The 576,716-nt window shown below is 37.1% G+C and overlaps 4 protein-coding genes, 1 non-coding gene and 2 pseudogenes across 21 annotated transcripts; 3 read left to right on the top strand and 4 right to left on the bottom strand.

Moving 5' to 3' along the window:
• The first annotated feature begins 68,061 nt into the window (after positions 1-68,061).
• LOC101140657 (large ribosomal subunit protein eL18-like) lies at positions 68,062-69,169 on the top strand (annotated as a pseudogene).
• Positions 69,170-113,537: 44,368 nt separating this feature from the next.
• Positions 113,538-161,310, top strand: FAM3C (FAM3 metabolism regulating signaling molecule C). 12 transcript variants are annotated; one of them, XM_063708749.1, is made up of 12 exons: positions 113,634-113,822; positions 114,384-114,426; positions 117,040-117,099; positions 126,978-127,031; positions 130,969-131,073; positions 137,853-137,882; positions 138,595-138,718; positions 145,831-145,889; positions 147,029-147,079; positions 149,850-149,934; positions 158,893-159,019; positions 159,611-161,310. In XM_063708749.1, exons 4-12 carry the CDS (start codon positions 127,019-127,021, stop codon positions 159,698-159,700), a joined length of 684 nt encoding a protein of 227 aa, XP_063564819.1. In that variant the 5' UTR covers positions 113,634-113,822; positions 114,384-114,426; positions 117,040-117,099; positions 126,978-127,018; the 3' UTR covers positions 159,701-161,310. The 12 variants fall into 12 exon arrangements, with proteins under 12 accessions (XP_018887169.1, XP_055248151.1, XP_018887167.1 ...); XM_063708750.1 differs by having other exon boundaries at positions 113,667-113,685; XM_055392176.2 differs by lacking the exon at positions 117,040-117,099 and having other exon boundaries at positions 113,586-113,685.
• Positions 161,311-169,013: 7,703 nt separating this feature from the next.
• WNT16 (Wnt family member 16) lies at positions 169,014-184,670 on the bottom strand. 2 transcript variants are annotated; one of them, XM_004046117.4, is made up of 4 exons: positions 184,606-184,670; positions 180,274-180,524; positions 178,149-178,435; positions 169,014-171,233 (listed from the first exon to the last, which is right to left on the bottom strand). In XM_004046117.4, exons 1-4 carry the CDS (start codon positions 184,668-184,670, stop codon positions 170,769-170,771), a joined length of 1,068 nt encoding a protein of 355 aa, XP_004046165.1. In that variant the 3' UTR covers positions 169,014-170,768. The 2 variants fall into 2 exon arrangements, with proteins under 2 accessions (XP_004046165.1, XP_004046164.1); XM_004046116.4 differs by lacking the exon at positions 184,606-184,670 and adding an exon at positions 180,704-181,135.
• A 27,840-nt stretch (positions 184,671-212,510) lies between these two features.
• On the bottom strand, positions 212,511-524,796 carry CPED1 (cadherin like and PC-esterase domain containing 1). 2 transcript variants are annotated; one of them, XM_063708746.1, is made up of 23 exons: positions 524,438-524,796; positions 523,480-523,959; positions 497,517-497,700; positions 466,456-466,562; positions 449,133-449,208; positions 415,624-415,756; positions 413,386-413,554; positions 388,928-389,070; positions 387,512-387,584; positions 386,146-386,313; positions 384,901-385,005; positions 383,117-383,286; positions 379,521-379,591; positions 377,330-377,380; positions 372,096-372,282; positions 370,964-371,132; positions 275,357-275,474; positions 268,183-268,319; positions 245,928-246,148; positions 245,567-245,668; positions 245,078-245,165; positions 240,845-240,991; positions 212,511-214,514 (listed from the first exon to the last, which is right to left on the bottom strand). In XM_063708746.1, exons 2-23 carry the CDS (start codon positions 523,726-523,728, stop codon positions 214,302-214,304), a joined length of 3,081 nt encoding a protein of 1,026 aa, XP_063564816.1. In that variant the 5' UTR covers positions 523,729-523,959; positions 524,438-524,796; the 3' UTR covers positions 212,511-214,301. The 2 variants fall into 2 exon arrangements, with proteins under 2 accessions (XP_063564816.1, XP_063564817.1); XM_063708747.1 differs by lacking the exons at positions 449,133-449,208; positions 497,517-497,700; positions 523,480-523,959; positions 524,438-524,796.
• LOC115935553 (U6 spliceosomal RNA) lies at positions 318,003-318,112 on the top strand. The gene has a single exon (XR_004071161.1). It is a non-coding gene; the product is annotated as a U6 spliceosomal RNA (small nuclear RNA).
• Positions 461,570-462,843, bottom strand: LOC101137985 (non-histone chromosomal protein HMG-14-like; annotated as a pseudogene).
• Positions 524,797-537,840: 13,044 nt separating the features above from the next.
• On the bottom strand, positions 537,841-566,494 carry ING3 (inhibitor of growth family member 3). Of its 4 annotated transcripts, XM_031013417.3 has the most exons (12): positions 566,269-566,494; positions 565,958-566,029; positions 563,793-563,893; positions 561,581-561,646; positions 549,001-549,097; positions 547,143-547,214; positions 546,190-546,309; positions 545,425-545,582; positions 544,307-544,500; positions 542,629-542,821; positions 540,261-540,299; positions 537,841-538,770 (listed from the first exon to the last, which is right to left on the bottom strand). In XM_031013417.3, the coding sequence occupies exons 1-12, from the start codon at positions 566,294-566,296 to the stop codon at positions 538,654-538,656; spliced, it is 1,257 nt and encodes a 418-aa protein (XP_030869277.1). In that variant the 5' UTR covers positions 566,297-566,494; the 3' UTR covers positions 537,841-538,653. The 4 variants fall into 4 exon arrangements, 3 of the variants coding, with proteins under 3 accessions (XP_030869277.1, XP_030869278.1, XP_055248163.1); XR_008681238.2 differs by lacking the exons at positions 537,841-538,770; positions 540,261-540,299; positions 542,629-542,821; ... (1 more) ...; positions 545,425-545,582; positions 549,001-549,097 and having other exon boundaries at positions 566,269-566,440; XM_031013418.3 differs by lacking the exons at positions 537,841-538,770; positions 540,261-540,299; positions 542,629-542,821; ... (3 more) ...; positions 547,143-547,214; positions 549,001-549,097 and adding an exon at positions 560,232-561,045 and having other exon boundaries at positions 566,269-566,440.
• Positions 566,495-576,716: the final 10,222 nt, after the last annotated feature.

Here is a 576,716-nt window from a genome sequence, read left to right as displayed (position 1 = left end):
AAAATTGGAAAGACCATCCCATAGAAGAGCTTTTAAGAAAAGCCCAAAAAGCATACGTACAGAGGGATGAGGAAAAGCAAAGGCAAAAACCAAGAATTATGTTTTCTGCCATGCCAAAGAGAACTCTCCAGCAGAGAGCCTAGGGAAATAGAGCTTGTAAATCTTCTAAGTGTCTGGCTGTTAGACCCTACATGGGAAACAAAGGGATCAAGCCAGAGGGTCAAGGAATGAGAAGGTGAAAAGGGCAAAATAGGCGTTTCAAATATGGGAAAATAGGTCACTTCAAGCGAGAATGCCTTGAATGGGAAAAGGAAAGTAAGGTCACTCATGGCCTTTGAAGAAGAATAGCAGGGTCAGGGACTCCGTCTCTTTTATTTCAGATCCCACCCAGAGCCCTTCATAAATTCAGAGGTGGGACTTACATCTGAATTTATTACCTTTTTAATCGGCTCAGGGGCAACTTGCTCCTCTGTCTGTTATTCCCCTTCTGGTGTAACTTGTTCAGAAGAAGAACTTCTAATCTCAGGAGTAAAAGGAGAAGGATTTACAGCAAAAATATTAGAAGAAACAAAGGTCAAATATCAGAATCACTCCATTAATATTAAATTCCTGTTAATTCCAGAGACAGAAACAAACTTATTAGAGAGGGATTTAATGCTAAAATTAGGCTTAGGACTCTATGTTAACCAGGGAAAATTTCTTACCTCCCTAAACTGACTCACCACCATAGATGAAGAGTATATCCATCCTGATATCTGGTCAAGAGAAGGCAACTGGGGAAAATTAAAAGTTCCTCCAGTTAAGGTCAAATTAAAAACCCCTGGGGAAATAGTAAAAAGAAAGCAATACCCTATTCCTCTAAAACAAGAATAGGTTTAAAACCTATAGCTGAAAGTCTTATCCACAATGGACTCCTTGAGCCCTGTATATCCCCTTATAACACTGCAATATTGCCTGTAAAGAAGCCAGACGGGTCATACCGGCTAGTACAGGATCTCAGGGCTATTAATCAAATAGTTCAAACTACTTACCCTGTTGTCCCCAATCCTTACACTAACCTGGAGACCAAGCCCTTGTCAAGAGCTGGAAAGAGGGAAAGCTCAAGCCCACTTGGGAAGGACCTTATCTAGTGCTCCTGACAACTGAAATGGCTTTTTCAGAAAAGTATCTTTGCCCTTCCTGGATAAATAAAACTGCCTGTAAGAGTGACTCTTACACCAAATGAGCATGAGGCAGTCAGTGGAAGTTCTGTTTTGGTTGGGGAGATGTGGTCTGGACCACCAAGTATCAAGGCTTGACCTCCCCAGGAGGAGGTTGTACTAACCTAAAACCTTACATCCACTTTACCAAAAAGACTACTCCCTCTAATTGTCAACTCCAACAATGTAACCATGTGCAAATCTCTACCACTGTCCCCACCTTTACCGACACTAACTCCACTTTAGGTCACTCCTATGGCCTAGTAGCTGATATTCCTGGAAAAGACCCTATAGGATCCTTTGAGATCTACTTCATTGCTCCCCACCCGCTTCCCTTTCTCCTCCTTCTAAACCTCCCAATCAAATAGTTGTTCTTTCCATACCCAGTGATGAAACTACAGTAGACATTGTAGACGTTAAAGATTTAAAACAAACTTTAGCCATTGAAACGAGATTCCAAGATGTAAATGCCTGGCTGGAATGGATTAAATATTCTGTTCACACATTAAACAAAAGCTACTGTTACACTTGCACGGCAGGCAGACCAGAGGCCCAAATAGTCCCCTTCCCACTTGGATGGTCTTCTGACCAACTGGGCATGAGCTGCATGGTGAGTCTCTTTCAAAACCCCACAGCCTGGGGCAATGAGGCGTGCAAGACTCTCTCACTGCTATTCCCTGAAGTGAAGGGCTCTGTGGGTCAGTCACTGATGGCCATCCGGCCTCCAGTGTCTGATGTTAATTTTACCTCGTGTCTCTCATGGCATGCGGAAAGATTAGCGTCCCTTGGAGACCTGAAAAAGTACAGTGAAACCAAGCCTTTCCAAGAGCTTACCAGTCAGACTGCCCTTGTTTATTCCAGAGTAGATGTATGATGGTATTGCAGTGTACTACTATTGGGTACTCTGCCAAGTAACTGGAGTGGCACTTGTGCTCTGGTCCTATTGGCCATCCCTTTCACCCTGGCATTCCGTCAACATAAAAAGAAGGAGAATCAGACAAAAAGAAGTGCTCCTCATGGGTCTTTTGACCCTCACATTTATATAGATGCTATTGGGGTCCCATGAGTGGTACCAGAAGAATTTAAAGCTCAAAATCAAATAGCTGCAGAATTTGAATCTGCACTGTTCTGGTGATCAACTATAAACAAAAGTGTAAATTGGATAAATTACATCTGTTATTATCAACAGCAGTTTGTCAATTACACAAGAGATGCAATCAATGGAATAGCTGAACAATTAGGCCCCACCAGCCAAATTGTCTGGGAAAATAGAATAGTCCTTGACATGATGTTAGCAGAAGAAGGTGGAGTCTGTGTCATGATTGGAGTCCAATGCTGTACTTTTATCCCTAACAACACAGCCCCCAGTGGAACAATTATAAAGGCCTTACAAGGGCTTACCTCCTTATCAACTGAGTTAGCCAAAAATTTTGGAATAACTGACCCCTTCATGAGTCTCACGGAAAGATGGTTCGGTAAATGGAAAGGGCTTGTGTCCACAATATTAACCTCTTGCAATTGTCATAAGTTTACTCATTTTTGTAGGATGCTGCATCATACCCTGTATCCATGGGTTAATGTCAAGACTTATAGAAACAGCTCTCACAAAACCCTCCCCTATCCCTCCTCCTCCATTCTCAGATAAGCTCTTGTTCCTAAATGATCAAGAAGAGCAACAAAGCCAAATCATGCTAAAAAATTTTAAAGAGGAAGAATTGTCAAAAGGCAAAGGGGGAAATTGTTAGGTATGATAAATTCCTCTTCAAAAGGTTTAATTGTATAACGTTCTTGTTCTTTGTTCAAAAGCCCAACCTCCTTGCACTCTCTTGTTTCCAGCCTGCAAACAACTAGCCTCCTGCTCTAGTTGCGCCCTGACATGCCCAGACATATCCAGACATGCCTTGTACTCTACCAGACGGACCACTCCTACCCTTTCCTCCTCTTACAAAGCACGTGTTTACCCTATTTAGAAAAATTTAAGTCTTAGCCAATCGGGATCAGTTTAGATTGTGCAGTCCAGCCCTAGCCAATAAAAGAAGGACACAGGGACAGGAACTGCATTGGGGATAAAAACTCCTTCTCTTCTTTGGTGTGCTCTTGCGATCGTGACTGACGCAGGCAGCACTCTTCTGCAGAAGTAAATTGCCTTGCTGAGAAAACTTTTTGTCTGAGTGCTGGTTCTTCCTTGTGGCACCCAGCATTTGTTTCTAACACCTTCCTGCCATAATGCTTAAATGTTTTCAATTGCATGCTTTATGACACATTTCTCCAAAAATTCAGTTAAAGAAGTTGCATGATTTCCAGCTTGTAGTATCCATAGCCTGTCTTCAAGTTCATATAAGAAATGAGCCTTTAAAAGTTAAAACAACTCCCTTGGCCCATTGGCTGGATAATGCAGTTCTGTTGGTGCTAAAAAGCAAATTTTCCACATTCTGAAGTCACCAGGAGAATGAGGGTAACAGTAGTAGTGCTTTAAAAGTTAAACTACTTTGCTTACAGCATCTCTCTACTGCTGGGAAACCAGGAGGCAACACATCTCCATGTTTTGCTTTCTGTGAGTGAACTGAGTAACAGATGTGCAGTGACCAATCACTGACAGTCTTTTAAAGAGGTGATGTGAAGGTCGCTGATCATGATTGGTTGCATCTGTTGTTTACATAGCGATTTGTGGACCAATATGCTAGCAGCAAAGTTTGTACTTCCTGAAACATGGTCATGGAAATTCCAAAGAATACCTCACTGGTTGTGTCATATACAAGAAAATTTTGAATTGTTTCCACAATTAAGACACTGACTCCTAATCAAGTGTGTTCACCATGTAAGGGATGTTAACAACCTGACATTGTTTGGTTTGAACAGCACTACAGTCTTAACTGTGAGAGTCGAATGGGCTGTAGCACTCCCAGAAGCCTATGTATAATACTTGGTAGGTTCTGAAAATGTGGGAAATTTGTATTTACAGAGAGAAAAGCAACTTATAGAGTGTAGGAGTAGAAAATATAAATTTAGGGAAATGATAAAAGAAGCAGAAAGAAGAAATGAGAGTAAAGGAGATATTCAGTCAAGTGTCTGAGTAAGAAACTAGAATTTGCCTGGACTGCATTCTTTAGCTAATTCAAGGAATTTATGGACACAGGAACCGGGAAGCAGAGAGTGAGTCATCAGCTCCTGGCATCAGGAGACTGCCTGGTGGAACAGTTTTAGCCTAAAGGAGAAGGTTCTGCTAGATTTCCATTTAAAAGAACCTTGTTTGTAAGGACCGCATTTAGATAAACATCCAGCGGACCTGGGGGTTTGAAGCCAGGTGGAACTACAATCCCCGTGTTCCTACTGCCCAGGAGAGCAATCAGTATTGGCTCCGTAGCTTGAGGCTATGAAGTGGGAAATCCACACCGAAACCCAGAAAAGAAGTGGGGCCCTGAGTACCTGTGTTACCAGAAAGGGGTCCAGATCCACATCTCAAGAGAGGGTTCTCATGCAAGAAAGAATTTGAGGTGAATCCATAAAATGAAAGCAAGTTTGTTAAGAAAGTAATGGAATAAAAGAATGGCTATTTCATAGGAGGGCTGCATGTTGCCCATTTTTATGGTTGTTTCTTGATTACATGCTAAGCCAGGGGTGGATTGTTTATGCATCCCCTTTTTAGACCATATAGGGTAACTTCCTTACATTGCTGTGGCGTTTGTAAACTGTTATGGCGCTGGTGGTAGTGTAGTAGTGAGGATGACCAGAGGTCACTTTTGTCGCCATCTTGGTTTTGGTGGGTTTTGGCCAGCTTCTTTACTGCAAACTGTTTTATCTGCAAGGTCTTTATAATCTGTATTTTGTGCCGACCTCCTATCTCATCCTATGACTTAGAATGCCTAGCCATCTGGGAATGCAGCCCAGTAGGTCTTGGCCTTCTTTTACCCAGCCCCTATTAAAGATGGAGTTGCTCTGGTTCAAAGGCCTCTACAGCTGGAAACTTTTTATCATGAGAAGAAGCAACATATTTTATTTTGTTTATAAAGGTGCACTCGTAGCCACTTAGCTCCACTTAACTCCAGCCAGACACCCCCACCACCATCCACTGCTGCTCTCTCATCAAGATTTCTCCTTATCAGCACCACTTGTAAGCACAGGTTTCTAGGCTCACATCAGGCACTGAGTTTCTCGGACTCTTACCTTCTCTCCATTCACATTCACCAACAAGAATCCTTGGGTCCCTGCACCAGGTTATCTATATTATACAGCTTTGCTTTCCAAGTTGGTGAAAGAAAGTCTTACTTCCTAGATCTAAGACCCGACATACCTGAATACTCATTTCTTTCTTTTTCCCTGGAGAGAACAGTGTTCATTATTGAAGCGGCTATGTTGCTGGTGTATATACGCCAGGGTTCATTATCGTGTGTCACAAAAATTTAGGACACAGACACACAGGAGTAGTTTAGGAACAGAGATTTAATAGGCAGAAGAGAAAAGAAAGAGAAACAGCTCTCTCTATAGAGAAAGGGATCTCTGAGTAGAAACGACCGGGTGGTAGTGGCAAATGCACCAGATTATATAGTCCAGTTTGAGGAGGTGGTGTCTGATTTACATAGGGCTCACAGATTGGTTCAATCAGGTATGATGTTTACATAGTGCCTGGGGAAGGCTGGTGGCCCCACCCTAAGCCTATCATGCAAATGAATGCTCCTTGGCTGGTTCGGTCTTGTCTGCTCTTTCCTGTACACATGGCTGGCAGAGAAGGGAAGATGGTGCTGCCATCTTGAACATGTCTAGTTCCTAGTTCCTGACAGCATTCACCCCTGCAAGCTCCCAGCTTGCTTGTCTACGCCTGCAGCTCGACTTTATAGGCTGCTCTTTGTTAGATGATTTGGGGCTGCTTTTCATTAAAAAGAAAGGCCTTGCCGAGGACTCCCATACCTTTACTATCTGCCTAAGTGATTTCTTCTTAACTCCTATATCATTATCTACCACTGCTGGGCATGATTCCCCCTTCCTCGTGTTATTCAACTGAACTGGGGTCCAGGTGCCTGGCACAATAAGGCCAAATACCCACACCGAGGTCTGCAGTGGGAGTAAGGAGGGGGTTTACTTTGCAGGGTGCCAAGCAACGAAAGAATCAGGTACTTCATGCTTAAGACCCGACCTCCCTGATGGCTTGCAAGCAAATATTTTTTAAAGCCAGGGGTAAATTCAGGAAAGCAGAAGTTACAGGCAAAATCATAAATTAATACAAGGAGGTTATAAGTTGGTTTGGTCTAAAAAGGTGAGCTATTTTGAAGCAGGGGCTTACAAGCCCTAAACAGATTCAAAGATGTTCTGATTATGCAATTGGTTAGGGAAGAGCTTTGTTTTAAAATTTGGGGTCAGCAGAAAGATGTGTTAGGTCTGGCTCCTGGGCATGACTTCTAGGCCCTTCAGGAGTAACTTTAGAACTAAAAACTGGAGTCAGAGTTCAGTCCTCAATTCTCCCTTATCTGAGGTCTACCTGCCAAGAAAAAAAGGCTTCTTCCTTTTTTTTTTTTTTAATACAGACTATCACTTTGTCACCAGGGCTGGAGTGCAGTGTCATTTGCTGAAAGCAAAAAGCTCCAGTGAAAGGCTTTTGGAAATATCTACTTGAAAGATTTTACTTATCTGATGTCACATTGTCTTTTAATTTTTTTTTTTTTTTTTTTTTTTTTTTTTTTTTGAGATGGAGTCTCTCTCTCTCTCTTGCCCAGGCTGGAGTGCAGTGGCATGATCTCTAGGCTCATTGCAATGTCCGCCCCCCAAGTTCAAGTAATTTTCCTGCCTCAGCCTCCTGAGTAGCTGGGATTGCAGGTGCCTGCCCGGCTAATTTTTGTATTTTTAGTAGAGATGGGGTTTCACCATGTGGCCAGGCTGGTCTCGAATGCCTGACCTCAATTGTTCTCCCCTCCTCAGCCTCCCAAAGTGCTGGGATTATAGGGATGAGCCGCTGTGCCTGGCCTGCTAGTGGGTTTCTAAAAAAAAAAAAAACTCAGGGATATATACTAAGAGGTTATCTTTAGCTTCTGTAGAGAACATCTCATGATTCTAATTCCCTTGGCTATTTTTTTAAGCTACTATTACCTTCTTGCTTACCAAGTTACTCATTTACTTCTTAAGGATAGCTAGGTGCCTGGAATTTCCCTTGAAAGAACTTAAGATTTTCCTTTATTTCCATGCTTGGGAAGAGGAGGGCCCTGCTCCATCTTGTCTAGTTTCTATTTCCAATCTATCAGTTATATGTCCCTACCCATATCCACTGATTTCTTATTGGGAGTATTTTATCACAAACTATAAAATGTATTTAATTCTTACTCCAGAATATGAAGTCAGTTATTCTTGTTTATCTTTCTTCATGTTCACACATTTTCAGAACGGTATGCTACAGCTCATTTGACTCTCAAAATTAAGATTGTAGTGTTGTTCAAACCAAAAAATGTCAGGTTGTTAACAACCCTTACAGAATTTTATTTTATATAAGGCTTGTTTTGTGTACTTGTAATTAAATAGTTGTTTCCCTTGTCTGTAAGTGTGGCCACAAGATTTCCTTTAGTATCCTTGAAATAAGTTTGTTGCCTTCTCCAAACAACTAAGCAACTAATACATGGTTAACACATTTGATAAGGAGCCAGTGTCTTAATTGTGGAAATAATTCAAAATTTTCTTGTATATGACACAACCAGTGAGGTATTCTTTGGAATTTCCATGATCATGCTTCATTTATCTTCTGGTTTTGTTTGTTTGTTTGTTTTGAGACGGAGTCTAATTCTGTTGTCCAGGCTGGAGAGCAGTGGCACGATCTTGCTCACTGCAAATTCTGCCTCCCGGGTTAAAGCAATTCTCCTGCCTCAGCCTCCAAGTAGCTAAGATTACAGGCATGTGCCACCAGGCCTGGCTAATTTTTTATTTATGTATTTATTTTTAGTAGAGATGGGATTTCACCATGTTGGTCAGGCTGGTCTCGAACTCCTGACCTCAAATGATCGTCCCACCTCAGCCTCCCAAAGTGCTGTGATTACAGGCATGAGTCACTGCACCTGGCCCATTCATTACTGTAGTTTACTTGACTACAGGTTAATAAAACAGTGACTACTTAGAGACCTGAAATTAGGTAACTGGTTACAAAGGGTGGGACAGAGAAGCTGGGGATTCCAAAAATAAAATGGCTTTTATTTAGTATAACATAATACTATCAGGCAAAAGGCAGAGATGGCCCCAAATGGCCTATCAAACAGGCTTCAAGATAAACAGACCCAGTTTCTTCCTGTGACTTAAGCAATGCAAAGTTAATCCACACAGAAACTCCTCTGAGTATAGTTCATCTTAGGCCAGGGCTCTCATAAATCAATTTTGCATAAGAAACTCCAAAAATGTTATTAAATATGCAGCTACCCCAACTCCACCCTACAGAGATTGAATAAATTGGTTTGTGCCTGCCCAGGAATCTGGAAACCACCTTTATTTTAAGTTCTGCCTCATGAGTTGACTTACTGCAAGATGTGAAAATACTGCACCTGTTTAAAGATGAATTAGGAAGAGCACTAAATGACAGACTTCTTTTTCATGACTTAGATATAGGAGATTATATATATACATATATATATGTGTGTGTATCTCTAACTTTAGTGTGCATACGATTTACCTAGAAAGCTTTTAAAACATTGATTGCTGGCTTCCAACCTGAAGTTTCTTATTTCATAGGTCTGGGATGGGCATTGGAATTTTGCATTTCTATAATTACATGTTACCAAGAGTTACAGATGCTGCAGTTCTCAGTACCACACTTTGAGAACCACTGATTTATAGGATATGCCTCTGTTAGTTTACCTTTTGACTTCATGGTAAAGGCAATTTAGAAACCAAAAAGTCTACATATACTAATTAAGTGTCTAATGTTTGCTGGTTCTGACTTAGGTGTTGGCAATACAGTGATGAATTACACAGACATTGACTGCATCAGTTTGATATAAATAAGTAACCCGTGTTATGATGGAGAACCATCTCCACTGCATGCCTGAAAATGTGAGCAATAGAATCCTAAGGGGGAAAAAATGACATTTTGAAGATTGCTTTCTATTTCAAAGAAAGGTTATAACATAGACGGTAATTACTCACACTTTCCTTGTCGGGACACCACAGCTTTTCCACAGCAGTGTAACTGAGAGAAGAACTGTTCAAAATATAGACAGCCAGACATGGTGGCTTATGCCTATAATCCCAGCACTATGGGAGGCCAAGGTGGGTGGATCACTTGAGGTCAGGAGTTTGAGACCAGCCTGGCCAATATGGTGAAACCCCATCTCTGCTAAAAATACAAAAATTAAGTGGGCATGGTGGCAAGTGCCTGTAATCTCAGCTATTCAGGAGGCTAAGGCAGGAGAATAGCTTGAACTTGGGAGGCGAAGATTGCAGTGAGCCAAGAGATTGTGCCACTGCACTCCATCCTGGGCAACAGACTGAGACTCTATCTCAAAAAAAAAAAAAAAAAATTAAAAGACAGTGTGACATCAGGTAAGTAAAATCTTTTAAGTAGATACTTCCAAAAGCCTTTCACTGGAGCTTTTTGCTTTCAGTAAATGCCTTCAGCAGTTTATTCTTGAGTAGCACTGAATGACCTTGCATAGGTGTGAATGCAGTGCCCAGCAGCATTTAACAGAGTTTAAAGAAGCCAGGTCAATGGAAGAATTTTTTGAAAGTGTACATTAGAATTAACTTGTATAGAGCAGAAACGTTGCACCAAGCACTCTGCTAGGTGCTTGAGAAGTAGTTTAGCATAATGGTTAAGGTCATAAACTTCAAAGCCAGATTATTTGGTTTTAATAGAGCGGTGACCTTGAGCAAATTACTCAATCGTTGATTTAATCATCTGCAAGGAGGAAATAGTAACAAAGTCTACTTCACAAAATCTTTGTAATAAACGAGTTATTACAGGGAAAGCACTAAGAACAATGTCCAACCCATAGTAAACACTGTATGTGTTAGATTTATGGTTTTTGACAAAATACATATTTTAATCTTAACAACACTAAGGTGTTTAAGTTCTGTCTTATTATTAGGTCTGTCTTAAAGTTGAGAAAGCTGAAGCACAGAGTTAAGTAACTTTCCCAAAGTCACAAAGTAAGTGGTGGAACTACTACTATCAACTCAGGCAGTATCACCTTGGAACTCACTTTCTTAATCTCAATGCCATGCTGCCCCTTGAGAGAACCGATTTTTCAGCCTAGGCATGTAAGAAGACTTCTTCTCTAGAAAAAATTAATAATACAAAAAAATTAGGCAGGCATGGTGGTGTGTGCCTATAATCCCAGCTACCTGAGTGAAGGCTGCAGTGAGCTGTGATCATGCTACTGTACTCAAACCTGGGTGACAGAGTGAGATCCTGTCCAGAAAAATAAATAAATAAATAAACAAAAACTTATTTTTGAGAAGGCAAAGCTCGTAACTTTTTTTGTTTTGTTTGTTTTGTTTTTTTGTTTTTTTTTTTTGAGATGGAGTCTTCCTCTGTTACCCAGGCTCGAGTGCAGTGGCACAATCTTGGTTCACTGCAACCTCCGCCTCCCACGTTCATGTGATTCTCCTGCCTCAGCCACCTGAGTAGCTGGGATTACAGGCGTGCATCACCACACCTGGCTAATTTTTGTATTTTTAGTAGAGATGGTGTGTTGTGGGAAGTCAGGGACCCCAAACGGAGGGACCGGCTGGAACCACGGCAGAATAACATAAATTGTGAAGATTTCATGGACATTTATCAGTTCCCAAAATTAATACTTTTATAATTTCTTATGCCTGTCTTTACTTTAATCTCTTAATCCCGTCATCTTCGTAAGCTGAGAATGTACATCACCTCAGGACCACTATTGTATAAATTGATTGTAAAACATGTGTGTTTGAACAATATGAAATCAGTGCACCTTGAAAAGGAACAGAATGACAGTGATTTTCAGGGAACAAGGGAAGATAACCATAAGATCTGACTGCCTGTGGGGTCAGGCAGAATAGAGCCATCTTTTTCTTCTTGCAGAGAGCCTATAAATGGACGTGCAAGTAAGAGAGAGATCACTGAATTCTTTTCCCAGCAAAGAATATCCTGGGGGAGGTCTATAAATGGCCGCTATGGAAGTGTCTGTCTTATGGGGTTGAGATAAGGACTGAAATACGCCCTAGTCTCCTGCAGTACCCTCAGGCTTACTAGGATCGGCAAATTCCAGCCTGGTAAATTTTTGGTCAGACTGGTTCTCTGCTCTCGAACCCTGTTTTCTGTTAAGATGTTCATCAAGACAATATGTGCACAGCGGGACATAGACCCTCATCAGTAATTCTAATTTTGCCTTTGCCTTGTGATCTTTATTGCCCTTTGAAGCATGTGATCTTTGTGACCTACTCCCTGTTCGCACACCCCCTCCCCTTTTAAAATCCCTAATAAAAACGTGCTGGTTTTGAGGCTCAGGGGACATCACAGACCTACCAATATGTGATGTTACCCCCAGAGGCCAAGCTATAAAATTCCTCTCTTTGTACTCTTTCTGTTTCTTTCTCAGACTGGCTGACACTTAGGGAAAATAGAAAGAACCTATGTTGAAATATTGGGGGCTGGTTCCCCAGATAATGGGGTTTCACCCTGTTGGTCAGGCTGGTCTTGAACTCCTGACCTCATGATCCACCCCCCTCACCCTCCCAAAGTGCTGGGATTACAGGCGTGAGCCACTGCACCCAGCCAAAGCTCATAATATTTTTATATGTAAATCTACTTGGAGCATATAACCCAACTGCAAGTCACATACTTTAGAAACATTTCCAGCCGATCCACATTCTCCTCAGAACAATGAGGAAATGAAGCCCTTATTGTAATTATTCTTTACAGAATTGAGGTATGTAAAGTGAACAGTGCCATTTAATAGAAAGAGCATTTACTTTAAAGTCTGACAGACCTGCCCAGCTCTATACAGGCAAGTTAACATAAGTTATCTGAACCTGTTTTATCATCTGTAAAATACTGGCAGCACTATCAACTTCATGGCATTGTTTTGTGAATTAAATGAGATAATATATGTAAAGTGCCTAACCCAATCCCATGGCCATGGTGGGCATTTTTCAAAATATCAATTCCTTCCTTCAGTAAAAATCACAGAGGTGATAGTATATCATTCCTGCCAGAATCTATTGGTCACACAGTCCCTCCCTGGTACAGTATGGGAGGGCACTATTCAAGGACATGAATACCAAAAGGCAGCAATCATTAGGGACCATCTGAGAGCCTGCCTTCCACAATGTCAAATCTGAACAATTCTATAGCTCTATCTAAAAATATGCTGTCAATTTCAGGGTGGGATCTTGATTCTCTTCTGCTTCTGGAGTGGTGTCACCTCCTCATTTCTTCTCTTCTACGGACTCCATGCACTTTTTTGGAAACACCTTTAATAGCAATGCTCTTCTTTTGTATTAGTCTTTACCTTTTACAGATCATTTTATTATCTTGTTTGAGCCTCACACAGCTAGAAAGAGGACAAAGCTGAGGTGCATATGTGTGTCATTCTGTTTCCAAGGTAAAGTTATTTTTAGTCTTCCAAAGCTAACTTTACAGCATTTACCTTGTCAAAATAACCATTCTGTATTATTAATATTAGTGAAAGGATCATAATCAACTGACACAAGTTTAGAAAAGTATTTTTCTCTCTCCTATTATAAGTAACTTTTTTAGTCTGGCTAGATATCTTCAGCATTATTTTCTTATTCGTATTTTAAAATCTAATGATTACTTTCTGCTACTTTGCATTTTTTTAATCTGTCAAGTATAAGGGGTATAATTTTCTCAACTACAAAACATCTTGCCAAATATAGTCACATCCTTAAATGTTTTCCTATATTTAAAAAAAAAACTAGTGACTTTAATTATTTATTTATTGGAGGTAAATGAGACAACTTTGACAAACTAATCTTCCAACTATAACAAATGTTATTTAGTTACTGGGGATCTTTTACCACTGAAACCTTATATCTGCAAAGTATTTCTCTGAATCACAGAATCATAGTTAGACTTTCAAATTCACTCTGTTTCTCTATTTGGTGAACTGGCCCAGTAATTTTAAAAAAAAAGTTAAAGAGGAAGTTTAACATCCACCCTACTTTCTTTTCTGTGCTGAGCCTTGAGTTCTCTAAGGCTCCACTTTCCCTTTCTCCTCATCTGGTTCTCACTTCTTCCCTGCAATCCACTACAGCCAAATTTGCCTCAAAAATAAATACACTTCCTGGCCTGGGACGGTGGCTCCTGCCTGTAATCCCAGCACTTTGGGAGACTGAGGCAGGCGGATCCCTTGAGCTCAAAGTATGAGACCAGCCTGGGCAATGTGGCGGAACCCTGTCTCTACAAAAAAATATAAAACATTAGCTGGGCATGGTGGCACACACCTGTGGTCCCAGCTATTTAGGAGGCTGAAGCAGGAGGATCACTTGCACCTGGGAGGCTGAGGCTGCAGTGAGCCGAGATCATGCCACTGCACTCCAGCCTGGGCAACAGAGTGATAAATAAGTAAACATAACATATTTCCATCCCCCCAAAACATAGATCCTATATGTGCTTCTTTCCTCACCAAAAAGCATTCTCCTTTCCCAGTCCTGAGTAAAAATATATTAATATTCTAGCATTTGGGTAATCATATCTCTTTCTTCCATCTTCAGATCCCACCCCCTCTCTGCTACAGATGAGGTTTGCACCTGAGCTGCCAGGGTGGCGTATTGCTTCACCAGTATTTTCCCATTTACTTCTTCTATCCTTCTTCAGCTGAATGCTAGTCCTAAGGCAGTTTATTAACTCCTCACAGATCACACAAAACCGTGGGTTCATAAATTGATTCACCAACCCTACTTGATGTTTCTGGGTAAACAGGGTAGATAGAGTGAGCTCCTCTTACATTATTTGTATTTCATAAAAACATATTTTCTAATATGGCCACTTAATGTGGGCTTATCTTAAGGTAGATCTTCACAAGCCACTAAATTCTAGTTGCTTGAATAGCCCCTACTGTACTGATATTGTGATTTGTCTACCTATATGGCCCTATTCTCTCCAAGACATTTTTTCCCTCCACTTTTATTTCTGGAGTGTTGCAAAGGGCCTGGCACATAGTAATCATTCAGTAAGCTATGCATTGAATAAATATGATTTTAAATGACCAAGGTATGACTCAAATTTCTAGATAAATCCAGTCAAAATATCAGCTGACATATAAAAATGTTTACATTCCCTGGTAAACTTGTAAGTAAAATGCCATCTCTAAATTTTTCAGTTGAATGATGCACTTTCTTAAAAATGTGAATGGGAAAGTCTATTTTTTCTTAGAGTGTCAGTTTAAACAAAAATTATACATTTTAGACATAGATAGATACAGATATAGCTATAGACAGGGACTTCTCCTATAAATGAGGGAAAATAAAGTGCAGCTAGAAAGTTAACTAAATGAAGTTAACTAAGATCAATACATAGAACCTTAGCAGCAATATGTTACTGCTCTCTCTTAACCCTAAGAAACAAAATAGCTTTTAAAAGTGCAAATAGGGTGGATATAATTTTTCCTGCACTAACTTCAAAGTATATTTCAAGGTTTTCTGTTCAAAATTCCAAAATAAATCACTAAGTTGTTTTGTCAATAAACTGGGCAAATAAAAACCTATTTAGTACAATTACTATGGCATATTTTGGGGTTTCCTTCTCCCCGTTTGCAAAGTGCACAGGTGTTTAAACCAATCCTCACTAGATTTGGGGCAGAAAAAGAACAGGATGAGTTTAGAACATCTCACTATGCCAAAAGGAAGGACTTGTTTAGAGATTATTAAAGGTATATCAAAAGGAGACTAGAGGCAAAACTAAAGACTCAGAAAATAAATCAGCGGTTGCTCTGGAGTGGAGCAAGGAGTTGACAATAAAGGGACTCAAGGAAATATTTTATTGTGATGAAACTATTCTCTATGTTATTTCGGTGATAGTTACATACTTCTATATATTGAGCAAAATGCATAGAACTATACCCTTAAGAGGATGAATTTTACTGTATGAAAACCACACTGCAATTTTACTGTATGAAAACCACACTGCAATTTAAAAAATAGTATACCTGAACTGAATTGATGTGGCTCCTATTGGCCAAATTTGGAACAATGTTTAACATGACAAAGAATAGTAACCACACAAAAAGCTGTAACTTGACTATTCGGAGTTTTATTTGTAATAGTCTAAAATGAGAAACAACCAAAATATCCCTCAGCAGGTGAATAATTAAACACATAGTGGCACACCACACATGGAATATTACTCAGCAATAAAAAGAAAATACTGCCGCTACACACAATAACTTGAATGGATCTCAAGGGCATTGTGCTAAATTTAAAAAGCCAGTCTCCAAAGGTCATTTGCTGTATAATTCATTCACATAGCATTCTCAAAATTGCAAAACGATAGTGCTAGAACACAGATTAGTGGTTGCCAAGAGTTAGGAATGGTGGGCGTTAAGGAGATGCCTATAACAATGCATGCAGCATGCTGGAAACCTTCATAGTGATGAAATAGTTCTGTATCATGATTGTAGTTATATTTACCTTAATCTACACATTTGATAAAATGGCCCAGAAATATTGTACTAACGCTATTTTCCTGGTTTTAAAATTGAATTATAGCTACCTAAAATGTAACCACAGAGGAAAACGAGGTGAAGCATTTTCAGGGCTTCCATGCATTATTTTTGCAACTTCCTACACATTTATAATAATTTTAAAATTGAAAAGTAAAAAAGAAGATAATATTATTATACTAATAATATAAATGGTATAAGTAGAACATATAGAGAATGGCATAAGTAGAACATATAGAGAATGGCATAGAGAATCGTTGTATGTTTAATAAAAAGAGAATCGATGAGTCCATAGTTATCTTAAGTACTGGGAAGGTGGGGTCTTTTTTTTTTTTAAACATGACCAATTGTATTAGTTTTTAAGTTATTTATTCACTTTTTCATATTTGCCTACAGTAAAATTTTTTAGTAGTATACAATTACATGATTTAGATAAATGCATACAACCATGTAACTACCACCAAAATTAAGATATAAAATAGTTCCATTGGGCCAAAAATTCCCTCTTATTTCCCTTTGTAATCAATACTTTCCCCCACCTCAACCTCTGGTAGCAGGAGACATGTTTTTGTTCCTATATTTTGTTTCTTTCAGAACATCATATTTTACATGAAATTCTACAATATGTAGTCTTTGAAACTGGTTTCTCTCACTTAGTAAAATGTACTTAAATTTAAGATTTCACCTCATTGTTTCATGTATCTGTAGTTTGTTCTTTCTTTTTCCCTGAGTAATATTCTACTGTATGGATGCAACATTATTTGTTTATCTGTTCACCCACTGAAGAACATTTGGGCTATTTCCAGTTTTTGACAATTATGAACAAAACCACTATAAACATTCACATGCAGATTTTTGTATGAACTTAGGTTTATAAAAGAGCTTTTTCCACAGAATGCCAGCAAATAAATATAGAAGAAATAACAAAATTAAAAAATCACTCATTTGCAAACAGTGAGATAAAAATTAATTCATGGAAAATCATCAATAAATGCAAAACTACTGAATGAAAGGTCATTAGGGAAGAGGATATTTAGGTGATCCCAAAGAATCACCTCACACAGGCCAGCTTCACGAGCGTGAGATCAGTTACACAGGGCCCTATGCTAAGTAGTGCCTCCTGCTTGCTTTAATGCTCCATTATTGCCATATTGAAATTCTAAATAATTTTAAAACAAGGAGCCTAGCACTGTAATTTTGTACTGTGCTCTGCAATTATGTAGCTAGTTCTCCACCCTAGGTGATTTTCTGAAAAGATAATTTAGCAAAGGAGATATCTAGAAGTCCCCTTAACTGAATGATCTAATTTGGCATCATCAGTAGTAGAAAACACTATTATTTGTCCCCTGAATTCGTACAATGGCAAGCAAACATCACCTATGTAGTCTTCTTGTCAAAAATATTTAACCGGCAAGGTGCAGTGGCTCATGTCCACGATTACAGCACTTTGGGAGGCCAAGGCAGGAGGATCATTTGAGTCCAGGAGTTTGAGACAAGCCTAGGCACCATAGTGAGATCCTGTCTCTATAAAACATTTTAAAATTAGCTGGGCATGGTGGCACGCACGGGTGGTCCCAGCTACTTGGGAAGCTGAGGTGGGAGGATTGCTTGAGCTCAGGAGGTTGAGACTGGGGTGAGTCGTGTTTGCACCACTGCACTCCAGCCTGGGCAATAGAGGGAGACTTTGTCTAAAAAAAGAAAGAAAAGAAAAGAAGGAAGGAAGGAAAGAAGGAAAGAAAGAAAGAAGAGAGAGAGAAAAAGAAAGAAAGAAAAGAAAGAGAGAGAGAGAGAGAGAGAAAGAAAGAAAGAAAAGAAAGAAAGAAGAAAAGAAAAGTTTAACCAAAACCTAACCATGAAGGAACAATCACACAAATCCAGATGGTAGGACAATTCCATGAAAATGGTCTAGACTCTTCAAAAATGTCATTTTGTGAAAGACCAAAAAATGTTCAGGAAGGGGGATAGTTCTAGAAATACAATGATCAACTGCAAATCCTTGATTGGATTCTTTATTTTTTTAAAGAAAGATGTATATTTGGGGAAAATTGGAAAACTCTGAATAGGGCCTCCATGTTAAATACTATTTTTGTATCAGTGTTAAATTTGGGGGTAATAATAATAAGCATAGATGGTCTTTTAGTTTGTTTGTTCATTTTAAAGATGGGGTCTTACTATATCACCCAAACTGGAGTGCAGCGGCGTGATCATGGTTCACTGTAAACTACAACTCCTGGGCTCAAATGATCCTCCAGACTCAGCCTCCCAAAGCGCTGGGATTACTGATATGAACCACCAGGTCCAGCCAGTAGTTTTACATTTTAAATGATATTTATGCTGAAATACTTAGGGATAAAGGTTCATGATGTCTAGAACTAATTTTTAAATACATAATTTTTTAAAAAATGTTAAATGATATACATATATTTAAATCTATTTAGAGAGACAGAGATAAAGCAAATGTGTCAAAAATTTTTTAAATCCCAAAACTTTTTATTCACAACTTCGCTAGTCAGTTTATCACATTCTTTCTTTTTTTCAACTTTAGCATTACATATAAAACATATATTGTAAGAACGTGCATTTTGGAATGCAATCTGGGTCCAAACTCTGTCTCTGTTCTTACTACGGGTTTAAACTTGGGTCAAGAACTGTGGGGAGAAAAATAACATTAATATCTATTGCACAACTTGTCGAAATGATTCAAATAATAAATTACAGACACGAGAAACAGCACCATCAAGTCCTTGAGAGCCACGTATATACTCATTTTTTCATTATTGTGTCCTGAATGCTCAGCAAAGCAACTCAATAAGTCATCAAAAATATAGAGAGAATGAATTATTTTATGATCTATAGTATATTAAGTAGAAAGTGTCATGTTATATTAAGTGAAAAAGTTCCAAACCAGCATGTAGAGTAATGATTGCATTATGGAAACAAATATATATATATATATATTTTAAAATTCTGCAATCATTCTACCAAGCCCACCCTCACCTCACAATCCCTGCCATCTTTGCTTAGAGAGAGAGGGGGCCACAATTATCTGGTATACAGAGGGTGGAGTGATCAGCACCAAAGATCTTTGCCTAGAAACTGGAATGTGTGACACATTGATATATGCATGTTGATTTATATCCGTCAATATTAAACATATAGCACCCAAATTTCCATATTCAGTCCTCATGCTTCATCTCCTCCATTTATCTGCTCTCCTGCTCCATAAGAATCTCAGGAGTTACTGCAGTTGTGTCTGGAGTTTGGGAGTTAGGGAGGAGGAAGTATCCAGTCATTGGTCAAAAATGCTCTGCTTAATTCACTTCCCTCCCTGATCAATAGCTTTACGTTTTTAAGAGAGGAGATTCTTGACTCAAAAGGGATGTTGGTACTTAGATTTTATTTCTTCAAGGAGATTGCACCTGTCTTCATTTGTCTCGAAGTGTTCATGATCTGTTGAACTCTGGGCTCTGATGATGTCCTCAAAAGCAGGCCAGTTTTCTTCCATGCACCCCCTGCAGCAGGAACAGGTTATGTTAATATGGGTTAATGCAAAGTCAAAAGAAGAGGAGAGAACAGAGATGAGAACAAGCAGTAACTGAACCAGTGTGGGGGAAAAAGGAAAAAAACAGATGGGAGTAGGGATTGGGAAGATCTTCAATAAATATGTGAAACTGGCCTTCACCAACTTTTACATACTTTTCATGACATTATGTGAGCTGCTCTTAAAGAGCAAAGGGAAAGTGGCCACCACTAACTACTAGGGCTCCCTCTCTTGCTTTCTAATTTAATTTTTATTGCATTCAATAAAACATTAATCTCCTCACCCTCCAGTCCTATAGCTCAGTAAATACATTTAATTATTTTACCAGTCATGTCTGATAGTCATCTTCTTACTTTAAAATGAGATGCCCTATTAGGATTCAATGAGAGAAGCAAAACCAGTAGGAGATAGTTAAGAGATTGTTGCAAGGGATTGGCTTATGTGAATTCATGGGGCAAGCCATCAGGAAGGACAAATTAGAACACCTGGGATTTGGCTGAAGCTGTTCTACACTGGTGACGTTCAACTCCACTCTTAAGTCTTTTCAACTGATTAAATCAACCCCACCAAGATTATCTAGGATAATCTCCTTCACTACTTTAATCATATCTATAAAATACCTTCAAGGAACACCTGGATTAATATTTGATTGAGTGAGGACTATAGCCTAGCTAAACAGACAAATCGGAAGGCCATCACTCATGCTTACGTCACCATTTCTTGATTTATCCAGTTTCTATGTTATCACTTCATTTATTATTAAGTTGAAGATTTAGACTGTTTATAGCCTCCACCCTCTCCCTGTCCCCCAGGAAACTCCCCGCAATATAGTTATAATGTATTTGGGGTGGATAAACCAATATTCAGTGTTTACATTGTTAAGTCTGCATAAATATTACTCACAGCAGAGACAAGTAATATACTACTGGGTTACGTTTCTTATATAACTGTTGATTTCCTGAAATTAATTCTCCTTTTGTGGTGTCTTTTAATTTCTTTGTGCCTATCACTAATTTTGTCCTAAACTTTTGCGCAGAACTCTGCAACTCCTTTTAATATATTTAAGCCCATGAAGCGATCTGTCAACTGGATTTTTTTCCTTGGAGACCTCTCCGTCCTCCTGCTCTGATCTGGAAGCACTGCTCTCTGAGCCTGCTGCAGGTGTGTCCTCCTGGAAGTTTCCTTCACCTTCAAAGAGAAAGTACCCTTTCCCTCTTTCTTATGTGGAATTCTCCTTCTCCTGGCTCCTGGATCTCCTTTGTTCTTGGCTTATTCCCTGATTAATCACCCTCCATAACTTCCTGAGAAAATAAAATATGTTGAAGAATCATTTTCACAAAGGCAAAATTATGACTTATGGAAACATAAAATGAATACATGTCAAAGTCAGATGTCATGACCGGTGCAAAGATCATTTGAAAAGCTAGATATTAACAGGAGGATAACATTGCTGGGTTAAATGCAAAACTGGTTAATGCCCAATGCAGTTGTAAACCATAATTTTGAGGGTCACTTCTTCTACCGGGCTGGAAAGAGATTATTTATATCTCTATCAGAAAAATCTAATTATTAACATGTGACTTTACTAAGTCTGAAAACTTTATTCAGTAGTAAACCATGAATAAAATTAAAACTTTCCCTTACATCAATGTCTCACAATATCTTTTCATTTTCTTATCCCTAACAAGCCTTTTTAGACATATTTTCTAATTTTGATGTTTTAATACCACAAATTTATTGTATATTTGTTCATGTACTATATGTATTTCTATACTTACATGTAAAACTATTAAGCATAAACCTTAGTGTTTTTATTCAATTCAGAGTTAAGAATAACTTTTAAGTTAACAATTAAATTAGAATTTTAAAATTTTCTGACTTTTAACTTTATAAGTGTATTTGATGGGTCACTTTTCATGTAACTTATTACATAAATTGTAATTCTCAAATGACATATGCAAATTAGCAATTTATATAAATATGTGACAATATAATCAGACTATTAAAAATAATTAAATTTTTTCAGCAAGAATAAAACTATTAAAAGTTGAATTAATTTTATAAAAATTATTTTCAGCGAAATTAGCTTTTAACTTTTGATTGATATAAGAAAATAACTTCCAGATATTCATTCAGATGATGTGGACATTTTGTCTTTTTAGGCTTGAGATAATTAATGATGGCCTGAATAACTTTAGAAGAATCAAATAATAAAATATAAATTATTTTTACTTAATTCTCAAGGTCCAAGTCACACATGAAAACACTGATGATCAAACAATATCACATTTTCTGGACTTTATTTTCTATGTCAATATTGAATTTATTTTATTTTTTGGTGTCTAAGAGCTCCTTCTTATTCTTTGCACATCCTTAAAAATAATATCATATTTTTGTTTCATGGATGGAATATCTTCTCTCATTCATCTAATGATATTAGTTATAATGGACTTTTTGTACAGTTCTTATATTGCCTGTTTTTACTGTGCTTTTTCTTTCTCATATTACAGACTTTCCAAAAACATCTGTTGATCATTGGTTTTCTGTTCATAATTAAGAGAAAAACTAAAAGCAATTTGAAGATTTTATAACATGGACAGGAGGGCTTGGGAACTAGTGAAGATCCCCTATTTGGAGTGGGAAAAGATATTACCTTGGATTTGCCCAGTACAAGTTCCTAATATATTCTGAAACATTCCAGAAATAAGAGGCTGCCTCCATGAACTTTTTTTAGCCAGTACTCTTTACGGTAAAGTAAGTATTAGAACTGGATGTTTGTTGACAGTACTAGTCAATAACATACTTCAGCTGTTCTCTCTCAGGTCATTTGGGTTGTGATATGTGGTGTAGCAGGGAGAAGTGAAAAACTAATTAGAGAATTAAAAATATCACAGGGTTGATCAACTCTACTACTTCAGTATGTTCAAGTAACAGTTTTTTTGTTGTTGTTTTTGACCAAGTAAAATGCCAAGGTCTTTATAATAGATTGAACTCTGTCCCTGCAAAAATTATGATCCTGATCCCCTAGTACCTCACACTGTGACTGTATTTGAAGATAGGGCCTTTAAAGAGGTGATTAGTTAAAATGGAGGTTCTTAGAGCAGACTGTAATTCAATCTGTGTGGTGTCCTTATAAGAACAGGAAATTTGGACACACAAAGAAAAGACACCAAGTGCATGAGTACCCAGAAGGACAACCATGTGAAGAGGCAGTGAGAAGGTGCCACCTGCAAGCCCAGGAGAGAAGTTTTGGAAGAAACCACACCTGCTGACACCTTGGTCTCCAACTTCCAGTCCCAGAGTGAGAAGAAAATAAATTTCTGTTATTTTTACCACCCAGTCTGTGATCATTTGTTACGGCACATCTAGCAAACTAATATAGTCTTCCAGTAGGCTTTATATAATAATAACACCCCCTTCCCATTTAGCATGGAAGCCTGAATCAAAGGAGTTGTTGAGCTCATCCTGTTCATTTAAATGTAGCACGATCCATTGAGAAATGAACACAGATACCATCCTCAGGCAAAAGCATGTGCTTAGAAATGCCATCTGGCAGTCCTCCTGATATCCCCACTCTAATAAGAAAAGTATGTCAGGCTCTTAGATGCAATCAACAGGTGACTAAGAAAAAAAAAGTTTATTTAAAGCATATTTAAAAATCTCAAAATTGCTAGGAAGGCTAGCAAACCAGACTTCAGGCTAACTTTTCAGGGCTAAAGCCCAAAACCTCATGACAGAATTGGCCTGATGAAAAAACCTGCTGTCGCTGCTGCCTTCCCACCTAGTACTAAAGGAAACTTGGCAGATGCCACCCCCTTGGTGCTACTTCTGTGCCAGGAACTCTGCCTCGAACCCTCTGGGAAACTGCCCTTCCACTGCCAAGACTGGAAGTTGAATACATCTGCTGTGGCAGCCTCCGCCAAAATGGAAGTTTTCCTCAAAGCCTATCCCCTCTCGTTGCTTCTGATACCTGTAGCCTAGGCCCAGCGTCTGCATTTTATCTCCCGGCAAGCCTCAAAATTTGAGTTGTGACATAACAAAGAAGCAGGTCTCATTGTCTGGGAATTTATCCAAATACTGAGGGATCTTTCAAAGATGAAGATTAACCTTTACAATTACAACATTATTAGAGACCAATTCAGACTTGCTGCTATGACTTACTAACCTTCATTTTCCTTTCAGCACTCAGTTTTGTATCTTCTCCTGGAATTTCAGCTTCTGTAACCCTAGATGAAATCCTCATTTCAACACCTGGAGTGATGCTTATTGGCCAAAATAGCCTATCCAAGCTTTCTCTCTGTAGAAGCAAGAGATGGAATTAAGACAGGAACTTTGTCCCTGTGTCCCCACTGATAACCAATTTCAGATGACTTGTCTATGGTGTCTGTTAATGAAGCAATTTGTTGAAATCAATTAGATAAAACATAAAACAGCTGCTCAAGGAAGTAGATGCTGTTAATCTTAGGAAAAATATTATTTGCATTTCTTAACCTGACAATGATTCAGTATACAGGTTTCTTTTGTTTTTTGTTATTAATAGAATGATAGGGTGTGTTTTGACAATGGGACTAATATTAAATTAGATGTGTCACTTGGGAAAAAAGCCATATTTTCAGAAGTAAAAAATAGACAAGTTCATACTGATGGAATATGTCTAGCTCACAGTAATCTTTCGATGCCTTGTCCACATAACTATCTTTTGTATATTCAAAAAAAAATTTGAGGACAATTTTGAGACCCTGGTGTCATCATTTGTTGCTTTAAACTTCACCACATTTCCTTTTGCTTCCATTTCTACCACACACCTATATGGGAAACCCAACTTATAATCCTTCTAAAGTATTACATCCCAATTTCTTAAACTCTCAAAAATCTTTTCTCTGACCACATCGTATTTTCCTCTCTCCTCTTCCTCTATTATATCTACTGAACTTATTTTCTCATTGCACTGTGACTTCCAAGCCCTATATATTTTTCCATTCTTCTATTACATCACCTTTTCTTAACTTAACTTGCCATCCAACTGGGCCAGAATCCCATGACCACATCCCAAATTCTCACCATTAGGTAACTCTGCCTTTCTTTTGCTCAGCTTCCACATCAAAGCTGCCAAACTTCGTGAGAGAAAGTCATAAAGTCATGCCAGTGAGATTGTTAAGCATGTATCCTCTAACTTCAGGTGTCTGCCATGCTCCCCCTAATTCATATATATTATTTCATGTAAATGTCCTAATTTCATAAATTGTTCAAAAAACTTATTTCCTTAACCTGTCTCTACCTAACCTCTTACCTTTGCCAGATGAATATTTATCTTTTACTCAATTGAGCAATCATCTACACCAAACCCATGCTGCCTGCCCAGAGATGAAATGCTACAAATAATAAGGCATAAAGTGTGATTACATAAGATTATAACATGTTGTTCCCATGGCCACAACCCTGATTTGGGTTCATTTGCAGGGGCCAATTTTCCATGAAGCAAATAAGCTTTGAGGCCCTTCCTTTTTACCATCCCAAGACCTTGGAAGGTACCTGCATTAGTTTTTCTGTTGCTGTTTGATAAATTACTTCACAGTTCAGCAACTTAAATAGCATAGATTTTGTCTCTCAATTTCTTTGATTTGGAAATCAAGGTATGGCTTAGCTGGGCCCTCTGGTTCAAGTTTTCTCATAAGGCTTCAATCATTGAGTTGGCCAGAGCAGGAGTCTCATCTGAAGGTTTGACTTGGGAAGGACTGACTTCCAAATTTATGAGGTTGTGGACAAATTTTAAGTTCTTCAAGGGTTGTTGGTCTGGCAGCTTCCTGCTGTTAGCCGGAAGCCACCCTTAATTCCTTATCACAGGAGACTCCATAATATGACGACTTGCTTTATCAAAGCGAGCAAGGAAGAGAATCTGCTAGCAAGACAGTAGTGACTTGTGTGTCTTAATCCCATCATGTTGCTCACATTCTGTTGGTTAGAGCAAGCCACTAGGCCAGGCTACACTCAAGAAGAAGGGCTTAAACAATGGGCTAAATACCAGGAAGCAGGGATTTTTGGGACCCCAGGGCCCTAGCAAAATATTCGCTAGGTCATATAATTTAATAAATTTTCAAAAATAAGACATTTTATCTGCAAATGGTTAAGACCACTATCTCCAGTTCCACTTTCCTTCCATCACATGTCCCCTAGGAGCACCCCACCCTCCCTTGTCAGGTGGCATTGGAATGATTACAGGAACTTTGTAATACAGATAAGACGGAATTGAGGTGGAGATACATTTAGTTTGGGTTTTGGGTTTTGTGCAGTATGCTAAGTGGTTTGTAGTCAGTTCTTTGGGTAACTAATTTATTTCCAGTTACTCTGGTATAGGACTGGTTTTTAGAAATACACCAAATCCCTACGATGCTGACTCAACCAGCTTTGTGAGATAGAACAGAGCTCATACCTTTATATGAACATGTTCTCAGGCTTCCAGCACTGGCAGAGTTAGGGGATGAAACAAAATATTGAAAGCTATAGAGCCAGAAGCTTTTTTAAATGGGGTAAGTTCTTTCAATAATTAGCTGTGTATGGCTGGAAGTGGAAGAATCAGTTCTTGACAAGTTCTGTCTTGCCAAGAATACGTTCAATAATTCAGCATCTGCAATCATAAACACGCCATTTTTTTCTTTTCTGATGGCTAATTTGTGATATAGAATTATTAGATTTCCTGGGCATAAAACAAGAGCAAGTAGGTCTCTGGGCAAAGTTGTATGTTTTATGTATTCAAACATACTAGAGGCCATCCTAGTGTGAAATTAGCAGGAACAACTTGTAAAATTGGAAGAAAGTTCCTAAACTATCAATTGTTTTTTAAACTATTACTAATCAAACCACAGAAAAAAGTAAATCATCTTTCTGTTCTCCTTATAGAAACTTATGTCACATGTCATAGGAAGAGGCAATTAAATGAATACATAGCTAAAAAGTGTAGGAAATTAAAATGTTATAAAATGTGTCAGGTTGTTGATTAAAACATTCTGATTTCTTTTTAGTTTTGCTCATAATTATGGTATTTCTTAGCCTTTAAAATACGTAATTTTTTTCTTTAAAAAATTTAGTTTGAAACTCAATTTCGTATTCGTTTTTTTAAAGTGTCCAAACTGCATTAGCTTTGGGGCCCTACAAAACCTGTTTGGCCTGGGCAAGGGTAGCAGCTTCCTAAATAATCTTCGTCACTTCACTCACTTCTATTCAAACCCATATTACTCACAGATTCCAAACAATCTTCCTAAGGAAACAGTCAGTGGTCTGTGAAAAAATCTTTACTGTCTCCCCATCATAAAAGTTACCTAAATTCTTCATCCTGATAAGTAAGGATCTCAGTCTAATTTTCATTTTTACTGTCAACAACTACCTATTTTAGTTTCAGTTTTCTCTGCCATGATAACTATTTGCAACAAAACTACTTGCTGTTATAGAGGCATCACTTTTGGTCATTTCTCTCATCATTTTCCCTTTATTATCATTTTTATTTTTCAAAATCATTTTTATTTTTCAAAATCATTTTTATTTGCTACCCATTCATTAAGAGCTATCTCAAATGTTGTTTCTCTCATAAACTTTTTTCCCTGCTCTCAGAGCATGATAGCTTCTCCTACCTTCTGCATGTTTATAGCATTTTTACTCCATTCTCACTGTTTTTGTATTTCACCACTGTGTATTGTACTTTTAACATTTTTTAAAAAAATATTCTTGTTCTCCTCATAAATCCTAAACTCTATGAAAGCAAATATTTCTTCTTTTTCATCATAACCTCTCTAGCACCTCTTAAGCTGTACTGGTAGAACAGTAAACATTATTATCTATACATAATTGAATGAATGGATAATGCAACCCTTGAATAATAAATGAATTCATTCATTTATTTCTTCATAATAAACAAATATTTATTGAGGCCATACTGTGTGCCAATACCTGTGGTCATTGCTGAGAATCTAAAAACATGCAAAAAAAAAAAAAAAAAACAAAAAACAAAAAAAATTAAAAATGTGCTCCTTGCCTATAGAAGGTAACATTCTAGTCAGGCAGACAAACATTAATGCAAGAATCACACTAGCTAATATAAAATTTCATCCTTAACAGGGCCTATGTAGTAAAGGTGCATAGAACTGACTGTGTACAGTATGTATGATTTTAACCATTCAGGACAATTTCATGTACATTTCCCACGATGAACCAGAGATACCATTTCATTTTTTAAAGTCTTCTGTAAGGAAATAGCTAAATTATATTTGATTTTATTTAACTATTTCCATAATGTATAATTCCTTAACTAATGCATTATTTCATTTCGAAAACTTTACAAGATTAGAACAATGGTTTGTCTCATTTCTTAAAAATTGGCATGTTTTTGGTGCTGCTTTCTGAGGCCATGAGTGAAATTGAGAAGGCCAAAGCTTAGTCCTTTTTTCTGGGTATAATGCTCCCTTTATGTGCATTGTGGCTGTTGATAGCTGAGCTGATCCTGTCTGTAGTGTTCTTTCTTAGTCTGTCAGCCGCTGACCAATGTCTTTGCTTCCAAAAAGTATCTTGTCCTGCAACCTGCATTGTAGATGGTCTGCCTGCTGCAGAGGTTTCTCAAATTAGATTATGTAATCAACTGAATTCTGTACGCCCAAAAAAGATTTGTTGCAGTCCTCACTCCCCAAATCTCAGAATGTAGCCTTATTTGGAGACAGGGTCTTTACAGAGGTAATCAAGTTAAAATGAGGTCATTAGAGTAGGTCTCTATCCAACATGACTGTTGTCCTTTAAAAAAGAGGATATTTGTGAAACAGAGACAGACATTTACAGAGAAAAGAGGATGTGAAGACACAGAGAGAATGCCGTCTACATGCAAAGAATGCCGGAGGCTGCCAGAAGCTAAGAGAGAGGCACAGCCCTCAGAATGAACCAACCCTGCAGAAACCTTAATCTCAGCCTTCTGCCCTCCAGGACTGTGGGACAATACATTTCTGTCATGTAAGCCACTTAGTTTGTGGCACTTTGTTATGGCAGCCCTTGAAAACCAATACATGGTATATTGTCATAGCAAAATTTGTGCAAAACTACTATCTCCAGGATTTTTATCCTCGAGGATTTTTATCTCTCTAGGATTACTTACATTTAAGCCTGAATGCAAATTTGGAAACAGCACGCAGTGTTTAAACAGTATATGGTCATTAAAATATAAGAACCAAAAGCTCCGTTGGTATCAACATTTCTTTTCTGGGACTTACTTAACTTCACCAGGCGAATCTGGCTGGGACTTCCTCTTCTCTGTGCTGCTACCCTGAGGGCAGAATGAAAGAATCCAAAAATGCTTTTCAGCTCAGGATGAAAGGGGAATGTGCAAGGAGCACAATGTAGTTTTATATAAAAGTCTCTTAATGCTTGGGTTGCTACCATATTTACTTTAGGGATTAAAGAAACCATTGTACGTCCTGGCTCGGTGCAGAAGGCATTTTAAAATTCACCCAAATGGCTGTTCCTGTGAAGGACTGCCTGCAAAATAAATAGCTTCTGTTGCTTTCACAACAGGACAGCAGTAGGATGCTTTCCCCATCCTACTGAAGGATGGGGAAGGAAAGGGTGAAGGAAAGGCATACAACATATATCTGCCGAATAAAAGAAGTTGTTATGTTTATTTAATCTACATGGGTAGAAATAATTTTTATAGGTTAAATAATATTCTTTCAAGAAATACTTTTTGAGCACCTATAGTGTATTAAGTGTTGAGAATACACAGGTGAGCAAAAATACGCAGAGTCCCTCTCTGAGTGAGTTGGCAGGATATTGAAGGAAATAGATAGTGAGCACACAGCAAATTGCAACATGTATAAATGTAAAATTCCAACTGTTACAAGTTCTATTAAAAAGCAGTACATGTTGCAATGATAGTTAGTAATGGAATTTAATTTAACCAAGGAGATCAGGGAAATCTTTTATAGAGTTTGTACTTCTTTTTCACTACCCAACATCTGAGCTCCCTTCAAAAGTTTGGAGAATTTGCTACATGATAAGCCTTGGCGGAGTCATAAAATGCCTCCCACTCTAGCACTCTAGAGGCTGAAGATGTCAGATACTTGCCTTCCCCGCTTCCCTTGTAACTAGGATGCAATGGGGTGTCTCTCTCTCTCTCTCTCCCCCTCCCTCCCTCTCTCCCTCTCCCTCTTCCTCTCCCTCTCCTTCACCCTTTCCCTCTCCCTCTCCCCTCTCTCTCCACCCCAATCTTTCCCTCTCACATTGATGTGATGCAGAAGTGGCAGTGGTACAAACTCTACCATGCAGTGCTTAATGATGATGGTAGAGGTTTCTTCTCCAGACCAGTGTCTAAGAGTGGTTAGCATGTTATTCCTAAATACTAGGACTTGGTTCTCCAGACTGCATAACCATTCCATCTGTGAGGTATCAATATCCTTTTAATACATTATTTTTTCTGCTTAGGTCAGAAAATGTTTCTATCGCTTATAGATACAAACCTTGAATAATACAATTCTCCCTAAGTGTCACTTGAGCTGAGATTTGCAAGATGAATAGGAGTTAATTAGAGAAGGGGAAAAGCAAAGCTGTTCCAAACAGAAAGAAAATCATGGTGAGAGTGACGGTAAGGGCAGCAGTTTTGAGAATGAGGAGGAGCCAATGGTATGACTGAAATTGGACAGGTAGGTAGGCAGATCATGAAGGGGAAATCATTGGGCTGAAACGATTTTAATATAAATGGAAGAAAATTGTGAGACTTCAGTAACATTTAGGAGGTATTGTAGAGCTGCCCAGGACAGGTTGATAGCTTTAATGGCAGAAGGTGATGGAGGGAAGTATGAAGGCTTGCACAACAAATTGGATGGCAATGTCATTCATTGAGATAGAAAACACTACAAACAGAACAGATTTAGGCATGATTAGGCAGGCAGGAAAATCATGGCTTTGCCAAAGAAACATGAATTTTAAGTAATTTTAAATGTATCCTATAGGAAATGTCAAGTGGGTAGATAAGTCTATCAGTCTATATAGTACAGAGGAGAGGTCAGGGTGGATATATAAATTTGGGAATCATTGCTATACGTGTGGTAAGTGAAGCTTAGATAAGCTCCCTTAGGGAGAGAATATGCAGTGAGAGAAGGAAGAGCCTGGAGCCAAGCCTTGATGGTGCCCACTGAATATGGGTTGGGTAGAGAAGGAGGCAGCAAAGAAGAAGCTAGAGGAATGTGAGGAAAAGCATGAGACTGTCTGGTTATGGAAACCAAGGGAAAGTGTGATAGCGAGGAACAGTGGGGTCTGCTTAGCTGGTTAGGATGCTCTTGAGATTCTAAGGTACAGTAAGGATAAAGAAATGTCTGAATAATTCAACAGCATAGGTGTAACTGATGATGTTAGGGAGATCTGGGTCCATAGAATGAGGGGACAAAAGCCAGATTGGAATTGAGGTGAGGAAATGAGACAGCAAATGTAGAAAATTTGCCAGCTTAGCTACAAAGGGTTAGAATGAGATAAGGTTTTAGTTGGTTTGGAGGTGTGGTTTCAAGGGAGATTTATTTCCATATGTTTGTTTGATAAAAAGAGAGAGATTTGAACTTGTGTATAAGTCATGAGAAGGATTGAATTGAAAAGGAGAGGCTAAATATTTAAGATGGAGAAAGATTAACTAACACTGACAATTTCCTGAGAAGGTGAATGGGCACAAAATCTATAACTGAAGGGAGAAGGGACCGGCCTTAGGTGGCAAGAAGGGAGGGAAGGAAAGACGGATGTGGATACAGATGTATTTGCATGTTTTCTAGGGAGTAATTAAGGTAGTTCTTGTCTGATGGCTTTAATTTTCTCAGCAAAGTAGATACGTTGGGTTAGGGACAGATAACAAGCTTGAGGGAAAGTAAAGGGAGGTTTGAAAAGAGTTTGAGAGTGATTTGAACCAATCAACATAGGCACATGCTGGGTAGTAGGAAGTCCCTTTAATCAGGAATTCTCCAATAGAACCAACCAAGTCTTTTGAGTAATTTCCTTGAGGAGGCAGGGCTATAGATGTACAATCTGTGCAATCTTTGTTGCAACTTCATAGCTGTGCAACATGTGCAGTCGTACAGAGCCCCACACTTAGAAGAACCCCACACTTGGTTTAACACTCTGCCATCCATCCTTAGAAATTCTTAAGAATTTTTTTTAAAAGGAGTTCACTTTTCATTTTCCACTGGGATCTGTAAATTATGTAGCCAGTCCTGCCAGAAGGACTTTAGAATCCTGCCCCTACTGTTCTAAGATCCTGACATTTTATTTGAAATAGTAAAACAATGATTAGGAATAGACTTTGGTCATCTTAATGGACTCTTTTTTAAAAAATATCAAGGCATACTATTAAGAAAATTCTATTAAAATGTCTAAACATTTGTCTCATTGCTAAAATATACAAGAAAATTACCATTTTCACACAGATTGGCATTGGTGTGAGTTGCCATATCTATGGTAACTTGCAGTGTTAACCTAACTGCGAACAAACTGTGAGCTCTAAGAGCCTTTGGTACATTTCAATCAATTAAAATGATTTATTCATCATATAAAGCTATATTTGTAAGTAGTATTATTGAGTTCCTTATAGTTTATAACTTTGGAATTTCAAGCCTAGTATGCAAGATTTGTTCATTTTCTTCATATAGTTTGCATATTTAATCAACTTATTTCCCAAACTAATGACATTGGTGTTTTTATTCTGGACTTGTGATCCAAACAGGATTCCCAAAATAGAGATTTAGAGGAGGGTGCAAATGACAATGTGTTTTTGCCATCTATAAAAATGAAAAAGAAAATAAAACTTTTGGTTATATATTGGATCATATTAATAAATAATAATACTGCCCATTGGGAAATGCTATGAAAATATACTGACAACTGTTCCTGGAAAGGGTCTCTAAGGAGCAACCTTGTTTGCATTGCTTCTGTAGATATTGGTGGGAAAACTGTTGAAATTTAAGTCAGATTTATAGGTTAACAGATTTTATCAAGAATAATTCCAAGGTTTCAATAATTATATTATGGTTTTGTAAGACATTTGCATGAGGGGCAGGTGGTTGAGGGATATGGAGATGGTTAATTTTATGTGCCAACTTGACTGGGCCAAGGGATGCCCAGGTAGCTGGTACAACATTATTCTGCTTCTCTATAAGGGTGTTTCCAGAAAAGATTAGCATTTGAATTGGGAGACTGAGTTAAGAAGGTCTACCCTCACCCACATGGGTAAGCCTCAGCCAACCTTTTGTGGGTCTGAAAAAAAAAAAAAAAAAGGGAGAAGAAAGGCCAATTTATTTTCTGTGTTTAAGCTGGGACATCCATCTTCTCCTGCCCCCTGCCACTGGCATCTTTGTGTGTGTGCGTGTGTGTGTGTGTGTTTAAGAATATAACCCTTTTATTGTTCTCCAGTACCTATGACGGTTTCATTTTCCTTTAAAGGAGACAGAAAGTTTGGAATATGACTGGCTCTTTTAAAGGAAAAGAGGGGAGGATAGCAACACACAGAAGTAAGTGACTATCTTAACACATGGGAACAACTAAGCCCACACCTGGCATGCTTCCCAGCACAATCTACTTTATCAGCCCTTTAAAAAATCTGGCGTAATATGTAGCAAAACATACAAGTTACTTTTTGTCTCTCCAAAAACAAGTTCAAAGGTTGTTGAAGCTGACTAGATTAGGCTTGTGAACACACACCACCAAAGAACTGCACTTTTCTCGACTTCCTTGGTTTCAGCCAGTGGGAGACAAGAGGCCCTTCAGGTCATTGGATTCAAACTGAATTCCACCATTTTCTCCAGCTTGCTGATGGCAGATCATGGGAGTTCTTGGCCTCCATAATCTCATGAGCCAATTCTATTTTTCTCTCTATCTCTTCTCTCTCTCTCTCATAAACATATGTTTCTGTTAACTTCAGAAAAAAATACATTTTTAAAATTCTATTTGCTTAATTTTTATTCACATATCACTGAATATTCTCAAAGGATGTTTTATAAGGTCAATAATCCATCAGATAAGGTTGGGTGTGGTGGTTCATGCCTATAATCCCAGCACTTTGGGAGGCTGAGGCGGGTGGATTGCTTGAGCTCAGGAGTTGGGGACTAGCCTGGGCAACATGGTGAAACACTGTCTCTACCAAAATACGATTAGCCTGGTATGGTGGTGCATGCCTCTGGTCCTAGCTACTTGGGGGTTGAGGTGGGAGGATCTCTTGAGCCTGGGAGGTTGAGGCTGCAGTGAGCTGAGATTGCACCATTGCACTGCAGCTTGGGTGACAAAGTGAAACCATGTCTCAAATAATAATAATAATAATAATAATCAATCAGATAATATATCAGTTGAATTTTCCTACTGCAAAACTGTCACCTACCATTCCCTTCTTATCTTTTCTATGTTGAATATTCTGTTTCCTGGACCTCATGTCTTCCCCTTTTTTCTGTTTTCTTCTCTCTCTCTCTTTTTTTTTTTTTTTTAATTTTACTCTTTCTGTTGAAAGAGCACATATTTCAGTAGCATTTTAAGAATGGGGATGGGACAAGCCAATTTACTGTGACATTTAATTGTCTGAAAATGCCCTTATTCTACCTTCATATTTGATTGACAGTTTGGGTAAAAATTTGTAAGCTGAATATTACTTCTCTCAGAATTTTAAAGACATTGTTTTACTGTCATCTAGCTTTCAAAGGGTCAAATTTCTAGTCTTCTGTATACAACCTACTTTTTTTTTCCTTTGGGAACTTTCAATATACATTCTTTGCCCAAATGAAATTTTGTAATCATATTCTTTATTGTTGTTCTTTTCAAATGTATTACACAAGGCATTCAATGTACCCTTTCAAAACATGTATTTTATTGTTCTGGAAAACTTATTGAGAGTTAGCTCATCTGCATTTTCTCTCTTCTCACTTTCTTTGACTTCTGTTGGTCATATATTTCATTTTCTGCATTATTTTCCTCATTTTAAATATTTTTTATTCATTATTTTCTTCTAATTTCTATGTAATTTCCTAAAATTTACCCTTCACCTTTAAATCTCAAGTGAAAATTTTCACTCTGTTATCTTAATTTTAATTTTCAATTCCACTTTAAACTTTCTGGTGTTTCTTTCACATGTCTTCTTATTCTTGTTTCATGATGCAATATCTTCTTACATTCTGAGGTCAAAAGTTATTGTGTTTTTAGAATTTGTCTTCTACATTTTTCTCTGCTTTCTCTATGTTCCTTTTTTTCATGTTTTTTCTGTTTTGGGGGTCTCTTTATACTGAAAGTTTCTCTTAAATATCGAATTCTTAGCTAAACATTCTCGTTAAATTTAAGGCAGTTAAGAAACTTGATGAAAGTTCTGTGTGTATAGGTAAAGCTTGTTAGTGAATTCTCTAAAGGATAGTCAGTGATGAGTGGAATTTTTCACTGGGTGACCCACAATGTCAGTAACTGAAGTCATTTTTCCTGAGGATGTCATTCCTCTTCTCTCCTGCCTGGGAGATTTATGCCTAGCTCCTGGAGTCTTAAGAGAAGAGAAGGCAGGGCTAGGGACTTTCAATTCCATTTGCTGACTCTCGCTTTATTTCCCCGCTTTTAGAATTCTCTCTTTGCCTGAATAAGTAGCTTTTCAGTTCCAATTTCTCCAAAGGAGAAACAGCTTCCTTCTCCTTCAGGGATAGAAGGTAAGATAAGGGTAGTTGCCTGATCCTGTGAAATGCAGGGGCCCTTTGGAACTCCCAGCTCTATCTACAGGGTCTGAACAAGTCCCCTGAACAATGCCTGGTGTCCCAGGTCCATAGATTTCCTGGGACTTGCTTCCTGTTGGCACTCTTCCTGGGTGGCCTGTAAGCTTCGTTTCATCTTCTACATCAGGAGCTACTCCTCCCTATTCTTTCTATTTTCCAAAAACGTATTAACATCTGTGGTCCATTGTTTTTGCTTCTCCTTGTATATTGCCTCCTCAGGAGGGTGACTAAAACCTGTTATTTGACACTGACTTTTCTTTACTGATTTGAATGCTATATTATTTAGAAATAGCATACTTCAGTGCAAGTCGTGGCTATGAAGGCATTCTCTATTGCATAATAAAACCACCATAAAATGTTCTTTGACCTTTCAAATATTAGAGTTTACTTTTAAGGGCAATAATTAAAGTATGTCATACTGAAAAGCTCTAATGTGTCTAAATTTCCTAATCAAAGGTTTTTATGTATTGAAAGGAAATAATAAAGAAAATAATACTTCCCAGTGTTGCTTATGTGTGCATCACTGAACAGCTGCTTTCTAATTTAGCTTTCACAAAAATCTTTTGAGGTAGGTTCTACCATATTGCCGTAACTATTTTTATATAGGGAACCCCAAATCAGAGGTTAAGGGAAATTTCTTAGTGCAAGACGTAGCTAGAGAATAAAGGAGTCAGGGTCCAAGCCAGGTCTGACTTCAAAGCCTACATTCTCCTACAATTTAACCAACTGATGTGACTCATTGCCCCTCCCAAGGTGAGACTGACACATTCTGCTGAAATTGATAGGTTTTGTCAGCGTTCAAGTGATAGACTATGATCAATTATCATCTCCTTGTACATTTTTCTGTAAATCATGGCTTACAAATTGTTTTCTATATGGCATAGCTATCTCTAAAATTATGTATTCACATTGAAAGGTGAAAACACATTTCAAGAAACACACATGCATAGTTAAATGCATTTTTCTTATTAAAGTATTTTACTTTTAAAAATAATTTTAAAGACACTGCCTCAGGACACTGCTCTTTTGATTTTTTAACTTAGAACCCACCTATTAAAACCCTACATATGGACACAAGGAGGGGAAAAACACACACTGGGGCCTGTCAGGAGTGTGGAGGGAGGCAGAGCATCAGGATGAATGGCTAATGCCTGCTGGGCTTAATACCTAGGTGATAGGTTGATAGGTGCAGCAAACCACCATGGTATACGTTTACCTGCGTAACAAACCTGCACATCTGGCACAGGTATTCCGGAACTTAAAATTAAATTAAATTAAATTAAACAACAACAACAAGAAAAACCCTACCTAGATGCAATACTTTGGCATACATGGAACACAATGGCATTTGAGCAAAGAAGGTTTTAAAATAATTGTTTTGCTTTTGTACCTATCTTTTTAAAAATAAGATAATATAGCACAAAAGAGCTTTAGCACTTTTGATATGGTTTGGCAGTGTCCCCACCCAAATCTCATCTTGAATTACAACTCACATAGTTCCCACGTGTTGTGGGAGGGACCCAGTGGGAGATAATTGAATCATCAGGGCGTTTTCCCCCATACTGTTCTCGTGGTAGTGAATAAGTCTCACGAGAGCTGATGATTTTATAAGGGGTCTCCCCTTTCACTTGGCTCTCTTTCTTCCATTCTTTCTTGCCCACTGCCATGTAAGAAGTCCCTTTGCTCTTCCTTCATCTTCCTCCATGATTATGAGGCCTCCCCGGCCATGTGGAACTGTAAATCCATTAAACCTCTTTTTCTTTATAAATTACCCAGTCTCAGGTATGTCTTTATTAGCAGCATGAGAACGGACTGAGACAACTTTGGAGCCAGGCAGTCCTGAGTTTTGTTTTCACCCATAACACCCAGTAGTTATGTAAATCTGAACAAATTTCTTAAGCTTGTTTTATCTCCATTTTCTAAGCTGGTGGTGATTATAACTAACTTGCAAGTTTGTTGAGATGGTTAAAAGAGGCAATGTCTAAAAGGCCTTGTAGAGTGCATTCTTAGTGCTTGTCTCAGCCAGGTTTGTTCATTGCAAAGAAGAGTCCGACTCAAGCTAGCTCAAGCAAAAGGAGTTACCAATAAAGCTATGTGTGAATGGAAAGTTCACTGAGGAGTCATCAGGGATGAAGACAACTCGAGAAATGGGTTTCCAAACTCCTGCTTTGTTCTCTACCAACCTACTTCCACTGCTCATTCATAATTTTTGCTCCATATAACTTCTATTTGCATGTATTTTTGACTTACCACATTATGATTACAATATCATATGATATCTTTCAATGTACCCTTTTGCTTCTGCCTCTGCTAGTAATTGGCAGTTTATTTCATTTGTTTTTAGTCCAGATTTGCAGGAGCAATTATCTGATTGACCCAGCTTATCTTTTCAGTTTTTGACCAAGCTTATAGGTAATATAGGTTCCTTGCCAGACTATAACTTGGTTTCTTTAGCTTTGGTTCAATCATTGGTAACTAGAAAAGGAAAGACAGATGGCCCTCCCACGCAATGCCACTGACCCTTGTGCAAGTAATAATGTGGTCATTTCCTTGGAAGTCACATGAGTTAAGTAGATAAGCCTAACAACTCTAGAATCACAATCTACAAGTTTTTTTTTTAAATTTCGTATGCCTGAATGACAAAAGTATTTTGCAGATTCAACATTTGTTCCCTAATCTCGTTCTATTTTTCTTTCATCTTAGAGGATTCGGTAATGTTGTCAGGAACAGAAAACAATGATTTACCAATAATTTCAGCAGTCAGTTTACCATTTATTCTGGACCTGTCAGAGTTAGTACAGGTAGATGGCAGAATTGAAAATCAATTTACTGAATTTTTGCTAAGATTCCTTATGGGTTCAGCACAGTGCTAAGTATTGTGGTTCATTTAAGCAAGTGTAAGAGTCAGGCCTTATTGTTAAATAATTCAATCTTGTTCATTTATGAGAGAGTAATTCAAATGAAATTTTTCTGGAACAATTAATAGGAAGGTAGTGAGAGTGGTGGAAAGATAAATGCATTTGAGGCTAGATTCACTCTCACTCTGACTCTATCATTTACCAGTCAGCTTGTTTTCTGGGCCTTAATTAATTTAAGATGAGGGAATTAAGGCTGGCTATCTCTAAAATTCATTTCTAACCAACAATCTGTGTTGGTGTTTTTTTTTCTTATAAGACAAAACAGATTCATTTTTATTATTTTTCCTCTTGCATTTCACCAATTGAATTTAGAATTTATTGCATAGGATTTATACTACGAAAAATTTATCCATCCCTTATTCCACAACTTGTGAAAAGTCCAATGTCCTCAACAAGATTTTGGTAATATCTTGGTAGGCTTGGTGTTTAAAAAATTATTCTGACACTGGTTAAAATGGTAAGGAAGACTTCATCCTAGATTAATGCAATTGTGATCAACTCTGTTGAAACAGGAGATAGAGAGAGCTAAACTCTGAACTCTCCAACAGCAAAAAAAGTTGGAGATTTATAACCAATGAGCAAAGCGAAGAGTATAGTGGATAAGAAAGTAGTAAGAGGAGCATAAAGGGTAGAGGAATTCTTGCTAAACAAATCCAACATGACATGATTCTTGCTAAGACAGGCCAAAGACATACATCAAAGGTTGAGTCCTTGACACCTGAACCTGATCAGATCGCAAGGGTAATCATATTATGAGATTATATATACATATAAGCACCTGATATAACAAGGGTAATCGTATATATACACACACACACACACACCCCTATATATATGCATACATATACACATATATACACATGCACATATATATAAACACACACACAAACCTACTGTACTGCCACTTGTATAAAATATATAGCACAATTATGTACAGTATATAATATTTGATCATGATAATAAATATGTTAGTTGGTTTAGGTACTCAGTATATTATACTTTTAATCTATAATTTAGAATGTATTCCTTCTACTTATTAAAAAAAGTTACCTGTAAAACAGCCTCAGGCAGGTCTTTCAGAAGGTATTCCTGAAGAAAGCATTATTACCATAGTAGATGATAACTCCATGCCTGTTATCGCTATTGCCCCGAAGACCTTCCAGTGGCTCAAGATGTTGTTTTAAGCCACCTAGTTTGGGTAGTTTATTACAACAGCCCTTGAAACTCGTATAATAACCCAGGTCTTACTTGATGATTTCAATATCCAAAATTGTGCTTGGTAATTCCTGAAATAGGAAACTTACTACTTCCAAAGGGAGTATATTCCGTAGTAGTAGAGCCCAATGTGCTGGAATGTCTCAGGAGGATTTTCAATTTGCTTCCTGGACCTTTTGTTTATTATTCTCAAACAGAAGATCATGACATCTTTAAATCCCACAGTTTCAGCAGCTTTTAATAATAATTTACATGAGGGTGTTTCTACAGGAAGATGTGGAAGCGGAAGACAGTGGTATTGATGATCCTGACTCTGAGTAGGCCTAGGCTAATGTGCATGTTTCTTAGTTTTGAATAAAAAAGTTAAAAAGTTATAAAAATTAAGACAGAGAAAAGTTTGTAGAATAAGGACGTAAAGAAAGAAAATATTTTGTACAGTTGTACAATGTGTTTTTGTTTTGAGCTAAGTGTTATTACAAAATAGTCAAAAAGTCTTTAAAAATTTAAGTTTATAAAGTAAAAAAGTCACAGTCAGCTAAGTTTAATTTATTATTGAAGAAAGAAACATTGTTATAAATTTAATGTAGCCTAAGTTTACAGTGTTATAAAGTCTAAGGTGCTGTACAGTTATATCCTAAGCCTTCACATTCACTCACCACTCACTCACTGACTCACCCAGAACAACTTCTAGTCCTGTAAGCTCCATTCATGGTAAGTGCACTATACAGATGTAACATTTTTATCATTTATACTGTATTTTTACCATACTTTTTCAACATTTAGATATGTGTAGATACACAAATATTTACCACTGTGTTACAATTGCCTATAAAATTCAGTACAGTAACATACTGTACAGTTTTTTAGCTTAGGAGCAATAGACTATACCAAATAGCCTAGGTTTGTAGTAGGCTATCCCACCTAGGTTTGTGTAAGTAAACTCTATGATGTTCACACAACAACAAAATTGTTTAATGATGCATGTCTTAGAATATCTCCCTACATTAAATGACACACGACTGTGAATACACACCATCATGGGCTGAACCTAAACAGTGAAAAATAATGACTGAAATTCAGTTGGTATACTCTTGAAGTGGTGTGTACAATATACTTTTCCTGTGGATGACACAGAAAGGCACAGAATTTGAAACTTTACTAATAAATAACTAGAATTCTTTGATAGTGATTATACTATAACTTAGCTCTCATTTGATACGTTTCTAATTCCTTTCTTTATTGGTTTTCACCTGAGCTGGAGTTTATATTTGATCTCCCCTTGACCTCTTATTCTCCTTTTCCCACCTGTTCTCCTTAAATAAACTCATTTTCTTGCCCTAGTGAAAATTCAAGTCCTTTTTGATTTCTTATCCCTTTGTGATGATTAGGGTATAAATCTAGAATGCTAGGCATTATTGTCCCTTCCCTCCACTTTCTCTCCATTTCCAAATTGCAACTAAGCCTTTTCTTTTTTTTGGGGGGGGGGGGGCGGGTGGAGTCTCACTCTGTTTCCCAGGCTGGAGTGCAATGGCGCGATCTTGGCTCACTGCAACCTCCACCTCCCAGGTTCAAGTAATTCTCCTGCCTCAGCCTCCCAAGTAGCTGGGACTATAGGTGCGAGCCACCACACCCGCCTAGTTTTTGTATTTTTAGTAGAGACAGGGTGGTTTAGTTGGCCAGGCTGGTCTTGATCTCCTGACCTCGTGATCCACCCCCCCTTGGCCTCCCAAAGTGCTGGGATTACAGGTGTGAAACACCACCCCTGTCCCAAGTCTTTTCATTTCTACCATCCAAATATAGGACGGTAGATTAGAGCAGAACGATAGGTGGTAGAGTAGGCTTATGGCTTTCCTTGGTTTTGAGTATTTTAAAGGCTTTCCATGACCCATGAAATTGATTCCATATGCCTTAGACAGACATATAAGGCCTTTATGATTTGACTGTCATTTGTCAACTTTACATCAGGTCGTTTCTTCCATTCGTCTCTGTTGTGGTCATATTACCTGACCTTTAATATGTCCATGCCCAGCATTGGCTGTTCTCTGTGCCTGACACACTCTGCATTGTCTGCCACATAAAATTGTACATATCTCACATCAAATATTACCTCCAAGACACCCCTTTCTTTACTGCGGTCTCATATCCCTTTGCATAGCATTTTATTTTGGCATATCTCCCATTGTGTAGTAACTTTCTTGCTTGCAAGCCTTTTTCTCCCACTAGATCAAGTGAAAAACATTTTTTATTTGTCTTTGCATCCCTAGCATCCAGTGCAGTGCCTGACACAGAGTATGCACCCAATTCATGTTTGTTGAATGAATAAATTATTTTGTGTTACAGGCCCTTTTGGCAGAAGTCTAATTTCCTTTTTTTTTTTTTTTTTTTTTTTTTTTGAGATGTGGTCTTGCTCTTGTCACCCAGGCTGGAGTGTAATGGTGTGATCTTGGCTCACTGCAACTTCTGCCTCCCAGGTTCAAGTGATTCTCCTCCCTCAGCCTCCCAAGTAGCTGGGATTACAGGTGCCCACCACCATGGCCAGCTAATTTTTTATATTTTGAGTGGAGACATGGTTTCACCATGATGGCCAGGCTGGTCTCGACCTCCTGACCTCAGGTGATCCACCCGCCCCGGCCTCCCAAAGTGCTGGAATTACAGGCGCTAATTCACTTTCTATGACATAGAAAGTACTTTCAAAGAGTAAGCTTCACTGTTGTAAGCTAAACACTAGGTAATTTTAAGAGATTTATCTTTAGTCTAAGATCTGAGAACATAACCCTCATTGCCCTCATTCTTTAAAACCTTCTACCATACCTCCTCCTAATAATAAGACTAGGAATATCATACTCAAGCATCCATTTAAAGTACATGAAACCATTTTACCCAAATGTGAGAATTATGAAATCTTAGTATCCACAGGGATATTAGCTGTAATACAACTGTTATGGGTTGATTTGTGTCCCCAAAAGGATATGTTGAAGTCCTAAGCCTCAGTACCTGTGAATGTAGCCGTAATTGGAAATAGAGTCTTTGTATAGGTAATCAAGTTAAGATGAGGTCATACTGCATTAGAGTGAGCCCTAATCTAATCTGATTGGCGTCCTTATAAGAAAAGAAGAGACACAGACACAGACACACAGGGAGAACGCCATGTGATGACAGAGGCAGAGATTGGAGTGATCCAGCTGTAAGTCATGGAACACCACGGATTTAACCACCAGAAGCTAGGAAGAAACAAGGAAGGATTCCACCCAGATATCAGAGGAAGCACAGGCCTGCTGACACCTTGGTTGCAGACTTCCGGCCTCCAGAACTGGGAGAATAAATTTTTGTTGTTTTAAGCCACCCGATTTGGGTAGCTTGTTACAACAGCCCTTGAAACTCATATAATAACCCAGGTCTTACCTGACGTTTTCAATATCCAAAATTGTGCTTGGGTAATTCCTGAAATAGGAGACTTACTACCTCCAAAGGGAGTATATTTGTAGTAGTAGAGCCCAGTGTGCTGGAATGTCTCAGGAGGATTTTCAATTTGCTTCCTGGACCTTTTGCTTATTATTCTCAAATGGAAGATCATGACATCTTTAAATCCCACAGTTTCAGCAGCTTTTAATAATAATTTACATAAGTGTGTTTCTACAGCAAATGAGAATTGAAAAATGGAGTCTCCAAGTGTCAGGCATATGGGGCTTGGTGGATAGTTTCCCTGAATTAACTAGAGACACTGGTATTATTTCAGTGCAGCCTTACTCTAATTGAAGGATGGTTTACATTTGTAATTATATCCTTTCAAGAAGAGGGAAATTATGTGGCTGCCTTCCTCCTACCCAGGCCTAATTATATGAAAGGAAAGGTTTGCCAGTTTTCTGTTTCCCTGGTTGTCCTGGCACCTATTCGTGTGGAAGACAGGAATAGGTATCAAAAGCCCTAACACTAGATTAAAAGAATTAAAAGTCAAAGCAGCTAAGAATCCAAGGAATATTATGGGATTAAGAGAATGAGAAGGCTGCCTGTAAAGTGCTTAAGCGTCTCCTGGCTATAGAGTAAAAGAGAAAAACATCACTTGAGTTTAGGATTACTGTCTCTCAAGAAAGGACAACAAAAGATTTTTGTGTGTTTTTACTTTCCAATGCCCCATGACATTGATGCAAGTTGTAATTTGAAGATCATTTCACTTTCTCAGTTAGCAAAGCTTCAGAGAAAACAGAACATGATTGCCGGGAAAGTAAATGAATACTTCAGACAACTGCCAACAAAGGAAAATAAATGTTACCTCTAAAAGAAGTGAATGTTTACGAAGGTAGAAATATATATAGGATGCTTGGATAGCCACTTAAGTTGTTAATCAATGGGAACACTGAAAATTTCTATAAATGAAAAAGTCGCAATAGTTATTATTCACTTCTCCCTTGATTCTTCACCAATTTAAACCATCTCCCCTACCTCCACCACAACACAAATGATTTATTTGTAAGGCAAAGGGAATTAAAGGAAGCAAAAACATAATTGCCATGCATTATCTTTTACATAAAATAACAAATAGAGAATAGAATAGCTTATTAGCTTTGCTTTTTTAGGGTTTTACCTAGAACACTGTTTTATATCATTAAAAATGTGATGTAGTACCATGGACTTTGCCTCACCTGCTCAGCTCCATGCTGTAGTCAGCACCATGATGCTCTCATGACACCGAAGGATATCTCTGAGGGAAGACATGGCTGTTCCCCTCAAAGAAGTTTTCAAATACTGAGGTAAGAGCTCTCAGATGGGCTACTAGGCCTTCTGTATTTACCTCATTTGGGTTTTCTGAACAAAATTCCTTCAGTATAATTTCTAACAGACTCACCTGGACTAACATGGAAAATAAAATTCAATATTCTTTTCTTTTTTTTTTTTTTTTTTGAGATGGAGTTTTGCTCTTGTTGCCCAGGCTGGAGTGCAATGGCGCAATCTCGGCTCACTGCAACCTCCGTCTCCCGGGTTCAAGTGATTCTCCTGCCTCAGCCTGCCCTGTAGCTGGGATTATAGGTGCCCCCACCACGCCCAACTAATTTTTGTATTTTTAGTAGAGAGGGGGTTTCACTATGTTGGTCAGGCTGGTCTCGAACTCCTGAGCTCAGGTGATCCACCCGCCTTGGCCTCCCAAAGTGCTGGGATTACAGGCGTGAGCCATCACGCCAGGCCCAATATTCATTTTAAAGGCAGGCCCTATCCCTATTTCACATCACCCAGCCCTGCACAGAACTAGGGGAAGGGGAAGACTTGGAGATATTCCAACCATCACTGCGTCCCTGACTTTAAGCCTATAAAATAGCATGCTGCAGCCTCTGCTACTGTTTTCCAAAATCAAGCATAGAAAGATGCATGTCAAATCGAAATCCAGGGAACAATATAAAAGACTGAACCAATGCTCCATTATTTCCTTCTATTTCTTCTTTGAATTTGGCCATCTGCCTTTTTCATTGTGCTTACTTATTTATTTCTCTGGCTCTTTCTTCCTCATACTTGCAACCAGCTATTGTCTAGGAATCCCTCTGGTCCTCCTACTGAAAACAAGGCATTCTAGTTTATCTGTATTGAATGAAAGCACAAATTACTCAGATTACACCTCCATAGAGATGGCTTCCAAAGAAATCTTTCCTTTTTAATTGACTTTCTAAATGTGAGGCCAAATGTCTCCAGTCCTAGAGATCGCTTATCCTGCTGTTCCACAGTCACGCTAAATATTCTGCAGGAGTGTAACCAAATGGGGTGGTGACAGCCTTCCACCCAGGGGGACCACAGTATATAGAGAATTTACAAAACAGAAATTAGTAAAAGCAACTAAAAATTGGTCTGCTTTATATTATCACCATATGCCAGCAATTCTACACGATAATAGTGGTGGGGCCGTGCATGGGGTGTGGAGGTGGGATGACTGCCATCTGCAGCCCCTACCTCTGGTAAGCCCTCCTCTTGAGTCCTGACATCGTCTATAGATCCCGGGGAAAGGCAATTTTTTTTCCTTGATGATTCCTAGAAGCTCCTTTTTGGTGTCCAGCCAACCCTTTCAACCTTCCATTGACCTATTTGGGGGTCTCCATGCCTCTGGTTCTGGGACACTTTACCCTTGGTCCAAACATTCTTTTCTGTCCTGTTACTCTTATTGAAAGCTGAGGCCGTAACTGGCTTGACCCTAGGTGAACTAGGCTTCTTGCTCTGTGTTCCAAATGAATTTGGGACTTAGTTTTGCCATCATCCAGTAGCTTGAAAAGTGAGTTTTGTGTAAACTTGATGCTTTGATATATTTATAGTGAAATGATTACTGAAATAAAGATAATTAACATATTCATTACTTCACATACTTAGTTAATCATTTTGTGTGTGTGAGATAAGAACACTTAAGATCCATCCTTTTGTAAATTTAAAGTATACAATAGAGTATTATTAAATATAGTCACCATTTCTGCTTTTATGAGTTTAACTTGTTTAGATTACATGTATAAGTGAAATAATGCAATATTTGTCTTTCTGTTGCCTGGTTTATTTCACTTAGAATAATGTCCTCCAAGTTCATACCTGTTGTGGCAAATGACAACCTTTTTCTCTTTTAATTGCCAACTAAAGCCTTATTTTTGTCTCTCCTTCCTCCATGGAAATCATCTTTTGTTATTTAAAAATACCTTAAACCAGAGTTTCTCAAACCTTAGTCATTCATGTACCACCTTCATAAATTTTTCTGTATCTAATTACCACTTATATTCACTTAATAATTATTAAAATCATGGCTCATTATATCAGTAACTTTAGGAAGCCTAGTTGTAAACATACAGTATCAATAACAGAAATCTTTCCACTAAAGAAAAGGAAGGCTGCTCCTTTTCAGTGCAATATCATTTTGTACATAAATCATTTTTCTAGATGAAAAGCACTATAACTATATTAATTTTGTTATTAACATACTTACTATTGACATTCATTAATGCCTTTTTTGAAAATCAAGAGTGAAGTCTGTGAATTTAGGAACTAATTGTAAAAATTAGGACACTAAATCAGTAACTAGTCATGGTATAGAGCCCTTCTAATTTCTCTACCTTTTTTAAAACACAAAATTTCTAGGAAATTGAGAGATTTGAGGCATCTAATCAGCAGATCGAATTATTAATCAAATTATCTGCATGATCTAAGTTATTTTTTAAACAGGTACTTTTATGTTGCTTGTATAATTTTGTGTAAACTCTCAATAATTGAAAGTTGAGTAATCTGTACAAGGATCATTGAATACTACATTGAGATTGACTACATACAAAATCTTCCATTATGTTGAGTGTCATTTTCTAACAAGCTTATTTAAGTTTTAGGTTTTCAAAGTGGCTTTCTCCATGAGCTCTAAAAGTTAGAAATGAACTTCTGTCATCTACTTTTATCCTTTTTTATATATAACCTTTGAATCACAAGAATGATTGTGGAAAGGTATAAGAAAGCTGTAGCTTTCAATAACCACTGCAAACAGTAGGAAATTGAGTTTTTCCAGTGTTTAGTAACTCGAGCAATGATCAAACACTGAAATATCCCGTTCTAGTTATTTTGCTCTTCAGAATTCAATTAATGTCTTTCAAAGACATTGGAAAGCTTTTGAGATAAAATGACTAGAAAATGAAAAGCTTTTGAGATAAAATGACTAGATTCCCCAAACTGTGTTGTTTCTCATCACTCTCATGAGAAAGGGTAATACAAACTCTTGGAATCAAAACAAAAGAGGAAACAAACAGTGACTTGAATGTCTTTTCGTCTGCATGGTGAGATAATACACAGGAACTCCTGGGTTAACGTGGGTTTCTTAAGCTACAGCCTCTCAACATTGAGAAAGCAAAATCACTCCACTATTCTTATTGTTTAATTGTGCCCTCATTGCCTGAACATTGTCAAGGTTAGATTCAAAATCTCTTACACTTCTTGGGATGAAGAATAATCTTATTATTTGGACTTGGGCCCTAATCTGAGTCTAATAAAGTAAGGGATATTTGTGTTTAATGAGTAAAAATGTCATGTGCCATTATTAAATCTTAATGGTTAAAAAATGAGGTGATGTTGCAATAAGACAGAATTGAACATTAGTGATGTTGCGTTTGAATAAACTGGATACTAGCAAACTTTTCTAGTATATGAGCATAAAACATACAGTATTTTAAGAAATACTGTAGTTTTATTAACTGAATTGAAAATGCTTAATAGATGTGATATATTCCAATTTTTAACCCCGATGAAAATTTTATATTTGAAAAGTGAACTAAACCATGACTCTGGTAGAAAAACCAAGAATAAAAAGTGTCATACTGCTAAGGAAATTCAGATTTCTGAGGATTTCAGGGCTGTGTTCTAAAGAGTTGGACAGGCTAGAAGGTGGGCTCCAGGTACATGGGAGGCATTCTTATACAGTGTTGCATCCACATATCAGAGTTAGAGGTAAAAGTTTATCCTTTATTTCTCATATACTAATTTAAAATGTTTTATGTAGGCAATATATGTAATGTAAGAAGTCATATAACAAAAATAGGCATAAATGAAATGAGAACTGAATAGCTATAAAAATAAGTTAGAAATCTTGAAAATGAAAACAATAGACTTATGGAAATGGAAATCTTAAGAACTGGGAAAGATTCCAGGATGGAGAGATACCAGTGAACTAGAGGACTGCATTGAAGCATTCACTCATAGAACACAGAGACAGAGATTTAAAAAACATAAAAGAAATGGATTAGAAATTATGAGGCTGCAAAATGTTACCAACAGGTGTTACAGAAGAAAAGGAAGGAGCAGGGAAGCAACGTGTGAAGACATAACTAAGAATATTCTTAAACTGAGGAAAAGCAAGAGTCAGGTTGAATGTACTCTCTGATTGTCAAAGATGTGCAAATAAAAACAGATCTACTCCCAGATATTTTCTAATATAACTGCAGAGCATCGAGCTTAAAAGAAAAATCTTAAAATCAACTAGAGAGAAAAGATAGATCACTTAAAAAGAAACAATAATTAGAATGACAGAAGACTTTGGAATACTGCAGCAGATGTCAGCAATCATATAATAATAAAAGAAAAAACACAAAAAACTATAAAAGTATGACATTACGTTCCTAAAGCATAACTTTCAAATATATAAATCAAAAACTGAAATTAAACACAGATGGTGAGAAATCCACTATTATAGGAGGATATTGATTATAGTACTATTTATGATATTAAAAGTTAGAAAACAAAGAAAATGTACATCATTAAGGTAATGATTTAAAACATGATTACATCCATAGCATGAAATATTATTCAGTCATTGAAAGACTGCATATGCATTTGTATATGATTATGTAAGCATAAAAAAACTTATGGAAAAATACATACCAAATTACTTAAGACTTGGGGGGAGACAGTGATGGGCACAGAAACAGATAGTGAAAGAGATGGAAAATGTTCAAAATTTTAATAACTACAGAAAAAAATAATTTTGATTAAAGGCATTTATCTACAACTTTTCAATAAGAGCTCTGAAGCAAGAAGGAACACAAACTGGTGAAGGGAACCCAGAGTGGGGCACAAAAAAGAGGACCTTTTTGTCTGTTTGTTTGTCTTTGTTTTTGTTTTTGAGATAGAGTCTCACTCTATTGTCCCAAACTGGAGTGCAGTGGGGCAATCTCGGTTCAGTGCAACCACCGCCTCCCAGGCTCAAGCGATTCTCCGGCCTCACCGTCCAGAGTAGATACAACAGGACTGCAAGTGTGCACCACCATGCCTGGCTAATTTTTTTATTTTTAATAGAGACAGGGTTTTGCCATGTTAGCCAGGCTGGTCTCGAACTCCTGACCTCAACTAATCTGCCCACCTCGGCCTCCGAAAGTGCTAGGATTACAGGCGTGAGCCACCGTGCCTGGTTGGATCTTTTGTTATATCCACACTAAGGGGACAGAAGGGACTGTCTAGCCCTTAGGCAGACAGATAGACATAATTTACCTAATGCGTTGGATAGCTGCACTTTGCCACACTTTCCTGTGTAGAATCCTTATGTTTTCATTTCTTTCAGTTATTATGTGTCCTCATTATGCATTTCTGCTTAAAAGTATTTCTTGCTATATGTTGATCAAGAAATTAGGGAAAAGCCACCAAATAATTCCATTTTATGCTATATGGTTTTTGAAAAAATAAAAACCATACATTTTTCCAAATGAAAATTTCATTCATAATTCAAGTTTTCTACAGTAGAATTTTAGGATTTAGGTATAATCTCAATACCTCATAATAAGTCTGAGTGCTTTTCTCTTCTGTGTAAAATGCTTTTAAATACTTTACACATCTTATTTTCATTCATTTAACATGGTAAGCACATTAAAGGAGAAAAAAAATTCCCCTTCTTGGATCACTAATGAACCTTGACTTTCTGGTCTGTAAACTTTAGAGTGTCACAGGACATTATTATGAAACAGCCTGGATTATTGCCAAGTTAGTTTTGGGCTGGCATCTGTGGCATATTGAAATGGAAGAGTAGGCCCTCTTTTAAAATATGGAAATTGTTCGCAATAATTGGTGAAAATTCCCTACATATTCTACCTATACATTTGAATGGGAAGGCTATACAGAAAACAATAATATCCAGGGTTTTATAATATTAAAAAGAAGTAAAAGGAAAAACAAAAACAAAAAAATCTTTGTGTAGTATTCATCAGCTTTGTGAAAGATAGCTGTCCATCTTCGTGAAAATGAAAACAGAATGAACTATGATTTGAGTCTTATTGGCTGTGAGTATAAATACGTATAAAGCAGAAACCAAATGCAGGCAAAATTCATTAGAATGAGAGTACCCAAGAAACAATTTTAGCAGTTTCTATCCACTTATCCTAGGTCTAGGGACTTAAAGAAAAACCTACGCTTTTATTTGGATAAACTTCAAAAATACACAAAAGTAGAAATAACTATACAAAGAACCCACATGTATCTAACACCCAGCTATAAGGATCATCAACCCACAAGCAATCTTGTTTCATATATGCCCCACTCGCTTCATACTTTCCCCCACTGGATTATTTTGAAGCAAATTCAAGCATTATTTTATCTACAGATATTTTAATATCTGTCTCTAAAACATAAGGATTCATTCATTTTGGGAATTTTAATATCTGAATTTGTAGAAGAGACTTTTCCATGTGGTTTCAAGGTAAAGGAAGTACTCTGCAAGGAGAAGGCAATATCTTTGTGTACTACAATGGATGCCAAGCATGGTTGCTATTCTTCTTTTGTGGGGATTAAGTGCAATTCCCTATTTTACAATTACACAAACCTTAGTGTTTCTAGCAGCTCTTTCTAACTTCATCTTCGCTTTCTGTTACCTCCTTGCCCCTATTTTATCATTTCAATAAGCTGTCATTACTAAAAAGTCAGGAAAACCATAAGCTATATTAACAGAAAAGAGTGTGAAGATTTCAGAAAGTGTATTTTCACCATAATTTACCGAATTAGTTGTTTCATTTCTGAGCACCCCATTTAAGTGGTGCTACAAAGAACTAGGTGCTATATGAAAGAAGGAAACCAGGATTGTATGTTGGTTAATTTTACATGTCAACTTGACTGGACTAAGAGATGCCCAGATAGCTGGTAAAACATTATTCCTGGGTGTGTCCATGAAAGTGTTTCTGAAAGTGATTAGCACTTGACTTAGTGGACTGAGTAAAGAAGATCTGCCCTCACCAATGTGGTCAGGGATTATCCAAACCACTGAGGACCCTAAAAGAACAAAAAATGACTTGTTTTGCCCAGTTATATGTATACCAGGATCCTAGATTGAATCCTGAGCCAGAAAAAAATGTGGCTTTTGTTGTTATTGTTGTTTTGCAATAAAGAATATTATTATGACGATTGATGAAATTACACAAAGTTTTAGATTAAATAATAGTATTATATCAATGTTAATTGTTTTTTATAATTATACTGATTTTGATCATTGTACTGTGATTAGGCAAGAAAATATTCTTGTTAATAGGACACTGAAGTATTTAACATTAAAATAGCATTATGGAGAAGGCAGAGCAAGACAGCCAAATAGAATCCTCTAGTGATCACCCTCTCCCCAAAAGGAACACCAAGTTGAACAACTATCCACACAAGAAAGCACCTTTATAAGAACCAAATATCAGGTGAGCAATCACTGTACCTGGTTTTAATATCTTATCAAGGAAAGAAGCACTGAAGAGCATAGGATAAACAGTCTTGAATTGCCAACACCACCCCTTCCCTATACCCCAGCAGTGGCTGCATGGTGTGGAGAAAGAATCTATGTGCTTGGGAGAGGGAGAATGCTGTGACTGTGGGACTTTGCATTGGAACTCAGTGCTGCCCCATAACAGTGGAAAGAAATACAGGCAGAATTCTGCCCACACCCACAAATGTGGCATTTAGACCAGCCATAGCCAGAGGGGAGTTGTCCACCCCAGTGGCTAAAACCTGAGTTCTGGCTAGCCCCATCACTGCAGGCTAAAGTACTCTGGGGTCCTAAATAAATCTGGAAGGCAGTCTAGGCCACAAGAACCACAATTTCTGGGCAAGTCCTAGTGCTGTGCTGGGATAGGAGCCAGTCAACTTGAGGTGAATGCAACCTAGAGACACACCAGCTGGGGGCAGACAAGGGAATGCACTAGCTCCCAGGTGACATTTCTCGACATATCCTGGGCCGGAAGTGAACCCACTGCCTTTAAGGAAAGAACCTAGTACTGGCAGGATTTATTACCTGCTGAGAAAAGAGCCTTTCCGCCTTGAATAAACATCAGCAGTAGCCAGGCAATTCACCACAGGCCTTGAGTGAGACCCAGCACCCTGCTGGCTTCAGGTATGGTCCAGTACATTCTCAGCTTTGGTGGCCACAGGGAGAGACTCCTTCTGCTTTAGGAAAGGAGAGGGAAGGTTAAAAAGGACTTCGTCTTGCCACTTTGGTGTCGCAAATAAAATAAAGCACCAAACAGACTCCTGAAGTCCCCAGTCCAGGCCTTAGCTCCTGGATGCATTTCTAGACCCACTCTGGGCCAGAAAGGAACCCACTTCCCTGAAGAGAGAGACTCAGGCCTGTAGGATTCACCACAAGCTGACTAAAGGGCCCTTGGGCATTGAATAAGCATCAACGGTAGCCAGGCAGTATTCACCATGGGCCTAGGGCACTGATGGCCATGGGGAGAGACTCCTGCTTGAGAAAAAGAGAGGGAAGAATATGAAAGGTTTTATCTTGCAACTTGAGTACCAGTTCAGCCACAGTTCAGTAAAGCACCAAGTTGATCCCTAAAGTTCCTGACTCTTGGCCTTAGCTCCCAGACAGCATTCCTGGGCCAGAAGGAAACCCACCAACCTGAAGGGAAAGGTACAAGTCTGATAGGATTCACTACCTGCTGACCTGGGCCTTGGGCCTTGAAAATGTATCAGAGGTAGCCAGGTAATGGTCATCACAGTCTTTGGGAGAGGGACAGTACTGTGCTGGCTTAAGGTCTGACCCAGAGCCGTCCCAGTGGTGGTAGCCACAGGGGTGTTTGTGTCACCCCTCCCCCAACTCCAGGAAGCTCAGCATGAAGAAAGAGACTCTGTTTGTTTGGGGTAAAGGAAGGGAAGAGAACAACAGACTGTGCCTGGTAATCCAGGGATTCTCCCAGGACTTACCCAAGACCACTAAGGCAGTAACTTTACCAGTCTGCAAGAGTCACGGTGTTACTGGGCTTTGGGTGCCTCCTAATACAGATACAGCTGCAGTGAGCAAACACTTATATCACAGCACTCAATTCCCTTTGAATAATTGGAAAGTCTTCTCAAGAAGGACACGTTACAAACAAGCCCAGACTGTGAAGATTACAATAAACACCTAACTCTTCAATGCTCAGTCTTCAATGAACATCCACAAGCATCAAGACCATCCAAGAAAGCACGACTTCACCAAACGAACCAAATAAGGCACCAGTGCCCAACCCCAGAATGACAGAGATATTTGACCTTTCAGACAGCGAAATCAAAATAGCTCTTTTGATGGCACTCGATTAATTCAAGAAAACACAGAGAAGGAATTAAAAATCCTATTGAATATATTTAACAAAAAGATTGAAATATTTTTTTTAAATCACGAGAAATTCAAGAGTTGAAAAATTCAGTTGGCATACTGAAGAATGTGTCACATCTCTGAACAGCAGAATAATTAAGCAGAAGAAAGAATGAGTGAGCTTGAAGACAGGCTCTCTGAAAATACAGAATCAGAGAAGATAAAAGAAAAAAGAATAAAAAAGAATGAAGCACACCTATAAAGATCTAGAAAATAGCCTCAAAAGGACAAATCTAAGGACAAATCCTTAAGGAGGAGGTAAAGAGCAAGATTGGGATAGAAAGTGTATTCAGAGGGATAATAACAGAGAACTTTCCAAACATAGAGATATCAATATTCAACTATAAGAATGTTATAGAACACCAAGCAGATGTAACTCAAATAAGACTACCTCAAGACATTTAACAAACTTCCAAAAGTCAAGGATAAAGAAAGAATCCTAAAAGCAGTAGGAGAAAAAAATAAATAAATAATATACAAAGGAGATCTGATATGTCTGGCAGCAGACTTCTCAGTAGAAACCTTGTAAGCCAGCAGAGAGTGGCATGATACACTTAAAGTGTTGAAGGAAAAAATAAAAATTCTTATACTAGAATAGTATATCCAGTGAAAATATTCTTCAAACATCAAGGAGAAATAGAGACTTTCCCAGAAAAACAAAAGCTGAAGGATTTCATCAACACTAGACTGCCCTATAAGAAATGCTAAAGGGGCTTTTCAATCTGAAAGAAAAAGATAGCAAGGAGAAATAAGAAATCATCTAAAGGCACAAAACAGCAAGCACACAGAAAAGTACAGAATATTGTAATACTGTAACTGTGGTGTGTAAACTCATATCTTGAGTAGGAAGACTAAAAATGAACCAATAAAAAATAATAGCTACAACAACTTTTAAAGATGTAGACAGTATAATAAGATATAAATAGAAATAATAAAAAGTCTAAAAGTTGGTTGGGGGAACGAAGTTCAACTGAAGAGTTTATATTAGTTTTCTCTTTGCCTGTGTGTTAGTTGTTCGGTTGTTTTGGGTTTTGTTTGTAATCAGTGTTAAGTTGTCATCAGTTTTAAATAATGGGTTACAACATGTTATTTGCAAGCCTCGTGGTAACCTGAAATCAAAAAACTTACAACAGATCCACAAAAAGGCAAGAAATTAAAACATACCACTGGAGAAAATCACCTTCACAAAAAGGAAAACAGGAAGGAAAGAAAGAAGAGAAGTCAGAAAACCAATTTTAAAATGGCAAGAGTAAATTCTCATCACCAATAACATTGAATGTAAATGGACTAAACTCTCCAATCAAAAGACATAAAGTGGATTAAAAAAATCAAGCTGAATGGATAAAAAAGCAAGTCCCAACTATCTTCTCCCTATAAGAAACACGCTTCACATATAAAGACACACATAGGCTGAAAATAAAGTGATGAAAAAAGATAGTCCATGCAAATTGAAACTGAAAAAAAAAAATAGAAACAAAGAAGGTTATTTCATATTGATAAAGGGGTAGATTTAACAAGGGAATACAACAATTGTAAATATATATGCATCCAACACTGGAGCATTCACATATATGAAGCAAATATTCCTAGAGCTAAAGAGAGAAATAGACCCAATGACATTCTTCACAGAGATTGAAAAAATAATCCTGTAATTTATATGGAACCATGAATGACCCAGAATAGCCAAAGCCATCCTGAGAAAAAAGAACAAAACTGGAAAAATTATTTTACCTGCCTTCGACTGATACCAATGAGTGATAGTAACCAAAACAGCATTGTGCTGGCATAAAAATAGACACAGAAACCAATGGAACAGAATAGACCACCCAGAAATAAGACCATATATCTACAGTTAGCTCATTTTTGACAAAGGTGCCTTCAATAAATGGTCCTGGGAAAACTGGATATCTGTATGCAGAAGAATGAAACTAGACCTCTATCTCGCACCATATACAAAAAATCAAATCAAAATGGATTAAACGCTTAAATTTAAGAACTCAAAACTATGAAAACTACTAAAAGAAAATATTGAAGAAACTCTCCAGGATATTGGTCTGGGCAATAATTTCTTGGTTACTACTCTACAAGCACAGACAAATAAAGCAAAAATGGACAGATGTAATTATAACAAGTTTAAAAGCCTCTGCACAGCAAAGGAAACAATCAACAAAGTGAAAAGATGACCTACAGCATGGGAGAAAATATTTTCAAACTCTTCATCTGACAAGGGATTAATAAACAGAATGTATAAGTAACTCAGACACCCAATAGGAAAACACCTAACAATTTGATCAAAAATCAAACAATCTGATTTTTTAAATTAGCAAAAGTTCTGGAAAGACTTTCCTCAAAGAAGACATACAAAAGGCAATCAGGTGTAAGAAAAGATGCTCAACATCATTGATCATCAGAGAGATGCAATTCAAAACTACAACGAGATAATCATCTCATCCCACTTAAAATGGCTTTTATACAAAAGACAGGCAATAACAAATGTTGGCAAGGTTGTGGAGAAAAGGGAACTCTCATACACTGTTGGTGGGGATGGACATTAGCATAATCACTATAAAGAACAGTATGGAGGTTCTTCAAAAAATCTAAAAACAGATCTTCCATATGACCCAACAATCCCACTGCTAGGTATATACTCAAAAGAAAGGAAATCAGTGTATAAAAGAGATATCTGCACTTCCATGTTTATTGCAGTACTATTCACAATAGCCAAGATTTGTAAGTAACCTAAGTGTCCATCGACAGACAAATAAAGATGTGGTACATATACATAATGGAGTACTATTCAGCCACAAAAAAGAATGAGATCCTTTAATTTGCACTAACATGGATGAAACAGGAATATTATGTTGAGTGAAATAAACTGGACACAGAATGACAAACTTATGTTCTCACTCATTTTGGGGAGCTAAACTTTAAAACATTTGAACTCATGGAGATAGTAGCATGGTGGTTACCAGAGGCTAGGAAGTGTAACAGCAGGTGAGGGAGTGAAGATGATTCGTGGGTACAAAAATATAGTTAGATAGAATGAATAAGATCTAGTATGTGATAACATTACAGGGTGACTACAGTCAACAATAATTTTCTGTGCATTTTAAAATAACTGTAAGAGTATAATTGGAATGTGTGTAATGCAAAAATATGATAAATTCTTAAGAGATGATGGATGCTCCATTTACCCTGATGTGATTATTAAGGACTGTATGCCTGAATCAAAATACCTCATGTACCCCATAAATATATACACATACTATGTACCTATAAAAGTTTAAAATAAATGAAATATAATAGCATCATGGAGAGACAGTAAATATGATAAAATGTTAATGATTGAAGACGTGAGCTTTTAATGCTATTGCAACTCTTCCATAAGTTTGAAATTATTTCCAAATAAAAATATATACCTAAAGACTTTATGTATATTTCATCAATTTTCATAATATGCTTTCATGCAAATAAATCATATACAGATACACATAGGAAAGAATAAGAGGTGGGAAGGTAGGGTTATTGAGTATAGAGAACTCTTTTTTGGAATTTTGCTGTAAAATAAAGGGGAGAAATGAAACAGTGGCTGGAGATGTTGGAATTAAGAAGGTTTGCTGTAATTGCTGTTATTTGAATGAGTGACATTAAAGCAAGTATATAATAGAAAATGAGGAAAATTCAACCGAGGAAGGACAATGGATGAGTCACGAGAAAGAGATAATATTTTCAGAAGCAAAACCCTTCCACAGCCAAGTAGTAATGAGTTCTGGTGCCTTCATAGGGCTTGGCCTTATATTACAGCATGGACAGTTCATCTACTGTAAAGGAAGGGACAGCCCGGGTGTGAATGCAGTTAGTTTAGTCTATGCTATTTGATGTTAGAGGGACAAGAAGTACTTTTCTAAGAGCTCCTATTTTCTCAATACAGTTAGAAGCAAGGTCTCTAGCTACAACTGAAAAGAGGGAGGAATGATGAAAATTTAAGATTACTACAAAGACAAAAGCAGAAGTGCAAGAAAGCAGAGCTCAGAGGAAGAAAGCAATAATAAAGTCAGCAGACAAGTATTTATAAATGAACCATGAAGCTACCTTACTTTTAAGAGGAAATAAAGCTATTTAGTCATACAGCACTTAACGATGGGAATACATTCCGAGAAATGTGTTGTTAGGTGATTTTTGTGGTTGAACAAACATCATAGAGTGTACTTACACAAACCTAGATGGTATAGCCTACTACACATCTACCCTATATGGTACAGCCTATTGCTCCCAGGCTACAAACCTGTATAGCATGTTGCTGTACTCAATATGGTAGGCAGTTGTAATACAATGCTATTTGCATATCCAAACAGATCTAAACATTAGAAAAGGTAAGTAAAAATATGGTTCTATAATCCTATGGAACCACCATTGTATATGTAGTCTGTCACTGATGAAAATGTCATTATATAGCACATAACTATGTTTATTTTTTATTTTCAGAGGCCCATAAGTGGGTAAATGTTCCTAAGGACAAAGATATCTATAAATCTGCAGAGTGTACATCTGTAAGAATAGAAGACTGATTCCTCGCTCACATCCTCACTGATCTAATAACTACTCTGGCTTCCAAGATGCTTCAAAAACTAAACTCAGCAAAAAGTGCAGACCAAATATGTGGCAGAAATTGAACTGAGCTCGTTAAGTTTCATATTATGTATATCCTTTAATAAAGCCTTTTAATGCCAATAAGTGTGTCATGCATAGATGAAATGTTAAACTGTCTTATGGCTTAGCAGTATTGGCCTTGGTCTCAGATGGGTATTTAGAACTCAGCCTCTCTTAAGACTTTTCTTCTCTGCCAAAACCTGCTTAGTCACCATCTAGGGTACCCCAAGGTTTTGTTGCTGTCCCCATACAAATTCACTTGAGAAGGTATTCACTGTCCTAGGCAAAGAGTTAAGTAACAATTAATCTATTTCTGAGGAAAAGAACACATAAGTTAGTCATATAGTGCCAGCATGTCTGAGGAAAATGCTTTTAATCAAATAATACTGAAATGTATAATAAGAAATATGATGAGAAGAGACTGGGATTCCACTAAGATGCTTCCCACCCATCAAATCATTTCTAAAATATGATGATCTACCAAAGTGCTTTATGCTTCAATCACAGAAACCAATTCAAGCTTAGACCCAGACTTAAGGATGGTCCAAAGATTATGCCACTAGCCATATGTAAAGTTAAATAAAAGTACAAATCCTGTTTCTCAGTTGCATGAGCTGTTTCCAATACTCAATAGTCACATGTGGCTAATAGCTACCATATTAGTGCAGATATAGAACATTCTGTCATCACAGAAAGTTCTATTGGGCAGCACTGGTCCAAACCATGGAAAGCCCCTGTGGTTTACTCCATTTTTTAAATTGTTACTGGTCCCAGGGAAGCATAAAGAAATATGAACTTGTGCTGTAACCTCAGAACTACCTTGGACTTCCAGCTGACCCCAAACTGGAGCTCTGAGCCTTCCCAATCTGGATCTGACTCAGGATAGACCCACATCAACCATCAGAGTTTAGGAGGAGGAGGAAGCAACACTTACCTCAAATGACAAAGTGATGCCTGGGAAAGTCCTTTTAAAAGTATGAAGTCCTGTGCAAAAATATTCTTTCCATTTTCCTAAGCAATTGCCTTCACTTTGTTGTGGGGCTCTCCCTAGATTATTATATTCATTGCTGGACTCTAGAGCTTGAGATAAATGCAGAAAATTTGGAGGCAGTTCAGAGGAGACACTCAAAGATGATGAAAGGTTTGAGAAATAAAATTTTGTGGCTAAAAAAACAGAAGTCATCCATCCCAGAAGAAAATTGTAAGATTATCTTCAAGCATAAGCATACATATTATATAGAGGATTATGTCCAGCTACTTTGAAAAGCTGCAGACAGAACAGAAGAATTAAATTAAATTAAATTAAATTAAATTAACAGTATAAAAGTAAATTTCCTGATAATGATGGCTGCGCTGAAACAGGCTATCAAAGAAGTTTAAGAAATCTTCTCTGGATGTATTTGAAAGCAGAAAAGTTTCCATGTAAACATTTTCCAGTAACGACTCCTTCTGAGGAAAGCAGTCAGATATAATTCATTATGTACACATTCTCATGTTTTGTAACATGTGCATATCTGGTCCCAGCTGGTAGGCCTAGGGATTGCTTCTGGCTCCTATCATGCCACCTATAGTCAGGCATGTGGCTACTATGAGAGCCCTATTCAACAAAGCTACTGCATTCTCAGAGTAATTATATTAGAAGATAAGGTCATTCTTTCCCCAGAACCCACTTCTCCTTTCCTTATAACATATCTGATTATTTTTCTTGTGGTACCATCCTTCTCCTATCCTATGCAGCCCTGGCCTGGTTAATCAGAGCATCCTTTCTCCCTGGCCACAGTGATTGGTTCAGAAGTAACAAGTAACCCAAATCAATCCAATATGGCTTGACTCCAGGACTTTTTTGTTGTTGTTGTTCAAACTGTTGGGAGCAGATAATCACTGTCTGTGACATATTTGGAAATATGAGATTTAAGCCTGGTTCTAGTGGTCTGGGTTGGGTTGCCATTACATGCAGAGTACAACAACAAAGTGATCCTGTAGGAACTTCTATTAAATTTATCCAGAGCAAAAGCATTGGCTCTCCTGCCAGGAAGCAAGTAGCTAGAGATGGTGAGCAACCTGCTAAGCCACAGAGCTAGAGAAGGGGAGAGAAGGAAAGAAGGAAAAGAAGGCCACTCTTTGGTACACAGGTTTTCTCAATTCATCACCTTCTTTACAGCACCATACTGTCTCTCCTTCAATGGTCCTTGGCCCTACCACAGTTCTTTGGGACAAATAAGCAATCTTCTCCTCCTAAACAGCTTCCTCTGTCCCTAATTCAGTTATCACTGCTCCATGTTTTCCCTCTGCTAAACATTTACTCAAACTTCTCAACCACTGATGTCCTCTTTCCTATTTGTCCTTCGAGGATTTTTTGGTTTGTTTTTGTGTTGTTGTTGTTGTTGTTGTTGTTGTTGTTTTGAGACGAGTCTCGCTCTGTCGCCCAGGCTGGAGTGCTGTGGCGCAATCTTGGCTCACTGTAATCTCTGCCTCCCAAGTTCAAGCCATTCTCCTGCCTCTGCCTCCCTAGTAGTGGGATTACACGCGTGCACCACCACGGCCAGCTAATTTTTGTATTTTTAGCAGAGGCGGGTTTCGCCATGTTGGCCAGGCTAATCTCGAACTCCTGGCCTTAAGTGATCCACCAGCCTCGGCCTCCCAAAGTGCTGGGATTACAGGTGTGAGCCACTGTGCCGGCCCTTTGAGTATTTTTGTTGTTCTTGTTTACCATCATTTTAGAGTGGTTTCAGGAAGGCAATAAATGTTCATGGTCAATCCATCATGTTTAAACGACTTTTATGTTAAGAACAAGCCAAAATATCAAGAAGAATTAAAATAGAATGAAAGAGAAAGAAAGAATCAAAGCAGGACATAATGTCTGCTAGCTGTTGTCATGAACATAATTGCAGGAACTAGGATGCACTTACTCAAGCAGCTCGGGAAACCCATTATGCACTCGGAAATCCTCAGAGTAACAATGCTTTAGTGAGTCTGGAGACCAAATCCTGCTGGGTCCAGTCAGACACCCAGTCTGTAGATGTTTGAAACCGAAATTTTCCCCTGGTCCAGTGAGGGTGAGAAGTGCTTTAATTTGGTTGTTTTGTCTTTCTTTTTTTCTACTTTTGAATTGATTTCAGGTCTCTTCTCTTAGGCATTTTGTTTCTTTAACAAATATTTACTAAGCAACCAATAGGCACACACAGTATTATGTTATTTCCTAAAATACAATAAGGAAGACTCAAATCTTGCTTCAAAAAAAAATTCAATTTTTTGGAGAAGCAACCTTTCTACTAAGTTATTTTGAAAGAGGAGGGCAGAGCAGGGAAGGAGATGGAGATGGGGTGGGTGGGGCAGTGGTTACAGGAACAAGAGGAAATGTTTGGGAGGAGTCAACCCTCTGGTGCCAAATTGGAACACTGGTGTTTCCAGATGTCTCTTTAAAATCCCATCTCACTAGCAGGATTAATATTGGAGAGACTTACCCAGATTTGAGGGTGGAAGAATTGGCCTGGTGAAGGTATTATTACTAAAATACACAATTTCACTCTATTCTTGAGCTATAATCTACAATATTTTGTGACCCTTCACTTCCTCATTTAAAATCTCAAAGGTTGTTTTCAGTTCTAAAATTTTAGTATTTGAACCCAAATTCTGGCTTCTGGGCAATCTTCCCATGGTCTTTCTATTTATATCACATCCTGTCCCCAAGCCATTGAATTTTTTTACTCTAACTGATTTGGAATTCTACATTACTTATTTCAGTCCCCACCCTAAACATATTTTTTCTTCCCAATTTATTCTTAAGGTTGAAATAAAGTTCAAATGAAACCTAGCAACACATAAACCTAGAGAAAAGAAGTAAATAATTTATTTTCTGGTATAGAGGAAACTATTTGTAGCTAGAAATAAACCAAATGTTCTCAAATCTGAGTGGAATTATATTAATTACATTTTTTTCAAGAATATTCTGAAATGGGATTTTTCTGACCTAAATGAATCATCCAACTGTTATGATAATAGCCCTCCAAAGCTAAGGAAGCCCAGATTTTTTGATACTATAATGTACTGCAGAGTCATCTATCATATAATTTGAACAACAATCTCTAATTGTGTTTTCCTTCATAACCAAAAAGAACATCTTAAAATTGGATGAGTTTTTGAAATGGTCAGGAATTCTTCATTTTTGTTCTTTGAGTATTAGAATCATCCAAGATGATACCCAAAGACACTTTAATTATAATGATAACATTCACTGAAAAAAAAGAGTGCTATGTAAGCAGGGCATCCCATGTTTTTTTGCATTATGACACACATGAAAGCTGATTATATTTGCACAGCATGCTGGGATCAACTTAGAGTTGCCTCAGCGAGAAGCAACAAACCTAATGGTAGTAGGCGCCTGCTAGCTGTGAAACTAGTATTTCAGGATTCTGGTTACACATCCAAGGCATTAGAGAAGTTTAGGAGTAGAGCATAGACTTTCCTTAGAGAGTTGCCTGAAACTCCCTTTAATCTTCTTCTTAATCGGGACACCCATCTCTCTACTCCTACCTCACTCCCCGGCAAAACTGCATTTTTGCCCAAGGTGGGCTAAGCATACATAATTTTATTTTTACATTGGTTTAGTACATTTTAAAAATCAAAAGAAAATAACACATGAAAATAGAATGTGGATATTTTGCATTAGAGTAAGTTGGCTGCATTATACATATGATTTTAGAGATAGAGCTGCTATGAGGAATTGGCAATAAAATTGTTGACCTTCACGGTCTATGTTTAGTGATCACATCAACCATAAGTTCTCAATGTGTTCTCATCCATTTGACTTGAGTTGCATATCTAATCAAAAGCCCACCGAGACATTATGAATTCAAGGAAAATGTCTATATTATTACCCCGGAGATTAATAAAATTTCCTAAATTCTCTGTTTATGGCCTCCTACTGACTTAGTTTTATGAAAGATGCTATAAAGATAATTAAATTAGATGCTAGCTAGTGACTGCTATTGTACAGGACGTTCATTTTCATTTTATAGAACGAAACAGTGTTGAAGAAGAGAGTTGTGGTAAATGGTATATATTCTGCTTTGTTTTGCAGAAATTAATTTTGTAATATAAAAGAAAAATATAATTATTATGATATCTTTAGAAAATAAGTAAAGGAAGGCCTATGGTAACTTCCTCAGGTGACTTATTCAAAGATCTTTTTCTTTTTATATTTGAGACAGAGTTTCGCTCTTGTTGCTTAGGCTGGAGTGCAATGGCGAGATCTCGGCTCACCACAACCTTCACCTCCCAGGTTCAAGTGACTCTCCTGCTTCAGCTTCCTGACTAGCTGGGATTACAGGCATGTGCCACCACGCCTGGCTAATTTTTTGTATTTTTAATAGAGACGGGTTTTCTCCATGTTGATCAGGCTGGTCTCGAACTCCCGACCTCAGATGATCCACCCATCTCTGCCTCCCGAAGTGCTGGGATTACAGGCGTGAACCACTGCGCCCAGCGACTTTTGTCTTATAAAATAAAATATAGATTCAAAATCCTAACAACATATAATGATGGCTAGAATATATCAAGTTCTGGGTGCCAGATTTCATGCCAACAATTTTCCAAAATCTTCCAAACACATTTCATCTTCAGAACAATACTATGAGGTGGGCACATTTATCTCTATCATACAAATAAGAAAGCTGAAACTAAACAAAATTACCTGGCCAGTTTGTGGACATAGACAGAACCAGCAGAGGTTGAGCAAGATTAAGAAGCAGCTTGTCTGATCCAAGTGCCTGCAATCTTGATCACATTGCCTTAGGCCCAACCATTGCAAAAAATCAACCTAACAAACGAGCTGATTTTACGATGATATTGACCAAATTTCAGGAGTTGCCAAACTTTGTTCCACATTAGAATCACTTGGGGAAATTTTATGATTCCTATTCTCATCCCCTACCAATTAAATCATCATGTCTGGTAGAGTTAGGGGCAACCAAATATCAGTATTATTACAGATTCCTAAGTGATTCCTTTTGCCCAAAATTTGGGGACCACTGCCCAATGCAGATTTTGGAGGTCTCAGCTTACAGCTGGTCCTACAGTCCTAAATTTCACTTAGGAGAAACCATTGTGCTTCAGGTTCTGGAGCTAGACACTTAACTATAGGCTATGACTAGTCCCTATATGTGTAAATCTTCTCGTCTCCCACCTCCCCCCAACCAAAAAAAATTTCTACAAGTGCACTATTTAATTATTAGGAGATGCACAGGTGGACTAAGCAATGGTAGCATTTTTTTTTTTTTTGATGCACTACAGCAATATTGGCTAAGCATACAGAGAAGGGAGAGAGAGATTTGGTAATTAGCAGTTATTCTGATACTGTTACCCAAATAGGAAAATTAGTTCCCCCCAAAATCCACTTTGGAATCTAATTATCCAACTTGACTCTTTACCGTGATCAAGTTAGTCAACAAATTGCCTTTTCACTTGTCCTGTGTTTTCCAGGATATTATAAATGAAAATTTGAAAACTTCCTTTTGCTATTGTTGCAGAAGGTAGAAATTGAAAAGAAACTTACAAGTCATTTGGGCCAAGCCCTCATTTTAGGCTGAGGAAGTGAGGCTACAGATTACTACCTTATTCTCCCAACAAAGCAACCGCAGCTCTCAGGGTCTCCTGCTACAGCTTACTATCTCAGGAAAAAACCCAGGGGTGACACTGTGCCTAAAGGGGGCTGTTGGGATTCTAGACAGAGGCAGTATCTCTGGGGAGGGACATGTGATTCTGATCCCCATGATGTTTGAATCCCTTGGATCGGTGATGCATTCTATTTGTAGAAAAATATAGAAAAACAAAATATATAATTTATAAATATATTCTATATTCGGAATACAGAATATAGAAATAAATTTCTACATTCGGAATACAGAATAGGGAAATACATTTCTACATTCGGAATACAGAATAGGGAAATACATTTCTACATTCGGAATACAGAATAGGGAAATACATTTCTACATTCGGAATACAGAATAGGGAAATACATTTCTACATTCGGAATACAGAATAGGGAAATACATTTCTACATTCGGAATACAGAATAGGGAAATACATTTCTACATTCGGAATACAGAATAGGGAAATACATTTCTACATTCGGAATACAGAATAGGGAAATACATTTCTACATTCGGAATACAGAATAGGGAAATACATTTCTACATTCGGAATACAGAATAGGGAAATACATTTCTACATTCGGAATACAGAATAGGGAAATACATTTCTACATTCGGAATACAGAATAGGGAAATACATTTCTACATTCGGAATACAGAATAGGGAAATACATTTCTACATTCGGAATACAGAATAGGGAAATACATTTCTACATTCGGAATACAGAATAGGGGAATACATTTCTACATTCGGAATACAGAATAGGGGAATATATTTCTACATTCGGAATACAGAATAGGGGAATATATTTCTACATTCGGAATACAGAATAGGGAAATATATTTCTACATTCCGAATACAGAATAGGGAAATATATTTCTACATTCGGAATACAGAATAGAGAAATATATACTACGTTCCGAATACAGAATAGAGAAATATATTCTACGTTCCGAATACAGAATAAATATATTCTACGTTCCGAACACAGAATAGAGAAATATATTCTACATTCTGAATACAGAATAGAGAAATATATTCTATATTCCGAATATAGAATTGTATTCTTCTCTATTCCGAATATAGAATTGTATTCTTCTCTATTCCGAATATAGAATTGTATTCTTCTCTATTCCGAATATAGAATTGTATTCTTCTCTATTCCGAATATAGAATTGTATTCTTCTCTATTCCGAATATAGAATTGTATTCTTCTCTATTCCGAATATAGAATTGTATTCTTCTCTATTCCGAATATAGAATTGTATTCTTCTCTATTCCGAATATAGAATTGTATTCTTCTCTATTCCGAATATAGAATTGTATTCTTCTCTATTCCGAATATAGAATTGTATTCTTCTCTATTCCGAATATAGAATTGTATTCTTCTCTATTCCGAATATAGAATTGTATTCTTCTCTATTCCGAATATAGAATTGTATTCTTCTCTATTCCGAATATAGAATTGTATTCTTCTCTATTCCGAATATAGAATTGTATTCTTCTCTATTCCGAATATAGAATTGTATTCTTCTCTATTCCGAATATAGAATTGTATTCTTCTCTATTCCGAATATAGAATTGTATTCTTCTCTATTCCGAATATAGAATTGTATTCTATATTCTCAATTGTATTCTATATTCTCAATTGTATTCTATATTCCGAATATAGAATTGTATTCTATATTCCGAATATAGAATTGTATTCTATATTCTCAATTGTATTCTATATTCCGAATATAGAATTGTATTCTTCTCTATTCCGAATATAGAATTGTATTCTTCTCTATTCCGAATATAGAATTGTATTCTATATTCTCAATTGTATTCTATATTCCGAATATAGAATTGTATTCTATATTCTCAATTGTATTCTATATTCCGAATATAGAATTGTATTCTATATTCCGAATATAGAATTGTATTCTATATTCCGAATATAGAATTGTATTCTATATTCCGAATACAGAATTTTTAATAGAGATGGGGTTTCTCCATGTCTATATTAAATATGTCTCTATGAAATATTAAATTTAATATTTAATATTTAATGTCTCCATGTCTCTATTAAATATTAAAAATTCTATATTCAGAATCATATTCTATGTTCTGAATATAGAATATATGAAAATAAATATAGAAAACAATATGGATATAGAAAAACAGAAATAAAACATAATTCGAAGAAAGGTTGTCTATCAGAATTCACTCTCAGTATTGGCTGTGTTACACATACTTGGCCTTTCTATGGTGACTCAGCTACCTTCCTAATCAAGGCCTTTCAGGGGAGGGGCTGAGGAGTAAAAGCCTCTGCTGTCAACACCCTACAGATCGTGAGGTGTTAAGAGGGTGGTTTCCTTCCTTGGCATCAATGCCTACAATCTAGGGCATCCACCTGCAGGCCTAGATGATTTGTAACCTCAGAATTGTTGTGGTTTGTGGTTCCTGGACCTTTGTTGATGTGGTTTACTTTGCATCCCTCAGTCAAAACTAGAGGGGCTGGGCAAGGAAGGGAAGAAGGAGTCAGACCTGCAGTAGCTTCTTGGGGTTTCTACCTCTGATCCTCCCTGCACAACTGTAATGTAACCTGCTGGCTTCCAAAAGTGTAATTACTTATTTTTTTTTAACTACAATTATTCTCTTAAGAGCATCTATATAGAGGGGAAAAAGGAAAAATTAACCAACCAAACTTAAGTTTTCCCTTGAATTACAAAAAAAAAAAATTAATGATTATTCACTTTATAGAAGCAAAACCTTACTGTGTCTTAATATGACCAAATAAAAACTTAACCAAAAACAATAAAAATAAAAATAAACAAACCAGGGCCGGGCACAGTGGCTCACACCTGTAATCCTAGCACTTTGGGAGGCCAAGGTGGGTGGATCACCTGAGGTCGGGAGTTCCAGGCCAGCCTGACCAACATGGAGAAACCCGTCTCCACTAAAAATACAAAATTAGCCAGGTGTCGTGGCAGGCACCTGTAATCCCAGCTACTCAGGAGGCTGAAGCAGGAGAGTCACTTGAACCCAGGAAGCGGAGGTTGTGGTGAGCCAAGATGGCGCCATTGCACTCCAGCCTGAGCAACAAGAGCGAAATTCCGTCAAAAACAAAACAAAACAAAACAAAAAACAGTTCATTAATGACTGTACTACCAATAGATTCATTACCATGCTAGAAATGCTTCATTTACTCCCCATGGTAAGTGCTGTAGAACAACACTACTCTATTAAAGAGACTGAAATTGCATTAATGCAGGCTAAGATACTAGTTAGCTCTTTTGGCAAATCACTGGATTTGTTTGTATTGAACTTACTGTGAACAAAATCCCTGGCTTTTTTTCCACATCTTAGGCCAGTCAACATGGCTCTTTCAAAACATACCTGAATATAATTGGTTTATTTGTGTACACTTTTTTTATTGGCTCCACACAAATGTGCTACCTAGGATGCTAGAAACAGGTGGGTTGTCTTTCCTGTGTCTGTATTTAGGCCTTTATAAATTTCTATATATGTAAACTATCCTCTCCTTTTAATATCCATCTATCTCTCCCCACAGATGACTAATAGAAACCTTATCCACCTTCAGCTGAAAAGCTCCCTTCTCTCTTTTTCTTTATTTTACGGTTTTGTGCAAAAGCCCATTACCCACCCCTGAAAACTCTCTGAAATTTTGATTCTACCCATCCCAAGCTCATCTCTCCCTATGCAAAATCCTTCCCTCTATGACTCTCTTTGGCGACAATGCATTTGTAGGAAGAAGACAAAATTCCTATTAAAAAAGATGACTCAAGCTTGCTTCCATAACATAGGTCAGCCATATAAATGATGATTTTGTTGTTTAGTTTCATTTAGTTAAATGTAGGTAGGCCCTAGAGCTCAGTTAGAATTGGAATGGTTGAGAGAATGAAGAAATAAAATTCTTTGCATAATTAAGAATTGTTAAAAAAAAAAATGTTCCCTTGGAAGACAAGGGAGACAAAGAATTGGGGATCCTAGGACTGGAAGAGAAGCTTTAGAAGAAAGATTTAAATAGAGGGCAAGAAAGGCCTGAGGGGAAAAAAAGAGAAAGTGAAAGTAAGAATACCCCTCTGATAAGGATATTTAGGGCACTTTAAAAAAAGTAATAGTGCTGAAGAGGTTGTTTATGAGTGCACCAACCAGCCACCTCTGTCCCTTTCCCGAATGATCCCGAAAATGAAGCTTCCTGGCCAGGAAAACAAAACGGCCGTGGTTGTGGGAACCATAACAGATGATGTGTGGGTTCAGGAGGTGCCCAAACTGAAGGTGTGTGCACTGGGCGTGACCAGCCGGGCCCGCAGCCACATCGTCAGGGTGGGGGGCAAGAACCTCACTTTTGACCAGCTGGCCCTGGACTCCCCCAAGGTCTGCAGCACCGTCCTGCTCTCAGGTCCTCGCAAGGGTCGAGAGGTGTACTGGCATTTCGACAAGGCCCTGGGAACCCCACACAGCCACACTAAACCCTACGTCCGCTCCAAGGGCCGGAAGTTCGAGCGTGCCAGAGGCCAAGGGGCCAGCCAAGGCTACAGAAACTAACCCTGGATCCTACCTTCTTTTTTCTTTTTTTTTTTATTTTTTATTATTATACTTTAAGTTCTAGGGTACATGTGCACAATGTGCAGGTTTGTTACATATGTATATATGTGCCATGTTGGTGTGCTGCACCCATTAATTCGTCATTTACATTAGGTATATCTCCAAATGATATCCCTCCCCCCTCCCCCCATCCCACGACAGGCCCCAGTGTGTGATGTTCCCCTTCCTGTGTCCAAGTGTTCTCATTGTTCCATTCCCACCTATGAGTGAGAACACGCGGTGTTTGATTTTTTGTCCTTGCGACAGTTTGCTGAGAATAATGGTTTCCAGCTTCATCCATGTCCCTACAAAGGACATGAACTCATCCTTTTTTATAGCTACATAGTATTCCATGGTGTGTATGTGCCACATTTTCTTAATCCAGTCTATCACTGATGGACTTTTGGGTTGGTTCCAGGTCTTTGCTATTGTGAATAGTGCCACAATAAACATACATGTGCATCTGTCTTGATAGCAGCATGAGTTATAATCCTTTGGGTATATACCCAGTAATGGGATTGCTGGGTCAAATGGTATTTCTAGTTCTAGATTCTTGAGGAATTGCCATGCTGTCTTCCACAATGGTTGAACTAGTTTACAGTCCCACCAACAGCGTAAAAGTGTTCCTATTTCTCCACATCCTCTCCAGCACCTGTTGTTTCCTGACTTTTTAATGATCGCCATTCTAATGGTGTGAGACGGTATCTCATTGTGGTTTTGATTTGCATTTCTCTGATGGCCAGTGATGATGAGCATTTTTTCACGTGTCTGTTGGCTGTATAAATGTCTTCTTTTGAGAAGTGTCTGTTCATATACTTCACCCACTTTTTGATGGGGTTGTTTTTTTCTTGTAAGTTTGTTTGAGTTCTTTGTAGATTCTGGATATTAGTCCTTTGTCAGATGAGTAGATTGCAAAAATTTTCTCCCATTCTGTAGATCGCCTGTTCACTCTGATGGTAGTTTCTTTTGCTGTGCAGAAGCTCTTTAGTTTAATTAGATCCCACTTGTCAATTTTGGATTTTGTTGCCATTGCTTTTGGTGTTTTAGACATGAAGTCCTTGCCTATGCCTATGTCCTGAATGGTATTGCCTAGGTTTTCTTCTAGGGTTTTTATGGTTTTAGGTCTAACATTTAAGTCTTTAATCCACCTCGAATTAATTTTTGTATAAGGTGTAAGGAAGGGATCCAGTTTCAGCTTTCTACACATGGCTAGCCAGTTTTCCCAGCACCATTTATTAAATAGGGAATCCTTTCCCCATTTCTTGTTTTTTTCAGGTTTGTCAAAGATCAGATGGTTGTAGATGTGTGGTATTATTTCTGAGGGCTCTGTTCTGTTCCATTGGTCTATATCTCTGTTTTGGTACCAGTACCATGCTGTTTTGGTAACTGTAGCCTTGTAGTATAGTTTGAAGTCAGGTAGCGTGATGCCTCCAGCTTTGTTCTTTTGGCTTAGGATTGTCTTCACAATGTGGGCTCTTTTTTTGGTTTCATATGAACTTTAAAGTAGTTTTTTCCAATTCTGTGAAGAAAGTCTTTGGTAGCTTGATGGGGATGGCATTGAATCTATAAATTACCTTGGGCAGTATGGCCATTTTCATGCTATTGATTCTTCCTATCCATGAGCATGGAATGTTCTTCCATTTGCTTGTATCCTCTTTTATTTCGTTGAGCAGTGGTTTGCAGTTCTCCTTGAAGAGTTCCTTCACATCCCTTGTAAGTTGGATTCCTAAGTATTATATTCTCTTTGAAGCAATTGTGAATGGGAGTTCGCTCATGATTTGGCTCTCTGTTTGTCTGTTATTGGTGTATAAGAATGCTTGTGATTTTTCCACACTGATTGTGTATCCTGAGACTTTGCCTAAGTTGCTTATCAGCTTAAGGAGATTTTGGACTGAAACGATGGGGTTTTCTAAATATACAATCATGTCATCTGCAAACAGGGACAATTTGACTTCCTCTTTTCCTAATTGAATACCTTTATTTCTTTCTCCTGCCTGATTGCCCTGGCCAGAACTTCCAACACTATGTTGAATAGGAGAGGTCAGAGAGGGCATGGGTCCCACACCCACAAAGCCTCACTCATTGCTAGCACAGCAGACTGAGACGGAACTGCAAGGCGGCAGCGAGGGTCGGGGAGGGGCGCCTGCCATTGCTGAGGCTTGAGCTGGTAAACAAAGCAGCTGGGAAGCTCGAACTGGGTGGAGCCCACCGCAGCTCAAGGAGGCCTGCCTGCCTTAGTAGACTCCACCTCTGGGGGCAGGGCATACCCGAACAAAAGACGCAGAAACCGTTGCAGACTTAAATGTCCCTATGTGACAGCTTTGAAGAGAGTAGTGGTTCTCCCAGCATGGAGTTTGAGATCTGAGAACGGACAGACTGCTTACCTTCTTATTAAAAAGATTTTGGATGCTGACAAAAAGTAATATCTGTGGTCAAGAAGGATTAGGGGAACTATCTTTATCTAGTCAGAGACCAGAGACCCTCTCTTTTATCTGGTCAGAGATCCTCCTTTTCTGCACCATTTTCTAATGGAATGTATAAAATGTGAAGCTACATATACTTGTGCTTGTTACAACAGAGAGAGCAAGTTCACCTCTGTAAATTACTAAGATAAGTAAAGGAAAGAATGTTAACTGAAACTATTAATCATGAGTTGAGAACTGAGAGAGTTCCAGAGAAGAGTTGTCATAGCACTAAGTGAAAGCCATTTATCAATGTGGAAGGCATGAGTGCAAATATGTAGGGAGGCTCTTCATATAAATAAAAAGGAAAGGACCTGCACCCTGGAGGAAGGTTCCAGCTGATATGATAAGGGAGGTGACTTCATATATCAGATCATCCATTTGAGGAGATAAAAGTCTGGAATAATGTGCCCCAAGACAGACTCCCTCTTCAGAATTCTGTGAAGGTGCCTTCTTTAGAGCCACTTGGAGTTGTCTTGTTCCCTTTCGGGGTTTTTTTTTTTTTTTCCTAAGACGAGGTCTCACTGGAGTGCAATGGCACGGTTATAGCTCACTACTGCAGCCTCCAACTCTTGAGTTCGAGCAATCCTCATACCTCAGCCTCCTGAGAAGCTAGGACTACAGGTGGACACCACCATGCCTGACTAATTTTTATCATTTTTTTAGTCGAGACCAAGTCTTGCTATGTTGCCCAGGCTGGTCTCAAATACCTGGGCTCAAGCAATCCTCCTGTCGGAGCCTCCCAAAGTGCTGAGATTACAAGCATGAGCCACTGCACCTGGCCTGGCCTGGCCTGTTGTCTTTAGGAATCCTTATTGTATCACCTTTCTCCCCTTCATTTCGTTCCTCTATCTTTTGTTCTTCAGAGAAACACAGGGGTGTGGGAAATAATAAGCAACCCATTAAGCAGTCATTTAAAGAAGCCAAGTTCTAATTTTTTCTAGATTCTTAGGATCATATTGGCACTATTTGTCTAACAAAGAAAGTTAATTGCAACCTTAATATAGTTTTTAAAATTACTTACTGTCTGTGATCCAAATAAAATGTAAGCAATATGAAGACAAGGATTTTATCCTTATTGTTCAATGCTTTGTGCCCAGCACCTAGAAAAATGTCTAGACGATGTGGTAGGAGTTATTAAGAAATTATTTTAGGCAGATAGAGAGGAAAAGGGGTCCTTGGGAAGTTTTCATTTTTTAAAAAAGCATCTCCAGAAAAGTTTCCTGTAAAGCCCTGCTCTTAGAGCCAGGCTGGCAACCTTTGATATGCAAAAACAGGCCATTAGAAACTGGGTCCACCCAAACATAGTGATTCCCAGGGTCTTCTTGACCTTGCCCCACATGTTCCTGGTAACATGGCCACCCCCACATATCCCCACGTGTGTAGAACATCATGGCGCCCTTCATTTGCATATTAGGGTGGGAGGGCCAGCTTTTTCATGGGCTACATGAATGACATGCCTGGTCAAACCAATCCCCTGAGCCCTATGCAAATCAGACACCGCTTCCTCCAGCCTCTGCATATATCTGGCTGGTATCCACTGCACTTGGGGTTGGTTCCCTCTCTCTACTTTGGAGCACGGCTCCCTCTCTGTATGGGGGAGCTTCTTCCTTCTGCCTTCTTCCTTCTTTCTTGCCTATTAAACTCTCCGCTCCTTAAAACCACTCCATGTGTGTCCATGTCGTTTTATCTAATTCGACTCCAGACGAAGAACCTGGTGTTCCTCTACTCATTGGAGCTGTATCAATGATAGGTGTTAAAAACCATTTACTAAATGGGATGAATGAATTTTCCTATGTCTCTATTATTCTCAAATCTTAGGCAGGTATCTATTACCTGCCTAAGAGCCCAGTGTTAGTGGTGCTTTGCTGAATGCAGGTAGGAGAGCAGTGGCCATGTGCAGGGCAAAGGTGACAGCTGCAGGAATCCAGAGCATAAATAGGAGTTAATAATGAAGAGGAGCAGGAATTATGAGTAACAGGAAGACATGGAAGTATGGCAGTGGGAAGAGAGTGTGCTTTCTTTCCAATAGCACATGGATTATGTCACCAGCTAATTATTTGGATTAAAGGAAAGGGTGAACCTGAAAATCAGGAATTTAGGAACAATTGAACGAATAAATTGTAAAACCATTCTTTCATTGTAGACAGACTCCCTTTCAGTTAAGACCTTTATCTCAACTGAAGATTTATAACAAGAGACCTAAACAACAATTACAACTTATTAGATGAAGGCCCAAGTGCAAATTTCACCTTGTCCCATTGTTAGTTCTTAAAACTAGACCAGCCCACCCACACCATGAATTAATGGAAATGACTGAAGTTTCACCAAGACTGCTTCCATGAACCCTCCTTTTTCTTTTCTTTTTAATTGACAAATAATAATTGCATATATTATTTTTATGGGGTACAATGTGATGTTTTATATATGTTTACATCATGAAATGATCATTTCTCCTCACTTTTTCCTTAATTGCTCTTCATCGCTGGTCCATGCTCTACCCAATTCTTGGCCCAGCAGTGCTACCGTTGGTCATTTAAATTTGAAATTAGTTAATGATCTTCCCAGCATTTGAATCTTGGTTATACCTTTTGAGAAAAGAGTGCTTGTTTCTGTGATTTTGAATGGGAATCCATGTCCAGGTTGCAAATTCTTGGCAATCTTGACACCAGATATCCTCTGCTGGATTGACCCCAACTTCTCTGTAAAGTAACTTAGGGACAGATTAAGATAATCTATTTTTAAAACCCACAAGATTAATGCAGATATATGTGAAAGTATTCAGGAAAAGGCAAACAGTAAACATGTGTAATTTGGATTCAACAAAACTTATCTCGAGTGCTTTGTTTATTAAACATTATGGTAAGTGCTGCTATTATGTCCTTTAATGTCTCTTCCCATTCATGTTGGTAAAAACACTTTTTCTCTCTAACAGTAACCTGTTGGTCTATTATCTTCCTATACTTGATTTGAAGAGAGATGAGTAGTAATTCTCATCCTCGGTTTCTTGTTTTATTTATTTATTTAATTAATTAATTTATTTATTTTTTGGTTGCCTGTTGACTCTTTTGTCTCTCATTGTACAGTCTCTGTTGACTGTTCTTTCTTTTATTGTACAATTCTTTATTATCCTCTCTCTCCCTTTGTCTCTGTCTCTCTCACACACACACACACATACACACTCTCACACTCTCACACACACATGCATACACACTGCCTTAAGGACAATGCAATTTTCCCCATATTCTGCAGATCTTATCTCCATATTCATCACACTCACACTTTTAGCTTACAATTTGTTTCTCCATGACCAATGGCCTCAGCCACTTCAGTGTTCTTATTGCTAAACTGCTTTGATGCCATATTTACTGAGTTTGTTGCCTTAACTTCTTTGCATTTCTATTTAACACCATCTACACACCAGGATAGTATATACCAGATCTCTCCTCTCTCTCTCTCTCTCTCTTTTTTTTTTTTTTTTTTTTTTTGAGATGGAGTTTAACTCTTGTTGCCCAGGCTGGATTGCAATGGTGCAATCTTGGCTCACTGCAACCTCTGCCTCCTGGGTTCAAGTGATTCTCCTTCCTCAGCCTCCTGAGTAGCTGGGATTACAGGCATGCACCACCACACCTGGCAAATTTTGTATTTTCAGTAGAGATGGGGTTTCTTGGTCAAGCTGGTCTCAAACTCCCAACCTCAAGTGACCCGCCTGCCTTGGCCTCCCAAAGTGCTGGGATTACAGGTGTGAGCCACCACACCCAACCCAGATCTCACTTTTAATAGGCATTGCTATTTCTCTGAGATTCAACCATGTGCTCCTTACCTGCTCTATATCAAATTTCTCTCTGCTTCACCTGCCCTTTTTTTCACCCTCTGAAACAAGCATTCTAACTTCAGAGAGATCCCCAAGCCTTCCATGTCCTTGAATTCACTTCATCCTATCAGGGCCCTCTTTATGAAACTGGAGTTTGTCCTCAGACTGGGCAGCATGGTCTACAATACTTCCCTCTCCACTAGACCAGATGTCCTGGACCCCGACATTCTGCAGAACTGGACACCATTGTCTTCTATAAAGGGCTGCTACCATGGCTGGCTTTCTCCACTGCTGCTTCCTGGCCACTGAGGACTCTTAGAGGAAGATGCAGAGTGGTTCAGACCTAATTCAGCTTTGTTAATTTTCAACTGGATCCTCATGCTGTTGCTTGATCTTTTCATTGTTTTCTCATTGACTCAGTAAATCCTCTCCTTACAGAAGATATTCCAGTCTCCAATCACAAAATCAAATACAGAAATGTTAGGGACTTTAGAAATTGAGAGTGGTTTCTTTACACTCTGAGAGAAGAATCTGAAACTTGTAGATTTGCCTGAGGTCAGTAGATATTCTGAGCCAGCTGAAACCCAGACGTCCTGACTCCCACCTGATGTGTTATAGCCAGCCTCCTTATTTTCCTCATGCTGCTCAAGTCCTGATTTCTGCCTGATCGTTTAGTAGATGATCTTGCCTTCTATGTCACATGAAAGATCTGGGCCATCATCTTCAGTATACCCCAGCATTATCTTTTTTTTTTTTTTTTAAATCACCTCTGGCCTACAGAAGCATTATCGTTTTCTTTCTTTCTTTCTTTCTTTCTTTCTTTCTCTCTGTCTCTCTTTCTTTCTTTCTTCCTTCCTTCCTTCCTTTCTTTTTGAGACAGTCTTGCTCTGTTGCCCAGACAACAGAGTTGCAGTAGTGCAACCTCAGCTCACTGTAATCTTTGCCTCCCAGGTTCAAGCAATTCTTGTGCCTCAGCCTCCCAAGTAGCTGGGATTACAGGCATGCACCACCATGTCTGGCTAAGGTTTTGCATATTTAGTGGAGATGGGGTTTCACCAAGTTGGCCAGACTGGTCTCAAACTCCTGACCTCAGGTGATCCCCCTGCCTCGGCCTCCAAAAGTGTTGGGATTACAAGCGTGAGCCACTGCGCCCGGCCAGCATTATTGTTTTGATAGGCCTTTTAGTCTCTTCCGTAAGTTCCAAAGGAAGAGATAAACCTCTTTATTTCTAAAAAAGAATCCCTCCACTCTTTCTCCCATATTGCAAAGTCCAATCCTTCTATTTTCCCTGATTTTTGATTGCTTCTTTTTTCTCTTACAGTTTCAATTCCTTCTTCTCTGTAGATACCTTTTTAAAAACAGGCTCTCATCTCTCTGTCCCAATAAACAGCATTAAAAAAAAAAAGACAAAAACAAAACCAAAAAATAAAATAAAATAAAATAAAATAAAAACAAGGTTGATCCCACTATTTATTTTATTTATCAAACCATTTCTCCCACTGTTAAACTCATGAAATGAGTGATGTATGCCTGGCAATTCTCTCCTTCTACTCCCTACTCCAAAATGTACCAGTTTTATAACCTACCAAAACTGCCCTTGCAGATATTATGATCTCCTTTTCTTCTTTTCAAATCCTAAAAAAATTTTTCTATTATCTTCTGATCCAAAAATTCTGCAGAATTTTATTGTGTAGAAGACTCTTTTCCTTGCATGTCTCTCTTCTCTGGAGTTTCATGTTTGTTCTGTTCTTCCTTCTCTGATCACTGCCTTTCTACTTCATCTCTTCCTACATCTAACCTCCAAACAGCAAGTCCTATCAAAATACTTGTTTTTGTTTTTGTTTTGTTTTGACAAGGACTGGCCACCACGCCTGACTAATTTTTGTATTTTTAGTAGAGACGGGGTTTTACCATGTTGGCCAGGCCTGTCTTGAACTCCTGGCCTCAAGTGATCCACCTGACATGGCCTCCCAAAGTGCTGGGATTACAGGCATGTGCCACCATGCCCAGAACTTTTTTTCTCTTTTTTCTTTTTTTTTTTTTTTTTGTATCTTCAACTCTTCTGCAAGTTCTCCCAATCTCAGTCTCAGATAGCAAATCTATCTGGATAACTCTCAATCCAACATCTCTAGTACGTAAATCGTGCCTGTAATCTAGATTGTATTTCAAATGCTTAGGAATAGCTATGTTTCGATTATTCAAAAGCCAAGGACTTTGATAAGATTACTCAAGTACAGGATGAGAAAAGAAAACTGTCCAGAATCAAATGCTGAAGCACTTAAACAAGTAAAGATTGAGTAGATATGAAGGAGCCATCAAAGGAGACGAAGGAACTAACCATGAGGCAAGACAAAAGCTGAGAAAAAGGAAGTGTTCCGGAAGCCAAGAGAAGCGCAAATGAGGGAGAAAGCAGACCTGTTCAATGCAAGAAAAAGTCAATACATTGGGATAGAGAGGGGGCCACTAGAGTTGTAAACACCGAGGTTTCCACAGGGGTGGTGGGCAGGAGAGAAGCCAGACTTGAGTGAGTGGAAGAATTTGTGGGTGGCAAGGAAAGGAAGAGAGCATGAGAGGCAAACTCTTTAGAGAAGTTTTGCAGATAAATCAGACTGGGTGAGAGATTTGGGAATGAAGGTAGTTTTTTTGTGTATTTAGTATATGGCAGATACTAGAGAATGTGTGCATGCTGGTTGGAATACCCAGAGAAACAGAGAGAGAGACACTGATATTGCAACAAGGTAAGAGATAACTGAAGGATCAAAGTTCTTGAGAAGGAAAAAGAATGAACCCACAGCTCGGCTGACATAGGCCCTTGAAAGCAAGTTGAATACAGTTCTCATTGTAACAGGAAAGATATAGTGAAGACACGTTCAATTACTAATAGAATTATAGATTTTGTGGTGGAGAAACTAATAAAATTTTCTGCTAGTTTCCATTTCTCTTGAGTAAAACAGTGATGTCATTATCCAAAGTGAAGAGAAGTTGAGGAGGGTTGGGGAGATTTGAAGAAAAAGAAATCAGAGTATGGGAAAGAAGACAGAAAAGTAAGACTGTAGGATGGCACTGAGAATCCATGTGAGGTGTGTGGTTATGCTCTTAAGATGAAACCAGCTTCTTGGTGTAATTTTCTCCTGCAAAATTCAAGATAAATAGATAGGTAAAGTGTAATAGTGTAAATATCATTGTGTAGGAGTTCAGGGAAGGCCTCTCAGACAATTCTAGCAGACCTATAAGAAGTGAGGCTAGTTTCCAAGCATTCTATATAGAGCATACAATAAGTGCAAATCCCTTAGGTGGGAACATGCTTCCCATTAGTTCCAGAAATATTCAGGAACTCAGTGTAACTGAAACACAGTTTTAGAAGGTGAGTGGTGAGAGACAAGATGGTGTAGAGCAGATTTTCAGAGTCTTAAATTGAAATATATATATATATAAAGAGAGAGAGTTTTACTTATAGTGAAGTGCCCACATATTAATTATACAGCTTAATAAATACTTATCTCTCCATATTTATCTACATATACACACACATTTATATATTTTATACATATATTTACACACCCAGATACATTACATATACCCATGTAAACATAACCTACGTCAAAATATGGGACATTACTGGCATTCCAAATGGCTATCTTGTGCAAGGACGAGAATTTTGAATTGTATTTCTGGGTAAGATTTGAAGCTAGTAAAGGAAGTGGCACCATCTGACTGATTTTTAAAAGGATTACTCTGAGTGCCACACAAAAAATATACTGATGACATTGCAACATCTGAGCAAGAGATAAAGGTAGCTTGGACCAAGTGAGTGGTGGGGAAGATTGTAAGAAGTGGTCAGATTCTGATTATGTTTTGAAAATAATGTACCCATGTTTTATGATGGCCCGAATCTGAGCTGTAAGATAAAGAGAAAAGTAAAGGATGACTAAGAGATTTGTGGCCTGAACAATCAATGGAGCTGCTATTTAGTGAGAGGAAGACCAGAGGAGGGGAATGTTTGGAACGTAACTAGAGGAATCAATAGTTATGTTTTGGTTATATTAGCTTGAAATAGAGAGTAGACATTTAATCAGAAATATCTAGTGGAGGCCAGACATGGTGGCTCACGCCTGTAATCCCAACAGTTTGGGAGGCTCAGGCAGGAGAATTGCTTGGGCCCAGGAGTTCGAGACTAGCCTAGGCAATGTAGTGAGATCTTGTCTGTACAAAAATAAATAAATCAAATTAAAGTAAAATTATCTGGGCGTGGAGGAGGCTGAGGTGGGAAGATTTCCTGAGCCTGAGAGGTAGAGGCTGCAGTGAGCTGTGATAGTTGCACTCCACTCTAGTCTGGGCGACAGACCAAGGCCCCATCTCGAAAAGAGAAGAAGAAGAGGAAGAGGAAGAAGAAAGAAGAAAGAAGAAAGAAGAAATACAATAATGGTGTGTCCCAGAAGACAAGTGAGGAGGGTGTCTCAAGAAGGATAAATGATCTATGGCATTAGGTGCTGCTGAGAGCTCAAGAAAGATGAGGAATGAGAACTGGCCATTGGATATGGCAATGTGTAAATAATTGATTACAACATCACTTACTACTGACATTTCTTACCCTCCAGTAATTTCTCCCTTCATTCATATTGTGTTTGTGTGTAGGGGGGTGGGGAGGGGTGTTATTTTTTTCCTCTTAACTGATACTTGATTAAAGAATGGTAATTTTGCTCTTTAAATGGGTGCTTATCCTACATACCTAATTTCTCGTCACTGTTTAAGAATAGGTTATTATTCAGTAATTTTTTGTTTCCCTTTTTCTCACCCTTATAGGTGTAAGTTTGGACAAGTGATTTAAGGAAAATGATGGGTTAAAAAAAAAGAAATCTAGGCAAATAAGAATAAGCCTTTCACAAGGCATATCTAAGAAGGTTGAAAGTATTATTTGAAGGAATGTACGCCATCTGAAAAAAAAGTCTAGTAGAGAAACAGCAGGGAATAAGATGGTACAGATGTCAGTTTAAAATTAATACAAAATAAAGCCATTGTCATAATTACCTCAACACAATTTAGGACCCCAGTTTGGGGATTTTTATTCCTATGAAACAGTTATTAGTGTTACTCACATATTTCCAATTCTCTGGTTTGTAGCTATATGCAACAACTGCATTCCCCACCTCTTTTTAAAGTTAGACATGCCCATGCTACTTGTTATGGCCAATGAAATGTGAGTAGAAGTGACCTGTGTCACTTCTATTTGATAATTTTGCAGAGTAATGCATGATTTCCCTGTTTTCTTGCCATACTGATGGCCTTCAGTAGCCTGGATTCCTGAGTAATTATGATAAACAAAGCCATCCATCTGACTTTTAGTGGAGATGTAGTATGAATGAAAAATAAACTTGCACATTTTAAAATTCATTTTATTTTACTTATTTATTGTCTTTTAGAGACAGGGTCTTGCTCTGTCACGCAGACTGGAATGCAGTGGTGCAATCATGGCTCACTGAAGCATTGCATTCCTGATCACAAGCTATCCTCCTACCTCAGCTTCCAGAGTAGCTATGACTACAGACACACACCACTATGGCAGCTAATTTTTAAATTTTTTTGTAGAGACAGAGGTCTTCCTATGTTGCCCAGGCTGGTCTTAAACTCCTGGACTCAAGCAATCCTTCCTCCTCAGTGTTCCAAAGTGCTGGGATCACAGGCACTGTGCTCAGCCAATTTTTGCCTTTTTAAGCAGCTGAAATTTTGGGGTTGCTTGCCTCTCTAAAAAGATCTAGCCCATCCTAACACATACTATTAAATTAATCTTTGATTAAGAAGTTTAAATGTTTTCATCACCTGGAGAGATTTACAGTAACAGAAAAAGTAAAATCTAAACAAATAACTATTTACTTGTTGGGTTTTGGGTGTCCATGGAAAATATGTTTGGGGGTAGTAAGATCTTGATATTCTACTCTACAAGCAGTTCCTAATAGGAGAAATAACAAAATCAAATAAATAATGGTTCTCTCAAGTTTCATCTACCACTTCATCCTTGCCTGGAAAGGAGTAAATACATGTTGCGCTTTATGTTATACGTGACCGACAAAGTGCTAAATATTTTTGGAAGGCTTTATGAGATAAAATTTACATAACATAAAATTATCCATCTTGATTATTTTAAAGTGTATTATTCAGTGGTCTTTAGCATATTCCCTATGTTAGGCAAGCATCTCTGCTGTCTAATTTCAGAACATTTTCATTACCCCAAAATGATAAGCTGTACCCATTAAGCAGTCACATCCCCTCTTCCTTCCTTCAGCTTCTGGCAACCACTGATCTATTTTCTGCTCTGTGGGTTTGCCTATTCCAGATATTTAATATTAATGAAATTGAACAATATGTGGCCTTTTGTGTCTCACTGCTTTTACTTTGCATAATGTTTTAGAGGTTCATTCATTCCATTTTATGGATCTATCACATTTTGTTTATCCATTCAGCAATTGATAGAAATTTGGGTTGTTTACACTTTTTGTCTATTATGAATAGTGCTACAGTGAACCTTTGTGTCTAAGTTTTTGTGTGAATATATGTCTTCATTCTCTTATTTGTGTGGGGAACCACAAAACTCTTTTCCGCAGCTGCTGTACTATTATATTTCCACCAGCAATGTATAAAGTTCCAATTTCTCCACTTAAAAAAAAAATTATAGCCATTTAGTAAGTGTGAAGAGGTATCTCATTGCGGTTTGGCTTTGCATTTTCCTAATTGTTAATAATGTTAAGCATCTTTGGCCCAGTGTGGTGGCTCACATTTATAATCCCAACACTTTGGGAGGCTAAAGCTGGAGGATTGCTTGAGCCCTGGAATTTGAGACAAGCCTGGGCAACATGACAAGATCCCTTCTCTACAACAAAAAGAAAAAAAAAAGGTTTAAAAACCTTCCCATGTGCTTATTGGCCATTTCTACATCTTCTTTCTAGAAATAGCTATTCAAACTTTTGCCCATGTCAGCTTCAATTGTTTGCCTTTATGTTGTTGAGTTATGAAAGTTTTTTTAGTATATCTTTTGCATATTAGACCCTAATAAAATGTATAGTTTGCAAATATACTCTTACATTCTCTGGGTATTTTTTTTTTTTTCATTTTCTTGGTAGTGTCCCTTGATGCACAAAATTATTTAATTTTGATGAAATCAAAATTTTCTCTTTTGATATTTGTGCATTTGGTGTTATATTTAAGAAAGTATTGCCTAACCCAAGGTTACAAAGTTTTGTCCCTCTGTTTCCTTCTAAGAGTTTTTTAGTTAGCTCTTACATGTAAGTATTTGATCCATTTGGGGCTTTTTTTTTTTTTTTTTTTTTTTTTTTTTTGAGACGGAGTCTCACTCTGTCACCTAGGCTGGAGTGCAGTAGTGGTGCGAACTTGGCTCACTGCAACCTCTGCCTCCCAGGTTCAAGCCCTCTCCTGCCTCAGTCTCCCGAGTAGCTGGGATTACAGGCGCTTACCACCATGCCTAGCTAATTTTTGTATTTTTAGTAGAGATGGGTTTCACCGTGTTGGCCAGGCTTGTCTCGAACTCCTTACCTCAAGTGATCCACCTGCCTCGGCCTCCCAAAGTGCTGGAATTAATTTGTGTATATGGTATCAATAGGAATCCAAATTCATTATTTTACATGTGGTTATCAATCTGTCCAGCATCATTTGTTAAAAAGACTATTCTTTCTCCATTGAATGGTCTTGGTATATTTGTCAAAAATCTCTTGACCATAGGTAAATGAATGTACCCCTGGACTCAGTTTGATTCCCTTAATTTATATGTCCGTCCACAACCCAGTACCACACTGTTTTGATTATTACAGACTTGTAGTACATTTCGAAATTCACTCCCTAATTGGGTTCTGGGCTGAAAATGGAATGCACAACTATGATGCTCTGTTTTTTAAATAGAGTCCCCTCTTCAAATCAGATTATCATTTAACCGCTTTATATCCATCCACTGCAGTGTGGGCTGGTAATGTGTAATTCATCTCTGCTTTGTGCAGTTCTTTTCTGTACCGGTTGTGTTTTTAAACCTATCTTAGCTTGGGCAACCATAATAAAATACCATAGACTGGCTTAAACAACAAGAATTTGTTTTTCACAGTTCTGGAGACTGTGTAATCCAAGATCAATGTGTCAGACAATTTGGCTCCCTAGAAAGGGCTCTCTTCCTGTCCTGCAGACAGCAACCTACTTGCTCTGTCCTCACGTGACAAAAAAGAGAGTTCTAGTCTTTCTTCCTCCTCTTATAAAAACATTGTTTAAATGGTAAGTTGAGTAATAGTCACATTTTAAAGAGTTTATTTGAGCAAACAATTCATGAATTGGGAAGCTCCAAATCAGAAGTGGACTGGGAGCTCCACCAAGGGAATGCAAGAGAGAGGCTTTTACAGAAAAAAATACGGAGGTAAAACAAATAAAATATTTAATTGGTTACAGTTATTCAGTTGCCTTATTAGGTCTATCTTGTTCCTAGTTACATAATTATAGGTTTGTTTTCTGTTTCTGAATGGTTGGTGCTTAAATTCTGTTTTTCTTTAATAGAGGCAGTTACAAGAAATAGCTCAAGCTAAGTTTTGCTTATGTTTGAAAATCAAGCAAGGTTGAAGTCACTCATGAGGATTCACTGGTTAAGTCTGCTCAGAGAATCTTCGGGCCTGGTTTCCATTTAAATTTACTTTAATATCAATAATCCTATCACGGAGGTCCATGCTGACAACCTCATCTATACCTAATCACCTCCCCAAGGCCCCACTTCCAGATATCACATTGACGGCGAAGTCTTCACTACACAAATTTTGGTGGAACAAAAACGTTCAGTCTATAACATTACCTATCACTTCAACAGAAGGTGGTAAAATATGAGACGGATACAATTCTGTAGCTTTATAAATTCAGAGTGATTGTTAACAGCTCCTATGGGACAAAAATAAAAAGAGTGTAGGTTGGGAAAAATATAGATCTACCCACAGTTTGGCAAGAATTTTGACTGCTGCTTCTTCCCAAGTGGTGATAATAACCAGCTCAGAATTAATTAGATTTAATAGATTAAAAAATTTGTCTAGCAAAAGAACCCTCTTCTATTAGGAGTTTCTTGTTTCACATTCTAATGGCATACCCTTTTAGTTGTTGATTTAAATTTTGTAAAAACTGGAGAAGTAGTCAAGACCCTTAAAATGTATACTGAGTTTTAATTTCAAGTTATTTGGTTTAATTAATAGAGACAATCTCTCTTTTATTTTATTAAGCTTATTTTATTAAACTATTCAGTGTTCCACATTTTTGACATCATAAACAATTAGTAAGGGACAATAAATATTTAAGTTCTCCAATTTTAGAATTATGTTATAATTTGAATACATAAATACTAGTGATTTTGACATATTTATACATTAAGGTTGATAAATCATTTTATTTTTCTCCTTTTAAAATAATTGTTTACCCAATGAAATCAACCTGAGAAAAAGCATCCAGATCTTTTCTGAAATATCAAACCACACTTATGCTAAGTTTGTTTGTATAGTACTTGTTGATTTTAAAATATTGGAGTTGATGGCTAATTGTCTACCAACATCTATTCTCCTTATCTCATAACAGTAGAGTTATGTCTGTCATAGCCCCATCCTGCTAGAGATGATCAGACTCCCCTGCTGCTGGATATGTCCAAGTGACATAATGTATTCCACTTGCTTAAAGAGAAGGATTTCCCCTCCACTTCTCATGTTCCCCTAACCTGTAATCTGGACCATGCAGATGAGAGAAACCCTAGAGCAGAGCAGCTGGCTAGAAGGAGCCCAAGACCCTGAATGACAGATCTTATGGACCACAACTGCCCACCTGTCTAAACTACCACCTTCCTTTAACCTGTTGCATGAGAGAAAAATAAGTCATTATACCATTTCACCCTATGTAATATAGACACTATAGAACAAATGCACTCTATTTAATGTTACATGTCTTAATTTTGTGGAAGAAACACAGGAATATGTGATATTTTTTCTTCTCTTATTGAGTTTCTAATTCAATGTAAAAAACTAATACAGGAGAGAAAATTTGGACAATGAAATACTTCACCTAATTAGTACAGAACATTAATACTCAGCGAAATAATTGGATTAGTTAAAGAAGTTTATGGTGATTGAAGAAACGTCTTGAAATATGGGTAAAAACATTTTCAAAAGACAAGAACAAGAAGAAGGCCTTTCAAGTTTACAGAAGTAAATGTATTGGGGCAGAAATAGTATATTACATGAAGAAAATAAGATGAAATTGGATGATTGGCATGTATGTTTCACCATGTGAGAAAAGAGTGAGTATGTTAGGGCAGCTTATGCAGAAATTTAGGTTCTTAATCAATAAAATGATACAATGGTAAGAAAACCAGATCAGCATGGGAAGAGAATGGAAGCAAGGATGACCCCTTAAGCTATAACCTAAACCCTAGAGTGTGATAAAATAATTTTAAAGAGAAAACAGAGATTACAAAGATTATAAAGAGACAGAACAGAAAACAAGATATACTTGCTCACAGAAGATGCATTTGCAAAAGTCTAAACCTATATGAAAAACAAAGTTTTCACGAAGCATTTTTACTCTGCATCAATAATGCAACTAGCAGTGATAATCAGGATGAAATTACTTAGGACATCATTCTTTTCCATTTACTGTCATTGTTACTGACTTTTTTTTTTCTTTTTTTTTTTTCTGAGACGGAGTCTGGAGTCTGGCTCTGTCGCCCAGGCTGGAGTGCAGTGGCGCGATCTCTGCTCACTGCAAGCTCTGCCTCCCGGGTTCACGCCATTCTCCTGCCTCAGCCTCCCCAGTAGCTGGGACTACAGGTGCCCGCCGCTACGCCCGGCTAATTTTTTGTATTTTTAGTAGAGACGGAGTTTCACCGGGGTTTCAGGATGATCTTGAGCTCCTGACCTCGTGATCTGCCCGCCTCAGCCTCCCAAAGTGCTGGGATTACAGGCGTGAGCCACCGCGCCCTGCCCTTACTGACATTCTTAGCAACAAACTTTCTGTCATCATGGGAACTTAAGCGTGACTTATAGTAGTATTAGCTTAGTTGTTTCATATGATAATATTTTATAATCTTAGTAAACTTGTTTGCAAATAAAATGTGACATAGAAAGGGCTCATATATTTTTCGCTGAACTGAATTAGAAACTGCACAATATTTCTACTGCAAAATTTTCTACATATGTATGGCATACATGGTGATGAAGATGGCCTCTCATGAGATAACAGGCCTTTATAGAGTATTTAAATAATTTAATAATTTAGAATAAAGCCTTCAAGAAGTGACTGTGTCCTCACCTACAATTGTACTTTCTTTGTTGAAATACTTATGCTCCAGGGAAGAGGTTATACTAATCATGGTAGTGTTCCCTTGATTCATTCTTTGAACAAATTGTGTCCGGAATTGGTGGGTTCTTGGTCTCACTGACTTCAAGAAGGAAGTCGAGGACCCTCGCGGTGAGTGTTACAGTTCTTAAAGGTGGCATGTCCGGAGTTCATTCCTTCTGATGCTCGGATGTGTTTGGAGTTTCTTCCTTCTGGTGGGGTTCGTGGTCTCGCTGGCTCAGGAGTGAAGCTGTGGACCTCCGCGGTGAGTGTTACAGCTCTTAAGGCAGCGTGTCTGGAGTTGGTCTGGAGTTGTTCATTCCTCCCGGTGGGTTTGTGGTCTCGCTGGCTTCAGGAGTGAAGCTGCAGACCTTCATGGTGAGTGTTACAGCTCATAAAGGCAGCGTGGACCCAAAGAGTGAGCAGCAGCAAGATTTATTGCAAAGAGCGAAAGAACAAAGCTTCCACAGTGTGGAAGAGGACCGGAGCAGGTTGCCACTGCTGGCTGGGGCAGCCTGCTTTTATTCTCTTATCTGGCCCCACTCACATCCTGCTGATTGGTCCATTTTACGCAGAGCTGAGTGGTCTGATTGGTGCATTTACAATCCCTGAGCTAGACACAAAGGTTCTCCACCTCCCCACTAGATTAGCTAGATACAGAGTGTAGACACAAAAGTTCTCCAAGTCCCCACCAGAGTAGGTAGATACAGAGTGTTGATTGGTGCATTCACAAACCCTGAGCTAGACACAGGGTGCTGACTGGTGTGTTTACAAACCTTGAGCTAGGTACAGAGTGCCCACTGGTGTATTTACAATCCGTTAGCTAGACATAAAGGTTCTCCAAGTCCCCACCAGAGTAGCTGGATACAGAGTGTCCATTGGTGCATTCACAAACCCTAAGCTAGACACAGGGTGCTGATTGCTGTGTTTACAAACCTTTAGCTAGATACAGAGTGCCGATTGGTGTACTTACAATCCCTTAGCTAGACATAAAGATTCTCCAAGTCCTCACCAGAGTCAGGAGTCCAGCTGGCTTCACCCAGTGGATCCCGCACTGGGGCCGCAGGTGGAGCTGCCTGCCAGTCCCACGCCGTGCACCCACACTCCTCAGCCCTTGGGTGGTTGATGGGACTGGGCACCGTGGAGCAGGGGGCGGCACTCGTCGGGGAGGCTCGGGCCACACCGGAGCCCACGGAAGCGGGGAGGCTCAGGCATGGCTGGCTGCAGTTCCCGAGCCCTGCCCCATGGGGAGGCAGCTAAGGGCCAGCAAGAAATCGAGTGCAGCGCCGGTGGGCTGGCACTGCTGGGGGACCCAGTAAACCCTCCGCAGCCCCTGGCCCGGGTGCTAAGCCCCTCATTGCCCAGGCCAGCAGGGCCGGCGGGCCGCTCCAAGTGTGGTGCCCGCCAAGCCCACGCCCACCCGGAACTCCAGCTGGCCCACAAGCAGGGTGCGCAGCCCCAGTCCCCGCTTGCACCTCTCTGGTTCCCGCTCGCGTATCTTCCTCCACACCTCCCTGCAAGCTGAGTGAGCCAGCTCCGGCCCTGGCCAGCCCAGAAAGGGGTTCCCACAGTGCAGTGGTGGGCTGAAGGGCTCCTCAAGTGCCGCGAAAGTGGGAGCCCAGGCAGAGGAGGCGCCCAGAGCAAGGGAGGGCTGCGAGGGCTGCCAGCACGCTGTCACCTCTCAAAATGTTCGCTAAGTGCTACCGGGTGGTAGGCATTGCTCTAGGTCCTAAGGAAAGAGTATTTGAACAAGCTCCTTGCTCTCATGGAGCTTAAATTCTCATAGCAGAGATAAACAGTAAATAAGTAAAAAAAAAATCAGTGACATGACCTTACTATTTGTACAATGAAGAAAGTAAAGTAAGAGGCTACTGAATATCGAAGTAGGGAGGTCGGGTAAAGCCTTCCTACTGAGAAGAGGTCAGAGAACTGAATGATGAGATAAAGCAGCCATGCAGTATCTGCGGAGAGAAAATTCCAGGTAAAGATAACAACAGGTATAAGTCCATGAGGCAAGAACCAGCCTAGCAGGTTGAAGAACAAGAAGGCAAAATGACTAAGCACAGTAAACAGGGGAGAGGGATAAATGAGGTCAGGGAGATAGGAAAGTGCCTGATTATATTGGGCTATATAAGCCTTGGTCAGGAGTTTGGATAGAACAGAAATTAATTATATGTATATTATAGAAAATAAATATGGTTGTGGTTGGTATCATAATCTGCAGCTCAACTTAGAACAGAAGTACTTAAATGGGACACTACAACTACGCTTAAAGCTTCCAGTAAGTTTTTCAATGGTCCCATCTTTGACATAAGCTACACCAAGTGTCACCAGGCACCTGAGGAGAGCGCTAGAAGAAAGTCAGAAATCCAAGCAAATTCAAACAAAGAAGGGGACAGTGCAAAAGCATGAAAATTGCTATTTTTGTTCTTATTTATTTACTTATTTTTCAACTGGCCAAGTCAATATGTGTTAAAAAACACACAAACACATGCACAGTGGTAACAAAATAGAGACAGGGAAAGGAGACTCTACATCTCCTATCTGGGGACAGGCTGACCACATAGCATTTCTACAGGGCACGCCTCACTTTAAGAAAGAAGGTATCTTCAAGACCAGATTGACAAGCTAGATAAATGGATAAATGAGGAGGTATCTTTGTTTTTGTGAGAGAACTATATATATATATATTTTTTTTGTCAGAGTCTTGCTCTGTCGCCCAGGCTGGAGTGCAGTGGCACGATCCCGGCTCATTGCAACCTTCGCCTCCTGGGCTCAAGCAATTCTCCTGCCTCATCCTCCCAAGTAATGGGACTACAGGCAAGTGCCACCAAACTCGGCTCATTTTTTTATTTTTAGTAGAAATGGGATTTTACCACGTTGGCCAGGCTGGTCTTGAACTCCTGACCTCAGGTGATCCACCTGCCTTGGCCTCCCAAGTGCTGGGATTGGAGGCTGAGCCACCATGCCCAGGCTGTAAGAGCACTTAAGGCAGCTTCACTACTCTGAGGAATAGGAAGTAGAAGAGATTTATGCAGGAGTATTCACAAACCCCTCCAGTTGTGTTAAGAGGGCTCATGAGTACCTGACATGGTTCTAGAAGCAAGAAAGGAGAGAACAGATTTCCCTTGAGACTGCTTTCCTTTCCCAGAAGAGGAGGAATGTTCTCCAAGGAAGACTGGAGAAAGAGGCTCCTCCCAGGAGCTCAGGGAACCAGCTTCTTGGGAAAGCAGGACCAAAGTGCAGGCCCGTGTTGGTGCCTGCCAGCCTGGCAGGACTTTGGCACAGGAACACAGGTCCAGAGCCTTGCCTAGGGTCACTGGTCCTCCTTTCTATAGAGCTCCATAAGGTCCAGAGACTGTTGCCTCATCAGATAGCTACATCTGTGGCTTAGGTTACACGTGAGATCTTGTAGGACAGTCATATGCTTGTCATGCAGGAAAGGTGGCAACAAAATCAAAGATATACAGGGGAGAGAGAGGAGAGAAAGTTACAGGCCAAAGGCCTATCACTTGGGCAATTCTTTCTGTTTCTCAACTCTGTGCTCATTCCCTGTATGTCTGTGGCCAGAAAGGAGCTTGGGTAGTCATCTGACCCAATCACCTCATCCTCACTCAGGTACAGAGGTGAAGCCCAGAGAGGCCCAGCCGCCAGCCTCGGGTTCCCTAGGTTGGGTCCAGGGCAGGCCAGGCCACCAAGCCTCTGGGTCACCACCCTCGGCCCTTCTCACTCAAGGCAGCTTCAATGCCCACGTGTGGGTTTATATTTACAACTGAGTTGGCTGGACTTTGATTATCCACTCCTGCTATCAGTCCAGTTCTAGTTATAAAGCTTGGAGGCCACCATGATGGAGGTGATTAGGAGGAACAGGGTAGTGATTAAATAGTGCAAAGTTCTGATAGGGGCCAGCAGATATAGGTGAGCATGCAGAAGAGGTGGATCAGAAAAATTGGTACTGATTAAATAGTGCAGAAGTTCTGACAAGGGCCAACAGATACAGGTGAGCAGGCAGAAGAGGTGGATCAGAAAAAATGGTGAGGATCATTATCAAATTGAAAATGGTGACCACTTCAAAGTAGCTGTAAGTGCTGTAGTCAGTCCACAGAGAGCTCTGAACACAGATGAAGGCAATCAACAGGATGACCTTGTCATTTTCTAGCAGTGGTGAACTCAAGAAGAGGCCCAAGGCAGGGGTAGCTGTTCTCCAATGGAACAGCCTTTGCAATGATTTCCTAAGTCCCTTGAAAGACACAGTCTGCCAAAACTCACAGAAGGAGAAATAGATAATCTGGATAGGCTTAAATTTATTAAATAAACTGAATCAATAATAATCTTCCAAAACAGAGAGCACCAGACCCAGATGGGTTAGCAGGTGAATTTTACTAAACATTTAAGGAAGAAATTCTAACAATTCTCCAAAATCTCTTTTAGAAGATAGAAGCAGAGGGAATACCTGTTAATTCATTCTATGAGACAAGTGTTGCCCTAATACCAAAACTTGACAAAGGCATTATGAGAAAAGAGAACTACAGACCAATAGTTCTCATGAATATTGATGTGAAAATCTTTAGCAAAATAGTAGCAATTTAAATCCAACAGTGTATAATATATATGTGTATATACATAATGTGTATATATATACACATTATATATAATATATGTATATTATATATCTATATATAGGTGTTAGACGTCTTAAATAGGTGTCATAAATAGGTGTTAGATTTTCTCAAACGTTTTTTCTTCGTCTATTGATAAAGACTTAGCTGCAGATTATAATACCATGTAATTTTTCTTCTTTAGCCTGTTGATGTGACAGATACATTAATTTTTTAATGTTGAACCAGAATTGCATTCTTGGGAAAACCCCTATTTGGCTGTAGTGTGTGTGTGTGTGTTTGTGTATCTATATATCTAGATATAGGTATATCTATATGTATCTATATCTATATCTATCTATATACCTATATCTATCTGTATCTCTATATCTATCTATATCTCTATCTACACACACACACACACACACACACTACAGCCAAATAACATATAACACCTATTTATGATTTAAGAAAAACTTAGCAAACTAGCAATACAGAGGAACTTCGTCAACTCGATTGAAAAAATATAAAAGCCCTACAGTTAACACCATATTCAATGGTGAGAAAACTTGAAGCTTCCTGATAAGATCAGGAACAAGGCAAGGATGCCCCTGTCACCAGTTCTTTTCAGCATTGTACTGGAAGGCCTAACTAATGCGATAAAATTAAATAAATGGTAAACAAATGAAATAAAAAGTATACAGATTGGAAAGGAAGAAACACTTTGTTCACAGATGACACAATCATTTGTAGAAAATCTGAAAAACATGACCAAAAAAACCCTCCTGGAACAAATAGACATTTATAGCAAGGTTTCAGGATAAAAGGTTATGTATAAAAGTCAAGTGCTTTCCTATGTACTAGCAATGAACAAGTGGGATTTAAAATTAAAAACTCATTACTATTTACATTAGCACCCTTAAAAATGAAATACTTAGGTATAAAATGAACAAAATATGTACAAGATGTATGAGAAAAACTATGAAACACTGATGAAATAAATAAAAACCTTAATAAATGGAGAGACATTCCATGTTTGTGATACAAAGATTCAGTATTGTCAAGATACCAGTTTTTTCCCCAGCTTATCTGTAGATTCAGTGCAATCTCAATATCAGCAAGTTATCTTGTGGATATTGAGAAATGTATTCTAAAGTTTATACGGAGAGGTAAAAGACCCAGAATAGGCAACTCAATCTTAAAGGAGAAGAACTGAGTCAAGGAACTGACAGTTTAAAATTTACCATAAAGTAACAGTATTAAGACAGTGTGGTATTGGAGAGACAAATAGATCAGTTGAACAGAATGGAGAATCCAGAAATAGACCCACATAAATATAGTCAACTAATCTTTGAAAAAAAAAAAAAGCAAAAGCAATACAACAGAGTAAAGATAGGTTTTTGAAAACAGTGATGGAACAACTATATCCATATGCAAAATAAAAATAAAAAATAAAAAGTCAACCTTCTAGACACAAACCTTACATTCTTCACCAAAACAAACTCAAAATGGATCATAGACTTAAATGTAAAACACAAAACTATAAACTCTTAAAAGATAACAGGAGAAAATCTAGATGACCTTGGAGGTGGTGGTGACTTTTTATATACAACACCTAAACAATACATGAAAGAAAGAATTAAAGTTAAAGAATTAAAATTAACTTCTTCATTAAAATGAAGAACTTCTACTCTGTGAAAACACTGACAAGAGAATGAGAAGACAAGTCACAGACAAGGAAAAAAATTTACAAAAGACATATCATATCTGAAAAGAACTATTATCCAAAACAAGCAAAGAGGTTTTAACTCAATAATAAGAAAACCTGATTGAAACACGGCCAAAAGACCTGAAAAGATAGCTCATCCAAGAAGATATTAAAGTGGCAAATAAGCATATGAAAAGATGTTCAACATTAGATGTCATTAGAGAATTTCAAATTAAGAGGACAACGAGATACCACTACAAATATATTAGAATGGGCAAAATTCAGCACACTGACATCACATGCTGGCAAGGATGTAGAGCAAAAGGAATTCTCTTGTATTGTGGATGGGAATGCAAAACTAGTGCAGCCCTTTGGAAGACAGTTTGGCAATGTCTTAAAAAACAATATAATCTTACTGTATGATCTGTAAATCATGCTCCTTAACATTTGCCCAAATGAATTGAAAAATTATGCCAACACTGAAGTTTGGACAGTCATTTATGGCAGCCTTATTCACGCTTGTGAAAACTTGGAAGGCACCAAGATATCCTTCAGTGGCTAAATGAATAAATTAACTGTGATGTATCCAGACAATAGAATATTATTCAGTGCTAAGAAGAAATGAGATATTAAGCCATGAAAAGACATGGAAGAAATTTAAATATATATTAATAAGTGAAAGAAGTCAATCTGAAAAGGCTACATACTGTATGATTCCAACAATATGCCATTCTGGAAAAGACAAAACTATGGAAATAGTAAAAATGTCAGTGCTTGCCAGGAGTAATGGTGGAGAAGAGAATGAATAGGTGGAGCACAGAGGATTTTTAGAGCAATGGAACTGTTCTGTATGCTGCTATAATGGTGGATACATACTATACTTTTGTCAAAACCCATAGAATGTACAACAACAAGACTGAACCCAAATATTAACTATGTATTTGGGGTGATGATGTATTATTGTAAATTCATCAATTATAACTGTATTGTGGGATGTTGATAATGAGGGATCTTGTGCACGTGTTGGGGATGGGGATATATGGGGACTCTGTATTTTCCTTTCAGTTTTACTATGAACCTAAAACAACTCTAAAAAACAAAGTCTATTAAAGATTGATTTTATTGTTTGTTTGTTTGTTTGTTTTTGTTTTTTGTTTTGTTTTGTTTTGAGATGGAGTCTCTCTCTGTCGCCCAGGCTGGAGTGCAATGGCATGATCTCAGCTCACTACAAGCTCCGCCTCCCGGGTTCACGCCATTCTCCTGCCTCAGCCTCCCGAGTAGCTGGGGCTGCAGGTGCCCGCCACCACGGTGGGCTAATATTTTGGTATTTTTAGTAGAGATGAGGTTTCACCATGTTAGCCAGGATGGTCTTGATCTCCTGACCTCGTGATCCGCCCACCTCAGCCTCCCAAAGTGCTGGGATTACAGGGGTGAGCCACCACACCAGGCCTAAAGATTGATTTTAAAAACTGAAAATGATACATTATATGATGTGTTGGTAAGCTATTGATCAGAGGTTTACATTTCTCTAGGGAAGCTTGGAAATGAAATAGTGATAAATATATAGAAAACTAATCAATTTTTTAAAAAAAACTAGGAGGAAAATTTAAAAAGAAAGAAAATACATTTGGTTCAGATTCAAACATTGCTTACATACTCATAAATACTAAATACTGATTTAATTCCTTTTAGTATTGTGTTTTAATGTTTTACCTTGATAAATTGGGAAGATTGAAACTAAATGAAAAATACCACTGGTATAAGTACATCAGAAAGATATGTGGAAGTGAACTCGTGTGTGTGTGTGTGTGTGTGTGTGTGTGTGTGTGTGTGTGTGTGTTCAGGATGGCTTCTAGTTGATAATACCAGAAGAAAAATTGCAAAAAGCATTGAAAAATCTAATAATTAGTGATCACAGTATTTTTTGAGAAAAATGATTATTGTGTTTATTATAATTGAATTATAATAGATTTGTCAAAAAGGTTTTCTAACAAAATGAAAGCAGAAGATTATGGGCTAAGCAGCCTAAATCTAGCTGAAGTGGACACTATGAACTCAGCTGTAGGTACTGAGAGCAATAGCAAGCAAAGACACTATGGATCTGTATTTTTCAAGAACAAGACTGTTTCTAGAAGGAAAGATTAAAAAAATATTGCAACTGACTGAATATGTCCCCTCAAGTTCCCATATGTTGTAAACCTAACCTGCAATGAGATAGTATTAGAAGGAGGGACTTGGGAAGCAGTTAGGTCATGAGAATGTAGCTGTTGTAAATGAGATTAGTGCCCTTATAGAAGAGGCCCTAGGGAACGCTCTCATCTTCTTCTCTATATGTGAGGATACAAGGAGAAGTTGGCAGTTTGCAACCCAGAAGAAGACCCTCAACAGAACCCGACACCACTGGTACCTTAATCTCAGACTTCTAGCCTCCAGAGAAATAAACATCTGTTATGTATAATCCACCCTGTCTATGATACTCTGTTGTAGCAACCTTAGCATACTAACAAATAGTAGCCACAAATTTGAGAAGTCACTGGACTAAAGCCTGAGGCGAGGAAGGCCTAGCTGCTGATAAACTCTATGAAAAGTAGACCTTGACTATAGGTTGGAAGAGTTTTTCTAATATGAAAAGTTTGACATTGAGATACTTGATATAAATATCAGGATTTCTCTATGAAATGAAAGTTTAATGGTTATTAAGGTGTGATGAGTTAATGTGATGGGTTCATGATGACTCTTTCAAAGATACATCCACATTGTAATCCCCAGACTCTGTGACTGTTGCCTTATTTCTAAAAAGGGTATTTGCAGATGTAATTAAATTCAGGACTTTGAGATGAGGAGATGATCCTGGATTACCTTGTAAATCCAGTTGTAAATGTCCTTACAAGAAGCACACAGATGAGAAGGCAAACACAGAGAAGAGGCAATGGGAAGGCAGAGACAGAGGTTAGAGTGATGTGGCCATAAGCCAAGGGAGCCAAGGAATGCCCCCAGTCACCTGGAGCTGAAAGAAGTAAGGAAACATTCTCTCCTAGAGCCCCAAGAGGGCCCAAGCCTGTCAATACATTGACTTCAGACTTCTGCCCTCCAGAGGGAAGAAACTTTTGTTTTTAGCCACTAAGTTCACAGTGCTTTGTTACAGAAGCCACCTGAATCTATTAATAAGGCTTTATATATATATATATATATATATATATATATATATATATATATATCAAATGTAGGGCAAAAATAAATATTAGGCATAGGAGGCAATGCACACACACACACACAAATTAGGATGGGCAGTGGGGATGCAAGCTATGACTATGTCTATGATATTCCTTCAAACTCTTTAAAATAGATGGTAAGGTAGCTTTTAGTCTTCCTTTGTGACTCCTGCTATACTTTTCCTTTCAGGCAAAATGAAAAGAGATAGAGATAGAGATAAATATAGATATAGAATGGATATAAATAAATTTATATCAGCATCGATTACATTTACATAGGTTGATTCTTAACTTTTTTGGAGATATCTAATTAAAACACCTCACCACCATACTGCTATTTTCCATCTATTTTGATGTGAATTTGCTCTTTTGTGTATAATATGGTTAAAACAAATCTGACAAATTACTTTAAATGACACTTTAGTGGTGATATTTCTCAGGACATATTTGTATTTTATTAAGGGGCTACTGGAAACAATGCAAAAAAAAGGTTAATTGCTTATTTTGGAGTTTTTCTTGGATTTCAGCTTTAAAGAACAGAAATTCAGGTCAGCAGGGACAGTGCCATCCTCAGGTTTCGATAAAGTGGAGGTCATCATTCCAATTTCCCTGCTGCAGTTTGTGTTTAAAAAAAAGATATGTGTGTGTGAGTGCGTGTGTGTGTGTGTGTCTGTATGTGTTGAAATATTTTATCAGTGAACTGAAATTTATTACTAAAAGGAAACTGTAGGTGTTATTAACCTCTCTTTCCCCCCTTCTTTTTTTATTTCTTCCATATGGAAGCAGAAAACAAAGCTTATAAAAATCATAACTTCAAGCAATTCTAATAAATTAGCATAGTTTATAGCAGAGTAAACCTTCTGATTGGTTATATACTTTAAACTTAATTTCATCTTTCCTCAGAAGAAGACACGAGCTATGAGATAACAATTCTTTTTTCTGTTTGTTACTAAAATCTAATGTTTTGTGATATTATAAAATCCCTCTCCATTTTGATTTCTGAGGATTAGAAAGATATATTGTGTTAGCTTAATCCATTGCCTTTCAAAAAATTATAACTGTGTAAACCAAGAGTAGAATTAGAGTCCAGAAGATGATGTAAATTTGTATTAACTCTTCCCTTAATACACACTTAGGCCAATGACAAGTTCACCTTCCTTCAGGACCCAGAAGACTCTTTCCCTGAGCCACCCTTCCTCCTTCATTTTCAATTAGATCTCTTCCATGTATGGGTCTTGATCTCTATTTCTGAACTTGCAAAGTTTAGCAAAGCCTCCTACCCTGGAACCTACCATTTTGGGACCCACTTTACCCTCAGTTCTTCCCAGTTTTAATGTAAGCTCTTTGAGGACATAGACTTTTCATATTTCTCTCTAAATCCCCAAATCTCAGAACTGTACCTGGCACACAAGTAGCCATTCAATAAACATTTGTTTGGTGAATAAATTCTCACAGGCATTAGATTGAAGTAACTAAAAGACAGAACATTCTTCTGCTAATTATCACCATTCTTTGCTTAAAGATTTCAAGGGATTCGAATGAAAAAAACAAAGAAGGTGAAAGAGGACGAAAATTCCATCCTACTAGAATAGTAAACCACTTCTGGGAAGGGAGCCATCAGCCAGCACCTGGGAAATTGGATTACATGCTCATTGCTTATTGAGTGGGGTGCATTGATTGATTACATCTGTACCACTAACCAACTAAGATGAAATTATTTATCTGAAAGTTCAAACTAGAACAGTGGAGAGTGCATTGGAGTATGGGCAATTAGGATTTTTTTTTTTTCAAAAAGGACTTTTATGATGGGCAGAGAGCAAGACAGACATGAGATAAATGAACACTTTATAAGATGGCACAACCATCAAAGCCCATGTGGCTGCCACAGAGATTAGGACAAGATGTTATCCGAGCCCAGTAGTGAAGAAGCCAAGTCACTGAAAGATGAAATCACATTAATGTCCAATGATAACAGTCCTCCGAAATAGGAATTTCCCCCTCTCCATAGGCTCCGAATTAATTGGGCATATAGGAAAATTATTGCAGTAGTGGGAGAGAGAAATCAGGGAGCAAAAGGAGGCAAAACATTAAATATAGGTATAAGAAAGGAAAAAAGAGGGACAAAAAAACCCAGGACAGCCTAAAGTCATAGCTTTCTTAACCAAATGGGGCAAAGAGCTCTGAGGAAAGTGAGAGTCACAGTTGGAGACCAGAGCAGAACCAGGTGACAGATAAGAGCATAAACTCAAAAAGAAAAACTAGAAAGCAGTCTCTGGGGGAATAGAGGTTCCCCAGTGACCCACCCACCTTATCTAGCTAAAGGGAAAACACACATACCAGAGGTTGGGTGTCCCTGACTTCTTTCCTTGGACATTTGTCCTGAGAACTTTTTCTAGCCAAGTCCCTGTATAGCTTCACCTCGTTCATTTTTAAAAATGCCATTTTGCCATACAATAGCTTCTCCTTCTATCTTTCTGTTACTTTTCTTTTTTTCAATTTTGTTTTCTCTTAACCCCTTAATGAATTCATTTTGTCAAATTATAACTTGCTCAGAAGGAACCAAGGTGAAAATATTTTTCATCTCTTACCTTGAACAGGAAGTCAAAATAGCCTCAAAGTTGGTTTATGGTGGTGGTGGCAATGAATAAAATCCTCCGAACTTGATGAGTGGGTCCTTGTGAGGAAGTAGCAGATAGTTGTGGTAAGATGAGCTCCAGGAACTAGATCTTAAGAAAGGGCTCAGATTATTGCATCTTTCACTTTTTTACATATAGAACATGGGGAAAAGCAGTAGAAAATAGTAGAATTGCATATTAAATGTCATTCAAATGTCCATTTAAGGTAACTGAAACTCTACAATGAGAAATGACTATGCAACAAGTATAAAAGTTTTATGGGATAAACTTTTAAAGTCCTGAAGTTTTTCTAGATTAAGAAATGAAAACTAAACATTTTAGGTATGCTTAGTAACATTTTATTAGTTCAGGTGGTCAAATGTGTACAAATAACCAAGTTCCTTCAAATGCTAACCCTATAAGATGAAATTCTGAACACAATTATATCCCTTGCATTATATGTGGGAGAGAAGTACTTGAACAATATTATACAAGAAACTGTCTTTCTCCCAGTTCATTAAATTCATTCTATCTTACGAAAGCCATGTTAGCCTTTAGAAAAAAAATTAAGTATTTGGAAGGGGACCTGGCCAATGAGGTGCTTTGGTTAGCAGCCATTTGGTAATTGGAAGAGTAGCTCAGGTGAGTATAATCTGATGTCCATTGATGGGCTTCAGAAAGTTTATATACCTTTTGAAATGATCAGCATTTCAGAATTAAAAATGCTATTTTGAAACATAACTTCCTTTTAAGAAAGTTTAATGTGCTAAGAGAAACCATGAGGTCTCAGGAAATGCTTGGTGCTTCTTGCAGAGTAGATGGCATCTTTGTTGGGATGAGCATCTCAATCTGTTTCCTTCCAAACATTTTCTGGGAAGAGAATCCCATGGTTTCTTCCATGTAATGTACATGGCAGAAAAGGAATAATTGAAAAGAAAATAAACTAATAGGAAAACTTTTTAAAAAGTAATTGTATATTGCATATTTCCAGACTTCCTTTGTATTTTTAAAAATCTTCATGTGCCTCTTTTTTACAAAGACATGTCAATATCTCCAGGAAATTAAGTTTCTTTTTTGGCATTTCCTATTTTCCTTCTTTCTAGTTATTGTACTTTGACATTGCTGCAAAGATCTTTTCAGAGCCAAGATAATCCATCCTTTCCCTGGATTTCCTTTTTAAATCTTAAAGACAAATTCTTTGGCCTTCCTTTGTGAAACTCACTTCACAAATTTCCATTAGATATGGACTAGCAACACACCCAGGGGAATATCGTCTGCCCCTTGAACGTCTGTATGTGGCTGGGATGTGAGTTCATGGATGGTTTAAACCTGTCCTAAACCAATTTGCTCATTACAACTTTTAGCTTAATTGTGGTAGTTAATGTTAGCTGCCAATACAGGTGGTTGAGGGTTAACTAATATGTACAAACTTGCTAGTGGTTTATAATAAAAATGAGTCTCAAACTTAAATCTGCTGCAAACACATGTATTAAACAAATATTTATTAGCAAGTGGGCACAAAACAGCATAAAACCATTCATACAGCTTATTCTGTAAACTCTATGAAATTCCAGTTCTCTGGACCCTGAAGAGATTTGAACACAACTTGCATGAGAGGTTCATTTGATACTGAAACAATATTCTGGCAGGAACATTCCAGAGGCAGTACCTTCAGAGATTACCCTTAAGGATACAACCTTACAAGACTCTTATATCTTGTTCATGAAATGGAGAGAAAGTGTTCTAAAATTTTTTTCTAATATATATATGTGTGTGTGTGTGTGTGTGTGTGTGTGCTTTGAAATATATATCTCAAAATAAAGAATATATATAGAATATATATATTAGACTATATATATAGAACATATATTAGAATATATCCTATGGTATAGTCTAATATATATTCTATATATATCAAGAACACTAATTTCACTAATAAGACAGTATCTAACCTTTATATATACATATCAGGAACACTAATTTCACTAAGAAGGCAATATCTAACCTTTATATATACATATCAGGAACACTAATTTCACTAATAAGGCAATATCTACCCTTTGTTACACTAATCAGGAAAGCCTTTGGTGTTGATGGGAGATACAGATATCGAAAGCATTTGTACCATAGCTTCATCTAAGGGGCAACTTTTCTTAAATGTTAACAGACAATCCCTAAATTGTGAATTTCTGATTGGGGGAACTGGTTACCCTAGAATTTATCTCAAACTAAAACAAACATATTCTCACACTTTCAAGGCTGAAATGCTTGACAGTAAAATACATATGTCACAACAGCCTCTTAAGCAAGTCTTTCATTCTCGAGACAACTACCCATGACCCCTTCTAAGATAAGTCAGCTTCTTTACACCACATGCAAAGAGCAGCATTTGGGGAGTTGGGAGAGTGGAATGTTTGGTGGAAGAAAGACTGCCCAGAGGTAAGGTGGGAGCCCGGCAGCTTGAAAGCCAAGCATGAGGAACATATATGGGTCCACTCAGCAAGCAGAACCCAAATGTTAGTCCTGGCAGCCTAGGGTTTACACAAGTTCACAATTTAACACACCTCTAACAGGACACATGGCTTAGTCCATTTAGTGTGGTTGTAAAGGAATATCCGAGGCTGAGTAGTTTATAGAGAAAAGAGATTTATTCAGCTCATGGTTCCGCAGGCTGTACAAGAAGCATGGACCAGGCATGGTGGGTCACACCTGTAATCCTTGTGTTTTGGGAGGCCAAGGTAGGAAGACTGATTGAGGCTAAGAGTTCAAGACCAGTCTGGGCAACATAGTGAGACCCTATCTCTACAAAAATTTTAAAATTTGGCCAGGCATGGTAGTGCATGCTTATAGTCCAAGCTATTTGAGAGGCTGAGGCAGGAGGATCTCTTGAGCCCAGGAGTTTGAGGGTGAGGGTGCAGTGAGCTATGATCTTGCCACTACACTTTGACAGTCTAGCCTGGGCAACAGAGTAAGACACTGTCTCAAAAAAAAAAAAAAAAAAAAAAAAGCATGGTGCCAGGGATCTGGTTTGGCTTCTGGCCTGGGCTTTTGTGCTGCATCAAAAAGTGGTGGAGAAGGTCAAAGGGGAGGTAGGCATATGCAAAGAGAGACCAAACCTGAGATCCTGGAACTAATCCAATCCCATCAGAACCAATCCTATTTCAGGAAAGCGAAGACTCACTATCATGAGAACAGCACCAAGCCATTCATGAGAGATCTGCCCTCATGATCCAAACACCTCCCACTAGGTCCCACCTCCCAACACAGCCACACAGGATCAAACTTCCACCTGTGATTTGGTGAAGACAAACAAATCATATGCAAACCATAGCAAGTTGTCACCTTCCTTGGGGATTAGCTCTCTTTCTGAATGGCAATTTCTGGCAATAGTGCTTTCTACTTTCTCTGTCATCCAGGGTCATAATCTTGATAAATTTTGTCTCTACAATTTTCACATTGAATTATAAATCCTGTCTATTCTTCCTTTATAAGACTTCCTTTAAAAGACTACGTAATTTGTGGGGCCTCAGTGCACAATGAAAATGCAAGACCTTTATTCAAAAAGCAGAAAGGAAGATACTGTTAAAGGAATTAAATGGTCTTACCATGGTCTTTCTCTTTCCATCTGTCATGGTGTTTTTCATTTGAGATTTAATGTCCCACTCCCTCAGGCATAAGGTCCTGCAGGCCCTTCCTAAGGTAATTGATGGCTGGGTTGCCCCTCCCACTATCTGCTGGATCATTCCAGGGCTCAAAGTCCTCTGCCCAACTCCCAGGGAACAGGAACCCACATAATTGCAACTTCCCTGCTAGGATGTGTTCATTACCTGGATTGGGGAAGGACAAGAAGCTCACTCCCATAGAATCGCCCATTGAGCACAACAAGGCCCCACCATCTAGGGCTGGGACAGCTGCCTCCAGGCCCTCCTGTGTGATGCCACAAGACGTGCATGCCCAACTGTGATCCTCCCCATGCTGTACCAAGCCCCACCATGTGCATAGGGCAGCAATAGACACTAGACTCAAGCAGGGAGGAGGAAGGCAGACAGGGCTAAGAACACCAGGAAATGGTAAGGCTGGAACCAGAGAACCTGTTTTGGGGAGAAGAGATTGTGGGAGGTGAGATTGTGTGTGAGCAGTAGCTCCAAGCCTTCCCCATTGTCCCATTAGGTTTTACTTACAAAGCACAGATTCAAAGAGAAAATTATTAAGAATTTTAAGATAGTGACACAGAGCATTAAAAGTCAAGCAGGGCCCCTCAGAGATTAGGACGCTTCTAAGTTCGCTCATGAAGCCTGCCTCTGGGTATCTCCCATATCCTTCCATTTCTTCAATTCCCATTGTTCCTGGTTAAACTCAGACCTTTATCTCTTCTGACCTGCTCTATGCCAGAGCTCTCTAGCTGATCCCTCCCTTTGGACGGTTCCCTGACAGAGTTCCACAAATACAATCAATCAGTGGCACTGCTGGTTAAGAAACCTCCCATGGTTTTCCATACTCTTTTATTGTTGTTGTTTTGTTTTGTTTTGAGATGAAGTCTCGCTCTTGTGCCCCAGGCTGGAGTGCAATGGCGAAATCTCGGCTCACTGCAACCTCTGCCTCCCGGGTTCAAGTGATTCTCCTGCCTCAGCCTCCTGAGTAGCTGGGATTACAGGCGCTTGCCACTGCGCCCGGCTAATTTTTGTATTTTTAGTAGAGACAGGGTTTTACCATGTTGGCCAGGCTGGTCTTGTACTCCTAACCTCAGGTGATCCGCCCGCCTCGGTCTCCCAAAGTGCTGGGATTACTGAGCCACCGTGCCTGGCTGGTTTTCCATATTCTTAAGCTTCTTTAGATGCCCTTTGGCATCTAGCCTCAATGTAAATGTTCTAGTCGTATAACACAATATTAGGCATTTGTCCTGGCCATTTTTATTTCCTGAATGCTTGCATTTGAACACAGTGGTTGTTTCCACCACAGTGCTTTTATTCCTTAAAACCAAAATGCAATCCACCACCCTTTCAGGTCCATCTCAAGCTACCTTGCTTTTTCATAAGGCCCCTGGAAAATCTACCTAAATCTAGTTTACAATGGATCAGCCTTCTCTCATCTACTGCCTCGACCACTGTCCTCACTTGTACTTATGCATTCTTTCTATCTACTGTCCTTAAGCTTTGGCATATCCCCTCAATGTGACTACAAGCTATTCAGATATCATAGTGTGTGGATTGTCTTTCATAGGATGGTGCCACATTCCTATTAGGGGCTCAAAGAACATTTCTTGAAAGAATAAATGGATGAATTGATTATCATGCATTGTAGTGGGTTGAATGGTGCCCTCCCCACTCCCGCCCCCTCCCCCCCAGCGCCCCACATACAAAAGATATGTCCATGTCCTCACCCCTGGAACTTTTAAAGTTGACCTCATTTGAAAAAAAAAAAAAAAGGTTATTTGCAGAAGTAATTAAATTAAGGGTCTTGAGATGAGATCATCCTGTTTTGCCCAGGTGGAACCTAAATCCAATGACAAGTATTCTTTTTTTTTTTTTTTTTTTTTTGAGACAGAGTCTCACTCTGTTGCCAGGCTGGAGTGCTGTGGCACGATCTCGGCTCACTGCAACCTCCGACTCCCTGGTTCAAGCGATTCTCCTGCCTCAGCCTCCTGAGTAGCTGGGATTACACGCACGCACCACCACGCCTGGATAATTTTTGTATTTTTAGTAGAGACAGAGTTTCACCGTATTGGCCAGGATGGTCTCGATCTCCTGACCTCGTGATCCACCCGCCTTGGCCTTCCGAAGTGCTGGGATTACAGGCATGAGCCACCACGCCCAGCCGACAAGTATTCTTATAAGACACAGAAAAGGAGAAGACACAGAGAGAAGAGGAGAAGTTCATGTGAAGATGGATGCATTGATTGTCACAATGCATCCACAGGCCTAGAGAGCCTGCGTTGCCACCATGGAATTCCTGGAACAACCAGAAGCTTTAAGAGGCAGGGAAGGATTCTCACTAGAGCCTCCAAAGGGAACTCAGCCCAGCCAACATCTTGACTTCAGACTTCTCTTCTCCAGGATAGTGAAAGAGTAAATTTCTGCTGTATAAACCATCTAGTTTGTGGTAATTTGTTACGGCAGTTCTAGGAAACTAATACATATTTTATTCCCTTGGGCTGTTTGTGGAAATTAGTCTCCATGGATAATGGTAGAACCATTTTTATGTTACAGGCTGAAGGGGCAATTGACCCAGGCACTTTCCATAATATGTACTATCTGAAATCTTTAAAATGGCAGGTGCAAAATCCCTTAAGCTCTGTCAAAATCTGACATTCAAATTACACGATTCTTCAAGTATGCTGTCTTACTCTGCTAGTCATAAGTCCCTCTGGTGCGTTCTTAATTAAGCTTTTTATTTTTAGATCATTATAGATTCACATGTAATTCTAAGCAGTAATGGATCTATGTACCCTTTATCCAGTTTCTTCAAATGGTAACATCTTATAAAATTATTGTGCAATGTAACAACCAGGATACCCACAGAGATAAAATCCACTTATCTTATTCAGATGTCCCCAGTTTTAATAGCACTGACTTGTGTGTATGATTTTGGTCTATGTAATTTGATCCCCTGTATTGGTTGTGTATCCACCACCACAGCTGAGACACAGAGCTATTCTATTGCCGCCAGGATCCCTCATGATGCCCTTTTGAAAACACACCCACTTTCTTCTCTCTTCTCTCCTAGCCTTGAGGATAACAAATGGGTGAATCTTAAAGAGAATTATGCTGAGTGAAAAAAAGCCAATCCCAAAAGACTACATACTGCATGATAACATTTCTATAACATTCTTAAAATGACAAAACAATAGTGATGGATAACAGGTTAGTGGTTGCCAGGAGGTGTGTATTCTCTTGAAAGTGAGATGTATTTAAAATTTTCAGGGGTCATGTATGATTCCAAATTGTCCTGTATAGCAAATTAATTTATTAATTTAATAGACTTGTGGATAAATCATCTGTGTACCTGCTTCTATTCAGATGCTGGAAATATTTCATCACTATTTCAGGAAATGCTCAAAGATAACAAGTGAGAAGCATGAAAATGGAATCATATGTTAAGCCCTTGGTGAGATCTACCATGAATGAGAAGCTCCAATTAAAAGTTCTGTCTCCCTCAAGGAACTGTGAGAAACTATGAGAGGATTTGTCATCTGAGTTAAGGATTTGGGAGAGAAAGCAGCTTAGGTTGTTCAGCTACAGGTGCAAAGAGTGAAGCGTGTGGCCTTTGGAGTCCTGGAAGAAGGCAAATGGACCAGTAATGAGTATGAGCACTCAGTAGGTGTACCACTGGTGATGGAGAGATGACAGTTCTGCTGGGCTGGATGGAAGCAATGGAAATGAGGAGGTGGAAAATGTCAGCTCCTATGAATCAGTGAAGGCTGTGTGTGAAGGGTAGTAGTGTAGAAAAGAACAACAACAACAACAAAAGTAAAAATAAAATAAAATAAAAAATTCTGCAAAAGGAGTCCCGTGTCTTAGTGCTGAAGTAAGACCATGCAAAGGAGTTCTAGGACAACTGGCGGCTTGAACTGATAAGCAGATACTTCACCAAAGTTTTGCATGCAAATCAGGGGAGGGTGGGTAATGGCATTTAAGAATTATTTGGGACCATAGATCTGAAGTGGCAAATGAATTTCACCTCCAATACTAAAAACTATACTAAACATTCTCCAATACCAAAGCAAAATGGAACAAACTAACTAAAAATCTGTGAGAGGATTGCTATTGTTCTCATTTACAGGGAATAACTGGTTTAGACAGACTAATCACCTGGGCTGAGGTCACTTAGAATCAATTAATAGATGTAACCAAGATCCAAATTATCTGTCTGACTTCAAGTCCAACCCTCTCACTTCAGTCCTTTCAATGAGTTCAACAATGATGGGGGGCAGGGTGGCCTGGAGGTGTAGAAGAGATGAAGAGATGGGGAATTTCAGAAGGTGAGATTATCCTGGAATCTATAAAATCTGAAAGTTAGTTAATTCCCCATGCTTGATTTTTCAAAGTAAAGTGAGCAGTTTTCTTGGTTTTGGCTTCATGACTAGAGATGGAAAATTTGACTATTGGATAAAACACTATGAAATACCAGAAGCTATATTTGAGCAGAGCTTCTCTGAGTAAATAAATTACACTTAAAAATATGTCCAAGCCTTAGCAAGGCCACAACAGTTCTACAGAAAATATTTCAAAATAAAAGTGCAAAAAATGAACAGCTTAGGGATTCATAAGTAACCTTTCCTATTTAATCAGGAAACAAGTTCAAAATAGTACAGATGTGGTACCTTTTGTGTGGTGGTGAGGGGTGGGAGAGTGACCTAGAATTGGAAATGCAGTTAGTGAAACATATTTGGAAGGTTAGGCTGATTCCAGCTTCCTATCTAGGTCACAGGTACATCAAGGAAAAGCATTGTTGCACATAAAATACTGCCAGCCTGTAAGTTTTGAAGGTCAATGTCATTGTCTAGAATTCCAATGTTTCCTTCCATCTAATTCCTTGGAACAAGTATTATTGAAATAAGTCATATTAGGAAAAATAGCCAACAAATTTGTGAGACTATATAATACATGAAAAAGCACACAAAGATTGCAATAACAATATGCAGTGTATATATACATATACATATATATTTATTTTGTGTTTGTTTTTCTATTGTATATTTCTTAGACTTGTTATGACCACATGGAATTTTGGCCTGCTGGAGTGTGTTGCTGAACTATCTGTAGTGACCATGAAATTCACCAGAGAACAGGTCTTTATGCAATACTAACAATTGAATGATGTTTTGCTACTCATATTTCTACTGTTTTGCCTTTCAAAGCAAACAATGCATTCCAATTTAATGTAACTAGAGATCTTAATGTTTAATAAAAATGCCGTCATCACAGTGAGTCCTTTTGTGCTTAAAGGGTTCCCATAGTCAGTTCTTAATAAAGAACTGAAGTTACAGACTTAAGCAATTATGTTGTAGGAAAACAGACACTTTTTTCAGTATTTGTTCAGTTGCTTCTTCTCTGAGAGTTTTTTGGTAGACTTTTTAAAAAATGGAATGTGGATAGAAGTGTTTTCAGATGACTTAATATGAAGCTTATTCATTGTACTTACTTAGATTTATATGAACATTAGGGGTGTAGTCACATTTTCCCATTTATTCTGCGGCAGTGAAAAACATAAAGCATTTTCTCCAAAAGTCTGATAAATATAAATTTCTAAACACCTTGTACACTATGTGTGTATTGTGTATATGCAAGGTGTGTATGTGTCTGTGTGTGTATGTGTGTGTGTGTGTGCGTGTGATATATTTAGGCAAATCCATGGTTACTGCATCATTGTTTGGCATTACCAACAGTTAACACTACCATACAAGACTTCAAAAAAAGTATTTTGTAGAATATGATGCTGAGTCAGAAATTTTTCTAGAGGGTAATATTTTATGACAGAATTATAAATTAGTCTTCAGAGGAAGCCACTAGTAACCTTAATAATTGCTTATAATTCACATTTGTGCACAATTTCAAGGAAAGGGAAGTTATTTTGCAGTCATGATTCCAATACATTTTTTAGATATGGGTTACCATATACAGTATATCATTTAACATGATTCATAAGCAAGACAAAAATGCTAAATTTTCCCACACTGAAAGACCTATTAAAACATCAAATCCAAACTAGAATCCCCTATGCAGTGAAATCAAAAGTTAAATTTATTTGAATATTTATTTTTTATTCAATTCATTTAAAAATTCAAATTTTTATGGTATCTAGAATTTTCTTGTATGTTACTAGAAAAGTAATAGATTAAAAACTTAGTCTTTTTTGTGCAAAGATACATTTGCTGTAATGCCATTCTACTGTATCCTACATGTTTCATAGTAAATTAAACCACATTTTATAGGCTGTGTTGCTAATGTATCAAATACAGTGCCATGAAATCTGTCAGCACTCCAGCTTTTTGAACTGTACTATTTTGCCCTTACAGGCAAGGATGAAGTTTAAGGGTTTTAAATTCACATTTTTATAAAAACTCTGAATAATAGTTTTCAAATGACACTTAGATGTGGTATTTTAACCTGTATAGATATAAAATTTGACACGTTTACTTTCGGTTTTATTATTTTACCTCTCTTTTTCTCTCTCTTCTGCTATATTCTTTAAAAGCTGGGCAAGTTTCTGGCCATCTTGCCACAGGTTTGAGTTTATAATCCAATATAAACATGCTTGAATATTTTAAAGTAATCCTACCCCCAGAGTTGGTCAACTCTTTTCCCCCCCACAAATGTTTTCTTCCCTGATTCAGTTATTTATTGCTGTGTAACAAACTACCACAATACTTAGTAAATTTTTTTTTAAGTATGTTATTTCTCAAGTTTCTGTGGGTTTGTTGGTCTAAGCTGGGCAGTTATGCTCCATGTGGTACTGTCTGGAGTTACTCATGTGATATACTCAGGCAGGAGCTTAGCTGGAGCTAGAACATGCAACACGACTTTACTCATATAGCTGGTGCCTTGGGGAAGTGGTTGGGATGGTGTGGATGGAGAGAGAGAGCTAGGCCTCTCTCTTTCTGCATGTAGTTTCTCATTATTCAGTAGTTGTCTGAGTTTCCTATATGGTGACTAGATCCTGAAGCTAGTGAAAATGGAAGCTGCAAGGTCTCTTAGGGTCTAAGCCCATAAGTCACATAAGATCTCCTCCATGTATTCTATGGGTCAGAATAAGTCCCGAGGCCAGCCTAGGTTCAAGAGAAGAAGATATAGATTGATCTCTTGATGGTAAAAAACAAAGTGGCATGAACTTACAGGAATGGGGGAATTGTTGGTAGCCATATTTGCCTATAATTTACTACTCCATATACAGAAAAATGATACCAAGTGGACTCTTCTTCTTGAGGGTGGGTGCAATTAAAATTCTGAGGCTTTTTGGAAATTTTGTATTTAACAATATTATCTAATTCTTATATATACATTTTTATATATTCTTATATAGTTACAGTAATATAAAGCAGGTTATAGTTTTATATAAAATATGGCACCTATTGAAGAGAGAATGAACATTCCTTTCTTTTAATCATGATCTGTGGTTTTGTTTTTAAGCCTTATGATCACACGTAATTTTAAAATTTGTGTATATCTCCTCTACTTTAATCATTTTAAGTTGGCAAAAGCACCATTCCCAATCACAAATACACAGCAGTTCTACGATTTTCTGTTTCTGAATGGCTTTTTTTTTTTTTTTTTTTGAGACAGAGTCTCACTCTGTGGCCCAGGCTGGAGTGCAGTGGTGCGATCTCAGCTTGCTGCAAGCTCTGCCTCCCGGGTTCACGTCATTCTCCTGCCTCAGCCTCCCCAGTAGCTGGGACTACGGTGCCCGCCACTACGCCTGGCTAATTTTTTGTATTTTTAGTAGAGACGAGTTTCACCGTGTTAGCCAGGATGGTCTCGATCTCCTGACCTCATGATCTACCACGCCCAGCCTCTGAATGGCTGTTTAAAGACAATCCTAAATTATAACTTAGTTTGACTTAGATTGTAAATAATTCAAGAGTGAAGTTTAACTTGCTACTATTTTAAAAGCATATTATCTTACAGATCATCTATAAAATGTGAGAAGTGTTAAATAATCTTTATTTGATATTGCACATACACCACACTAAAATGCCTTTCAATAAATAAAAGGAACTATTTTAAATACAGGGAATTCTAATTACATTGACATAGTTAAGGCCAAAAATATAAAGTAGACATTGCTATCTTATCTTCAACCCTTGCCTTTAAGAGGCAAATGAACACAAAACACAGGTGAATCTTGCTTGGTTCTGAGATAGTGAAAGAATTTCTCCAGTATTTAAATATATTCACATAACCAGTTATATAAATCTAAATATAAAACCAATCTCCAATATGTTTTAAGATGGCATTCACCATCTTTGTGAAAAGTTGAACATTACTAACGAAGTCTAATCAAATCATGTCTTTAGAAAGGGTAAACAGTGATAGCATTTACTGACTTGGATTACTATTAAAATTCAAAAAAACTGAACATATTCATTTAACTGCAAGCCAGTCTTAGTTTTACATCAGGACTGCCCAACAAAATATTCTGTCAGTTATTCATGATCTGAATTCTGGTGTGTGAGGTCTATTAAATTATGGTACACATAAAAAAGTCATAAGACATTTCTGTTTTGTAATAAATAAGGCAGTGGCTAATTATTATTCATTAGTAGCTTTTTTGAGATAAGCTATCAAGTCTGCTCTTTCTGCCTTCTTCTTAATGCTGGCAAAGATCACTTTGTTCCAGAGATGTGCTTCTTGGGATTCTCCAAATACTCCATCAGTGTATCCTCTCCCCAGGTGATGCCTTTGTTCTTATTGGCATCTGTGTAAAATAATCCAACGGCTTGACCTGTCTTCCATCCGAAGAGACCATGGAGATTAGGCCCAGTCCTGTGCTTGCCTGCCTTTTCCACAGTGTGGCACTGGGCACACTTCTGAATACAAATCTTCTTGCCTTTCTCAACATCATCCACATTTAATCCTCTCTTTTGTTGCTTGTGCTATGAAGGATGACACTCAGAAGCTGGATGTCACACTCTCTGTATATTCTTTTCGAGTCAACAAAAAAGTTGGGCTTTGAAGTTGAGCACATGAGTTTGAATCTTAGCTCTGTCTGGTCATAGCAGAAGGACCTTGAGCAAGTTTCACTTTTCTCCGCTGTATTTATAGGATTATTGTGAGAATTAAATAAGTCTATATACATAAAGTGCTTAGAAAAGTGCCTGGTGCACAATAAGCACACAATAAATATCAGCTTGAGAAATATACATTATCAGTAGCTATTATTATGTAATATAAATTATCGGTAGTTATTGTAATAGCCAACACCTTTGGCTTATACCTCCTGGAGCTGTAAAGCTCTGTGGTTTTATTAAGCTTAATCATTAATCCTGATTACTTCTCCTGGCTCCCCTACCTCCTGCCAAGTAAAAGTAGGAAGTTATCCTTACTCGTTTATAGGTGTAAGAACTGGCTGATTAACAGGAGTCCTAAAGAAGTGATTTACCAATGTTAAAAAAATTGAAACCCATATTAAGAAATATAATTTCTACTGTATCCAGGACATAGACACACAGACACTCACCCACACATGATGCTGTACAAATGTTTCATGAAGAATACTTATCCTGAATTTATGCTTTGAACTGTTTTTTTTTCTATTTTTCAGTGAATCAACAGCAACAAAATGTTGGTTGTGACCCATTGTTATTAATTTTATTACCTACCAAAGGGTTCTAAGCTATATCTTATGGTCAGTGGAGAATAGGCTACTAACACATTAGACTTTATGCACAGGAATTGTTTCAGGTGTGGTGCTATAAGAATATGTCACATGTAATTTCCAATCTGGTTGGCTCGGTTACAGAGCAGATTGCTCTTTCAGAAATACACCGTGACCTCCCTACTCAAGAGGCTTCATAAACTCTTTCAGTGAGACATAGCAGTCTAGGAGAGGCATGTGTACAGTAAGTGTTATGATTTTTTGGTACTATAATAAGCAAAGTGCCTTTTTGTTTATTTGGAGCTACATGAAGCTAGGCCGGAATTCCAGCTTCATAACTTACTATCTTGTGTTTTTGAGCAAGATATTTAAACTCAGTTTTGGAGTCTTAGTTTTTTGATTTAAGTAATACACAAATAGCATAATATTGGCACATGGAAGACAATGAGAATTCATTTCATGCTTTCTCCCCTGATCACGGATCACAAACTCCAGAATTCATAGTTACTATTAGTTTGTGTGTTTTATATCTTTGGAGGAAAGCTAAAATTTGGTAGATTATCAATTCTATATTAACACACTATAGTCAAACCCTATTTTTAAATGCAATTTAATTTCTGCAACCACTGATGATCCCAATATTCTGTCAAATACTAGGTAATAGTTATTCATTATTTTAGAATATGGATCTGAATTATGAAATAATTTTGCATTCTAAGGTCTTATGTAGTAAGATTTGGATTAACTTCCCAATTATCAACACAATTGTAGGAAATCTCCTGAGAAAAAATATTTCTAACTATTGTGTATCTTATAATTTAAAAAATAAACGTGACTTGGAAAATGCAAATACTACTTTTCTTCTTGGGTGGTGCATTAAAGGTGATCAGAATTCTAATGACGCTGGACAGTAGGATTTTCAGAATCAGTTTCCTAGGGTTCAAGAAGTCAAACGGCAAATAACCCAAGGTCCTTGGTTGATCTGACCACCTCAGCTATCTCAAGATATATAAGATGACCTAGCTGGCGCATCTCTAGGATGGGTGGGTCATTTAAAATGTTCTGCCCTTGAGGCTGGGATTTTGTGCGTGTAAACGGTGGGGAGACGGCGGTGACACATTTTTCTCCCTCCCGTAGTGCCACCCGGCGCAGGGCCGCTGCGGCGGCGGCGGCGGCAGCTCCCACGTGGCAAGTTCAGATTGTGCAGCGCCTGGCCGGGGGCGGCGGGCGGGACCGCAGACCCCTCCCTCCGCTCTCCGGCCCTTCCCTCTGGCCGGCCCGGGCGCCCGCTTGGTCCTCCACCGCCAGGGGGCGGGCGCGGCTTCCCGGCGGCGGGGGCCCATTGGTCGCGGCGGGGAAGCGTGGGAGGAGGCCCAGCGGCGAGCTCGCTTTCTCCTGGCCACTTGCGGGGGTGAGGGGCAGCCGGAGGAGTCCGAGAGGAAGCGGAGGCGTGAGCTGGAGGCGGCGGCTCCCGTCGGCCTCCGGCAGGACTGAGCGCTGGGAGGCCGGAAGGCGGGCGGGCACGGCGGAGAGGCGGGCGGGAGGCCGGTGAGACGGCTGGGAGGCGGACGGAGCCGGGGCTCCGGTTCGGGGAGAGATGGAGGAGGCCGGGGAAGCCAGACGCCCACCTACGACTTAAGCCTCCGCGCACTGCGGTCACCGGCCGGGGGCGGGCCCCGGGCCCGGCCGCGTTGTCACGGCGTGTCCGGACGTTGGAGAGGGCGCAGGCGGGACTGGGGTCCCGGAGAGCCGCTGGCCGGGGTTCCCGGCCGCCGCCCCGGCGTGGGCATCCCCGGGCTCCGCGGAGACGGGGCGGCGTCTGCACCTGGCGCTGGCACTCGGCGCCCCGGCCTGGGGCGGGCACCTGGGTCGGATCTTCCCCAGGTTGGCTGTGGCTCGCGCCCCTGCAGCGTGTAGGCTGAGAGCTCCGAGAGGTGGGGACGGAGTTGGGTGTTGCATTCCAACTCCATAGGGGGCCGTTTTGACTCACTTGTAAAGTTTTAGTGTCGCCTATACTAGAGGTACTTTTGGATTTTTACAACCTATCCAGCCCTTTGATGTTCGGTGTCTCTTCTTTTTCTTCCCATTTGTTTGCTACTGCCCTCACAGCTCGGGACCACGGATGATGATTAGTGGCCCTAGATCTGAATATGTGAGTGACGGATTGGCAATTTGAGATTGAGAGCTCCAGCTGTTTTACTTGTGGGAGGAGCGGTTTCCATCATCCTCTACCTTTTTTTTTTTTAAGAAAAAATATTATTGCCTGTAATACAGAACTGCTATCTAATTGATAGGACTTTTCCTTTGTTTCTTTTTGGCCAACATGGTGAAACCTCGTCTCTACTAAAAAATAAAAAAATTAGCCAGGTGTATGTATCCATATATATATATGTATGTATGTATCCATATATATGTATGTATCCATATATATGTATGTATGTATCCATATATATGTATGTATCCATATATATGTATGTATCCATATATGTATGTATCCATATATATGTATGTATCCATATATATGTATGTATCCATATATATGGATACAATGACATAAATAATATTAGATTGCTTACTGTGTACTAGGCACTGCCAAATGGTTTCGTGTGCTCATTTATTCTCACAACAGCTCAGTGAATAAGTCCCTTTATCTTTCCTAGTTTTACAGATGGAAATATGAACTCCCAGAGAGTAAAGGTCAATGCTGATAGCAGAGGCCCCGGCCCCTTGGACTTGTGGCCAATTTGCAGTTACGTTTTCTTAAGTCTTGAGAAACGTTACTATTAGTCATACAGTATCTTAACAGAGTACCAGCAGATCTCTATTGAATTTAGAAAATAAAAGTTAATCACTTACTGAAAGCCATTTAACAAGAAATTGGCAGAATCAGCAAATCAGCATCCGGTTTTGGTCACTTCATCGACCTGTACCTCTTTCTAGAGGCTACTAGTAGTCTCTTGTGTTTCTTGGCTGTTTACCAATAAAGTCACAAGGTTTTCAGTTTTATACAGGTATTAGAAGCTTTGTTTCACAGATTCTTGTAATGTTTTCTCAACTCAATAAAGACTAGCATTTCTTCATAGGAGGAAATAAGAAGAGTTGGAGCCAATAAAAGGAGTTCAGTCCAGCGGTTCTCAACCTGAGGACCTCTCTGAATTACCAATGGGAACTTTGTAAGAGGGACACAGGACAGGTTCCTCAAAATCCTCATTGTAAGGGGCTTCTGTTTCAAAAGGGAGTAAAAATAAGACACTACTGGCTTAAAGTGACTTTAAAAATAAACTTAATGGATGTTTTATTACAATTACAGAGTTTAATGTGGATTGCTGCCTTAAGCATTGTCAACTAATCTTTCATAATTTATGAAGATACATTAAAAAGGAAAAGGAAATTGGAAAAGACAGACAAAAGGCTAAGAGGCTATGGAATGGCAAAAAGTAATGTTCCCTGAGGGGGTATCAGATATATTTTCCACCATATATTTTAGGTTTTAAATGATTCATTTTTCAAAAATTTTTATGCTCTTAAAAATATTGGAGTGCCTACCATGTACCAGTAATTGTAGATATCATGGATACTATGAATAAGACAGCCTGGGCACTCACAAAGCTACTTTATTTTCTCTAAAGCAGGGAATCTTTTTTATTTTTATTTTTATGCCCATTTCTTAAAGCTGAAAGGTGCAAGACCCAAATAGCAAAAGATTTTTGTGTTAGCTCTGAGCTAGATAGATTTTTGTGAGACCTTGGTATAATAGCAAAAGTTTGTCTTGAATTTAGTCCAGAAGCGTCTCTGTTCTTGGGATCAGATGATCAGGATTTGAAGCATTGATTCTGTATTTAGTTATTTCAAGAGTGGCATTGACTAAATTACTTAATATCATGCAGTACTTTTTAATCTGATTGAGTAGACTGAACCAGGTAATTTCCCAAAATCTTTGAACTTTTAAAAGGTTTTGTACTTTCTTTTAATGCAATTCTTTGAGACACAATCGGCTGACTTCCTCTCAGAGGTGGAAATTAAGTGTTGTAATACCCGTAAGTCTCTCCAGTGTACCCATTAATATTCTTTTTCTTCTTCATTGGCCTGCTCCATTTGATTGAAGCTATTCTTATATTTCCCTTATTTTTAATCTAATTTTGAAAATCTGCTATTCATGATTTTTCTAACTTCAGTGAGTTTTTTTCTTCCAGTTTTCTTTTTTAAATTAAATTCCTGTAACAGAATTTTTCATTTTATTTTTAAATTATTTACAAAGACAGGGTACCCCACTGTTCTGCAGACTGGAGTGCAGTGGTGTGATCATAACTCACTGTAGCCTTGAACTCCACCTTAGCCTGTGGAGTAGCTAGGTTTACAGGCATGCGCCACCACACACGACTAATTTTATAATTTTTTTTCTTAAAAGACGGGATCTTACTATTTTGCACAGGCTGGCCAAATCTGCCCTCAAGTGATCCTTCGACCTCAGCCTCCCAAAGCTCTGGGATTACAGACATGAGCCCCTATGCCTAGCCAGATTTTCCATTTTAAAGTGTGGCATTTAGCACGTTCACGATGTTATGAACCGTCACGTTTCTAAAACATTTTCATCACCCCAAAAGGAGGCCCCATATTCATTAAGCAGTTGTTCATTCCCTTCTCCCTGCCAATCCTCGGCAACCACTGATCTGCTTTCTGCCCCCATAAATTTATCTATTCTGGATTTTCCTAAAAATTGAATAATTCAATATGTGTTCTTTTGTGTCTGGCTTCTTTCGCTTAGCATGTTTTAGAGGTTCATCCTCTAAATCAGCAGGTATCAGTACTTCATTCCTTTTTAAGGGTGAGTAATATTCCATTCTATATTCCATTCATATACACCACATTACATATATATCATTTCGTTGATACGTACTGCATTTTGTTTATTCATTTGTTAAATTTTTGTGTGCTATTCAGAAAGTTATATGAACATCTCTAAACTGATTTTCGTCATAATCTCTACAAGGCTTGCTAAGGTGGTGTTATGGTGTCAGGTGTGCTACCTAACGTATCATTCATTACCTGCAGTTAAGTGATTGTTAAATGAGTTTTGAAAGACGCAAGGTCAACAAAAATGGATTTTTAAGTTGGTTCAGTTGATACGTGGTGTGATTTGGTTCTGCGTCCCCACTCAAATCTCATCTCAAATTGTAATCCCTGTGTGTCGAGGGAGGGAAGTGATTGCGTCATGAGGGCGGCTTCCCCCATGTTGTTCTCGTGACAGTGAGTTCTTACAAGATCTGATGGTTTTACAAATGGAAGTTTTTCCTGCACTCTCTCTCTTCTCTCTCCTGCTGCCTTGTGAAAAAGGTGTTTGTTTCCCCTTAGCCTTCCTCCATGATTGTAAGTTTCCTGACACCTCCCCAGCCATGTGGAACTGTGAGTCAGTTAAACTTCTTTCCTTTATAAGTTACCCAGTCTCGGGTATTTCTTTATAGCAGTGCAAAAACGGACTAATACAATACGTTTTCACAAAATTTTACAATAGAAGCATCTTTAGAGTTTATTTGAACAAACAGTTCATGAATTGAGCAGCTCCAAACCAGATCTGGGAGCTCCACCAGGGGAATCCAGGAGGGAGGCTTTTATAGGAGGGTCACAAATGTAAAGCAAAGAAAATATTTGATTGGCTACAGTTATACAGTTGTTTTATTTGGTCTATCATGTTGGAAGTTCCCCTAGATGTGTAATTAGAAGTTTGTTGGATGTTTCTGATTGATTAAGCTTAAGTTCTCTTTTTCTTTAGCATAGGCATTTATAAGAAGTAACTTCAAATTTTGCTTATGTTTGCAAATCAAGTGAGGTTGATGTCACTTATGAGGCCTAATTGGTTTTGTCTGCTCAGGGATTCTTCAGGCCTGGTTTCCATTTTAATTTACTTCAGCAGTGCTAATTCTCATTCAGTTTTTGTGGTACAAATGGTGTGCCAATACTGCATTTCATCCAGGACCCTTGGGCGATGGAACCATTCTGTTTCTCTATGTCTTCATTTGGAGGGTGTGACTGATGGAATTATGTCTACCCTGGTGCACTTAAATTCTGCAGACTACTTCAAAACAGCATAAGTAGAGTGGATACCTAAGGGAATTCTTAAACATGTAGAACAGGAACCTATAACTTCTCATCTAGTACAATGTGAGATAGTTACATGAGATGAAGATAGCAGTTCTACTGTATGTAAATGTGTACCTTTCTCTAATCTCATTTTAGCAGTTTATGAGTGGGACACTTCATTACCCCATTTATGTTCAACCTCTAATAGTTAATATATTTCATTTTATTGTTATTGTTTCTAAGAATAGCTGTTTCTTTCTGTCCATCCATTCATTCATCTATCCATCTCTCACTGGATGGTGTACTATAGGATTAAGGTAGCTTAGATCACAAGTGTTTAAACAATTGTAGAACTCAGAGCAGGCAAAACTGAATGTCATTTTGTAGAGTTCTGTCTTGTTTTCTGTTTTGGGTATGTTTGTGGTCTTGGTTGCAGAAATCCAGTCACCATTTCATTTCGTTAAGTGGATTATAACTTTTTAAGCAAAATTCTGCTTTGGTAGATAATAAAAACTGCAAGAAAACATTTGAGTAATATTAAATCTAGTACTCTGGTTTAACCCCTGCAAACAGGAGTTCTTGATTATTTATTCCTCACCACATTTTCTCCGGATTATCTGTTGCCCACCGAAACTGAAGACCCATTCTGGAGGCAGGTTGACTGTTTCAGAAAGAATGAAAAATCTTGTCATGTGAATTTTACTTTTGAACTTTTTTGGTTTAGATCTGCCTTACCTTCCCCCCCCCCCCACCCCCCACCCCCCACCACCCACCACAGCCTTTCCTGTGTGTGTGGATTGGTGTGCTGTAGATCTGAAGCTCTCAGATCTGAGCACGAATGACAGTCATCTGGGGAGCTTGTTAAACATGCAAGAGTTTTAATCCCACTCCTAGGGATTCTGATTCTCCAGGTATGCAGTTGGCTCAGGAGTTTGCATTTTAAAAAACACACTAGTAATTCTGGTGTGCATGCTATAGGTAACCCTGTAGTAAGAGGTTCAAAGAACATATGATGTTTCATTGAATCTGTGATGCCACAGATGGTAAGAGTCAGAATCTGGTAGCTTTCAGCTGCATGACTCCTAAGCCCTAATTTCCAATCTTGTGGTTAATTTGTTAGTCCTACAAAGGCAGTCTAGTCCCCAGGCAAGAAGGAGGTTTGTTTTGGGAAAGGGCTGTTACCATCTTTGTTTTAAACTATGAACTAAGTTCCTCCCAAAGTTATGGCCTATGCCCAGGAATGAACAAGGACAACTTGGAGGTTAGAAGCAAGATGGAGTTGGTTAGGTCAGATCTTTTTCACCATTTCAGTTATAATTTTGCAATGGTGGTTTCACTACTAAGAAATAAAAATGTGGTTGTAAGCCTTATCCTGAGTTTAGTTAAAATGAGGGAAGCAAAATGCAAAATGAGTTTAGTTAAAATAAATAGGGTATTAAGTGCCTGGCAACCAGAGGTTCCTCTTATTATCTTAACAGGTTATTATGAAGCATAGTAGATATGAGATTTTACAAAATTATAAAGCAACAGTTCTTCAGATCTTTTACCATATAAATTATTTGATTGCAATGAGGAGTTTATATAAGGTGTCCTTAGTTGACATCTATTTGTAATGAAAATTGTACTGATGACTTTGTTTTAAAATGCAACTTAGGTGTGTATGGGGGTGTAATAGACTCCAGTGTGGACCCATATTAATTTCATCTTACTCATTTCCAGTCATTTAGATGTTGCTGGCTCAGTTCAGAAGTCTGATCTCTATCCTCCTTGTACTTCAGTGATTCCTGTTTTGTAATTATAGTCCACTGAAATAGTAAGGTGTGGCATAATCATTTGATGTCTACCTTTTTTTTTTTTTTTTTGCCACTTTCCTGTTAGAGAGTCCACAGCCCTCATTAATGCCAGCTAGGTGATTACACACATATATACCAGCCGCATAGCATCTTGTACTGAGTAGTGGTAGGATGTAGTGGCAATATTTGGGGTAAACACCAAATCTGTGTCAGTGTAAACCTGAACTCTGGCTGCCAACTCAGAAATGCTGTAGTGGCATATTGGGTACTGAATGAGGGCTTATCTGTAGGTTAGAACAAATCTTTCCCCATTAATGAGAATTCAGTGAAGAGCAACCCCACCTGCTTAAGGTGCTTCCTTCAGTAGTATTAGCTTGGAAAACGAAATATCTTTGTTAGGAAAAAGTTGCCTAGCCATGTTATATTTGGGTATAGAGGAGCAGAAGAACTCAGATCCATTTAGTTTTTAGCTTGAAGTGTTTTTGGAAGACATGGTTAAATACTTGTTGATCCACTAAATACCAGATTTCTGAAAAGGAAAGAATAACTGTAGGTCTCTTTAGCTAATTCACATTGATTTAAGGGGGTTGTACTATGAAATTCTTAACATTGAGATGAATCATGTTGGAATACTTATGTTCTCAGAATGTAGTGTGTATGGTCTGTCAGGCTTGGCTGCCTCTCCCTACACTAAGTCTTTGGGTAAAAGTTGGCCTAGATGGGGCACTTTCATGATTTAGCTGAGCACTTTTGCTAACCTGTTTTTAAGTGGAGGGAGAAGCAGGTATTATATTTTACCAATTTCATTCTTAGAAGAATGGAGTTTTATCTAAATTGCTGTAGATAGAAGTTTTCCGAAGTGTTTTTCTCCATTCACTGTCAGGAGCGCCAAATGAAAAGCAAGGTAGAGCAGTTTATGGTGGATTGTGGAGGAAAGCTGAACTTGCCTAGTATAATCCCAATTTGCTTCATATCTGGCATTGGTTAACATTCTAGGGGAAATTTAAAAACACTTTCTGGCTCATTTGTGCTTTTCCATAGTATACTTCTAATTCTATTTCTGTTTCTTAGCCACATTTAGATGTTCTCTTTTAAATGTAATTTCAGTATGATGCTACTTAAGAAAATAAGAAAAGCCAGATGATATTGATTCAGAAAACTGTCAAAAATCCAGGCATAGATCATCTATATTCTTTTCCCAAGATTTTCAATAGAACATTAAACATTTATTTTAAAACTCTTATTGGTTCACTTGACCCGTTGTTTATAAGTTTTTGGTCTATTGCTTTGTGGGGGGGCACTTTGCAGAAGGAGTGGATACATTTACATCATAATCATTGGTGATCTTTTGAAAAATTTGTCATTCCTAGTATTATAGAATTCATATGGATCACCTCTCCCCACACCCCCAATTTTGTTTTTGTTCCTTTTTTTTCCCTTTTCAAAATGTGAGTTTAGCTTGATTCTTTAAAAATCTGGGATACTTTTCTAGTTGCTGGTAGTCATGTAAAAATCTCCCTTTATTTGTGATCAAGTCATACCCACCTCTAAAGCTGTATAACAGGAGTGTGTGAGTGTGTGTGTGTGTTTGTATGTGTGTGTGTGTGTGTGTTAAAATGGTGGTTTCTTTTAAAAGAGTGTACCTTCTAGGATTCGGTGTCCTGCTAGTATTAAATACTTTCTCAAGTTAGTAACTAGATTTTTTCTTTCAAGCCTTTAGTGTTAAAAACACCAAATTTTGTTAAATTTACAATATTTCTAACACAATGATAGCTCAGATATCCTACTGAGTTTTTAAATGTTAATATTTTTTCAAATGAATGCAGTCATCTTATTCCTTTCCATTTTGTTATTTCAAAAATGTAGCCAGCTTTGCAAAGATGTGTGTATAGTTGCATTCAGGAGAGACAGGGTACTTGACAGCCGTCTGTATGTGCAATAGTAATAACTTGTTATTAAAGACAAGGTTTTTTAAAGCTAAATATTTGGAATTTTAGAAGTTTGTTAAGCATTAGATGCACATTTACTTCACTCTTTTTTTAAACCTATCACAAAAATAATCCCATATAAACACCCACATAAAGGAAATAGTAATGTAAGTTTTTTCCCAAGAACATAATTTTTATAGTTACTGAAGTGTAATATAGTGAGATTAATTTTTATTGGTTTCTTTACATTTCCTGGGATTGGTTTGGAAACATAACAGCATCTAGATTTGTTTCCACCTTTGCTATAGATGGATAGCTTCATCTACAGGATGAAGCTTTTGAAGAGGATCCGTTCTGTTGTTTCTCATGGAATTATGCTTCTTTCTGTGGAGAGCAGATTATGAAAATGTTTGATGAACACGTATGGAGCACAGAAATTAGGATTGTTTCATCTGTCCTACATCTGTAGTAGTACTTCTAAGAGGACCTGTCAAAGCCATGTGGAAGTTGTATGTCCTACACGTAGCCCAGCAAAAAAAGTTGGACTATTAGAGCCTGGTTGGGAAAGATGTTTATTCCTTTATTTTTAAATTTCATATTTTTATTTCTTTTTATTAGGGGTTGACAAAGTACAACCCCTAGGCCTGTATGGCCCACAAGCCAAAACTGGTTTTCACATTTTTAAGTGGGCTGAAAAAAAATCAAAAGAATAATTTTGTGACACATGAACATTTTATGAAATTTAAATTTCAGTGTCCATAAAGAAAGCTTTATTAGAATATAATTAGACTAATTCGTTCACATGTTGGCTATGGTTGCTTTCTAGCTACAACTGCAGAGTGGCGTAATTGCAATAGAGATTGTATGGTCCATAAAGCCTAAAAATATTTACCATCTGGCCCTTTTATAGAAAGAGTTTGCCAACAGTTGCCCTGTTTTACTCACATAAAAGTAGTTATTTATAGCAAACAGAGTATTTTTTAAAAAAATACCATGCTTTTGTTTGTAAATGCAACATCGGAGTAACCTACCCTAGTGACTCTTTGAGTTGTAGCATTCTTTTGATTTTAGTATTATCTCATTTTTCTCTTTTACTTTAAATGCTCTGGGGATAAAAATTTAATTTTTTACATTCTGTTCTTGAGGGGGTCTGTATTAGTCTGAGTTCTATAGAAAAACAGAACCAATTATATATATATATATGTGTGTGTGCGTGTGCGTGTATATGTATAGATATAGCTCTAGATATATAGACATATATTCCTTATAATACATGTGGAGATAGCTTCATTTATATACAGGTATATGATTTATATGTGCGTGTTTGTGTGTGTGTGTGTGTGTGTGTGTGTGTATATGTTATAAGGGATTGGCTCATGAGATTATGAATGCTGAGAAGTCCAAGATCTGACAAGTTGGCAAGCTCTGACAGTCCAGGAGAATGAATGGTATAGTCTGGTCTGAGTCTGAAGGCATTGTCTCAGTTTAAAGATAGGCAAAGAAGGCGAATTCTCCCTTACTTATTAGAATCCCTTATTGTTAGAATCATAGGAACTTTCTAAGTTGGTTGGGTTAAAATTGTCATTTGTCCAGCACTGAGTTGAAGTAGGATTGAATTGAATGATAGTTTCTCTATTTGTAGAGGATAACTTGTAGTATTTTCCTGTGGTTTAATTAAGTGCTGTTTGTTAATATTAAGTAGGTACGTCAAAGGGTGTATTTGTACATTTAATTTTCTGGTATCATTTCCATTTCAAGGAGGGGTTCCAATACACAAGCTTAGTCATTTTGCCATACTGTTAAATTGCTGGAGTGGGTAGTTTGTAGCAATTCCCAAAGCAGTTTGCAAAAGCCAAGTTGATTGGCATGACATTTTGTCAACAAGCCTCTTATATTAGAGTGTGTCAGTGAACAGCTGGAGTGAAAAGGAAGTGGATTTGTTTGTAGCGTGAGCTTCTTACTTACCCTTCATGTGACCCTAGAGAAATCCTCTGATCTCATATATGCTGCTGTTTTAATGCCCCCAGCAACTAGAGGCTGGTGGGAAGATTACATAAAATAAGGGTGTGTGTGAATTGCACTGACATAAGTATGTATTCATACTTGGTTTATGTTAACTGGCAAGAAATCCCCCTCCTGGTAAATAATTTTTTTTCATGACAATTGTATCAATATAGAGTGATGTTTCTGTGGTTTATGTGATTTAGTCCACTTCCCAAGGAAATAATGGAAGTATCACTTGACCTTTGATTTTACTCTGTTGTTCCTGAAGTTAATTGATTCTAGAACAATGACTCCTTATTCACATAGTAGCTTGATTTCTACCTGAGTAATAAAACTTCACTAAATTAGATCAGAGTAGATAGTGGGGCCAAAGGAATGTTTAAATTGTCAGCCATGTAAAGAAGTTTAGTACGTCCATCTGAGGCCCTAGTTCAGGCGCTCTTTCCAGCTGTAGTGTTTCATTGTCCAGCGACATTGTGGTGGCTGTCCTTGCTGTTGAATCTCAGGTGGTTATGAACCTTACATATTAGCAACTGGATTTGGTTCAGTGACATATATTTATCAAAAACACTAAAACAAATTTTGGCCTATGTAACACGTTTTGGAGCAAATGTATAAATGTACTAAGTTGAGTTTTGGGGTTTTTTTTCCATCCTAAAAATATCCTTCTATGACTCATTTTCTGGTTTTGGTAAGTGGCTCTAATATCTATATTTCTACCTTTTAATGAACATACTTATATATAAGCCCTTTCGCCTGTTGCCTCTAGATTTAGAGTTCTGAATTTCTAGCAAAGGCCTTTTTCTCCCTTTACTATTGTGCTCCTTTTCTCTGGACCTGTTCAATCCTTGTTTAATTATTGATGGTTTTCAGCCTGAAGTTTCCATTAAGTTTTTGCTTCCCTCCCCCATATAAGATAATTGTATGTAAATATTTTCTTTGCTATTTTCATGCCCCCTCTAAGAAGACAAATAGGAATGATTTAGAATTAGCACATTATCATCATACATAGATGCTCCTTGATTTGCCCTCAAATATATTCAGTACTCCTATCCTTATGTAGATTCTTGAATCATTAATTTGCTTCTTAAGGAAATTAATTGAGGCATGTTATGGCTGAGATTTAATTTGATGAGATTTTAATTTAGAAATTTTACTAAATGTGAATTCTCTGAGACATTTTAATGGAAAACAGTTGTATTCAGCTAGACAATCATCATTGTTTATATTGTGGTCTTAGGGATGAGTTTAGAAACAGGTTTGTTGGGAGATACAAACGGGTGGCAGGTACATGCAGCAGCCACTGCAAGGTGTGGCCTGAGCAGGCCATGGAAACAGTGAAATAGAACATCAAGTACCTGGTGCGTAACTGCTTATCACACTTTCAAAGAAATTTTCCTAGGTCACACTCAGATAAGAGTGAAGTTATTTTGGAATATTAGCTGGCAGGAAAAGCATGTATATGTTATGAAAGCTGAGTTCAATTTTGCCAGAAGCCAACAGAGGATTTATAACCAGTTGGGGTTTTCATTTAAAAAGTGGAGGTTTTTTTCTGCTTTTATGTGATGGTTTGTGGATACTTCAGTATCTTGTTTCCTTTTAGTATTTTCCTAGCCTGTGGCTAGGTAGTTGAAATAGATATATAACATTGACTTTTTCTATTACGTGGAAGCTATTCAGATAATTAACAAAGGAAATCAATGACACACAACTCAGTTTAAGTGTCGTTTTTTCTTTAGGGTATGTTGTGCAGAAGAAAGAGAGCTAGCCTAAGAGCATTGGACTTTTGGGAGCTGTCCAGACTCCCCCGCCCCCCAGAACCCTGCTGAAGCCCACCTGCCTAGTCCAGTGAATAAAAAAAGTGCATGTCTCACTTCTTTTCAGTGTCCTTCAGAGATGTGCCATTATTATTATTTTCTTGACACATTCTGTGAATTACTAGATCAGGCAACAATATTGAAACATAAATATCAAAATACAATCTAAAATAGATATGTACTGCTGGCAAATGTGATTCATCCATCAAAATTTCCTTTTGAATTCCGTTCCTTTACAATAGGTTGAGCTGACTGTGGAAGCTCTCCAGCTAAACTTGAATGTGGCTTTCTTATTAAACTTGCTTATTTTTTCATTTTCTTTTCAAAATGTCACCTATTTTGAGTTATTTCTTAGGAGGAAAACACCCATGCACATACAGATTTTTTTCCAGCATCTGTTTCCTGTTGATCTTACAGTAATATCAAAGAACAGTTGATCCATTTGATGTATTAACATTACTCTGTCAATCATGATAATTGCTGGGATATTTAAAATTGCAGTTCTGTACTTCTTAACATATTATTTTACAAACTTAAATCGAAAAACATGAAGAGGTCCCTGGTATTAAAATCGGAAGCCCTTGCTGTAAATGCTTATGGTAGTGGCACTTGAATTATGTCATATCAAAAATGAAGTGGCATCATGTACTGGAGTGAGCCAGCTGACCTCAATTCTAGCCCTATGTCTACAAATAATTTGTTCCACAACTAGATAAGCAGCTTAACCTCTTTGGACATCATCTGCAAACTGAAGGTTTGGAGCTAAATATCAAAAGTTTTTTATAGATGCATAATCCATGAGAATAAGAAGGCATTCTCTTCTATTCACAAGCTTGATAACACACTTTTACTCTTTGGTCATTCAGTTAGAGAGCTGAGGACACAGCAGGATAAGACAGACCCTCCTTGAGGTCTTATGGTCCAGTGGAAGACAGGCCCTTTTTTTTTTTTTAATGCCAATGTTGGCATAATACTTAGAAATGTCATAAAATTTACTAGTTTATATGCCCCATTTCAAACTTAATCTAAGGAGGAATGTTTCTTCTAGAGCTAATGATATTTGCTTTTTGTTTTGATTTTTAGGAGCATATTAATGAAAAGTGCCATAAACTGAAAAACCAAACATGAGGGTAGCAGGTAAGATATTTAATTTAGTAGAAGTAATTGTACTTTTTGTGTAACCTGTTTGTTAAAGGATGACTAAAGGAGAGGTTAAATAATCTTTATATTGAGAAGGTTAAACTGAAATAAACTAAATCATTCAGCCCTTTGTTTTTAGGTAGTTGGCAAATCACAAATTGGACATTTAGTCAGTATCACATAAGTTTTTTTTTGTTCAAGTCTTTTGTTGAAATTACACATTGAGCTTCTTAAATCTGAAAATCTGAAATGCTCCAAAATCTAAAACTTTATGAGCAGCAACACATGATGCTCAAAGGAAATGCTCATTTGAGTATTTAGGTTTCAGATTTTCAGATTTGGGAAGTTCAGCTGGTAAGTATGATGCAAATATTCTAAAATCTGAAAAAAAAAAAAAAAAAACCTAAAGACTGTATATAATGCCCATATAAAGAATGGTTTGACAACCTAGGGAGGCTGATTTTTTGTTTTTGCTATGTTCTAGCCTCTTGAGAAAAATGAGTTATAAAGTTTTAAAGTTTAAATGTCTCATATGTTTGTACTTAAATTAAGATGTGTGTGAAGGATTCGATAAAATATGTGTTTTTGCTCAGTATTTGTTCAAGTTTAATCTGCATAGGTGAGTTTATGTGTAAGAACATTAATCTGTTTATTAAGCAGCATATTGAGAAAATTGAAAAACACCATTAGATGTTCATAATATTAAGGTAGTTATATTTAAATATTCTAAAAAGACACGTTTATAAATAACTGGAGGGGCTGATGACCTCTTCCTGTGTAGTAAAAATAAGTCTGTTTTTCCCCACCCTTCCCATCAACCAAAGCCCTAGAAGAAATGCATACTTTACATGGAAATTTCTACTAAGCGTGTGCCCAACATGGGTAACTTGTAATTTCTCAAAATCAAGATAATTAGTCTCTTTCTTAATTGTCATCTCAGCAGCAAACCAATTATTTTCCTAAGGGAGCATCTCTTAGAAATGCCTAAAGTCAAGCTGGGTGAACAAACCAGTCTTCATACTGTGGCCATAATTGTGTAGAATCAGGCGCAATTGATTAAACATCATGATTATTAAACAAAGATAACTGAGGGCTGTTACAAATGCTTTTGTAGAAACTTGAAAAACTGAATCTCTTGTGAAATTATAAAGCATTTTTAAAAAAGTAACAGTACAATTGTTCAAGAAAAATATTGTCAGAAACGAAGAACTTGTTTGTGGTTTAAATAAATGTGTTGCAATGTCTTTATGTTGCGTGTGTGTGTGTGTGTGTGTGTGTGTGTGTGTGGATGTTCTTTAAGTACAGCAGGACTTACTATTTATGATGTCATTTCTCCAGATTATTTTTAAAGTACATTATTTAAGCATGGCAATTTGAAATAAAGTAAGTTTCTCTTTCTCACATAATTTTAAATTCATGTTATTTGAAATTAACTTTGTCATTTAGTCCATTTCTCTGGTTCTGACAATTCCCAGGTTAATTGATGAGTAATTATTCACCGAGTGCTTATTTTGTGTTTGGCACTGTTCCTAGTATAGGTCTTGAGGGAACTGCCTTGAATGAATGAATAAGGACAATTAGCTATTAATTTATTGCTTTTAACTAATTAATCTCTTCTAATTTTTTTTAAAAAATCTGATTGCTTTGGAATATCCTCATAGCCATTCTTCTTACAGTGAGGCATGAATGTCTGAAGTTTGTACTTTTTGGCTTGTGAAAAACTGGAGCACACTGATATTAGTGCAGTCTGTGACTAGGAGGAAGAGGGAATCTTATGGAAAGCTAAGAATGGGAATTGTGGTTGGTATGTTAGGCCCCATCAAGTCCAGAATGGGATGCTGGTTCTGGAGTCAGGCCAGCTTTGGGGGCGATCTCTGTAACAGAAGTTCCAGAACTCTAACCCCATGGAGACTGCTAGTTTCTCCACCTCTAACTTTTGTCTGCCTTAGAGCTTATCTTTCCTCCTAGTTCCTCTGATGGTTCAGTGTAAGTGAACAGGTCTTGGTTTAAGACTCAGTGTTGCCGCTGACTAGTTATGTGACCTTAGGCAAATGATGTAAAATTTTAGCCCTGTTTTCCTTATTTGTAAAAGGAAAATAATGCCTTGCAAAGCTATGCAAATGAGATTATACTTATAAAGCATTTAGTTCTACAGAAGACACTAAGTAAACGGTATATGTGAGTGTCTATTATATATATATATATATATATAATGTTTGTATGTAGCTTTTTTAAAACTTTTAGGCTCAAGGGTACATGTACAGGTTTGTTATCTAGGTAAAATAAATTGAGTGTCACAGGGGCTTGGTGTACAGATTATTTCATCATCCAGGTAGTAAGCATAGTACCTGATAGGTAGTTTTTTGATCCTCATCCTCTTCCCACCCTCCACCCTCGAGTAGGCCCCAGAGTCTGTTTTTCCCTTCTTTATGTTTATATGTTCCCTTCTCAGTGTTTAGCTTTTGCTTATAAATGAGAACATGCACTATTTGGTTTTCTGTTCCTGTGTTAGTTTGCTTAGTGTAATGGCCTCCAGCTTCATCCATGCTGCTGTATATAGCTTTTTTTAATGTAGGCTTACATTTAGCTTGGTATAGAATTTAGAATGTTTGTGTTATCGTCTTGACATTTTAATTTTTCAGTTTTGAACAATGAAGTTTTCATATGACTGTTTTGCGGGACAGGGAAAAGTTATCTCTGGTTGCATGTGCCTATGATTGCTAGAAAATAAGATGGTAAGACCATCATGTGACATGTAATTTTTGAGCTCTTGGTCTTAGTCTTAAATGATCAAGAAGGACTATGCCACCTGTTACCATTTATCTACTTAGCAAACAGTTGTTGATAGTATCAGTGTATACAGTGCACTCTGCTAGATCCTGGGGAGAAGAGTTCAAAGCCTAACAGAATTTTGCTCTCATATGCACTAAAAATGTAGGCAACTTGTAAGTTGCTCTTGAAAATAGGAAGCAGATTTTGGAGGGGACAAGGTAGGAAATGGAAAAGGGAGGCAGGGATTGATTAGTATTATAGTTAGACTTCCTTATTGCTCTTTCATTTCTACATTAATAGTGTTTCTTTCGGATTTTTTAAGACTTTATTATTTTTAGAGCAGTTTTAGGTTCACAGCTAATTTGAGAGGAAGATGCAGAGATTTTCTACATACTCCCTGCCCCTCTCCCCACGTAGTTATCAGTAGAGTGTTTCTATACAGAAATGAGTAGGCTGTGAGAAGCAGTAGCTCTCTGAGCATCATCAGTTCATTGAAGAGTCTGCCCACTTGGAGCTTTCCATGTAACTGTGTTATGAAGCATATGTGATAGGTACCAAATTATATCCTGCAGGAATGGAGAAGGCCTGTCTTAAGGTACTAAGGTATTAAGTATGAAGAGGAAGGCTTTGTTGATTGCCACACCAGGAGGGCTTATGTAGCTCCAGGAGATGTGTTGGTTAGTGATAGGACAATAAATCTGTAACATGTCACTCGAGAATTCCTCGCTTAGTGGACATTGTGGCCTTAGCATCCCCAGAAGTTCCACTGTTTTTGAAAAATCCTATATAGTATTGCTCCTTATATTTATGAAGGATAAGGAATCTGCCATTCAACAAACTTGGTGGTGGTGTTCCATTAGTCATGACACTTTTTTGTTGTCAGCAACTAATAGGTAATTTTTTTGCATATAAAACTAGGCAGATGGTTCAAGCAGTCCTTTGTCTGGATAGCTAGATAATCTGAGAATTCTTTGATCAGGAAAATTCTTTATCTTGATGAATTGTTTGTATAATTTTTATGTATCTCATGTAAAATTAAGATCTAATAGATACAAAGTAGAAATTTATTAATCTTAAAAAATTTATAAACATTTTTCATAGAAATGCAAAATAAAAGTTCTGTGGGCTTACAAAGTTATGCTGAAATACTTCTGCCTTTTAGGTGCTGCAAAGTTGGTGGTAGCTGTGGCAGTGTTTTTACTGACATTTTATGTTATTTCTCAAGTATTTGAAATAAAAATGGATGCAAGTTTAGGAAATCTATTTGGTAAGTTTTATTTTTTTCCTTTCTTAAATCTTATTTTTGATGTGGCCTAAAGTTTTATCAGTTATCAGCACTGAGTCACTCAGTGCTAGAAAACGAAATGTGATTATTATATATCCATAAATATGATTTGTTAGAATATTTTACAGTATATAATTAGATATCTTGGAATTAATTTAGTATAAAACATGAATCTTCTTTCTATTCAACATTTTGAACATATGTAATGAGTCTATTTTATACATTTTTAGGGGCATTAATCATGGCATTCTAAGTGCACCTTCTAAAACATAAAATATCTCCAGGCTTAAATTGCTTTCCTGTTTAAGTTGGCTGCTAGAAAACTTGAAGCCAAATCTAGCCCTCAGTTAACCATATGATTAGGAGTCACAGTAATGCATTTTAGATACCAGCCATAGAAATCCATCTTGCAGCTGGCTGTGGTGGCTTGCACCTGTAATTCCAGCTACTCGGGAGGCCGAGGTGGGAGGATCACTGGAGCCCAGGAGTTCCAGGCTGCGGTGAGCTGTGATCATGCCATACTGCACTCCAGCCTGGGTGACAGTAAAACCTCATCTCTTAAAAAAAAAAGAAAGAAAGCCATGGTGCTTTCTTATCCTTATTTTCCCTCTGTGGATTTCTTTTTTCTAACCCACTCATTTAATGTTGCCATACTGTAAATGTACCATTATAAGGTACCTTAGCCCAGTTTTTTAACAGAATCCTTACGTTCATAAAATAACATTTGAAATGTTTTCATATGAACCAGTTATACATAGTGCTATTGTAGATGATTGTATATGAATATCTTATTGAATCTCAAATAATTGCGAAGTATGCATTTCTTTTCTATAAATATACCACTATAAGACCGAATAATAGAATTTAATTTTGACACATTAAAGTGGAAAACAATTATTTAACCAAGGCGCTATATAAGATCACAGTCATGTGTCACCTAATGATGGGGATACATTCTGAAAAATGCATCATTAGGTGATTTTTGTCATTGTGAGAACATCATAGAGTGTACTTACACAAATCTAGATGGTATAGCCTACCACACACCTCGGCTACATTGTATAGCCTGTTCCTCCTAGGCTACAAACCTGTACAGCATGTTACTGTACTGAATTCTGTAAGCAGTTGAACACAATGGTAAGTATTTATGTATCTAAACTAGGAAAAGGTACAGTAAAAACATAGTACTATAATCTGATGGCACTACCACTCTATATATGGTCTGTTGTTGACTGAAATGTCATTAGGCAGCACCTGACTATAATTCTGAATCTCTTCGGGAAACTATATTTTTGTACACTTTTATTATTGAAGCTAGAGAAATGATGAGATTCTTCATAGATCCTTGTACTTGCATCGAGTAAGCTGTGACTAAATTGTTGTTTATAATATTAAATAATTAAGCATAAAAAGTGATACTATAAACCCTAGAAACCATATTTTGATCTAGTGGGCAGAAGTCAAATGAAAGAACTGAGATTGCTGGACTACTGAGTTTTGCTTTCCATAAATTCATGTTTGAAAAGAAAAATCCCCAAGGCTTAATTCAGTTTCCATATTAGGTTCTCATGCTGCTGTGAAGAAATTCGCCAGACTGGGTAATTTATAAAAGAAAGAGGTTTAATTGTCTGACAGTTCTGCAGGGCTGGGGAGGCCTCAGGAAACTTACAATCATGGCAGAAGGATAGCAAACATGTTATTCTTGGTGGCAGAAAGGAGAAGTGCAGAGTGAAGCGAGGAGAAAGTCCCTTATAAAACCATCAGATCTTGTGATAACTCACTATCATGCGAACAGCATGGAGGTAATTGCCCCCAGGATTCAATTACTTCCCACTAGGTCCCTCCCATGACACATAGGGATTATGGGACTACATTTCAAGATGAGATTTGGTGGGGACACAGCCAAACCATATCACTCCCTTTCACATTTAATCTCAAGACTATTGTTCCAGTGTTCCTCAAACTTTAATGCCAAAAGAATCTCCAGAGAATCTTAGTAAACGTAGATTTCTGAGTTAGTGTCTGGAGTGGGGCCTGAGATTCTGCATTTCTGACAGCTCCAAGGTGATGTTGAGATCCCTGTCCATGGACTGCATACTGGGTATCAAGGCTTTGGACAATTCTGATACGTAGACTTCAGTTTTGGCATAAACCTTTTCAGGTGACTTTTCTTACAGTGACTACATAAAAGTACTTTCTTGTACAGGTTGAACATCCCTAATCAGAAAATTCAAAATCTGAAATGCTCCAAAATCTGAAACTTTTTGAACATCAACATGATGCTCAAAAGAAAATGCTCTTTGGAGCATTTTAGATTTCAGATTTTCGGATTAGAGATGCTCAGCTGGTAAGCGTAATACAAATATTCTAAAATCTGAAAAAATCCCACATCCAAAATACTTCTGGTCCTAAGCATTTTGGATAAGGGATACTTAAACCTGTATTGCACTGAATTCTGCCTTTTGTACTCCCAAGTAATTTCAGTTCACTGATCTTGTTTCTGCCTGCTAGAGCCCCCTTCTTCATCAGTGATTCCTCAGTTAAATTGTAGTCATTGTCCGTCAGACCTTCCTTTACAAGTTTTCATCTTTTCCAGTAACAGAATCCTCCCTTTCAGCCATTTCTCTTGATAAACTGGTTATTTTCCTCCTAAACTTGTTTGTTTCTCAGCACACATCCTAAAATGAAGTATCCAGGTTCCAGCATAAAAGTAGTTACTGCAGAGTATAGTGAGATTTTACTTTACTTGTTCTGGTCTGTGTACTTCTATTACTATCTGATAGCCAGCCTGGTGGCCTTTCAGAACACAGCTGGTTTCAGTTGAATGATGGGGTGGAAACCATATTGAAGGCATAGAGGACTTGTTCCATGTTGCTCTGGAAGCAATGTGCGTAGCTAATTCTTCTAAGACACGTTGATGGTAGGAGAAGCAGCTTATGAGATGGTAACTTGACTCAAAAGCAAGTTGCACATATTTTTCTTTTTTAAAGTAATAGGCTTTCACTTGTCTATAGGCCTTGGGTGAAAGTTCAGTGAAGGACAAATGAATGCGAAGAGACTGAACCAGCAAGGAAAGGAGGATGTTTGGGAGAAGGGAGGCAGTGGGACCATTGGAACAAATAGAAGTTACATGGGAAAAGACCCACTGTTTTTAGAAAGAAGATGGAAGAGAAGGCTGGGTGAAGCTACAGTGTGGTATAGTCACTGTGCACATGCAGCTGATAGTTCCTCTCCAGTGATACCAGTCATGTCTGTCCTCATCCTTTGTCCCCCATCTTTGCCCTAGTTTGGATCTTCATCTCTAATCTGTACTGTTTTTATGAACATCATAGTGATGCTCCTTTCTCTTCTCATCTCTGATATCTGCCTATCTCACCACTTTCAGAGCCATTTTCTTAAAACTCAACAATCTTTAGTATTTCCAGTTACTAGAGAATAAAGTCCAAACTCCTTACTTAGGGTGGCACTCAAATCCCCCAGCCTGCCTTTCTCAGCTGTTCTTCACCCCTCCTTCCTGCATGGGTCACACTCTTGCGCCAGTCTGCACACAGTCTGCAGCTTCAAATCCCCTCCTGTCCTTTCAACCCTGACCTTTGCTCGTCCTGGTTCCTCACCCTGCACATCTTTCTCATTTTTTAGAACTTTGCATAAATTCCCCTTCTTTGGAAGAAATTGTGTTTGAACCTCCCTCTTTAAGAATGTATTGCTCCTTTTTCTGAACATTTGTTCTGATTGCATAGTACTTATATTTCAATTTGGCACTGATTTTAATCTGCCTTGCATTATATAATTTTTTTTCTTTTTTTCCTCTTTTTCCTGTGTCTGTCTCCCTTCACCCAAGAGTGAGTCTTAAAGGCAATATTTTGGTGCTTCACCCAGCATCTAGCACTGGGTGCTGCAATCAGTAAATGCTGATTGAGTGAAAACAAATGTAGGTAACAGAGAATTAGGATTTCTACTTGGAAAGGAAGAGTATTTCCAAAGTGGGATTCACATAAAGCTGTATTAGTTGGAATATCACTGGTAGTCAGCTATGAACAAACGTTGAGCTACTTTATTCTCCTACTTTTTATTTCTTGATTTTTCCTGATGTTAAGAACCTGCAAAGTGTTTTTTGTGTGCATTTTAGCTATTTGATTTAGACATTATGAGGGCAGATGGTTATTTTGATGTCAAAACTCAAGTGTAGTACTTTGTAACCTTACTGGTTGCCAATCTATTGAATTGGCCAAAATTTAATTGTGTGGTTTTATTTTAATTCTCATTTCAGACTATCTTAACGAAGATGGACATATGGTTATCTTTGTCATTTGTTTAACATCTTAGTATATGAAAGGTTAACATGTTTAATCCAGTAGGAGGATTCTTGCTATAATCACTATCTTAAGGACCCATAAGATTAAATAATTCTTTTGGTGATTCGTTTTCCATTTTTTAAACTTACTTGACAGTTTCTATAAATTATGTAGCTTTATATTTATTATATGGTATTATTTTAGAAAAATAAAACATTTCTAGAAAGGAAGAGTGAAAATTTTGCCTACAATTAGTAGTTGAAATTACCAATGTCGATTATGAATTTTTAAAAACAATTTTTTATAAAACTTTATTTTGAGATAATTGTATTGTTTTTTACAAATCCATTTGAATATACAGAGAGATGGTGCATACTGTTTACTCAGTTTCTCCCATTGGTAATGTCTTGCAAAACTATAATACACTATCACAATCAGGACATCAACATGGATACAATTCACCAATCTTATTCAGCATTGTGGCGTAATGTAGTGTTGTTTTCAGTTTGAATACTTAGCTAGTAAGTGAACTGAACACAGTCCAAATAATTTTTGTCTATATTGCTGCAATAAGTACTTAATGTTCTTTTTTTTTTTCTTTTTTTTTTTGAGACAGAGTCTTGCTCTGTCGCCCAGGCTGGAGTGCAGTGGCACGATCTCGGCTCACCACAAGCTCCACCTCCCGGGTTCACGCCATTCTCCGTGCCCACCACCACGCCTGGCTAATTTTTTTTTTTTTGTATTTGTAGTAGAGATGGGGTTTCACCGTGTTAGCCAGGATGGTCTCGATCTCCTGACCTCGTGATCCACCCGCCTCAGCCTCTCAAAGTGCTGGGATTACAGGCATGAGCCACTGCACCCGGCCATAAATACTTAATGTTCTATTGAATTTATTTATTTTTACCTTTTCAGATTTAAACCATTGATATATAGTATATACATAAATTACTTGAGACATTATTAACAACTAAAGTGCAAAATAGTTCTGATTCATTAGCCCGACTTACTGAAGGACATTCATTGATGAAATGCAATAACAAATGTTTATTATTGTTCCTTGAAATGAAATGTATATGCAGAAAGAAATTAAGCATTGAAGGTATCAGTGTAGTTTGAGGGGAAAATAGTTGTAGGAGAGGAGGGATTTTGGTGTTTGTATGGTGTACCTGTATTCTATACTTGGACAGCTGTTTATGAAAATTAATGTACCTGTTTGGCCACCAGGTGCTAATGTTTTCAGAATTGCAGACTTAGTACAGGGCTTTTGATTTTGATGTGTATTGGATAAAAATGAGCTTTCTTCTGGAAAGAAAAGTCTTTCACAGGAGTTTCTTCACCTTAAAGTATCTACTCCCCTTACTGTTACACAAATTAAATGGAGGTGATGTTATTTACTTAAAATCCTGATTTTAAGTAGTTAAAATCCTGACTTTAAGTACTTAAAATACTTAAAAAACTGATTTTCCCAAAATTATATCCCAGTAAAGTGTAGATAAGGTTTGTTTTCTGCTTTGTTCTGGGCATTAAGCTTTTTCAATGTTATTGTATTACCTTTATGGCTTTAATGATGCATAATATTCTACTGAGTGTTCTATTGAGTTAATGAGCTTTTATTTACTTGGTCATTTTCCTCTTTTTAAACATTTCGATACGATCTTTTAACTTTCAGCTTACTAGTTGGAGTATTGGACCTACAGGAAGTTCACAATTATCTAAAATAGTACAGAACTAAAAACTGTGTGACTATTTATAGCAAGACAGCTGGTTAACATTTATCACACTGCATACTTATTAGTCAAATCAGGAAATGGCTGTCCACAATACTCTGATGATCTGAGTTATAATCTCCTGGGCTGGGATCAGATGTTAGTGCTTTTAAAAAGCCCTAACTATAATTATGATAGATGGTCAGGTTGAGAACTACTACATTCAAATTAAGATTTGACCTCATGGATTCCTTGAACTGATAAATTGTAAATCTTTTAGTAATGATCTTCCTCATCCCCCTCCCTGGCCCTCGCAATCTCCTAACCTCACCACTAAGATAGATTCATGTATATTCTCTGGGGCTTTCTTTGCATATCTGTACAACACCATACAGCAGCAACAACTTTTAAACACCATCATATTCACCAAATTTATATTTATAAACATTGAAAGGTAAGTTTGTAGAGTAACTTCCTGACTGAAATTTAAATATATAGTAACTAAAATTCAAAACAAAATGGTAAGGGAAAAATAAAACGTTTTATCAGTAGTAAAATACTATCCTCCATAATTATTTAATAGTTTATAATGAATGTACAGTGTGAAGTTACTTTCTCACTTTTTCTTAAGTGATATTCATGTTTTATTGTATACTGAATCATTATTTGAACACTTATTTTTGTGGACCTAAATATATTTTAAAAGTGGATACTTGCCAATAGACTCATTCCTTCTAACAAAAGTAATTTTTTTTTTCAGCAAGATCAGCATTGGACACAGCTGCACGTTGTAAGTATTTCATCTCAATATTTTATGTATGATTTATTCTGCCTTAGGCATATGAGAGCTTATATTCAAAGTGTCAGTAGTTCAGTATGAGGAAAAACTGCTTTAGAAATTGCTTTTTAAAGTTATGAGTATGCTATTTGATTGGACAGCCCAAATATTTTTGACAATTATTCATGATGGATATTTTGTGTTTTTTAGCTCCATTATTATAAGTACAGAAATTGGTGTGAGAAGGAGTTAAGAGGAGAATTCCTAGTTACAACAATACTGTACATGGGCAGGTAGTCAATGGAACATTAGGCCTTTTTTAATTATGCTGGAGGTGATGATTTTGTGTGCATATATGGACTAGAAGTGCAAAGTAACATTCAGAACCCCCCACATCCTAAAATTTAAAAATAAACTCATAGTTAGATAAAATATATTTGCCCTAATGCAGATCATATTACTTGACCCATTTGCGTCCATTATTAGTTTGTTTCCTAGGAAGTTCTGGTGTCTGTTGTGGGTTTCTTTGTTGCTGGTTTTTTTTTTTTTTTTAATTTTTTGAGGTTCTTTGAAACCCTCAGGGGAAAAAATTAGCTTGTATTTTAAGATACGTGTATCTTGATGTTTTGCGTAATGCCCTTTGTGGTTTGAGATTTGAAGTAAAGTCAGGTAAAGTCTATTAACTTGTTTTCTAAAAAAAGACATCATGTTTTCTCCCCCAAAGCTACAAAGCCTCCCAGATATAAGTGTGGGATCTCAAAAGCTTGCCCTGAGAAGCATTTTGCTTTTAAAATGGCAAGTGGAGCAGCCAACGTGGTGGGACCCAAAATCTGCCTGGAAGATAATGTGTAAGTCTTTGTTGACTTGAGACAATAAGGTGTGCTATTAAATTGCAGCCAACTGAACCTGAGTTTAATGGATATTTTGAAAATGTGTTCGGTATACTTTATTAATGGAAAGTGATTTCCATTTTTGTTATGTAGTTTTTTTCTCATGAATTCAAGGGGCCTTAAAGTTCTTAAATTTTATATTAGAGAGTGACTAAGAACGTAACACTTATTCGGCTTTATAGAGATAAGAGATTTCCTCTGAGTGAATTCTCTAGATCTGCACTGTCCCATTTACTAGCACACATGTGGCTATTTAATTTTGATCCTTAAATATTAGGAAGAAAGTTAATTCACTTAAATTAACTAAAAAGTTCAGTTCCTTGGTGTCCGTCACCGCAGTTCAGGTGTTCAGTGGCCACATGTGGTTCATAGTCACCAAATGGAACAGCAGAGAGAGCATTTTCATCATGGCAGAAATCCTGTTTGCAACATTGCCCTGGACAATGAATGTGTTCTCTTTATTTTAAATGAAATCCAACGTCTTTCATTTAAAATATTTGAGTGCTACTTGTTGAAGTGTGAAATGATCCAGTGATAACCTCAGTTCCATTGCAGCACAAACTGCTTGCCTCTAAGCTGAATGGTTTCCTATGTTGAGATGCTTTCTAAAGGATGGTTTTTAGGATTTTTGATATCCTACCTCAGTGTCAACTGTTGCTCGCAAGTTCCTGCTGCTGAAATTGCAAATCCTACTTTTAGTTGGTTGCTTTTAATATGCTATTGCCTAGAAAACTAGACATGGGGGCTTATTTAAATTTAATATAAAATAATAAATTTGTCACGAATTATATAGAATAAAGAGATAATTTTATAGCAAAGAGGAGACCTAGGCAGCTTTTCCTAGCTGTTTATGTGCCTCTTCTTTTTAATATTGAAGCTCTTAAATTTTTATCCTAGCCTCTTTTGCAGGCAGTTAGCTGTAAGAAGTTTATTGAGCTTCATGGGACAACACTTTTCTTGTAAAATTAAGGGCTTGAGCTAGATGATCATTAAGGTCTGTACTGATTTCCTTTATTTTCCCGTATTCTAATGATGATTTATTGTTAATCCATTTGTCTTCTGATTTCTCATTAGAATAGTCCTGTTTTACTGACGTGTAATAAGGCACTTGCATTTTAGAAGTTTGTAGGTTTTTGAAAACATTCTCATTTCCACTCTTTATCTTGTTTGGTTAAATAGACCGCAAATTTGATTCTAAATAACAGGAACAAAGTTCTTTTAGAATACCTAATCCATGGATGATTTTGGACATCTATTCTGCTCCCTTGATGCGTGTGAATTTTAGTTCAGAGAAGAAAAGATCAGACTGTTTTTACTAGCAGGTTTTTTATTCACAGATTAAAACCGTAAACAACAAAACACACTCAGAAAAAAAGCTCAACTGTTTACCCACATCCTGACCCTTATTCATTTCTCTCCAGATCTTCCTGATCTTGGGGCCTTAGAGTATGCTCTTCTGTCTAGGATGGTCTTTCCTCACTCTTCACTTGGCTGTCTTCCTTCTTGTCCTTTGGTTCTCAGAGTACACATCACTGTCTTAGAAGCTATTCTCTATCCCTCAGCCTAATGTTGAACAGCTAAAGATCTAAGGTCAAAAAGCAAACAGTGCATAGACAGTGGAGCTTGGTAAAATACATACTGGGCTTAGAGCCGGAGAATTTGCTTCTAGCATGGTGGGCGTGTCATGTAGCATTTGTGTTTCAGTTTCTTTAACCATTAAATGAGGCAAGCCACCTATCCATTCTTATTTCAGGAACCATTCTGCCATTACCATGAGAGATTAAATACTTGGTGGGATTTTATACCCAAGCCTCAGGTTGAAGTCCAAAGAAAGAGTCTTAAGTTTTCTGAGAGTCATTTATTCACCTGTTCAGCAAGTATTTTTGAGCATAATCCCTCCTGTCATGGAACTTACAGTTTAGTAGGGGTGACAGATGTTTAAAAAAATACGTACTTATAAATTGTGACACCAGGCCGGGCGCGGTGGCTCATGCCTGTAATCCCAGCACTTTGGGAGGCCGAAGCGGGTGGATCACCTGAGGTCAGGAGTCTGAGACCAGCCTGGCCAACATGGTGAAACCCTGTCTTTACTAAAATACAAAAGTTAGCTGGGCGTGGTGGCACATGGGCCTGTAATCCTAGCTACTTGGGAGGCTGAGGCACGAGAATTTTTTGAACCCAGGAGATGGAGGTTGCAGTGAGCCAAGATCACACCACTGCACTGCAGCCTGGGCGGCAGAGCGAGACTTTGTCTCAAAAAAAAAAAAAAAAAAAAACCAACAACAACAAAAAACGAACAAACAAATTGTGATACCAGCCCTGCAGGGCAGCAGGGTGTGATGAGTACTGGCGAGAGTGGATGGAAAGAGGTGTCTAACTTTAGATTGAGGGTTATGGAACAGTTTCTAAGACAGTGATGTGTATTCTGAGATCTGAGGGATAGAAAGGAAGACCATCCTTGGTCTTCGAGCAGGAGGAAGAAGCCTGCTCGAAGGCCCTAAGATTGGATAGCTCTGGAGAGAAGTGAATTAGGGGCAGGCTGCATAGGAACTTGTAGGCCACGCAGGTAAAGGGTTGAGACTTTTTTCTGAGTGTACTGAGAACTTGGGGAAGGATTTCAAATTCTGGCATGTCGTGATTTTATTTATATTGAAAAAAGTTATCTGGTTGCTGTGTAAAATAATTAAGGAAGTGGAATAGAGAGGACAATTGGAAGGCCATTGCCAGTTACTGCCACAGCACTTTCATACTGCCTCTCTATTGGTAACAGACTTTATTGCTTATACATTCACTAAAATCTGTAAGTAGATAATAAAAATAACATAAGCAGAGAATTTAGTCTTTTCAGAGCACCTGCTCTGAGTACATGTAACTCACTTTGGAGACTACTAATCTTGGATCAGTGTGTCTCGATGGGGGCAGTTTTGCTTTCCAGGGAACATTGTAATTTTGGGTTGTCATCGCTTTGGAGGTACTCCTTGTAGAGGCCAGAGATGCTGTTAAACATCTTTCAGTGCGTAGGTCAGCTCATCCACAAGAATTATCAGGCTCTTAAAATGAGAGGCTGGGTTTGAGAAACTCTGATACAGACAGGTGATAATTACAATTAGGATGGTGGTCATAAGTAGATGAAGTCAAAATACATTATGCAGATAAAGATGTGTTTTAAATGTCTCATTAGTTAGAAATAGAAAATCGCAGGTATGAACCTCAGGTTTCAGGAAAAACAGTAATTGCAGCTTTTTTTTTTTTCCTTTACTTTTTTTCTTTTTTCTTTTCTTTTTTACCTAGAGACAGGGTCTCATTCTGTTGCCCAGGCTGGAGTACAGTGACGCAATTTTAGGTCACTGCAACTTTGAATGCCTGGACTCAAGCGATCTTCCCACCTCCACCTCCTGAGTAGCCGGGACTACAGGCGCATACCACCACATGCAGCTAATTTTTCTATTTTTGTGGAAATGGGGTCCCATTGTGTTGCCCAAGCTGGTCTTGAAGTCTTGGGTTCAAGTAGTCTTCCCACCTCAGCCTCCCAAAGTGCTGGGATTACAGGTTTTTTCTTTCTCGTTAGAGCACCCATAGCACTAACTTATGTTCCAATTATAATTTTCATCTAAGGCATATATTCGTTTGATTTCAATTTGTATGAATTTGATATTAGGAATAATTCATTACTTTTGATTTTAATGGTAATGTTTGCTGCAAGAATATGAGATTATTTTGAGGGATTTTTTTTTTTAACAAGGGATCAATGTTTTTGGCTATGAGGGCAAAGAGGTAAAATCAAGGTTATTATGTATGTACTTACATAATCATTTAAAATGTAACCATTTAAAAATGTAAAAACTATTCTAAGCTCATGAGTAGTAAAACAAATAAAAAAACCAGTTGACGGGATTTGGCTCGTGAGCTATAGTTTGCCAAGCCCTGGTTTAAACTAACTATCTTAAGAGATAATAACTAATAACTAGAACATGGAGTAGCTATTTGAAACAAATCTATATTTGGATATATTGAGTATTTCTACAGATGATATAATCATTTCCTTTAGAATTTTGCCTAGAGGTGTGGGAAGGGGTACCTTACATTCATGAAGGATAAAAGAAAATATTTCAACTTGTGTTAGTAAGGGTTACTAACCTTTATACATTTTAAATCTCAGTGGATTTTTTATTTGTTAGAGATTTTCTGTTTGAATTTCAGTTTTTAAAAATTGATAAGCTGCTGCCCTCTTGTGGGAAGCCTATGTCATTGTGCTTCTTTGTTACCTTTATTTCTTTGTTTTATAATAGATTTCAGTCTGTAAAATGCCACATCATACTCCTAGATGATCTTTACTTGGAAAAGTCACTCTGGCACTTAACCCGTTAATCACAGCAGTTACTTCTTAATGATGGAGTTTACTTATTGAATGTATTTCTGAAAGAAACAGAACAGTACATTTTGAAACTTCCTTCTCTTTGATGCAGCTGAGCCAATAGTTAAGTAGTAAAGCATAGAACCTTTTAAATGTATGTGATCCAAGCTAGTACTTTTAAACAGCTTTGAGATATAATTCACATGCCGTCCATTTCGCTCATTTATATTATACAGTCAGTGGTTTATTATATTCACAGATATATGCAATCTCTGCCACAGTCAATTTTAGAAAATTTTTATACCTCAAAAAGAAACTCTGTACCCCTTAGCTAATATCCTTCTATGCCTTTCTTGTCCTGCCCCACTTCCCCACCCCCAAACCCTAAGTTAACCATTAGTTTCCTTTCTGTCTTTATAGATTTGCCTATTTTGGACAGTTCATATAAGTAGTATATAATATTTGGTCTTTTGTGATTGGCTTCTTACCGTAATGTTTTCAGGCTTCCTCCATGTTATATCATGTATCAGAACTTCATTCCTTTTATGTCTGAACGATATTCCATTGTATGGATATACCACATTTTGTTTACTCATTCGTTAGTTGGTAGACATTTGAGTTGTTTCCACTTTTTAACTATAATGAGTAACATTTGCAGAAACATTTATGTACACATTTTATGTGGACATATGTTTTGATTTCTTTATACTCCCAGGGAGTGGATTTTGTTTTAGATGGTAACTCTGTTTAATTATTTGAGGAACTGCCAGATAGTTTTCCAAAGTGGCTGCATCTGTTTGCATTTCCGCCAGCAGTGTATGAAGGTTCCAGTTTCTCCACATCCTTGCCAACACTTGTTATTGTCTGACTTACTGATTATAGCCAGCCTAGTAGATGTGAAGTGAAATCTCATTTGCATTTCCCTGATGATTAGTGGTGTCTAGCATGTTTTTGTGTGCTTATTGGCCATTTGTATATCTTCTGTGGAGAAATGTCTGTTGAAACCCTTTGCCCATTGATAAATTGGGTTGTTTCTTTATAATTGAATTGTAATTTATCTTTTGATTAATGTTTGCATGATATGTCTCTTTCTACCCTTTTACTTTCCACTGCCTATATAATTATATTTAAAGTGAGTTTCTTGTAGACAGTGTGTAGTTGGTTCCTGTTTTAATTCACTTTGCCAATTTCTGTCTTTATTTGGTATGTTGAAACTATTTTCATTTATTATAATTATTAATATATGAGGGTTTAAGTCTACTATTTTATTATTTGTTTTCATTTTCTCATTTTCCTGCCTTCCTATGAGTTACATAAACATTTAAAAAAAGTGTTTCTTTTGATTTATTTATAGTGTTTTTGAGTGTATCTCCCTATAGCTTCTTTAGTGCTTTCTCTCTACACAAAAAGTTTGCAGACTCAAGTTCTAGACTTCAGGTGAGGGAGAAAATATTATGCAGATTAAATTGAAAAATATGTCCTATCTATATCTATTATATGGTGGATAGCACCAAAAATGTAGGAAGTAGTCTTCCAATATTTAAAACTTATTATCTGATTCAGTCATCATTGACAGGCAAGTGGAATTTGAACATGAATCTCCATTATTTGTTTTTATTTTATCTTACTCATTAACATAGATCCAACGTTTGTTAGAACTGAGCTCATTCATCAATTGCAACCATAGTTCAGCTGCAGATGTGAATTGTTTGAAAAATCAACTAAAATACTCTGTGAGAATCGACTGAGATTTATAATAAAGTACATCGTAGATTTTAGTTATGAAATTGTGTGCTATACATCTTTTAGTAGTTTATAATAAATTGTGTGCCTATGTGTATATATAATTCTGTCAATATATGGAGAAGTGTGTGCACGTGTAGTCACATATGTGCATATTGCCTCTCTCTCCTAAACACAGACCAGTTGTTAAATATTTAACAGCACACCACTGGGAGTATTACTATTACCTTGAAGTTTTGAGTTAAAAGAACTCACAATTTTAGTTTAATAATTCTAATTTGAGCAATTGAGCAAACTGAACTGATAACCAGCAAATTTGTCACTGGTACCTTCCATTTTACAGTGTCATTGTCTTTATATAGTGGTCTGTGAGCTGCCCATGGAAGTCGATTATTTCAGGTAGTCACCACGTAAGTGACTGTCATTCAATGCAGTGATTTCATGAGTGCAGTATTTCTTAGTGTAGAGGAACATTACAGTGATAATCACTAGGAGAATGTTCACAATTAGGTAAAACATTCATGAAAGAGTGCTCCCCCACTCTGTTTGCTTTTAGATTTAAATGATGGGGGTAGTATCTCGCTTCTGTTTCATGTCACGCTGGTATTGAAGAGAGCAGAAAAGAGATTATCTTTTGTTTGATACCTTAAGAATGATGCAGAACATGTGCTTAATATCCATGTTTTAAGAATAATCTGAAGCAGTGTAGCACAAAAATGGCCTATTATTTCAGGCCTAATATTTTTTAATATGTATTTCTATTTGTGAAATATTATTTAAGGACATTGCTTTAAAATTATTCAGTATTAGACTGTCTTCTCTGACTTAGTAGAGATCTTTTTAATTTCCTCCGCAGCACCGAACAATTGAAAATATGTATAATATTCCTAACTTTTTTTGCAAGACTTTATTTTTCTGATATGTTATTGTACAATATTTAATTCTAAATTTATTTCAATTTCTCCCCCTTCAGTTTAATGAGTGGTGTTAAGAATAATGTTGGAAGAGGGATCAATGTTGCCTTGGCAAATGGTAAGAACAATTATTTTAGCTTATGGATGTAATCATTGGGTATTTTTCTGTCCCAAAGTAAAATGCACTATCAGAGGATCAGGTTAGAAAGTGCTGCTCTTGATGATAAAGCCCTCTGTCCCATCCCTGCCCTGCAAAAAATCTATGGGTGGAGACTTGGTGTCTAAGAATTTATAGCGTGTTTCTTGAAAGTATCCTAACTTGCTATGCAAGAGCTTCCATGAGATTGTCAGAAACCAAGCAGTCTAACATCACATTGATAAAATCTTGCTTCAAATTTTGGAATCCTAACATAATAGGAAGATAGGTTGACAGGATTGAAGGTGTATGAAATGACAAAGGATGGTGTAGGGGGAGGAACAAAGAATAAGAATTTATTGTAATTTTTCATTATCAGCCACATTCTTCTGATAGCTTAATTAGTATGAATAAGTTGATTGAATCCTGAACATCTCAAATTTTCCTTCAAAATCAAATCTGAAAACCTAAAACCATAAAGTGAGGCCTAACTGCATATTGATCCTCTCTGTTCAGGTACAATAAGTATTCCATAAAGCTATGTAGGATGGTTATAAGATATATAGGATTGTTAGAAACCACTGTAGTTTCATAGTGTCGAAAAATGTATTTTACTACTTTCACAGCAAGAGGTAAATTTTTGTTTTTCTGCTTTCTTCATTTCCTTAGGTAAAAGGTTCAGCATCTGTCTATTTCATTAATAGCAAAAAATACATTTTATAGGGCAAGTTAATGTAAGTTTTATTGTAAAAACTGATTTAATGTAGAAAATGGCATCTGATTCAAGGAGATACTTCTTTTTTGTAAAAGGTTTACTTTTGAGTAGTTTTAAAATAAGAGAATATGGAAACAAGGATGAAATATATCTAACCGAATTGGAATGGTCTACAGTCAGTAATGAACTTCCATTTATCCTTCAGCTTAAAAGATTAATGAGAAAGTTCTATTAAGAAATTACCCTTTAAAAATATATTTCAGGTGCATATGATTCAGATTTTAAGTTCTCAAAGTAATTCCTTCTCTGCTAATGAATTCACATCAATCATTGGATGAGATTATTGGTCTTACAGTGTATGATATATTTCAGATGCATAATTTGATATGAATTTAATCTCTTTTAGGAAAAACAGGAGAAGTATTAGACACTAAATATTTTGACATGTGGGGAGGAGGTAAGCATAAATAACATGACTGTGTTCTTTTGCTGGCACTGACTTAATCACCTCAATACAATGTACCCCATTAATGAGAGAATGATGATGCTATTTGTGTTAGTTCATTTTGTTTCCCTTACTTTCTGTTCACTAAATGTCCAGCTGTATTTAAGTTATCATTCATGTTTTATATACTTTCGTCTTCTTAGAAAAAAATTTTTGTGGTGTATAATTGAAGATAATAATATCAAAATTGAGATTTTTTTTAAAAAAGTCATCTTGTTTTCTACAGGACAACCAATTCAAAAGTTTTGGGCTCCTTTAAGTCTGTCTAAAATTTTTTAAAAAAAGTAAGTTGAAGACCAGAATAACCAATGTAAGCATTCCTAAGTGATAGGAATTGATTTTTTTTTTACATGTGATTTTTCAGTCTCAAAAATAAATCATAACTAGGAGCATTAGAAAGACAAGATAAACTATCAGTTTTAGAAAAGCAGTCCTATTATTCATCACAGTTCTACCCTCTGACTTGCAGCTAATTTTTTAGGTAGATGAATATTTCAGGGAAGAAATAGAATTTTCTTTCTTGTAAAGCAATCCACAGATATTTTCCCCTTCCCTATTTGGAAGTCCCACAAGGAGTGGGAAGAAGTTACCAGCACGCAGAGGCAAGGGACTGGCACCCCAAAGAAGAACGCTGCCCGGAAGGATGGGTTTTTTTCCTCCAGTTTGAAGGGAGGCCAACACTGGTTTATCTTTTGATTCTTTAATTTGGGAGATTGATCAGTATGAGGATCTCCCATGCCCCTCCCCATTCCATTTGTATATTCCCTAGAAGCCAACAGCTATTAGGCTTCCTGAAATTCATGTTAAGAGTTCTCAGATAATTTAGCTTTTCCAACATATCTTCAGCTTGTAATAAGATGCTATGTAGCCAGGCGCGGTGGCTCACGCCTGTAATCCCAGCACTTTGGGAGGCCGAGGCAGGCAGATCACGACGTCAGGAGATGGAGACCATCCTGGCTAACACAGCGAAACCCTGTCTCTACTAAAAATACAAAAATTAGCCGGGCATGGTGGCATGCACCTTTAGTTCCAGCTACTCCTTGGGAGGCTGAAGCAGGAGAATCCCTTGAACCGGGGAGGCAGAAGTTGCGGTGAGCTGAGATCGTGCCACTGCACTCCAGCCTGGGCAACAGAGCCAGACTCCGTCTCAAAAAAACAAAAGATGCCGTGTATTATTTTGTTGTTAAATAACATTAGGGCAACATTGCATAGCTGTCAAAGCTGTATAAACTTAAAATGGGACCATCAGTTTTAGATTCTAAAGGCATAAATTGGTCCTGCCAAAATTTATTGATAGAAACAGTCTTACAAAGCTGTTGTTGAAATCAGTCATATGACCAGGAGCTCTGGTATTCCTTACTTCTCTTGTCACAGGTAGATTAATTACCGCTAGCAGCATTCTTCTGGTTAGGAAATTGTTGCAGTTTATTGCCACCTTTGCATTTAAATGGAAGTAGTTTTTTAGCTGCTTGTTATATCTTTTTGAATTGAAAATGCTATTATTATGAAATATAATCAGTTATCGAAAATCTTTGGCATCTTTGCTGTGGAAAGAAACTGAGTACATTTGAAGTAACCCAGTTTTGGAGTAGAATTAGACTTCAGAGCTATAAGGAACCCAGACATTGTAAAGAGTTCAAGATGTCAAGTGGTTTGTAGAATCTGACCTATGTATCTGGCATCAACAGTTTATAGTCACTGAAGTGGTTTATTTTGAAGTCCTTGTGGATTTTGATTTGGTAGATCAAATGAGTAGTGACTGTAATATTTGCTACAATTAGTTTGGCTTTTAGTGATCACCTAACATATTCCTTCTCCCAGTTTATAGCAAATGATATACCTAAAATAGCCTTTAAATCTGTGTGTATATGTATTTTTAGATTTTCTAAAAATTACAGATATCTTTGAGAATCGGAGAAAAGCTGTGTATCCTCTTTCTAGTAAAGTACCCATACAAACAATGTTATGCTTTTTTTCGTTTAGTTTTTTTTGTTTGTTTTTTTTGTTTTTTTTGAGACAGGGTCTTGCTGTGTCAACCAGGCTAGAGTGCAGTGGTGTGATCTCAGCTCACCGCAACCTCCACCTCCTGGCCTCAAAGCAGTTCTCCTGCCTCAACTTCCTGAGTAGCTAGGACTACAGGCGTGTGCCACCAAGCTCGGCTAATTTTTAAATTTTTTTGTTGAGATGAGGTCTCACTATATTGCCCAGGCTGGTTTCAAGCTCCTGGGCTCAAGCGATCCCCCAGCCCTGACCTCCCAAGGTGCTGGGATTACAGATGTGAGTCACTGTGCTCAGCCCATACAATTTTACATACACTTAAGGAGTCCACACACCTCCCATGCCTCCTTAAGCTTATGCATGGACCCCAGAATAAGGTTTTTCAGGATCCCAATTATTCAAATCTGAGAGATCTCTGAATTTCTTACTTCGTAGGTCATGCTTTACTTTGCTATGATTTTTTTCACTTAGCCCCAGGAATATCAATACGAAAGACACAGGATAAATCAGGAATGGGAAATTGTTAAGTTGATAGTGGGATTATGTTAAGGGACAAATTTAACAGTTTTTAAACTCTTTATAAGATTTGTCTGTCTTTTGGATTACTTTACATTGGAAATTATTGCTTTACAGATACTTCATGTTTTATAATACTACTTTCAGAGATTATCGCGATGCTTATTCAGTCATTTTTTAAAACCCTCAACCCTTTCTTTTTCTTCAGATGTGGCACCATTTATTGAGTTTCTGAAGGCCATACAAGATGGAACAATAGTTTTAATGGGAACATACGATGATGGAGCAACCAAGTATGTAAACTTAAAACTTTACAGAACTTTTTGGAGCTATAATTTGTAATTATAAAAGCAATACATTTTCATTAAAAAAAAAAAAATCTGTAACATAGAGCAAAGTAATCAAACTACCAGATAAACACAACTAACAATTTTTGTTTTTACTTTGCCTCCTTCCTGGTTTTATATGGAAATGTTTATCACACATATATTGTCATGAAATTAGAATCACATCATATGTAACATTTTTTATACTTTTATGTTCTGTTTTTTAACATTCTGGAATTGTTTTTCCTAGCATTAATATTCTTCAATAGCATTTTTATGGTTCATCAGCAGTTATGGGCTCACCTTTATATAAAGTTTCCCTATTATTATGTCATTAGGGTAAATTTCAAGAAATGGAGTTAATTGTCAAAGATACAGGTGTGCTATATTTTAAATAATTTTAATATATAGTAGCTTTATAACTTTTTCTTAAAATAGTATATGTTGTAAAAATTTGGAAAATTATAGAAAAGCGCAAAGAGACCAAGTTCCAGTCCATCTCACTACCCAGTGTAAACATTGATGATATTTTAGTTTCTATTCCAGATGACTTAAGACACTTTTTTTGGCATTAAATATTTAGAATGCTAGTATTTATAGCACATCTCTTCACTTACGTGGTGAATATTTCCCCTTATTATTAAATATTCTTTATAAAAAATTGTTTATGCCTGCCTAGTCTGGTTTTTAAAATGTCATGATTTATAACCTGTTTAATGGGTTGCCTATTGCTGGACCCAGGCTAGTTCCAATTTTCATACTTAGCAAAATAGACTATCTTAGAAATGTTTGAACAGTCCATGTCTATGTCTTTAAGATAGACTTCTTTTTTTTAAAGTGGAAATGATTAATTAAAGGATGTGCATGTTTTTAAAAAAGGATTTTAAAAATTTTTTTACCAATTTTATATTTTTCTCAGAAGTTCCATGGCACCGATTGTTAATTTTTTTAAGTTTCAATTTTAAGAGTTTGAAAAGGTATCTTATTTTAATATGCCTTTATTATTGAGATTGGATTTTTTTCACAAGTGTTTTTTTTCTTTTGCCTTTTTATGTAAATTGTCTTTTGACCATTCGAGTTGGCCTATCTTGACTTGTAAGACCCCTTCATGTTTTAAGGATATTAACCATTTCTAATGTAAAAAGAAATGTATTTATTGTACATTATTTGCTTTTAATTTTGTTAGTGTAGGGTGCTTTTTGAATTTTAGAATTTTAGACTAATGTCTATATAGTCTATGTTTTTTCTATCAGTCTCCTTGTATACTTGAGAAGTATTTTTCCACCTCCAGATTAGATATTTAGTAGATTTTCTCTTCCGGTGATTTCACTGTTGTCATGTATTTTTAAAAACCCATTTGTAATTTCCCCATGACACACAATGCCTATGTTCTTATGTAGATTTGGCTTTATCTCTGGAATTTCTGTTCTGTTCCATTCACTTGACCTATTTATCTCTGTTCCAAAAAGACACTATTTCAATTATTTTAAAATTGTTTTATAAAAGTAATTGTACTTCATGCCTCTCTGGTTGAGATTAAATCCCCTTTAATGTTCTTCTTTCTAGAAAAAAATAACTTTTTCTCTGACTTTTCTTCAGATGACTTATCAAGGATAAAAAACATCCTTTATAGATTTTAATTGACAGAGCTTTAATACTACAAGATTTATAGCTTTTATAGATTTTAATTGACAGAGCCTTAATACTACAAGATTTATACAGAAATTTGTATTTTTTATGTATTGATTTTTATAAATGTATTATTTTATAGCTACATTATCACAGATTTACATGAAAACAGTGATACTTTATAAATGGTTGTAAGCTGAAGTAATTTCATTGACATTGTGCGTTTTATCTGGTTCAACTAAGAATATATTAAATCCATAAATTGAAGGTTAACATAAAACTCGCCTATTCAAGCATTTTCATCTACCTAAATAGAATGAAACAGGATGTAATTAGGCTCTCATCAAAAAACAGGTAACTTGCTATTTGCTTTTGCTGAGAGAATAGGCTATTACGTGTAAAATTTGAAGTTTTAACATTAAAAAGAAAAGGCCCCACTTTTCTGAGTTGACAAACATGACCTCCGTTTTTCACCAGATTATTTTGTTATACCTGATGGGAATCAAAATTGCTCCCCTTAATCTGCTAATATGCTAATAATAAATTGTAGCCACAACTAAGAACTAGGGGAGGAATGATGTTTACTCTTCAACTGCTATTTTTTGGTGCCCATTAAATGCACCAAAAGCAGCTTTGGAAGAGAGTTCAACCTCTAGGGCAAAAGGAAAAATCTAAACTTTAATTTCTTTACGTTTGGTCACTTGGTCAATATATGATTCATCTGTGAATTTAAATGAATTGAGTTGTATTAGTTTGGGGCACACGAGTTTATATTTCAAATATTTCCTTTTTCTAAATACCAGTAAAAGAAATTGTAAGCATCGTATCTTTTATACTGAAATGGACAACATCCTTAAGAAAGGCAGTCTACATCTAATATATATATATATATATATTTATATATATATTTATATATATTTATATATATTATATATATTTATATATATATTTATATATATATTTATATATATTTATATATATTATATATTTATATATATATTTATATATATATTCACATATATATTTATATATATATTTTTATATATTTATATATATATTTATATATATATTTTATATATATATATATTTATATCCCTTTTATCTTGGCAGGTGTCTAATTGTGGCACATTTGCAGTGATTTACCAGTTGTGTTATATACCCTCTCTTATATATGAATAGAAATTCTGCTTACTGCTGCTGATGTATTACGGCTTTTCCTTATTTAAGGCCATTGAATTTTACCTCGTTTTCTTCCACTTATACTCAAGAAAGTTAAGTGCGTAAACTGAATGTCCCTGCTCTTTCCAAGAGAGAAGGTTGGGTGGCATGTTAAGCAGAGAAAGCAGGACCCAGCTGACTCTCTCTCTCTCTCTCTCTCTCGTCGTCTCTGATCCTAGTTTCTCTTAATCATGATAAGCCTGCTTTGCAGTGCTATGAACTTCAGCAGACTGACTAGGACTGATCTCCATCACATTATTTCCCAGAGTGTGTTTGGTAGAACCCCTGTCCTTTACAAGTACATTTAATGGTCAAAGAAGTTTGAGGATGGTACCTTATATTTTGCCCCTTTTCGGGATTCACAATGAAAGGCTCTGAAGTTCTGCCCTAAAGAAACGTATTTTCCTTTGTTAATCATGGTGTTTCTTGATTCTGTGAAGCCCATTTTAAAAACAAGATAGAGAAAAACTTACATCTAAGAAAACTTAACACTTCAGGGAGTACAGTTATCTAATGATACCTACTTTCTACCCCGACCCTCACTAAAATAAGTTTTCTTTGGTTATAAAGGAGATAATGGTTTGAATGAGCAAGCTAAACTTGCCAATTGTATTCTTCCTTTTGGAGAGAATACTCTATGACATGTTATGCCTACGTGAAGGGCTTCAATATGAATGTCTTGGAGTAAGAAGGGATCTTAAAGGTCACCTAAAGCAGCATTGGAGCCTGGGCAAGATTCTCTCGTTCTCTATGAATACCTCTACTTAACCTCCTACCTACTTAATGTGCCAGTACCTTTTCATTTCTCCATTTGAAATAGATTGAAACAAAATATTCACAATACAGTGTTACATTCTCAGAGTGGTCTCCCTCTAAATTCTGCCTGACGTTCTTTAATTTGGATAGATGGAACAACAAAACAGTAAGTGTATTCCCCAAATCATTTGATACTTCAGGTATTTGAAGCTAATTGGTATTTTTCTTTTAGTTTTCTCTTTTTCCGGCTTAATACACAGGCTCTTTTAACTTTTTGTCATGTATAGCTTCTAATTTGTTTCATCTTCCTGGCTATATTTCTTAGGCATTCTCTAGTTGATTATTGTCTCTCTTAAAATGCATGCATCAAATCAAACACAGGGTTCCAGATGTGGTTTGGCCGGTACAAGGTACAATGCAGATGCTAGCCTACCATGTTTTAGAGATTACATTTCTTTGAATATTCATGCAGACTAGAATTGTATTAGTTTTCTTTAAACAGTCACATTACATTTTTGGCTCGTAAGTTTTTGGTCAAGTTAAATTCTCAAATCTTTTTATTTGATCGCAGGCCTTTTTTTTTTTTTCCTAAACCACTGTCAAATCAGGTCTTTCTCTTCATTCAGAACTTGATTTTGTTTAATCTAAATGAAGGCCTTTATTTTCGTTTATCCTTGTTAAATTTAATTTTGCTGATGTAGACCCACTTGGTCTTGATTCTGACATTCGTCCTATGAAGTTTCCATGATCCAGGCTTTGTACTCTCTTCAAAGTCATGCTTATGTCTAAATATAAGTCATTGATAAAAATGTTTACCAAGGGCGGTGTGCCACCCTGCTAGAGGCTTCCTCCAAGGGATGCATCTGTTAATCAGCTGCAGAAACTACTTTTCAAACAGTTACCAGTGTACCCTACCAGGAATACCATCCAGCTGCTATTTCATTATTTTATTCACAGAGGTTATTTTCTGAGACTATCATATGCTCACTTGAAATTCATGGACTGTGCTAATTGCAGTACCCTGATCTACTGCCTGAAAACCTCTTCAAAAGCTGAAATAGTTGTGATGACGTTAACTTGGCTTTACTTATTTCCCTCTCCTTCCCACTAGTTCCCCTTTATTTCCCTTTCTTTCCTTATTGCTTTTTAATGCTCACGGGATCTTCTTGTCATCCCTTCAAGGATTTTGGTAGGAATTCACATTAGTTTTATTGGACCATTATTTCTAAAATTTTCTTGCCTTTTTTGAAAACTGGGATAATGTCTTAGCATCTCCCATTTTCCATGAGGCTTCTAAAATAACTGACACTACCTTGATGATTATTTCAACAAGTTCCTTTACAATCTAAAAGTATGAAGTGGGGGAGGGGGTTTACAGGACTGGAGGCTTAAATTTACTTTAGAGCACTTACATGGACTTCTTGAGCTACTGTTCCCTTTTTATGTTGATCAAAGAATGTTTGCCTCCCTGTAAAAGATAGTCATGCTTTGGTCGGATGATATATCATTCTCGTGAAACAGTGAGTCCCTTTGTTATTCACACTTAGTAGCAAAAGCTGTTTCTGTGGCTTTTAATAATTTTATGAGTTTCATCTCATTCTGAGCACTACAGGTCTTCCTGGTTAGTAGTATTAAAAATTTTGTCATTAGTAATGTGGTTTGCTTTGTATTTTTGCACACTTCCTTTCTTAAGTTTGAGTCCATCATAAAACATCTCTGTGATAGCACTAATTTAGAAACTATGCTCCATTTTTTTCTGGAAGTGTTAGCAATTATATAGTGAAAATTATAGAGTTTTTCTGTTTGTTTTTAAAGAGTCGTATTCCCTCATAAAAATTTCTAATCTGAACTTTGTATAATATGTTCTCTTTAAAGTCTAGGCTGGGTCGTCATTTATGCCTTGTATAGTTAGCATTTCTTACTCTTCAACGCCCTGAGGTAATATGATGATTTTCTTCCAGACTTTCTCCTTCCCAGCTTGTTCTTCCCTATTAATCAGAATTGAGCCATTAATATTGTCCTTCTTGCTTTCTGTGCTTCCAGAAAGGCAGCATTGGCTTGGTTTGATGGTGCAACTGTAGGACTATCCGATGTGCCTCCTTTCCCAGCAAGGATTGAGGCAGAACCCACAGATTCCTGTGTCCACTTCCCACTTCCTCGCTTTCTAGTTTAGATTGCCTCTGGGCAGCGTTAGATTGTCTTCTAGCAAAACCTGATACCGTTCTCTGTCTATCCTGGTTTATCACAGGATAATTTTCTGTTCATTTTGAAGAAAATTATTCACTAAAATAATATATTTGACATACATTTTTAACTCAGCTAGTTAAGACCATTAGTAAGGATTAAAATATATGTAACAAACTCAGAGCGCCCTATGTGGAATAAAAAACTTGTATCTCCAACCTTTATGCTATATAAAAATATATTTGCTGCCCTGGCTTTTTTAAAAAAGGGGCATTTTGATATTTCCTGTATATTCAATTAAATACTGGCTATGTTACATGATTTTAAACTTTTGAAATATAAAGTTTTTTTTTACTTACTTACACAGAAGATATCTAAAAATAATAATAAAATAATCCACCAAATTCTACATAGGCAGATCAGAAAGTGTTAGAAGTCATTGACAAAGTTATCTTGTTATAAAACTGTAGTTAGATATACACAGGGCTATGTGTTAGACGTCCCCCAAACCACTCCCAGTTTTGACAGTTCTCCAGTAGGTCTCATGGTTGTGATTTGTTAAAGCAAAAATACACAAAGCAAAATGAGCAAAGGGAAAAGGTTCATGGGACAAAGTCTAGAGGGACAAAGGAGTCTTCTTCCAAGTGGAGTCAAACAGGACATGCTTAATTCTTCCAGCAACCAGTTAGGACAACACATGGGAAATGTTGTCTGCAAGCAAGCTTATTAGGGACTCACTGCCCAGAGATTTTATTAGGGGCTGGTCATGTAGGCACTCTCTGCCTAACCTGTTGCAAAATACCAGACTCCCAGAGAGAAAACAAGTGTTCAGCATAAATTGCATTGTTTTTGCCCACAGTTTAGACACAGTGAACCATTCTTATCAGTTTTGAAAATGATAGGAGCCCTCCGCAAATCCAAGTGGCCAGATAGCCAAGGGTCAGTCTTGCTAGTAGGCCTTTCTAAGCTCAGGCCTGCTATGTTAATGCATATCTGCACAGGATCTCAGTATCTTCTAATGGAAAAGCAAGGAATAAGATTAATGGAGTTAAAACATAAAGCTCAATCTTTAAGTTTCTCCTCGATCTCTGGCTTGATTGTAAATCAGCTTGGTTTATTCATACAGATCATAATGGTCACTTCTGAAATTCAGGAGTACAAAAATAAGAATGCCTGACTGCCCGTCAACATATTTCTTAGTTGATGCAAAATTCTTGGGTAAGATTTTACTTTTGGCAGGGAGCTAGACCTGCGTTTGGATAACCTTCTACTTTGCAGGGAATTTTTCCTGTATAAAGCAATCTCTTAACATTTGTGAACTTCACATTCATCGTTTCAGCTGTTTATGAGCCACCCTAAAGGCCTGTGAGGTATCAATTCATAATTGGACTGCAGGAGGCAGTCCATTTAGCTGACCACTGAGCCTACTGCCTGTGCTCTAGACATTTCAATACTATTCTTGTTAACAGCAGCAAAACTCATCGCTAGTGCTGATGATGCAAGTGTAGACTTCCATAAGGTAGTTAGAAAATAGAACATTTGGATAAACTACGCAAGTGGAATTTGACAGTCTTTTAGATCCATGGCATCCCAATAACATTTGGAAACAAGAAAACAAGGTTCAGGTGATAATTTTGGGGCATTTCCCTCTAGCACCAAAGTTGGTTATCAAGTGAGCAAACAAGTGGAAAGTGATGGATAATTCATGTAAGGATAGGCACAGGAAACGAAGCTGCAGAGGAACTGTGGAGGGAAAGCCAGTGCATATGCACAGATTTCATGTGAAGGCCTCACAGTCTTCACAGAGGCTGAGATTGGTTCTTCTGCACAGTCATTTCACTTCTTTTTAGTTCACTTGGCTATAAATGTACCACTTAATATAGGAGGTGAATCTGAAAGGCTAAATACTCCACAGGCTATGGCTTATTTTCTTGCTGATTCTAGTGAACTTCCTCCAGGTGGACAGCAGTGCCCAGGCTGTGGCCAAAACAGCTCCACAGCCCCCATGGATGTGGTTGGCATCAATCATGAAAGTTTAATGATATATGTAGTTCTTCCCTGTTTTATGAAGCTTTTTTAAAAAAACCATAAGAGTATCCCTTTTTCTTTAGTTAAATGAGAACAGTTCTATGTAGTGTTTCTTTCACTAAGATATTAAAGGAGCTAACTGATAGTAGCATGAGATGTTTGAAAGAACACTGTAGAATGAATAAGTACCTTCCTCACTGACTTTCCTGCTGTTTGGAAATATAAACTTGCCTTGCCTCAGGTTTTAGCAGAACAAACCTCTCTAAGTGACCTGTTAGAGCTGTCTTTTGCGCAGTATCTAGGACTCAATGCCAAATATGTGTACAAGTAGCCCTTAATTTTTTCTTCTTTTCTTCTTTTTTTAAGCTCTATAGCTACCATTTATGTTCTGAGTTTCTTTTCTCCTTAGAGATAAAGGAGAGAACATCATTGACCATTAGGATGATCACTTACACAAAATTTTTTAGGGACATCTTTCAATTAGTAGTTTCCCTAGTGGTTGACTTCTGTCACTGCTCCTCCTCCTGCTAGTAGGCATTTAGCTGCTGTGTGGTTAATATTTTCATTTTTATTAAGTAACCACTTGGCAGTTATCACTGAAGTACAATTTATATATCTGTTCTCAAAATTCATTTTCTTTTAAATAAAACATAATGTTAGAAACATACAGATTTTTGTCAGCATTTACCTTTATTCTGGTCAAATGTAATTTACAGAGGGTTTAGTGGAGATTCAAAAAGATTAATTTTATAAAAATATTGATTGCTTAAGACCTTGGATTAGCCTGGGTAGGCATCTACTAACTGTGGTATCCCTTATTTATTTGATGAGTGTAATTTAAAAAGTTAAATGAAGGTGAATTGTTGTGAAATAAAAACTTAACAGGTCCTTTTAATAGAATAAACTTAAAATTAATTGTTGGAGTTCATGTCTTTTGTCACTAAAGAATTCAACCAGTAGAAATGTAACTCTGAAAAAAAGTTATTTTCCAAAATGTTCTGTTATTTAAAGTCTCATTTTGTCTCATGTTATGTGTTAATATCCCAGTGAACCAGTATTAGCATACAGTTCCCTCTGTTTATTGTTGTATTCTTTCTCTCCCTCTTCAAGACTCAATGATGAGGCACGGCGGCTCATTGCTGATTTGGGGAGCACATCTATTACTAATCTTGGTTTTAGAGACAACTGGGTCTTCTGTGGTGGGAAGGGCATTAAGACAAAAAGCCCTTTTGAACAGGTTAGTGTCATAGACTCTCAGAATTAACAAAAACAAATTCTGTGAAACCTTACGGTACATTTTCCCATCCCAGCTATTTGAAAATTAGATAAAGCAGATAGTAAATATGATCATATATTTGTCATAAATTCTTGGTAATCAGTTATTTGAAATAACCATCGTACTTTTAAATTTCAAAACTTAAAAATTCTGCACAGGAATATTTTTTCCTACAGGACAATGCATTGGAATAGGATTACCTATCTTAAGCCTTTTCGGAAGCTTTAGTTATTAAGGATTTTAATTGAGCTTTGGATTTTAGAATCAGTTAAGTTTGGAAATATTTTAGAACTTAGTAGAATGTAAATGTTAGTTTTTGACTAGCAAATAATCCTTTAAAAGCACGTGCAATGTATTCTTTCAGCTGTTATTTGAAGGTCTGCCATGTATGTGATACAGCCTGAGGGTCACTCATTTAATATCTTGACCAGTAATTTAAATGAACTTATTGTTGACATGAGTATTACTGAAATGAGAATGTGTAAAATGTTACTGCAAATCAGCAGTTTACAACGGTTTTTTAAACTGTATATTATTACTGTGTTCCAATAGCACATAAAGAACAATAAGGATACAAACAAATATGAAGGATGGCCTGAAGTTGTAGAAATGGAAGGATGCATCCCCCAGAAGCAAGACTAATGGAAATGTGGAGAGAATTGAAGAAAGCGCACTTTCACTATTAATGGGAGAGCTATAAATGGCAGAGCTATGTGTAAATATTTTAAGAGCATGCAGCCATCTTGGTGTGTGCATGAGTATTGTCTCTTTTGATATCAGGATTATTTATTGCTAACGTAAATAGATAGCATTGTAAATAATCATCACAATGATCAAATCACTGAACCGTGTCTCCGCACATTTCCCTAAAAGTACAATGTTTAGACTGCTATGGTAATACATATTTTAAATTCTAAAAGCATACACAATGTGTAACTGAATGGTTTGTGAAAAATATATTGATATATATACTAGTTGCTGTGAAAATATCATGGAATAATAGGGATTTTAGGGTGGATACTTTATTTTCTTTTATATTTCTATATGTTGCCTTGTGATGACATTATCTTTTAAATTAAAAAGAGATTTGGCTAGTTGTGTGTGTAATGTTACTTTACAGTCCGACTCTCCTGATGTACCTCTTTTCATGATCTTTTTCTTTCCTTCCCAAGAAACTGAGGAATGTTTAATATGAAAACATACATCGGATATGTGAAAAGCACAACAAAATTCTTAATGTACACAGTAAAAAAGTAAATATATAAATGTAGATGGCATTTAGGACCACAGCTTGCTGGATTTGTGTTAGCTATGGGAATAACTTGATTTTGTATAAGCTATTTAGAGTGAGGCTGGAGGTGGCAGCTTCACAGAACTGGAGAACCAGGCCAAGTCCCCTCCCCAACCTAATTAGGTCATTCAGGACAGCTAAGTCAGTATATTTAGAGCAATACTAGCATACGTTTTTCTTAATTGTTATCAGCATTGACCAAGTGGTTTGGAAGGAGGCATGCTTTAATATCACAATAATTTTGATTTGTAAACCAAGAAATTAATCCTGTGTTTATCTAACTTCATAATAGCAATTATTGCCCGAAGCTATAGTGGCATATTTACAAAAGTTCTCATTACTGGGTGGACTGATAACATTTAAAAAATAATTGTGTTTGACCCGGAATGACTTTATACCCAATTCTACATAAAAATATAGAAGATCTATCTTTTTTTGTTACCTTCAGATGTTCACTAAATAACTCAGTTTTTAAGCAGAAGTTTTCAGGGCATTAAATATATGTTGTGTATGAAGTATCTCAAACTGGAACATAAATTTAGTGATCAAACTGCCATTCACAGTGTAAGGCAGCACTTAAATTTCAAACCTAAAGTTTAGATGCATTGTATAAAAAAACCTAAAAGCAGTATCTGTTATTTAGCTGTAAACCAAGTTGGAAGCTATTCAGATAATTTCTTAAATATTGATGAACTTTGGAGTACTGTTTCTTCCTTCAAACTGAATGTAATTAATTCATGAATAAATGCACCTTATATGTTTAAACAATCTTTGTATACTTTTGGGATTTTTGGTGCTTATATGCTAAATCACATTCAGCATGTGTATTTTGACATTTAAAATACTTCCCTCAATTCTGTAAATTAAAAGAATAGTTATTTTACAGTTCCAGGGATTGTGAAATAAATGTTGCAGTTTTTTAAAATAATGAAAATAAATACTCTTGGTTTTGCTTTGTGAATTTTTTTTTTTTGTATTATCTGGCAAAGTAATATACCTACAGAACTTCACAAAAACTCACACAAGGTTTTTCAAGCATTTATTATACTGCCTAACTTGGAAAAAAAATTGTTGCTGTGGTTAAAAATAGTAATATCCTAGATGTATCTTAACATGTAAGAAGCTAAGTATCTAGATGGCGGAAAAAGCCCTTTTATTAAGACTGTAAAAGGATAGCTTTTCCAGATATATAAAATGTTAAAAGAAGACAAAGATTGGTTATGTAACTGGTGTGGTTTCCTTTTGTCTCAGTTCAATCTTGTATAGATTGTGCCAACTTAACTTTGAAAGCAATAACTTTATACTACATTTTCAGATACCTCTTTAAAATCGGTTTTAGACATGAAACAGTGCTCATTTAATGTTAAGAATGTTCTTTATTAAAATCAAATTAACATTGACATAGTATTTGAAATGGTGCTTATGGGCTTATCGATGCATATTTTTTATTTGTAATCCGATGCTGTCCCAGAATAAGTGTATTGTAATATGAATGTTAAAATTGAACAAGAGAAAGCAGGAAAATAAGTGGTATTTGGGAAATTAAAGGAAAATTGAACCAGAGTCTTTATATTCCTGAATTTAATTAGATTAATAGGAAATTTATCATTGTTCTTTCTATATTGGACTTGTTTTTAAGTGAATCCGCTATTTTATAATTTTATGACAGATCAAAGCTGAGTTCATTTAGCCTGTTGCACTCTATACTTTAAAAATTTACATAAATTTTAAATAACTTGACCAAAAAAGTTATAATTTCATTCAGTTTGGTCAACAAACTCTCCCTTAATTGAATGCAAAATGTGCCGTGTTCAGTTAGTAGAGCAATTAAAAGTGGAAATTCATTTAGAATACTTTTTCAAAGGAATATGAGAGAGATAAATTACTTGTGTTGATTAGGGAGATTTGTCACTTAAACCTCTTCAATTATTTCAACCTCTTGTACAGCAATAAATCCATGTAAATTTAGAGCTATAGAATAAAATAACAGATTGCACCTTTGCATTCCTCAAAAGGATTTTCTGTCTCTTCAGAATGATTTTTCTACCACATACTTGATTTTTGATTATCACATGCTGTAACTAGTTAATTTCTATTTCCATCCAAACTCCCTCAATTTAAGCCTTTTTTCTCTGCTTGCTCCTTATTGTGATTTTTTTTTTTTTTTTGAGTTTCCAGGCAAATCAAAGGCTAGATGGAGTGAAAAGTAAGCAGGCTTCGTGAGGGAATGTCATTCATTTGTTGCTAGACAGCATGAAGAGAGCATCAAAGGATGTTTCAGGCAGCATGGGAAAAGCCCTCCAGAGAATCTAAGAGACTCTTCTGCCATCAGAACCTTCCTCCAGGCCAGTGAGGGGGCAAACACCTTGAGGGAAGCTATACTGGGGAAACACTTCAAATAGTTAGATGTCTCTTCTATGAGCGGTCAGAAAGGAAAAGGGACTGGGAAGTTCTCAGGTTAAAGACAGAAGAGATGTTTCTCTTGGGCTTGTCCCATGGCAATTTGTAAGCAAAGTTAGCATGGGGAAGACAATCTTCTCAGTACAACTAGTTCACAGGTACAACTTGTTGCCATCACTAACTTCACTGTACAGCTCTGCATCAGTTATGACAACCACTGGGGTGCATTTAATATTGAAAGAACAAGCTGAGGCTAAATTGATAAAAGATACTCCCTTTGGTCAGGGAAAATTGACTTATAACCTGCAAGCTCGTAATGTTCCGTATAGTCAGCCCATATTTCCTTCACTTGATAGCCAAAGAGAAAAGGGTCTGAAAAACCTTTAAAGAGGAGAGAATTCTGTAGTGGGGAAACAGTGTGGCATAGTGGTTAAGAGTGCAGACTTGCCTGAAAATTCATCTCTGTTCCACTGTGAACTACTTGAGGACTTTGAGGAAGTCAGTGTCCACCTGTAAAACAGGGATAATACCAGCATGTTTGTGGTGCCTATCAAAGTGCCTGGCACAAAGTACTCATTCAGTGCAACTGCTAGTATTGCTGTTATCAACCGTGTGTCTTACAGGCATTTTAGCCCAAGAGAAGCTGCAACAAGTCAGCCTCTCTAGCTTTCCAATCCCATCATACCCAGCCAGAAGGGAGCCATTAGATGACTTGAGCAGTAAGATCATGGGAGAGGTTTCATTCATTTCTTCACCTGAGGTTCTCCTTGACCTCCAAACCTCTTTCATATTCTGCCTACCTTTTCACTTATTACACATTGACACCAACTCCCCTTCATAGGTAGAATTCAGGCTTTTATGTATCTCCAAGTAGCTACCATTTTAAGTGGTTAATTTATCTCTATGTGTTTTGGTGTATCTTCAGGTAGCTAGCATTTTAAGTGGTTCTACTTGATTGCTGGTCTGGCCTTTAGGGGAAAGTATGTGACTTAAGCCAAAGAGGCTGGGAGCCCTTGCTGACCTCTTCCTGTGGCAGCAGGTGGTTGATGAGCCTCACTGGAGAGTGCAGGCCTTGATCCCTGCTCCTAATAACCTCGCCACCCCAATGCCTGCTGCGGGGCAGGGTGGCATACTGATCATGGTGGGGAAGATGCTGGGGCTCAGCTGGCCCTCTCTGACACAGAACAAACTCAACAGTGAGGCCAGTGACTTCCCCACCAAATTGTAGCCTCCTGTATCACCAGTGGAATAAGATGGCTGATTTGGACATTTACCTGTTGAAAAGAATTGCTGTGTTTTCCATAAGTATATCCTTCAAAGCAGAGGAGACTAATGGTCACCCTTGGGAATCTTGTCTTTTAGCAAAAAGCCCAGTGTGAGCCTGTGAAGTTCTCTGATTGTAAAACTTCACATGAATTTTGCATTTTTTTATTATTTACAGATGTTGGTATTAACATGGAAATCTCTTAAATTATTTTAAATTTCAACTCCAAAAGCTACTTAGCTTGTGTATGCTCTGTTTTTTGGAAGGCTGGTTACAGAAGTATTATGTGTTCTATTTGGCAAGAACAGAAAGGAATCCCAAGGAGTATGCATTCTGAGTCCAAGCTCTGAGAAGAGGAGAGATTTAAAAGCAAATGATGGTTGGGCTACAGTTAGAAATATGTTGGGTTAGTGGAGAAGGCAGTATTCCCTGAGAGTTGTGGTTTTCAGTGGGTAGAAGTGGGAGAGTCAATTGGTGAAGATTTCCTTAGGTGTAAGGAATGAGCAAGAACTGGGCCTTATCTCCTGCCTCCTTCTTACCTGGGGAGTGCAGCCTGCCCCAAATGGCTTCCTGTTCTCCCTTAGGGAAAGGACTTAAGGTTTAAGGTAAGTGAGCTCATTCCTAGACCTCTATGGAAATCTGCAACGTTTGACCAAGAATGATATTGACAGCTAATTCCTGTGGAACTGTTAAGACCTTACAAAAGGGTGTTAAAATTATATTATGGAAATAGTCTGGATTAGGTTCCCTGTGGTTTTAAAGCACTGGGTGTGTTGGATATGGGCACAGTTACAGGAATCGTGGCAAGTGAAATTTTGAAATCATTCTTGTATTTTAAAGTATAGTTTCTCAAAAAATGATGAATTGGGCATTTGGGGGAAGCAAAACAACTTTAAGCCAGTGAAGGAAATAATTTCTCACACTGAGAATTGAAATTTATCTTTCAGTTTGCAAAGTTCCTGTACCCATTAAGTAGGGAACATGTTAGAGAGGATTTATCCCATTCAACTTCTTCAGCTTTCCCATTTTGCTATTGTGTCCTGTGTTATTTCTTGCCTTGCATAGAGCCTTGTTTGCCAGGGAATTTGAGATAAAACAATGACAGTGGATAGGACTAAGAGAAAGTAAGGATTATGTACTGGCAATACATAGGTAGTTATTGATTTCCATTTTGTGTATCTACACCTTTCGTTGGTTTCCAGATAATTCGAGGTGTATTTAAATGTACTGGTATATTTGGTGATATTTCTCTCACCAAAGAGTAACTAGGGGCACCAAAGATCTGCCTTTCTTCTTGACTAAACAGGGCCAAGTAAATGTGTGGGCCATGATCATGGGTGTCAGGTGGTTACTAAAATGTAGAAGGAAAGGCTTCTTGGCCTCTGGAGTAGAGCTACCCTGATGGTTCTGAATGGCCATCTGATAGGGACAAAGGCAGCCCTCAGCCACCGCCCTTTCTGCCTTTCCAATTCACATGAATCTTTTACTTACTCTGCAAATTATAAAGTCACACATGAAACTTTAGTTTGTGTTGACTTGATTCTCCTTTATTACTTTACAACCACATGGGAGAGGCTGCTTTTGCTAGTATGATTTTGTTTCAAAAAATTTTAATCTGGTGCAAACCACCTCTAGTGGTTTTCTTTGGATATGAGTGTAAACCATTACAAATAGTAAATTTTAATCCATCTGTTAAAAATAACACCTTATGTAACATTTGGCTGTAAGCACAACAATAAAAAGAATGTAAGTATTTATTTTATGTCACACTAAATTAGTTTGATCTTTACCCCTAGTTATTTTCTTTTGGAATGGTTGTTAGATTCTTGCACAATCCAACTGTAAGCCACATTGCAATCTAAAATAGAAGTCAGCGTAAGTCACTTTGGGCTTAGTAATCAAGAGGCAGTGTATTCTAATTTTATTTCATAGTAAATTCTAAGATCTCAGCTCTCCCATCACTTCGCTCCCTACTTTTCAACCAAGTTTATATAACCAAACCATGAAGAACATCCTGTAACTTTCATTATATTCACAAATCCCCTAAATTCTTTAAATGGCATATGTTTGTAAACACAGTCTGACAATTCTGATACTGTGAGAAGCACAATAACAATATGGTAGTTAAGGGCACAGACATTGAAGCCAGTTCATTCTGTGTGACCTTGGGCTGGGAGCTTACTGTGTGTCTCAGTTTCCTCAGCTGCAAAACGAAAACTACAATAATGTACCTACTTTACGAGGTTGTTGTGAAGATTGAATTTTTATATGTATCTCTCTATATATTTTTTACTTAGACTAATACGGGTATATACTGAGTGCTATGGAGGTATTTGCTAATATTATTTATTCTTTCAAAGTAAATTAGTCCTTTCCTTGTGTATCACTGTGTCCCTTGTCATGCTGTGCCACATGTCATCGTCTTGCCCCCAAGAAATGTCATGATTTATCACATCTGGTCTATAGTAAAATTTAAATTAATTTTAAAAAGGAGACATCTTAGCCAACTTTCTTTAAGAAAGGCTTGTCTTGAGGAGTATTTGAGGTTTCTGAAGATAGGATTCAAATTTTTCTTCCCTCAAATCACCTAAGGTAATCAGTGTTCCAGATCACTTCCTGCCTCTAAATAGTGAGTCGAATTTCTCAATCTTTGATGACCTTTGGAAGGTGATGCAAAAAGGATGAGCAACTCACTAAATTGCCTAGAAATAAATATTTTGATGAGACGCTTTTCTGTTTCCACCTTTTAAACTAAGTACAAATATCATATTAGTACTAACAGTCCTGGAGAAAATTAAAATGTGTTTTAAAATACTTACTGTGCATATCACATAGTTTTAAAGCTGCCAAAACATAAGGTCACAGCATCTAATGTGTAAAATTAAAATTTTATTGTTATTTTTAATATAATTATCATAGTCTCTTAAAATACAAAACAAAATGACTATCATCCAAATTGTGAATAAAGAAATAATGCAGTTGTTTATATTAAAGAGAATTAACGTGTTGTTAATGTTGTGTAAAGTACCATTATCAGGAAAATGCCTTAATTATTCAACTTCCTAATCCAGATGTTACAGATAATATCATTTAATATGTTTTTCTTGACTTTGTTTCAGGATGAATCATTGCCTCTTACCATTGCCTTTATTAGGCAGTTCCAAATTTACAAAGAAGTTGAACTCCTAAATTGAAAAATAATCCACTGGAGCACCTCCCTTCGCCCTTTAACATTATGCAAGGTATTTAAACAAATCAAAGCACTTCGAACCCACATACATAATCCACAGTGCTTAGGGCTTGCTTTGTCTGTTGTGAGCTCCATGTGATACCAAAAGCTGTTTCCTAAACAGCTCACTAGAACTAAGGCATATAATGTCTTTGCTGCCCAGCATCCAGGTACTCCTTACCAGTAACATAACACCCTGGTTTTCCTTTAGGGAAACCACCCCCGTCTCTGTTCTCACGCTGTGTAATTTTAGTTCCAGGGAATCCCACTTCCACTTCCAGGGTCATGATGGCCTTAAGATGGTTCAATGTACCTATGGCTCACCCAAAACTCCCAATGGTCATGGTGATTTTTTTCAGAGAGAGGCACATTTAATCAATTAGAACCATTGAGACTCAGAAGACCTTTGCTGAACCCTCTGAGAAAGAAAAGGTTTTCTTTCCATCTGTGTGAGCAAACCAGGAGAGAACCTCTCTTTCTTGAGGATGGGACCCCTCTTTCCTTAGAATGAGTGGCAGGTAGGAGAATGTGAGGTCTGGAAGCATGGCAGCCATGTTGCTAAGAAAAGTAGAGATCCTGGAGATGCTAGGGGTGGGAGACTTTGAAAGAGGTTAGGACACAGCACTGCATGAACCCTGAAGTAGAAGACTTGGCCAGTAGCCAGCCTAAAGTAATAGAGAGACCTGAGCCCAGGGAACATGGTGTGAGCTTATGGATCAAGCTTCCCCTGAACCGGTCACAAGTGTGGAGTTTTTAGTTACTGAGTCAACATATTTAATGTTTAAATCAGTCTGGGTTGAGTTTTCCATTACTTGCAACATAACGGGCCCTAATGAATGCAGGCAATGTGGTTTAGACTAGATAGGAGACTTTGGGTCCCAGAATTGTGTTCCCAGGAGCACCATGGTGCTTCCTCTACCATGACTGGGAGTGGGATGGAAATGGGCTAAGGGCAGGCTGTCAGCCAATAAGAGAGATAGATAGGTGATGGCCAGGCGCGGTAGCTCACGCCTGTAATCCCAACACTTTGGGAGGCCGAGGTGGGTGGATCACTTGAGGTCAAGAGTTTGAGACCAGCCTGGCCAACATGGTGAAACTCCGTCTCTACCAAAAATACAAAAATTGGCTAGTCATGGTGGCACATGCCTGGAATCCCAGCTACTTGGGAGGCTGAAGCGGGAGAATCATTTGAACCCGGAAGGCAGACGTTGCAGTGAGCCGAGATCGGGCCACTGCACTCCAGCCTGGGCAACAGAGTGAGATTGTCTATTAAAAAAAAAAAAAAAAAAGTGAGAAACTTAAGGATGGCTTCCATGGTGATACCAAAGCTGAGAAGAAAAGAAGAACCCAAAGACAGAGGTTTGGAGTTAGGAGGAGTTTTTGCTTAGGCATCCCAGAGAGAGGTGCCTGAGTTAGCATCACTGTTTTAAAGGAATGGCCGAACAGTAATCAAGTGTTTGTAAATTAGAGGCTGCCTGATTCTCACAGTCAGTTGATAAGGTAATTATGAAAGGTTTTCTAATTAATAGAAGAAATTGGTTGTTAATAGACACTACAGTCTTTCTGTTTTTTAAAAATGGGTGATTATGTTCAAAGAAGACAAAATAGATTTACTTTGAAAAAAAATAGGCAAGAGAGTGTATATTTTCAGATTATTCTGTTCAAGGGATGCTAAAGACTGGAAAACCACTTTTAAATATGCACTATATTCATATATTTGCCATTTTTGTGTCTCTCATTTAGTAAATAATAACTTTGTCAAACTTTACGATCACAGTTAAATGCTTAGTCTTGATTTTAATATTAGATCTGAGACATTTTCCATGGGTTTGCTCTTTTTCAAAAATTGTTTCTCTGCCTCAGTGAATAAAATTAAAGAGAAATACAATGAAGACTGTGGGGCAGGGAAACATTTCTTTATCTTATTAAGAAAATGAATATTCTCTTTGTCCATTCTGAATTTTAAAAATCTATTTTTTTATATAATACTGAAATATTTAACAATTCATAAAAAACATAAGCATTTACATTAAAATACATCCTTAAATAGAGCCCTGTAATTTTTACCAGGAACCTTGTAAAATATGATGAATATACATGCATGAATATTAAAACAAGAAAGACCACTTAACATTCAAATAGAAATGCAGCATTACATAAAATATAATAAATATCCAGGATATCAAATCCACAAATTGATCACTATTCTGATTTAGATTCTTTTTTCCAGTTAAGACTTTTACTAATATAATTTATTATAATAACCTTATGAGTTAAGCATAACTAATGTGAAAAGAGAATTCAATTAATCTTACTGCTGAAATAACACAATTTTTGATAATTTGCAACATATTTTAATCTATAACATATAAAACTGTCATTTTAGCAAGAAATACACATCCATATAACTAACTGCTAAGTTAAATTCTCTTCGATGTCCAAAAAATTAGCGTTAATAGTATGAAAAAAAATAAGCTAATATTATTTATGAGATAATTTTACTGCCTTAGCTCTTAGGCTTTGTCAATAAATGTTTTAATATAAATCATATAACTTAAGTACTGTATTTACAAAATAGAAATTTTTAAACAAAATTCTTTACAAAACACTGTCTTTACACATTTAAAGGGTGCTTTTCTTTACAATGTATGAAATTATATTTTTACCTCCACTATTTACCTCTCCTTTTCCCGCGTGTTTCAGGATCCTCCCCCCAGTGTCTCAGAGGTGGGTTTTTAACAGTTGAAACTGATCTGTGATAAAAGTATGAATCTAAAGATCAAAGATTGCTATATACCTTATGGAGGTTTTTCCAGATTCTCCCAGTGAAAAGGCACTTAAAATCTAAATCATTCATTATACTTTTTACATATTGATTCTTTGTCACTAAACATCTGTAATGATCATTTTTTTAGGGATATTATATCACTAAAGAAGATTCTTTTTGATTACCTTTCTTTGGAAGTGCATGAAAGGGTAAGTCAGCACCCAATGCTTATGTTAACTTTTCAACATCTTCTATCTACACACAAACAGTATGATTTCTTCAGTTAAAATACTGAGAGAATAAATGAGATTCGTGTTAATGTCTCCTTATTGCTATAAGAGGTGTCTTTTAAAAATGACTAATGTTCACCCACCGTTATTGAGTACTGTAACTAAGTTCCATATTCAAGGATCTTATCCTGAGTATGACAGGCCTCCTGGCATAAGGGATCTTTCCTGTTATTTCTTGCTTAGGAAACAGATTATCTTCCTTGTATGTCAATATATGTTCCCCAAATCATCAAAAGGTGAATATAAACCTTTTCAACATTAGAATCCCAAGAAATCCACATGATTGATGGGTTGATCAGATAAAGGAAAATATGTCGATCAGGTAAGGGAAACTCTCAGAGAGGTCCAAGGTTCTAGGGATTCCACTGCAAGAGTCAACTTTACTAGCGCTGCACAGGGATGGGCACCTCTCTGGTTGCAATGCCATTGTATATTGCTGAGGCATCTTGCCCAAGGCTGGATGGAGTGGTTACTTGCAAGTGTGGACATCAGTCATGCTTTCACACCTCCTGCAACGGACATAACAGCACCAGATGAACTTACACTCACACCTCTCCACGTGCCTGACCACATGGGTGTTGTAACCTCGGCCACAGCAGAGGAGGTTGCAGCCATCTGCACCCTCTGATGTACGGTTGCATTCTCTGCCTTGTGTCCCTGGGATTCCGAGTTTCTTATCTTCTACACAGTAGTTGGGAGACTTATTAACATAAAGCAGATCATCCTTGTGGATTGGTATTTTCCTCTGATCTTTTTCTCTCCTGCGCATTTTCCTCTTTATTTTGTCTGATATCTGGATACTGTTTTCATATTTATCCTTCAACAAATGGCCAATCTTTTCAAAAGAAGACATGGTTTTCCAGCATGTTTTCACAGCACAGGAGCCGGAAACTCCGTGGCAGCGGCAGTCTACTGACATCAACTTGGCGACAGCCTGAAACCAACAGTAATTGTGTTCAACTATCAATCATAAAGTGTTTTACTCAACAACAGAAGCACAGTTAATCTAATCACTTAACTTTCTGGGTCTATTTCCTCTTGAATAAAAATGATGGTTTTGAACGTAAATAATCTTTAAAATTGCGTAGGCTTCAAATGTTTTGTCCTTTGGTTTTTGTCCCAAATGTTTTGTCCGAATTTCTTGACCCTTCAGAGCAAACCTTTCCAAGCTATACTTAAAGTAGTGGACCTGACTAATGTTATTGGAGATTATCTGCGATAACAAAAGGAAATTACTTCTATTTCTAATCCCTGGTCTAATTTTGAATGTGGTAGGATGCTTATGCATGCCTGTATGTTCCTAATACCATTCAACACCTCGTTACTCAGAATACAGCTCAGGGACCAGCAACACCAGCATCACTTGTGAGATATGCAGACTCTCAGGCCCCACTCCAGACCTACAGAACCGAAAGCTGCATTTTTAACAAGATTGTCATTAAAATTTGAGAAGCACTGAGAGAGAAGTTACCCTCAGGTCTCATGGTGCATAGAAACATCATGGAACTTTACAAATAACCAATGCTCAAACCTCTCAGATTCTGATTTCACTGGTCGGGCAGGGGGTGGGGTGTCCAGGCCATGGTACTTTCACAAAGCCGCTGAGATTATTTTAATGAGCATCCAGGGATGAGATGTATTGATTCAATTGAGAGTTCTCAAGTTTGATCACTATAAAAGTCAGTCACATACAAAGGGAGGGGTGGAGGTGGTGAACTATGCTATCCCCTGGTTCCAGGCCACGTGAGAAACTGACAAATCTGGTTTAGTTGTTCAAAAGGAGAAGGGGCTACAGTATGGTGGCTCCCCCCAGCAAATTCTCCTTTTCTGGAAAATTAATTCAAAACACATGCCCTATCCTTGATGAATCAGTAGCACTATCCTAGCATGGAAAATACAAAGGGGATAATGTTTACGTAATTTTTTCAATTCTAAGTTCAGTTTAAACAGACTAAGAAGTTAAATGAAACTACATATATTTGTAATAGTCCACTGCCTGACACACACTAAGGTCTAAATAAAAGCCCCTTTCTCTGAAAAAGAAGGTACAGTTAGAGTTGAGATAAACATTTCCAGTAAGGCTAGGGGTGCAAAAACAATATAGAGATTTCAAAAGTTTAGGGCTCTAATCTCTTACATACCAGGCTAGCCAGCATAGCTTCCTTCAATCCCCAGACGATGGCAGAACAGATTAATAAATCGTCAGGGCTAGCTGTGGAGTTGACGTTCTGTCAACATGCTGGGTAAAATGAAAGATGGATCCATCCATTCAATAACTTGGAAATTATGTGTGTAATCTCACCAAAGAAAGGAAAAACCTCACAGTTTAAATTCCACTTACAATTCTTATGAAAACAATAAAATGACAGGGGTCTACACTTTGCTGTTTTGTACCAAACCTGACATTGACACGTTTGCAGAATGTTATGTTTTCAAACAAATTTTAAAAATGTCTGAACTATCTAATGAGACAATATTACACACAAATAATAACATTTGTAACCTTAAATAAGAGCATATGGTATTGATTTATGCAATGCTTGATATTTCTTAGTAGTGCATATGGCACATATGCTTTTTTTGAATTCACAAAACTAAGAAACTAATAGATGTATCTATTTCTTCTTAACCCAGGGCAAAAGGTGTCCTGTGATTATATGACAGCAATTTATAAAGTATGTCACAGAAGCTTATTTCTTTAAATTTATGGCATTTCATATTCACAAAACCCTCAATTCTTTAAAACATTTCCAGGCAAATAAATGTGATCTGCCTACTTTGTTCAAATTTTAAGCTCCCAAAGGTTACGAGAAAAAGCTCAATCAGTGCTGGGTAATAACAAAACATAACTGTCCAAAGAACACTGAAAACATAACAATGTATGTTTCCATGTTTAAGCTGATCAGCCTTCTTTACAATCATCACTTAGTGATTTAAAGCTGTTTCTCCCCTGGATCATGACTGAGGAGCCAACTTTTTCTTTTATTAGCCACTTCAGACATCATGTAAGATGTTGCCAATTTGCACAGCATGAGGGACAAAGTAGACGCTCATCAAATACTTATTGAGTAATTGGTCCAGCTCACTTGAACACTTTTATCTCATCCTCTGTTGGTAAACTGAATCAAGAGGGAGTAATAAAAACCACCTTCTTAAACACATGTCACTGCTAAGAGGTTAATGGTATTGTTTTGAGCCGGCTGGGCTCTCTCTTTCAATTCCTCAGTTTTAGCCCCGTCCACAATAGTGTTACTCTACGAAAGTTATGCACTACAACACGACGAAGGATAAAAAGAGAGACTGATTTTCAAATTCAATTACATCACCTGCTGAATTTGTATTGAAATTATAGAACGATTTCCCTCCTAGAAAATTAGCCCTTTTGAATACATACATGGAATTTATAATTTTTCAGTGATGACAATTTAAAGAGTTTTATTCTATTAACTTTGAATTGTAAGTGTCCCTAACAATAAACATAATAAAAGAAATAATATCTTTATTATATATGATATATATTATTTTTGTATCCTCGAACATCTATAGAGGTATATACACATTCTTAGAATATCTATGGGCATATATACACACATATATATGCATATATGTACTGTATTCTAGGACAGAAAGATAAATGAACTTCAAGGAAAAAAATATCAATAACCTGACCTGGAATTTAAAAGATTATACCCCCATAATATTCCAAGGAAACAACTTGGACAATCTGGAATTAGAATAAAGCAGTGTAATCACCACTCAGGACTGATAAAATGCAAAATTCAAGGACAGATACACACACACACACACATACACAAAGTTTAATTCTACAGAATTAGAATTCTGCTTCTCAGAGCACATTTTAATAAATATTTTACCTGATTTAGTTTTAGAGGAAGATATTTGTTGCACATAATAGCTAGTTAAGCAGGTACTTATGATTTCAATTTTACAGAAAAATAAAGTCTGGTTAAGACGTTTGTCTTACATAAGGAAAGCTGGTGATAAATAATATAAGGTATTTATATGCAGCAGGATAATTTTAGTAGAATAGGGAAAAATAAAAGTGGAAAATGCAAGTATATTTAAGGAAATTGCAAGAACACTCCCCCAGAAAGTGTATTCTGGAGATTTTCCTCCAGGATTCTTAATTAATGTTAAATAGCCATTCTGAATTACAGCAATATCACCATAATTTTCTGTTAACAGGAACATAAGAGAATAGCAAAGAAATGAGTGCTGTGTGGTTATGAGAAAATTCCTTTCTCTACTCTAGTTGAGTTGTTAAGGTTTATAACGATATTAACAGAGGAATGTTTTGTTAACTATTGCAAACAGATGTGCACATTTTGGTGGAATATTTTTAAACTATGTCAGAGCAATCAGGAGGGTAGCATTTAATCTACTGGATTCCTTGTGTAAATTTTGGTTTGATAAATTTCTAATGAAGTGAAATAGGAAAGATGCATCATTAATACTTAATGTAAACATAGAAACCACTTGAGAAGTGGTTTAAGAACTGATTGGTTCCACAATTTTGACTCAGAGGTAATGTGGCAGTTGGCGATTGTTTTTCAGTAAATTACTTTGTCCGAATTTTACAAAAATGGCCAGAAAATTGTTGTGGAACGTTTTGTGACTAACATTTCATTTTCTCAACTATCAGATGATCTAAGTTTTTATAAAAACTGCGACACGAGGTTGGATGGGTGTACGTAGGATTCCTGTTCCTCTGACCCATTTTGTCCCTTTCTGTCCAAAAATATATTCGAACCTACTGAAAAGCAAAACACTATGTGTTGTTCAACTACTTATAAATATTCTTGGAATAGGTCAATGAAAATTTGGGATTGAGCCCTTCCCACTTTGTTGAGTTACTCATCATAAAACAAATTATGGGGTAGGGAAACTTAAAAGTTTATGAGGTGGACATGGGAAGAATGGAAATATTTTAAGCACACCAAAAGAAATACCCATAAATATTCCAAGTCACATTATTCCCAGAAGTTCTGCCCCTGGAAGACATCACATCATTCCGTTAGCCAATCATCATTCAGCAACATTATTCTTGGAGTCATAAGTTTAGGAATGGTGTCAGAAACCAAGTGGGAATCAGAGTATTTAAGGTTAGCGGTTAGAAAATCATCTATCCTGCTCACAGTACTACTAAGCGCCAGTACCCACATTTCTCTGAACGCTTTCCTACATTTTGAGTTTGTGATTTTGAGGCTAAGAAAATCAACTCAATTGAATACAGACCTGGATTTTACTCAGAAGAATATGCCTATTAGATTAAAATCCTAATTGCCAATGTTGAAAAAATTGAGTTGATTGCTCATCCATATTAGATAATAACCAGGAAACCTCTTTTATGGTGTTGTTGGTTTTGTTTTCGTTTTTGTTTTTTTTGCCAGCAACAGAAAGAAAAATACAAAACTATGTTGAATTATAATGCCTCAAGAGAAAATAAAAACAACAACAAAAACACCAGCATAGTACCTACCAAATAACCAGGAAAATGTTTTCTAATATTTTAAGATTTCATCTAAATGTGAAACAATGTGAACCAAAAATGAACAATGTGAAAAAAATGATTCAGGAGAGAAAACTCAGAGATTTACACAAAATGTACATATATGCATAAATTGAATTGTTTTCAAGCTAGTTAGAATAATAGCAAGAACCTAGGTAATGTTAGAAAATTGTTTTTTGCCAATAAAAATGGATTTAAATTAATGGTGAATAGGAAGTATGTTTTTAGTAAAATCAGGATATAAATAATAGTTTAAGATTAGCATTAACAGTTACAGAGAGGAACATTACTACCTAATTTGAAAAACACACAATATAAAATAAAACCAAATAGCTGCCGAATGTTACTAATAAAAATATATTTTAGAATGCTTTAGGGTTTTTTGTAAGTCCCAAGATGATTTTATTTAAGAGAATCAATCATAACATGAGTTTTTGTGTTCTGAATTTCTAGTTTATTAAAAATCTCTACCAAATTTACTTAAAGAATGGCCAAAGAAGATTTAAGGTCTGTTGATAACAAACACTCGTTTATTTGTTTTCTTGTTTTAAAAATATATTAATTTGAATAATCTTATCTCTAGGTTTAACTCTAGAGTTTTAAGAACATATCCTAATTACATTTAACCTTTTTAAAATTAATATGCTAGAAATAATAAAAATTCCCTTATTGGATAATATTTAAATTGAAGCAACATCTCACTCATTTATTTTTTTAAATGTAAAACCTTAAGAGGCATGTGCATAACTATGGTGTTGGGCAAGAGTTATTCTAGTGAAATAAAATAACTTTTACAATTTTATAAACAAAAATACAAAAAGCTTACATAGCTATTTACTGACATTCCTACTTTCTATTTTGCTATTTTGAATTAAATATTTAAATTGAATTAAAATTAAAATTTGAATTTGAAGTGTTACAGTGATATATTTACCGACTTTTCTGTTTTTGTGTTTTAAATGGACTAAGTAAAGAAAACTGGGAGTAACTTGTAACTATTCTAAATGGTTTCCATTTATTCATTTTCCAAAAATGGAAAACAAATGCAACATATACTTTTAAGATTACTAAGAGATATTGCAACTTGTTTTATTTATTTCAAAAGAATGTGGCAGATTGCAATGATTACTTTGGGACCTTTATAAGTTATTGAATATTTACAAGAATATATGATATGTGCTAATATTCCTGTCCTGAAAAAAGTTTATTACAACATAGAAAATATATATTCATATAAAAGATTTAGACTTTTTTAGAAAAGTCACTATGAATTGCCAACTAAGTCAACTATGTTGTAGAACTCAAACTTTATTGTGTCAATATTCACTAATGTGAATATGTATAAGTCAAATTTAGCTACAAGAATGATGCATTTTAAGAAAACAGTATAAAAATGTAGAATTCATAAAAGACGTTAATTACATAGCAATTCTTCAAATGTACCTCCTCTGTATCTTTAAGATACTGATATTTAAAAATATCTGTAGATTTAATATACCTATAGCTTCTTTATGCTTAGGAGTATTTATGAATTTTAAAAATTCACCAACATTGCTTTATAATAAAATAACTATTTCCCTAAAAAAACTTTCCTTTACAAAAAATATTAGTTAAGGGTACATATTACCAAAGAAGGTTTGCTAGAAAAAGGTAAGTACAAAACTGACAACATGTTTAGGAGCCATTGCCCACTAAAAAGTCGATTTAAAAAAATATCATAAAAATTCAAATTGGGGGAAATGAAATTTGACTCAGTCCTATTAGAAAGGCATATACTGTAGACCCTATTCTGGCTCCACGACTAAGGGGGTAGAACCAATGAACCCTACAGGCATTGTGCATCTATTATATTATATCAAAGTTTTAGACATACACAGTATACAACCACAAACACATCCTATAACACGGTTTAACTCATATCAGTTAGAGAACCAAAATTGTGGTTAGTATATATTCATGAAAGAGTATATACATATTTGTATAATACACATTTGTAATATATGTGCAAATGTGTATATACATATACAGACACACAAACACACACACGTATATTTATTCTAATCAAAGCCTCCTATTCATCCTCTTACCAGAGAAGGAATTTTTCAATTGCTTACCATGGATGCTTTAACGCATACATATTTAGAAAGGATAATTTTCTATTGCTGTAGTCTTTTAAAAACAATATTAATTTTCAGGATCCCACTTGAGGGCTGCCAGTGTTTGGTTTTTAAGTCATTTGGACAGTTTCATCCAGATGTGTAATCCTAGTTATTTACCTAACAGCACTGGGTTTTGATTATTCCATTTTCTAATACATACCTGCCTTCCAGCTTCATTGTTATGTAGGTTCATTGCTAATAGTACTTTGTTTTCTTTGCCGGTGGTGTTTCCGATGGGGAAATCTAGGAACTTTCTGCTGAACCACATGCCATACTGGACATCATCGGAGCAGCCCCCCCAGTGCCAGCCTTCACTTGCTGAGCCGCCGTTCTGCAAGGTGGTGTCACAGGAACACTCTGTCATGTTGCCTGCACTGCATGACCTGGTCACAGAATGCACCAGGCCTGCAGCCATCACAGCATAAATAAATGCTGTCTCTTTCGTGCCTAGAAAAAATATAAATTGCTAAATTAGAGACCCAGGCAACTTCTGTTTATGTTCAGAAGAAAGCCTCCTACTCATCATCTTACTGGACAAGTAATTTTTCAGTTGCTTACAATGGATGCGTTAACGAGTACATATTTAGAAAGGAAGATTTGCTCTTGTTCTAGTCTCTTAAAAAGCAACATTAATTTTTAGTATTCCACTTGAAGAGATTGTCATATACTGTATGGTCATACATTGTCCCTTTACCTTAAAATCATCTCTTTATTTTTTAAATTTGAAATGTATGTTTGCACCCAGTTCAGTGCAGAGTTGACAGTCATAGCTGAATTAAAAATTCTTTGCATAGATACTGTAAACGGTAATACAACACCCAAAGAACACTAGATTGCTTTTCTTTTGAAATTTAAAATGTGCTCTCACAGAACACAAGCTGAACATTTTGGTGTGATTTTTGTTTGCATAAATAATACGTGTGAGAATGAAAATTAAAATTAAGGAAAGACCAAAGCAATTAGTAAACGGTACCGTATATTTTCACATTAAAGATTAGTCTCACATTAACATGAAACAGTTAAACATTTTATATAGTATTAGCTAGTCCTCTTACAGTCTTAAAGGCAATGAAAGGTATAATTAAAATGTCACTAGCAAAAACATAATTCTATTAAAAATATTGAATATTGAAAATTATGCATTTAGCACACCTGCAGTAGAGTTTGAGCTAAAATCTTTGAAAATTAAAGTCCATTAAAACATTAATAACATGGACTAGAAGGGAATCAGCAGGCGACTTTTTTTTTTCTTTCCAGATGTTTAGTTTGGAGTAGAAACAGTTTCATGCCCGCTGTCCAATAAACCTTTTCAACAGCTGATGCATTTCAGCAACTGTGAAAAACACATCTATTTTTTTTCTTTCTGTCTCTCTCTTTTTTTCTCTCTCTCTCTACGGGGACCAGGGCTCCTTCGGAAGGGCGTGCCGGCCAGAACGCCGCGGGGGAGGTGCGCGGCTCGGCGGGGGTGCGCGCAGGGACTGCATGGAGAAGGGTCAAAGGCGGAGGGGGGACGGAAATGAACATGAAAAACGACAGCGCATCTTTCAGCGCCCCAGTCCTAACATTCTTTGGATCTGTTGATATTCCAGGAACAATCCTGGCTCCCTGTACCTTTATCCTTACCAAGTCACTACGCACGTGGAAGTGGAACTTTGTTTTCCTGCAGCTTCCCGCGCCGCGGGAGTGCGCCGAGGAGGGAAGAGATAGAAAAGCCAAAAAAACGAGAAGCGCACAAGTGGTCCTGCTCAGGTTAGCCGCACGTTGGGTGGTCGCGGACAGTCGCTTTAAAAATCACCATTATTCTGTCAACTCGGTGCTCCTAGGAGCCAATAAAGGTGGGGCTTCGCTGCAATTAGCCACTTGTCCGGGGCTTGGTGCGCAGCGGAGTTGGTTAAATCAAAGCAGATGCGGCAGCCGCATTCCCCGCTGCCGACATCATGTTTCTCCAGCTGGTCACCCACGTAGGGGGGCGCTACGGGGTCCGAGGGGGTCGGCGGGGTAGGAGAATTAGAGTTTTTTTTCCAACTCTGGCGGGGCACCGCAGGAAAGAGGAAGAGCTCCAGCCCCGAGCGCTCCGCTCTGGACCTGGGGAGTCACCTCCCTCCAGGCTCGCACCTGCTCCCCAGGTCTGGCCTCTGTAGCTCTCAATCCCCGTGCACTAAATGGCTTCTTTTGGAACTTAGAGAGCTACAGGACCACGTAGCACTATTTACTTTATTTGCAGGAACCGGTGGAGGAGTTGTCGCCTTCCGTCCCCCACCAACCCCTAAGGACCCAGGACTCACCGCTGCTCAGCTCGTAGCCAAAGAGGGGGCTGGCGCCCATCGGGGCGGTGGTGGCGGCGGCGGTGATCATGCAGTTCCATCTCTCGTGTCTGAACTGGCTCCTGCACTCCTGAATGCCCAGCCGGGCGCCCTCTCGGATGCTCGGCAGCAGGTAGGGTTTCCTCTTGCACAGCTCCTTCTGGCGGCTGTTCAGCGGCAAATTGGCGCAGCCCAGCTTCTCTGGAACCCCGAAGGAGGCAATGCCCAACCACCTGTAAGACACGGCCGCCCGTAGCGTTAAGCCGCTCCCCAATTCCAGATGTTTTCCGAAAAATTAGGTCACTCGTCCGAGGGTCCCCGCCCTTCTCCCCCAGCCTCAGTTGAAAGTTCCCTAGGATTGGGCACCCCTTTTGCCACCTACCCGATGCTTCCCTGCCACCTCCATACTCACATCCAGTTTCCTTGGGCTCCGTAGGGGAACAGCACGAGCAGGGCTGCCCACAGCGCGCACAAGCGGGCCAGTCCCAGGAGCGCCGCCCTGTCCATCGCCCCCGCATGGAGTCCCCCAGCCCAGCCGCTCCTCTTTTGCACCCCCTCCCCAGAGGCCTTTCGGGCCGCGGGTCAGTTGTCCAGCACCAAGTTATCCCTCGCCCTCTTCCTCCTTGCATACAACATTAAAAGGCCAGCAGTGATAGGGACTCTCAGCAGCTTCCCCCTCGTTTGCAGGGAGCTGTAGGAGAGGTGGAGAGAGCAGCTTGGGGATCTCCTCCTGCGCAGGGGTGGAGATGTGCAGGAGATGCGGGAGCGCCCCTCGCATTCCTAGGTGAGAAACTTCTGTTGATGTATCCGCGTCTCCATCGCCCCCGGCCTCTCCTCCCATCTCCTCCCCCTGGCCGCGCCTGGAGCCTGATTGGCTGAGCAGCGGCCCCGCATCTCATCATCTCGGGACCTCAGGCTCTTATTGGTGGAGAGCGGCTCTGCAGGGGGCGCGCCGGGCACTGGCCTCAGGGACAGCGTGTCCAGACCTGGGTGTGTCATGACCTTTCCTGCTGTCACAGTCTCCTTAGAACGGGTCGTTGTGGGGTTGATTCAACCCGAAGACTAATAGGACGCTCTGTCTTAGCAACCTTGGGGGAAAGCGTGGGTTTGATGAGTCCCACCCATCCCACCAACATCTGGGTTACCCTCTGGGTGTAGTGGCTGGAAAATGTCACTGACCTTTTTTTCTTCTCCTTCACCTCACAGGAGAATAATCTTTCTGAGTCAGAGTTGGTACCGAACAAATTAACCTTCCAGTCCCCTGCTTGAGGTCCCACTGTCAGGAGACTTTAGAGAGTGGGTGAAGTGCTGTCAGGCTTACAATCACTGTCATTTATGTATGCATTTATTTTGAGCGAAAGAGAAGATTCCAGTCTAGCATCTCATCTGCCATATTTCAATCGTGCTCTTTGATTTCCTTTTCCCTGTTTGTCTTATTTCCTGCAGTCCCTGAGAACGCTGTAAGTCCCCTGCAGAAGATGGGGACAAAGAAAGTGAGAGGTTTCTGGAGAGTTCTAGAGTACATGAGAGATGTGCTCTGATCTTTTTCTCCAGTCCTACCTTACGATTATCATGGTGGGAGGGTCCCCGCCCTTCTCCCCCAACCTCAGTTGAAAGTTCGCTAGGATTGGGCACCCCTTTGCCACCTACCCGATGCGTCCCTGCAGGACAGGGCTACACATGGAAGACACATTTTTTAAAACGTACTTATTAAATACCTGCTGTGTGCCTAGTCCTGTGGGAATTTATAAAGACAAGCTCTCTTCCCACAACTGTACAAATAAACCATACACAAGTGTAAAAGAAAATACGTTTAGATGATCAGTAAGAGAGATTAAAGAATCTAGCAGGGTACTCCCTGGAGCCGAAGATAGTTCAGAAGCAGGAAGTGTTCCAGTTACTGGCAGATTTGGAAGTTAGTTAATCAGTGTTTTGTAGGATGGAAGGTCTCCGAGAGTTATCTGAAGGCAAGTGCAACGTGTTTAGCTGTGGTATTGGAAAAGCCTGCCTCACCAAATTAGACACAAGAAATGTTTCTAAGAAGCATTATCTGTCCTTAGAGATCTTTTGAAGTGTTAATACATTCCCATGGTGGACGTATCAGCTCAGTGGGTACCCAAAGCCAGAATTACTTAAATAAAGGATTTGGGGCCAGGTGCAGTGGCTCACACCTGTAATCCCAGCACTTTTGGAGGCCAAGGTGGGCGGATCACCAGAGGTCAGGAGTTCAAGACCAGCATGGCCAACATGGCGAAACCCTGTCCCTGCTAACAATACAAAATTAGTTGGGTGTGGTGGTGCATGCCTGTAATCCCAGCTACTCGGGAGGCTAAGACAGGAGAATTGCTTGAACCTAGGAGGTGGAGGTTGCAGTGAGTTGAGATAGTGCCACTGCACTCCAGCCTATGGCAACAGTGAGACTCGGACTCAAAAAAAAAAAAAAAAAAAAGGATTAGATAACATTAGCTGCTTATCTCCTATATCAATCAGTGAGCAATAAAAGCTTACTGAAATTTTCATCCTATCCCATTCACTACCTTATCCAACAAATGTTTATTGAGTGTACACTATGTACCAGGTTCTAAAGCCACATTTTAAAGAGTCAAGGAGTCAAGTTGATGATAGGATGTAGATACTGATCCAGAAATATTGTGGCTAATGGCTAGTGGCCTCTCTGAAAGTCAGAGCCTTCATCCAAGCTCACGTTATTCTGTGAGCTTCTCCAAGAGGGACCATGGCGGATTCATTGCTGTACCCCTGCCATTGGGCCTAGTACATGAGATCCTGTTTTTGAACAAAATTTATTGAGTGAATTAACAATGAGGAACATCCTGAGTGGATATGTAAGAGGCCTAAATGCTGGAACTACAGTATTTACTTCATTTCAAGGGGAATTGGAAGTGGGGAGGCAATCTCGGGGTTGGGGGTGCTGGACAATATCCACACCTTAGGCTGATTTTAGGGCCAATGGTGGTAGATGCTTTAAAGAGGTGTTTGATTTTTTAAAAAATCAAAAATATATATTGAGTCTCTGTTATGGGTTAGAAAGTGGGGATACCACTTACTCAAATGATCATGGAATTCACAGTCTACTTGGCAAGACAGACAAGGGAGCATGCAGCTATAACACGTGCAATAAATGTACAAAGTAGAGTGTGCTGTGAACACACAAAGGAAGATTACTTATTTCAGTCTTGGGGATCAGAGTGGGGAGGAGACACTTGAATGTTACCTTCATTATTATTCTGGGAATCTAGCACCATCTAGGCATCCAGATAAAGCCTTTGGGGTGCACTCAGAGGGTATTCTGTCCTGAGAGTCAGAGACCACTGTGTCAAACATTTTCAAACACAAGACAAAATTTTAGTGTGTGAGTGGTCTTGCATCTCTTTTGTATGGGCTAGAGCCTTAGGGGTCATTCTGTCCATATCTCCAAAACAAAGGAGACATATTTCTAGGAGCTGACCCAGCTGAGGAAGCAGACTTTTCATTCAGTGAACAGACATTTGAATGATAATTTTGTTCCAGGCATTGTGAACTTTCATGTTCTGAGAGCTGCCATACACCCCCAAATCCCTCTTACTGTCTTTATTTGTCTCTCTGTCTCTGTCTCATTCTCCATCTTTCTCTATACAAAATTGATACTCACTTTACAGATGAGGAAATTAATTTGGGGAGATTAAGAAACTTGCTCGAGGTTACTCAAAAACAATCAACCTTTAGAGGCCCCTCTTTTTTTTTTTTTTTTTTTTTTGAGATGAGGTATCATTCTATTGCCCAGGTTGGAGTGTAGTGGCTCTATCATGACTCACTGCAGCCTCAACTCCCAGGCACAAGCGATCCTCACCCTCAGCCTCCTGAGTAGCTGGGACTACAAGTGTGCACCATTATATTCAGCTGTATTTTTTATTTTGTGTAGAGACAGGGGTCTCACTATGTTGCCCAGACTAGTCTCAAATTCCTGGCTCAAACAATCCTCCTGCCTCAGCCTCCCAAAGTGCTGGGATTATAGGCATGATCCATGGCACCTGGCCAAGACCCTGTTTTTTTCACTACGACATACTTCTGCATGCCTAATTCAAAACATATATATAGTGTGTGTGTGTATAGAGAGAGATATGTTAGGTGTTATATATATATATATGTAAAATTTTTTTTCCCTGATCAAATCCCCAAATCTTAAAACTCAGATTACCGTGTCTTTGGGTCAAAATTTTTTACTGGTGTCTATGGTTCCTTACGTCACAGTTCACAGATCTCTCCATTGAAACATTGAAAAAGTTGTTTTGTTCTCCAAAAATAAACAAAACCCACCATAGGGAGGTCTTTTGAGAAGCCCCTGTGAAGAGGGTCTCCCTGACGCAAGTGGTGAGCTGCATGGGTGCCTTTCCATCTTTCTGGCTTTGCCCTCTGCGGTTTTTGCAGGCTGAGAGGGGCAGTGGAAAGAGCACTGGGTTGGGTTGGGTAACCAGGGCTCCTGTCAGCAGGTGATGATCGTGGACTACTCATTTCAACTTTGAGTCTCAGTTTTTTCATTTGTAAAATTATCAAAATTTCTTTTTCAGATCTGAATCTCTTACTGGAGCTACCATAGGGCTGGAGGGAGGAGAGTGGTACATGTGTGTGTGTGTGCGCGCGCACATGGTGGGGAGGGGGAAACTGCATTTGCTGGGGGACTGCAGGAGGAGGAAACCTTAGCCATTGACAGGAACTTGTCTACCTGAAAGATGGTTCAGTCCCCAAGGTGGCATAAGCCAGGGTTTTTTGGCGCCCATCTTGTCTTAATATCTCCAGCTTCACTTTTGCTTCTGGATTTCAAGGAAAATGAATCTATTTTAATTGCAGAAGTCATTTAAAATGGTTGAATTTTAAAATATAATCTTGTCAGATCATATGAAATTTTATTTGGAGAATATAAGAAGTTACAGATATTTTATCCTGACATATGAAAGTGAGGAGCTCTTTCATAATCGAATTTATGTCTATTAATATAAAGCATTCAACTCTACTCTCATCAGAGGGGATTATGCTATTTAGACTTGATGAATGAAGTAAAAGATCAATTCCAAACATGTATACAACTGCACATTTTAAATTATTGATTTCTTTCTCAGCAAGCAGGAGCTTAATTTCCTATTTATTATATTTTGATTGAAGAGACGACAAAATATTCACTGACCAGTAGAATGTGAGACCTAAGGTTTACTGTACTGTATAAACTTTTTAAGCTTCTAGTGTCCATGTGCATAAAATGTTGTAAAGATCATATCATTAATCATTTAATAAACACATAAATGAGAGCTAATATTATGTCATTTCATGATCTGAGCCCAGCTGCCTAGATTTTGACTAGTGATGTTAAGAAAATCACCATATGACTGCAAGTTTGCATTGGTTACTCAAGCACCTGTAGTCTCTGGATTCCACATAGAGGGCATACACTTAAACTCTTTTTCCTAGCCGGAGGTAAGGTGCTCTGAGCTGTATTCTGGGAAAAGGAATTAGGGAGGGGAGAGCCAGATTTCAAGCATACTCATTTCACTCAAAAGAGCTCTCTCAAGATGCTGAATCTGTGACTGTTGTCATCTCCAATCCGCTGAGCCAACTGAACCAGATAAGTAGCTAGACAGCAATAAATCCCATCTTCCGCCCAAGACAGTTGTAGATTGCTAGTTGTAGAATACAGGGGAGCCTCTTCCTTCTGATAGTTTTCTCTCAGTCCCTGGGAAACTCAGCAAAAAAAGTCTGCCTGCAGAGATATGCCTTGGACTCTGCCTCTGGCAGCCCATCAGAGGACAAGACTTCTAAGGGCCCTGTTGTAAGAATTTCTGCTGCAGATCACAGAGACTTATGTGCTGGAAACTGATACCAGAAGCACCCCAGCTGGTCTTAACTCCCATGATAGAACAGAAGACCAGAGGTGACTTTTTACATAACTGGGTCCCCATCCATTCTATTTTAAATTCCACCTGGATGCTACAAGTGTGGAACAGAGCACAGGCTTGTGACCACTGGCTCTTAGGAGGGGGTGGAGAATGGCATTCTGGATAGCCTGCTGTCCTTTAGTGGCCAGAAAAACCCGCAGGAATGACAGACTTGGAGGAACAGAGGAGACACCAGTGATAGTCCCAGGAGAAAGAGCAGGAGTTGGAAAGGGATGATGCTTTGCTTTTTAAATTTCCACAACCACAAAAGTTAAAAGTTTTTTGTTTACTCATCCTAGCAATTAAGGTTGAAGAAGGCTTGTAAAGTGTTAGTAGAAAGTGACTTATCTCTTACCAGCATTTCCCCAGCAATCCTTAAAAAACTTAAAATAAAAAACAGGGTACCTCAAGATTTTTTTAAGTGGTATTTTGTAGGAATTATGCAGTTTTTTTGGAATAAGGGAATAAAAGTAAAAACAGTCCTTGACAAATAAGAGTGGTCACTTCATTCAGAGGGTAAAAGTAAATAAATGCACAAAACTGGAATATATTGATAGTTTTGATTCTTTAAATACTTTTTCCCAGTAATTTTTTCCAAATAAAGCAACTTCCTTAATGAATAATTTTAATGTTTTAATGTTGTCAAGAAAATTAAGAATCTGGCATTTACATTGTTTAAAGTAATATTTATGGAGTAATCACTAGGCTGCCTATAATGGAAAAAACAAATTTGCCCTTCTTGGAGGATTTTCCTAAGATAGAATAATTAAAACTTCAAGGGGGCCAGGCATGGTGGCTCACACCTGTAATCCCTCACTTTGGGAGGCTGAGGTGGGAGGATCACTTGAGCCCAGGAGTTTGAGACCAGCCTGTGCAACATAGGGAGACCCCATCTCAACAAATAATTTAAAAATTAGCTGGGTGTGTTGGTGTGCACCTCTGGTCTCAGCTACTTAGAAGGATGAGGCAGGAAGATCGCCTGAGCCCTGGAGATTGAGGCAGCAGAGAGTCATGTTAGCACCATTGCATTCCAGCCTGGGTGATAGAGTGAGACCCAATCTCAAAAACAAACAAACAAACAACTTCAAGAGAAAAGCCATTTAGAATTGACTGCATCTATCCTATTCTATCCGTTGGTCTGCATAATTATAGTTTACGTCATGTCATAAATGTCTTTCAGTCAACAAATGCCTGTCAAAAGTAAACAATTGCTGACACTGCTTTTATATCCAAGGTCATTTTTTGAATGTCTAACCTTTGGTTACTGTCCTCATTATGAGTGGGAGCAAGTTGAAATGGAGGCTTTTAAGTCTGGCCAAGCAACAAATGCCATTTGGTGTTTACTTATATCTCATTGTCCACATTTAAACTTGACCTTAATATTTTCACTTTCCTCCCTAAAATCTTTAATAATTTATTTACTCCTATATCAGTTTTAAACCCTTTGGTTTGACTTCTAAAATCCTTTATTCAGGATTTGTCCATAACTGTCATTTCTGATTAAATTCACTCTATATCCTTGTACTCATTCTTCCTAAGCAAGACACCTTCTGTCTTCCCTTTTCCATAAGCAGGACATGCATATTTGTCTTTCAGTTTCTTGAGAAACACTGCCTCTATGCCTAGAAATTTCTTTTGTCTCCTTCCAGTTACTCAAACCTATCTACCCATTTTCTAGGTCATACCACTTTTGGAGTTAACCATGTTAACATCTCTCTCTGCCCAATTCCTATATCACCTGAGGTCCCTACCACAATACTTATCACTTAATTTACTTTTGCTAATGGTCTAACGTACCTTAGTTGTCAGTCACCAATTAGATTATAAAACATCTTTTTTAAAATTATACTTTAAGTTCTGGGATACGTGTGCAGAATGGGCAGGTTTGTTACATAGGTATACACGTGCCAGGGTAGTTTGCTGCACCCATCAACCCATCATCTACATTGGGTATTTCTCCTAATGCTATCCCTCCCCTAACCCCCAAACCCCCATGACATACCCCCTGGTGTATGATGTTCCCTTCCCTGTGTCCATGTGTCTCATTGTTCAATTCCCACTTACGAATGAGAACATGCAGTGTTTGATTTTCTGTTCTTGTGTTAGTTTGCTGAGAATGATGGTTTCCAGCTTCATCCATGTCCCTGCAAAGGACATGAACTCATCCTTTTCTTATGGCTGCATAGTACTTCATAGTGTATATGTGCCACATTTTCTTTATCCAGTCTATCATTGATGGGCATTTGGGTTGGTTCCAAGTCTTTGCTATTGTGAACAGTGCAGCAAAAAACATACGTGTGCATGCATGTGTCTTAACAGTAGAATGATTTATAATCCTTTAGGTATATACCCAGTAATGGGATTGCTGGGTCAAATGGTATTTCTGGTTCTAAATCCTTGAAGGAATTGCCACACTGTCTTCCGCAATGGTTGAACTAATTTACATTCCCACCAACACTGTAAAAGCATTCCTATTTCTCCACATCCTCTCCAGCATCTGTTGTTTCCTGACTCTTTAATGATCTCTATTCTAACTGGTGTGAGATGGTATCTTTCATGCGCGTCCGTGTGAAGAGACCACCAAACAGGCTTTGTGTGAGCAACATGGCTGTTTATTTCACCTGGGTGCAGACAGGCTGAGTCCGAAAAGAGAGTCAGCGAAGGGAGATAGGGGTGGGGCTGTTTTATAGGATTTGGGAAGGTAATGGAAAATTACAGTCAAAGGGGGTTGTTCTCTGGTGGGCAGGGGTGGATCTCACAAAGTACATTCTCAAGGGTGGGGAGAATTACAAAGAACCTTCTTAAGGGTGGGGGAGATTACAAAGTACATTGATCAGTTAGGGTGGGGCAGGAACAAATCACAATGGCGGAATGTCATCAGTTAAGGCTGTTTTTACTTCTTTTGTGGATCTTCAGTTACTTTAGGCCATCTGGATGTATACGTGCAAGTCACAGGGGATGCGATGGCCTGGCCTGGGCTCAGAGGCCTGACATTCCTGCCTTCTTATATTAATAAGAAAAATAAAACAAAATAGTGTTGAAGTGTTGGGGCAGCGAAAATGTTTGGGGGGTGGTATGGAGAGAGAATGGGTGATATTTCTCAGGGCTGCTTCAAGCGGGATTAGGGGCAGCATGGGAACCTAGAGTGGGAGAGATTAAGCTGAAGGGAGGTCTTGTGGTAAGGGGTGATATTGTGGGGTTGTTAGAAGAAACATTTGTCGTATAGAATGATTGGTGATGGCCTGGATACGGTTTTGGATGAATTGAGAAACTAAATGGAATAACAGAAGGAGAAAAACAGGTATAAAAGGTCTAAGAATTGGGACAACTCAGGATATCTGATTAGAGAGTGCCTAAGAAGATTCAGCGTAGTCCTGCCAGCAAAGATTATTTATTTACTTCAAGAGTTAAGAGTGGCAGTTTGGGGATAGCACCAGGAGATATCAGCTGTGATGGCTTGGAAAAACAGTGTAAACCGGCAGTGTAAACAAGAGCAGGGCATGTATGAGTAGTTGAGAACGGTGAATAGGAGTATGACTAGACTGAAGATAGTAGGGATGACAAGTTTTTTTGGGCACAGTCTAAGTTGGTCTGGTGTCTGGAATGAGACTGGAGCCTAATAAAAAGGAGCGTCTATACAGGAGCTTAAATGGGCTGTACCCTGTAGCATTCCAAAGACAGGCCTGAATTCTGAGAAGGGAAAGTGGTAAAAGTATTGTCCAGTCCTTTATAAGTTGGTGGCTGAGCTTGGTGAGGTATGTTTTTTAAAAGACCTTTAGTCCATTCTACTTTTCTTGAAGACAGAGGACCATAAGGGATATAAAGGTTTCACTGAATACTAAGAGCCTGAAAAACTGCTTGGCTGATTTGACTAATAAAGGCTCATCTGTTATCAGACTGTATTGAGGTGGGAAGGCTAAACTGAGGAATTATGTCTGACAGAAGGGAAGAAATGACTGCGGTGGCCTTCTCAGACCCTACAGGAAAGGCATCTACCTATCCAGTGAAAGTGTCTACCTAGACTAAGAGGTATTTTAGTTATCTGACTCGGGGCATGTTGAGTAAAGCTAATTTGCCAGTCCTGGGCGGGGCAAATCCTCGAGCTTGATGTGTAGGGAAGGGAGGGGGCCTGAATAATCCCTGAGGAGTAGTAGAATAGCGGATGGAACACTGAGAAGTGATTTCCTTGAGGATAGATTTCCACGATGGAAAGGAAATGAGAGGTTCTAAGAGGCGGGCTAGTGACTTGTACTATAGCATAACCTGCCTTTGCTGGTGTGTGGTGATTAGGCCTGGTGGAACCGCCATCAATAAATCAAGCGTGATCAGGGTGAGGAATAGGAAAAGAAGGACATTTGGGGAAATGGGGTGAATGTCAGGTGGATCAGAGAGATACAGTAATGGGGGTCAGGTGTGGTATCAGGAATAATGTGAGAGGCCGGATTGAAGTCTGGGCCAGGAACAACGGTAATTGTGGGAGACTCAACAAAGAGTGAGTATACCTGAAGGAGCCAGGAAGCAGAAAGTATATGCATCAGGTATGAGGAAGAAAATAGATTTTGGAAGTTATGAGAACTGTAGAGAGTGAGTTGAGCATAGTTTGTGATTTTGAGGGCCTCTAAAAGTATTAAAGCAGCGGCAGCCACTGCATGCAGACATGAGGGCTAGGCTAAAACAGTAAGGTCAAGTTGTTTGGACAGAAAGGCTACAGGGTGTGGTCCTGGCTCTTGTGTAAGAATTCTGACCACGCTAACCATGCCTAGGAAGGAAAGGAGTTGTTGTTTTGTAGAAGGTGCTTGAGTTTGAGAGATCAGTTGGACCCAATTGGCAGGGAGAGCACGTGTGTTTTTATGAGAATTATGCCGAGATAGGTAACAGATGAGGAAGAAATTTGGGCTTGATTGAAGTAATGGGGGCTGTCTGTGAAGCTTTGTGGCAGTACAGCCTAGGTAATTTGCTGAGCTTGATGGGTGTCAGGATCAGTCCAAGTGAAAGCGAAGAGAGGCTGGGATTAAGGGTGCAAAGGAATAGTAAAGAAAGCATGTTTGAGATCTAGAACAGAATAATGGGTTGTAGAGGCAGGTATTGAGGATAGGAGAGTATATAGGTTTGGCACCATGGAGTGGCTAGGCAAAACAATTTGGTTGATTAGGCACAGATCCTGAACTAACTTGTAAGGCTTGTCTGGTTTTAGGACAGGTAAAATGGGGGAATTGTAAGGAGAGTTTATAGGCTTTAAAAGGCCATGCTGTAGCAGGCGAGTGATAACAGGCTTTAATCTTTTTAAAGCGTGCTGCGGGATGGGATATTGGCGTTGAGTGGGGTAAGGGTGATTAGGTTTTAATGAGATGGTAAGGGGTGCATGATCGGTCACCAAGGAGGGAGTAGAGGTATCTTATACTTGTGGGTTAAGGTCGGGGGATACAAGAGGAGCACGCAAAGGAGGCTTTGGATTGGGAAGAAGGGTGGCAATGAAATATAGCTGTAGTCCAGGAATAGTCAGGGAAGCAGATAATTTAGTTAAAGTGTCTCAGCCTAATAAGGGAACTGGGCAGGTGGGGATAACTAAAAAGGAGTGCTTAAAAGAGTACTGTCTAAGTTGGCACCAGAGTTGGGGAGTTTTAAGAGGTTTAGAAGCCTGGCCGTCAATACCCACAACAGTTATGGAGGCAAGGGAAACAGGCCCTTGAAAAGAAGGTAATGTGGAGTGGGTAGCCTCCGTATTGATTTAGAAGGGGACGGGCTTACTTTCCACTGTGAGAGTTACCCAAAGCTCGGCGTCCATGATGGTCTACGGGGCTTCCGAGGTGATCGGGCAGCATCAGTCTTCAGCCACTAAGCCGAGAAGGAGTCGGTCAGAAAGCCTTGGGCCAGAGTTCCAGGGGCTCTGGGAGTGTCTGCCAGGTGAGTTGAACAGTCCGATTTCCAGTGGGGTCCCGCACAGATGGGACATGGCTTAGGAGAAATCCTGGGCTGCAGGCATTCCTTGGCCTGGTGGTCAGATAGATTTCTGGCACTTGTAGTAAGCTCCTGGGGGAGGAGGTTCTGGAGGAACGCCTGGCCGCTGCGGTTCAGGCGTTTGGAAGTTCTTGTGTGCTGGAGATGTGGCTGGGGTTTGTCTCACAGTGGAGGCAAGGAATTGTGACTTTTTTCTATTATTGTACACCTTGAAGGCGAGGTTAATTAAATCCTGTTGTGGGGTTTGAGGACTGGAATTTAATTTTTGGAGTTTTATTTAATGTCGGGAGCAGATTGGGTAATAAAATGTATATTGAGAATAAGATGGCCTTTTGACCTTTTAGGGTCTAGGGCTGTAAAGTGTCTCAGGGTTGCTGCCAAATGAGCCATGAACTGGGCTGGGTTTTTATATTTGATGAAAAAGAGCCTAAACGCTATCTGATTTGGGATAAAGAAAAAGGAGCATTAATGTTGACTATGCCTTTGGCTCCAGCCACCTTTTTAAGAATAAATTGCTGGGCAGGTGGGGGAGGGCTAGTCACAGAACGAAACTGTAAGCCAGACCAGGTGTGAGGAGGGGAGGCAATCAAAAGATTACAGGGTGGAGGAGCAGAGGCTGAGGAAGAATTGGGACCTAGCTTGGGCTGGCGAGGAGGGGAGAGGTCAGATGGGTCTGTAGAAAAGGAAGATTAGAAAGACTCAGCGATGCTTGGGGTTGGGACTGAGGGGACAGGCAGGAGGGAAAGAAGGAAGATTTGGGATGAGTTGCACTGGGCACAGAGACTAGGAAGGGACTGATGTGTAAAAGAATGCCTGGACGTCAGGCACCTCAGACCATTTGCCCATTTTATGACAAGAATTATTTAGATCTTGTAGGATGGAAAAATTGAAAGTGCCGTTTTCCGGCTATTTGGAACTACTGTTGAGTTTGTATTGGGGTCAAGCGGCATTGCAGAAGAAAATAAGGCATTTAGGTTTTAGGTCAGGTGTAAGTTGAAGAGGTTTTAAGTTCTTGAGCACGCAGGCTAAGGGAGAAGAAGGAGGAATGGAGGGTGGAAAGTTGCCCATACTGAAGGAAGCAAACCCAGAGAAAAGAGAGCGTAGAGACACGGAGGGAAGGGGTTTGGGGGTTCTTGCCCCCTAGAAAAGTGGGACTTGCTGCTAAGGGTGAAGGAGAAGGGGTTGAGGGGTACTTGCCCCTGCCCCAGGAAAGCGGGACTTGCTGCTAAGGATGAAGGAGAAGGGGTTGAGGGGTACTTGCCCCTGCCCCAGGAAAGGCAGAGAAGGGGTAGAGACAAGGAGAGAAGGGGTTGGGCTACTTACCCTGTCCCCGGAAAAGCAGAGAAGGAGTAGAGACAAGGAGAGAAGGGGTTGGGGTACTTGCCCTGTCCCCGGAAAAGCAGAGAAGGGGTAGAGACGAGGAGAGAAGGGGTTGGGGTACTTACCCTGTCCCCAGAAAAGCAGAGAAGGGGTAGAGACAAGGAGAGAAGGGGTTGGGGTACTTGCCCCTTCCCCAGAAAAGTGGGACTTGCCGCTAAGGGTGAAGGACTGAGGCAGGCGTCCCTGCGTGGTCTGACACCCTTGAAACATGGGTGTATAATCAGAGAGGTGTCCCTTCAATGATTAAACACCAAGAGAAGCCTGCCTTCCCAGTCCGTGACCAGTGCCGGAGTTTTGGGTCCACGGATAAAACGTGTCTCTTTTGTCTCTACCAGAAAATGAAAGGAATTGAAATTAAGAGAAGGGAGAGATTGAAGTGTAGCGCCAAGATTGAAAGGAGAAAGAGGTTGAGGGATAGTGAGGGAAGTTGGAGAAGAGAGTAAAAAGAGGCTGCTTACCGGATTTGAAATTGGTGAGATGTTTCTTGGGCTGGTGGGTCTGAGGACCTGAGGTCATAGGTGGATCTTTCTCACGGAGCAAAGAGCAGGAGGACGGGGGATTGATCTCCCAAGGGAGGTCCCCCAATCTGAGTCGCGGCACCAAATTTCATGCACATCCATGTGAAGAGACCACCAAACAGGCTTTGTGTGAGCAATATGGCTGTTTATTTCACCTGGGTGCAGGCAGGCTGAGTCTGAAAAGAGAGTCAGCGAAGGGAGATAGGGGTGGGGCCGTTTTATAGGATTTGGGAAGGTAATGGAAAATTACAGTCAAAGGGGGTTGTTCTCTGGTGGGCAGGGGTGGATCTCACAAAGTACATTCTCAAAGGTGGGGAGAATTACAAAGAACCTTTTTAAGGGTGGGGGAGATTACAAAGTACATTGATCAGTTAGGGTGGGGCAGGAACAAATCACAATGGCGGAATGTCATCAGTTAAGGCTGTTTTTACTTCTTTTGTGGATCTTCAGTTACTTTAGGCCATCTGGATGTATACGTGCAAGTCACAGGGGATGCGATGGCCTGGCCTGGGCTCAGAGGCCTGACAGTATCTCATTGTGGTTTTAATTTGCATTTCTCTAATGACCAGTGATGATGAGCTTTTTTTCATATGTTTGTTGGCTACATAACTGTCTTCTTCTGAAAAGTGTCTGTTCTTATCCGTTGCCGACTTTTTGATGGGATTGGTTGTTTTTTTCTTGTAAATTTGTTTAAGTTCTTTGTAGATTCTGAATATTAGCCCTTTGTCAGATGGATAGATTGCAAAAATTTACTCCCATTCTGTAGGTTGCCTGTTCACTCTGATGGTAGTTTCTTTGGCTGTGCAGAAGCTCTTTAATTAGATCCCATTTGTCTATTTTGGCTTTTGGTGTTTTATTCATGAAGTCTTTACCTATGTCTATGTCCTGAATGGTATTGCCTAGGTTTTCTTCTAGGGTTTTTATGGTTTTGGGTCTTACGTTTAAGTCTTAATCCATCTTGAGTTAGTTTTTGTATAAGGTGTAAGGAAGGAGTGCAGTTTCAGTTTTCTGCATATGGCTAGCCAGTTTTCCCAGCACCATTTATGAAATAGGGAATCCTTTCCCCATGGCTTGTTTTTGTCAGGTTTGTCAAAGATCAGATGGTTGTAGTTGTGTGGTGTTATTTCTGAGGCCTCTGTTCTGTTGCATTGGTCTATATTACTGATAAAACGTCTTGAAATCAAGGAGTATGAATAATTCTTTTGCAACTCCTATTGCCTACCACAGGGCTGAATGCATAGTAGGCACTCAATAATGGTTAAGTGGAGGTTGTTTTAACAGACAAGGAATCTCTTACAAGAATAGTGGAATCAATGAAGCATTAAGTTGAGAGCTGTCAGCATTGACATAATCTACTAATTTACCACTTCTCCACTGGAAATTTGTCATGACCTCTACCTACTACATTACATTAGTATGTGACATGTGATTTACACAAGTTCCAAGGGGACCACCAGATGGCTATGTTGAGAGTATTCACAGTTTCGGTTTCTGCTAGTGTTAAAATCAGTAAATAAACTGAGACTCTTAAATCTTTCTGACTAACCTGTAGCCATGCCATATGCTTCTTCCAGGTAAGTTTGTTGAGCTAGTCTAATAACTCAAACTCTTACTGGAGTTTTCCCCAGAGAATGCTTTTTATTTGAGTAGGCAAGTGCTCAGAGCCTGGGAGATTTACGAGGGTTCAGAGACATAAACACAAACTGCATAATAGGTGTGAGGTGTGTTCCAACTGCAGCCCTCTCACCTTCTGTTAATGATTATGGGAAGGGAGGCATCAATACAAAAACAGCCGACTTGAGGGCTCTCGAGTTTGCAATCTGATGAAGTCTTCTGGTGCCAGACCAACTTTTGGGGTTGTCACATGGCTGAGTGAAGCAGCTTCCAAAATGGACTGAAAACCACAATTTTGATATACTGGGCTAGATGCCAGAACGGAGTCGGAGTCCAGCCGGCTGGGTAAAGGATTCCAGTTGCTACTTTAGCACCAGTCTATTGTCTGAAATCCCCAGGGCACACTCGTGAAACCAGCACCAGACAAACACAGTGGAGCCACTTTTTAATGCTGTTTTGGGGAGAGAACTAATATTTGCCTTATAGGTTAACGGAGTTATGGCAGGCTTTGGCTGAAAGGAGTTTTCCTTCAGGAACTGATTTGGCCCTCAGCATATCTTAATCTTATGGTAATTGTTGGCAGTCCGGGGTGGGGTTCAGTGCTGGAATCTTACCCTTCATATTCCACTCCCCTCCTTGCCCCAGGGGTTCTGATGAATAACGCATGTACAGAGAGAACTGAACCAGTTGGGGCAAAGCATCAGGTTTATTAAGTATAAAGCTTCCTAGTATTGTTTTACTATGCAAAGTGAAATTTCCTATTTCTTCCCCTTGAAATGAAGACTGCAGGCTGATGAAGCAAGGTTGATCTGATATATCTACCCAGTATTAGGCTCAAAAGCTGGGCCAGAGAGAAGAAACTAGGAAGAGGCAACAGGCAGTGGAGAGGAGAGCTCACTATAATTGAGGTTACTGAGATCTATGAAGAAGAAAAGTGGAACCATCTTTTGAGTCACCCACTCATGATGGGGACCAACTGACTGGCCACTCTTTTTCCACAGGGAAGGAGCAACAAGTGAGGTGGGAAATAGAGGAGCATATTCTTCACCATAGAAGGAAGAAATGAGAGTACAGAAATGTCACAGGAAATCTTCACTTCCTTGGGCAGAGGGCAAGTTACTCAGTTCTGCTACCTACTGTAAAATGTAGTATTGCAAGCCCTCAAAATAGGCAGGCAGATTAAGAACCATCACAGAAGCTGCAGGCAAGATAACTATATTGCAAATCCTCTGGATTGTATTCTGAGAAAAGACAAGCTATGCAGTGACACTTAGCGGCAGTGTAAGAGGAGTGGTTAGCATAGGACTTATTAATGCCCATGGAAGCCCTATCCGTGTCTGTACTTGGAAGCCATATTGAGACAGAGCAGAATTCTTATTGTCATTCACCCTCAGCTGTACGGGTTAACCCAATGGATCAGAGAGGATGATTTCACCAAAAATTATAGTGTTTCTAAATAATGTCCGCCTCTACCTTTTTAACCTTAGAACACATTATTTGGGTTGTTTTTCTGTTTGTGGTTTCCTTTGGCAACACTAAAATTAATTCATGATTCCTCACACATTGTCATCTCAGGCAAGTGGCCCAGAAGCATATCAGGTGGCCTAATCCGCATGAGGTTGGAAAATTGGATGGGATTTAAATCACAAAATAGATAAACAGCAGGTGGCCTAAAATCAATAGGTTGTATTTGAGAACTATAATACTGCTGTATGTAGATGCTCATAAAAATACTGAAGAAATATTTTGATTCATATAATATTCACAATTATTTGTGGATAGATTTGCATAGATTTTCACACTTGACAAAACAGGTTATGACTGCTTGTGATGGCGTAGAAAGAAATATGCTACATTTTTTTCAAAATAATTTAAGTGATTTGATAACATTTACCATGGAGGGTTATTTTTGGTAATTGCTTGCTGTAAGGTGTGTCTTGCTTGGAATTCAAAAATGAACAAAAGAAAGGAGTCGAAAGTCATAAGTATGTTTAACAGCTGGAGAAAACAGAAGAACCACCTAGAAAGATTAAGCTCAAGCAGGATTATTTCCCTTAGTTTTATGCAGTATCCTGCAGTGAATCTTGAAATTTTTTTGAGGCTCCTTTCCTTATATTAATATTTAAACTGTACTATTCAGTAGGCTAATCAAACTTTGCAAAACAGCTTAAATAAAATATCCTCTCACTACATTCGTAACAGTACCATAGATTTTTAAAAATCACATTCATGAAATAAACAATTCTGTAGGTCTTGCAAAAAAAAACAAGTTTCTTACTTCCCTACCATTTTCCCCTCCCCAGGAATAACAACTTGCAGCTCTTTGACCTGATTCTTTTGATATTTTTCTTCAATTTGTTAAATATTATTACTGATGCCATTGCTTCTTAATTTTTTAAATTTTAGGCATTATCTGTGATCTTCACCCCCATCCCTGCACATGTGTACTTTCTTATCCTTTCCATTTTGAATATAGATATCTTGAAATTGTGGTTAGATCACTAGTGAGCTTTTATATTATCACGACACGTAATGTTATTTTTGCTAAGCTACATGGTAAACAGTGATTATTTCCCTTTTCCTCACTTGCCTTTTTCCCCCACTTAGTTTTCTTTTCTTAAATTTTATTATAAATTGACAAATTATAATTATATAAATTTGGGGTACAAAGCAACGTGATGTATACAATATGGAATGATTAAATCAAGCTAATTAACATTCCATCACATCAAATATTTACCTTTTTGTGGTAAGAACATTTAAAATTTACTCTCTTAGCAATTTTGAAAAATGTATTATTATTAACTATAGTCACCATAATGTGCAATTTAAAAAATTATTCTTCCTGTCAAACTAAAACTTTCTACTCTTTGATAAACATCTTCCTATTCCTCCTCCATCCTCAGCCTCTGGTAACTCACCACTCTGTGAGTTCCCATTTGCTTAGCTTTCTATGTGCTTGTCATGAATCAAGCTCCGAACCTCACCAGTTTTCTAAATCTCCTCTGATGAATGAGAAGTGCTATCAATTCCATGTTTTTGGCACAGTTTCTTGAAACATCCCCTGACCTGTTCCAATCTGGAATGGTTGCTTTTATACCTGGTGCCCCACTGTCCAGGGATCCTCTTCTCCTTCATCCCAGGGATTATATTTTCCTTGTTTCTAAATAGAGACCTCATTTTTCTGAATCTTGTGTATTTCTCATTTCTGGTTTACTGTCCTGTTCCAGTGGAGCACATACTACTGTAGCTTCTTGATAAAAAGCGTATGTACAGTACATTTTTATTAGAATTTACCTGTTTTACAATAGTGTAATCCTACCCTGATAGTTTGGTTAGGTATCAGATTGTAGGTTAGCAATAATTTTCATTCAGACAGTTAAAGACATTTCCCCATTGTTTCCTAACTTCCATGGTTACTACTGAAACATTCCAGACGCTTTTTTTCCTCTGGTTATCTTTTAGGATCTTTTCTTTCTCTGTAATGTTTGGAAACTTCATGGCAATGTGACTACATGTGGGTATATTTTCATCAATTGGTCTAGACACTCAGTAGTCTATCTCAGTATAGGAACCTATGTTTTTGCTTGTAGAAAAGCATTTTCAAATTATTTTTATTGATTTCCCTTCTCCCATTTTTTTCTCCTGAATTTTCTATTTTATGAACATTGGATCAACTTTCTGATTCTTTAAGTTTTGTAACTGTTCTGTTGTATTTTCTTTTGTATGTTTTTCTCTCATTTATATGTGATTTTCTCAATTACATCTTTATAGATTTCTATTTTTTCATTTTGCTAGTATACATGTGTATGTGTGGACCTGTATATGTGTGTGCAGGTGCTTATGTATGTGTATGACTTCTAAGAGCTCTTTGTATGTTTCTTCGCATGCTTTTAAAAATGAAATAACTTGTTTTAATTTTGAGTGTGCTATGTTATCTTATCATTTTATATTATGTATTGGTTTCCTATTGCTTCTTTAAATATTCTCACATTTTGAGTGGTTTAAACAGCACACCTGTACCATCTTACAGTTTGGGAGATCAGAAATCTACAATAGATCAGCAATGCTGGGTCCCTTCGAGAGACTCTAGAGGAGAATTGGTTTCCCTGCCTTTTCTAGCTTCTAGAGGCTACCTCTTTTCCCTGGCTTGTGGTTCCTTCCATATATCAATCTGACCTTTGCTTCTGTTGTGACATCTCCTATTCCTCTGCTTCTATTGTTATATCTTCTTCTCTGACTGTGACCCTTGTGTCTCCCTCTTGTAAGGACCTTGTGATTACATTGGGACCCCATGAATAATCCAGGAAAATCTTCTCAAGAGCCTTAACTTAATCATAGCTGCAAAGTTCCTTTTGCCATGTAACATATTCACAGGTTCCAGGGACTAGGACATTATAGTGGGTTGAGTGGTGCCCCCCAAATAGACATATATCTATGCTCCTTTTTTTTTTTTTTTTTTTTGAGATGGAGTACTCACTCTTGTCTCCCAGGCTGCAGTGCAATGGCACAATCTCGACTCACTGCAACCTCTGCCTCCTGGGTTCAAGCAGTTCTCCCGCCTCAGCCTCCTGAGTAGCTAGAATTACAAGTGCACACCACCAAACCTGGCTAATTTTTGTTTTTTGTTTTTTTTTTTAGTAGAGATGGGGTTTCACCATGCAAGGTGGGCAGATCACCTGAGGTCAGGATATCTATGTCTTAATACCCAAAACCTGTGAATGTGATCTTGTTTGGAAAAAGAATATTTTCAGATGTAATTAATTATGTTAATAAGAGATTATCCTGGATTATCTGGGTGGGCCCTAAATCCTGTAACAAGGGTCCTTATGAGAGAAAGAAGAAGAGACACAGACACAGAGAAGGAGGAGAAGAGCATGTGAAGACCAAGGTGGACACTGGAGGTGATGCCACAAGGAATGCTTGGAACCAGCAGAAGCCGGAGGAGGCGAGAAACGATTTGCCGCTAGAGCGTCCAGAGGGAGCGTAGCCCTCCCAATATCTTGATTTTGGACTTCTGGCCTCCAGAACAGTAAGACAATAAATTTCTGTTGTTTTGAGCCACACTACTTGTGATGCTTTGCTATGGCAGCTCGAGGAAACCAATACAGATGTGGACATATTAGAGGAGGGGACATTATTCTAATTCAATGTATCAATGACATTTTCTGAAATTTTTCTCCTCCTGCTTCTTCCAAGTTATTTCATTGTTTTTCTTTGTCTCTGTCATTTTAGAAACTTGCGTCAGATGTCCAGTAATCCTTGGTTGTTGCTCATGATTATGAAAGAGTACTTAAAAGCCAATTAGATGCTCAGACCATGTGGGTGGGACTTATTGACTTTGGGTTTTAATTTAGGATGATTTTGATGGGTGATATTATTGGCAAATCTTCAATGTCAGTATATTTATGTCTTGTCTCTTAGTTGGTCAGTTTCTCCAGAGAAGAATATTTTAGCCTTCTGTTTTGATGATGTTGGCTAATGTTCTTCGGTCTAGTAGAAGAGAGCTTAAGAAGTCTTAGCATTCACTGTCTAAATTTTTTTTTAAAGATTGATATCTGAATTCTCACTTTTCTTGGTGTCCTTCAGTCCAAATATCCTGTATCTTACATTCTGCAAAGAGTGGAGCCACCATCTTCTGGGGTCTCGTGGACACTTGTTAAGCTCCCTTTAGTGAGGGAAGCAATTTGAGGGTCTAACTGCTTCCTAAACGTTCAGCCAGTCCTTTTACTTTTAGCCTTACTTTCATTTCAACTTACAGGGCTTGTAGTGGTCCCAATTTCTAAGACTTTCAGAAATATTATGGTGTTGAACAGGTGGCTTCTTGACCTTCCACAAATGGCTTAGGATTCTACTTACTTGAGTCTGATAATTCAGTTATTACTCAGTTATCTCCTTTACAGTTTTCAAAGCTATATTGCTGTGTTTCCTGTATTGTTCTTTGTCTTTTAGACATATGTTCTTTAAACATTAATTTACTATTGTTATTGTGGACTTTTGGAAAAGAGCAAAAGTAAATATTCATGTTTATGCCACCATCTTTAACCAGAAATTCCATAAAAAAGACATGTTTCTTAGACTTGTCATTGTTACTGATTAGGTCCATTCAATGTCAGGACTTTTGGGGTTGTGCTTTTATTATTTATTAAATGTTTCCACTTTTATTTTCCTACAGAATCTGATTTTTAAAATATCTTGATTATTCTTTCAAAACTTTTAACCATCTTAATATATATTCATTGTAGAAAGATTAGAATATTCTAATAAACAAAAAGAAAAATCATTTGTAATCCCAAGACCGGAGATAGTTTCTGTTGACACTTTCATGTGTTCCTTTGATTTTTGTCCTCAATTTTGTATATTTTATACAAAAGTATCATATTGTACATATTGCTTTAGTAATCTGTTTTTTCATTTAATATTTCAAAACAACATATTGTTTTTGATTGTGAGGATTTTATTCAGTTTTGTGGATTCATGAGTAGATGGGCACAGTACTTTGGAAATCCTTGATCCTAACTCTTTGAACGGAGCCACGCTTGTAAGTCTCCTGTCATCTCTCAGTTCATCTATTAGAGGTTTTAGAGGCCTCAGCAAGAATCCACCACATAAAATTATTATTTTTTTGTTTGATCATACTCATTTCTGTGGCAGTTTTTTTTAAAGTCTTGCAAGCATACTGTTTCCCTTGTTGAATGTCCTTAGAATGCCACCTAGTCTGGCCAGGGAGTGTTTATCCACAGTGTGCAATTTTATACTTTCCTACAATTACTTTGCAGTAATTTGCTCTGACACTATCTAAGCAGGTTGACTATACAGCAACGTCAGCTATCTTCACTCCAGATAGTCTACTAGCTTGAAACCAGGAATACAGGAAGACAAGAACAATGGACAAGAAATCCACGCATAGTAAGTTTGTAGTGCTGGGAAACAGCTGATCTTGTCAGGATCACTGCCTAAGGGCCATGGCCAGTTAAGACTTGATGTCAGCTATTGAAATATTTGCCCGGCCTACAGCAGTTGCTCTTTGGTATTGATGTTCAGTCACGGTAATTCTAGTAGTTGCATGCACTGTCTGGTACATTATGAGGCCAATCATATTTGATCTGGTAGTTCCATGTTTCAAATCATGATTATTGAAAATAGCTTCTGTTTTAAATGTGTACTGGCAATTGATAAAAACAGAAATGAATTTTCAGGTGTTAATTTAGCTTTCCAGAATAATCATCTTTAGTGTAAAGCAATTAGGAAAGTATCTTTGAGAGAAAGTTGAATCACGACCAAGTAATGAAAATATAGTACTCACTGAAATAGTTTGATAACTTAAACTGGGAAGATTTGAATCAGAATTTAGGACAACTTTTATTACTAAGAAATGTGAGAAATACAGTAAGCAAATGAGTTACAGTGGTTAGGTTTATTTCTGAAGCAAAAAAACTCATGATTCTGATGACTAAACTGAGAAAAGCATTAGTTCTTTTCAAAAGGCAGTTTCAAAAGTACGACTAATCAGATTAGTTTGTATGAAATATGACATTTATTTTCCTTTTGTGACTACCATTATCCTGTCCCTGATTAACAGCATCTTTGTATCCTGTTGACAATGCAGTCACTTCATGGCTATAAAGCCAGACACACATCTGGATAATTAAACATTTTAGTGACCCTTCGCTGCCCATTTGTGGCAACCTCCAAAATCTACTTGCTGAACTGTGGTTAAATTCTAGACCAGTCTTGCTGACTGATAATCATGACACCAAATGACATCTGCCACCATTTCTTTAGGGTTTCTGAACCTCCTCTTTCTTTCTCCTTTTGATTTTTATTGCTGTCATTTCTTCCCTTTCCTTATTCTTCTCATGTTCTTTCACTATCTTCTTTGTCTTTTATTTTGGAACCATAAGAATGGTGCTTTAAGCTTTTGAATCCTGTTCCCCACAAGAGTTTAGCCAGCAGGCATTTTATGACAATATAGAAATAAACATGGCAAAGTGAAGCAGATTCTGTTTAGGTAACAGTTATGCTTTTGCTTTTTATTTGCATGCTAGAGACAAAGGATAGAATTTTTGTAGTTTATCCTCAAGTCACTAAACTGCCTTCTGTCTATGGAGGCCAAAGACAATGAGCATATCTAGTCAAATTTAGAAAATCCTTTAGAAGATAGAATGCCACCACTGCATTCTTTAATCTTCCTGGTTTTTCAGTGTGTTTTTCAGAAAAATATTCTTCCCACACACCTGTAATCTCAGCACTTTGGGAGGCCGATGTGGGAGGATCACTTGAGTTCAGGGGTGTGAGACCTGCCTGGGCAAAATGATGAAACCCCATCTTTACAAAAAATACAAAAACTAGCTGGGCATGGTGGCACACACCTGTAGCCCAGCTCCTCAGGACGCTGGGGTGGGAGGATCGCTTGAGTCCAGGAGGTCAAGGCTGCAGTGAGCCGTGATTGTACCACTGCAGTCCAGTCCGGGGTCTCATGAGTCTTTTGAGACCCCGTCTCAAAAAATTAAACTAAAAATAAATAGAAAAAGGAAGAGAAAAATATTCTTCTATAGCATGAGATAGTTGGCATCTCAGCCAGATGGCACTGAAAGAGTATTCAGATTCTCTGAGCAATAAAGGATGAATATAAACTTTTAATTTCTATCAACTTTTAAGCAGGTAACTGTCTCCATTTTAATAATTGCTTCTCTTCCTTGGCAACCATCCAGGTGGTCTGCATTTAGATGCAGTGGACTTCTGCTTGAAAGTGCAGTGCTATAAAGGAAAATCTTTTGCTGCTTTGTGCCATGGTGGAAACCAGGAAATGGCCAGATGGAGGCTCAAGAAATGTGTTTATTAGGTCTTCTGACTATGCTGTATTGATAAAATGCAAAACAGTGGGTGATGGGAGTAGCCCAATCAGGTCATCTCTGAAGTTTCTGCTTTCCCAAGTAAATAGTTCAAATTCCTCTAGCAATTCCTCAGAGAAGCTATATGCCAAATCCATTGCTCAACTGTAAGTGATTTTAAAGTTCAGTCTTTAGAGGTGAACTTGGCACAGGATAGCGCTCGGTCACAGTGACCCTTAGGCAGTCAATGTCCCTCTGCTTCTCAGGCTCCCCTTTCCCCCACAGGAATCTTTTTCCTGAAAGGGTTCCCTTCAAAATTACACCCCATTCCCCTTATTTACTCAGTGCATGGAATTTAGCCAGCTATTGGTAGAAAAACAATGTGATTAAATTCACTCATATCGTAAATGTCTAATAGCCCCAACCCTCCCAAAGATATTAGCATCTTAAGAGAGCCTGGAGGTTAATTTAAGTGATTTCACTAATTGAAAGGATTTCAAACAGTAGAATGCAGTAAAATAAAGAATTTTGGACACAGTAGGGAGTCATCTGGTAACAAAGCAAGAAAGCTTTTCATTTGCTCTGAATACCAGACACAGCTTTGTACAAAAGTATGAGTATCAGTCTTATGCTTTGCAGTCCTCTTTTTACTTCCCAGATTCATATTTCAAAATCACATATAATGCTACTTGCAAAATTAAATTGCTGAAGAATATATCTACTGTCTTAGGAAAAAACATGCAGAGAAATCTTTTAGCTACTGCACTGTTGCAAAAAAATATAGAATTGGTGAGTGTAAAAGACAAAAGTACCTATCTGAAACTCACTAGAAACAGATATCTCCCTACCTCTACTTTTCAGTGAAAATGTGATCTCTCTACCCATAGCACTTCCAGTTCCATAATTAAATTCAGTTGCATTGTTAATGTACTGTTGACATTAACTTGTATCTCATATACACAAGACTGGGAATACACACATGCTAACTTGAAACAGCTGTTTGCAAAATTATTACAATATGGCATACTTCTTTTAACCATTATGTCTTCTATTTAAACATGATTTGCATCTGTAAGCACTTATCATATACAAAATTAAGGGAAGATTTATAATGTAAAAAGGAATTTTAATGTTGCATTAATATTGCATTTGGTGATGGTATGGTAGAAAAAGAAAGCAAGTAGAAATATTTGTATGGATCAGAAGCCATGCCCATTGGTCTATATGCTGGAAGGGCAGGGCCTGCATGAATATCTTCCCATATACTTTAGGCTCCGATAACTCACATCTCTAAATGGGGCAATCAGTATAGCTTTTTTCCTGGCTCCTCAATTTTTGGTGTCAAAATAGCAGACTCTTCCAGATAAGTTATGTGATACTCCCTGCTTCTTTTAATAGTCTCATTTCTGGCTAGCCGATACCTGAAATTCCACAACTAGAAATGTCTTACTTTGTCCTCTCTTAAAACTTCAGTTCCCTTATGAGGGCTTGAGATACGGTTCATTTAGACATGGGCATAACTTCATCAAATCCTTTCCAGTTTTGCTAGGGGCATGGTGGAAAGAACATCTGCTTCTTCTGAAATGAGCGAGGTATAGGGGTACGGCAAAGAGCAGGCCTGAAGCACCATAGCCCTGTGCAAACTGCAAGCCTCAGGGCCCAGCACCGGGTGTCAGCAGCTCCCTGAACTTCTAGCAGCCTCCCCATTGAGTCCAGGAGGACAACTTCCACATGTACCTGACATCTTCCCCAACTACTTCTTTCGTACTCTACCTCAATCCCGACTGTAAATATACTAAAAACCACTGAATTTTATGCTTTAAATGAGTAAACTTCATGGTAGGTAAATTGTATCTCAATAAAACAGTTAAAAATAATACATATAAACAATGGGAACAAACATTTGGTACTTGCTAAACAGGGTATCAGGAAGTGATGATATTAATACTATTTCTAACATAGTGCGTTGTCAAAGCCTTTTAGATAACTTCTATTTCGAGCACAATTTTTAACTCCAGAAAATGCTAGAGTTTGTTAGTGCATTTGTTTGTGTTTTTTTTTTTTTTTTTTATAAAAATTCATGAGTGTCTTTCCTGTGCCAGGTAATTTGTTTCTAAACTGAGAGTGCAAAGATTAAAACATAATAATGCTAAGTGAAGGAAAGCAGCCAAAAAGACCACATATTGTGTGATCTTATTTATATGAAACATCCAAGGTAGGCAAATCCATAGAAACAAAAAGCAGATTGGTGGTCACTGAAGTCTGAGGAGTGGAGGTGGGGAAAGTTGAAGAGTGACTGCTATGTTTCTTTTTGGGATGATAAAAAAGTTCTAAAGTTAGATTATCTTGATGACTGCAGAACTGTAAATATACCAAAAACTACTTAATTTTACACTTTAAATGAGTGAACTTCATGTAGGTAAATTTTATCTCAATAAAACAGTTAAAAATTTTGCATATCCACAATCAAACAAACAAACAACTCAGTCCCTTCCGCATGGAGTTTACATTCTAGGGAGGACAAACTTAAACAGACAAAGAGAAAATGGCTGGGTTAGGGGAAAACAGGGAACGCTAAAGGAATGCAAAGAAAGAATACTTTGATCAGTGTATGAGGAATCAGAGAAAGATTCCTAGAGGAGATGGCATCTGAGCTAAGAAGTAGTGAACAGAGAAAAGAATGAGAGAGAGCAATGTTTGCTGAGCCCCTACTCTACATTAGAGATTGGATAGTAGAAAGATGAATGGCTCAAGGTAATCAAATAGATGATTGTAGGTAATTATACTGTGAAAATGCAATAATGGAGGTGGACACAGAAACCATCTAAGTCAAAAAGGGGAAACGAAAATGGGTGGAGGCCAACTAGAAATTCGATTTGGAGGAAGGAAGTTATGAGCTGTAGAACTGTGATCGTGCTGGGTGTCCTCCACCCAGCGGAACCTCTGCCACAGTTTACAGGACTTAGTTATGCTGCCGCATAACTAAGGGTTATGACTTACCCCTCAGCCATACTGAGGGTCATACTGAGTCATACTGAGGGATATGACTTACCTCTCAGCCACCCATCTCAGCATTTGCAGTGAGAAGGCCCTGTGAGATCAGAGGGCAGAGGCACGGCGTGTGGCCAGAGTCCCTACTGAGAGTGATCCCCATAAGTGAACTTTACTGATCCATTTACTTTCATCAGGGCACAGTGTTGCCCTGCTCTCTTTCTTTCCCCGAGTTCTCTATAGTTTTAAAGTTTAAACTATAGTTTATCGTTCTCTCTAGTTTTGGAGCCCTCGTGACTCCACAGTCCAACATTTCCTAGTATCTTCTTATTTTGGTGATTTCTGGCAGTTGGGTTACTTGTCACCTCTTAAGAAAAGCATCTAGCAAACATCTCCCCTAACACGTCCCTCCCTGCTCCGTCACTGCCTGGCGGAGGCCTCGAAGTGCATTCCCCACATGTTCAGATGAGCACTTGGTAAAGGCATCCAGAGATATAGAACCTGTTATACTAAAGGTTTTACATACTGCTATAAATAAAAAATAAGAGGAATGTTTTAAAGGAACTAATTCGATGGATATAAGATTATTTGATACTGCTCCATTATCTATTTCATTGTGTGTGTATGTGTGTGTGCATACATTTTATCTATACATACACACACACACACGTATTTATACAGTATGGATGAGTTTTTATTTGAAAATAATCCAGAATTCCTGTTTTCAAGTCTTTTATTTGACACACACTCTGCCCAGACACAAACCAGGGAAGGTTTGGCTTTGACCCAACAGTTTTGACTTTCTTGTCTGCAGAGGCAGCATAACAAGTCCATGATCAGTGATGAAGGGAAGGCATTTATTTTCACTGTATTTGATAAGCATCCCTCCCAGGGATGCTTCCATTGGAAGAGAAATCGACTTCAAGAAGCTCAGTACTTCAAAGACTTATGATGACCCCAGGAAAGAGAAAAACACCATGTAAGCCAATCACCCACTTTGTGATGGTCCATTCTTCTGGGAAATAAGAATCTGAGATGCAATGTCTGTATCAGCCTCATCTCAGAATCCATAAATAATTCACGGAAGGTATCAATTTATTTATAGGATAGGTGGCCAAGAGAGACTTCCGGCTGTTTACCAATAGCATGGCTCTGGAAACTCCATCCTATTGAAATAATTCCTGTTCTTGGCAGGAGTAACTTGAGCTAAGGGTGTATCCACACCCTTTTAAAAACATGCCAGTGATTTTGCATAACTAATATGAACATTGAAATGGGTATTCTACAGAGGCAAGTGTGAACAGAGATCAGGTTTTCCCCTGTGGGTATGCACATGTAGTGGAAACTGATGGACCCAAATTTGTGCCATTTGATGACTAAACTCATTCTGGGCTACAAGGGCATTGTTTCAGTTTTCTCTCATAATATTTTTAATTCAGACCAAATTTTATCTTATAAGTAGAAGAAGTAGTTGCAAATAATTCCATGCCCTGCCAATGACATAGGCACTGATTTTTAACAAAAGGCTCGTAAACTCTTTTTATGATACTGTAAAACTGGAGAGCCCGTGCCCATTAAAACATAAGCTTCATGTTACATGTAATTAAGGCAAGAAGGAGAACATAAAAATGTAAGCTTTAAAATGTATCTTGTATTACATATTAAATGCACACAGAAAAATACTGCATAAGTTCCATTTCAAAGGCAAAGGTAAGGACAAGCAGGAATGATCACAGTAGATGAGTAAGCCCTTCAGTGAAAAAATCAATTTAGTAAAAAATGGGTTTCTATTTCAAGTTCTTGAGGATATACTATACTGATGATTAGAGCACATTTTCTATTTTTCCTGATTTTAACTCAGAAAATATCATTAGAGTCACATTCACTTGCTATTTGGTTAATCTAGATTATAATTTTTGGTCCACTAAAGACTTAAAATTATTATTTGCTTTTTCTTTGGAAATTGGACCCTCCAATGTGATTCATACTAAGAAGAGGTTGAAGAGATGTCCAAGAGCTGTCAAAGGTAGCTAGAAGGTGCTCTTATGTATCCATCCCCAAACCCAATGGAGAAAAGCTTCCGCTGGTGTGAAGGCCTATGCTGTAGCTTCCTTTCAATCCCGCACAGACCATGATGTACCTCATGGACTATCCTCGGCTGCACTGCATTCAGTGTTGGCATTTTGCACTCTTATTTCCGTGTGTTTATTGAAGAGGGACACAAGAATTCTGAACCCCAGATATCCAGCTATTAACGTAAAAAAGATCTACTGGAAACCAAACAACCTCTTATATCTAAATGGAGATTAGTGGATACATGGTTATATTACAAGTTACAACATATGTTTGTTTCATTTTAGTGTCCTTAAATTTTTTTCTAATATTCAAATTTATGATTTAATTTTAAAGGCATACCAATTATAGACCAAATAAAAATTTGAGACTGGAAACAAAATTAAAATGTTTACCTGAATGGCATACACTGAGATTTCAATCTGCACATTTTGAACAGGTTTTATTATAAAAAAGAAAGTGGAAATACAATTGAACAAAATATATAAATAAATCGCATACCATCATTAAACTGTGTAGCGTAGCCCCAAAAGCTACATCAAATAGCTGCATTTCACCAGCCAACCATAAAATAAGTCACTCATAGTTGAGAATCAATTGGATACATTTTGTATTTATGAAACCATGTTACTTCTGAATTCTTATGTACCAATAATCAATTGTAAATATTTTGCTTTTAAAACATATCTAAACATTTTAATGGATTTCATAGGAATTACTCTTTCATATTATACAAAGTATATTTTTTATATGATAAAATGAATCATGTGATGCTACACATAAATCACCTTAAGACGACATCTTGGTTAGAGATATTAAATGTCTACTCATAACCTAATGTACAATGGAATATTTTTCCCAGATATATTATGAAAAGGGCTAGAAAAAAAGTCTTTGAAAAACAAAATTTTAAAAAGTCCTCTGCAGAGAATGCTACAGACTTGGGAGAAAATACCACGCAACATAAATCAAATCCAAAACTTAAGCTACCTAAATAGTATTACACTGTAGGAATCCTTTTATGGTGTTTTCTCTAAAAGTGACGGTTTTTATTTTGCCCCTACTATTAATTGGTTTTAAGTAATTATTTTTATTTGCCTTTCAAATAGACTTACACAATTTAAATACTCTTGATAAGTTTTCACCGTAATATTTGATTATGTATCTAGTGTGTTAAAGCATAGTGATCTGACATTTAATAGGACCATAAAACAAATTCTTTACATTTCAGCAAGCATAAAGAAAACAAATGGAATACCATTTTAGGAGGACTGCATCGTCTATATGAATTAGAAAAAAATGAGTTCTACATCCCCCTACATCAAGTGAATGAATCATAAAAGAAATATGGAAGTTGATAATAGCAGTTACTGCAGCAATAAAAACATGATAAAAGGCTTTTTGACAGTATGAAAGCTTGGAAGTTGTGCCAAATACAAAATCTTGTTTGTAGGTGCTGGCAATATCCTGTTGTTTTTAGTAGGTCTTTGGGGGTTCCCGACAACTTCTGGTTCATCCCCTTAGGCTGAAGTGATCTATTAAAATGCCTTAGTTTCCAAGAGCAATAAAAATTATTTCAACTTTAAGTACACATTAAAAAAAACTACAGTAGCATTTGGAGAGTAATTATTCCTTGATCCACTCAAAATGGTGGAATCTGCTATGCTATCATTTTCTGCTTGAACACATATTTTTGAAGTTATCAGTTTATATGAGCTTACTCAGTCATTTTTGTTCATTTTAAATACATTAATAGCCACTGGTCTTGGTGAATTTGGGGGATTTTTATAAGATAAAAATTCAGATAAATTTTAGATAAAGACGATTGTTTCAGCATTTACTCACATGGAGGAGCCCTTAGGAAAATACTTAATAAGATCCTAACCCTGATTAACTAACTATCTAGGCTCTTAATCTCACTACTATATTAGATACCCCTCCCTGCTCTGCCAAAGCATTATTGCTTTGAAATAGCTCTTATTTGGTTACATAATTTTGAGCCATTTCTATATTTCTTCTTGGAATTGTTCAGCAAAAGGAAACTAAAAGGCATTTCAAATGGGGAATAGTATTAGTTTTTTTTTCTCCATAAGCATCATGGGAAATATTTCTATCTCAAAAATCAGTCATTTCTTCCAACACATTCTTAAGTAGGAATCACTGCTCTGTAGAGAAGACTTCTAGGCACATGGGCAAATAACAAAAGGATGATTGAATGACCCAAATGTAAACCCAACCAGCAGGCAAATGTGAGCCCTTCTTTTTCATGTCTGTGCAGGATCTTTTCTGCCTACTTGGGTGGCTGGCAAATAGTACACTGTGCCTTTAAACACACACACACACACACGCCCACCCACACACAAGATCAACAGTGATGCTTGGAAATGTTTATGCAGTTATTCTTGACTTTTAATGTTATAAATGTTTTCTTTAGTTTAGTTTGGATTGGATTCTAATAAATTCTTACCAAAATAATACATTTCCTGTAAGTTCTACACCTAAAAATATGTTAAAATGCCTACTCCCATTTTTTCCCATTGAAATTAAGAACTTGCTAAATATGTACAAACACATGTGCACACGGATACACATACACATACACAAACACCTAGGTAAAATAAAATGCAGTTTCAGTTAAGGAGCAATTAAAATGATTCCTAGCACTTAAGTGTCTTATTATTATTATTTTTAAAAAGCTTGTCACTACAATACATTATCTTCATACATTTTGGTCACTGCACAGTGGGAAGTTCATCTGATCATAAACTTAAATATTAGGCTTAGAAGGAACTATATAGTTAATCGTGTTTAACCATGCTATAATACTTGAATCCACATGATAATATCCCTGCCAAGTGGTCACTGTTTGCATAGATGTACATCTTCAGTAAAAAAGAAAATAAAAGATACTCGACAAACACAGACTATTACTAGTAAGACATTTATTAATGATATTATTACAATTGTTTCTAAAATCCATTATTATTTCAGCAGCGAAGAGATAAATACCAGAGTAACCTCAGTCAGATGGTAACAGTTAGGTCTAAAGAAAATTATATGAACTACTGACTGTAATACTGCTATAGAGTATACAGTATGTTAAAACATGATGGAGAGGCTGCACACATTGGTAACGTTTTATGTCATTAAAAAAATCACTGAAAACTTAAAAATGATGTTTGCATTTAAGTGTATATTAGAAAAGTTTTATTTTTAAAGTTAATTCTGTATCATTCTTCTAAAAAAATTATCATCTGTAAGATGCAGATTTGTATTGTTTATATCAAGTGATATTTGCATTTATGTAAATATAATTTAAGACAGTTAAATATAAATTCATGTTTATCTTCATATAAAAATATATATAAAAATAGAGTATTTAAAGGGGGTGGATATTCATACAAAAGAACTGATCAATCAAAATAGGTGTTTTTTTCTTGTATGGTAGTGAAATTGAGGTATTTATACATTTGGTAATTTCAGCCATGTATTGAATTAACCCTCTCAGCTTCCCACCCCACCCAAAAAAGACAAACCTCTAAAATCCATTGTAACAGTGTGATGTTATCTCATAACAAAGCATTCGTATAATAAAGAAATTCACCATTTTGAACCTAAAGAGATAGAAGAGATAGTTCTCACTACTATAATTAGGTATGTATTATATGTATGCCACAGTTTTAATTAAAATAATAATTTTATGTCTAATCTAAATTTGGATTTGATACAGTTGCTAAGGAAAATCAAAATATAGATACTAGTAACATAACACTATTTGTGGACATATGCAAATGCTTGGTGGGAAAAAGCACCTATGCACTTCAGAATGCATAGTCCTTTGCAAAATATTTACATAAAATATAATTGTAATTTTAAGTTACGTAGGGCTGTAATGGCAAACACAAGATTTAAGTAATATCATCAATGAAACATAGTACAGTAATACATGAGGGACTACATTTTGTTACTTACTTTAAAATTACATATTTCATTAATTCAGACTGCAGTTACCCATCGAAGTACACAGATAGGACAAGAGGGAATGTTTATGAAAAACACAAGAAGTGTAAAGTTGAATATATTGGTGTTTTAACTATAAAATATTTCATATCTCTCTCACAGAATCTCTTCAAATTCCCTTGTGGAACATTCCTGTTCTTTTCCTTTCAGTAATAAAATTTTAAAAGTATAGGAAGAAATGTTTTTCATAAGCATTAGATTCACAAAGCCTAAGCCATCATAAACATCACTTTTCTCCTGGTAAAGAATGAAAGCACAACCTCTACTTGCCAGTGGAATGTCATTGGTTTTTCTCCTTTTCAATATTGATGTACCTATGGATATGGTAAGACAACACCAAAGAGCATTATCCTTTTTTTCCACATAATTTTAAGTGTCTATATTTCTCTTTATTATCACAATACCATACCTGGCCCACAGTGGTTCTGGTTAATAATTATGCTTCAAGTAACGTTTTTCTAGGTATATCTTTCACTGTGAAATGGACTGGTGTTCAAGGTCACATCTTGAATTCATAAAGCTGTAAGAAGTGTTATCATTATTTAACTGTGTGTGTACTGGTGTGCATGCATGTGCTGGTGTGCACAAGTGTGTGTGGTCGATCCCAAATGTGTGCGATGCGCAGCGCTTGGCTCCTAGACCATTGTCCGGGTGACTAGCTCGTCTCCAGCTCCAGATTCAGCTCTCCTGCAGGGAGCCTACATAGTCCTTTTATTTGCACACATCCTGCTGAGAAGGATTTCAGAACAAACCTGATTTATTGGACCTCTGACATGATATGGCGATCGAAAATTTGTTACAGTGCCTTGTTGTAGTTTGCTTTGATTGCTGAAATATCTTCCCATGATATGATTTCTTGATCTTTTCATTTTAATAAAGTTATATTCTTTGGATAACTTTGATTTCACTACCTGTAAATGAAGAGCAAGAAAACTGTGAGGCAAAATCAAGAATATCCGATCCCTGCATAACTAACTCTCAAACTTGAACATGCATCTCTGCCACACAGATGTTGCTAAAAGGGCACGACTATAACTTACATAACCAGGAATGGCTGTAACTTATGTTTCGAAAAAGAGCAAGGTTAAAATTCAACTTTGTCACTTTTCTTACCTCATTGCAGCTGTCTCCAATGCAACTAAGGAACAGTCTCAGATGATTTATCTTCTAGTCGTGTGTGTGTGTGCGTGTGTGTGTTTTCAGGCCAGGCACACTAACATACAGTTTGACATAGTACCACAATAGGAAAGGCACTGGTGTGCCTTTGCCAGGCCACTGATTCAAACATGGTACCCTAAACGTGTCATGGCACTCTTCTATAAAATGGCAACTAAAACTATTTTCAGAGAAAAGAAAAAAATTTTTTCCATTGCAGACTTATAAGCTAACTGTTACTTTTAGTGGTTTTGTTGCTCTGGGCACTTAGTAAGTTATGGAATCTGGGGAGCTGCCTATGCACTATTAAACTAATAACTTTGTATATTTGGAGATATATATGTAGATTTAGTTTTAGACTTTTTTTTTTTTTGCTTAGAAGGCTAAAGTAACTCCATCTTGGATGCTAATCTGCCATGTTGACTTCTGATTAACCCCAGTCCCAGAAAGGTCTGTAAGATTTCCAGTTTATCTATTGTTCCTTGTGTAAGAGCACACTTATGGTAAATCCTGCCCTTAGGTCAAAACAACCTTGATGTTATCATACTTCAATCTTCCTACACATCCCTCTGAATCACCCTTTTCCAATGGCATATAAGCCCTGGGTCTGGGGTTATAATGGTGCAGGGATCCACCATTTTGTTTTGCTGCCACCTGAGACACAGACATGGCATCTGTTTGTAAGTCCCTTTTAAATGTTTCTTTCTAAGAAAACGGATTTGTTGGCCTCTTCCTTCAGCCTCTCAGCTTCCTGAACTTTTGGGGGTAGGTTTGCATAGATCTTCCCACCACAGAGAACAGCGGTTTTAAGAAGCATCATTCATAAGTTATAAAAGGGTATATAACAAAAAGTTTATTTCCTATTTCTGTTCCTCACCCCAAGCTACTAAATTTCCTCCCCAAATATATGGTTCATTTCTTGTGATTTCACTCATGGTTACTTTATGAATATATATATACAGACACATCCAAACAAAGAGGCTACATTTGTAGTCTACTTGTACATTTTACAAATGTTGTCCTAGTGAAATCATATAATTATCAGCTTTAATTACTGAGTTAATCAAACTCAGGTTGTTAGCACTAGAGAGCAAAAGGAGGACCGAGAGAGACTGAGGGAAAGGTTGGGAAGTAGAAAAAGAGAGGAAGGGAAGGAGAAAAAGTACTGGTAAGGTTGTTTTGCGTGTCTTTATAAATGAATAACGAATGGGGGGCTGGCAAGATTGCCAAATAGGAACAGCTCCAGTCTGCAGCTCACAGCGAGAACAAGGCAGAAGGCAGGTGATTTCTGCATTTCCAACTGAGGTACCCGGTCCATCTCACTGGGACTGGTTAGACAGTGGGTGCAGCCCATGGAGGGCAAACAGAAGCAGGGTGAGGCGTTGCCTCACCAAGGAAGCACAAGGGGTTGGGGAACTCCCTCCCCTAGCCAAGGGAAGGCATGAGAGACTGTGCCATGAGGGATGGTGCTATCCAGCCCAGATACTACGCTTTTACCGCAGTCTTCGCAACCCGCAGACCAGGAGATTCCCTTGGGTGCCGACGCCACCAGGGCCCTGGGTTTCAAGCACAAAATGGGGCAGCCATTTGGGCAGACACTGAGCTAGCTGCAGGAGGTTTTTTTTTCATACCCCAGTGGTGCCTGGAACACCAGCAAGACAGAACTGTTCACTCCCTTGGAAACGGGGCTGAAGCCAGAGAGCTGAGTGGTCTTGCTCAATGGATCCCACCCCATGGAGTCCAACAAGCTAAGATCCACTGGCTTGAAATTCTCACTGCCAACACTGCAGTCTGAAGTCGACCCTGGGACACTCGAGCTTGGTGGGGGTAGGGGTGTCTACCATTACTGAGGCTTGAGTAGGCAGTTTTCCCCTCACAGTGTAAACAAAACCGCTGGGAATTTCGAACTGGATGCAGAACCCACCACAGTGCCAGTATGCTTCTCTAGATTCCTCCTCTCTGGGCGGGGCATCTCTGAAAGAAAGGCAGCAGCCCTAGTCAGGGGCTTATAGATAAAACTCTCATCTCCCTGGGACAGAGAACCTGGGGGAAGGGGCAGCTGTGGGTACAGCTTCAGCAGACTTAAACGTTCCTGCTTGCTGGCTCTGAAGAGAGCAGAGGATCTCCCAGCACAGCACTAGAGCTCTGCTAAGGGACAGACTGCCTCCTCAAGTGGGTTCCTGACCCCCGTGCCTCGTGACTGGGAGACATTTTCCAGCAGGGGTCGACAGACACCCCATACAGGAGAGCTCTGGCTGGCATCTGGCAGGTGCCCCTCTGGGATGAAGCTTCCAGAGGAATGAGCAGGCAGCAATCTTTGCTGTTCTGCAGGCTCTGGTGGTGATACTCAGGCAAACAGGGCCTGGGGTGGACCTCCAGCAAACTCCAGCAGACTTGCAGAAGAGCAGCCTGACTGTTAGAAGGAAAACTAACAAACAGAAAGCAATAGCATCAACATCAACAAAAAGGACACCCACATAAAAACCCCATCCGAAGGTCACCAACATCAAAGACCAAAGGTAGGTAAATCCACGAAGATGAGGAAAAGCCAGCACAAAAAGGCTGAAAATTCCAAAAACCAGAATGCCTCTTCTCCTCCAAACGATCACAACTCCTCCCCAGCAAGGGAACAAAACTGGATGGAGAATCAGTTTGACAAATTGACAGAAGTAGGCTTCAGAAGGTGAGTAAAGACAAACTCCTCCAAGCTAAAGGAGCATGTTCTAACCGAATGCAAAGAAGTTAAGAACCTTGATAAAAGGTTACAGGAACTGCTAACTAAAATAACGAGTTTAGAGTAGAACATAAATGACCCAATGGAGCTGAAAAACACAGCACGAGAACTTCATGAAGCATACACAGGTATCAATAACCGAATCAACCAAGTGGAAGAAAGCATATCAGAGATTGAAGATCAACTTAATGAAATAAAGCACGAAGACAAGATTAGAGAAAAAAGAATGAAAAGAAAAGAAAAGAAAAGGAACGAACAAAGCCTCCAAGAAATATGGGACTATGTGAAAAGACCAAGCCTACGTTTGATTGGTGTACCTGAAAGTGATGGGGAGAATGGAACCAACTTGGAAAACACTCTCCAGGATATTATCCAGGAGAACTTCCCCAACCTAGCAAGGCAGGCCAACATTCAAATTCAAGAAAGACAGAGAATACCACAGAGATACTCTTCAAGAAGAGCAACCCCAAGACACATAATCGTCAGATATACCAAGGTTGAAATGAAGGAAAAAATGCAGCCAGAGAGAAAGGTCAGGTTTCCCACAAAGGGAAGCATCAGGCTAACAGTGGATCTCTCTGCAGAAGCCCTGCAAGCCAGAAGAGAGTGGGGACAATATTCAATATTCTTAAAGAAAACCAGAATTTCATAGCCAAACTAAGCTTTATAAGTGAAGGAGAAATAAAATCCTTTACAGACAAGCAAATGCCGAGGGATTTTGTCACCACCAGGCCTGACTTACAAGAGCTCCTGAAAGAAGCACTAAATATGGAAAGGAAAAACCAGTACCAGGCACTGCAAAAACATAACAAGATGTAAAGACCATCGACACTATGAAGAAACTGCATAACGGGCACAATAACTAGCTAGCATCATAATGACAGGATCAAATTCACACATAACAATATTAACCTTAAATGTAAATGGACTAAATGCCCCCAATTAAAAGGCACAGACTGGCAAATTGGATAGTCAAGACCCATTGGTGTGCTGTATTCAGAAGACCCATCTCACATGCAAAGACCCACATACGCTCAAAATAAAGGGATGCAGGAATATTTACCAAGCAAATGGAAAGAAAAAAAAAACACACCAGGAGTTGCAATCCTAGTCTCTGATAAAACAGACTTTAAGCTAACAAAGATCAAAAGAGATAAAGAAAGAAGGGCATTACATAATGGTAAAGGGATCAATGCAACAGGAAGAGCTAACTATCCTAAATATATATGCACCCAATACAGGAGCAGGCAGATTCATAAAGCAAGTTCTTAGAGACCTGCAAAGAGACTTAATTCCCACACAATAATAGTGGGAGACTTTAACACCCCACTATCAATATTAGACACCTCAACGAGAGAGAAAATTAACGAGGATATTCAGGACTTGAACTCTGCTCTGGACCATATGGACCTAATAGACATCCACAGAACTCTCCACCCAAAATCAGCAGAATATACATTCTTCTCATCACGACATAGCACTCATACATAGCACTTATTCTAAAATTGACCGCATAATTGGAAATAAAACACTCCTCAGCAAATGCAAAAGAACAGAAATCATAACGAACAGTCTCTCAGACCACAGTGCAATCAAATTAGAACTCAGGATTAAGAAACTAACTCAAAATCGTACAACTACGTGGAAACTGAACAACCTGCTCCTCAATGACTCCTAGGTAAATAATGAAATTAAGGCAGAAATAAATAAGTTCTTTGAAACCAATGGGAACAAAGACACAACATACCAGAATCTCTAGGTCACAGCTAAAGCAGTGTTTAGACGGAAATGTATAGCACTAAATGCCCACATGAGAAAGCAGGAAAGATCTAAAATTGACACCCTAATGTCACAATTAAAAGAACTAGAGAAGCAAGAGCAAACAAATTCAAAAGCCAAAGAACAAATTCAAAATCTTCTGAACAAATTCAGAAGACAAGAAATAACTAAGATCAGAGCAGAACTGAAGGAGATAGAGACACGAAAAACCCTTCAAAAAATCAGTGAATCCAGGAGGTGGTTTTTTGAAAAGATTAACAAAATAGATAGACTTCTAGCCAGACTAATAAAAAAGAAAAGAGAGAAGAATCAAATAGACACAATAAAAAATGATAAAGGGGATATCACCACTGATCCCACAGAAATACAAACTACCATCAGAGAATACTATAAACACCTCTACGCAAATAAACTAGAAAATCTAGAAGAAATGGATAAATTCCTGGACACATACACCCTCCCAAGACTAAACCAGGAAGAAGTCGAATAGACCGATAACAAGGTCTGAAACTGAGGCAGTAATTAATAGCCTACAAACAACAACAACAAAAAAACCCAGGACCAGATGGATTCACAGCCGAATTCTACCAGAGGTACAAAGAAGAGCTGGTACCATTCCTTCTGAAACTATTGCAAACAATAGAAAAAGAGGGACCCCTCCCTAACTCATTTTATGAGGCCAGCATCATCCTGATATCAAAACCTGGCAGAGACACACACACACACAAAAGAAAATTTCAGGCCAATATCCCTAACGAGCATTGATGTGAAAATACTCAATAAAATACTGGCAAACCAAATACAGTAGCACATTAAAAAACTTATCCACTACGATCAAGTCGGCTTCATCCCTGGGATGCAAGGTGGGTTCAACATATGCAAATCAATAAATGTACTCCATCACATAAACAGAACCAATGACAGAAACCACATGATTATCTCAATAGATGCAGAAAAGGCCTTCAATAAAATTCAACACCCCTTCATGCTAAAAACACTGAATAAACTAGGCATTGATGGAATGTATCTGAAAATAATAAGAGCTATTTATGACAAACCCACAGCCAGTATCATACTGAATGGGCAAAAGCTAGAAGCATTCACTTTGAAAACCAGCACAAGACAAAGATGCCCTCTCTCACTGCTCTTATTCAACATAGTATTGGAAGTTCTGGCCAGGGCAATCAGGCAAGAGAAAGAAATAAAGCGTATTCAAATAGGAAGAGAGGAAGTCAAATTGTCTCCGTTTGCTGATGACATGAGTGTATATTTAGAAAACCCCATCATCTCAGCCCAAAAACTCCTCGAGCTGATAAGCAACTTCAGCAAAATCTCAGGATACAAAATCAATGTGCAAAAATCACAAGCATTCCTATACACCAATTATAGACAAACAGAGTGCTAAATCATGAGTGAACTCCCATTCACAATTGCTACAAAGAGAATAAAATATTTAGGAATCCAACTTACAAGGGATGTGAAGAACCTCTTCAAGGAGAACTACAAACAACTGCCCAAGGAAATAAGAGAGGACACAAACAAATGGAAAAACATTCCATGCTTATGGATAGGAAGAATCAATATTGTGAAAATGGCCATATTGCCCAAAGTAATTTATAGATTCAATGCTATTCCCATCAAGGAACCATTGACTTTCTTCACAGAATTAGAAAAAACTACTTTAAATTTCATATGAAACCAAAAGGAGCCCGTATAACCAAGACAATCCTAAGCAAAAAGAACAAAGCTGGAGGCATCACACTACCTGACTCCAAACCATACTACAAGGCTACAGTAACCAAAACAGCATGGTACTGGTACCAAAACAGATACATAGACCAATGGAACAGAGGAGAGGCCTCAGAAATAACACCACACATCTACAACCATCTGATCTTTGACAAACCTGACAAAAACAAGCAATGGGGAAAGGATTCCCTATTTCATAAATAGTTTTGGGAAAACTGGCTAGCCATATGCAGAAAACTGAAACTGGACCCCTTCGTTACACCTTATACAAGAATTAACTCAAGATAGATTAAAGATTTAAACATAAGACCTAAAACCATAAAAACCCTAGAAGAAAACCTAGGCAATACCATTCAGGACATAGGCATGGGCAAGGACTTCATGAATAAAACACCAAAAGCAATGGCACCAAAAGCCAAAATTGACAAATGGGATCTAATTAAACTAAAGAGCTTCTGCACAGCCAAAGAAACTATCATCAGAGTGAACAGGCAACCTACAGAATGGGAGTAAATTTTTGCAATCTATCCATCTAACAAAGGGCTAAATCCAGAATCTACAAGGAACTTAAACAAATTTACAAGAACAAAACAACCCCATCAGAAAGTAGGTGAAGGATATGAACAGACACTTCTCAAAAGAAGACATTTATGTGGCCAATAAACATATGAAAAAAAGCTCATCATCACTGGTCATTAGAGAAATGCAAATCAAAACCACAATGAGATACCATCTCATGCCAGTTAGAATGGCGATCATTAAAAAGTCAGGAAACAACAGATGCTGGAGAGGATGTGGAGAAATAGGAATGCTTTTGCACTGTTGGTGGGAGTGTAAATTATTTCAACCATTGTGGAAGACAGTGTGGTGATTCCTCAAGGATCTAGAACTAGAAATACCATTTGACCTAGCAATCCCATTACTGGGTATATATGCAAAGATTATAAATCATTCTACTAAAAAGACACATGCACACATATGTTTATTGCACCACTATTCACAATAGCAAAGACTTGGGACCAACCAAAATGCCCATCAATGTTAGACTGGATGAGGAAAATGTGGCACATATACACCATGGAGTACTATGCAGCCATAAAAAAGAATGAGTTTCATGTGCTTTGCAGGGACATGGATGAAGCTGGAAACCATCATTCTCAGCAAACTAACACAGGAACAGAAAACCAAACACCGCATGGTCTCACTCGTAAGTGGGAGTTGAACGATGAGAACATATGGGCACAGGGAGGGGAACAACACACACTGGGGCCTGTCAGGAGTTCGGGGGAAAGGAGAGGAATAGCATTAGGAGAAATACCTAATGTAGATGACGGGTTGATGGGTGCAGCAAACCACCATGACACATGTATACCTATGTAACAAACTTGCAAGTTCTGCATATGTATCCCAGAACTTAAAGTATAATAAAAATGAATAAAAGAATAAAAGAATAACAAATTATGAATTTCATCATTTTAATGCAATTATAAAATGCTTTTTCTGTCACTATTTGGACATATAAACTATTATCAATGACTAATGAAAGTAATTCTAGCTTACACAATTTTTAAAAAATTGTTTTGAGTTCTACATAACAATTTAGGTACATATTTTTTCATCTCATATAAGGTAGTGCAATGAAAATAGTTGCATATAAACAAAATTGAGTATTTTTTTAAAAATCACATGGTATCTATTTGGAAGAGAAGTAGTTTTAGTTACATTGCAAATGAGCTTGAACCATTTCTGAAAAGTTATTTGAATAGGAAATCTGTAAAGATCTATACCAAAATATTAACAATAGTGACCTTTTGGTACAGGAATTATAGGACATTTTTAACGTATTCTTGTAACTTTTGGCTTGATTTTTTTCTTTAATATAATACAATGAATGCATTATTATGTAATGATAAAAATTTTGAAACTATTCACATTTGAAGAAAAAAATGAAACAATAATATGTTTTAAAACCAGTTATACTCTGCTAACCCCAAAGAAATGTTTTCCTGTAGCTATGGAAGGTTTGGCTTTGCTTGATCTGGCCCTCAGATCAGGTAACTCTTAAGAAATCCAGTGAAATCAGGAGGTTGTAGTGAGGAATCCCTGTGGATTGTAGTTTAGAGCTCAGTTTGCGGTTAACCACTGATTAATAGTCTAGGTCCCAGGGTCAAAATTTTCTACTGTGTACAGCTCTTTCCACCCTTATTTGGTTATATGGCAACTCTAAATATGATAGACAGGAGAGGTGCATCAATGTTTTCCTGAAAGTTTTGTCAGTTTTAGAGGAGGTTTGTACTCAACAGCAAGATTAGTGAGCAGTCTTCAGGAAGTTTATTTAAGAAAACATTTAAGCATAAATATAACATTCGACCTTGAAATAATATTATTCCAGTGTTCTGAAGCCAAAATAAGGTTAATTTTGTTTATACGATTTTATCTAGAGTTCTGGCTTTTGCAAGTTCCTGATGGTCTGCATACTAATTACATGCAAAATAGAAAAGGGTCTATCCCACTGAAAAAGGTTATAGTTCTTTAAACATTATTTTAATATTTGTGTGATTTTAGGGTTGAATTTAAAGTTGCATTACAACCATTGGATAATGCTGGTGTAGATGCTTACAACAATCTTAAATGTGATTCATAAATGGGATATACAAAAATATAGATCTCCAGTGTAACTGCTGAAGCGTACGGCTTCCATTTGGGAGTAGTGTCAGTATTTTGACAGATCTCAGTGGAAGGTTGATAACCTATTTCTATTTTTAGAGATCACTAAATTGATGTCTGAGAAAGGAAATCAGGATGATGGGGTTACTTGTAGCTTCTGAGGACCAGGCTAATGACTTTTATAGGGTCAATGCTCCCATATGTTCTTCAAAATGGAACCCTTCATGCCCAGGCCAGTGGCTGGCCCAACAACACTTAATTCACTTGGTTTCCCTTGGAAACTATTTTGTAGAAAATAATCAAAGATGATGTTTCCTAATCCCTTTGTTAAGTCATTATCATCCTGATACTATAAAGAATTAGTTCAATTTTGATTTGTCAACATATAGATGTAAAAATTCCTTTGCCGTTGTGAATTGAATCCAGGAGCATTAAAAACATCTGGTAGTATTATACGCTGTTTCACTAGCCCACACAATTTATTTCAGGAATGCAAAATGTTTCAATATTATGAAACATTTCATTATAGAAAATTACCAAACAATTATATGTAACTGTATGATTGTTTACCCTGAAAATCCAAGGAATATACTGAAAAATAATTAGATATTATAAAGTTAACATTTGAAAATTGTATAGCTTTTCTGCAGTCTATACATAATTAGTAAGAAATATATTAGAGAAAAGATCCCATTACAATACTGAAATAACTTCACTAAATTCAACAATGATATTTAGGATGCAGGTGAAAAATATATCAAAAGTTTAATGAGTCATTAAAAAGCACATGAACAAATGCAGACATAGCATGTCAAATCTTCCCGAGTTAATTAAAATGCTATTCCGATTGTAATCACAGAAGAATTTGGGGGAAAACATGAAAAAGAAATTCTAAAATACATCTTAAAGATAAATGGAAAAAAGACCATTTGAAAGGAAAAAAGTGATGAGAGGAGACTTTCAATACCAGGTATTCATTAGTCACTATGAATAGAGTCTACAATCATGACTCATTATGATTTGAATCTGCCATCAGGGAACTGAAGGAGTGCTAGTGGTTACAAACTTGGTGCTTCCTCTTTGATTTCTGATGTCTTCCCTGGCTGTTACACCTCTCAGTTGTTCCTTTGGAAACCTCTTTTCCATGGTAAACAGTCTCTTAGAGAGTCACCATCATCACTGAAGGTTTCCTTGGCGTCATTGCCAAAATTAAAATGTTGCTTCTCCAGGAAGACACCATAACCCTCTCGTGTGTGAGTGTGTGAGTGTGTGTGTGTGTGTCTGTGTGTGTGTGTGTGTGGCAGGAGAAGGTTGGGGGTATAAAAGGGTGGCACTGATGGTGGTGCTACTTGTCCTACCATGGTTCATGATCTTTAAATCCCAGGTGATATGGTTAGGTTTTCTCTCCCCACTCAAATCTCATCTTGAATTGTAATCTCCATAATCTCCACGTGTCAAGGGAGAGACCAGGTAGATGTAATTGAATTGGGGAGGTGGTTTACTCCATGCTGTTTTCATAACAGTGAGTGAGTTCTCATGGGATTTAATAATTTCGTAAGGGGCTCTTCCTCCTTCCCTTGGCACTTCTCCTTCCTGCCACCTTGTGAAGAAGGTGCCTGCTTCCTCTTTGCCTTCTGCCACGCTCATAAGTTTCCTGAGGCCTCCTCAGCCATGCTGAACTATGAGTCAATTAAACCTATTTCCTTTATAAATTACGCAGTCTCAGGAAGTCCTTTATAGCAGTATGAAAATGGACTAATACACCAGGTGTAGTTAGTTTTCTCTGAACATCTAGTGCCACTTCAAGGATACCACTTTTCCATCTGCAGCCTTTAATCCTGCTCTTTGGGGACTCATGTCATCCAGTGATAACTTGTTCTAACATCTCTCCAATGCTGCCATCCACCAACTTCTTGAGCACATCTGTAATCCTGTTATCATCCTAGATATTAACTAGATTTGTGAAAATCAAATTTGATCAGCCCTTCATCTTATATAACCCTTCAGAATCTCCCAGGGGTAGGAGAAACAATGCCAGTGGAAAAGTAGTGTGTCTTCTAGGAGGATCCTAGGTTTGGACTGAGGGATTCAGTAATACATGGGCCTCTGTAATGCACTGACAGGCAGGGCATTCCTGCCATGCTTGTTTAGTTATGACACTGAGGAACCCCTGGGGAAAGAACCTTGAGGCTGTGTCTTCTACTTAATTTCAGATGCAACTTGGCATGTCTCACCTCTACAAAGAGGAGTGATATGATTTGGCCATGTCCCCACCCGAATCTCATCATGAATTGTAGTTCCTGTAATCCCTACACGTCATTAGAGGGACCTGGTGGGAGGAAACTGAATCATGGGGGTAGTTACCTCCATGCTGTTATCATGATAGTGAGTGAGTTCTTAGGAGATATGATGGTTTTGTGAGGAGCTTTCCCCTGCTTCACCATGCACTTCTCCTTGCTGCCACCATGTGAAGAAAGCCGTGTTTGCTTCTTTTCCACTATGATTGTAAGTTTCCCGAGGCTTCCGCAGCCATGCTGAACTGTGAGTCAATTAAATCTCTTTCCTTTATAAATTACCCAGTCTCAGGTATGTCCTCACAGCAGTGTGAGAACAGACTAATACAGTAAATTGGTACCTAGTAGTGGGGACTGCTGTAAAGATACCCAAAATGTGAAAGTGACCTTGGAACTGGCTAACAGGCAGAGGTTGGAACAGTTTGGAGGGCTCAGAAGAAGACGGGAAAATGTTTGGAACTTCCTAGAGACTTGGAGTGCTCAGAAGACAAAGATATGGGAAAGTCTGGAACTTCCTAGAGACTTGTTGAATGGCTTTGACCAAAATGCTGACAGTGATATGGACAATAAAGTCCAGGCTGAGGTGGTCTCAGAGGGAGATGAGGAACTTGTTGGGAACTAGAGCAAAGGTGGCTCTTGTTATACTTTAGCAAAGAGACTGGTGGCATTTTGCCCCTGCCCTAGAGATCTGTGGAACTTTGAATATGAGAAAGATGATTTAGGGTATCTGGCAGAAGAAATTTCTAACCAGCAAGTGTTCAAGAGGAAGCAGAGCTTAAAAGTTTAAAAAATTTGCAGCTGATGATGCAACAGAAAAGAAAAACACATTTTAGGGGAGAAATTTAAGCCAGCTGCAGAAATTTGCATCAGTAATGAGGAGCCAAGTGTTAATCACCAAGACAATGGGGAAAATGTCTCCAGGGCATGTCAGAGACCTTCATGGCAGCCCCTCCCATCACAGGACTGGGGGACTAGGAGGAAAAAATGATTTAGTGGGCCAGGCCTAAGGCCTCATGCTCTGTGCAGCCTCAGGACATACTGCCCTGTGTCCCAGCTGCTTCAGCTCCAGCTGTGGCCAAAAGAGGCAAATACACAGCTCAGGTCATTATTTCAGAGAGTTCAAGCCCCAAGCCTTGGCAGCTTCCAAATGGTGTTGGACCTGCAGTGTACAGAAGACTAGAATTTAAGTTTGGGAACCTCCACCTAGATTTCAGAGGATGTATGGAAACGCCTGGATGGCCAGGCAGAAGTTTGCTGCAGGGGTGGAAACTTCATGGAGAAGCTCTGCTAGGACAGTGCAGAAGGGAAATGTGGGGTCAGAGCCCCCACACAGTGTCCCCACTGGGGCACTGCTGAATGAAGCTGTGAGAAGAAGGGCACTGTCCTCCAAACCCCAGAATGGTAGATCCACCAACAGCTTGCACTGTGTGCCTGGAAAAGCCACAGACACTCAACGCCATCCTGTAAAAGCAGCTGGGAGGAAGGCTGTACCCTGCAAAGCCACAGGGGAGCTGCCCAAGGCTGTGGGAGACCACCTCTTGCATCAGCATGACTTGGATGTGAGACCTGGTGTCAAAGGAGATCATTTTGTAACTTTAAGGTTTAATGACTGCCCCGCTGGATTTTGGATTTGAATGGGGCCTCTAGCCCCTTTGTTTTGGCCAATTTATCCCCTTTGGAATGGGTGTATTTACCCAATGTCTGTACCCCCATTTTATCTAGGAAGTAACTAACTTGCTTTTGGTTTTGGTGGCTCGTTGGTGGAAGGGACTTGCCTTGTCTCAGATGAGATTTTAGACTTTGACTTTTGGGTTAATGCTAGAATTAGCTAAGACCTTGGGGGACTGTTGGAAAGGCATGATTATGTTTTGAAATGTGAGGACATGAGATTTGGAGAGGGGCCAGGGGCAGAATGATATGGTTTGGCTGTGTCCCCACCCAAATCTCATCTTGAGTTTTAGTTCCCATAATCCCCACGTGTTATGAGAGGGACCTGGTGGGAGGTATTAATAATGGTTATCTCCATGATGTTCTCATGATAGTGAATGAGTTCTCACAAGATCTGATGGTTTTATAAGGGACTTTTCCCCCACTTCACTCTGTACTTCTCTTTGCAGCCGCCATGTAAATAAGGATGTGTTTCCTTCCCCTTTTGCCAGTTGTAAGTTTCTTGAGTCCTCCGCAGCCATGCTGAACTGTGTGTCAATTAAACCTCTTTCCTTTATAAATTACCCAGTCTCAGGTATGTCCTTATAGCAGCATGAGAACGGACTAATACAGTGAGAGTAACTGAGTTCTATGATACTGTGAGCAACTATAAGTAAATGCTGAAAAAAGTGTTTCACTAAACAGTATAACTCATTGGAGCCCAGGCTTTGGAAACCCACCAACTGAGAATACACAAAGGGACAGAATAAGGCTCTGCACAGACAGTTGTGCAGATTTGGGACCATGAGGGCATGTATCAGGCAGAACCATGGGAGACAGTCACCATGATTAGTGCCTGGGGCGGCTGCAGCATGTGTGCTCTTAGACAGGCAACAAGAAATCAGAGGTAGCAGTGTGTGCTGGAACAGCTCTGAGCCCATGGGACTGGGCTTGTCCCAGAGCCGCTGTTTGGGAGGACCTATCATACTTACACAGAGTTACAGTTCCAACATGAGCAGATGAGGAACAGAGTCAGGGTAAAGAGGGACACATATATTGTATTTAAAGTTTCTGTATGTCTCTCTTCCCTACTCTTAGTGACTAGAAATCTAAACATAGAGCTTAGCACAGGAGCTGGAATGCATTGCATGCTCAACACATTTTAGTTAAACTGGCAAGTATATTTTGTCTTACATTATTGTGTTCTTGTCTAGATTAAGGGTGCAAATTCCTTTGTAGATAGCTTTCTAGAACTTGATGGCAAAATATAAATTAAAAGCTGAGTACAAGGAGAATTCAATACTGAGATAGAAGAATAGGAAAATTCACATTGCAGATCAAAATGAGGTTTAAACTACTATTCCCTAAAATGTTTATGGTGAAATAAGGTAGTTCTATATAAAGCCCAATCTTACATAAATCCAGTGACCATAAATGTGGTCCTAATACTTTTAATTGTATGAGATTAAAATCAGGAATGTAGATTTAAAACAGAACTATGTACCAAAGGGCTAATTGAGTCTCTATGTAGAAGAAAGGAGTTTTTGTTTTTATTGTATGTACTTATTTTTAATTGTTAGAGTGAAAAAGAATTCATGGAATCCTTTTGTAATGAAAAAGTAGAAGAGAAACAAAATGATTCTGTATCTTGTAGAATTAAAATTTAATGATTTTTTTTTCCATGTAATATCCATCTTTCAATCTTCAGAGTTGTCTGTGTCAGGAAACACATGGAGTAATTCAGATATGGTCCCTACCCTCAAGGGGACTATATAAAGACACATGTCTAAGATACTTGAAGTAAGAACAAGAATGAAATGACTTCAAAGACATTGTCTGAGACTAGCTCCCCAAGGTCAGGCACCATGTTGTTTCCATGTTATGAATAGTTCCTTAGTACATTCAAAAGACTTAGTGCTAATTTATGGTGGGCAAGATCATCTGTTCACACAGCTATTATTCCTTTGAATGTATGTGTAAAATTCAGTGTCCAGCATTGCTGTCAAACTGCTGTTTCTGAGTCCCTGAGATTCAAAATATTACCGTATTTTACTTACTCTTATAGGCTCTAAAGTGGAGAAAAAGGAATTAGCTACATTTTTAAGGCTTGGAAATGTTATTCTGGTGAAAGATGTTTGATACCTGTACAGTAAGGAGCAAATTGCTCCTTTCCTTTGATCTCATGGGTGGAAATGTGCCCATTTGGGTCCTTTCCAAAATCAGAGAGCCATTTGGGGTTATTAAAATCCAACTAAAGTGTCGACTGGAATGTGACTTTGAAAGAAAGCTGCTTGAAATACACATTAGGTTACCTTTGAAGCATAATAATAATAGTAAACAACAAAATGAGCCATTAGAAAACATCAGTGAAAGATTTAGGCCTTGACACAGAGACAAAAGGCCTCAGATGTTTGTATACCGTGGTTACGTTAATCAGAAACAAATTCTAATGGCTTGATACATCCAAATGCTTCTCTAAATTTGGGTACAGATGACTTGACCACTGAAAAAGAGACAGGTATATCTAACAGGAAGGGAGCTACTACATATGGTTAATAATACATACATGTGTGATTTGGCAAATGTTTGTAATATGTTAAATATGAGTGTTAAAGGACAGTTTTTATTTTGCCACTTTAATCTGAAGTAACTCCTCTTTACTTTTGTGTTTATTTTCTTTTTGTGAATTTGCTACATTGAAGTACGTTTTAAAGTAGGAAGAGATAGTGAAGGACAATTTATCTCCATGCTGCATGACAATCTGTTAGATCAGCATTGTTCCATAAGTCTTATAAGAAAAATGGTTTTTCTCACAGCAATGTTCACATTTGATTAAGTTACATGTAAGACTTTCAAGTAAAGATTACAGTGTTTCAAAGACAAATATTTTAAATATACTGACTATAGAAATTTAGGAAAACAATTTTGGAGCTAAAATGGAGTTTTATAAGTATAAGATCTTATAGGCTATTAAATGATCACACTTTTCTGTGACTCAGTGTAGCAAGAATTGAAATTCTGTGCTTTGGGGTGTAGACATAACATTTACTTTTTTATAGTTTCCTTATATGGTAAGGGATCTGCCAGTTTATAATTATAGATCTTTCCACATCTCTACACCATTAAAAACGTGGGTACAGAGACATTTTAGAAGGCATACAAATGGTCACAATTCAACTTGACTGGATTTGGCCTATGGGAATTATAAGACTTCCCAAACGAACAAAAAATTGTTTGAATTATGAAACCAAACTTAACATTGCAACTTTCACTATTAAATGTAGGTAATTTCAACACTCAAAATTGATTTCACATAAACCGTCATCAGAACGTGTGTATTGCCATGTCAATTAACTGCTGATTCTAAAAATAACTTTGAATTTCCAAAAAGCCAGTACAAAAGGGAAGGCTTGGTGAACTGGAAAGGTGTCAGGCAGATTACAAACAAATACCTTTCTTAAAATTGATCTTGACCTGAATAACCCACAAAGAACTTCTGATGTGGTTCCAGATCCACAGAATAAAATAGAAAACAATTTTTATGGTGCAAGTGTTCCAAAATTGTCCTATACTGGATTAGAGGATGCTCTGATTACAAATATGTTTCATGATCATGGATGGGGTCTGAAGAGGAGACAGGGTAATGGCTTTCTGAGGTTGGAAAACATTAGATTGGCCAGGCAAATGTGTTAGTCTTAAGACAAATGTATACTGTTGAAGTACTTTTTGTCGGATGTAGTCATTCTGCAGATGGCATTCAATCCAAGATCCAGTCACCAAATTATGACCAGCTGAAAAAGTAGCCTAAGAATTCACAAAAGTGGAATAAAAATAACGTGACAAACAATAGCTAGAAGTTAGTCCTTATAACTCATAATTTCACTTCAGGACATCATGCAATTTTGACAGATAATAGGGAATTCTTTCATTTCATCCCTTAGCCCCCAAATATTTAATTATGGCCACATGAAATAAACTGTGTTTTGATTGAAGGGAATCCAACTTCTGAATCTGTCAAAGATGCTGGGGATTAGGGGGCAAGACTAAAATTTTCTTTAGGAATGAGTTTTGTTTTGTTTTGGTGTTTCCAGATTTGCAGTCAGCATATTGTCTGTCTCCCACCCTTCCTCTAATCCCCAGCCCTTCTTACTCTGACAGCTGAGGCTTTGTAACTCCTGCCCTTGGACAACGCTGAGCGTTGGCTCTGGGAACAAATTCTGCTCTGAGGTGCGGAGACTGATTGTAAGGAGCTCCAGACCAGAAGTTTACCAATTTAATATTAAACTGTTGGTTCTATCTTACAGTCTCATGCAGTTCCCCAGATACTAAATTCCCCTGTCTTAAACTCAATTTCCCAAGTGGCTGAATATCTGTTGCTGAATTTTTACACTATTGGAATGACCTGTATTAGTCTTAGTATAAGCTAATTCCTCTTTTGCTCTATTTAGATGTGCATCTTGGGTCTTGGAATCTATTGGACGTTAACACACATGTATTTGTTTCTATCTAATGCTCTTGAACTTAAATATTTTATTTAAGATTAAGGCACTAAATGTTACACAACTTGTATGGGGACTAACATTTCCAACTGCTGACTTCACTGTATTAATTTGCTCAGCACCACTCTGGCCTTTTCAAAGAAGATCTTCCGGTGGGTCATTGAGTTTCATGTCAGAAGAGCTCTCCAGCCTCCTGTCTGAGGGACCCTCTGCCTGACTGTGGAATGCTAGGAGGTCTAGGGAAAAGTTCAGGGCTCCTCCCTTCACACGCCAACTTTACCTTCATCTTTCTGTTTTCAGCCTCTAGATTAATTTATTCTTTACTATACTTGTGTTTCTGAGTCCAGACTTTCTGCAGTTCCATTTTAAAAGATATTGTATGTGATGATATAGATTCCCAACTGTATGGGCTGGGGTAAGGAACTCAGGGGTCTACCAATTTTGCACATAGACTTCTAGCCAATTGTTTTCTGACCTGTGTCTCAGCCTTATCTTTTTCAGCATAGGATCTGAACAGCAAGTATGCCTCACTCACAGCTAGTATTTCTCTTCTCTCGGCACTTTCAGTTGTACCTTATTTTGCCTGCTAAGTCAAACTTCATAGAATGAATTCAAATGAATTCAGATTTCTTGTCTGTTATGAGTTATTTCTTATTCTGTTTTTTCTTTGTGGCGGGGGTTGGGGAGTAAGTGAGTAGCTTTATGCCTTTAAAGTATTTTTCTTGGGGTTTCAAGTGGAAGAGAAGATAAATGCTTGTGGTCAATCTGCCTCATTTAGTCTGTACTTCATGCATGATTTTTTAGACCTTATCCTTATGCCAATTTTCTCAAAGTGTGTTTAGTGGGGTGTTAATAGTTGTGATAAAAAAAAAAGGAAAAGTCATTCTGTGGTCAAAAATGCTGGGGAAAAACTGGGTCACACTAAGCTAACCAGCTTCTTTAGTGTAAGAACTTTTGGGATTATTTAATATACTAATATTATTATCTGAGAACCCATAAGGTGGAGGTGTATTCAGTATTTCTCAAAAAACAAAACCCGTTTTCACCAAATTAGAACATTAAACCTTAATGTAGGAAATGGTAATCAAAATAGTTCAAACTCTGGCTTAGCTTGGTTCTTAAAGGCTAGTAATAAACTCCCTGACATGGGGGTTTATTGCAAAGAACATGAAGGAGTTTATGAGTCAGCATCTCTTTTTTAGTCACACTGACATTCTAGGTTTCAGTATTGAAAAGGCTGGGTAGTATAGCTGCCTTATGGAGTCATAATAGTAGTTCAACATAAGTTACTTTCACTGTTTGTTGACCCTCCATTTAATTATCCTTCTTAGGAGAGAGACCCTGATTTAATTGGTGTTACAACCATTCAATATAGGGTACTCCCTTTGAAACAGGATTTTGTATCAAGTCATCTCAGAAAAGGCTGGGCTCCCTCATGACCAACGAATTCATTCTCACTGGGCACTGATCTCTAATCTAATCAGCTAGTAGCAGAGGATAGAATTCACTTACAGATGATTGAATGAGCACTAATCATTTTACACAGAAAGAACTGTTCGAAACTACATTTCTAAAAAAGGAGTGTAAGAATCTGTGACTCATCTTCAGCACAGGGTCATTGAAAGATTTTTAAATGACAACACCGAATGTGAAGTATAGGAACATTCTCCTGGTGGGGGGTAAGAAGTACGGATTCAAGTAGTTGACACTGGAGGCTCTGAGATAAAAATATTGCAATAGCTGAGGGCAAAGAAATGATACAGAAGGAAAGACCCTCCTCCCCACCTTGTTCATTTGCCACCCCACACACTATTTACCTGAATCCTCAACCTGCTCCTCAGGGGCCTTTCTCCAACTGTCCTTCTTTGTCCTGTATTTTTATTCTATCTCTTGGTATTGATTATTTCCCCTCTGTTTAAAAACATGCCAAAGTCTTTCCTCCTTTAAATCCAATATTTTTACCCTTTTCTTATTTTTATTTGTTGAAAGCTGTTATGAGCCCCCTTTCTCACTTCCTATACCTCTTCAACTATTCTAGTCTAATTCTTGCCCCAACATTTTACCAAAACCACTCTTAAGATGATCAGAAAGGACTCCCTTTCTGGATCATAATGTTTTGCTTCATGCCAAAAACATTATTTTGGAATCCTCACCTTAATAGATCTATCTATTACATTTGACAAAACTGACCCTGTCTCCATGTCTCCTTTTCACAAATGGTTACTCTATGGCTTTCCATGGCATCACCTTCTACTTGAGTTTTCCTGCTATTAGTTTATGCTCGAAGTTCAAATGCTCCTATTTCTCAAGACTTTGCTTAAATATTGGTGTTTCCAGGAGTTTCTTTCTCAGCCACTCTACTCACTTTCTCTGGATGACGTATTTTCTTTTCTTTTCTTTTCTTTTTGGAAATTAAAAACGTAACCTGTATGACCTCACACATACAGTGGGCACAGGGCAAAGACTTATTTAATTCGCTCAGTGGGAACAGCAGGAGGCAAAGCCGTCTCAGAGGAGGATTCAGGGCTAAGTGCCTACAGCCCTTGAGAGATCGCACAGTGGATTAAGATGGGAAAGAAGAGGTGGGTTGTCGATGATGTGCAGGCAATGCAGCCGTCACCACCTGCCATCTTCTCTGCCACACAGAATACACTTGCACCTCTACCAAAACTCTACAGTTCACGCAGGATGTCAATGAGTCTGGGCTCTGTGGATGATCTATTTTCATGGTTTCAACTACGACCTATTTTCTGATGACTCCCTGTGCCATCTCTCATCCCTACCTTTCCCTCCAGTGTCATATTTGTATATCCAACTGCCCATTGGAGATCTCCACCTGGATGTCCTACAGGCAACTCAAATACAACATGTTCAAAATTGAACTCATCATCTTTTCCTAATAAAGTGACTTTTCAGTCATTCTTTGTCTCAATTGCCAGTTTCTCTCCCTAATCCATCACTCAAGTTAGGAGTCATCTTTGATTCTTCCCACTCCCGCATGCCACAAATAAGATCTATAGATATCATTTTTTAAAACCAGGCTTGCTTTTGTCCACTTCTCTCTTATACTTGCTGTCTCTGTCCTGGTTTGGGTGGAACTTTACAATCTCTCACCTGACTTCTGGAAAAAAAAAATCTCCTAACTTCTCTAACTTGTTCTTCTTCAAATCTTCCTTGCTCACTGTTATTAGTCTTAACTGTTTGAAACAAAACCATGACCATCTCACTCCTCTCCTGAAAACCTTTCAGTGGGTCTCCATCACCTACAGGATCATCCAGTTCTTACCATGATCTTGCCCTCACCTACTTTTTTCAAATATTCTTTTGTGATTTATGTTCTACTATATACAGGATTGCCTGTGATTATGAGAACATCAGGTATTTCAGGGCTACTTTGGTTCACATTATCCTATGGGATTGCAATGGCCTTCCTTCTACCATTATCTTATTACCTTGATTAAGTCCTGTTCATCCTTCAACAATTAACTTGGATGGTAATTCAAGAAGAAACACTTAATCCTTAGATTGAGTGCCTCTTATTGGTGTTTCACAATATCTTATTCATATATCTGATGTGCTATCAAAGGTATTGTTTCATAATATGGGTTTTTAGGCCTGACCCTGACTGCAATGTCCTGAGGGCATAGAGTATGTCATATTTATTTTTATATTACTACTGTTTAGTTCAAGAACTGGACTCACAAAATAAATGTTGAATGATTTAGTAAAAGAATAAACAAGGTCAAGGCAGTTGGAATGTAGTGTAGGAGAAAGACGTGGAAAATATATAGCATGTAAACAGGATTTGGTAACTGGCTGGTTAAGGGTTGTGAAAGGGCTGGAGAAAGATAAGCAAAAGTCGAAGATGGCTCTAGTTTATAAATGGTAGTGTGATAGAGTAAATTAGGGAATACTAGAGGGGAGGAAAGTTTAAAGGAAATATTAATTCTCCCTCTAAGGACATGCTGATTTTGAGATACTTACGGGAGTCCTATAAAATGCTCTTCTAACTCACTTTACAGCAGTAGTACAATGCTTGCATAGAGTAGATACTTAAAAATATCTATTGAATTAAATTTCCATACTAATTCATTAAAAATAGGCATGCTGAAAGTTAAATTCTGGGTTCTTCTATATCAGCTAACTATGTTAACCATATTTGTATCTTTTTTTTCCCTAAAAGTCATTATTTCAGTTTTTTTTTTGCCAGATGAATTTAAAGTTTCTTTCTTTTTAATTTTTAAATTGTGGTTAGATAGTAAACTTGTAAAGTTTAAAGGAGAAAGTAAAACACTTTATTTCTAGGCCAAATAATCTTTTATTTAATTAAGATTAAATAATAAAGATTATAGGGTTAAAATTAATTAATAGTGGAAAACCATCTCTAACAAAGAACCAAAACTCCCTTCTTTTCTTCTTTCTATAGTACCAGAATCAAAGGAAACCTGCTGGTATTAGTGGTAGTTTGATGCCAGATGGTTTTTGTTGACTCAGTCAAAAGCTGTAGCTACATTTGCCAAAAAAGGAAGATATTATATAAGGTCTGCATAATTGATTAGACTACTGAATAATAACATATCAATTGGTTGTGGATTTGTCCCTTCTGCAGCCAGGTTTGTGTTGATAACATTATTGTATTCTTTCCAGGTTTTAGCTTGTTCACAGTAGGTGTTTGCCACATAACCGAAGGCACCATCCAAAACCTCTCTTGGGCAAGAGCTACCTGGATCCTGTTTGTTGTCCTATGTAAACACTAGGAAAACGTAATCCATTTCCACTCATAAAAAGAAACACCTGCTTTTCTAATCAGCAGGAACATGTTAGTCAAAATTGATGCACACCAGTTGGGAAATTGTTTACAGATTCTTGGTGGCAACATATTCTCTTTTGGTGCCTTGACGGATGAAAGAAACACCTCAAGACCTTTAATCTCACCTATGGCAGTGAGAGCTCACTGAAGCAAGTTTGTTATGTCTATGATAGAATTCTAACCACAAACCAAAGAAAAAACATCAATATCTTACTGTAATGATTATACCAACCCTTCTCAGGTATCCTTGAGTCTATTCTGGGAATAGTTTAGTTGAACATCAGAAGATAAAAGTACCCCAAGCCAGAATTTTTATGGTTCTAACACAATTTTTTCAACTCTTGCTAGTATTTTATGGTAAGCTTTATTTGCCAGGCTCATAAGATGAGCACAGAGGTGAAGAAAAGGTTATCAGCAGAATTTTGCCCTTTAACTTTTTAGACATGAGAGCAGTCACCAACTTTTTTTCTAGCTTGCTGCATTCATTATCAAATGTCCTCTATAAAGAGTTTTAGATTTTTTGGATTGTAATAAGCTAACATTGCTATTACATCACTGTTAAGATGTTAGGTGATGATTTAGAAAGATTATAAAATGTCAGTGTCTGCACTAGAGACTTGCTGAGGTACAAGGGGTACAAATTGTTCGAGAGTTAAGCAATAATTATGCCTAAGTAACGAATGAATTTAGCGACTTTATGATGAAGGGAGTCAGCTGAGAAAGATGATCATATCAGCTGTATGTTGTGACTGGAACAGCAAATGCTCCCAGAAGCTTATTTTAGCTTAAACATTAAAACTTCAAAATAGATAACAATACTCTGAAATCAATTAAGATAATTTGGCGGAGACCTACATGGCTTGCTATCAAGACAGCCTACATCAGAAATAGAGTTAAGAAAAAGCGAGTTATGTGTGATAATTACACACCAAAAACTATAAAGTCAAATAAGCTAAATGATTTTACCTGAACATGCTTGAAGCATTGTTACTATGCAAGTTAATGATAATTTTAATCAGTAATAATTATAAGCCAATATTCTAGTGCTGATGGTTCAAAAAGCCTTTTTTGTGGTTTCTGAATACCACGGCTATTAATGTGAACTGGTTGATGCTGTGGTACGAGATACATGTAACCATGTGGGAAGGGCACTTCTGTTTTTAATTGGAGCCATGTTGAAATTATTCGAGGACATTTTGCTTTTTAGACTTTCAGAGCACTAAAGCTAAAAAAAAGAAAAGTAGACACCTTTCTGCAAAAATATGAATTGAAGACACATTATGTACAAATAAATAAATAAACAAATAAAAATTCTTTCTGAAAGAGGAACAAAACCAATCTCTATGTTGTCTTTCAAAAGCCCTGTTTTCTGTGGGTTTGGCAACCACTGGCTTGCTTTTTTAGCCAGCTGTGATCCTGGGCTGGCTCAGCTGCAAGATCTTTGCTTCTTTCTCTTCCAGGCTACAGCCCTTGCATTTCTAAGTCTTGACTTTTGCAAATAGGATAAGTATTCTAAACGTTGTATATTTTCTTGTGGAAGACATTAGTAGACACACAGTATCCTACAGCTTAAAATCTGTTCTGCAACAGCATGATCCAGCTTCAAGCCGCTAGGTCAAAATTTAAAATGTCATGTTCTGTACTGTGGCTGCAGGCTTTCACTTCTCTGAAATGCAGTTCCATTTGGTCATATTAAAGGATAATGTAAATCCACCCATAAATCATACAGAGCAACTACTGCAGTGTCAATAACATTTTCAGTATTGGTAAAACTCTTGGGACCAAGACGGATTTTTTTTTTTTTCTTTGAGATGGAGTCTTGCTGTGTCACCCAGGCTGGAGTGCAGTGGTGGTGATCTCAGCTCATTGCAACCTCTACTTCCCAGGTTCAAGTGATTCTCCTGCCTCTACCTCCCCAGTAGCTGGGATTACAGGCACACACCACCACACCTGGCTAATTTTTGTATTTTTAGTAGAGACGGGGTTTCACCATGCTGGCAGGCTGGTCTCAAACTTCTGACCTCAAGTGATCCACCCGCCTCGGCCTCCCAAAGTGCTGAGATTACAGGTGTGAGCTACCGCACCCGGCCCACCAAGATGGATTCTGACAGTCAGCTAAGGGCTGAAAAACAGAATCAGAAGGAAACTTTAGTTGTCACCTCACGAGTCAACCCACTAATAAATGCATCCTGGTTTACAAAAGAAGGCAAGCAAGAAAGAGTGAATCAATATCTAATAGAAAGATAAAATGAGGCACTATTCATCTGTTTCAGCTGAATCTCCTGAAATCTAGAGCAAATAACAGAAGCCAAAAAAAAAATCATATTCCAAGAAATTTCTGGACAACCTATACAAGACTTTCAAAAGTATGGACAAAATCCAGTTTTCCATATTCTTGTCTCACCAAAAGAGTTGTGAGACAAAGAGGAAGGAAGGGATGGAATTTCTGTGTGAGCTTTCCAATGTTTTGGGGCCCTCTTCCCCATTGGGGTGTTGTTTTATTTTTGCCTTAAGCCAAGTGAGAGGAGCCTTCAGCAGAGCCAAGCACATGTCTCTTGGGGTTTGGGAAGCATTAGAACTGGTATGATATACTGTGGCTACAGATCAGCTTTAGGGTGGCAGAGAGAGTGAGAGAGAAGGCTTCACTGGGAACTAACTGTATTTCCAGCAATGACAGAGCAACAATGCATTAATATTTCTGTAGATCAAATATATATATTTCTGTAGTTCAAAGTATAGCAAGCCTAGTGCTATTTTGAATATTTTTCAAAAGGATGCCTGGAGGAGCAACGTGATCCTCAACAGAGTGATAGACAGTTGGATACCAAGGACCCAAAAAAGGAATCTACTTGGAGGAGAGGTATTACCGCCATCAAGGAAGTTGGAGCCATAAAGTTCCACTGGTGGGGAGCAGGCTCTCCAAGGCAATTCGTAAAAGCACTCATAAAAAAAAGAAGTAGCATGCTAGACTCAGAGAGCACATCACTGGGTTATGCTTGTACTAGTCAAACAAGACTCTTCTTGTCCTTAGCATCCTGTCTCTACTCTGACCAACACAGAAAAATGTAGAAGAATAAAAGTAGAGAAGGAAGATGGGGAAATGGCAAATAAGTGTCCTGCCTTCTCTCCCCTGATTTGGGCTTTTGAGACTGAGGGAAACCTAAGCTGGGGGATGGAAATGACTTATGTAGTTATGACTCAGAATGGGACAATTTTAGTATTGATGTGATACTCCTATGCCTGAAGGTGATTGGAGACCTTTCGTTACCTGAAAGTGGTGTTAAACTTATGGGTCCTGACCAAGATTTTTGTTCAAGGGTTAGGGAGGAAGTAATCCACAGAGGGTTCAAAAGGACAGGAGAAAAAAGAATAAAATAGTTTTAGGCTATCACCTTATCAGCTTAGCCTATTCATAGGTTAAAATAAAATCATTTTCACTCTGGTTGGGGGGACCCTACCCAAAACACAGGTCCTCCTGTTATGCATTGGACAAGGCAATGAAAGAAGGTCATTCATTAGTTTAGCACATTAAGTAGTCGTGCTTTGCAAGCTGCTGCTACTGAAAACCTTTGCCACCTTTTTTTTGGATGCAATTTCTGATGGGAAGGCTTGAAGTCTATTAGAGAAAATAAGTGCTCTCCAGGTTCCCATATTCCTGCTTGCATTGACCAATTGTTCTAGTTTTGAAGTGTTTAAACAAACATAAATTTTTTAACATCTCATTTGGTAGAGCTAAAGTTGTGGTTACTACATGCCTTGGCTGAGTGATGATGAACATATATCATTTAATCTCCACCTGACATTGTTTTTTGTTTCATGCAAAATAAGACTGACAATACAATTAAAGATACAACAAACAATTTTAAAAGATCAAAAGCTATAAAACTCAGATAGCCAGCATAAATACCTCATGGAAATGACATCCACACTTCCCCTGTAGAAACTCTTTGTAACGCCCCATTGTTATAGGGAATGTGTCAACTACATCATAGCCATATTTTTTTGCAGTATCCAGAATAATCAAATTTTCTTTCCATAAGTTCTGTACTTCACTCTGATTGGAAAGCAGAAGAATGAGAATTTTTATTAACAGAGGATTGTTTTATGATTCAATAAGTTAGGTGGAAATTATGTAAATGTCTTTTTTACTGGGATTAGTCATAGTGTAAGATAAGGAACTTCACATGCATTTCTTAAATAAAGATGTGTTCTAATTTTTTTTACTCAAAACATACATGTAATCATTTATGTATAAAACAGCAATATCTATAGTGACACACAGTTTTGAACTTCTTCAGTAAAAAGTGGTTAAATTTATTGCCCACAAAGACTCATAAAATATCTAAAATTCTCAATTTAAAAATTAACATTACTGCCAAAAGCAATCTACAGATTTAATGCTATTCCTATCAAATTACAAATGTTATTTTTTACAGAATTAGAAAAAACTATTCTAAAATTCATATGGAACCAAAAAAGAGCCCTAATAACCAAAACATCTTAAACAAAAAGAATAAAGCTAACACATCACATCATGTGACTTCAAACTATACTATAAGGCTACAGTAACCAAAACAGCATGGTTTTGGTACAAAAACAGACACATAGACCAATGAAGAACAGAGAACCCAGAAAAAAGCCGCACCTATAACCAACTTATTTCAACAAACTCAACAAAAATAAGCAATGGGAAAAGGACCCTCAATAAATAGTGCTGGGATAAATGGCTCTCTAGATTCACAATAATGAAACTGGATTCTTACCTCTTACCATATATAAAAATTAACTCAAAATGGATTAAAGACTTAAATGTAAGACCTTAAACTATAAAAATCCTAGGAGAAAACTAGGAAATACCATTTTGGACACTGGCCTTGGCAAAGAATTTATGACCAAGACCTCAAAAACAATTGTACCGAAACCAAAAATTGATAAGTGGAACCTAATTAAACTAAAGAGCTATGCACAGCAAAAGAAACTATCAACAAAGCAAATAGACAATCTACAGAATGGGAGAAAATGTCTGCAAACTATGGATCTGACAAAGTTCAAATATCTAGAATCCATAAGTAATTTAAATCAGCAAGTAGAAAACAAACCCATTAAAAAGTGGTAGACACTTCTCAAAAGAAGATATATGATTTGAATATTTGTCCCCTCCAAATCTCATTGTTGAAATGTGAACCCCAGTGTTGGAGGTGAGGCTTAGTGGGAGGTGTTTGGGTCATAGGGGTGGACCTTTCATGAACGGTTCTGTGCCCTCCCCACAGTAATGAGTTCACACAAGATCTGGTTGTTTAAAAGAGTCTGGCACCTCCCCCCCCCTCCTTCTCCCTTTCTCATTATGTGACTCTCGTCATGTGACACACTGGCTCTCCCTTAGCCTTCTGTCATGATTGTAAGCTTCCTGAAGTCTCACCAGAGCAGATACTTGTACCATGCTTCTTGTATAGTCTGCAGAACAGTGAGCCAAAATACCCCTTTTCTTTATAATTTACCTAGTCTCTGGTATTTCTTTACAGCAATGCAAAGCAGACTAATACAACATACAGGCACCCAACAGACATGAAAAAATGTTCAATGCCACTAATCATCAGAGAAATGCATATCAAAACCACAATGAGATACCATCTCACACCAGTCAGAATGGCTATTATTGAAAAGTAAAAAATTAACAGATGTTTGTGAGGCCATGCAAAACAGGAATGCTTATAAACTGTTGGTGGAAACATAAATTAATTCAACCACTGTGGAAAGCAGTTTGAAGGCTTCTCAAAGAACTAAAAATGGAACTACGATTTGACCCAGCAATCCCATTACTCAATATGTATCCAAAAGAAAATAAATCATCCTACCAAAAAGACATGCATTTCTATGTTCATCACAGCACTATTCACAATAGAAAAGATATAGAACCAACCTAGGTGCTCATCAAAAGTGGATGAGATAAAGAAAACATGGTACATATTTACCACAGAATACTATGCAGCCTAAAGAACAAAATCATGTTTTTTGCAGAAACATGGATGCACCTGGAGCCTTCCGTTAGCTAAATAATGCAGGAACAGAAAATCAAATACTGCATCTCCTCACTTATGAGTGGGAGCTGAATATTGAATATGCATAAAGATAGAAACAATGGACACTGGGGTCTACAAGAAGAGGGAGGAAGGGAGAGGACAAAGGGTTGGAAAATTACCTATTAGATACTACGCTTGCTACACTTACTTGTATACCAGGTATTTTTTGAGGGTCTTCTATGTGCTGAGAATTGTATTTGGCATTTGGGCTGTCAGTGTAAGCCATATAAACTCCCTTAACCCACAATTCCCTTGGTGCTCTCACAATTACCATCCAGCAGAGGAGACAGACAGCCAAGGAGTATATGACTGACATGAGTAAGGACATAAGACACTGTTACAGGAGCTCATGGTAGGAGCAGCCAACCCAGTCTAGTGTGTCAAGAGGTTTTCTCTGAGGAACTAGCATGTAAGCTAACATTTGAAGAGTAACTGGAAGTTACCCAGAGGAGGGAGTGGTGGAGGAGTTAACTCCAAGTAGAAGCAGCAGGGATTTATTTCAAAGGTCTGGAGGTGACTGAGCGCATGGTGTGCTTGAGAAACTGAAATATGCTCAGCCTGACTGAGCTCAGTGGTGTTGTGAGTGTGAATGTGTGTGTGTGCACATGCACTGGTAGCAAGGGATAAGTCTACGGAGAAAGACGGAAGCCAGCACTGAATGGCTATATGAGCACATGATGAGAAGTTTGAATTTGTTTTCTGCTTTCACTTGCAATTATCCCCCTTTTCCTTTTTTCTATTCTTTGCCCTTCCTCTTCTTTTCTCCTTCTGTCTTCACTCAGTTTGAAAAGATTGATGAGCACCATCAAAGTTCAGGTGGCAGTCATAATGTTTAACACAATATCTGGCACATAGTAAGTGCTGAAGAAATGTTTGCTGAAATGAATTGATTCTGAACTGTAACCTAAGTATAAATAAAGGCCACAAGTATGCCAATTACTGTGAGGAGCTGCAACCAAAGGGGCACAGTGGAGCTACTGGAGTCCTCAAGAATGAATTGTGGATCTCGACCTGTAGACTTCAAATAACATTAAAGGGATTCAATCCATGGAAGACATTATCAAAGGTCCCCTGTCCTGATTGGCTCTCCCAGATGTTAAATGCCTCAACTCATTTTGAATTAACTTAACCCCTGCTAACTCCAAGATGCTGAATTTAGAGGATGTAACTTGGCCACTTCCTACCATTTCTCCTGTTTTTGCGTCACAGAAGATCTGCTGTTCAGGCAGATACATTTTGGAGAAAAGAACTGGGGGTCTTGTGTTCTGTGCTGGGGAAAGGTAGTAGCACTCAACAGAGACATAAAAATATAAATCTCAACCTCCTTACATATTAAACGGACAGCTTCCTTTCTCCCCAATTCCCAGTGCTCACCAGGGTCATTACTCTGCAATTGCCCAATAATGCTGGCTGCTCCAGAAGTCCCTTCACTTGAGCAAGAGCAGCTGGTTCTCGTCCCTACAGATCCTATCTTTGTTTTCTTTTCTGAGACTTCTATTTAGTGCTGAGGCTAATTTACTATCTTCTATAAGAACTGGCCAGAGACCCCTACTCTTTTCATTGATGAATATCCAATTACAGGAAAAACCAATGATACTACTTCAAAGACTATTTTTAAAATAAAGCAATCATTTTGAAATCATCTTCAAAAAGACCACTCTTTCCCAAAGGACTCATGATAGTGATAATTTTTTTTTGTGGATTCAGCATGAACCTGACAAAAGGAAATCCTTTGAATATAGCCTTTAAAGGTGTATGTAAAATTGGTGGGGTAAGGGAACTTAAAGCACAATCTTTCTCATATACCCCTCAGCTCTTTATTTTTGCATAGTTCAACATGCTGTTTCCTCTTTTATGAAGTCAATGGATTATTTACAACATATTTGTGGGCTACATGAAATTAATTATAATTTATTTGCAAACATAACCCTTAAGTATATTCTCTTTTTTTTACTTTCATGAAGGTTGCTCAATATTATATAGTGCCTTACGGGTCTTTTTCCGGCAGGGATCCTTATAGGAATCACGAAATTCACCTAGCCCAGAGGAAATGTGCTTACCTGTGTTAAGAAATGTACTCCATCCACTGGCAGATGAAATCCAATTCCCAAAGTTTTGATGATCACTAGGATATTGAGTAAATTTTCCCTGAATGAGATAATTATAATTCTAAAGTCAGTAACTTTAATTACATTTCTAGATGTTCGTTGTTTATATTAACAAATACCATAGAATTCTTTCAGAATGTGATAATTGGCATAAAAGACTAAATGCTCATTTTATATATTTGATGTATAATACGGTTTTTTTAAGATAAGAGTTTTAGGTGTCAGTAGACACATTTCGATCTATACTAAATGTAAATCTGGATAATGAACAACCATGTTGTGACTGGATACAAGACTATTTATTATTTTAAACTAGACTTTAAGTACTTAATGATAAATTATAAGCTGTTCTTTAAATAAAATCTGGATAAAACTCAGTCACATCCATAGTAACTTTTTTGACTTAGAATACTAATGACAATTATTGTTGCAGACATTTACCTCTTCAAAACTTTGTGAATAATTTGCAGGTGATTGGAATTAAGCCACTGAACACCACCAACAACCAATACAGTCTGGCCAGTATTCTCTAGGGGACGTGATCTGAAATTCAGAAAGAAAAACAACACATGTTGCCCTAAAACAGAAGGTAAACATTGTAACTGCACTGCCTCACATTTCACTGTATCTGGCATCTTGATCATAAGACTACTTGTAATTTCCAACTTGTTTTCTGCTGCCTTACTTGGTATCTAACCTTTTGAGCACATTTGATGTACAGTGAGTAGTTGAGCAGTGACGACTGCTAGCAGAACATCAGTACTTTGTGGGTTTTGTGTCTTTCATTATAGTTTCATTGTACCTTTGCAAGAGGTGTTCAAGTGCATTTTCAAATGTTGGTCTCAATGAAGGGCTTATCCAGAACTGGGGATAGTAGGAATAACTGATCAAAGTCTTCCCACCATTGACGTTGTGATAGAATTTAGTGCCATGTACTTTCTGCCATTCCTGCAACGTTTCATTCAGCCTTTCAATAAGATAGTACATGATCCCTCTGTTGGTTGAATCTCCAATGAACAGAATCTATAAGTTAAAGAGAAAGCATTTGTTTAAAAGCTTATGTTTACATGGTACAGGAGATAGTTTAAAATAATGAAATTTTGAATATTCACACCACTACCTAACTGTTTGAAGGACAGCCCTTCAAATTGTTAGAAATAACATTCATTATATTCTCTCCCAAACCTGTTCCTTTTCATCTCTTCCATATTCTTAGTAATGCCATCACCTACTGACCCACTAACTCATATTTACCACTTGTTTCAGGTTATCTTCAATTTTTCTATCTCCCTTATGCTCTTTCTCATTTAAGCAGCTTAACAAGTTCTATTGATTCAAATAGGCATGAAGCATTTTAGTGCTCTAGGAATACTTAGGGATTTTCCAATCTCTTTATTTTATAGATATGCAAACTGAGAATTCACAGAGGTAGCTCAATAGAGGTCGTGTCTACTTGACGAAAGAACCACAGAACCAGAATCTAATTTTCGGAACAGCAGTGCATGTCCCAGGGTGCCCATGCCAGTGCCATTTCCTCTCCAATGAAGCCTCTTACCCACATCCCCTCCTGCTCATTCCCAGCAGCACTGTTCAGGCTTTCACTGCCTCAAACCTGAACTAGTGTAATACTCTCCTACTGGGTCTCCCTTCCTGTACAATGGCTGTCTTTTAATTCATTCTACATACAATATTGCTACGATAAATTTCCAAATGTCTAGTTCTGGCCATCTCATTTGTGTGCTCAAAAACTTTACTGGTTCCTTGTTTCTTACATAATCCTACAGGTTCTTCTCACATATACTGTTTTTATTGCATACCAGTCTTTGTTAGGTGGAGATTTCACACACAGTCCTCACTTTTAATCTTCAGAATTGTGAGGTTTGATTCAGTATCTCCTTTTCACAGATGAGGAATTTGAGGGTCAGGAAGATGGAGGACATAAATCTACTAAACGGAGAACCCAGGATTCAAACCCACGTACTTTAACTCCAAGTGCAAGGTGAATGGCCCCATCCTCTTAATGCCTCCCTTTATGTAAGCATGTTAGACTTCTACTTTTCTGCTAAACATGATTTGCATTCAACATCTGCTTTTCCTTATGTTAGTCTGTCTGCCTTGAAAGTTCTTCCTCTGCAACCCCACTTGTCACCCTCCGGACCCTACGCGAATGCTGCCTCTACCAACAGGTCTCATCCAGTGCCCCTAGCCACAATTAATTTTCCTGTTCTCTTTGATTTTATTACATTTTGACTGCCATTACAGATTTTACAGAAGCCTCATGAAATTATGGCTTTTTGTGTCTGCATCTTTTTTCTCATAGCCTATCAAGAAATATTTGAGGTCAGGGTCAATTTCCAATTCTAATTTTCCCCTATAGTACCATGCATGCACTTTTAAAATAAATAGTGACTTGAAAGTCAAAAGGACTTTTGCCATAGACAATCCCTTCTAATGTCTTTGGATAAGATTTAATTCATTCTTCAGTCTTTTTCTTTCTTTGGAGATTTCTCTTTCTATTAGTCATGCACATGTTTTTTTCTGATTTTAATGGCAGGCATTGCCATCATTTCTTAGGTACTTCTGTATTTGTCCATCTGCAGAAAATTTAGCGAGAATCTGCAAAGGTTTAAACTCTTTCCACGGTGAGCGTATCCAAGTAGCTGCATGAAGAAATCTAGAAAGCTTCTCCAATTTGCCTTCAGCTCAAGTAGTATTATGCTAAGCATCATTAGGCTACCCTGAATAACAAGATTTCAAGGACTCAGTCATAGATCCTCTCAGCCAGTTTGCATTTGGAACAATAACATTCCAGTGTAATAAAATAGCTTGTGAAATAACTTGAATTTCTTCTTACTACATTCAACCTTTCACTATTTATGTTTGATTTTCTTGTCTACATTTCTGATTTTTAAAGAAGAACATTGTATAATTAGGAATGCTCTTAATTTTAGATATCAGCAGTTATGCAACTCCATTAGTATTGTTTTGCTAGGGCTGCCATAAGGAAGTACCAGAGACTGTGTGACTTCAACAACAGAAATTAATTTTCTCATATTTCTGGAGGCTAGAAGTCCAACATCAAGTAGCTAGTAGGGTTGGTTCCTTCCAAGGCCCTCTCTGGCTTGTAGGTGGCTATCTTTTATTTGTGTCTTTCCTCTGTGGCTATGTCCTAATCTCTTCTTTAAAGATCCCAGTCATATTGGATTAAGTAGGCCCCACACATAGGACCTCATTTTACCTTAATCAGCTCTTCAAAGGCCCTATTCCTAAATACAGGCACATTATGAGGTACTGGGGGTTAGAATGTCAATGTATGAATTTGGTGGAGGGGATACAATTCAGTCCATAACGATAGTAAAGGACCTTTGAGATCTAGCTTTTAAACTAAATTGCCAGTGTGGGTTTTTCTTGTAGTTTCTTTTCATTTCAATATCAAGGTGCAGTCCCTCCTAGGGTATCCCCAGGCAGCCAGCGAGCTCCCTAGATATCTGTATTGTGGGCTATGCAGAACAATACAAAGGTTGAGAAAAATCAAAGTAGTTATATATTACTGAGAAAAACAACAACAAAATTCCTAGATTTCCAGTATTTTCTGTGTGTTTATATGTGAAAAGGCAGCCCACCAAAGCATGTCAGAGGCACAACAGTCCTGTTTCAGAATTCTTAGGTACTATTATTTATTAACTAGATGATTTTAGACAAATTATGTGACCTCTCCAAGGGTTCATTTCATTATGTGTACAGTGGGGAGAAACAGAGGTCCATGTAGGAGGACTTAAATGTGATTTTAAATACTTTTCATATTCTTGGCACAAAATGTATGCATGCACAGAATGTAAGCACAAAATGAATGCATGCCACCTTGTTAGGCACTTAAAATTTGTTAGCTCCTCTAGAGAAAATGGCAGCAAAAATAGGAAATGTCTAAGTCACAGCTATTTCTCTCCTGCCCTACCAAATCTCCTCCTGATCTCCAGCAGGACTTGAAGCATGGCTGGAAAGTTCTGTACGGAGGACTGGAAGAGAGATCACCATCCTGAGCAAACCAATGCTCTCAGAATGGGTCCCAGGTGGCCCCATTGCTGATTAGTGACTAGCAAGAGCTACCTGAATGGGAGAAGGAAGCATCACCACTGTCATTTGCACAACAAGCTCTTCTAAATCGCAAATATCTCAATAACAAAGTTGAATCTAGCAGACATAGCTCTGGGATTTCTAGAGGATTATGTTATTCTAGTGCCTTTCCATTCATGAAAGATGGAAATAATAAAGTATAACTATAATGAAAATTCAGTTGTAATTTTAAGATTGATTGTTCTGTTGGAAAAGCAATTTTTGTAAGAGATTGATATTTCTAACTAAAAGATGTCTAACTTCAAAATGTCAGCTTTTTAATGTGCATATCACACAATTTGAAAATACTGTCAGGAATTAAAGAGTGATTTGTTTCAGCTATATGATTCCTATTCAACTTCTATATATTTTAGGCCATTCAGTTTGGTAGATTTTTAAAAAGGAAATTTGCAGATTATTTGTTTTGAGGAAGAACTTCTGTTTTAAAAGGCCTAGATTATCATAACAAATATTTATGACTAGGCATACAATTTATAAATAATTCTTTCTCTCCCCTGTGAAAATTACTGCCTTACATTAGCATGCATGGTTATTTTTTCTCTTTTGGATAAGCAAAGAGAAAAAATGTGATGTGGTTTTAAACACAAAGATATGTTTAGAAGAGTTTTGCATCTATTCTACTCCCATGACTCTGCATGCAGTGTGAGCTGCCACAGAGTATACAGGAATTGGTATTTTTCCCATTCCTTTTCATAGCATCATGAACTGTAGGACTTAAAAGGAGGTACTATTCCTAGGCTCTACAAAAGCTTGAAGCTTGTTTTAAAATTGTTACATTAGTCTGTCTTGCATCACTATAAAAGAATGCCTGAGCCTGGGTAATTTATGAAGATAAAAGATTTATTTGGCTCACAGTTCTGCAGGCTATACAAGCATGGCACCAGCATCTGCTCGAATCCTGGTGAGGTCTCAGGAAGCCTTTACTCATGGAGGAAGGTGAAGAGGGAGGAGGCATGTCACAGGGCAAGAGAGGGAGCAGGAGAGATGCCAGGCTCTTTTAAATGACCAGCTTTCATGTGAACTAACAAGCAAGAACTCATTAATTACTGTGAGTAATTACTGTGGGGAAGGCACCAAGCTATTCATGAAGGATCCATCCCCATGACCCAAACAACTTCCAATAGGTCCCACTTCCAACATTGGGGATCACATTTCAACATGAGACTTGGAGGAAACAAACATCCAAACTATATCAATAGGCTTATTACAAAATGGTTTAATTATCTTTGTTTTTATTTCCAGTTTCTTGGTTGCATAGTCCCTGTATTAGGTGAGATAAGCTAAGCACTGTAACAGATAGCCCAAAAAACTTGGAATAGGTCAAACCCAATTAAAGTTTATTACTCTCTCAGAAAAATAGTCCAAGTGATTCAAGTCAGGTTTATGTGCAAGGGTGGGGCAGGGAGGTCATTTAGGGTCCCAGGATGACTGGATTGTGTCTTCAATTACGGCTTCTAGGAACTCTCTGGACATTGACACCCAACTGAAGGAAGGAAAAAAGAAGCTGTCAGGTTTTCTATGGGCCAGCCCTGGAAGCTGGTCACATCATTCCTGATCATATTCCACTGGTTAGAACTCAGTCTCATGGCCAAATACCTAATGTCAGGAGACACTGAGAAGTATAGTCAAGTTGTGTGCTATGGAGAAGAGAAACTGACTTTGATGACTGCTTAGTTATTCTCTACTACATTCTCTTACATGCTAAGTCTTCCTGGGGAAAAACTAAACCCTCTGTTCAGATTTTTCCACCTATGAACTAGCAGAAGTGGGAAGTATGTGAAAGGCTACATTTTACTTTGTGTGATGGCTGAAAGGTCTTCTATTTTGAGAAGCTGGTTTTCTGAGATGAATAATATCAAGAAATATTTATTGGTAAAAATACAAGCAAGACTTTGGGAACTTTTAATTTAAATGTACAATGAAATGATTTTTATCTCATTTTGTTTCTTCATGAAGGGAACTAACAATGATAATACTTAGACTTTTAAATATTTTAATCCATAACCTCTTTACTCCAGCATCACCAAAAGTAACCAGGACATAGTTAAAGAATCAAGCTGGAAATAAAAGGAGATTTGGTGGCTATCTAGGTTGAATCAATACAAAGGTAGTATAACTCGTTAGCTTCTCAGAGTCTTCTGATCTGTTGCGGCAGGAAGAGAATTGGATACATGTAGTATTAATAGATAAGAAAAGAAAAATAAAAAAATTAAAATCATTTTCCTTTTTCCTTTCTTTCCCCCTGCATCACATCAGTTTTATCATCAATATTTACAGAAGTGGTAGCATTTCTCTGGATCCAATAAAGTGCACGTAGATTTCAACACAAGACTGAGCCTAGTTAACAGGAACCCACTAGAACCTTCCCAAAGGGGAAGTTATATAGGAGTGCAGTAAGAGCTAATTGTCCATGAATCCAGGTAATGCCTGTTTACTGGAGAGCTTTCATATTGCTATAGATAAGGGAAATAAAAGTGAGGTGAGGAGGAGTCTTATTTGTTACATCTAGGTCCAGAGCCAAGCATAACCCACATATTTAGAAAGCTCTACAGTGATACTGATGAGCCCTAAGGTAGAAAACCACTGATCTCCTACGATAAACATGCATTTCTAAATGATGAAAGGGGTGGTTCAGTTGTAATATGAAGCTGAGACTGGTCAGACGGCTAATGATATTTAGGTCATGATGAAAAACTAGCTCAACAAAGCATCCCTCTGTGAAATGTGATGCGGTTACAATAAATGTTTTCCAATTGTGCATTTTAATTAAGTTGGATGTAGATGAGCAGCCAAATTGATGTTTGCAGTCAAAAACAAATATAAGATTGACACTTAGGCAAATCACTCTCAGACATAAAATTTGGCAAAAAAAAAAAAAAAAAAGCGAAGCAAGCAACTCTACAACATCACCTAGGCATAGCTCTTCTAGCTGCTTGGAACAAAATTATTTGTCTACATTGCCATTATCTCTGGATTGTTGTAGTATTTATTGAATGCGAAGGAGGGCATCATGTGTAAGTCATCATTTCCTGGTAAGAGTGAGGTGCACTCTTTCCTTATATCTGACTGATTTACTGAAACTGACAGGCAATAATGAATTATGTAACCATAATGGAATTCACATATTAGTCAGAACATATTATTTTAAATTAGCCGCACTTTGAAAATTTAAACACCTTTAAGTCCAAGACACTACTTAACGTGAAAACATTACTTAAAAATTTAAGTTACATTCCCTGTTTTAACAGCTGAGTTTAAGTACTTTTTGTAAATATTGCCTTTTTATATTTCCCTTTCTTAATTGCACCCTCCTCTCAGATATTTTATTACTGGCTTAAATTCTGAACTGTTTTCCACTGACAAACAAAATAAAGGCTTGTTTAATTCAGTTAGGTCAGGCTTCTAAGTTTTTGCAGTTGTAAATTTGATTGTCATATTTCTAAACTATTTCCTACATATTTTACCCTGTGATTACAAAATTATGTTCTCATAATTTCTATGTGTTCCATTCAGCATTTATAAAGAGGTAGGTATCTATTTAAAGAAATGTGTGAACATATCATTTAATACATAGCTTGCTTTTTTCAATTGATTTTCCTTTAATTCAACACAATTGTATATCACAAAACCTATGTACATATACAAAAACCTGTAAGTGAAATAAATCTATAAATGAAATTATTTGGATACATTTAGAGTTCAAAAGTGTCCTATATTCACCTAATGTTCAGAGGGGGAAAACTTGTTCCAACTTTCCACCCAAGATCAGCCTCCTGTTCATGTTGCTGCAATGAAGACAAATGACTGAGGTATATGAAGTATGATCCTGCTCACAGGCCATTAATTGTGGTTAGATTCCTGGTCAAAATTACTAGAAGCTTGAGCACCTTTTCAGATCTCCACTGATTTGTGTCTTGTTCCTTCCCTATAGGCAGGTGGGCTTCTATTTGCAAGTACAGTCTTGGCACTCATCAATGTACTCCTTCCCTATAGGCAGGTGGGCTTCTATTTGCAAGTACAGTCTTGGCATTCATCAATGTACAACAGTAGGAAAAAGATATAAAAGGTCACAATAACAACGTAAGGAAATTCAACTGAGAGAAATTACTACTTAGAGATTCTAAAGAAAGCAGAGCACTATTTGAAGGCCTAACTTTCTAATAGTTCTCAATGCCCTGGCCAAATTCCATTGCCTTTTAATTCAATTCTTCAGAGAGAGACAATTCACTTTAATATGTTCCCAAAGTAGAAGCTTGCTGTGATGTGATTAGCATTGAAAATAAATTTTTTGTAGCACAATATTTTGAACTATTTATTCCTGGCAACAGTGAAACTTCTGGATTCTCACTGTTAAAAATTCGAATTTTACATATTAATTGAAAGTCTTCAGGAAGGCAACTATATTGTTAAAACTGTGTATTTAGGTACGTACGCAATTTTACATAATCCAAGATACGTGAACTGGAGCACACTGAAGTGGGAACCTCAGAATCTTCTCTAGTGCCTTCTCGTAGGTAGTTCCTGCCTTCTTAGCACTCCATTGTCTGTTCCCCAGTAGGAAGCAAATCAAAGACAGCATAAGGCTTGAGTGATAGGATTCTCAGAGTAGATGCTTTTGCAAAAAAATAAATATCTGTATTTTTCTAGTTCAACTAACCTCTTTCAAAGTAATGTGACTCATAGATTGCCTTTCACTGCAAACACTACTCTTCCCAGGCAATTTCCTTCTGGCAACTTTTCTAGATCTTTCCAGGCTGGATCCAGTGCCCACCTCTACTTTCTACTATTGCAATTATTGTGCTATATTGCAATGATTGTTTCTCTCATTTGTCTTCTTCCACTAGAAATTGAGCACCTTGAAGGATCATATATGTGCTCCTGGAACAGATATTTGGTTCAACAAACATTGAATGAATGAACAACATGATATCAAAAAAGTTGTAAAAAGTATTCAGAAGTTAACTTTTTAAGTGTTCAGCTGAACTCTACTCTGTGGTAACATATTAGGGTAACTGATATTGCAACATTGCTGATATGGGGCAGCACAGTTAATCTGATGAGTTTAATATCTAAAAGAATCATTTCATCTGGTGGGATCAGAACTGTAGCTTAGGCTTCCTGATTGCCAGCCTGAGACTTTTCCTACTCCATTAATATCCTGCTGTCTTTATGTATATGTGGAAGAAATTTCTGTATAATGTTGCTCAAATAATGTTACTTTCATTGAATATATAACATGGTAGGAAGAGAGGTGAAAAATGTCAGTATATAATGTGTATAGAAAACAAAATATATTAGTTGTATTTCTATTTTTGTAACTGTTATGCTTTAACATTTATTTGTCTTTGGAATGGGTTGGAGATTATAGAACATTCTGGGTAGGATGAGAACTTATTTGTCTTAGTAATGAAAGAGAAAAATTACAGGATTGTTTTGTATATTTTTATCATTCTCATGGAAAGTAAGAAATAGATGTACCGGGAAAACCCTTTGCTCACCTACTCCTATTCATAAGTGAAGCTTTCTTAAAATAAGTGCTAGTCATAGTTGTATTTGTGAATGTTTACACAATTATCTCTGTGTTGTGTGAAATATGAGTGTATACACCTGACTGTTTTTGGCTAACTCCTGTGATTCTGAATAAAAAAAAAATATCTTTCTCAGGCTCTCCCCTCTGCATTTCCACTGCCTCTGCCTTGGTTCTAATTTATACAACCTTTTCAAATACAGACTTTTAGATTAAGAAAACAGTGCTCACACATTGTAAAAATGAAAATCATACAGAAATATTTAAAAATATCTCTTCATGCTTAACCAACTATGCTTTACCACCCAAGCTGGCTTCATGGGCATGTGACCTGGACGGTCTTGCAGGGCCACATGCTTTGAAGGGTCTTGTGCTTGGTTCATTGCTCTTCTATTGTCTTTTTTTCCCCAAACTTCAACTTTTATTGCAGATATGGGGTATGTGTGCAGGTTTGCTGCATGAGTATATTGCATGATGCTGAGGTTTGAGATATGGATCCTGCCATGCAGATAGTGAGCACAGTACCCAATAGGTAATTTTTCTACCTATAGCCCCTCCCTTTCATCCCCAGTAGTCTGTAGCATCTGTTGTTCCCATGTTTATGTCCATGTTTGCTTAATGTTTAGCTCTCACTTACAAGTGAGAAAATGTAGTATTTTATTGTCTGTTTCTGTGTTAATTTGCTTAGAATTATGGCCTCCAGCTGCATTCATGTTTCTGCAAAGGACGCGATTTTGTTCTTTTTATGACTGTGTAGTATTCCATGGTATGTATATATGTACCACATTTTCTTTATCCAGTTCACCATTGAAGGGCACCTAGGTTGATTCCATGTCTTTGCTATTGTGAATAGTGTGGTGATGAACATACAAGTGCATGCGTCTTTTTGGCAGAACAATTTATTTCCTTTGGGAAGGAAATAAATAAATAAATATACCCAGTAATGGGTTTGCTGGGTCAAATAATAGCTCAGTTTTAAGTTCTTTGAGAAATCTCCAAACTGCTTTCCACAGTGGCTGAACTAATTAACATTCCCACCAACAGTGTATAAGTGTTCTTTTTTCTCTGCAGCCTCTCCAGCATCCGTTGTTTTTTGACTTTTCAGTAATAGCCATTCCGACTGGTATGAAATGGTATCTTATTGCTGTTTTCTTTTAGGATTTTTATAGCTTGAGGTCTTACATTTAAATCTTTAATACATCTTGAAATAATTTTTGTATATGGTGAAAAGTAAGGGTCCGGTTTCATTCTTCTGCATATGTCTAGCCAGTTATCCCAGCACCATTTATTGAATAAAGAGCCTTTCACCATTGCTTGCTTTCACTGGCCTTGTTGAAGATCAGATGGTTGTAGATATGCAGCTTTATCTCTGAGTTTTCTATTCTGTTCCATTTGTCTATGTGTCTGGTTTTGAGTCAGTACCATGTTGTTTTGGTTATTGCAGCTTTAGAGTATAGTTTGAAGTTGGGTAGTTATGTCTTTGGCATAAGCTTTGTTTTTTGTTTTGTTTTGTTTTGTTTTGTTTTGCTTAGGATTGCTTTAACTATTAGGGCTCTTTTTTGGTCCCATATGAATGTTAGAATAGTTTTTCCCAGTTCTATGAAAAGTGACATTGGTAGTTTGATAGGAAGAGCATTGAATCTGTAATTTCTTTGGGCAGTATGGCCATTTTAACAATATTAATTATTCCAATCCATGAACATGTAAGGTTTTTCCATTTATTTATGTAATCTCTGATTTTTTCAGCAGTATTTTGAAGTTATCCTCATAGAGATCTTTCACCACCTTGCTTATCTGTATTCCTAGGTATTTCATTTTCATTGTGGCTATTGTAAATGGGATTGTGTTCTTGATTTGACTCTCAGCCTGGACATTATTGGTGTATAGAAATGCTACTGAGTTTTGTACATTGATTTTGTATCCTAAAACTTCATTAAATTGTTTATTAGTTCTAAGAGCCTTTTGGCATTCTCTAGGGTCTTCTAGGTATAGAATCATATCGTTAACAAAGAGAGTTAGTTTGACTTTTTTTCCTATTTTGATGCCATTTATTTCTTTCTCTGCCTGATTGCTCTGGCTAGAACTTCCAGTACTATGTTGAATAGGAGTGGTAAGAGTAGGTATACTTGTTTTGTTCCAGTCCTCAAGGGGAATAGTGCCAGTTTTTGCCCATTCCATATGATGTTAGCTGTGGGTTTGTCATAGATGGCTCTTATTATTTTGAAGTATGTTCTTTCAACTGATGCCTAGTTTGTTGAGAGTTTTTTATCATGAAGGAATGTTGAAATTTATAAGAAGCTTTTTCTATATGTATTGAGATGATTATGTGACTTTTTGCTTTCATTCTTTTTATGTGGTGAATCACATTTACTGATTTGCATACATTGAACCAGCCTTCCGTACCAGGAATAATGCCTACTTGGTTGTAATATATTAATCTTTTGATGTGTTGCTGAATTCAGTTTGCTAGTATTTGGTTGAGAATCTTTGCATCTATGTTCATCAGGCAAACTGGCCTGAAGTTTTCTATTTTCATAGTGTCTCTCCCAGATTTTGGTATCAGGCTGATGCTAACTTCATAGAATGAGTTAGGGAGGAATCCCTCCTCTTTGATTTTTTGGGATAGTTTCAGTAGCATTGGTACCAATTCTTTTTTGTACATCTGGTAGAATTTGGCTGTGAATCCATCTGGGTCAGGTCTTGTTTTGATTGGTATGTTTTTTTTTTTAATTACTGATTCAATTTCAGAGCTCAATATTGGTCTATTCAAAATTTTGATCTCTTCCTTTTCAATTTTGGGAGTTTGTGTGTTTTTAGGAATTTATCCATTTCCTCTAGATTTTCTAATTTGTGTGCAAAGAGTTATTCATAGTATTCTCTGAGGATCTTTTGTATGCTGTGGAATCAGTTGTAATATCATCTTTGTCATTTATGATTGTACTTATTTGGATCTCTCTTTTTTGTTGTTGTTAATCTAGTTAGTCTATCAGTCTTACTTATCTTTTTGAAGAACCCACTTCCGTTTTCACTGATCTTTTGTAAGGATTTTTACATCTCTATTTTGTTCAGTTCTTCTCTAATATTAGTTATTTATTTTTTTCTGCTAGGTTTTGGGTTAGTTTGTTCTCTTTTTTCTAATTCCTTTTGGTGGAAACTTATATTGTTGATTTGAGACCTCTCTTACTTTTTGAGGAAGGTGGTTAGTGCTATAAACTGTCCTCTTAACACAACTTTAGTTGTATTCCAGAGATTTTGGTAATTGAGTTGCTATTTTTATTAATTTCAAACAAATTTTAAATTTATGCCTTAATTTCATTCTTCTCCCAAAAGTTATTCAGGAGCAAGTTGTTTAATATCCATGTATTTGGGTAGATTTGAGGGATCTTCTTGATATTGATTTCTGTTTTTACTGTACTGTGGTGTGAGAATGTGCTTTGTATGATTTAATTTTTTGGAATCTGTTGAGATTTGCTTTATGTTCAAGCATGTGTTCAATCTTAGAATATGTTCCATGTGTAGATGAGAAGAATATATATTCTGTGGTTGTTAGGTGGAGCGTTCTGTAGGTGTTTATTAGGTCCAATTGGTCAAGTGATTTTAAGTCCAGAGTTTCTTTGTTAGTTTCCTGACTTGAAGGTCTGTCTAATGCTGTCAGTGGGGTGTTAAAGTCTCCCACTATTATTGTGTCTAAATCTGTTCATAGGCCAACAAGAACATGTTTTATGAATCTAGGTGCTTCAATATTTGGTGTATAAATATTTAAGATAGTTAAATCTCCTTGTTGGATTTACTCTTTATTATTATATAATACCTTTCTTTGTCCTTCTTAATTTTTATTGGTTTAAAGTCTATTTTATCTGATATAAAACAGCAACTCCTGCTCTTTTTTGTTTGCATGGTATAACTTTCTTCATCCCTTTACTTTGAGCTTGTGGGTGTTCTTACATTAAGATGGGTCTCTTGAAGACAGAAAATGGTTGAGTCTTATCTTTTTACCCAGATTGCTACTCTGTGCATTTAAAATATGTCATTTAGCCCATTTACATTTAGGGTTAGTATTGATATGTGAGATTTTGATCCTGTCATCATTTTATTAGCTGGTCGTTATGTAGACTAGATTGCGTAATTGCTTTACAGTGCCAGTGAGCTATGTTCCTTTTTTTTATTTTATTATTATTATACTTTAAGTTTTAGGGTACATGTGCACAACGTGCAGGTTTGTTACATATGTATACATGTGCCATGTTGGTGTGCTGCACCCATTAACTCGTCATTTAGAATTAGGTATATCTCCTGATGCTATCCCTCCCCCCACCCACCCCACAACCGTCCCCGGTGTGTGATGTTCCCCTTCCTGTGTCCATGTGTTCTCATGGTTCAATTCCCACCTATGAGTGAGAACATGAGGTGTTTGGTTTTTTGTCCTTGTGATAGTTTGCTGAGAATGATGGTTTCCAGCTTCATCCATGTCCCTACAAAGGACATGAACTCATCATTTTTTATGGCTGCATCATATTCCATGGTGTATATGTGCCACATTTTCTTAATCCAGTCTATCATTGTTGGACATTTGGGTTGGTTCCAAGTCTTTGTTATTGTGAATAGTGCCACAATAAACATACGTGTGCATGTGTCTTTATAGCAGCATGATTTATAATCCTCTGGGTATATACCCAGTAATGGGATGGCTGGGTCAAATGCTATTTCTAGTTGTAGATCCCTGAGGAATTGCCACACCAACTTCCACAATGGTTGAACTAGTTTACAGTCCCACCAACAGTGTAAAAGTGTTCCTATTTCTCCACATCCTCTCCAGCACCTGTTGTTTCCTGAGTTTTTAATGATCACCATTCTAACTGGTGTGAGATGCTATCTCACTGTGGTTTTGATTTCCATTTCTCTGATGGCCAGTGATGATGAGCATTTTCTCATGTGTTTTTTTGGCTGCATAAATGTCTTCTTTTGAGAAGTGTCTGTTCATATCCTTTGCCCACTTTTTGATGGGGTTGTTTTTTTCTGGTAAATTTGTTTGAGTTCATTGTAGATTCTGGATATCAGCCCTTTGTCAGATGAGTAGGTTGCGAAAATTTTCTCCCATTTTGTAGGTTGCCTGTTCACTCTGCTGGTAGTTTCTTTTGCTGTGCAGAAGCTCTTTAGTTTAATTAGATCCCATTTGTCAATTTTGGCTTTTGTTGCCATTGCTTTTGGTGTTTTAGACGTTAAGTCCTTGCCGATGTCTATGTCCTGAATGGTATTGCCTAGGTTTTCTTCTAGGGTTTCTTCTGTGGTTTTAGGTCTAACATGTAAGTCTTTAATCCATCTTGAATTAATTTTTGTATAAGGTGTAAGGAAGGGATCCAGTTTCAGCTTTCTACACATGGCTAGCCAGTTTTCCCAGCACCATTTATTAAATAGGGAATCCTTTCCCCATTGCTTGTTTTCGTCAGGTTTGTCAAAGATCAGATAGTTGTAGATATGTGGCGTTATTTCTGAGGGCTCTGTTCTGTTCCATTGGTCTATATCTCTGTTTTGGTACCAGTACCATGCTGTTTTGGTTACTGTAGCCTTGTAGTATAGTTTGAAGTCAGGTAGCGTGATGCCTCCAGCTTTGTTCTTTTGGCTTAGGATTGACTTGGCGATGCGGGCTCTTTTTTGGTTCTGTATGAACTTTAAAGTAGTTTTTTCCAATTCTGTGAAGAAAGTCATTGGTAGCTTGATGGGGATGGCATTGAATCTATAAATTACCTTGGGCAGTATGGCCATTTTCACAATATTGATTCTTCCTACCCATGAGTATGGAATGTTCTTCCATTTGTTTGTATCCTCTTTTATTTCATTGAGCAGTGGTTTGTAGTTCTCCTTGAAGAGGTCCTTCACATCCCTCCTAAGTTGGATTCCTAGATATTTTATTCTCTTTGAAGCAATTGTGAATGGGAGTTCTCTCATGATTTGGCTCTGTTTGTCTGTTATTGGTGTACGAGAATGTTTGTGATTTTTGCACATTGATTTTGTATCCTGAGACTTTGCTGTAGTTGCTTATCAGCTTAAGGAGATTTTGGGCTGAGACAATGGGGTTTTCTAGATATACAATCATGTCATCTGCAAACAGGGACAATTTGACTTCCTCTTTTCCTAATTGAATGCCCTTTATTTCCTTCTCCTGCCTGATTGCCCTGGCCAGAACTTCCAACACTATGTTGAATAGGAGTGGTGAGAGAGGGCATCCCTGTCTTGTGCCAGTTTTCAAAGGGAATGCTTCCAGTTTTTGTCCATTCAGTATGATATTGGCTGTGGGTTTGTCATAGATAGCTGTTATTATTTTGAGATACATCCCATCAATACCTAATTTATTGAGAGTTTTTAGCATGAAGGGTTGTTGAATTTTGTCAAAGGCCTTTTCTGCATCTATTGAGATAATCATGTGGTTTTTGTCTTTGGTTCTGTTTATATGCTGGATTATGTTTATTGATTTTCATATGTTGAACCAGCCTTGCATCCCAGGGATGAAACCCACTTGATCATGGTGGATAAGTTTTTTGATGTGTTGCTGGATTCGGTTTGCCAGTATTTTATTGAGGATTTTTGCATCAATGTTCACCAAGGATATTGGTCTAAAATTCTCTTTTTTTGTTGTGTCTCTGTGAGGCTTTGGTATCAGGATGATGCTGGCCTTATAAAATGAGTTAGGGAGGATTACCTTTTTTTCTATTGATTGGAATAATTTCAGAAGGAATGGTACCAGCTCCTCCTTGCACCTTGGGTAGAATTTGGCTGTGAATCCATCTGGTCTTGGACTTTGTTTGGTTGGTAAGCTATTAATTATTGCCTCAATTTCAGATCCTGTTATTGGTCTATTCAGAGATTCAACTTCTTCCTGGTTTAGTCTTGGGAGGGTGTATGTGTTGAGGAATTTATCCATTTCTTCTAGATTTTCTAGTTTATTTGCGTAGAGGTGTTTATAGTATTCTCTGATGGTAGTTTGTATTTCTGTGGGATCGATGGTGATATCCCGTTTGTCATTTTTTATTGCATCTATTTGATTCTTCTTTCTTTTCTTATTAGTCTTGCTAGCGGTCTATCAATTTTGTTGATCTTTTCAAAAAACCAGCTCCTGGATTCACTGATTTTTTGAAGGGTTTTTTGTGTCTCTATTTCCTTCAGTTCTGCTCTGATCTTAGTTATTTCTTGCCTTCTGATAGCTTTTGAATGTGTTTGCTCTTGCTTCTCTAGTTCTTTTAATTGTGATGTTAGGGTGTCAATTTCAGATCTTTCCTGCTTTCTCTTGTGGGCATTTAGTGCTATAAATTTCCCTCTACACACTGCTTTGAATGTGTCCCAGAGATTCTGGTATGTTGTGTCTTTGTTCTTGTTGGTTTCAAAGAACATCTTTATTTCTGCCTTCATTTCGTTATGTACCCAGTAGTCATTCAGGAGCAGGTTGTTCAGTTTCCATGTAGTTGAGCAGTTTTGAGTGAGTTTCTTAATCCTGAGTTCTAGTTTGATTGCAGTGTGGTCTGAGAGACAGTTTGTTATAATTTCTGTTCTTTTACATTTGCTGAGGAGTGCTTTACTTCCAACTATGTGGTCAGTTTTGGAATAGGTGTGGTGTGGTGCTGAAAAGAATGTATGTTCTGTTGATTTGGGTGGAGAGTTCTGTAGACGTCTATTAGTTCCGCTTGGTGCAGAGCTGAGTTCAATTCCTGGATATCCTTGTTAACTTTCTGTCTTGTTGATCTGTCTGATGTTGACAGTGGGGTGTTAAATTCTCCCATTATTATTGTGTGGGAGTCTAACTCTCTTTGTAGGTCACTAAGGACTTGCTTTATGAATCTGGGTACTCCTGTATTGGGTGCATATATATTTAGGATAGTTAGTTCTTCTTGTTGAATTGATCCCTTTACCATTATGTAATGGCCTTCTTGTGGTAGCAGGTGCTGATCTTTTAATTCCATGTTCAGCACTCCCTTAAGGACCTCTTGTAATGCTGGTGGTCTATTTGAAACAAATTCCCTCAGTGTTTGCTTATCTGAGAATGATTTTATTTCTCCTTCACTTATAAAGTTTATTTTAGTGGGATATAAAATTATTGGTTGGAATTTCTTTTCTTTAAAGATGCTAGAAATAGGCCCCTAATCTCTGGCTTGTAAGGTTTCTGCTGAAAGGTCTGCTGCCAGCCTAATGGGGTTCCCTCTGTATGACACTTGACCCTTCTCTCTAGCAAGCTGCCTTTAAAATTTTTTCTTTTATATTGATCTTGGTGAATCTGATGAGTATGTTCTTTGGGGATGGTCATTTCATATAGCATATAGCTGGAGTTCTCCATATTTTTTGAATGTGCATGTTAACCTCTTTCGTGAGATTAGGGAAATTTTCATGAACTATATCATCAAATGTATTTTCTAAGTTGTCTATTATCTCTCCCCTCTCAGGAATGCCAATGAGTTGCAGATTTGTTCTGTTTATATAATCTCATATTTCTTGGCGTTTTTGTTTAATTTTTTCAAGTACTTTTTTCTTTATTCTCGTTTGAGTTGATTCAAAGAACCCGTTTTTGAGTTTCGAGAGTCTTTCCTCAGCCTGGGCTATTCTGCTGCTAATACTTCTGATTGTATTATGAAATTCTTACAGTGAATTTTTTCAAGTCTAGAAGTTAAATTTGAATCTTTCTTAAAATGGCTATTTCATCTTTGAACTCTTGAATCATTTTATGGATTTCTTGGATTGAGTTTCAACTTTCTATTGAATCTTGATGAGTTTCTTTGACATCCATATTCTGAATTCTATGTCTATCATTTCAGTCATTTTATACTGATTAAGAAACATGGCTGAGAAGCTAGTGGACTCATTTGGAGGTAAGAGGACACTCTAGTTTTTAAATTGCCAGAATTCTTGGGCTGATCCTTTCTTATTTGGGAGAGTTAGTGTTCCTTTAAATGTGGTGTGAGTTGAGTATAGTCACTTGGCTTTATTTCTGGATGTTTTCAAAGGGCAAGGCTCTGTACGGCATCTTTATTTGTGGCTTAATGCTTTCTTTCTTTCTTTCTTTTTTTTTTTTTTTTTGTTTCACAGGGTGCTGCTATATTAGCAAAATCTTTTCGGTGTGGCAGTTTGGGCTATGATCCAGTAGATGGCATATAAAAGTAATATGTGTTAGGCCCTTACTCAGCCACAGGGCTCCTCTGTATTTATTCAAGTTTGCAGCCATGCTCTGTAGTATGGTGGGGAGAGAGGTGACCTCCTCTCATTAGTCCTGCTCCTACACCTTTGGGGAGCCCCCTTTAATCACTGGTACTGTGTCTGCATTTCTTTTATTAGGTGATCCAAGCTGTGGGGCTCCCTGAACAGAGGCTCCGGCAAGGAGATAGGCCACATTCTTTCCAGGCTGGTCCTGTGGAGGGAGGCATGGCTTGCTCCTGTTCCAGCCCATGAAACCACACATGTCATCCCTCTTAGTGCTCTGAGAATGTGGGTTTGTTTCCCACTTGAGTGCTGGCCACATATCCTGGCTCAGCACTCTTGAGCTGCACACTGCAGCCTTGGGCACCAGGATCAGCTAGTGGCTCTATCCTTTGAACCCTTGGAGTTAGGTTTCAGGTGCGCTAGGGGATCTAAAGTGCTCCCAGGCCATCAGGAACATAATCAGGTGGAGCAAAGCATCCAGCTGTGCAGTGGAGGCTGCTGTGCACACGCTCCTGCAGAGAAGCCAGGCAGGGTGGGCAGGAGGGTCTGCAGAACAGATGTGCCCCAGTCCCGTGGGGAAGTTGGCCCTATTTTCTTCTGGCTAAGCAGTAGGCTGGGGCTAAAACTTCTTGGAGGGAGATAGGGAACCTTGGGGGATGGGTGCCTATAGCCAGAGATGGGTTCCGCCAGAGATGTGTTGTGCACTAAGGCCCCTGTTTCTGCACTGCCTCAGGTACCATCTATGTCTACTCTCTGGACAGATTCACCTGTCAGCTCAAATGTCCGTGGGGTATGTTGGGTCCCCTGTAGCCAGGAATCCAGAAGTCCACAGCAAGTGTGGGTAGTCCCACAGTTCCTTCACTCATCTATTCCCCGGGACCCATTCAGGGCTGGGAACTAGCCCCAGTGTTTGGGTACCCTGGACAGGGTTACCAGCCTCCTCCCTCCTCAGCCTTAGCATCTGCGTTGCCATCTGCTTTTGGCATTTTCTCTCCAAAGATCTGTCCAAATGTTGGTTTACTTGAAACCCTGATCTCTCTCAGGCATTTCTTGGCTATGTCACTGGCCCTTTTGTTCACCTTTTGTTCTACTATTGTCTTGAAACTCTTAATAAATTTTGAACACAGGATCCTGTATTTTTATTTTGCACCCTGCCCCTCTCCTTGAAACTCTTAATAAATTTTGAACACAGGATCCTGTATTTTTATTTTGCACCCTGCCCCTCTCCCACTCCTCTCCCCCTATCAAATTACTCTTAACTGCTTGTTACTTCAAGAAATTCTCTATGCATGTAAACATGTTTGTAGGTATGCGTTGGTTTTTACATCAACGGGATTATTCTGGATATAGTCTATAATTGCTTTGCCTCCTCAATTATGCATCTTGGAATTTTCCCATTACACAGCCTCTGCCTCCCTAGCATCTATTTTTTATTACCCCTAGAGAGCCTCCATGCTGCTGCGGCATGGCCTTTCTAATGCTGGTTGTGCCACTTCCCTGTTAAAAATGGATAATGCTTGCCTTTTGCATATAGAATAAATTAGCATCTTGATAAATACATCAGTCTATGTAGACCTATTGGCAGTGTGTTGGCAAATTTGAATTTCTGAGCATGCAAGTTCTGAAGAACACCTACAAACTAGGAGAGTCACAAAAGTTAGCTTTTGCTGTGCAGCGAGCTAACTGGTCTTTTAAAGTCTCATTTAAGCACGGACTTTTATTTTCAAACTTTGCAATACCTTCTTCTCATTAACAGGTATGAACAATGATCTTTTTTTTTTAACCACTACTTTGTAGAGTTATTAATAATCAGCCTAGAAATTAGTAAAGACAATGTTGTGGGCTGAAAGTTTATGTTTCCTCCAAATTCATATGTTGAAACACTAATCTCCAATGTGATGCTATTAGGAGGTAGAGGTCTTTGGGAGGTCATTATGTTTAGATAAGGTCATAATGATAGAGGCTTCATGATGGGATTAGTTTCCTTATAAGAAGAGTCAGGGACTAAAACTCTTTCTCTCTCTTTGCTGTGTGATGACAAAGCAAGAAGGCAGTCAACAGAAGCCAGGAAGAGGGCTATCCCAAGAACCTGACCATACTGACATCTTGATCTAGGACTCCGTAGCCTCCAGAACTGTGAGAAATAAGTGTCTGGTGTTTAAGCCACCCAGTCTATTGTATGTTATTATAGCAGCTCGAGCTAAGACAAACAGGGAAGAGGGCCTTTAGCTTTTTACAAAGTTGATTAATCTACCACAGAGGGTTATTTTACAGATGAAGAAAATGAGCCTGAGAAACAAGACGTGTCGTGTCCAAAACCGTAGGATTTAGTGATGAACTTAAATGAACATCTACTGCTTTTCAGGTTAATAGACTGTGACAGTTTCTTGGAATTTTTCTGAACACTCTAAATTCTGAGGTCAGAATGGTATTCTGAGCTTAGAGAAGTCTGGCTGTGTGGCAACAGCTATTGTCATTGCTCCCAGTGCAACATTTATAGGATATGGAGGCTGGATTATCCAAGTTGATGGTTTAAAATGCCTGTGGAGGGCTGGGCATGGTGGCTCACACCTGTAATCCCAGCACTTAGGGAGGCCGAGGCGGGTGGATCACTTGAGGTCAGGAGTTCAAGACCAGCCCTGGCCAACATAGTGAAACCCCATCTCTACTATAAATACAACAAATTAGCCAGGCGTGGTGGCAGGCGCCTGTAATCCCACCTACTCGGGAGGCTGAGGCAGGAGACGCGCTTGAACCTAGGAGGTGGAGGTTGCATTTTGAGCTGAGATCACGCCATTGCACTCCAGCCTGGGTGACAGTGCGAGACAAAAAAAAAAAAAAAAAATGCCTGTGGAGTAGCCACACCCATACATGTATGATCATCAGTGAATTAATCTCTCTGAGCTTTACTTATCTTAAGCAGAAAAAAGATACGATAATATCTACCTTAGCTCTGATTAGGAATAAATGCATTTTTAATTTATTCATTTACTTGACAAATATTTATTAAGTTATATATTTATTAAGTTATTCTGTGTCAAAAATTATGCTCAACAATGAGATTATGGCGGTGGATTAAACACATTCCCTGCCCTTTTGAAGCTTACAGTCTGGTGGGATTTAAAGTGTAACAAAGTTAGCAAGAAACACAGTTTCTTGCACAAAATCAATGCTCAATTAATAACACTGCAACATAAGTTTCTAAATGATTTTCTTCCCTTCTTTTTTTAAAAAAGGAACTAACACTACTGATTGATCTTTAGAGACATTCTCAATCATGAAAATTGGAACATTTATATTGAAATCACCATGAAGAAGATGTCCATCTTTCTGTCCTGCCCCTCACCTCCTTTATTCTTCTTTAACTATTTGCTAGTAAATTGGCATACCTTCTGCCCAGGCCTTTTTTTCTATGTGTTTTAATAGAGCTTTGTGAAAATCAGCTTTTGAAATCAGTCTTGCTCATGTGTGAGAGCTTACAAACTGTATAAGGAAATGTCCATCTAATAAAAAGCACTTTGAAAATTGGGTTAAGGATTACTTACTTGATGTTAACCAAGCATCTCAGTCTATGTGCCCATTTTGCATATGCGAGAGTTCTGCCAGACTCTACCTAGTCAGAGCATGCCTAGCAAGAAGACACTGCATGTCCCAGAAATCAGCTTAGAAGCCTCACTAAAGGAAAAATCAGCCTAGTGAGGTCCATGTGAGACCTACCCAGGAATATGAAAGAAGATCAGTAAGGTTAGTGCGTAAAAACAATCCCATGCACTTGGAAAGCTCTAGAAGTGAGTCTCACATGCAGGACCTTTTGATTTCCTGTGCTGAGCTGCAGATGTCTGTTTTCACAGCAGTGCCTGCCAGAGCTGCAGTTGACAAGGCCAGCTGCTCTCAACTGCCAACTGTCAGTTGACGTGGCAAGCTCCTACCAATTTGTGCTGAGAAAACAGCATGGAATCGGGTCAGCATAGGACAAGACTTTAATATCCTCCATCTGTCAAACAGAGTTAGTTGGAGAAAACCGAACATTTGGAGCGGGAATTGTTCAGGCTATTCTATGATAACATCTATACATGATTCAAAAAGCCATATTGCATTCAGTTAGTTTTCCTCTGCTGTGAGACAGCAGGAATTGGTCTAGTAGATACAACTATACGATTTTTAGTACTTCAGGTGGCATACATTAAAGGCTTCCCCCACTAGATCCAGAACCTACCTTCCTTCCTCCCAGGCACTGCTGGAGTTGAGGCTGAGTTAGGACACCATATTGGCAGTTGTGGGGCTGCCAGGTTATTTCTCTCCAGTCACACGTCCTGTTGTCCGAACAACTAAGGCAAGGCACAATCCACTGGCCTGGAATAGATGGCAAAACTTTCTTTGGTTCTGTTTCTGCTGGTGAAGTTTGTAAGTAACTTTAAAATTCAGCTACGGCACACCATTTCAGAAATTATAGTAAGGCCATCCTTATCCTTTAAATCTAGTGGAATAATGAAGGCATGGCTTCCTGCCAACCAAATAGAATAGCAACATTAAGTAATGTTCTGAAATAACACATTTCATGCTGAAATCAAGTATGAGCTCTGTTCCATGAAACCTTATACTTATTAAAAATCTAAGTATTACTCAATCATTATCTATTTTTAAACAGTGCATTGAACACTTCAGTAAGACCAAAGCATTAATAGACTGGGAGCCCCCCAAATTGGCAGTTAGCCTTAAATATTTATTAGCCTACCACATGCATAGGTTCTCCGTCCATAAGTATAGCAGATCTATTCCCTGCTCTCAAGGGATTTAAGATACAAGAGAACTACTTCAGTATGATGATAATTTATTATTTTGAAGATTAGTTATTTTTCTTTGATTTGATTGATGGCCTTTTTCGTGTGAATGTCTTCACCTCTTTCTAGCTGTTGCCTGAATTTCTTCATCTGTTAGATGAGGTGTGTACAGTTCTTCTCACATGATTGGTGTAACGATGTAATGGAATAATGTATTTAAGACACATTTGCAATATTGTATTCATCTTTTGTTACTAACAGAGTTCAGGTAGACAGTAGGTCCCAAGCTTTAGCAAATGTTTATAAAATAAATGAATATTCTCTATGCATTTAAGATCTTTCCTGTTTTATTGATAAAACAACATTCATGCAAAACACTTCAGCTTTTAGTGTGAGTGGATACATTAATAATGTGGTAGAAAAATATAATTTTTTTGTTTTTTTTCCTTGTTCATCTTTCCAGGAATTGAGTGTGAACATAGCACATCATATGAACAAATATGGAGTGGTTATTTCTCTCCTTGTTGGAGAACATATGCAATTATGTCTCTGATAATCACTCTCCTTACCCTAAATATCTTGCTTATGTTACTAGTATATGTTTACCCTTCAAAACTGAGGAGCTAAATATCACCCAGATAGTTCTTGAGTTAGAAAGGAAAAAACTTAAAAACTTCGTCCATTCTGGCTTTGATTAGTGGTACTGCTAATAATGGTATCTGGTGTTATATTAATTTTAGGGGAAAGGATTTCTGTTTTTAGGAGATGAATATAGTGCATTTTATATCCATGACTTCAGGGATGTTAGAATTGTGAATGTGTTTGTGTATGTGGAAATAGTTATTAATAATAAAATATGAAAGATGATATAGTTTATGGCTCTTACTGATTGACCACAGAAAGAGAAAGAAATGTAGGTATATTAAGAGAGAGAAACTGGAAGAGATAAAAGAAAATCGGAGGGAAAGGAGATGAGAAAAGTATGAACTCCAGGAAAAGAAAGAAAATATACAATAACTTTGAGGGGTACAATGTCAACTGGAAGAGAAATACCAAATTTTCAAAAGGAATGCAGACTCATTTGTTCTTCTTACCACAATTTTTTTCTTTTCTTTGATTTTTACATGTAATGAGAATTCCAGAAAACTGGTTTATTAAATGTCTATCTACTAAGTACTTTCTATGCAATTTCAGGAATGATAAATTAACCTTTATGTCTCCATATACATATGACTCTCCAGAAGGATTTAAGTTTAATACATTAAGTATATACTCTGTTGAAGTGTTAGGCATTATTGGTGTTAAAATATCATAATAATTTTTAAAAAATAGTTAACATTTTTCAGTACCTCCCAAATGCTAGGAATATTCTAAAAACTTTATCAACATATTTAAACATCAACAACCCTGTTATCATCTCCTTAACCAGGGCTCAGGAACTTGTCTGAGATCCTCTAGTTAGTAAGTAGTAGAACTAGGATTTGAGCAGCGCAGTCAGCTCCAGAGTCCATGCTCTTAACTATAATGCTAAACCTCAAAAATTTATACTCAGGTTAGAATATTATAATTTATACATAATATAGAATAACTATAGCATAAAAACAAGTAATGCATAATGGAGTAAAAATATCTGTGTGGTAAAGAGTTGGGGCTTTGGAGAGCATGCACACCTGGGCTCTATCTCCAACTGGCCCTGCAGACCTCAACACTGACTACATATTACAGTCACTTGGAAAGCTTTTAAAAATTCCCACACCCAGATTGTACCCCAGACATTGAATCAGAATCAGCGGGGATGGGGCTCAGAAATCAGTATTTTTTAATGCTTCTTTGGTGATTCCAATATGCTGCCAAGGATAAAACTCACTGTTTAAATTGGACAAATTACTTAATCTTTTCATGATTAAATTTACTTGTCCATAAAGCAAATATGTATAACACTTGCCATAGTGCCTGATTACCTAATAGTCAACATATATATTTTATGTATTTTCCCACCTCTACTCTCAGTGAGCCACAGTTGTTCCAAATAGAGAAAGAGTCATGGAGGTCAGAGTTTTCTGGAAGGGTCCATGAAGCAGATAATATGTGAACAGGCCTTTAGGGACAGATAAGATTTGAAGACCTGGAAGGAGTGGTACTTTAGGTACAGTGAAGAGATGGGCCTGACAGGAGTGAGCCTGAAGAACTGACTGCATATCTTGGAGAAAACGAGGGTCTGCTATGTGAAAGATGTTTCTAAAGTTTCTGGTTGTAGAGAATGGCCGTACTGCTAAAAGAAACAACACAGAAAATTTAGGAGAGATGCTGGTTTTTGAATGGCAAAATAAAGATTATCTTCCTCAAAAGTGCTTATTTTTCCATCCAATTCTGTTTTATAATTTCTTTTTCATTCAGAATATATCTTGCTTTCTAATTCTAATTCTGTTCTGGCAAGCATGGTTTGTCATTAATAACCAACCTCCTCCACATCTTTGATATAGACACAGCCTAAAGTTTAATCTTTGTTGATGTATTTCTCAAGCAAACCTCCTTAGATAAATGATAGTCTTTCCTTCACAGAGGTTCACATTGAGTGGCTGTGTAGCATCACGTTGGATGGAGTTAGAAGAGGCCTTAGAGTGTGTCCTTTCTCCCTCCCCTCCCCGTCACTTTTTTTTTTTTTTTTTTTTTTTTTTAACAGAAGAGGCAATCTGAGGCCCAAAGAGTTAAATAACAGAAGTGGGATCATGCTGTTAATGACAGGGCAGGCCCAGAACTGAGGCCTCTGAGTCTTCAATTTGCCTATCCTTTTATCATATTAGGCTAGGTCACCACAAAATAATCAGCGGAAAATGAAACACAGCCCCACATCCTCTTTGGTAGCACTTATAGGAAAACTCACAAACTGACTGTTATAATGAATTTATTTTAAAAAGCTGAATTTACTTAGCGAGCTCCTGTGTTGACAGACACTATGTTTAAGCAAAGATTGTTAATTTTCTCTCTAATAGGATAATGATATGTTGAGGGCATAAATGTGTTTCTGCTAATGAGATTCTATTTAATAATCTTTGAAGGGCTGTTTTCATCAGATCTCAGAATCTCAGAGCATATGCATCCTACCCTTACTCCAGACACTGTACCCCTCAACCTTGCTGACAGCTAATTTTGTACAAACTGAGGCCCACTTTGGCCACTTGCTGCCAAGGATGAAGAAACAAGTGGCTAATTGCGTGCACAAAGATTCAAATGTGGGTGCAATTAGTTTGTGGACATGAAATCGCATGCACATAAAAAGGAAGTCTGATTGGGTCTCTGAAAACTTGGCCCCAGTGGTTCATACTACTCTATATTTATACAGCCATAACTCTGCATTTTTGCGTTGGTTAACAATTCCTTTTATTTATTGTGAGTTAAATACTGCTTGAAATAGGCATCTGTATAACATCTGCAAAACTGGTGCTCTTGACATTTTAAATAATACCAGCTCTTTACTAAAATTGTCCAAAAAAGTACCATAAATTCTATGTTATATATTTGAACACTGAATGAATCAAAGCTGTGATTTCTGAAGTAAAGTGTGACATATGTTTTAGGAAACAACATTCTGAGGAATGAAATTGTCTTTTAGGAGAAGTCATTTGACTTATAATTATAGCTCTATATTTAATGCAAGTTAGATTTCAGCCATTTCAGTGAATCAGAATGAATGATACAACGGAGGAAAAAAGTTCAACTCTGATTTAGGGTTGAGGTGAGATAGGAAATCATGTAAATGTTGGCACTAATTCCTGACTCTGTAATGTTATATAATACAAAGCATTTTTTTAAGAAGACAAAAACATCTATATTTTCAATATTAGTGTTAAAGTATAAGTTGTCATAATTCTTTGCTAAAATAAGGTAGGATAAATTTTTTTAAATTGTTTACATATCATAAAATGCAATCTGAAATATTTTCCTTAAAGTTAATTCTCATTCAATGACCACTGTAGAAATTTTTATTTTTCCTAATTAGAATAATTATTTTTTCTTTCTTAAGCAACAGATTTAATTCTAGGTTGTATCTTACAGTTAAACTATTTCCTAAAAAATGGAAATCAATTTAAGAATTAAAAAAATACAGTCATTCAAAAGTTTAATGGCTGATGTTATTGAAAATGGTATCTTGAGATCAATACATAGGCAAAGTGAAAAAAAAAAGATCCAGTTTTGCCAAATAGCTGTAATGTGCTTTTAAAATAAGATTTTCAAACCAGTCTATCTTTGGCCATTAAAACTAAATCCAGAGCTCCTAAATCAACTTTCTCCCAATTTTGTCCACTATAACAACTTGTTTCAATAGGAGGGAATCCTGCTACTAAGGAAGGAAATCATCTCTAGCAGCAAGTGATACATTCTTGCAGACTGCTATCCTGACCTCACTTGTTAAGTTTTTGAGTCTTTGGGCCTTTTGGAGCTTGAGGATGGAGCAGTTGGTTGTCATGATTGTGCCCTGGCTGCTCATAGTCTTCTGTGGATGGGAGGGAGGTTGGATCTTGGTTTTAGTTCAGCAATCATTTTAAAATCTTATATTAGACATTGGAAGATGGATAAGGGACAATCTCTTCTCTAGAGAAGCCTATAATCTAGGTAAGCCATCAGTAAAAACATATTGCTCGTGCACCCTTGATGTATTAATGAGTACACTGTAATATATATATATATAATATATATTCCTATATTTATATATTTTATCAATTATAAAACATAAAAAAAAGATCAGGTAAAATATAAATGCATATATATTTTAATCTTTACTGGCTTCACCCTATGAATGGCCCTGTGCCACTTCCTCCTCTTCGTAAGGAACATCATTTCATTTTGGAGACTAAGTGAGAAACCTGTAAATACGTAACATAATATGGTAAAAGCTGTTGTAGAGATGTGCCCAGGATGCACTGGGAAGAAGCTAAGCTGGGAATCTGGTGGTGAAAAAAGGCTTCCCGGAGAGGACTTCCAGCATCAGAAGCTGGGCAAAGATGGGAAGAGGACTTGTAGGTACAGGGAACAGTGTGGACAAAAGCCTGAAGTTCTAAAGGGGCACTGTCAACATAAAGAGAGGCAAAGAGGCTGGGAGGAGGCTGGAAATATAGAAATGGGCCAGATTATGGAGGCTTCAAATTTTCAGGCTAAGGAGCGTGCACTTGATTTGTGAGTCAATTTGGGGCCTTCTCTAAGGAGGCCTAGCTCCTTAAGTACCAGAAGGCCACTGTTCTATGGCGGCCTCACCCACAATGTCCAGGCACAAAGCCCAACATAAGTTCGCGTACATTTAGTGAACAGAACAAGCTGCCACTTCTCGAAGAATCCCAGTAATGTACCTTGAACTTTTTGTTGAAGAACTTTTGTCTTTGTCCAGTAGGAGGAATACAACTGTTTTATGATTTCTCATAAATTGTCATCTGATAAAAAATATTTAACTGGACATATCAGTGTCTCCTTTGTATGGAAGAATATATATCTCATTTAGCAGAGAATCACAAATCACACCACCTGACACACCATAATGGGTAAATCCCTCTCTATTCCCTGACTGTAATTTATTATTTAGAACACATGTTCAAGAACGGTGACATGCCCACGTTTGTTAACTGTGCGTGCCAAATTGCAATTTGTCCTGCCCATTTGGGAAACTCATTTCCCATTCAAGCTGTGGTGTGAAGTTCATGGCAAGGGTAGAAAAGCTCCTGCGTGTTTTTTCAGACTTTTTAGAGGAAGGGAGACTTGGGGTCAGGAGGACAGAGCAGTAACCAGGAAACTTGGAGAAGATGCTCTCTGTTCCTCTAACGGCTTTGAAGGCATTTTTAGTCCCAACTTTGGCTTGACCCCAACAACAGCAATGAAAGAAGATTGCTGGGGAAGGAGAGAAATAGGGAATGTTGAGAGTGGCACCAAAGATATATCTCATTCCAGTTCTGCCCAGTGCTTAGGCAGGATTTAACACAGTAATTAAATTTGATGTCACAATTTTCTTGCCTCTATAAATGACCGATATATGAGGGATACTAGTGATCATGCCCCCTAACTTTTTATTAGTGAAAAGAAATAATTTAAAACTGAACTTGCATACTTTGCAGTTCTTTGGTTCACACCAGATATTTATTTTCTAACTACTATGTACAAATTATGGTGCCAAATGAATTAGTATAATGCAAACTAGTCAGGCTCTCTGCCCTCATGAAGCTGACATCCTGGGAAAACTGACATTAAACGATTAATTCAATACTTGGTCATTTAAATAACTGTGGTAACTGCTATGGAAGAAAATTACTGAGTGCTATGAACTATATAATAAAGAAACAAATCAGAGGCTCAAGGAAGGCTCTTTGGCAAGTGTAACATGGGTAACATATCTGCAGATGAATATGGATTAACTGGGAAAAAAGGGGAGAAGAAAATAATTGATTAATCAAAGTATTTCAAATATTAAAACAATGCACTTACATTAATTATATGCGTTATAGTTCATAGTCAATAAAAAGTAATGCCCTTGTTTTTTTATAAAAGGATAGTTTAAATAAGCATACACTTATCTATACCAAATTATTCTTTTTTTAGAGAAGTGATATCCAATGTGATAGTCACCTTTCATGTCCCCAGATGGACATCTTTTTAGTTCAGACTGTAAAATGGCTTCAATGTAGTCAGAAGAAATAGGCTGTAACCCACAGGTTTCCTCTGGATGAATCAGCAAACCACAATCCTGCATTAAAATAATAGATATTAGTTGTTGTATTAATTAACTTGACCCATACTAATAAAATCTAAAAAATAAGACTTTATGTGGCAAATAACCTTTATGGATAAAAGGGAGCAAATATTCCTTATCTTTCCCCTGCTAGCTTATCAACAGTTGTTTGTGCTAGAAGTAGATAACAATCTTTATTTTGACATTGATATTCATGTCATTGTTCTGCCAATTAAAAAATGAATGCAAGTTTTACTTTAAAAATATATCTGTGTCAACTCATTAAAAACAAAACAAACTATAATAGAGGACAATACAGCAAGTGGAAAAGATGGTTAATGTGAGAAGGGAAATGGGAACTATTTGGAGAGAATTTAATTTAACAGATGAATTTCATTTTAACAAACTTTTATTAAGAATTCATGATACACCAGAGTGGAATCAGATGCATGTATTTTATTCAAAGCACATTCTTATATTTACAACAGTGGGTAACATTTCACTGCACTGAATATCATTATAGAGGCATGTGCTATACTAAGCAATGTTTTCAATAGTCTGACAGATGTAGAACAGAACGATAGTGTATTGCGTCTATGAAACTTCTCTCCTTCTCCTTCCTCTGCCCCATCCACTGAGCTGCACCCGCAGGCTGGACCACTCTCATTTTCTCTTAGCTTATTCTGCAAAGCTGTTGGCCCTGTACCTGTCCTATGTCCTTCTATCCTACTTCATGTGGTTCCACTGCCACTCTTCTCACTGGGTTCTCTCAGTCTATCACAATTTAGGGCGTGTTAAAAGCCTATCATCTAGATTGGGATTGCTTTCCCCCTAATTTTGCATGGAGACATCTTATATTTTAGGTCTCAGCAAGGTCTTCCTGAAACTCTAGCACAATTACGTCCCCCTACTTTTGTTCATGTCAGCACCCCCTTTGTTTCCTTTATGCTATTCACCGTTTGATAACTGTTTGTTAGTTTGTTTATTATTTGTCTGGGTCTTTTCTACTATACTGAATGTGCCATGGGAACAAATAATTATTCCACTCACATATGGAACCAGTACTTATCATACAACAAACAGTAAACATTTATTGAATGCATAAAAAGTTAGACTTTATTGTGTCCCTCATTATATGAGAAATTCTCAACAATGGAGAGAAACAGTGGATTTGACCTCTTCTTTGCTGTGTAACTCTGGTTCTAATCAGCAATTTATGGTTACATTCTCTCATATTCTCAACTATCCTAACCTCAGATTCCCAGATCTCATACAAAAAGGTCCAGGATATTAAGGAACAAGAGGAATGGTGGGGGTGAGTGAACTTAAAATCTTGATTCAGTGTACATATTTTCATTTCTTAATTTATGACTAAGCATGGAGTTTAAGATACTGACTAAAATTAGAAAAATGATTTGTATTAAAATGCTTATTATAATAAAGCAATAAAAAACCACAAAGTTTATTATAATGTGGGGAGACGTAGTCTAAATAAACATCTATACATGATACTTGTTAGTATACCCGTGTATGTGTGTGATATCTATCCAACCATTTATTTTTAGTGGAGACTGGATCTTTTATAAGCCCAGAAAAAAGTGTCATGATTCATTTTGCAAAAATATTTTTATATCAAATGTTAGAGGGAGCAATGAGAAGCAGTTACCATTATACATTGCTGATGGGAGTGCAAGTTAGTTCAGTTGCTTTGGAGAGCAGTTTATACCAAAATAAAAAGTGCAGAGGCTCTGCAACCCTGGAGCCGTCTGGGTCTACTCTAGAAAAACATAAGGGGTATGTATAAGGATAAATCTAAATGGACTAAGTAACATGGAGATATTTTCAAGACATATGGGTAAGAAAATATCCAAAAGTTATAGAACAATTCATGCTATCTGAAATACACACATGTACGTGTGTGTTCACTCAATCAACAATGTACTAAATATTGATTTTGTGGGAACAGGTATGTCTCTGTTAAGAGAATAAAAGGAAATCTGGATGATGGTAGTTACCTGTAGAATGTGTTCCCGGACTGGCAGTGGATGTCAAGGAGGCTTTAAGCTCTATCTAGAATGCTTTACTTTTTATTTAGGGAGAATGTTATTTTTCTAGTACTTGGGAAACTCAATCTTAGTTTGAAATATTATAAACAACTTTCACCACCTCAGCTGGAGACTTGGCTGTTCCTTCATTCTAGGAGGTACCATGTTGGACGTTACTTTTAAATGCAAAGTATTTATCTGTTTATAGTTCTATATGCTATAATGTCATCTAAACTTGGGTACTTCAGACTGAGATGTGTTCAATTTATTAATAAAAATATATTTTAGCATATATATACCCATGCAAATAATGTTTCAACATTTTTTTAAAGTTTGGATTTAGATTAAACTTTTCCTGAAAATTCTTGTTTGTTTTGAGATTTCTGTGATATGTGTGTGTGTGTGTGTGTGTGTGTGTGTGTGTGTGTGTGTGTGTGATCATGTGCCACTACTCATCCAAAGGGCATTAGAAACAGAGTCTAGATCACAGATAACCAAAGTCCTAACCGATTTCTTTGTTGAAGCGCTACATGTAATTGGCAAGTATCTATCAATCAGAAAGACATATTGCTACTTGTGTGCTGAGGGCTTGTCCTGGGCAAGTGACCACTCCTGCTACCTAGAACCTCATGTTGTTTTTGTGTTTGAATTGTTATCAAATATGGTGCTGTCTCTCCCTTCATATGGAGGTTCCCACTGGGTACCTGTTCTGTGACAGTTGGTCAGTCAGCCCTGTTGGTTCTAACTAAACAGTGACGCCAGTAAGTTTTAAGGTAAGACTAGAATAATAGCAATATTTCAAAGGACAGACCAAAGCAGAGAGTAAGAGGACAGTAGATTTTGAGGTAAATGAAATTTTGAACCATACCCTTTTCTCTATAGTTTAGGCCAAAGAATATCCTATGGCATTCTGTGCTTCCTGTTGAATTTCCCCTTAGTAGTTAATCTTTGTTTGCAGTTTACATATCCTAAGCCTTTCCATTAAAGTGTTCACTATCTTAGAGAGCCAGGGCAGCTCACTGGAGTGAAGGCTAATCACCTTCTGAGCTGTGGCCAAACAATGTTACCCTGAAAGTTGAATGAGCCAAAGCATATGGCCAAATGCAGACCCAAGTCCAGAGACTAGTTGACAGAGCTGAGGGAGTTAAGAGAAGAAAAGGTGGTTATCAGTACAGCAGGGTAGGCTTTGTGTACATTTTATGGAATAAGACAATGGTGAGATACATAGGAAAGAGCACCACTGTGCCGGGAGTTTCACTTGTGAATTTTAGTTCCAGCGGTGTCATGAACCAGCTGTGTGACACTAAGTCACTTGATCTAGATTTCTCATTACAAAATGGTGAAGGCTGGAGAGAGGAGAAGGCAAAGAATTGCATTAGGTGAGCTCAAGTCCTGAGCTGACTGCCTTAGGTACCTACGCCATATCCATTCTCCTTTCTTCCTTTTAGCAGAAAAACCCGTATTTTGTTGGAGTAATGTGCCCAGCATTAAAAAAAATTGATTTCCCAGTCTCTCACAGCTAAAAGGAGTCAGGACACATAGTTCTAGCCAAAGAAATGTAAGTGAACACCAGCTAGGGAGTTCTGGAAAAGTTTTACTTTCCTGATGCCACTTTTTCTTGATCACTCTGTTTCCTCCTTCTGCTTAGAATACGAATGTAAGCCTGAGAATGAGCAGCCATCTTGTGGCCATGAAGCAACCATAGGCAGAAAAAATAGAATGAGCCTAGGGTATTGGTGATGCTGTGGAGCTACCTCTACACTTTTTACTATGAAAAACAAACTCCTGCTTGGTCAAGCCACTATAGAAACGTAAGATGCAGCCAAATTTCTCTATTCCTCAAAGGGTCTCTGAAACTTATAATTTAAATGCCACATGAATCTTTTTGAGTATTTCTTTAGACCTTAAAAGTGATTAATCACAGAAATAACATTTAAAAAAAGGAAAATTCTCATTAGTGTCTCTCATTTCTTTCTTCACTGGGATGATCAACAATTTGGTCAGGTTTAGGCATACTGAATACATCAGTTACTAAAAAGAATAAACAACAGTATTGTTGTTGTTGTTGTTGTTGTTTTGAGACAGAGCCTTCCTCTGTCGCTCAGGCTGGAGTACACTGGTACCATCATGGCTCACTGCAGCTTCGAACTCCCAGGCTCAAGCAGTCCTCCCATCTCAGTTTCCCAAGTAGCTGGGACTATAGGCATATGCTACTGTGCCCAGCTAACAGCTCTTTTTTGGTCTTAAGTGTCATCTCTTGGAGCCACAGATCTATAGACACAGAAAATGTAGTATTTAGCAGAGTTCTGTAAACCAGCATTAGCTCCAGAAATCTTCACACTTAGAGTGAATCATTTTGTTGGAGACTTCAAAAGGAAGCTCCAAACTCCAGAGTAGATTGTCATAGTTCTCAATTGAGTGCAACAATATATTTAATAGAAATTTTCTTGTTCATACGTGTGCAAAGTAAATATGCTTAGTACACAATTCAAAAAATTTACTTAACTTTTCATGAGGTGCTAGAGTAACTAACCGGAATCATTATGATGTTCTTGGTTTTTCCTCCTGCCTGATCACAGTTTCTCATTATCTATTCCTCTGGACACCCACTTCATTCCTTACAGAATTATTTGTCCACAAAAGAATGAGTAATATTTCTCATTTTAAATGTGATATTGCTATATTTTTAAAGCAATACTGAATTGGACTATTTGAGCTGATCTGTGTCTTTAAATCTTACCTACTTCTATTGACCCCATGGAATTATTTCTCTGAGATGAAAGAATTCTTCCCTTCTCTGTCTAAACAATTTTAAATGCCCACCTAAATTTTAAAATATGCAATTACTCCCTCCAGCACATAGCTCCTTCCAAAGAGACCCAATTCCTCCCCTTTCCCTGGGCTACTGCCATTTCCAGTAAGTTAGTAATGATCTCTCAAAACGTGATGATTCTGGCATGGCCAAATCCCTCTGGGAAGGCAGGGAGTTCCCTTCCAGACTAGGGCTGTTCCTTTCCCCACAAGAACTGACATTCCTGGGGAGATAAATTCACTCTTAGCCCACCTGAAGTAAGATATATTTGAGATCTTATGATGTATTTTCCCCAATGTTCTGATGAACTGCTGATCAAAGGCATCTGCTGGTTCTCTTGAGCCCGAACACTAACTAAGCCTAAGGCCATGTGACTGGACACTAGCAGATCCCACCACATCTCATATCTTTAGCACCCTCATGCATGGACCAAAATGCAAGGCCTGCTATTCATCTCTCCTCTAATCCAATTTCACTGATCTGCTACTCCCATCCATGGTAAGCAAACCCTTCTAAAATCTCAAAGGCTTCACGCAATGTTCCCTCCATCTCCTCACCTTCCCCAAAACCCATCCCGGCACAGGGAAAACAGGTGAGGGGGAATGGAAAGAAAACTTGCCCTGCGACTTTGTGGGAAAAGACAACTTGCCCTCTTTCTCTGTAGCCATCTCCAGGGAAGGCTGCCTGCATAGTCAGGAAGTTTACTTCTTGGCTTCCAACTGCCTCTTTCAAACCATTATTCCATTGTGTTACCCTCTGCTGTGGCTCATTTCACCTGGCTCCTCCTTGTGGCAATCTTCTATCAACATCTTAATTATGCTTCCACGTACCAATGGGACACCTTAGCCATTGTCATTCTCTCCATTTCACAATTTGCTATCAAAGGTCTGTATGGATTCATTCTATTTCATTCAACAATATTTTTGTACAAATGCTAGAATATTTTATGCAAGCCAGGGATGCTCCATCTGTAATTTTAAATTCTAATTCCTTTTCTCAAAATAAAATATACTTTTCTTCTACCTTATTCCTGCCTCTTCTGCAGTCCTGCAGAACTTCCATTCCCATGATTCCTAACTCTTTCAATTTGTGTCTATACTGTTCATTTCTATACCTCAACAATCCACATCTTCCTTTTTTTATTTTACTAATGGTGCACAGCAACTCTCCAATCCTGGAACAATCCAATCTATCTCCATCCAACGTTCTGCATACCTGTCAGTGACACTGGCAAAAATCACACAAATGTAAAGATAAATGCAAGACACATTTCCTGATGGTCTCTCAGTACTGCCTGGAAATCTTGGTTCTATTATCCTAGTTGGAACATTTCCCCACTCTTCACAAAGGCTACTTCAAACCTTCATCATTCTCCTTAAGCTCCCTCATTTCTACATCTCTGTTGGTCTCATTAGATGACCTTGTCTTCTACTTCATAAAAAACTAGAACCCATTAGACAGTAATTTGCTCAAATTCGTGCTATCTGACAATAAGACAACCATGCCCAGATATCTCTTCTTATGTTGTAGTAAAGTAAATCTTCTTCCATCTGTGAAGGTTTGCTTCTTTCACTTGTATTTTTCATCTCATTCTCTTCTACTTCTGGAAATGCTCACCTTTTGCTTTTGTTAACACTCCTTATTACCAAATACCAACTCAAAGAAGATTCTTTCTGTTACCCAGCCCTTAAGGTCTGACCTTTTCTATAGTCATGCCCTTAGTGCTCTTACTTTGCATTCTGGGAGATATCATTCATCTTCATGGCATAACCACAGCTTGAATGATCACGACTCCCAAACTGGATCCCTGTCTAGGCCACTCTCAGGGCTTCCAGACACATAGTCATCTGTTTCCTGGACATCTCCCTTGGATGTCTCAGAAGTACCTCAATTTCAATATAACTATGACAGATATCATAGGTTGAGTCAAAACCCATTCTGATCTTACTTTTCCTTGTTTTGCTCTTCTAAAGAGAACACTAATAACATGTCTCCCCTGTTTTTCTTACAGCCAAAAGTGGCCACTGACACATTTCTGGTCAGTGAAATGTAAGTATAAACTTGCAGAGAATTGCAGAGAAAGCCTGTTTTTCTGGTACAGAGGCTGTTCCTTTCTCCTCTCTTGTTTCTTCTTCTCTGCTTGTGAAACAGGAAATTGATAGCTGGAAGAACAACAACTATCTTAAATTATGGAAGAAAGGCCAAAAACTTTGTGGAGACTTTAGTGCTGACATTCTTGATCTTCTGAAACCATTTTGATATGTGCTGATGTTCTTGATCTGCTGCAAACGTCTAATTCCGGACTTTTTATTGGATAAGAAGAAAATATCTCTTATTTATTTAAGCTACTATTAGTCAGGTTTGCTGTTACTCACCAAAGAGCTGAAATTGAACTTTAAAAATAATTCCAAAATCTGTTCCATCCCCAATAACCTCAATACTGTTGAGCTTGGAAGATTCGGTGCCCAAGCCAGACATTTCAGTTTTCCAAGTTTCCCTTCTCTTCATTGCCCCTAGCAGCGAATCAATCACCAAATATTCATATCAACTTTCTCTTCTTGATTTCTTTTTTTCTTGATTTCAACGGATACTATTTTGATCTGTGTCTTTATGTTCTTTTATCATGGGAATTGCCTTGACCTCTTAATGGGTCTCCTCTGCTACAGTTCAATGGACCACCAATATGTCTATTTTCCATGTTGTTGCTAACGTCATCTTCCTGAAATGCAAAAGTTTTAAACTCCCTTTGTTGCTTGAAATAATTCAAGAGGTTGCATTGCATTCAGGGTAAAGTTTTGCTGCGGTCCTCCTCTTTGGCTAATCTCCATCCAGTCTTCACCCCCTACTCTGCTTAACTTGAATAACTTCTACTTTGGCCAGTGCTACTTTCTGTGATGTTTCCATAAGGTTAACTGAAAGCATTTCATTCTCAAGGTCTGTTTTGAAGCACTCACATTTCTTTTTTTAGGACGTGAACTAAAAAAACAAACATTTTAGAATAAGAGAAAAATTAAATTGCATTGAAAGATGTACTTAGTATAAGATGCACAAATATTGTGTTATGGAATTTTAGCTTCCACCATTAGAAAATGTTTCATCAGCTCCTGCCACAAACAAATAAAATTTCAAATTTTCAAATTTTCTTATAAATTAATTATGGTCAACTGAGAAGTTTCCTGGGTGCCATATATGATATATAAGTACTGTAAAGTGAAAATCATGAAATATTTGGATTTTGAGATTTCTAATGGTTTCCCATTACAAGGACCTTCATTTCATTTCTACAACGAAAATCAAGCTATGAGACTCATAATTTTGATTTTGAAACTTTTTTCTCCTTTTGGCAAGAAGACTGATTTCTTAGACATATGCTGAGAAGCAAGATAACACATCCTGAGTTGTTTGTGATTCACGCTGAAGATGTTTATCATGGAAAATATATCATATAGAGCATAACTTTAGGAGATATTCAAATATGGCCATTTATGCTATTTAGGCTATAAGGATTTGTCTCTCTCACTTTTTTTTATTCTTTTAAAAATATCATATTCACAAATTGGGAAGGAGACATTAACAAATCTATTTTAAAAATTTGTACAGATTTATGAGGTACATGTGAAATTTTCTTACATGGGTATGTAATGCTTAGTGGCCAAGTAAGGGTATTTAAGTTGTCCATCATCTGAGTATAATACATTTTTGTTAGCTGTAGTCACCCTACTCTGATATCAAACATTGAATTTATTCCTTCTGTCTTACTGTATGTTTGTACCCTTTAACCCACTTGTCTTCATCCTCCCTCCTTACCACCACTCATTCTTTCCAGACTCTGTTATCTATCTTTTCACTCTCTACCACCATATGATCAATGTTTTAGCTCCCACATATAAGTGAGAACATGTAATATTTGTCTTTTTGTGCCTGGTTTATTTGTCTTAAGATAATAACCTCCAGTTCCATCGATGTTGCTACAAATAAAGTAATTTCATTTTTTATGGCCAAGTAATGGTCCATGTTCCACATTTTCTTTATCCATTCATCCACTGATAGGCACTTACGCTGATTTCATATCTTTGCTATTGTGAATAGTGCTGCAACATATGAGTGCAGGTATCCCTTTGATAAATGGATGTTTTTTCTTCTGGTTAGATACCCAGTAGTGGAATTGCTGGATTGGGCGGTAATTCTATTTTGGATTTTTTTTTTTTTGAGAAATCTCCATATCATTGTCCATAGTAGCAGTACTAGTTTATATTCCCACCAATAGTGTATAAGAGTTCTCTTTTCTTTACATCCTTGCCAATATCTATTTTTTTTGTCTTTTTAATGATAGTCATTCTGACTGGAGTTAGATAATATCTCACTGTGGTTTTCATTTGCATTTCTCTGATGATTAGTGATATCGAGCATTTTTTCATGTACCCATTGGCGATTTGTATGTCTTCTTTTGAGAAATGTCTATTTCTATAAGTTGCCCACTTGTTGATGGAATTATTTGCTTTTTCACTTGTTGTTTGAGTTCCTTGTGTATTCTAGATATTAGTCCCCCGTCAGGAGAATAGTTTGCAAATATTTTCTCTCATTCAGCAAGTTATCTCTTGATTTTCTTTTGCTGTGCAGAAGCTTTCTAGTTTAATTAAGTCTTATTAGTCTATTTTTGGTTTAGTTGCCTGTGATTTTGAAGTCTTAATCATAAATTATTTGCCTAAACCAATGTCCAGGAGACCTTTCCCTAGGTTTTCTTCTAGTATTTTTACAGTTTCTGGGATTACATTTAAGTCTTTAATCCATTTTGAGTTGATTTTTGTGACAAATCTTAAGTAGTCTGCCAATTATGAATTGTCTGTTCTGCTATAAGTTTATTCCAAAAATATTTTGCAAATCTCAGGATATTAGTTGCTACTTGGAGTTCTAACCTGCCTTCCAACCTACCACAAACCTAGTATAGATTTGTCAAGCTTCTCAAGGATAAAACTGGAACATAAGGATAATTGAAATAGATGTATTTTTAAGCATTTATTACATGCCTGGCATGTAAGTTATTTACACATATTACCTTATTTTTCTCACAACAACTCCTACCTTCATTTTAGGAATAAGAAAATAGAAATGCTAAATTACCGAAAGGTAGGTTTTAAATGGAGGTTCATCTCACTTTAGACCTCTGCCACTTCATCTTAATATATAGCTGACTTTCCCAAAAGCAGAGCAAATCATTGGTTTTATAGTCTAATTTCAATCTTCCTGTGAATTAATCAATACTTTCTCTTTCACCTTTACTCCATCTCCACACCAATCGCAGTTGAAAGTTGGTTCCTTAAAATCGACTTGCATTGCTTTATGTCTTTTCAGGTACAGTCACACCGAGGCTGTTTTTGGTATAAATCCATCCACGATGTAAGCCCAGATCAGAAAGTGTGTTACAATCTTTCTGTTTCTAGCACTTGTCAGAGTCCTCCGCATGTGAGAAACATTCAAAACATGGCTTCTGATTGAAGCTATTGTCAGTATATAGGATCGATGGAAGGAGAAGAAATGGATGGATGTAGGTGTGGGGCCCAGCTGCAGAGAAAGGGCCACTGGAATAGAGAAAAAAGGGGAGAACATAAGGGTAAACATGACCTATATGGCCAACGCTGGGTTCCTGCTAGCATGGATATTTGGGGCACTGGAATGACCTCCAATATAATTCTGGCTCTAATGTTTTTGAGTCTCTACAGAATAATTGTCTAAATAATTCCCATATGATCTATTTAGCTCTAGAATTTTGTGTTTGTGGTTCTCCCTTTTGAGAAATTTCCAAATGGATTCCTTGTACAGACTGGCATCTTGTTCTGAAGGAATGAATTATTTTCTGTGTTTACATGGTCTTTAAATTTAACAACTCTCCTTGCACTGTAGTCAATCAGCCATAAAATACTGAGTAGCTATTGTCTGATTCACAGTATCAGACATTCAATAAACATTTATAGAATAATTAGGTTATGTTTACATTAGCAATAATTAATGATAATCTATCTAAAATCACCCTTGAGATATCACATTTATCCCAAAATGGAATGTTTTTCAAGAAGAAAAGAGAGCAATTTATGTAAATTAATATTAAGAGAGATTTTTCTCCTTTATGGAGGGCATTTGAAATATCTGTAAAAATAATTGCATATAAATTTAAACCAGCAATTATACTGCTAACACTTCATCCTACAAATCTACTTTACAAAGTACACAAAGCTAGATGTACAAGGAAACTGACTGGAGCACTTCATAAAATATTAATAACACAAAACTAAACACATCTCAAGTGTCCATCAATACAAAACTGGTTAAATAACTTATGCTACATCCAGATAATCAAATATTTTGTAATTCTTAGAAAAGATGGATGTGGAGGACATCCATTCCAAGATGGCCGAACAGGAACAGCTCCGGTCTGCAGCTCCCAGCATGATCAACGCAGAAAACAGGTGATTTCTGCATTTCCAACCAAGCCTCGGCTGGTGACACCCAGGCAAACAGGATCTGGAGTGGACTTCTAGCAAACTCCAACAGACCTGCAGCTAAGGGACCTGATTCTTAGAAGAAAAGCTAACGAACAGAAAGGAATGGCACCAATATCAACAAAAAGGACATCCACACCGAAACGCCATCTGTAGATCACCAACACCAAAGACCAAAGGTAGATAAAACCATAATGATGGGGAAAAACCAGAGCAGAAAAGCTGAAAATTCTAAAAACCAGAGCACCTCTTCTCCTCCAAAGGATCACAGTTCCTCGTCAGCAACGGAACAAAGCTGGATGGAGAATGACTTTAATGAGTTCACAGAAGTAGGCTTCAGAAGGTCGGTAATAACAAACTTCCCCAAGCTAAAGGAGCATGTTCAAACCCATCACAAGGAAGCTAAAAACCTTGAAAAAAGGTTAGACGAATGGCTAACTAGAATAAACAGTGTAGAGAAGACCTTAAATGAACTGATGGAGCTGAAAACCATGGCATGAGAACTTCGTGATGCATACACAAGCTTCAATACCCAATTCGATGAAGTAGAAGAAGGGTATCAGTGATTGAAGATCAAATGAATGAAATGAAGAGAGAAAACAAGGTTAGAGAAAAAAGAGTAAAAAGAAATGAACAAAGCCTCCAAGAAATATGGGACTATGTGAAAAGACCAAATCTAGTTTTGATTGGTGTACCTGAAAGTGATGGGGAGAATGGAACCAAGTTGGAAAACACTCTTCAGGATATTATCCAGGAGAATTTCCCCAACCTAGCAAGGCAGGCCAACATTCAAATTCAGGAAATACAGAGATCACCACAAAGATACTCCTCAAGAAGAGCAACCCCAAGACACACAATTGTTAGATTCACCAAGGTTGAAATGAAGGAAAAAATGTTAAGGGCAGCCAGAGAGAAAGGTCAGGTTACCCACAAAGGGAAGCCCATCAGACTAACAGCGGATCTCTCAGCAGAAACCCTATAAGCCAGAAGAGAGTGGGGGCCAATATTCAACATTCTTAAAGAAAAGAATTTTCAACCCAGAATTTCATATCCAGTCAAACTGAGCTTCATAAGTGAAGGAGAAATAAAATCCTTTACAGACAAGCAAATGCTGAGAGATTCTGTCACCACCAGGCCTGCCTTACAGGAGCTCCTGAAGGAAGCACTAAACATGGAAAGAAACAACCGGTACCAGCCACTGCAAAAACATGCCAAATTGTAAAGACCATTGATGCTATGAAGAAACTGCATCAATTAACAGGCAAAATAACCAGCTAACATCATAATGACAGGCTCAAATTCACACAAAACAATATTAACCTTAAATGTAAATGGGCTAAATGCCCCAATTAACAGACACAAATGGGCAAATTGGATAAAGAGTCAAGACCCATCAGTGTGCTGTATTCAGGAGACCCATCTCACATGAAGAGATACACATAGGCTCAAAATAAAGGGATGGAGGAATATTTACCAAGCAAATAGAAAGCAAAAAAAAAAAAAGCAGGGGTTGCAATCCTAGTCTCTGATAAAATAGACTTTAAACCAACAAAGATCAAAAGGGACAAACAAGGCCATTACATAATGGTAAAGGGATCAATTCAACAAGAAGAGCTAACTATCCTAAATATATATGCACCCAATACAGGAGTACCCAGATTCATAAAGCAAGTCCTTAGTGACCTACAAAGAGACTTAGACTTCCATACCATTATAATGGGAGACTTTAATACCCCACTGTCAATATTAGACAGATCAATGAGACAGAAGGTTAACAAGGATATCCAGGACTTGAACTCAGTTCTGCACCAAGCAGAACTAATAGACATCTACAGAACTCTCCACCCCAAATCAACAGAATATACATTCTTCTCATCACCACATAGCACTTATTCTAAAATTGACCACATAATTGGAAGCAAAGCACTTCTCAGCACATGTAAAAGATCAGAAATCACAACAAACTCTCTCTCAGACCACAGTGCAATCAAGTTAGAACTCCGGATTAAGAAACTCACTCAAAACCGCACAACTACATGGAAACTGAACAACCTGCTCCTGAATGACTACTCGGTAAATAACAAAATGAAGGCAGAAATAAAGATATTCTTTGAAACCAATGAGAACAAAGACACAGTGTTCCAGAATCACTGGGACACATTTAAAGCAGTGTGTAGAGGGAAATTTATAGCACTAAATGCCCAAAAGAGAAATCAGGAAAGATCTAAAATTGACACCCAAATGTCACAATTAAAAGAACTAGAGAAGCAAGAACAAATTCAAAAGCTAGCAGAAGGCAAGAAATAACTAAGATCAGAGCAGAACTAAAAGAGATAGAGACAAAAAAATTCCTTCAAAAAAAACAATGAATCCAGAAGCTGTTTTTTTCAAAAGATCAACAAAATTGATAGACTGCTAGCAAGACTAATAAAAAAGAAAAGAGAGAAGAATCAAATAGACACAATAAAAAATGATAAAGGGGATATCACCACCGATCCCACAGAAACACAAACTACCATCAGAGAATACTATAAACACCTCTACGAAAATAAACTAGAAAATTCAGAAGAAACAGATAAATTCCTGGACATATACAACTCCCAGGACTAAACTAGGAAAAAGTAGAATCTCTGAATAGACCAATAACAGGCTCCAAAATTGAGGCAATAATTAATAGCCTACCAACCAAAAAAAAGTCCAGGACCTGATGGACTCATAGCCAAATTCTAACAGGGGTAAAAAGAGGAGCTGGTACCATTCCTTCTGAAACTATTCCAATCAATAGAAAAAGAGAGAATCCTCCCTAACTCATTTTATGAGGCCAGCGTCATCCTGATAGCAAAGACTGGCAGAGACACAACAAAAAAAGAGAATTTTAGACCAATATCCATGATGAACATCAATGCGAAAATCCTCGATAAAATACTGGCAAACCAAATCCAGCAGCACATCAAAAAGTTTATCTATCACAGTCAAGTTGGCTTCATCCCTGGGATGCAAGGCTGGTTCAACACACACAAATCAATAAAGGTAATCCATCACATAAACAGAACCAACGACAAAAACACATATGATTATTTCAATAGATGCAGAAAAGGCCTTTGACAAAATTCAACAGCCCTTCATGCTAAAAACTCAAAATAAACTAGGTATTGATGGAACGTATCTCAAAATAATAAGAGCTATTTATCACAAACCCACAGCCAATATCATACTGAATGGACAAAAACTGGAAGCATTCCCTTTGAAAACTGGCACAAGACAAGGATGCCCTCTCTCACCACTCCTATTCAACATAGTGTTGGAAGTTCTGGCCAGGGCAATCAGGCAAGAGAAAGAAATAAAGGGTATTAGTTAGGAAAAGAGGAAGTCAAATTGTCCCCGTTTGCAGATGACATGATTGTATGTTTAGAAAACTCCATTGGCTCAGCCCAAAATCTCCTTAAGCTGATAAGCAACTTCAGCAAAGTCTCAGGATACAAAATCAACATGCAAAAATCACAAGCATTCCTATACACCAATAACAGACAAACAGAGAGCCAAATCATGAGTGAATTCACATTCACAATTGCTACAAAAAGAATAAAATAAGTAGAAATCCAACTTAGGAGGGATGTGAAGGACCTCTTCAAGGAGAACTACAAACCACTGCTCAATGAAATAAAAAGAGGACACAAACAAACGGAAGAACATTTCTTGCTCATGGATAAGAAGAATCAATATAGTGAAAATGGCCATACTGCCAAAGGTAATTTATAGATTCAATGCTATCCCCATCAAGCTACCAATGACTTTCTTCACAGAATTGGAAAAAGTACTCTAAAATTCATATGGAACCAAAAAAGAGCCCACAATGCCATGACAATCCTAAGCAAAAAGAACAAAGCTGGAGGCATCACGCTACCTGACTTCAAACTATACTACAAGGCTACAGTAAACAAAACAGCATGGTACTGGTACCAAAACAGAGATATAGACCAGTGGAACAGAACAGAGCCCTCAGAAATAACGCCACACATCTACAACCATCTGATTTTTGAAAAACCTGACAAAAACAAGCAATGGGGAAAGGATTCCCTATTTAATAAATGGTGCTGGGAAAACTGGCTAGCTACATGTAGAAAGCTGAAACTGGATCCCTTCCTTACACCTTATACAAAAATTAATTCAAGACAGATTAAAGACTTAAATGTTAGACCTAAAACCATAAAATTCCTAGAAGAAAACCTAGGCAATACCATTCAGGACATAGGCATGGTCAAGGACTTCATGACTAAAACACCAAAAGCAATGGCACCAAAAGCCAAAATAGACAAATGGGATCTAATTAAACTAAAGGGCTTCTGCATGGCAAAGAAACTACCATCAGAGTGAACAGGCAATCTACAGAATGGGAGAAAATTTTTGCAATCTACCCATCTGACAAAGGGCTAATATCCAGAATCTACAAAGATCTTAAACAAATTTACAAGAAATAAACAAACCAATCAAAAAGTGGGCAAAAGATATGAACAGACACTTCTCAAAAGAAGACATTTATGCAGCCAACACACACATTAAAAAATGCTCATCATCACTGGTTATCAGAGAAATGCAAATCAAAACCACAATGAGATACCATCTCAGGCCAATTAGAATGGTGAACATTAAAAAGTCAGGAAACAACAGATGCTGGAGAGGATGTGGAGAAATAGGAACACTTTTACACTGTTGGTGGGAGTGTAAATTAGTTCAACCATTGTGGAAGACAGTGTGGGGATTCCTCAAGGATCTAGAACTAGAAATACCATTTGACCTAGCAATCCCATTACTGGGTATATACTCAAAGGATTATAAATCATGCTACTATAAAGACACATGCACATGTATGTTTATTGTGGCACTATTCACAATAGCAAAGACTTGGAACCAACCCAAATGTCCACCAATGATAGACTAGATTAAGAAAATGTGGCACATATACACTGTGGAATACTATGCAGCCATTAAAAAGGATTAGTTCATGTTCTTTGCAGGGACATGGATGAAGCTGGAAACCGTCATTCTGAGTAAACTATCACAAAGACAGAAAACCAAACACTGCATGTTCTCACTCATAGGTGGGAATTGAACAATGAGAACACTTGGACACAGGGCAGGGAACATCACACACAGGGGCCTGTCGGTGGGTGGGGGACTTGGGGACGGATAGCATTAGGAGAAATACCTAATGTAAATGACGAGTTGATGGGTGCAGCAAACCAACATGGCACATATACCTATGTATCAAACCTGCATGTTGTGCACTTATACCCTAGAACTTAAAGTATAATAAAAAAAAGATGGATATAGAGTGAAGATATGGAGATATATATAAGAAAAGTTATTAAAAGCAGTAAAGCAAATTGCAGAACATGACGTATACCATGATCTTATTTAAGTAAAATAAAGTGTTAGTATATATACTTGATTGTGAACACGTAAGTTCTGGAATGATACACAAGAAATTCTAAACAGTGGATCTCTTAGAAGATTAAGAACAGAAGGCCAGAGATGGAAAGGCAAAATGCACTTTTACTTTTTATTTTACATGCTTTAATATTTCACCATTAGTATGAATTATGGTTGTATTTTTAAAACTACAATTTAAAAATATTATTTAAGATGTTAAAGCAGAATAATAGAAAAGAAGAGAACTGATAGCTCTTTGAAGTTGTATTTGTTTCCTAGGGCAACTGTGACAAATTACCATAAATTATATGGTTTAGAACAAATCTAAATTTGTTGTCTTTCAGTTCTGGAGGCCAGAAGTCCAAAATGGAGGCATTGGCAGGTTTGATTCCTACTAAGGGCTATGAAGGACAAGCAGCCTGTACAGCAATTTAATACTGTCTTGTTTCGCAGACTTATAGTTTATCCAAGGAAATATAAGAGTGAGTTAAGTAAATGTTCCAGTTAGAGGGATGAGCACCTGGAACATGCTAGAGCTGGGTGAAACCATGACCATTCAAGTTCAGAGTAGACGATGCTCAGAGACTGGGATAGGAAGTGGGTAGAAATTAGTCACATTAATTTGGAATCATGATTTCCATGCTTGGCTCATTCTAATGACACAGAGTTCTTGAATGTGACAACAAATTAAGCTTCTTCAACTTTGTTATGTTTAAAAATTATTACCAGGTAAGTCTCTAAACTCTATTTCCTTTTATAAAACTTATAAAAACTTTTACTAAGTAGCTGGCTATTAAAAGTATAGGACAAAATTAAACATCTTTACTGAGGAGTAGGAAACATTTTGACTTTCACTTACAATTCATTCCAATAAAAACTGGCAGTGAACAAGGTTTACCTAAGTAATCACCTTACACTGAGTTTTAAGAAAAATGTACAGCTACTTAAGTTATTCTATTTTTTGTGCAGAAAATTTTCCTAAAAATATGGCTTTAAAAATTGATAAGCTTCAATGCTGGGTGTTATTATGTTTTAGTGAGAAATTACAAATATGTTTTAGTTTTATTAAAAATAATGGAACTTGAGGTTGGGTAGAGGATAGTACATACGGCTTCCCTTGCTGTTTATGTTTGGAATGGATAGTCTTACTTATAACACATTAGAATCCACCTAGTAATGAGCCATCATAGAATGTGACACAGTTGTGTGTTTCTTCCCTAAACATATATCAGCTGAAAAGTGGCTATTCATTATACTGTGAAAGAATTTTAAGTTAGTCTGCAAGGAACTCAGGAAGGAAGGAAATTGAAACAAATTACAAGCAAATGAATTAGTTCTACTCAATTAAATGTATTAATATGACATTAATATTGGAAATATTTCTTTACATTTCTCATGCATTCCAAATCTCTGAGCTAATATAAAGTTTTTTTCTTTTTCAACCTAAATGGCCTTCAAATTAGCCAGGATGGGGCCAATGTGGTCCTGCTTGCTGAAGTCCATTCTGAAAGACACCCTGTATTCTCCATTTAGAAGTGTATGAGTCTCTGGTCTTTGTAGGATTTGGACTGGAAAATCTAGTGAGAGGAAGCCCGTGAAATGCCTAATGCTGCCCACTTCCAGTGAGGTAGAAAACCCAAGGAAAGCAGCCTTTGTTGTGGTTTCTCGTACTTTTGGTTTTGGTTCCAGATGGAATCCAGAAGGGTAAATATGAATACAAATGAACAAAAGAATGAATTTATATGCTTAGATACAACATTCAGTTCTTTTTGACTTGTGAACAAAGAAATATAGTGTTGGATCTGTGTGTTACTACTTTGGGTTCTCTCATACTTTGACGAACCTAGATCAGTTTTGGAAGTGACAAAATAATAGCAACAAGAAAAACTTATTTCATATTCCAAAGGAACAAACCTGTTTTTGTAGGTTGAAGCAGAAATAGTACTGATTGGAAATAGGTAATAGGCTGCAGAGATTTTAAAGGACAACTTTTTTTTGTCATTTTTTAGATTATACTTTAAGTTCTGGGATACATGTGTAGAACATGCAGGTTTTTTACATAGGTATACACGTGCCATGGTGGTTTGCTGCACCCATCAACCCATCATCTACATTAGGTATTTCTCCTAATGCTATCCCTCCCCTAGCCCCGTGTCCCCTGACAGTCCCCAGTGTGTGATATTCCCCTCCCTATGCCCATGTGTTCTCATTGTTCAACTCCCACTTATGAGTAAAACTTTTAATTGATGTATAGTTGCCAACAATGGTGACACCAAACAACAACAGATGTGTTTGCCACCTGTTAAGCAGTAAGTAGGTTTGCCCAGGAGATATTGATCACTCATACTCAAAATAATTGCTGTTATAAATACTTCAGCATGGATGGACTGTCCCACATATAAAGAGTCTGCTAATAAAGCATATGAGGTTGTAATCCTTAAAGATGTAACTTGTGGGGAATCTTATGCTTGAGTGGCACTACTAAGAGAGTTGAATATTTAATAAAAGATGCAGTCACATTAGTTTTGGGCACCATTTCCTGTCTACAATTATTAGGTGGGTGTAAAAGTAATTGCGATTTTTGCCATTGAAAGTAACGGCTTTGGGATTCCAAGACGGACAAATCACCTGAGGTCAGGAGTTTCAGACCAGCCTGGCCAACATGGTAAAACCCTGTCTCTACTAAAAATACAAAAAAAAAAAAAAAAAAAAAAAGTTAGCCAGGCATGGTGGAGGGTGCCTGTAATTCCAGCTACTCAGGAGTCTGAGGCAGGAGAATCATTTGAACCAGGGAGGCAGAGGTTGCAGTGAGTCGAGATTGTGCCACTGCACTCCAGCCTGGGTGACAGAGTGAGACTCTGTCTCAAAAAAAAAAATTGGCAAAAACCACAATTAATTTTGCACCAACCAAATATCTTGGTAACTGCTACACAAACACACCTATATGCACACATCTACACATGCACACACACAGGTGCACACCTCCAGTAACCCTTACACTGTGGAATTTTGAAATTTGAAGGAAACAAACATTTACAAACAAGTTTTACTTTTCTCCAGTCACAGTGGTATATTAAATTCTTCTATACAGGCTTTCAGGTGCTGTGAGGTACAGGCACATGTAATACAGATGAGGCCAGTGCACTAAGAAGAACATATGGGAATGAATCATTGTGTTAACTGTTGAAGACACCAGCCAGACATCATGCCCTATCAAGTCTGTCACAAGCTTTCCAAAGCATTTCATGAATACCCCCAAAACTTTAAGAATAAAAACAGACTAACCAGTGAACTGAAGCATATGCCAGAGTCCATTTAATGCTTTAATATGATTAAATGGCCAACAGATGCCTTTAGGAAATGGTTATAGAAAATACTGGGAAATACAAAACAATGACATCTTCCAAGGATATATCTTGGCTTAGAGAAAAGCCGAACTAGTTAACATAGAATAGCATATTTACATGGAGCTGTCTAGATGCAAATATATATACATATATATGTCCACTACATTTTTTATGGAATCATATTTCCATTGAAATCACAAGCTTGGCTAGTAAAAGCCTTTGACTGCTTGAACCTTAAAACAAATCTGGGTCTTACCCCTGCCCTTGTGGAAAGGAGGAGGCAAAAACTGTGGCCAGGCATAGTGGCTCATGCCTGTAATCTCAGCTACTTGGGAGGCTGAGAAAGGAGGATTGCTTGATCCAAGGAGTTTGAGTCTAAGGTGATCTATGATCATGACACTGCACTGCATTCCAGCTTGGGTGGCAGAGGGAGATAAAAATAAAAATAAAAATAAAAACCACCAAAACTGTGCAACCTCTCAATTAGGGAATATTCTCAAACCACCTCCAGATAATAAGTAAGGAATAACTCTCCAAAAAAATGCAATGTTCAAAAGCGTAACAGCTGAGCAAACCAAAAAGCTCCAAAAAGTGTAACAGTTGAGCAAACCAAAGAACATATTCCATGTTGGAACAGGGAGTCTGTAAGTCCTGCCACCAAATATGATAATTGCTATGGACAACGGACCACCATATATTTACCATTCCTTTCTTATCTGAATGAGAGTTATCTTTGAGGTTATTCTCCATATAGAGTATGAAGTGGATATGGCACATAATTTGTCTTTTTGGCTATAGGTGATTGGACCATAAGGAAAAACTTGCAGCATCCAGTACATCTCCCAGAAATCTTAGACTCTAAACTGGGTGGTCTCCTTTGGGGAGAATAGGGGTTCTATATAGAGTTCTATATAGACTCCCACCTCTCTGGGTAGGTGGGAGTCTAAAACCAGAGAGGAAGGTTCTAGCAGAGCCTGCTAATTTCCTCCCAGTATTCTTTCTCCCCTTCTTTCTTTTAACCCAGGAGGTTTAGCTGGACACATGGCAACTCAATTAGAGGACATTTCCATACCTCTCTTGCTGATATGTGTGGCCCTGCAACCAAGTACTGAATAACAGAATGTGAGTAGAAGTGAACTTCTGGTCACATCCTTCAAAATGAGGGTGCTTGCCTTTTACTTCCCTCCTCCTTTTCCTTATGGCTAGGAGATAGCAACAAGGCATGCAGACACTTTGGACCAGAGATGGAATCCACGCACACAAGACAGCAGAACTGTCTAGCCAGCCCTGGACTACACTTGTTCCTATACTGTTACAAGAGAGAAATACTTTTCTATCTTATTTAAATCACTGTAATGTAGGAATCTTCATTATACCAACTTATCCTATAACCTAACTATCTAGAAAGTTGTAGAGGGTAAGAGTTTAAGAGTGTAGACTGAGGATACATGGTCCAAATCTGAGCCAAGGCTATGCCACTTAGTAGCTGTGTGGTCTTGGGCAAGTTGCTTAGTCTCTTTTTGCCTTAATTTTCTTATCTGTGAAATGGGGAAAATATGAGTATTATTATTACTATTATTAATATTATTATTATTGCCATTACTGTCATTATTATTTTTGAAGCGAACTTCCCACTTAATACTTGCTTGGCCAAAAGCTTACAATTAAAAAATATGTAAGACATCTTTTTAAAAACTCACTGGTGCCTATGAGTAAATTAAGATAATTTTAAATTTCACAATAATCCTTGAATCTTAATTTTGTGTTAAATTTCATTAAAAGGATTGGTGTCAGGTGGGATTCTCCCATACTAACACTTTTTTGTGAAGAGATTTGGACTACTTCAAATTATATGTCATATCAAATAAATAATGATATGAAGACAAATCTCAATTAATACATTTATTAAAAACTGTGCTCTAGACCCTTGCTACGTCAACAACCAAAGTTTATCTTTGTTAAAAATATATAACTTCAAATCACAGTTACTGTGCAATCCACATATCTGGGATGATATTCCAAGATAAAGTATGCAGTTTCCCTGGCCTTGGAATCTAATTTTTTTACTTTTCTTTACATTTAAATATGTTGTTTTTTAAAATTTATGAAAATAAAATTATATTGCTCATAGACTTTACTTTCCAGTTGCAATAATAAATACTTGCTAAACTGTTTATAGTCTCTCATCTAATCCACTTATGTCTAATGACTGAGTATAGGGCCTGACTTAGAGGTGTTTATTACATGTTTATTGCATTAACAGATAGAAATATGAGTGCAACTGACACATGAAACAGAGCCAAAAGGATGGAGCTGGGACACTAGGCTTCACTGGAATATGCTTTCACTAGCAGAGCTCACCTGTCATAACCATAAATGTATGGCATCGGAACATGGTTGAAAATTAGACACAGAGGGGTAGAAGAAAGGGCCCGGCAGTCTACATGCACACAAAATGGCAGAAGAGTAAAGGCTTGCCATCCACTATTAATGCAAGTTAAGTGTATGCAACCAAGTGACATATGGAATACAGTCTGCTGCAAAAAATGTATCCCATTACATGTCTTAATGTTATAAATTGCATCTCTCATTGAAGCTTTACTAGTAATTACTTAGAGCTGAATAATTTTTCAAAGATTACTCACTGATCACATGCTGTACATCCACAGTTAAGCTCAAAGCATGCTAAAAGGAGCTAAATTCGGCCCAGAAATGCTAATGCTTTCAAAATGGAACATTCAGACTACTATGGCATTGTGAAATTAAAAGTTAATATTCATTTTTAGTTCAAACAAACATATTCTAACAATGTAAAAATTAGAAACCTATGAAGCATACTTGTATCTACGACAATGACCGTCCTTTCTATGTGTAGTCTCACATTTTTATACATGTTTATAATATTTTTAAAATACTCTAAAGACAGGCCAGGTGCAGCTGTTCACACCCATAATCCCAGCACTTTGGGAGGCCAAGGCAGGTGGATCACTTGAGGTCAGGAGTTCGAGACCAGTCTAGCCAATACGGCAACACCTCATCTCTACTAAAAATACAAAAAATTAGCCAGGCATGGTGACACATGCCTGTAATCCCAGCTACTCCGGAGGCTAAGGCACAAGAATCCCTTGATCTTGTGAGGCGGAGGCTGCAGTAAGCCAAGATTGCACCACTACACTCTAGCCTGGGTGACAGAGTGAGACTCCATCTCAAAAAAATTAATAATAATGATAAAATACTCTAAGGAGCAGCCTTAAAGGTCACTATCCTATGATATTTATTAATGACACAGAGAAAGATGTGAGTTTACAGTGGAGAAACCCAGCAAACACTATCCTCATCATGTTGGCAAGAGAAATACACCACTTCTGTAGCATTCTTGCCACAAATATATAACTTCATTTAATCAGCAGAAAACATTATATAATTCCAAACTGTGAGGCATTCCACAAAATAACTGACCTTCACTCTTCAAAATGTCTGGATCATGAAAGATAAGGAAAGACTGTGGAATCATCACACACTAGAGAAGAATAAGAGGCATGATAACCAAAAGTAATGTGGGTCCTAAACTGGATCCTGGAACAGAAAAATAACGTTAATGGAAAAACTGGTGAAATCCAAATAAGGTGTTTGGTTAAGCAAATAAATTGTACCAAGTTTAATAGCTTAGGAATGCTAAATGTACCACGGTCATGCAAGATGTTAACATTAGAAGAAACTGGGGAAGGTTATTTGAAAAGTTTCTGTAACTCTAAATTAATATTAAAAATTAAAAGATTAGCACAATTTGATAGTCATATTTTGGTGCTCTTTTGAAGGTAAAAATGCATTAACAATAGAATAATATTCTAACCTGTAAGAACACAGTTTTGTGAGGTTTCCTACAGCAGAGTAATGACTCTGTGTAGTCACATCTTATTGACATTCATGGGTATCCATTGCATAGATTGTGATCTACAAGCATTTGCTCTTTAAAAATTGTGGGAATTACGGGAGGACAGTCAATAAGCTAAAGAAGAGATAAGGTACACCTAACTCTTAAAGAGTGTCTCCTAAAGAGTTGACAAGGAGAAAGGGAAATGCCATTTATAGAGAACTTGGTTATGCCAAGCCCCAGGGTAGGAACTTCAGATGCACTATGGCATTGAACCTTTGCAGCTGTTTGAGGTAGATATTATCATTCTTATTCAATAGATGAGGAAACAAAGGTTTGGAAAGTTTGGAAGAAGCTTTTCTTGGAGGCACACAGCTTAATAAATGGAACAAATAGGGTTTGAACCATGGGTTTATCTGACTTCAAATCCATGCTTCATAGACTGAAAAATAAAACAAAATAGAATAAAACACACTGCACTAAGAAACAAAGGTTGTGTTTGTGAAACATTTATGGACCAATTAAATCTTCATCAGGGAAGACTCTTTTGTCATGGCTACAGATGGCATCTTTAAATATAACCAGCTGCACTTTAAAATGCTTACAGTTAGTCAAAAGTGAGACTAAGCCAGCATGTACATAAATCAGGCCAAATGCATCCCCTCCCGCACCCCCCCGAAAAAAGCCTCAACGCATATTTCCACTTCATGCAGGGTCACTCATATAATTTCCACTTTTGGATAACAGTCCATTAGAAATCACTTATTAACTAAAGATTTAAAATAAATTCCCATGGTAGGCAATGAAAAAAATATTTACATATTTGTGCCTGTCATCAAGGAAAATATTTGCCTTAATATGATTTTGAAAATCATCAGTACTCATTTGTCATGTGTTTTTAGTTCTCCAAAGAAGTTTATAGTTTATGACATCTATTCATTTTTTTTCCAATGAATTCCTTTAACAGACATTTGTTTAACATCTATGTGAGCCTGCCATAGCCCCTGCCCTCATGGAGTTCTAGAAGAGAAAACAGATATGTAAACACATGATTGCTGTAGAGAGTGATAAATGCTGTAATGAAGATTGCTCTGGACACAGTGTTGACACAAAAGAACATGGTCAACTCGAGATGCTTTAGTTTAAACTTGAAGTATATTGAAGTTCACCAGGAGGATAGGAGGCTAACAGGCTTTCTAAGCAGAGGAAACAACAGAGACAGGGGAAGTGGGGCCTAAAGCAATTGATCCTCTCCTATACCTCCGCCTGCAAAGCAGTGGGCATCCTTTGTCTCTTAGACTTACTGGACCCTGATTTATAAATTGCAATTTTTTCTTCCCGGCTGAGAATGTTAGCTTGCAATTCAGTCCTTAGCCATAAAATACACAAGACAATCTGGAACAGATTGACGATGGGTTTTGTCTAGTTGCATTTGGGGACTGAGTAAAGCATATGGTATCAGTTACAAAACTCTGAAGCAGTTTGTTCAGAACCCAACACAGCCATATCAGTTCAGGCTCTGATATTGTCAGTTATCATCAAGCATGCCCAGTAAGGTGTTGGCATTTTCCTGTGGGAAATAGGTTATCATCTTTGCCAGGCAATGCAAAATTAGGGGTTGTCTGCCTTAATGGAGGAACTTAAGACACCATGGCCCCAGTTATAAAATAAGGTGTAGTGAAGAAATGTCAAGATATAAGAGTGTCATTTTAGCTTGTCTTAAATTCCTCCTGGTTTTACTTTAGCTCATTATTTCCTGAACTTGAATGCTGTTGCTGTGATTTGATCATTACTATTAAGCAGTTGTCACAATTCTTCTGTAGGATAAAATGACTCTTTTATTCAAGGCCAAGTCTGGCAAGTCTGTTCTTATAGATCACGTATTTCTAAGTCTCCACAGTTTTCACTTTAAAAAGCTGATGCTGTGACTCTACTCCAGGTTGCCTCTCTCCACTCAGCTGAAGTCACCAGGTTTCCCTCCTCTCTCACATGCTCAGCAGATCTGCCTTCTGCCATTGATTCTCAACAATCCACAGCCCTGTGGTAGTTGAAGCTGATCTCCAGAATACGTCACGTATCTGCATTGGTCCATAGCTGTTCTGGGATCCTGCTGTCCCAATCAGATATGTTTGCCTGGCCTAGCAGAACTGAGCTAACACTGCTTTAAAGACAGAGGCCTGGCTGTGTTTCAGAATTTTGTAGTTGTTACTCTGCCCAGATCGGATACTATGTGGCTCTTCTGCTTTATCTTTAAAAGGCCAACTGTGTTTTAAGGCTCCACTGACTTCGCTAATTTCAACAGGTCAAAACCAAAATGGATGTAGCATTAGACACTACTGATTCCCAGTGAGTCCCTCTGCCTTGCCCCAGGTGTTCCTTTTAATTGGAAATGTGTAGATGACAGAATAGTTTAACAGCTGAGGCTACTAATTGGGGAAAAATACTATCTAGGAAGATAAACTGTTCAATAGGTTAGTCATTATTTTTTATCTTTCCCTATGGTATTACATAAAGTTTCAAAAGCCTATTTTAATTGTACTCTAAAAAGTTTATGGAAATAAGAATGACATAATAATTCTTAGAAAGGTCATACGTTTCCCAAATTATGTTCCATGAAATACAGTTTTTTTGGAAGTTAGCAAAGTAAAAAAAAGAATGGTGTAGATCAACTAAACTAACTTTTTCTTTATTGTGTGTTTTAATTTTTTTATTTTTATGGGTATATAGTAGGATACTAATATACAATACTTGTAGGATACATGAGATTTTGATATAGCCATACAATGTGTAATAATCACATCAGGGTAAATAGGGTATCCATCACTTTGAGTATTCATCATTTCTTTGTGTTAGAAACATTTCAATTGTACTCCCTCAGTTATTTTAAAATGTATAATAGATTACTGTTGACTGTAGTCACTCTCATGCTATCAAATACTAGATCTTATTCATTCTAAGTACATTTTTGCATACATCAACCATCCCCATTTCCCACTCTCCAAGCCCCCATCCTTCCCAGCCTCTGGTAACCATTATTCTACTCTCTATCTCCATGAGTTCAATTGTTTTAATTTTTAGCTCCTGCAAATGAGTAATAACATGTGAAGTTTGTCTTTCTGTGCTTGGTTTATCTCATTTTGCATAATGTCTTCCATTTCCATTCATGTTGTTGTAAACAACAGGATTTAATTCTTTTTTATGGCTGAATAGTGCTCCATTGTGTATGTGTATTATACTTTATCCATTTATCTGTTGATGAACACTTAGGTTGATTTCAAATCCTGGCTAAAGTGAATAGTGCTGCAATAAACACGGGAGTGCAGCTATCTCTTCTATATACTAATTTCCTTTCTTTTGGGTATATACTCAGCAGTGAGATTGCTGGATCACATGGTAGTTCTACTTTTAGTTTTTTGAAGAACCTCCATACTGTTCTCTATAGTGATTGTACTAATTTACATTCCCACCAACAGCATATAAGGTTCTCCTTTCTTCACATCCTCGCCTCCCTTTGTTATTACCTGTCTTTTGGATAAAAGCCATTTTAAGTGGGGTGAGATGATAGCTCATTGTAGCTTTGGTTTACATTTCTCTGATGATCAATGATGTTGAGCACCTTTTCATATACCTGTTGGTCATTTGTGTGTCTTCTTTTGAAAAATATCTATTCAGATCTTTTGCCCATTTTGAAAAACTGGATTATCAGATTTTTTTTCTATTGTTGTTTGCCCATTTTTAAATTAGATGATTAGATTTTTCTCCATTGTTGTTTGGGTTGTTTATATGGTTTATATGTTCTGGTTATTAATTCCTCATCAAATGGATAGTTTGAAGATATTTTCTCGCATTCTGTGAGTTGTCTCTTCACTTTGATTATTGTTTCCTTTGTTGTGCAGAAGCTTTTAAACTTGATGTGATCCCATTTGTCCACTTTTGCTTTAGTTGTCTGTGCTTTTGGGGAATTACTCAAGAAATCTTTGCCCAGACCAATGTTCTGGAGAGTTTCCTCAAATTTTTTTTAGTAGTTTCATAGTTTTGAGTCTTAGATTTGTCTTTAATTCATGTTGATTTGACTTTTGTGTATAGTGAGAGATAGGGGTCTAGTTTTATTTTGCTACATATAGATATCCGGAACTAAAGTAACTTTTGGCAAACACTTTTAAATAGTTACCTAATTTCACTGTCAGTAGTAAGATGTTCCACAAACAAATTTTTATAGTTTCATAAAGCTGACTATAAAAATATGTGAAGCAAGTTGACGTTGCTTATATGGAAGCTAATTCAGCCATCTCAGAGAATTTTAATTTCCTGAGGAGACAGTAATTTTTGATGACATATCTTTAACTATCTGTTAAAGAACCCATGACCAGAAAAATCCATATAACTGAGTCAGCTGTTCCAATGACTAGTTATATAAAAACAATGACCTGAGAAATCATGTGAGACCATTTATTCGATGATGGATCATTAGTGAAAAACTCATATGTGGCAACAGGGACCAAAAACAAAAAGAAAATACCACAGAGCTATATGGAAGCAATTGTCATCCATTTACTATTTTCTTAAAATTATAAACAAAATAAATATTTTGTGATGACAGACATCTATCTGGCACAACAACAACAACAAAATCATTCCTGGGTATGAATAAGATCTTGAATTAGCTGCAAGCTTTCCTTTTTCCGTAGGTCACACATTATGCATGTGCTATACTCATGTATTCTTTGAATACACCCATTTCTTTGTTCATTTATAGCAATTTTCCTGCACATCATTATTCAGACTGTGAACTATGTTAGTAGATCAATTTTTGAAACAGGATTCCTTTTCTGAAAAATATTAATCATATTTTACATGCTGCCTCAGATGCTGCCCCTTGTTGTACCCCTAACATTGGTCATACACTGTGGAGTTCGCCTGTGAAACTCACTTGAATGCAGAACACTGGAAACCAGAGTCGTTGTGACAAGGGTGGCACGATGACAAGAGAATAGAAGGATTCAGATCTAATATTATTAGTAGCACAGTGGTTAAGTGTGGGGCTATTGAGTTAGACTAAATAATTCAAATGTTAACTCTACCTACCATTCACCGTCTTTGTGACCCCGTACAAATCCAACCCATTGTTGCCTCAGTTTCCTCCTCTGTGAAGGGCTGCCTTATAAAATTGTTCAGAGGATTAAATGAAGGGATACATGTAAAGAACCTAGAACCAAGCATGACAAATGGTGAGGGCTCAATAAATGTGACCATGGTTGGAATTAAAGTCCTACTCTGTGCCACTAATCACATCGTGTACCTTATACAACATATCTGTGAATTAGATAGTATAAGTTTCATTTAATAGATATTCTGAACAAATGGGATGTATAGAGCTTGAGGAATTTATCTGGTATTAGTCAGTACTATGTTTCATATGCATACTATACACATGGTATCCATTACATATGCAGATATGTAATATATAAAATAAAATTAAGCTGTACATTACATACTGTAGCCATTTATTATTTTTTATCCTGATAATGTCATGGACATGGTGGGAGGATTTTAATGATGATGGGGGTGGGGTGGGCTATCTCAACATAATTAGATTTGCATACTTAAAAAATACAACAGCTAGACTCAAGACAAGTGAGTCTAGAGGTAGGAAAGTGAGTTAGGAGGCTATTGTAATTGTTCAGGGGAAAGATGATGAAAGTCTGCATTAGGTTGGTGGGGAAGGAGCCAGGATACAAGAGCTATGTAAAAGGAAGTTATGAGCACTGAAGGAGAGGGGGAATAATCTAGGATAAGTTGGAAATCTTTGGGTAACTGGCTGGACAAATGAGAAGAGTTTGGGGTTCCAAAAACACACCCATTCCCCTTCCTGACCAAAGGAATTTGTGTTCTCTTTGCTGCAGTGTTATAACACTTTTATCAGACCTATTGTGCTCTATTGTAATATATTTGGATTTTCCCCAAGACCTCAAAAACCTACACAGTACACAGACAGTAGCATCTGCTGAATAAATATAGGTTTTAAGTCACGTTGGCCTTGTTCAATATATGATATGTATTAAGACATATACTTTATCAGTACTAAATTTCAATTCTCTTCCAGCTTCTTGGCATGTAAGGATATCCTCCTTGGAAATAAGAAGACCTGAAATTAGTGCTATTGGAAAGAAGAATCAATAGCTCTAAGCGACACATATAAATTAATGAAGCATTTCCCTGTGCAATTTTTGTCACTGAGTCACAGGACTGGGATGACCATTTGTTTTATATTTTTTACTTTAAGTTATAATGATGTTAACTAGCCTTAGTTGGTGAGACTGTGGGGAAACAGGCACACTTATACATTGCTTACAGTAATTAGCAGAGCATATTAAAGTTTAAAATTCTCACTTAAAATTTTTTTTAAATTCCATTTCTAGAAATCTTTACTATAGAAATGAGTACAAGAATACAAAGATTTATATGTAAGATGATGGTCATTGTAGGAATATTTACGGTAGCAAAGCATAAGAAAATCTGAATGTATATCAACTGACTAAATAGATAAATACAGTACATTCATAAAATGAAATATTATGTAGTCATTTAAAAGAGGAAGGTAATTTCATATCTCCTGACCTGAAAAAATGTGCAAAATATATTAAGTTGGAGAAAAAAGAAAGTTGCAGGCCACTATTACAGCATTGTTTCATTTTTATTTTAAAATACAAATGTATGCAGGTGTGTATATAAATAGGTCAGTGTCAGTTTGGGCAAAATCTTGAAGAATATGCCCTCAACTTTTATATGCTCTTTAACCTCAGAGCATAGTGTGACTGAGTATGATGGGATAGGTGGAGAACAGATGTTCACTAGGCATTTTACATGTTTTTTTTTAAGTGGTGGGATTATGAGTAATTTGTTTTCCTTTCTTCAGGGATTCTCAATATTTTTTCAGCCGTTAAAAAACATTAAAAACAAATTAGTATGTACTGATCTAGAAAGATATTCATAATATTTTAAGTAAAAAAATGGAGGTTACAAACAAAAGTTTGTATTGAATTGTATCATTTCTTGGTAAATATTTATAATAAATAAAAAGGCTAGATAGATATATACCAAACTGTGATGTCTGGGGCAAGATTAGAAAGAACATGCAGTGATTTATTACATACATTTTGTATTATTTGTAATAAAAACAATAAAATATTAAAACAACCATTATTAAAAGGTCATCATGGCTGTTTTATATCTTAGAAATGTGCTTTAAAAGTTAATAGATTTTAGTAAAGAAAACTATATTCTAATTAGATCAGTAGCATGTTCCATTATGCAAAATATCCTTCTGTAAAGTGAATTAACTTTTTGTGATATTAATATTCACAATGCCTGGCTGCCCATTTTGGCCTAGTTAATGCTTGCCTTTTGGAGAAATAGAGGTCACAGTTTCTTAATTACCCGTCTAAAATTTATTGAGAAAATGTCATTATTTTGTCTTCATTAGCATCTCAAGGAAGGCTCTGTGCCCCACTTCTATGCATTTGGTCCCTCTTTTCCTTTTTGAATGAGGGGTATTTATCTTGAGCAGTTGAAACTCTTTGAATGTTGACATAACTTAGATTTCAAGGCAGAAGAAGGGAGGTTACTGTTGCCTGTACTTACATAGAGGGAGCAGATTACTACATTTGCCTGAATACAAAAATCCTGAAAAAGCAGCTGTCTAGTGGAGGCTTCCCTGTCCATGGAATCAACTTCCTTTCTCATGGACATTAGGACCTATGTTTGGAACAAAATCAGCTTTTATCATCCTGTTTAGGGTAATAAATGAATTGGCTGGGTAACCTTCAGCTTTCTACTTGCTTCCAATCCATGTTTTAAAGAGCCTTTTAATTTCTGAGCATTTAAATTACATTAATTACATTTGAACTGAACAGGTTCTTACAGCATCTTGTGCTTGCAAAATTTTCAAAGGGAGAAAAATGTTAGCTCAAACCTTGTAATCCTAGAGCTGAGCGCTGCTGAGAGTTTCAAGAAAATTCAGCAAAATGAATGGCATACATTGTATTTATTTATTTATTTAAAATAATATGTAATTATATTCTTCATTTCAGGACTCCTAAAAGAACAAATTATCTGTCTTAATTGAAGCTCACTTTTCAGGAATAGAAAATAAGTAAAAACAACAAAAACAACACTAGAAACCTCTGAAAGTGCAAAGAAAAGATAATACCAAAAGTACATAAAATGGAGTTTCCTAAATATCAACTGAGGAGTGACTGTGAAATCTTTCAACAGTGTGAAAAGTGGATAAAAGACTCAGAATTACTTATAGGGTGAAAAATATAAGAGGGATGAAATAATTAACTTACTAAAAATGGAAGTAAGTGTTGCTTCTTTGACAGATAAGTGGGATGTATAAAATCCCACGTTGTAAAAAAGATATAATTTTTCCAGTTCTGATTAATAAAGGACAGTATTTCTAATGCACTCATAAAACATGGAAAGACTTTTCATGTTTGATGACATATACAAATTTAAGAAAAATTCTTCAAAATCAATAAAAATTATAATTACTATACCTATCAACAGGCTTAACAATTTAGTTTTCTTAGTATTTAAAATTCATCTGAAATCCTCATCAGCAAAATAAACCTTGCTTTCCAGAGAGATAAGTCTTTTCTTTACTTAATAATGAAAAGGAACTGCATCCCAGAAAAGAAAACCAATTATTTTATGGAGGTGGCCTACAGCACCCATTTGAATCATCAGGATTAGGCAATGACCCTCTTTTGGTTATATTTATCTGACCGTTTTCTGCAGGAAAGGAACATTAATAGCTATATAAAGCTTCAACACATGTTGCACAGAGAGGACTATATAATCCTCTATTATTTCTGCCTGTAAATGACTACATGTCTAGCACTAGCCTGGGGCAGAATTGGCTGCCAGGAAACTTGACCTGCATCATGGGCTTAATGAAGCTGTAATGTTCTGTTTATAATTCTTTCCACTCTTAACTAGTATTGTATCCAGGGGAAATGAGATAATGTGCCTCTCATTTTTGGATCACTGGGGCTACTGACCAGTCCTCTGTGAAGGGACAAGGAATACAATGTGGACACTGTTCAGGTTCTGTGATTTGCTCTGCCCATCATTCTGGAGGATCAATTCAGATTTGGGCAGGTAGGGCACCTAATTTTCACCCATAGGAACAAAGTCTGACATATGGCTGCCTGTAGGTGTGTGTGGACTGGTAGACTTGAAATATACTTGTATACAATTTCCTCTGCCTTTTCTATGATGACAGTAAGTGAGGCTGGGCCTTTCCAATATTTTTTATTTAGAGATGTTTTCCTTCAGTATCCCTATCCCTTTTCTGATCCTTTTTCTCATTCAGGGGCTTCTACTTTGTAAAACTATTATGGACTTTTAGACTTCCAATCTGCTCAGTCTCTTCTGGCCACCCCAGCAAGAAAGGAAAGGATATAATTTTTTTTTAACCTAACCCATAATCAAACCAGTGGTCCCCTCTCCAATTTTGGAACAAAGAGTTTAGAATGGAGGCATCATTAAATAGGCGAAAGAGGTTTTTAGAGTAGGTAGTTCTCTTGCAAGCGTTCTGAAATGTGGGGTGTTTGAGGAAATACTGACTCGGGTGGATCTCTCCTTTCTGAGCTCCTCCTCCTCACCTCCCTGAAAGCGAGGGTTGGGAACCCTCACTGAGTGCAGGTGCAAATGCAGGCGCTATAGTGGAGGAGTGGGTGTCTTGCCTCTTGGCCCTTTGCGTGGACAGCCCCAAGACCTAGAGCCAACCCTGCCATGTGACACGCAACTGACAAGCAGCTTCCCATCCTTTTTCTTTCTTTATTCTTCTTTTCCTCTGCTCTTGAATACCAAAACAAAACACAGCCTCATAATCTACTCATTTAATACAGTTACCTTTTCCCTCCATGACACTTAGTCAGAATTCCTCCTGTTATTATACACTTGTTAACAATTTCAGTGGCCCTGTTTCCCTCAGACAGAAAATTCAGAGTTTCCTCAGCACCATGAAGACAGAAGCAGCACAGGAGGGAGACAGAGGGTGATGGCCTTGCTGCTGAACTACACTGAGAGCAATTGGTGTCCTAACTAAGGAAAAGGCCCACAGGGGCAGTTAGGGAGCCACTGTGGCCTTTGAGATGGTATAGAATGGTCTGTTGTCAGAGTGGAAGCCATGCTGACGGGTCTATCTGTTGACAGAGAAGGAAAGGGAAAGATGGTAAGACATGACCAGGAGTCACAAAGATAAAGATTATTTTTTAACATGGGGGTGATTTGTATGTTTGCTGACAGAAAAGAAGGAGGCAGTAGAAGCGATAAGTTCGAAGAATAATTAATTGGTGGACCCAGGCTCCCAGGAGAAAGGAGTTAATAGGTCTGAGGAAAGTGGAGGGATTAGCCTCTGAGAGAATAGACAGCTACGTCTTAGAGAAGGGATCTGTGAAGGTATAGAAGGATTTGGAGATGTAGGTTTAAACCAGCTGACTTTGATCTTCTTAACAATCTGTTGAGACTTAGGGCATAGGGATGAAAGCGTGAGGAGAGTGGAAAAGATTTGGAAAGGATGTATCATGTCCTCTGGTGGTGAGACAGGTGTGTCATATTTATTTATCATGGGCTGCGAGTCAGTGGGTCTTAAAATAGGAACAACTGGCTTCAGAAATTAGTAAGAGCCTAAGCCAGAAGGAGGGAATAATTCTAGAAAAAAAGGCACTCGGTGAACCACCACATGTTTTGAAAACTCACTGGGTCTATAAGCCTTCCTAGAGGCTCTTTGGAAAATGAATCAGAAGACCTGGGTTATAGCATTGACTCAGCTACTTAACATCTTTCCTATTTTTGGCATGACTGTTAATTATTTCCCAATCAGGCTCACCACTTGCAAAACGGGTATCTATTAATTTACTCAACAAATACTTACAGACTGCTCACTACTGCATGGTGCTGTGTTAGGGATGGCAGGTACAAGAGAAACAGGATACTCTCTGTCCTCAAGTTTCCATCAGTCTAGTGACTCCCAATCTTGCTTCATTTACTGGGAGGGTCAACTGAGATAATTAGTCAGAATGTGTTTTTAAAATTCTGGAGCCCAACTGTAGAAAAAATCTATAGAAAAGTAATTTTTTTCTTGAAACAACTGTCTTGTTGTGATCATGACCTAATGGTGATCACAATTTCTAGATAGAAGACTACCTCCAAAAGATGCCCATGGCTCTCCCAGGCTTAAACCCTCTTATGGCAACCATTGCCTCCTATTGGTAAGCAGGGAGCATAGCTTTTACACTGCACTGAGGCTATCCTCTCCACTTCCTCCTGTCTCCAATGACTGGTTGCCGTATTCCTGTGGCTGACTCCTCTGATGAAGACAGCGCTAATTCCAGCAGAGGCACAACACAGAGCTGTCCCAGCAGCCAAGTGTAAACCAGCAGAGTTCTTTGATCTTCAGCCTGCTGCATTCTTTGGGTGGCCAAAACTTTGGAAGGACAAGCTGAAAGAGTATGTCTAGTGTTTGGAAGCCAGGTCAGAGGTAATGTTCTGGAGATGCTTTCTGAGAGTAGAATTAAGAAAATTGCCTTTTCTTTTTGATGTCTAAGTCTAGAATAGGAAAAATTATTCTCTGAAATGTATCCAGAAGTTCTGGGAATGGTCTCTCACTACAATTATGGCTGCAGGATTAATTTTGCTATGCTATACCCAACTTTCATTAGCATACTCAATTTTGTTCCATATTTGTTTCATCTAACATTAAAAAATTGCCATCAGTGGTGGAATATGGAGGAAATGGAGGAAATCTTTCTCTTCTTTCGTGTTCAGGCTAAGGGGGAAGTCTACTTCTAAAAGGAGGATTTGTCAGATAAGAAAAAAATATAAACTGCAGATTAGGTGTAGAGGAGAGGAGGACGGAAGATGAAACTGAGATTGCTTTACCTTCTGCTTTCTGTCTTCCTCTGTGAAGGGCTGTATTTGTAACTGCATTCAGAAATTAGATTCCTAGAGGGCTTACCAGGTAGAGGTATGAGCTAATTGCTCCCTACCTAGGTGTGAGAAAAGCAACAAAAAGCTGCAAAGAAGTCAATTTTCTGGGCATTCCTCTCTAAATTTTCTCCTTCCTTCCTTCCTTCCTTCCTTTCCACTCTTTCTCTTTCTTTCCTTCTCTCTCTCTCTCTCCCTCTCTCTCTCTTTCTCTTTCTTTCTTGATGACATCTCACACACCCTTTAGCCCAGGCTGGAGTGCAGTGGCGTGATCTCGGCTCACTGCTACATCCACCTCCTAGGTCCAAGCAATTCTCCTACCTCAGCCTTGTAAGTAGCTGCAATTATAGGTGTGTGCCACCAAGCCAGGCTAGTTTTTGTATTTTTGGTAGAGCGGGGTGTTACCATGTTGACCAGGCTGGTCTTGATAATAATTTATTTCTATAACTTTGTCTTTCTTGGGGTGTCTCGATAGAAAAGTACATTTTCTAGAGTTTGTTCCCTAAGCTCTGGTTCTTGACCTTCCCATCTGATGTGCACCTCCTCCTATCTTGTATCTCAGATCCGATCTTCTCAAAAACCTAGAGATTGCTCTATTAAAGGCAGAAACACCCACACATGTTACAGTGAAGGGAGGTTTTTATTAGCTTTCAACACGTGATTCTGTGCCTTGCCCTATCTAACCTTCTCTTCACTGCTCTCTCCTCTTTTGATTTGCCTTTAATGTGGATATTCTCCTATGAATAACTCTGAGGTTGAATGTCTGAGAGACCCTTTGCTGCTACAATGACACTATTGCTCTCATTGTCATTTCCTCATTGATCTTAACTTCTTGGTGTGATTTGTTTCTCTTCTTGGGCTAGAGAAGTTTGTTTCTCTTTAGGTTCCCCACTTTGCACTGGTCTATATCGAACTTTCTGTTTCATTCAATTCAACAAATATTTGCTGATAATTGTGCCTGGTCCAATGTGGGATAAAAATGTAAGTAAGACTCTTTCTTTTTTAAAAAAACTTTAAAATTTGTGGGGAGACAGCCAAGTGTAGAGTAAGCCAAATATTGTAATAAGTTCTGCTGTACACACTTGAGAAGAATTAACTGAAGGTACACCCACATTCCCAAAAAGGCTCCCAGAACCTCTCCATTTTGCCTTTTTCCAATTTCCAAATTCCTACATCACTTATTTGAGGCTTAAATCAGCATTTTCCACAGTATATTCCTTGTAACACTAGGCCCAAGAGATGCTCTGTGAAAAAACAATTTCACGACCAATTAAGAATAGGAAATGTATACCCATTCTCTTGGAAATCCACAGTATGCATTGACACACCTGAGGTTTTCACCAGCAGAGAGACTGGAGAAAATTTCTTTAACCCAGAATTTTCTGATTTTATATCCTTGCACACAACTTTTTACATAATACCTTATAGGAAAAGTGATGTTTCTCAGGCCACACTCTTGGAAACATTGCCCTAATTGATTCATTAAATGATGAATATGATAATGTCATGAAAATCTTACATGTATGCATGTTTATCATCATATAAAACCTTTTATACCAGCTGGCTTTTTAAATACCCAGAATTGTGCTGCCCAATATGGTAGTAATGAGCCACATGTAACCTACTGAGCACTTGAAACACAGCTAGTCTCAGATGAGATGCACTGTAAGTATAAAATACACACCAGATTCAGAAGACAATATAAAAAAAGAATGTGAACTCTCTCACTAGTAATTTTTATATTGATTATATATTGAAACATAATATTTTGGATATATTTGGTCCAATAACGTATTATTTAAATTAACTTCACCTCTTTACTTTTTTAAAAAATGTGGCTACAGGAAAATTTAAAATTACGTATGTGGTTCACATTATCTTTCCATTGGCTGACACTGCCTTAGAAAATATAAACTTTTTTCTATATTCGTATTTTTCTTTTCTTTCTTTTTTTTTGACGGAGTCTCACTCTGTTGCCAGGCTGGAGTGCAGTGGCATGATCTCGGATCACTGCAACCTCCAGCTCCCAGGTTCAAGCGATTCCCTCACCTCAGTCTTCTGAGTAGCTGGGACTACAGGTGCGCACCACCACCCCCAGCTAATTTTTGTATTCTTAGTAGAGACAGGTTTCACCATGCTGGCCAGGATGGTCTAGATTGACCTCGTGATCTGCCCACCTCTGCCTCCCAATGTACTGGGATTACAGGTGTGAGCCACCGCGCTCAGCCCTATATTTGTATTTTTCTATAGCACACAGAAAGACCGTATACCCAATGAAAATATTTTCAACATTGTTGACTAAATTATTATGGTTGGGAAAGCCAGTGAGTTGAATCTAATTCTCCAAGGTGTTCACACCCTTACTCATTATTATACCCCATGTGTGGACTGTCCCTACTGTCCATTCACTACTTCAGCCTATAAATCATAGAGAACCACACTTGGTAATGCTGTGCTTCTACTGATGATCTAAGACCCCTTGTTATGTTCTTCTTAGCTCCCCAATTACAAATGCTAAAGAGCACTTGTAATTCCTATTTCAAAGCAATCATTCCGCTGCCATTTCTGTGAATTTCAATAGTTTTGGGCACTTATAGACGGTAGAGTTATTCCCTGGCATTGACTCTAATTTGCCAAAGGCATCATCATTGTTTCTAATGACCTAAAATACCACTCCTTGGTGGGCAGGGGAAAAAAGCAGAAGTCAAAATCACTACTATTATCACATTTGCTTCAGAGGAATCTTCCCAGATTTGAAGGTCCATGTAACAGGCTCAGAAATAACTGATAGAGACAGTGTATTCAGTTACCGATAGGAATGAAACTTAAAATAAAATCACATGCTTTGATAAGTCATGCCATATCTGTGAAATCATTATGCCAGCACGTGTTATCTTGTAACCACCTGAATCTACAGCTACATGAAGGGCTTTGAGTTAGCTGCATTTCACATGAGCTGCAGAGAAGGCTCTGGCGTAGTGAATTTTAGAGAGTAGTAAGAAGACAACCCCAATGGCAGCTGATATGAAAGTTGCAGTGAGAGGAAAATAAGCAGGATTGGGCAGCACTCTGTAAAGTATGAGTCCGGGCAAAAACACAGGGAACAACACCATGGCAAATAAACTGCAGGTGCTTCCAATCAGGCAAAAGCGTGCTTGCTCCACTCACACTTGCCATCTGAGGAAAACTGCAATGAAAATGGATCTGATTTACTCATCTTTCACACAGAAGCATAGCATGTGCACAAGAAACCATACTGAATGTAACCATAAAAATGAGCTTTTATCTAAGAAGCTATAAAAAGGCATCAAAAAAGATGTGTGCTCATGACACTCAGAAGCTTGTATTTGAATAAAAAAGCCTTCTTATTTTGTCAGTTTGGTTCAATAAAATTTTTTGAGATTGTCTAGTTTATAAATGCCAAGGTATAAGGTACTGAGTGATTTTTTTCCTAAACTCTGCTGACACCACCTTGTCTCTCGCGTAATAACTGCTACCCCCAACACTATTTTCTGACTTTTTATTGTAATCTTGTTCTAAACACATCAGTCTTTCTCTATTGCAATCTAACCACACATTGTTATTAGACTTAAACTTTGAAACACATTTCTGAACATATCTCCCCAATATTTTTAAAAATCAATGATTTACCATTGGCATTAAACAAAAGCCACACTTACTAGTCTGATTCTTCGGTTTACAATTTGGTTTCATCTACTAGCTTGGCCTTACCATCCATAATCAACTTTGTATACTCCACAGATGAGGCAATTTGGACAGCTTGCTTTCCTACTCTTGTGCTGCCAGGCTCAGCTTCCATCTCTGCACATCCAGCTCCTACTCAAAGTTCATGGTTCAAGTCAGTTCCACGGCTCTCTCAATAGCTAGAATTCTACAGCCTCTGCCCTCAGCATTTTTCTAAGCATTCTTCTACTGTTACCTCTATTAAGCACATACATGTGCATGCACACACACACACCACAACACACCCATATACACACACTCGACTGTAGCAATTATTCTGCCTAAATCAAATCCTAGCTTTGCCCATTACTAGCTGTTTAACATGGGGCATTACTTAACCTCCCTGTGCCTTAGTTTCCTCAAGTATGAAAAGAAGGATAATCATAGGACTTACTTCTAAAGGCTTTTGTGGGGAATAAATGAGTTTCTGTAAAGTGCTGACAACAGTGCTTGATGTATAGTTGGCCCTTTGTAAGTAATTTGGTGTTATCCATAGCAGCAGTCATAGTAAAGGTATTAGTGGTACTGTTGTTATTTTTTTATCCCCGGCAGTACTTTCATGTGATCTCATGTATTGCTCATGATCAACAAACATTTATAGAGTAAAGCAGTAAGTAAATGAGCATAAAGTAATACATTTTAAAATGAGAGTCAATGCACTAATTTGCTATTACTTTTAAAACCTGCTTTAAGAATGCTCTCTTAATAGTACCAGGACTTATTGGGTCCTCTCTAGAAAAAAAAAGATTATTTTTAAGGAATAACTAAAGTAAAAACAAAGCTCTACGAACTGGAAACTTGTGGACTAGCTACTTTATGAAAGTGCATTATTTTAGTGTGCAATTCTGGAGAAGCAAACATTGATCGACATTTATATTTGATATCCTTAACTTTAATAAACGTACACAAAACAAAAATTGAGTTCAGTCCAGTAATGGCAACCAAATGGTGTTTTTTAACTTTCCAGATTGACTTTGTGCCCATTATTTCATTAAAGTTCTCTTGCTCTAATGAGCTAGGCTTGTGGGAAAAGGTTTAAAAATAAAGCTGAAAAAAAAAGAAACTTCAGTGTGATCTAAAATTCGGTCTCATCTATTCTCTGTCAGCGTACAGTAGCACGGGGAACTGAAGAAACACTCTTCAGCCTTTGAAAATCAATGTGCATTTCATAGAGAGCTGCTGCCTTTCAGTCATAGCATTTTCTCTGCTGTCTTATAAGTATGTCCTGCACTAAATTTTACATGTCCCCAGACTCCTATTTAATTCTCACAGCTGGGAGACAGGACTAAGTCCAGCCAAATCTGTTTTCCTAGAGTGCCTACAAATCTGCCCTTTAATAATTTATTTTCTCTACTATAATGGTCTCTAACTAAGCTCTAATAGATTTTGCCACAGAGTTGCTGCTTTAATCAGAGAAGAGAGTTTTATGGGTTTATTAATCATGCTCTTTTTCAAAAACTGATGATTAAGCATTTGCCTGACAGTTGCAAGCAGTCAGAAGGTACAATGGAGGCTGTTTGCTTACTGAGTAGCAGCCTGCAGGTAGCTTTCTCACAGGGCCCACAACAGACTGCATACAGCTAGTGCCAACTGAGCAGACTGAAGTTTCAATTCCCCCCAGCTCCCAGCAGCAGATTGTTCTCAGCAATCTTCTCCCCACCATTTTATTCACCAGGACTATTCCAGCAGCCAATAGCAAAATTCCTTCCTGCTCTCCACATCCCAAAGCAGCTAAATTATTTCTGAAAACTGAATGACATGCTTGGCAAAGAATGTATTCCACCCTGAGGCGCTACTTACAACAAGGTTTTCTTTGGCCTACTCAAGCAGCAGACCCACTAAACACCACCTCCCCCCGCCTTCTAGGAAAGCGGCAACCTAAGCCACATAGTCCCTTTATGTGTTATAGTCAAGGCACCAACTAACAGCCAAACAACACAGCAAGGCTTCCTGGATTCAAGAAAACCCCTATTTCCCCAAGGCCAATTTACAGCACACTCATAGGAACACACATTCACACCAAACACCAACCAAGCTTGAGGTTTTGTTAGAAGTCAAGATACCGGTAATAAGTAGCAAGTTGTGTTTTTGAAAGAAAAATTAACTATTGAATGTTTTTACACTGAAGATAAATGTTTTCTTCAAAATGCGTAACTGTCTGGAAGTCCTTCATGTTTCTTAGATATGTGTGTAAATTTCCCTATTCCCTTAGCGGTTATTACCAAGTAGAGAAGAGTGAAAATATCCTTGAGGTGAATTTAGTAATGATTGGTCCATGACTCATCTAAACTTTTCTACATTTGGCTCCAGAGCAAACATTTAAAGCAGTACTTCATATTCTCAACCTAGCATAACTGTGTTAGATGTACTTCTCCTTTGACTTAAAATGATCAGATTTCTGAAATTAAATTTTTGCTGGAGTTTTCAACATTATGTGATGTATCTGTAATCACTAGAAAATGAGCAGTTCTTTGTTTCAATATGTGTTTTCATATAATGAAAGGTGATTTAAAATGATAGTAATTAAACTATGGAAAGAATAAAGCAAAAATATTTTTAAATTATCTTACGTTTCTTCAAAATCAAGCTGTTAACTCTACACAAAGATTTCCTGGGTTAGTATTACAGATACCTGTGTAGATATTTCATCATGTCTATTAAAAGTCTGGGGTCTTACATGTTTCTATTTGTATCTCCTATTTTGAAAGAATTAATGGACAAATAAAACAGGAGACTTTAGTATGGTACTTTATACACTGTAGTATACTAAGCCAGAAAATCATAATATTAAAAACTAATGGTGCTCACTTCACCAACACATATACTAAAATTGGAATGATACAGAGAAGATTAACATGGCCCCTGTGTAAGGATGACATGCAACAAATTCACGAAGCGTTCCATATTTTTAAAACTGAAAATTTAGCCTGGCATGGTGGAACAAGCCTGTAGTCCCAGCTTCTCAGGAGGCTGAGGCAAGAGGATCACCTGAGCCCTGAAGGCCGAGGCTGCAGTGAATGGTGAAAGCACCACTGCACTCCATCCTGGGCAATGGAGTGAGCCCACGTCTCGAAACAGAAAAACAAAAAACAAACAACTAATGAGAGAAAGGGATGTTTTTAAAAACAGATCATTTTAGTTCTCTCTAATGAATTTATAAAAATTAAAAACTTATTTTACGAGACATTAGAAAGTTCCAATACATACATTTGAATTCATTTCTATCCTTCACATCATATTACGTTTTTAAATAAGCAATGAGACATACTGAGCTTTAAAGCTTGACAGATTTAACAGAAAAACCAAAACCCCAAACCATACTGCTGGTAAATGAAATAATCATCAGTTACAGTCTTGATATGTGGAGATCATATATGCTCTGCTTCAATCACCTGAAAAAAATGGTAAAATAAATCTATACTTTGGTCCATTTTAATTAAATTATATTTAATCAGCATTATCCAGGTAGTGCCATGAACAGTTTTTACTGCTATCATTTCAAAATATATTATAGGCCGGGTACAGTGGCTTGTGCTAGTAATCCCAGCACTTTGGGAGGCCAAGGCAGATGGATCACTTGAGGTCAGGAGTTCAAGACCAGCCTGGCCAACATGGTGAAACCCTGTCTCTACTAAAATAAATACAAAAATTAGCTGGGCATGGTGGCAGGCACCTGTAGTCCCAGCTACTTGGGAGGCTGAGGCAGGAGAATTGCTTGAACCCAGGAGGCAGAGGTTGCAGTAAGCCAAGATAGACCACTGCACTATAGCCTGGGCAACAGAGCAAGATTCTGTCTCAAAAAAAAAAAAAAATATATATATATATATATATATATATAGAGAGAGAGAGAGAGAGAGAGAGAGAGAGAGAGCTTGCTCATCCATGTTAATAGAGGCCATGACTGTACAGATAAATGAAGTCCACAGATATTAATTTCTAACTCTTACTTCATTATATACATATAAGAAAATACTTCTGATTTATTTCTGAGATTTTCTATTAGGCATGTCTTAATCTTACACCTGAGTTTTATAGGAGATATAAAGTAGTAGAAATTTGACATAAATCAGAAATAGGATTAAATCTTAACTACCACTAACCCTGGGCAAGTTACTAGCCTTTTAAAACTTCAAGTTCCTCCTCTGTAGAGTTAACAACACTTACATAGTGGGGTTATTGAAAGGCTCTGCACCTACTAACACATAGTAGTTGCTCAGAAATGGCAACTTCTATTTTCCTACTTCTCCTCTGCCCTTCATTTGCTTCTGGCCCACTCTTTAGAATCTTGGAGCATACCACGCCATTGCTGAAATTTTCAGATGATCCATGAGAAGAAGCAATTAAAGAAGAAATTGAATTAATGTGATTTTGATTTTATTAGTTGAAGCGACCCAATAGAAACTTTGACACAAAAGAAAGCAAAACTTTTATATCTACCAAACGAGCCTAAAAGGTATTAGGGTACTATAAATGGTTTAGTTTTTCAACTAAAGTAACCCAGATTGTTCAAATTTTCCATCATTTAGCTTGGTATCTTTAATAAATGTTGGCCAGTCTAACAGCACTCACATTTCACTTTTGGTTTCTTCTCTTTTAATTTTTTCATCAAACATTTGTTCATATGCATTGTAAAAACAAATAGAAATTAACCATAGCAATGGCTAAAATATAAACCACAAATTTGACTGAGTCAGCGGAGGTTTTTCTGGGTAACCCCAAAATTCCATGTCTCTGCGTATTTCAGTCCCTTTGTCAACTTATTACATGATAAATGAAACAGATCAGAAGAACACAGTAAAAGTTAATCCATCTTAAGAGTTCTATATGCTCTTGGTCAGATCCCCGATCCAAAAGGAAACCTGATCTAGGTTTTGAAAGCACTTTGGTGTCCCAGAATGATTTTACTTGATCAAGTTCCCAGAAAATACATGGTTGATCCTGATGACAAATTGTCAGAAAGTCAGTGGGGAAGTGCTCTGCTTCTCCTCAACAGAAAACATAAAAATCATATCTATTTTGTCTGTCTTAAAATTTTGATATAAAAGTCTTCTCTTTGTCATCGGGTGTGAATATTTATTATTTATTTTATAGTATGTGTTTTGTATTCAAGTGAGGAAATGAATAAAAGATAGTTTTCTCTGGAAATTTTCTCTATCCTTTCATTCTTTGTGTATTCTCTTGACTTCTAAATAACTATTGGTCTGCTTTACCCCTCAAAGCCTGACCTGCAGTTATTTAAGTTTGAACATAATGTGCCAAACATTTTGTTCACCATATTAAGCTATGTGTCGGGTACAAAGAATAACTTAAGGTTAGCTCTGGTACTCGAGGGATGTCCTGCTTGATTCTAGAGAGCACTGACCCAAAGCAGCATGTACACTCATGCATATCATCCATCCTATAGGTTGTATATTTCTTCCAAAATATTTGGAACCAGAAGTGTTTTGGACTTCAGATGTTTTTAGATTTCAGAATATCTGCAGTAAATATTTACCAGCTGAGCAGCCCTAATCCAAGAATCTGAAATCCAAAACGCTCCAATGAGCATTCTTTTGAACCTCATGTCAGTACTCAAAAAGTTTTGAATTTTGTAGCAGTTCAGATCTTGGATTTCCAGATTAGGATACTCGAACTGTATATGCATACATGACTTGTAGGAAAGGATGAGGGGAAATGGTGAAAGAATAAGATGACCCAAGAAACAGCCAATTATATTTAGGAAATGGCCAGTGGACATGGTAGTTAATAGTTGCAGATTCAGATATAATGGCAAAGCTTCACAGATTTCCCCTCTCCAATTTCATTACTTTCTGCTTCTGGGTCTCTAATTTACTCATAATGCCAGAAATGGGATCACTGCACAAGATATTTTCAATGTATTTGTAAGGTCTACTTATATCACTTATCGTCAAGGAAGTGTTTTGGTTTCCTGCCACCTAGACAAGAGATCAAACAACACTTTGATTAAAATGAAATATTTATTGTGGACCTAACTGTAGTGCCAGCTTGTTGGTAAGCCAGGGAAATAATGTTGAAGGAAAGTTCAAAAACTGAATTGTTCAAATAATAGCATTTCCTTTTTTTCTTTCTACCATCTTTCTCAATTTCTGTGATGAGCTCACCAATTAAAAATACATTTTGATCAAGGTCTGAAACTGATATACCTCTCAGAGTTCTGGACCCAAAACTACGAAAAAGAACCACAGAGGCATGCAACCAATAACCACCCAAATTTGAGTGAATTAGAACTTTTCCGTTTTGCCACACTAGTCCGAAAGCCACAGGCATTCCACCACCCCAGAAGGATCTGGAGAACTGATGGAGAGAATAAAAAATGAACGCAGATCGTACATAATTGTGCTGTTGTATTCTTGTTTCAACAGCCATAGAAAGAACCCCAAGTTTCAATTCAAAGGCCTCCCTAGCAAAAATAATATTCTTCTCCTCAGCCTGTCTTGTACTGGTCCTTCGAAATCATCTCAGATGTCACTTCCTCCAAGAAGCCTCCTCTAATATGCTTAATTGCAGACTGCAGGGTGTAGGCTTATGGTATCCTTTGCTCACCAGGGCATGAATTTCCCTATAAATCTGCAAACTATTTGTTAAACTCTAAAAACGTTGCCTTTTTCTATGCTCAGTGACTTTTGAAGAGTTTGGATTGTGGTTTATATTCTAAAAGGTGGCAAAAAGCATGAATCAAACAGTTCTTTTACTTTTTTCCCCCAAGCACCTATCCTCTAATATTTTGGAACATTTTCCTCATTCCATTAATTCTCTATTTTGCTATAACCACATGGCCTTTACCTCCAAGTAACCTTGGCATTTATAGGCTAAAGGAACAATACTATAACAGCCAAGACTGGCCAGACAGGCTTTAAAACTCAGCACTGACTCTGGGATGGGGAAAATCTGATTTGTATGTGTGCGACTTTTGTAAAATAATTTGTAACTTAACTTAGATGACTTCACTAGGATTTAATAAAATCCTGTCATCACATTCAGGTTTCAGATTTTATATGTTTGCTAAATGTGGTAGAATAATCCAGAGCTGCTTTCATTTCTTCAGTTTGAGAGTCTGTATTATTTGAAAAAGAAGTTTTTGATGGTCAAAAAAGGATATATATTTCTCTGATACTGGAAAATAAAAGTAGATAAAATGAAAGTATTTTCTTAAAAATTATTTCTTTCTTTATTTTCTAGTTTTCCTGAGTCTAGGAAAACATTGCCTCTCTAATTTTACTAAAGTTAGAATTGAAATTAGTTCCTGAAAATAATATTTGGGATTAGGGGCAGTTTAATGTCTGGAACACACAGGTCTCGAAGTGAGAAAATCTTGGTCTTATCCACCTTAAAATATTCAGACGTATCTTTTTAAAAACTAAATCGGATTATGCCATGCCTGTTCTCAAAATCACCCTGTCCTTCTGACCCCTGTCCAATAAAATCTAGTCTTTTTTTTTTTTTTTTTGATACAGAGTCTCGCTCTGTCACCCAGGCTGGAGTACAGTGGCGCGATCTCGGCTCACTGCAACCTCCCCGCTCTACTCACTGTTTCTCAAATCACCAGCATGTGCACACCCCAGGGCTTTTGCACTCACTGTTGTTCTGCTTAGGATGTGCCTGTACCAGATAGCTGAAAGGCTTCTCTTCTCACTTCATTCAGGTCTCTGCACAAATGTCACCTCATCAAATGGGCTTCTCTCATCACTATTACAATAGTGTCCCTTCTCATTCTCTGACTTTTTATCTTGTTTTTCTTCAGAGAACTTATCATTATGTGGCCTATTATATATTTACTTGTTAAAATTCTTTAACTGTTTCTTCAACCCTAATGTAAATTTCACGAAAGCAGAGATTTTTGTCTCTTTTTGTTTGCTGCCTAGTTCTTGTTCACTGTTGTTGCCTCGTGTCTATAATAGTACCTGATGCTCAGTAGGCACTCAGGAAATACTTGTTGCAAGTATTTATATCTGTCGAATGAATAAATAAATATTTGTATGTATTTCCTAAATGGATGCAGAGTTAAGATGATAAAATAGGCAATAAACACAAATTATATATATATATATAATATATATATATATATATATATATAAAACCTCATAAGAAAGTAGAATAAGAATATGGCTAGAACACTTTCATTTCTTTTCCAAAAATTGTGGTGACTTTAAAAATCACCTATGGGCAAACTCATTATTTTTCATAAATTGAGAGTCATCATGGTTAAATTAATTTTTCTAACAAACCTTCTGATACGGTTTGGCTCTGTGTCCCCACCCAAATCTCATGTTGAATTGTAATACCCAGTGTTGGGGGAGGGACCTGGTGACCTGGTGGGAGGGGAGTGTATCATGGGGGTGGATTTCCCCCTTGCTGTTCTCATGATAGTGGGTTCTCATGAGAACTGATGTGTGGCACTTCCTCCTTCACTCTTTCTCTCTCCTGTTGCCATGTGAAGATGTGCTTGCTTCCCCTTCTCCTTCTGCCATGATTGTAAGTACGTTTAGGCTTTCCAGCCGTGTTTCCTGTACAGCCTGCAGAACTGTCAGTCAATTAAACCTCTTTTTTCATAGATTACCCAGTTTCAGGTAGTTCTTTATAGCAGTGTGAGAATGGATTAATACACCTTCATTGATTTTACAGGACTTTTTCATACTGGCTTCAAAGTATCCTTCATCTTCATAAATGAAGAAAGCTATCTTGGAGCAAGGAAAATGTCGGAAGTAAAGGTAGAATGGAACACCATTATGTGATAATATGTCTGAAGGACCCACTAATGCCCAGATCCTGCTATAAGGCATAGTCACTACTCTGCTAGTTAGCAGCTTCTGAGATAATCAGACAAAGGATGACGACAAATGGGAAGCAAGGTTACTGTTGCCTAGGCTTTGCCTCAATTTTCTTTAGTAGTAAACCTGGCAGAGTCTAATACTCATGTGCAAGGAGCATTACCTCCCTCACCCAAGCTCAGATCCTAGTCTTCTCTTCTCTCTACACCTTCTTGCCAATGACATAATGGCATATCTGAGCCTCAATCACACTTGAGATGAGAAGGATTTTTCTGTCCCCATCTTAACTCTATTTCTCAGCTACATTCCCATATTTTACCACTACTCCCATTCCTTCTTGGCTTTGCCATGCCACACTCTCCTGATTTTCTCTCTTTGTCCTTACCCCTCCATTTAAGTTTCCTTTTCTGATTCTCCCCTTTCCCCATCTCTAAATGTTATGATCCTCAAGGCTCAGTTTTGGAATCTTTTGGTTTTTCTCCTCACAATCTCTCTCTAGGATGTGTCATTCATTCCCACAAATGTATTTATTTTTAATGTTTTATTTGTAGAAAAGTTCAAACAAAACAAGATTAAATTTAGATTAACTGACTACAGTAAACAATAACTGAATTGTACATTTTAAAATAAAAAGTGTAATTTTGTTGTTTGTGATGCAAAGGATAAATGCTTGAAGGGACAGATACGCCATTCTCTATCATGTGCTTATTTCACATTGCATGCCTATATCAAAACATCTCATGTACTCCATATATATATATACCTACTATGTACCCATAGAATAAAAAAATAAATTTGGATTGAACATCCATATTCAACAATTATCAACATATGGTCAATCGTATTTTATCTAAACTTCTACTCCCTGATTTCTTCTCACTGGGTTATTGTAAAGTCATTACCAGATATTGTATCATTTCATTTATAAATGCTTCGATATATATTTCTAAAAGACAAACACTATTTTATATAACTAAAATACAATCAAATTTAGAAAAAATTAATAGTTACTTAATAGAAGCAAGTATCCAGTGTTTAAATTACTCTTATTGTTTATGTTTTTAAACAATTGGTTTGTTTGAATCATGAGCCTAACAAAACATGAACATTACATTTATTTAGGAAGTCCTGTGAACTTCCTCATTGCATCATATCAAGAGGCACATAATGTCTAGTTGCATCATCTGTAAAATAAAATAAAGTCTATGTTTCCCAACTTTATGGCCACATTGTAAAATGGGGTGAGAGGGCAACAGGGCCTGAAAAGCCAGCTCATCTTTTTGTCCCTGCTGGTTAGTAGAGATTTTATAATTCTGGGTTGCAAAAGTATACTTTGTTTTGCTTCTCAACTCTGCTATAACCTGCAAGTAATTTACTCTGTTAAATTAAAGCTGTTTGAAAGACCTAGAGTGTTTACTGCTCTTGAGTGTTTACTGCTCTTGGCTAAACTGCTTGATGCAGACAAGATCACAAGTTTAATTTTGGAGATTATGAGGCTGAGGTGCCCTTAGATCCAATGAACACAAAACCTAACACTCCTGCCATCACCTACAAAGCACATGTGATCTGTCCCCATCTACCTGTCCATCCTCTTCATATATCACCCTCTCCCTTATTCAACCACGCTTACCACACTGGTCTTTCTGTTTCGTTTTTGTTTTTGTTTTCAAAAGTGCTAAGCTCTTTCTTGCCACAAACCTTTGAACCAGCAGTTTTCTATACTTGGGATTTTCTTACTGCAGCCTTTCTCAAAACTGGCTTCCTCTTAGTTGAAATATACCCTTCACAGTGAGATGTCCTCTGACAATCCTACCGACCTACTGGGCTCCTTACCATTGTCCATTATAGCAGCCTGCTCTTTTCATTTACAGCACTTAGCATAATCTGTAATTATTATATTATTTTGGATCCTTATTTAATGTCTAGATCATAAAATATATTATAAACTCCACAAGAGCAGGAGAGAAAAATCATGTCTACTTTGATGACCTTTATATTCTTGTGGGTACCCACTGTACCCCAGAAAATTGCATCTAGAATGAATGAATGTGCTCCAGAGCCCAGGGGCAGGCCCAGGTTAGGCCAGTTTATAGCCTATGCTGCAGGGAAGCAGGAAGTATCAGAGTAGACCACACTAATGTGCAGACTCTTCTGAAGTACGATGACCCAGCACAATGGATATATGTTTAAACAAATATCCTGGATTTTGACCCTCTTGAGAAACTGGGTCAATAATTTTTTTTTCCTCTAGAAAAGACAAGATAAATTTAACCAACTTGAAATATTGGGTAAGAAATCCAGCTATTGATTGCTTGATGAAACCAGAACCACTAGACTGCTAAGCATGTAAGATAATTTTAAGATAAAAATATTTAAAGCAAATTTACAGGATGCGTAATTTTTTTATTTTTTAGGGTCTCACAAAAGACTTTCTTCAGTAAACTGCAGGTATCTATAACATTTGATATTTGATTTTGATAATCTTGGTAGATGTGTGTATAGTGCCCTATATGTTGGAAATCTTGTAAGGAATATGTATTATACTGTTCAGCTTTCTAGGCACCAGGAAATTAAAAAATTATATTGGCCCAAGGACAGCTTTTTCATAGATGCATAAAATATCGGGAATTTCAAATAGAGCTGTGAGGACTCATTTTATAATAACAGATAAGTGCTAGTGTCCCACACACAACATTCAAATATTATTTAATAAAATTTTAAAGTTATGGAGAAAGCAGCTTTCTATAAATTCCCATGCATACAATGTTTAGGTAATTTGCAAGTATTGAAGTAAAATTTGAAACGTATTTTACCAAAGACAGAGAAGGAATAAAGGGCTGTGATAAAAGTATGGACAAGATTTGCAAATTTGTCTCCCTATCTGCTCAAAAGTATGAATAACAAGGTCTTGGATACAGAATAATTTTGGGAAGAGAAGCAAATTGAAGCAGATAAAACTAAATACCTTTTTTCTTAGTCCATTTTTTAAATGTCTTTATGCAAAAATGGCCAGTGGAAAAAAATTATTATAATAGTGTTATATCCAGTCTGTTGGATGTAACTCTCAGTACTTTAAAACACGATATATGACTAATCAGTTGTTTGCAAAACATTTAAAATGCTCGTGTCAGATTACAACCTGACCACTGAAATTTTCCCAGCACATTGCTTCCTTTCTTCTCACTGGAATGAGACTTATGGATTGTTTAAGCAGAGAATCGCAGTTAGCAGCAGCATGCGGTGCATCTAAAAATCCATCAGGAAACTGTGATCATTGGACTCATATCTGCAGTAGCAATTCATTCCTAAGAACCCCCAGTAGATGCAAAGTTTGCCTACGTTCACGGAGTGTAGTTGCTTGCTGAGTTTTGCATTCCCGAATTATAGTGCTTTGTAGAGATGGGGAATGAAGGCAGAAAGCAGTCATGTTGAACATTATCTTTCTCCATCCACTTTATACTAAAACCTCCAGAATTACTTATTGATTCCACAGCTTAAAATTATGTCCTTAATTATTACTAATAAAATAACAATTTTTGATGCCTTCTAGGCATCAAGTTTTGTATATCGTGCATTTATTTATCCTATCTCCTGTGATTTAACAGAGATTTTAGAATTAAAATTTAAACTTGTTTGGGGTAAAAATAGATACTTTAAAATAATTCTACAATGAATGTCTTTCTACGCTATTTGTCATAGTCATTTATGAAATATATAGGTATATTTACTAAAGAATGAGTGGACTGTTTATTGCATCTTTTGCCATCTCTGTATAGAGATACATCATTTGCTATAATTTCAGTCTAGTGAATATTTATATTTGTCTGTGCCACTTAAAAATTTCCAGGAACCTTCTACTGTCCTTCACACACAGAACTGATGCTATTAACCTGGAGAATTTGATTCTGCTTTGGGTCTCAGGAGTGGTGATAGGATAGTACTGAGCCATACATCTGCTTGCTCCCATTGTGAGATCATTTATGATAAACAGCATCCATGTCTGAAAGGTTTTGCTGAAAGCTGGTGTGTGATTTTAACCATAGAAAAGAGTGAGGTTAGTCTCTTCATAAAGAAATCACTGTGTCTGCTTCACTCTTCATTTAACCATAGGAATTAAATGGTTCCAGACATAGCAACAATTATTTTTATGCTTTCAAGTATATAGTCAATCCAATATTGAATATTGTTCCCTTCTCTAGGTTTGATCAAGTTTACCTTGTTAAAGACACTTAATTGTTTTAAAGAGCAAAAGTAACCTATTTATTCTACTATTTTCTCATTAATTTTCCATCAGAACTAAGCACACTTCTGCATCTATTTTTTTTTGTTCACTCACCTCCAGTTCTTACTCTGTTTTTATTGCCAGAATTTGATTAAGGCAATTGTTAAGTGTACACAGAGTATAACTCAGAAAATAGAATTATCTTTAATATTGTTAAAGTTGGAAGAAATAGAAAATTCACTCACTAGTTTTCTGTAGGAAATAAAATGCAAAATTTATTAAGAAGAAAAATGGGTTCCTTCTAAAGTTTAGCAAGGAAGATTAAACACTACATGGCTTTTGATAGGTGTGGTGAAACTCAGAAATAATTAAAAGCAGCTTTAGGGTTAAATTAAAGTAGCAATATTTTTTATTTCTCATTTATCTGAAATGAAACAAAAATCTCAACTACATTACTATTGTAACTGTTCACAAAAACTGTTGGTTTGCCCTCAGATTTTTCAGCAACTTAAGACACTCTTTTCCCCTTTTTATTAGAGGAATCACTTAAATAGTAGAAAAAAATGGCTAAATCAAAACTCCCACATCCACTTAAAAAATACAACTGTTGTTCTGCTTCCTTCCTTTTGAAAGAAAAGAATCACATAAAATACATTTTTTTTTTTTTTTTGAGACAGAGTCTCGCTCTGTCACCCAGGCTGCAGTGCAGTGGCGCGATATTGGCTCACTGCAACCTCCGTCCCCTGGGTTCAAGCAATTCTCCTGCCTCAGCCTCCTGAGTAGCTGGGATTACAGGCATGTGCCACCATGGCTGGCTAATTTTTGTATTTTCAGTAGAAACAGGGTTTCACTATGTTGGCCAGGCTGGTCTTGAATTCCTGGCCTGAAGTAATCTGCCCGCCTCGGCCTTGCAAAGTGAAGAAATAATTTTTAAAGAAGTATGGAAAACAGTCGTTCTCTACCCCCAAGTGAATTGTATGAATCTTTAATCATCAACAGTCTAATACTTTTCCAGTTACCAGAACTTAAACTAATTCTGTGCTTTATTCTCAGTTTATATTATAAACCAGCATTGAAAGCAAAATTGAAATCCTGAAAATTAAAATACATAGAAAACTAATATCATTATGTTCTTCTATTCATATCCAGTCCCCACTAACATCTGAGGTATTTCACATGATCTAAACATTTATTTGAACAGTTTGCTATAGCTATTCATCCACTTACCCACTGCTTATTACCTGGTCTATTAGATCTGTGAGAGAACATGGAAACAAAATCTGTACCTTAAGGAATTTACAGAAGACTCTCAGTCTTCTAAAATACTCTGTGGACATCTGGAATTTCTGAGAGCATATACTGTCCTCCTCTCTTTCTTTGGGAAACCTTTGAGGTCAAGGGTCCTTTATATTCTCAAACCTATGTTCAAGTTAATATTCAACAAATATCTCTTGGCTGACAACTGTCACCAACTCTAGATTTCAAATGTTTTGAAAACTTTGAAGCAAATATTACTTAAAATTTGAATTTTTATTGCCATATGTCATTTTATTTCCCGGTGACAGTTGTGAAAAAGAATTTCTAAGCTGAGTGGAAGCTTTACATCTTCAGGGATAAAGCCCATTGGGTTGTCATAAGCCCAATGATTTCTAGGCTCAAAGAGTTTAGATAAGCACTCAGCACTTGGGGAAAGCTTGTAGGTTCTACAGCACATAATTACTATGAATTATCTAACTATTAATAACTGCAGTTTCTTGGATGATTCATACATTTTCGCAAGGCTTTGTAAAAAAAACTGAGTTTTTTTTCTTTGAAAAGACAAAGATAGGAACTCAGGATAATAAATAGGAATAAGTTTTTGAAGAAAAAAATGCTAGCATAAAGGGGAGTGAGGAAAAAAAGGAGGAAACTAATATTTCAGACACCTTCCATGTACCAGGCACAGTGATCCTCAAGCTACATAGAAGCTTGTCTTATCTAATTATGTTCACAATGACACAGTGAAGTAGGTATTATGATCTCCATCACAGAGACAACGTAAGCGACTTGCCCAAAGTAATCCCAATAGCAGGCGGAGGACTAGAATCTAAACCCAGACTGGGTAGCTGACTATAGAACTTACAATCTGACCAGCATTATTCCTCTGTGGCATGTCATTTCAAGCTACACTGAACATCAGTTAAAATAGAAGTCTCAGCCTTAGAAACATAATGACATTCAATAACCACAGAACAAATAATAACAAGGAGAAATGAAAAGGGGATAGGAGGGAGAGAAAAAGGGAGGGAGGAAGAGAGGGAGGCAAAGGAGGAAAGAAAGGAAGAAATAAGGAAAGAAAGGGAAGAAAAGAAGGAAGGAAGGGAAGGAATGAAAGGAAGGAAGGAAGGCAGGCAGGTTGCTGAAATGCCACGTCACTCCTACTATTACCAGTTACTGTCTCTATTAAGTGAACTTCTTTAATTTTGCTAAGAGCTAGTCTGTTTTTAATGCAGTAAAAAATACCTTAACATGGTCTACTAACTCTTCTGGCACAATTTCTATGAATTTTATATGTATTTTTTTCGGGAAATGTAACATCATTAAAACTAAAAAAAAAAAAAAAAAAAAAAGCTCTCATCGAATTGAAGTATTTAGCACGGGCTGACATATTCTAATGTTACCATAGCTTTTATAGTGGTTTTTATTGATTCTTATTGTCTAAAATAACAGAAATATGCAACATGTTAGAAGGGTTTGGGGCACAAAAAGTTTTATGAGGGAAGTAAGCTTGTGTGACAGCTGATATAGACACAAATGTCCCCCTAGTTTCCCAGGTTCATTTTGGAACAAACGTGACTTTTAAATTTCCAGGTACTCGCTTCCTCTAAGAATATCTAACTCAGAACCATATTAAAAGTTGTAAGACTACAATATGCCCAATTAATATGCATCTAATATTCCTTGATTTAGAGTTATCTGACAATAATATGCCAGCCTTGCCAGGAACTAGGTGTGTGACCTGTGGAAAGTCACTCAACCACTCTGTGTTTTATTTTTCTTATTTGTAAAAGGAACTTAATAATTGAACCTTTCTCATACTTATGGATGATATAGGTTTTAACAATTTTACTAAAGGTTGACTAAAATGTTAGAAATCTATTCATGCAAACAACAATATTTGCAAACTTTTAATATTAGTCAAGGTGACATTTTGGTTAAGAAATGATGACCATCTCTTAGAAAATTAAAGAGGAATTTTTATGGTATCTTGCTGACATATAAATTTTTTAAACATCTTTAAAAATCAATAACATATTTATGTACCGATCACAGCAATATTTTTTGAGAAATGTATTTCAAACAAATATCTTTAATTCCATCCAAAAAACAATTGAGATTCTAATATGATTTAATTTTCCTGGGGACAGTCATTCTTTACCAACTGATATGTAAATATTTCAAAATTTTAGCTACTGGAAACTTCAAGTTACAGGGTATTTTTTGTATTGTTCCCTCTGCGTGGAATATTCTTTATTCTTAGATGGTGAGTGAAATGCTCGTAAACCTTACAGACTGTCTGAAGAATATACTTGCATGTCAAGCAAACTGGGGAAACCATTCACCTTTTACAAATATATAAAACAAGCTCAGCTGAACACCACTGTTTCTCCTGCAGTATGATCATCTCTCACACAAAACCACAATAAATCCATTTAAGAATCATCACACTTCATCTCATACAGTTTCCTTGAGTACAGTAGAACCCTTACTGTTGACTATTTCTTAAACATGATGAAAAAAATTATAGTTTAAAATATTATTTTGTGAAAAAGCCTCAAGTCCATTTAGAGATGAAATGAAGCCCAAATCAAATGTCATACAGTCACAGTTTTAACCCTGGCTGACCACCCTGATCCGATCCTGTCAGAGAATGCTAAGACATGTCCCAGCTAATCATCACATTAGTCTTAGAAGTAACTAAGAACATTACTTTTAGTTTTAAAAGTAACCACCTTGCATGCCTCAGGCTACACTGGAAGTATTGGAGGTGAGGTATTAATTTTAAAGCCTATAGGTAGATCATCTAAAAATCATGTTCTGTTCCTGTCATAAAGTGTGCATTTAAGTCTCTTCCTGTTCTCTCTTCTCTTCTCCATTGTGTAGCAAAGAAAAATTGATGGAGCATTGAAAATCTCGGGCTAATAATAGTATATGAAAGAAGAACAGAAAGTGTGTGCCAAGGTGTGACCCACTGAGAGAACCCTGGAGACAAGAGTGTACAGATAATGTATCATGTAATTCTAGATTTTGTCATGAATTCCATGATGTATTAAAATAATTATTTCAGGATATTATTGTCCCATTGGCTTCAAAGGATAATGCAGAAAAACTAAGTAAAGAGCCTCAGAATTTTTTAAAGAAAATCAAATTAGCTACCACATTAAAAGTCTATTTTTATTTCATTGTTGATATTTTCCAAGAAAAAATATATTTCAAAAATCTTCGGATTCCATTTGTGTGTTACCTTTTAAAACATAGGAAAAAGGTAAAATAGGCCATCAGCTGAAAACACTTGTCTCTCCTGCAGTACGATAATCTACTCACATGAAAACATAATGAGTCACTTTAAGAATCATCACACACGTCTCTTGCAGTTTGCCCAAGTGTTGGGAATTTGTCAGGAAGAAAGCTACCTATCATCTGGCCTTTGGGACCACCATGTGATACTATTCCAAGATTCTGAAAATCCAAGTAATCTCATTCATTGAGAGAATAGTCAAATGATGTGTACTTTGTGAAAGTCATACAATAAAAAGAAAAACATAACAGTAAATCAGTTTTATACTTTAAATGTGAAATTTTAGATCCCAGTATGTATCACAGAACACAGTGCAATCATTGTTATTTCATTTTTTTCCCTTAAAAAACTGCAAGGTATTATAAATTGTGAATAATTTAAAACATTAAATGTTTACTAACAAAACTTCAGACTATCAAAGCAATATAATTTATTTGTCTTTGTCTTATACTAATTAAAATGTACTACTTCCCTTACTACTTTGGGGCAGGGCTAAGGAACAATGACCTTTAATACATGTTGCCTAAGAAGCTAACTATAAACTGTTATGTTGGGTTTATAAGTCATTACCACTGAGCTGTTATTCATCCTAAATCTTAAACATTTGAACACATTTCAATTCATGTAAACAATAGAAAATCAAATAAGAATATGAACAAAATAAAGGGATTTTCATAATTAAAGGCTTAAAGGTATAGACACATGAAGAAAACATCTGTTTCTGCTTAGAAGAATATGCCAGAAACATTCCATTCTGCACACTATTGTGATAGTACTTCAGCAAGGTCTGGGGAATAAATTTATCTTCAGAATAATCCTCCCTACCCTTTAAATTTATTACATGTATACCCTAGGATATAAAGGTCTATGTTAAGTTGGATACTTCCTGACATGCTTTGCTTGACTTACTCCAACCATCACTCTCTATTTCATTCAGTGCCAAACTTCTTACAGAGTATATCTATATCCACAGCTATTAATTCCACAGCTATTAATTTCTTAGGCTTGCAGCCTAGCGTCTGCCCTCACCATTCTAGGGGAATAGTTCATCTTAAGGTCTCTAACCTTCTAAATGACTAGGCCAACAGGTTGGCTCATAGTCTTAACACCCATACCCCATCATTTTCCTGCAGGGCCCGACTTCATTGATCACTCCATTTTGAAACATCTTTCACTTTTGGTTTCCAAAACACGGTACAGCTTTGTTCTCCTCCCATATCTCTGACCTTGTTTTTTTGCTGTATGTGCTGGCTCCAAACTTTCTCCTACCTTCTAAATATAGATTGTCTCCTTGGACCTCTTTGCTGCATCCTGTTCTTTAGGTAGTCTCACTTGGCTTCACAGACTAAGTTATCACATTTATACCATTGACACCTGCATCTCCAACCCCAGTCTCAACATTCCCCTTCAAGTTTCAATTTAGTTGCCTGATAGCTCTGCTACATGACCTACCTGTACCTTAAAAATTCAACTTGTCCTGCGAACATTAGCATATTCTCTACAAGGTCAGCTCTTCTTGCTTTCCCTGTGTATTTTTGGAGGCACCATTCACCCTCAGTCATCTAAGTTCAAATGTTTCCATCATGATTGACTGCTTTGGTTCTGTCACTCCTGGCATTCCATTCCTCCACTTTTAATTTGGGACACATGTACTTTGCCATTGTAGTGTAGGCTGTAACATCTTGCACAGTCCTTACCACCTGTCTGCACAACTTTTTTGTCCATGTTTAAGAGTCATATGATTCATTGTCAATTGTACTTGAAGTGGATCTTTCTCATCAAGCTGTCCCCCATTCCCTGTTTACCTCCACATTACAGCACAAAGTTAATGCCCTTCACCGTAACAACAACAACAAAAATACACATGTTGTATATTTTGCATATACAATAGATGCAAGTTTCAAAGACCACAAACTTGGTGTGTAAAATGTAACTTTCTTTCTCTGAAAAGAAATGTAATTTCTAGTTAAATACCCATTCCTCAAGGAAGTCAGGATGGGCAACTTTTAGATGCTTTTTCATTCAGTGGTGTTGTCTCCGATGCTGTTTTCCCAATATTCCATACTGTCATTTCTCTTCTTTTCACCAGTTGGTGGTTCATTGCCCCCTCCTCAGAGGCTGCATGCCGAAAAGTGAGGGTGAGGTCCTCTCTGCTACTAGGTCCTCAATCTCTTTGTGGTTCTTCTGACAAAAAGATCCGGATTCAAGAGCCCCTCCTCATGAATACTTCCTAGCACCTACCTCCTTTACTTCCCCATTGCTTTTTCTTTCTGTTCTCCAATTCAGAGAACTGTAATATCTTGGGGATAACAATAAGGGATTAAATCCTAGAATCCTTTCCTGTAGGGAAGAATCCAGATTATCTAATGGACTTTATTTTCTTACTTGCATTCATGCTATAACAACTTTACCCCCTGGTCATAAGAATAGAACACAGCAGATGCTTCCTGCATGGAAGGAAGGTAGGGGCAGAAGGAAAAAGGGGGAAAGAAGTATAGCTTATTACAAAATGTCATGTCATGACATTATAGTAGCAGAACTTAAAGACCACTTCAGAGAGGATTACTGCCAAGCTGCAGTACAGCACTTTCTCCTCACTGCCCTTTGGAAGGAACTAGCCGTTGCACTGTTATATGTGTGCAACTCTTTATGGAAAGAATTATTTTAGGTAAATATATGGGCAATATATGCATTTTGCTTGGCTTGTACACAATATATGCATTTCTTTGGCTTGGCTTAAACCTTTAAAAAGTGTTTTTTAATTGAGAATTTTCACATAAAATCCACATTTTCTGCTTTTTTAGAAAAATGTAAAAAGTTGGCAACATCAGGAACTTGTACAAAATTGACTTAAATACAGCTTGTAAAGTCAGATAGAGAAACATGGTGAGTAGGCAAGGAGACAGAACTAATATCAACTAAGCACTTTCTATAAGCTCGACAACTGCACACACGAACACACACACATATCATTGAATCCTTGAAGTTAGGGAGGTAAGATGTTATTATTCTCATGTCAAAAAGCTAGCAAGTGACAGAGACAGGAAAGGAACCTGCATCTCTCTCACAAGGAAAACACACTACTAAACAAGAAATGGCGAGAAAAGAATGTAGTCCCAATGCATCTAAATCTCAGTGGTACCTTCTGCGAATGAGAATGCATAGAAACCAACAGACCAAACAAAATACCAAAATCTACGCTACTGCCATTCTTTGCTGCTTTGAAGCAAGTCTCTTTTTGCCAGAGTTCTCTTACTTCCTAGGCAGTCAAATTAAGTAGCTATAAGTCAGAACATGACAGATTTACTTTAAAGCTATCAACAATTCTATACTTCGGAGTACTTCCAGTCACTATTATCACAGATGCTTCCTTTCCAAGGATGGCAGAAATCTCTGTGATAGAAAGAATATAAATAACCTGTATTTTACTTCAGATTGTCTTGGTCCTTTTCAAAATAGGAGAAGGCATACAACAAGTTATATTAGCGCAGCTCTTTCCACTGCCTCTATAAATGCATAAAGTAGCAATTTTCTTTCTAAACCAAATCTGTTTGGCAAGATATAATTGCTGTTATACAAATTTAAAAATGGTCCTCTTCAGGGGAGTTTACACCTTTCGGATATTTTTGAGCTATTGTCATGACATTCACCTTTCCCTTTGGACATATTTGACTCCTTTAATCATGGCTAATAAATCAATCCTTTCATCCTCTTAATTTTTCTTGTTATTCTCTGAACTCCATCCAGTTGGCTTATATGTATTTGGTAATGTGCAAACCAAAACTAAATGTAATATTCCAACTGTGTTTTTTTTCAGTATTACAAAGGTGATATTTTAAAAGCTATTGATTCCCTGTAAAACATGTTTTAAAAAAAAAAGAAATCAGAGAAAATGAAAGGAAATAGTGAGAAAGAAATAGTAAAGGCTCCTATTAATGTTGTAACTTTCTGATTTATTTATGGATATTCCCTGATTTCAATTATAGGAGGCTTATTACTATTAGTTATTTAACTAACTATGCAATTCAAGTTATTTCCAGAGGTGGGTTTTTTTTTTTTTTCCAGCGGGGAGGATGGAGGGATATTGTTTGTCTATTGTTTTTAGCACATAAAACTCTCGAGTTATTTATTTAACCCTATCCCTGTGGCCAGAGTCCTGCTAGTATTAGACTAATTCCTTAAGTAATTTACACCTACTTGTCATACTAAATCACCAAGCGGTATACATTCTAGACTGTCCGTTATAGGAGGGCACTCACCTCAAGTTAATTTGCTGCTTCTTGGACCCCTGCCGCCACTGTTTCTCTGAAAAAAAGATGAACCATATCCCTTGGTCCAGCTGCCTTGCCTGACAAATCTATTTGTTATAGAAAACTGCTGCGGAGCTTCTCTTGTCCTTCACTGGCTCACTCTGGTGCTGGCATCAGCCTTCCTCTATCGCTCTTTCTTACAGTGGGTCAACAGTCTTGTTGTATTGAAAAGTTCCAAAATGTGGTAGCTGTTAATTCAAAGTTTATTTTAACTTAAAAATTTGACCTTTGTTTTAAATATAATTCATCTCCAATTTTGGAACTTCCTTGAAATATTCCCATTTGAATTCAAGAAATAAGTGTTATTTCAGTAATAACATTGATGCTTTTTAGCTAAGGTAGAATAGAAGACTGGCTTTGAGTACAAGATTCTGGAACCAAACTACCTACATTTGAAAGCCAATCCATCCACTATCCTGTGTAAGGAGACACTTAAATGCTCTCTGCCTCAGTTTCTGTCACAATAAAATGGGGATTTTATAATTTTGAAGTATGTTCCTTCAATATCTAGTTTATTGAGAGTTTATAACATGAAGGGAAGTTGAATTTTATTGAAAGTTTTTCTGCATCTCTTGAGATAGCCATCTATGACAGATCCACAGCCAACATTATATTGAATGGGGAAAAGCTGGAAGCATTCCCCTTGAAAACTGGCACAAGACAAGGATGCCCTCTCACTACTTCTATTCAACCTAGTATTGGAAGTTCTAGCTAGAGCAATCAGGCAAGAGAAAGAAAGGCCATCCAAATAGGAACAGAGGAAGTCAAATAATCCCTGTTTGCTGACAACATGATTCTATATCTAGAAAACCCCACAGTCGTAGCCCAAAAGCTCCTTTAGCTGATAAACAACTTCAACAAAGTCTTGGGATACAAAATCAATGTACAAGAATCACTAGCATTTCTCTACACCAACTACAGCCAAACTGAGGGCCAAATCAGGAGCACAATCCCATTCAAAATTTTCACCGAATAAATTACCCAGGAATACAGCTAACCAGGGAGATGAATGATCTCTACAATAAGAATCACAAAACACTGCTCAAATAGATCAGAAATGACACAAACAAAAGGAAAAACATATCCTGTTCATGGATCAGAAGAATAAATATTGTTAAAATGACCATACTGTCCAAAGAGGTTTCCAGACTCCATGCTGCTGCTATCAAACTCCCAATGATATTCTTCATAGAACTAGAAAAAACTATTTTAAAATTCATATGGAATAACCAAAAAAGCCCGAATAACCAAGGTAATTCTAAGCAAAATGAAAAAAGCTGGAGACATCATGTTACCTGACTTCAAACTATATTACAGGATTACAGTAACCAAAACAACAGGGTACTGGTACAAAGACAGACACATAGACCAAAGGAACAGAATACAGAGCCCAGAAATAGGACTGCACACCTACAACTATCTGATATTCCACAAAGCTGACAAAAAAGTAGGCAATGGGGAAAGGATTACCTATTCAATAAATGGTGCAAGGGTAACTGATACCCATATTCAGAAGATTGAAATTGGACCCCTTCCTTACACCATATACAAAAATCAACTCAAGATGGATTAAAGACTTAAATGTAAAACCCAAAACTATTAAAACGCTGGAAGACAAACTAAGCAATACCATTCTAGGCATAGGAATGAGCAATTATTTTATGACGAAGATGCCAAAAGTAATTGCAACAAAAGCAAAAATTGACAAATGGGATCTAATTAAATTTAAGAGCTTCTGCACCACAAACAAAACTATCAACAGAGTAAACAGACACCTCACAGAATGGAAGAAAATATTTGCAAACCATGCATCTGACAAAGGTCTAATATCCAGCATCTATAAGGAACTTAAATTTACAAGGAAAAACAAATCACCCCATTAAAAAGTGGGCAAAAGACTTTAATACACACTTTTCAAAAGAAGACAAGCCAACAATCAAATGAACAAAAGCTCAATATCACTGATCATTAGAGAAATGCAAATCAAAACCACAATGAGATACTATCTCACACCAGTCAGAATGGTCATTATTAAAAAGCTGAGGAATAACACATGCTGGTGATGTTGCGGCAAAAAAGGAACATTTATAAACTGTTGGTGGGGGTGTATATCAATTCAATCATTATGGAAAGCAGTCAGGCAATGCCTCAAAGAGCTAAAAACAGAACTGAAATTTGACCCAGCAATATCATTTTTGGGTATATACCTGGAAGAATATACATCATTCTACCATAAAGACACGTGCATGTGAATGTTCATTACAGCACTATTCACAAGAGCAATGACATGGAGTCCACTTAAATGCCAATCAATGACAGACTGGATGAAGAAAATGTAGTATATATACACCATGGAATACTATTCAGCCATAAAAAGAATGAGATCATATCTTTTGTAGGAACATGGATGTAGCTGTTCCCAATGCAGGAACAAAAAACCAAATATCACATCTTCTCACTTACAAGTGGGAGCTAAATGATGAGAACTCATGGACACAAAGAGAGGAACAATAGATACTGGGACCTACTTGAAGGTGGAGGGTGGTAGACAGGAAAAGAGCAGAAAAGATAACTATTGGGTACAAAGGCTTAGTACCTGGGTAAGGAAATAATCTGTATAACAAATCCCTGTGACACAAATTTACCTATGTAACAAACCTGCACATGTAACCATGAACCTAAAAGTTAAAAAAAGTAAAGTGGGGATATTAATAGGAGTATCTGTTTCACTGGGTAGTGAAAGTAAATGAGTATGGAGATGTAAACACTATTATTTTCTTAAAATTATTTTGTATTATTTTGTTACAATTATAATTTAGTTACAAGAACTACTGAAGAACTGCCAGTTCATTGAGCCAAATGATAAGATACCAACCCCCTGTCAGCTGCCCAACAAAAATGGTCTCTGCCTTTAAGGATGTTGACTTCTAGATAGAAATTCAAATATGTATACACACAAAGATGACTATCATAGGGCAGTAGATATGTGTTCTTCAGAATCTTTCATTCAGTATAAATTTTGAAGCTATTAATCACTGGACATCTGTAAGCTGTCAATACAAAATCTGTCTTATTCTTCTAAGCCTTCTTCATAACCAGTTGGATCTGTCCTTACATTGAGCAATCGATCATATGCATTTACTCTAGGTTTCCTTAATTTATATCCCAGTTGGGAACTGACTTTTTTAGCAGAATTAGACATGTAATATTAAAATCCTAAAATATACAAGAGTTTTAACTAATACATCTATCTATCTATCTATCTATCTATCTATATATCTATCTATCTATCTATCTATCTATCTATCTATCTATCTATCTATCTATTCATCCATCCATCCATCCACCCACCCACCCAACCATTCCTCCATTCATTCATCCATCCACTTATGTCAGGTCTTCCTTATGTTTTATAAGGGCAGACACACAAATCAAAATTCTGAATGAAAACATATAATGTTTTTAAACATATTTTATTTAAATTGGTTTACCTTTCTAGAAGAAAGCAGCAATCTACAATCTTTAAGTGTCATGTGAAGTTTATTAACTATATTAAAGGATGAAAAATATCTCTAGTTGTTCCACGTCAAAATAGAAAAAAAAAAAAACAAGAGTATTTCAGTCCGGACAGGGTTAATGAAACTGTGAGATAGAAAAATACTCTTGGATTTCAAATCTGCTTCGCATTGTAAACTAAGCACTAGTTTTATAGAAAAATCATCATCTATCTGTAATACTATAAATATATGTCTCTCCAAACATTCAAGCTATAAGATACCGATTACTACCTATCCAGCACAACCTTTCCCGGGGTAGACCTAATGACCCTCAACAGTGTACAGAGAGAACTGGGACTTACCAGGGGATGTGATCTGTGAGTGACCACAAGTGTTTGACCTTGACAAGTTGTTTTACCTTTCCTGCCTTCCAGCTCTATTTCACCAATCTATTTTTTTTATATAGCTGTCATTGAAAGCCACCTCAGCGCCTTCCTATTCAGAGTAGGGTTCAAATAAATAGATTTTTAAAAGAGAAAGGAATTCAAACCAAGACTTTCTGGTTCCAGATTCCAAAGTCTTTGTTGAAAATATATTATTGCCCATTTGAAATCAATTTAATAGTTGCATATTCACTGATTTTATAATTAATTCATTTTAATTTAGGAAAGGTTAAATCAAGATATCCAATTCCTAGGCATTGTTAGATTTCAAAACAGTAAGAAATACCCATTTATCTATTGTGGTAGGAATACACAGGATGTGTTTACAGGAAATTAGGAAAAGTCTGGGAAAGAAAATATTCAGGGTTTTTCAAATATTTTCATAACATTACTTTATGAATGAGACTTACAAAGATGATTCAACTAGGCTATAATATATTATGTTTAATAACATGTTTAGGTTCCAGAGAAACCACTGGGGGGACAGGCTCAGGAGATGTTGGGGCTGGTATATGGATATAACAGCACTGTATATTTTTAAAATGCATTCTTCTAGTGACATCTGCAATCATATGAATAAAAGCAGAATCGGGAAAATGGTATGCTGCCAATGAAGATACAGCTATTTTTAATCAGGGAAAATTTACTAGCTAATTGGACAATAGGTGTTTATGGATTCCTCTAACTCTAGACATTACATTTTTCATTTGATATTGTAAAGTATTCCTTCTATTAAACAAACTCAGTCTTTGGAAAATATGTAAAGATGTATTAAAGGCAGGAATTTAAGTTTGAGTAATTTTAATGTTTTGGCATAGAGATATTCTAAATTTAAATGGTAGCAGGGGCATTTTTACTGAGTAAATCAGAAATTATTTAACAATCACTTTACAAATCATTTAATGATGACAGAAAACCTCCTTGGTAGGCAAAACTAGTAGACTAAGAGACATGAAGATCTCCTTTTGAATTTTCTTATTATTTATTTATGTATTTATTTGAGACAGAGTCTTGATCTGTCACTTAGGCTGGAGTGCAGTGGCTCGATCTTGGCTCACTGGGTTCTCTGCCTCCCAGGTTCAAGTGAGTCTCTTGCCTCAGCCTCCCAAGCAGCTGAGATTACAGACATGGGCCACCACACCTGCTAATTTTTGTATTTTTAGTAGAGATGAGGTTTCACCATGTTGGCCAGGCTGGTCTGGAACTCCCGACCTCAGGTGATCCACCCACCTCAGCCTCCCAAACTGCTGGGATTACAGGTGTAAGCCACCGTGCCTGGCCTCCTTTTGAATTTTAATGAAGGATAGAAACTCATTTCTTATTAAATTTTGATCTTCTCCATCATTGCATTTATACCAATTATAACTAATTTATTATTTGTATAATCTATTGAACATTTGTTTTACCCACTAGACTGTGAGCTCCATGAGAAGACGGATGATATCTATTTTAATCAGCCCTGTAGCTGGTATGTACTAATAATAATAACAGCAAGTGTTAACTTTTACTGAGTGCTTATTATTCATCAGGCCTTATGTTAAGCATTTTCTATTACTAGTAAGTTCATTTAATTATATTTATTAAGTTAACAAGTAAAATTTATAGTGAATCAAAAGACCCTAAATTTATACAGAGAAGCACAAAAGACCTTTTGCCAAGCAGAATGAGGCCCAGGGTGAGAATGGCCAGAAAAATTCAGCTACTCCATAAAAATGAATAAACCAAGGCTCAGAGAGGTACAGGCAACCTGCTTAAAGCCACAGAAAAAATGTCACAAATTCCAGTATGTCCTGATGATGTGTCTGATGCCGCTGAGCATAGAGCATCTGAAGAGAGTTGCAGTGAGTTGGCTGCTGCAAAAACTAGACAGATTTCTTATATATGGACTCACTCTTCATCATTCACATACTCCACAAACATTCACTGGCTATCGACCTTATACCACATGCTTTGTGAGGTGGCAGGCATGGCAAGACAAGGAAGAAAAATCTAGGGGAGATCTGCATGTAAGCAAGTATCACTAAGGTGTAGTCCGTGTAAAATAGGGAAGTGTAAGGTGTAAGGAAGTGTTAAGTGTAAGGCGGGGATCAAAGGAAGAAGTGATTTCCTCCCACAGACATTGATTAAACCATTTGCATTACTGGAGCCATCCATGCTAAAGAAAAAAAAATCCAAACACAGTTCCTTCAATGTAAAAAATATCTGAATGTACCTTAGAGATTAACTCAAAATTATTTTATCAGTCCCTGGAGGAAATCGCATTTCAGCACTATTATCCTGAATTTAGAGTGAAAAGAATCACTTTAGTTGCCACTTTTTCTCTCTGAACTCACTAGCCACAGATCAATAAGATCATCCATTCATTCAACAAATATTTACTGCATATTTATTACATCAGGCACTGGGATACACGAGTGGCAAATTTAAAAGTTTAGTCATTAGTATTCTCAGTGGCCTACCAAAATTTGATGATATTCTTAAGTAAAAAATTTCAGCAAAATGATATTTTGATCATTATCAGATGATCAAATGATATTTTGATCATTATCAGAACTTAATGGAAACAAAAAAGCATGGATTATCTGTTGCTTCCCAATAAAACTAAATCTAATTCAATGCCATCCTATTCTTAATATAAAACAGAAAATTCCATTAAAAACAAAAATACATTTTTAAAATGGGAAATAGGATCAAAAATTTCATATTCAATAAAGTTGCTTTTTCCTAATTTTCCCAATTACCTTCTTTATAGAACTTAGTTTTTCATCCAATCATTTTAATACTGTCTTATGAATGTAATTTTAGCTAATTTAACTTATCTCTAAAAGCTATAGGCAGCTTGTTAATTTGATGGCTTTATAAAATACAGTGACTCGGAACCTATTTAATGTTGAAACTTGTATACATATTCATTTATACATACATTCTGAACTCCTATCAATAGCATTTCAGATTTTTAAATAGCTTGTAATATTGCATTTGTTTCATTAGAATATTTTATAAGCATATACACATATTTATGTTGTATTTGAATATTAGGTTCCTGTTATCAGCCATTATAAATGTATACAGTAAAGTCTTCATTGAGGTTCTAAACTTGTTTGATTTTTCCTTTTCCTATAACTCTGAAACGTTTGCAGAGTTTGCCATACTAAAGTGTCTACCTTTATAAATAGTCTTGTTCCTAAGAAATTTTACAGAAAGACAAACATCCCATGTTTTCACTTATTTGTGGGATCTAAAAATCAAAACAATTGAACTCATAGACACAGAGAGTAGAAGGTTGGTTACCAAAGGCTGAAAAGGGTAGTGGAGGGCTGGAGGAGAGGTGGGGGATGGTTAATGGATACAAAAAATAGAATGAATAAGACCTAGTATTTGATATCACAATAGGCTGACTATTGTCAATAATAATTGTACATTTTAAAATAACTTAAAGAGCGTAATTGGATTTTTTGTAACTCAAAAGTTAAATGCTTGAAGGGTTGGATATCCCATTCTCCATGATGTGCTCATTACATATTCCATGCCTGCATCAAAACATCTCATGTACCCCATATACACCTACTACATACCCACAACAATTTAAAAATTTTTTAAAATTAAAATTACGCAGAAACATGTTTTAGTAAATAAAATTATATGTTAAAAGTGATATTTAAGAGAATACAAAGTCTTGATTCTTTAGATAGAGAAGACTACTTTTAAAATATTAAGACCTTGTCAGTCACGTTTTAAGAATTGTAAGTTTTAAAAACTATTTCAGGTTTTCTTAAAGTGAAAGAGAAAGTTTAAATATCCAGTGAGTAAAGAGGTCAGCTGACAGGAGCTTTTACTTGAGCAACATTCTCAGCGTATTAAAGCTCTGACCAGTAAGAGAGCCTCCCGCTATGATAGTGTTCAGAATGTAAGCCAGTAATGAACTGCTCTGCATACATAGAGAACCTGCGCCCAACAAGGACCTCAGGAACTAAGCTCAGCTCTTTCGAGTTTAAAAGCAATGGACTTTTGGGTCGGGCGCGGTGGCTTAGGCCTGTAATCTCAGCACTTTGGGAGGCCGAGGCGGGCGGATCACGAGGTCAGAAGATCGAGACCATCCTGGCTAACACGGTGAAACCCCATCTCTACTAAAAATACAAAAAAACAGTAGCCGGGCATGGTGGCAGGCGCCTGTAGTCCCAGCTACACAGGAGGCTGAGGCAGGAGAATGGCGTGAACCCGGGAGGCAGAGCTTGCAGTGAGCCGAGATCGCTCCACTGCACTCCAGCCTGGGCAACAGAGCGAGACTCCATCTCAAAAAAAAAAAAAAAAAAAAAATAGACTTTAAGAGGTAAACTAAAATTAATGGGTTCTAGTAGTTTTCTTCAGACCTTACAGCTTACACAAAATGATTTAACTTTTATATGAGATCTCAAATATGTTACGGTGTCTGTTTCAAATTGTTATAGAATGCAGACAATGCATCTATTCTCTTTATTAAGTTTCTCAAGCAGACTTTATGCTGTGATCCCTTTCATCAATCCCATGATCTTAAACATGACTGCTCACCTTGTTAGAATATGATGCTTATAAATTAAACAAAACTCTCCAGAACTAGTGGAGGGTGAAGGATTCAATCTTGGTTGCATTCCAAAGAACTCCTTTTTCCATAAAGAAATGAATTCTGTTGGCAGCCCCTTATTCTCAGGGTTCTTCCTCTCCTCTACAGGGGCCAAGGAAGGTTTCCTATGCTCTTTTGCCATCATTTTGGCTGCACTCTGATTTCATGACCTCTGAGTTAATCCTTCTTTTTTTCCTATTAACAAGTGTAAGCAGGCCAACTTCAAACGGACTGCAATAGGTCACAAGGTTTAATGGGCATAGAGATAATCATCTAAATTACATTTCTAGGCCTGATGGGCTAGACAGACTTAGAGGGTCACTTTACCAGCATTTGCTGTTAATCAGCAAGGTTGGTGGGTCTCAGATTGTAGCTGTTTTTACCTTCCTCCCTGAGGGGCTGGGTCATACTGAATGATTAGCGAAGGCAGCTGCATTAACTTTCTTCTTCCACAAAGTGTGTTGTGTCCCAAAAGGACATGAAAGTCAAATGTGGCCACAGCTCAAACACCAGACGCACTCTTTTCATCTCAGTGGAATTATCTGCCCTCTACTTGTAGATCATGATCCTCAGCACAACAGTTGTTGCTGATTTTCACGATCTGTTAACAGTTAGGAATTTTTACATTAAAGAACTTTCTCCTACATTTATTTCTTGTAGCATCTAGGAAAAATGCCATAGCCTACTGTATAGATTTTTTAATGGTGCATGATTCTTAACTTTAAAAGGAATGAGAAAAACAGCATTACTCCAAAGAGAAGAAGAACCAAAATAATTTTACCTCTTAAAATTCTAAGATAAATATCCTTTGGGAACTGGCAGGGAGAAGAGCATCATGAGTTGTTTTCACAATACAGGCTCATACAATTTTAGTTAAATATTTCAGTTTATTATCAAAGAAAACAATAGCCTTTTTCCTGAGTGAGATGTTAGAATGTGTATTTAACTGAAATTCAAAAAAAGGATGAACTGGAATCACTTAAAATGTATCAGTATGTCTAATATATAAGTAAATATAATATGTCTCATCTGTATAATACTTCATAACTTGCGAAAGTCTTTTGCATCCATTATCATTTTATTCTTAATAACTATCCAGGGAAATAGGTTGGGGCAAGTATAAATTATGTCCATTTTATACATCATAGCAATTTTCCGAGAACTTAAGTGGCTTGCTCAGTGTCATTGTGGTAATAAGTGATAAAGCTAGCACATAGATTCAAATCTTCTGATGCCACACCCAATCCATGTATCTTATTGAATAACATACAAAATGTGGTCTTCTGGTGAAATTTTTTTTTTGTTTTTTGTTTTTTTTTTTTTTGCCATGCACTCAAACAGGCCCTTGTGGCAGAGCTGGTGGGTAAGTTGTGTTTACATAATTAGCATTCTAATGTGAGCAAAAACAGATATATTAAACTGATTCAATAAGAAGGATGTTGATTTGTCAAAATAGCCACATACATTACAATGTTTCTAAAACTTGGATGACCCTCAATAGTACAGAGTTTATAAAAGCCACAAATACATCCAATCATATCTTAGCTTGATGCTGAAGAGACCATTTAGAAAGCTAATAATTGGAATGCAAATGATTTAAATGAAAGCCAGAATCAAAAGAAATGCTTGATCTTTATCAGTTCCAATCTTAAAATATATTCTTTCTCTGAATTGTAAAAATTTTACCTCTCCCCCAACACATGCCAAAAAGAAGAAAAATAACAATTTAGAAACTTCAGACTTAGTGGTGGTTAATCATCCAGGGGACTGAAGTAGGGTGGGGACATATTGTGAACTCTGATGAGGTCTCTAAAGATTGGAGACAGAATGAAAGGAAAGGAAATTAAAGTATAGAGGGTGTTAATTCTAAGAAAAGGACATATTTAATGATGTATGACTTGGTCAAATGATTACTAAACATACTATCACTCTTTCATGACTGAATAGTAGGAAGACTGGGGTAAAGATTATTTGAAGCTACTCATACAAAATTGTGTCCTTAAACATGAATTTGGTCATTAATGAACAGATCCTTTATTTTCATTACTGGTCAGTTAATGAGTTTCTAATTTTTAAAGTTTGACAAAAGGAAATTTACTTTTGCTTTTAGACACTGCTTTCTCAAAAACAGTTACAAACAACACCAAAAAGAAACAAGAAAAAACACTTACTGGATACTTAAGTGAAGTTTATATACTGGATACTTAAGTGAAGTTTATATCCAACATATCCTACTTTGGCACGTCTTTTATCTGATGCTTGATATTACTTTTCCTTTTTTGTTCCTTTTTGTTTTTATAGATTTAAATTATGTTTAACAAGGGCAAATAAAACTTAAGAAACATAGTAATTTATGTTTGCAAAACAATCATTGAAATACACAAATGTAAGAAAACAATGAATTTTAAAATTTCAGAGAGTTTAAGAAGAAACTTAGAAAAATACCTTTGATGTTCAGAATTACTTATAGGAAGAGTCAGAAAAGTTGAGAAAATGAAGACACATTATGTCATAAAGAATACAGAGTGAACAATACAGGACTAGAAGTCAAGTTTTGGGAAGTATCACTAAAAGGTGTTTATTTTATTCCCTAATAAAACTATCTCCTTGGTGACATTACTTGAAATTTAGTCTTTTCACACACAAAGACAGGGTATTTTGAGAGGTAAAGAAATAGCCTTTCCTATCAGACAAATACATGGAATATGGAAGAAATGTATTGAAAAGCGAATGCACCTGAGCTACATAATGGTAAAAGCAGGTGCTTTTTATATGAAAAAGAAAAGGCATCAGCTTAGGGGTAGTAAAAGACAATGGTTCTTAAAGCGCAGTTTGGGGACAAGAGCCATGGCATCAGCATCAGCTGGAAAGTCACTAGATATGCAAATTCTTCAGCCCCATCTTAAACCTACTGAGTGGGAACCTGGGGTTTAAGCCAGCAGTCTGTGTTTTAATAAGCCCTCTGGGAAATTTCAATGCATGCTTAAGCTTGAGAATCACTAGGATGAGGAAAAGCAGTGACAAGAGAGGAATGAAAGAAGTGAAGCCAGTATCCTGGTCAACATAGTCCTACTGTCTTTCAGGGAGGGGATTCCTCAGTTGCTACATTGCTCATAATCAGTCAGAAACACTTAAGGCCTAGATGAAACTTAAGAAGTGAACTAAAGAAGTGTACTAGACCAGAGAGGAATTGGGTGGCAAATTGTGGATATAATCCTCCAAATCCACAGTGGCACACAGCCCCTTTAAATCCTGGGCAGAGTATCCAGCAGTGGGCCATGCCCTGAGGCATCTGGAAAAGGAAGTGATCACAAGGTCTTATTAGGGCCTTCAAATCAGATTTGTGATGTTCTGAGCTTTTGTTCCTTAATATTTACAAACACACAAATAGTGGAAGAAAGAGCAGAGCACCTAGCAGTAAATTGGAACTGAGGACATACTTCTAACTAAAATGTTTAGATTATTGAGGTTTTAAAAAATCATTTGGTCTATCCAACCCTGTGATGCCTGAATTCTTTCTTTAATATTGCCACCAAGTGGTCAATGAGTCTATTCTTTGGATACTTTAAAGACAAACCTGTTGCCCATTGAGAAGGCATATTTATTTTATCTTTGGAGAGCTATGGGTATGAGAATGGACTTATTTATATTGAACTGATAGCTGTCTTGTTGTGAGGCTCCATAAAATATAGGAATTCAGGACATTTGTCATTTTTTCATGGCCCATTGTTCAACCCGCTCTTATTTAGAGGGAATCCTATACTATAAATGCCAAGTAATCCTGCTCTGTCTAGTGAGCAGAACAATAACATGTGATTTAAATGTGGCTAACTGGATGCCCCACTGTAAGATTTCAAATTTGGAACAAATGACACAAATAAGATGGGACAGTTTAGAAATTGTTCATGGCCTTGATGTTCAGCAGCAAAGGCAGAAGCAGCAGCCTGTAGGCTCTGGAGAAGAGTGTGTGTCCAGTGACAGTGGGAGTCGGGGTGGTACTTTCCCTGCAGCTCCTCCTGTTTCCCTTGATTCCTGTCTATTTTCTGCTTCTATAGTCTTCCCACAATAGCTCAATTCTGTAAGCCACCAGATATGTTTTGAATAAAGTTCCTTTTCTGCTTAGGTTAGCCAGAGTTGGTTTCTATTTCCTGCACAAGAACATTGACTAAAAAATTAGATGTAATAGAATGTTGTGGGGAGTGGGGTAGAAATGATGAAATGACATTAGAGATGTTTGATTGAAGGTTGGTTATCTAAGTAAAAGTGGTTCATATGCAGTTGGATAAATGGATTGGAGTCCATGAGGAGAGTTGAGACTGGAATTAGATATTTCATAGACATCTTTTAAGTCCTAGAACTGGAGGAGATATTCAGAAGATAAACCTCAGGTAGACTTTGTTCTTTGTTTCCCAGCATCTGTCTTTCTTAAAAGAGTATTTCTAATTTCCTTTGGGAATTGATTTTGTTTATGCTTAGCTATGAGGTTTGGAGGAATTGGCGTCTTACCAGTTCTAGGGTTAGACTTCATTGGCTTAAATCAATCAGTAGTAAGTAGTTGGGTACAAAATCCAATCAGTGATAATGATATTTATGCATATTTCACAGGAACTCCCAGGAAAGTGATGTGAGGTTTTGGTTCAGCATGACCACATGTGTGGACATCTGAGAGAACCTGCAGTTGCCTGAAGGCTCCCATGTGGAGTCTGAGGGTGAGGTAACAACTAAAATACACCACAGTGAGATGGAGAGGAAACAGATGACATTGTTTAAGCACTGAATCAAACTTCACCTGGAGCTTGGAATATCTGGATTTTTTCAGTGAAATCTGCTAGTAAATCCTCTTTATTTTAAAAAACAAATCAAAGTAGGTTTTTTTGAATTAACAATATAAATTGTTCTAGTCATCGTATCCCTTCTCTTCAATTACCATCCTTCCTCCCACACACACATTAAGTTTATCATTTATGGTATGAGTGCATTGGATTATATCAGAAGACATGAACTGATTCTCTGTGCAGAATCTGATCACAGAATTTTATTTACTTGTTTGCCTTGCAGAGGCTTCCCTTTTAAAAATTAGTTATCAATATGTAAAACTTGAGAAGTATTCCATTAAAATTCAAATGTTAGGTTTCTTTGGAAGAATTAGGAGATTCCACAATACTGAATCATCCTTCCAAAGTAGCAGCAAATATCTTGACCTGAGCAGTTGCTGTTCACATTTAACAGGGCATATGCTTTCCACTTAGCCATAGTCCTCACCAGTTCCTACTGCCTACACTTGGCCTAATTCTGTCATTTATATTAGCCATGTCTGAAAAGATTTGTGTTTGCAACACTTTATGGACTTAAGTCCCAGGTCTGCCACTTGTTTTCAGTGATGATACTGCCCATCACATATGGTTGTCTTATACATTAAAGTGGTAAAATCTGACAAGAACAGTTTAGGCATTTACTACAACAGACCGCTCTACTGTGTGAGGTTACTCCAATCATAGACAATAGTTTTAATTGAAGAATCTCAACTTGTAAGGTAAATAAATAAATGAGAAATAATTTTTTTTGAATAACTGCTACTATCCTGCTATGTTGACAAACCTACCCCCTTTCTTAATGGATCTGGTCCCCTTCATGATACTAAAGTCCTGTATCATTACACTTTAGTAATTGCCAGTTATTAAAAGTCTCATTTTCACTAAAACTTTATTCTCATTTTGATCCAAATCTTTCCCCCAGGGAAATGTAGATTTGCAGCTCCCACTCTTTATGGTAGGCAGAGAAGTATGACAGGTCTAATTCTGAGATAGCTCTTATTCTTCCTGGCCCTTGATGTATATCCATCTTCCTCCAGTTATTCAAGCAAACACTAATCTAGGTGTTGCTGGGAGAGATTTTGCACATGTAATTAAATTCCAAAATCAGTTGACCTTAAATTAGGGAGCTAAAATCTGGGTCTAGAGGTCAGAGACAGGAAAGACAGAGAGAGAAAAATCCTGGGAGAGAGATTCAAGGTGTGAGAGTCCCCATTGCTGGCTTAGGAGATGAAAGGGACCAGGTGGCAAGGAATGTGGGCAGCCTCTGGGAACTGAGAGCAGTCCTGGACTGGCAGCTTGTAAGGAAACAAGGACCTCAGCCCTCCAGTTGCAGGTAAGGGAATTCTGCCAGCAACCCCAGTGAGCTTGTCAGTGGGCTCTTCCCCAGAGGTTCCAGACAAGAATTCAGCCTGGCCAAAACTTTAATTTTAGATTTTGAGCTCTGAGCAGAGAACACCGTCCCACTGCCCCTGGATTTCTAAGCTACCAAACCTGACCTCCTGAATGGATGTTGTTTTAAGTTGCTACATTTGTGGTAACTTGTTGCACAGCAATAACAAAAGTAACACAGAAGGGTTGGAGGTGGTGAATGGGGTCCGTTCCCTCAAAACTTTCCTAAATTTTTCCCTTTTGATTTAAGGTGGGAGAAGATGGCAAAATAAATCTCTTTCGGGGGTCATCCCTGTTGACCTCGATCATTGTCTCATTGTTGGGGGGTAGCCTCAAAAAAGCCATGATGTTGAGGCAGTTGTCTGGAGCATTGAGAGGCTCGGCTACCTTTTCCAGCTGATCCTGATTAAAAGCCTCAGGTATCTTTTCATCTCCTGCTGGGTCCCTGAGAAGCCTACATACAGAACCGCATTTCTTCTACCTTCTACAGCTTTAACTCTGGGGACTGTGGCCTGGGACAGATATAGCTCTACCTCGAATTCCTGAGAACTCAGGGGACTGCTCCTTGCCCCTTCTTAGCCTGGCGAACCTTACCAGCAGCAGTATCTCAGCACGCTCTTTCTCCCTTTCTGGCAGTACAAGGCCATTCCTCAGACCCTGTTACTAAGCAGATATTCAGCCAGGTAAACAAGCAATTTTCTCTCCCTCTTGAAGTCATCTCGAAGCTTCACAGGTGATTACCTTAAGAGGAGAAATTATGGACCCCCTCTCCCTTCCCCCTCTGGGAGCAGGTTGGGGGGACATAGTCTCTCTTCATGAACAATACATTTCCCAAAGTTCACCTCTTCTCTCGCTCTATCCCCTCATATCTCTCTTGCAGCCAAATATATGAAAGTCTGAGGCTAAGGAGGCCTTCTTTTACTAAGATAAGGAGAAGAGGAACTGTACTCATACAACCTTCATGCACAGGGATATCAACACTATTCTGATGCAATAGTGATGTAATGTCATAGTGATATAATGTAATACTGATGTAATGTAATGATGCATTTAGCATTTTTAAATCTCATGTACCCCATAAATACATACACCTACTATATATCCATAAACATTTAAAATTAAATAAATAAAAATTTTAAAAAAACGATTTGGTGAATCTGGATGTAAAGTGTATAGGAATTGTTTATACTGTTTTTCAACTCACAAGTTCAATATTATTTCAAAACACAAAGCTAAAACAATTTAAAAATTATATATGCAAAAATACCCCATAAATGTAATCATGCATTTTAACATTTTTCAAGAATGTCATATTAATGTAACCTAGATCATAACTTTTAAAATGGGGCACGTATTTAATTTTGTATTTGGTTTGAACGGTATCATTTAATTTTACAAATATTAAGAACTTTCCAGGCATTGTGCTAAGTGAGGATGATAAAAGACCTAAGCTTTGGCCTGGAGAAGTTTACCATGTGTGTGCATGCATGTGTGCGAGTGAGGGAGAGAGACGAGAGTAATATACAAGAACAGAGTGTTAACTAATTGTAGAGTTTTTAAAAAGATACCACAATTATTTCACCATCTTGAACAATATTTTTGCTAATGGGTTGGGGAATCCATGCCATTTAAAATGGAATTTAAATAAGATTGGGATTGCCTCTTTTGGTAACAATAAGAGGTAGGTTCATTTAAAAATACTTTTGAACTAAAAATTTTAATATTTAAATATATATCTAACTTCAAATTCTTTCTTATCATAATGAATCCATGTACCTGGCATAACAAATCCATGTATTTCTACTCAATTTTTTGAAGAGGTAAACAAAAACAAAAACTTCTGATCAAGTCAGAGGCCCTCATTGATCTCCCCCAAATTATAATCTCAACTCCAACTGATCACTCCCCACTCACAGATTCTGGTGCAGTTTTGAATAAACTTGAGTTTTACAAATCAGAAGAGTAAATTGTATAGATGTCTTTTTCTCTTTCTGAAATGTAAAATCTAAAATTTATACCATTTTTTACACACCCAATAAAAAGTGAAATCTTTATTCTCTGGGTCTGCAAAAGCAACTTTTGAAGTCGAATATATTTATCAACATACTCATTAGGGGCATTTTTTTCCCTACAGTTTTGGAGAGAGTCTGAAAACCAATACCAGTATGGTTTAGATATTCATAATTGTTTACACATGTTTCAGTAACGAAATATATTTGGGGGGGTTGGCACTTTATTTTAGGATTTGGGATAGCTGGAAATTATTATTGTTATGGTTAAAAGTGTTCTAACTGGATAATGGCATTAAAAAGAATATAACATTCTGGAATCTTTCCTCTTAACATGGAAAACATTATTTTATTACACGGAGTTATTTAAATATGGATTGGCTGTTGTCTGGCTAGTTACACATGAAAGTGTCTAAAGAAATAAGTTCTTGGAAGAAGCATCAAATAGAAAATGACTATCGTTTCTTATTATTAATAGTATTATTGTTATGCAGAGAAACCTTAGTACTCTCTTTAAGGGCTAGATGGTTAATATTCCATATACTGCAGTGACAGATTCTAATTAAATATTTAAGAAGTGGGACATCTTTTCCAATCATGATACACAGTATCTATTACCTTGGAGAAATATAAACTTTTTTTTAATATTTGTTCCTCCAGAAAAAAAAAAAAAGATGATTAATAAGGGACTCTGTGGCTCCCAGAACATGAAATGTTTCTTCTAAGGAGCTAGACTATGTTAAGAGCCAAGAGGAAGCGAGGTTCAAAGGAAATTCATCTAATATTTGTGCTCTGGTTATGAAAGGGGGTGAGAAGCTGTTCATCAGCGGCATGTGTCCAGTTGGCAGGGAGGGCTGAATGCCAGACTGGGGTTATCGTGATCACAGATGGACTTAGCATGGGAAAGAGGATGTCAAAGACTCCCAGTCAGTGCGGCTATTTTGGGGGCTTTACACAAATCATTATTTTTTCATTCTGTACCAGTATTGCCTCAGTCAAATGTATTTAATTTCTAACAAACATGCAAACTCTTAAACAGCAGCAGAACTTAATATAACAATTATCTCTTATATGGTGATACCATGACCCAATAATTACTTCCTATTTGCTGATTGGCTATTGAAGATTTGCAGATTACCAATGTAGGTCTCATCCTTGGAGATATCACTGAAGGAGGGTTATTAAAGTAATGAATTATAATCGTGCATATAATGCATCCCTTTCATCAAAAAATTTTTTACAGTTTTTATGTTTTGTGATATCAAGACAATGCCACTAAGATTTAACCAGTAAGGGTATAGAACAGCTAAGTCAATATTCTAAAGAATATTCTAAAGAAGAAATGGGGAACTTTTTCAGCCAGGGAGGGTAAATTGTCAGTGAATTGGCAATCCTGCACTCATTTTACTCATTTTATTCATTCATTTTATTCATTTTCAGGAACTCAAGAACCGTGTCTAGGTCTGGATGCCCATAGCCCTTCTATATAATGCACAACTACAAACTGCCAGCGGGTCTGATACCTGATTCATGGGTTCTCAACCTTACTCTGCTGGCAAAGTTCATTGACTGGCAATGAACTTTGGTCAATTATTGATGGTGGACTTTGGCAAATTATTGAGGTTTACTGATATGCAGGGTGAGGTGTTAGATGTCAAAGATCCTCCTAACTCTAAAGTTCAGTGTGACATTGGAACACAAGACTCACCAGTGGCCTAACTATGAACTGGCTACTGGCCACAGAGCTACTGGTCAATCCTACAGCTAGAAACACACCCCGTTGCTCACACCCTCCTCTACTGGTATCTTCCCCATTAACAATGTTGGCCCCTCAAACCTTTTCCCCACACGTAATTGTTGCAGGGCTCCCTGGTGCACTCGACCCCTTTCTTATGACTGCCCCCATCACTATATTAATGATATCGTATATTAAGTGGGCTTTTAAAGGCTTACCTAAAACCTAATCTCATATGTAAATTTACTTCTATACACCTACCAGAAATTAATGACAAGTTCCAAACAATAACCTACAAATTAACTCTTGGAGCCAAAACTCTATGTAAAGTATATATAGTTGACCCTTGAACAGCAGGAGGTAAGAAGAGGGGTGGTGGTTAGTAATGCCAATCCTCCAGGCAGTCAAAAATCCAAGTATAACTTTTGAATCTCCAGAAACATAATTACTAATAACCTACTATTGCCTTGAATCCTTGCTAACATAAACAATTGATTAACACATATTCAACTGACAATACATATCAAGCAATTCAACTTTTTCTGTTATATCATGACTTTTCTCTGCTTCTTGGGAGCACTTCTAGCGTCATTAGTGGTGGCACTTTTTATGGGTGCCCTGGTGTTATTCAAGTTTACAGTATTGCACTAAACACAATAAAAATATGTACGAGCCATGAGAGATCACATTTTATTTTTTAATTTTTTAATTTAGACAAAATATGAATATAAAATTTACTGTCTTTATTATTCTTAAGCATACAGTTCAGTGGTAATAAGTATAGTTATATTCTTTTTTCCTTCCATCCTCCTCCTTCTATCATTTCTGGCTTCTGGTAACTATCACTCTATTCTCAATCTTCATGAGATGTATTTTTTTAGCTCACATATATGAACGTGAACATGCAACATTTGTCTTTCTGTGCCTGGCTTATTTCACTTAATATAATGGCCTCCAGTTCCATTCATGCTGCTGCAAATTACATGATTTCATTCTTTTTTATGGCTGAATAATATTCCATTGTGTATAATACCATGTTTTCTTTATCCACTCATCTGTGACAGACACTTAGGTTGATTCCATATCTTGGCTATTGTGAATAGCGCTGCAATAAACAGGAGAGTGCAAATATCTCTTACCTATATTGACTTTCTTTCTTTTGTATATATACTCAACAGTGGGGTTGATGGATCATCTGGTAGTTCTATTTTTACTTTTTTGAGGAACCTCCATACTGTTCTCCATACTGGCTGTTCTAATTTACATTCCCACCAACAGTGTGCCAGAGTTCCCCTTTCTCCACATTCCTGCCAGCATCTGTTATTGTCTTTTTTGATAAAAGCCATTTTAATTGGAGTAAGATAATATGCCATTGTGATTTTGATTTGCATTTCTCTGATGGTTAGTATGTTGAACATTTTTTCACATCCTTGTTGGCCATTTGTATCTCTTGAGAAATGTCTTTTCTGATCTTTTACTCATTTTAAAATCAGATTTATTTTTTTGCTATTGAGTTGTTTGAGTTCTTTACATATTTTAGTTATTGAATCCTTGTTATATGGACACTTTGCAAGGCGTTTCTCCCATTTTTTAGGTTATCTCTTCGTTGATTGTTTCCTTTGTTGTGCAGAAGCTTTTTAGCTTTATGTAATCCTGATTGTCTAATTTTGCTTTGGTTGTCTGGCGTTTTAAGGTCTTATACAAAAATCTTTGCTCAGACCAATTTTCTGGAGCACTTTTCCAATGTTTTCTTCTGCTAGTTTTATAGTTTCAAGTTTCAGATTTAAGCCTTTATTGCATTTTGATTTGATTTTTGCGTATGAGAAATAAGGGTCTAGTTTTATTCTTCTGCATATAGTTATCCAGTTTTCCCAGCACCATTTATTGAAAAGACTGTCCTTTCCCCATTATATGTTCATGGCATCTTAAGTGAAAGTGAATTGGCTGTAAATGCATGGATTATAGCTGGGTTTTCTATTCTGCTCCATTGGTCTACGCATATGTTTTTATGCCAGTACTATGATGTTCTTGTTACTATAGCTTTGTAGTTAATTTTGAAGTCATGTAGTGTGATGTCTGCAGTTTTGTTCTTTTTACCTAGTATTACTTTGGCTATTCAGGATCTTTTTTGGTTCCACATAAATTTTAGGATTGTTTTTCTATTTCTGTGAAGAACGTTATTGGTATTTTAATTGGGATTGCATTGAATCTGTAAATTGTTTTGGAAAATATTGTCATTTTAACAATATTAATTCTTCCAATCCATGAGCATGGAACATCTTTCCATTTTATTTGTGACCTCTTTTATCAGAGTTTTATAGTTTTCCTTGTACAAATCTTTCATTTCTTTAGATTGATTCCTAGTTATTTTATATTTTTATAGCTATTATACATGGGTTTGCCTCCTTGATTTCTTTTTCAGGTTGTTTGCTGTTGGCATATATAAATGCCATTGATTTTTGTATGTTGATTTTGCACCCCGCAACTTAACTGAATTTGTTTAGCAACTCTAGGTTTTTTGATAGAGTATTTAGGATTTTCTAGGTATAAGATCATGTCATCTGTGAACACAAATCAATAAACATGATACATTACATTAACAGAATCAAGAATGAAAACCGTATTATTTCAATGCTGAAAAAGCATTTGATAAAATTCAACATCTCTAGGCCGGGCGCGGTGGCTCACGCCTGTAATCCCAGCACTTTGGGAGGCCGAGGCAGGTGGATCACAAGGTCAGGAGATCGAGACCATCCTGGCCAACATGGCGAAACCCCGTCTCTACTAAAAATACAAAAATTAGCTGGGCGTGCTGGCGCATGCCTATAATCCCAGCTACTCGGGAGGCTGAGGCAGGAGAATCGCTTGAACCAGGGAGCTGGAGGTTGTAGTGAGCCAAGATTGTGCCACTGAACTACAGCCTGGCAACAGAGTGAGACTCTGTCTCAAAAAAAAAATAAATTAAATAAATAATAAAAATAAAATAAAAAATAAAAAATTCAACATATTTTATGATAAAAATCCTTATCAAAATGTATATAGAATGAATATACCTCAAAATAATAAAGGCCATGTATGACAAGCCCACAGCTAACATTGTACTGAACAGAAAATTTAAAGGCCTTTTCTCTAAGGACTAGAACAAGACAAGGATGCCCACTTGTACCACTTTTATTCAATGTAATTCTGGAAGTCCTGGTCTCAGCAATTAGACAAGAGAAAGAAATAAAGGGCATCCAAATTAGAAAGAAAGAGAGATCCCTTTTTACTGTGATGCACAATTTACTGGAGAGTTAAACTCCTCATATGGAGATGATTAGTGTCAGTTGACATTTTATGTGGATACTTGCAACACTTGAGCTCACTGCAATAACCGGCTACAAAATTATTACAGTAGCACAGTACATACTACAGTTCATTCTATGTAGTTTTGATTTAATACTTCATCTTCACATTTGTTTATATTTCTCTGGACTGGGAATGGCACCATGTATAGTCTGTAAGGGTTTGGTACATTTTGATACATTTTAACTTTCTATAACAGATTTGTATATATTTTATGGTAGTAAGTGATAAAATAGACTAGGATCTACATGTTTTATGCATTAATGACATACCTAACTTTTTCTTATTTTTTGATGATTCTAGGCCAGATGGTTTGTGAGTTTTTTCAAATTGTCAGAAAATCTTCAAAAAATTTTTCAATATATTTATTTTTTAAAATCCGCTTATAACTACACCCATGTAATTGAATCCTGTGTTATGCAATGGTCAACTGTACTTACTTTAACAATCTTGTTTTGGTATGTGATAGAGTGGCTTACAGCTTGTAATTAGCAGTGCTCTGGAACCAGGATGTCTGGGTTCAAAAATGGTTTCTGCTACTTACAAGCTATGTGACCTTGGCAAGTTCTTCGTGCCTCCTTTTATTCATCTGTGAAATGGGAGTTATTAAAGTATCTACCTTTTAAGTGTTTGGTTTAGTTTTGAGAATTGAGTTAATAAGTGGAAAGCAATTAGAATAGAACCTAACACACAATAAGTGCTAAATAATTATCAGCAGTGCATCTTAATGTTCTCAGGAGGGACAATTCTCTAATCCGTGAAGATGTATTAGCATTTGGGAAATATCTAAAAGTCATTTGGAATGAAATCTGATTTCAAAAAAGTGAGGAAGAGTTTAGCAGTTTTGGTTGAAATCATGTAGGCTAAGACTCATTTTCTCATTTAGTTGATTATAATATATGAACAATTTTATAGTCTTTTAGAGTAATAGTATTTTTTAGAGATTACAGATACAAAATATTAAATTACATTATGGTTATGCCTCATTCCTGATAAAACATAGGTAATATCTTTATCCTTTGCTACTAATTTATTAAAACAGCACAGAGAACATTGATCCCCTCATCCTTATCCTTAATGGAATCTACCAAATGGAATCTTTGAAAGATGTTTCCGGTTTTAGTAAAGAAAGGTTTTCTCTCTTATTGTTAAATAATTCTTAAATTCCCAGTCTCTCATCTGAGACCGCTAATAAAATGAAATCCACCATTAATCAAGCAACTGTCAAAATTAAAATACATGTTTGAGGCAAAATTTACACTCAATTCTGAAATGTTTGTAATCACATTCATTACAAAAATGTACTGTATAATTTAGCACAGGTGATTCATGCTACAAAGTCCTTCATATTTTTGCATCTTATTAAATCTAAACTTAAATTTAAGAAATTTGAAAATCTCCAATACATTTTACTAGACTTCAATGGAAAAATAAAATTTGATGTTTTAAACTTTCCTCTTATGCCAATCTGAAGACATATTTTATTTATCTGTCTCTTTTAAAATACACATTTTGCAAACATGGATACTGGACTCTTTATGTGCCTAGGCACTGTTCCAAGATCTTCACAATATTAACTCAATTTTTCCTTAAAACTCCCTTAGAGCATCAGTATCATTACTATCCATGTATGACAGATGAGAAATTGTCCAAGGTCTCTGACAAGTAAGGCTTGAGCTGTGACTCAAATCTAGACAATATAAATAGTATTTTGATCAAAGTATTTAAGAGGGATTATTTCACTCAAAGAAAATTTCTCCCTCCCTGTTATTTCTTAAACCTTTGAAACCTGGGTCTCTTAACTTTATCAAGAATTTAATTTTAAAATAATTTGTCAGGTCAAGAAGCCCACATGCAATATTTATTTTCCAAATCATTAGGTCTGGAAAGATCATCTTCAAGCATGTGGAGGGGTGGGGAGCTGGGGGATGTGGAGGAGGTAAAAACGCAGCAAACACAGTGAACGTCTGTACCACATTGCTAAAGAATGAGGTCCTGAGAGCTGGAGGGCACTGGGTAGGGGCCTGCTCTGCTTTGAAGAATGAGGTCATGCTCAATGTTTTAAACTCATCAGTCCTGCCTATAAAAGGGTGTGGGTGAAAAAGAAAAAAAGGACAAATTAGCATCATTTTCAAAAGAAGTTAAATATGTCAGGCGGTAAAGTGTCCTAATTCTGTCTTCAGGGAACATATATCAAACCAGCCTGTAGTTAGTTCTGCAATCAGTGAAACCATCTGCAAGGAATACTCCATCCCCCAATCTTGTTCCTACAACACATGCCTATTGAAGGAAATGTCACAGTTAGTCAAATGCATGTGGAAATTTTCTCAGCATTACCTAATTGAAACATTGGGCCAACCTTTCTTTGAACAAAAAACAATTTGTTATAGCCTGCTGAAAGAAAGCACACCAATGGCTTTGACTAATGAGAACAATATAAATAGTCCAAATGATATACTGTTCAATTTCTCTGGGTTTTCAGGAGCACCATTACCTACGTCTCATAACCACTTTTTAAGCCTGTAAGAAGAAAGCAAGGGCTAGTAGCCCTTTACAGATATTTATTTCTAAGGCAAATATTAGATTTGGTGGCAATTTGCTTTGAGAATTATATCAATTGTTGATTCTTTGTGCTAATACAGATCATTGAAAAAAGCACACAATTCCAAAATGTTATATTGTTAAATAGACACTAATTTCTTTATCATTAAAACTACAAATGAAACAATGTGTATAAATGGTGCAGTTGCTGGAACAAAGCAAGTGCTCAATAAACTGAATTATAATCATGTATATTTTATGACAGAAATGAAACTGTCCTTATTATGTGTGTCACTGCTAGTAATATTCTGCTTCAGATTGTGAGTTACTAGGATAGGAATTTTTACCTGGCACTTTTCATACCTCTGACATTGTATAAGGCATTGGGCATATATACGTACATTATTTCTTGAGATGAGGGGTCAAAACTTTCATCAGATATTCTAAGGGGCACATTGCCTCCTCCAAAATGTTAAGAACCACTGGCCAGAGGAATCATTTGCTTTAACTTATCCTATATAAAGCCAAACTTTGTTTGATAAAGCCAAAAATATCCTTAAAAAAATACATCAGCCGGCCACTGGCTCATGCCTGTAATCCCAGCACTTTGGGAGGCCGAGGTGGGCAGATCACAAGGTCAGGAGTTTGAGACCAGCCTGGCCAAAATGGCGAATCCCAGCTCTACTAAAATTACAAAAATTAGCCGGGTGTGGTGGCAGGCGCCTGTAATCCCAGCTACTCGAGAGGCTGAAGTAGGAGAATCGCTTGACCCCGGGAGGTGGAGGTTGCAGTGAGCCAAGACTGTGCCATTGCACTCCAGCCTGGGTGACAGAGCGAGACTCCATCTCTAATAATAGTAATAATAATAATAATAATAATAATAATAATAATGATAATGTTTTAGACTCGGTTTGGCTGTGGGAAAAGGACTTATAAAAATGCCCAACCTGAGGCTGCAGAGAAAAGGAAATACTTATGCTGTTGGTGGGAATGTAAATTAGCTCAGCCACTGTGGAAGACAGTTTGGAGATTTCTCAAAGACCTTAAAACAAAATTACCAACTGACCCAACAATACCATTACTAGGTATATATCCAAAACGAAAATTATTCTACCAAAAAGACACATGCACTTGTATGTTCATCGCAGTGCTATTCACAATAGCAAAGACATGGCATCAACCTAGATGCACATCCACAGTGAAATGGATAAAGAAAATGTGGTACATATACACCATGCGGAATAATACTACACAGCCATAAAAAAGAATGAAATCATGTCCTTTGCAGCAACATGGATGCAGCTGGAGGCCATCATCCTAAGGGATTTGATGCAGGAACGAAAAACCAAATACCACATATTCTCACTTATAAGTAGGAGATAAACACTGGGCATACATGGACATGAAGATGGCAATGATAGACAATACTAGATGGGGGAGAAAGGGAGGGAGGCAAGGGTTGAAAAACTACCTCTTTGGTACTATGCTCATTACCTGGGTGGTGGGTTCAATTGTACCCCAAACCTCAGCATCACAAAACATACTCATGCAACAAACCTGCACAGGTACCCCCTGAATCTAAATTAAAAGCTGAAATCATGAAAACAAAATACTTCGTATCTAAGATCTCTTCTTTCACCACCATCCTCACTATGCTGGTATATACCTTTGCTTGAGTTAGTTTGGCTTGAGAAATGGGGAAGGAAGTGAAGAAAGATGGACAAAAGATAAAATTTTGGAGCAATTAACGCCCATAAAGACGTGGGCATCAGGGACTGGCATTATCAAAAAGAGGTTCCCTCTACTTCTGTTTTAGTTACAACCTGTTTCAAAGTTTCAAATGTCACATTGGAAATCCAGCTACTCAAGCAGAATATTTTAGGAAAAAAACCTCTCAGCGTTCCTTTCTATTTCTGTGTCCAGTTCAGAAATCAGAAGACAAATTCTTAGAATGTCAAAACATAAACTTGAAGCAACAATGAGGGAATACTGCAGAGGCAGTACTTAGAGAAACTTCTCTGCATGCTGTCAGAAGCTAGGAAGACCCAATTCTCCTGCACATTGTGTTGGCTCTGCTGCTCTGCTGGGTAGCAAAAGTTTACTTCTTCTAGCAGAGGAAGCAGATGTGAGTTGGAGAAACATGCAAAACAAATGTGCGGAGCAAAAGTTTTTATGTAAATGGTAATCTATCTGATCATAAGTGGCATGACCTCATGAGGTGAGTGTTCAACATGACTCTTTCTCATCAACACAAAAGATAATTTATATAAGTGCTGAAACAGATCATGATTGAAAGAACATGCCACTCTGATCTTTGCTTGCTTTATGAGAAAACTGAATGTTAAACAAAACCTCCCAAGCCTTGGATGTGTGCAAATGCTTCCTGGCCACTGGGGAGGTCTATGCATTCAAAATGTCTCTGTGCACCTGCTGCTCATGAAAATAACATTTCGCTTCCCTAGGCGCTTTGTGGGCTCTTGGTAAATAATGGTAAAGGATGGCTCACTGGTAAAAGATGCCTCAGTCCATGGACAAAGAATCTGAAATACCTGCAAATGTTGTGCATTTAAATCAAGGGCACTTAACAAGACTTGAAAGAATGCCGACAGCCCAGGTCATTTGATATTGAAGTAGGTGCCACTGCTAAAGATCTCTTACAGTGAAACAGAAGAGTAGAACCAACTACTCTGTTAGGCACAGCAGCCACAGTGCATACAGCATGTGATATTTTAGGGGCCCCCAAATTTTTATTTTCTTTAAAAGCAGAAAGAAAACAAACTTTTCAGTCAGAGAAGACAGTCTACATCTGTAATATAAATACATGTGTCTTTATATCAACACTATTGTAAAATGTAATATTTATTTATTTGTTGGAACAAAGGGTCCACAAAGGGAAAAGTGACTAGGACCCACAAATGTCAGGAATACAATCTATGGGGCAGCCCAGTTCACTCAATCTCATTTCTAACTCCCAATCAATTCTTCTCATCTCTCTTCCCCAATTCCCAACAAGTTCTTCCTGTCCGGCATCTTCAGTATTATTTGCTCCTATTTCTTTAGTTGTTCTCTTTCTTCCTCAATTTGAAGTCAGCAAGACTTATATTCAAACCCCACCTTTACTACTGATCTATTTCATAGAAAGGGTTGACAAGATTTCTAACCTTTCTAAAGCCTTAGTTTCTCCATATGTTAAAAAATAAGAGGAGCATTAAAAAATCACCTATGTTCAAGGTTGGGGTAAAGATTAAATTAGGCAAGAAGGTAAAGTGCCTAACATAATGCCTGGCACATAACAAAAGTTCTACAAATGCTTCATTGCTACTACACCTATTACCTCGGCTGCTGCTGTTGCTGCTATTGGTATTCCCCTATAGCACACAGCATATTTCTCAGAACAAAGTGCATAATGGGTACTTAATAAATGTTACTAGTTGAGAGCACTTCACTATAGCACATATTGTATTGTTGAAAAATTAAATCATATTCCTCTGGAAAATTGAAGTAGGCAAGGTAACTAATAACCATTAAAATAGGTATTTAATTGACAGTACAACTTTGAAAACTAATAGGTTTTTATTAAATAATTACTGATAAATGCACTCCCTATTCTGATTATGGATATTTGCTATTAGATAACTATCACTTGAGCTATTTTATAATAGCCCTCTATGGTGTTGGAAGGGTACAAAAAAATAAATGAGAGAGTTCTAAACCATTTCAAAATATCATAACTGAAGTCATTCACACATCATTTAATATCTCAGAATCTAGATGGCTAATTGATTTTTTAAAAATAAGTCATCAAATGCCAGTTTCAAATGTGTAGCTAAATGCTGGAGAATTTTTTAAATCCTATTTTCTCCTTCCTTAGTATTATCTGTTTTAAAATGCAAGCTGTTTCAAACAGATCTGTGAAACATAGTCTCCAAGCTTCTCCTATATATAACCTTTCTGTAGCTTTTATTTATGACCCTATTCTGGTGCAACATTTTGAGGGCAAAATGTACATGACACCATAGATCATCTATACAAATCAACTTGTGTGAATATTATATTGTTCCCCATGTCAAAACTTTTTGATTTGGAAAGGGGTATTAAAAGAAACATTCCCCTATGTGTATAGCAATTTTCTTATAAGTATATTTTATTAATTCCTAAACACTACATATTCTAGCCACAATAACAGTTTATTACTTTCTAAATCTTTCTTCCTAACAGCAAAACATTATACTGTTTATGGGTAAATCAAAATGAAATAACAGACTCATTATATTACATAATGTTTTATGTTTCATTAACGATCTTTTCTATAATTGAATGCATGCTTCTGATTGTAATAATTACATTGGGCAGAAAAGAAGGCAGATTAATGAATAGAATAAAGAGCTGTCAGAATAGTATCACTGTCTACAGAAATGATTTAAAATACAAAGATGAAAGATAAGAATGATTCTCCAACATACAACACAGAAGGATTGCCCATAAATTATTCACACTCCTAGTAAACACATAGGACAGTAGAAATACAGAAACCCATTTGTCTAAACCAGTGGTTCTCAATCAGGGTTGACTTTGTCCCTCAACAGACATTTGGCAATGTCTGAAGACATTTTTGGTTGACACATCTTGGGGAGGGGGTTGCTATAGGAATCTAGTGGATAGAGGCCAAGAGTGCTGCTAAACATCCAACAATAAAGAGAATAACTTCCCTGGAACAAAGAAATATCTAGCTTCAAATGTCAATAGTGCTGAGATTGAGAAACTCTAATCCCAATCTGGTTATATGTTATGTAAATTAACTCTTTCTCCTTCACTGGTAATAACTAAACTAAGAGCTAATTAAATTCAGAGCTGTCTCTGGGACAATCATATACAAATTCTAGTTAGCATAAGAATAATTAAAATACAGGCATTAAATAAACTCAAATAGTTCATTATGGCTAAGTTGGTACTTAACAATGTTTGATAAAATGTCTATTAATAAATTAATCAAATTATCTTACTATTTATCAAAATGTTATTGTAACTGATTTTTTAACTGACTGGTATGCTTTATCTTTGCTTACTCTGCCATGCTAGTCTTTTGGCAAAATGGTAACATGCAGAGTTGATGCTCAGAAGGTAAGAGAATAGGTGAAGGAGAAATTAGGAGGCTTGATTAATCTTAAATTGGTTTCTTCTTCTTTGGTTATTTGGAAGTGGATGGCCTTTTAAGTTTGCTGTAGTTTGAATGTCCCCAAAATTCATGTGTTGAAACTTAATCCCCATTGTGATGGTATTAAGATTTTTAGGATGTGATTAAATCATGAGAGTTCCACTCTCATAAATGGATGAGTGCCTTATAAAAGTGCTGGAGGTAACTACTTTAGACCCTTTTGCTGCCCTTTGCGTCTTTCCCCATGTGAGGACATAGAATTTTCCCTTTTTGCTCATTTCCCGCTTCCACCATGTGAGGATGCAGCACGAAGAACCTCACCAGACACCAAAGGCTGGTGCTTTGATTTTGGACTTCCCAGCCTCCACAACTAAAGGAAATACATTTCTGTTCTTTATAAACTACCTAGTCTCAAGTATTTTGTTAGAGCAGCACAAATATATTAAGGCAATGTTTATTTAAAATTTAATAATGGAGTTCATTAGGCCAAAATCTAATTTGAAATGTAGGGAGAAATTATAATTTTTCCCTTTGACCTATAAATAAAATATAATAAAAGTTTAGTTCATTTTCCTTTAGATTTGCCTGCATAGGCTTTGGGGATTTAAATGTAACAGCTTGCCATTTAATCTGCAACAGTTTGACTCTAGATTTCAGCCCTACAAATATAGTGAGGACACTGTGGTTGTTGACAGAAAGGAAAAAAAAAAAAAAGAACAGCTTGGAAAAGTAAAAATTTGTAAGTCTCATGATGTATATCTGCTTAGCTATTAATTTGAAACCTAAAGACACTAATGAGATTAAATATAAAAGAGAAATAATAGAAAAGTCTATGGGTTAGAATTTTAAGTGGAATCTATGGTGAGAAAATTTTACCCCTGCTGTTGACTTCCCCCAGCTCATGAAGCCACTTGTGCCTAGTAAAGTATCTAAAGCAGTCCACATTATTCACGCCACATTTTTGTGTTCACTCATTTGACACTTTCTAAAAAGTACTAGTGCTTATCAGATAATTTTCCATGTTATAAAATATAATACTTACTGTGGGACCACACATAAACTGTAAATTAAGACCTTGTGGAAATGATTCTTATAAATTACCAACATACTTTTCTGCAATCATCTGTAGGATTCATCCCACAAGAATTTTCTAATACTTTTCTTGATATTATAGTAACATTTTCCTGACGTAATCTATTCTTTAAGGTAATGGCATGATAATTAACTTGTTTCTGATCAATACAACATTGGAGAAACGTGTCATGGAAGAAAGGAATATATAACTTTCCCACCAATCTTTTTTCTTAATTTATTGAGGTATAATTTATATGCAGTATACATAATTTATATATATACACAAATACACATGTATAGTTGATATATTGTATAATTTTAAACAGTAGATTGCAAAAATCTTAAACGCACAGTTAATTAAATTTGTATCTATCTATATAGCACCTAGTTATATATGTAACCAGCACCCAGATTAAGATATAGGACATTTGCCCAAAAAGTTCCCTCATGCTTAGTTGTACCTACACCTTCTAGTAACTGCTATTCTGACTTCTATAAACATAGATTAGTTTTGCTTATTCTTGAACTTCATATAAGTGAAATACAGTATTTCTTTATATATCTGGCTTCTTTTAAATTTTTGTTTTTAATTGTTGTGGATACATAATAGTTGTATATATTTATGGGATACATGTGATATTTTGATATAAGTATACAATATGTAATGATCAAATCAGGGTAATTGGGATATCTATCACACCTCAAGTATGTGTCATTTCTTTGTGTTAGGAACATTCCAATTCCACTCTTCTAGTTGTTTTGAAATATGCCATGAATTACTGCTAACTACAGTTGCCCTGTTATACTATTGAACATTAGACCTCATTCCTTGTATTGGTGTTTTTGTGCCCATTAACAACCACTCTTCATCCCAGCCTCTCCACTGCCCTACTCAGACTAGGGTTAACCAGCATTCTACTCTTTATCTCCATGATATCCACTTGTCTTTGGCTCCCACATATGACTGAGAACGTGTGATATTTGTCTTTTTGTTCCTGACTTATTTCACTTAATATCTTCCAGTTCCATCCATGCTGTTGCAAATGGCAGGATATCATTTTTATGGCTGAGTAATACACCATTGTATATATGTACCACATTTTCTTTATCCATTCATCCATTGATGGACACTTAGGTTGATTCCATATCTTGGCTATTGTGAATAATGCTGCAACAAACATGGGAATGCAGATAGCTTTTCAATATACTGATTTCCTTTATTTCAGAAATATACTCAGCAGTGGGATTGCTGGATTACACAGTAGTTGTATTTTTAGTTTTTTGAGAAACCTCGATACTGTTCTCTATAGTGGCTGGACTAGTTTACTTTCCCACAAACAGAGTACAAGCGTTCTCTTTTCTCCACATCCTTGCTAGCATTCATTATTGATGTCTGGCTTGTTTTTATGAATGTAAGGTTTTGAAGATTGTTTCATATTTGTGTGTATCCGTACTTCATTTATTTTTAATGCCCCAATAGTATAATATTGGATTTGTTTCCTTTCTTACTGAATTTTTTTAACTTTTAGCTACTATGAATAAAACCAATATGAAGATTTTGTGTATGTGTGTCTTTTTATGGGCATATGACTTCATTTATCTTAGGTGTATAGCTAGAAGGACTGCTGAATCATTTATATATATTTAGCTTTAGTGGATACTGCCAAAGTTCTCCAAAGTGGTCAAACATTTCACACTCCTCCCAGCAATGTATGAAAAAAATGCTCCACCAAAAAGGGTAAGAATATTTAGTTTAGAAATAATTATACACACAAATATACACAAATATACAAAAGCACACCTCCCTCTAAGTTTTTGTTTATTTTTTTAAACATTTTTGGTGTGGCTATATTATTTGTTCTTCAATTCAGAAGCAAGTTGAGACAGCAATCCAAATAAAGCAAATTGAAAGGTCAAAACCTGAGAGGAACATATTTTAAAGTCTTCTCCATAGTGTAGACCAGTGTTTCCTCAAATCTGTCCCACAAAAAAATATTAATAGCTATTCTATTAAAACCATATCAAACAAGTTTGGAAATGAAACACACTATATATTTTCCATACTATAAATGAACCACCATTTAAATTACTATATTAGAGATTCAGGGAAGTCCTATAGTAAAGACATCTACTTAACTTTGTTTAGCTTATTGCTTCATCAACCAATGGGTTTATTTGACCATGGAACTCTATTCTACTCTTTTTAAAGTATGCTTATTCACATCTTTGAGAATAACATATTTGTCTTTCTTTGAATGAATCTTCAGACCAATGTGAAATTCCATTTGATTTAGTGGTAATTCCTAAATTAGTGATATGTTTTCCTCAAAAAATAAAAATTATACCAACCCCTGAGATTTTTAAAGCTCTTGGAAACAGATAAGACAGTGGCGGGGTGATTACTGTGCCTGGCTGTTACATTTATAAAAAACATGGTAACCATGCTACCTATCAAGGCCCAGTCAGCAATACCTCTCTTTTACTAACCAGCTATTCTTCAAAGCTCCCAGTAACATATAATGTGACATGATATATTTGCAAGTATACTTTCTGAGTGAATTAATAGATATGTGATAAAAATACCAATTACTACTTCCCTGAAATCACCTGTAGCAAGGGGTATATGATATGAGGAAATGTACAAAGTTATACATAGGATCCTTAAAAGAGGAAAAATAGGGAAAAACCGTAGAACAAAAGTGTTAGGGTAACATTCACCCTTCTCCAAAATGAACAAGGTTACAAAATGGTATGTGTTGCTCACAAGAGAAACTACAGCCTTGCGAAATGATTACTGTATGAGAAGTGAATGAGAAATTTAACTATCCCAAGCAAATTTAGTTTCATTTATCCAGTATCCTTTTTGTAAAATAGCTTCATAAATTTTCCTCTTATTCTTCAAAGTAAATTCTACTAAATCTAGTTTAAAATTTCAAAAGTAGATCCAGGGACAAATCCAAGAAAAATAGCCTAATTTAAAAGGAAAATGTGAAACCGATTTCACAACTAAGTGTGAGTCCTCAGACACTTTTTTTGAACATTAACCACAATAAGTCCACTGAAAACAATGAGCACAGACAGTAGCCATCACACTAAAAAGAAAATCACTCACAACGAGGTGACTTAGATACCTGGCTGGGATTCTCACTTTTTTGAAATGAGACCACAGTTTCGATTTCAAGGCATACAATTTCTTGTAATAGTTTTCATTTGGCATTTTCCGCCTGGGTTAACAGATCATTCCCAATTCAACCCAAGTGCAAATGTAAACTTCACTTACCTGCACAAAACCACATGCTGTGAAGGCCTCAAACAAGGGCAGACTTGGGCGGTCTTCTCTATAGATGGTGAGTTTGTACGTGATCAGGGTCTCACCGTGTGCTGGAGATTCATCCACAACAAATATTGAGATTTTGTTCATTCCTAAGCCCAGAGGGTAGCTGGCAAAGCTGGAGAGAAAGAGGGAGAGAGAAATAGAATATGAATAGGGGAGATTTATTCAGCCCAAACTGATTCATATATCAATATTTACTAAATACCTATTTGAATAAATAACAGGAAAGGTCTGTACAATTTCATAAGAAACCTAAAATATGAAAATAAATAAATATCTCTTTCACAGTACTTTACTATGCCAAGAGTGTTCTTTTAGGGCAAGTTATATCTTCCACAATTAAAGCAAAGGAAACTAATATTTATTAACCACCTGCCAGGGTCACACATTATCTCATTTAATACAATAGGATTGTCCCCATTTTAAATATAAAGACCATGACCTAGAACTGGTAAACACATCATTCAAAGTCACATAGAAGAGTCAGGGTTTGGAACCCGGGTTGTCCTGACTTGAATCCTTTCTTTCTACTAGACGTGGCTCCCGAGGGTTCCAAGTACGTTTCCTTCCCTACAGCATGGAACCATGAGTATTTTCTTTGCTATGGACACAGCACAGAATAAGGTTCTATCTTCTTTTTAAAATTATGAACAAAAGAGTTGCTGACTTTTAAAAGAATCAATAGGAAAAAAAGCCAGTGAGGTTAGGAAAGTTAGGGGTACTGTGTCCACAAATTGTGCACCAATTGGTTTAAGCAATCAATTTTTGAATATTCAAAAACTTGACATCTTCGAGAATGTTAAAACTTAAAGACAACAATAAGTAAAATTTTTCCTTAATGGATCTTCTCTATATTTCATATAACAAGATCCTTTCTTGTTAAAATACTGTTACAAAGATGAGCTGCAAAGGTTACAAATCTTTTTTAAAAAAAATGAGAAGGGGAAAGTTCACACCTTGGCAATCTTTCAACTGATCATAATTATGAATCAACTTTTCTGAACCACTTTCAAAGTTTGCATCAAATGTCTACTTCCCAGTACAGTGTCTCAACACAGCCCCAGTCAACATCCCATACCTTGGCCCTGCCTGCTCGTACAGGTGCACCTTGCACTGACACTTAGGAGTTTCCACTCCAATTGTCACTGTTACCACATCAAATGGGACTTCACAGTAATAATCTTTGATCTTTGGATGAAAGTCAGGATTTAGTTCCAAATGTGGATGTGTGAAGATCTGCTTGATATGACATGGTGTGTTTTTATCTGTTAAAAAAAACAAAAACAATGACAAAGACAACTGTGAAGTGGGTAAATATCTTTAAATAATATATGATTAGGTTTTTCTTTTTCTGTTTCCTTTGAACAACTTCAATGATCCCTGCTGACTTTCCAATCAGTACCCTGATCATAGTTGATTTGTGGCTGCAGCTGGCTTTTCAATTCATCAGATTTTGTAGAATTTGCCTCATATAACAGCTGTTGACTTTAGTCGGCGTTATATAGATGGTATTTTCTGCTCAGCCCTTGAAAGTTTAAAGTTTAAAGGCACACAAGGTGGGAAAATGTCTCTCCTGTGGATTGATAACATTTTTGTGATATTTACTGCAACTATGTAAGTGGGAGTGATGGCTCCGTGGGATGGTGGCAGAAGAGGACCAGCAAGGAATGAGGAAAATTTCTTAATGTGGAGTGTCATTGAAATACCACTTGATTGATATAGTATCTTATAGGCAGTGTGGGGCAAAGACTGCAAACTCCAGTATTATACCAAACAGACACAAAAACAAGGGCATCCTGAAACTGCTCCATGCCCAGGCCACCTTACTTGGGAAAGTACCATAAAGTGTAAGAAGGAAATACTATCCTCTGCTCCATCCTGTCATAGAATCTAGAATATTACTTCATATCATTGATTCTGAGGCATTAAAAAAAACCTTTCTCTTTGTTAGCCCAATTATTTACAGCTTTATTTCAGTGAGAAAAAAAGAAAAACTTGTTTTATAGGCACATACACCAGCTACTGTTAAGTTATATTCAATGTTAATGTTTAGAATAAACAAATTACCCAAAAGCTTAACAAAGTGTTTTTCAAAGAAATGTCAAGGAGTATTTCATTCCATCAATACTTTCCAATTGTCAACAAAATGCTAACAAAGATAAACATACAAAATTCTATAAAAATCAGTAAAATTAAAGTATCTTGGTGTTGCCTTACATAAAATGTTCAGTGACATTTAACAACATGGCAACAAAAAAGATAACACAGAATTTGCTACAGAAAGCTATAAAACTGAACTTAGAGAAAGGAGATTATTTTAGTAACTGTTGTTTTTTCCTCTGCTTTTACATAGCTATAATATTGATTTTCCTAAAATCAAATCTGATGATTTGTCTTCCATTCTTTAGTGGTTTCTCATCATTTCCAGAGTCAAGTCCAAGCTCCCAATAAGGCAAACAAGGCATTTCACAATCCCTTCCTTGTCTTGCTCTCCAGCTGCATTGCCCATTTTGCCCAGTCTCTGTGCTTCAACAAGACCAAAATTTTTATTTTTCTTTGATGGATGTGGAGGTGCACCACCAAATCCATGACGATGGGTACCACCAACCCATATGGATGCATCATTCTAGTTCTGGGGACTAGGTCTCTGTATAGCTCCCATTATGGAATAAAACAATTAAAATGAAAAAAAAAACCCTATATATGTCTGACCTATACTCTATAGTTTTCTCAGGCTATGGAAGAAAAACAAATTAAGGTATAAATTATGAACAATAATAATACAATAGATATACTGTAATTTTATTTCATAAAAAAACTTAATAAAAAATAAACAACTGGTAATGTTGGTTGAATAACTCACTGAATTGGGTAAACTCTCTGCTTCATTAATTTTACTTGTAATTTGACCTAATGGTCAATGAAAGATAGTATCTGGCTGACAGATGCAGGTGGACTGCATCTATAATTTCAACGATCCTAACAGCCCCTGAAATTTTCTTATAATAAAAAAGAAAAAAGAATGAAGGCAGAAACTGTTTTTATTAGAAGTCATTCTGTAAAGGACCACAGTTTTTAATTCAAATTCAACCACTTATTAATAATACATTCTTTTTTCATCAAAGTTTTTTCTCCAGAAATTTCTCTGTTAAAGACCCCGAGATAAGCACAATAAAAACAGGACATTATTAATCATGAGGTTTGATTCAAATGGCTGCAAGCCCAATATAACATTAAAAAAGCTGGAGTTGAGTTATGGGCTGTGCTTTGGAAATGACCATTGCCCAGGCACAAAGGGAATATAAACAGTTGCACTTTTCTGCTCAGAACTAGCAAAGTGAATAACAAAAGAGGAAGATCTTTTTTCAAAATAAAACATAGAAGATGTGCTTTAACTTGATAGAATATATTTTTATAAAGATTCTCTGAGAGTTAATTTCCCTGCAGTTTATACTTTCACTTAATAGTCACGGTTTTCAATGGGGTCTGCCCTCCTTAGAAACTGAAACAGCTTGGCCGGGCGCGGTGGCTCACGCCTGTAATCCCAGCACTTTGGGAGGCCGAGGCGGGTGGATCACGAGGTCAGGAGATCAAGACCATCCTGGCTAACACGGTGAAACCCCGTCTCTACTAAAAACACAAAAAATTAGCTGGGCGTGGTGGCGGGCGCCTGTAATCCCAGCTACTGGGAGGCTGAGGCAGGAGAATGGCGTGAACCCAGGAGGCGGAGCTTGCAGTGAGCCGAGATCGCGCCACTGCACTCCAGCCTGGGCGACAGAGCGAGACTCCGTCTCAAAAAAAAAAGAAACTGAAACAGCCCTAGATGACAGGAAATAAATGTGCAATCGTTCTCTTCAGCAAGTGCTTACTTTTGGTTTCATCAGAAAGTCTCCATCTCTGGTGTGAGCACTACCTCCTAAACCCCTGTCTGAAAGCTGATTTAGTTCTGACATCATCTTCCACTGAAGTATCAGTGTTGCCGCCTACAAACACCTGGTGTTTGCTTGGCATCTTTCCCATCCCAGTCTCAACTTGTCTCAGGCCAGCTTACCTGAGATCTACGGAGAACCCAGCACGAGGCACAGTGGTAGCAGGCTGCTTAACCTATTTGGCAAGTATATATGGGAAAGCTGTTCGAAGTTTTGGTCGCTTTTAATGGATTTCCTTTAACTGCAGAATTTGATTGCTCTCTTGAGGAATAATCATAACTCATATTGAACATGAGAAGAGCCTAGACTCTTAAAGATAATCCCACCTGTTCTGAGGCATCCTCACATTATTTTTAAATCTTATTTTATACCATAAAAGCAGGAAGATTAATTACTAAAGATCCAGGCAGGACTAATTTTTATCAGCATAAAAACATGAACGAAGTTAAAGTGCCTCTCTAACATATTCACATCATCTACACCATATTACATGGGAACTGGAAAAAAAAAGTGAGATCATCCAATGCAATCCTTTCATTTTACAAATGAGGAAATAGAAGCCCAAAGAGGCGAAGTTGCTTTCTGGATGTTGCATCTTGCCTTCGGCCTGGCACAGAGTGGACCCTCAACAAGTGTTCACTCTAATTTTGCTCCTAGTTTTCTCACTAGTCCTTTTCCCACCATACTCTAGACAACAGTTTTCCAGGAGAATGGAGTAGCATGTATTTTTCTGGGGGTAGGAGATTGGATGGTGAGTGCAGGGAAGGAATGGCATAAGTAATACTTGCTATCTTTGTTCTCTGTTAGCAATACTTTATTTAAAATGCCATTTTCTTTAATTGGCTATATATGTTAATTCTATTAAACTATATTATTATAACCTCTCAGCCTACCATGACCTTAACAATAGTGATAAAACATCATGAATGAATTAAATTGCATTTTAGATGAAAATTAGATTTTATTAAATTCAAAGACGTCTATTAATAATAAATTAGGCCAGTCACGGTGGCTCATTCCTGTAATCCCAGTACTTTGAGAGGCTGAGGCGGGAGGACCACTTGAGATCAGGAACTCAAGACCAGCCTGGGCAATGTAGCGAGACCTCCTTTCTATACAAAATTGCATAAATTGTCCAGATGTAGTAGCTCATGCCTGTAATCCTAGCTACTTGGGAGGATGAGGGAGGAGAACTGCTTTTGCCCAAGAAGTCGAGGTTGCAGTGAGCTATGATGGTGCCACTGCACTCCAGCAAGGACAACGAAGTGAAATCCTATCTATAACAAATAAATAAATAATATAATAAATTAAATCTAAATCTATACTTTTTTTCAGCTTTAATGTTTTACTGAAATTGATTTTTTATTTGTGGAAAACTAAATTTTCTAAGTTGATTTTTAGCACCAAATACATACAGCTATATGTATACATATACATACACACACGTATATATATATTTTAAGGTATACATTATCAAGAAAAATCTTGCTATATAGAACTCAATTTTTCTACAATATATTATAAAATATTAAGAAAACCCAGGAGTTTTTCTTTTTCTTTTTTTTTGGAGAAAGTGTCTTGCTATGTCACTCAGGCTGGAGTACAGAGATGCAACCATAGCACACTGTAACCTTGAACTCCTGGACTCAAGTGATCCCCCTGCCTTGGCTTCCCAAAGCACTGGGCATATAGGTGCATGCCACTGTGCCCGGCCTAAATTCAGGAGCTTTGAACAGAGAATCTGAAGATCTAGCTTTGTGATACAGCTCAGGCATTTAATAACCCTGTGACTTTGGAAAAATCAATTAGACTCTCTAAGATTATATATTTGCGAGACCATCGTAATAATAATACTGACCACAATGAAGAAAATCATTTTTAAAGTTAATACAAACTTAAAAGTACTTACTTTTCTCGTATTATGTCTTGGTTAAAAAATGAATTTAAAAAATTGAAAATTGGCTTAAAAACTCTCAACTGTTATAAAGAAAATTCTACTCAAGTACTAACCATTACAGCAACAATCTGGTGAGAAAGAAATCACTGCCAGGTAGTGAGACCCCTAAAGATCAGTATATAAATCTGATAAGCCAAGCTCTTACATCTGAAAGGCTTCCAAGGCAATGCCCTACAACTCCTAAAGCCCTTCAAAGTGGGTTTGGAAGTCATTGTCCTTAAACAAAAAAAATGTAATATTTTATGTTCTTATGCAAAAGTGATAGATACTGACTCCATCGGAAATCTAATAACTTCTAAAATTTACTTTAACAATTATCAGCGTAAGATACCCACATACAATAAAATGATGGATTTTTTTTTTTTCAAAGTAAGGCTGTTCCCTAATTGTTCATTATGCTGCTACAACACTTTAATCTCAACTCACCATCACTGCAATGTATTTCTTTATTTTCATTTTTAATTTGTGGAACTGCAGCTGAAAAAAAAAGAAATGTAAATTTAAAATAAAAACCATTAATCAAAATGTTAAAATATACATTTAGCTATTAGATAACTTAATAAAACATGTTTTTCATTTAACTTTTATTATACTAGTGAACACTTCTAAGTAAAACTGTAAACTACAATAAAATAAGTTATTTTATTCAGAGCTCAGAAGAATTATTATTTCAAATAGAAAAATATTAAGAGAGAAAATGAATGGTCTAAATGCCATTTATTGCCTGAAGTTGATCAGCCAAGGTTCCTTATAGTTTTTATATCCTATGACTATAATTTCCCAAATCATTAGAATTATAAGAGTGCCATCCAGTCGGTTCCAGTAATATTTACTCTATATTTTTAATTCAACCAAATATTTATTTTAAAAACTCCTTAATACACATTTATGAAACAAATGAATGAATAAAACACTCAGGGTGCTTAAATCATTCATTTATAGAGGAAAAAACTGGTGGGCAAAAGAAAGGCAGTTTCTCTCAGCTCTTCACTGCACCTACTGATTCATTCTATTGAACCAGTGATTCTCAAATTCTGGCATCAGAATCATCTGAAGGGCTTGTTAAAAGACAAATTGCTGGGTCTCATCACCAGAGATTCTGACTGAGTAGATCTGAATTGCTAGGTTTCCCAGGTGATTCTGGGGAGAGGGGGACACACACTGAAAACCACTGTATTGGGCTAAATCCTGTTTCACAATAGAACAACTTTGAACTAAAAAAAAATATTATAGACATATAGGTGGGTACTTCTTTTCACTTTTTTTCTTTTTAGAATTAGAAGTATTTTTTTTCTTGTAACAAAAAGCTCGGATGTTCTCTGGAATGAAAAAATGGGAAAATAGAGATAAGCCAAAGAGGAAAAATATAAATCACCATTGATTTTTCATGAGCTTCACGGTGAGGTAGCCAATTGTTAGGTTTAACAATAGATCATAAAAAATTTTCATGTCATAAATATTCTTTCACAACAGAAGAATGGATTTATAACATTTTATTTGATGACTCTAGCTTAATTTGTGTGTCCGGTCCACTCTTATTGCAATAGTAATGAACTCTGTTTTTTTAATTTGTTGATAATTTATGTAATTAAATTTTGTATATATTATTTCCTTAAAATGAACATTTAGAAGTAAAATTTCTGATCTATAAAAATAACTTTTAAAGCTTTTCTTATATTTTAAATGGCCCCTTAATAGAGGTTGTTCTAATTTATACGTCCACCAGCACTATGAGAATACTGATTTCCCTACACTCTCTCCAACTTTACTATCTTTTTTAAAGTTTTATTTTAATTGACACATAATTCTGGGGTATAATGTGAAATATTTTGATACATGTATACATTGTGTAATGAATAAATGTGGCTAATTAGCATACCTATCACTTCAAACATTTAACATTTCTTTGTGATGAGATCATTCAAAATCCTCTCTTCCAGCTATTTAAACATATATATTGGTTAACGATAGTCATCCCACTTTTTAATAGAACAACAGAACTTTTTCTTCTACCTAACTATAACCAATCTCTGGCCACCTCCTTCCCTTGCTACCCTCCCTGGCCTCTAATAACTACTATTCTACTCTCTACGAGAGCATAAAACTGGTAACCCCTCTCTACTTCTGTAAGATCAACTTTTTCCGATCCCACATGAGTGAGATTATGGGGTTTTATCTTTTTGTGTCTGGCTTATTTCACTTAACATTCTCCAGGACTATCTATGTCACAAATAACAAACAACAGGATTTCTTTCTCTTTTGTGGCTAAATAGTATTCCATTGTGTACATATATCCCCATTTTCTTTATCCATTCACTGATGAACACTTAGTTTGATTCTATATCTTGGCTATTGCGTGTAGTGCTGTAGTTAACATCAGAGTACAAATATCTCTTCAACATACGGAGTTCATTTCCTTTGGATAGATATCCAGTAGTAGGATTGCTGGATTCCCTCTCTATAATTTTAAGAAAATCCTTTCCAAATTTAAGGGAAAACAGCATTTCCTTATTTAATTTTCATTTTTGATTGCTAATGAAGCTAAATAGTTTTGCGTTTTTTTGCCAGGAAATACTTATTTTTATGTTGAAATAAGTGGGACTATCTATATTTTTACCTTTTTTATTTTCTATTGCATCAAATGGCACTTGTGGTTTTTCAATGTTCTTATCTTCTGTGAAAGAATTCCTGCAAATGCAATGCCAAACAACTCTGGATTAATGAAATGAACAAAACGCGTGGAAATTACATCTAACACACTATCTTTTCTTCTCTATGGGCACAGTTACTTTGATGAACACAAAAAAACACTTTCTGCATTTCAATCCTCAAAACTGGCAATCTACCCTCAAAGGAAGTAGGTGGAAATATCATCCCTAATCAGTAGAAGCATATTTGAAGAAAACCAGGGTAAAAAGTCCCTCTCAGTCCAAATCTGAGGAATCTCAGATAGCTTGGGTCCAATAGAAGTGATTCAAGAATACACATTCTTATTGGAAATCTGTTTGGCTATAGTTATACTGTTTTGGAGCAAAAAATCTTGGAATCACCAAGGCACAGCCTGAGAAGAACATACATTTAATTGAAGAAATAATAAGTATACCATGCAGAAAATGACCTATGTCTTGTCAAGTCTTCTACCCTTAAACTCTAATTAACAGTAGTAAATAGCAAGGGTTAGTTAAATTCTGGTGTGTTCACCTAATTTTCTCTGTTGTATAACTAACTAAATACTTGGCCAGATTGCCCTTTAAATCCTCAAATTTGGGACCAAAATAATTTAAATTGCAGACAGAAAAACTGCTGGTCCTGATGATAAAGAACAGCAGGCAGGATTGTCTGCAGGCCCCCGACAAGACTTTCCTGTGCTGGTGCAAATCTCCATTTCCACCCCAGCACAATGGAGATAACAATGTTTACCTTACTTCACAAGGATGCTATGAGAGTTAAATACAATTTTCTTTGTTAAATAACATTTTAGAAATATGTATTGTCCCTGATATTGTGCTGGGTACTGTAATGGAGAAGAGATGAATAAGACATATTCAGCTCCAAATATAAACATCAGCTAGGAAATTTAAAAGCATCAAGGAATTAAAATTATTGCTAAGGTTGGAAGCCATGATAATTTTTTGCAGTTTTATTTTAAAAACTGTTTATTCCAGGTGACTTTTACAAAAGACACAACCCTGAAATGCACAGAAACTGAAGTTTGGAAAGGTTACTATCTTAATGGAATGAGACACTCTGTATGTAAAGGCATCTTGCAGTGATTTTCTGCATAATTTTGTGAATACATTGGTTCAAATCCATGTGGATATTCATTGAAAGCATTTCCTTAGAGCAATGTACAATGCAACTGTATTTCTAGGAAGGTAAAATTAGCACATGGTGCACCACATTGATTTTAAGATTTTCATTCTGTTCAGATTCACACTAATTCTGTTGAGATCTCTGGATTTTGAGCCTCAGGACAAACATATAACTATTACCTGGTATTGTCAAGCTTTCCTGACTTTCTCACCTCGTTGCTACAACACAATGATCTTTCCTTAAAAGGAAAGATGAAGTCATTGAACACAGGCAATGTACATTCATAAAGTTGACATTTTCTATAGAAAAAACTGTGGTAACCATTGAGAAGATAAGGACAATGATGGCCTCCCTGTCTGCGTGATGTACTGGATCATCAATGAGCCCTGGACCAAAGCACTGGACCATTGGTGAGAAGACTAGGGTCCTAGTTCCAACTCTATTTCTATTAGCTTTGTAACCTGAACAAACAACCCATCTTATTAGCACTTCATTTTCTCATCTGGAACATGTATATAACATGCATCCTCATTGCAATATGGCATGAATGATAATTAAATATATACACATTCACTGGTAACCTTGAAGATAATTAGATTTGGGCATTTTTTTCTTGAATGCAAATGAAATTAGCAATATAGTAATTGCTTGTTGACAAACATAGTAAGGTTTACTTGTCTCACTATTAACTTAAATATTTCAAACTTGTCGTGCTTTTCCCATTAAAAAAAAAATTACCCCCACTATAGAAGCTAAAATGATCATTGAATAGAAACATGGAAAGGAAAGTATACTGATATTTACTATCTACCTGTGCTACAGCGTATCAGATGCTATGTAGCAAATGAAATTTTATGTAATCATACTGAAATATACAGAGTTCATAGTATAATGCATATTTTGCAGATAAGAAAACTGAGTCTCAGAGGGGTTCAAACCTGTCTTCATAAATTCTAAAGTTGGGATTTTTGAATATAGTCTCTGTGACTCAAAAAAGTCCTCACCCTTTCCAACTATACTCAACACTGACCATTAGTAAATTTTCTTATTAGAAGAGAATTCAATCTTCTAAATTTAAGATCAGAACACCGCTTAACCTTACAACATACATGGAGCTTGAGAAAAATTTGCTTGGGAACAAACTTTCCAAAGTTTGAGTATCTTCAGGGAACTTCCTCAAAGTTAAAAAAAAAAAAAAAACTTTGAAACAGCTTCCTGTGGAAATCAAGTCTGTTTTTCACCCATCTATAATAAATGAGACAGTCTTAGATTATTTGAGTGAGTGTAAAGTACAAACAAAGTGTCTCTGAAGTATGTTATTTAAAACCTAATTTTCGAACACATAAACAAAACCTTCTGCTGGGCCTACTACTTCCAGGTATTGAGGAAATAAAACCAGCTTCTTAAAGCCATGGCAAATAAGGTGAATTCTGATCCTGGGAGATGTCCTAAGAATTCTTCAAATATATGATTATTCAAATTTTTGAATTGTAAAAATGAAGTTTTTATAGAACTGTTTTCACTATATCCTGAGCAGAAAGAAGTGAAATGTAAGTCAATAGAGCTGAAGCCATGGCCTAGGGTGACTGCAAAAGACTTAAATGATTATGGCAGGGCCATTCAGTCTTTCATCTCCCTAGGGGGTTTAGGTTTACTTCTGTTTTGCTGCCAGTAGAAAAGTCGAATGCTCCTGTAATTCCATCCATATAAAAGAGAAGCAGAAAAAAAACCTTAGGTGTTGCCCCTTTTCCCTAACTAGTGGAGGTAAAATTTTATCTGTCTCAGTTCTCTCTTATTCCCTAATTACTACCTCTCATTAGAATGGAAGTGAAGGTGGGAAATTTTATCTTATCCAAATATTTTCCTCTGAGATTCTACCTTCTAAAAAAAGAAAAACCCCAAAGTTCTACCTTCTGAAACCAAAATAGGAATCAATTGTGACAAAGACAGAACATATGTATATACATTCAATGGGTTTTGCTCAGAAAAAAGTCACAACTCAAAAACTTTCTAAATAAATAATTTTACTGTCTCAAGCTGCCACTCTGACTGATGGTTCATAAAACACATCTCACCTAATTACTTCTGTCTGATGCCCTCACAATTCAAGAATATATATCACAGAAGGAAACTAGATTGAAACTTTCAATTCTAAACATTATAGTGGAGTCAAGTCTTGCTGGTTTAAAAAACTGTTGGATACATTTTTATTAAAGTGTTTGAAGACCACTAGAATCATTATGGTTTCAATGTTTAAAGACATTTATTTTCCTGAGCATGGAAATTTGGACACACTTTTTTGTTGTTGCTGCTTGCTTTAACATAGGCAAAGCCTTTTGAAATCAATCTGTAAACTAGAGATTTTTTGGATTGTACAATTCAAATTTGTGGCTATCTTACCATTCCAGTGGATGTGGCTGTGTCTTTTTATTCATGAACTGAAATTGTTCAAATACATTTAAAAGAGACCAGTATTGGGTCAGGACTGAGCCAGGATTTCCCACAGGATTTGCCACACCATAAAATTCATGCATCAGTGACTGAATCCCAGGAGTAGTAGATGGGAAGAGCTGAGAACACAAAATATCAGCATAAGTTATGGAAAACAAATTATAATGTAGTATTACTATGAACAGCCTTATACTTAGTCATTTATTTAAAAAGTCAGATATTTGTTAAAAATCCATTGGTCAGTACCATAAATTAGTTTTCTGTGAAGTTGTTGATGTAAATGCCACTTTTTATAAGAAACTAATTTTGTTGATGATCATATTTCCAAATAGGGTGAGTTTTTTTTTTCTTTTCATTGAATATAAGCAGATTTCTCTTTCCTGTTACAGATACCAGAAGACACCTGAATAACAGAGTTAGGCAGCAGGAAGAACGAGAGAGCCTCTTGGGTTACAAATGAATTATGTCAGAGTGAGAAATATTAATCTTCCCCCTTTCCCCCGCAAATAAAAATCTGTGGTTATCTCCTTTCTACTGTGAGAACCAGGAAATTGGAATTTTCTCTTTCTCTTGCAAAATAATTATTTAGTTCTTCCTCAAGTTATGGTGAGAAATGTTCTCCATAGTAACAGTATCTAAAGTTATAAATTCCTGAAGAGCGAGGCCAGATCCCTTTTATTATCTTTTTATAGTATTTAGTCAAATTGTTGTGAATGTAATACTTATATGTTTAAAATAGTTAAAATGATATTGTGCCAACTCAATTATCTTTGGGGAAATTAGCTGTGAATCCTCCAAAATTTGGGACCAAATTAGAAAAAGGAGTATCAAACACTCATTAATTAACTTAGTAAGTTGATTAAACTCATACAAGTAGTGTATGTATGTATATACATATATATATATGTAGTGTATGTATGTATATACATATATATGTATATACACACATATACTTTTTACAAGTAAGATAAATACTTGAGTGAAACATCAGGATAATAATAAATGATTAATGATTAAGAACGCTATTTCAAAAAGATATTTCATATGAACAAATCTTAGGTGGAAAAATACAAATTCATTTTAGTCTATATAACTATCAGAACTGGGAAGAAAACAAGTATTAAACATGCATTTCACATTCAATAAATTATCCTTTGATACTAACCAAGGAATTAACAAAATACATAGAAGATAAAATGAATGCCTTTTTTAAAAGATGTAAGCCAGTAAAAGTTATAATTATTTACATTTTCTTTCTTTGAAGTTTGATATAGAGTTATAAGAAATTAAGGTTTAGGCAGTCTTCTAAAATATTATTTTCAACTCTATATGATTTTACAAAAACAAAAAAGGGTATAATAAGCAGAAATAACAAGGGTATAATAAGCAAAAATAACTTTTGGTTGCATGTAAATGTTCTGAAGCTAAAAGTAAAACTTCTTCAGAAAAATGTTGGCATTTTCCCCTTGAGAACTGTCAAATTCTGGCAGCTATGCTAATCCCATGTTCTTTTACCTTTAAAAAGTCACATATTGTTTGCAAACTCTTAAAGTAATGCATATAAATCTTGCTCATTTTGCTACTTAGATCTCTGAAAAGAGCAAAGTCGCTTATAAAGATTTCTATTTCTTAAAGAAATACTTAATCTAGTTTGATGTCAAAATCAGGTAGCTTACAGTGATCTACTCTAATCCCAGTCACCAAGAAAGAATCAAATGTCACTTTTGCTTTACCAGTTGGAATTGTCCCAGACTTCCAAGTTCCTTTATGAAAGTCATAATTGAGTTAATTTCTTCTAAGGATAGACACTGATTTAGTTCCTTTTGATAGTTTTCACCCTGTATTGGTAGGGGGAAAGAACTTAAGCAATTGTTAAAAAGTCAAACCATGTTCAACCCAATTACCTCCCATTTCATCAACCAATCAAATTTTGAGTTCTATAAACAACTGAGTTAATTAATGTTAAATAATACATAGCAACTTCAACTTGTCACAGTGATGTCTGAATATAAGAAAGCTTCATATCTGACAGGGAGGACCTGGATAAAATAGCTCAATGATGCTTTGGTAGTGAGGCTGGGGAGATGCTAGCGGGTTATAAAAATCAATCCATGTTATTTTGAAGCACTCTGCTCTATTCATTGGCATTTGCCCAAACATGACAATAGATGTGAATGCTTAAAAAAAAATAGCATTATAATTCAAGTCCTCTGACGTCAACCTGGAGCACTCACTGCTATTCTAGACTGCCTCCAAAGAGTTCTAACATTTCTTTTAAAGTATACTATAATACATGTAATGAACCTGCACATGTACCCTCTGAACTTATAAGATAAAAGAAAAAATTAAAAAATAAAAAAGTATTCTGTAGCATACAATACATATTATTCATAATATCCACAAACATTTCGTAATCCCAGCACTTTGGGAGGCTGAGGCAGGCAGATCACGAGGTCAGGAGTTCAAGACCAGCTTGGCCAACATGATGAAACCCCGTTTCTAATAAAAATACAAAAATTAGCTGGGTTTGGTGGTGCATGCCTGTAGTCCCAGCTACTTGGGAGGCTGAGGCAACAGAATCTCTTGAACCCAGGAGGCGGAGGTTGCAGTGAGCCAAGATCGTGCCACTGCACTCCCGCCTGGGTGACAGAGCAAGACTCTCATCTCAAAAAAAAAAAAAAGAAAGAAAGAAAGAAAGAAAGAAAGAAAGAAAGAGGAAAAAAACAAAAAAAATAAGAAATTATGAACACTATACTTAATTTTCAACCCATAATTTTATCATAATCAGTCACTTACATACTCAGTTGACATAAAAATAATCTTAGTCCAGAGGTCAGAAAAAATGAAGAAGTGTGATATAATAGATACCAATTAATTTGAAGTGAATTATCAAGTTGCTGAATTGCACAATAAGGAGAATGACACCTTCTAAGGAATGACTTGAAAAAATATTTATCAGTACACAAATATGCACTTACCTTGAAAACATCTGATCTATAAAGTCTCTGAAATATCTCAGAAAATATGGAAAGTGATGATTCATTACGGAAGAGAAAATTGAAAGTGTCATTTAAAAGGAATTCTTCCGTATTTTGGTCCTCAAAATCCATATTATCATTATCTTGAAAATTTAAATGCTCGTGTACCTTTGAAAGAACAAAAGCACAGCAAATATTTTTCATCGATTTACTTTTAAGACAATGGAATTACTTCTAAGACATGATTTATTTCCTGTTGGATTATAGATCAGAACTGACATCTAGTGGTCTTTTTGGAAGTCAACAGTTTTATAAATGTGAGTAATGTTTTTTTAAAGATACAATTTAAAGACACAATTATTTAACGTACAGTATAAGAAAATTAACTAATATAAAGTCACATTAGTTTATCTCGATACCCTTTATAGCTGAAGAATATGCTTTCATGGAAGATAATACATAACATTTCTTTCTGAACAACAGATTTTAAAAAGCATAATACAAACTATTAGGTATGCATGCAAAATAATGAAAAAATGAGTATTTAAAAGTGTCAGTTAATTAAGTTTTAAATTTTTATGGAGAAATCTTGGAATTATTTAACCAAATGTATAAGCCATCTATAATGTAATTGGTTTACCGGAATAATAGTTTGAGGACATAGAAATGTTATACAAAGCTATATTCTAGTTATACATAATTTTATTTTCCCCTTCTTCCTTTTTTCCCACCCTGTATTCCAAGGTAGAACTTTCTATAGACTAATTTAATAAATTATTTTTTATGTTTTTGCCTCCTAAGGGCTATGTTAGAGGGAAAAAAAATATGTTGGGGGAGATAATATGAATGAGTGTATTTAATTTGAGAGGAAGGAAAAGAATCAAAATGGGCAAAAACACTTCATTCTACACATATCTATATCAGAAAAAAAAATTCAAAAATTCCCATGGTTTTTTTAAACTAAATATAAACCAATTTTAAACTAAATATCTATATGTAAAAAATAAAAGTTATCTTTTTATACCCTCATGTGAATACGCCAGATAATCTGTTACTTTCTATTATCTACACATCCTCTTTTTTCCTTTAATGCATACTTGACTTCATACCACATTTATTTCACAAATAGTACTTGAACCATAGAAAAATTCATGTTTATTTTACAGAGACACATAGGCAGGATTGGACTCATAGATTCTCCACATACTATTTAATTGTCTGAACCACAGTGAATATAAGCCTACAGTACTTTTGCAAATTGCTATTTATTGATTGGTTACTATGAATGAAAACAACAACAACAACACACACACACTGATCTCTCACCACAAGGTAGAAGTTCACATGAGGCCTTTGGCATACTGACCTGGAGCACTACAGGGTACATGAAACTGCCATAACCAATATCAAAAGTTAGAAGTTGAAAGCAGAATCTGCATCTAAAATGAAAACACAAGGTACCATAAAAGTAAAGATACATGCACATGGATGTTTATTAATGCACTATTTATAACAGCAAAACTTGGAACCAACCCAAATGCCCATCAATGATAGACTGGATAAAGAAAATGTGGCACATATACACCATGGAATACTATGCAGCCATAAAAAAGGATGAGTTCAAGTACTTTGCAGGGACATAGATGAAGCTGGAAACCATCATTCTCAGCAAGCTAACCCAGGAACAAAAAACCAAACGTTGCATGTTCTCACTCATAAATGGTAATTGAACAATGAGAACACATGGACACAGGGAGAGGAACATCACACACTGGGGCCTGTTGGGGGTTGGGGGGCAAGGAGAGGGAAAGCATTAGGACAAATACCTGATGCATGCAGGGCTTAAAACCTAGATGATGGATTGATAGGTGCAGCAAACCACCATGGCATATGTATACCTATGTGACAAACCTGTACATTCTGCACATATATCCCAGAACTTAAAGTAAAATAATAATAATAAAAACTATATTCTATTGCTACATTTACTCTTATTTGGTGTCCTATTAATAATCACTATTGTTAATTTTCAATATGTCTACTAATTAAAAAAAGCAGTGGCTTGGATAATGTAAAATTACATGTGATAAATTTTTGGATTTGGATTCTGTTTTATTTCTTATAGAAAATAAAAATATACCTAAATATTCATAACACATTAAACTAAGCAATAAAGTTAATCCATGGAAACCTAAATACGAAGAAGAAAACTCTCCTACTCCTACATGCTAGGTACTTATTCACATATAAATTATGATAAGGTTTAAATTGATGTGCTTCCCCCACTTTTTGACATACTAGATTTAACATTTCCTTAGAACAAAGGCAATAAGTTATAGTCAAGTAAACAGATATGGGAATAGAAGTTACTGAATTTTCTTAATAAAGTTCTTCATTTTCTCCTCTGCATTATGAAATCAGTGGGATATTTGAGAATGAAATTTATTATGTATAAGTAAAATTATACCTAGTCAATGCCAAGTATCTATGATAGAAAGAGTTGCACTTGAAAAGGAGGCTGCAATTAAAAGATTAACTTTGAAAATGTGTACTTTACTTCTTGTTACCACTATTTAGATACTACTGAGTCTGTCACATGTTCTAAAGTTTTAGGATCTATAAATATGGCCACATATGTTTAGAAGATCATATTTGTATATTGACATAACATTTTCCAAGTACCACCTACTTATGATAATTAAGATACATTTCCACCAAAAATTTTTAAAAGATAGGTTTCTTTCTTTCTTTTCTTTTTTTTAAATTAAAATTTGTTTTTTACCTATGGAAGGTCTTTGGTCCCAGAGTAGATGTTTCACTGAATACTTCAGCCGCTAGCAGGAGTTTGCCAATTGCTTCCTTCATAATATCGAAAGCCTGTTGAGGTGAACTGGCTCTCAGGAATGTCTCAAAAAACGTTTGCAGCTGTGAACAAAGTAAAGGATTCACGTGTTAAAACAATAGCCTCAGTTTGTCTATCATTTTCAAGGTGACCAATTTGAAGGATTGTTCTAGGTTATCTCTACTTGTCACACCCAAACCCCACCCCCACCTAATCAGTAAGTTTGGTAATCTAAGATACAGGTATATTGAAAGAGAAAGGTTTAAATGTCTTGTAATTTAAATTTCTTTAGAAATGCCTACTCCATTTTATTTTCCTCATTTCACAGCATCTAATCATGGAAAATGCAAGTCTTGTCATCAGAACTCCAAAGTTTCATTTGTAACTCTACTAACTAGGTGAGCTGGGCTTGCCATCCACTGCTCAGAATCTTTGTGTCCTTCTCTTTAAATTGGGATTAATATCTACCAACAAGAGAGATGTGAAGCCAAATTAGAAGAAAATGTATTTGAAAGTCATGTTAAAGTATGAAATTCAAATGTTAGTTTTTTATTATTATCAATTTTGGGGGCATATTAGAACAAAAATAAATATATCAAAGTTGCTTCTTCCTCATGCCATTATTCTGTGCAAGATCTAGCCAACCAGAGAAGACTCTGAGAGAATCCCAGTGTCCTGTTAATGTTTTAATTCTTAATTATTTCATGTGATAGGGCAGTATTACAAAAAAGGGGGAATGAAGCTCTATTGTGTCATCTTAAAAACACAATTGTTAGTATCACAAATAGCTGTTTTTATTTGCTTAAATATTAAAATGATAAAAACAAAACTACCTCTTGAGGATGCTTCATATCAAAGTTCAAGTGAATATTTTTTAAAAATATAAAACAAATCTCATATTGATTCATAAACTTTCTCTGGATAAACATACTCTTTTAAAGATGAAGAACAAAAAATATTTTTTGAAAAAACATGCAGCAGGTATTCTATTAATGTTTTTTGGAAAAACAGACTAAATCTATCCAGACTACACAGGATTGCAAAGTGAAAAACTTTTGTTGCTATGATAAAGAAGGACAAATATTGGCCTGGATTGCCTGTGGAAAAACGGTAAATGTGTCTTCTCAATGCATAAGCAAAATTCCCCCAAGATAAACAAATACTGGCTTCATAAACTTTCCAGTTGAAAACAGAAACCTAATAAGATTACACATAGAGACCCTAAGAATGCATCATTAGTATTTGGCAATTGGGATGTTTTTCCATTTTACTAAGGAAAATAAATGTAATAATTGTATGATTGAAAGAAAACAAATTATTGCTAACACTAAAAATGTTAACACCCTTGATTCAAAGCAGAGTAACATTATGTTTTTCCAAGTAAAAGTAACTCATCATATTTCATTCCTTTCACCATATTATGTAGAAAGGTTTGTGTGTGACATTGTTGCATTTTTCTATTTCAATGTTACCTGAATATCACAGAGGTTAAGGTTAATAATATATGAAAGTTGAAAATGTCTATGTAGCATATGAGATAAGATAAATTATAAGATTATATCTCCATAAGGAAGAATAATTAGCAAATTAATGTCTTAGGGTTGCACTTATTTCTCTAAAATGAAAATGATTATTTCTTAATTTCTTAATGTAACAGTGAGCATTTAAATATGGGATGCCATTCAATTCAACTTTTAGAGAACGGTAGCCTTTAGAAAGCCCTGTATTCTGTGCTTTGGGAGACAAGTTGCATAGTACATAGGTATTACCTCTACAGACTCTAGAGGTAAAAAGGTCCAGGTTCAACTTTGGTTTTGTGCCAAAGTTGTGAGACTTTGTGGGATTAATAACAGTGCCTACTTTATAGAGGTATCCTTGAGATTAAATGACAGAATGTATATAAGGAATTCCACCACCCAGCACATCTGTATTCAGTACATGTCAGCTCCTTTTATTTTTTATTAATTAAAACAAGACGGCCGGGCATGGTGGCTCACGCCTATAATCCCAGCACTTTGGCAGGCCAAGGCGGGTGGATCACCTGAGATCAGGAGTTCGAGACCAGCCTGGCCAACATGGTGAAACCTCATCTCTACTAAAAATACAAAAATTAGCTGGGAATGGTGGCACACATCTGTAATCCCAGCTACTTGGGAGGCTGAGGCAGGAGAATCACTTGAACCAGGGAGGCAGATGCTGTAGTGATCCGAGATCACACCAATGCACTGCAGCCTGGGTGACAGAGCGAGACTCTGTCTCAAAAAAAAAAAAAAAAAATCCAGATGAGTGTGATTTCTTCTTTTTAATTCATTCAGTATAGTGGCAAGCAAACTACATATGCTAGAAATGAAAGTAGAATCATGCGAGTGCTTCATATGAATTTTTAAAAAATCATAAACTTTCAAAGTCTCCAAAAGAAGGCACAACTTTTATCAGTTCTTGTAACTAACTCACTTAGACTAACTAAGTGAACCACTTTTTTGAGTGTCTGGTTACACTGCAATTTGTTACTCTAATTGTATTTCCTTGGTCAAATTACATGAGTTCTGTGAGTCTCAGTGCAGAATGACAGAACTATGCTCAATCATCTCACAAGACAATGACAAATCTGAAATTATTTGATGTTAATTCCATTCAAATGCCACCAGAACCTGAACAATTTCACCCATGCACTTTCTTAACTCACAAATACCTGAAGGAGCACCTTCACCTTTCCTCCTAATTTAAAACAGTCAAGCCATTAACTCATATATTAAGGAGACTTCTTCCTCTCCTTATCAACACTTCCAATCAATATTTTTCAATTAAATAAATGTGAGAATATAAGTTTGCAAGGAAATCGGTATATTGGCAATAAAATAAATATGAATAAAAGAACATCTTGTAACTTTTAACATGACATGTAACTATTTTATAAACTATAAATTTTCTTCCTTCAGTGTAAATTTTAGTGCAAAATAAATTATATAGAAAATGACCTCGTAAGATCATGGTCGTAAAACCAGTCAGCTAATGCATCATCATTTGTTTGTACCTGTGTAAAATTCAAGCAATAACTAGTAAGGTATTTACATTTTTACAACATTGATCCATTCAAGCAACTTATTCAGATACAAGTGGATGGACTTAAATTTTCAATTAATTAAAAATGGAAGGACAAGAGCAACAGAATGCACTTAAAAGTATATAGAAAAACTTGGATCATGTCTGATATCTTTCCCAAGGTGTCCTTGTTATCTACTTCATTCCACCACATATTTTACAACTCCTCCCATGTTATGTTCTGGGTTCCGCCTCATTATTTCTCTCCATCCTCCCATAAGACTTGCTTGAGTGAATTGATCTCAATGTCAACACATGTCATTTGTTCTGTGTTAAACTTGCCAACCTTCTTGTCTGCTCTTTCTGCTAGACTGTGAGGTTTTTTGTTTTTGTTTTTGTTTTTGTTTTTGTTTTTTTTTTAGGTCAGGAACTGTCCTATTTTATCTTCTGGATTCCAGTGCCTAATGCTAAGTAGGTATTCAGTAAATACTGTTGAATAAACAAACCTATGACATTACAGAAACCACAGATACCTTGATAAGAGAAACACCTTACTGTAGTTTCTGGGTAACATCACTTTCCTCAGGACGGCATGCTTATCTCTTGCTCCCATCTCATGAGAGAGGGAGAATATAAATTTTTCTGGTGTCTTGTAATAAAACCTTTGAAGACTAGAAGCCTACAGCTGTTTGAGAGAATTTTAGAGATCAGAAAATTTAATCTATGAGTTAGAATGGAGGATGAAAGATTTACCAATATTAGGGTTTTTCAAAGTAATGTTCTTGAATGAGAAACCAGAGCAGAACGTCATGTTTAACAGCATTGTACCATACTAAAGTATACCAGGGTTTCTCTTGATGTTACTATGTGTCAAAGAACTTTTCACCTCTTCTCAGGTTAAAGAATATTGGTACTTAAGTCAGATGAGGGAATGTTGGTACTTAAGGTCATTTTGCACCAGCATCATATTAAAAAGATGCTCGATATCACTAATCATTAGGGAAATGGAAATTAGAACCACAGTGAGATATTACTTCACACCCATTAGGATGGTGACTAACAAAAACAAAACAGAAAATAATCATTGGTGAGGATATTAAGAGACTGGAATCCTTGTGCTTTGATGGTGGAAAAGTAACATGGTGCAGCCACTTGAATAGCAATTTGGTGGTTCCTGAAAAAATTACAAATAGAACTACCATACAATCCAGCAATTCCACTTCTGGGTATACAGTCAGCATAATTCAAAGCAGAGTCTCAAAGACATATTTACACACCCATGTTCATAATAGCATTATCGACATTTGAAGGCAACCCAAACGTGCATCAGTAGATGAAGGGATAAACAAAATGTAGTATAGGCCTACAACAAATATTATTCAGCCTTAAAAAGGAAAGAAATTGTGACACATACTACAACATGAATGACCCTTGACAATATTCGCTAAGTGAAATAATCCAGTCATGAAGACATTGGATTATTCCACTTATGTGAGGTATCTAGTGTAGTCAAATGCATAAAAACAGAAAGTAGAATGTGGTTGCTGGGGGCTGGGAGGAGGTGGAAATGGGGACATGTTTACTGGGTATATAATTTCAGTTGTGCAAAAAGTTCTAGAGATTGGTTGCACAGTAGTGTAAAAATACTCAATGCTACTAAAGTATACACTTAGAAAGGATTATGATACATTTCACGTTACATGTATATGACTACAATTCAAACTTTTAAAAATAACTTTTTTAATAGAGACTGTGTTAGCCAGGATGGTGTCGATCTCCTGACCTCGTGACCCGCCCGCCTCGGCCTCCCAAAGTGCTGGGATTACAGGCATGAGCCACCGCGCCCGGCCAAAACTCTTAAAATGAATCTGAAGTAACCCAAATACCTCAGAATTTCATCCTAATATTTTTATATATGAAAATCTTTGGGGCCGGGCGCAGTGGCTCACGTCTGTAATCTCAGCACTTTAGGAGGCCGAGGCGGGCGGATCACGAGGTCAGGAGTTGGAGATTAGCCTGACCAACATGGTGAAACCCCGTTTCCACTAAGGCAAGAGAATCACTTGAACCCGGGAGGCGGAGCTTGCAGTGAGTCAAGATTGTGCCACTGCACTCCAGCCTGAGCGACAGCGAGACTCCATTTCAAAAAAAAAAAATCTTTTTTAGATTGTCCTATATTTCTCAATAAAGTTTGTAAATTTAAACTTTAGAATTTCAGTGACCGTATGGCTCTAAGTTAAAAAAAAAAAAGTTCTTCCAAATAGTTAAAATTATTGGTCGTACATAATTAGTCAGAACAAGAGAAATACATTACAAATCATATTAAATAATTTATAGCATAAAAAGTAAAATTGTATTGGAAATACAGCTCTGATTTGTCTGAATATATGTCCCCACCAAATATCATGTTGAATTGTAATCCTCAGTGTTACAGGTGGGGCGTGTTGAGAAGTGTTTGGGTCATGGGGGCAGATCCCTCATGGCTTGGTGCTGTTCTTGTCATTGTGAATGAGTTCTCAGGAGATCTAGTTTTTAAAGTGCGGTGCCTCCTGGCCAACCCCTCTTGCTACTGTTTTCACCATGTGAGATGCCTGGTCCTCCTTTGCCTTCTCTTATCAGTAAAAGCTTCTTATGTCCTCTCCAGAAGCTGAGCAGATGCCTGCACCATACTTCCTGTCCAACCTGCAGGACGGTGAGCCAATTAAACCTCTTTTCTTTATAAACTACACAGTCTCAGATACTCACAGCAACACAAGAATGACCTAATGCAATCTCTCAGATAGATATGGTTTTTTTTTTTTTTTTTTTTTTTTTTTAGACAGAGTCTTGCTCTGTAGCCAGGCTGGAGTACAGTGGCGTGATCTCAGCTCACTGCAACCTCTGACTCCCTGGTTCAAGTGATTCTCCTGCCTCAGCCTCCCAAGTAGCCGGGATTACAGGCATGCACCACCATGCCCAGCTAATTTTTGTATTTTCAGTAGAGACAGGTTTCACCATGTTGGCCAGGCTGTTCTCGAACTCCTGACCTCATGATCCACCTGCCTCAGCCTCCCAAAGTGCTGGGATTACAGGTGTGAGCCACTGCACCCAGCCAGTTTCTTTTTATTCAATTAATTCATATATCCATTAAAAGAATGCCACTTAATGCTAGAACAAGAAGAGTTCAGCATCAGTATTATTTTAAATATAAGCACAAAGAAAATTTGTTCACATAAATACACAGACGTGGATGGAAGGGTTTAGTTATAGCAACATGGCTCAGTTCTTTCAACTCCCTCCAAGGTATATGTTAAAAATTACATAGTGGTTTATCATGAAATATTCAATCTTGTTAAAAACAAAGAACTGAAAGCAACCTAAATTGTGAAGGATTTGTTACCTAGTGATTAGCATTCTTCACTTGCTCTAAAGAACAACATAGTTAAATTTGTCTGTTTATTTTTTTTTGGCAAATGTTTTTTCACCTTTGAGTAACCATCATTATAATATCAGAGCTAGCAAAAGCTGGGCCTTTCTTCTGAAGAGCAGAAGGATGTATAAAAAGAATGGGAAAGAACAACCTGCTTTAGAGGTATCTTTTCAGCAAGATCAAACTTTAGAAAGTTTGAATGTATGATCCATATGAAAGGTGAAGTTCTGGGCAGTGACTCTCTCAAAATTGTCCATGTGCCTGTGAGCCCCTCGGGGAGTCATCAGGGATCCCCAAAGGCATATGACACCCAGCTCTGGATATGGCTGCCTGCCTCCACTCCAAAATGCATCTGAGAGAGCTGTGGCTAAAAATGAAGTGCTAGTGAACATCCTGGACCCTTGGAAAAGGAAGGTGATTTAGAAGGAAAAAAATCAGATTTTTAACAATAGAAGAAAAAGAGAAAAAAAGATTAGAGAAATGGAGAAAAATGACTAAATTACAAACCTAAGTAGTGATATAATTTTTTAATTTAATGCACATGTTGTATTTGAATATAATTTGGCCAGGTGTGGTGGCTCATGCCTGTAATCCCAGCACTTTGGGAGGCCAAGGCAGGTGGATCACCTGAGGTCATTAGTTCAAGACAAGCCTGGCCAATATGGCAAAACCCCATCTCAACTAAAAATACAAAAAGTAGCCTGGCATGGTGGTACTCATCTGTAATCCCAGCTACTCGAGAGGCTGGGGCGGGAGAATCATTTGAACTCGGGAGGCAGAGGTTGCAGTGAGCTGAGATCATGCCACTGCACTCCAGCCTGGATGACAGAGCGAGACTCCATCTCAAACATACATACATACATATATATATATATATATATATATATATATATATATATATATATATATATATATAATGTGTGTATATATATATAAAATGTGTATATATAATGTGTATATACATAATGTGTGTATATATATATAAAATGTGTCTACATATGTGTATATATATGTGTGTATATATGTGTGTATATACATATAATTGTGTGTGTGTGTATATATATAATGTGTGTGTGTGTATACATATATATAGAGAGAGAGAGAGAGAGAGAGAGAGTTTCTATGTTGTATTTAATAATAATCACTACCCTTAGCCAAGCTGACACTATGTGGCAGACACTGTGCATTTTACATGCACTGCTTTGTTTGTATTCATAGCAATGCTATGAAGATGGTACTCATCATTCTCATTTTATAGATGAAGAAACTTGGGGTTAAGAATGCAAGGTACACGCCTAAGGTTATACAGCTGGGGGCAACCAATATGGGTATTGAAGCCAATCTGCTTTGCTACAAAGCCCCAGCATTACTTCTGCCTTTGTGTTTTTGATCATATTAGGTTTAGGACTATGGATGGACCCTGAAATCCAGAAGAATGAATCATCTGTACTTTTACTTTCATCTAAAACATGTTCAAAACTGTCACAATTCTCAAGCAGATGCCTTTACACCCACACAATTAACAACTCAACAACTTGAGAATTTATGTAGCCTAATTACCTTTTGGAAAAACTAAGAATATTTCTTTGTAACTTAAATCAAATTGCCTAGATCAAGAAAAAAATTCATGTTAACTCAAATGATTTAAGAATATAAATACTCTCATCATTTGTTTTAGTTCACTGAAAATTGGCTTGCTTTAGTGTAAATCACAGAAAACCAAATTGGCTGAACCTAAACTAGGATACTTTTACTCATTCCTTGGAATTATATTAAAAACTCCAAAATTTAAATAAGTTTTCTGTTTCCAGTGACATCTATAATTTTACTCATTCGTACTTCTTAACAGCCCTAAACTTTATAGCATATATTAAACTTGGAAATTCAGAATGTAGATTCTATACAATTTAATCAGTTTCATAGCTGAAAACTTTAAACTCTCCCACAAGCATATAAGGGAATTGTTCAGAAGCAGAGTACAGAAATACAAAGGGCTGTGAATAGAATAAAAATTTAATTATTTGCTTTGAACGACAGACCCTTGATTGCATTATATTCAACCTTCTTAGAAAACTGGCAGGTTTTCTTTATTATCGCTTCTGGAATTTCTCAGTGGGATATAAAGGAGCAGAGAGATTTAACAGCAAAGAGCAAAAGCTAAAGTTGTAAAGATTTTATCATTGAACTCTCTATGTATATGCCTGCTCATTTTCTTTATATGAATGCCATTGTTCGAGCAGGTCACAACTATTTCTATTAAAGTTAAAACCAAGCCTTCTTTGAACTTCCAATAAAATAAGGTCTGACAGCTTATTTGAAAACAATCCATCTTTTATTAATTATCTTGACTAGAAGATGGCATTGAAATCCGGTAATATTTGTACTAAGTAATACTTGTTACAGGCAGTACAAAAATCTGCAAATAAGGATTCATTTGGCAGAAAGATACCTATCTCACATCTCTAAATACTCTCAAATGAGTAAGAAAGTAAAAAGGGAAAATGTTTTCAATTTATATTCTGGATATTTTATGCAGAGTATCTATTTTAGGTCTTATTAAGTTTCCTGGTCAATCACAAAAGAAAAGGAAATGTATTCATTATTAAAAAAATCAGTTCTGGTTGTACAATAAAGAACATGATAGAGCAATTTGCCCTAACTTTTAAGTGGCTGTAGTGTTAAAGTCTTTTGAATCCATAGGAAATTTATGACAGCTCTCTGCTGTTTTCTCACACCTTTCTCATGTCAGTTACCTTACACCTCTCTCACACCAAACAATATTTCATTCTTTTACATGGGCTATTTTCAATTATGCTTAATTATGCATAATTTAAAAGTTCATGATTTAGCATCTGATCAAATATAATGCTACATAGCCCAAATCCATGTCATCTCCATGTGCCCTGAGTACTGACTACTGACTTCCCTGCCCTCAATTATTTTTTCCATTGCCACCAGTCATCATCTTTATGAAGGCCAGTTCCAATCATGTCAGTCCCCTGCTCATAAAGAACAGAAGTCCCCAACATTTACAAAAGGATATGAATCAATTGTAGCTGAACTTATCTTGAACATTCCAAGTCAGCATATAAAACCATAAGGTGCTAATTCATTCACGCTTGAAGGACATAACAATTAATCAACAGACGATTATGCATGCACATACGTTTATGCACACAGTAAACAGTAGAAGTACCTTTATCCTTTTTACTACAAAAGTGCATTATTTTTATATGAGAACTCAAAAAGTGATACACCCAATACTTAAACTTTTTTAAAAAAATAAAAAAGAATTAAACCTGTGTTCCTTTGTCAATCTTTTGACATATGGCCAAGGCCTTTGACTATGGGTGAACTAATTGGAATTGCAAGTCATCTAACTTACAGAAACTTTACCCATAGGCATGGACTTAACTGCAATTAGACCAAGAACACAAAGACACTTGCAAAGAAATCCCAGGGCAGAATCATTCTAGGTTTTACAGCTTCCCCCTCAATTTTGAAAGTTTTTATACCCACATTTAATTCATCTGAAATGTTTTAACTCAATTGTCCTATATTGATGATGTTATAAATATTCAGCCTGCTTTTACAGAAGCAAGTCTGTCTCTTTTTGCACTTACAGTTCATCAGTTCATGAAGGTAGGCATAGAACTCAAGGGTGTAAGGGACAAACTTGAAGGTAGCATCCTTGCCTCAGGCATTGGGCTCTTGGGTTCAGCAGTCAATAAGCTTTATGGGGGGAATGCAGAGCAGTACTATAAGCTGTCAGTGGTAACTAAGAGAGATTTTAGTCACTGGAGATCTGAGTCCCAATCCTAACCACATTTATTAGTTCTGTCCTCTTCACTAAATCATGAATCTGTACTTCCTCATCCATAGAGTGGATATAAACATCAATCTATCTCCTGGGTTTCTTAAAAGTTTCAAATAAGGCCGGGCGTGGTGGCTCATGCCTGTAATCCCAGCACTTTGGGAGGCTGAGGCAGGTGGATGACGAGGTCAGGAGGTCGAGACCATTCTGGCTAACATGGTGAAAGGCCGTCTCTACAAAAAAATACAAAAAACTTTGCCAGGCATGGTGGTGCGCGTCTATAGTCCCGGCTACTCGGGAGGCTGAGGCAAGAGAATCACTTGAACATAGGAGGTGGAGGTTGCAGTGAGCCGAGATCGTGCAACTGCACTCAAGCCTGGGCGACAGAAAGAGGTTCTGTCTCAAAGAAAAAAAAAAGTTTCAAATAAGACTATATTTGAGAATACATTCAGAAGTGTAAAATGACAGTAGTGTCACTTTACATTTTACATTCCATGAAATTCAAGCTCCTCAGCTTTCGTCTCCAGTATATCTTCATCTGGTCTAACCTACTCCACAAATCCTGTGTCTCTTTCTCTTCCTTCCTTCCTTCCCCATCCCTCTCACCTCAGTCCACCCTAGGATTCTCCCTTCTCTTACGGACATTCAAATTCTGGCCAAATAAGGCAGTTTATAGTTCCAAGACTATAACCTATGTTTTCACCTGCATGATTCATGCTGTCTTGGCAAAGCAAATGTAAACATCCCTCTTCATTTTTAAAGAAACCCTACTCATTCTTCCAAGCCCAGCTAAAATACCATCCATTCTATGAAACCTATTCACTTTCTCCAGCCTGAATAATTCTCTCCTACTCTTCACTGTCTCTGCAACTCTGAGTCATGCCTTGCATTCTGCCCTGTATTAGAGTTATTTATAAATATATAACTCTCCCCCACTGGAGGGTTCTTTGAAAGCAAGAACCAATATTTCTCTTTGAGTCTTTCTTCACATGGCCCAGCACATAGTAGGGATTCCCAAACAGTTCTGGAGTACAACTGAGTTGAATTAGCTGTGAATGATTACTGAAATATTCAATATTGCTTTTCCTTGAGTTGTTTTGGCTCCATGATCATATGAACAAACTTATATATGCAAGAAGATATAGATTAAATGCATGAATTTTCAACCCATTTATTGTGGGTGAAATTATACTGTTTCTATACCTTACTTAATGAAGGACATATAACCATTATAAACTTACTTCTCTTTTAGTCGAGAAGTCATCAGTCAAGATACTCGTCCCCACTTCCCACTTCTCGTTTTCCCTTGCCCCCAATTTAAATATTTCCCTATTCTCACATTTAAATTACATCCTGCCAAACCTGCTGGTAATCTGCCCTAACATGAAAGTATTTCATTAGTGTGGCAGTTTGCAAAAAAATGGTCACAAATTCTTCCTATCCCAGTATGCACACCCCTTTGCAGTGTGACTTTGCAGCTTCTCACATCCAGTGGTGGAGTCTATTTTTTCACCCCTTTAATCTTGGCTTATTCATGTGATGTTCTTTGGCCAATGAGATATTTAGCAAATGTGATGTAAACTCCTTTTGCTTTTTAGGACTTCTGTAACAAATTGCTACAAACTTCACAATTTAAAACTAGAGAAATTTATTCTCTTGCAGTTTTAGAGGCTAGAAGTCCAAAAATCAAGATGTCCACATGGCCACGTTCCCTCTTATAGCTGTTAGGGACAATTCATTCATTGCCTCTTTCTGCTTCTGGTGGTTGTTGGCATTCCTTGGCTTGTGGGTGCAAAACTCTAATGTCTGTCTTCATCTTCACATGAGTGAAGATGTGAAGATGTGTCTTCTCCTTTGTGTGTCTTCTCTTCTGTGTCAAATCTCTCTCTTTCTCTTATAATGACATGCACAGGGCCTATCTGGATAATTTAGGAAGATCTCATGTTGATATCTTTAATTTAATTACATCTGCCAAGGCCCTTTGTCCAAACAAGGTAATATTCACTGGTTCTGGAGGTTAGGATATGGACATATCCTTATGGGGGCAGCCATTTGATCTACAAGCAAAAACTTTGAAAGGACTTGGCCTTTTCAAGTGGCTTTGTTCTCTTGCAATTCTTAAGAATCCTGAAACTGCCACTGTGTAGCGGAACATTAGGTGGACTACAAGACGATGACAGGCACATGGCCAAGTCATCCCAATGGCCCTAGCTGATACTCAGCCAATATCTAGGAGTGTGAGTGAAGGCAGGCTAGACTGCCCAGCCACGCTTAGCCACCATCTGCCTATAGAGATGAGCAGAGCTGGTCCAGACAATTTATGGAACCATGAGAAATAATAAATGTTTATTTGAAGTCACTAAGTTTGGAGATGATTTGCTCTGCAAAAGCTGACTGATTCAATTTGCCTTTTATCATTGTTTAAATTTTGTCTTCATTTCTCCTCTTTTTGAAATGGAGCCTGCATCTCCTTCTCACACCTCTCATATGGAGAAGGTGATCTAAGAATCTCATGTGTTTTTTCTTTTTTATTTTCAGTGCTTAGAATGCAACTTAAGCCTTGCTGATTCTGATTTATTTGTTTCAAACTTCTCTAACTTCACTCTGGCTTCCATCCCAAACATTGAATAGATTGAACCCTTTTTAGGGTGGGCATTTTCCTAAGCATGTTCTCACCTTCTCATCTGAATACATCACACTGGACCACTCTACTATCCTTCAAAAGATTAGACTTGTGATTTGAGGCACCATCTATTTGAAAATAACCCGATTTTATGGTGGCTGAGAAACAGGCACCTCTGCCAAGGCTGTTTTTATAGCAATGGGTACCTGGAGCTGTGGGAACCTCCCTGTCACACCAGGATGGGCAAATAGCTACAGTTATTCTTCTGTTCATTTAGAAGTGGTAGGATACTTCTGTTGGAAATAGGGGTTACAGTGACTGGGGAGAAGAAAGGCAGAGAGAGGAAGTGAATGGAAAAGGAATCACCAAATTGTCCAGGAGAAAAATTTTCTGGTAGGGCCTTCAGTCAGGTTACAGAGCAAACAAGGGCTGAGAAGAGGTAGATGAGTAAGAACCAGCCTCAACAGGTAAGCTGCTGTATGAACAGGAACCTGTGTGCCTCTCCACCTCCTCATTTCACATTTCTCTTTCCCATTCCTCCTCCTGACCGGTTGCTCCCCCATCTGATCTCTCAGTCAATGGCACCACCATTCAAATAATGGCTGAAGAGTCATCCTTGAACCCTCTCTCTTTAGCCTCTCACACCCCAACACCAATTCTTGTTTCTACCTTCAAAACATATCCACATTTCTCCTTTTTTAGACTACCATCTCACCAACCTAGATCAAGCCACCATGCTCCTCATCTGGACCCCTGAATGGCCTTGCAACTGGTTTCTCTGCCTCTGTTCACAATTCTCTTCAATCTGTTCTCCACACAGCAGCAGAATGGGTTTAAAAAGTAAATCAGATTATGATAGCCTCCTGTTCACTATCTTTTAGAGGCATCCCTTTGCCCATAGGGAAAAAATTCAATTTCTTACCTTTCCTGACTCCTGTGTGATTGGGCTCTTGCCTTTCTCTCAATCTCTCTACCACTCACCCTGTGTTCAACATGTTACACAGTCAGTGGTTGTGGCATTCTGTGAATATGTGAAGACTCTCCTACCTTTGGAATTATCCTTTTGCTGGGAGTATTTCACTGTCATCTCTTGAAATGGCACTTAGTCTCATCACAGAATTATAGCTCAGATATCACCTATTCAGAGCAATCTTTCTACCTCTCATAAAGTGGGCAGACCAGTTAGTTCCTAGTCAACATCCATCCTGTTCACTTCATTCTTAGATATATTAAATACCTGTAACTATCTGAATTTCTTTATATGTGTATAATTAATTATCTGTTTTTCATCTGTCATTCCATACAAGAATAAACTTTACAAAGGCAGGGACTTTGCCTTGTTTCCTGCTATGCTACTGGAGCCCAACATAACATCTAGCATAAAAGAGGTAGCCGGTAAATACTTGTAGCAGGAATCAAAAGGCTAATTTAACTCATAGGAAAACCATCCCTATTTTATAGACATGGAAAGTGGTCCATAGATGTAAGCAGATTTGTCTAAGGTCATAGAGTTTGTACAAGGACTTTCTTACTGCACACCGATCCCCAGACCTGTAGAAGTATGGCTTGGGATTTTTCTTTTCTTTCCTGCATATCCAGTGCTATAGATCTAATGCTGGTGATTTATTTCTCTCTCCTTTAAAGTAAAAATGCAATTGGATATTTGCTTATTACTCAGCATGAAAGGATGTAATAATCATCCTATTCATGTTTTAAAATCACATTTCTTTAACAGTAACTCCTTGAAGGCATGAAAATGAAATATATTTCCTTAGCATAATGTTTTTCTTCTGTGACTTCTGAGTTTAAAGTAATGATTTCTCTGTGTGTGATTTGAACAAATATGCTTCATGTAGATAATCTGAATAATCAAGCACATAGAAAAATTATTATACCTTTCAAATATATCTGAAAAAATTTCTAGTAGAAGTTATTCAGAAGTTATTCTACTAGAAATTTCTACCAAAGCATCAGTTTGGAACAGTATGTTTTTTAAACAGATTGATGAGGCTATGGTACCTGGAACTGTTAGATTCCGGAAAACTAGAGACCAAATACGAAGAAGCTGATGTAGAGGGGAAACAATAGTGCATATGAATACGGATATATATGTAAATAAAGGGATGCTTGGAATTTCCTCTCCTGTTTGAAGTCCCTTTGTCTAAATTTTAAAGACTTGCTTCATTGAGCTTCTAAGAACTGCTTTTACAGGCTAGGAATAGGGAGTGAAAGGACAAATTGTTTTGAGACAAAGAAGACAGAGTGATGTGTATAGGAATGCTCTGTGTCAGTCAGTGAGGCAATGAGAGAATGACCGCCCTATAGGCAGACGCTCCATAGAGATCTAACAAAAGCAATGAAATACATCTTTATGTTGCAGAAGGTAGAGAATACAAAATATATCTGAAGAGTCCTGGGAGAGAATCCATTTCTGCTGCCTCAGTAGCACTCAGAGAAATAAAACACAAATTTTCAGTTCTATATCATAATATCAGGTCATTTAGATAATTTAAAGGAATTCCAGTTAACAGCAGATTTGAGGCTCAGGTTGTAATCCAATAGAAGTAACACAAAAGATTCATGGGTACAGTAGTGCAGTCTTACATGTTAACTATAAAATGCCAGCTCTAACTGTATAGTAATTTTAAAACTGGTATTGTGTAGTAAGTTTAAAACTAAGTGTTGCAAAATCTTTTTTGTTGTTGTTGTTTTTCCAAGGAAAAAAGTTTAGGTCTTAATTTTTGGGCAATGGGACAGAGTGGTGTTTTTGAGCTTGTGGTGACTGGCTTAGACTAGAGTTTTATGGAAATCAGTCCAACATCCCTGACATATTTTGTATGATCTACACATAAGACAGTATAGCATGTTTATAAGTCATTTCTTCTAAGTCAATATTCCATATTCCATAAAAGTATCCTATATTTGTGTACTTTGCATATTTATACCACTCTCAAGTAAATACCTTGAGGAGAAAGAGCTCTAGAAAATATCATTGAATTTCCTTATATAAAAAAAACATTAAAAAATGTACATTTCTTCACTTAAATATATACTCACAAGTTTATGACTAATAGGCTTAACTTTTCCATAGAAAAAAATTAAGATTATTATATTTTATGATATGAATTTGAGCTGGAAGAATGAATTTTCTTAACATATAGTCATCTGAGGGATACCATTCTTTAATAGCACTGCATATTAAATTTTACAAAGTGTTCTTAAGTGAAAAAACAATGTCCAGTGGCTGGCAAATGCTGAAATCATTCCAAATAATTGTGTGGCCTAGGTAATTTAAATTGTAGTGAGGAATTATCATCATTCACAATCTACTTAAAAGCATAGCTTTCTTACTGTAAGTATGGGTTATAAAATAACTTTTTTAAAATAAATATGTTTAATCCAATGGGGGAAAAATGTTCCATGCTTTGCTAAGCATTTTTGCCTTTTTTCTTCTTGCCATTGGACAGCTCAGACTATTTGCACAATAGCAAAAAAGACCACTTGGGGGCAATACAGTAATTGTTTTGCTCCATCTCACAGCTATGTAGGCTTCGTTAGTGAAAAAAGATTGCTGTTTCTTCTAAATTTGAAACCACATTTTAATATATGGAAGGAAAAAGGCTGTATTTCATTTTAAACTTACAATGAATAAATCACATAAGACAAATGCAAGTCAGATTTTCTCCTGAAGGGAGCAAAAGCCTGTCTTCCTTCAGCAGACAAATCAGTTTTACCTAGTTGGCACATTTGAGGATATTTTATATTTAGAATTTGTCAGCCTTTGAGACAGATCTCAAGGAATAAAGGATATTGTTAATAAAAATCTCAAAAATGATATACATTTAATAAGTTTCAAAACGTACTGGTAAAAACTTACTTTTTTTCTATACCCAAAGTAAAAGTGTAAAAATCATTTAACTTCCCCACTGAGTACATATTCTGTAATAAACTTAAGCATTAAAGCAATTAATTTTTGGAGACAATTACTGCCATTATTTTCACTGTTATTACTTTGCACCCACATACCACTTTGTAAAGGAGTTATTTTTATTACTAATTATTCTTTTCAGCAATTTGATGAGTGGAGTCTCTATTCTAATTCATTTCTCTCTCCCTGAATCTGCTGAATATTAGGTACTATGCCAGGCACTGAAGATTTGTTTCCTACATAAATAAAGAATAAGCAAACTCTCTTCTTTTAAGGATTTCAAAAAGATTTAGGCAAGTAGATTTTTCCTCTTGGTTTTTGTTCTCCTGTTTGCTGACTTTATGTGATTTTTTCCTTCCAATATATTTTCCTGTCATCAGAAGATATTTAACATTACCACAGTGATGAAAAAGTTAAGCCTTGTTGTTAAAGTCTTAGGGATAAAGATTTATAAAATTAAATTCAATAACTCTCTAGGTGTCTGTACAGAAATGAAAACATTTAGGAAGATTGCAGGGAGTTTTGCCTTAATTCATGGTCCATTTCCCAAAGATCCATCTTAACAATCCTTTCTTGCATGAGGGTAGTGAAGAAAGGGAATACAGCTGTTCTGTCTTCGAACATCTTTATGGCTTAGCTGGCTCATCTATTAAAGAAATAATAAGAAACTAAAAAATTAAGATGGTGCTGCTCTCTATGGACGCTTAAAGTGCTTTGAAAGATTGCTTACACTAGACCTCTTTTCCCAGGCTTGGTTTTTACTCTAAACACTTGTTTATTTTATAAACTTGTGATCGGCAAGGTGTAACAGAAATCAGAGTGACATTACTGTGCTGGGCAACGGCAGAAAGAGGAAGAGCCCGCAGAGATTAATTTTTAAGAGCTTCTGTGAAGTTCACGGGCAATACACTTCCAGGATCCAGTTCAGAGAAACAACACTTGCTCTTTTCAAGTCCATAAATGGGTCCCAACCTCATCCCAGCATATACCTTCCCTTGATGGCTCCAGGGAGAAGCAGGCTGTGAACAGGACAGGTGAAGGGGAGGAGCTGAGAAGGGAAACATACATTCTATCCTCCAAAGTACTATTGAGGAACTTTTCCATCTTTCAAGCATCCAGAAGGAGGGAAGAAGGAATGAACTTACCTCACCTGATTTCACACTGAAATCCCTGAGTATTAGCTTACCTCCATTTTTCTGGATATATAATTAACACTTGCCTACTGATTTTCTAGTATTAAAGGCAATAATAAATAGCAAATTTATTCATTAGTGTTAGGTTTTACCTTTACACTGTCATAATACATTATATATATATGTAGGCATATATACACATATATGTGTATACCTATATAAAGCATTATATAGCATCTACCTATATAAAGCATTATTTTAGTTAATTATATTTGCATATGTCTATGCGTTCATTACCCTAGTTCAGAAGAGAAAATATGCCTGAATTAACAATGATGGAATATGTAAATCCATAATACTATCTTCTGTTGTAGAACCTGCTCTTAAATCATATTTTCCCCAAATGGCAGTTTCTAATAAGTTATTATTAATGAGGTACGTTTAATTAAAATAAGGATGATAGACAACGATTCACTGATAAACATTTTTGAGCATCTGCCATGCGCCAGGAACTCTGTGAGGCTCTGGAAATGCAAACACATTGCTTGCCTTTTTGAGGCTTAGAGTCATCTGCTTAAGTTATCATTTTGGCCAGATAAAGATGATCATCATTAATGAATAGTTTTCTTTACATTTAGGATAATCATCCAAGTTCAGCCTTCAGAATTAACGAATGTACAAAATGACTTGACAAATCTTTTAACAGAACCAAGTTGGGAATGAAGGAATGAATGAATGAGTGAATGAATTGCTTTTTAAAAAGACACAAAGTTGCTATAAAGAGTATTAGTGCAATCTAACATCAATGTGGGCTGATTACTTTGCAGTTATTATAAAAGTTTTTAAAGTAAGTCAGCTTTGGTCACAAGTTTATTCAATTACATGCTAGTTATTTATAATTTCTATTTATATAAAATCATACTTTAAAATGAACACCCTGATGCAATTTTAAAATTTAATTCAAGCAAAAGTAGGTTAAGTAATACATCAACTCTTTTTACAAACTCTCAGGAGAAGACTTTTATTCGCATTCTTTCTACAGCTGACATAAATCTCCCGGGCCTAGCGAAGGGCCAGATGCTCAGTCAAAAGCCTTTTACAAGGTCTGCTTCATAGCCTGCAGTTTTGGACATAAAATGAAGATCAGGAGAAGAACACTTCCTAAATTTGAAAAACCATACTGTCACTTTATACCTTCTTCCAAAGACATTACTCATTTTTACCTTGGGAATATATAAGCGATCTCACCCAACATTATCAAAGGCAGTGCATAAATATTGACGACAAATGAGGCTAACTTCATCCCTGCAACTGTGTCATATTTCCAAAATGAATAAGGGATATATGCATCTTTTTAAAAGGAATCTTGTACATAACACCATTCCTCTCTTTGCCACAGTTCTCCTCTGCCCTCTGCGCACATTTGCTGATTGTATTGATGTGAGAGGGAACTGCAAGCACTGGAGATGGAAGAATGGTCCCCTGAAGGCCAGTGCAGCAGTGGTAGAGAGCTGGTGATTTAGAACTTACAAATCTGACTTGAAAAAAGGCTACGGTATCCCAGATTTCCCTATCTCTATCAAAGTGGCCCTTATCCAGAAATTCAGATTATGACATCTGTCTATTGCATTTACTGGAAAACAAATGATCATTTGTATAATATTTACCTGTATCATGTATATATCATTGCAAAGTAGAGTGGCTGGCTTATAGCAGTTAGGGATAAAGTAGACTCAGGCAATTTCTTCATGCAGTTAAAATTTTTTTAATGACCTTTGATTCAATTCAATCGAAGAGACATTTATAGGGAGCTGATTATATGCAAGGAATCATCTTCATATAACTTTATATCTGATGTCAAATATGGAATAGCAACAAATCTAACATCTTCAAATATGGGATGGCTGATCAAACAATGAATTAATTTATGTCTTGACTGGACAAAATAAGGCTTTGGACAAGCTTTTCTGCCAGAAGTCACAAATCTCTTCAGCAATACATTTTCATAAAAATAGTCAACTATGGTCAGAAGCACAAAGAATCTTCAGACATCATAAAAAGTTACAGATATTACAGTTGCCTCTCTGTTGGGTAACTTATTTTGTGATTTACAACGGATGAAGGGATGACTTGTGACTTTTTGCTCTAAGAACCAAATTTAAATTTATGACATTTCTTGCAGTTAATCTTTATGACCTGTGTTTTAAGACAGACATAGACGCATTTAACCAAAAGTTATAGTTAGAATATTTGTGAAAGAGTTTTACTCGTGAATTTATAGATACAAACTGAAGTTTTATAATTAAGTCAAGAGCTTTTTAAGGGAAGACATTTTAAAATAAAATATTTCTTAAAATTAGATTTATTATACTCATCAAGTAAATGATATTGTCTTAACAGCAACAAATAGAGTTGATTTAAAATCAGATCAAATGGTATAGTAAGCAAATATTACATTTGCGAATTTTTCCCTTTCACAACTTCCTCTGATTTTAGGTTTGAACATCCTTGGGAAACATCCAACACTAAAATTTTTAAATATTTTATTATGTAGAAGGGCATTAAAAACAGTTTACAAAGCTTCTATTTTCCATTATTCCTCAAATTTGCATTTCTTGATTTTTTTTTACTCTCTCCAAAGCTTTAACAGATAAAGTATCTCAGCAGAAGACCTAATTGGAAATAAATGAGCTCATAGTTATATCTGTTATTGCCTTCATACCTTCTTTAGCTGCCAGAATGTTCTATAAATGTTCACTGATAACTAGTTTAGTGGGCTTGCCTCATCACACAGTACATAAATCACTACTGATTTAACTAAGTCATTTGGGCTTTGAATTCAGTACTCAGTACACACACATGTGCACATACACACACACACACAAAATTATGTTTTGTGGAATTTAAGGACAGTGTTTAATAACATGCTGGTATAGCGTGGGTAGTTTTTAAAGTGGGTTTGGTTTTGTCCTCCACATTAGCAGTGAGAAGTTTCGTGTATTTTTTCACATCTAAAAATACCAGTAGAAAGCAGTATTTCTGAGGATGGTTAAGTAATTTAACAGATGAGTTATAATCTATTTGTTTTAACTGAAATAACAAGTACATCAGTTGAAGGGTAAATAAATATCCTCTTGTTTTCTGAAACTTATCTGTATCATCAAGCGTAACTTTGAACTAGTAAGGAAACAATCACTTTCTCCACATTGACCCAGGAAGCTGCACTACCTCCCTCTGAGGAGATAACAGTATTGTCCAGAATAATCAGGCAAGATCTTGAAAAGATAAATCCCAAGGAGAGGATGAAAATGACAAGAACTGCATGCTTTCCTATGCTACAACCGCAGCTTGCATCTGTCTCACAGAAAAGACAAAAATATGAATAAGAAAGGAGATAGTGAATGAAGCATGAAAATCTAAAGAAAACCAGATCACAAGGAGATTTCTTTTTTCATTTATTTTCAGGAAATACATAAATAAAAACTATCATTAAAATTAGCCTGTTATTTGTATCAGGGTAGGGGGAGCGGCACTTACATACAAAGAGGAAAAATAGTTTAAAAATTATTTAAAATACCTAAGAGCTTCAGTTTCCTGTTAAGATGATTCACTAGCCCAGGTGAAATGAGAATGAAGCAAGAATTTGATAACAAAGAAAAATAACAAACACCTCTTTGAAAGGGAGTCTAGAGCTATTGTGAACTGGTCTGACCAGTGGTAGCCACGGTCAGGGATAAGTGGAGTTGGGGGAGGGGAGTTGTTAGAGGCTATTTGAGAGGACAGGCTGAAGGAAAATATTTTCGTTTTCCTCCTAACTCTCCCCTGTCTTCCTCTAGGGCAATTATTGGTTGTTCCTTCCTTGTTAAGGATGCTAAGCCCAGGCCCAGGATTCAGATTGCTAAATTTCTTGGGAGAAAGGAGGAAAAACTGTATGGAGTTACTGGTCACATGTGGCATTCACTCCTCCACCCTACTGTCTGTCAACCTTCAGCCTTGATGACATATAACGGAGGAAGATGTGCTTCCTCCCTGTGCTTTTATGCCTAAGAGAGTTTAGGGGGTGAAATTCTGACCAGGGAAGTTACCTGGCTACAAAGGGAAGTGACCAAAAGTGGTTTCTTCATGTTTGGAGCACATTCTGTCCCTTCTCCTTGGATTCACCTGAAAGGACTGACCTTCCCCAAACATCATACTAGCTGGAATAAATAATGTCTGCAGGAGGACTTAAGCTCAAAGGACAAAATAGAGAATGCACAAAAAATACAGCTACTTCAAAAGAAAGGCAACAAACTGAACAATATATATCATGCTACCAAAACTGATAGATGAGGAATTTAAAATAAGCATGCCAGCAATATACTCAAGGAAATAATGGAAGATAGTAGCAAAATAAAATGTGAAAAAGAAGTCATTAAAAAGAACAAAGAGGAAATACGGTAACAAATATCAGAAGTAAATAAAAATATACATAGTTTTTAAGTGAAGGGGCATGAGCATTTAAGTTATACATGCAGCATTAAATAAATAACTGAAATACAAGAAACAACGGATGAGACAGCAGCAAAGCTGTAGCGTAAGAAGGATTTTGATATAATTTGGATATTTGCCCCCTCCAAATCTCATGTTGAAATATGAGCCCCAATGTTGGAGGTGGGGCCTGCTGGGAGGTATTTGGGTTGTAGGTGTGGATCACTCATGAATGGCTTGGTGCCTTCCCTGTGGTGAGTTCTCCCTCTATTAGTTCACAGGAGAGGTTGGTTTAAGAGCCTGGCATCTCTCTTGCTCCCTCTCTCACTATGTGACATGCCTGCTCCCACTTTGCCTTCCACCATCAGTGGAAGCTTCTTGAGGCCTCACCAGAAACCAAGCAGATGCTGGTTCCATGCTTGTACAGCCTGCAGAACCATGAACTAAATAAACATTTTTCTTTATACATTTCCCAGACTCACGTGTTCCTTTATAGCAATGCAAAAACGGACACAGATTGTACGATTCAAAAGATAAGATTGAAGAACTGTCTCAGAAAACAGAAATGCTTCCAGAAAGCAGATAAGAAAAGCCAAATAATATAAATAGAAATGGAAGGATCAAATCTGGTCAACAGAAGAAGGAAGAATAAAAACAGTGAGCAAAAATATTTCAAGAAATCATGAAAACAAATTTTTAGAATTAAAGATTAAAGACATCAGACTCAAATTGAAAACACTCAAATAATAAAAGAAATAAATCCAGGAGGGCATTGTAAACAATGTGGGGAAGTAAGGATGGTAAGTGTCTTGATAAAGTTTTGTTTTGTTTTTGAGGGAAAAAAGACCAAAAAAGGGAACAAGTGATTATTTCAACTAACACTAAAAATCTACATTGTGATAATGGGATTTGGGGATGTGGTACAGAGACCGAAAGAGTCTTGAGAAAGCAAGGTTGGGAAGCAGATAGAGATACTGAAAAGTCTAAGAAATCATAGGAAAACATAAACATGAGTGCATGTTTTAAATTAACAGTGACCACTGTATGTTATATAGGTAAAGAATGTACAACTTTTAAACTTACAGAAGAATATGTAAGCTTTTCAGTGAAAAAGCAAAGTTTAAGAGGAGAAAAAGAAAGCATACTAAATAAAAAAATAAGATGGCAGAAACAAATTCTAAAATTTGCTCATGCCTTCTTCTTGAGGTGGAAGATTTTCCAAAATTCAAAATTCAGTTTATGAAGGTAAATTCTGAAAAAAATCAAGTTCAGTCATTTTCTAATCTGTTCAAACTATGAGAGACCCTATGCATTCTTTCAGTTTCTATTTCCTCTTTTTGGTATGCAGAACAATACTGTAAAATCAAAATTTCTTTACAATTTATCAAACATATTGTCACTAGATCTCATTTTCAGCCAAGTTGACCTGAGCTACCTTTTATAACTAACTAAACTTTTTGGGATTATTATTGAGTTCTTCCCTGAAATCTTCCCTATTATCCTTTATGTCATAGCTTGCTATATTAGGCACACTTGAGAGCTTTATTTTTCACTCAGCAAATATTCCATATTGACTGGTGTGATGAACTAGCATTATGCTTCCTAAGGGTGAAGCAAAAAGCACAAAGGCAAAATTGTATTTTCATTTTTTGCCTTGACTATATTTTTCTTGAATAAGTGAAAAATTAAGAAAAAGTATAGCTGTGAACTAACTCTGTAATAAGTAGATCAAAGAATTGAACTATCATGATGAATTGAGAAAAAAGAATGTAGCCTTTGTGATCCCTAGTGAATTAAGCTGCTTCCAGTTCATTTTTAAACCTGCACCTATTAAGTGAAAATCTTTTCTTGCGGCAATAAAAAAGATGTGATCTTTGTTCAATGGGATTTGATAACCATAAAGGTGGGAAAATGGCAGCCCAACTCACTTTACTTTACTTCAGTGTACTTACGTGAAATAATAGCTTCAACCGAGAGCTTACCTTGACAGTGAAGCGTTTTTTCTTTGGTGGATTCCAAACTGTGCCAGTTGAATGAATGAATGCACGCAAAGGGGTTAAGGACGTCACCAACACATACGCTTTAAGAATCACAGATAGATCTTCGGCTCGAAAGATTGTTTCATGTGGAGCAAGGACTGTCGTTTCATTCCTAAAAAAAAAATAAAACAACATAGTTAGCGCTCCATAATGTAGGGTTGAGTACATAATTTGTAAATTACCTACAAGCTTTGTAAACTGCTTCTATCCTTTGTAGGACGCCAGCTCTCCGTGTGTGGGTTTCCTTGAACAATTTCAGTTGCTTATTAGCATCACCACCAGGTGGTGGAGAGGTACAGCGAGAAGGAGTCAAATTCGTAATAGTTCCCCACTCTGGCAGATTTAATCAAAGTATTTTTAAAAAGTAAAAAAGGTGGCTGAGTGTAGTGGCTTATGCCTATAATCCCAGCACTTTGGGAGGCCAAGACAGGCAGATCATGAGCTCAGGAGTTGGAGACCAAGCTGGCCAACAGAGTGAAACCCTGTCTCTACTAAAAATACAAAAATTAGCTGGGCATGGTGGCATGGGCCTGTAGTCCCAGCTACTTGGGAGGCTGAGGCAGGAGAATCACTTGAACCTGGGAGGCGGAGGTTGCACTGAGCTGAGAGTGCATCATTGCACTTCAGCTTGGGCAACAGAGCGAGACTTTGTCTCAAATAAATAAATTAATTAATTTAATTAAATAAAAAGGTGGAAAGGTAGTATGTAGAATAAAGTTGAATTTAAAAAATAAATATGTAAATTAGTTACAGTACCCGTGACCTCAGATGCATGGTACCATTGCAACAAAAGTGATATAAATTACAGTTTGGGTGAAACTTTCTAAAAGCTTCTACCTCTGCCTACCTTTGCTCTATTTTTTCTTCTCTAGAAAAACATGTTAAGTTTTTAAATAGTGGACAGGTCACCAAGAATATGCGAAAATACTTTCCCCACTAGTTCAATCTTACCTAATGTCCCTAACTCCCAGATAATGAAGAGTTAACTTAAGGGATGAAATATTAAAAAATTAAAAAAATTAAAAAAAACACCTCAGGCTACTAAGGAAAAGTAACACCAGTTTAATATTTTGTAATGAAACAAATATGCTTTCATCATAAATGATACCAAAATGTATAACTATTTGCTTTTCTACATCATATTTCTAAATGTTAAATATCTAAGTTTGATCAATGAAAGGACTGTGCTTTTATATATATATATATATATATATACACACACATATATGTATATACATATATATACACACATATATATATATATACATATATATATATATATTTGAGACAAGGTCTTGCTGTCACTCAGGCTGGAGTGAAGTGGTGCAATCACAGCTCACTGCAGCCTCCACTTCGAGGGCTCAGTTGGTTCTCCTGCCTCAGCCTCCTGAGTAGCTGAGACCACAGGCATGCACCACTGTGCCTGGCTAATTTTTCTATTTTTTGTATAGATGGATTCTCACTATGTTGCTCAGGCTGGTCTCGAACTACTGAGCTTAAATAATCCTCCTGCCTTGACCTCCCAAAGCACTGGGATCCCAGGCATGAGCCACTGCACCTGGCCTACTTTAAACTTTAAAATTCTAGGTTGGCACAAGATGCATATGCTTCTTCAATAAATACTATTAACTGTTTAAATACTACTTAATAATTATAAAATTAGATGAGGCAAACTTATTTGTGTCTTGGATAAGATAATTAAAACCTCTTAATTTTTAACTATAATTTATCTACATTATAAAATCCTTTCCCTGGAGAAAACTTGGATAACTTGATACACAGCAGATGCTTTCTTAGATGCTAAGAGCCATAAAAAAAAAGCAGAAAAAAAATGCATCCAGCCATATTCATAGTCTAAGGCAAAGTAATTTGAGTATAAAATGGAAGTTAAAATTTTATAGTTTTGCATTGTCAAGGTTTTAAATTCAATTTCCTTTAATGTAACTTATTAGATAAGAGTCCAATTTACCCAAATGTTTATTTTCTGGCAGGACAGGTTTGAATTAATCTAGGAGAAAGTCAATGATGGCATTCTTTATTTAAAAAGGATAGCTGAAAATTTATGTAAGAGAAACTAATAATTCACACATGTGAACCCCCCATATCTGTTCTGTGCTTTTCTCTTGTTAGCTGTCTCCTACAATGCATGCTGGTTATAACAATTCAAAATGATTAGCTTACAGCTGTTCACGTCTCCAGTCCCCTGGTTTCCACACACGTGGCTTCACTGTTTTTAAAAGGTGACTCGAAGTACTCGGCTTTAATTGCATTCCCTGATCCAGACACACAGAGGGACTCACTGGAAGTTGCAGTTCTGAAAAGATTCAAGAGAGCAGAAGACAGTCATTTTATTGTTTCTTTCTGGAACTGCTTTGAAAATAGAGTATGCTGTATTAAACTGCAGGGTACATGAGAAATATGCAACCATTTTTCTCCCCATTCTGAATCAAAAATGGATCCACTAAGTATGAATGCATATTTAGAGAGGCCTTTGTTTGCCATATGTTCTCTTACTACAGAGGAGGAAAACAATTGTAATAATTGATTTCATTTTCTTGCTCAGAAGGGGAGGTAGATACAATGTCTCTAACTGTCCAACATCAAGCTGATCTATCCTACAAAGCTAAGGGATGCATTCTCAATGAGGGGGTGGTGGCTGCAAGAGCAGACTTTTGTTTGTCATGAGAATATTACATAGAAAACTTGAGCTGATTTCCTGACAATACAATGCTGATATACTAAACTTTGTTATGCTTCGTGACCTTGGGAATCTCAACAACAGGGCTTTATTGTCTTATAAAATATTAATTATTGGATTTTAAGATATATAAAAATAAAGAACAATAATAATGGTTTACTTAAGAACACTCATATTGACATGCTTAAAAATAAAGTTATTGCATACACATGATTACAAAAATCAAATATTACAGAAAGCAATCAAATGAGCAGAAAAAGCATCCTCCAATTCACTTCTATCTAGAACCTCTTCCCACCAAAAACCAATGCTTACATATTAACTTGTAAGATCTGAATAAGCACATTGGGTCAGATGCATATATTTCTTCAATATAAAAGTTGATGTAATTAATATAAATATCAATGTATCTACATGAACCTATATATGTAGGTATTTCTGTTTGTTTTTTTAATTATCCCAAAGAGGTGTCATAATAATATATGTCTGGCTTATTTATACCTACTAATCCATCCTGGCATCCTTTCCATATCAGCATATTCAGAGTTATTTCATACATACCTCTTAATAGCTTAGGGTGCGTCATTAAATAAATATACATTTGATTTAGCCATTCTTTATTGTTGTGTATTTACATTATTTTTGTAATGTTTTTCTTTTGCTATTTCAAAAGTTCTGCAATGAATACTCTTATACATCTATTTTGGTGTACTTTTACAAGTTTGTCTAGTGGCGGATTTGTATTGGTATGTGTAATTGTCAGGTCAATGGTAAACGCACTGCAAATTTGTTAGACATGACCAGATCGCCTCCCAAAATGGTTGCTCCAATTTCCACTCTCTCCAACAGTATTTAGAAGTTGTTTTCTTAATCCCAGGTCACGGCGCTTTATTTTTTAATTATATAATTTATCTAGCTCTCAAAATAGAACAAAGCCTTTAAATTATTTTTCCCCTTTGTGCACATTTCATCAATACTAACACAGTCTAATTTAAAACACTTCACACTCTTAAGTAAGAGTCAGCAGAAGTCAAGCTGCTCAATGTATTCCCGTATCTCATTATTTAGCACAGTGTGATCTTCCTCCAAAAATGATAACTTATTTGTAAGTTTTCCCTTTTAATGAAGTTCTAATACATCATAATAAAGGAAATATTCAAATGGCTTTGGTTTTGGAGGTGAGGAATGAACAGCCATTAAGTTAATTTCTTTTCTTGGGAATCACAACTTTTAAAAAGTTGAAATGCTTATGTAAGCCTTTCAATTTTTAGTAATAAAATACGTGTTCTTAATTAAAATTTTACTAAATAGAGTTATGTTTTCAGAGTCTATTACTAGGACAAGTTTTGTTTCTCCAAAGAGCTGATTTGGAGGCTTCTTTTGTATAGTATGAGAAAAGTATAATTTACTCTGATTTCCCTGTTACCTTGCTGCCAAAAAGCACAGAATTGATTTCAAACCCAAGCACACTTGACATTAAAGAAGCTAGACATATTAAGTTTTGTGCCAAGATAGTATCTCAATGGTTTTGAGGAAGTTGTCAAAAAACATGTCAAAAGAATAAACAATTTTATGTCACTTTTTTCTGGTTTAGCTCAAGTGGAGCTATACATGAAACTGAAGGGGTCCAATACAGGAATTGCCAAGACTATGTCAGATTTCCACATGAATCTCTGAAACTGTGATCGGATAATGGAAATGAATACTGAGCAAAATAACGTTACCTTTATTTTTATACGTATACATATATCAATAAATTCTAGGCTTCCAATTATATTATTCCAGGCTTGGATGTTACTTTTTATTATTCTAAAAGGAAAAAAAACCTCTGTAATTAGCTGTCCCCTCTAAAATTATTCTCATTTAACTTGATTATAGCCACAACTTAGATATAAGCTTCATTTATATCTTTAAAAGCTGCAAATGCATTTTATGGAATTTTATAAATAATCGTGTAAACATTTCAGTGTCCTAGGCTATCATTTAACAGATAAAGGTATGTCTGGAGCACTATTTCTTGTATCTGTTGGCATAGCCTTCAAGGGCTCTCTCAACAGTCCAGTCTAATCCATTTATTACTCCATTCCCCTTCTCCATGGCCCAACCAACACACTCAAAGAGCCTAGAAATCTCCTACAAACAATGCTCAAACGACCTTCTGTTTTTGGAAGGGATTTGGGTGATAAGGCTGTATGACACAGTCTTCCAAATAGCCTAGTTCATTAACATATACTTGTTAAAAATGTTAAAGTAACTTAATATGGAATACCTAGGCATGACTCTTTAGGGCTTTACTGCCCGCATAATATGTAAACTGAATGGAAAATAGATTAAAATGTGAAATACCATATGGTGAATAGTGCTGTACTTTTATTTATTGGCTACTCTTAGCTTATTTTAGAGAGCCCTGAAGCCTGTAACTTTATGATCAGTAAAGTTTACCCAGAATAAAAGTGAACAATTTGTTATGGATGCATGAAGCCTGCTTTTCAATATCGTTTAATATCTGGTTGGCTAGATACTGAGTGCCTGCTTATGGGGAAAAAGTATTATGAAAATGATGATTAAACCAGAAACAGGAGACCTGGGCTTTCGTTTTGGTTCTTGTCAACCAACAATTAATAGGCTTGTGACATTGTTAGGAAGCCTTCTAAAATCCAGAATGTAAATCCCATGAATCTTCTGAACTTCCCATATCACTGAACACTATACTGACTAAAATAAGCACTCAAATAAGTGCTCAGGAAATATTTGAAATATTTGTTCTAACAATGAACTTGTTTTGGAGGTTTAAGCCAATCTATGGTTAGAGAACAAAATCATATTCCAATGAATTAAAAACATTTTATTCGATTACTTCTTTCCCTTCTATGTGACATATGAGTATATACACCACAGTCAAATATTAAACACTGAAAAAACACTTACACTGGCAAAGATTAGATGCCAAATTTATATTGCATTTGATTTAATGTTTTGCCTTACAACTAATAATTAATAGGGAAGTAATAATAAAAGTATAATTATATTTCACAGATGTTTGAATATTGTCTTGCATTTTGATATTAGAAAATTAGATTTAGCCAGCATTTTCTTATTTTAAAATTTTCAATAAAGATAAAGGCCTTACTTAATAATTCGCAATTAGTTTTGAGATTAGAAGTATAAATAAGTACCATTTATGAGTACATTAATCGTTCCTCCTGCCTGAGGGCATTGATAAGTCTTAGAACTTAGCCTACAGGTATAACAGCTCTGCAAATATAACATCAGAACTTTCACATATAGCAAATAGAAACTAATATATGCACAAACTGAAGTCACAGCCAGGAAATCACTCTATCAGTCAGGGCCCCAGAAGACAGCAGAGTCAAAGGAGTAACTGAACAGACTACCAACCATGAGACTATTAAAGAAGGGACTGTTAACAAACACATGGGTATAGTTCAGGAAAATCAACAAGGGGTAGAGGAGCTCCCCAGGGCCGACAAAATGGGAAGCTTTTACCACTCTTAGCCCAGGAAGGAGAAGTTTCCAGAACCAGGCAAAAGCATTGTTATAGGAAAGGCCATTAAGAAAGACTATGGCTACAGGTAGAGGAACACAGCCACTTTCAAGCCAGGGTCCAGAGGGGAAGGAGCCTGGCAACAAATATTCCCAAATTATTTCCTCCTGTCCTCAATCTCTCGCTAGACGCCAGGGGACAAGGTTGCCCTGTGGATGCAGTCTGTGGAGGACGGCTCCCTGGAGATGGGTGTAGAGTGAATCTGAGGGGCAAATAGAGAATATTCAGCACAAACTCTACACAGTACTTGGTAAATACAAGTTTTGGCCCTAGTCTTCTCAGTAGCCACAAGTCCTGGAGAAACAAACAAACAACTGTGTGTGTGTGTGTGTACAGAAAAAGGGAGCAATATTAGCTTTGATTTCAGATAAGAGCATTTAGATGTGGCAGCAAGGGATAGCATAGGTTGAGCCACATAAAACTGCCTTTTGTTAGGTAAAAAAAAATTGTTGAATGTTGATCAAATATCAGCAATTTCATAATGTTCAACCTAATTTTTTTCCTTCACCATGATGCCTACGGTGGGGAAGAAAGAGTGACTAAACATACTACTGTGAAAAACAGTTCCAGTGTCTAGAATGTCAGTGGGTAGAAATGGCAAAAGGGGGACCTTGAAATCACTCAATGAGTGTTCGTCTTGTGCTTTGAAAACAATAGAAGCCTAGTCTAAGTTGTGCCAGTTGCTAGAAGAGAACAAAAATCTTCAGCTCTGAATCTGTTTTCTCTTTGTATGATGATGAAAAAGTCTAGCAGCAAGTAGACTAAAAGAATAAGTAGATGGTGTCTAAGGTCCTTTGCAATCTTGAATCTCTGTGACCCTAGATACAAAGTTATGATTTAAATATGTGCTATAAATGGCCTGATGGAGAAGATAAGTGGCCAGGGTCTCAGCACCAGAGCTGAAATGCAGTCCCACTGTTAACTTCTCATGTTCTGGTCATTGTGAGTGCTCCACAGGGTCAATCGGCTCCAATTTCATTTGAGTGAGGCTCAATAAGCCTCGTGGGAAGAGGCTTTAGCTGAACAAGCTCCTACCCCCTAACTACTATTTGAGGAGCATCAACCACCCTTTCACTTCTTAAGCAGTGTATAAAATGGTGAGAAAACATATCCCAAGGTAGAGTCAAGGTTACAAGCTTGATTACCCATTGGAAGTTAGAAGAGAAGGGTTATTTTGAATGCATGTAAGGGTATTCTCAGTTCACTAGACTATAAGCTCCATGACGGCAAAGATTCTAATTTTTTTTTCTCCACTGAATGACTAGTGCCAAGCACCAAACACATCCTGGCACTTAATATAGGATCTCAGATAAATCTATACTTAATAAGTGAACTCCACTTCTTCTTACCCAAATAACCAGATGTATGTACAGAAATGAAAAGAGTAAACAAGCCAACTGCTGAGCAACTTCACTGGATTTGTAAAAGGCAAACTTATTGTTCAGACCTAGGAAATGTGTATAACATGGGTGGGGATTGGTTTTCGCTCGCTACCACAATGTAGTGTTAGATTGGCACAATACTACGTACACAAGAGTGGGTTGCAACAATGGCACCAAGGCAGTCCCAGGAAGGGATCCACAGCTCATAGATTAACTATCTAAGGCCAAGAGGCCTAATATCAGCAAAGCCCCCTGGAACCCACAATGAGCATGGGAAAGCATAGGAGAGAATGTCACCAGCAGACAGCCAAAAGGAAGGCTGCTCCGTACAGGGACGCTGAGAAAGTGAAGGATTTAGAGGCCTAGGGTTCATTTGTTTTACCAAATTGCCTGAACTTGGGCCCAAGATGATGTGGGGGAAACCAATAAAGATGCATAATCTAATTTGTCCAGCACATTATAGATAGTTGCTAAATAATATTTTTCCAAAAATATTTTACAAATAATATTATAAATAACATTTATTTTAAGAACACAAATTCCTGTTTATTAATAGATGCCTATATAAGTGTAATCATGAGTCAATTTCTTTACTTTTTAAAATTCAGTCTCTTTATCTGGAAAATAAGAATAATAAGAATAGTAATACTAAGAACTTACCTCATGTGGATGCTGACAGAATTAAATATGAATTTCCCTTAAAGTGCTTTGCACAGCCTTTGACTTATATGCTCAAGAAGTGTTACACAGTTGCTACTATTAAATAGTAGTTTAATATAGATTTTTTAATAATCTAGAAATCTTGTTTCTAACTTCGGAAATTTCAAAGAGTAGCTACAATGTTATTCCTTTTGAGTTTAACACTAAGAGGTTCCCACCACTACTCACTATCAGATAAAAGCGAATCCACTGAATCCTCTTATGGCATTCTTAAACATCTGGTATTTGACATTACTCTCTTAAAAACAAGACCAAAATAAAACACAGTATCTTTACTTATACATGGCCTGTAAAGACACACTATGTTTTTAGTGATCCTCCTCAAATTTTGCATTGCAGTATCCCAGGAAAGGAATTCATTTCTTGTTCTGTTTCACTTCTTTAAAGGAATTCTGTATTAGGTTTCTATGGATGGAGTAAACCTAGGACTGAGTCAGTTACTGCAATTTTTTTTTTCAGTTACTGCAGTATTTAAGTCTCTTCCTCTGTATTTTGTTCAGACATACTTCTTTTCAAGCAACCAACTCAAATTAAAACAGAAATAGCTTGTAGTCAACAGATTTATGACACCTAGACAAAACTCCAGGAACTATTTCAGACCTACACTTCAGCTTAAATAATATAATTTGGGGATCTGTATACTCTGAACAATTCTATGCTTTTTTTTTTATTTTTTATTTTTTTAGATAGAGTCTCGCTCTGTCACTCAGGCTGGAGTGCCAGTGGCAGGATCTCGGCTCACTACAACCTCTGCCCTATGGGTTCAAGCGATTCTTGTGTCTCAGCCTCTCGAGTAGCTGGGATTATAGGCAACTGCCACCATGCCTGGTTAATTTTTGTATTTTTAATAGAGACAGGGTTTCACCATGTTGGCCAGGCTGGTCTTGAACTCCTTACCTCAGGAGATCTGCCCTCCTTGGCCTCCCAAAGTGCTAGGATTACAGCCGTGAACCATGCCTGGCCTAAACACATCGATTCTTTAATAAATTTTTACTTTTATTTTATGCAAATAGCATTGACCAGAGTATCTTTGAGAGAATGGATACACCAAACACATAAAGGTATATTAGTACAGAATTCTAGCCTTAACATAGGCAACTCATAATTCACTTATCAAGATCTGACATTATTGTATTACTACTTGTGTGACTTTGATAATATTTTATTCTCTATGGTTTCAGAATATCTTTCATATGATGTTATCATATCAGTGTACAACAAACCACAAATACGAATAGTATGGTATTTCTATACAGTACTCTTGGCAGAAAAACAGTAACTTTCGCTTTGTTATAGGAAATGAAATGCAGTCCGTGTCCCAGTGGAAGTGGAGACACAATTTGACCCATAAAAGTGGCCCGATCAATGACACGGCAATGTGCTCTAAAGGGGTAGTCATTGTATAAAATTTCCACCAACTAACCACTCAATCAAATGCTTATGGAGCACTCAGTAAATGCAAGCCATGAATGCTCTTCTTTGCAGTCTTTTTCAGTGGAAGTGTCAAAGTCATGCAATTCTACAGAAATAATTTTCCCCTTGGACTGCTCTATGTTTTGACCATGACCACATAAGAACCTTGAGTTCTGCTCATTCTTGTCGGTTATAAAAGCTATGTCTAGACTACTACTTCAATTTTCTTGCCCTATGATTTCGCTGCAATGACCACCCAGCGTGAAAGATTGTTTTATTACTTTATGGCAGTTTAATTTTCCTTTGATGGTTTTCTGCATGAATTTTCCAGGGGAAATGACATTTTTTTAAAAAAGAAAAATGCTTGACTACTGCAACAAGACCAAAGGTGGATAATTTAGTATAAATTAATGAGCATCATTAATAACAATTTAAAACACAACCTCCAAAAAATATTAACACATAGAGTGAAACAAATATGATAATAGAATGGCAGCCTAAACCCACCCACTGTGAAAAGTAGTTTATCACTTTATCAATAGTAAACTTTTTTCTCAGGAATATTTTCTGCAGTAACTATCAGATATCATTGAAATAATTTAAGTCAGAATAATAACTTACTAGAACCCTATAACAGTGATTCCAAATTATGTATGTATATATATGAAAGTCAATTCTAATTTAAATGTAACACACAAACACTAGGGGTCATGGCTCCTATTTAAATGAAACCATGTGTTAATATATCTTTTACTTAATGGCAACTTCACAGGCAAATTTAACCTTCAATTTTTACCTGGTATTTTTGGTATAATAAAATGTACACAATATTCCTGTTAATTTACCTCTATTTCTATGTTATTTAAAAGTAAACATATGTGAACCAAGTACATATTTAAAATATCAAGATTTTTATAATATCTGACTCCCAAAAGGAGGTAAGAATGTAGACCATGGAGAGGCAAGAGCCAATGGCCACAATGAAATCTAATGAGGGTTAGAGCTCCAAATGCCAGAAATAGGTCAAAAACATGGAAATACGTCAGAAAAGATGTTCTGATAGGATTACTAAACCATTTTGCCTTGAGGTTCTTTCCCTCCAGTTGCTCAGTGATATGATTAGAACCTGAGGGGTTCAGGTTTGGCTGAGTGACATATAACACAAGAGTTCACTCCTCATAGATGAGGACCCAAGGGCCTGAGTCAGAAGCCAGGCAGAACCTGAGAAGAGTTTCTGAAATGGTGTCTCAATTCTCAGCCTTAGCTAGTTATCCCCATCATTAGCCAGGTACATCTATCTTATATCTTGTATATGAGTAAAGAATTATCCAATTAATTTGAGCCAAGAGGTCCTATCTGAAGTGCTAAATAATTGCTGGTCTTTAAAGATGTTAATGAGATTATTACATTTTCAATTTTTTTTTTTTTTTTTGTAATTTTTGCCTAGATTTTAACTTTTGAAGTTAACCTGTTTCTTTTGCAGGTAGAATTTAAGCCAGGATGTTACATTCAAATGGCTACTTTTCTTTTTTTTTTTTTTTTTGAGAAGCAGTCTCGCACTGTCGCCCAGGCTGGAGTGCAGTGAGACGATCTCGGCTCACTGCAACCTCTGCCTCCCGGATTCACGCGATTCTCCTGCCTCAGCCTCCCGAGTAGCTGGAATTACAGGCGCACACCATCACACCCAACTAATTTTTTGTATTTTTAGTAGATATGGGGTGTCACTATGTTGGTCAGACTGGTCTTGAACTCTTGACATCGTGATCTGCCCGCCTCAGCCTCCCAAAGTGCTGGGATTACAGGCGTGAGCCACTGCGCCCGGCCTCAAATGACTATTTCTGTAAGGATATTCTTCCAAGTTTTCTGTAATCATCTCTTATCATTTGTGCTGGCAAGATGCTTTTACCATATATATGAATATACATACATATGAATTATTTTTCACAAATTTAACATACGCTAACCCAGGCTTTAGGGTTTTGACATCAGCATCTTGTCTCAATTAACACCACTTGTTTGCATGGCCCTGTATAACAGTCCTAGACTTGAACTTCCTGTTTTAAACTGCTAAATAAATGCCTAAGAATAGGTGAATGATGGATAAGAAGTCATTTATATCTTGCTATTTCTTATCAAATATATTAAGTATCTTAGAGAAAATAATTTTGTAGCATTCAATGTCACATTCATTTTCAATATATTAGGGAAGTATAGTCCTAGCTTTAAAAATCTTGTGAGCTTGGGCCAGGCATGGTGGTTCATGCCTGTAATCCCAGCACTTTAGGAGGCTGAAGCAGGTGGATCACGAGGTCAGGAGTTCAAGATCAGCCTGGCCAAGATGGTGAAACCCTGTCTCTACTAAAAATTAAAAAACATTAGCCAGGCATGGTGGCGGGCGTCTGTAATCCCAGCTACTCAGGAGGCTGAGGCAGAGAATTGCTTGAACCCGGGAGGCAGAGGTTGCAGTGAGTCAAGATCATGCCACTGCATTCCAGCTTGGGCAACTGAGAAAGACTGTCAAAAAAAAGAAAAAAGAAAAGAAAAGAAAAAGAAAGAATCCTTGAGCTTGAACTCTTTGTCATATTTTGGCTGTGCAGACCCAGATAGTGGAACCTGAATAAAAGCTTGAATTGTAAGTAGTAGAGATAATTCAAGATAGCTTTAAGTTAAAATGGGAAATTATTGGATAACAGTAAAAAAAATGTCAAAATACAGATACCCCCTTCCTTCCCTAAGAAAGAAGGATACAGGCTAATTTGGGAACCAAGTCATTATTATGTTGTTTGAAGTAGTGGGAAATAATAAACTGATTTATTAATCTATATCAGTTTGTTAGAGAGAGAAGAGTGGACAAAGAGACCAATGAAGAGAGATGTTGGGCAGGATAGTGTTTTAGTGAGCTAGAGGGAGTTACTTAGTAGGAGAAGAGGGTTATAAAAACTGAATTTGGCAAAAAATTTATTGTGTATTGAGGATGGCTAATTCCCCCTTTGCTGCCTTTTTGTTTGCACTCTCCCTCCCCCCACCAAAGAAAAAAAAACTATATTAAAATTTCCAACTCCTATTCAAGACTTTGGGAATCAGATCTGTTGTTATTGGGTGGAGAGGGGATTGAGTGTTTTAATTTGTTTATTTATTTACTTGCTTAATACAATGTAATGCTCAGCTTTCTCTCTAAGGGGTCATTTCTACCTAGGTCCCCTGCTATGCCTGGCTCAAGCCCTCATGGCTGGGATTAGGTTCCCTTGCCCAAGTTTGCCTCTGAGGTCAGCCAGTGAAGAGTGATGGTCATTGGTAGCAAAGCAAAATCAGATTTAGAGCAAAAGTGCATGAAGTTTCCATTAGGAGAGAGGGTAAACTCAAGAATGTTCATTCAATTTCATGGATCTGGAGTGAAAAGCGGCAAAAGTTCATGACCACCCTTATCCATCAAATGATTTGCAATTCAGGTTTTCAGCACTGTGCTTCAAAACCACTCACCTCGTTTCCAACTTGCAGTGACTGCCACTATCTTGGAGAATGTTGGCATTTACTCAGCATTTTCTTCTATCCCTTGAATCTAGCTTTTCCAACCCAAATCACTTTAAAAATTTGCAGTATCTACCAGTCCCAGGAGCCTGAGTTGACATTTGGGCACATGTTTCTCACTAGTGCCCAAATGATTTTCAAAATCAACATAAGACTCAAATTTTTTTGTTTTCTTTCCAGTTTGTATACTTTCCCTCATAAGCCATATTCTACATAATTGAGGGCTTTTTATCGACAAATGGCTTAAAATGTTGTTTCAATGGCTTTTAAACAACAAAATACCTTATTAAAATCTCTCCATTAGGTAAGGTTTCCTTAATTAAAAACTCTGAGTACCCTGGCACATTTCTCATTTTGCTCTTGGCACAACAAATGTGTAGATTTACCAATAAATCACGTAATTGGAAAAATTTAGATATCATTTTGTGGGTGGTATCTTTGCTTTTTATAGCCTGCTACAAATACAGTTGAAAGTTCTTTCCCTTAAATGACACAAAACTGTTCTAAAATTGGCTGCTGGGCTGACCTACACGGGACTGAGGGAAGGAATGTAGAAACAGAAACATTACAAAATACTGAACTGAAGAAGACAGATTAAGCATAACCTTTCTACTCAACCATGTCATCTTCCTCCCTTTCTTCTCAATTCTGTATTTAGATTCAAAGTAAACCTTCCTGCTTCTGCAATATTTGGATCACAAGGGTATAAATAGTTACGGCTTTATATGTGAAGGTTAAATACAGCTCTGTATCCAAACTCTGTTCGGGAGAAATATTTCAGGTTCAGTTGGGACATTGTTAAAACCCAGGGGTACTAAACACACCATGACAACCCCCCAAATAGGAAATGGTAGAAAATACATCTATTTTTTGTTGTTGTTCTTTTAAACCCTATCGTCAATGAGAGATGACAAGATGCTATTCGGTTATTATTTATCAGTATAGTGCAGTTTTAGTGTGAAACTAATCCATGTTCAATAAGGAGTCCACTGTGTCTGGCCTTGACTGGCAGAACTATGCATGAGGTTTAATAGTAAGGAATCCCTCCTAAAGAAAAAACAGGTAGATGGCAAGAGAAGCCCAAGGATACCAGGATGACAAAAGAGAAAGGCACCTTTTTGTATGCTGTTCTTGTATTCCACAGGCTCCACTTCCACTCCAGGGTTTAGGTCAAAAGCTAAAACAATACTAAAACATTTTTTTCAAGTTATCTGTGAGAGGTTGAGACTATAATATTACATACAATAGAAAAAAATAATAAAGAAGGATTTTGCCTACTGAACTGAAAAAATCCGATTTATTTTTGACTTATTCAGGCTTTGGAAAACTAAAGGGATGACAGGCCCTGGGCAGGACAATGACTGGTACAGTGGGATGTGCACCAGCAGTTTCAGTTTCAGCAGCAGCAGGAGGAGAAGCAGGTACTGCATGAATCTCAGTGTCTCTGACCCTGGACATGGCACCTCAGCACAGACACAGGCAGCTGCAGCAGCAGGACCGATGCCACATGGAGCCCAGGGGCAGAGTGCCTTTGGTGGGCATGAGCAGTGGTGTACATCAGCAGCAGATGGCCATGGGGGACTCCAGCAGAAGTGGAGTAAACGGTGAATAGCTGTAACAAGTATGAGAGGATTGTACTTATGAATACATAGGAAGTGATCTCTGAGACAAAGGGAGCATTTGGGGCCGTCATCATGATGAGCAATGCTACTGAAATTTAATGGATAAAGGCCACAAATAGATTTGTGCCTTGTGCAAGATAGATCTGGTATTTCTTTGGAATGCACTGGTAAGGTATAAAGTCTAACATCTGTTTAAATGGTTAGGCATTCATTCTCATACCACAACAGCTGCTACGATGCTGAGTATCACCCTGTGCAACAACACATTGTCCCCTGTCCCACATCACTTTTGAATGTCTCAGTGGATATTGATGTGGATGAAAAGCCAGTTGGTAATTATTTGAACCTAGAGCTTGATGTGGTTTTGCATATAAACTCAGTTTTACTCATTTTAATCAGTTTTATTACATACTGAATTTTGCAGAAACGAAATTCCATGGCCAAGCAAGGGGACACTAAGCTTTGCTTTATTTGTGACTTTCTCCAGAGCTGTTTCCATTTTGGAAAGGCACATCACCAATAGCAATGTGACCTATGGAATCTTAGTTTCCCTCCATGATACAACCACAGCAATTTGAATTTGTAGCTGTCACATTCATGGTGATTCTACAGATGAGTGGAAGCATCTGACTATTTCATTACACCCTATGGTGTCATCATGCATAAATATTTACACATTGAAATACATGTTGTTATATTATAAATTACTTTCACCTTAATTTTCCTTTATAAAAGAGTTGGGGTATTATAGTGGTTTGTTAAAATTATGTGGATAGGCAAGTTATAGATATTTCATTCTGGATCAACCAGGTGTCAATGAATATATATCTATTTTCAAAAGAGAATTTGGAGTCTGATAGGAGTGAGAGAATTGCTTTATGATGACACAGTAGTGGTTAGTAACAGGATATTAAGGGGAAGGAGCCTGAAAATAGCAAATGTAGGTAGAGGCAAAGAAATATTTTTGTAATCATTTTAGAATCCAAGTCCTATCTCCAGGTTAGTGAGTCTTAAAAACGCGAGTCTCACCAAACTAGATTAAAGTCGTAGCTACTAATTATAAACTAACAGTTCTGGAGATACTTATTGAAAAAACAATCATAATACTCAGCATTTATGGGGTGCTCACTGTGCATTGTTCCAAGTACTTGAAATGTATTAACTCATTCTGTCCTCTTAGCAACGCTAGGAGACAGAGTCCTGATCATCCCTACATTGTAGACAGAAAGCTGAAGCACAGACTACAGTCCCATACCACCCTGAAAGTGCTCAATCTGGTCTGATTTCGGAAGTTAAGCAGGGTCGGGCCTGGTCAGTACTTAGATGGAAGAAAAGCGAAGCACAAAGAAGGTACAACTTGCCCAAGGACACTGGGATATCAAGTGGTCAGGACAGGATTTACACATACGCAGCCTGGCTCCATCTGTACCTCCCTGCTATCCTCCAGCACCTGTGCAATCAGGTCAAAGCAATTACTCATTCTGAAAACTATTTTCAACAACCGTTAATTCCATAGAAATCACATATTTCCCATAAAATATAATTTGGCTCTACTTGCATTCATTAATTAACATTCCCAGATTGGTGCTATACAAACCAGTTTGGCAGCACAATCAGTGAATTCATAAACCCTCCCAAGAAGACCAGAAGGACAGCTTCAAAAAGCTAGGACAACTAATTCTTGGCCCTTCCAAGTGCCCCATGTGGGAGGGGGTCACTATTATTCTGGAGGCCCAGAGCTAATGCTGGTGGTGGCTACACCCACATCGGACTCATCATGAATCCCAGGCATAAGACTGCACTGTAAGGTTTGCATTGGTAAATTTTCTATGCTGCCTAGAAAGGCTGTAGATGGTTTGCAGAGCTGAGTCTGGAGTAGGCACATCAGAAAAGAGGTAACAGAAAAGGGTAAGGAGGACCCTCAAGGAGGAGAGTGCCAGTGAGAGCTGAGGACTGGAGCTTCTGACTCTCCCAGGGCTGTTCATTCCCATCTGCTGTTGAATGCCCTATACAAACACTAAGACAAAGCAAGAGAAAGACAGACAGTCTTCTGCCTTCAGCACATTCACTTAACTTCTGCTTATGCATAAATATTATTATAAATAAGAAATTTAAAGGATCGTTTTAGTTGATGAAAGAATAATAAATAATAATAGAATAGGTAAATTCAGTTTCTCATTAGGCCTAGCTGAAACAATTTTCTTTAAATAGCTCCTTTCTTATTTTCTTATTTATAAGACAGACTTAAAATACAGTATAGTGGTTCAAGTTTATCACAAAGTTAGAGCATAATACTTTAGATATGGATATGCTGCTTTACAGCTGTGTAGCCGAGAGGTTCTTGAAGGCTTCATTTACTCATCTAAAAAAGGCATGAATTTATCTATCTTACAGATGGTTATCCTATAGATGGTTTAAAGACGGAAGTGTATAAAGTGCCTGACATAGTGTCTGACATATAAGTTAAAAATTTAATGTCATCTCCTGCTTTATTTTAGGGTAATCTATCCATAAAATAATCCTGCAGCATAAAATGATAAAGCCCACCATAATTATCTAGAAAACAAACCAAAAACAAGTATTATGTTTTTTGATTATACTCAACCTCTTAATTGTACTTACTTGCCTATTTCTTTCTAAATCAGAATGCCTCAAAAAAGCACATTATATATTATTGTGACAGCTTTATGTTGAGGTAGAAAACAGAAACCTCATTCAATTGCTTTCTGCAAATCAATCCATGGATATCCAGAGTAATATAGACCTAATCTCTTATATATTATTTTCATAGATTCATAATATTCTTTTATAAAGCATTTTCATAACTCTATAAGGAAAGAATGGTCAGTTTAATTATTTCCATTTTACAAGTCTAGAAAAGCAGCTCAAATGGGCTAAGGACTTTTCCCAAAGTTGCATGACTATATTTAGCAGCTAGGTGGAACTGGAATTAGGTTGCTGCAAGCCTGGGCCATAGGATTCCTGATTTCTGCCATCACTGTAAATTCCTTCCTTTAGGGTTAAAATTCATATCAAAACATACATACATACATTCTCATAGATGCTCAGAAATAGGTGAGGCAAAATGCGCCATGAAAAGGCCCTCTCAGCTAATGTGGATGAATTAACTGCTATAGAGGGTTGAAAGAAGGAAATGTATAAAGTGCCTGACACAGTGTTTGACATACGATAAGTTCAACAAATTAATGTTCTCTCCTGTTATTATTTTAGGGTAACATCTATAAAATAATCCTGCAGCATAAATCATAAAGCCCACCATAATTATCTACACAACAAGCCAAAAGCGAGTACTAATTATGCTTGTTGACTGTACTCAATCTCTAAGTTGCACTTACTTGCCTATTTTTCTAAATCAGAGTACCTCCTTTTGGGCAAAAGTTGGCCTTCTCAAATGCAACACATTTGCTTGTGAAATGAGTATCAACACTGGGATTGCACAGCTGCTCTAACCCTATGATGTTAATGAAAGTGACGCAGAAGAAAAGAGAAAGTTCCATATTTCACCATTAGATGGTGCTAGGAGAAGTGGAAAGAAAATGGTCTTAAAAGTTATTAATGCAATGAATCACAGGATTTGAATGGGGTTTTCTATATAATAGAGTTCATGCTTCTCACCCAGAAAGGAGCACACCCAACCCATCAAAGAGTAAAACATCTTCCAAAGCTACCCTATTTATTCAGTTAATTATACTTCTGCCAGACATGTTCCTTTCTAACCACAACTTCAAATGCAAATGAAAGACTCTAAGATTCTATTAAGGAAAACGAATGTATTGCACTTTGTTTATAGTTTGCTGCAACTCTCATTTTGAGTCTTTATCGATATATTTTTCAACAGGATGTATCAGATTGGAAGAGGCTACACGCCTGTGACAATGCATTTATCCTAATAATATTAATTATGGTTAAAATGAAAAGTAAATTCAAGAGACTAGTCATAACGAGCATCACCTTTCCATGAATAACATGTTATATAGCATACAATTTATGGAGTTCTGTGCATTTCAGTTAATGCATCACTTTAGTGGGCTTTTATTTTCTAATATTGATGATATGTTGCAAATCAGAAATCAGTGCATAGCCCTGGACTTCTGTGAAAATAAATGAAAACAGCCTTGAGCACTGCAAACTTACTATTTTTCTTTTATAACACTTGTAAGTTTCTTGTTGCTCAATATCTGTCTCTACCACCAGAAGGAGACTGGAAGAGTGATCATCTTGAAGTTCAAAACAGTATATCCCCCAACACCAAACTCTCTCTCTCCCTCTCAATCTCTTTCTCTCTGGGTATATGTATGTGTGTATGTGTGTGTAAAATGAAGGTTTTTAAAATAAATAAATAATAAAAATTACAGTACAGTATATTTCTCTTTCACTTATTGGTTTTATTCACAAAGCAGGTATGTACATTTTAGGGTGAATTTTCACCACCTCAGCAGCGAACTCCTGGAACTTGATTGTACTCTGTACCCTTAACTCGGTCTTCATAATCCCCAGGCAGAGCCCCTGATGGCTTCAAAATAAAAAGTTTGACCACTTCTGCAAAAAAATTCTCATCTATTTTGAAGCAAGCAATGTGTTTTAGAAATCTGATCCAGGTCTCAGATTAACTCCTAATATTTCTGTTGCAAACACAGTGGTTCAGGAAGAATTTATTGGGGCAAATATCATATCACAATCACTGGGCGATGTATTAGTTGAGGAAGATCCAAACAATTGTAATATACTTTATTTTATAGTATACTTTATTTTCACAGGCTATATGGTGAGACATGGAATATGTCTACACACAACTAAGAATAAACTATTGATTAATAGGCTAGGTGAACAGGATAACCAAATCTGCAAAGTAAAAATATGGTATACTCAGTGTTTATTATGTAATGCAAAGAAATCCAATATCAATTGCTTGAAGTTCATGTGTTAGCCAGCTGTTTTGGTATTATACAGACACACTGCTACACATCTATGTTTACCATCTACGTGAGTAAACGGGCCTGCTGGAGGGATTTAGATCACAAAAGTGAATATCTTTCTTTTCACTTCTTCCTTTTTGGTCTACTGAAAATCAGAATTAATTGTCAGAATCCTACAAATTATCAGCTTGCTACCCAATGTTACCTCTAATTTCTAGTAGCATTTGGCACAAGATGACAAACTCTCTAAGTGAAATAGGTAAGTGTCTGTACAGGACAACATAAGTATAGAAGTCAAACACCAGAAACATAAAATTTACCAAATCAGTTTGACACTGGGGTTTTCAAAATTTACTCTACCAAAGAGCAGAGGGATTAATTCAGCTTTCTCAGCCAGTCAGTCTTTTGCACAACTTTAGAGATGTCAGCAAACTGCTAAATGTTTTCTGGAAAATGGACTTTTAAACTGGACTGATGCCAAATAAGCAAAGTATAAAGCTATGAGCAACACAGGAGCAAGAGACACCTTTGGCTAAGTGAGCTTGGTCTAGCTTTTGCGAGACAAAGAACCAAGCATGGCACAGAAAGGCAATTATACATATAGACCAGCAGATGGGCACCTGGGTAGCCAGTGGGCAGTATCAGAGTTCTTGGTGCTGAAGGGAAGGAAAGATTAATATTTACTTACTTTAAAATGATTTTGAAAGGACTACATCTGCCTAAGAATTCCATGGGCTTTACCATAAGCAGTCAACAAACATTTTTCAAACACCTCTACTAATACACATCTATTGTTTTTGTTCAGTATCTCTTTCTTCTTTGGGGATCTGTTCTCCTGTTTCCATGTGATATCATGAATCTGCTACTCGCAGCCTTCTGTCTTCTCCACCCATCCCTGGCTGCTATGAGCCAAATTGTGTTCCTCCCCCATATTTATATGTTGAAGTCCTAACCTCCAGTCCCTGGGAATATGGGTGTATGTGAAGATAGGGCCTTTAAGGAGGTAGTTAAAGTGAAATGAAATCACTTGAGTGTGCCCTAATCCAATATGGCTGATGTCCTGAGGGGAACAGGACACAGACATAGGCTTGCACATAAGGAAAAGAACATGTGAGAATATCCCAAGAAGGTGGTCATCTGCAAGTCAAAGAGAGAGGCCCCAGAAGAAAGCAGCTCTGCTGGCACCTTATCTTAGACTTCCAGCCTCCAGAACTGTGGAAATGAAATTTCTTTTGTTTAAGCCACCCAGTCTGTGATACTTTGTTACGGCAGCCCTAGCAAACTAATACAGTGCCCATAGGAGCAGCCTCAGCCCAACCATTCACAGGAGCTATTCTCCTGGTCACAGTGTTGAGCAGAGTGGGCTGTTGACACATGTTGGTCTCCCAGTTTGGAGGTGAAAAGGAAGTGGCTGCATTTCTGAACAGGGAGTACCTGGCAGCCATCTTCTCCATCATGTGGAGAAAGCCCATCTGCAGAAAGAGAGAATAAGGCCAACATACAGAAATAGTTAGGATATATGCAATTCAGCATAAAATGGTCAGAGTTTCAACTAGTATGTCAATAATAGAAGTCTTTTTCCACCCCCCCTCCCAGAGACAGGATCTCATGTTACAGGCTGGTCTCAAACTCCTGGCCACAAGCAGTCCTCCTGCCTCAGCCTCCCCAGTAAGTAGGATTACAAGTACATGCTACTGCTCCACCTGGCTAGAAAAGTCGTTTACTTCAAAACTAAGAAATGGCTTATGAAAATGTAATGCTCCACTAAAAATTAAAAAATAAATCAGGCCACGTGCGGTGGCTGACACCTGTAATCCCAGCACTTTGGGAGGCCAAGGAGGGTGGATCACAAGGTCAAGAAATTGAGACCACCCTGGCCAACATGATGAAACCCCATCTCTATCAAAAATACAAAAATTAGCTGGGTGTGGTGGTGCACACCTATAGTCCCAGCTACTCGGGAGACTGAGGCAGGAGAATCACGTGAACTCAGGAAGTGGAGATTGCAATGACAGGAGATCGTGCCACTGTACTCCAGCCTGGCGACAGAGTGAGACTCCATCTCAAAAACAAAAACAAAACAAAACAAAAAATACAAATCATAAAGTAGTATGAAGTAAAAAGTAAGAAGCGAAAAACAAATCATAAAGTACTGAACAACAGAGTATAAAAAGGAAAACCTAACCGAGCAAGGTAAATTCTAATTACTTCTGAGGATACTCTAAGCCTGAAAGTGAGGTGTAAAAACCACTTTAAAAATAATAATTTGATTATATAAAAATTTTAAACCTATGTGAGCCTCGAAATACCATAAATAAAAGACAAGTATATATTTACATTTAAAAAATTAGTATGTTTGTAAATATGTAAGTGTATCTATTTTAAAACAAAGCATATTGTTAATATACATTTTAAATACATATTGTATAAACGGAAAAATATATAAAATATATTAATACATATATATATAATGTATACATTATTGAGCCTACTTTCCTTTCTGTTATTTTTAACTCAACAATATGGTTGGAACATTTTTGTAACATTAAATGTAGATCTCCATTATTTATAATGTCTTCAGTTTCCCACCAATAAATGTGCAATAATTTGTTCACACTTGAATTATGTAGCATTCTAGTATGTAAAAATTGCACATGAATGGGAAAGGTATATAATTTCACTAAATTCATTTTTTGCTTTCTTTTTGCTTATCTGTATTTTCTATTCTTTTCATAATGAATGTGTCTTACTGTTTAATAAAGACATAATAAAAGCAAAAGCTAAAAGGAATGAAAAAATGCATGTCCAGTCATTTTTAAAATTTGACTTCCATTTTCATTAACTTCCTTCTCATGGATGGCTAGAAACCTAAAAAGGATACAGGAAGGAAAAAGAAGAACATGTCTACTAAGTTTCATTTTTGATAAATAGAGAGAATCACAAAAAAGTAGGGGTAGAAAATATACCCACCAGCACTGATTGCTGTTAATCTACTCTAGAATTCCTTATCTGGAGTCATTATTTTCAGACTGAACTCTCCCAAGTTTCGTGGGGGATGGAGTGGTGTCAAGCAGGAGTCTCCAGGGGCCACCAGGAGGAAGAAAATAAAGGGCAAAGAGGAGGATACAGGGGAGAGGATCCTACCCTTTATCACAGTCATTCTATTTCTTTCTTGGTTATATGGGACTCCTGAGTATTTTTTTTAAAGTTTAGAGCTTTAAAGAAATCCACCAATATCCACTGCAATCTAGATCAATGTTCTTTCTTTCTGATTTAGGTTTTTCCGGCTATATATCATACACCCTCACTTTTTTCTTTACAAGATCCGTGGAGAAGAAAAGCTAAAGCCCGATAGTCAGCAAGAAATAGCAGATTTATTCCCTTTTTCCTGAATACAGAACCATTAGGATGAAGACACTGCCCAGAGAGCTAATCTATAAGAAGTACTAAAACATTGCTGGATAAGGAGAGAAAACTCTCACCATTGTCTTCCTATTCCATCCTCTGGCAGTCAGCACTTAGCTTCTCCTCAAATGAAAGGTGAACGAATACTAAAAGACTTGGGTTGAAATGTACAAAACTATGAGTTGGCCTGAAAAAATTACTTGTTCATCTCAAGACCACATGCATAAGGATCAACCAACCACGTAAGAAAGGGTCAAACCTGTCCTTTAGATAGCAGTAACAGTCTCTCAGCTGCAATGGTAACCACCCAGAAATTGATCCTATATTATGAAATCTGTTACTATCTTTCTACCTAGTTTATGGACAATATTAAAACTAGTTCTCTAGTTCTTTCACACATGTAGAAAGCTTATTATTTAAAATGGTTAATTATGTCTTGCAGGAGTGGGGAATTATATTTTTGATTTATCCTACCCTTATTATTTGCCCCATAGCATCAGCTCAATATCGAGCTCATAATGCATACATAGAGAAATCAGTCCAGGCATTGCCAAAACTCTCTGATAATTGGCAGTGTTCCCCTTCCTTAACTCTGGCCCCCATGGTTAGCATGTTTCATTCAAAATTATTAGAGTGACTATTATATATTAGGGACTATGACCATGTACTGAATTTGAAAAGTGAAAAAATAATGTCCCACCCTCAGGGCGTCTCAGTCCTTGTGGGGGAGACAAACACATACAAATACAGCTGACTCTTGAATAACATGGGTTTGAATTGCATGGGTTCACTAATATGCAGATTGTTTTTTCAATAAATATATTGGGAAAAATTTTGGAAATTCGCAACGATTTTTTAAAAAGCTCAAAGTTGAACCACACAGCCAAGTAATATTTTAAAAATTAAGAAAAAGATATGCCATGAAAATGTAAAATATATGTAGATTTCAGCCTATTTTATCACTTACTATCATGCAATGTACATAAATCTTACAAAAAGTTAAAATTTATTGATGGGTGGATCACGTGAGGTCAGGAGTTCGAGACCAGCCTGACCAATATGGTGAAACCCTACCTCTACTAAAAATAACAAAAATTAGCCGGGCATGGCAGCACATGCCTGTAATCTCAGCTACTCAGGAGGCTGAGGCAGGAGAACTGCTTGAACCTGGGAGGCGAAAGTTGCAGCAAGATCGCGCCACTGCACTCCAGCCTGGGTGACAGAACAAGACTCTGTCTCAAAAAAAATAAATAAAAACTTATACACATGAACATATTGAGACCATGCATGGCACTGTAGAGAGAAAGGTAAACAAATGTAAAAATGCAGTATTAAATCATAACAGCATAAAATTAACGGTAGTACACACCATACTACTATAATAATTTTGTAGCCATCTCTCCTGTTGCTATCGCAGTGAGCACAAGTATTTCCAGTGTTTGCTTAAAATGACTTGTGATGCTAATCATTTTCTTCTGAGCAATTTGTCAGACCAGTAAACTGTGTATTGCAGTAAAAACTAAAAAAAAAAAAAATAAAACCTCCTGTTGTTCTTGTGTATTTTTCATCTTGTTTAATGCCATGCTGTAACCTTGAATAACACCGTAGGACTCATACAAAGTACCTCTAGTAATGCTGAAAATGCTCCCAAGAAGGAGAAAAATCCACAACGTCACAGGAAAATGCTGAATGCCTTGATGTGTACCACAGATTGAGGTCTGTAGCTGCAGTTGCCCACCATTTTAAAATAAATGAATCCAGCATATGGACTATGGTAAACAAAAGAAAATAAAATTCATAAAGCCATCACTGCAGCTACACAAGCAGGTGTGAAAACATTGCATTTTTTGTGAAACACCTTTTAATCTTGTATTGAAAATGCAGCTTTTATGTGAGTGGAGGATTGCTAAAAGAAAGGCATGCCTACAGGCTCTAATGTGATTCAAGAGAAAGCAAAGTCATTATACGACAACTTAAAGCAAAAGAAAGGTAAAGGATCTAAAGGTGAGATTTTAACGCTAGCAAAGGATGGCTTAATAATTTCAAAAAGACGTTTGGCTTAAAAAATGTCAGGGTAACAGGAGAAGCATTTTCTGCCAACTAAGAGGCAGCAGACGAGTTCCCAGACACCATTAAGAAAATCATTGAGGAGAAAGGATATCTGCCTGAACAGGTTTTTAATGCAGATGAAGGTGCCCTCAAAAAAAAAAAAAAAGCCACAAAGGAAATTTATTAGTAAGGAAGTGAAGTGAGCACTAGGATTTAAGGCAGGGAGGAGTAGGCTAACTCAACTCTTTTGTGAAAGTGCAGTTGGGTTTAGGATCAGGTCTGTCCTTATAAAGCTTCTAACCCCTGAGCCTTGATGGGCAAAGATAAATGCCAGCTGCCAGTCTTTTGGCTATACAACAAGGCCTGGACAAGAGCCCCTTTTCTGGATTGGTTCCATCAATGCTTTGTTCCTGAAGTCAGGAAGTACTTTGCCAGTAAGAGACTGCTTTTAAAGTTCTTTTCACATTGGACAATGACCCTGATCACACAGAACCCCATGAGCTCTACACTTTGAAGGCATCAAAGTGGTCTACTTGCCCTCAAACACAATGTCTCTAATTCAGCCTCCAAATCAGGGGGTAATAGGATCTTTAAGGCTCATTATACACAGTACTCTTTGGAAAGGATTGTCAGAGCTATGGAAGAGAGCTCCAACAGAGAGAACATCATGAAAATCTGGAAGGATTACACTATTGAAGATGCCACTGTTGCTATAGAAAAAGCCATGAAAACCATCAGCCCAAAAGAATAAATTCCTGCTGGAGAAAACTGTGTCCCAATGTTGTGCATGGCTTTACATGATTAATGAGAGAGCCAGTCAAGGAAATTGTGAAATAATTTGTGGATTTGGCAAAAAAAAAAAAAAAAAATGGGAAGAGGTGAAGGGTTTCAAGATATGGATCTTGGAGAAATTCAAGAGCAAATAGACACCACACCAGAGGAATTAACAAAAGATAACTTGAAGTATTCATGATTTCATGGAGATGAGTCCTTCCAAACAAGTACCAGATCATGAAGAAGATGAAGAAGAGGCAGTGCCAGAAAACAAGTTGACATTAGACAACCTGGAAGAAGGGTTCACATTACACAATACGGCTTTTGACCTCTTTTACAACTGAACCCTTCTACGATATGGGCACTGAAGCTAAAGTAAACTGTAGAAGAAGGACTGGTGTTATGTAGAAACATTTTTAGAGAAATGAAAAAGCAAAAAAGTCAGACAGAAATTATGATATACTTTGTAAAGTTTCACTGAGTATGCCTGCCTCTGCCTCCTCCACTTCCTCCACCAGCTCTGCCTATGCCTCCCCGAGGCAGCAGAACCAAACCCTCCTCTTTTTCCATCTCTTCAATCTACTCAGCATGAAGATGATGAGGATGAAGACCTTCATGATGATCCACTTCCACTTAATAAACAGTGAATGTATTTTCTCTTCCTTATGGTTTTCTTAATAACATATTGTTTTCTCTAGCTTATTTTATTATAAAAATACAGTATATAATACATATAGCATACAAAGTATGTGTTAATTGACTGTTTATTTTATCAGTATGGCTTCAGTCATCAGTAGGCCATTAGTAGTTAAGTTTTGGGGGAGTCAAAAGTTATGGGCAAGTCTTCAAGTGCACGAGGTGTCAGTGCTTCTAACACTTGCACTGTTCAAGGGTCAACTGTGCAACAAAGCCACATTGTGACACTGCTACAATGGAGGCTTTTCAAGGTATAATAAGAACACAGAGGAAACATAGTGTAAATCTATCTTAGCCAATTAGGTAGACTTCACTCTGAAGATACTCTTGAGTCAATGTCTAAAAAAGCAAGTTTAAATTTTTCGTATGAAATGTATACACAAAAACTTTTCTAGTAATTATCTTTGGTTGGGATACTCATTTTCATATATATATTTCATTTTAAAACCAATATGCTCAAATTGGAAGAAATGTGTCTGTGATCTGCCGTGTGTCTTCTCTTAATCCTATGGTTGACTGACAGATTAATGCTCTATTTCACACTGTCTAATTTGTCTATCTCAACTAATGACTGGAAAAAACTCTAGGGGTACTTTCTTTTATAAACCACATCTCAACCATCAGCACATTCTGCTGGCTTTTCTTTTAAAAATACATCCTCATCATGGAGGTACAGGGTTCCTCTACCCATACTGAATTGAACAAAGCATTAGGAACTAAAATTTAGTTACATCAGCCTTGGAATGCATGGAAATTTATCCTAGATTCTTCTATACTATGAATGCTGGGAGTAGTTCTTAAAATTTTTTGGTATGAATTTTCCTAAGTATTTTAGAGGGTAATTGAGTGAGGCTAATTCAGTGGCCACTAGTCAATTTTCTTTGTGGTGGTGGTGGTTGAGCTGACAATTGCAGAATTAGTGTGATTTATTTTTTCTATTTTAGTAAGTGAGGAAGGCATCCTAGGGGGAGGGAACAGCACACTGTGCAGTTTACTCCCATGTTTTTTTTTTTTTGTATAGGAAAAGAGAAATCAGAATGTAGAATTGATTGGTGGCTTAAGCGTTAGTGTGAAAGAATGTTCCAGGTGTTTCTACCTCAGCTGACAGATTAAATGGTCCAGGCTTGGCAGCAAAGAAATTATGATTTAAAAAATGACTGTTGGACTTGGGGAAAGTGACGGAATTAAGATTACCAAAAATGTCATCTGAGTTTCCAAGTTTGGTGGTGTTGAAGGAATGAGGAAGGCCAAAAGAACGTGATTATAAAGTGGTAAGTTTGAGCTTCCAGAGACAGTTGTGGGTGATAAAAGTTACTGAGCAGGGCTACAGAGGTGGGAGGCTGAAGCTGAAGAGAAATGAGATCATGGATAAACTCAAAGAGCTACGAGATTAGGCTGATGAAATTAAAGGCCCATCTTTACAGATGTTGAAACTGACAAGAATGATTGCAGATTTGAAATGGAGAGGAAGAAATTAACCCAAGTGATAAGTTTCTTGTCAAATATGTTGGATGAGCCAGGCATGGTGGCCCGCTCCTGTAGTCTCAGCCCCTTGGGAGGTGGAGGCAGAAGGATCTTTTGAACCCAGGAATTTAAGGCCAGCCTAGGCAATATAGTGAGACTTCGTCTCAAAAGAAATAATAAAAAAAAGAGTTGAATGGTTCAAAAGCTACTAGATGATAGTAAGAAAAAGTAGCAAAGATATGTTGAAAAATCCCTGCTAATACCAGAGAGTAAAGTTTTAATTAAAAAACCCAGCTTCAGTGTCATCCTTGGCTAGCAAAATTTCTGTTTTGTGAGGGAAAATGGCAGCTAAAGTTACCAAGGGCTAAGGGAATGTGCTGAGGGAAAGGAGTATAGGAAAGCATGTGAATGAGGAAGTGGGAGAAGAAGGACTAGACCACCAGATGGGATCTGAATCCTAATGGTTACTGAATTTTACAGGGATAAGAAACATGAGGAAATTTATCCAGAGGTTTCCAACCTTGCCGAGAGAGATGTCTCAGTGAGACCACTTGCTCCTGTCTTGTACTTTCCTGTATCTTCAACTCTTCTCTTCTTGGAGACCAAATGGCTTTTGTTAAAGTCTCTACATTAGATGGCAGGCCAAATACTGAAAAGGTGCAGGTTATCTGGCCTCTAAAGCTTCTGAATTCATTAGGAAATTTGTTATGTCACATGCCAAGGCCCTGTGAGCATTTGGGCTTGTTGTTCCCATTCTAGATAAAATCTTTCCCTGGATTAAGTCAGAACATCAAAGAGTTGGTGACCTAGGCTGTACTGTTTCAGTCCCTAAACAGACTTATGTGAGCAGACCTAATAAACTTGCTTCAGTTATTTACGAAATGGTCGGAGGAAGATCAATCTGGCTAGAGTCTGGATAACGGAATGGACTGGATTATTTAGGAGCAAGAAAGGAAGTGAGAAGAATATGAGAGACTGCTGATTTGGACTAGGCTGGTCATGGTAGAGATAGAGAAAAGTGGATGAATTCGGTAAGTTTTGGGGATGGATGGCTTACTGATGAATTAAATGGGAATTTGAATGCACTTCCAGAAATTCTACCAATTAGAAATTCATTGGGTTTGCAAGCTTCTTTTATAAAAATGCAAATACATCTAAGAGGCTTATACTGGGGTGAGGGTATAATTTAGTCTGAATTAGTTCCATCAGCTTACTTTGTGCTATTACCTAGCTGAAGTCAGTCATATTAAAGAGATGAGAATTTTACTTGGGAGTGGAATGTTTTGCATAAGGAATATAATCATGTTTGGGACAGAGGTGAGATTCTTTGGAATGATAGAAGCATTAAGGAGCCCACAGAATCCACAGAGAGGGGGTATCAGGATTTGAGAACACAGAGAACAAGCAAACTTTAACCTTCTCTGAAAGTTTGCTTAGAATATTAGACCCGGGATATTAAGAGCAATAATCAGTGCCACCTAAAATAAATAACTATTATTGGTCAATGTTTAAAAATTATTTTAATTATATTAAACATAAATTATATATTAATTATATTATCTTGAAGATATATTTTATATTTGGTAGTAAATACTATCTATAATTTTTAAAGCTCTGTCTTGTTTTTGATACAACAAAAGGTGTTTTTACCTATTATTTTCATTTTTCTTTATATACTCACATGTTACTTTTAAAATGAGGACACAAATCCTAAAATGTTCAAAATGCTATCTTTGAATACAAGTCCTGGTATATTTCAAGCTTCACATGAAGGTCAGTGCTCAGAGCTAAGATAAAACTACTGGAATGAATGAGTTATGGCCAAAAATTGGGCAAACTTTTAACCAGGATTTTTTAGATGGCGATGCTGTACTAAAAAGAACAAAAACAACAACTCACAGCCCAAGCAAAACAGTTCTCTTATGTTTTGTTTTATACTTGTCTTTCAAATATGATGAAAAATTCCCTTTTATCAAAATGAGCAAACTTAATAAAAAGCAACAAAAAACATTAGCAACAAATTTGGGCCAACTAAAAAGTATGACACTTTTTTTTTCAAAAGGCAAAGCATTAAATGGCAAGATAAAAATAAATCTTTGTGCTAGCCAGTAAAAATTCCGTGGATGTGTGCCCTTCAATGTGAGTCACAAGTCTAATGTCAGGTACACTCTGGCTATGGAATGGAACAGACTGTGTTAGCCTTACTTGCTATCTCCAATCACTCCTCTGCATCTAGCCAACACTCTGTCCTGCCTCACTTGCATGGGTTCCAGCCACATTTACCAGCATGATCATCTCTCCTTTCTTAGCATTCCTGTCTCTACCTACTACTGAAGATAAAGTCTGTGACAAGTCTATATGGGGAAAAGGCACAGCAGAATTATGGGATTTCAGCATTATTGATCATTGCCAAACTTTGTATTTTTAGAGAGAAGAAAACTGAAGTACAAGTAAGTTTTAAGTCTTGCTCAGAATTATACGATAACTAAGCCTCAGAGTTAGGACTTGTTAGGTATTCCTCTCTCAAATTGTTGGAGACACTGCTCTATCTATCTTTAATATTTCTGCACATTTTGCAAACAGAGGCACTGACCACATTTGTTCTGAACTAGCTTTTCAAAGATATTTATATAGTGGAAAGCCTTGAAAAAGAGATAGTGCCTCACTCCAGAGCAAAGGAACGTTTATATTTTTGTCCAGTATAATAAATTTAATGTTGCCCTCTGGGGCAAAGAGTAGGCATACTCACTGCACATTATTAAAGATTCAAACTTCCTAAGCTCTGGGTTCCTCTCTTGAAATGCAAACCACTAATAACAGACAAACAGAGAGCCAAATCATGAGTGAACTCCCATTCACAATTGCTTCAAAGAGAATAAAATACCTAGGAATCCAACTTACAAGTGATGTGAAGGACCTCTTCAAGGAGAACTACAAACCACTGCTCAATAAAATAAAAGAGGATACAAACAAATGGAAGAACATTCCATACTCATGGGTAGGAAGAATCAATATTGTGAAAATGGCCATACTGCCCAAGGTAATTTATAGATTCAATGCCATCCCCATCAAACTACCAATGACTTTCTTCACAGAATTGGAAAAAACTACTTTAAAGTTCATATGGAACCAAAAAAGAGCCCACATTGCCAAGTCAATCCTAAGCCAAAAGAACAAAGCTGGAGGCATCACACTACCTGACTTCAAACTATACTACAAGGCTACAGTAACCAAAACAGCATGGTACTGGTACCAAAACAGAGATATAGACCAATGGAACAGAACAGAGCCCTCAGAAATAATGCCACATATCTACAACTATCTGATCTTTGACAAACCTGACAAAAACAAGCAATGGGGAAAGGATTCCCTATTTAATAAATGGTGCTGGGAAAACTGGCTAGCCATATGTAGAAAGCTGAAACTGGATCCCTTGCTTACACCTTATACAAAAATTAATTGAAGATGGAATAAAGACTTAAATGTTAGACCTAAAACCATAAAAGCACTAGAAGAAAACCTAGGCAATACCATTCAGGACATAGGCATGGGCAAGGACTTCTTGTCTAAAACACCAAAAGCAATGGCAACAAAAGCCAAAATTGACAAATGGGATCTAATTAAACTAAAGAGCTTCTGTACAGCAAAAGAAACTACCATCAGAGTGAACAGGCGACCTACAGAATGGGAGAAAATTTTTGCAATCTACTCATCTGACAAAAGGCTAACATCCAGAATCTACAAAGAACTCAAACAAATTTACAAGAAAAAAACAAACAACCCCATCAAAAAGTGGGCACAGGATATGAACAGACACTTCTCAAAAGAAGACATTTATGCAGCCAAAACACACATGAAAAAATGCTCATCACCACTGGCCATCAGAGAAATGCAAATCAAAACCACTATGAGATACCGTCTCACACCAGTTAGAATGGCCATCATTAAAAAGTCAGGAAACAACAGGTGCTGGAGAGGAGGTGGAGAAATAGGAACACTTTTACACTTTTGGTGGGACTGTAAACTAGTTCAACCATTGTGGAAGTCAGTGTGGCGATTCCTCAGGGATCTAGAACTAGAAATACCATTCGACCCAGCCATCCCATTACTGGGTATATACCCAAAGGATTACAAATCATGCTGCTATAAAGACATATGCACACATATGTTTTTTGCGGCACTATTCACAATAGCAAAGACTTGGAACCAAGCCAAATGTCCAACAATGATAGACTGGATTAAGAAAATGTGGCACATGTACACCATGGAATACTATGCAGCCATAAAAAATGATGAGTTCATGTCCTTTGTAGGGACATGAATGAAGCTGCAACCTTCATTCTCAGCAAACTATCACAGGGACAAAAAAACAAACACCACATGTTCTCACTCATAGGTGGGAATTGAACAATGAGAACACATGGACACAGGAAGGGGAACATCATACACCAGGGCCTGTTGTGGGGTGGGGGAATGGGGGAGGGATAGCATTAGGAGATATACCTAATGTTAAATGACGAGCTAATGGTTGCAGCATACCAACATGGCACATGTATACATATGTAACAAACCTGCACGTTGTGCACATGTACCCTAAAACTTAAAGTATTTTAAAAAAAAAGAAATGCAAACCACTAAGTATAGTTGATTAGTTTTAGGACTGCACCCCACCCCCTGTGCCCCCCAGCCATGGATACTAAAATCCATGGGTGCTCAAGTTCCTCATATAAAATGATGTCGTATTTGCATATAATCTATGCAATCCTCCTGTATATTTTAAGTCATCTTTAGATTACTTGTAATACCTAACACAATGCCTGCATATCACTTCATTCCCACGGATTCAATGTAATACTCAACATGCAGCAAATTCAAGTTTTGCTTTTTGGAACTTTGTGAGATTATTTTTCCTAATACTTCTATCCATGGTTGGTTGAATCCAGGGATGTGGAACCCACAGATACAGAGAGCCAACAGCCTTCAGTGAACTGGTACATGTGCTGATAGTTGGCTTACCATTATTGCTATAAATAAAAAAGTCACTGGTCTCTGACCTAGGCATCTGATGTCTTCTACCAATAACCATGAAACTGAGACAGGTTGACCTGTAAGCTTGTGAGAGGGGGTAAGATCTTCACAGTTTTTGACCGAAAGATAAAATCTTAGTGATAATTTATCATGTAAAGGGAGAAAATATTAAGTGTTCTGAGGCCTGTTGCCTCTAGATTTTTGTCTGCTTGATTTTTCAAATCCAGGGTAATCCAGTTACCATTATTTGGACATTATGTGTTAGGAATAATGTATAAGATGTCTTATGCTTCAAATTAAGTTATATATACACACATATACAATCTGCCTTTTAAAATTAAACCTATGAAATGGGTATTCTTAACCCCACTTTGTGGATTAAAAAAACAAAAAACAAAAAACCCCTGAAGTCACACAGAGAATAAGTGGCAGAGCTAAAATCTCTGGTTTCAAAATTTGTGTTTTGTCAACCTCCAAATGAAACACAGCTTAAAATTACACAGGACATTTTGCCTTTTGATATAATGTCTAGATTATATAGTATTATGTTTAGTTTTACTATTACGCCTTTATAATCATACCCTATATTTAGGTACTGACACGTCACTACCTAATCTGTATTCAATATTAAATATTCAGTATTCACAACAAATAAAATTTTAATTTTGTGAATATTGAATTATATGATATATTTATACCAACAGTCTACAACAAAAGCTACTCTTTATAAAACTTAGATCAGAAAATAATGCTGCAGACATTTCTTTAAAGCTACACGTGTAAGAAAATTATCTTCATCTAGAGAAAGATAACATGATGGTAGAAATAATTCCATTTAAAAAGCTGTGCATTCTGTGAAACTATCTTGTTATTCACAGAGATAAATACAAAATTAATGCACTAAACAGAATGTAGAAAGAACTACAAATGCCTAGAACTTAGATGTTCTCGAGAATAAAAAAATGTTTGAAGCAAAAGAAGATAGAAAATACTTCTTAGTTTTACAGAAGCAAATGTAAAATATAAACTTATATAAGAATTGCTTGGGGAACTTTTTAAAATACTGGTAATCTATTTCTGACCATAAACAGCCTTTCATTTCTATGATTTTATTCTGTTAAGTACAAAGCTGAAGAAACTTAATGTTCTGGATCAAGCATTCTGAAATGTAAATAGCAACAAAGAAAAACACACTTTAAAATCTGTAGGTTCTGGTCAAAAGTAAAAATTTCTTCAGATTGCCTTTTCTAAAGAATTTCTGGATATTTTAATATTGTATTAATGAAAATAATTATTTTATTTGCTTCTCCCCAAAACATTACTTTTTTCATATGATGAAAAACTCTCCAGCTAGAGTTTACAAAAACAAAAAAAATTCAGCTTATGTAGTCAGTTATATAATTGTCATATAAAACAATAACTACAGAACCAAATTTACATAGCTGTTTAGTTTAGATGTGTATCTTAAATTGAAAGTTGAATTGAGATTTATTATTTTATTTTAATTCTCAGTAAATATCAGTCGATGACTGCAGTCTTTACAGTGGAACATGCCAGTGTGGTTTACATTTGGAGTGGGAGCAGAAACCCCAATGGGAAAGCCGATGGATTAAGATAATTTGTTTCCTGATTCAACTAGGAGACAAATTAACTAGTTAACAAATCAACTAGGAGACAAAACAAAATTAAAGCTATGTAGATCTAAGTTTTAATTATGTAGTAAAGAACTTTCTGGGGACATAAACTATTAAACATTAAATGTGTTTTAAACAAGAAATTTGAGGAACCCTTTCACTGATGGCTTTTAAAGTAGGCCATCATTTTTTCTATGAGGGCTTATTTCATCTATGAGGGTTCATATACCTTCTGATGCTTTTTCCACTCTGGGAACCTATGAGGAAACTGAAGATGGTAATTTTTGTCCCAAATTCCTAACATAGTTAAAACGCAGAATTTATTCATTCAGTGTCCTGTATTTAACACACAGACAAATTGAGAGGATTCCAGAAAGGAGAAACAATGTTTTTAGGATCAGAATAATTTAATCATAAAGAAATATATACTTTGATAAAAACCCCCAACTGTTACATAACTGAGAACTACTGTAATTATTACTTTAAAAATAAAGCAGCAATTGTTTTAAAAACAAATAGAAAGGAGAACAAGAAATATATTCATCTGGCAAATCAGAAGGCAAAACTAAAAGAACACCAGTGTTACGTTACAGTTGTTATTCCTCACTTTAGGTCTTTTCATTGGCAAAGGGTTGTGAACTGCGGAAGATCTGTGATTGCCGAATTGATAGACAAAGTAGCAACAGATGCTGACCTGAGACCATGTTAGCTGCTTCTGCTAAGGGAGCCTGCATATCTCACATGTTTAAGCCTAAGGAAGCAAACGAAAGATTACCTGGGAATCTTCTAACTATTTGACATAATCCTTCCTTTCTGCAAAGTGGCTGCTGTATTTCTGGTAATATGTTTGCCTAAAAGGAATGAAAAAGATTCTAGTGAGCGAGGCATTCATCAATGCTAAAGCAAAACCAAGCAAACACAAAAAACCCAGAGAGTATAGATGGGATGCACTGTCTAAACCACCCACACCCCACCTTCAAATCTCTGCAAGTCAACATGCAAATCCAGAATAATGAAGTAGCTTATCTGATAACATAAAACTAAAACTTGCCCCTGGGAAGCTTTAAAAGTGGTCCTTGGGATCACTTTTTGAAAACCCTTTCATATTTTGAAGCCATGATATTTGCTAAATATAAAAGAAAATACTTGAGACAAATATAGTAACATAAATAACTTGATATTTAGTGGCAATTCAGTGTTAAACCTGTTCCAAAATTTCATAAACATTCTTCACTTCATACTGAAGGGATTATTTCTAAATATAAAACCCAGTCACCCACAAAACTTCACTTCAACCAAAACTTGTTTTTAGACAGCTTTGTAAATATTATCATAAATTCAAATATATGGAGTTTGAAGATTATAAGAGAAAAGATACAACTTTAATTCTTCCCTTCTCCTGTGAATTTACAAATTGATTAACATCATCCACTTAATCCCCAAACTAATACCCAATATGAGAAAACCTTGTTAAAACCAACAGATCAGTATAAATTAGCTTGAAAATCAGATTCATTTTTGAGATATTGATTACTTTCAAATTAACACACTCTAACCTAATAAAGTATTGCAGTTTCTCCACTATGTCCTGCTGGCATGACTTGATAGAAATAACCCAGCTGCAGTTGGAGAAGAGAGGCAACTGGAAACAGGGGTGGTAGCTCGCTTCGGGCACTTAAGAGAATCATCATTTGCTTTTTTTTTTTTTTCCTCCAGTTTCTTCATTTGCAAAATAAAGCATTTAGAGCTTTTAGTCTCTAGGTTCCACTTCTGCTCTAAGATTTTTACCAAATCAATAAGATACAGTTCTAAAAACTGATTCATTTAAAGTGCTTGGCAACCGTGCATTGATGAAATCTTCCCCAATCCTTGCTACTTTATTAACCCTGTTCATGTGTTCAGCAAACTCTCTTTTCCCCAATAATAGCTGTAAGAAAGACAAACTTCAGCCCAGATCCTGTATGAATGAAGCCAAGCTTCAGCAGAACCTATTATTGTGATTCTGCACCAATGGCATTCCTAAACACTACATTGTAAAAGTCCACAAGGACACCAAAGTGTTTATTAGTCCTTTTTCATGCTGCTGCTGAAGACATACGCGAGACTGGGTAATTCATAAAGAATAAGAGCTTTAATGGACTCACAGTTCCACGTGGCTGGGGAGGCCTCATAATTATGGCAGAAAGTGAAAAGCATACCTTACATGGTGGCAGGCAGGAGCGAATGAGGGCCAAGTGAAAGGGAAAATCCCTTATAAAACCATCAGATCTCGTGAGACTTACTCACTACCACGAGAATAGGATGGGGGAAACCGCGCCCATGATTTCATTATCTCCCACTGTGTTCCTCCCACAACACGTGGGAATTATGGGAGCTATAATTCCGGATGAGATTTGGGTAGGGACACAGCCAGAACATATCAAAGTGGACGTCACTGACATTCATTTGCACTAAGAATTGAGAAAAGGCTGTAAGTGCAGTACACTTTCAATCTTAAGGCTGTCTCGATTTCTCAAATCCAAAAGTGAGAAATCTCAGAAACTAAATGTAGAAAAAGAAGGGCTTTCATAAACCCTGAATTCTTCAATCCAGAATTTAAAAAGGGCTGGAGGGAACAAACAGCATTGCAAAAGTACAGATAACCCATAATAGACTAATAAAAAGGACTAATACACACTTTGGTGTCTGTATGGACTTTTACAATGTAGTGTTGTAATAGAGATTTTTGTTTTTTAAGTTCACAAAGTATCTTTCTAAATTAGTCTGTGAAAAGCTTCAAAAAATCAATGAAATTGAGCCATTTTCCCTAAATAGGGCAAAATCATTCCGTTGCTGGTGAATTAATAGAATCCTTAACAATATGATTCAGAAAGAGAATCAGCACTGGGTAAGTAGCATTAAAGGTTATGGACTGACTCTGATCCATTGCTAACCTTCTCTTAACCAAAAATGCACTTGAAAATAATAGATCCAAGCCAAGGGAAACAACTGTTCTATCCTTCTGCCTTCTATTTTCCCGTCCCCCAAACAATGACTTCTCCCTGTGTTCCTTCCTCCAAAGTTCATCTTTAGAATTAATAGTGTGGCTGACGACATGACTGTAGCAACATGTGACACCAGAAACATCACCTCTATTCTACTCTGGAACTGAACACCAAACTAAGCAGTTAAACTGAGTAAAATAACAGCACAAAGAAGTAAAAACATTCAAGGGTCATGTGTCATACAGCTGTAGTAACTCAACTATATTACACAGATTATAACTTTTTAATTGGTAAACCTAGTAATACTCTTCTATATCCTACTGCTTCGTATTTTTACTTTTACATGTATCATAAAATGTATAAGATTTGCATCAAGTGGAACATCATCAAAGGAGTTTTAATTTGGATTAACTGACTTTTATATGATGAGCTTCTCCAGCTTAACATTGCAATTATTTTTTAATGGACTTTATTTCTTACAGCTGTTTTGGGTTCACAGCAAAATTAAGCAGAAGACACAGAGATTTCCCATACACTCCCCGCCCCGACACACACACAGCCTCCTCCATTATTAACATCCCCCACCAGAGTGGGCCCATGTGTTACACTTGATGAACCTACACATCATTATCATCCGAATTATCATTTTTTATCATTTTTAATATGTACAGATCTTGTGTTAGGTTTGAATGCCATATATACAATATGCATCTATGTGTATGTGTGTATATTTATACACAGACTTATTTTTCTTATTTAGCACAAATCCTTTCATATCTTTAAAAGAATTACAATGCACTGATAAAATGATAATAATATTTAAACCCTAGGATATTTCCATGAGATCAAGTTTTGAAAAAGGGAATATGCATTTAGAAGAGATTTCTATCCCAATATACCTTTCACAATCCTAATGTGTCTGGAATTGGTGGGTTCTTGGTCTGACTTCAAGAATGAAGCCGCGGACCCTCGCAGTGAGTGTTACAGTTCTTAAAGGCGGCGTGTCCGGAGTTTGCCCCTTCTGATATTCAGATGTGTTCGGAGTTTCTTCCTTCTGGTGGGTTCGTGGTCTCGCTGGCTCAGGAGTGAAGCTGCAGACCTTCGCGGTGAGTGTTACAGCTCTTAAGGTGGCGCGTCTGGAGTTGTTCGTTCCTCCCGGGGGGCTCGTGGTCTCGCTGGCTTCAGGAGTGAAGCTGCAGACCTTCGCGGTGAGTGTTACAGCTCATAAAGGCAGTGTGGACCCAGAGTGAGCAGCAGCAAGATTTATTGCAAAGAGCAAAAGAACAAAGCTTCCACAGCGTGAAAAGGGACCGGAGCGGGTTGCCACTGCTGGCTGGGGCAGCCTGCTTTTATTCTCTTATCTGGCCCCACCCACATCCTGCTGATTGGTAGAGCCTGGTAGAGCCGAGTAGTCTGTTTTGACAGGGCACTGATTGGTGCGTTTACAATCCCTGAGCTAGACACAAAGGTTCTCCACCTCCCCACCAGATTAGCTAGATACAGAGTGTCCACACAAAGGTTCTCCAAGGCCCCTCCAGAATAGCTAGATACAGAGTGGACTGGTGCATTCACAAACCCTGAGCTAGACACAGGGTGCTGATTGGTGTGTTTACAAACCTTGAGCTAGATACAGAGTGCCGATTGGTGTATTTACAATTCCTGAGCTAGACATGAAGATTCTCCACGTCCCCACCAGACTCAGGAGCCCAGCTGGCTTCACCCAGTGGATCCCGCACCGGGGGCTGCAGGTGGAGTTGCCTGCCAGTCCCGCGCCGTGCGCCCGCACTCCTCAGCCCTTGGGTGGTCGATGGGACTGGGCGCCGTGGAGCAGGGGGCGGCGCTCATCGGCTCGGGCCGCACAGGAGCCCACGGAGGGGGTGGGAGGCTCAGGCATGGCGGGCTGCAGGTCCCTAGCCCTGCCCCGCGGGAAGGCAGCTAAGGCCCGGCGAGAAATCGAGGGCAGCGCCGCTGGGCTGGCGCTGCTGGGGGACCCAGCACACCCTCCGCAGCCGCTGGCCCGGGTGCTAAGCCCCTCATTGCCCGGGCCAGCAGGGCCGGCCGCCTGCTCCGAGTGCAGGGCCCGCCAAGCCCACGCCCACCGGGAACTCCAGCTGGCCCGCAAGCGCCGCGCGCAGCCCGGGTTCCCGCTCGCGCCTCTCCCTCCACACCTCCCTGCAAGCTGAGGGAGACGGCTCCGGTCTTGGCCAGCCCAGAAAGGGGCTCCCACAGTGCAGCAGTGGGCTGAAGGACTCCTCAAGTGCCGCCAAAGTGGGAGCCCAGGCAGAGGAGGCGCCGAGAGCGAGCGAAGGCTGTGAGGACTGCCAGCACGCTGTCACCTCTCACTAATGTGTGATAATATGCGTCTAAATTGTTTCTATTACATATTGTCAGAGGCAAAAGTAAAATATTCTTTTGAGACAATCTGTTAATAAGAGCAAAAATATATTAATTATAACCATTTATGGAGTGCTTATAAATAAAAAAACTAAAACTACAATAATGTTATTAATTTATTAGGAAGAGTGGACACCTGAATTTGAACTAGTTATAAAATGTAAGAAAACACTGGAGGGGGAAGAAATTGATTTTTTTAATTGTTCCTGAACATTAAGAGTGACACACACATCATGTTGCATTTTAGAGAAATGTTCTTTTTCCTCATATCTGTAGAAATATTCATGCTTTTACTTGAACAAAAATTAGAACTTCTCCCAAAGCTGTTCATTATCATCCACAATGAAAAGAATTAATGACAAGGAATTAGGAGAACCAGCTAATCAAAAGAAAAATGTGTTTTCTCCCCATGTCTCAAGTGCAATTATCATTCCATCAAATTCACCTGAAAATTCCCTGGGATGCTTTAAAACAAGAGCCATTTGGTAGTTCTCAGTACTCCTATGTACTAAGAACAGCATCCTAGCTTTAGCGACTGCTAATTCTACAACAATTTAGAGCTAGAAATCAATCTCTCTGCTTTTGAAACACTAGCACCTGTCTACTTGCGGTGAGATACAGCCCCAATTACTAAACTTAGTGTTACCCCAAATAATGGACCTCGCTTCACTTTTATCATCATGCAGACTAATGGTTTTAAATTCATGTTACTATTCTGCTGACTGGGGAGACTCCTGGCAGTTTATTTTCAAGAACAGATCTTATGACCATTTTCATTAAGCTCTAAAATTACGAAGCTCTAATGGGATTAGTAATCTTAATTTGAGCCAGTGCCCTCTCTTTGTTCATTATAAGGTTATTGACAATTCTACATCTCCAACAAATTTGAACCAACTTCTGTTGTGAATATCTATGTTGTTTACATAATAAAGTCTTGGTTCAAAAAGCTTCAAATTATTCCTGTTATAGAGTGACAGTTATCTACATGTATCATTTAGAATCTGTGCTTCCTTAAGAATACTCATTAGGTTAGGCTGTAAGTGCTTTGCCTAAATACATCAAAAGGTGCTATTGATATGATTAAGAAAACATAAAGTTGAAATGAGACTGCCTGAGTTTGCATCTTGGTCGTTTTATTAGCTAGGAGGTCTTAGACAAGTTTTATAACCTCTCTGTGCCTCAGTCTCCTCATCTGTAAAGAATGGACATAAATAAACATGTAAGCACTTGGGATAGTGCCTGGCAAGCAGTAAGGAGATGTAAGTGTGAGCTATTATTATTTGTCATTTATACCTTTAAAATGTCTTCAGGATCTAGCCACAGCTCACCACCCCATTGCTGTTCTGCTAGCCCACGTCCCTCTCATCTCACACCTACATTATTACAATAATTAGTCTCCCTGTTTTGGTCTTTGCTTGCTGGATAGCTTACTTCGACAAAACAATCAAGGCAATCCTGTAAAAATGCCAATGGACTCATGTCATCTGTCATCTGCGTGCTCAGAATTATCCAATTACTCTCCACTTAACAAGAGTAAAAGCCCGCAGTCCTTACGACGGTTCCAATGGCCCCATCGCTGAGCTTCCCCAGCTCCAGGTACCTCTCTGCCCTCACCACCTACTACATTCACTCTGCTTCAGTCACATGGAACTCCTTACGTTCCTCAAACAACCAAGACTTTCTCCCTTTACTGTAGGCCTATTGTTCCTCTCCTCTGAGTCTTGGTGGATTTACCCCAGACACTGGCATGGGGAGCGCCCTGTCTTCCAGGCCTTACTCAAATGTCACTTTCTTGGTGATCTTAAACTCAATCCCCCAATATTTTGTCTCCTTGCTTTATTTTTCTCCTTAGTGCTCTTTACCATCTATCATATTATTACTTAGCGACTATTTTCCCCCGTCTACCCATAAATGTCTAAGCTTCCCAGTAACATATATTTTTGTCTGTATTGTTAATTGCTATCTTCCCAGCACCTAAAGTAGAGCTAAATAAATATGTTTAATAAATAATTGTAGGAACAGTGAAGGGATAGATGAATAAATGAATGAATGAATGAGTCAATAAAACCAAGAATAAAGTTACTGAGACATTCTGCAAGTCATGCCTCTCAGACCTTTTGTGGCCTTCATCTTGATAAATCGTATTTGTGTAAATTTAGTGTAAAGCCATTATCCTAAGTGAATTAAGTCAGAAACAGAAAATCAAATACTGCATGTTCTCACTTATAAGTAGGAGCTAAACACTGGGTACTCATGGACATAAAGATCACTGTGAGTGAAATTGGGGACTTGCAGAGGAGAAGTGGGGAGCAAGGGTTAAAAAGGGTACTATGCTCAGTACCTGGGTGACCTGGATAAATCGTACCCCAAACCTCAGCATTACACAATATACCCATGTAACAAAACTACACATGTACTCCTGAATCTAAAATAAAAGTTGAAATTATTATAAGAAAGTAGAGGCTGGGCACGGTGGTTCACGCCTGTAATCCCAGCACTTTGGGAGGCTGAGGCAGGTGGATCACGAGGTCAGAAGTTCGAGAACAGCCTGACCAACATGATGAAACCTCATCTCTACTAAAAATACAAAAAAATTAGCTGAGTCTGGTGGTGTGCACCTGTACTCCCAGATTCTCAGGAGGCTGAGGCAGGAGAATCGCCTGAACCTGGGAGGTGGAGGTTTCAGTGAGCCGAGATTGCGCCATTGCACTCCAGCCTAGGCAACAGAGTGAGACTCCGTCTCAAAAAAAAAAAAAAAAAGAAAAAGAAAAAATAGAGAGCATGTGTTGTATATTTCAAATAACGAGAAGAGAGGACTTGAAATGTTTTTATCACATAGAAATAATAAATACTCAAGGTTTTGAGTAGCCTATATACTCTGACTTGATTATTGCACATATTATGCATGAAACAAAATATCACACGTACCTCATAAATATGTACAAACATGATGTATGAATTTTTTAAAAGTGAAGCAGGTATAAAGAAAAGTAGAGAGCAAACTAAGAGGTTTAACCCATGACAAATAGAAGTTCCAGAAAGTAAAAAGAGGAAAGGGAATGGAGAAATGATTAGAGAAATAATATAAGAACATATCCCAGAGGAGATTTGAAAACTTACAATGGTAAATGTTACTGACACTTTCATTGTCACTATTTTAGCTAAAGTTTTATAAGAATTAGGAGAACACAGTAAAGCGTAAAAAGGGGATGTGGAGAGAGAATGGAAAAGGTACTGAGTGTGGGATAAAGGTTTTAGGACTGTCTGCTAAAGCAGTGATTCACAACTAGCATACTTAAATGAATAGAAAATAATGGTATTGCCTCATCCAACTGCCAAATCAATTCAACTATGAATGTTTGTCGTTTTTTTCTTTTTTAATAAGAATTAACAAGGTAAACTTATTTTAAATAGGGGATTGCCCTTCCCTAAAACAGTATTTTTCCTGATGGTAGAATTAACATACATGTATGATAGAATATTTACTTAAATGTAAAGAGGAAAACAGTAATCACTCATAATTTTTCCAACCAGAAATAAATACCATTCCTAACATTTCAGTTATTCAGTATTTTTCTACACATATTAAAAAACACAATTTGGATTTGGAACATATAAACTGTTTTCTGATTTGCTTATTTTACTCATATTCTGAGCATTTCCATGTGATTAATCATGTATTAATGAGTTTCATATGCATTATTTATTTTTCCAAAATACTTATTTTGGTTCCAATTTTTTACTATAATAAGTAACACTATTATCATAATCATTGTTCAATCCTCTGACCAGAAAGAATAATATGTAAATTCCGAGAAATAGAATTATTAGATAAAACATTCAAAATTTTGATTTTTTTGTTTCTATTTTTGATTTCTTCTTTTTTGAAATATCCAGGAAACAAGTGTACTTCTATTCATTTCTGGGAGAAATTGTATTTTCTAACAGTTTCCAAAACATCTCTATAAAACAATTGTCTTTAAATAAATGTACTTTATAGGCTTTGCTGCTCAAGTCATTCATTAAAACAAAGCATTGACTATGGGCCTTGTGATCAACAAATAATAGAGTGAATTTTTACTAGCAACAACAGAAAAAACTGAACTATATGAATGTATAATTATATTTTATATGTATAATTATATACACAATTATTTATTATGTCTATATTTTTACACATATAATTATATTTTATGTCACACCTGTAATTTGTGTTAGTGTTTGTGTAATATACCCACATTTAGTGTGATTAACTATTGTGATTGCTATGTAAATATTGCTTCACAATCAGATAAAAGCATGAAATAAACGATATGCTTACAGAAAGATTAAAAAATTAATTTACTGTAAAGTAACCCTGAAGGCAGGAAATTTCTCATGTGTGACTTTCTCTATTTTTTAAATAAAAGGAACTGCAACTTGCCACATTTATAGAAACATTGGGCAGCTTCTTAAAGTTAAAACATTTTTAAAATTTTTAAATTTAAAAGTTTTTAAAGTTTCTTAAAGTTAAACATATATTTACCAAATGAATCACCCTTAAGAGAGAAAAAGTGATATTCATACAGAAACCTGTATGCAAATGTTTATGGCAAGTGTTATTCATTATGGCCATAAACTGGAACAAATCCAGATGTCTTTTAACTTTTGAATGAATAAACACACTGTGGTACATCCATAAAATTGAATCTTATTCATCAATAAGAAGGAATAAACTACTAATTGACACAACAGGGATGAATCTTAAATGAGTTTGCTAAGGTGAAATAAGCCAGACCCAAATGCTACAAATTATATGACTCTACTTATATGACCTTCTATTTAAAACAAACAAACAGAAAACAAAAACAAAAACAAAAAAACAATAGGGACAGAAAGTAAGTCGGTGGTGACTGTTAAGGGTAGGGATCACAGGAGGGGATGACTTCAAAGGTGCAGAACAAGTGAATTTTGGAGATAATGGGACCATTCTGCCATGACTGAGGGGTGAGGATGGATGCATAACTCTATGCATTTGTCAAAACCCATGGAACTATAAACCACAAATAATGAATTTTACTACATGCAAATTAAAAAAAAAAAAAAAAACCTCAACCCTGATTTGCAGTGGGGGTGGAGGTTGGGGACTCAAATAATACATAAATTGCAGCAAATGACCCTAACTGTATTACTGAATGACATAGCCACACTGAAGGGAGTGAGGAGAAAAGATATGCCCTACCTTCAGAAAATAATATTTTGACTGAATATTATTAGACAAAAAGACAAGAAGACCACACACAAAACGTTCACTTTTATTAGTAAATTTGTTTCTCGCAGGGGTATAGGTTAACAATTCTGAAATTAATGTATGGGTATGCTAGGGTTAAACAATAGGGAAATATGATGTAAATGAGATCCAATTTTCTCACTGTCTAAGAAGTTACAGATGATGACAGCAGAAGGCCATAATAAACCTTGTGGTGTTGGATGGCAAACATGGGTATGGTAAGAATCAGCTTTTTAATATGTGCATATAGAGACAGACACAGAAATGAATACAAGTGTATGTTTGCATGGATTAGTAGACATACAGACATTTCCAAGCCCTCTCTGCTGAGAGAGCCCAAACTCAATGACACCCTAGTAGCTATGGGCACACTTAGTACCCAGATCTTTGTTTTTAAATATCGTTCTGCAATAACAGGAATGGGGTTCCTAGATAAATGGTTAATTCCAGCCTGGGACAGGAAAAATGCAAGATGAATTTGGAGTATCTCTTGGTGCTAAACAGTAAGGAAATGTCCAAGGAAAGAACACATGACATGTCAAAAGGGCCAGGAGCCAACATGAATAAGCTCTCAATGACCAAAGCTGGAACAATTTGAGTAACAACAAAAAAATTAATAACAATAGTACTGATTTATAACCTATAGAATACAACAAATATCGATTAGTCCATACTGACATAAATAAATTATTGAATAAATAAATTCGGGAGAAAGACTAGCTTTTCCTTACAGAAGAATTCCAATTAATAATTATGAAAGTAATAAGAGAAATAGAAAATCACCATTAGAACACCAGAACACAAATTGTTGTGAGCAAGATCCACCTCTGGATCCTAAAATTAGAGGGCAAAATTTGAAGAAAAACAGGATCTTTTTACAGTCTCAAAATATTATCTCCCAAGATGTTTATGAATTATATGGGGAAAAATCCAACAGACACCACCTTAGCCAAGTGATCAAGGTGAACATCACCAGTAACAAGAGACAAGGACATCATATGCCCCTTGATATTTTACACTGAGAAGGGTAGACTGCTTCCAAGAAATTCTTGCCAAAGATTCATAACCTTATGAAAAAATCATCAGACCAATCCAAATTGAGGATCATTCTACAAAACACCTGACCAGTACTCTTCAAATATGTCAAGGTCATGAAAGAAAAAAAATTGCATCAGATCGAAGGAGAGTAAGGAGATATGAAAACTCAATGCAATGAAGGGTACTAGATAGGTTCCTAGAGCAGAAAAGGGGCAAACATTTTTTTTAAAGATGCAATCTGAATGATGTTTATAATTGAGTTAACAGTTCGCATCCATATTAATTTCTTAGTTTTGATGAAAGTACCATGGTTATATAAGATTTAACATTAAAGTAAGCTCAGTGAAAGGTATTTGGGAAAATTCTTTGTATTATTTTTGCAATTTTTCTGTAAGTCTAAAATTATGACAAAATTAAAAATTAAGGCCAGGCACAGTGGCTCACATCTGTAATCCCAGCACTTTGGGAGGTCAAGGTGGGCGGATCACTTGAGGCCAGGAGTTCAAGACCAGCCTGGCCAACATGGCAAAACTCAGTCTCTACTAAAAATAAAAAAAATTAGGTGTGGTGGTGCACGCCTGTAATCCCAGCTACTCGGGAAGCTGAGCTTGAGAATCACTTGAACCCAGGAGGCCGCAGTTGCAGTGAGCCAAGATCATGCCACTGCACTCCAGGCCTGAGAGACAGAGTGAGACTCTGTCTCCCAAAAACAATAAAAATTTAAATTTTTAAAAGAGAATATCAGCACAACTGACGCTGTACTTTATAATTTCCTTCTCTACCTATTTCACCCGTAACCCCCTTCTCGCCTTCTCCATTGCCATCGCTGGCTGATCTGCTCTGTTCTCTTCTCATCACATATTCCACTCGCCTCCAGTGACTCACGCAATCATAAAGCTAGCAAGTGTCTTGGAGACTGTCCAGTGTCTAATGCCTTCTTATTTCAGGAAAAGATGGTGAAGGCTACAGAGATTAAATAACGTGATTAAAATCCTTTAGCTAGTGAGTGATGGCGCAAGGGTTGACCACGAAAGCCCGAGGAGAGGGGACAAAAGAGTCACGGGAAGAGTTTTCTTGTGACTTCGTGTTGTCCAGGTGCCAACCGTATGTTTTGGGACTCAGGAAACAAAGTGAAGAACTGAGTTAAATAGAATAACGTTCACCTTGGTCTATACTGAATGAAGTCTAGTTTCAATTCAGATAGGACTGATGAACGCAAGGACTTTGGGCATCTCAAAAATTTTACAGCTGTGGGGAGAGATTTTGCACCCCAGGTTGGGAACATAACTATCACAGGAGCCATCAGTGGCAGCCAAAGTAGTGTGGGGTGTTCCTCAATGCATTTGGTGTAATGGTCTGAAACAGCATACCAAAAACACTGTTTCTAAGTACGTGGAAGACACTTGCTAGGGAAATAGATGGGAAAGCTTTTTTTTTTCTTTCATAATTGAGATTTTATTGGATGTGGATCAGTACAGACACTTAAACTTGTACACAATTCTCAACATACATACCGAAAATCTAAAAAGCCATGTATTGTAATTCTTTTTTAAAGTTATTCCAGCGACTTTCCAGCTTAAAATTTGGAAGCAAATTTTCCTTAAGAGGCTATCAGTATCTTCACATGTTGATAAGCTGTTACATACATTTCACCAATTCACAACTGAATAGCATATACACTACATATTCAAATTTTTAATCTTTCACAGCATAACAAAGTTATTAGGAAAACAGGACTACCACAACCACAGATCTTACAGAGTGCACACAATTCTGACAGGGAGAAGCCAGGATCAAGGAGTGGTTTTCTTTAGAAAACAATTCTACTAAAAAACAGCAAGGGAATAGAAGTAATTTAAAATGTTCAAGACATTAAATGCAGGACTGACTTCATATTTCCATTTAATATGCTTTGTTTTATAGGATATAAAAACTAACCCCCCATCTATGGAATGTTAAGCTGACACCCGAGACAGTCAAAGCCTCCCGTAATTTAATATCCCACACTATTTTCTGGTTGTGCCAAAAAAATAAACAACCAACAAATGATTTTACCTCTAAAAAAAAAAAGCATTTACACTTAAAAAATGGGATGAGGTGGGATTCCCTCCTTCTTAAAAATGTTTCTAGAGCTACTAAAAAACTTGCATTTACAAAATAATTGATAAAAATATTCCTCTGGATTGTACAAGAAGGGAGTCAGGGACCGCTGATAAGACATGGTATACTGTATTAATCAGACTTGGTTTCTTTCTCTCCTGCTTCATCAGAGGCTGGACTCTCCTCAGTTTTCATTTCCCCGTTTTCTGCAGGTAAATCTTCTTTAGTTTCTTGGTTTGCCACTTTGGCCTGTTTTCCCTTTGCTCTCCTTTTCCCTTTTGTTTGCACATTTTTGCCTGAAGATTTATCCTTCGCTGCTGCCTTTTTCAGCTTTGCTTCCACTTTTGCAGGAGCAGGTTTAGCTGACAACCGCGCCAATCTCCTCTTGGGCTCTTCCTTGATGGTCCCTTCATGACCTTCCTCTTGGGCATCCTGGTGACGAGGAGGGTGCGTGCCAGGTGCCTGCAGGCCTCATTGCACGGAGAGCCTTCGCGAAGCTGGGTTGCCTGGCCGCTGCCGCTCCTCCCGCCGCCTGAGCTGCTGAGACCCACCAGAAAGCTACTTAAGACAACCTGTGGCCGGGTACGGTGGCTCACACCTGTAATCCCAGCACTTTGGGAGGCCGAGGCGGTGGATCACCTGAGGTCAGGAGTTCAAGACCAACCTGGCCAACATGGTGAAACCCCGTCTCTACTAAAAATACAAAAAATTAGCTGGGTGTGGTGGCAGACGCCTGTAATTCCAGCTGCTCTGGAGGCTGAGGCAGAAGAATTGCTTGAACCTGGGAGGCAGATGTTGCAATGAGCTGAGATCGTGCCATTGCACTCCAGCCTGGGCAACAAGAGTGAAACTCCATCTCAAAAAAAAAAAAAAACCTATATTGCCCCCAAAATACCAATATTAATGCCAATGTGACCTCATTTGTCCTCTTTAGCTGGTGAAGCCTGATGTGCATTTGCGGACGACGAAGAAAAAAATAAACCATGTGATAAGTATAGAATTCAAGATATGCATGAGGATTTGTATGAGTATATAGCGGGAGAAAGGCAAGGAAGCCCTGCCTGCAATCCAGGCAAGCAGAATAAAGGTTGTAAGTACAGAGAATAGACAACAGATCTGAGAAATATTTAGAGGTTAAATCCCATAGTATTTGCAATTGTAGATGACAAGGAAGAGGAAGGGCTCAAGGATGAAGGCCAGATTTCTATCTTAGGAGATGACAGAGTGGGTGATTCCACTTATAACCAACAAAACAGAAGCTTTGGAGCTTCTGAGGTGATAGTGGTGCTGAGTGTAACAGATTTAAGCAGCTGATTTTAAGGCAAGGGAACACATCAAGGTTTCTCAACCTTGCCACTATGAACATATTTGGCCACACAAGTATTTGTTGTGGGCATTATACAATATTTAGCAGCATCCTTGGCTTTAACCTATAGATGCCAGTACCAAACATCCCCCTAGATGTGACAAAACCAAAACTATCTCTAGACATCGCCAAATATTATTAGAAGAGACAGAATCTTTCACTGGTTGAAAAGCACTGAGGCAAAGAGGACTGAGAAAGAGCATTCCAGGCAGACAAAACAGTAAGAATAAAGGTATGTGACAGAAAACAGCACAGGCATTTAGGGAATAGTAAGCAGTTTCATATCACTTGCAGCATGACACCCAGTTAGAAAGAGATAAGAGAAGGGTACTGTTAGGCAAAAGCCACTCACAAAAAACCTTGAATAGCTTATTGTGCTAAATATTCACCACTTGGCCCTCCAGGTCTCTGCCACCTGCTCTGTCCCCCAGGAGACTGACGTTTGTGGGTGGCATCACAGAGAATCTCTTGCCCTTTGACCAGCAGTTAGCTCGGACCAATGGGAGGCACTGGCAAGAGATTGGAGAGTAGCAGTAGAGAGAGGTGGGGTGTTTACCCCCAAGGCTCCCTCTCTGCAGGTCTGTGATATGGCAAAAGCTACACTCCCCTAAGTTTACCACACCTTTCCACGGACACCTCCTTCTTGGTTGCAGCTCTCATTGGATTCTATCTATGCCCTTCCTTCTACACATCCCTCTTACGACCCAGTGTGGTGAAACTTGTATAATGTTGCTAGTTCCCAAGTGCCTCACTAGGCCTTTTAGTTTCTTTTTCCCTGCCAAAACCTCTGTAAATAGTTTCTTCATTAGTTTGTCTTCAGATACACCTTTATGAGTATGGCATTTGATTCTTCCCGGAAGCCTAATACAAAGCAAATACTAAGACTTTATTCTAGGGTTGATGAGAAGCCATTCAAGATTGTAAGCATAGATGTAAAAAGGCTAGTTCACCATTTTATATTTTTCATCTCAAAACTGTGAGTAGGATAGATTTCAGGGGTAAAATATTTGCTTCAGAAAAACCATTGAGCAAGATTTAGCAATAAACTAGGTAAGAGATGATGATTATCTGACCAGAATAAAGGTAGTAAATACAGAGAATAGATGACAGATGTGAGAAATGTTTAGAGATAGGCCTGGCATGGTGGCTCAGGCCTGTAATCCCAGCACTTTGGGAGGCTGAGGCAGGTAGATCACATGAGGCCAGGAGTTCGAGACCAGCCTGGTCAACACAGCAAAACCCCGTCTCTACTAAAAATATAAAAATTAGCCAGGCGTGGTGGTACACATGTGTAATCCCAGCTACTTGGTGGCTGAGGCCCGATAATTGCTTGAACCTGGGAGGCAGAGGTTGCAGTGAGGTGAGATCACGCCATTGCACCCCAGCCTGGGTGACAGAGGGAGACTTTGTCTCAAAAAAACAAAACAAAAACAAGAACAGAAGAAAAAAAAAACATGTTAAGAGGTTAAATTCAGTAGTATTGGCAATTAATAGAAGGTCAATGCCGAGGAAGAGGAAGGAAGGGCTCAAGGGTGATGGCCCTTCTATCTTAGGAGATGACAAAGTGGGTAATTTCTATCTTGGGAGATGACAGACTGGGTGATTCTGCTTACAACAAACAAAACAGAAGCGCTGAAGCTTCTGAACACAAGAGCAGAAGAGAATTTACTGAGGAAAAGAATGAGTCAGTTTTCGCCAGGTTGAGTTTGATATGTCTGTGGGACATCCAGGTGCAGATGTTCAGCAGCCTGTTGCATATTCAAGCCTGAAGCCTGGAAACGTGCTCTGTACCTAGGTAGATTTCGGAATCTCGACTACAAACGGTTGTGAAATTTCAGGATTGGTGTTAGGGAACACAGGGATTCAAAGAATGGGCAGAGAAAAGTTGGTTGTAAAGAAAACAGAGGAGGAATGGCCAGAAATGTACATGGAGTCACAAAGGCGTGTGCTCAGCCCAAATGCCAAAAAAGTGAAGAGTTAGAAGAAAGGAGTTATCCCCAGCAGTTTGGGAGGCCGAAGCGGGCGGACCGCGAAGCCAGGAGATCGAGACCATCCTGGCTAACACGGTGAAACCCCGTCTCCACTGAAAAATACAAAAAAATTAGCCGGGCGTGGGACTACAGGAGCCCCATACCACCTACCACCGGAGGCTGAGGCAGGAGAATGGCGTGAACCCAGGAGGCGGAGCTTGCAGTCAGCCGAGATCGCGCCACTGCACTCCAGCCTGGGCGATAGAGCAAGATTACGTCTCAAAAAAAAAAAAAAGAAGAAGAAGAAGAAGAAGAAGAAAGGTGCTATCTAGATGGCAAATTGTAGGAATATCAAGTGATCTGGGTACAATACTCCATCTCCGGTTAGGGGCTGTATAAGAGCTACTGGATTTGTCACTTTTCGTACAGATTCGTTATAGGTATCAACAACGTGTAAATTTTCCAGCACAGTGATTAGCACATGGTAAACATTGGATATTTTTTAGTTAAGTTTTCTAAAACCATTTACAAAAGTTCACACGATATAAACAGTAAGTACTAAATGTCAATTTTAAAATGTAATTAGAAATTTTATAAATTTTATTGTAACTTATGATACCAACTTAAGTTAGAAAAAAAATTAGAAAAGGCATCTAAAAAATAAAGACTTTACCACTTCGGTGAACAAGTGGTCAGATTAAGCAACACTTCATAGGCTGCAGACTTCTAGATAAAGTTGGGTCTTACTGAGTAAAACAACAATATCTGCAGCAGCTGAAGCTGAGGGAGATCTTATCAAACAAAAAGTGGTGACTATTTTATGGTAAAGTATATAAGGCATGGCCAGTTGGAAGATTCTCCATAGATACAATGACTCTAATTCTTTAAGACTCTTAAACATTATAGACCAGGAAATGCCAGTGTTAATATCTATCTGTAGGGCTGATAAAATCTGTGCACATCTTGAGAGTATTTACCTTTTGATGTAAACCTAACTGGCACATGACTTCCTTGGATATACAGGGTGTTCCTTCTGCTTTCTTAGAAGACAGGCAAATGAGCAGATCCCAAGAGCCCAGATCACCTAAAAGCAAAAGAATATTCAAAACAAATAAGTTTTCATCAGATATTTTAAAAGCAATATTTAATTCTTCAGACTAAAAAATGTAATTATTTAAATTCTGAAACACAAGTAAATGATCTCAAATATACTTAAGACAAAATGTCAGTAAAATAACTAAAATTCAACTTTTTAAATTTTGGAAGTTCTAGTATTTTTATATTTAGTATTTTATTCTATAGAAAATGTAATTGTCTATATTATACATATTATAAAATTCATTTAAAAGACATTATAAAATTCATTTAAAAGATTGAAATTAGAATACCTTAAATCACTTATTTTAAAAATTAATAAAGTCTTTTTTTGTAGATTTGGGAGAAAAATAAAATCTTTTAAGATAGAAGAAAGCTGTGAAATCAAATAATGATAAGAAGTGATAACATCAAATATTTTGTTCTGGGCTTAGGTCTTCCCACTGTTTTTCATAGATTTACATGTCAAACATCAAATTTACTTTTGTGATGTTTCATAAAAGAAAATATTGTAATAGACAGAAAATAAAATTCAATGAAAATAAAAACGACAGGTTTTGCATAAAAGAAATTTGTAATATAGTTATACACAGCAGAGTTCAGTTCAAACTATGGAGTATAACACGGACGAAAGCAAATGATATTTCAGCTGTTTCACCAAGGACGAAGCTCTTTGCCAATAAATCATAGTAACTTGCCAAAATAATCTCAGAAGGGTACATTCTTGCCTAATCTCTAAACATTTTAAAGTTAACATTTGTGTGTATACATGGGTTTATTTTTCTTTTTTCACTTTGATTTATATATATTGCTATATATCTATATATCTATATCTACATATAGATGTAGATCACATGCCGTACGTATAATTGGTGCTTTAAAAATATTTCTTGACTAATGCATGAATAACTACCCCTTGAGAGCATGGTAAACACCTTACCTCATGGAGAAAAAAACAACAATAAAAGCACCAGAAGAAATGTATTTCAATTTTTAATGTTATTCAAAGACAATATAGAAATAGGTATCTCAAAAATAACCAGGAAAAAACCCCTCTGGGTAATGTCTAAATGAATTGGTATTACTTAGGAAATAGTCCTCATTTTGGATGAAAATCCAATTTAAAAAACAAACAATTTCTGTATACATTCTCTCTTTTGTTGATCAGTCCTGAGATAAATATTCTGAGTAATTATTTATGCCAGACCTCACCAGTCATCTCCTGCATTAGGTCTAGTAGCTTCTAAAAAGCTACAAAGTAACCAACTTCTTTAAATACCTCTCTTTTCAAATTTTTCAAAAGAATTTCTCACTTGAGAAGCATAATATTTCCAAAGAAAGGCTTTATGAGAAAAGTATTAATAAGGAAGAGGGATCTATGAAAATTAGAAATGAAATTTCACTCCCCACCAATCAAGTCCTTTTCAGTTTCACAAATCTTGTGCTGTCTGGGCTACTGGTTCCTCTGTTTTTAATTGTCCTGTTGCTGGAAGGGAAACCTTTCTGCCAAACAAGGAATCCAGGCATTTGAACTCAAGCTCTTATCCTAGAACTTCTCTGTTTGCTTGATGTATCTCAAGATGCTGGAAGACAGCACAATAAGGCAAAGGGGCAAGGAGAGGTGCAGCAGTTGATTTGGGGATGAGAGAAATCTCATCATGCAGCAACCATCAGGCCTTAGGCTTGCAAGATCTACCCTGCTCCATACACTCTCACTTTCAAGAAAAGTCCCTATAGATTCCTGTAGACAAAACCAAATACTATATGATTAATCCAATACTTTATTTTAAAAGTGCACCTGGCTTTTTCATCCCAAACTTTTTGATTTGGATTCAAAGCAAAACACAAAGACTGTTTTATTCTATATCATTTCTAGCCCAGGAAATACTAGAACCCTAGAAGAAACCTCCTGTCATATGATTCCCAACTAAATATTTTAAGAAGATAAGGATATGCAAAGAGGGATTTCAAATCATGACCTGCAGCGTTTTGGTCTCAGAGTAAGTTTTATAGTCCTCTACGTCTAAAGCATACCCTTCTTCACTATTCAAGGCACATGTATAAATTCTAGAGTTGATAGAAATATGTATTTAAGCTATAAATGTTTAAAATGGGGAGACACATTTAAATAATTCAAAGCATTGAATTTATAAAGAACCTTCTGTGAACAGAACATTGTACTCAAAGTATGAAAGTAAATAGCAAAAAAAAAAAAAAAAAAAAAGAGCAGAAAGTCACTGCTCTCAGCAATCTCTTTGAGGGGTCTAAACATTAAAAACAAAGTAGGAGAAAGTAAGATAACTTACAAAACATTACACAGCATTTTGCCATTCATAAGGGTGATCACCTCATCCCTCAAAGATATTTAATTAATATTTTAAATTAATAATTTAAAAATACTGTATAGTCCACAAATCTCCTCTTAAAATGAAGTAAAGTGTAACTGAAATTTCAAGTAATATCTTCATACACCTTCTTCCCAAATGCTTGCTAGCACGGTCTAAAAATGCTGATTGTTTCCACTCAAAACCCCCACTGTTACCCGCATTGAATCCCACCTCAATGTCCCCAAAGCTATTTCCTAGTTAAACATTTAGTAGACCTTTTCACTTTGTCTTCATTTCTATTTCCAACATTAGAAGTCAGCTCCCTCCCCTGCTTTCCAAAGCCCTTTTTCTTTTTTTAATGAAGTTTCACTTGTTTCATGAGAGCTACTATGTATTAAAATTTAGTTAAAGAAACCCTAAAGCCACATTGAAATGTAGAAACTGGGCAGAGATCAAAGTGCTTTCACTAGCTAAGTAAATCACATTGAGAAGTTAGCGTTGGAGCATTTGGGATACAAATTTGTACCTCAGCACAATTACAAATTACTGTATATTGTGGGGCTTTGGGGCCAAATTTCACAGCTGAAAGCATGAGCATTTAGGAGGCAAATGCCCAAGGTCTCCAGCAGAGATTGCAAACTAAAAGCACACAGGCAAGTCAAGCCCTCAGATGGGATACATTTGGCCTGCACAGCATTTGTTTTGTTTTTGTTTTAAGTATTTGCCAAAATGCAAATGTCAGCACAATTCACATAGAAAATTCCAATTTCAGCCTTTATTTGAAAACTTGGAAGCTCTGGTAACACTGGGTCCATATCCTACAAGGCAGTGACTGGCTGGAGCCACTGAGCCACAGAGAGCTCTGTCTCTGGTAGCAGCACACCATTCTAGACCTGGCATAAAATACAGTGTTCCAGGTTTCCATGAGTTGGCCATTTGACAAATTGATGTTCCATGTATTAGCTTTTAATGAATTAGAGTTGTTCATTAGATAAATTGGTTTTATTAAGATAACATCAGGTAAACTGCTATTTGGTTAATTGGCCCTAGAGGGATGTTTGAATATACCCTTTGATCTCTAGATTTATCATGCTATTCCATAAGATTGGGGAAGGTCATTCAATTCCAAGGACATTTTGTTGGTTACATCAAAGATGGCAAGGGCTGCAACTTAGCCTCTTAGGGTTCCTTCCTTTCAGAGCCTGGAAAAATCAAGAGTGGTCTCTGATCATCTTTTTTTCCTTCCATCTCTTCTTCCCAGTTGGAGTGCAAAAGTGGCCCAGAATCTGCTCCTACCTGGGCCTTGCCTCATCTCTTTTTCATTCACACTCTGTCGTTACACTTTTCTCCATGTTGAGCTTGTCTCAAGGCTGTTGCCATACTTGTAAATGGCCTAGGACAGGCTCTTTCTAAGCACTGGAGTAAATGCTCATTGTTCATGTCTTTCTCGGTGTGCCTTTTCTGCACCGAGAAGGTTGACATTAGAGTAAGAAGTGCTAAGACATCAGATTTGTGTTAGCTGAAAACAGGCAAAGCCCCTAGTCAATTTGGATGGTGACTTCTTAGGTTCTCCTTGCATGGGGAAAAGGACAACTCTATATGATTTAGCCTTGCTCTTTAGAACACTGCATTAGGATTTGGGGGCCAAAGCCACTACAAATAAATAAGTAGTAGAAATAGTAGTAACAAGGATGTGAACAGCTAATAGTTCTTCTGAACTTACAATGTGCCAAATATTGTTCCACATATTTGTATTATCTCATTTATCCTATACAACAATCTATTTGATATGATTATTCTATTTTTTACAGGCACAGAAAGGTTAAATAACTTGCCCAAGTTCGCCCTTCCAGTTAGTGGTGGGAAGAGAATTTGGATACAAACAACTAGCTCTAGTGGCCATGTTCTTGAACATTACACCATTATCTCCTTTGAAAACAGGGAAGCAACAAAGAAATTTAGCTATTGATGCCTTACATGTATTAATTTATGTAATATTTCCAACAACCCTGTGGAGTAGAAACAATTATTACATGTTATTACATGTGCTTTACAAGTGAGGAAACAGACACAGAAATTATCCAGCTCTAGCCTTTCTCTCTCACTGTCCGGTGCATCTGTTTTTCTTTGGAAGCTCAGAGGAAGAAATAACTACAGCACGTATAACTCAGGTATCCCTAGACCCTCACCTGAGTATCGTGCCCCATCATACTATTGGCAATACCACTGGTAATCAAAGTTAAATCTTCCTATATAAAAGGAAGCTAGTACTTACCTCGCAGGTACTCAGGAACTAGAAATATGTACTTGGCCTCTACCTATTTTTGAAAATATATCCTTAAAACTTTCTTAGTTGTTTTTTTTTTTTTTAACAATTAAAATTATTTATTTCCCTGTTGTGGAGAAACCAGAACTTCCTGATCAGGCTTACCAAGGTCTTAAATAGAAAGGTCATAGGGCATAATTCTAGGAAAACAGGATGTGGATGCTCCAGTCCCCATCTCAGAATGTGAAAAACCTACAGGCACCTCCCAAACATGTGGAAGCAAAGCTGCTGATAACACGAATCACTATCATGCCTTCATAGTGTTATCTCTGGAAAAGATGAAAACTTCTCAGACAATTTTGGAAGGAGACATCAGGGTCCAGATCAATTAATTCAGATAAAAAATGGCACTGACTATAGTTTTTATCCTTCTCTAAGTGTTCTCAGAAACCAGCTAACATCTGTTCACGTTAAAAGTAAGAGCAATTTTTAGAGGTTTTTGTTTTGTTTGGTTTTAAAATGAAGCATCTGCCCTAAGGAGTGAAGCTGCCTTTAGAATATTTCCAGTTTCTCATAGACAGGCTGCCATAAAGCAAACACTCATTTCCTGGCTCACAAATGACCTCCTTCGCTGATAACATCTGCAAGATCCGTAATTTAATCCAGAGAACAACAGAGAAATCTGAGATAGCATCGTTCATATTAGCATCAAATGCTGTTTATTCTCAAGGAAGGACAACTTTAATTTTCTGGCACACGTAATAAAAATCTAAGAATATTAAGTCTATTCCTGCTTTATTCTTCTCCACAGTGTTGACCACCATCTCACAGATTATATATATATATATTTTTTTCTGTATTTGTTTATTATGGTTCCCCCAATTTGAAAATCTGCTCCCTGATGGCAGAGACTATATCTATTTTGTTTACTGCTAAATTCTCAGTACCTACAATAGTGACTGAAATGTAAAGCATTTGCCACATATTTGTAAAATGTATAAATGAGTGAATCAGTGAATAACTGCATGTGAACCGCAATTATAATTAAATCAAAAGCAAGTATATTGAAATTCTATTCTATAAGTTAAAAATAGAATAATAGTAAGAAAAACATTAGTTTTTTAAAAAGGAAATAAATATAATTTTGGTTCTTAGCTGGTAAGGATAAAAGAGGAGAAATAAACATGAGAAGAACAAAGTTAATAATTCATTGTGCTTAAATTATACAAACAAATAGGAGATTCCAGTGCTTTACATATTGGAAATTTTCTGTAAACACTTACACATTAATTTGAGGCAGAACAGATTTATAAAGTATAGTTTGGAAAACAAACATGTCCAAGAGCTTCTAGAATACAAAGCTACAAAAGCCAAGCCTCATTTACTTATTCACGATATTAAACTATCATATTCCATAAGGATACAACAAGGATGATTTCCTGAGTTTTTTTCCTTTAAGGTGAAGTACTAAAGTTGTTTAATTTTTTAGTAATTCATAATATTCCTTTATAATATAATATGTGAGGATATTTTATCTGTTCACTGTTCATTTGTATTACCCTTCTTTTCACAACTAAATTATAAAATCCCTATTAAATAACAATGTATTTACCGGTATCCATCCTTTATCAGGATTAGTGCCTAGTATTATGTTCATGAGTACATTTTTAGCTTATTGATGATAAATTAGGGTCTATACTTGATTCCACTACAAGATTAGTTGGATATAAGTTAATCATTGCAAATTCCTCTATCTTTTCTCAAATTTCTCAAGTTGCATTAACCAATTCCTTACTCTGCACTCTTCATGTAGGAGATCTATGGAACAGTACCACAGCACCCATAATTAATTTTATTTATGATTGTTCTTTAAGGACAAGAAACAGTCACCTTATTGTTTCTAACACTGATTATAGTAGACACTTAGTAGATGTTTACTGGGTTGACTATTTTAATTTTCAGAATTAAATTTAAGAGAAATCGTATGTATGGAAGCTTGAGATCCTGAATGAACTATACAACATGGCTACAAAATCTAAATAAATCTGGTCTCTTCACCTCAAGTGGCTGGTCATGGGTGTTTACTTTCTATGCTTCTGGCTCCATATCCTTTAAGGGTTAATGAAAATGTTATGTTACACAACAGAGAAATTCTAAACCATTCTCTCCATGAATGGCCTAAACCCATACTAGGGATCAGGCTTTCCTGTTCTAATGTCTACCCTCTTTCTGCCCAACAAGAGGTTGTAAAGATCAATCAGATATAATAGTATCCGTGATGAGTTTTGAGCTCCCCAAATTTTTCTAAGCTACTCATAGGTTCAAGAAAGTGACATTATCCTTAAATTTTGCGAAAGAAAAGATTTTTGTTGTGAAGAAATTAGCCATTTAAAAAAGCGTAAAAGGAAATCAATGAGTTTACTTTTGTGAAATAAATCCTTTAAGAAATGTTCACTTTAGAAGGCTTGCTAAAGTTCCCTCCTAGTTTTTTAAAATGATTTTTTTAAAAAGGTGCTCATGCCATTTATGTCATTTTCTTTTGAAGTGTAACTGACTATATACATGTGTGGGTATGCGTGTTTACATTTTTACTGCTTTCAAGACTATTGTCTGTCTGGGACAACACTCTCTTTACTGCATTTTATGAAATTTCTAAATGTCTGAAATGCTCAGCAGCTTGAAACACCTTAAAAGATATTAACATTGCAACAATTTAAAAATCAGAAAACTCCCAGTGCAAAATGTTGTTTTATAATACCATTCTCCAATAAAAGGAAACATGTTGCTGGAGGAATGACTGCTTTAAGGGTTGGGGCAGGAAATACACAAGATAAGCCTAGACTGTTGCAGTGTCAGAAAGTAAGAAAGTGCTCAAAAACAAACAAGCAAGCAAACAAAAAAGTAACAACAAAGGTACGTCGAAGACACACTGAAGTCAACGATTAGAGCTGGAGCAATCTGGGCAACTAAATAAATAGAGTAATATTGAATTATAAGCTAAAGTAGAAAATAAATATCCATGAGCCCATAATGGTGCAAATAACTGACTAAATAAATAAATACATAGTGATGAAGAGACAAATCTCTCATGCAGAAGAATTCCAAAACAGTTATGTAGCTACTCTGCCTCCAACGAGGTAGAGCATAAGTTCTTACTACTTTAGCGTGAATGGCACATGGTGACACCTTTCCAAATAGTTCAATACGGAAAGAGGGAATAAAAGAATAACTTTATAGTGGAAAAACCTAGCAAACATTACCTCAGTCAGATAATCAGGTTAACGTGAACAGAGCTAAGTCATGTGGGTAGTACAAACTCTTGACATGACATGATAAGGATGATGCTTTATCTCTGTGTTCACACTCCTTCAAACCATAACTCTAGTCTAATCATGAGAAAAACGTCAGGCAAATTCCCACTGAGGGACATCAAAATAGCTGACCAGTTCCTCTCAAAACTTTCAAGGTCATAAAAAATGGAAAGTCTGAGAAACTGTCACAGCCAAGAGGAGTGAGCTGAATGAAACACGATGACTAAATGTAATATGGTATACTAGATGGGATTTTGAAACAGAAAAAGAACATTAGATGAAAACTAAGAAAATCTGAACAAAGTATGGACTTCAGTTTTTAAAAAGTCTGAATAAATGAATTCTCCAGAAGAAACAAGATGATGATTGTTATGTGATAGTAACTAGACACAGACTTTCACATATTAATTATACATCTCACCAAAGTATTTTATACTTAGAATGTCGTATCACAAAACCAATCAGCATTATGATGCTGAAGGTAAAAATAATTACTTTTTATGTAACATGCATTCTTCCACAAATAAATTCCAATTTTTTAAAAAATTCAGAGGACTGAAAAATAGATCAAATTTGGAGTTGAAAGCCCCTTCTTAATACATGCAGCTCCTCACATGCCTAAGGTAATAAAAGCCGTCTACAGCAAACCCACAGCCAACATTATACTGGATGGGGAAAATTTGAAAGCATTCCCCCTGAGAACTGGAACAAGAAAAAGATGCCTACTTTCACCACTTCTATTCAATATAGTACTGGAAGTCCTAGCCAGTGCAACAGACAAAAGAAAGAAATAAAGGGCACCCAAATTGGCAAAGAGGAAGTCCAACTGTCGCTGCTTGCTGATGATATGATTGTATACCTAGAAAACCCTAAAGACTCATCCAGAAAGATTCTAGAACTGGTAAACGAATTCAGCAAAGTTTCAGGATACAAAATTAATGTACACAAATCAGTAGCTCTGCTGTATACCAACAGTGACCAAGCTGAGAATCAAATCAAGAACTCAACCCCTTTCAAAATAGCTGAAAAAATAATAATAATACTCAGGAATATACCTAATCAAGGACGTGAAGGACCTCTACAAGGAAAACTACAAAACACTGCTGAAAGAAATCATAGATGACATAAACAAATGAAAACACATCCCATGCTCATGGATGAGTAGAATTAATATTGTCAAAATGACCAAACTGCCAAAAGCAATCTACAAACTCAATGCAATCCCCATCAAAATATCACCATCATTCTTCACAGAACTAGAAAAAATAATCCTAAAATTCATATGGAACCAAAAAGGAGCCACATAGCCAAAGCAAGACTGCAAAAAGTACAAATCTAGAGGCATCACGTTACCTGACTTCTAACTATACTATAAGGCCATAGTCACCAAAATAGCATGGTACTAGTATAAAAATAGGCACATAGACCAATCCAACAGAATAGAGAACCCAGAAATAACCCCAAATACTTACAGCCAACTGATCTTCAAAAAAGCAAACAAAAACATAAAGTGTGGAAAGGACACCCTATTCAACAAATGGTGCTGGGATCATTGGAAAGCCATATGTAGAAGAACGAAACTGGATCCTCATCTCTCACCTTATACAAAAATCAACTCAAGATGAATCAAAAACTTAAATTTAAGACCCAAAACCATAAATATTCTAGAAGACAACATCAGAAAAACCCTTCTAGACATTAGGTTAGGCAAAGACTTCATGACCAAAAACCCAAAAGCAAATGCAACCGAAACAAAGATAAATAGAAGGGACTTAATTAAACTAAAAAGCTTCTGCACAGCAAAAGAAATAATCAGCAGAATTAACAGACAATCCACAGAGGGAAAGAAAATCTTCCCATTGTATACATCCAGCAGAGTACTAATTTCCAGAATACAAGGAACTCAAACAAATCAGCAAGACCAAAACAAACAGTCCCATCAAAAAGTGGGCCAAAGACATGAATAGACAATTCTCAAAAGAAGGTATATAAATTTCCAACAAGCATATGAAAAAATGCTCAACATCACTAATTATCAGGAAAATGCAAATCAAAACCACAATGTGATAACACCTCACTCCTGCAAGAATGGCCATAATCAAAAAAGAAAAAGAAAAATAGATGTTGGCATGAATGTAGTGAAAAGGAACACTTTTACACTGTTGGTGGAATTGTAAACTAGTACAACCACTATGGAAAACAGTGTGGAGATTCCTTAAAACCTTTAAAATAGATCTACTATTTGATTCAGCAATCCCACTACTAGGTATCTACCCATGGAAAAGAAGTCATTATATGAAAAAGATACTTACACAAGCATGTTTATAGCCCCACAATTTGCAATTTCAAAAATATAGAACCAGCCCCAAATGCTCATCAATCAATGAGTGGATAAAGAAAAAAAAAATATATATATATATATACACACACACCATGGAATACTACCCAACGATAAAAAGGAATGAAATAATGGCATTCACAGCAACCTGGATGGAACTGGGAGACTATTATTCTGAATGAAGTAACTCAGGAGGAAAACCAAACACCGTATGTTCTCAGTATTATGTGGGAGCTGCTATGAGGATGCAAAGGCGTAAGAATGATACACTGGAATGTGGGGATTTGGGGAAAAGGCTGGGGGATGGTGAAAGAGAAAAGACTACGCATTGGGTACAGTATACACTGCTTGGGTGATGGGTGCACCAAAATCTCAGAAATCACCACTAAGTTACTTATTCATGTAACCAAATGCCACCTGTTCTCCAGAAACCTATTGAAATAATTTTTTTTAATTCATGCAGCCCCTCAAATCCCTACCTTTCCTTTACCTTTATTACTATTTCCCTCTAAATTTAACAACTCCTTTGGCATTTTATTGACATATATGGTTTTAACTATTGCTTCTGTCATTGGCTCACAAATTCACATTTCTTAATCTTTCTTATGTTTCAAGAGGCATTTCCAGTAATACTCTAGAAGAGATGCCCTGCTGAAAACGTACAAATTTGAACCCATTATCTCCCACGAAAAGACCTGCTCTTCCTCCTTTTTATTTAGTTTTTTTATTATTATTATTATTTTAAGACAGGGTCTCACTCGGTCACCTAGGCTGGAGTGCAGTGGTGCGATCACAGCTCACTGCAGCTTTGACCTCCTGGACTCAAGTGTTCCTCCTGCCTCAGCCTCCTGAGTAGCTTGGACTGCATCTGCACACCACTATACCTGGCTATTTTTTAATTTTTTGTAGAGACAGGGGTCTCACTCTGTTGCCCAGGATGGTCTCAAACTCCTGGGCTCACACAATCCTCCCACCTCTGCCTCCCGAAGTGCTAGGATTACAGGCCTGAGCCACTGTGCCCAGTCCTACATTTTCTTTTAATCATCAAAGCTATAGCCACTCTTTCTCAAACTAGAAGGCATAAGGACATCTTCAACTGGCACTCACATCTCCTTCCCAAATCTTATTAATTTCAAACACCATCAATTCGAAATTTAAATTTTTAAAATATTTCCTGGCCTTTCTAAATCCTATCCCATTCTCTAAATCTAAGATATCATCTCTGCAAAGTCTTCTAGCTAGTCTCCCTGCTTCTAATTATTTTTCCTTCTAGAATCTATTTTTCTTCCTATAGTCAGAGTTATTCTCTTAAAATACAGATCTCATCCTTGTCCGAACAATACAGGTCAAATTCCTTAGCACAGCAACCATGTCCCTGCACATCTACTCCAACCCAGTCTTCTAGTCTCCTTTCCCCAGAAGTAGCCCCTCCCTACCACAAACACTCCTGTCTCCAGCCGCACCTGCCTTTTTTTGGTCCCTGAAACTCCAAGCTCTTACAAACCTGTATGCCTCTAGTATGGAGCTCACACTGTTGAATGCTCTTCCCTCCTATACTTGCTTAAGAAATCATTCTTACACACCAAGTGTTCTACTTGTGACACCTTCCTAGATCCCCACATTCAGAATTGCCCATTTCCTTTTCTGTTCTCCCAAAACATTTTATTTCTGCCCTTCAGACTGCTTCTATTTTACCTGATATTACATTTAAACATGTATAGCCTCGTTACTCAGAAATGCTCCATGGATCCACATTGTCATGACTTGAAAGCTTGGTGGAGATGCAAATTTTCAGGCCCCATCTTTGACCATACCAAATCAGAATTTGCCAATAAGCTCCCTAGATGATTGGTATACACAAGTAAGTTCGAGAAACACCTCTGCCCTATTGTTCTTTGAAAGGTCTTACCTTTGTAATGCTCCCTCCCCTACCCACACCAATTATAGGGTCCTACATATAGATCTTATTTAATAACAGTGTGTTGAATAAAACTTGAGTGCTTAGAGTCACTTATAAAATACGTGATGTCGGCCAGACGCAGTGGCTCACACCTGTAATCTCAGCACTTTGGAAGGCAGAGGCGGGCAGATCACGAGGTCAGGAGTTTGAGAACAGCCTGGCCAACATGGTGAGACTACATCTCTACTAAAAATATAAAAAAATAGCTGGGCATGGTGGTGGATGCCTGTAATCCCAGCTACTCTGGAGGATGAGGCAGGAGAACCGTTTGAACCTGGGAGGCAGAGGTTGCAGTGAGCCGAGATCATGCCATTGCACTCCAGCCTGGGCGACAGGGTGAGCGAGACTCCATCTCAAAAAAAAAAAAAGAAAAAAAAACTTGATGTCTGGCTGTAATAATGCCCTCCTTATAATCCTTGTTTTCAGTTTGATGCTTTATCTTGGCTTCTTTTATTACTTGTATTACTTGAGTATATAATATGGCTTTTTGATAGACATTCCTTATGCCAAATTCTGCAGAACAGCAAAAGAGGTTTTAGTGTATAATTAGCATTATGACACTTCATTTAACCAAATATTATTCCTTCTTCCTGTTCTACTAAATGTTATTTTTCATGACTTTTGTGAAATGCAATGAACAAAACCTCATCATATCTGGGTTAATATTGTATAATAAGGCATTGGGGATTGTGAGAAGTCTAAGAGGGAGGAGAGAACCACTAATTTCTAATTTATTTCAAGAATAAATCCACACTAATTCAGCACAGATGAGAATTAAGGCTTGAGAAAATATAATTCACTAACATGAGAAAAAGAATCAACTGTCTCTCAATGGCTTATTACTTAATGCCACAAGTATTTTAGGATTACACATCTATTCATAAGCATTATTTTCAATAATCTTTGGAGATTTATTGAACCCAACCATAACATTACTGTGAGATATTTATGAAGGAAGTCTTATCTTCCATTTTAAAATCAAACAATAGATAATCTAATGAGCTTGTTCAGGGTCATTTCAAATAGAGGATATAAGGCATAAAACTCAGACCTCCCAGGAATGATAACACTCACATTTTGGGGATGTTACAGGGATGGTGAGTTAATACTTTTAAAGTGTGTAGGACACTGTCAGTATTTGATAGCTTTATATAAGTGTTTATTTAGTGAATAGCTAGGTAGGTGGTAGGTAGATACAGGCAGATAAATCCGACATCTAGGTGATGAACTTTCAAGTAACAAAATGTGACTTCTATGTGTCTTGCCAGCCTATTATTTAAGGCTTATGAACACAGTGACATAACATAGTGTCATGAAGAAAACACAGGAAATAATAATCTTCTCTTCTAACCCTGACCCACACCCTCATGTTTCTTCAGCAGGCATTCCTCCCACAGAAGGAAGAAATATTAACTTGACAGACACTCAGCAGTGGTTTCAATCTAAGAAAAAGAGAGGACCTCACAGTAGTTGGCCTCAGTTAAAATGTACGCATATTACCTAGAACCAGGCTCAGCAGTTTTCTCTTATTTGCTAGAATAGGTGACATCTTGAGCCCTGAAATATGACGGAGGAAGGTACATTTTCATGAGTAAATAACAACAAGCTCCAGGTAGTAGGTCTCCTTGGATCCTAACGTGTATGCTTTAGATACAGAGGAAGCTGGGTAATGAGTAATCAGGGCTGTCGCCTAAGACAAGTTTCATCCACTTCACAATTTTCCTAAAATTGGCCCTGTTCCCAGCAGCCAAGGATATATCAGAAGTGTCTCCTAAGGCTAATAATTCTGTCATCTATGAGATGAAGAATATTTAGGCCAATGTGAAACTATGCCAAGTACTGTTAAACTGCATCATTCCTACACCTCTAAGAAGTGGTTTTTTTTTTTTTTCTTTTTTTTCTCTTTTGCTTCAAGTTCTGGGATACATGTGCAGAACGTGCAGGTGTGTTACGTAAGTATACATGTGCCATGGTGGTTTGCTGCACCTATCAACCTGTCATCTAGGTTTTAAGCCCCGCATACATTAGGTATTGGTCCTAATGCTCTCCCTCCCCTTCCCCACCCCACCACCCGGACACCCGGACAGGCCCCGCGGTGTGATGTTCCCCACCCTGTGTCCATTTGTTCTCATTGTTCACCTCCTACTTATGAGACACGCAGTGTTTAGTTTTCTGTTCCACGTTAGTTTGCTGAGAATGATGGAGAAGCACACTTTATCTCACATATTTTAACAGGATTATGCCAAATCATAGTTCCATTTAGTCTCATAATATTAATTTTCTACCTTTCCAGAAATGCTTAGAACATAATTTGCTGTTTTTATCTCTAATTGTTTGCTACTAAAAATTTGTATAGCAATCTTGCTTCTTTTGTTTGTCCTTATTTAAAATCATTTTTCCTACTTCATTAACATTATTAATTTTAAGATTTAGGTATATACTTTATAATGTTTTGATGCTTTAAATTCTATCACGTTGGTTCCCAAGAATGAGATTGTTGGCTTAAAAGTATATTTAAAGTTGTATAGATATTTCCAGATTGCTTTCCCAAAAAAAGGCCATAATATTTCACATTTCCACAAGCAATGTATGAGAGTTTTCTTTCTCAGAATCCTCACCATCAATAGGTGATATCACTAAGTTTAGGTTTTGCCAATCTCATGAATATAAAGTAATACACTATATTTTAAATTATCTTTCCTTAAGTTTTTATGAGGTTCAGCATCTATTCTTCATTTTGTCATTTAAATTTGCTTTTCTATGAACTGTGTATTCATATATACATAGTATTAAGTTTTACAAATAAAATTATTTTAAATGTATTTAGTCAATAATATATTTTCAACTGATGTGCAAATCAAAATTTTTATTAAAAATAGACATTTTGTGTCATTTTTTAATCTGATGAGATAAATATCCAATACTGAAGACATGTGATAATGTCTAATACTGAAGACACATAGGGTATCAGCACTGTTGGTGGAAGCAAAAACAGAAACCATCTTTTTGTAGAGAAATTGGCAGAGACTGGCTGAGTGTGGTGGCTCATGCCCATAATTCCAGCACTTTGGGAGGCCAAGGCGAGTGGATTACTTAAGTTTAAGAGTTCGAGACCAGCCTGGCCAACATGGTGAAACCCCATCTCCTCTAAAAATACAAAAATTAGCTGGGTGTGGTGGAAGGCACCTGTAATCCCAGCTACTCAGAAGACTGAGGCAGGAGAATCGCTTGAACCTGGGATCGCGCCACTGCCCTCCAACCTGGGCAACAGAGCAAGACTCCATCTCGAAAAAAACAGAAAAAGAAAAAAGTTGGCAGGCAGGCCCACAGTTTTAATATTTTTACCCATTGATGCAATAATTTTGTATTATAACTCAAATCTCTAAAATATGATATAAATGAATATCACAGCAAAGTTGTATTTTATAGCAACAAGTTGAAAAAACCTAATTATCTATTAAGAAGGAATTCGTTTAAAAATATGGTGTATGCATACAATAATATGCTAAAAAGAATGAAGCATGCATTTTCTATACACTTGCAGGAAATTTGTATGATATTCTGGTTAAAAGCTCAGGTTTGATGATAAACTGACCCTTGGGTCAAGCGTCAACTCCACCACTTATGGCATGAACTGCTTTGGATATATGACTGCCTAAACCTCAGTTCATCTTTGAAATAGAAATATCTACCTTATGGACTAGAAGTGAGAAATAGATTAGTTAATACATATAAAGTGCATAGAACAATGCATTTAATTAATATAGTTGTCCCCCTTATCAGCAGGAGATATGTTTCAAGACCTCCCCCCTCAAGTGGATGCCTGAAACTATGGATAGTACAAAACACTATAAAATACTATTTTTTTCCTATATATACATATCTTTGATTAAAGCTGAATTTATAAATTAGGCACATTAAGAGATTAATGACAATAACTAATAATAAAATAAAATAATTATAACAATATACTAGCATCACTACTCTTGCCCTTTGGGGCCATTAAGTAAAATAAGGATGACTTGAGTAAAGCACTGAGACGAAAGTCGATCTGATAAATAAGAAGGCTACCAAGTGACTCAAAGGGTAGGGGGCATCTACAGCATGGAGATGTTAGACAAAGGGACGATTCATGTCCTGGGGCAGAACAGAGTGAGACAGCTTGAGATTTCTTCATGCTACTCAGAATGATGCACAATTAAAGCTTACAAATTGTTTATTTCAGAGTTTTCAATTTAATATTTTTGGACTGCAGTTGACTACGGGTAACCGGAACTACGGAAAGTGAAACCATGGATAAGGGAGGAATACTGTACTCAACAAAGGCTAGCTTAAAACTATTGATTTAAAAATGTATTAATTGTTTAAAATTGTTAATATTGCAAGTCTTTTATCATGTACTGTTTGTAAAGAGGCAGGAGGTAAAAGAGTAGAACATAAATGTGTGTGTCTATCGTGTGTGTGTCTGTGTGTGCATGTGTGATGCTTAAAAAGATTCCTGGAAATACGCACAACATTGTTAACCATGTTATCTCTGGAATTTGGAGTAATTTTCACTTTTATTTTTGTATTTACCAGTATTTGATTGAATATTCCACCATAAACATGTAACATCTTTATAAACAGGAAGACTATGCATCAAGGTAAGGAACATCATTCTCTAAAACATAAATTGTCTTTTACACACTGTATCTTTCAAAGCACTATAAAATGCCAAAAAAATTATACAGATATGAAAATGTATATAAAATTAACCTGGACATTGATCATTTTAAAATTCAAAATGTCTGATATAAGACAGAGTGCCTTAAAAATACTCAACGTGACAAGACAAGATAATAGGATTTCTTTCCGTAAGACAAGAAATAAAAATCAGTTTTATCATGTGGTAATCATGTCATGTACGATTATAAAGTAGAGATTTCAGGTACCACACAAAATAAATTGTTGCTGATTAACCTTAATATGCTATCTCTCCTGAAAGTGGACAAATAATGGACAGAAATATTTGAGCAAACACACCAATGAAAATGTAAACCCTCATTATTCCTGATACATTTGCTATCTGGATGAGTTTTCAGATAACTGTGGAACGTGCCTGCCATTCCAGCATTCCCAGCATTTCTAATATGAGACAAATAACAATTTTCCAGAAGAAAGTTCATCAGTTTTATACTACAACTATGAATTTGGAATTTCACTCTATACTTCCATAGAACAACAGGTAAAGTCCTCAATCTTAAAACAGCCTCACTTATTAAAATAAGAGATTTGTTTCTTATGGGAAATTTCTTGTGCAGCTGATGAGAAATGACTTAACCTTTTCAGATAGAATTTTGATAACACAAATGAAGAGCTTTAGAAATGATTCTCACCCTTTATTCCAATAACTTTAATTTCAGAAATTTATGCTAAAAATAATTAGGAATGTGGACAAAGATTTACATATAATAATGTTATGATTGCATTATTTACAACAGCAAAACAGTGGGAAATATAATTATCTAATGATGTTGGAAAAATTAGGTAAATTAGGTTAAGGAAGTATTAAATAAATTTATATAATATAACTTTATACAGCCATTGAAATAATGTTTACAAAGTTTTTATGGTATGTGTTTCTGATAATAATAAAGCTAAAAATGCTTTATTATTATTAGCTATTAAACTAATAGCTAAGAAAGCAAGCTAGAAAACTGCATAAAATGTATAAAAGCTTATAAAGAAACATCCAAAATTAATTATCATTGTTGATGGTTTACAGGTAATCCCTCTCATTCATTAGTGTACTTCTTTTTGCACTTTCCAAATGGAATGGACCTTAAAGGTCATTTAATACAAAAATATCCATTTTATGCAAATGAAAAGCATCTGGAGAAATTAAGCAATTTAGACATGGTTTCACATAGACAATGCAACCTAGGCCAATGTTTTTTCCACAGTATCATCTTGCTTCTGTTTGGGGCCTATAATTATTATGTGCAATAAATCATGTGTTCATATTTTTGCCTTGATCCTACTCTCTTCCAGAAAGTTCAGTGTGTCCAAAGACAGTCTAAATTCAGCTCTTGTGCTATCATTTAAAAATGAGATCATTGGCTTTGACTGTAAAGAAGCTAACATGTACAAATACTTTGCAAGTCAACTCATAATTAATGGGTTCCGCGTTTGCGCAAATTCAGTATGGGGCTTCTCACCAAAGTGAAAGGTTGATTCAGGGTCCTGGCAAGGCAAATGAGGAATTGTTTGGCTACTAACTACTTAAATAGGAAATACACAGAAGTTTTTTGTGCTTCTGTAAGAAAAGCTGAAAAACCATAATAAAAAAGTAACTAGCACAGTCATTCTCAACACGTGGTCCCAGGACCAGCATATTACCATTACCTGGAAACTTGTTAGAAATCTAAATTTTTAACCTGCCTCTCCATTCTTACGGAATCAGATCTACCGTGAATAGGGCCCAGCAATCTGCAGTCTGCAACTTAACAAGCCTTCCAGAGAACACTGACGCATGCCAAATTTGAAAATCACCATCCTAGCAAATCAGTAGGTACCATGGTAGAGCTTTGCCAAAACTATGTTTTCAGGCAAACATCCAGACAGGGATTCCATTTAGCTTCTGATAATTATAAAATATAGAGCTAGTCAGGTCCCCAAGAGTCGCCTCTGCTCTCCTCATCCCTTAATCGCTTGTTTAGTGACTCTGATAAGGAGGTGGAATGTTAAACAAGATTTTTTAAATTCCAAGAGTTCACCACTCTAAATGGAACATTTTGTTGTATAAATGGTGAGATTCACATGTGACTTTCCTACTTTTCCTTCGAGAAAGAGCTGAAACTCATTATTATTATTATTATTATTATTATTATTACTAAAGGTTATAATTAACTTGTTGGTGGAATTCTTTCTTTGGCAACAGAGATGTCACTGGCTTGATGAAATCTGAAAGAATGTTACAAAGAGACTTCACTAGGGGTAGGGGGATGTGAGTTCTGTTCCTCAGTTGGTTGAGCTCAGACACAGCCCTGAGCACATTTCATTTTGCTGTACCATAGAGCTGTTTCTTATGAAGATCACTAATTTTTTTTCCAAAAGTCCAAAGAAGAAAATGGCACTTGAATATCTGAAGGAGAGATTCAGCTATTTTATTAGTGTATTTATGGGTTTGTTTATTCAATTGCATATACATTTAATTGTGTATCTACTAGGTATATGCACGACATTGTTTTATGCAGAATACCATATAAATAGATGAACGAAATACTCCCTGCTTCACAAGAAGTTTATAATACAAAAGGGGAGATAAGACGAACACATAAAAATTATCAAAAAGTATGACACAGATCACACCCTAGGCATCAGAGATATATGAATAATGTGTGATGAGGTCTAAGGAAATTTGTTCACCATTTCTAGCTTGAGAAGAATTGAGGGGGGAATTCATACATTCATTTGAACTTTAAGAAATGACAGAGCCAGGCGAGATGGTTCATGTCTGTAATCCCAGCACTTTGAGATGCTGAGGCGGGACAATTGCTTGAGCCCAGTAGTTCCACACCAGTCTGGGTAACATAGTGAGATTCCCCTCTCTACAAAAAAAAAAAAAATAATAAGAAAAATTAGCTGGGCTTGGTGGCATGCTCCTGTAGTGCTGGCTACTCAGGGATTGAGGTGGGAGGATCCATTGAGGCCAGGATGTCAAGGCTGCAGTGAGCCATGGTTGCACCACTGTACTCCAGCCTGGGCAACAAAGCCAGATTGTCTCAAAAAAAAAAAAAAAAAAAAAAGAACTGACAGAAAGGAGGGAGCTCTAGGAAACAAAAACTTCAACATCAATTCAAGGCAGAAAGCTTTGAAATGTGATCAGGCAAAGGTGAGCAGGCCAATTACTATGGTTATCCTCCCTAGCCATGTATTAGTATCACCCAGGAAACTTTTTTTTTTTTTTTTTAATAATGATGTCCTGGTCTGTCTCCCTCCCCCAAAATTCTGATTTAATTTTCTGGAGTGTCACCTGGGCATTGGCTTTTTAAATTTTTAAGTTCCTTAAGTAGTTGGAATGTGCGGACAGGCCTGAGAACCATGGCTATAGCAGGGATGTGGAAGTGTCTGACCCCATGGCAGGGGAAGTATTGAATGCCTGACTAAGAAATATGTGTTCTGTTTAGCAGAAAACAATAGGGGAGTGTTTAATAGCCACTATGATAGCACAAGGATGAGGCAAAGCAGCTGTAGGGAAAGGGGAGCCATGGCAGAGCAGATGCACATTTTACAGGGCTTGGTGACAGATGTGTGTTGTGATTTCAGGAAAAAGAAACTGAAACTGTAAGGAAGCAGGTAGACCCCTGAACAGGCCAGTTTCTCTTGAAAACTTGAGATTCCAGTTCACCTAAGTAAGCAAGTCCTCTGTTTTTGTTTTTTTGTTTGTTTTTTTGACAGTTATACTACTGTCATTTGCTCAATGGAAATATAAAGTTGGCATCACTGAAATTAACATGTTTTTAAGAAAGAAATGATCGCTCAGAGCTTAAGGAAGACTGCCTAAATCACAGTGATCTCCTAACGGGGATGGGGGATGTGATGATGAGCTTTAGAGCTGAGAGAGTGAGGGAATATGGAACTAGCAACAGAAACACGTCAGGCAAGAATGATAGATACTGCTGGGATAGCACTATCAGTTGTGTTTTATACATGTTGAGGCGGTAGGACACACAAATCAAAACATCTATCAGGTACCTGGACAGTCTTGACTCTCCAAATTCTGCCCATAGGAGACAAATTAGATAGGATTCAACCTTATTTAGAGGTTATATCTCCTGAGGGGGATATTGCATCTGCAGAGTACAACAAATTCTTGACGGGAGTATCAAGAAAAGGAAAAAAATGACTGGGGATAAATATCTTGGAGAATGTCCATATTTGGAGAAAGAACACAAAGAAGGAGGGGTTGAAAGATGGGAGATGCAGGTTAAGGCATCATTCAGGAGGTTAAGAGAGAAAAGGGTTTGGAAGAACACTCCCAACCCATACCACGAGCAAGGTGTTTATTCCGCTACGGCTCATGCATTTCATCAAGTTTGGGAAACACTGCTAGAGTAAGAAAAAAGAAACTGAGAAATTACCTCAGTGAATTCACATCAATGCTTAATTCATTATTTAAATAGAATTTATATAACTTTTGAGAAACACTGATATTCTACTCATGCCCAAATCTATTCTAATACCAAAAATATTGCAATTTAATAGTGACTGAATTTCCTAACAAAAAGGAGTTTCTTGGTAAATTTTGAAGGCACAATTTTAGGAGATAGGTGGGGGTGAAAGTCATTATAGACAGTTAATTGGGGAGAGATTGCTAAGAAAAAAATTCTACTTTTTCTTAAGGCTTTATTACCCAAATGGTAGTTTGTAAGTCCACCAAGAGACAGTGTTAGAGGGAAGCAACTTCAGCTAAAAAAGATGAAAGACCTTCAGGGGAAAATGTTAATTATTTTGGGAAACATCAAGTCTAAAAGGGAAGTGAGTTGGGAGGTTTCAACAATATTTATAATATTGACAGTAGAAAGTAAAAGTTGTACAATCATTAAAAGAGTCTGGGAACTATAGTTAGAAGTTCCCAAACGCCTCCCAAATTGAGAAAAATGTCAAAAATACTTCAAGCAGCTAAACTGAATAATGCATTGGTGTAGCAAACACCCTGTACCTGGAGTCTCCAAACTCCCTTTTTAGTTAATCCACAAACTGTCGTTTGAAAGCTCCCATATGAAGGAGTTTGTTTATCTTTCCTGGAGTCCTTCCTCAATCTAAATGTAATTCGGATATTATGTGTTTTTACAAATTAAATCTGCCATTCAAAGCACAGTTTAGGCAAAACCAAACAAAAATGTCTAATTTCTTTTCAAAAAATAGTCTTTTTTCCATTTTAAAGACATACAAAAAGAACAATGATGACCCGAAGTAAATTACTTATCAAATTTTCAATGCTGCATTTTTCCTTAAAAATAAAAGAAAGTACATCTAACAAGACAGTTCAGAGAAAGTATCTTCAAAGCTATATTTAAACATTTCCCAGCTTTAGACAATTTAAATACCCAGTCTGGTTTCTATGAAACTTAAAAAGATCAAACAATTAGAAAGAAGCTAGGCTTGAAGGGGCAATGCTAGCGACTTTGGTAAACATCTGGTTGCCATTTTCAGTTGTAAGAGCTAACCCATTTAAGGAAGCAGTTTAGTTTCTTTGGAGTAAAAACGAGACACTGGCTTTTTGTTCTCTGTGCACAGCGAAGGGTAAAGAAAACATCAGAATGGGGAGGTCACTCTAAGCTCAACTTTTATAAATAAGAAAATTTTTTTCAGAAATTAAAGTAAATTGAACTGAAGTCCCTGTAGTCTAAACAACTCAACAGAGTTAAGGTTAAATAAACATTCCTTGAGCTCCAGTGAGCCAATTAAAGAACGAATTCTGTTTGGTCGTAAATACATCAGTAAATCTATAAGCACTGAGGAAAATAACAATAAACCTGAGCATACAATTACTGTGTGTCATAACACAGTAAAATAGAATAGCGCAGTCTTACATGTTTCTTTGATTCGATTCCTTTTTTCCCTCCAGTTTGATTAACTAAATAAAGTACAGAAGCACTTCTGATACCGTCCAAAGCCTATTACTTGCATAATGAAAAACGTATGTCAAACGTGTTCTAGGCAAAACACGGCAAGGCAAAACACACAGTGCCTTTTAAATGTGACCTTTACTCTTTTGTCTTCCTGCTAAATAATCATAGAGCATATTAAACTCAGGAAAGCAGCAGGGTGCTGGTGTGGGGCTAGAGGGGGGAAAGGAATGAGAAGAGAAGTTCATTAGGCTCTCAAGTCTTAAATTACCAGCAGAAGCATCTGCTATAAATGTGCAATATTAGTCCAAGAGGGCCACCTCCAGATTTGCTCCATACTGGTGTTTCTCACCTCTTCCTTGACTGCTATTTCTCTCTTCTGCCAGTGCAACACCAGACAAAGCAAAGACTAAAGAAAATGAATCCCTGCAATGATAGAGATTCACATTTTTGTCTTGTTTTCTCTCATTCTGTGTGTTTGAGTCTTATATTGTACCACAGAACTGTAGAGTTGAAAAAAAGCTTTGGTGGTAATTTCACTCATTCTGCTACATAATACAGCAACCCAGAGTTGCTTCTGTTGCAACCAAACTTCCTACTTTTTGTTCTGGGCTGTTCTATTGCTGGACAACTCTGATAGATAAAATGTGCTTCCATAAACTGGTCCTAGTGATGCCCTCTTGAGTTACTAAAAATAAATCTTGCATTCAAGCACCTTGTTAAACAATGGGAATACAAAAATATTGGTTCAATATAGGGCCTCCCAGAAACATTCTCTTCAGTTGAACAATCTGTTTTCTCATTCCTGCTACAGTTCTGGCTTCTGCTGCAACTGTAGAAATAAACCCTCTTGAAGTATATGTAAATAATTCTGACAAAATGATAAAATATACTCTGTGTCAGAGTCTTTTGAACTACATATTACTGAGACTTGACCCCAGGAGCAGGTTAAAAACTTTGAAAATATGTATCTTTTTTTTTTGCCACTTACTATCCTATGAAGTAAAACAATGATTTACTGAATAGCATCTGAATGATAGGAAAGATAATAATTTGATGGTGTCTTTTTTTTCTAGAGAAGTATGTTATTAAAACTCTAGATCATAATATATGTTTTTTCAAAGCAAAGAACTGGAAGACCAATAGAACTTACATTACACTAAGAAATAAACTACAGAGCATAATATAAAGGATGCAGATAGGACCTAAGTGATATGACGCGGTTTTTGACTGTCCTCCTTCTTGCTTTGTATGTTTGCGAGTAGCAAAAGCTGTATACTTGCTTTTACCAGAGAGCATCCTTAGGCAACACTGTGTCACACTGCTTTATAGGCTATTGAACCTTCAGTAAATCAATTATCACCTATCAGCAGATGACCCACAAATCTACATCTCCTGACCTGGCCTTTCTGCTTGCTTGAGTTTCTGCTGAATACATCCCTATGAAAATTCACAGCACCTATAACTGAATATGTATAGAACGAAACTCATCCAACCTGTCCCAAAATCAATAGGTCAAGTAACCTGGCAAATGTAACAGGAGAGCCTTGAAAGCAAGGCAAGAGTAAAATTCTTAAAAATGGACACAAGTACTCAAAAGCCCCAGCAGTATAGAATCATTTGATGTATAAACTATCAGCCCTATGTAATACTATATTTATGGTTTCATTATCTTTGGTGTAAGAGTGGACTTAAGTCTAAATAGAATATCAGTGTTCCTCTAAAGTCAAATAAAATAAAAGTTTTATGAACTAAGTTTAATATGAGTTTCCTGAGTGAATTTGCTGTTTAAGGAGCCCAAATATTGATGTACTATTTTATCTTCCTTTGTTCATGTATTTAATAAATATTTATCATATGTCCCTATGTGGAAGGTGTGGTTATAAATGATAAGCAGAAAAGACATGGTCCCTGACTTTAGGAAGCTTACAGATTTTTTTTTTAATGTGAGATTTTTCCAAGGGAATAATCCAGTAGAGTATGTCAGAATTTCAGGAGGATTTACAACCCAGACCTTCTAATGAGAACATATAAGTTGAGAAGGCTAAATTGAAAAACACCCATCAAGTTCATTTTACCCATAATAACATCCAACAGCAGCACTCTTATACTACTGCATATTTTAAATACACCTCCCTACAGGGGAAATGTCATATTCTCCTTTCTGTAACTACTTCTTGACAGCAGTAACAATATTATCTCCTGTTTATGGGGTGATTACTATGTACCATTCTTAAAACAACCTCAAAAGGATCAACTTGTAGATGAGAAAACCAAGACTTTCAGAGGATAAGTTACTTGCCCAAGGTTATGTAACCATTAAAAGGTAACACTAAGGACTCCAACCTAGGTTCTGTCTTACTTCAATGCTTATACTTTTTAATTTCCAAAGCCTACTACCTCCCCAAGAAAGTTATTATTGTGGTTAAGCTCGTCTTACTTATGGGCAATTTAAAGCTCGACTTCCTTATAGCTTCTTTTTTATTACAAATAAAAAGAAAAATGTGAAATATGTTTTCCATTACAAAGGTTAAGATTGATCTGTCATGGATGTTTCTTTTCTATACAAACTACAGAAACAGCTTTTGGCAAGTAGCCACTATAAATAACCTTCAAAATTAGACTAAATTTCAAGTGATATACTGATGTTGGACATTCTTTAAAGTGCAAGTGAATGTACATAAAATATAGGAAGATAGAAATCTATTAAATTATAAACAAGGAAGGAAATAGATCTTCCTTTTTATATTTTCCACAACATTAAGTAGTGATCTGTATCTCTTGCTCTATTAACTATATCTTTTAATAGTATTTCCCAAGAACACATTTGCGTAAATAACAGTGTCCTTATTAGGAGTTGAAAAGCTGTGAAGCAGCGTCATTTAAATACTATTCTCCAGAACACACTGTATCAAGTTTAATTTCAATACAAATTCCAATAAATACTATTTACTGTAGTATTAACTCTAGCCCTTTATGGAAATGTCTTTGCTATATCATGCTGCAATGTTATACTCTCAACTCATATTAGAATGTTGCTATATGAACCAAGATATGACATCTACTTTATTTCCAATACAAATGTTGCTCTGGCTTTTGACCCATTGCATAACTTACTGTTGTTTACTTAATACTCCCTTTGAAAAAAATGTTTTAAATTTCTCATTTGAGCATGTGGGAAGTTAGGGGGATGAATCATAATGGTTCCTTCTTCCTGAGAGTAAAACTTCTATTATTTCTCTCATTGTTCTAGGTGCTTGGAGGATCACAGACAAAACTAAGCCTAAATTATAGTAGCTAAGTGGAATAACCAGTTTGGCACCTAATTTTATATGTACATTTTATTAATTTTGTTATTATATATTTTATTGTAAACCTTCAAATCCTTTTTGAATAAGATTTGATGTAAGTTAAAAAATGAAACATCTCAGTCCTAGAGGTGAATCATCAACTTGGTATGACATCAAGTTACATAGGCTTATTCTGGATACAGGAGCTAGGAAACTTTTTTCTGTAAGGGACCTAATAATAAAAATTTTAGGCTTTAAAAGCCATACAGACTCTGTTGCAATTAATCAACTCTGCCTTTGTAAAACAAATGCTGCCAAAGGCAATACAAAAGCAGAGGAGAGTGGCTGTGTTCTAATAAAACTTTATTTACAAAAACAGGCAGTGGGCCAGATTTAGCCAGTGGACTATAGTTTGCCAGCCCTTGGCAAGTATATCTATATGGTCTTTTACTGTCTGTGTTTCTTCAAAAAGCATTCTGTGTTAAACCCTCAAGTTATAAAAACAAGAGCAATTTTAAACTGCAAGACTGACTTTAATTCTGTAGCTTGCTTGCAGGTTTGCATTTTGTTTTTCACATGGATTATAATATACATAATTTGTTTATTTGTATATCCTTTTCAATACAATATGTGTTCAGAAATTGACAGAAAATTGCCAAATATCCACTACTCTTCAAGTATACATAAATGATTCTGATCCAATGATAAAATCTACTCTAAGTCAGAGTCCTTGATGACATACTACTTGGATTTTACCACTGGTGTAGGATAAAAACTTTCCTTTTTAGGCCACTGTGCACTGAAGCATTGATTTACTAAACAGCACTTACATGATAGGAAACAAAATAATTGAATGGTGCTTCTATCTTTTCCTTTAGAGAATTATATGTTCTCACAAATGCAGGGGCATAAGATATATTTTTCCAAAGCAAGGTATGGGAGAACCATAATAGTGCATATGTTTACTCTGCTACGTTTTGTAGGCCTAAATCTGTAAAGACAATTGTTCTCATACTGTTCTCAAAATCAGTTTAAAGATGAAATGCTGTTTGTAAATATCTATGCAGTTAAATCATAGGCAATGTAATAGCATAATAGCAAGCAGACTGTTGCATTGTTTTATTCCCAAAATTAACTCTAAAAATTGTTACTCTTTGAACCAATAATATGTCCCTCAGAACAGTGCTTCCCAAACTGGGCTACACATAAGAATTACTTGTGGCTGTTTTTAACATGTAAAATCCTGGGTCGCTTTCTCTGGCTACTGCATGAGACAAAACACTGACTGGACTTTACTTTGTCTCCTTCTAGAACTCTGATAAGTTTGGACAAAGTGATTCAGTCCGCACCACATACTACTCTGAAGTTAAGAACATTAATGCCTTTAACAGATAAAAGAACTAGGGCTCAGAGAACTTAACTTGCGCAAGTCATATGTTCATAGCCCTAAAATCTCTCCCAATAGAGACATCAACTTCTCTTATGTCACTAGAAAGGAATTAACCAGTGGGTGGGGTGACATAACACCCATATTCTAATGTAGGACTCGAAACTGCCTACTTCTTCCTTTTCAATAAGTGTCTAGTATATAAGTCATAGGAAAACTAAATCAAATACAAAACTCAAAGTTACTCTACCAGTAAATATTATATTTAATAGTGGAGTATTTCCTATCTGGCTTATGACCATTTTAGTTTTCCTGATTTTTATCCTTTTATGTTACTCAAAAGGTTAAAAAAGAATGACTCCAAGCTGGAAAGGGGCCATGTGTCCTTCAAAGGATGGTGCAAAGTGAGTGACTTTAATTCTGTAGCTTGATTGCAGGTTTGCATTTTGTTTTTCGTGTGGATTATAATATGCATAATTTGAAAGTGCAATATGTATTCAGAAATTGACAGAAAATTGCTAAATATGTACTACTCTTCAAGTATACATAAATAATTCGGATGCAATGATAGAATCTACTCTAAGTAGATTTTAGAGGTGAATGGGATGGATCAGGAAAGGACAGGAAAGCAGTTGAAATAAGTGAAATAGAGAAAATACCTTCTATATTTATTGTCCTAGGATGAAAAATACATTTTATCAAAGTGTCAAAACTGCACCTGGGTACTCAGTAACATTTGTGAGAGTATCTGTTTTGTTTTTAATGTAATATTTTCAAATTGCAGGTTAGTAAACAGCAGAAAATGCTGTGGTAAAAGGAAGTGGAGTAGGGTTCTGGATTATTCTGAATTGTTTCCTCTTCCCCCAGGCTGCTCAACTTGGGAAGGTTTCGTTTAAATATTCTCACTATAGGTTCATATTCTCTGTTGATATACACATGGTAAAAATAACCATAAGATGAATATGTGAAACTAAAGCAAAACAAATTCTGTAAGAATCACATATATAGGAAATATTGTTTTGTAGCAAGTGCCTCAATTCAAACATAATTTATAGATTAAATCTGTGGCATGGAAAATAGGCTGCAATAAAACTGTTTTCTTTTTATACAATAAATCATCAAGAAAATGTTAGATTATAGTCACAACTCTTTTTTAAAAAAATTTCAGGTATTTGATGCATATTGTTCTCATAGTAAAAACTACAAAATCAAATAAAAAAACAAAAATCATTGTTCCATACTCATGAAATTGTGAAATTGCTACCCTTTCTTGAGACCTGTCCAGTAATAATATCTTATTATACACAGTAAAAGAATGCCAAGACAGAGGTAGGATTTAGATGTTTTAAAAGCTGTGGGAATGTGGGAAAAGAAAACCAAATCAGCATTTACACTGACAAATTCTAGGGACACTATATAGTTATCTTATGCCGCTGGGCCCAGCAGTTCCTTTGGCTGCCATATTCTATTGCCTTCAGGCTGTTTTTGCACTTCCTTGATATTTGGAAGCTGCAGAGTAATTCTCCTTTTTGTGGTAAAACTGACCCAAGAACATCGAGGGAAAGAGGAGATATAATCCATCTGTTTTGCAGCTGGAGAAAATAGAAAACTAAAATTAAATTCAAGTTGAAATGTACAGATAATCCATGTTATGCCCATAGAAAGTCAGTAGCAGCACCAAGAAGGCAGGGAAATTTAGGAATTTTAGAAAACAGTAGCATGTTATCAGGGCCATTCTGCACGGCTCCAAGAGCATGGGTCCCATGGCAGTGTGCAGTAGTTATACAATCACCCCTTCAGTGATGGGATGAAATATTTTGTTGAATGAAAGAAATATTAAACATTTCATATTTTTTTCTTTATACTAATAGCTATTCTGATAAATAGGTTTCTAAATATCATTTATGGGTATCCCAGGACTCTAGATTGGTCTTACGTAATAGAGCCAACACCAGTGAAAATATAAGGTTTGCAAAGTTTCTTTTCGGATCTCCATAATACTCCAGAGCTTTCTTATTTTGTTTTCTTTTCCTCATTTGCTCCCAGAAGCTCAGTGCTTTAGATTTCCACACTACTCCTAGAAGGCAGTGATGACTAAATAGAATAAACAAATGCCTGTGTCCCCATGATCCAGGCTCTGCATATTTTAAGACCTTCCTTCTTCTCATCAAAGCAGATCTTCTGGGCTCTATTCCCTCAGAGTTTCTTCTAAGTAGCTCACAGTTTCACTGCCAATGTGATAAAGGATATCCATGGCTAAATAGTCCCCCAGCCTTCTCAGAAACATCTTCCCAACTTGCTTTCATTCATTTGCCAGCACAAACCAGCAAGGGGGCACCTAACTGAAGGAGTGCTGTGATGATGGCAAGATCGTTCTGAAAGCTACTGTAATACCAGGATCTGACTCTTCTCCCCCAAAGGAACCAATGGCTGAGAGCACTTAACTCAAATTGCTTCTCCTCCTCCTCTTTTAATAAATAGGAAAATAGATATATTGTACAATCATAAAGAGAAAAATCTGATTTGCTTATTCTGAATGAGGGTTCTGCATTATTGTAGCTCTCAAAATGATAGGTAAGTGCAGGATTATGGACTAAAGGAGAGATTGAAGTATCAAAGAGGTAAAAAGCCAGAGCAGAGAAAGTGAGAGTTGAAACACAGGTATCACCATCTGTCCATCCCTCACACCAGATGTAAGATGTGGGATGAGTCACTTCAGCCAGTAAAGCCTCAGTTTCCTTTTCTGCAATCTGGGTTAGGGGTTGGAATTAATATTTCTTAATCTTAGGATGCTTGGCAGCTATAGTGTAAGTTAAATGTGATCATGAATACAGAGTATAGCATGGAATCTGCCACAGTTACTTGTTCAAGAAATGTTAGGTCTTATTGTTATTGCCCTTTTGACTCTCAGTATTTACTCAACTTTCTTTGCAAATAACTTGTTTAAAAACTTGTCTTTATTATTCTCTCCAAATGACAGAAATAATGTACTAATGGTACATATGATCAATATCCATACTTCTTTCCTATTTAGAGCCAATCTGTGAATCACATTTAAGCTGGCTTCTGGAAACAATTTCCAGCACATTCTACTTGCAGTCAGATGAAGCTGCAATTTTCTTAAAATATGAAGCAGTTTGAGTGCTGGGCAGAACATGTATTCAGTCTCATAAACATGAACATATTTTACGTAGCATTTAAAGATGAACTATGCAACTCCAAAATGGTACAAAAATATAAACAAAATAATTTCAGGAATAAAGAGACACAGTTAAAGAAAAATAGAGGGGAAGTTAAAAAAAAGAGATAAGTTTTCTATGATGTGAGAAAGTTGGTCATGGATAAATATTTGTTTTTATAAATTTTTTTAGAGGGAGATAGTAGCACATTCTAGAAATTGTTTAACATTATATGTCAAGTGACTTTGGCAGTTACTTCTCACTATTCTGACCTTGTTCTAGTAGCCCCAGCCCTAGGCCAGCATTGAGCCTTTCTTCAGCGATGACAACCGTATAGCCATGTTGAGTCAGAATGTGCTGGTGTAGCTGAAGCTCTGTTTTGCTGTAGAAAGGAGGCCTGTAGAGTATGGCCCTTCGGCCATGGCTGCCAAAGTGTGTCTCCATTGATTCTTTGACCTAAGAAAAGAAGGCATAAAAATTCAACATAAAAAAAGTAGTACATTTCCCTTGAAGGACATCATGAATGCAAATCAAGGGCTATTTGGGAAGTTATTCTAAAGTTTTTCTCTAGAAGTGAAAGACAGTTTCTCTGAAAGGCTGACAAGGACAAAGATGACCTCATATGCAAGAACTGAAGGTCAACTGAATTGTCCTCACTGTAACAGAAAGATGAAAATTTTAGGCCATAAAATATAGAGGTCCTTGGAGGAATACTGATGCATAGAAATATAGAGCTCAAATCTAGCTGAAAATACAAATTAATAGCAATGCCTTTAATCTGCACTGTGCTTTTATAAAGTAGTTCTAACTGCATTATCTTTTAATAGCTCTTTTAGGTAAATATAGTAGAGAAAACACTCAGAGAGGATGGGTTTTGTACTGAAAGGACATGGTCAGGAAGGGGTCGAGGTGAGAAGCAATCCAGAGCTCTTTGTAGATAAACAATCCTGCAGTTTCTCTCAATTAGGCTGTAGCAAAACTGGAATGCATCTCAGTGAGGTAGAATGGGTCTTCACATGTGAGGAGAGGAGAACTACTGAAGTATCATAATTCTACATTATTCCCTCAATAGTTTATTTCTTTCATATAAATATTCCTCTTTCTCACAATGGAAATGGAAATTCTAATAACAAAGGGGATTTTTGAATTGACAAGGAAAAAGAAGGCTGAAATTTCAATTCATTATAAGGCTTAAAGGCAGACACTCAGTTTTTTCTGAAAACTTGAGATTAAACCTCAGTAAAGTACAGATGATTTTTATTACTAGAAGGAGTGATGAGATTAGTTGGAGGTCAGCAAAAACCAGGAGAGAGGCTGAACAAGAGGAGCCAAAGGAGGTGGTGGAAAAGATGAGAGGGACTTGGTAAAAAACACAATTGGGAATCTAAATTACTTGCAATGACAGCTCTGAGTCAACCTGTCCATTTTATTAACCTAAAACACAATCTTTTTAATGTTGTGAATGCCATGGTTTTCAGCACTTAAATGTCTTCGTTATTTCCCATACTGATAGACTCAATTCTACATCATTTATTTTATTTTATTATTATTATTTTTTTTTTTTTGAGACGAAGTCTCGCTCTGTCGCCCAGGCTGGAGTGCAGTGGCGCAATCTCGGCTCACTGCAACTCTGCCTCCCGGGTTCACACAATTCTCCTGCCTCAGCCTTTCAAGTAGCTGGGACTACAGGCACCCGCCACCACGCCTGGCTAATTTTTGTATTTTTAGTAGAGATAGGGTTTCACCTTGTTAGCCAGGATGGTCTCGATCTCCTGACCTCGTGATCCGCCCGCCTCAGCCTCCCGAAGTGCTGGGATTACAGGCGTGAGCCACCGCACCCGGCCCAATTCTACATCTTTATTAAGGAACACAAGATCATTTAACATATACCCTGCCTTCCTTCTCTGGTCAGATCACATCACACTCTTAATCATCTTTATCCCTGACCCACAACCTGCTCCTTTATACATCACTATTCCTTCCACCTACAATTCCTTCCTCTTTTCGTTATTTCACTTATCAAATTCCAAATCAACTCTCAATAGTCAAACATTATCTCTTACGGAAATTTTTAATTGAAATGCATACTTTCATTAGCACTCATGAAAGGAAATTACATTTTTCTCATATCAGCCCTTTAACAGCCAGGCCTGCATTGTTCATGTCTCTCAAATGTCTATCCCAAGACATGATATATGGTACATGCTTAATAAATGAAGATATTTAGTAAATTAATGAATTATAGCATCTATCAAAATCTTTGAAGATGCATGTTGAAAGAAAGAAGAAACAGGGTTATACTGTAAATCCTTTGAGGACAGAAACCATATCCTATTTTTTTATTGCATACAAACTATTGCTAGCTGAAAATTCATAGACAAACCATAGAGTAGTTCAGGAGGACACAAACTCTGCATCTAAACTGCTGGATTCAAATCACCTGGCTGCACCAGCATTATTTGTGTGACTTCAGACAATACTTTCCTCTTAAGGTGCTATGAAGATTAGACAGTTAATATTTGTAAAGTGCTCAGGACCATGCCTGCTATGTAGGAGGCGCTATGAGGTATTATTTGTTAATAATAATATATCACAAAGAACAATGAGTCTGGAAAAACTGCTTCTGAGTTTGCGCTCTACCTGGCACATGTTAACATAGTAGCTTACTATATGTGTGATGAACATAATGAAAAAGAATAGAACTGTAGCTAATCATACCTTCTGTATGTGCTACTTTGGGAGAACAAGATTGATTACATATTTTCCTTTGTTAAAAGACACTGCGCTTTATTGATGAGAAAACCATTTAAATGCAACAATTTAAGAGAAAGTTGGGACACGATTCTCCCCCATTGTTATAAATGTTGGCAATAATAAATTTATAAGGAGTGTTTGAAACCAAATACACATTGAGCCTTTGGACACAGGAGTTAGAGGGAACTGAGTAGCCTGTAGAAAGCCAAAGTAAACAAATAAGTGTCTAGGTGAAAGGGGAAGACAGATGCTTCCCAATATATCGGTGTCACTCAAGCAAACACACTGTATCCAGAATTCCCAAGTTACATTTTCTTCTGTAATCACAGGATGCTCCTCTCTATTACAGCTGGCTCAAGTACAAAAGGGATTTCACGCAAGGAAGGGATATTTTAAAACTTTGAGTAGTTTTTATTTTGAAAGATACCATCCTCTTTTCCCCCAGTCAAGATCAATTTAAGCAAGAACAATGTAACTTTTACTAATACACCCTGTAGAAGGCATATTCTAAATAAAGTATAATTATTGGCCATATTTGGTAATAACTATCTTAGCATAGACTGAAATTTTAACCCACATCTCAGACTATAGAGAGTAAATAGGAAATGAGCTTGTCAGTAGAATTATGTTGTATTATCCTGTAATACAAACTGCTGCTGTCCTTGTCATATTTATAACACACTGTATCAGCAGAATGGCCCAATACCAAAGGGCAAGAACAGTTTTAGCCGGTCTGACAACAGGTGCACACATTGCGTATGTGAAATTAAAACGATGTGAACAATTATGTCAACCGCACTAGCAAGTGCGAGATCATCAAATGCTAATAGCAGCACTTTTAGAAATAAGAGGTCCTGATGATTCCCACAATTCCAAAGGTATATTTTTAATGGAAGAGAATACATTTCACCTGGCCACCACTACAACAACTTCACTTGACACAACACTGCTGGCCCAGAATTTAGAAAAGAATGAGTGTTACATAATGTTAATTCTGAGTGTTCACTTGCCTCTCTCTCATGTTGAGAGAGCTGCAAAATATTTCCTTAGAAATCCCTTTGCTAGACTACATAAAAGTTGTTTTATAACTGGACACTTTTTATTTTTACTGAAAGGATGTCAAAATCTGAAAACTTTGTGCCATCTGAGATAAAGCAAAGGACAGAATGTTGTCATAAAGTACTGGGAGCATTGGATGCAGCAATGTAGAGTAAAAAGAGAAGATTGGGAATCAAAAATCTGGATTTGAATTCTGGCCCCATCACTTGCTTGCTTCATCTACTGAGCTAAATTATTTAATCTACGCACATCAGAGTTTTCTCACATGTGTAAATGAAGTAACAAATCCTACTATATGAGGTTGTATTGGGAATTAAATGAATTTTCAATATGAAAGGGTCCAACGTGGTGTCTCACCAATAAATTATGTTAAATATATGTAAATAAAACTGAGTAATAATATTATATTGTAACTTTATATTCGAAATTCCATAAGCTTTTCAATTAATTTGGTTTGATCTATGTCCTAAAAAGCATTTTTGCAATAATGTGTGTGATTCCATATACCTGATATATGTTTTCCTCTACAGGAGCGATTATGTTTTAATGCATAAATATAATTTGTTTACTTATTACATTTATTTGATTTTTTCCTGGGCCTCCCATATCTTGGAAACTTATGTTTATTTTCTGTCTCTCCATACCAGGATGGAAGCTAAATGAAAGCATATGTTTTTGACCGTTTTGTTCACTTTTGCTTTCTCAGCCTAAAAACAGTACTTGGCATATAAGAGACACATAATAAATATTCTTTGAATGAGTGAATACAAACATCTTTTCCTTCAATGTGTAGAAGTCTTTGTTATAAATACAGCCATGGAAGACTGGGAACAGAAAGTGGTTAAGACTTGTATTAACAAATTTATTTCAATAGAATTGTAAATACTAGCAAGAATGACAAATATAGAGTTAAATATTTAAGCAAAATAATGAATTTACAGTAAAAATTGGATAAAGAGCTACTTTATAAAAGTACTATATTTCTCAGTCACTTACACATTTAAAAATCTTTACTAAGACTTACCATGAAGCCAAGAAATATAGCTCTTCAAAATATAGTAAGGCTGAAAAATAAAACTTGTTTTTTTTTCGCATAGCAGAAAGATTTTTTTCTGGATTTATTAAAGTAGCCATGTATTTATGACATCTTTTGATGCTCAAATACAAATCATATAGTAGACTTTGGATGTGTGTCATATATGACTAAAAGTTAAATTGCCTTCCTGGTCCAGATTTTGGCATTTTAGAAATATTATAGAGTCTATCATAGTGAATTATGTGTTCATTTTTGCACTGTAAGAATAAAATACAGATTCTTTTCCCCACTGGTGAAATGTACTCTTATTTTAGGGAATGTAAGAAGTAAATGGAAGGAATTTTCTAGGATCTATATCATACACATTTTCTATTTAAAACTTATCTTATAATTGCAGGACACTTTAGGGACCACAGGTTTCTGGATATGCAAGGTGAGGCTTGAAAGGATGTCCCTCTCCAAATGAAGCTTTAGTTTACTTCTGTTTGCATCTTACAGCTGACTTAACTGAATCTCAAGCTGATGATGGGAGGGCTACACATTTCTCAGAACTACTCCAGATCACTGAGCATCTTCTGACTGTACTCCCAAACCGTACTTTGGGTCTATCCCAACCTTCAACATCTAATGATAGGCAAGTTCACTCACCTGTGGATTTATATACAAATAAGAGAGATAAAAAAGTAATAAAGTTTGCTTATCAAAAATGTATTCCTGCAGGGCGTGGTGGCTCACGCCTGTAATCCCAGCACTTTGGGAAGCTAAAATAGGAGGATCACTTGAGGTCAGGAGTTCAAAACCAGCCTGGCCAATGTGGTGAAACCTTGTCTCTACTAAAAATAGAAAAAAATAGCTGGGCATGGTGGTGTGCCTGTAATCCCAGCTACTCTGGAGGCTGAGGCAGGAGAATGCTTGAACCCAGGATGTGGAGGGTGCAATGAGCTGAGATCATGCCACTGCACTCCAGCCATGGTGACAGAGCGAGACTGTCTCAAGAAAATTTTTAAAAATTAAAAAAAAATGTATTCCCAATAGAGCTTTGATGAAATAGCACCCACTTAAACAGGCATCACCAAAACCCATTATCACCTATATCCCTCAATGTAATTTTCCCAAGGGCACACTTCACAATGTATAACTATATATTATTTGTTTCATGTCCACTTCTCCTACTACTCTGTTCCATGAGGGCCTAGATTTGTCTGCTTTGGCCATTGTTTTATATGCGACTTACTGCCAGGTTCTAAATAAGAGGGAATGGATGAATAAATGAGCAAATGAATGAATACATAAATGTAAAGCATGAGCTTATTTTTTATAAATACACGCATGCCCTTTAATTATTTAACTATTAGGTGGAAAAAAATCTACCAGAATATTTCAGTCAAAGGTTCAATATTTGCATCTCAAACCATAAAATATTCATGACCTCTTCATCTCCAGTGACTCTCCTCCACTTTGTTTCAAACACCTGCTCCAATGGCCATATCTTAGACATTGTGGTCTCAGAACAGCCCCTCCCCTGAAATTATAAAATGAGATATTCCATTCTTTGATTGCACTGAAGTGTCTGGCTCTTCTCATTTATTTCCAATTTATTAGTTCTTTAGTCATTAGTCTTTTCACCTAATGTGAACTTTTTTCTTTTTTTGAGACAGTGGCTGGCTCTGTCACCCAGGCTAGAGAGCAGTGGCATGATCTAGGCTTACTACAACCTCCTCCTCTCAGGCTCAAGTCATTCTCCCATCTCAGCCTCCCAAGTAGCTAGGACTACAGGCACATGCTACCACATCCAGCTGTTTTTTTAATATTTTTTGTAAAGATGGGGCCTTTACCACCTTGCCAAGGCTGGTCTTGAACTACTGGGCTCAAGCAATCCATCTGCCTCAGCCTCTCAAAATGCTGGGATTACAGGCGCGAGCCACTGTGGCCAGCCTGAACTTTCTACTGGTCTCCTTTTTCCTCAGCCTCTCTCTCTGCAGTTCAGATTCCATGGTCCAACACTCCAACCACCCTCTATCTAATATATTAAATTTCCTTGCTGTGCTGCACTTCCTTCACATCCACATGGCAAAACATCAAACATGAAAGAGCTTGGAATCCACAGTAAATCCTCTGCCTTTAAGGAGCTAACAGCCCACCAAGAAAATCAGACATAAGCAACTAGTTATAATAAACTAGGATAAACCCACTAGGTCAGGAGGCATAGCATGCTGTGGAAACACTGAGCAAAGGGACCTGAGGGAGATCTCAGCAACCTGCCTGTCCTGCACCTGGGCTGGGATTGCTGAGAGATACTGAAGAAAAGCACCCAGTGGGACAGATTCTGGATGGCAAAACCGATTCTGCCTCTGTCCTCTGGCTTGTTCTCATCATTCTTTCATTTGCCTATTTAACATTTTTGAGCATTTTCTATGTAACAGGCATGGTCTTAGGGTCTGGAAATGCAACAGTGAAGCACCCTATCCAGGTTCTAGCCCTCACTAGGAGGGCTAGTGTTTTGCAAGAAGAGCAATAAACCATTAATGAAATCACATAATTTCCTATGGAGATAAGAGTTCTGGTTTGTTAAAGAATGACCCAGGAGCTCTTTTAGATGATTTGGTGTTATTGCTTGCCTATATTGTGAATATTGTGTATGAAAGAAAATAAGTAATTAAATTAAATCAGTAATTTATCTTCCTATCTTTTCCTTGCCTTGAAGAATTGTCTTTTTTCTCTTGAAGGTCCTTGCTGTTGACCTTGAAGGCCAGTACCATAATACTTTTTATTGTGAGTGGCAAATAGCATCAGATAGGAAACAAGAAATGGCTGGCAATGATGATAAAAATGGAGCAATGCAATGCCACTTATTATCTTGTTAAGTAGCTAGTAGGAAACCTAAATGCAGTGAGTAGTGGAGAATTTAAAGGTTGATAACTCTATGCTGGTCTTTATACGTAGGTCTGATTTTGAAGAACTTTGATTTGGTTTACTAAAGCCACGTCAGGAAGGAGGCAGATGAGGAAAACTGGACTTAGTATAGACAGAAAGAGTGCTTTTCTTGTTTTGTTTTCTGGATGGATGAGTACCCTGATAGAATTTCAGAAGGCGAGACTTTTACTACCTGAATCGCAGTATTTTCTAAAAACCGCAAGCCATCCCTTCCATATTGCAGAAAAGACTTTAAAAAAAAGAGGTAAAGAAAGAAAGGAAAACAGTGAAAGTAACCTGAGTCACTAAGTCATAAGAGGGATGCCTGAGACCTGCCCTAAGGAGACATTAAACCATACAGGGGAAGCCTGGGAAGAGAGAGAACTGTGAGGGCCTGAGCAGTGAGTTCTGTTCTATGGAGCCTGATTTGGTGTAGAAAGAGCAAAGAGAAGCAGCAACAGGATGGTCAAATAATGCTATGTGTAACTGAGAAAGAGAGAGCTAAGGTACAGAGAATGAAAACATTCCAGTATTGGAGAGAAAATTTCAGGAAAATTAATTTGTTGTGAAGACACTCAGTAAACAGAAAGGGAGTCTGTAAGCCTAGTTTCTATTAGAAGGGAAGAAGGCACAAAAGAAGAAAACAGAAGGAATAGCAGGGCAGACCCTGACTTGGACATCCCAGGCTAGAAATTAATGAATGATAAATGCTGTAATGCCTTAGTTGCCTTAGTTCACATCTGAAATACTGATACCTTAGAGATCGGTCATGATTTTTCCTTATCAGGAGACTTTCCATCAAATCTATAAAACAGTAAACATATAATCTGAAGGTAAACTCTGAGAACTCCTGGGTAACCTCAATGTTTAATGCCCATTCTCCTCACTCAAAACTTTGGGACCATACGGTGCCTTTCTGAAAAAGGTGTACAACACAGAGCTGTGTAACTGAAGGAAGAAGAGAGGAGAGAATGGAGAACGGAAGAGTGCAAGTTGCAAGACAAAAAAAAAAAAATGCAACCTGAACAGTTTCGCAACGCTTCAAACTCCAGCAAATGTAGAATCATGCTGGGTGTAGCTTCGGCTCCAGTGAGGCTCCTTCCTTCCCCAAGCTAACCCCTACACATAGGGTGAATCTTGGAGGCAGAAAGAAATTAAAGGCAAAACTAAGAACACAAGGACAGTGTTTTCCCCTAAAGTGCATATCTAGGATCACCAGCTGTGACTTCTAGCCTTCCTGTGCCTGGTGTTCATTGTTGTCTGCCAGCCTCCACCTCCCCTGGAATGCTCATTCATTCATTTCAACCAGTGTGAAGGAACCTATACTCTTTCCCTTTTCTGCTTCTCCTAAATTTTCCCTTTTCTCTTTTCTGAAAAAGTATCTTTTTCAGCCTCCTCTTCAAGGCTCCTTTGAGATGCCACCCACGTTGCACAGCTGTGGGTCAGCAGTTTACTATTTACTGTAACCTCACAGACATAACACAGATCCAACTGAGATTACAAAAACACAGGGATAGCTGAGAGATGGTGGTCTTGACAGTTTCCTTCATTATATCTGTAAGAATAAGACAGAACTTGAAAATAAGATAGAACTTGAAGATAAAGAGAACGTAGTTCACCTTTTTTTTTCCCTTTTTTGACACAATTTGATGTGATTCCCTATTTTGGAGCCAATGAAAATCACCCGAGTGTGTCCCTCTTTAGTCTCTTCTCCTTCCCTCTGCTTTCCTCTTCCTTAGACTCTTCCGCTATCCCTGTCCTGTCTTTCTCAGACACTCACGTAGCACTTAACAGAAGGAAGAAGTTATTTTCTTTCTATCTCCAAGCCCTGATTGCTTTTGCTGGTGTTAAAGTAAATGCTCTCCAGCTGACTCTATGAGGTTTCTTATTGCCCTCTGAGTCTTACCACAGTGTCAGCAGTAGTTAAAGGATGTCCGTAATGAAGAAAATAGAGAATTGACAATCCACAATTATGAAATAACAAGCAGAGGACAAGGAAAGACCTTGTTCTTTTGAAAAATGTTAATATAATAGCAAGTCTCTGTCCCCTGATGCCAAAACAACAAGTTAATTCAGCAATTCAGCCTTAAAATAGTAAGTCTATACAGAGGCAATATAGCAGAAAGGAAAGAGCATTGGGGCAATTACAACAACAATATCAATACCTAAGCATCATGCGGTCGACCAAACATTTTCACAGATGCCAGAGACTCTGAATCTGAGTTTGAGGCTTTTCCAGCCACAACACAAAGCCTCCTGAATCTCAAGTCTCTATTTCCCCCAACCCCATTCATGATCAGCTGACACTAATTAAGTTCCACTTGATGAACTTCATTTTCTTCATCTGTAAATGAGCACTGACACCTTCCATCTACTTTTTGTGCTACTGTAAGAATCCAAAGTGACTCAGTTTAGACAAAAGCATTCCAAAATATGGAGTCCCACACAAGCGTAAGATATTACTAGAGAAATAGATCTTAAAGAATTGTCAGACAAAAGAACATGTTGAAAAATTAACATAGTTTAAGTAAAAGCCCTTAAATTTTTTTTAAATGGGGAATAACAGCTTTTTTTGTTTGTTCGTTTCTAAATTTTTTTACTATACTTTAAGTTCTGGGATACATGTGCAGAACGTGCAGGTTTGTTACATAGGTATACACGTACCATCGTGGTTTGCTGTACCCAACCAGTCATCTACATTAGGTATTTCTTCTGATGCTATCCCTCCCCAGCCCCCTACCCGCTGACAGACCCCAGTGTGTGATGTTCCCAGAAATACCATTTGACCCAACAATCCCATTACTGGGTATATACCCAAAGGATTATAAATCATTCTACTAAAAAGACACATGCACACGTGTTTATTGCAGCACTGTTCACAATAGCAAAGACTTGGAACCAACCCAAATGCCCATCAAAGATAGACTGGATAAAGAAAATGTGGCACATAAACACCGTGGAATACTATGCAGCCATAAAAAAGGATGAGTTCATGTCCTTTGCAGGGACATGGATGAAGCTGGAAACTATCATTCTCAGCAAACTAACACAGGAACAGAAAACCAAACTCCACATGTTCTCGCTCATAAGTGGGAGTTAAGCAATGAGAACACAAGCCTTTAAAATTTAATCATATTGTTTCATATGGGTTCTGTCAAATTACATGTAGGATACAAAAAGTTAGTGTTTATATATGAGACGTTAAATAATTTTAAAATACTAAATGAGCCATCATCTCTATGATTATTCTCTGATAAAAACTCAGTGCTAGAGCAAACATATCATTATAAAAATACATAGGGGCATGATGTCATACATACAGTGAACATACTTCTTAGATTTGGGGGCTGGACCAGAAATTAGTCCGTTTGTTAATTGTACAACTACATATGACTTCATTTTTACTTTGTTATAATGTTCTATAAATAAATTCACACATTAGGATATTAGCCCTTTATGAAACATTACATTCTCTGTTTATCGCTCAGAAAATATGGTCACGAGTGTCTACTCTTAGGGTCTTCCAAGGGTTCCCCTAGAAATTCCTGAATTCCTTGCTTTCATTCTCCATTCAATTTTCATTCTTCTCGATCTACTTTCCCAACCACAAAATGTGCTCCTCATCCTCCCACCTCCATCCTGCCCAGCTTGTGACCTCAGTTGTTCTCCTAGCTCTGCTGTCCCCTTTGCATTTCACTTCTGCACACACACACACAGCCCAGAGTTCTGCAATGGGTCATCATGAACGAACTTGTGGCAGCCGGCCTAGAATCTCTTTCTGGCACAGAGCAAACATGTCCTCCTCTGGGCAGAGTCCAGCCTAATGGAACACCTGCCGGATGTAAGGGTAGAATTCAGGCACTGATTTAGGGATTAAGAGATTCTCCATCCACTGCCTATCCAGTCACCACATTTACACCCCCTGGAGGAGGAGGAGAGGTTCTAAGCCCATTTCAACTGTTTAACATTGTCAATCCCATGCATAGCATCTCTGGCTCCTGCCTTCTCCCCTTGTCATTCAGATGCATGTAGCAACCAGTTCATCTGGATTTCCCCCAGAAATCCAGGGCTCCCTTGAGCTGAACAGATGGTTAAGTAAGGATGGATAGCCAACATCCTTCATGCAGGTGGCTCTGCATCTCCAGGGCAGTAAAGATCGGCTCCACTTCTTGTTGAATGAAGGGCTGCAGGATAGAGGCACATACCTGGCAAACCCAGAGAAACGTTGCCTTATCCTATTCATGGAGGGACCATGGTGTTAAGAAGAATGTGGGGAAGAGGTACCACATTCCACATAAAAGAAGTAGACCAAGTTTCCTTCAGCACACATTTACGTCTGGGCATTCATTCTGTTTTCTTGCTTACTCTTATTACCCTCATGGCTATTCACTCTCCGTGGTCTTCTTATCTGGTCCTTTCAGTTTACTGGTCATTACTGACATGCAACCTTGGCTCTCCTTTGAGACAACCCTGGGTAACACTTTCTGCAACCTGACTGAGCTCCAAGAACTCTCCCTCCCATGCTTTCCCTCGAGAGGTGCCTCCACTCTACCCTGTCTACCTGTTCCTGCTCATGTTGCCAGATGCTGCACAATCACACTAACATATCATAACACAACCTCACATATTCTTTCAAAATCAGCCCTGGAGATCTCCAAATTACATATTTATTCTAGAATGTTTAAATATCAGATGGCCAAATTCTTGCTCCTACAATCAAAAATTGGCAGGAAATGCCAATATCTAAAATTCCCAAATATAAGCACTCTTTCCTAAAGGAAGGAATAATACATGATCTAATACTGATATCAAGTTTTCAAGTCCTTAAACTCTCTAATCCTTTCTTTATGGGATCAATTGTGTTGCAGAATAGCTTTTGGCTTTCTTCTGTGGCTGGCTGGAAAAGGAATTTCCTTTCCTAGAGTTCTAGTTTATTCTTAAAGGGTCTAGCAGTAGGTCTCAGTCAGGTCTAAAGTGGAAATCATGTCTTAGATGGTCAAACAAATTGCTTTGGTCTTCTTAGGAAGGCAGGAGGTGAAGACATCTTTTGAATGAAGGAAGACCTGGGTGGGGACGTTGTTTGGGAATAATCAGAGTTTAAGAGCTGAATGGAAAGTACGAAAGAAGAATTCAAGGACTGCTGACCACCACAGAGAGTTCTATACTGAATACGCAATGAACTTACGCTAGATCTCGTTCATCCATTCATTCGATATATTATGTGCCAGGAATTGTGTAAACTTGGTCTCTGCCCTGATCCAGCTGACAGTAATTTATTGGAAGGTTTTGTTTTAATGCTAGATTTCACAGGGTATGGTTACATTACTATAAATGCTTGGTTACTTTGGAAATGTGCTTAGGATTACGTACACATTATTGGATAATGAGACATACTCCTATTTATATCCCAGAAAAGGGGCTTCCTTTTAAGATATTATTTTACAAGAAAAATAGGAGACAATTCTAGCTTGTGAAGTTTATATGTCTGACAGAATATGTTTCCACAAATACAGTTTATCTGCTCTCAGGCAAAACAAGTTTGTTAAAAGCAAACATGGTCATACTTTAATCATTGTTTTTTTAAAAGAAACATAGTACACTCACCTCCTTTCTTCCCTATCTTCATGTACTCCCCCACAAGAAAACTAACTCTGCCTCAAACCTATCTGCTTTTAAAATAGCTTATGTAGTTCTAAAATACTTAGATAAGTAGGTTTAGCTTGTATGATTGGGAGTTTCAGATGTGTTATTAATGTTTTCACTGTTTATTCAGAAAAACAAAAGATAGTTCTTAAAGATAATAACAGAGAGGGGAGTAAAGGGAAACATTCAAAATCACTTCTGCCCTCTGGGTGTGTCCAGTAGGGAAGGTTTACCACTCAGTATGAAAGTCAGCTTTCTGATTGATGCTTTGCTAAGGTCGGGTAGTTCCTTCACTACTATAGAAAAAGTTAATTTCCTGTTCCATTTTTCCTGAAGCATTTGTGCACTTTGGCTAAATTAATACTAGATTTTCCACTAGGGAAGAAGTAGGCTTAGGGCTGTAGCTATTGGAATGCTATTATACTTCCTATTGCTTGTTAAAGAAACAGAGAAACGTCAAGAGAAAACTCAATTGTAGCAGCACAATTTTGGACTCCTAGTGGCATTTTGAAACATAACTTTATAACTTGGCATTTGTATAGCACACTATACTATAAATTTTTAACGAAAAGAGTGTTTCCAGTAATCACATTTGTGTTTTATATATATATGTGTGTGTGTGTGTGTGTGTGTGTGTGTCTTCTTTTCCCAAGAGGCACCAAATGCAATGAGAATATTTTAATGATATCATTCTTTTGGATATGAAAATATATATTTCTCTGTCTTTTATAATCTCAATGTTTTTCAAAGTACTCTCAGCTAAAGTGTCTAATTAGATCCCATAGCAACTCTGTGACAGGCATTTCGATCCCTGGACCACAGACTAGGAAAATAAAACCCAAAGAGGTCACTTGCCCATGGTCACTCAACTCTTCATTATGGAAACTGGGATTCCCCATTTCAGTCCCAGGTAATTTCCCCTTCTCTTGGAAAGGGTGAATGGGTCATGGCAGGATCTGTTTCAGATACATGAACTAATTTAACAGGTTGTTCTGGTGGTTTCTAGAAGTCTGCACCACCACCCTAACGCCACCTACTTTTTCCTATGCCAAAAGAAATAAGAAATATTATGACCCCGGAGCAATATTATTTTTTAAGTAAATTCCATTTTCTTCCCATAGTTACACATTACCTTCAGGCTTCTTCCTCCACCTGACTCTCTCTTCCTAGATTGGCTACCCCAAATCCCTCTCTCAAGCATACTCAAAATATGCTCAGGTCAGCAATTACCAGCTTCAATTTGTCAAGATCAGCTGTGATGTATGTTACAAGAGACTGGCTATGAAAAGAACGAAAATATCAAAATTTATGAATAATTTATGTTTAATAAATGAGGGAAGATATGTTGCATTCTGACTCCTGGCAGTCAAAGTGACTTTCTTGAGCAGATGAGGAAGTATTATACACATCCCTGGAAACCCCGTGGAATATGCTTGCATTTGACTGTATCTATAGGTGCCCAAAAGGAAAGTGGACAAGTAGCTTCAAACATTTACCTGAGCAAAATGTACCGAAGAAAACACAGGGTGACAATCAAAAATACATGCTACATATGCATTATTGAAGAAAATATAATGTAACATATACCCAGTGCTTGTTTTTGAGATGAGAGCTTAAACCCAGCTTCTCAGGGGAAGAAAGGACACACATAATATTTATTGAACATTGACTCTGGCCAACAACCATGCTTGATGCTTTCAAACATATGATTTTATTCAGTTCCCACAAATACGGGTTAGTTACATTTTCCAACAAGAGAACTGAGGATTTAAAAACGTAGATAAAATTTACCAGTTGTCCTATAGCTAGGATAAAGCTGGAATTGGGACCAATGTATTTCACAACATACCCATGATCTGCTAGGCTTCTTATTCAATATACTTAACAGGCTTGAGATTGAAAGCTGTGCTGAAGATTGTAAGATCTATTCTCAACAGTAATATGCAGAGTTACAGAGTTTCCCTCTTACCAAGTTACTCTGATTGGCCTGCACTATGAATGAACGGTAGGGGTTCCTACTGAGAACACCCAGATAAAGATTAGGGACACCAAAGGTAGTTATATGTCAAGGAACATGATAAGGCCCATTCTGCACTGCCAAATCCATGTGTTCTTCTTGATAATTATTTTAATCCATCTATTATTTTGGATCGTAAATACCCCTAGCCTCTATTAGTGAATTTAATTGAAAGTTGAATAAAATTTTTTAAGATCCTTATACATGGCCGACTCAGTCTTTTATTGTCACATTTCTTTCCGAACTCCATACATGATAAGTCAAAATGCTTAATTTTACATTTTGAACAAGTCTCCAAAAAGTGCAAAAGTTGACAAAGTTCTGTTTACCTTGCAAATTTCCAAATTTGGTGTAGTTTCTGCCACAGAACATAAATCCTATGTTAGAACATGAGCTCATTCTTTTAGTGAGAAAAGATCCCTTGGAAAAAATATCTAAAGGAAGCCAAGGGGGAAAACGAAACCAAAACATTCCTTTCACCCCAAAAGGCCACAGACTCAGAGTTGATAACAGGAAGCACTTTTTATAATGTCAGTGTATTTAGTGGTTTCCATTTCAGAGGGTTTATCTTATATGAATTTTCAATTCCATTTAAACAAGAAACAGAATTGCTTAGAGGGAGAAAGAAGCAGAAGTTCCTGCCACTATCTGAAAAAACAAGAGAGAATGACACTTATAAAATGATTAATTCTTTGATACATATGACATTTAATATAACTTGTTGAAATTTGAGCTTCATCAAGCCTTCATTAAAATGTATCTGATGTAAACAAATTTGAATTTGTTTAAATTCTCTCAATATGAGCAATTTTTCACCCATATGCATATTTCATTATAAAAATTTAACATCGCTCTAATCAACTGTCTCAGATAAATTCACAAATATTAAATGCTCATCAGGCAGCCTAACTAATTCTATGGAAGTTGCGTACCTGTTAGTGTGTTGATAACATCTCTTGAGAGCCTCGTATACATAAACTCCTGTATTTAAATTCCATCAGCAAGATTTTAAAATCTACATCTTCCAATCCAGTTACAATATAAAAATGTATAAAAGGAATGGCTCAATTTTAGGTAGGATCAATCTGTTAAAAATGGAAATTCCTTAACAGAAATAGAGGTTAGATGATGGTGACAATGAGGATAAGAAAGAAGAGATGTAATTAGAAGGGCATAATGATTAGGAAAGGATGTTATTTTTATTATTATTATGGTAGATACTTGAGAATGTTTATAGGCTAAGGATTTCAATGAGACAAAGGAGCTGATGATAACGAGAAATCAATGATAGTTAATTAATCAAAGATAATTAATCAACTTTAATGTAGAAGTGGCATGATGATTACCATTAGCCAGAAGTCCAAGAGATAGTACAGTAAAGAGATCAAGGGATACTTGTACAGGAAAAAAGAGAAGTGGAGGACTTTTGAGTTCAGCAAGAGAAAGAAAAGAGGGAGAAGGAGTTCCTCTCATATCTTGCCCTGCTCTAGAGTTGGCAAATTCAAATTCATCATTCATTTATTTATTCATTCATCGACTGAATATTTATTCAATGCTCACTATGTATCAGAGGCTGTTTTGACACTGGGGATGTAGCAGTAAGCCAATCAAATAAAGCATTTGATCTGAAGGAGCTTATATTCCGTGTAGAAAGACAATAAACCAATGAATAGATATGTTACTCAGGGTCCAAAATCTTAATCTCTTTCCTCCTATCTGCACTGAACTCACTCCTCCCCATCCCCAGCTATAACATGCTGTTCATCTCAGCATCTCAGACTTAAAAAAAAAAAAAAAAAAGGATTCCACAAAACTGAAGACTTGCCTATAGATAAGCAAGTCTGATGTTGAGTGATATATCAGCCTCCCTAAGTTTGGTTTTGATTCAAAAGATTCATTCTACTGTGAAAAGGCAACAGCTTAGAGGCTGGGGGATAGAGCGAGAAACTCAACAAAGCTTTCATCTCAGACATTTCTTATCCAAAGACTTATGTTCATTGCAGCAATTATTTATTGCTCACTGACTTTGTGAAGGCCAAATGTTAGGGTCTATAGGGTCCACAGAGAGGAGTGAGTCTTCAAGGAAATTAAATAATAATTATTTTCATAGTTAATATTTATTGAGTGCTTTCTATCTGCCAGACACTTTAAGTGCTTCATGTGATTTATCTCATTTAAGGCTCATGTTAGCCTGGGGAGTTGGTGATAATATATCCATATTCAGGTAAGGAAACTAAATCCTAGAGAGGTCAAGAAATGTGCCCAAGGTAACAAGTTAATAAATGGTATTAATTTGAATGCAGTGTTCATGTACTTACCTATTCTGCCTTCCCAAATTTATTAGTTTCCTAGAGCTGCTGTAACAAAGTATTCAAAGCTGGATAGTTTAAAACAAGAGAAGCTTACTTACTAAATCTCGTAATTCTGGAGGCTAGAAGCCTGAAATAACAGTGTCAGCAGTTCCTCTGAAACTTGTAGTGGAATCCTTCCTTGACTCTCGAGTTTCTGGGGGTTTGCCGCAATCTTTGGTGTCCTTCAGTGTGCAGCTGCATGACTCCAATCTCTGCCTTCAACATTACATGGCATTCTCCCTGTGTGTCTCTGTCTTCCTATGCTGTCCTCTTCTTTTTATTTTTTATTTTATTTTATTTTATTTTATTTTATTTTATTTTATTTTATTTTATTTTATTTTATTTTATTTTATTTCGAGACCGAGTTTCGCTCTTGTTACCCAGGCTGGAGTGCAGTGGCACAATCTCAGCTCACCGCAACCTCTGCCTCCTGGGTTCAAGTGATTCTCCTGTCTCAGTCTACTGAGTAGCTGGAATTACAGGTGCCCGCCACCACGCCCAGCTAGTTTTTTGTATTTTTAGTAAAGACAGGGTTTCACCATGTTGGCCAGGCTGGTCTCGAACTCCTGATCTCAGGTGATCCACCCACCTTGGCCTTCCAAAGTGCTGGGATTGCAGGTGTGAGCCACCACGCCCCATCTACTGTTTTCCTATAACACCAGTCATATTGGATTAGGGGCCACCTTACTCCAGTGTGGCCTCATCCTAACTAATTATAACTGCGATAACCCTATTTCCAAGTAAGGTCACATTCTGAGGTACTGGAGTTTAGGGCTTCAACGTATCTTTTCAGGGATGGGGTACACAATTTAACCCATAATACCAATGAATGGAGTTAGCATATGGGGCTATAATAAAATAGAAAGGACATAGGTCTCAGTCCAGTCCTGTCCACACTATCAACTTGTTACGTTACTTTGAGAGAGCCACTTTCTTTCTGTGACCTTCTTTCTCTTCACTTAAAAAAGAAAGATGTTGAACTTAATCATCTCTAACTTATTTGCAGTTCTAACATTCTAATGTTCCTTCATTTATAAATAGTTACAATGAAACATAAGTTTTATTAGGGATGTTTAAGCACACATCCACTTATGGAGATAAGGGCTGCTATAATGAAGGAAGTGAAACTTCATAGGTTCTCAAAAGCTTTAAGAATGATCATGAAGATTTCTAGAGGTATTGAGTAGAGCAGGCTCCCTGGAGGAGACTCCTGACAGAAGGAGAGATGTGGGAGTTTAGAAAATAGGCTGTCAGCTGGATTATGGATTATGGATTACACATAGAGACAGGGTAGAGATAAGGCTGGAAAAGTATGTTGGAACATACCAGGATCAGTGTGGTTTCTACTCAATTGGGTGCGCTCAACGTTACAACTCCTGAAGGCTTTCAGCAGAGGTATTAATGGGACCTGTGCACAGACTGCCTAGAATATGCAGGCAGATGGAAGGGTAACTGGTTAAACCACTGAATGAGTCTAGGTTAGTGACAACAAGGACACAGCATTGAGATTGTGAAGGTAGATGCTAAGATTTTGGAATCTGATGAACTCTTATCTGAATTAATTTGAAGGACTAGAGAAAATTCCACTTTACATAGCCATAAGGGCTATGCTCATGTGATATTTACTAAAATTATAATAGTATAATGAAGGGCTAAATGCACAGCATGGTCCCAGAGAGAAATTAGAAGTTAGAGCTAAAAAAGGAGCACCATGTCTACAGGCAATATATAAACCACAAGGAGGAAATCCAGATCTGGGCCAGATGCCAAGGAGAAGAGGAAGCAACATGCAAGCTGGTTGAGACTAATGTTTCTGAATAAGGGCTGTGAACAAGGCAAGAATGTTTTGGACTTTGCACAACAATGTAAATATGATTAATACTACTTAACTGTATACTTACAAATGATTAAGAGGTTAAATTTTATAATATGTGGGGTTTTTTTTACCTCTATTAAAAATTTTTAAGGATAATTCCTTTTTCTTTTTTTTGAGACAGGAGCTTGCTCTGTCACCTAGGCTGGAGTGCAGAGGCATGATCACAGGTCGCTGCAGCCTTGACATCCCTGGCTCAAGCAATCCTCCCACCTTGGCCTCTCGAGTAGCTGGGGGGCTCCAGGCACATGCCATCAATCACAGCTAATTTTTTTTTAACTTTTTGTGGAGATAGGCTCTCCCTATTTTGCCTAGCCTGGTCTTGAACTCCTGGACTTAAGTGATTCTCCTGCTTCAGCCTCCCAAAGTGCTAGGATTACAGATGTGAGCCACCACTCCCAGAGTTATTGAAGAAGAAGAAGGAGGAGGAGGAGAAGAAGAAGGAGGAGGAGAAGGAGAAGAAGAAGGAGGAGGAGAAGGAGAAGAAGAAGAAGAGGAAGAAGAAGAAGAGGAAGAGGAAGAAGAAGAAGAAGAAGAAGAAGAAGAAGAAGAAGAAGAAGAAGAAGAAGAAGAAGAAGAAGAAGAAGAAGAAGAAGAAGAAGAAAACTGAAGAATGTTGTGGCCTTTCTAATTTGGAGCTCGCCATGTCGCTCAGTGGCAGACCTCAGATTTGGTAAGGAGCCAGGCCAGATGGATTTGGTGAGGAGCAAGGTATGGGGAAGAAGCAAGAAATATCAAAGGTGTAAAAACTATGCATCTAGGAAAATGGTGGTTGGGTGACAGGTCCTATTCATGGAAATAGGGAGGTTAAGAGGAGTCATTGATTTGGGCATGAGGTTTGTGAAATAAATTATTTAAATTTTTGTAGTATTTTATAATATTCTAGAAAAAGGTAGCAGGAATTTGAAGAGGTAGGTGATATGTCATCTGCCAAGGGTGAAAATTAACAATAGGCAAAACTGATACATTCATCAAGGAAAAGTATAAAACAAGGCAAAGATCCAAGGGCCTAAGGTTGGAAATGTCTACCTGTGTCATCAGAGAGAGGAAATGAACTCGAAAAGAGACCACAAGTCTTTCAGAATAACCTTGTTGTGTTGTGGAATTCAAAAAGGAAATTTCAAGAAAGAGTCACTTCCCAATAGCAGAACATGCCTCAGAGAAGAAGGATGTAGACTGAAAATAGATCATTAGATTTGGTAATAAGGGGTTCACCAAGAGAGGTTTCAATAGAAATGACCAAATGCAAAGGATAAGGAATGGGGAGAGGTAACAAGGAAGTACATGCAAAGAGAACCAGTTACAGTTTCTCTGAAGGGAAGTAGAGAGACAGGGAGCATATCATATTAGGTAGATTGCCAGGTACAAAGAAAGCTTATTGTTTTATTAGTTCTACACATGTTCGCTGGCAGGAGGAAAGATTTGGAATTGGCAATATTATAAGTAATAGAGGGTAACTGTGGAGCCAATTTTGAAAAAGGTTGAAAAGGGGGTGTTCAGGGACACACATGGAAAGTAAGATTTGGCAAAGAGGAGGCATTTTGAAACAGCCTACCAACTGGTCTTCCTGCCTTCAATTCTACTCCAGTCCATTCTGCAATGTGTGTTTTCTCACTTTCTCTCTAATACACTTATGTATTTATGCCAGTCTTTGCTTAGCATTCTTCAGGGATTCTCTGTTGCCTTTGGAATAGAATCCAGACTCCTTATCATGTGCACATTTCCAACATCTAGACCCTGCTGACTTTTCTACTTTGTGTATTTGCCTTCCTGCTTCCATCAGTAACAACAACAACAACAACACACACACACACACACACACACACACACACACACAGTATAACAAATACTTTGAATTCTCCAAATGTATCAGGCTATCCAGCTATTTTATTTCTTATTTGCATATGCAGGCTATTCTGCATGTAATACTTTTTTTCTTTCTCTACCTTCTCTAGTTCCTTCTCAACATTCAAAAAGTAGTCTTGTAATTATCAGTTTCCTATCACTGTGTTAATTTACTTGTCTGTCTCACAGAAGCTTTTATTTCTGTATAACTTGTATCTCATAAAGAGGCTAACACATACAAATTGTCCAATAAATATTTACTAAATGAATGAAAATGAATAAATGAAAGATATCAGGAGGAGAAAGGGTAGAGAGGAAGCAAGGTTCTGTAGGGAATTTTTTTTTTAGTTAAAGAGAAGGATTCTCAGTGAGATAATTACAACATTTTTATATAAAAGAAGAGAGGCCTCTTGCCAAGAGTGCAAGCATTTTTTGCTGGATTTTTGGTGGATTTCTAGAAAGCAAAGTTATCAAACTACTGCCTCAGTAGTGAGTAGGCCACATTGCCTCATCTACCTTTCTGGTGGGCATTACTCGCCATTGTTGTGGTCATCAAACTAAGGACAGTGTTTTCACTGTCTCTGAAGCACAGACCTGGAAGCTCCTACTCACAGTACTGATTGAAAAGGAGAGTCCACCTCATCTTTGCACCTGCAGGATGACCCCCATCCAGGGGCTAGCTTCTCTAGTGGCTGCCCTGAGAAGCCAAAAAACTCAACCTGTAAGTACCATGAGAGGGACTCCAATCAACAAAAGGCAAGAGAAGAGATCAGGTGATAAATTGCTTGCTCTTTCTGCTACTTTTGTCCAGCACCTGTACTGAGACATGGTCGTTGAAGAAAGGCTCTCTAGAAATGACTTGCAAGAATGTACTCCCTTCTGTTTGCTCTCCCTTCTCTGTTCTTTCCTTACTCTTCTGTCCCTGGGATTGCATTCTCCAACAAAGTGTTAGCATGCAAGTGTTTGCCTCCAGTTCTATTTCTAGAAAACTTGGGCCAAGTAAGGAATTTTTTAGAAATTTTCAGATGTTAAATATACTATTTACTATTAGAAATGCAAACAAGATTAATTAGATCATTTTCAATGAGAACATCCACTTATTTGCATTGGGCTATGTTTTGATCCTTGAGAAAGTAGATGTCATATAGAATGGTCATTTAAAGAGAAGGGAGGGTCAAGAAGACATGGGAAATGAATAGTCAAGCAACAGTCAACAAAATAGTAGTTCTCATTTTGGAGCCATCAACAGGAGGTAATCAGAAACACATGGCTATGGTGAGTATAAATGTATTCCCCAAATAGCAAAGTTTCCATTAAAGGAGCATATATTAAGGAGATTTTCTTTCATTGCTTCTGTTTATAATTTAATGTGCTTCCTGTGCTATGAAATGTTAAAGTGTTAGATGCTATAAAATAGATAAATCTATTGAGTGACCTACTTTGATGAAGACAACACATCTGTGTTTATATATTAAATTGAAATAATTTTAAGACTTGGCAGATTGTCAGGCAATATTCAGACTACTGATGTTGAGAGAAAACTCAGAAGAAGTGACAAAAATACATCTGCTTAGCCAAGCCCTTTGCATTATTCAAATGGAAAAATGAATTAAAGTTTGGCAAGAAAGAGGGAGAGTACTTCCTCACTATGGAAAGTTGGCATATACTATACCATGATTTCAATCCATATTGAAAACAGCTTTACACATTGAACCAGATCCCATGTGTAAAATTGTGCAGGGTAAAGTCACCCACCATCAAATATTTGGTAGTACAGAACCCTCCATTAGGAGGCTGACAAAGTACAAAAGGTCTTCTCATAGATACAACTGCAACAAAAAAGGCTGGGAAATATGTATTACTTATTCAATGAATAAAAACTCTGATCCAAGAAGTTTTTATTTCTGTGTATTTACTTTGGTTTCTGAATATTTATCCCTGCAAACACTAAAACATTCACTGAAACACTTGTTCTAATATGCTCAGTTGAATTCTTTAATTATGATTTTTTGATTTCAGGTTTTTAAATCTACATCCAGTTCACACATCCTGGAGGGGCAGTTAGTTTAACATGTAAACATACTGGTTGTTAAGCATTTGTAGTGGTTCTTAGCATGTTTTTAGTTCTGAATATCTGACATAAATCTATAATTTTCCCCCCAAAGATCTTCACATACACCTACATTACAGTATTTTGCATAAAATGTCATGGATGTATACATTTCATACATCTAAATACATTCTGGAATCCATGAACCCTAGGTCAAAATCAGCTGCTTTAAGTAACTTTTAAGAACACTTAAAGCAAAGATTTGACTAAGATTTGACTAAATGAAAGTAATAACAAAATCCAAAATTTACAGATAGAAACAATGCTACTTCTATGAGATGCCTCAAAGCTAATTCTAGGTTTTCAGGAAACCTATATAGCATCTAATCAGTTTTTTTTAAATGAACTTCACAAGTAGTTACTTTAGAAAATGATCAATATATTGATCCCAAAAGCTTTCTCTCTTCATTTTAGCCATCTGAAAGAGTATCTAATAATTTATGATTTGACTCTTTTTTCAAAACATATACTATAAGTAGAATTAATTTGTATCTGGTTTTAATTAACATGTGTATGATACTTTCTTTCTCACTTCCTTTCTGTCTCAAATAAAAAGTGGCTTTAATCCAGGGGCTGGCATAGGTTAAAAATGGAGTGACATGGCTAATGTTTGGAAATCTACTTTCCATATCCACTGGGCTCCTGAACTATAATTGTAAATTTAGAATCTTGCTTACAGTTAAAATACTTAAGACTGTGAATCATTTGTAAACCAAATTCATCATGTGTTTGGCATTTTTGGTGAAGAAAATTCTCAAGTGAATGTTTTACACCAGGAGCCAGTAAGTTTCAGATGGTTTATAAGTAGTAGGAGATTCAAAGTTGAAATCGAATTTTCTATAACAGCCCACAAATAACAGCTAACATATGCCTAAATTACAAACAAAGTAGGAATCACACAGAGTGAACAAGGGGAGTAAGAAAGCTGTAAGTTCATGAATAAAACCTTTTCATTCAAAATTCCTAGCAAAAATTTTAGGCATTAAATAAGAGCAAGACTATCTCAACTATTTTTTAAGAAATTGCCTTTCTCAATATTGGAAACTAACAAGAAATAACTTTAACAGTCACAGTTTACATCCATTGTAACTGTGATGTATTCAGGAAAAGAAAAAAGTTAATGCTAGTATAAATGAACAACAACAACAAAAATACACATTCTTCAATAACTTTACTGTGCCTAAAAATAGATGTACAATTTCAGTTGCAGTTTCATTTTAAAGTGTTTCAACTTATATTATCTACTATTCTTTGTCATAAGATAGTTCTTGGTCAGGATGTTTCTTGGCATTACCAATAACAAATGAAGTCACTTAAAAGTTTCAAATTTTCTTTGTTTTAACTTAATGTTATTTTGTATTTCAATAAGTTCTTGTAGTTGTGGTTTCAAAAATTATTACAAGGGCTTTGAATTGACTTTTATTTGGAGCATCAGCCCTGCAGTAGGAACCAAGCAGCTTGATAGCTATTGCTCTGGGGATGCATCTTGTCATAATGCTAACCATGTGACCTACCTAAATGGCACTGAGTGTCAGGCTCCTTGTTCATAAAATGCTAATAATCCTATCTACTGTACCTGTCTCACAGGGCAGTAGTCTGAAACGAAATAAATAAAAGAGTTTTTAAAAGAAGTGGTGCTGGTCAATCGTGGAGGTTTTGGTAATAATGGTAGCAACGGAGCTGGTGTTCAAGTAGAAAATCTACTTCAAACGGTAACCGGCATCATAAGATCGACCAGAATCTACTGTAGATATAAGATGCTACTTACAGAGCCCTCTATTTTGTTGCTACAATACTGCTTGTTGTAACATAAAATTTAGTAGCTTTGCCACCATGATCTTTTTTGCATGGATTTTTTTTTATTTCTTCATGTTCTGTTTTACACTTGACTATGTTACAGGTCATTATATTACTGATAGGCATGAGGAGAGTGGTATATTAAAATAGAAATCCTGTGTTACTTTGTGTGCTTTTTGTGTTTTTTTTCAATATTTGACAAGTAAGATTAGTAAGTTTATCTGAATAGTATAAATATAGAATAATCTGTATTTCCCTGATCCTATAAACAATAAGATACATTGTATCAATTCTTTTGAAGAAACCTATTATCCTATTATTTTAATGCTTTCGAAGTAAATATATTGCTTTAGAAATGTGGTCACCAATTACGAATCCATCTTGCTAGTTACAAAATGAAACTTTGGAGAATCTTTGAGTCTGGAATGGTCTGGGCACTCATACTGACTGCCTTGAGAAAAGAGACACTCAAGGTTTATCAAAGTTTTTGAACCTTTGATTTATGTTTTTGAATTGTAAATCCTCAGATCTCTTAGAATCCTGATATTTTAGAAAGAATCCACATCATTTTATGCCTCCTCCAAACTGTCTATTTCATTCCACTGAAATGAAGTGAAATCCTAAGAGATAAAGTAATGCCAGAACTTTCTGGAAGTAACTATAAGAAGTTGAAGCTTATGTAACGTGTTTCCCTGTCATCAGGTCACTCTCTAGGCTGTTTACACTCTGGATCCCTTTCAGACCTCATGGAAGTTAATTTTAGTTTTATAGAAAGGACAGAGAAGCAGATTGCTGTCTTTGCAGAAACTGTCTCCGTTAAGCTTATGAGAGTCTTACCTTTCTGGTTTCCTGGGCATTACCAGAGAGAAGGAAGCACTGTTTGTCCTGAGAGAATCCTTTCTTGCATCTGCTTGCCTGGGTTTCAGTGGATGTGTGTGGGACAGCCCCAGGGGCAGCGGCTGTGAGCTTCCTCGACCCTCGGAGGGTCAGAGTCTGGTAGAAGAGACAGATTGCCACCACTAAGCCCACCAAGAAGGGTCGGGGGCAAAATCGCCGACGACAAGGGAACACTGGGCGACAGACCATGACCAGTTCAGCTTCACTTGGCCCCTGTCCACGTTGCGGGAAAAGTCATAGCAGCTATTTTTTGTCAGCATGAAAAATACTAATCTGTCTTCTTTTTCCCCAACTCCAATCAAGTTTGCTTCATCCCTGCTTAAGAATTTTCCAAAAGGTTGTGCCAAAGAATCATAGGTCCCGAAAGTCTGAGGCATTTAATAAGAGCTCTTCCATGGATGACAGTCAAAAGTGGATGACCTGAGTTTAAAAAAAGACATCAAATAATAATAGTTGTAACGAATAACCTGAGTGTACCCCAGGCTGCCAAACTGTTGCTTCCAGCAATGCCTTATTTTCACATCTTTAAACTCACAGTAAAGGAGTCCGACTCTGCCTCAGCTTTGCAGGAAGAGAGAAAACAATACCAAAGTGAATCTGGAGTCTGAAAACAGCATTGAAGAACGCAAAAGATTAAAACCCAAAGTGCCTTTTGCACAGCTGAACTCAGGCCAGGTTGCCTTAGCAGTTCCTCAATTTTCCTCCGGTTTTAAAGCAGTCTTGCTTTCAGCCTTTTGTATGCTTCCCTTCATTTAGTTTTAAATTCCCACTGTCCTGTAAGTATTCACGGCTTTTAACATAAAAAGGGCATACGCAATTTGAATGGACATGGTTACTGTCAGGGTTTTTGCTTGAATTTGTTTCATTCCGTCTCAAGTTCAAAGTTCTATGTACTTACTCAGTTTTCATCCTTTTAGCCAGGAAAAAAAAGTTTCCATGATTTCCTAATGGATTGCTGATGAAAACCACTCGGAAGGAAACACCCAGTCGTATGACTCCAATTCATCTCACACACACACACAGAGACACACACACACACACACGCACACAGACACATAAACACACGCGCGCGCGCCCGCTGCACGCCCGGCGGGAGCAGAGGACCTCGGCATCGCAGCCACCCGGGGCCGGGCAGAGCGGGGCGGAGCTAAGGCCGGGTTCCTCTGGCCCTGGGGGCTGCTGGAGCAGCGCTGTCAGCCCTGTGTCCGAAACCGTAGGCTTCCCCACTTTGGAAACAGCAGCTAGCATTTCCCCAAATGAGGCTGCCCACCCAGAGCTGCAGAATTTAGAAACGTATCTGATGTCTGATCCTCTATGCAACTTCTTTTTCCTAATACAGAATTGGAAAAACAAATAGCCTTAGCCAATTGGTGACAAAGGTCGAGAATGAGACTAAAGTGAACTCCATGAGTGAATTGGGATATTCTTCACTCCAGGGAATTGTGGTTACTCTTCTGAGGATAAGAGGGTCACAAGTACTGTCTGGACCTCAGACAGCAAGCACCAGAATAACTCAGTCGTCTCTCTGTGCCTTAGTATGGAACTCAGATCACAGATGTTCTTATTACTCCTTTCCTGGACTAATTAATTGGGTCTTTCAATGATCTGATGCTTCATGGCCTGACATTTTGCTCCTGAAATGAGTCGATTATAGCAGGTGTTGGGGGTAACTTTTGCCCAGTAGATAAAGGTACACAGTGGGCTTTGTCCAGAATCAGCTCAATCTAATTCTGTGCAGACCTTTCGGGTGGATGCTGCTAATAGTGCAATTCTGCAAACCCCCTTCCACTTTTGCTGAGGCTGTCAAGGCGAAAGGAAATCAGTCCTTGCTTTGCGAACTCTGGATACCCAGGGCTGCCTTAGCGCATAGCAGGCATTATTTAAAGGCTCTGGACCTGAAGAGGTTTTCAAACTTGTTTCTAAGCCAAACTCTTGTGGGTTGAGGTTCTCCGTGAGGCCACACCCCTAGAGTGAGCCTCACCCAGAGGCACGCTGCTGTCAGCCCCTTGTATTTTGAGAGACGGAGCGCCCCCTAGGGGTGCCCTGCTAGCACAGATTCAGAGAAATGGGCATCTAGAGTTCCTTGCTTGTGAGAAACCCTTTTAACATCCTATAGAACAAATTAATTAACACATTACAGAAGAAATATTCACACGGAAGCTGGATTTATCCCAAGCCCTTGCATGTATCGCCTCCAGTGGCTTTAATACTATGTTATGTATAGGTTCAGAGTCCTTAGTCTTATGACAAATGGGATAGAGAAAAATAATGATGCTTCACTTTTAGAAGCCAAAAGAGTTTTAAGAGAAAATGGCTGAACAATGGTGTTGTAGGACATATCGTTTTGGTGGACGCAATGTGATTTGAGAGATAATAAGAATTATGAGATTTCTAAATTGGAATCCAGGGTGTGACAATGCTGTTACTGAGTGATAAGGAATAGGCAGACAGTTCTATTAAGTTCTGTTAAGGCAAGAAGTCTGAAAAACAGAGTTTGGGGAATCTGAAGAGTCATTCTTATGCTTTATTAAATTGTTGAGAACAAGGTACAGAAGAAAGAGTAAATCAGATGCTAAAATAAAATTGCCTTTCGGTTGGGAGAAATGAAAGACAACAGTATTGAAAATTTTAAGATGATATAGCTAGACTTCAAATAATGGGAATTGGGAAGAAGGTGGAAAATTAGTATCCCAGAAATGATTCTAGTAGATTAAAGAACCCCATTTCCCATTTTAACCACTGAGTCCAAGGGAGTGGAAGAAGGCAGTAAGGAAATATTTGCAAGAGAGAGAAAAGAGGTAGCTTGAGAAGGTGCAAACAAGAGGTGGAAAGGAGATACAGCAGGAATTATCACCAAATAGACTAAGGCGATCCACAAGCATCTGATTTTAGAGTAAACCCAATCTGGATATGATTCACGGCACTGCCTTTTATCAGCTGTTCTTAAACAAGTGGTTTGACCGAAGTCTCAGCTTTCCTCATTCGTGAAATAAGGATACTAATGTTTCCTTTGAAGTGTTGTTGGTACAACTAGATGAGATAATATATGGAAAGCAACTAAGCATTCTGTATTTGCTGGATAAATGAATGCTGAATGCATGTATTTTAAGGTTTGAATCCTGAGGCTGTGCTGCTTCCTCACTGAGTTTGTGGGAGATGTGGTGTCAGACACGTAAAAAGATAATTATCAAATAATGAGTCCCGTGGAACATCTAGACACCAAAAGCAAACACGAGCTCTTAGTTCTCTTCCTTTCCCTCTTTGAGATAGAAGTGCACCCACCAGCAGATGCTGGTTTGGGAGGACAAGGGCAAGGGTGGCATGAAAGCAGCATGTGGAGACTCTACCTGAGAGGTATTTACACCTGAGCAGTAGGTTACACACATTCGAATGGAATGACAGAGCTTGAAGGAGTCAGAAGAGTGAATGAGGCCGGTTGCGATGTTGCACACCTGTAATCCCAGCACTCTGGGAGGCCAAGGCGGGAGGATCACTTGAGCCCAGGAGTCTGAGACCAGCCTGGACCACATGGCGAAACTCCATCTCTGCAAAAAATTAGCCGAGCCTGTTGGTGTGTGCCTGTGGTCCTAGCTACTCAAGAGGCTGAGGTAGGAGGATCACCTGAGCCCAGGGAGGTCAAGGCTACAGTGGGCCATGATTGTGCCACTGTACTCCGGCCTGGACAACAGAGTGAGACCATGTCTCAAAAACAACAAAATAAAACAAACAAACAAACAAAAAAATAGGGAATAATAAAGACAGAGAACAAGTTAGTTTAGGGATGGGGTTAGAGGGTAAATATTCATGAGAAATATGAGGCTGTAGATTCTGGCAGTATTTCAGACTAAATGCTTTTGTGCATATAATTTCATAAAGTACACTTTACACTAAATAATTTCAGTATTCAAGGGCCTGTATTTAAGCAGATTAATCTGGGACAATAGATTAACAGGCCTTTCAGGATCCTATCATTTCGAGCTTGGACAAAACAGAACAATCTTTCTCCCCAAACCTCTCCAACACAAAATGTACGCTCCCTTCCCACACATTTCATTTGGTCTTTGGTATGGAGCAGGTGTAAGAGGAAAGTATGCACTCAAATAATTGTTTGAAGAAGGTATTTTTTTTTATTTTTTTTAACTAAGGGAATAAAAATATTCTTAACATAAAATTCCAGTGTTGGATTAGGAACTTTGGGGAAGTAATATATCTCTCTATCCCTCTGAGTCCCATCTTTCTCATAAAACAGGAGTTTCAGGGATCAACTGATGACCTCAAAGGTCACCCTAGGCTATGAAAATGTATGCTTTTAGGGATACATTTTGACATGGATTTCCTCTCTGTCTTCAGATTCTGGGCTCTGTTGCTTTCCTGCAGGGAACAGCCTTTCCCTTTCAAGATATTATCTGACTATGATAAGGTAAAATCCAGCTGTATTTACTAGCAGTGACGTCATGGATTAAGTGCTGGAAGTCTTATCAGCAATGCCTGGTCTCTAACCTTCCACTCCCTCTTCCCTAGAAAGTTTGACAGCCCTCTTCTCAGCTCCTATCACCTCTTATCTAATGCTGACTCTAGAACTTGCCCCATAAGCTATGAACTTAAGATGAGGTTTTTAAACCCTGAATGACATATTGAATCTCTACTATGCAGAAACATCATCCTAGGTGCTGGGAAAAACAGAAGACATATGACAAATACTATGAACAACTGAAATATAAGAAACACATTGATGAATGGGTCACAGCAGGATAACTGCTGAAACAAATAACTGTAAAAATAACCGTAAAATTTCATTGGCTTGATACAATAAGAGCTCATTTCTCACAACATTTTTAAGTGTTTGTCAGTTTTCTCTAAGACATTTGGTACCTAAGGTCCTTCCACCTGGTGACTTTCCATAACCTAGAATCTTGGATACTCATTGGGATCCTCTGCCTCCCATTAGCAGACAATGGATGAGAAAGGGCATGGTGAATTTTGTGGGAGGTCTTTTATGGGCCAAGCTTCAAATTGGCATATACCTCTTGTGCCGTGTTCTATTGTCCAGAGCCTACTCACATGGACCCACCTAACAGAAATGGAGTTGTGAAATAAGATCTAGTTACATGCCCAGGAGGAAAAGGAAATAAGGCCGATAAACAGATAGCAGTCCCAGCCACAACTAAGTTGGATATATTCCCAGCAACATGGAGAATCAAAATAAGGAGTTCACATCTTTTGAGAGGTGGTAAGAAAAAAGTAACCACTTCCCAACTTGGCCCTAACAAGTCACAAAGATTTCAACTACCGCAAGAGGGAAAATAAAGGTCTTATGTCTTAGTAGGAGACCACCGAGATATAGCCGAAAAAGAGTGTTACGTTTAGGTACAGATCAAGGAGGGCTATCGTTTCCAAGTTTAACAGTTTATTTAGCCTTTATCTGCAGACAGTAGGAATCCAAAAAAATTCTTTCCCAGATTTATTAATGAAGATATGGTAGTTTTCAGGGTAGGGTGACCATTGTCTCCAATTACCTGAGAATATTGTTATGTTACCATTGTCTTCTATTGTAAACTCACAAAGCAAAATCTCCTAGTTTTATAGGTGGGAAAAGAACAACATGAGTCAAATACATGTGCTATTCTATTGCAAAACACATGTAAGATTTAATTTTAAAATCTGTGTAAAATGTCAGATTCCTGCCTTAGAGTCCTTAACTGTCCCTTAGGAGACAAATGCTGTATTCAATTAAGGTATATGCAAATACGCCTGATGATGTATTATTCCACAGAGTTATGTATACACAGAGTGTAACTTTTGTACAGACTATGGACTTCAATTTAAGATGCCTGAATCTTTTATGATGCTTTCTATGCATTTTTTTAAAAATGAAGATTTCCTGACCCAGCCATCCCATTACTGGGTATATACCCAAAGGATTATAAATCATGCTGCTATAAAGACACATGCACACGTATGTTTATCGCGGCACTATTCACAATAGCAAAGACTTGGAACCAACACAAATGTCCAACAATGATAGACTTGATTAAGAAAATGTGGCACATATACACCATGGAATACTACGCAGCCATAAAAAATGATGAGTTCATGTCCTTTGTAGGGACATGGATGAAATTGGAAATCATCATTCTCAGTAAACTATCGCAAAGACAAAAAACCAAACACTGCATGTTCTCACTCATAGATGGGAATTGAACAATGAGAACACATGGACACAGGAAGGGGAACATCACACTCTGGGGACTGTTGTGGGGTGGGGGGAGGGGGGAGGGATAGCTTTAGGAGATATACCTAATGCTAAATGACGAGTTAATGGGTGAAGCACACCAGCATGGCATATGTATACATATGTAACTAACCTGCACATTGTGTACATGTGCAGGTATAATAATAATACCTGCACTTAAAGAATAATAAAATAAACTTAAAGTATAATAATAATAAAAAAAGAAAAAAATATATATATATGAGGAGGAAAAAAAAGAAAAAAGGATTTCCATACTTCAAAAAGTATAAAAAAGATAATTATCTGCAGACACAAACATGGCATCTCAATATGGAGCAAAACCTTGGCATATCAGTATGGAGCAATATTTTAAAATAGACTATCCAATAGACTATTTTAGTGAAACATTAAAAAATGATAATCATTATGATAAATATAATTTTTAAGAGTCAAAAAAAAATATTTCCCTCTTCCTTTTCAGTGGTCCTAAAACCACCCTAGGCTGTGAAGGGTGGTTGCAGGATATGGCAAAGGTCCAGGAATTGTGTTAAAGGGTGATAGGAAGAATGTCCAGGACTCCCCTTGTGCACAGCATTTGTCCAATTTACATGTGGAAGTACAATGCCGCACTGAAAATTCTTCATTTTGCTACTATTCCTTTCTTAGTTTTTTGTTTGCCAATCTCTTTGTAAGTTTCTAGATGAACAAACAGTCCAGATAGACCAAATCCTCCAAAGTAAATGCTTTTAATCTTAGATTGTACATCAGACCTGTGTTTCTGAGCATACAAATCACCTGGAGTTCCCCTATGCTAACACTTGGTGCTGCCTGTTTTAAATGGGACATACACATTTCAGTTTTCCACAGTTTTCAATGGGTCACTTTATTTTTCACAACTTACTCTTTTTAATAGGCATTTTGAATTTGCTTGCACCAGTACCAGAATTATTTTCATTACACTTGTGCTGTATTTTAGTTACTAGTGTACTTATAATCCTTTGCCATATAAACTGCTTACGATGGAAGATTTTACTCGCCTCCATCCCCTGGAAGCATCTAACACCCTTGGCAAGTGATTGTTTAAAAAGTTTATGTTTATAGAATTCTACACATCAAAAATTCAAATATTTCCCATTATTATTTGAATTTTTCCACAAGGTTTCACATTATGGTAACATTTAACTAAGTAGAGGCAGTTTTGTCCACCCAAACAGGAGACATTTGGTAATTCTAGAGATATTTTTGGTTGTCACAACTGGCAGGGGGTGGTAAGGCAGTGGCAGAGATGCTACTGACTCCTAGTGTGTAGAAGCCAGGAGTGCTGCTAAATTTATCCTCCAATCTACAGGACAGCCCCCACAACGAAGAATTATTTGGCACAAAGTGTTGAAAGTGCTGAGGTTGGGCAGCAAAAGAAATAATCAACAAACAGACAACCTGGAAGGGGGAGAAAATATTTGCAAACTATGCATCCAACAAAGAGCTAAGATCCAGAATCTACAAGGAACTCAAACAACAACAGCAAAACAACCCCATCAAAACATGGGCAAAGAGCATGAACATTTTTCAAAAGAAGACATACAAGTGGCTAAAAAACATACGAAAAAATCAACATCACTAACCAGAGAAATGCAAATTAAAACCACAGTGAGATACCATCTTACACCAGTCAGAATGGCAAAAAGTCAAAAAACAAAAGATGACCGAACATGGTGATTCATGCCTGTAATCCCAGCACTTTGGGAGGCTGAGGCAGTTGAGCCCAGCAGTTTGAGATCAGCCTGGCCAACATGGCAAACCTGCATCTCTACTTTCTACAGAAAGTAGCTGGGAATGGTGGTGCATGCCTGTGATACCAGCTACTCAGGTGGCTGAGGCACGAGAATTGCTTAAATCCAGGAGGCAAAGGTTGCAGTGGGCTGAGATGCACTACAGCCTGAGCATCAGATGGAGACTCTGTCTAAAACAAAACAACAAAACAAAAAACAGAAAAACAAAAGGTGTTGGTGAGGATGCAGAGAGAACAGGGAACTCTATACACTGTTGGTGGGAAAGTAAATTAATGCAACCTCTATGAAAAACCCTATGGATATTTTCTCAAAGAACTAAAAACAGAACTACCATTGGATCCAGCAATCCTATACAGGGTATCTTCCCAAAGGAAAAGGCATCATTATATCAGTCTACAGCCATACCACCCTGAACACACCTGATCTCATCTGATCTCAGAAGTTAAGCAGGGTCAGGCCATCAGGCCTGATTATTCCTTAGACAGAAGACACAATTAGTCAAAAAGATACCTGTACTCCTATGTTTATTGCAGCACTAGTCACAATAGCAAAGATATGGAATCAATCTAAATGTCCATCAACTGTGGATTGGATTTAAAAAATGTAATACACACACACACAACACACACACACACCATAGGAGTACTATTAAGCCATAAAAAAAGAATGAAATAATGTCTTTCGCACCAATGTGAATGGAACTGGAGGGCATTTTCCTAAGTGAAATAACTTAAGACATCAAATACCACATGTTCTCACTTATAAGTGGGAGCTAAACAATGGCTACACCATGGACAGACAGAGTGGAATAACAGATATTGGAGAGCCCAAAAGGAAGGTGGTGAGGTGGAGGGGGACTGAGGGTTGAAAAATTACCTATTGGGTACAGTGTTCACTATTTGTGCAACAGATACACTAAAAGCCCAGACTTCACCACTATGCAATAGAGCCATGTAACAAAACTGCACATGTACCCCCAAAACCTATAAAAATAAGCATTTATTTAAAGTGCTAAGGTAAAGAAACTCAAAATTAACTGAACAAATAGCTGTTGCACATTTTTTTACATATGGCTGCCTGAAATTTGTCTGTTACTAAAGTTACAATAGTGAGTGCCTCAGCAGCTTATGGCAATGACATGATTAACTTCCTTAGAATTTTAGCCATTTCCCGAATGTGTAATTATACTGCTCCCCAAAACAAATGCAACTTTGGGCATATAATTTCCTTTAAGCCTTTCAAATTTGTTTTTGAAATTTGCATCCTCTAAAAGATTATATATACAGGTATAGAGATACATCTGTATATATGTATGCACACATTCTAAAAGAGAGACAGGTAGAATCACTTCAATTAGTGGGCACACATGTAAAATCGGGGCAGGTGGGAGGGATGAGGTAAACATTTCATTGGGTAAATATTTAACCCAATGAATTATACTATTTTTTCAGGACATAAATTTATACCTTGGTATGGAGCCAGAATTTCTGCTTTAATCAGTTCAATAATATATAAAACATGAAAATATTTAACTTTCATTTGTTGTATGACAGATCAAACAATGTTCTCCATGAAGAATCTCATGTGTCTTCTCTGTAAACCTGCAAAACAAGATTCTTTGGAAACTATACATTTTTGTAAATGTCTCAAGATAGCCACATAATTTAGCTTGCTTTCTTTTCTTATTTTCTTTTCCTTTTTTCTTGCTTTCTTTTTTTAATGTATTCACAATTCAGACAGTCATTTCCATTTTCAGAAAATAAAAGGCATTTTAAAACTTTTATATAAGTGTCATTTGACTATCTGAAAATTGATGTGTGTGATGTGGATGGGAGGGAGAAAGCTTTTGTCTCATCACTTCAGTGAATGCTGGCATTCACATAGCTAATCTGGCTGGGTAAGAAGGAAACATTCTTTGACTGAGCATAGCCCTTTGGTCACATTCCACCACATAAAGTCAAAAGGTTACTTCTATATCTAATCTAAACCGTATGATCTCTAACAATATATAAGCTTTTCTTTTTCTTTTTTCAACAGATCACTCTTTTAAAAACATTTATGCATGGTGACCACTGGTAAAGTGAAAATGTGTTTTGGCACGTTTGGGAAACCCACACAAATTATCTTTACAACCAGTTCCTCAAAGTATTCAAGAAAAAAAATGAATGACCATATTAAGATAAATACACAAGGATTTATCTTCAAGGATATAATCATAAACTTTGATAAACTCTAATGGGATATATACCAGGGAGGTCATATCCCATTAGAATTAGATTTTACTAATACCTCATATTTACCTGAGCATAAATATGAGGCATTCCATTAGAATTATTTTACTAACATTTTAACTAGTTTTATTAAAACCAAATAGTTTAAATATTAAAACTAGTTATAATATTAGTTAAATTGTTCTAATGGATTGCCTCATATTTATGCTCAACTCAAATGTATGGGGCATTACATTTGACTTATACAGCTTTTTAAAGTAACTTGATACCTGTTACAATTGTTCTTATTTTAGCATATCAGTATGGAGGGTTCCTGTACTGGAGCAGACTTAACAATGCAAAAAATAATTAACATATGAACACTAACTTTTCCTACAACTGATATTAAACCTGTAAATGTTTTAAATTAGTCCATCCTAAAGACTAGCAGCATACTAGTATACACCTTCCTAAGTAGAGCTATTCGTATTAATTAACGTAGGCAGGTAGAAGTGGAGAAAGTGAATAAACAACACATCAACAGACACATGCAGCCACACTCTCACGTCCCACACTGGCAATAAGTTCCATCAAATCTTGAACTTTTAATAAGCAGCAGAAAGAGGAATGATTATAATGTTCTCTTCTGTAATTTCCTTTAACAGCGAAGAAAGTTAAAAGTGGTACCTGATTAACTAAAAACTGAATTATATAGCTCTGGAGAATTTATTAAGAAATTATTAAATTGCTTTCAAATAAATATTTTAATAATGTGTAGGCATCTAACAATCTATTAGTTAAAACACAGACTTAGAAGGTATATGAGACTTACTGCTTAAAACATAAACAACCGGCTTGGCACTGTGGTTCATGCCTGTAATCCCAGCACTTTGGGAGGCCGAGGCAGGCAGATCACAAGGTCAGGAGTTGAAGACCAGCCTGGCCAGCACAGTGAAACCTTGTCTCTACTAAAAATACAAAAATTAGCTGGGCATAGTAGCGCGTGCCTGTAATCCCAGCTATTGGGGAGGCTGAGGCAGGAGAATCACTTGACCCTGGGAGGCGGAGGTTGCAGTGAGCCAGGATCATGCCACTGCACTCTAGCCTGGGGAACAGAGCGAGACTCCATCTCAAAAACCAACCAACCAATCAACAAAAACAATTAAAAAAAAAAACAACAGCTAGTTAAGGCCAGGAGTTCAAGACTAGCCTGGGCAACTAAGTGACAGCCCATCTCTACAAAAAATATAAAAATTAGCCAGGCATTGGTGGTCCCTGCCTGCTGTCACAGCTACTCGGGAGGCTGAGGCAGGAGGGTCGCTTGAACCCAGGAGGTAGAGGCAGCAGTGAGCTGTAATTGTGCCACCGTACTCCAACCCTGGTGACAGAGTGAGACCCTCACTCAAAAGAAAAACCCAGAAATCTGAAGTTAGTTCATCTTTAAATCACTTTAATTTCTCTGTAGCAGAATCAGATCATGAATATTAAGATCCTGGATCAGAAACTACAAACTAGTTCAGCAGTTTTGATTTTATTATCCAAATAAGGAAATCTAAAAATCTTGACTAGCAATTTTGTCTTTCAAAAATCAAGGGAAAGATCCACCTAAATTTAGCATTTTCCAAGTTACAGATTAATTTTAAGTCATCCCTACTTTATAATCTTAATAAGGGAACATACTTAAATCAGTGATTTCATTGAACTGTTAAAATAATCATAACTACGGTTAACCAACAATATGTAAATGTTACCCTCGACTCCTATAACAAACAATTCCTGCTCTTCATGAATAGCCTCTTGCTGGCTTTTGGTTTCTTTCCCTGACACTGTCTCCCTGCCTCATGGCCACTCTTTCCAGACTGCCTTAAGTTCCAGAATGCATGTGGCCTTGAAGAGTCTCTTCTGCCTTGAAGGCCATCTCTACTACATCTGTCTTTAGGACTCAGTTCAAATGATAGCTCTTTTGTTAAGTCTTCTTGACTATTTCAGTAATCAATTTCCCTGCCTCCCAGTGTTCTCCCAGTGCTTTGTATATCCATTACAGCATTTATCAAGATAACACATTTAACATGTCTGCCCCCACCAACTCCCCCCGGACACATATAATACCTTCATCTGCATATTCTCAGCATCTAGGTGCTTAGTATTTGTAAAGTTAAAGAATATTTTTGAGGGTCTTTTTTTCTCTTAAAACCTATCTGCTAAAAAATACATGTATTTTTATCTGTGAGGGCTGAGGGGAAACCATTGCAATGTCTACACATTAAAGAGTATCTTACCCCTTTATAACCCAAGTTTGTTAGACATTTATTTGCATAAGATTAAAATAATTAATTAGGTCAATAAGACCATTCCTAAAGTCTAAAGACAAAGGGCACTAATATTGCATAAACCTAAGATGGTTAAAAACCTAAAATGTGGAAATTTGCTTTAAAGGAGAAGAGAGCAAAAAAATATAAACTGCCCCTGAAAAGAATGATTGTATGCTTATCAAACACTCAGCCTCATTTTGGCATTTAATTAAGCCATTTATTGCTTCAAATGTGTCACCATGAACATTTTGAAATACACTCCATAGCAGTAAGGCCTCAATTTTCACCACCTATGAACTGTGAACCCACATTTGGATATTTTGTCCCACCAACTGTTACATGAGTTTTGTACAACAGAGATTTTGAATGTGTATTTTATAATACCAAAAATACTTACTATCCCCTTCGTGTAAATGTCACAAAGAATATTAATAGTTGGCCACATTTTTGGGGGGGTGATGAGGTAGTTCCATGTTTGGGCCCATTATATATGACTCAGATATTAACAGGTTCTACCCATTACTAAATACCTGCACCAAATTTTGGTTTCTTTCTTTACACATGCTTCATAAAATATTCAGTGTTTGAGTTTAAAACTTGTCAAAGTGTTTTCTAAGTGATTTGGTAAGGTGTGGAATTCACACTGAAAGGGGATGTAGCAGCTGGAAAACAGGATGTTCCTGACTCAGACAAAGAACTTTCTCTTCAAATAAGGCTGTACATAAGGCTTTTTCCTTTGACCATTTCTATAAAATGAATGAGTTTGGAATAGTCATAATATATAGAGGATGTAAATGATACATGTGAGCATTTCCAGGCAATATATTTTGATAAACGAATTGAATACTACATTATTTATCACTTCTTAAAGAGTTATAAAATCTCAAAATATTGAGTATCATGAAATCGTGATAATCATGATCTTATGAAATGATGAGTACTCACAAATGAACCTAACTTGTTTAGGGGGCTGGCAGAGTTGTATAATCAGACTGTGGCAGCTCAGAATCATGGGATCTCAAAGGTGCAAGAGATCTTTGAAATCCCCTATCTACCTGACACCCTTTGGGGTAGCACTGCATAGATTTTACACTGTTATCTGAATAAGTTCTAAGAAGCTCATAAGTGGTTTAATTAAAGCAGAAATCTGATGGACCCAGTAAGTTTCAATATAAAATATATATGATATAATAAGTATCTTAAAAGTTAAGGATTTTTCTATCGACCCGACTCAATATTATACTTTAAATAAAACCTCCACTATGCAAATTTATAATTTAAATAGCACCTTAGAATAAGACCTATTCTGTAGTCAGCATCACCCTGGTGTAATAAGGCCCAGAGTGATACAAAATTTGAATTAACTGTCATATCAGTAAGTGGCAGAATCAAAAATAGCTGAATTTGAAGCTCCCGACCAGGGGGGTCTCTTTACTGTATTTGGCTACATTGCCTCCAGTCAAAACACCCATAACCATTATTTTCATTTTAACTGCTGTACTTATACTTCTTTCATGTCTTTTAGACTGAAGGAAAAGCCAGATGATGTTCTAAAAAAAATACATTGGCATTTCAAATTTACATTAAAAATGTCTTTCCTGTATTCTTATATCACAAACTCTAAACATTATTAAAGACATGACAGATTACACAGTATTCTGTGTCCTGGGTCTCTGATTCTTTTTAGATTATGAAAGTTGAAAGTTAATTGGAATTCAGAAATTTTCATTATTAAGTATGTAAAGTATAAATACAAGTAGTTTTTTAAAAACTTTATTTTAACACCTAATACAATTGCAATTTTAAGGATTACTTGCACAAAAAAATAAACACATTTGGTATAAAAATGTATCACTTTAACACCCTTTCCCCTTCAGTCCCCCGCCCCCTCCCTCATGAACTGCACTCTATCTGGATGCAGAAACATAGAAAGACTAATGGCACAAATTACTTTTTACCTACAGGAGTTTCTGTTTATGTACCCAGGTACTCTAGAGGATACCAGCCCACTTTATCACATGAACCATTTCCTTCAGCCTGCTGAATTAGTTTCACAAAGAAACAAAGCTTATTATAAAGGCATTTTAAAAACCATTATCTTAAATTCTTTTTAGAAGCACTGACTTTTTTTTTTTTTTGCAACCATTTATATACAGTGTTACATAACAGCTCTGGAGTACAGTACATGCAGCAGAATATACCTGTTGAATATAAAATATTTTCCTTAAAATCTTCATCATTGGAATTCCTTGAAGTCTAAATCATAGAATGCCCATTACTTTGAGAAAATGGTTGAGGAGTACAAATGTCTGCATATGTTGGCCACTGAAATAATCCAAGGCTAACTGGAATAATATTCATAGCACACCAGGAGTGCATAAATAATTTACTTACATTATTAAAATACAACCCATAAAATTCAAGTTCAAGATCTTATAGGATTGTCTATGTAAATCCTTTAAGTGGTTGCCTGGAAATGCATTGTTTCTTCTTTCTCTTCTCTTCTTTTTAAAGTCCTGTATAAAATCTTCAGCTGAAGTTTATTTCTTCATCAAACAAAAGGACCACCTTTATTTGTGTCTACTGCCTCTTCTCTTCATTGCAGCAGTGCACTGTGGACAGTACCATTTGCCTTTTGGTGCCTCTGTCAATCCAACGCAGCCATAATGGAACCATTCTATAGGGCACTAGAAAGCAAAATTGCAAAAAACAAGTTTTCAGTACTTCTGAAGACAAGAGAGTATATTAAAATATGCTCAGGAGACTGAATAATCCATTTAATTTAACAATAATTAGATGTGTGACATCAGAATTTTTAGATCTAGATTATTTAGACATCATTTAGACTAAACGATAAGCTTCAGGAATGAGGAAATGAAGGCACAGAAAAATTATGCATCTTCAAGAATCCTGAGGTCCATGTAATCTAGTCCCCTCATCCTAATGAATGAAAATTCACTAGTTTTCAGCTTTCAAGGGCAAAAAGAAGTGGGATGAATCTTCTATGTAGAAGGTAAATATAACTTAAGATTTTATTTAATAGTCAGCCTTATTTGCTGTCTCATAAAGTAGAATAAGCTGATTGTAATTAAAGACATTAATTTACGTCTTATGCCCTGGATTTCCTACGTGGGTGTTTCTATTCCTAGAAATGTAGAGAAAAAGTATTCCTCTTTGAAACATATTAAGCAGAAAACTCTTTCATGGAAAGTCTTAGCAATCAGAAGAGCACAACTGGGAATAAGAAGAATCAGAGAAGCATGATGCTGGTACTCGTAGAAATCTCATTCATCATTTTCACTAACTGCCCCAGAAGAGTTTACAGTGATGTTCTTGAAATGGTTGGGCAATATTGTTTTTGCAATAACCACAAACAGCCTACAAGGGATTCTAGATAGGGAAACAGAAGGAGGCTCTGTCCCAATCTACGTGAGCATGTTGCTGTAACCCTATCAGGTCTAGGAATAGTACACATTTTAATGCACCTAGCCAGCTTCCTCAATCTTCGGATTGTTTTACAAATTTAAAACTCTTGTTAATCTTAGGATCCTGTCACTACTAAATAAGGAGGGAGTCAAAATTAATTATTAGACAACAATATTCTCAGTATTGAATAAAAAACATATCTCTAACTAAAATTAAGTCTCCTAAAAACCAAGAATTCCTTCCTTTCAAATTTCCTTTACTTTTTAGATCAGAGGTGGCTCTTATCAGCTGACACCTGCAGAGTACAGGAAAAAATATTATACTCATGAGAGGAAGATAATCTCACATTAGATCCTCAATTATCCCACCCTTCACTTTAGCACGGTGCAGCCTGAAAGAATGAATTGTTTTAAAATTCCATTTCTTCAATGTGATAAATGAACTGGATTCTAGTAAGCACAGTATTTTTTAGTAAAGGGAAAGGAAGGTATTTATAATTTTCATACAACATTAACACTTCTGAGACAATCTGCACATAAAACCATAAAATTAGCTTTAAAAATTAAAATAGGGAACACATTAAGGGACACTACCCTATTTTGAAGAGGAATATTCTAGTATTAGCATAACATAACTATTATACCTGCAAACCTGTTTTCTTAGACCAAGCCATACAGCAAATAAGACAAATATTCAAGTAATAGCAACCTGTGATTTTTTTCATTCCTAAATAGAAAAATGTAATACTTACATCTTGGTTATCACATCCCACCATCTCACCATAAGATACCTAGTTAAAAAAAATTAAATGTCTTTATTATGACTATGTAACAAACACCTAGATCCCAATTAACTGTTTATGTATGATACTGCTGGAAAATAAAGGGAAATACACTGAATATACAATTGCATTGAGAATCAAGGTATAATAGTTTTTTCCTGAAATACTCTTTTGGGCGGGGTGGGGCAAGGGTGGGAAGAAATGCACAGGAATTATCTGCCCTTCAGAAGTCTGGAAGAACTTGCTATATAAATCACCTGGATGAAGGAGTCATCTTTCTGGGTAGTTCTTATTGTAAAAATTTTAAGTTCCTTTCTTGATTATTTACTTACTGAAAGTTTTTACTTCTTGGGTCACATTAGGTCATTTATATTTTTGCAATTAATAGTCCACTTCCTTGAAACTTCTAAACTTATCTATTTTATGTCCTTTCTCATTTTTCTTTTGCTCTTCATCACCAGCACTTTAGGGCATAACTTGCTAATTCTTGAGTTCACTGAAGTTCTCAGTGGATTGAATAATTTTTCAGACAGGATTAACTACATGGCATATCTTCTGATTCTCTGCATGAGTGAAAATATATTTACATGGTCCTATGCAGAGAAATAACTTCTCTGAATATCAAGTTTTTGGGGGGCTCTTAATTTTTCCCTGAAAGCTCTACAGACATATTCCATCACCTTCTAGTTTTTTAGTGTTACAGAGGAAAACTCTAGGTTCAGTCTGATTTTGTTCTTTTGCAAGTAATCTACTTTTGTTGTCAGGATACAGGATATGCTTTTCTATCATTTGTACTGAAAAATGTTTATCGGGTGATAGTAGAACAGCTAACAAATTGTTAAAATTGTTAAAAATCAGACTGGCAACTCATACTGTTAGACACAATAATCTGCTGACAGACTAAGTCTTAAATGTGAAGAAACTGAAGCACGCAAAGTACTAGACAAAACCATATAAAAACTAGGAGAAAATATTATACAAGACAATTTTTTGTAGAAAGAAGAGCCAAAGAGAAAGCCCTTCTAAGTATATAATCCATGGCTTGCTTCATAAAAAAAAATTAACAGTCATAACTACATAAAATTAAAATTTTAGAATTATTTAAAAAAAACTAAATCAAGCAAATATTTAGAGTACATAACAAAAACAATAGAAAAATCAGCCGACACCATTAGGAATCGATTCATAATGTAAAAAACAAAAATGGTCAAAAAATGTCCAACTTCAATAATACTAGTGTATTTAAAACAATCATAATATAAAACTACCAAATTGGTACTTAGTTTTTAAAAGAAAATAATATCCAGTGTTGGACAGGGTTTAGTAAACAGGTATGTTTATTAATTTTTGGTAATAAATTTCTAGAAAATATATTTTGGTAGTCTGTCAAATATTTACAGCCTAATTTTATTTCTAAAAGATTATCCAAGAAATTAGATGTATAAAATGGATTACATTTAAAAAATGCCTATCGTAATATTATCCCTAATTTCAAACAAATTAAAACCACTAATATAATCTATAGCTAGGTATTGGTTAAAAAAACTATAGTGGACGGCATAAGAGATAACTATGTGAAAATTAAAAATATGATCTTAAAGAAAAATCATGTTCGGTATACCTGATTTAGAGAAAAAAGCCAGTAACAAGAAAGTATACACTGTGGTTCCTACTGACAAACTTACATACACACATGCATGTGCAAATCTGCATAGACATGTGTTATGAAATGCAAGCTTATGTCTCAAAATTCATATGTTGAAGCCCTAACCCCCAACGTGACTGTAATTGGACACAGGGCCTGTGAGGAGGTGGTAAAGGTTAAATGAGGTCATAGAGTGGGGTCCTACTCTGACAAGGCTGGTGCCCTTATAAGAAAAGACACCAGAGCACACTCTTTCTCCCTCTATCATGTGAGGACCCGGTGAGAAGGCAGCAGTCTGCATCTAGGAAGGGAGCCCTCCTCCAGAACTGAGTCAGTGGACACCTTGATCTTAGACTTCCCAGCCTTCACACCTGTGAGAAAATTATTTTCTGTTGTTTAAGCTACCCAGTCTGTTGTATTTTATTAAGGCAGCCAATGTGCACGTGAGGTATATGGTAGTGGTACACCAAAAATGTTTAGTTACAGGTTGTATCTGAGGGCTAGGATTATGGGTAACATTTTTCTTTATACTCAGTATTTACAGCAAATGTCACTTTTGTAAGAAGGGGGAGAAAAGTATACAAATAAAGCAAGGGTATTTTAAGTGAGTTTAAAAAAGTGCTTAAAAATGAAATAGTTCTCTTCCTTCTAGTTTATTCAGATTATACTTTTATAGATATAACAGACTTTCACCTGATTACAAATGCAGTATCGAGGTTCATTTGGGTCGTAAGTCCAATCAACCTGACTATTTGAATCAGATTCTGGCACTACAGTTGTTTGTTGAGAGATTTCTTGTACAACAGTCGATGATGAAGAACACGATGATAAGGAAGAAGAGGAGGAGGAAGATGATGACTGCTGGCTTGAAGACTTGTTGTTGTTTCTGAAAAAAATAGTATAAGTTTTATTTGCTCGCCATCCAGAAGTTACCTGAGAATAACTCCTAAATAAATAGTATAAAATGAAATGACATCAAATGTATAAATTAAAGTCTAAGCTAAAGTAATCTGGATTTACCAATGACTTAAATTGTAGGTAGTACTCTGAAGAATTAACATAAGTTCTGGCTACTTTACAGACATTATTTGTATTTTTTTTTTTTTTTTTTTGAGATGGAGTCTCGCTCTGTTGCCCAGACTGGAGTGCAGTGGCGCGATCTCTGCACACCGCAAGCTCCACCTCCCAAGTTCACGCCATTCTCCTGCCTCAGCCTCCCGAGTAGCTGGGACTACAGGCGCCCGCCACCATGCCTGGCTAATTTTTTGTATTTTTAGTAGAGATGGGGTTTCATCGTGTTAGCCAGGATGGTCTCGATCCCCTGACCTCGTGATCCGCCCACCTCGGCCTCCCAAAGTGCTGGGATTATAGGCGTGAGCCACCGCGCCCAGCCACTCATTATTTGTATTTTTAAGTAAACTGAATACTCTTCATCAAAACCTAAAGCACACACACACAAAAACATTTGATGAAAGTGGTTACAACCATCAACTGATGTGTGAATACCTACCATGAGTATGGCAGGGAACCAAGACTGTAAAAATTCACAAGTAATTTACTGCTAAGACCTATGCTATTTAAATTCTAAAAGTATAGAACTTTATCATAAGAAATTACATTAAACTTGTACCATTAAGATGAATTAATTTTTAAGATGTTTGACACTTCTGTCGTGGTTATTTCATATTGATCATTCTTTAAGGGATTAATTCACAAAAAATATAACATATTTAAAAATACAGAAAATATAACCACTAGGTAACTAATTATTTTGGCCTAGCATTTGAACTTCCATTATGTATAAACATCCAGCATATTCAGTTACCTGGGATAGACAGTGATAAATGCTATTAGGTTTTCATATTTAAAGCTTATACAATCATCCCAAGTCTCATATACAAAATCTAGGGATATTTTTATATCATCAGTTTTTGGGACCCAAGACTAAGAATGAAGATGCCTTGCTTGCTGTTAATCAAAATGAAAAATCTTGTTTAAAAAAAAAATCACCAGGATATAATTTGCATTGCATTAATTTACCTTGAAACACATGGCAAAATAAAGGGTAATAAATGAAAAGCAGTTCCATAAAATGATTTATCTTAATGAATAAAAGAAGATAAATAGAAGTCATGTATTAACAAACTCAATTTACGACTCTAGAAAAAATTAAAAACAACTCTAACACTTTTTAAAGACTTGACCCCTTCAAAGTATGGCACTATAAAATGAAAACTGCAAGTCTCCCTACCTCTGCAAGGTTAATTTTAATCCATTATATCCTGCCTTTAACATAGAGAGCCCTGGCTGAAGTGTCAAGTAGACCAAGTGTTCAGTAAAGGTATAGGGCTACTGTCACAATAAAACTTACTTGCTCTTTCGACCACTCCGTGAGTCGGCTGCTGATGAACTGGCATTCTGTGTTAATGTTGTCATAAGTGCCGAAGATGATGAATAGCCAACTGTTTCCCTGGCCATTGAAAATTCTTTTCCCAGCTGAAAGTCATTATTCTTAAATGCTTCATAACTGGCTTTTAAACTTGATGTTCTTCGTCCCTCCTTCATCTTAAATAGACATTCATTGATAGCATCAATATATGTAAATATGTAGATTTTCTTTTTCAAGTTTTACAAATTATAGTTTTATTTTGGTTTATCAAATGTTAATTTATATTGTTTAAACTATTATTTTCATCACTGGAATTTAAGCTTTTTTTTTTTTTTTTTTTTTTTTTGAGGTGGAGTTTCGATCTGTCGCTTGGGCTGGAGTCTAGTGGCACGATTTTGGCTCACTGCAACCTCCGCCTCTCAGGTTCAAGCAATTCTCCTGCCATAGCCTACCGAGTAGCTGGGATTACAGGCACCCAACAGGCACCCAGCTAATTTTTTTGTATTTTTAGTAGAGACGGAGTTTCACCATGTTGACCAGGCTGGTTTTGAACTCCTGACCTCAAGTGATCCACCCGCCTCGGCCTACCAAAGAGCTGGGATTACAGGTGTGAGTCACTATGCCTGGCCTAACCTTTTTTATTTAAAGATTTAAAATAAGATTTTACACAGTTAGAATATAAACTATGGGATGGGCAACTTCTTAATTGGGAATATAGACAAACTATACAGAAGTGAACAAACTCAAGATGACCTAAGTCCAAGGCTACAGGGGAAGCCTTGGAACTGGCAGAAAGAACGAAGAACTATGCTAGCATGTGCTGTGGACTGCAGTCAAGAACATGGGCAACATGAGCAGTTATTGTGAGAAGGGTCTGCATATAATCCACATGATAAACCTATTTTTTAGTTTTCATTATCAATCAGGCAATTCCTACGTATTATTTCATTAAATAAAATATCACATATCATGAAATCATGACTTAAAAATGAAAATATACAATGTTAGAAAACTATTTGTTCACATCCAGTTATTTCTATTAGGTTTCCAATGATTCCGACAAAATGTAACATTTTGTCTCTAAACCCTTTACTTTTTACCTGAGCTGTAGCCTGAACTGCTTGAGCAGCTGCCATGGTAATTGCCCCTGCACCAGTTCCTGAAGATAACGAGCCAATGTTATAGGATCCCAGAGGTTGGGAGGAATTCACATTGTAGGCATTGTTAGAAGAGGCTGTGGAATTATTATTTCGACAACCTGTGTAGATGAAAAAAAGAAAGAAAAATGGTTGCGGAGAACATAATGTTAGTGAGTCTAAATTACATTATTTCCCAGCACAGACATATAATCATTAAAATTTTTTTTTTTTTTTTTTTTTTTTGAGACAGAGTCTCGCTCTTTCGCCCAGGCCGGACTGCAGTGGCGTGGCGCGATCTCAGCTCACTGCAAGCTCTGCCTCCCGGGTTCACGCCATTCTCCTGCCTCAGCCTCCCGAGTAGCTGGGACTACAGGCGCCCGCCACGGTACCCGGCCAATTTCTTGTATTTTTAGTAGAGACGGGGTTTCACCGTGTTAGCCAACATGGTCTTGATCTCCTGACCTCGTGATCCGCCCGCCTCGGCCTCCCAAAGTGCTGGGATTACAGGCGTGAGCCACCGCGCCCGGCCTAATCATTAAAATTTTTAATGTCACTTGTACATTAAGTCAACTGAATAATGCATTTGGTTTTCCTTTTTCTTCTTTCTCCATATGTATACTTTAACCAGGTAAAGAAACTGTATGATTCATTAATCCTGAAAGACTTTATTTCCCCTTACTCTAACACAAACAAACAAAGCAATCATATTTAAGAATATTAACTTACCTAGTGTATTTTCCTTAGAGACATCTGACGTAAGGGTGGATAGAAGAGCTTCAGATTTAAATTTCTTTTCAGGAATATGATCTGTTGTCGTATGGTGAGAAGTTGGATTATATTTCCTTTCTAAATATAAATAAAAAATTCATGTGTTTTTAAACTTTAGAGAACTATGGACAAGGCATAATACTTATATCCAGTTAAAACGTGAAACAGTATGATCTGGGTTCCTCATAAAATACAGAACATGATGTTTCTTCAGAAGGCAGGACAAGCAGAACTCTGTGTCACATGTTTATTAAGAGTAGACTTCTCCACCATTTAAAAAACTTCCAGCAAAGTACTAAAGATAACCCAAGATACACCATGGGCTCACATACAATGTGAGGGAAATTTTGTTTTCAAAATGCAATCTACCACTTAAAATAGTTTCCCACCAAATTGACGTGTCAAAAGATGTACTGATATAGTCATTTTTTGACTGTTATCAACCAGCCAGCCAGTCATCTAACTAACAATTCATCCACTCACTGACTTACCAACCATTCAGACTTAATTATATGCCAAACATTAGGTTAAGCACTGGAGAAGCAAGGATGAAAAAGACAAAGGGCCTATTACAAAATAGTTTATTGTTTGGCTCAGTTGAAAAGCTCCCTAAGGAGAATGCTCAGTTGAAAAGCTCCCTAAGGAGAATCAGGTATGTGTGTATGAAGGGAATATATGCTATTAGTATTATACATTCTCCTTCTATGCATTTAAGAGAAAACAGAATACCCATTTCCGAATCACATATGCTCCCCCCAAGGAAAAAGATAAGTCTGCCAGTACTTGCAATGAAAAAAAAAGAAGGGATTTATTTCACAATTGGTTGTGTAGAGTTAAAAAAAGAGAACATATAGGTGATATAATAAGGTTTTCATTGTTTTTAAAACTTAGCTGCACTACACCAAACTTACTTTCCACTGGAGTATGTGAATGAGCATGGTGATTGTTCACTGGCTGTGAAGGAGTGTCTAATTCCAAAGATCCTAAAAGAAGAGAGGCACAGAGATACACCACCATTAAATGTCACCGCAGAACTTCACATGTCACTCAACTACAGGCAATGAGTTCCCTTACCCAGCAGAGGACTAGCAAGTTCTGATGCATATGCCTGTATTTATTTTAGCCAGACATGTTAGAGGATCACCACTGTCCATCCCACACTGAGTTATCCTCTCTCTAAACAATAAGTTATCTTTTTCCCAATACTTATCTTAAGTACAAAATGGCTCAAGGCATACTCATGTCTAATTAGGGAATTCACCACAGTGGGTGCCATATAAATGGATGAATGGACACTGTAATCTCATTACTGGTAAGAGTCAACCTAGTTTTACTGAGTTGAAGACCTTTTAATGGGAGATTCTGAAGTTCTACGTGATGGGGGACATTACTATATGAAAAAAATTATTTGATCATTAAAATGACATTATGATAATAAAGACTTCCTAAAAGAAGTTAGGGATTTTGTTCTCAAAAAGTGAGGAATAGAATCTCTAACACCAAGCTTTAAAATACCTCTAAATACATTTTTCTGGGTTTATTTTTGATCCCTTGAGATGAAATTATGGCAGGGCACAGGGTGGAGCAGTTTTTATAACTTGATCCAATTTTGTTTCATATGTCTGTGTCCTTAGAGAGGATGCTTTATTAACCTTCCTGCAGTACTGAATAGGCATGAATTATCATTACTCACAGCTATCATCAGCATTTTAAAAAAATCAAAGCAGATACGGAATTTTTAATTTTGTCTCACAATACTTATTATCTTTATATAGGGTTCCTCCAGAAGAAAAGTATCACAAATAAATAGGATGATTATCTAAAGTGATGGATCTACTTTTGAACACAAAAATGCAACTATGGATACCAAGACAGATTTGTGATTGGCTTCCCTAGCTGACTTCTAGTGAGTAGAGAGATACATAGATTGGCACTGTAAAGAAATCTTTCATCTGTGTGTAGAAACAGGTACATATTCTTACTGTTGAAATGCACCAAGAAAAAAAGGTTTGTAAGTTTTAATTAAATTCTAGTAGAAATTAGCCATAATATTAATTTGGTTCAATTAACATCTAGTGAGTGCCTACTCTACACCTAGTACCACACTAACTGCTTTTATGTACATCACCTATTTAGGTTGAAGAAACGCTAAATTAGTTAAGGAAACAGTGCTCATGCTTCCATTTTTGGGAAGTCACACCAAAGAAGTGACAGGGGTAAGTTATAGCAGGAGATCAAATAGAGCCTTGCAAAGAAATATCAAAATGGTTTCTTGCTGCTAAGGGAAAGAAGAAAACACTTCTTTAAGAAAAAGAGGTAGTGTTATGAAACCAATGTGAGTCTTTTTCAGTATATGCAGTTAAGGAAAAGCCATAAAGTAATTCTTAAGAAGAGAAACTAACAACTTTCCTCAAAGCTTAAGTGTATAAAGAGGCAGAGTAAAGTCAACACACTTAATGCAAGATGGTTAATTTGTCTCCCAATGGTTACGTTTCTTTAAATTTGTTCTTACCACTCAACTTACTAGTATATGTGGATATAAAATGATTTAATATGTTGTTTCATAAAGAGTGAGTGGATGATATCCTATATTATCTCTCTCAGTATCCATGACCCAAACATTTCCAACTGCTAGGGTCCAAGCTATCTGGCCTGGATGCCACCATCCACTGAAGGGCAGGATTTCAAAAGCCTCTGTGGGACAAGGTCTTCTCAGCGATTTGCACATGTACTGTCCAATATTGATGGAAAACTGTAAATTTTACTTACGCCTCTCTAATATTTCTGTAATTCCAGCATTATCAGCTTCCAGCTCCATTTTAAACTTAGCCAGTTCCTGATCCAGCTTTCTCAAGTGTCGATCTACCTGTTTCAAAGAAGATCAAAGATAACCACCAAAATTTGGGACACTGTTAAAGTGTCAGCTTAATGAGGAAACCTAAATTTTTGTTTCTTTTAGTGAATCTGCTTAGTATCCTTGAGCAAGTCAATTAATCTATGCCTCAGAGGTTTTTAATCTATAAAATGAGGGTGTTAGGCTAAATAATCTCCCAAGTCTCCTTCAACAAATTTTAAGTTCTAAGACCCAGACTCTCAACTTGTTAGGAAATGTTCTATACTCAATTTTCAGAAGTAAGGACATGAAAATTAAAGCAAAACTGATTAGGGATTAGAGAATGGGAGGAGGGGATGGTGGAGGCTGGTCACTTTTCATAATATGCCCTGTGATTACTTAGAGCCTAATCTCCTGCTTATAAGGCTATCATCCACACTGTCATACGATAAAAGCTATTATTTAGAATGATGAAAGATCTTCAGTCTACAAAGAAGTTCCTATATTCTATACATCTATTACTCTAAGGCATGAGAGTGAATCATAATGCTTGTAAACATTTATGTGAAGAGGTGAAACAAAAGGGATTGTTGGCCAGAAAACTCCATTCCTCAAAGGATCTGGTTAAAATTATTTTATTTATAATACTATTTCCCTAGTTAACTTGGCAAAATTTTATTTTGTCACTGAGAGATCTTTTGACTAATTTCAGAAAATTATATGACACCTCAAACTAACAAAAAATGTCTTAATGTATTTTTTAAGCTTAATATTAAATGTTTTAATATTTTTTCAAACTCATTACTTTGAAGTGAAACCAAAAAATACACAAATTCTTTGAAAAATATTCATGTCACATTATTGACAACATCCTTTTCTAAGTCTAGTTTCCCACTGGATTACTGCTAGAATTAGAAATAACTTTCTTACAGATATCAACATGTGCTATGATACTCCACCAGGGCAACATTTTAAGTAAGGTTTAGAATTAAATAATGTGTAACTAACATGAGGAAGAAGGGGAGAAAGGTAGCAAAACACAATGTGCATGGGTTAGATGCCTATGAAGAGGAGGTAAGGTGCTTGACGCATCAGATGACCTATCTTTTCTAGCCCTCAATCTGCTCTTTTGAAGTTATTACTGTCTCTACTTTATAGGTGAAGGAATTAAGGCTCAGAAGGGTACTTAAGTAATATGCCCAAGGTCATATAGCTAATGCATTACAGAAACCAAATTTAACTTTATTTGTAACAAATTGTGCTTTGCCATTTACCTGACATTGACTTCTGAACTTTCTGCATGCAGAAAACAACTGTTTTTTTTTGAAAAACATTCTTCAGAATAATATAACTCAAGTATAAAAACTAGTAATATTGTCCTATTATTTGTATTTTATATATTAACAACAATCATTAGGGTGTTGGTTTGTGATTTTTTCAATAACTGAAAGCCAGTTTTCCTTCTACCTTTACACACACATTACTTTTCAGAGTTCTAGAATATTTAAAAACCTATAACATCACATATTATGGATACTTGCTCCTATTCAAAGAATCTGCAGGTAATTGAGCATCCTTTAATGGAACTTCCTTTCCAATAATAGTGTGAACACAGACGTCTGTTATTTGAGCATACCTCTTTCATTGTCAAAATTTAATCTCAAGGGAAATCAGAAAAAATATTCAAATTTAAGTTCCAAGACCACTAATGCAATGAAAACACTCCACTGCTTTTTGTACCTACAATTATACTAATAATAAATATTGAGCTATTATGTGCTTGGTGCTGGATTAAATGGAGGATATATGAAGAATGGAAGAGAATCACTGCCTTCATAGGAATTAGAATTTAGCTGACAAATCAAGATTTATATATGATTTTTAATACAATAAGGGATAAAAATATAGTCTAGATGTCACAAATAAGCAACAGTTCAAAAAGAGTCAGAAGTTGTACATAAAAAAGTAACACTGGTAGACACGAAGGAGGTATGAATTAGACAGTGAAGATGGATTGTATTCAAATAGAAGGAAAAAAGGAATCACAATAAAAAACGTAGAGACAGAAATACAAACAATATGCTTAGAGAAAAACAAAGTATGATGTAGCGTGTAATATGTATATAAAGCACAGTGAGCAAGAATGTTAGGTTGAGGGGGTAGTGTTAGGGTGAGATAAAGACCTTTCTTTTTCATACCATACACCTTGCCCTAACTCACTTCACCTCTGCATTTAAGGATTGTTTCATTTTATTAAATATATTATTGATAAAGTTCACTACATATGAAAATGTTAAAAATAATGACAAGACTTTCAATACTAGATAGCTCAGAAAAGGCACTAGAACCTAAAGGGTTAATAACTCTAAAAACCAAATTCATAGTTAAAATAAACAAAGACAGAAAAGCCTTAACCACTTGTGGTAGGTATCTTTATAAGACAGCTTCCAATCATTCTCACTTCCTCATATGTAAAAGAGATTATGACCTGATTAATATTATAAGCAATTATTAGGCAATGAGCATTATTTTTCTTCTATTTACTACTGCTGTACTAAATCAAATTAGAAGTTGGAAAGTCCCACTGACCACAAGAATTAACTTAAGCTATAAAGCACTAGGATAAACAATATTAAACAGCCATAATAAGAGCTGTGAACTTGCCTGAAATCCATCATGTGCATTCCCTCAACCTACATGATTCTGAACGGTTACAGCACCTCTTCTAGCTGATCACCATGTTGTCCCCACAGGCATCAAGCAAAGCAAGGATGTAAGTTACCTCACCCTTCCACAAATATCTGCTTTCATAAGACTGATTTACAATAGTAAAGAGGGTACTGATCCAATTGAGAGATTTTCCATTAGCCACAGATTCCTAAAACAGGGCTAACCACAGAGTCTAATTAGACTGATTAGACTTTTTTCCCAGTTAATGTCAACAAGTGCTATAAACAAAGTTTCCTTGCCCTATAACCCCAAATCATATTCTACAACCCCAAATCATAACAGCTTTAAGTTTAAACTCCTATAATTTTTCTAGCCTCTTTAAAGACAAAGGATATTCTACCAACATTACTTGTTAACATACTCATGATCATAGCAAATTTAAGTCATACTTGGCCCCTCTGCACAAAACAAACAAAAAATTCTTCATTCTATAATATTTGCACAGAGTTGTAATCTTCGACTCTTTCTTTTTTGACTCTCTGGTTTTCTAATATTCACATTTAAAGTGTATCACTAATGGACCCAAACAAAACTAAATACAGCTTTTTTAAAGTCTCTACATGATCTACTGCTTCCAATACAATCAATTTATAAAATTTAGATGTCTAGCTTGCCCTATTGGAATAGGCAATCAAGTCTGTTACATTCTAAGTTGAAATAGACAGCAGTAAGTTAAATTTCTAACCATGAAAAGGTCTAGTAATAGCGAGTAAGGAGGGTAAATTGGGGAAGAAGAAGAAACCATGATAGCAAAGTATTTCTCAGATGACAGGTCATGAAAATGATTCTTTATATCTCTAAATTAGATTTAAACTAGATGAAAATGTGACCTATCGTTATGCTGAAACAAATACTTGAGAGGCCTTAGCATATAACTCTGTCTAATCATCTTCCTGAAAGACAATAAGGACAGGACAGAAATCAAAAGGTCAAACTCACATATTTCCTTAATTAGAGTATCAGATGAAAACTCTCAAATTTATAGGTAAAATGTGCATCTGAAATATAATCATCTCAGGAACAGGCCAGGATATAAAAAAAGAAGCAAGTTCAAGGGTATTGAGCACTGCAAGAGACTGCTAAAATCATTCAAGCATTAACTAAAAACTCAAATTTTATCAGGGTACGTATAAATCAACTTTATTAGGTATTGCAATCTAATACATCCTTATGACAGTGACATCTGGCTGAGAAACACAAATAAGTATTTAACGACTATTTATGAGTATCATGCTTCTAGAACAAAACTATTTTAACAGGATAGATTTTGTTTGTGTTAGTCAAATTTCACTAAAACGGCTACTAAAATAAACTGTCAGTTTCTTCTACCAGAACCCTAAAACAAATTTCTTCATTGATAATATGTTGATAATATGTAGTTTGGTTTATTCCTTAATAAATGAGGTGACCAGTGCAGTGATGGTCACAGGAAAAAAAATGTTTACTACTGGTTTAAAAGTAAATAAAATATTTCAATGAAAAAATACAACGAAATGCAATGCCATATAAAACACTGAGGGATAAAATCAAACACAATTGCATACTATGGTGATGTACCATAAATTCTGTAAAAGTAATACATGCTTATTTAAAATTCCTATAATATAATGTTTAAGCAAAGGCATACATACACAAAATCTCTTTTAAGGTCTATATTCCACGCCTCTGTTTAAAGTCCTTCACTGGCTTCCCACTGCTTTAGACTAAGAATCACTCTCCTCCTAGACTGGCTTGCAAGGCCCCCATGCATTAGCTCCTGCCTGCTTCCTTTCATGCTGCTCCTTTCCCATTACAGACCACAGACCAACCACCCCGGCCTCTCTCTTGGTTCAACTTGCCAAGTCTTTTCCACTCCAAACTTTGCCCTTGGTATACCACGTGCCTGAAACATTCTTTCCTTAGCTTTTCCAACAGGTGGTTCTTTCTTATTTTCCAAGTACCACCTCAAATGTCATCTCCTTAGACTACATTCTTAACAGCCTTCGCCAGTTATTCAATTGTCTCTCCCTTTCTCCCCCTTCCTCTCTCCTTTCTACAATGTTTATTTCCTCCTGTGTACTTATCAAAATCTAAAATAGTCTTTATTTAATAGTTTGCCAGGCCAGGTGTGGTGGCTCACGCCTGTAATCCCAGCACTTTGGGAGGCCGAGATGGGCGGATCACCTGAGGTCAGGAGTTCGAGACAGCCTGGCCAACATGGTGAAACACCATCTCTACTAAAAATACAAAAATTAGCCAGATGTGGCGGTGCGTGCCTGTAATCCCAGCTACTGGCTGTGGCATGAGAATCACTTAAACCCGGAAGGTGGAGGTTGCAGTGAGCCAAGATCGCACCATTGCACTCCAGCCTAGGCAAAAAGAGTGAAACTCCGTCTCAAAACAAACAAACAAACAAAACATTTTGCCTAAGCACTGTCTGTGTCATTACTGCCCACCTACTACCTGTGACTGTTCATAGCTGGAGCTCTATAAACACTTGCTGAATGAATGAAAGTCATACTCTCCCACTATATAAAGTTGTACAAATACAAGTATACCACTGTTTTTTGGGTAAAATATCTCAAAACAGAATTCACTGTAGTTTTACACTTACATTATGTCCCATCCACTCTCCTTTAAAGCAGACTAGCAGTCTCAGTTCTCAAATGTAAATTTTATAGGAATGTCATTTTTATTATTTATCAACTTTCATTTGGATGCTTACTATTGTTATTTCAGGAAGGATAACTAATTTGACAGGGTAACTCCATTTAGTGACCTCCCAATTGAACAAGTCAATAATTCCCTTATATTTGACTATAATTACATATAAGGGTAATACGGTAAATTTCTTACCCTCAGGCATAAAGTACCCAAATATTACAAGATGCTGTGTTGATATATGCTACACAAAGCACAAGTTTTCCAGGAAGGTACATAATTGTTTTTGACATTTTGGTAATTATTTATTCATAAGTGAAGCTAGTGTTTTACTTATATTTGTAGTATCAAATTAGTAAGAGTTTTCCTCTTAAATATACCATCTAAAAATTTACTTACTATGTAGGTATTGTAAAAATCATGAAGGCATGAAAGAGATGATTAAGGTTTGGAAGACACTGGATTATAGATTACCTTGAAAACCTTTGTCCTTCTCTTCATTGTTCACTTAATCTACTACGTCAGGCTCTTGGGGTACAGAATGACCAAAAACTTCACCTACCCTCAGACCCCCTGGTCAGGAGAGCTAATATTTTTGATTTTATAAAAAACAAACAAAAAAAACGGCCGGGTGCGGTGGCTCATGCCTGTTTTCCCAGCACTTTGGGAGGCTGAGGTGGGTGGATCACCTGAGGTCAGGAGTTTGCGACCAGCCTGGCTAACATGGTGAAACCCCATCTCTACTAAATATACAAAAATTAGCTGGGGATGGTGGTGCACGCCTATAATCCCAGCTACTTAGGAGGCTGAGGGAAGAGAATTGCTTGAACCCGGGAGGCGGAGGTTGTAGTGAGCCAAGATTGCGCCATTGCACTCCAGCCTGGGCGCAAGAGCAAAACTCCGTCACAAAAAAAAAAAAAAAAAAAATTGTTTGGGGAACATGTTAACTGGAGGCCTATTACTTTGAATAGTAATGTTCACTTCGCTGTTTAATGTTTTGTCATTAAAGGGGAGGCTCTTTAATTAAAAATAGGAAGAAAAAGTGATATAGTATCACAAAGTTGAAGATATTTTTAGTTAAAATGCTCAAAACATACATATTACTTATTACTATAAGTTTTTATTGTAAAAAAAATTCCTTTTACTGAATGCTCATCTGCAAATCCTGTTTTACAAGAACTTTCAAAATGACCTTATATATCAGAAAAGGAAATCTATCCAAATTGAAGACAGTAACAAAATTATGAGAGCAATTTAGTAAGAGGGAAACCAAAAAGATTGCAGCAAAGAAAAGGATCATAAGACTGTGTGTTTTCTCTCTCAAAGTGATGCTATAAAGGAAACTAAATTCACCTGAATTATATTACTTCTTGAAGTCACACCTTGAAAAGAAGTAGCTATTTGTATACTGCAGTCTATCCTAGTCTGTCCATCAAAACTCAACCAATCTCAGCATACTATAGTATCCTGAGAGAAACTGCTTCCCAATGAAAATACATCTCCACCAACAATAACACCATTAAACTCTCTCACCAAGAGTCCTAACTTGGGAGTCATATTAGTGCTTTTTCTTCTCTATTAACATATTCAGGTGATTTTTGTTCAACAAATATTTATTGAAGAATAGCTATGCTAGGTTCTGAAGACACTAAAATAAAAATACATAGTTCCTAACATTTATACTAGGGAAGACAAACACAAAAGCAATGGTAAATATATAATTACAATGTTATTTGATCAATAATAACATCATGTGAGTAAGAGTGATTTGGAGGCTGACATGTCTGAGGATAGGATAAAGCACAAACTGCTAATTATCTGCATAGTTTCTATTCTCCCCTTCTTTCTGACAGAACCTCACATATCTGGGGTGGCCATGTAGCTACAGGGAGCCAATAAGATATAAGATGGCAGTAGGTAAGATTTTTCAGGAAGACTCTTTCAAAGAGCTGACTAAACTACAAAATGTGCCCTTCTGAGTAATCCCCTACTGCAAGTCTTCTTCCTGCCCAGAATGGATGGTGGAACAGATTAGAAGCAGCCTGGGACACTGATCGTGTTGGGGTGGGATCGTGTTGGAGTCTGGTCTGCCTCCTCCAACAGGTATTTTACATGAGAGAAAAATAAATGCATTTGTAAAAACCAATCTTATATGCCTTTCCTGTTAAAAGCTATCAAATCTCTTCTCCTAGATATAAATGATACAAATATGAAGGTTATCAAGAGTATGTTAATAAAGAGGCATGTGTAGGATTATGAAGGATAGGGAAAAGTTTACCAAGCAAACAGGAAAAAGAAAGTCATCCCAGTCAGGAAGAGTCATGCATACACAGTATGTTCACCATGGATCGGGCACATGGATGGTGGTGAGGGACAGAGGACAACAAAGAGATGCAGTTAGAGATCTGGCAGAAACCAAATCAAGAACTTTCTACATGGCATGATAAAACAAGTCAGTAGCAAAATGCTTAAGAATTTCAGGCCAGGCGCAGTGGTTCAAACCTGTGATCCCAGCACTTTGGGAGGCCAAAGCCTCCCACTTGAGCCCAGGAGTTCAAGACCAACCCTGAGGGCAACATATGGAGCCCTCATCTCTACAAAAAATACAAAAATTAGCCAGGCATAGTGGCAAGTGTCTGTAGCACCAGCATCTGGGAGGCTTGAGCCTGGGAGGCGGAGGCTGCAGTGACCTGAGATTGTGCCACTGCACTCCAGCCTGGCTAACAGACAGCAAGGGTCTGCCTCAAAAAAAAAAAAAAAAAAAAAAAAAAAATTAAACAAGGAGAAAGCATGCTTAAATGTGTATTTTAGGAAAACAGTGATAAATGAAACGCAGAAAAACCATTTAGAAAAGCTACTATAGTTGTTTGGGTGAGAGATGAAGAGTACTTGAGGGGATAGACACTAGAAAATGATATAAGGGAATTTTCCAGAGTGAATGACAATGTTCTGTATCTTGATTGGGGTACTGGTTACAAGAATATATACATCTGTCAAAATATGAATTGTACACTTAGGACATGTACATATATTGTCTATAATTACATTTTTTGTTTAAGTACTTGAACTACAGCAATGGTGAAGAAGGGACAGTTAGAGGCATTTATAAAGTAAAATGAACAACACATGGTGATTAATTAAATGTGAGGAAGTTAGTGACAAGGAGTATAGGGTGACTTTCAGTGCCCTAATCTGAATGACTACAAGGTCAGTGGTTCATGTGAGATCTAGAAACAAAAAGCTGGTGATGGGGCAGGGGAGGGTAGTTAGAGAAGAAAAAGGAGATGCTTTGAGTTTTAAATTTCAAAACACTGAGTTCTAGGGCCTGGGAATAGTCAGCTAAGATTAAAAGACTCAAAGAAACAGCTTGGGCTTCAGGAATAAGTAACGTATAATTGTTAACACTAAGAGAACACATGGAATTGCAGTAGAGGAGTGTTTCTCAACTTGGGTGGTGTGCAAAGGTTGGGGATAAAACTTGCATTTGAAAGAAGAGGTCTTTACGCTGTGGAATTTGTTCTTCCTGGCCCTCTTGGCAGGTAGAAGAGGGGAAGACAATCACCTTCATGTGAGAACCACTTGAAGAGTAAGAAACCATGTAGGTCAAGGACAGAACCCTGAGGAACACCATCATTATGAGCTGTACCCAAGAAGGAGACTAAGAAAGGCCACAAAGGTGGGAGCATCTAGAGCAGGCAGTCACATGGTAATACAAGGTCAAGAATGGCAAGATAAAACGAATGGCAATAAGCATTAAATTTACCAATAGGGTCAGTTAAAAAGAATTGAAGCTGTCTGATGAATTTAGCAATAAAGTATTCATTAAATGAAGTTATAGAGGATTAGTAAATAGAACCCCAATTGCCATAAATTTAGGAATAAATCGAAGGTAAGGGAGTGTCAAAGAGTCTGAATGAGAAATTAAGGAAGACTACACTAGCTAAAGCAGAGCCACTGTCACGACAGGATTTATTTTAGATTGCCTGAGTTCTTTTTAAATATGAGGAAGACCTGAGCATGTTTAAATGCTGTGGTATAGAAGCCAATAGAAAGAAAAGAGGCTAAAGATGAAAAAGAGAAGGCATAAGTGATGAAGCAAAGATGCAGCAAGTAAAAACATGCCCTAAGGCAGCAACAATGTGGAAGGTACCTGTAAGAAAAGAGATCAAGAGCTCAACCAGTCTCTTGATTGAATAGGAAAGGGCTGATAAAATAGGAGGAAATGAAGTGTAGACGCAAGAAGTATCAGAGGCAGGGCAATTCCAAGTGATGATCAGGTTCAGTCTGTGGCGACTGAAGTGGATTAGCATTTACAAAAGCCAAAGAAGTAGATGACTAGGTAGTATAAGATGATTGCAACAGAGAACTGTGAACCGGGTGCCAGTTTTTCAATCTGAGCCTCACCTAGAAGCCATTAAATTATAGTGATAAGAGGTAGAGGGTAACTGAGATGATTATCACTAAGTCTGAAAGAGAAGGGATTTTTTATATTAAGGATATAATGTTCACCTGAAATAGGATTAAAGTATTTAAAAAGAAAGGCAGGGAAGGAGAAAGGGAAAAAGAAAAAAAAATAATAAAAAGGAAGAGGGTAGAGCAAAGGAGGGGGCAGAAAAGAAAGGGTGGGGGAAGAAAAAGAAGAAAAGACAAAAAGAAGCCTCAGAGATACTAGGAGAGTGAGAGACAGCAGCTTCCACTTGGCAGAGTTGAAAGGGAAGCAGTGGCTTCAGGAAAATAGAAAATCCCAGTTCAGGAAATGAGATGGACTGAGTTCTTAAAGAAGGAGCAAATCCTACTATCTGCCAAACTAATAGCATTGTATGTATTCTAATGCAAACCCTCCAGTAAGGTATAAACTAATATTGCTTTTTTACAGCAGGAAACTGTGGTTCAAGATTAAACAACTTTTCCAAAGTCATGGTGTCAGTGAAATGGCTGAGCTAGGGTTTGAACTCACATCTGCATGGATCCATTATGGACACTTGCTTTCTGTTATATTTCTTATGCTTTATTAAATTTACTATCTCGCCTTTATTACTTCACTCTTTAGCCTTGGAATCTATCCCTTCTCAATTAATTTCTGAATTTGTACTTTCCTTCTGTTTATGCCATTATCTCTGAGTGAAATGCTTTCCCCTCAATACAATACCTAATTCAAGACCTTGACTTTCTAAACAAACTCTGTTCAAAACTCTTCCCATACCCTCTAAGAAATCAGTAACTCTGCATGACTTACTTCAATGTTTTTCAGTAGACACCCCTTAATATTCAACTGGTTAATGTTTATTACATGTTTCTGTATGGATTCTCCACTTTAGTTTGCAGGTATGTCTGCCCCACAACAGTAGTTTACAGACACCTTGAGGACAAGAGCCATTTCTAGTATTACTTTTTTTTTTTAAGACAGAGTCGCTCTCTGTCGCCCAGGCTGGAGTGCAGTGGCGCGATCTCTGCTCACTGCAAGCTCCGCCTCCCGGGTTCCCGCCATTCTCCTGCCTCGGCCTCCCGAGTAGCTGGAACTACAGGCACCCGCCACCACGCCTGGCTAATGTTTTTGTATTTTTAGTAGAGATGGGGTTTCACCATGTTAGCCAGGATGGTCGCGATCTCCTGATCTCGTGATCCGCTCTCCTCGGCCTCCCAAAGTGCTGGGATTACAGGCGTGAGCCACTGCGCCCGGCCTAGTATTTACTTTTTATTCCTCCATTAGACCCAGGTACAGCTCCCTTTTTTCAGGCACAGAGTGGATGAACAGTGTGGTTTTTAAATAAGAGATGAATACACACACACACACATATTTAAAAAGCATATATTTATGTTATATTTTTTCTAAATACACAAAGTATCTTTAGTAAAGGTCTAACAAGCAGTAAAACAACAAAATAATAAACAAAACAAAGAATAGAACCAAAGAGCTATATGAATTAAAAAGCAGGCAGTCTCTAAATAAGGACTGATACATACAGTCATTGAATATGAGGAAGAATGTTACTAAACAAATTAGACTAGATTCAAATGTAAATGCCTTTTTCTAAGTTTATAGACATAATTAAAGACTGAAACAATTAAGACTTTTTTTTTGGTTTTTATTCCACAGTAAATCAAGCTACAGCCTATTCTACCTATCTTTAGGCAGTGTGTTTTATGAAATTTTTTTCAGAATAACTCTATGAACAAAAGAACCCAGGTTATTAGCACCATTAAAATGTGTGTACTACATAAAAACAACTAGACATTTTCCATGGCTCTACATGACACGTTTTCAAGTTTGTGGTATAAGCATTTACAATTCACACCATATGCGGTATTCACCTTTTATCTTGTGTCCTGCTCACCAATGACATTTTACTTACACGTACTTGTTCAGTAATAAATCTGTACCCAGGAAAGACAACGTAAGTATGAAATCTATACACTGAAGTTAGCCAAAAGTGAGCATGTGTTTTCTGCTTTAATTTACTTTAATGCAAAAACAGAAATGACTATTTCTTAAAGTGTATATTTTAGGAGAAGATGTTTCAAATGAAAAAGAGCACCATAATTGCATCAATATGAGAAATAGTGAATATTCTATCTATCTTCTTGGTGTTTTCAATCTTTTAGAAGTGCTGCTGCAAAGAAAGAATCTTGTTTAAAGTTTGTCATCTTGTATTGCTTAAACAACTGACACAGCTGTTACATACGATCTTTTAACATCACTCACATAAACACTGATTCAAATGATTCTTCTTCATTTTAATCAGACTACCAAGAACTCTTGTCAAAGCAGTCTTCTCAGGTGTATTTTATCACAGAAACAATCTCAAAATGATGTATAAGGCAAGTAAACACACTACCTTAAGAAGACAAGGATCAGTAAAATAAAGTTAAACATTAATTCTTGTTTAAAAAATATCTAACATCAGAAACCACCTTACCGCCGTATAGACTTGCTAAAATGTACAGTTCTCACCACATTAACTAACCACTCTGACTTTTCCACAAAGAAACCATAAAATGGACACTGAAATGTCAAATTAGATGTGATCAAGAGAGCAATACTTCAGTTTTAGTTGCTTCTTCCTACTACATTTAAGCCAATAAAATTTAAGATATAATCTATTATTCAAGTACTTATGGCACAGTATGCACATTACTTTTACTTACCAAGTCATATATCTGGTTTGCCAACTGAACCTTCTCATCTGCATCTTCCAAAGCTTTATAGTAGTCCTGAATGAAAACATTTTCATTTCAAAAATAAATTAATCATTTTAAAATATTCATATGCAGGACATATAACTGCATTTTCATTATCATATCTTGTTATTGCAGTCATCCTACCTTAGTAATAAAAAACCTGTTAGAGGCCAGGGGCGGTGGCTCACGCCTGTAATCCCTTTTGGAGGCCAAGGAGGACGGATGACTTGAGGTCAGGAGTTTGAGACCAGCCTGGCCAACATGACGAAACCTCATCTCTACTAAAAATACAAAAATTAGCCGGGCATGGTAGTGGGCACCTGTAATCCCAGCTACTCAGGAGGTTGAGGCACAAGAATTGCTTGAACCGGGAGCCAGAGGTTGCAGTGAGCCGAGATTGGGCCACTGCACTCCAGCCTGGACAACAGAGCGAGACTCTGTCTCAAAAAAACAAAAAACAAAACAAAACAAAAACCTGTTAGAAATAGGGTGGGGATGGTAAAGGATTAGAAACTATGCGCAATGGCCAAGAGTAAATGGGAGATGTTCAGAATTTCTAGAAAGGATATAATTAAAAGTAAATGCTATTGTAAGTCTAGAAAAAGCTATATGAGTTAATGAACAGTATTTAAAATAAAGTTAACTAAAATTGATCTAACTTGTAAAGTACATTTGCATTCCATTAAAAAAGTTTTTGTTAAAGTTCAGCTATTGAAAGGATTCTGATCTGCATTTCCCCATTTTCCAGTTGTTCTATAACTCCCACTTTAAATTAGGTATATATTCATACAACTCAATCTTTATTTTAGATTTTGCCTCAACTTATTAAATTTTTTTTTTTTAAAAAGAGGGGGAAAGAAGATGATACTATGAATTTCCATGGAGTACTAGACTTTTCAGGGTATACTTAAGGTGCACTCCACAGGTTAAAGAGATGATTAGTGACTCTGGGATGTGGATATATCATGTCTTTACTCACAAACACATGTCCCTCCAGGTATCTTCCAAGCTAGGACCACTTCTGTTACAGATTATGATTTTTTTTTCCTAACAGAAACAATCTTCCCTCCATGTGGTAGAATAATTAACATATCATAACATAACTACTCAATTTGTAGTTTCCAAATTTCTTCCTTAGTGGACCCTTTTTTTTTTTTGAGATGGAGTCTCACTCTGTCACTCTGTTGCCCAGGCTGTAGTGCAGTGGCGCGATCTAGACTCACTGCAACCTCCACCTCCTGGGTTCAAGTGATTCTCCTGTCTCAGTCTCTCGAGTAGCTGGGATCACAGGCGCCCACCACCACGCCCAGCTAATTTTTGTATTTTTAGTAGAGACGAGGTTTCACCAGGTTGGCCAGGCTGGTCTCGAACTCCTGACCTCAGGTGATCCACCCGCCTCAGCCAAAGTGCTAGGATTATGGGTGTGAGCCACCACGCCAGGCCTCTTAGTTGATCCTTGAACAATTCTATGAACATTGGGTTTAGGAAGGCACTATTATTCAGAAATATTAAGATTTAATGTCACACAGCTAAATAGCAGAATCATGACCAAACTCAACTCTTTTAAGTTGTTTTTCCAATGTATCCATCCCTAAATGAACTCAATCATACTTGCAAAGCAAACTTCGAGATGTACGTGTATACTCATTCAATTCTGGAAAACAGCTATAACCACTATAAAACTAACAAAACCTCAAAGAATTCTATGTTTCCAGACCAATTCATGTGCAAATTTAGAGTTTAAACTAGAAGGCTTTCTTAAATTCCTTCTAACTTTTAAGATTTTGTTCTTCTGCGGTTCCACTAATTTAAGTACCTAGCAATATATAAAATATTCAAGGTCTGCTCATGTTTATTTACCTAGTTTGTGGCCAAAACTGGAATACAGTACTCTATCTCAACTAGAATAAAACAAACTAATAGAAAAAAATGTAACTTTTAAATGGTCTGTCACTTTCTAATACTCAGTAATTATTGCAACAATATTTTTAATTACCAAAATGCTTTAATAACTAAAAATCCCTATCTGAAGCTCTAAACCACAATAAATTATTTATATTCTAAAGAGTCATTGATAATATTCCTTCATTTTGATATCCAGACCACTATTTAATTTTGAAATATCTTTTTCAGAGGGTCCCAATATTTCTTGATAAATTATCCAAAGTGTTGCACATACTTTTTTGATGGATGCCATTTGCTCTTCCCTCCACTCAGGTTTATTTTTCTTTGCATTCATAAAGAATTCACTGACTCTTTGTTCTAGTTGATCCATTGCATCTATGACATAATAAAAAAATTCATATTAAATGACAAAATTCATATACTAAATATACATGGTTTGATTTAGGGAGGCAAAAAAATCTGACAATACACACTCTTTCACCTTGCCAGTAACTTAAATATGTTATGCTTTGATTGTGTAAATATATAATGCCTCAATTATCTTCCTTTAAAAAGTTACAATTTTCCTTATTGACAGATTATTTTTGTTTTTGTTATTTCAAAATTTTTTCCAATAGCCAAAGTAGATAGGCTCTATACTATAATTTTTGAGCAATAAAGCCTTTAGGTCAAAAGCTAATGGTATTAAATCAGACAAATGTACCGAAACACAATTAAAACACCATTAGATAATCCTCACATTTCTTTTAACAAGAAAAAGTGATAAAAATATTTGGTATATGGCATTAAACATCTCATCATGTCATATCCCAACTGAAAGTAGTAGGTACAATCATTTAAACACTAATTCTAGGTAAGTTTTCCCCAAATTATATGCCAAGACTAATCATCTCATTGGATGTCTGCTAAAAAAAAAAGGAAAAATTAATAAAAAAGATTCTGTTGTTATGTAAGTTGAGAAAAATCTTTTCATAATATACTTCTTTTGGAGATTTTCAGTCCACAATAGCCTTTTAAAGACTCTATGAAGTCCTATGGTTAATTTTTTAGAAGTATGTTCCTTTGTTTAAATAAGCATTTCTGAATTTATTTGACACACTGTTCTGTTAATCCATAATACCTATTAACTTTAGAAAATTCTAGTACTGTAAAGAAATGCACGTTTAAAAAGCCTGTAATATGTATAATGTAAGCCCAAATTACAAGAGAATTTAAAATTTTAAACAATAAAATATAAAAATAAAGTAAGTTACCATTTATTTAATGCCTACTTTGTATCAGATACTAGAAATTCTAATCCATGTGTAACATTTTAAATCCTTGGATGATTCTCTTTTTATAGACAATGTAAGCCCCTCACAAGTGATAATACAGTCAGAGTCAATGAGTAAATTAGTAAAGCCCTAAAACAAACTCAGATCTGACATCAATGTCTGTGTTCAGTCCTGCAGAGAACACTACTTCAGCAAATCTTCAGCATTTCAACTACACTAAAATTAAAATGAATTTGTGAGATAGCTGGAGAACCACACACACAATTCATACTTCATATCACAATCCACTGAACAGAAGGTGGCTTCCATGCCACCACTTTTTATTATGTGCCACCTGAAACTTACCGGAAAAATATACTCATAAACAAAGGGTATAGAAGTGGGTGTGTGGTCATGGGCAGAGAAGCCAGGAGCAGTGAAAAGGACAGGTTCTTAGCTGCAACAAGTGGTCCCTGAGCCACCTATTTATAGTCGTTGCTCTATGAAAGAGCAAAGTTAATTTGGGGAAAAAGTCCCAGAGACTACCAAGCTATCACTGAAAGAAAAAGAAATGTTCATTAACTGCTAAAATTTTTAGTACAGCACATAAGAAACTTTACAGTGAGATCTAATTTCTGTCACTCATTTTAACCAAGAAAATGACGATTCTGTTACAATTTAAAATGTATCTTATAATGTGTAACTAAGTTTTCAAAATTTGACATTTGCCAGGGTCTCTAAAGAGCTATATATAACCTCTGCTTCTGTGCTTTCCACTCTTGAAAAACTGTGAATAGGATGAACTTTAAAATAAGTATAAATGCTGAAATCTAAGTTCGATACGAAAAGGCTCAAGACAACATCTCAACATTTATTATGCTGACGTCCATTGAAACATAGATAACTATGTCAATGACGGTAGAGAAATATTTTTTGCACAATCCCACATTCTAGAAAGGAATACACGTGTCCCAATGCCTCCTGCTCTTGCAAAAGCCAGAAAAAAGTAGCATGGGACGGAAGGAGAGGGCGAGATTCAGGGCTGCCAGTTCTTTTTGACAACTCCTTGTGCACTAGCGGAGTGAGCCAGAGGACAGTGAAAGAGCATTAGGCGCTAGCAGTGATGACAGGCAAGTCTGGCACTGAACGCGCGCAGCGAACAGGAGTAGTAGACGCGCCGACTTACTCTGCACCTGCAGGTCCATCTCGCGCATTTCCGTGAAGCGGTCCCGCAGATCCATAGGAAGCTGCTCAATCACTGTCAAAGGGAGAGTCCGTCAGAGGGGCGGGGCCAACGGCGAAATACGCGCTTACGTCACTGCGCGCGTGCGTCAGGGGGGTCGAGGGGGCCGGCAGCCCACAACGAGGCTGCCAGTTACCGTGAGAAAGAAACATCCCCCGCCGCCCCCTCCCTCCCGCCATCTCGCTCCCCGTTCACTCGCGCTCTTGCCCGCCCGCAGGTCCCACTGGCGGCCGCCGCTAGCGCCGCGCACTCACTTTCCAGATAGTCTTCTAGGTACAACATCGCGGCCCTTAGAGCTGAGGGAACAAGGGGGTCCAGGGGTTTATTTGTGTCACTCGCTGTCGCCGGAGTTTTGTCCCTTCCAATATGGCGCCTCCGCTAGCAGCACCCGCTCGACTCCGGCAAAAAAAAAAAAAAGAAAAAAAAAAAAAACCACTTTGGCGCCTGACGGCGCTTGCCTCACTGCCGCCCGGAGCTGCTATTGGTTGGTTGAAGCAATGACGTAACCCGGCCGGTGTTCGCCCCCGTGCCTCTGTGGGAAATGTAGTTTTCTTCCTCCTCAGCGAGGGTTGGCGCGCTGGCGGCTCCCCTCGCAGAAACTACGAATACCGGGCGCCATTGCAGACAGTGCGTAACAGAATCCGAAATGCGGTGCCTCTGTTTATTTGTTGATTTTTGCACAGAGAATGGCGGGAGTTGTATGCGCCTGCATAACACAACTAGGAACAACTTTTCACCTGTTCTTTGATGTGATTCCATGCCCCGGCGTTTGTGAGTTATGGGTTTCAAGAAGTGCCAGGCAAATAGCAAAGGTTCTAAACACTAGAATAATCAGCAAAGTTCGGGGAATTTGGATTGCTTAAAATAGAACTCTCTACTGGAATTTATCCTCATTATTCACTCCTAAAATATAAAAGAGACACCTGGTTGGCTTACATGTAATTTTAAAATAGTTTATACTGAGACTATGGAGTTAATATACATTTCCCAGATTAAAAGATGCACAAATAGTGTCAGTAGCCACTTATATATTCTAGTTTGCGGTCCATCTAATCGTCATTCTAATGTAATTGATCTATACATACAATCTGCATCCGCAAATAATAATAATAATAATCTTCATCATCACAGTGAGCAGCCATGAATTACGGATGGAGCCTTGATTTCGAATAGGCTGTTAATAGCAGTAACTTTATGTTGAGTAAATAGTCCATATTCGAGGTTGGTTGTCTTCGGCGTTCTTTAGTTTCTACTTTTCGACCTCTCCCAGCAAATGTTTTCCTGTGATATATTTAGTACGTCCCTATTCAGTTTCTTTTTAAATTGTTTTTTATTAAAAACTCTTGCACTCAATAAATGCTAGATATTGTTATTTTCCACTCTTCTTAACTCTTCGATTTTCTGGGGAAATTGTCAGTTCATAATTTATTGTTCATTTTATATTTTTCAAATTGCAGTTGAAACTGTGTGTGTTTCTTGCTTTCCTTCTCCATTACATACTCTTGTACTCAAGGTTTTCACTGCTCTTAAGCAGGAAACTTTCCTGTCGTGAATGATGAATCATGATGAATCTCAACGGAACCTTACTTCGATCCTAATAAGAATTAGAATTTCATAGTTTCTAGTTAATTTTTTCATTACTTCCATCGAAAATCAAGTACTTTCGATCTTTTTCTCCCTTCTTTTTTTCCTCCTTTCTTCGTTTCCCATCCTTCCTTCTTCTGGCTGCTTTTAACATCTCTTTGACATCTTTTTGCAGTTTTGCAGTGATCTAAGTCTGAATTCCTTCCTTATTCCCTTTTCTTTCCTTAAATTTTTAAAATTATGCTTAGGATTTGAGGGGATTCCCGAATTTCAGGATTGGTGCCCTGCAACAATTCTAGAAAATTCTCAGCGTTTGTCTTTTCAGTATTGCTTATTTCTCATTTTTTCCATTAAGACTTTCTCTCTTTATTCTCTTATTTATCTTAATCTTTCTTTTATATGTTTTATTTTAAAATTTTCATAATTTTTCAGGTTTGGAAGTTCTATTCGGTTCTCTTTTCAAGACATCTTCTAATTTCTTATACAAATTATTTAGTCTGTATCATGTTTCTGTTAAACCTAATATTGAAACATTTATGGGCCTTTTAGTGCTGTTTCTTCAGAAATGGGCACTTTTGCTCATGGTGCCTTTTTCCTGTTGGGTTGCGATTTTGGACTCTGAATTCCTGTTTCTGGGATTACAAGCATAAGGATTCTTTGAGGCTGGAGTCGAAATTGAGTTTTCATGGAGAGCATTAGAATTTGCTTGTCAATTTGTTTGGAGACATCATAAACCCCTAGGACCAGATTAAATTGTCCACTTGAGGTTTATTGTATTGCACAGATAGATTGAATTTGGGCCTCTATCCCAAATGGATTGTTACAGATTCTCAGAGGAGAATTTTTTTTTCTTTCTTTACTGGGCTCCAAGGCCAAGACAGACATGTTTCATTACTGGCCTATTCTGTGCATGAGGCTTATATGTCATTTACCCTTACATGGAGGGTATAGTCCACTGGGGCCCCAGATTTTTGTCTGCTGTAAGACTCTTCCTTTTGAACTGATACTTGGGTTTATCTTCTGACCCTGGCATGCTGCACAGCTATTAAAGTAAGAGCTCTAGGTGTCCAGAACTTGGCAGATAGTCTCTGAACAAAAGCCTACTTTGGCTTGCACTTATTTCTCAGGATATTTTCATTTTCCTTCTTTTTCCCCTTTTATATTCCTTCTGAAAATTCCTTAATTTCCTGCTAGTTCATCAGTGTATTTTTTTAAATCTAGCACTTTTAGTTGTTTTTGCCAGGTGGCTCTTTCAGAGTAGCTAAAGTGGTATGCTATCATAAATAGAAGTACATCATTTCAGTGTAAACTGAGCTTCCTCAGGGAGTGTTCCATATTAAGGGAAATGAGATAATAAATCGTTCCCAATTCAGTCAGTATAAATACACACTCCACAGAAACCAAAAATAAAACTTACACACTGTATATTTCAGTTAAATAATGTAACTCTTATTGTTGGAACATGTATCAGCTGAGCTGCAACAATTATGTTTGCATAGGCTTGTGATAACTTCTTACATAATTAGGTCATACAGTAGATACCATTTTTGAGTGGCTGCCTACTTAAAACCAATACTGCATTTCCAGGGAGTGCCCCTCATATGGATTGACCATGTCTGTATCAAAACTCCTTAATTTATCAGGGATTGACCAAAGCTGGACCTATCAGATGCATTTTCTTATGATTTGAAATTGGGAATGAAAAGACACAGAGACTTGCAACCTTACAGAAGTACAGGACAGTAAATACATGGCCCACAAACTCCTGCTGGTGAGAGCCCCCAGAGAAGCTCTACTTTTTCCGTTGCCTTTCCCCTCTTTCTTTGTCAGTTTCTCTAACACTAGTTGTATAAACTTGAGAAAGTAATTTTAACACTCTGTGCCTTTGTTTCCTGATCTGTCAATGGGAAATAGAAACAGTAGCAGAATCATAGGAGTGTGGGTTGAAGTATTTTCTATGCAAAACACTTATATTAATGCCATATGAATGTTATGATTCAATAAACGTCAGCTGCTATTACCATGATTATTAATATCACATGTGTCCTCCTAAGTTACTCTTATTGCAGATATTCCTTTTTGCTGCTGTTAGTCCACCTTGTGCCCCTGCTTCTCTTAAGGCTGGACATCACCAGAACTCTAGGATTATCTCACCTACAGGTGTGATTCTGCCACTGTCATACTAAATTCAAGGGAGAAATCAAGCCAGGAAGGCTGTGTAAGACTACTGCAGTCGGCTGGGCATGGTGGCTCATGCCTGTAATCCCGGCACTTTGGGAGGCCAAGGCAGGCAGATCACAAGGTCAGGAGATCGAGACCATCCTGGCTAACACGGTGAAACCCCATCTCTACTAAAAGTACAAAAAATTAGCTGGGCATGGTGGTGGGTACCTATAGTCCCAGCTACTCTGGAGGCTGAGGCAGGAGAATGGCGTGAACCTGGGAGGCGGAGCTTGCAGTAAGCAGAGATCGCGCCACTGCGCTACAGCCTGGACAACAAAGCCAGACTCTTGTCTTAAAAAAAAAAAAAGACTACTGCCGTTAAGGCTACTAGGTAAATAAAAATAGAAGAAATTAAAATTTAGGGATAAGATTGAAAAGTAGATACAGAATATGACTGTTTACCAGAGTCTAAGACAAGGGGAAATTTAAATCCCTCACATAGCATGTTTCTCGAGGAACCCTTGCTTGAAGTCTTAAGGTTCTAACACTTCCCTATCTTACAAAGAAAATTATCATCTTGAAAGCTATTAAAACTTTGAAGTGAAATTTTTTAAACTTTGCACCAGGCAGTGTGCATCATCCCTGTGATGTGGAAAGAAAGAAGAGTAAAATGCTGTCATGACGTAAACCTACTTTTACATCTTTGAAAGTCATCGAGTCACTCACTGGATTGGTTATAAGCAGCATCAATATGATGGTAGTCTTCCCTTTACACACCTGTGGATGTTTTCAGCCTTTCCCCTCTCCTCTAATACCTACTAAAGAAACCTCTTTATGAAAGTTATAATTTCCTGGGCTGGCTGCTGGGTGTTGGTGGTGGAGAATCTGGAGTAAAAGAGGACAGAGAGGAAGAAGGCAAGTGTCTAATGGGAGGATAGTTAAGGAGGTTTTGCCAAGGGGACTTCTCTCTATGCGTTCAGTGGATGGTAGAGGGACAATGCTGAGATAGATGGTGGGTTACTGGATACAAAGCCATCACAAAACCATTCCCTCAAAACAAATAGAAATTCTGGATAAAATGTAAGGATAACACTTAAAACAGAGAATGAAATCTCCAGGTACCAGAAATAAGAGCAAACTCAAAGTTGGTGTAGAGAATAAGAGCTTAAGCTGAAAGAACTTGAGAGTTTATGGTCTTTAATTGTTGGGTTCTGACTGTGTAAAGATATCACAAGCCTCAGGTACTGTGCTTGCAGGGAGCTAACGCTAACCATCTTGTAATAAACCAGTAATCATGAAGGGTTACTCCTATGAAGTTGCCTGGGGAAACAACAATAAAGCTTTCTGACCATCCACCTGAGATCATGGGTGAAAAAGGCAACCCAGAGGAATTTAGACCTCAAACTTGTACCATGCATGGGTGTGGAATCCAAATTCAGACTCCACACAAGGTGCAGAGACCCTTTAAACAAGACAGTAAAAATTGGTCTGGTCTGGCAAAAGATGAGGGGCCCCCCAGAGAGGCAAATACAATAATATATAATAATATCCTTTAGGGATGTTCCTCGTCCTAGGACACAGAGAGGAGCAACTGTTGATGGTGAGCTCACATTGAAACATTGCAAAACACTGAAAGAAAAGAAGACGTGAATAAATTGTTGCAGATAGAATAAAAAGGAATTCTACAAATGTGAGTACTGGAAGTCATGACTGATGAAATTAACCCAGGATGTAGAACAAACGAGAAAAATAAAAATAAAAAATGTAACAATTGGAGAATCAATTTGAAATTTCCAATACGTGATTCAGAGGAGTTCCAGAAGGAGAGAATAGGAAAAAAAGTGGAGGCACACGTGAGTACATATTCTAGGATGACATTTAGATGAAGTTTCTGAGTAGGTAAAAGTAATCTATGATGATAGAAATAGGAGAGTGGCCACCTCTAGGAAAAGTAGAGTGATTAACTCATCTTCGAGCCCTTGGCTGATAGGGATTGTTTCTTATGTACTGCTCTGTTACAAGCTTGCAGAAGACACTGAGTTCATATTTGTTGCATGAATAAGGAATGTAGGATTGGGTGGTTACGGGCTTTTTAATCATACCTGAGTTTGACTCCTGTCTCTGTTATTAACTCATATGACCTGAGCCAAGTTACTCAAAGTCCCTAAATTGTTTTTTCATTCATGAAATGAGAGTAAGAAAGGACGCTTGCATTGTAGGATTGTGACAAGTCTCAAAGGAGACAGTGTTTAAGAGTACCTAGCACAGTGTCCAGCACATAAATGTAATCAGGAAAAACATTATTTGTAGAATTGACAGTACAGAGATAAATGATCTGGTAAGTGCCATGCCAAGGGCACTGCAGTCGAAGCAGTCACCCCAGAGAAGGCAAATAAAGGGATGTATTGTCGTTAGAGGATTTAAAAACAATAATAAAACTGACTTTTACAGCCTGCTTTTTATTACCACCATGTGCCAGCAGTTCTAAACAATGTCAGTGATGAAATATTTCTCCTGGAGAAAACATTCTGATAGTCTAAGTTCTAAACATTAGCTTCAGTTTTGGTGAAATTTTAATAACTGGGACATTACGTAAATAGTTGATTAGAAATAAAAGACAAGATACAACTTGAGTTCTTTCAGTTGTATTGTATATGATCACTTGGAGTTTTTATTTGTATTTTAAATTTAAAATAGTGAAACTGAACTGCTAGGTGTAGTATTTTTGGATTTTTTTGTTTACTAAATGCAAATTTTAGTAAATGTGAAACACATTACTGAATTGAATATTTTGAAAATGGAAATGTATTATTTTAGGATTGTTATTCTACTTGTTTTTTATTTAATTGCTATAACATTTTAATGTAGTGACTCATTAGTGTAACAGGCCATTGTTTCTTTCCAAAAAAATGCTTAAATCTAATTAAAAAGATTAATCAATACTTTTTTCTTCAGTGCTATTAATTGTTAATTATTCACTACAAGCATGATTATATGATGAAGTTTGAGAAAAAGAAAATTTGCCTTTTCTGAATTTATTTTGTTCATTATCATTCATTTAATTTCATGATTATTTCTGAAAAATAATATTCTTGTATAGAGGAGGGGCATATTAAAATTAAATGATTCAAGTGCAGGATATGCTAGGTAAGTATATTTAAATACTTCTCACAGGATAAATATATTTATACACAATGGCATAATTGTCTGTAACTATTTCCCCAGGTTTGATTTTGAAAGACTTAGGCTCTCTAGCATTCATTTTTGTGAGTCTGGTAATGTAAATATAAATTACCAAGCATTTTCTCTTTGTAACACAATATAAAAATATTTCAGTGACTATAAGGATTTTTTACACTGCTGGAAATGCTCCAGAGATTTTCCTTGTCTTCTCTCCAGTATCACACAGGTACTCTATGATACTGACAAGAAGTGGTGTTTGGAAAATTTTAGCTTTTTTCTTATTTTGATTTTTTACCTTGTCTTCAATGAATCCAAATAAGTAGAGTCTTAGGAATACTTATTTTGCTAGTAGGGTAAAAAGTATTTTTCTAAAGTAGGTTAAAGTATTCTTACCATTGAGGAAATAGAGTCTAGAAGTATGACAATATAGTGCTTTTTTACACTCTGTCCATGAATATCTTATGAGACTTACTACATTGTAGTCTACAGCCTGCATTTCCAACTAATTTGGAATTTTTCAAGGGCAGAGACCATGTTTTATTCATCTGTTGATCCACAGATCTGGCAGGTAATATGAGTTCAATAAAGATGTGATGAATTATTGAATGAACGAATGCATGAGTATTAAGCACAAGTTCATAAGATTCCAAGTTCAGAATAGAGAGGGCAACATAAAGTTGTCATGATTGTTAACCATTAAGCTCTGTGAAGAAAATGGGATTCCAATTGTCATCCAAGTAGCTGGACTGGAATGCTGAGAAGAATATTCTAAATAGAATTCTTTGAAGAATTCTCAAATACAGAAGTAGGTCAACCCCCTTCACAGTGATTTTTAATTAGGTTAACCTAAAAGGATAGGCAGAGGGAAAATGAAAGTAATATGGTAATTCATGAAGCTCTATATTTTTTAAAAAACTCTTTGAAGTTGTAAATATTAACGTAGCCTAATAAATAAGACATCTAGGGAATTTGAGAAATAATATTACTACAGTTTATTTCAGTAAATGCTTACTGAACAACAAATACCAATAATACAAAACGTGACCAAGACACAGTCCCTGTTCTTGCAGAACATATAACTTTTTAGGACAAATAGATGGTTCAGGAAATGATTTAAACATAATGTAATAGATGCTATGATATGGTGAAATTTTGAGGAAGGGACTAGATGATTCATCAAGAGGAATTTACATAAATTTTATTGAGATATGGTAGAGTTTTTTTAATGGATAATGACCATATTGATTTAGCAAAAGGAAAAAGTGATAGAGACCAATATAAAGATGCAATACATAAAATATCTACAGGTCAGACTTTGTAGTCATTAAATACCATGTTTTTGATTACTAACTATATGTTAATATGTGGTATGCACAGGGATGCTAATCAGAATATTTACACTGGTACAACCCTAACCAGTTGTTAAAATGTTCAGATACTTCTAAATAGCAGCTGCTCTGAGCCACTGCAGTGTCTCATATCACCCTGTCTGCGCTGACCCTTCCTATGAGACTTTCTGGGCCTCTCATTATGTAGCTCCCGTGGAGTTAAAACATGGCACCCCAGAACTTTGCATCAATGAGGCCAGCCTCTGCTATATGATTTGCTAATTATTTTGGATATCATTCCTGGATACATTATGAAGTAAAACATGAGTCACAACACTGTGTGACATATAATAGTGCTTTTGAAAAAAAAAGGTATATGTGGATAGATACATGAGACATATTTATAATTTAGGCTTCATCTACATTTTAAAAGTTAACAATAGTTATTTCTGAATGATGGTGGAATTTTAGGTGATTGTATTTTATCTACTTCTATATTTTTCAAACTTTAAAATTGTTTTATAATCAGAAATATATTGTACGCACACAAACACGAAATGAAAGCAATGGGATTGACAACCTATGTGGTGTTTTGTGTCTTGAAATTTTTTTAAGTTCTAAAAAAATTGGTCCAATATTTTGCAACTATTCTTAAAACTATTTTATTCTCAAAAGACTTTCATGCTGGGTTAATATTGCTGTCAGGGTCCAGATGGTGTCCAAGTGTCAAAATAGGAAGCCAAGTCATTAAGCAAATGAAGCATTTAGGATTCTGAGTCCCATTACCGGCCTTGGGTCAGACGCATAAAGGTCAGGGATCTGGGGGAAGCAGATACACAAATAGGAAATGAGGTTAAAAACATGTGGAGGAAAGAATTAGTTGCCAAGACAAATCCTGGAACATGGGGCAACATTCAGAATGCTAGGTTAAGGTCATCTGAGGTAGCAGAAATAGCGTAATTCAGGTTTTGGAATTAAGTAATTGTAGAGACAGGAGTCTGTTTTGGATGCCAGGAGTCCTGTTTGTTGCACATATTCACCCTGGGATGATTGTGTGATGATGGCAGGAGAAGATGTTACTAAGAGGATAGCACCATCAGTGTTTTGGTATCATTTGAGTAGCTTAGTCATCTAGTTCAACATGTGAGGGTGTGTTTTCAGAACTAAACTGATGGAGTAAACAAGTAATTCTGTGTGCCATCCAGGTATAGCTTATAAGTGGATCCATGGGAACAGATAACATTGTTTGATGCCTAGGGCTTTGATTTGTAATGAAACCGAATTACAGATAGAACTGCTAACCTATAGATCAGTGGTTCTCAACCAGGAGTGATTTTGCCCTTCAGTGGATATTTGGCAATGTCTGGAGACATTTTAGTTGTCATAACTTGGGGAAGTACTACTGGCATCTTGTAAGTAGAGGCCAGAGATGCTGCCAAAATGTCTTACAATACACAGTACAGCCACCTGCAACAAATAATTATCAGGACCCAGAATGTCAATAATAATGAGATTAAGAAACTCTGCTGCAGATTGATATTATAGCTGAAGAATACTCAACATTCTTGGGTTAGTGTTCCGTGCCTATCAGTCACATTGTCATTTCCTTAATCAATGTTGGTTTGAGAAAATTGTACAGTAGAGGGCAGTGATAAACAAATTTTTGTGTTATATTATCATTTGTCCTCCATAGATTTTTTTTCCCTTTTTCTACTTCTCCAATTTCTAAAACAAAAATAATAGTAGATGCAAAACAATAAAACAAAAGAAAATAATTTTGTATGTTTTAGGAAAAAGCACATTTTATGCAAAGATGTATTAAAGATTTTAAAATACAAGTTCCACAGATACAGGAACCATGACTTTTTTTACCTTCTTAAGGTATATCCTGAGTACTGATATCTCCGATGTTTTGCTGTTTTTTTGAAAGAAAAAAACCAATTGTATATAAATATTGAGAAAGTAAAATATATCACCTAATACTAATGTATAGTTGATCATAGTTTTATTGGTAGCCTGTTCTAGTATTTTATTATCTTTATTTTTGTACTGCTGAGCCCAATACTCTTTACTATAATCATATGTTCTTTTGTAGTTGACTTTGTGAAAGTCAGAGGCATTTATTCTCCTTATATTAGTACTCTGTGTGCTTAAAGAACTTTTAAAGTGCATACTTAGTCTTTTTTCCAACTTATAAACTCATCAGAAAAAACAAAAAGTCAAAGGTAGTTTGATAGGCCATTTTAAAAAATTCAGTACTATTACCCTTACTCTTGGTTTATAAAAATATTATATTTATAGTAACAAATATCGTGGTAAAATGAAAGACCAGTAATCTGAAATACTTATATTCTAAGTGGTCATTTAATTATCCCCCCAATTTTATTATAAAATTAAGAATTGACAGATGATAGATATTTTTTCAGAGTAGTACATGAATGTAG

This window comes from Gorilla gorilla, chromosome 6 (assembly GCF_029281585.2).
Source record: "Gorilla gorilla gorilla isolate KB3781 chromosome 6, NHGRI_mGorGor1-v2.1_pri, whole genome shotgun sequence".
Taxonomy (NCBI): domain Eukaryota; kingdom Metazoa; phylum Chordata; class Mammalia; order Primates; family Hominidae; genus Gorilla; species Gorilla gorilla.
This window is presented reverse-complemented; position numbering and strand designations above follow the sequence as displayed.

Coding starts and splice junctions, on each gene's coding strand:
- ING3 (XM_031013417.3), bottom strand. CDS start 566,296: ATGTTGTACCTAGAAGACTATCTGGAAA. Junction 563,894..565,957: donor GATGGACCTGCAGGTGCAGA/GTAAGTCGGCGC, acceptor ATTATGTCATAG/ATGCAATGGATCAACTAGAA. Junction 540,300..542,628: donor GATACTGCATTTGTAATCAG/GTGAAAGTCTGT, acceptor TTTTTTAACTAG/GTATCTTATGGTGAGATGGT.
- FAM3C (XM_019031624.4), top strand. Junction 131,074..137,852: donor AAGTTTAGGAAATCTATTTG/GTAAGTTTTATT, acceptor TTTTTTTTTCAG/CAAGATCAGCATTGGACACA. Junction 147,080..149,849: donor TTTTGACATGTGGGGAGGAG/GTAAGCATAAAT, acceptor CTTTTTCTTCAG/ATGTGGCACCATTTATTGAG.
- WNT16 (XM_004046116.4), bottom strand. CDS start 180,798: ATGGACAGGGCGGCGCTCCTGGGACTGGCCCGCTTGTGCGCGCTGTGG. Junction 180,525..180,703: donor GGAGCCCAAGGAAACTGGAT/GTGAGTATGGAG, acceptor CGTGTCTTACAG/GTGGTTGGGCATTGCCTCCT. Junction 171,234..178,148: donor ACAATGAAGCTGGAAGGCAG/GTATGTATTAGA, acceptor TGTTGGTTTCAG/GCTGTCGCCAAGTTGATGTC.
- CPED1 (XM_063708746.1), bottom strand. CDS start 523,728: ATGGTCTGTCGCCCAGTGTTCCCTTGTCGTCGGCGATTTTGCCCCCGA. Junction 415,757..449,132: donor AATAGTTAGAAGATTCCCAG/GTAATCTTTCGT, acceptor GAATCTTTTCAG/AACTGCAACTTCCAGTGAGT. Junction 268,320..275,356: donor TCCATCTGGGGACATGAAAG/GTGACTATCACA, acceptor CATCTATTCCAG/GCCAGTGGATTGTGCCTTGC.